The sequence below is a fragment of the Cygnus atratus genome, chromosome 3 (assembly GCF_013377495.2).
Source record: "Cygnus atratus isolate AKBS03 ecotype Queensland, Australia chromosome 3, CAtr_DNAZoo_HiC_assembly, whole genome shotgun sequence".
In the NCBI taxonomy this organism is placed as follows: Eukaryota; Metazoa; Chordata; class Aves; order Anseriformes; family Anatidae; genus Cygnus; species Cygnus atratus.
This window is the reverse complement of record NC_066364.1, coordinates 58,533,410-59,099,492: the sequence shown is the minus strand read 5'-3', so window position 1 is coordinate 59,099,492 and position 566,083 is coordinate 58,533,410. Positions and strand designations below refer to the sequence as shown.

The following is a 566,083-nucleotide window of genomic DNA, read 5'->3' as shown; positions in this document are numbered from 1 at the left end:
CAGTGGGTTCATTTCAGCTGTCCCTCTGAAGTGCCTCACTGTCAAAAGCACAGGTTCTAGTGCCCTAAGCCTGTTGCAGCACTGAGTGATTACAGGTGCCTTCAATTAGAAAGCACAGATGAGATACACCTAAATGCCCCCACGTCAGTGCTGGATGGGGAAAAATCTAAAGCAATGAAAGTACCTTTGAAACACAAAGCTGAACTGTATGGAGGAGAGACTGAGGGAGGCAATGCAGGCACTGAAGGAAAAAAAGTATATATTAAATAGTTCTCTGTGCCTACGTGTCTTATTTCATCCGTACTAGGCAGGGCGCTGATACTTTCGTATCTTTGTTCTAAAAATAAATTTTAAGTTAAATGTTCCAGACTCAAGGGGTGAGTCCACTAATGATTTTTGCTCATGAGAAGACTTATGTTGACTAATGTAAAGGTTTCTTTGGGTTGAAACTGTGCTGAAAACTTGCAGATTTTTGTTTGGAAGATGGAAGCAGAAACTATTGGTGAGATAGCAAATGGCGTTTGGGTGATAGTACAATTCAAGAACTAAATTTGGAAAAAACAAACGCGTTTCACTAATAAAGCTGCTACTTTTTATTGGAATTGCTACTATAAATGCTCCCTGGGGACTTACACACACCTACAGTGCTCTAAGCCTGCAGATATGAGGGGATCCTATTTGATTGCAGGCCCAGCTAAGTTAAAGTTTCCTGTCCATCAGGGAGAACCATCCTTACTGTTACTGCCTCCCAGACATGAAAGAAGGTCACAGACAGCAGCAACTTCGTGATTCACAGCCTTGGGTGCTCTGGGCAGAAGCGTTTTTATGTCAGTCTGACAAAAGCCAGAGATGCTGTTTATCTGTCCCCGTGAAAATGGAGCTCTAACTACTGCAGGTGATGGCTTCAGCTTGATGCTTGTTTAGTCATGCTTCTGGCCCTTGGGGAGCGGCACCAAATAGGGCAGGTCTTTGCCTTTGGACAGCAGCTTCTCACCTGTCTTCTCAGCAGAAACCAGGCTTCCCTCGCTTACAGCAGAGGTGAAGCAAGAAGCTTTGGCTTTCTTTCCACCCACGGGGAAAAAGCAAATGCACAAAACAGCAGCAGCAGTCCCTGCTTTCTTGTCCTTGAGTCTATTGCAAAGTAATTGTTTTACGTGGGTTTTTTAGACTGTTGATTTGCAGACCTTTGTATGACTAAAAGTCCACTTCTGCAGTTTTTCAGAAACTCGTCCCAATGACATACAATACTAGTCAGCACCTCTTGGGCATCTTTAAAGGACAAGGCTTTTACAAAATACATCCTAACTTGTGTTAATATTTATAATTTGTCCTTTTTTTTTCCTTACAACAGTTGCATTTTAATGTAATGCATTTGCTTTAAAAGTACCTACAGGCAGGGCTGTGCAGAGCAGGGATGCACGACACCTTTCTAGGGCAGCTCAGGGCTCCTGTGCCCCCCAGCTTTCTCCTCCCACACCCAGTGAACCACCTGCTAAGGTGGCCCCAGCGTGAACCACTGAGCCGTAAGTTCTTGGTTTTCTGCAGTTCCCATACTGGCGTTGCCCCATTTCTTTGACTTCTCCATGCTCCAGCTCTTGTTGCTGTTGGTGAACATAGGACTTCATCTTTAAAGAGAATAAAAGAAATAATGTTAATCGAGAAAGTAAGATGTCCATTCACTATTATTTCTTAGTATTATTTTCAGAGGAAATCTAAAAAAGCCCTTGGGAATTCTGGAAGAATGCACTGAAACATACTTGGCTCACGGCTTTGATAGATTTGTTTTTTCCCCAGTCACTCGAACACAAGGGCATGCATAGGATTTTTGCCACTGGCAAAGGGATGCCACTGCGTCATTTTATTTTCCACAGCTGTCTGAGAGCTGGGCTATTGCAGCTGTGGCAACAGTCCCACCTCCCAGCCTGCAAAGAGTTTGATCGAGCTCGCTGATGGTGCTTTTGCCTGTTCCAGTGGCAGCTTGGGCCACTGCTTTCTTCCCTTGAAAATAAGCACTGCAGCCAACGTGAAAATAACAGGATGCTATAATTATATTCTATTTTTCTCTTGGTACATGAAGTCAACATTCAAGATGTTGGCTTGATAACATTTCTAGCCAGTATGCAAGCAGAGCCTGCAGTTCTGCAAGCTGTGAAACAGATTTTTACATACACGTTCCTCATCTAGGCCTTATTTACGTTAGAAACATACATAAGTGTATGTAGTACATTCAAGCTGTTCTCACACGGAAGGCTTTTCTAGTGCTGTATCCCAAACCGCTGGTACAGCCCTCACCATTATTGTATGAATGAAAAATAGAGACCGTGGTCTGGAGCACGCGCAGTGGTGCTGGAGTGGCACGCGGTGTCAACCTGTCAGAGAAAATAAAGCCCTTTGAAACGGTTGGGACTCCATAAAAATCCAATTTATATGATCCGTCAGCAAACTATTTCTTTTGCTCTGTTAGATGACAAGCTGACAAAGCTTGTTTTAAAGAACATTTTCAATTTGCTTAATAAATTATAAAAGGAAACTTGCAAATATCTTTAGTTTGCAGTGACATAAATCCCGAACTGATTTTTCAGTAGTGTTATGAATTATATAACGTGATTTATAGGTTTCCTTGGCATCAGTTGTCTGTCTTTCTCCCTGAAATTAGACAAGCTAGAAGACAGAAAAGTAGGACAGCATTAAAAAAGGATTAGAATAAAACATTGCGGAGTGGGAGTATTTGGAACATTAAAATATAAAATGCTGGCAAACTACAAAGGAATGAGGGGCTAGTGGTTGAGGTCCGAGAAGGGACTGCAGGAATCCACATTTATTCTTCTTCTCTGTCACGGTCTGCCCAAGTAACCTTAAACAAAACTCTGAGACTCACTCTGCTGTTAGTGTCCATCAGTAAAACATGGCCAATAAGGCTTCTCTGCCTCCCTGTTGGACTGAAGAGCACCCTTATGTATAGTGTGGCAATCAGGGCCGAGGGATTGCCATGGGGGAATCACAGGAAAGATGATAAAAGAGCATCCTTTCCCACAAGCCTGGTCCTGTCTGCTTCATCTTCTGCAGGGTTCCCAAGCTTGTCTGGCTATTGTGCTGCTGCCTTTGTCACTGTCATCAGCAGCTGACCCAGTTTCTGTGCTTTACAGAAAAATTTCAATTGTTTGGTCAGCATCTGTAGGATCTGAATTAATAATTTAATAATAATGCTCTGTGCTAAATCTATCCACAATTTGGGTATCTCAGGTAAAAATACAGAATGATTAAAGGCACAGGTGGATTTTGTTTCCACCAGAGAAAGAAGAGTAGATAATGACGTTTCAGGCACACTCATAAGCATTTAAGGAGCAAAACCATCTTGATACTATAGATCAATTTTTACAAGCTATTCTACACACATTTTGTTTATTCGAGTAGGTGATGTTTCCTGACAGAATCTCCTTCGGTCAGAGGAGCACACGATGCCTCTTTTACTCTGGAGTTGTTTGTCTTGGAAGAAAGGACATCTACAGAGGGAGGACAAAAAGAAATTAGAAAAGGTATGGGAAGCCTGCTGACAACCCCCGTACCGCCAAGTGTTTAAATTCCTCCCTGCAGTAACTCAGTCAAGCCTCTCAGTTTGACACTGTGAGAAAGTGTTAGTCCAGCAGAGAACTAGGAGCTTGTTTGTAAGCAGAGCTGTGTCCTTTAACCAGGCCAGCGTGTCAGTGTGTGCAGCTCTATAGCACATCCAGTGGCAGACACCTGGTGCCCCTCGTTCAGCTTTTCCACCTTGCAGTGTGTTTTCCGTGCTTGTCTTTCCACGGGATGGGCTAAGGTGTTTTTAAGCTTCTTCACCTTAAGAAGTGGTGAAGTCACATCACAGCTGTGAATGAGGAAAACATTGGACCCTGTCATCGTTTGCTCGGTTGTATATCCAGGTGTTTTTGCCACAAACAGCACCCCTGTGGCTGAGAAGAGTCTGGTGGGCAGGGCAGACAAGAAAGCAGCACTTTGCTGTGAGCACGGGGGCTGTGGCTGAGCACCGCTCTGTGTGAGAACAGGGTGATGGCGGCTGCTGCCACTGACCCACACTCATGTGGACAGCTAGCTTCCTTTCCTATCCGTACACTTCTGTGGACAATAATAATACTTCTTGTTTTCTCATCTTAAATGCATGGTATGGAAGAAACACTACAGGGAAGGATTTCTCCCCCTGGACCTAAGAGGTACCAGGGATCAGTCTTCACCTTGCACTGTTTTTTTTGTTTGTTTTGTTTTTGTTTGTTTTGTTTTGTTTTTGTTTGTTTTGTTTTGTTTGTTTGTTTGTTTGTTTTCTGAGCAAGTATTTCCCAGCTAAGCCCTGGAAAAAGAAGGCAAACTTAGGCTCTTACTATTTCAAATGATAACACTGGGGTATCCACCTTTTCTACCTCCTTCCTCTTCCTCTTTGCTTTCCCCTTCACCTTCCTTCTTCCCATCCCCTTCCCTTTTTTTTTTTCCCAAGCATGCCAAAAGCAGCACTCTACTGAGAAATGGAGAACCTGGGCTTTTACTGAGAGGTGTGTGTAAATCCAATTACTGCAGTTTTACCAATGCAGATCCTAAGCTTTCAGCAGTGTGCTTAACTTTATGCACAGCAGCTAATCTCATTGCCTTCACCAGGCCAGATTAATATATCTCATTTGTGCACCTGCAAGTGTGAAACAGAAGTGGTAGTCATATCAATGACGGTAAGCCATTTAGGCAGCTAGAGCTCATATTTTTCTCACATGCAAATATGCAAGACCACAGTGACCTGAAAAACCTCTCTTCTGATGGCATGAAGTGCTACTCGACTTCCTCAGTGCTCACAAATCGCCGTCTCATCTTGCTGTTTCCAGACCACTTGTTCCGGAACAGATATTGGTGGGAATTTGTTGTTTCAGAAACTCTGCTGCAGAGAAACTTTATCTTATATCATGTTAGTTTTCTTTTTCCTTCTCCCTCTTTTGTTACAAACATATTCCTACCATTTATCTGAGTATTCAAAAGGAAAAGATCATCTGTTGAATGCAGCAGAGCCTGGGCAAGGTTACTGCTTCCAGGTCTTATAACTTCAACTCCTGTAACTTTTTGGGGTGTAGGGGGTTGTCAGAAAACAGGGATTTATGCTAGTGTCACATTCTTTACCATTACAGTGCTGCTACTTCAATAAAAATTGCTGACTTCCAAGGGAGCTGGCTTTTACGTCACTAATAGTTAAAAAGACTGGAACTGGATGCATGCTCTGCTTCAGAATAGATCATCTTTCGCAGTGCTGTGCCCTTGTCACATAAATGCTCAGCAGATGATAGATGGCATTTTAGTGCTGTTTTGTTTCTATATGTTCTAAAGATCACTCATCCAGGCACGGTGTTCACGTTTACAGGGACTAGAGCTGTAGACATAAGAAACCTGTGCATTAAACACAGCACAGCCAGCTGGTTAAAAGAGGTGATTCTTCCACTGTATTTAGTTAAGGTGTGGCCTCACTCTGAATATTGTGAGTGGTTCTGGGCTCCACGATACAGAAAGGATGCTGAGATACTTGAAGGTGGCCAGGGGAGGGCAACAAAGCTGGTTACAGGGCTGGAAGGCATGTCCTGTGAGGAGAGCCTGAGGGCACTGGGTTTGCCTGCTCTGGAGAAGAGGAGGCCCAGAGGTGACTTCGCAGCTCTCTGCAGCTTCCCGAGGAGGGGAGGCACAGGGGGAGGTGCTGGTCTCTGCTCTCTGGTCATCGATGTCAGGGTTTTTTGGGAATGCACAGAGCTGTGCCAGGGGAGGGTCAGACTGGGCATTAGGGAAAATGTCTTTACCATGAGGCGGTCACACACTGGAACAGGCTTCCTAGGGAGGTGGTTGATGCCCCGTGCCTGTCAGTGTTCATGAGGCATTTGGAATTACGGCCTCGATAATATGCTTTAGCTTCTGGTTAGCCCTGAAGTGGTCAGGCAGTTGGACTGGATGATCTTTGCAGGTCCCTTCCAAATGAGCTATTCTCAGTTTCTAGACCTTGATGTGGTAGTGCACCAAAACCATTTGGAATTGATTTTAGCAAAGCAGAAGTGTTGCAGGGTATTCAGTAATATGCAGAATTATAATTTTGCGCATTAGAGTAAATACGAGAATCAAACATAAAACAAAGCTATGAAAATAAAAAATGCAAGCCTGGAGTTAACTGAAACAACTCATTTACAAAGGAGGAAAGTCAGAAAGCAGAGTAATCAAATTATGACACAAATGTATACCCTACACTAAAGATAAGAAAGTGTATCACATGCAAGATTTTATCAGTTGTTTTCTTGGTTTCATTATAGCAATAAAGAGCAGTGATGTTCCTTCATTATTTGTCAGCTAGGGAAAGGTTATTATCATTTTTCCAACTCCTAAAACTCTGTGCCATAGCACAGTGGGGGATTCACAGGCTCTTTGATTAGGGCATAAATCACATGCAAATTTAAAAAAGAAAAGAAAAGAAAAGAAAAGAAAAGAAAAGAAAAGAAAAGAAAAGAAAAGAAAAGAAAAGAAAAGAAAAGAAAGAGAAAGAAGAAAGGAAAAAAGAAAGAAAGAGAAAGAGAAAGAAAGAAAGAGAGAAAGAGAAAGAAAGAAGGAAGGAAGGAAGGAAGGAAGGAAGGAAGGAAGGAAGGAAAGAGAAAGAAAGAAAGAAAGAAAGAAAGAAAGAAAGAAAGAAAGAAAGAAGGAAAGAAAGAAAGAAAAAGAAAAGCAGAAGTCTCCTTGTAAGTGTGGTTCCAAATGAGACAAAAAGGAAGGCAAGATGCACTCCCCTGTTTTCTTGCTGTGCAGAGAAATTCCTGGATTTTGAGGATCTTGTGGTAACATAACAGGATACAAGAAGGCATCAGAACGGAAAAGGTTGGAAAGGTGCTTTTTTCCACACTAACAGATGAACCAAAATCAGATTTCTTAATGTGAGATTCTATCGGGGGAAAAAAAAAAAAGCTATAATCTTAGAAGCACTGACATAATATTTAAATATGTAATATTTGAATTTAAATAATTTAATTATTACATATTTAATATGTAATATTAAATAATTCAAGATGAGTCAATAATTTAATAATTACAGTTAAATATGAAATACTTTTAAAATATACATTCCACGGTGTTGCTATGCAGAATGGCAGTACACACAGATAACCATGTTTAGGTTTCATTTATTTTTTATTTATATCCTGTATAGTAGTAATTAATGAATCTTGTCCAGTTCCTCTCTAAATCTATACATCATGTGTGCACATTTACATAACCCTCAGTGCCATAGCATATTAGCATATTAGCACCTCGGAAACATCCCCAGCTCCACCTTAGGTACATCCTCAGATGCACCTCAGAGAACTCTTGTATGTGTAGGTCAGTTTTGCTAGTACTCTCTGCAGCCCAGCATAAGAAGAGGAGAGAAGGAAGCCAAGGGACTTGTTTAGAAAACGTCAAAACGCTCATGTTAATGCTGTTGGACTAGAATGGTTTGATGCTTCATCAAAACAACAGCTTTTGGTATAGAGAGGAAGCAAAATTAAGGGAAAAAAATTGAAAGGAGTTTAATTACACACAACATATTTTGTTTTAGTTGAATGAATCATCAAATTGTTTAGGTGTTTTCATCTGCAAGGATAATGTTTGTTTTGGCTTGATTAAAGCTGTTGGTTTCCAAGATTAGGGGAGACCTCTTACTGTAGTCCTTGCTGTCTACCTGTGGACCTAAACCCCTGCCTTTAAACCCCTGGTTCAGTCCGACTCTGTGCCCTTTCTGAAACCCTTCAAAAAAGCCCAGATTTAGTCTCTGTCCCTTTGGATCTCAATACCTCCCTGCACTCCCTTCACCTTGACTCTTCCCATTAGTCTTGCGTCTTATCAGCATGTTCCCTCCCGGGCCACGAACAATTGCAAATGTGGCAAGTGTCCTTGGGCCAACCAACTGCTGATATCTATGCAAGTGGAGAGCACGCTGAAAACTTTGTTTTACTAAATGTGTTTGCACAAAACTTTTTTTTTTCCTATTGTTTCTGTGCACTTTCCTCATCAGAGCAAGGTCAACAACTTTTAAGCCTGCCTAGTTTTTGTCATACTGCATTCTCTGTGATAGTGTTTTTTCAAAGGGGTCCTTTGTTTGGATTTTGGCAAAGAGAAACAAGACAGCAACAGCACTAAAAAAAAAAAAAAAAAAAAAAAAAAGTGTAAGAAACTGCCTTATTTTAATCCTTGAATAATTTAGATCACAAACAGAACAAATTATGGCAACAAGCAGCTACCTAGTGAGTTAAATAGCTGTGAATTTTTTAGTTTGTATTCCTCAGCAGTCATGCTATCATAATCCAAAGACAGGAACGAACCTTTTATGTTATTGTCCTAATGATCACATCTTTTGTCTTAAATGAGAGAGAGAGAGAGGTTGATTGACTGCACCACAGTCAGGTGGTGGAGAAAAGTTACAGTGCTTTTACTGATGGATGGGAGCTCACACAAAATGCCTGGATAGTGTCATTCCCATTTGAACTAGAAAAGCCAAACATTTAATGCACACCCATATTTAGAGAGACAGAATTTCACCTATTTGTTCATAAGATCCAGCAAAGGCAGATCAAGTGGAGCTGTGAGTGTGAAAAGGTGTAACATGCTTGGGAAATAAAGCCTTAGTGACCCAAATGCTCCTGTAAATAATATGTCTGAGTAAAAAGAAAGGAATTGACAGGAAACGTGTCTCATACAACCCACATCACTGCTGTTCTTTCTAAAGAGTATTTTTTCTTTGAAGTATTCTAAAGCAAATAACCCAATAACCCAATAACATGTAAGACTTACCTTGTTGCAGAAACCACATATAAGTATTTTTAAAGACCAGTCACAAGGTTCTGCTTGTTACAGCAGCTCCACTGTGAACAAGACTTCTTGTTATTTTTTGTTTGTTTGCTGGGTTTTGTTTTTGTTTTGGGCAAGCTTTCATAAGTCGCCTTCTTTCCTGAAGACCTTTAATTCTCCAGTGCCTTCTGTTGAAAATACCACAAAAGTTGGGAACTTTTATTGCATTAACTTTGTTTGGATCGCCTTCAGTGCCTGGGTGGTGAGACTATTTTATGCTTTGTTAGTGGTGCACGTCTAAATGGCATCAAGTCTAGTAGGATGAAAATCACTTCACTGTGCAAGGTGTTGTGCTACAGATTGGAGGAAGTGGATGGTCTTGCACTAAGGCACTGGATCAAAAGTCAGAGGACATGGCTTGCATTGTTTACTCTGTGAACCTGAGATCTTGTCTCATACACCTGCGCTCTACAAGGGTGTTTTCATGAACGATGTTTTTCATGTTTAATCAGATACTGTATAAGGGCCATAAGTTAAACTGAATAAAAAATGTGACTTCCTCTAATTGTCTTAGCGAATTGAAGGGAGTCTTCATATAATCTTTCCTAGTACCTTCTACTCCAATCCAACTGAAAATAATGGAAACAGAGGAATTCAAGTTGACGAGCAGATGTTCTTCCTAAGCTGAGAGGTTAGACTACCATTTTCTTTTCTTGCAAGAGAAACATTCAACAGTGTTGAACTTGGTTTATTTTCACTACAGTTCTTTATCATTTTATTAACCAAATAGAGAGCATCTGTCTTCATCATTGTCAGGGCAGGTGTTCAGTAAAGTCCCAGGCTGAAGACTACTGAAGTTCAAGCGAGTCTTTTCACAGACTCTGAGAGGAGATACTGATTGAAACGAAAAATAACCTCAGAAATTTCTCTATCCTCCAGCCCAGTATCCTCACTCACAGACAATCTGTTTATTTCTTCAGTTTGAGGTCAACACGAGGGAGATTTCAATGCGAGAAGGCTCATTTGAAAAATCCAATATAAAGTGTCCAAAATACAGCAGCAGAGGATAAAAACAAAAATAAAATCTGAAACAACCAGTAATGAGCAGTATTCAGAATGGCAAATCTGCAGAGGCAAAGTGAACAGAATCTGAAATTAATGACACAGCCTGTTATAAAAAGCAGGATTCTTTTATGCTGGATTTACTTTTCTGATTTTAGGGATCGATTTTAAATGGCTCAGAAAATGCAAGAAAAGGAAAATACCTTGACAGGCAGTATTTATACCTGGTGGGCTTTGTGAGTACACTGGAAGCACACTTCTCTGAAATTCCTGAGCACACATTACAAAAAGAAAATTATGATGGGTGTTTTCTCAAATTGTTTTGTTTATGGCCTCTTTTCAAAGGAACGAAGTCCTTCCTCCCAGGCACTTCCCAGATCTGGGGTTGCAAATGGAATGATTCCTTCCCCAGACCTCCCAGATGTCCCTCTTCCTTCTCCTTCAGCTATTCTTTTCCCTCAAAGGGCATAGCACACCATTTGGGGAACACCAGAGCAATGTTTTGGCTGCTATTTATTTGCACTTTCTCCTTCATGCTGGATGTCCCTGTACTTTCAGTGTTGAATCTGAGTCCCCTTTTGTCCTCTGATCTCAATGATTTCTTGCCATTCTACCTATAGAAATAATAACAAGCAAGCAAAATGGTAGAAGCTATGTTTTTGTTTCAAATTATCTGTCTACCCTGACAGTAAGACTAGGCAATACCTGCAGGTTGTCCCCACCACATTCTGCTAAAGGAAGGAAATTTTTAAATTGGCAGGTGGGTTATCCTGGCCTCTTACTATCTGAAACCAATGTTCTTCTAATCTGGATTCTTACATGAATAAAAAGAACTGAAGCTCTTTGCAAAAGGTAAATTATTGTAAAAATAAATACCTAAAACGTTGTCAAAAACTGACAGTATCAAGATCAGGATCCCTAGTTCCAGCCATCATTTTGACAATAACAATGTTTAAATGCACAATTCCTCAGAATTTTCTACTGTAACCTATTTCTTTGCATGCCCTATATAATCTTTAGATAAATTATTGAACTAAGTACTTTTCCTTTCCATTTTATAGGGGGCTTGATTCATTTAGATTCCTTTCCAACTGTGTAACTGTTCCCCTTTGCACGTGAGAAGAAAATGCTGATTAATTTATTATTTATGGAGAACAAATATTAATGGTTCATGATGAATTTGGTACGGTGGTTGCAACAGGAAAGTTTCTAGGTAAAAACAGAAAACCTACCTTGTGACACACCTTTTGCTGCAAATGCTTTTACTGCTTAACATTCACTGTGTGAATTATACTTGATGGATGATGACATTGGTTTCATTCTGCTTTGACACCAGCAGTGACTGCTAACACAGTGATTAACTAAAAGCAATGGCATCATTACTGAGTGAGTCATTAGCATCCACAGAGAAAAGCATTAATGAGGAGGGGAAAAAAAAAAACAATTGCTTAGAAAAAAGCACAAAGCACAAGATGGAGTATTTTAATTTGTTCAAAAATAGTTGCTGTTTCCCTACCCCTATAATTAAGGTTTTATTAATTTAGGATGGGAACGGTTAAGAGACACGCATGAAGCTTTGTGTGTCTGCATCAGATCAGTGAGGCTCATAGCCCTGAAGAGAGAGCCCCGTGAATCACAAGCACCACAACCACTTCCAGAAGGAGAGGTTCCTTCATGGCACAGGCCATGGGAGAAATGAGTATCAACTTCCTCTGTATTGATGCTTACTTCTGTATCAGCTTTTTCCAGCATGCACATATGGACAATGTCAAAAACTGACAGTTAAATCAAGTTTGGTATGATTTATTTTCAGTAGACTACTAACAACAATAAATAACAGGGAAACGATGCAAAATCCTACATCTCTTCAGGTCAATGGGGGAAGTTTGCTATTAATTTAAGTATTTATGGGCATTCAACCATACCATAATGATGGCCCAGCACCATTCTGAGTATATCTGTGTTGAAACTATGTCCAGAAAGTTCTCAGGCAAACAGACACTGAAATTAAGGATGAACAAAATGTATTGTAGTTAATGAGGTCTGTATCAGGCTCCAAGTCTGGGCCTGACAAGGGGAATTTTTTCTCAGAAAAATCTGAATTGACGTCCTGAGATTCTCTGCAGGAACATTGTACAAAAGGGCAGAAATACAAAATTTCCTGATTAATTCCACTGAGCATATTTAAAGGAAACAAAGCATTGACCTTGTCTAGATCATTCAATTGGATGGGTGGACAGTAAAAATGACTTGCATTTCCAACACATCCAGAGAGAGATCACAACAATGAGGGAGCAAAGATTAAAGGCCATCCCTGACAGGTTCTGTGTGCCTTGAATCACAGTCAGAAAATCACAGAATAATTTGGGTGGGAAGGGATGTCCCGAGGTCCCATCTGCTCTGCCCTCCTGCTCAGAGCAGGTACTTGGGGCTATGTCCAGTCGGGTCTCCTGTGCCCACTGGGTTAACCTCTGCGGAAAGACTCCTGTGAACCTCAGCAGGATTTCACTCCAGCACTTCAGGTTCAGATTTAAGAAGCCTAAAATTCATCTAAATCCCCGGGACAAGAGTTTGCTATTGGGTCACTCTTCACTGCCAGGAAAACCTGATAGGAAATACTGGGCATGGGGTTTTGGCTGAAAATAAGGTGCGGTTTAGGATTTTGGTCTTCTTGAGTCTAGGGCTTGTCATCGCCTGGCCTGTTCTGCTCAGTGTTGGTCCATGTATTTCAGCAGCCAGAAATGGGAATGATTTGGCTAAAATCTCAAGATTCCTGCATTATTAACTGGCATGCTATATAAGTTCACATGTTAAAATCTCAGCACTGAGGATGTATTGCAACATTTTTGAAGGTGAAACACAAAACAAAACCAAAAATAAAATAAAATAGGAAGAACAACAGAATAGCTGGAGGCTTGCATCTGTCAAACCCACTAGGTGTTTTGCATTCTGTTTACTAAACAACAGCTGTAGCCAAACAGTTGGATGGCCCAACTATTTCCACGCTGATCTTGAATATAAATCCATTTTTGCTCAGAATTATATTCTAATTTAACACTTTAATACCAATTTCAAGATGATTTGGAGATAAGACTAAGCAGAGCTCTTTTTAAGGAACCTGTGGGCTTGGATATCAAAGGTGGTAGAATAACATTTGAAGCAGGACTCATGCAGACTAGCCAGGTGGGGCTTTAAAGCTTTAATTGCTAATGCCAGAACGATGCAGAATCCAAGTGTCACTCCAGTGGTTCAGGTCTGGGCCAACACAGCTGAAGTTGGGTGGCGGCTCCATTTGACTACAGCACCAACTGGGAGACCTCCACACCTCACTGTATAGGATAGGTGTGCCTTAGGATCTTCTTGGTGCTAGTGTTACCATACATTACAAATAGTTAAGCACTCAGCAGGAGATTGGACCAGATGATCTCCAGAAGGCCCTACTAACCTAAATTTTTCTGCAATTCTGTGAATTGACAGGCTACATTTTGAGACTATTTTCCCTGCTCCCCAGCTGAAGTTTTATGTAACTCGTCTTTGTTAGGGCTGGTGATTCAAGGTTATTAAAGGAATAGTTTAGGTCAAACCCGTTCTGAAGTTCTCCTGGTCTTTCGTGTCTGATCCAGAAATGTGGCTCCCACAATCCTTTTGAAAAGCAGAAACATCATACTTTTAAGAACAGCTCTGAACCTAGTTCAGTGGAAGCACCTACCTACAAGTATTCCAGGTCAACAGGACATTCCAATGTCTAATTTTCAGTCATGCTTCTCTCTAGGCCATCTATTTCCTTATTAAATTCATAAGGATAATTTAATAACTAGTTTAATAAAATGCAGCAAGTAAGAAAGGTGACATCTAGACAAGCTAATGAGTCTTATCATTCCTTAACCATGCAAAACAGTGCAGTTTGAACCACAAGGCTTGAGGAACCTTACCCCAGAGTATCTCACAGCTATATTGTCCATCCTCTGGAGATGGAGTCTAATACCATGCAAACAGCAAAAAGAATAACACAAATCTTCCTGTCTCAGGTAAGACCCCTAATAAGTGGTTAAGGCAGTGAAGAAGACAGGATCCTAACCATGGCACCAATTTCATCCTTCAGATATGACAGGGTGATGGACACTCTCTATCAGCCCCAGCACGGCCCATACCAGAATCAAGGGAGGGAGTGACCTCCCTCAGAAGAAGGCTTTGTGGGGTTTCAATGCTGCAAGCAGGAACCTGAGGAGCTTATCGGAGGGAGCACCAATGCCCAGAAATGTGAGGTAGTTTGAAGGTCAAAATGATGCTTTTTAAGAACACATATATTTTGGGGACAAGAGAGTAGCTAAATCGATTTGTGAAGTCAGTTTTCTTGTTTGGAATGGGCCCTCTTTTTAATATAAATCAACAGATAAGTAAACAGAATATGAGCATTAAATTATACTGTATAACACATAGCGTTTCAGGGTGGAAAAGAATAATCTGTATCATAGCCTTTAAAACTTGTGTAATTCTAGTTGAATCATATTTAAAATCTATTAATCATTTAATTGCATGTTTGTCTTTTAAATTGATGCATATTTTCCAACATGTTGTCATGTAGTACTTTTTTATGTTTTTGATATAAGTAAAAAAAGTTAAATACTAAAAGTAATGATTTTAGAGAATGAAACGGAAGGAAAATGAGAGCAAAAACATCTCATCACTTCTCTGCCTGGAAAGGAAAGTAGTTCAAACTGATTATCATTTTATCTGTAAGTGTTGCAGGCTTCTGGTTACAGTGAACCCTGGAAGCCCTGTGCATTTGCACTTCAGTTTGGCAAACAGAAGCCTTGCTGTGCTCTTTGTTCGGAAGGGTTTAGTTCAGAACTAACAAGCTGATAAAATACGTTGCTATAAATTTTTATAAGAATCTGTGACAGGTCACATCACTACGTTGTCATGGTGATGAGGAGCACAGATGTCAAATGCAAAACAGAAAGTGGTATATATGATGGTCTGATTTTGAAAAAGATTTTATTAAAGCAGCTTTCAGGGGGCTCAGATGTTCTTTTTTTCCAACAGATTGCTTAGACTTCAGTAGCCAGAGGCCCAGTGCAGAGATGCACTGCAACCCTTGGTCTGCTGGTTTCAGTGGCCTGTGGACATGGCCATTGGGAAAGTACTGATGTGAGACAATGCATTAGTTTTCTCTTTGCACAGTGACAAATACCTCCCGGGGACTGAGGCCCTACAGCTGCTTGAAGTACATGTAAACTTAATAAGGATTATTTTTAGATGACTGTATTTGGTGTATAGTAAATGGGATGGTACTCTTAGTAAAATTTTCTTCTATCTGAAATGTATTTTCTATCACTGCCATTGACCAGGTTTGTCTCTGCTATCTCCACTGCAGCCTGGCTATTTCTTTCCACTGTCCTCAACAAGGTGAAGCCAAACCCAGTGCTGAGGAAGTGGAAAGAAATGGGAAAGAAAGTGTCACATCGTGCTGCATTGTAGGTTTGGGGGGAAAGCTGTGGTGTTCCAGCCTCTGGAACCAAGGAATCAGTCAAGATATTTCAGGCCACCTGAAAACAAATGCTTCCTTTTCAAAGTGAATACCATATATGTAAAGTGCATACCCTACCACAATGTCTAACAGCACTATATTTAATTTTATATGTTTTCCTTATTAATTACCTACCAGGTAATAACCAGGAGAAAGAAGGTTGCCTTCTAGTACTGAAACCAGCCTTCCCTCAGCCCAGTCAAGTCCCTCACACCTGAGATTACTCTGACTGTGCTCCAGTAGCCATTACCCTGGCATGTGAAAGCTAGTGGCAGAAAACACACAAACATGTATGCATGTACGTATACACATACTGCTGCAACCTATCAATAAGAATTAAAATTCTAATTTACTTAACACAAACATAGAGGAAAAATAATACTTCGCATACAAGTTGCTGACAATGTAGTACAAAATATGTTGAGTGGCAATTTAAAAAGCATCATTGTCTCTACTGAAGGTGAGGGAGACCGACTGCAGGTCAATAGTGGCATTGATCAGGAATGGAGTCCATGACAAGGATGACAATATCAAAAACATTCCTCCCTTTCTGTTCTTTTTTTCCTGGTTTTTAGTATCCTCTGTTATCTACTTTGTGCTTGCACCACAGAGGGATGTTTTTCATACATGTGTTTGACATAAGTTCTTTGTTCCCTTTGTCATGCTCTAAAACCAGTTCTGCTCAGCTAAGGCTGCATCCCTTCCATGATTTGTACTTGTCTGCTAGTGAATTTTATTTATATCCCTGGGACCTCTGCTGTGATGCCTCTCAGGCCTCTCAAGGCCTCCACCATCACTATTTGCTTATTCCCTTGGCAGCCGAGGCCTACAGGTCTCTTGGTGATATTATGAGTTCACAAAGCAGTCCCTCCAGGGCCTTCTGAGCTGAGCACCCCCGCTGCAATCCCTCCCAGCTCTGCCGGGCCTGAGGAGGAGCTTGGTCTGTATCAGTGTCATTAACAGAGCATCTTACCTGCAGATCGTCTTGCCTTACCTTCTCATGAACCACACCAGCTGACTGGATTTGGAGGAGATCCAGCCGTGCCTACCACCAAAATCCAGGTAGGGCAGGACATCCTTCAGTTATGCTTAAGGACTGACTTTGTATCTTTTATCTCATGCTCAACTTCGGAGCAGAAGCTGCAAAGTGCAGACAGTAGATGACTATATGATTTATCCAGGTTTCCATCAGGAGGTTACATGTGTCTTCTGCCTGTAATAATGGAGGGATAACTGCGAAGCTGGATTATTTCTTTACTTAGAATGTTTTCCTTATGCAAATTCAATAAGCAGATTACTGAGAGGATACCTTTGATGTTTTCCCATCAAGCATTCAATTAGTTGAACTTGTACAGCTGCCTCACCCTTCTCCTGTGTGCAAACAGACAAAAAATACTAGTATTACAGAGAACAGTCCTATGGAAATTTTATGCAGGACTTCATTCTCCCACCACCTTTTTTTTTTTTCCCTGAACGTTGAAGCTTGGTCCTTGTCAGGCTTCCAGCTCTTGCAGAGAGAAGCAGGTTTGGTGACTGCTGGCTCTGGGGCCTAAGATGAAGGGGAGATACCCGGTTACTGCTCACTTTGGTCTGCTGGTAGAGGGGAAAAGTTTGTTAAGGAGCAGACATATGGTATGGGTTACTACCTAGCTGAACGCTTGGTGTCACAGGAGGGCTTTGGTGTCTGTGCCCATCCACAGGAAACAGGAAGCTGAAACCAAACAAGCACCTGCTCTGCCCCCATGAAATATTTCCTTCTGAAACTTAGATTAAGATACTATTAACCACAGCCATGTCAATGGAAGTAATTAATCTGACTGGCATTTTTTGAGACTGCATCTGGAGCACCGTGTCCAGTTTTGGACCCCCCTATTACAGGAGAGATGTCGATACACTGGTCTCTAGAGAAAGGCCACCGGGAAAGGTTTGGACAGGAAGACATGAACATGTGGCATCAGAGAGGCTGAGAGAAATGGGTTTGTTCAGCCAGGAGAAGAGATGGCTTTGGAGGGGAAATAATGACAGTCTTCAACAGCCTTATGTATTAGAAAAGGTCTTCTTAGAGGTGCACAGTGAAAGGACAAGAGGCAACAAACACAAGATGTAACAAGAAAAATTTTGGTTGGACACACAGAGAAAAAAGTTTCACAGATCAGGCCCTGAGACCGGTGACAAAGATACCATGCACCCTTGGTGGTTTTGATGCTCAGCTGGATGCAGCCGTCAGAAATCTCCTGCATTTCTGTGATTTCTGTGACCCCAGACTTCCCCTGTGCAACATAATTGTCCAACAGTTTTCCAACTTTGGTTTTCTGTTTAGATTTAGTGGCATTTTTTAGCCTCCTTTCATGTTGACTGGTCAATAACTATAACATCACACTTTACAGAAATGTCAGTGCATTTGGCTTTAAATATTTCAGCCTATCTCTTCTTTAGGTCTGTGAAATATTTGTCTCTCAGCCAGAGACCACTTCAATCAGCAGCATAGGCATTTCTGCTACAGATAAAACTCACAGGTCTCTGCAGGAGCACGAGCCTAAGCAAATTTCATTTGCACAACTCACAGCTAGTAGTGTGTTAATGCTGGAAAAGTTTGGGACCAGTTACCATAAAATTTCCCCCTATTTTGTTTTCCCAGTGGGATCTACCCTGCCAAAAGGCCAGAACCTGGGGACTGCTCAAAGACCAGCATCAGGTTCCTCTGCACAATACTTTTGCAGAGTATTTCAGGTAAGGATGTCAGACTTCCCCACTTGTCCACTCCCTGTCCAGACACACCACATCCTCTTCCCTTGGTATTAGCTGAAACATCTCCTACATCTAATGTCAACCACAGCCACCATGAACCTCCCCAGACTCAAGTACAGTTGGTATTTTGGGCTGCTCTCAGTGCAGTATGGACACCACTCTAAGACTGCCATCTTGGAGGCAATGGGAGGGAAGCGTGGAGTCTAAGAATCATTAGCTTGGCTTTTGAGTTTTGACCTGTTAGCATGAGCTGGCCTTTTGAGCTCCATCCTGTTGAGATTTCATCAGGGACTTTTTGCTCTGCCCAGGAGATGAACCCCCAAGTGCAACATAAGCAGTTCTGCTCAGTTGGTTGTGTAAACGGAGTGTATTTCTGACATCACCAGATCTTGATGGGCACGTGTGTGGTGGGAAGAGAAAGAACAGAGTCAAGACTAGAGGGATTTATTTGAAGTGTGGTGATAATTTATTTATACTTTGAAGATCAGCTAGTAGCAAACATCTAAATAATTTTAAGAGAGCTACAGTCCTCAAAGTTTTCCACAGTTTCTAAACCCAGTGCTCTTTGGCTGAGAATATGTCTAATCAGATAGTGATTCAAACTGGTGCGTTCTCACTGCGGACTTTTCTTTCCCCCAACAATTATACTATTTTATGTGGGCCACAGATGTTCTGCCACAGCAAATAACATGGAGATCTGTGAGTTTCTTTTTCAGAGATGCGTTACCAAAAAAATGTGATTAACACTGATGGCTCGAGAAAGGGACAGAACATGTATTTCTCAACAGAAATGTCAGAGATAAAAAGAGAGTGGTTGAAAAGCACTTACAACAGATTATATGAATGAGGTACATGTTTGCATTAATCTGTGCTGCTGTGAAAAAACAAAACAACAACAACAAAAAAAAATAACAACAACAAAAAACATGGCCTGAGCCTTCCCAGAAGCCCATGGAGATACCCGCAGGGGCAGCCCAGATGCAGTCAGCTTGATGTTTGGACAGAAACTCGGTGACTGAAAATAATGTTATTGAGCAGGTGCACCAAAAGAAACTGAAAAGGGTTCTAGAGGTCAGAGTCAGTAAGAGGAAATCTCATACATTAATTCAAGTATGTTAGCCTCCTTCACATTATTTCCAGATAAATAGAAATATGACTCATTTCCAGATATAAAAAGAAAAAAAATAATGGCTTGATAGAATGGCAAAGGGAGTTTTCAAAAAGCAACTTAACTCTAAGTGCTCTGAGAACATTATTAAAACATGGTTAGCTGACAATCTGAACTAATTTATCTGTATACAGACTGACATATTGCTTCATCCAAATGCTACCTTTGGTAACCTGGCTCTTTGCCTAGCCATTTCAGATGACATTTGGTCAGAAGCCCTAAATGAAACAGTGATCACAGGGATTTCAGTTTAAATCATTTCACCAAGTAGAGGAGAGTAGTCTAGGCTGTAATTATTCATCAACTATTGGATGATACTCAGCTTCTAAAATCAAGGGAAACCTTCAACTGACAGTAACAGGCACTACTGTGGAATTAGGAGTGATGGGATGTGGCCTTCATTGTCTGTAATTGTCCCACCTGCTACCACAATTACGATCGTTATTCCATCCAGAGCTAATGCTCCTGATATGGAAGAAAAGGGAGGATGTTTGGCTAATCTGTTGCTGATGGCTTAAATGTTGAGACTTCTTCAGATGTCACAGGTTCAGTTGCAGCTCTGGTACTTCTACTGCTAGGTGAAAATTAATACTGAATCTCTCATGTCTGCTAATGATCTGTGTGAAAGAGACAGTGTTCAAAGTTCATTCTGCAATGCATGTTACATCCTTCTTTTAGGATTCATTGCCACTGTTTGAGGGATTAGCAGAAAGGAAAATGAAGATCTGCCAATGGCCAGGCTCTGGAAAGTGCAAGTGACTTTCACTGATTTTAGTGGAAATTTAAACAGCAAATCTTTTAACTTCTTGTGACCTTCTGTTCTTAAGAAACAGCTTGAGTTTTGCACTCCATGCAAACACAACCACAGGAAATCAATACTTAAATCAAGTATTCTACAATGAATAGTAACACCCATCTCACCCATAATGGAGTGTTTCATGAATTATCAAAGACTTGTCTGTAATACATTGTATTCACTGTAGCAAGAAGCAGATCAGAGTCAAGGTCTTGGGCAACTGTACGACCATCTTCATCTGTACACATTCTCATTTTGAAACACATGATTTAATAAGTTATTTCAGTTTTACGTGAAAATACTTTTAAAAAGGGCTATTAATGAGAACCAACCCAGGTTACAGCTCTGCCACAACCTTGTGTAGCACAAAAGGCTTTTGGTCTGTAAGAAACGGCTCAAAAATATTCATAGGGACTTACACAGAGGACAGGAGTAGAATTGCATGCTTGTTTGTATTTTTTTTTTTAATTTGCCCTTTATTCTTTTTTTTTTTTCTATATATCCTCAGGGTTCAACTATGCTCCCCACTATATTATCACAACATAACTATTCCCTACCTAATACAAGTTAGAGAATCACAGTATCACAGAATATTTGAAGTTAGAATGTCATCTGGTCTAAAGCCCCTACTCAAGCAGTGCAAGTTAGAGCCCCATGCCCAGGACCATATACAGATGACATTTAAATAGCCATATAGTAGACTCTGCACTTCAAGTGTGTCCTCACCAGTGCTGGGTAGAGAAGGATCACCTTCCTCTTCCTGCTGGCAACATTCTGCTTAATACAGCCCAGGATACCCCCGGCCTTCTTTGCCACAAGGTCACATTGCTCATGTTCAGTTTGGTGTCTACCAGGATTCCCAGGTCCTTTTCTGACAGACTGATTTACAGCTGTGTGGCTCCCAACATGTGCTAGTGATTGGGGTAATTCCTCCCCATATGTAGGACTCCACACTTTTCCTTGTTGAATTTCATGAGCTTCCTGTTTGATGTGGTCCCTCCAGATGGCCACATGACCCTTTGGCATATCAACTACTCCTTCCACTTTTATGTCATCTGCAACTTGCTGAAGGTACATCATCCATATCCTTAATGAAGATGTTTAACAAGACTGGACCTAAAGGCTGGTCTTTGAAGATAGGTGTGACTTTTGCTTTCCTCCAGTCCTCAAGCACTGCTCCCACTTGCCATAATCTTTCAATTATTATCAAGACTGACCTTGCAATGACATCAGCCAGCTCTCTTAATACCCTTGGGTGCATCTCATCAGGACTCATGGGCTTAGAATCGTAGCATCATAGAATATCCTGAGCTGGAAGGGACCCAAATGACAGAACCATAGAAACATTCAGGTTGGAAAAGACTTTCAAGATTATAACAACCAACCATCAGCCTCACCTACTGGGTCCCATCAACTAAGCTATGTGCCCTAGTACCACGCCCATACAACTCAAATATCTCTAGGGACAGGGACCTGACCACTTCCCCGAGCAGCCCATTCCAGTGCTTGACCACCTGTGAAGAAATTTCTGTGAAGAAATTCTTCCTAATGGCCAATTGAAACCTCCCCTGGTGCCGTTGCCTAGATCATCAAGTCCAACTCCTGGCTCCACACGAGACCACCCAAAAATCAGACCATGTGTCTGAGAGCATTGTCCAAATGCTTCTTGAGCTCCAGCAGGCCTGGGACCATGACCGCTGCCCTGGGGAGCCTGTCCCAGTGTCCCACCACTCTCTGGGTGCAGAACCCTTCCCTAACACCCAGCCTGACCCTCCCCTGTCCCAGCTCCATGCTGTTCCCTCGGGTCCTGTCGCTGTCCCCAGAGAGCAGAGCTCAGCGCCTGCCCCTCCGCTCCCCTCGTGAGGGAGCTGCAGGCTACTATGAGGCCTCCCCTCAGCCTGCTCTGCCCTGGGCTGAACAAACCGAGTGACTTCAGCTGCTCCTCATAGGAGCACCATCTTCACCATCTTTGTTGCCCCTTGCTGGCTTATGTATGTCAAATTTGCCTAAGTATTCCTTGACCTAATGCTCTTCCACCAAGGCATGTCTTCCTTGCTCCAGACTTTCCCCCTGTTCTCTGGGTCCTTAGATTTCTGAAGGACAGTCTTACTAGCAAAGGCTGAGGTGGATAAAGTATTTAGTACCTCAGACTTTTCCATGTCCTGTGTTACCAGGACTCCAGATCCATTCAGCAATGGCTCCACATTTTCCTTCAACTCCTTTTGCCACTTATGAAATTACAGAAGCTCTTCTTATCACCTTTAACATCCTTTACCAGTCTCAGCTTCAGGTGGGCCTTAGCTTCCTTAACCATGTCTCTGCTTGGAGAGTGTCTCTGTATTCCTCCCACGTCATCTCTACCTGAGTCCATCTTCTACCTGCTTCCTCTTCTACCAAAAGGGGAGGCTTCCTCTCAGTTGCTGAGTTAACATCCCTCAAATTAGTCTGTACAGCAATTCAGAGACATGTCCCAGGCCCTCTGAGTATCTAGGAATAGGTACAGTAGCGCTGGTTACTGTGACAGTGTCCAGCACACAGGTTTGTAGTTTATCCACCCAAACGGATGGACATGCTCTGGAATTAGACACAGTCCAGCTGCATCACTAGGGAGCAATTAAAGGTCAAAAAAATCTCTTTACTTAAAGACAAAATTTTACCAAAAAAAAAAAAAGAGGTTTATCATTTCACAAAAGTGGTTTTCATCTGATCTGGGTGTCTCAACTTATGAGCAGAATAACTAGCTTCTGCAGCTTTCCTCAGTGCTAACCTGTCTGGACTGTTTAGAGCTTTTTAGAGCAGCTTTCCTGCTCCTGTTATTGAAAGGAACAATGGTAGCACTTGTCCTAAGTAGAGAGTATTCCTGATCTTCAAAGCTGAAAGACTTTTCCCCTCTCATCCAGTATGGCTGGAGATTAGATAACATATGGTACTGCAGAGCATTATTATTTCATTCTTCACTCCTTTGTAAGGTTAGAAATTAACATTTAAATCTTATTTGATATATTGTATTTCTTAGCTATCATGTTCCAAAACTGAGATTTCATGCTGATTTCTCTTTGCTGATATCCATTAAAACACAGCAGTATATCTGCAAATTGGATGTCATAAGAAAGTCCAGACTTCTTTTATTATTCATAATGCACAGTCTTGTGGAAGCTTTGTGCGAGGCTTACACATAGTGTATGAAGAGAACAAAAGCCTGCTCTAAGGATTGGCTTGCTGGCTGAATGCAACCACCTCCTCCTACTTTGCAATACTGTTGGGATGTGTTCATGGCGAAGCCACATTTCTTTACCAGATGGTGCTATCCCCTTTGCACATAAGACATTCCTGAAGACCTACGTCTTTCAGAGTACTCAAAACACAATACAGCATTTAAAGATCCTTTCCTCACAAAGGGTATTTTTACTTCCCTAGAAAGAAAACAAATTATTTCTGGGATCACTTGTGCTGTTACCACCTTAGATTCAGCTCCCTACTGTCTCATTAAGTCATGACTTCATTTCACCTGCAAGTTCTGCAGAATGTGAAACCCACGAGGGTCCTGGCTAACAGTGCTGCCAGCAGCAAGGCCCTGCTGGTGCCTCTGAGGCCAGCACACTGCTCCAACAGTGTTGCCTCAGCTTACCTTGTTTCCTCTGTGCCTGAGCACAGGCAGGGCTTTTGAAATCAGAATATAGGCTGCAAGTCAGTATGGGAAGAATCTGTGGGTTATTTCCTACCCAGACCAGCCAGGTTTCTAATTGTGGGGAACGGGTAGGAATGCAGGGTTTCCCACAATAAAAGATATCACTTTATAAGGTATGATTTGGCGCATAAGCAGTCAGACTCCAATAGAGGCCAGGCTAGCTGGGTATCCTCCTTCACCAATTTCTGCTGCTCACATGCCTGTGTTTTGTGCGTGCAGATTCCTAAACCTGCTGGTTCTTCCACCAGAGAGGAACGGCTTTGGTTGAGGCAAGTCAGTCTCAGAAAGACCTCCTGTTTCCAGCTCAGAAGACTGCTGTGTGTTCAGCACAGGACCTAGGATGAGGCTTTGCATCCCCTGCAATCCTCAGAGCCACAAGTCAATTGAGTGAGGTGCTGCATTGCCTCTCCAACCTGGATGATCTTGGGGCATGTCATCCTGTAACATCCGTGATGGTTCTAGCATAGTTATGATTTTCAGGTCACTGGCAACCAAGGACAGATTTGTAAATTCCTTCATTATAACAGAGGGATCCTGAGTTTTTTAAGCCACTGTTAATCAGAAAAAGCAGCTGCAGCTAAATCAAGGTTTAAAAACAAAGCAGTCCACAACAGAGTGGGAGAATGCTAAAGCACATGTGGCTATTGCACCTATCAATTTCCATCTTCTGTCTGTTCTGACCTCGCATACACTTCTGCCCACAAAGATTAATCACTGCCTTTTTCACAAAGAGATATAACAGTGAAGGCATTTCCCTCCTTTTCAAAGTGTTTATTTATTTATTTATTTATTTATTTTTCCTCATAGCAAGCAAATTACCCTCTTCACTGAATTGTTCCTGGCAATCACCTTTAAGAACAGCAGCAACATTAGCAGTGACATGCCATATGTGTCTGTCTGCCTAGTCTGTGGATACACATTTAACAACTTAAAAACAGTACCCATGAACAGGAAAGAGATCATCTCACTGTAAGAATTTCATTGCTGTGATGTAACTTCACCTAGTTATATTGTGAAGGACAGCACTAACTGCTCAGAAACAGATGATCATTTCCTTTGGCTGTATGATCAGTCTTTCAATGCACTTGTCAGTGGAAGAGATGGGAAGTAATCCCGCAGAAGAAATTTCAAGACAGACCTACTGTACCTGTAAAAGAAGAACATATAATAGAGATATGAATGAGAAATATGCATATAATACTACCATATCAACTTCAGAGCTTCACAATCCTCATATTTTGTTTAATGCTGATTTCATGTCTCCTTGACACAATTTACTATTTGCTTTCTCTAAAGCAAATGTTGTGAGCAAATTATTGCCTTTGTTCTAGCTGCTGTTTTTTGAAATACATGAAGACTTGTGTCATATCCTCTCTGGTTTTTTTTGTTCGTTTATTTGTTTTTTTAATTTATATTTCACACTGCTCTTTGGTGGATTTTCTCCCATTGATCAATAGCTTTTCAGAAGTACCAAAACTGGACTTGGTTCTGCAGCCGTGTCTCACCAGAGTTAAGTAAAGCAAAGGAATTATATTAGGATAGTATACTCAACACTCCATTTTTTAACATTCCAGAATGATGTTCCTTTCTAGGATGATGTGCTTTCTGTCGGTCAGTTGCTAACCCAACGTTCCCTACCCAGTACTCAGGCAATTTCTTCCTTGTGTAGAATTTTTCACTTGTTAAACTGCATTTGTTTCTTTTTATTCCAAAAGTATCTCCAATTTGTTTAGTTCATTTCAATTTTCTTCTTGTACTTCAGTGTGTTTCAGCTTTCCCAGTGTTGGAGTTGCTACCTCGATCCCATCATCTAGTCAGGAGTTTTACTCAGCCTGAAGCATGGAGAGCATGGGGACACCTCACAGGTGTCCAGAAGACTGTAAGAAGACTGAATTTTTAGGGGGAAAAAATCTGCTTAACTTCCCACAAGTGAAGAAAGCTGGTGCAGATGCCAAAACAGAGAGTTTGGTTTCAGTGAATCAAAGGTAATCACTCTTGTTTCCCATTCTGTGGAAACCAAAATATCACAAGTGTCCCTCCCTAGTTTTTGAGTGAATCAACCAAGTGTCAGGTCTTTGGCCTACACCTTCTCTGAGGTGCAGTTGGGCTACTTGGCAAGTCCTAGGTTAGGAGCTGGTGGTCACTTCTAGCTATGAGTTTCAGCAGTGGTAACCACAAGAGTCCATCTCAGCAAAGTTTCTCCTACTTGTGTCAGCAAATGATTAAATGTGATACAGGGGCTTTCCAAAAGAATACAATGGTCTTCCAGGAGTGCAAAGCATACAGAGACTTGATATAAAGTTAAATATACTTTCTTAAGTGTAAACTCTCCACAACAGCTCAGGCATGCTCATCTCATCTTCAAAGAGCAGGCTGCATTACCAAGGGATGCTCCTCTTCACCTGTGCTGATCTGTTTTCTCCTAGCCTGGCCAGAGCCAACTATTGTTAAACTGCTTTACCTGAGACCATATTTCTTTTTTCTTCTTTTTCCTGCTTGTTCTCCTCCACCTTTTCACAGCCCCTGTGGAACTCAGTTCTAGGCGTTCAGCCAGGCAATGTTGTAAAATTAGAGAAGAAAACAGAACCTCAAGTATATTCAGAGAAAAATACTACATAGCTGCCAATCTGATACTCGACATTTGCCACCTATGTGACTACCAATGGTTTATAAACCATCAAGAGTTTAAATGTTTGGGGATATGGTAAACAAAAGGCTGTAGATGAGCCTGAGAAAATAAAGGCCACTGAAGAACTACCAAAGGAATGGGAAGTTGAGACAACAAACTTTGTCTTCTACCCTTGGCCACTGAAAATATTTCCTTGTACTTCTCTGAAGCTCCAGTAAGAATTGCTGGTTCTACACCTGCACCTGCTGGAGAAGTCCCTTGTAATTCCGCAGACCTAACCTATTCCAGAGTGTTATCTCATGAGCAGGAAATCTCCAACTTTCAGTTCAGTGGCATGTATTTATCACTATTCCCCAGAGATTAATGCGCAAGATGTAGCAGCCTGATATTCACTGTTTTTACCAAAGGGTGCATATATACTGCAATAAAACAGTTTCATGTATCAACCATCATAGGTTAAAAAGCACAGGTTATACATTCTTCTGCCTCCATATCTTGTTATTGAAAAACAAAAACAAAACCAAAGCAAAACAAAAATCTCTTTTCACTGTCGCATGAAATATTTCTGTGTAGAACTGCTGCTTGTAATGTAGTTCATTGATTTTACAGAGGGCCAAAGCAGGAGGGGTGTCTACATCTGCATCGTGACCTTCTGCAGATCACAACCCATAAAAATCACCCTATTTCCCTCCAAGAAGCTCGGAGGCATGACCTGATACTTCAGTCTTTCAAAAATAAAATGGTGTGTGCCAAGCTGAGAGCTGGGGAGACCAGATGGTACCAGTGCCTAAAGGCACCTGCAATCACAGGGATTTGATATGTCCAGAGATCCTACAAACAAGCAATGTGCCACAGTATACAGAGTAATTTTGTCAATCTGATCTAGAGAAAAATGTGACACTAGAACCATTGTGCAATAGTTTATAAGTAAAGACAGGTGTTGTGCATCAGCTCAGAGAGCTGGTCCACTCAAAGACTTTTCCTAACAGTCAGTGAACATTTGCTGTCACCTTGCCAGTTGAGTTGCTGTGTGGAAATGTGTGGTACCCAACAGGACATGACCAGGGAAATCACATACAATTGCAGACAGCCCTGGAGAAGGTTGTTTCTCTGTCAAAAGTTGATAATTCTTAATAGTATTTTGTACTACATTGATTTTAACAAAAAGAATAGAAATGATTCACCATCAATTCACCATCAATTCATTTTTCCCTTTCAAAATGTGTTTGTGTTATGGTTGGTAGAATATTATGGACTTCATAGACAATATATATATGTGTATATATATATTCTTTTAAAAATATACAATAGACAATAAAATTACTGATAACTTTAGGTTTCAGAAAATTCATTTATTGGGAAATTTTGTTTGCTTGAAGTTTATTCTACCTTGGGTAAGAAGTGTGTTCTGATTTTATGGCAATCTTTGTGAAATGGAAAGTCCATTTATTATCCATCCTTGAATTGTCCAGCTGGCTAGGCTTTATTCTTGGTTTGTCTATATAACTTAATCTGATGTTTCTGTACCTGTAAAAGAAATTACATAAATTTTATTTCTGAAAGGTAGGATTTTGGTGTGGTTCTGCTGTTTGTTGCTGATATGTTTTATATTTCCAAAGTTAATACAATTTATATCTGGGAATTCTTAAATTTCATTTAGAAACTACTTCCAGGAAAAGAAAGAAAAAAAGTTTTATGATATCACACATTGACTCCTTTAGGATAATAATTTGAATGAATCAGACGTCACAATGCAATGTTGGTGAAATGCTAAGTGTACCAGAAGCTAAGGAAGCGTGGAGGTGGGCTTTCTATGTGAATATACTGTCTTTGGCAATGGTTGTGTTGTGGAGATTGACACTTTCCACCATGGAAATAATACATGCAAAAGCTATATTTTTTAAATAAAATGACTGCATGTCTGGCTCAAGACCTGTTAGTCCTTTTCCCAGAGCTCATAAAGCTGTGCTTTGTAAGCTAGCTAAAGTTTAGAAGGGGATCAGTGATAAGGTTAGATCTTTCAGAAACCCAATAGAAACAGAGAGATGACTTAGAGTTTCCTTGTAAAGCTAAAATTTTGCTAAGAGACATGGTGGTTTGAATATGCAGTGTGCCTTGAGAGTAGAACTGAGCTTTCAGATTGTATTCCTATTTTTCCTTTGTAGCTCTTCTTTTCCCTTTGTATCTATTTTAGGAGCCTTGGAGTACAGTTCCCACCCTGTGACAGCAAAAGATTCTTTATACGGCGTAAGCTAGAACAGACTGCAGTGTAGGAGGATGGCGGATTGCTGTAGCCTCATATTACAAGCAAATTTAGCAAGTGCTTTAAAAAGCCAACACAAGAAATAACATCAAAAAGACCATGAACCAAAAAAAAAAAAAAAAGTCTAGAAATATAAACCTTTTCTAGGAGAAAGGGACTGGAGATGGGAGAAAGAGCACACTACAGTAAGAGGAAAAAGTCAACCTGAATGATTGGTTTCCTGGTTGACTCACTATTGATAGGACATTTGGATAATTTTTGACGGAATATTTTGTTTATATTTTAATAAAGGATCTTTGATTTATTTTTTACTACATCCTTTGTTTTTATTTTAAACTACTTTTAATAAGATAGATTAATGAGATAAATATATAGTTAATAACAGGAGCAAGAAAGGCTTCAGATGTTATTTATGGCTACTGGGACTTAAAGGTTTGAGAGGTATGTAATCATTTCTTCTCCAAAGTGTGAACCAGCCTATTGTTAACGTAGGTTAAGTAACTTACCCAGTGACCAGTAGCTCTCCAGTAACTGCTGGTTTGACAATAAACAACCTCTACCTAAAAAGAAAAAGAAAAAAAAAACGCCTTTGTGGTTCAGTAGATGGCGCTCTTCCCTTCTTCTGAGGTCGCAGCTCATGATGTTGATGCCCCAGGTGCTATACTTCAAAAGTGATTTACAGTTCTTCTGTCTTTTGGGCCACCACTGCTTGGTATGTGTTTTGCCAAGATTTGATTATTAACCCCTTTTATCCAGGTCCAGGTCCACTTTCTCTTGTGCATTCCTAGAAGGCTTTACTGAAAAGGCAGAGGCATTTACTTCTTGTGTAAGGAAGAGTTGCTTGCTATATTTTAAACATATTTAATTTGGGGACATATTTCTGGTCACATGAAGGAGGAGATGACTGGGAACAGCCAGCACAGATTTACCAAGGATAAATCATGCCTGAGCAACCCAGCTGCCTTGTAGATGAGGTGAGAGCAGTGGACTGATTGACGTTAGCAAGACTTTCAACTCTGTCTCCCACAATGGCCTTGCATCCAAATTAGGATGTGTGAATGTTTAGATGGACGGACAACTGTGTAAAGAAGTGGTTAAATGATTGGGCTCAAATGGTAACACGTTATACCTTTCCTGGAGACAGGTAACAAAGTTGATTGAGTGCACATCCACCAACTTGGCAGATGAACTCAGATTGCGGGTGCACAACCCAATACCCTCAAGGGAAGGCTCTGCCATTCAGAGGTACCTGGACAGGCAGGAGGAATGCGCTGACAGGAACATTATGAAATCCATCTGGGACAAATGCAAAGTCCTGCATCTGGAAGGAAAGAGCCCTTGGCAAAAATGTAGTCCAGGGACAGGATAGAGGAAGACCCTGGGGTCCTGGTGGACAGGAAAGACAAAATTGGCCAACAGTGCACCGTGGCATGAAAGGAGGTTGTGAGAAGGGTTTCTCTGTTCTCTGCAGTCATTGAACCACCTCTAGATGGGTCCAGATTGGGGCCCCTGACAAGAAGAGCCCTCTGGGTACCTTTGGGGGTTGCTTGAGAGGAGGGATCCAGGCTGTTCCCAGCCATGCATGGCGGGAGCTTGAGAGAAAATGGGCACACAATGAAAATGTTTTTTCATTATAAGGACAGTTGTACAGGGGCTGGGGCTGCTCAGAGAGGCCAGAGGCTAGACCAGAGACTCCTGAGATCCCTTACAGCCCAAACAGTCCTGTAAAAGAATGTTACTACAATTTCCTGTTACGTTACACTTTGCTTTAAAAGTAGAAGCAAACCTGAAAGATTACTATAGCTGTTGGTGACCTAATGTGGGATTTTATTTCAGCCTGCTTTAAAGAGGCAGGAGGTGCTTAGAGAAATGTGCACATGGTGGTCTGCAGTTACCAGTACTGCCTGCTTCCTCTCTGCTGTGGGAGGAAGACTTTGGGGATGCAGTTGGGCTGGCGACAGGCCCTGGCATGAGGGATGGGGACCCTGAGGGACCCTCATTGTTCACGGATTAGCCCTGGCTCCATTTACTTTGTTGTATTACCCAGAGAGGCTGGGATCCACCAGGAAATTCATTATGAAGACAAAAGAGGGAGAAGTCATGGGAAGGAGAAAGATCAGTTTAGGCAGATGCCAACTTCAGTGGGAGACCTTGGGTTTTCCTTTGAGAAGCCATTCCATAGCACACAGCTGAAAGAAAAGCCACCAGAGAAATGGAAAATAGCTGTAAGATTATAAAATGCTAAAGGAAACCTTCAGCTGTGAATAATAATAATAATAATAATTAATTATTATTAATAATAATTATTATTATTATTATCATTATTCATTCATTTTCCATTAAAAAAAGGCTACAAAGGCTGCACCTTGTAATAAGAAAGGCATTATGCATATTCAGATTATGAGCAAAGTTTCATAATTATGGAGGATCAAGTCTGATAGAAGAAACCATAACTCCCTGACATTTTATATGAAGTAATATCATCTCTGTGTTCTCCAGACTAACAGAGACTGCTCCATTGCACACGATGATGTCACATCATAAAGATATGGATGGTTTAATAAGTACTAACTACTTATTTTATCACTACTGCTTGTAAATTAAATCCATGCTCATGCTTGCAGAAATATATTTTGTTATCCTGATTTAAAATTACTGAGAAAGACCCGCTCCTTTTACCCTCCCACTGGATTGCCTGGCTTGCTGCTGTTTTCTGCCACATCGTTTCTGCTAGCTGCAGCTACTCCCAGCTGGACCTGCAGAAATGTTTCTGACATGCGCTTGTCTTCTGTCACAATCTGTCTGGGCTTTGCACAACAGCCCAAGTGCAGGCCCCACCAGTCTGCACGGCAGAAAATGAGCCAGAAAACTTATGACAATCATTTTGGAGTTGCAAAAGTAATAACAGAATGAGATATCTGACCTCCTCTGTCGTGGTCACACTGAACAACAATGCTGCAATAGAGAAAAATCATGCTAAAGGTGGGACACCTCCATCGCCACTATAGTGGAGACAACTGATGCTGGTACTACTCCACCTCAGCCTCTAAAGACATTTTTATACACAGCACACCCTGAAGTCCCAGCTAGATTACAGCTCTAGCTGTGTGGAAAGGTCAGTGAACCCCCTTTTTTGCAACATCGCACTCTTCTAGTAATGCTTGGTAATTGAAAGGGCCACCATGTAAGAACAGACGTGGATCTAGTTTACATAGGGACTAAAAAAAAACCTGCCATAGATGCTGAAGTTCAGGCTCAGGCAGGAAGCAGTCTGGGTTTCATCCTGTAAATAAGCAAGGATTCAGAGACTACTCAGGGCTGCAGACACATCTTTCTCCAAGCTGGTTTTCTCATCCCTGTTTAGAGGTGAATATTGGATACAGTTCATAGTCTAGCAAAAATAGTAAAAATAGTCATAAAAATAAATATTCATGATGAGCTATTTCACACTTAAAACAAAATGCAGATTTGATTTTCAAAGTGTTCCTTAAATTAATCACTTTGTATTTTGATTTTCTCTTTGTCTGGTGTTTGACATGTGCTGTACCATTCTTTACTAGTTGGATTTCACTGAACAGGATTTTTAAGAGCTCTGACTAATCTTTATAGTAGGGAAAAATTTCTCCTCTGAGCAAGGAGAAAGCAGGCAGCACTAATTATCTCTAGCATGGAATAACTCTGTCAAAGAAATCCAGGCTTTGAAACATATTTTCCTGTCAAAGCTTGACTCATTAATATGCTTATCACTTGTGTACATATTCAAAGCATGTGTCATATAATACAAATTTGAATGTGTCAGTGTCATGTGGATGAAATATACAATCCTTTTTTTTTTCTCTTCTTTTTAATTAAGAGACTTTTCAGAAATGTGTTTACCCTCTTCTGTGGTTGTGCATCTCTGCTTCTTGCCAAGCCAGCAAGTGGGGGAGGGTTTCCTGCGCAATGCAAGGTTCCTGTCTTTCCAACAGGAAAACTCGAGCAACCAGCATTTTTTCTGATCCTCAGCTCAAAGCTCAGTAAGAGCTGATGTTCACACATGTGGATAAAAAGCCATGGCATTAACATGTTTCCGGATTTTTTTTCCCTTGCTCTCCTTTTTTTGTTTGTTTGTTTTGTTTTGTTTTGTCTGTTTTGTTTTGTGGGTGGGTGGGTTTTGTGCGTGTGTGTGTAAATGTTCAAAAATCAGACCATCAGAGACATAAACCATCTTGATTTCTGTTCTTGATTAACCCTCCATGTTTTCCTTAATCATGGAATGGTTTGGGTTGGAAGGGACCTTAAAGATCATCTCATTCCTGTGTATACTCATTCCCCTTGTGCTTTTTTGCCATTCAGATCTGCAGTCTGCTGTGAGCTGGGTGCATCTTCAGGCAGAGCCTTTGCTGTGGGCTGGACTAGGACCTGCACAGTCCCTGTGGCAAAGCAGGAAATTTTGTCTTCCCCCAGGGCTCTGAATTACATCTCTTACTTCTCTCCCCACCCAAAACCAACACTGGCTGATGTAACTGAAGGACACGACTGTGGCTCTCAAGCTGCCCTGTCCCTGGGTGGGCAGGCATGCATGTGTCCAACACACTTCCCGTAAGTGCTGAAGGGCCCGATGCCCTGAAGACCTTGGCAATAGGGACATCTGGAAGGAGGTGTCCCTCATTCCTTCACATCTGTTATCAGGACTCCCACAGTCACAGCCTGAATCGCAAATACGTAAGAAACTTTTTCCTCCACCACATAGAGGAGTGCACCCAGCCAGGCTCCTACCACATTCAGAAAGCTTTTCGGAAGGTGGGAGCCACTGAGTCCTGTTTGAGGGCTAAAGGAAATGGGCAGCTCTTCTTGGTGCTGTTCCCAAGCCTCGCAAACTGTTTTCCAGATGCAGAGATAGGTGCAAAAGGCTTGGGATAGGCCCACACGATTACTGAGCAGGGCTTTTGCACATGTGCTGGGGGCTAAAGGCAAGGAAATTGAAATGTGACCTCCTGGTGACAAAACTGGTGTGGGGACCAATGTGGCAGATGCAAGGAAGAAGCTGCATGAAAACTGCTGCAGTAGGGACAGATAACAGCACTACAGCAGTAGTTTACTCCCCTCTCCTCTGGCTTCTTATAGTGATTTTTACAATCGGTATTGAAAATACTCTGGAGATGGGGTTTTTAACAAAAATAGACCAAGCTAGAGCACTTTATTTCAACATTACAAGCTCTCCTCAAGTTTTTATAGTTTGGGCACTGTGAAGCAATTTATTACCATGTTGAAGGCTGAAGGTTGTCTACTTTGGACCTACATTTCTGTAAACATATGACTTTTATTTTCTAACTAGCAGCTCCTTGGTTTTAGCCTTCACACTCCAGCTAAAATGTCCCTGGTGCGAAGGCTGACTGATGCCTTCCACTCTCCCCAGTGCCTGTCCATTTGCATTGCTTTCTGTGCAAGGCCCCAAACTTTTGCTACAATTACTTCTGAGAATACATATGCACTCTTTGCTCTACCTGCTGTCTGAACAGGTGTAATCTCCTGTGAAAGGCAGTGTTGACACTGAGAGTACGGGGCTACAGATTTTAAAGTAGGCACTATTTAAAAATATGTTGGTGACCATGGAAGACTGATGTCATATCACCAATAAACATTTGCTGATTAGGTCAACCCCCTAATGGGTAGCCCACCTGACTGATGCATTTTGAAATGTTTTAGATGGCTAACATTAAAAACCAAGATAGCACTTACTTTAAAAGAATATATATAAATATATATATAAAATAATATATATATATAAGAATATATATATATATAAATATATATAAAAGAATATATATATATATATTCTGATTTAAACAAACTCTAATCCACTAACCAATAGGGGGTCATGTAGGAGTACTTTTCTTCCACCATTCCTGGCTCTGAATATGCAATTTTTCAGACTGTTTGAAGTCAAAATCTTCGGCTGGTATCCAAGCATTCAAGACAAAATAACAACATCATTATTATTTTCAGCAAGATAAATTAGTTACAAGGGACATACTGATAAATGCACTTCTTTTTTCTCTCCCAGATTCCTGACTTCTCAGTAATAAGATGAATCTCGCTGAACTTTTCAGCTGAGTTAAGAGATTGACAAATCTCCTGTATGCTGAGTATTTTTCACACTTACATTTGTCTTTTGCTTTCTAGCATTCAACAGTTCAATGCTACTTTCTCTGAATTCCCTGGGTATGTACAGAAAGAAAACCTTTCTTTCTACGCTAAAATAAACACTGGAAGTACAGGTCATAGTCCAAGAATGTTTCTTTTATTTATATTAAAATTGTACCGAACTGAGATCAGAGGAGTATTCTGCTCGTAACCCTCAAATTTTAGTCACCCACAACCAGCTCCAGGTCTGGGCTGAGTGCTCGTGGCTGGTAGCACACATCATTATTTGGGCTATTTCAAACAGTTACCCTAAGTAATAGGGAAATTAATACCTTAGAAAAGAGAGTACTGAGTCTGGGTTAATGAACAGCCATACCAAGCAGCATCCCTTAGAAGCAATGAAGTTTCTTGGGTCTATAGAAATGACAAAAATGTATTCCTTTATTCATTATTGTTTTATTATTTTTTTTTTGAATCAATAAACCAACTGAGCAGAGCCAGTGTGCTGTTCTAGGCTTTTGTTTCTAATTAGAATTAATGATTTGTCAAGAGAATGACACAGAGGAGTCACTGATTGAGTCATATACCACATTAGAAATAGCAAATAGGCTATGTGGTTTCCTCTGGGGAAGAGTTAAGCAGCATGTCATTCACAAAGGGTGTTACACAGACAGGTGACATGGATGATTTCAGTATGCAATATTTAATCCTAAAAAATGTTTCTTAAGGTGTAAAGAGCAGAAATTGAAAACTTCAATGTTACATTACTTTTCAATTCAGAGACAGAAAATTTGTAACCATATAAGTTCATAATTTGAAACCTAGCAATGATAGGATTTGGTCAAGACGGATGTGTACCTTCTCCACAGAAAGAAAAAAGAACACTATTTTAGAATATCCCAGGGAAGATTTGTTCTTGTGACTGTTAAGGTCATTTGAAGTTAAGGTCATTTTTATTGCTTTGTTTTGTTTTGTATTGTTTGTTTTGTGCTTTTAAATACCCTGTAGCTTATGCACATCTTATGGAAACCAGTGCTGTGCCCTACTAAGTTAAACTGCTGATCCTCTAGAAAGAAAAAATGGTATTAGGAGCTGTCAGGAGGGGAGGACAGGTAAGTGTGCTATCTGGAATTTCCACAGATCTTAACACCAGACCAATCCTATGGCACTGATTCAAAGGAAAATAATCTCATTGCAGTCAAAATGATTTTTTTAGGCAGTAAGGTCTAGTCAGACTTTTTTAGAAGTCTAAGTAACAAGCTTAAGAGTCAAAAAAAAAATAAAGAAAGAAAGGAAAAAAGAAAAGAGAGACTTCAAAGACTTTGAAGTAATAATCAGTTCCATGCTTGTCATTGACAAAATCCTTGTAGGTTTTAGTGCAAAGGTGTCTTTAACTCTTATCTTTCATGACAAATTCCTAAAACAGAAGGACTGGGACACGGGTGCAATAGAGGCACCAGTAATGGACTCGAAGACCAAAGGAGTTTTCTATTCATCATTTGAGGCTGGACTGCAACATCGCTGGCACTCCCAGACTGATGCAAAGTAAGTTATCATCCAGCTTAAAAGTCCGTCTCATTGAAGCAAAGATGAAGGGTTGTGTGGCAAGAAACCTGCTTTAGTTCCTATTGTGGTTGCTTATGGTTTGATCTTTTGTATGCAGTTCTGCATCAGAGAAGAGTTGTGTTCACCATGAATTGCTGACCATTAACAACATGGGTTTAGGTGCACAAATTCTGTGTGCATTTCTTGACAAGTGCAGCTGTTAGCTGGTGCAATATTTTAAATGAAAAAAAAAAAAAAAAGGAAACCTCAATGAGGATTGTAGTTTTTGAACTGAGATTCTGAAAAGCTTTGATTTCCTTAGGTACAGAGCTATTCTTTTTATGTGTATTTGATTGTTTTATTTTGTTAAAATATATGGCACTGCTGTGTCCTAATGATTCTTGCAGACATCTTTTGTGTTTGCTTTCTACTATATTTATTCTCCATCTTCCTTCTTCTCTGTATCTGCTGTTCTTTAATCTTTAGCTTCACTGCTGTTGTTGTTACTGGTAGGGAAATTTTGGAAGGGCACATCAATATGGTTCTTTATTGCAGATACAAAGAAATACAAAGGAAAGGTCTTTATTGCAGATGCAAGAGGAAATACAAAAAGGACATGAACAGTGTCTACGAAATGCTCATATTGGGAAAGGAAAAGCAGGTAAAGTAAGAGAAAAAATTCTCATTTTCAGGTGAAGGGATCTTAATAAAATAGGGCATACCATCGTAAGACACCATACAGTATTTTAAGTTAATTGTGTCTATTTTGAGATATCTCAAACCGAAAGCACTGACAGCACTCTCATCTCTTAGTACCTAAATGGCACTCTTACTCTTCAGCTACACAAGTTTAAAGCTGAAAGTATGCGTTTCCACTACATGTTATCGTGAACAAAAGCAAGACCTGGGTGCATTCATTACTCATGGCTGTACTATGAAATACCAACATGACAGAGCCATGAAAGGAGTTACTGAAGGTAAAGGACAGCATTGTCACAAGAATATACAGACAGGAACAAGCCATTTATAACCATGGCATGGAGACCAGGAGATTTCTAAGCATTAAAGCTGTGAAGTGATGGTATGTCTTCCCACGGGAATACTGATTGTTTCTGGTGTTTGTTTTTGGTGATTCAGTCTGAGTTTGGTGATATGATTTTTTGATTTTTCAGTCTCAAACTACACTAAGAAACTTTGGAATAAATTCTCTCTCTCTCCCTCTCTATATCTCTTTTGGATAAATCTTTGAGTTTTAAAAGTTAAGTTTATATGGCAGGAATTTACCCAGAAATTTTCCCCGAATTCCTTCCTCTCCAAGAAGCAATGACTCGTTCTCCTCATGCAAACTCCTGCTAACAATTCCCTTTGAAGAACAGTCATAGAACTGTCTGTGGGGCTGAGCCTCTCTCCCAGCTCTGGCTGTAAATGCAGCTCAGTAAGGCTGTGTAAAGTGTAGTCATCTTCCTGTCTTGGAGCCTGCTGTCATCCACAAGGGACTGCAGAGCAACTGATAGTAGTGGTGAAGATGGAGATCTCAAAGGATTTCACAGACTTCGCTTGTAATTCCTTAAACAAAAATTTTACCGTAAGCAAGTCAATGCAATTTCCTTCTATCACACTTCAGTCTGTCAAAAACTCATGACTCTGCACACCAGCAGCAGGTAGTATTTATGGATTTAACGGTGTGATATGCATTGGTGTCTGGCACAGTGATGTGCCCCAGAGTGCCCAGAAAGCTCTGACCAAAGCAGCATTCGGCCACACGCCAGCACCAGAGCGGGGCTCTCTCTGTTCTTTCTTCCCTCAGTGGCAAGGAGCCACGTGCTAGCACAATGCCTTCGTTGTTGAAACATAAAGAACAAAATGGGCATGTTTAGCCAGATCAGTAGTGGAACAAATCACTTGTACTTATCCGATTGCAAGGTCTTTTCTGGGAACAGAAATTTGGAGTCCTCCAAAACTCAGATGAAAAAAAAAAAACACCAACCAACACAGTAACATTCAGGCAAGTCAAAATTAAGAGAGAGAGCTCCACATTTTGAATCGTGGTGTTTAACTAGTTGCTGTCACAAACTCTTTTGTGTGACTACGTATTATAGAGCTGGGTGACACACATTGAGAGAGCTGAACTAGAGGAAAGCAGTTCTCTTGCCACATAACTACCTGAAGTACTAATTCTCACTGACTAGAAACAGATTTCTCCCTGTTAGAAGGGAAGGTATGAACTAAAGAAATGGGAATTTTAACCCAGGACAAGAATAGTCCAATGTCTTCCTCTACACCTTTTAGAATTATAGAATCACAGAATGGTTTGGGTTGGAAGGGATCTTAAAGACCAACTAATTCCAGCCCCCTGCCACGGGCAGGGACACCTCCCACCAGACCAGGTTGCTCAAAGCCCCATCCAGCCTGGCCTTGAACACTCTGAGGGAGGGGCATCCACAGCTTCTTTTCATGGCAGAGAAGTTGATGTTTCTGGGTAATCACTTCCCAGGATATTTCTTCCCACTCCCAGCACTTGAGACACAATGCTGCTGCCACACCCTTCAGGACTAAATCATGTCAAAACACGACACACATAAGAATAGGATGTATGTGCTTTACTGAAATTTTGCCTGCAAGTCACACAGGAATGATAAACAGGGAATGGCTGACATGCATATCAGTCCTGAACATAACTGGGCTTAGAACAAAGCACTTCAGAAGATCACCTGATGCATTTGCTGGGATCTGCGATTCAGTGACCTTGGCAGTCCTTCAGTCCTGTATTATTTCCAGGTCCCTGCAAACAGATGTCTGATTGTTACCAATCATCTTCTGTATCCCTAAGTAAGCTAAGCTCTCTCTAAGCTATATGGGTCTAAGTAACCTATCTCTAAGCTTATACTTTTATTTTGGTTTGGTTTGGTTTGGTTTTTGTCCCCTAAGTTTTTATAATATTGAGTTTGGTGCCAAAAAGACCTCACAATCAGGGAACATTCCTTGTTGAGTTCCAGAAATAATCTATTCATAGCCATGGGCTGTCCAAACAACATTTTGCTTTGCTTGGAGTATAGTTTATTTAGTGTAGGAAGTTCCCTAGAGTGAGTAGAGTCAAGACTTCACCGTCTTCCTCTTAGAGTTGTCTTTCTGAACCTGCCTTTCCCAGCCCAACAACTCTCCTTTATGCTGGTGGTCTCCAACACTTGTCTCATTAGGGCTTCCTTCCTTCCTTCCTCCAGAAATGACTCTTTCTGAGTCAGCCAGCCAACCCCAACCCTGGCTTTTGTCTTTATAGGTAAGCCAAAGCATCTTAAGTGCCTGACTCTGGTTTAGCTGGGAGAGATAGGAGACGTATTTTTTCTACTCCACCCCTAATAGCACTCAGCTACCTTAATGCAAACAGGCCACTGCATTTGGAGTGTATATTTTGGTATTAGCTGTAGTAGTCTCTAAACAAACAAACAACTTTTGTGTAAGTATATCTATCTTTGCTCTTCAAATGATCAAAGAAACAACTAAAATAAACTATAAATTATTTTCTGTTTTATTTCTATTTTCTATTCTTTTCTTATTGCTAGTTCTCTTTTACAATAACTCAGTAAAATTTCTCCAGTGCAATTCACAGCTTCCCTTCAACATGCAAAAAATGCTGTGTTTGGATATTTAGGGCATAATCCCAGTTTCCATTGATGTATACATGAAGAGTGCCATTCCACTGGCTTCCTAATGACTGGGCTAGGTCCTGCAGGCAGCAACTCCCTCTGGCTGTGATGTCTGAAAGATACTTTTCATTCTTTTCCATTCTGGAAAAAAACAAAACAAAACAACAACAACAAAAAAACATTCTTTACTGGCTGTCCCCCTATACTAATTGGTTCCATTTTACTACTTCCACAAAAATACATAAAGAAAATGATTAAACCTGACAGATATTGTTTTCTTTGGTGACCTTCTCATTCCCATCAGCTAGACAACCAGATAATGAAATTTATGAGTGGATTGTGATGCTGTCTACTACGTCCTGAAAGTTTTATTATTGATTTTTACAGGGCTTTGTGACATGTATATCTCAGTCAGACAGAAGGAGGTACAGCCCTAAAAGCTGCTCTCTGTATGTCTGTAGATGTGTCTAAAAATACCATAAATTACAAATCCAATCAAATAAATGTGGCCAAATGTAACTACAGTTCCACGATCCATTTCTTTTTCTACCTTCTTTTTCCTTAATGCTCTTCTACTGTGATTGGTAAAGTAGCACTGGTGGTATAAAACAGTGGCTGTTAAATTAAAGATAAAAAAGAAATGTCATTTTGCATCTGCAATGCAGTTAAATTCTTACTTGTTTTCTTCCAATGTGTGAAAGCTCATCTGTTATGTATTTATTGATCCTTCATAATAAAAAAGCATAAATACACAAAATAGGTGTTGATTTCCCAATCTGCATTTGACCCTTTGGCAATGTTTTCCTCATTGCCACAGAAGTGCTGGGGCTGGAGGAAGCATTTAAGGAGGGCAGGCAGACCATGTAAGACATTTGGTTTGATGGGGCGGCCCCATGCAGTACCTGTGCTTCCCTTCTGCTTTTATCACCTAGGAGTAGTAAGATGGGATGCCTGGGACAGTGATGGATCTAAAGGTTGAGGTGAATGACAGAGGCAGGGAGAGTGACTGTGGTCAATGCCTGAAAGCTGTGGGAAAAGAAATCTAACTGTGTAAGATTGCCCTTCAGACATGTGGTTATTTCATTATCCTCGTGCTGACTGAGGGTAATGGTCCCCTCACAGCCAGAGGTAGCAGAGCAGGTTTTGGAAGGAACTGAGGACAGGAGGGCAATGTCCAAGCAAGGGCATGGGCTAAAGAGCAGGTGTTGAGAGAAAGGACATTCAATGACTGATAATCCAGGCTCTGTTTCCATCCTTCCCTGGGTTTTTGTACTTGTCTTGTTGTTATTGCCCATGGCAAAGCGGATATCTGAGCTAAGGAGTGGGTCTAACTTCTTCAACTGCAGCGACAAATTCTGGTCCCTACTAACCTGATTCACGTTTGAACCAGTAACCCAGAGCTGAGAAGCTGCCTTGCTCATTAAAAATTCCCTGAGTGAGTTTCCTGACCCAGTTCCAAAACCACAGAGAAAGCTTCTTAAGTTGTTTTTTTTTTTTTTGGAATTCATGTCATAAAAAATTCAGGCAACATATGGATTATTTATTCATGTAGGGGATTTTAAATTGCTGCTTTATTAAAAAAAAAAAAAAGCATCTGATATCCTCCACTGTCCTTGTTTTACAGCTATTCAGCAGCTACTAAAGGAGCAGGTGGAGGAGAAAAGGGGGAAACTGGGACAAGGTCTTGGGCATAACTGCAAGGATCCAACAAATCCCATTCTAGTGCCAAATTGTTTTAATGAAAAGGATGATTTTATTTTCTACTTGCCTGTGAAAGTAAAAAGGGCACATTTATTATTTCAGCTATTTTATTTCATTCTTGCTATATAAAGAACCTATCTCTACGTATTTTGAATTAATCAGAAAAAAAAAAAAACAATTGCTCCTATACTTGCTTGTGCAATATGTCCTTCATTTTAGAGTCAAACCCACAACAGATGTCACCAGGGACAGGTCCATTGAAGACACACCAGCTGTCCTGATTTGTACCAGCTATTGCTCTACTTCACACTTTGTTAATGAAAATGAACGCAGGCTTGCAGCTTCTCCAAAGCTATTGTTCCTGGCTTCAGGCTCTATAGAAGACCCCTCCCATTACAATTCCAATGCACATCAAAATATTTTTGAGAAAACTGAAGGGAAAAATAGAAACATAGAATCATAGAATCATGGAATGGTTTGGGTTGGAAGGCACCTTAAAGACCACCTAATTCCACCCCACCTGCCATTGGCAGGGACACCTCCCACCAGACCAGGTTGCTCAAAGCCCCATCCAGCCTGGCCTTGAACACCTCCAGGGATGGGGCATCCACATTGTCCATCTCTGGGCAACCTGTGCCAGTGCCTCACCACCCTCAGAGTAAATGATTTATTCCTAATACCTAACCTAAATCTACACTTTTTTAGTTTAAAACTGTTACTCCTTGTCCTAACACTACACTCCCTGACAAAGAGTCCCTCCCCAGTTTTCTTGAAGGCCCTTTTTGTGTACTGTAAGGCCTCTATAAGGTCTCCCCAGAACCTTCTCTTCTCCAGGCAGAACAACCCCAACTCCCTCACCCTGTCTTAATAGGAGAAGTACTCCAGCTCCTTGATCATCTTTGTGGCCCTCCTTGGGACTCATTTTAATTTGTCCATGAAATAGAAAAGCAGCATCATCACTTCAGACAAACCTCAAGCAGGCTTCAGCCTCTCTCCAGGCCCATCAGGTGCTGCAAGTTTCTTTGTGTAAAATCTGAGTAGCATTTGCACTCCTTGACAGAATATACAGCAGTCTGCTCAGGGTCTTGGTGCAAGGGAGGCAATGGACTAGCTCCTTTGGTAGCACTTCCCTTGCCTTCCACCACCTCCCCTACGTCCCCAGCCTGTGGGAACTGTGCAGCCAGCCGACAAGGACATCATTTGGTGTTCAAGAGAGAAAGAGTCAAACAGCATTTATGATGAGGAATGTATGGTGAAGTCTGGCGCTTCTGAGGAGTCCATCTGACCACAGAAAGAAACCATATTTACGGGTGCACACAGAGAAATATATGGGACATTAAGAACAGTCACAGTAGGGATGGTATCATAGCCTTATGACCATCAGCCTCCTCACATTTGAAGTAGAAGTGTTCCTGGCATCTTCCCTGGATGGAGGAGTAAAAAACAGCAGAAGAGCCACAGAAAAGACACTGAGGTCCTCCCTGCTGCCTGTGGGCTGGTCCTGCTCTGCACCGTACAGGGCCACCAGAGGCAATGCTGCTGCAGAGGGACCCCCAGCCACACACTCCTTGTGCTCTGGCAGCCTCCCTGCACGCACTCCTACTGCTCTTCTGGCATTAGGACAGTGGTTTCCTCCACTCATTTCTTTCTGAATAACTCTCATCTGAACTTGGAGGAGGATATGTTTAGTTCCTAAATGCTTCAGTGTGGAAAAAATGCAGGACCTGTGCAGTGGACCAGAACCCAGCAATTTCCAAGTTGAGAGGCTGATGTCCCATGAACTGATCTTGCATCTGAAATATTCTGAAAACAGTCTGGCTGAGGTCATGTTATATTTTGAATAAATATCTATTGCTGCACATGTGGAAAATAATAATAATAATAATAATAATAATAATCAGCCATATCTTGCCAATCTTCTCAAACAAGACAAACAGAGCAGTCCATGACAATATAAGCCTGGTAGCCTGAAACTAATCCCAGGTAAAATACTCTGCAGCTGATAGAAGAGTCAACTAATAAAAATAAATAAATAAAATAAAATAAAATAAAATAAAGTGGTATATTTAACAGTGAACAGAGTGCAATTATGCAAAACTAACAAATAGCAAATTTGTTATCTGTTGATAAAGTTACAAGACTGATTGCAAAACCTAACTGGGGCTGTTGTCATAGACTCTGCAGGGTGTTTTATACAGTACAGCATGGCATTTTGATTAAGAGGCAGAATGAATTAAAAACTGGCAGGTATGTCTCAAATTTTAATGTGGATTTCTGTTTTAATGGTTGCATTTCTACTGATTCCCACAGAGATCAATTTTTAGCATTATGCCATATGAAATTGTTCCTTATCTGTCTAGAAAAATCTAGTAGTTTTAAAATGTAGGGGAAAGTATCTGAAAGTAAATGAGATGCAAACAAACAGTAGGTATTCGAATGTGGCCTATAATGAAGATATGTCTCTACAAAGGTTGTAAGTTAAGATATGGGGAAGACTGCAGCAAGGGCTGGTGGTCCTGCTGAACATGACCTTCAAAATGATGATGGCCAAACCACCTGATATTATCTTTGCTCTATCTTGCTTTTAAAAGTACAAAACAAAAGAAACGAAGAAGTTCGTTTCATGCCTACAGGGAGGTTGCTGCTAAAATGTTTGTCTAGTCTGATGCCTACAAATTCAAGGAAGATGCTGATGAAATTGGAGAGGATTCAGGAAACAAACAAACAAACAGAAAAACAGAAATTATTTATGGAGTAGAAAATTCACCTCTTGAGAAAGAAATCAAGGGGTGAAAAGAAATCAAGGAATAATAATAATTATTATTATTATTATTGTTATTGTTATGTTATTATGTTATTATGTTTGGCAGGAACCTGCACACTTTTTTAAACACGGGGAACAGTGATTAGATAGTCAGTTTTCAAGCTATGAAACCAATTAAAAGCTGGAAAATAGAGCTGGCCAAATACAGAGTATTTTTTTCATTTTTTCCCAGGGATAGCAAAGTCTCTGCAATTGGGATGTCCCTCCATCTTTCAGTTCATCCCTTTGTTTTTCCTCCTTCTCCACTACCAAGACAAGTTTAAAATATCTGTAACGCATTTGCCCAGTTAGAACAAAAGTTGCTGGGGTGAGGCAGCTGCAATGGTGCTTTATGCTGTTGAGTGCAAGTGCCAGCTGGTGCACACATGCAGCCTGGCCTGCCAGCCAGTCCATGCCCCATTCGGTCCAGATGAGGTTTTTCTGAAAGCCTGAGCAAGAGTAACAAAGACAGAATCAGAGCAGGCCTGTGGCTTGTGTATTATAGAAGGTCAGGTGAGACGGCAGTGGCAGCAGTTTTGGTCTCACAGTCTCTGAATCCATGACCACTTGACTCATAACAAAACAAAACAACAAAACCCCAACAACTTAACCTGTAGGATTGTCCAAGAGAAATAGCTATGTCAGAGAAAAATGAGCAGTTGAATTCCCCGCTCCAGTTTTACAAGTGCCAGCTGGGTCTGACTGTGTCCTGCTCTTGCTGCTCAGAGCTGTGTGAGCAGAGCTGCCAGGGAAGCACCAGGGAGGTGCCCGCAGCATTGTCTCTCCCATGGCCGTCTTTAACTGGCCAGGCTGGAAATGGGGCAGCACCAGTTCTGGGTAGGCTGGCGTGGGACTGGAGCAGCAAGCTGTCAGCTCAGGTTCAGGCTAAGACAAAAGCTGTCCAGCTGTGTATGGTGTGGCACCACTGCTCATAAGGCAGCCTGTATCGTCATCTCCTGAGTGAAAAAATGCCCAAACTCTGGAGAACAGCAGGGTCATTTTGTGTGATGTGTTTTCTAGAAGGCTTTTGGGGGGGGCATAATTCCTTTTCCTATAAATGTACAAAAAAATGAATAGATAGATGTAAGGAACTTTGCAAGAAGTTGTCCATTGTGCTGGAAACACTGGAAATTCGCAGTGCCCCTGTGGGCCCAAGGTCTCTGGTGCAACCAGCCCAGCCCCAGCAGTGCAGGCTGCTGGGGCCTCCTTAGGGATGAACCTGGGTTCAGCCCAAATTCTCCCTTTCAGCACCGCTGTGCAATGCTGTAGCTGTCCTGCCATCTCAATACGATCTCAGTCCCTAAATACCTGGAGACCCAACACAGACAAGGCTTGTTTCAAAAACTCATCAGCCTACAGGGTGGGCCTCAGAAGAAGCCTCACAGGCCTGTGAGCCCCTGTCCTGCCACTGCTTGCTACTTCTTGCACTGCTCCTCTGCAGACACCAAAGGGAAGGGGCTGATGACTGTTTCTGAAGAAACTGCAGCTCAAAAGGCCTCATGCCAGCACAGAAAACAGAAGATAATGCAGAGTCCAGTTTCTGTGCAAGTAGAGGATGGTATTTACAGGGCTTGTTCCAGGGAATAAAGAAAAAAGCTCTGGGGGTTGGTGCAGGAGAGATCTCTAAACACTACGGTTTTAATAGCATTATATCTGACTGAATCAACACAGCCAGCCAATAGTGTTACAGAGTTAAATATCACATTACTTTCTTTCATATCTTCCTCCCTATGGTCCTGACCTTTACTCTTCCATCTCGGCTACCTGCCTTCTGTGTTTTGTATTTTCTTTTCCTATCCAAGTCTGTTCTGCCTTCCCTGCTCTATGCCCACACATTCTCCAGAAGTAAATACCAGCTGCTCTTTGAAAGTCGAAGTGATGGATTGGAAAAAAAAATCTGAAGCCAAATTTTCTGTAGTTGCTAAAAGGCACTAAACCTGACCCTGGAAACTCTCCACTTCGAACTTCCAGGGCTCTCTTATCAAAGCTGTTGGCTGAGGAAAAACTTGTGCGTGGAGAAGGAAAGGCTGGTGGTATGCATGTCACTCATAGTCGGGATGGCACCAGTTTCTCTGTGACTTAAACAGAGCAGAAGGCAGCACCCAAGTTTTGCTCTGCTTTTCTCTGGAAGCCAGAAAAGTTTAAGACTTGCTTTGAAAGCAGTCATCCCTTCTCTGTGGAAAGGACACATCTCTTTCTGCCCCAGAGGTGTGTTAGTGAGGGATGGGACCAGGACTCCCAGCTCTTTGCCTGAGTTTGCTTCTGATTAGCTTTGTGGCCTTGGGAGAATTCCTTAACTCAAGCAATAATGTCTGCAATGAGCCTCAGAAGGGCTTTGGAGAGGAGGCCTTAGTGGGGATTAAGCTACCCAGCATAAAAGGGTTGCTTTTCAGTTTGCCAGCATGGACAAACTCAGTAGGTATACCACTCTTAGCAAATCCTGCCAGCATTTGAGGATTCATGTATACAATTGGGATTTATTATTTAGTCAACAGCAGAGAAAAAAAAAATTAACAGGGATAAAACAGAATTTACAACTGTTATGCATAAAGCTGTGTCAAACATGCTTGTTGCTTGGAGTTTAACCTACAAATGTGTCATGTTGTCCTCCCTTTCATTGCAGAACAAGAGTGTGGTGTCTTTATAGTGGTGAGATCTAGTATGAGAATAAAGCCTTTTTTTGTATTCATCTTCAATCACACTGATACAAACATGCAGAGGAGTCTGTAATGGTGCTTTAAGTGAAGAGCTAAGAAAACTGCCATGAATGTGTTTTTTTCCAGACTCCCAGGAGCAGTGAGTCAATCACAGCTGAATATGCATAGAAAGCCCTAGATAACCTTGTTGGAATTTCATTACAAGCACTGAGTAAAAATTGTGTGTATGTGCAGAAATTAGGTGCTAAATATAAATCACAATACAATATTTTTAATATTTTAAAACTGCTGGTAAATGCAAATGAGTTCCCCCACCAGTCTTCATTAGTATAAAAAGTGTCTAATTATTCTCCTGAATTTTTATTACTGTAATGGTTTGCTTTTCCATCTTCATTTCCTTTAATTACTTCAGTATTAAATGTAACATGAGTGATAGCAAAATGAGCTTTCCCTTCCCATCTGGAGGGCTCCCAGGGAGCACGGTCCCTGAGATGTGCTATGCATCAGTCCAAGAGAGTGAAGCTCCCCGCGGGCTCTCCAGCCCTTGTAGTTGCTGCTCACCTGCTCTTCCCGAGCTGTGGTGCCACAGATCCTCCCAGGCAGCTCTGCCCCCTCCCATGGTGGAGGCAGATGTGCAAAAACATGCGGTGGCAAAAAAATGTGTTGGCATTAACCCAGCTCATGGCTCCACCAGAGGCGGTGGGAGGATGGAAAGTCATGCGAGTGAAAGGGCTGGCACTGCCTACTGACTGCATAGGGCAGGCAGACAGTCAGCTCCTTGCTTGGCTACATGGAGCTGGGTTTGGAGGCTGCATGGTGGCTGCCCTGAGCTGTAAACAAACACAAAGGGACTCAGAAATAGCCAGCCTTCCATGTTGCTTGGATGATTTTCTCTCTTTCCCCTTCCTTTGGTGCTAAGTACCATCCCTAAATAGATTAATGAAGCAGAGCCCATAAACTTTGCTATTAATTTAGTTGAAAAACATGCCAGCTTGACAAGCCAAGAGTATACGAACTAAATAAGTTATTTAGTTAGCAAGCCATGTGGATAAATAGATTTAGAATAAATAAATTCAGAATATATGTTATTCATTATGTTCTGTTCATAGGTATTTCTCTTAGATTGCTGTCCACAGAGGTAACTGTATACACTATAGTTAACATTTTACATATTTAGATATTTGTCTGCATGTATATTGTTCTGGGGGAGAATATGTACAATTAGTTTCTAAGATACTAACTATGCACCCACTGTAGGTATTCTGCACAAATTTTCCATCAAACAAATGCTTATTTTACATGTTCCCAAAGCAAAAGTACCAGTCTTTGGCCTATGCGTTTTTTTGTTTGTTTGTTTGTTTTGTTTGTTTGTTTGTTTGTTTGTTTTGTGTGTGTGCTTGAATAGCTTAAATAAGCATATTGTTTTTGAAGGAATAAATAAAACTTGAGTTTATTGTTGTTGTTATTATTATTGCGGAAAAGTAAAAACAAATATATCCTGTCTTTGTTCTTTTGAACTCTGGTATGGAATTTCAAATGTTGGCAAATATACTATTTAATAACTTATTGAGGACTGAGGCATGAAAAATACATCATTGTCATAATAAGAGTAACAGTAATAGAAATAATAAATAATAACAATAACAACAATAATAATATTGGTAAATAATGCAGAGAGGGCCAGGGCATCCTGAGGATCCCCTGCAGGGCAGTGGAGGATGCTACATCTTGCTGCTAGGGGAGAACAACCCCTGCTGGATGGCTGCTCTGCAAGGGGAAGGGAGCCAGCAGCAGCTTGCTTTGCCACGAATTCCTCCTGCAATTTTACCTTTGGGAGAAATACTTTACCTCTTACAGTTTCTTCAGTGTTTTTGGTTAATCTGAGTATATTTTTGAGAACCCACGGGGTTCATACCATTGGGAGGTTCAATGTCCATGTTCACAGTACAACATCAAGCAAGGGTATAAACCTTACTCTGTCTTGGTCTTCCACAGACTGCAAGAGATCTGGGATTTTACCCTTCAACTTTTACATTTCAAAGTCTTGAGATTTTGAATCAAAGAGTAAAGAAACCAGTGGCACTATTTTACAGCTTCAGTATTTCATAATGATGCTTTCTTCTCATACTATATTAAGGACAAGTAATTGCCGGGGTCAGCTCAGACACCCATTACACTGTGCTGTACAGAAAATAACCTAGCACAAGCCACAGCTTTAATGGGGGAGCTCCCTGACTGCTCTCACATTGCTTGGCTGAATTTTCTGCTCTGAAATCTCTTAAAGCTGATTTAAGGGTGGGCTAGTGTCAGAAGAAGTGCCTTTATCCTCCTTCAGTCACCTTTCAGTCTGCCACAGGCTTCATGTTGTCGCCGTGTCCCTCGAGCAGGAACCAGTATTCACATGGCCAGCAATGAGCTGGATCACACAATTTGTCTGGCTCAAAGCTAATCTTTACTTTTCTAACTTTTCTATTTTTAGCTGTTTCCTGGGCAAAGGCAGTGGTGGTGCAAAGGAGGCACTAAGAAGAGTCAGGAGAAGGTAGTGAGGTCTACAGGACCAATGTTTTTAACGAAATCCTGATCACATTTTGATTTTAAGTGACCAGGGGACGATAACACCCTTTCAGAGAGTGGCTTGCAACAGGTAGTGCTGTCAGAGGGCATTTTCTCCACTCTCCTCTGTTAAATTTGCTCCTGCAAAATGCACTGTTATATAGGCAACCAAAAATACTATAAACTCATAGAGTCATTTTTTTCTGCACGTTGCTGTTCTTGGGTTCTCAAATGAAGCACAGATGAGTAGGCAGTGAGGGAATTAAGGGAAAGAAAGATAAGGGAATTTCAAAATGGGTCTTTGACCTGCAAGACATTAATGAGAAGAGAATTTTTTCTTTAGTTTATGGAAATTGCATTCTGCTGCCTAGATAGAGATAACTCTGCAATGAAACTTCATTCTTGCTGAGCTTTTCTTTCCTTTAATCCCGCTGACTAGAAACAGTCTATTTTTGTACTGTAAGCATCATCTACTTCCACTGAAAAGCCTTAATTTAATTTTTCTAGACAGGACTGAGAGATGTTTCTGTGGCTTCTATTATGAACAGAAGAAAGCTAGGTAAAAACTGTTTCTTTCTCAAATTTAATATTGTAACTAAAGATTTAAGTCCTATGAAGTTGGGCAGCACATTTTTGATTCTCCTGCATCATCTTGAGAGCTTCTCAAATGTGACTACTGCTTTCTGGCTCCATAGAGAGAATAAGATGCATAAATCAGGCACTGAAGTTCATCTGCATTTTTTTTCTGCTGGGAAGGGGGGAATTAGAGAGGAGTAGAATGAATTTCCATGTGGAGATTCATCTGTTAACAAAGTCAGATTATAAATGAAAATTATAAATGAAATGCGTGCGTGACAGCAGCAGTTGAGGAGTGCAACGTGGAGTGAAAAATACGCAAGAGTAGCTCATGAACTAGTGATAGCTTGCTTAATTTCACTGAAGTTGCTGGAATGGCACTCAGGTTTTTTTCCACCTGAAGAGCAGAAAAATGAAGAGCTTTCATTAGAAAGAGTGTGAAAATGTATTTCACAGAGACATAAATGTTGGGCTGACGGGTGTGAAAGAGGAAAAAAAAAAGAAGTCTGTGGTTAGTTTTTCTCATTTGGGAGAAAATGACTGACACAGACTGACACACCACAGACCCCTAAATGGATCCCTTCAGTATCTCTATAGGAAAAGGTGGAGGAATTATTAATGGTGCTGGAAGCACCAGCAAGACAAAATGCTGCAACGCTGCAAGCAGCACTTCAAAACGGAGCCCTACTGCCATTGTCATCTGTACAAACAAAACGGAATGGGTTGTTTTTCCACTGCCACTGTGGATTTGAGAAGGCTCTGACCGTGACTCACTGATTCGCGGAGGCAGTCCCAGCAGCTGGGCTCTCCTCCCTGCAGCTCCTGCAGCATGCGCATCAGTCCCCCCGCTGAAAATGGCCTCTGCTCCCCCTGGTGAGATATTCATCAATTTTTAATCTCAGGTGCTAGCTAGAAGTTTCCTCAAGTGTCTTTCAAGTTTTGATGTGTGGCGTTTGTTGTTGGTTTTGTTTTTCCTGCATTCCTCACCCAGAGACACGGAGTCCCTTTCCAGCACCTGCTGCAGTTTTCAGAGGGTGTAAATCACACATTTAATGACCCACTGCAGTGCCAGTTATGGATATCATGGACTCGCCAGCAGCAGCTCACATGCCTATTTATGTAACATTTGCTGTAAAATATGGAAGCTGCTCATGCCATCACAGGGGCCTCACAAATTGTGTTTGCTGCCAGGGCTGTTTCTGTGGGTGAGGAGGCAGAGCAGCCAGCCAGGAGCTCTGACCTGTGCCCGCACCACAGAGCGGGGAAAGCCTTACGGGGCGACTGAACCAAGTACAAAACGGCACCCTTAATTTAGGTCATTTGCAAACTTACATGTGCAACAAAACAGAAAATGATACCTTGACTGGAAACAGAATTGCAGGGTCCCAGTGAGGACATGGGTTTCAGTCTCACATAAGCTTCTAGTGCAGGGCTGATGTTATGCACCTTACTGTAGGTGAGAGGCAGGATTTTAAGACCTCCCTTCCCTAGAAATTTTTGGTGGGCAGTTTAGGCCAGTGGTGTCCAGACCTTTTTAATTGTGCACTCCTGTCTGCAAAAAAATTTTTAAGCATGCACCCTCCGCATATTTGTATTTATTTACTTATGAGTTATATATATGTACACCATACTAATATATTATCGATATTATAAAACATAGACAAATTAAAATAAAAAGGATGAGATAAAGGTGAAATAAAAACTATTGAAATTTTATTTATTAGTGGCATAAAAAAAGTATTTTCTTCCTTTTATCCAATGGCTTGTCTTGGAAAATCCCTGGTGCATGCACACCCTGCTTTGGAGACCACTGGGTTAGACAGCATCCTCTGCATGCGCTTAAACCCTCTCTTGAAAACAATTTCTGCCCCTTCCCCACAAGAGGCCACGGGCGTGCATCTGGCTGCCTTCTCCTCCCCACCAGCACAACTCGGCGCAGCTCTGTCTCCACTCAGCATGTTGTCCCACTCCCATTGTTATTCCTGACAAGAATACAGCAAACGCCTTTAGAAATCCCCTGCCATGGGCATCTCTGCTAACCACTCTAATGCTGCTTGTATCACAATCACTTAAGCAGCAGGTGCTGAGCTTTTAATTACATCCACAGTGTGTTCAGCCTGTACAACACAGATGTGTTATTTTTCTAGTTGATATATCCATCGGCTCTATTTATTCTAAAAGCATTTGATTCAGAACAGTGTGAGGTATAGTCTTTTGACTTTTTGTATGACTAATGTTAAGGCCCAATACGTCCCAAAAATACCAGGTCCCTTTAGGTCCCAAAATACAAGACCTCTTCATCGTTCACTTCATCCTGAAGAAGCAGACTCCCCCCTCCCCCCCTTCTGGAAACACTTTCCACTTCCTATGGTAAGCCTAAGGCCGCCATTAGGCATAGCTCAACCACAGCCTGCTGACACCTTCCCCCAAATCAAGCAATCTAAAGGCCTAGGCTAGGACAAGCACGTACCCTCGCCATCCCTCCAGCCCTTGGAGGGCATGGTTTTGGTTGTCCTCCCAGCACCCCTCAGCAGGGCTGGCCTGGGAACCAGCCCCTGCTCTGCAAGGAGAGCAAACCCTTGGCTCTCAGCAACACTGGCTTTCTTTTTACATCACCTTGGGGCCTTCTGCAGCCTGTCCATCTCCTGACCCTAACTCTAACACCAACACAAACCTCAAAAAGCCTGGGCAGACCAGACACCTGGTCACAGCCCAGCTTGCACCCTTCTCTTTGCTCTTAGGGGAATTTTCTTGAGTAGCCTTCATGGGAAACCTAACCAGAGTTATTCTCTCTGCGAGATAGTAAAGGTGTTTCCCTCAGACCTCTTCTGGGGCTGCTCCCGGCCCACCAGGCCCTGGAGGAGGCAGCCCTCACCATGGCTCCCATGTCCAGGTGGTGGGAAGCAGACAGTTAATTTAGGTGCCAAAGGCTTTGCTTTTCTTTCTCAGCAGAGTTTGTGCCAAGTTATGGCTTCTACGAGGCCTATAAATAATGGCACAAGGCCCAGATTTTTTTTCATGAATTTCATATGACTTTGAATGCCACTAGGAATGTGGCTGATGGTTAACTGAGGGGGGCCATTACACGCACCCTTGGGAGGGTCTGTAGGCTGACATTCAGCTTAGGGCTAGGGCTTTGTCTGGTCTTTGAGTTAAGCAGTCCAAAGCTTCCTGTCTCCCAGCTGGGGACCTTATTATGCAGGAGTCTGAGAGAGGACGAAGGCTGGCACGGCGTGGATACAAAGCTTTTTTCTCCCTTTTTGCAGGCTGAATCCTGTGGTGTACCTCAAGAGTGGTCCTGTAACCGATCACAAATTTAGGGCTGAAGCCTGTGGGGAAAGGGGACTAATGGCCTCGCCAAATTATCCACACCTGCACTGTTCATAGCTGTCCAGGTCCTCTAAAATCTAATATCTATGCTTACTGAAGGCTGCAGCACCTGAGGGGTTATGAAGGCAGCTGCCTTCAATTGCAGCCCATCTTTTCACTCTTCTTTTCTCAAGTGTAATTCTCTGCCTGGATGGACTTAAGGGCAGGGTACTGATTAGTGCTGTAAAATCAGTAGCCTGGAGAACTGAAGACAGTGCTGGAGTTTGGAGAAAATGGAGTTTACAGGAGGAAAGGAGCTGGCAAGCCAACATTTTTGTTCTCTCGCTTTCTTGCTGGTCCTTCTTGCTGGTGTTATTTAGGCTAGGTTAGGGCTTCTTTTAACTTGGAGCTAGGAAATCTGCATCACTGGGAAAACAGATTGCTCCTGGGCAGTAGGGGAAGACTCACGGTGTTATTTGTGGGGGTCAGAATCCTTCATGTGCTGGAGCAGGGACCCATTCCTTCCTTCATTACTCCAGATTAGTCATAGGACTATTCATATTTTGCCCTAGAGTCAGGCAAACCTGGAAACATTACAGAACACACAAGTCCTCTGTACATGACCTCTTTAAAGAAATTTCTGTACCAAGATGAAGCTAAAGGCTGCGTCATTCAGACTATTAGAAAACAATAGGGCCAGGCGGGACCACCGCTGTTCATTCTGAGGTTCAGAAAACATGCATTGAAATGATTTTCTGGGGAAAAAGATATTTTTTTTTTCCTCAGAAATAATTACTACAGGAAATAAATTTATAAAAAGAAAACTGTTGCCCTCTGGCAGATCTGTATTCTTTCAGTATCTTAGAAAATCATTCTCAGGAGAAGACATTTATATGAAGAAGCAGTACGATTAATTCCCTGAGTCTTAGTTTCTTGCTCATGGTGGTAAGATGATAAACTTCGTCACTCATGCATAAGGAGCAGACATGTTTCAGTTTCTACATCTACCGGATTTTGAGGTAGCAGTAAGAGAGTAAAACTGTTTCACAGCTTTTATGGTTGGCCATATTTTAATAGCTGCATCAAGGGTGTTTCCTTCCGGTTTCTAGCTGAAAATATCAAACTCCAAAATTCTCTCAGAATGTCCTGTTTGTCCTCTGCTGATAGCATTTTTATGGCACACGTTAATAATTCATGGGGAAAAAATAATCATGGTTAAAATTCTACTCCTAGCTGCCTAAAAGCAGCTTATTGACCTTTCTAAAGGCTTTTCTTTTCATCTTTTTATTGGCTTATTCATATATATTTTTTTTAACGTTGAGCCTCAGAGGTTCCTGATGCAAAGCACAGCTTCTTGTTTGTGTGACTGCAGATAACCTTGAAGTGCCCTGAGCCAACTGAAAATTCAGGAGGGAGAAAACAGAAACAGCAGATTGAATGGCAGCTCATTCCTCAGGTGCACAGAATTTGCCTGAACCAGCATGTCAGGTAGTACACGGTGGGGGATGCCCTGCTTTCAAGAATGTTTTATCATTTCCATTATGCAGAGGCATGTCATCAGAAAAAAGGATAAGCACTGTCTGGGAATACTTTGAAGAAATGTCTTATCAATGGCATTTTACATGCAGAAATGTGCAAATACATCACATACTTCAATTTTTGCAATAGAGCTGTGAAGTAGCAGAATTTTCCTAGCTTAAACTAGGGTAAACTGAGGGACCAGAGAGCCTCCTTTCCTTACACTAAAGCCATTGTTCCGGTTCCCTTGTGCCAAATTCCAATTTCTTGTCATCCATTCAGATGTCAAAAAGGCAAGTGGAAAAAGCAACTTGTAGCCCCACAAGCAACATCTTGGCTTTGACAACTGCCTCATGCTGCCAGGCACACAGGTTGATGCGTTTTGAAACATCTGATGTGCTCCTGAAATTGCAGCTCTAATCCCTGGGTCTTTTAAAGTAGCAGGATATCTGTGGCAATACACGTGGAGACCAAAGCACCAGAAATCTCTGTGCTTTGTTTTCTGAAGGCTTTTTTTTTTTTTTTTTTTTGATGGAGGGGGGAAGGGAAGACCAGGTAGTGATAATCTGGAAGGTTTCTTTCCCTTGAACTGTGTTCCATACATCCTATGTAAGATCTGAGGTCATTTTCCACAGTGCACCCAGGAGTAATTGGGCTAATGATAAACAAGGATATCTTGCATCTTGTTCTCCTTTTTTTGCTCCGGCTTATGCCTTAAAATGGAATATGCCTGTATGGAAATGAAGCCCATTGAAAAAAATAAATAAATTCCTAGAAAACTTCTAACTCCACTTCCACATTATCATTGAGCTCTGTTATTGAATCTAGACTGCATTAAGCGAGAGCTTACAGTAAAGCAATAGATATTCTGTGCTGGCTGGGTCTGGAGGAGGAAAATGTCCTGATGAGCCATTAACATCCATGGTGTTAGCAGAATTTACACTATCTGATGATCTGTCTCCTACAGTCTGCTCTCAGCCCTGTTTTATCTCTTATATCTCTTATCCTTGCTTCCATTTCCCTTGTTATTGAAACTGGGCTTGGACAAGGTCCAGCTTTCTCTGGTGGGAAGCCAGCTTTATTATCCTGGAGACACCAACACAGGCATCAGGCTGGTGTCAATTCAAGGTTTGCACGTACTGAAGCATCTTCCACTGTTGCATTCATAACGCATGGTGAGGGATGCCAGCTAACAAGGACCCTGCTGGCCGTGCTGGCTGCAAGCTGCTCACACCTGGAGATGTAAATAAGAGCCCTGTGTGTCTCCCCAGCCTACAGGTGCAGCCGGGTGTTTTCATCGCATTCAGCATCTCTCATTAAAAAAAACCTCACACACACACGCTGCCCCAGGGAATTCGGTTTCATCTGTAAAACTGGGGATTAGCCCACCGTAAATACACCAGACCCAGCAGTCAAGCTAAATGCTGAAAGGCAACGCTGTGCTACCACAGCATTAATTCACCAGGCTCATCAGTATTTTAATCACAAGATCCAGGTGGCTTTTCTGAGCCATGGGATTATTAAAGCACAGTGGGATTTCTGATGTCTATTGCCTTTACTCACTTTATTCAGGAAGCAAATATTCTGCAGCAACAATAGATTTATTTCCTACAGCTGCCAAACATTGCCACCAATAGATACTACTCATGTTTCAGAGGAGGAGCTGATAACATCAGGGTCAAAACTGCAATGGACATTGCAGATCTGCAGCATGGAGTCCAGCAAGGCAGAGCAGTAGATTATTATATTAAGAAATCAAAAACCATGTTGTGTTTTCTCGTGGCCTGGGAAAACATTTTCCAGTTCAGTGTCAGGCAGCAGCACCCTCCCTTTGCACACAATCTGCGGGCTGAAACTGCTCAGTTTGGTGCGGGAGCCTAGAGCAGGCCATTGGACCAGGCAGGGTGCAGCTGGGGGTGCTGAGGGCAAATGGTATGCGACAGTACAAAATTTTACCTAGTCCTCTTCAGAATCAGATCATCAGCTAACCCGTTGTTGAGAGAGGCTGAGCACCCTCTGTTCTTGCAGATATTTGCAACTAGACTACACACTACACAGAACAACCTGATCTATGTTTTGCTGCTCCAGGGGCTCTTTCCACCTGAAATTGTTCTATAATCCTATACCTCAGGATAATTCATAGATAAGAGATAAAGACAGATAATAGGTAATATTTTTAAGGAGACATTGTTACGGTCTCTATGGTTACAGATGCTGATGTGAACCCTGGAAGGTTACAGGGTTCCTCCTTTCAGGAGGAGCTGTCAGTCAGCAACACAATTAAAAGCAAAACTTCACAGTACAGCTTTCTTAAAAGTCATATTCCACACTGTGCGTTCCACTAAGAGAATAAGCTCTTATTCACATCTTTTTATATTTGTATTTTATGGCTATTCAGTGAGACGCAATAGTGGGTGCTATTATAGCAGACTAAGTAAATGTGGACTAGTATTTTGCTGAGACAACAGCAAATCCCAGAGAGGCTGTGGAGCCTCCTCCTTGGAGACCTTCCAAAGCCACCTGGACGTGGTCCTGGGCACCCTGCTCTGGGTGTCCCTGCTTGAGCTGGGGGTCAAAGCAGATGGCCTCCAGAGGTCCCTTCCAGCCTCAGCCATTCTGTGATCCTGTGAAATCAGTGGGCTCAGCTTTTCAATTTGCTAGAAAAATATTTTCTTAGGGGAAAATCAAAAACTGTACTACATCTAATTAAGCGATAGATGTGAACTGACTAGACTTCTGTCATTGGTTTTGACCCAAAATGTCCTGATTTTCCTGCTGTGTTACTAGTGACAGTTCATGGCGTGGCTACAGTAGCACCATGTCCCACCAGGTTCATGCTGGACTCCTGATGTGCTTTTTCGCTATATGTCAAAGGCTGTATTACACACCCTATATATTTCAATGCACCCATATTGTTCCTCTTTTTAGAATAATATATGTACCATTAGCCTCAGGGACTTTACAGAGCTGAAAAATTCCTATTGACTTTGTGCAGAGAAATCCACTGTGGGTCGATTGCCTGACCATGGGCTGACCTGGCAGGCTGCACTGGGCAGGCACCGTGCTTTGGGTGTATGTGTAGGAACAAGCCCCGGGAAGCCAAGACCTAGCATGGGGCTTGTTGCTGCTTCTGAAACTCAATCAATCAATGACCAGGGATCTGGTATATATGAGAAGCATTTTTCCCATCTAAGACATTTTCAGAAATACATGCTGCACCTACTCATCTGCACTTTGGTGATAACATTTCCCGCTTACCATCAACAAGAAGAGTGATGTCCGACCTGCCTAAAAACTGGCGGGGGGAAGCTTTCCTCTCCTATTATGTTCCTGTAATTGAAGCATTTGCTTTCATGCAGGTTTAATATCCAGAAATCTCGTTTATTTTTCTTTATTGCACATTTTCTGAATGCCCTGGAATATAGCAAATTACTAGAGTTTTTGAGAAGTAGAGATGCTGAAAATCGATTATTTTATTTCTAATCCAGGAATTTCAACCTCATCATTGCCATCACATTCACCTGGCTTAGGTTTTAAAGTGGTGCAAGGCGCAGTCCATCAGAGCCGTACTCAAAATCTTGCTGCGATCCTCAGCATCACACAGTTTCTAAGAGGAGACAGCTGTTCTGTGAGAGGACATAGGCAAACAGTCACAGTGATGGTCCTTGCACGGAAGGGGAAAGAGATGCCAAAGCACAGCAGTGTCGACTCAGTTTCCAGCAAATATGAATGGGAAGGTGCAGCCAGCAGCAGAGACCAGCAGCCAGGAAGGTTGCTCAAGCATCCAAGCACTTTTATTTCCTACTAGACTTTTGAAACCATGCCTTGAGGCTTTCCTTTGTTACCTCCCACTTTCCCATGCTATCTGGAAGGTCCTCGGAGTTGTTCTGCAAGGTCTGTGGCACCAGCAGCTTTTCAACCCCCTCCAGAAAACACGACAGAGAAGGGCAGAGGGGAAGGAAGAGGAATAAATGGTACACAATCATTGTGGTTAAAAAAAATATCTAAAAGAAAACAACAACAAAAGTTGCTTTAAAATGTTTTCTCTGATCTGATCTTTTTAAAAAATAAAGAGAGTTCATGTTCCCGTTTCTGCCCCTGGTTGTGTAACGTCTCCATGAATTACAGAAGCCTCCATAGTGCCCATGTCAGTGTCACATACGCCTGTCTCAAGAACAAGGCAGGACAAAGCAAGTGAATGCCATGCCTTGGCATGTGCCTGCACTCCCGGTTTATGTCAGCTCATCAAATCGATTTCTTTTTATATGGACTTCTCTGTTTAATTACTGTAGACAAAGCTAAACCGACCTCAGTATATTTAGTATGCCGATGTAAGGCAGCATAATTGTCTCGAGACAAACTGATTAAAGAAGAATCCATAATTGTTTTTAATGAGGTTAGACCTGCTGCTGCTTTAGAAAATCCTACACTGATATTAAGAGTCTGTAGGGAAAAAAAAAAAATCTCCCTCTTTAACAGCAGGGCACAACCTGACACATGTTTCCAGGAGTTGAGGAGTATCTGGTATCTGCCCCACATAACTTCATTGTACGGGAAGGGTTGAAATGAAAAAACAAACAAACAGAAACTTTAGTCATCATGTTCCATTGCTCTTCTATTGATCTGAACTTATTTTAGATTTTTGTCGATGTTAGGAATCTCTCCAGTCAACTAACAAGGAAAGAGTTTTTGTTTTCAGTCAGAATTTGGAGCATCTTAGAGCGTGATTTTTTTAAAAATGTAGCTTACTCTTAGGCATGTTGATAAGACAAGGTTTTTAGGTAGAGTTAATCTGTTATTGAATGAAGTAGCTTAGCTGGAAAAAAATAAGCTTTTGGATATATAAACGTTCTTCCTAGTCTCAGAAGAAGCTGGAGATTTGGGGATTGTTTATTTTGTTGGCATCTAATTCATTCTTTTAAGAAACTTTTGGAGGTGCTTCCAGACTGCCTATTCTTCTTAAGGTACCTCAGCTTGAACGTTCAGAAACTCGTTTGAAAAATTGGGTTGTGGAAGTTGTAAAATAGGCAGAATAAAAAGGATTAGCCATATAAATAGTGTAGTTGCTAAGACACAGTTAAGCTAAATTATATCTTCTTAAATTTCATGGTCCTTGTTAACTTCTGAAGGAGCTGGGCAAATATATTCAAGGGCACTCTTCAGTTTTTGAAGTGTAAATCGACTCCTCCCCATCCCAGCTGAAAGCTCTAGAGTATCCATTTGTAAAGCCTAGGAGTATTTTTCACATCGCTTTGGCAATATATTCCACAAATTGTGTCCGCAGCGTCGGCGTTCTTGCCTCTCGAGAGGCAGCTAGGCATGCAGCCTCTCAGAGACCTGTGCACAGGATCCATCTCTGCAATCAGGACCGAATGTTCGTTCCTTTGAGGCTCGTGGTAAAACTGCAGAAATTCACCTTGAATTTCAGTGGGATCTGCAAAAGGTGGGATGAAAATCATCTAGAAATATCCTTGTCGCCAAAGGGACTAATAAGGATCCTTGCATTTGTAATTGCCACTTCATTAGACATGTACTGTGTTCATGCCTGAAGAATTTGAAGGAGCAATGCTGCAAATCCACTTGCAAGCACAAGCATCTTTTCTCTCTTCTGCTAAATCCACATGTTCTGACAACATTGCTGAGCAGCTGGAGGATTAATAATCATTTCTCTAGTTTATTGGAAGAATTTTAACACCTCCACCACCAAATCTTTGTTCCTCAGCAGTCTGCACTTTAAACTGTGTGAATGAACATGCTCCAGCATTATAATAATTCTACTGCAGGAACTTAAAACCAAACTATTTCTGATCCTGGTGAAAGAAAAAGCTTTTAAAGGCTCTCTTAAGACTATTTGAAAACACAGAAGTGACTAAAAAGGTTCTACAGTGGGAAAAGGAATACCAAACAGCTGAGCTGGTCATACCTAAAGTCAGCTAGGGTCTACTTTTTTTTTTCCAGTGGAACAAGAGCCAGCCTTTGGAATCTGCAATGAGCTAAGCCCTTGAGGCCATGTATAGTCAGAAGTTTTGCTTCTCCTTCCCTTTAGGTGCTCTCAGCTCTCCCAGGGCTGCCAGCTGCTAGTGCCCAGCTCCCAGCCGTGTTCCTCCTCATCCATCACCTTGCAGCCAGTCTTCCTCCTGGAAGTCCAAACCAGCTGAGAGTGGTGGGAGAGAGCTTAACCCACCAGGATAAGAAAAGCTTACTCCACAAAGCACAAACAGTATTTTGCTGCATGAATCACCAGTATGGCAGGCATTTAGCAGCCAGCTCTACATGTCTGCTTGCAGGTACTTGGAGCAGCAGGGCGTGCAATACAGGGGGACAAAGGACATAGGAAGGAAGGAAAGAAGGAAGGAAGAAAGGAAGGAAGGAGGGAAGGAAGGAAGGAAGAAGGAAGGAAGGAAGAAAGGAAGGAAGGAGGGAAGGAAGGAAGGAAGGAAGGAAGGAAAGAAGGAAGGAAGGAAGGAAAAGAAAGAAAGAAAGCATGGTTGCATTTTGATCTTATGAAAAAAGCTTTTAAAATTCACAGATTTTGTTGAATACAGACTGTGTCACTGAGCTTTCCTTACTCATTAGTCTTCAGACTAAAAGTGTTTCATGTTTTCTCCCTGATTGAAACCCAGAATAACGTACTATGAATATGCTCCTAATAGCCAGGAAAAAATTAAAATAAAAATAGCATCCCCCTGAATGACTTTCAGGAAAGGAGGGTGTCCCTGCCCTGCTCCAGGAGTTAGGCAGCAAGGTTCAATTAGAAACCGATTAAAGCCTCAGGCGCTCATCTCTGCTGCGGCTGGTGTCAGCACATCGCAGCTCCCCGAGGCTGCAGCAGAGGAAGGGAGAAGCAAGCTGGGCTGGTTGATTTTGCCTCCCTGCAACCTAATTGCAAGGAAATGTTTTGGGAACACACAGCTGCTGTTACACATGGCACTGGCCCGTATTTGAAAGCAGACAGAAACGCCCGCTTAACCATCCCCGGGATTTCTGTGTGCCTGTGGGAAGATGTGCTTTTCCTAACCCTGACACACAAACCCTCTGAAATTTATCCATCCATTTCAGTAAGGGTTCCCTGCACCCGGAGAGAGGTGGCACTCTAAATCTGCATGGCAGAGCAAATGTTTCTGCTCTGCCTGTTAATGCAGAGCTGCCACATGACCCCCCTGGCATCATTAGCCCTTTAATGAGGAGCAGTGACTGCTGAAGGTGCTGTGACAGCCAGCATCTGGCCTTTTCTCTCCTTTGCACTTTGCTTGCTTTGAATTTTCCCTGTCACCAAGCTGCTTTAGCAACAGTGCCCTCTTCCCAAAGCCTGTCTGGAAAAGACCCCCTTCACCGAAGGCACCCAGGTCCTGCCACCTGCAGAGGGAGGACACGACCGAGCCCAAACCTGCAGCCTCTGGGGGCTCATCTTGTGCAGCCAGAGCCCCTGCGGGTTCCCCTTGCTGGGCAGCCAGAGAGCCTCCTCTGAGGCAGCCCTGGCATCCGTCTGCACCCCGCCTTCACCATGGGGAGGCTGTTTTTGTGGGAACACGGCACTTGGGAGCAACCAGGTTTGCCTCACCAAGCCAAGTGGAGGCCAAGATGACAGAGATGAAGGCAGTGAGACGTGGCCCTGGTTTTCTCCAGGCTGCTGAGCCCACTGCTACTCAGGGGAGACAGAACAGGCACAGGCTGCATGCAAATTTAATTGTGAAGCCTTTTAATGGATTTAAATGGGTTTAGCTATTCCAAAGCAGCTTTCACACACACTTCTCAGCTGCAGAGTGTGCAGACCTCCGTGGAGAATTTGACTTCACACAAGCCAGCTTTGTTGGTTTGTTTATGCAAGGATCTAGGTATTTGGGGTGCTAAAGAAGCTTTAAAACATTACTGGCTGCAAAGCAAAAGAGCCCTTTCACCAGAGCAGGGCAGAGGCAGTAGCTGATCTGTCTGATAATAAAGGTTTATTCAAAATTAAATCAGACTTGCTCCAGGCTTATCACAAAGAGCGCTCTCCCCAGTCATCTAAATGCAAAGGAAGGCCTGTGCTCCAGGATAAAGACTCTGCACAGAAATTAAGTACCTTTTACGTGGAGGCAGGGAACAATTGGATCACAGCCTGCCCCAAGATCTTAAACCTGTTCAGTCCATTACCATTTTCAGCCATGACAACCGCTGCAGGGAAAAGGTCTTTTGAATTGCAGCCACTACCTAAAACGTGCCCGTGCTGCTTAGTCCCTGTCAGTGGCTGTGTTTCACGCTGCCTGCTCCATCTTCTTCCGAGGACAGCATCTCAGTGGGTTTACCTGAGAGGATTATGTTATCTCTGTGTAACACAAACAGCTTTTTCATGCCAGGCTTATCGCTTGCAGCCATGCTGAGGCTGGCAGCTGCGCTGACCTTTGGTATGTTTATTATGGGTCATCACTTAGGCAGCGCTATAAATTTACACGGCACTTTACAAACATAAATACAGCATTCCTGTTCCAAGGAAGGCCCCTATCAGTTCAGAAAGGGCTGTGCCATGAGAACAGTTGAACCAAGGTTAATGAGCTATTGAAGCACAATCAGAGAGAAGCCACATGTGGAAGGACACAGGTGACTTTGTTGACTTTATCACTGCAGAGCTCAAACTCTGCCATGCTCACATGCTGCCACCAGGAATAAAAGCTTTCGGCAGAAAAACTCCCCAACATCCTCCAGCTGAATGCAGCCATGCTGAAACCCTGCGACTCAGCCTGAGACAGCACTCATGGAGGGAAGAGCACCAGCACTCGGTCTGCTTTGTCTTTGGAGTAATCTTGGTGTAAAAAGCTGCTTTGAGCCCCTGGTGCCTGTGTGTTCTGCCTCCGTGCCTTTCTCTGGAGCAGAACAACAAACGTCCTGCGCTGAGACCTTTTCATCTCCTGTCTGGAGCTCTAGCACTTGCAGGGTTTGACTCCAGGTCTCAGAGAGATGCAGTTTTGCTGTGAATATTGAACAAACTGTAGCGCACAATTACCTACAAATTGCCATCAGATGGATGTTGATTACAGTAAATAAGAACTGAAGAGATTGTACAGAAGCAACTTGAAAGCAGCAGAAATGAAGCTCATTTATGTTTCCTCAGCCTGCCTCCAGTAGCTTTGTTGCACATACGCTACATTTGCTACCCTGATTGAAATACAAATTACTTTCTACGTGGGAAGGTCTAGTGAGAACCAAGAATACCCTCCATCTGCAGATTTGGGAACCTTGTAGTTAAAACGTGGTACTTAGCTAAAAAGTAGGTTGTCAAGCCAAGCAGCCTGACCTGAACAAGCGAAGGGGAAATACCTCAGTGAGGGGGAAACCTTCCTTGCAGGGTTTGTGCAGAGTGGGACCTTGGCCCCTGCCCCACCTCCCACCGAGCTCTGCGGCATGGACTGGGCAGGCACTGCTCCAAGGAAGAGCGAGGAGAGGCTCCAGAAATGAGCCTCATGTTCAGCCTGCGTAACCCTGCAGGCCACCTTCTGCAACCTGCCCTTTCATAGCATTGCTCCTCTAGTGCTGCAGAGCTTTCCTTTGAGCTGAGAGCTCTTAATGCTTTTGTTTCCTTGGTTGCTTGCTCTGAAATTGTGGTCACGCTGAATGAGGTTGGTGAGGGAGGGAAAGGGCTGGTGTCACTGGTGAAAGCACCGAGATGTGTCTTCTAAAGAGGATGAAAAGTTGTTTCCAAAGGAGAGGGCGCAAGGGGTTAAAGGGCAGTTTCTCTTACTTCCAGCTCCCACCTGAGTGGTGAGAGATGTCTGGGAGGGAGTAAGTGGATGCTATTTAATATTTACAGTGCAGTAAGTGAGAAAAGACAGCCCAGTGACGCTTTGCTCTGTGCTATGCCCCCAGTCAGCACCGGGGGAAATGTGAAGCTCTGCTCCTGAAGTGCACAGATTGCATTAAAAAAGCTGCAAAACTGAAGTCCCTCCTTTAGAAAGTACTCCGTGTTGCACTCAACTTTTGTGTTCTGCCGTGGATGCTCAGTTCGGAGCAGATCGCTTGACTCTTGCAGCAAAGGAGTAGGGCTTGCAGTGCATAATTGTGTTTTCAGGACATGTTGCCTCTATTCTTCCGTCAATACAGCACCAGTAAAAGTCATAACGTGTGGCAAGGACGAAAACAGCAAGATTTTTCTCAGATACTTGTCTCATTGTCTTCCTGCCTCTTGAAAACATTTTCAGCTTAACCTACACAGTGGGCACAGAGAAATCAACACAATTAGAGAGTAATGGTGAGAGACTGGGTCTATTTATTTCAATACTTGCCCTTTTGCAGAAGAAAAGGTTGTGTTTTTCCCCCTTTTGCCATTTGATTTGAAATGACTAATACAATAAAGTCACAATAATCAGACTCCATCGGTTTGCATTCCTCTACAGCCTCAAATTAGAGGTGTAGCAAAGTCACACTGCCTGCCCAGCCTGGCCTGAGCACAGTGTGAGACACCCTTCTGGGGCACACTGCATTCATACTGTGCACGTGTGAGCCTGTACATGGGTTATGACAGCCATGCCTTTCCCTTTGGGATGAGGGCACACGACAGAGGCTGTGTTTGCAGCTCCTGAGAGTGGTTTTCTTTTTGTCAGAGCTCGTGGTTGCATCTCGTGGACTCTTCCATCCTGGCCTCTCAGCAGTAGGGGTTTGCAACCAAACTCTCCCGCAGGCAAGCAAAAGTCCCAGGCCTGAGGACAGATTTTCCCAGCTCCTGTGGCTTCCCCAGGTCCTGCTCTCCCCTTCCCACCCTTCTCATTCACAGTTGTCTGCAGCCACCTCGCTGCTGAGGGGGAACACTCCAAATGTGAGGAAATCCTTGAGCTAAAGGACTCTGAAAGCTGTAGATGTGTCTTGACAAATGTTAATTCTTCTTACTGATAGCTCCAATTTAAAGTGACAGTTTTTAAAAGGTGTTTGAATCTGACTTTTAAAGTGTCCTGAGGCAGATTTTTTTTTTTTTCCTCTTGGGCCATTATGAATGCAGAAGCAATGCAATGAGCACGGACTTAAATCCTGACTCAGGCTCCAGAGCATGATCACAGTGGAGAGGCGCCTATTGACAAAGCTGGAGATGCTTGCCTATAGATGTTCCTGCCTCTCTTGTGAGGGTGAATAGAAGATCTTCATGTATATGAATTATTTTTGGTTGGTTGGTTTTTGTTATGCTCACTTTCCTAGACCATATGTGCCATGGGAATCTGTAGCTTGTGAAGGGAAGACTTTTGTGGACTCTTTCAGTAGGATCATTCCTCCCTCTTAGACTAGGGAGAAGACAGTGAAAGTCAAATGACCCCACAGGGAAGGCTCTACACAATATTCTTTTATATTTGTCTATTTGATACTTATTATTTTGCCATTTTCACACCTGGATTTTATCCTGTGCTTATTACTTTTGTCCCATAGGTAAGAATCCCCTATCTCAGTTGCAGCTGTGATTTCTTCCTCACATAATCCTCCTGTTGATTCTTAATTTCAGGCGGGATGGGCAGTTTTGTGCAGCAGAGCTTTCTTGTGCTGCATCAATGAGCCAGCAGGGCATCAGGTGGAGTTAGCCAGGGATAGGAAGTCCTGCCTGCGCCAAACGCAGACCTCCCCTGGCTACGGCAGCCACCCTTTTATAGGAGGTCTCTTTTTACCATTTCTGTTTAGGGGGTCAGCCATGAAATGATGCTAATGACTTAATGACTTCATCTTTTTTTTTTTTTTTTGTGGATTTCACCATTTTCAGGCATGAGGAAAAAAGATCCACCGACTCTGCATGCTCCACGTAAAAACTAGCATGCTTTAAGAGAGGTATGTATTTGATGCAAATAAATGGTGTATTCAGAATTTAAGAGTTTCATTTAGTTTCATAAATTATCATAATCGTAGCTAACCCACACAAAGTATTCCTGAGGTGTTGTGACTGATGGGAAAACATTTAATATGTCATAATCCCTAGGTCAGAGCTCAAATCTGCAGTTTAATGGCAAATCTTCATAAAGCAGTACTTGGAAATGCTCTCCAGTTCTTCAAAAGCTTAAAAGGTGATCAGCGAGTTGTTTACTCATCCACAATTATTTAGATAAATATTTCAGAGTACATTACACTTCTGTGCTATCATTGCTGTCCCACAGCAGGTTGCAAACATTGATCTTGGTATTGATTTCAGGAAATGCAGTTGAGACTTGTTCAATCTAAAGGTATCATTTTTGACCTGCAAAATATAAGGTTTGAAGACCAAACGCTCTTCACAATTAAATCTTCAAAATCCATTGAACACCAGGGTTATTGTATGACTGCAGCTTTGCAGCACATGGCTGCAATGTCCAGGGAAAGGAGCTGGTCGGCAGCCCCCAGACTGGGAGAAGGCTTAAAAGGAGAAGGGTCCAGTTTGAAGTACCAGGGCAGAAGCTGGATCTGGAGAGCTAAAGGAAAGCCCAGTTAGGTAAGCATAAAGTAGATATGTATTCTGGAGCTGGGAAGTGCCCTGTCCTATAAGGACAAAGCCAGGATGCTGGGCAGTGCCCCCAGACTGCTCAGGACTCTGCAGAGTCTCAAGAACAACTTCAGATTATATATATATATATATTTTTCTTTATTTTTTATTTATTTTTTTTTTACTTGGGTACATGAATGCTTCACTGCCTTGGCCCCATAGCACCCCTCCCTCTACATCACATCCAGCCAAACGTGCTCTGCCCAGGACAAGGGGAGAAATTCCTCAGCTCGGGATGACAGAAACTAGAGGAGCCCCGGGCAGTCCTGTGGCATGGCACAGGTGCTGAGGCACTGAAAAACACGAGAAGTGAAGGACATACCACTTTTGCTCTGGGTACCATTAAAACCTCCCCATTCACATAAGGTGCTGCTGGGAGAAGGTCACTTGCTTTAAGGACTGGAATTGCTGAGGACTGCGTGGCTGTAACCCATCGAGCTGGCTGCCATCACCTGCAAAGTGCCTGGGGCACAGAAGTATTTCCAGTCACATCCCCCTGGGGCTCCAGGGAGCACCAAGCACTCAGTTTCTTGGGGACGACTGCCATGTCACTTAGCTCCTACAGGGCTCTTCAGAGAGGCGCAGGGGTGGCGGTGGCAGGCCTGCGACTCGGGACAGGGAATGGCCGTGGCTCACATGGGACACACGGCTTCCCTGAACGAAGAAGAACTTGTCCCAAAATTTGTTTGTGTCACTGCGGGCAGAGGCAAGGCAAAAGGGCCATGTGCTGGTGTCCCTTCTCTGAGCCTCCTCCTGCTGCTTTAGACCTTGCTCTTGTATTTCCTCTTTCCCTGCTAAATGCTCAGTCCCTGTTACTGCCAGCCGTGGCTGGTACACAAACGAGATGCAGCAGGGCTCTTTCCAGATGTCTACCCCATGACTTCCACCAAAGCTGTTGTAGCATGACGTGGACCCTGGTTGCAAAGGTGTTTTGCCTGATGAGGGGCACCAGGCAGTAGTTGGGTCAATAATGGCAGCAGGAGAAATTGTTGTTTCTTCTGTTAGCTGGCACGTGACAAACACTGGCAGAAGGGATGCTCAGCACCCCAGCACACATTTGTGGGTTGCTGAACCACAGTTCTGTCGGTCCGCCTGCCTTTCTTATGCTGAACCATGAAGCACAGGAGGAAAGAGAAGAAATCCATGCAAACAAACCTTGTGGGCAGATGTTAATTGTGGGGAAGCATGGGCAAAAGCCAGAAACTAAGCATAGATCAACAGCATTTCCATATCGATGCTAAACTCTCAGTGATATACCAGTATGAAACTCAGGAATTTCCATGCTGGATCTTTGGACCTTGATAGGAGCACTTCTCTGTTGGACCAGGGTGGACACTTGGCTGAAATTTTCTGCCAGCAATCAGGAAAGGCCTTTGAAATGGTTAAGTTCTTCATCAGAGCTTTTCCATTTTATAATAAAAAGTGTAGTAATGAAAATTTGAAAATTCAAATTTCAGGATCTGATATTTAATATCAAGAATCAATGTCAAGGCTTTTTTTTTTTTTTTTTTTTCTTTTCTTAAATAATGTCTGGCTGAAATTTAGTCATTCTGGCTAAAGGATTCGACACTGAAGCAGTGGCTTGTTGCCACTTCCAGTGACTTTTGGTCCAGTTCTGCACAGGCTGGGGAAAGTGAGAAAACACAGAACATGGCAGTAAGCCCACTAGCAAGCCTTGCTAGCGAGCTCAACTCTCCCTTGTCCCTAAATCATAGCACTCGTTTCAAAAAACATGTTGTTGGCCTCAGTCTTGCTTCTCACCTGGGAGACTTTTAAGGTTACTATGAGAATTATGTGTCTCAATGTCTCATCAAAAATATTAAATTAATAGATCTGTAAAACCGCCTGAAGTCCATGATGCTGTCAAACAACTACAGCCCGTTTGTTTGCTGGCAGTTACCATACAGGGACATACTACAGCTGCTCTCTGTCTTGTGAGGCGTCTGTAGTACCAGACTGTGGCAACCACCACACTATTGGCCCCGTACTGGTGACCCCCTAAAAGTGTCCCCATCTCACAGCAGAGACTGGCCGTGCCTGGCAACAGCAGCACCTGCAGAACACGTTGGCTATGTCCCATAGGTACCAGCCTGTCCCCACCTGCAGTACTTGAGGGTGAGCCACCAAATGGGGCATACTAAAACATGTGTACGCTCCTTTAGCTCTTATGAGACCATTTGATAAGTAAATCACTCTCTTTTTCCACTCTTCTCATTCTGTCAGCACCAAAAACCTGAAATGCCCAGTCTGCAGGGAGCAGCTGCTCCAGGGGGACATTATGCCATGAAAGCAAGCTTAGGCCTGTATAACAAATAATCAACTGTATTTTAGGTTAGTGTATGGTAGCGATCTCGTGTAACACCCTCTGGCTGGGATAAGGCAGGTCAGGCCTGGCTCTGACGGCTCTGTTTTGGCGCACTGCGACGGCAGACTTTGCTCTGAGAGTTTGGGGGTCCCAAAGTCATGGCTACCGACACCCACAGTCTGTTACGGTGCTCTGCTTCCCAGTATAGGCTGGAGACTAGCCATAGAGGGCATGCCATCGCTCATTAACTAATACCAGCTAATGAATGCCTTCAGCTACCTGAGGAAAGCTTCCCCCGGCCCAGCCCAGTATTGGGTTTAATAGGTGCTGGGAGGGAGGCAGGGAGTAGAAGTGGGTTACTGAGGGCCCAGAGCAAAAGAACTTGCCAGGCCAGGTAAAACTGCTTGGAAGGTTGCTTTAAATAAAATGTTAAACAAACGTGTTTCTTGAAGTGCCACTAGGCAAGATTAGCATCAAATATCATCAAAATGCCAAAGAAACAGTGAGAGAGTTTTGTTAGATAGTAAATAGCAAAAGGAAATGTACCTTTCTCCACACAACGGGGAAGAAAAGGAACTGGTCAATAGCAGACTAATGGAAGTATTGAACAATTAAATTGCCTCTGGCGTTACAAATGAGGGTTGTAGATAAGTGTACATCTAAAACTCAGTTTACAAGGTCGGAAGAGTACTTGTGCAGCATACAAAGTGACATAAGATCACACTTAAGAGATTAAGAATATTTTAACTAAACAAAGACACACAGCTAGAAAAACTTATGAAGATATTATGTTTGTTTATGGATATTTTTATCATTTCTCTGTGGGAAGTCAGATCATTCTAAGAAAAGAAATGTGAGAGCAGGCTTTCCCAAAAGAGAGCTTTCTGCCTCAGATGTTCATTTCAAAAAAATAACTGATGCGAAACAGACTTCATAAAAATGTTTAGACTTTTGTTAATTTTTACTTTTAAAGCTTTGTCCTCTGTTCTCAGATGCTGCTGGGACTGGAAGTACAGCATAGTTGTTTTAAATTATTCCCAAAGTATTTTCAGCCCAAACAGAAACAGAAAACCCCAGTGATGATACAAAAAACTTTCTCCTAATCCTGCCACAAGCTTTAGGTCCTTGGTTAGTTGCATATCTAATCACCTGTTGTTAACTCTGGGCAGATCTTCCAGCATTACTTTATTTTGAACATTAAGACAACCACACCCTGTGAACCAGAACTGAAACATTTTTACTCTTGCAAATGAGGTGCTGCACACTGTGAGCTGTCTGAATATACAAGAAAATTTTTGCCTGCATAGATCTGTTTCTCTGTAAGTGTGGAAAGTGTAATCCTAAAAATAAATTTTCAGGTGGGTTTGTACTGATGTAGAATAAACTCAGTCAATAAAATTACGTTGACATATGCCAAAGATCTGCTCTAGCGCTAAGTTTTGTATTTGAAAATAAATCTTAAATTGGATTCTTGCACCTGTTACACTTGTCACATCCCTCAGGAAGCTGATGGGACCCTGGGTCTGTTGTGCTTTAACCCAGCGGGCACAACACCACACGATGTGGGACATCCCTTTGGGCAGCCTGGGCCAGCTGTCCTGGCCGTGTCCCCCCCCAGCTCCTGGGGCACCCCCAGCCTCCTCGCTGGCCGGGCAGCACCAGGAGCAGGAGAGGCCTCGGCTCTGTGCGAGCACTGCTCTGCAGCGACTGAAACATCCCTCTGGTATCAGCATTGTGCTCTACCTAAATTCAAAACACAGCACCACAGCAGCCACTATAAGAAAATTAGATCTATCACAGCTGAAAGCAGGACAGGATCTTTCAACTTTTCTTTTTCTACTGTCAAAATGTCAGGCAGCGTTGCACTCCACTTAGTGGGTTCAGGAGCAAGCCGTAGGGGAAATCCTGGTTCTTTTCTGGTGTTGCCAGAAGGAAAAGCGCTATAAAAGGCTCCTTGCAAAGACATAATGAGTTGCACATTAAGGAAATGGAATCTCTGGAGAGACAATCTAATATTTGAAGCTCAGTATTTATTCTATATTAGCTATAGTATTTTTGTAACTGTATTCTAGAGATCACTGCAACTAGGACACAATGCTTACACAGCATCAAAAGCATTTCCTGCCAGAAAAGTGGATTGAAGGTCCAGATGGTACAAAAATGGCTTGAGTATGACAGAAAATTGAATGCAGCTTTCTTTCTGAAGCCCAAAAATAATCTTTCTTTTATGAAACATTGTTAAATATGTACCTTCTGTACATGGGGTTTTTCTTTTTATTAAATTCTGTTTCTCTCATCCTTATTTGCCACCCCTCAAATTGCCTAAGTCTAAATACAGTCAGGGGAAAGTGACTCTGGACCAAAGCTATTGTAAATGCTTGGATGATCCCTTATCTTCTCTCTCACACAATGAAGTGCTGTCTGAGTTTTTTTACCCTAACTTTTACCTGCATGAGTCTTTGCAAAGGGATGTAAAGGGAGGCCCACTCCCTTTGGCCTCCACTCATATCTCTTTTCTCTCACAGGGTGAGCATGGGCTCACCTTGCTTGGAGCTCTTATTAATCAAACTATTCAACTGAAAGAGAAGAAATACTTTTTTTTTTTTTCCTTTCTCTCTCTCTTTTTTTTTTTTTTTTTTTTGCAAGGCCATGTACTGCTCAAGGTTCTCCTCAACTGTTCAGCTTCTCATGCAGCAAAATTAACTAATCCATGATAATTTTGTAAAAGTTGTGTTGATGAAGGATCTAACCCAGACTTCACAGCATATTTTGACACCAAAATCACTAAAACCTTTCCATTAGAAGTACCTCTTACAATCAGTTAAGGCCACTGGCAACAGGTGAGTTCTGCATTTCCTGTTGAGCCATTATAAGTAATTAACATAAATGAAAGGTATGCTCATCTGCAGGTGGATGAGGTGGTGCTCATCTACAGGTGGTGAAATTTCCAGCCTGGCACTGCTTTTCCTCTGAAATTTCCCACAGCAATGCTACAAAACAGACACTGTGAAGCCCAGCTAACTGACCATGACTAATTTCTGCTTGACTCAATCCTAGAATGGTTTGAAATGACCAAGCTGTCAAATGCCATCTGCACCCTCTTGCTTAAAATTACCTCAGATCCCAAGGATTGGAAAACAGTAAATGTCATATCAATATTTAATGAGACCCCCAGGGAAATTTAGAGAGTTACAGGGAGATAAATCTGCCTTCTATGAGGAGCAGAATAGTGGAAACAATATTAAAAATTAGAATTAGTGCTTTTGTAGATAAATATGTTATAAAGGGAATGAATCAACATGACTTTTAGAGTAAAATCTGTTGGAGTTATTTGAAGATATCAAAAAACATACAGTTAAGGATGAGCTAATCACTAAATCACTTTAACAATGTGTCTCCTCAAAAAGCCTTAAAAAAACTTAAACAATTACGAGTATAAAATTAGTGAATAGAAAATGGAATAGCTGTATAATTCCATTAATGTTTGTAAGTGAACATAAGAACATGAGGAATTTGGAGAAATTTTTTGCTAATGATACTGAATTACTCACAATAGTCAAAGTTAAGTCCATAAAGAGTTGTAAAAGGATTTTGTGAGAATGTCAGTGATAGTGCAGTGGCTGATGAAATTCAATCCTGATAAATATAAATTAATGCATGAAGAAAAAACAACCCTACTTACACTTTCACAATAATGGTCTCTAATTTAGCTATTACTACCCAGGAAAAACATCTTGGTGTCACTATGAATATTTCCTCTACTCAGCAGTGGTGAGGCCACAGCTGGAGTCCAGTAGTGGGCTCCCCCATAAGAGAGATGGAGAGAGAGAGAGATGGAGAGAGTCCAGCAAAGGGCCATCGAGATGATCGAGGACCTGGAGCAGCTTGTCTATGAGGAGAGACTGAGAGAGCTTGGACAGTTCAGCCTGGAGAAGAGGAGGCTCAGGGGAGATCTCATAAATATCTTTAAATACATGAGGTGCAAAGAGGATGAGGCCAGACTCTTTTCAGTGGTGCCCAGTGGCAGGACACGAGGCCATGGACACAAACTGATATACAGGAGGTTCAGTCTGAGCACCAGGCAGCATTTCTTTACTGTGCAGGTGACAGCACTGGCACATGTTGCCCAGAGAGGCTGTGGAACCTCCTCCTTGGAGATCTTCAAAAGCTGCCTGGACATGGTCCTGGGCACCCTGCTCTGGGTGTCCCTGCTTGGCAGGGGGTTGGAGCAGAGGACCTCCAGAGGGCCCCTCCAGCCTCAACTGTTGTGTGATTCTGTAGCTCATCGTAGCGTTCACATGGCAGCAGGGATGGCAGGCCCTTCTCATCCAATTCGTTGCACAAACTGAAAGTACAGAGGGAGGGAATAGAGGAAGGAGAAGGCTTCTCTGGGCATGGAGCCCTCATCATTGACATACTTGGTTATGCTCCTAAATCAAAGAGAAATAGCAGGTAGGTTACTTGTGTTAGTAAAGAGCTCTAAATTGAACTAAGCGGAAAGGGACAAAGGAGGATAATTCCCTGTGCCAGTTGTGTGCCAGATACCACCAAAGCATGAAAATCCCCTCAGGCTGTAGAAAAGGGAACTGTACATATTATCACCTTCAATGGGCTGTCCTGAATTTACCAAGTCTATGATTATATTTTTACAGGTAATCTACTTGCAGCTTGGTGGCAATATTTTTCCCATAGATGTTCAAATTCATAGTACAACAACTTTCCAAAGTCCAAGAAGTCAGGGTAACAAAGCTCACAGCACTTACAGAGTGGCTGAATTAAAAGCCTAAATATTTTTGTATTTATTTGTAAAAAAATATGTATTAAATAATTGAATATTTTAAAAGATGGAAATAGAACCTCCATACTTTGTTCTTCAGTGTAGACACTTGCAACATTTCAAATGAGTAGGATTTTAAGAACAGTCAGACCAATGGTCTAGTGAGTTAACATCCTGTCTCCAAGGCAGGCAGATGCCCAGAAAGGAGTAGAAAAGGAGCAAGAGCATGAGATAATCTTCCTCCACCGATATTCTCTCAACCTCCAACTAGTTTTACTGTTGGAACTTTATTGAATAGGATATGGTTTCCATATCAATCCCTGATGGATTTCCCTTCCAAGTACTCATCCAGTTGTTCCCTTGAGGCACATAAAGATTTTCTATTAACAAGAGCCTTTTGCAATAGATTCCATAGGTCAATTATCTGCTGCACGACAAATTCCTTATTTTTGTTTTGAGACTGTTTCCTGCCAGCTTCTTTTGATGCCCCTCACTACAACACAGTGTATAGAAAGGGTCTGTTGAAGCACCAAAGAATAATATGCTCCCAGCCTGTTGCCATATGTTTGAAAAGGACTCCAATTTAAAAGAATGTGAATAGGAAAGGCACATAAGAGAAAAGGACTATGAATAATATTTTCTGTCCAGTTAGCAGATTTGGTACATCAAGAAGAATTAGACTCTTCTGCTAGCTGTGATGATGCTGGGGGTTGGACACAATGATCTCTCAAGGTCCCTTTCAACCCCTACAATTCTGAGAAAGAAAGATATAGTAAAAAAAAATAATAATAATAAAAAAATAAAATAAATGTTATTCCACCCTCGAACCAAGTTGAAAAACAAAAGTGTATTAGGCCATAATTTCAATTACAATTATTTTTCATGTGACATTTCTCCTGACCTAATAGTGCAGTAAGAACATTTTGTTTCAAAGTACGTCTGTATTTCCTGCAGCCAAAAAGCTATCCTGTGTTAGCTATTTTGCCTAATATTCTGCATTTGACCCTCAGGTCTAGCTGAAATCCATTTGACCTGGGAGAGTATAAATTACCTAAACTGCTCACCTGTGAAAATGGCACCACATCCATTCCAGGCAGAATTACATGACTGCTCCTCAGCTGGTAGCAGTGGCCTCTCATCCAGGTGGCGAGGATTTGTACTGTCCTGTTTGAAAAACAGAGCTGTTCACCAGTTTGATGCTAGCACATCCTTTGTACCCCAACAGCTGAACATTTCTGATTCTGCATGGCAACAAAAAGACAGCCTTCAATCTAAGTATTTAAATACTTTGGGCAAGGCTTGCTACATGATGCTACGGACTGTGATATAGTATGTGCTTTGCCACTTCCTGTGCATGCTATAGGTACACATCTACAGCAGAAAGTAGTAGCATAGATGCACAAACCAAGCCTCTCAGCATTTTGCAGCCCACCTTCAGTGAGAGCTGGGACAATACCAAATAATACTCAATTCGTTATTGTTAGATAGAGCTGGGTTTCTCTCTAGCTCATTAATTCACTTATGCCACCAACTGTCTTTTGTTATTCTCTTCTTATATTTCTTCACTGCTCTTTGGAAATCATTTTCACTTTTGGTAATCAGGCTTGTAATCAAAGCCTCCAGTTCCAGACGCAAGCTCCCACTCACAAAATCCCTGAAAAGTTGATTGCTGGAAAATGGGAGGATCTGCCAGGGGAAGAAACACTCAGCTGCCACTACTTAAGCAGCCGCTCCTGGCTACTGTTAAAGGTGGATTTTTGCTTTAACTCAGTTCTTACATTTTCATGAGTAAAGAATACAGGGGAAACTTCTGGTGTGAAATAATGTGTTTGTTCATGTAAAATACAATTTGATATGTGGAATACCTGCTAGGGCAGGGGATAGATTTCATATTCTCATTTGGCTCTGAAAGGCTATCGGCAGGGAATCTATCAAAAATAGAGAAAAAATTATTTCCTTGAACAGACTCAAAATGTTACGCTTCTCTAATGTTATGTTTGTCATTGGAGCTGGGCTGATTATTCATGCATAATTTTGTGCATAATGATCTTTGAGCCCTTAAAACAGCAATGTGAGTTGTGGAAAGCATTTATAAAAATGTTCACAGGTTTACTTTTCCACTATTTAACTGTGTTTAACCCAGAGTTTCAGATCACCAATTTAAAAAAATGTTCACTGTTGGCCTAAGTCTACTTTCATTTTTGTTAATATAAATGTCCCATCCTGGATACATCTTTCCTGTAGACCGTTGGATAATTCACCTCAGCTGGGTGACAATGACATTTTCGGTTTTTAAATACAACTCTGAAGTAGTCTGATTAAAAAAGAAAAAAGAAAAAAAAAGTTGCTCTATTCTTCATGCCAGCAGCCCAGCCTATAAACAACTGCCTAATTAAAATTTACTGGTTCAGGTTTGTGATTCTGCTCCTACATCCTCTCAGTGCAGAAACCCTAGTGATAAAAGACCCTTTTGTGAAAATTACTTTGATTTGAATAAAGTTTTGCTGACTTTGGTGTCTCCTAGGCCAGGTTGGTTTGTCTTTTCGGTGTGCTGCCAATATGAGTATATTTTTCTTTCTAGCAGGGCAATAAAGAGCAGGAAGGAAGAACCTCATGGTGTTCACACGTATGGGCAAAACCCACTTGTCACACAGGTAACATATGACATGGGCTTCTGCTGCTGCACTGGAAAGTGAAGGGAACACAAGTGATGATGTGAACATGGTTTCATGTGTGGCCATGTGCTGAGTCTCAACAGAAACTATAAAAGTGAGACTCTGTGGCCTGTGCCTTGTGAACTATCCTAATGCACCCACTCACACAATTAATGGAGTGTCCAGATAGCAGCTAGCTAGGTAAGCTTTTCTCTCTCTTGCTTAAGAAATGGTTTCTTTTGAAAGCTTCTTAATTTACTTGTATGGTTTCTGGGGAGAGTGCTGGTAAGATAGGAAGCTTCGTTAGTACTGGGGCAGTGCAAGTCAGCCGAAGCAACATGTTTGCCCTGGTCTGTGCCAGGTCTCTGCTGCACCAGGTGTTTATTTTTAAACTGGTCTTACACAAACCCACAAATGCAAGCATCACAGTCAGGGATGAATTACATAAAGCAGCTGAACGTGAGCATTTCCACGACAGCATTTAGCCCCCACCAGAGACCCTGCAAGGTGATTCCTGGGCAAAAGAAGGCACAAAGAAGGCTACATGCAATATGGAGGTTTTATGTATGTGATCAACACCCATTCCTCGGGGTTTCTGATTGATTTTGGCCACATGCCTCCTGTGCCATCGTGACTAACCTCCTGGGGCCAGCTGCGGCAAAAGGAATCTTCCCTTTGGCAAAGGAGATGGGTTAAGAAAGTGCCTAGAGTTTTGGCAGAGCAAAGCGCCAAGGGATTTCTGCAAGGAATAATGATTAACAAATGTTAGCTAGCACTGCTCTGAAACCTCCTTTTCCTAATTCTTGCAAGGACCAGTTTGAGCCTGGTATATTAATAGTAACATTAATGCAGTCATGCATAAGCTAACGCAGTATTTGGGTGGAAATGTCTGCTGGTAGTGAGAACGACTTTCGTTACAGACGCAGACCTGGCTACACTGCCAGCTGCTGTGTGGCTACGGGTGTCCTGTAGGGTGGGAACAATGGGACGAAGGCCCCAAGGCACAGGCTGTGGGTCTCCCCTGACCCACGCGGCAGCACGGCAAGGCCCAGTGGGCCTGAGTGTTGGTGCTGAGCCCCCGGCTGGGCCCCACTTGCTCAGCTGAGCCCTGAAGCGGATGTTGGTGGGGTAGGTTGTTCATCCAGCCTGCTAGAGCACATCGTTGCTTTTCTCCACAAAGATGGGAAACTCCCACACAAGGTCTTTTTATTTCCTCTTCATGACCCAGATGAGTTCAATGGCTACAGTGAAGATCTTCACTTTGATCCCATGGCCTCTAGGTGCTGTTATTTCATCAGACCCCCCTAGTGTAAATTATTAATTTACATAAATTATTAATTCGTATCGGTGGTCCAGAAATGCTGCACTAGGAAAAGAGCCAGAAGCTCAGTAGATAATTATGAAGAAGAATCCCCATAGATACCACAGATGAGAGTGGTCTTCCAACAGTCTGAAATTACACGGGAGCAACAAGACAAAATGACACAAATTGATCTGTGGGTTCTCCATGCATTTTTCTGTGACCCACTAAATCCAGTAATGTCCAGTAATATGTTTAACTTCTGTTATTTTGAAAGTAATAAATCCTCATATACTGAAAATGGAAAAGTGTCTAGTACATAACTGGATAAGCTCATTTCCAGTCTCTCAAAAAAGTGCATAACTTCATTTCCTACTTTTAATCTTCTTTTAAGGTACAAGTTGACTGTCCTGTGTATTTCAATCCCTTTCCTGTATTTCAAGAAAGGTTATTACTGTCTCTACTCAGAAAATTCTAGAATACATATGTAAAGAAAATGTTAGATAATTTACAATAAATGCTAGCTTGATGAGCAATTGATCTATTTCTACATGTATGCTAGATTTAATTCTAAAAGCAGTTTCAGTTGTGTTTCCTTGATTAACACTTTAGAGGTTTTTTATGGTTTTAGCATAATGGAGCAATAGCTTTTCGAGAGCTGTCCTGCACTTGAAGTTTTGACAGGAAGGGTGAAGTTATGAATATAATAAAATATATTTACTTAAAAATGAATCTGCTTTTTCCTTTTTGCACCTTTACTTTTGAAATTTCTTCCTTATCTTTGCAGTATTATTCATTTAGTACAGTGGTTTAGCCATTCTCTACATTGTCCCTTTGTTAGCAATCATTCACTGCACCCAGGCGCAGTTCACTGCACCCATTTTACAGCGTAATGGTAAGGAGTCTTTTAATTTATCTAGTTATCCTATTTGCTTGATGATTCTGCCTGGTTGCGCAGTGACTGGTAATCAACCTAAATAGGTTTGCTGATGTTACCTATACAAAGAACAGACATTTCATTTCCTCTTGTAGTCCGTGCTTTACAAGCATAACATGACACAACGCAGAGCTTGATGCTGCAGTCATCACACCCAGCCACTTACAAGCATTACGTCATAAATGTGCTCCTAGAGAAGGGAGATCTCTTTCCCACTCTGCTCTGTGCCATTGCTCTGCTGGCTGGGAGCATGGGCAGCCCAGGACTATAAGATCATTCACAATTAGTTTCTGTTGCTTTCTGTGCACATTTAGGGATTTGACTACTTGGTCCCCTTTGATTTCTAGACACAGAACTTCAGTGGACCTGCACGATGGCAAAATTTATTAGTTAAAGGAGTTTCAAATGCAAATTCTGTTTCTTTGCTTCCCCAGAGATCACTGCCTTGAGCTTGCAGATTCAATCTCAGACTGCTTTGTCCTGATATAGCCGCTATCCTGCAACATTTCATATATCACTTCACTCCAGCACTCTGCCAGAGTAGTATTTCACAGCAACATGATCATTCAGCCTTTCCTCTCTGGTGTATTTGATTGGAAAATGTGACTGGAAATTGTGACATTTGCCTATAACAGTGCCTCTGAGTGACAAACGCAGGTGTGTACCGTTTGACTGGCCAGATGCAGAGAGCACTTCCTTTCAACAGTTATTCTTCCAAACATTTTGACTTATCAAACCTTTCTTACTCTGGCACCTACGTTCTGATTTTACCAGTAGCTGACAGTGTTTTTTTCTTGACTTTGTTTTTCTGTTACATTCTGATTGTCTGAGTTATGACTGAAGTAAAATCATACCAGCATCTGTTTTTTTCTTCTTCTCTTCTGAAGGTTTCAGTGTCTGAAGTTCTCTGTATGGCTGGGGAAAGAAAATAATTTAAAAAATGATTCTGAAAGTGCTTTCCATGAGTTTTAATTCAAATTGCAATTTTCCTGAAAAACCAGAATCTCTAGAGTCTATCCTGACCTCAAAACATCTCTGCCTTTCTTATCTGAAAGAAAAACTCCTTTTATTGCAAATAAGCTTCTGCTGAAATCTTCATGTGTCGTTTCTTAATCAACTCTTTTAACTACTCTAATTCTCCATTTTTGATTGGGATAATCCTTAATCACCAAGAGCAAAGGGGGACTTTATTTTCCAGTAATGAGGACAGACCCTTGGAAGAAATAGTTCCACATCCCAGTCTCTGCTAATGCATTTTGCATCCAAAAGTCGCTAAACAAAACAGAAACAGCAGTGGGAGCAGAGTGCAGACCCCAGCAGTCGAACTCCAGCCTCTTGCTGTAACAGTTACTTGCTTATCAATGCCAGCGTGTCCCCTTTGCTATGCCAGGAATGGCAGCCGTATCGCTTTTTGTTTTCCTAGGTACTGTTCTAATTATTGCTCCACTACGAATGTGTTTTACTTCTCAGCCTTGCTGTCTCTCAGGACTGATTTTCATTCTGTACAAATGTTCTCATTATAAAGACTTAACATGAGGAGAATATAAATGAGAGGATGCGTGCACACTAAGAACTTGCTTATACAGAAATTGTATTGATCAAAGGAGTGGCGGAGTAAAACACATGCCAGCATTAATGCGCTCCCGTTTGCAGCGTTCAAATAGTTTCCTTTCCCATAGGAGTGGCGTGACTCCTCGCCCCTGAAAGCAGGTCAGCTTGACGATTTTGCTTAACTGAAATAGAAGGTGCAAATTGTTTCCCGTGATTATTATAGACCATTGTTGTATGGCTCCAAGGAGTTCTTTGCAAGCAAATGCAGTCTCCACCAATCTCAGACAGCATGCTTTATCATTATGTGAAACCTTACGGAGGAACTTAAAGTCCAAAAGGTGCTCATGTGTTAAGTTACGGGGTGAGCCTGGCTGGGAACAATTTTCACAAGGCTAGAACACCACTTACTTCATCTGACTGGCCCCTGGCCGCACGGCTCAACCACTGGCCGGCTGGCTTCTGGGAGGGTGCATCCCTCAGGAGCTGCTTTTGCCTGGTGGTTTTAGGCTGTCCCTGATGCTTCAGGATCAGACAGTAGTCACCTGTAGGTAAAGACTTCAGCAGACAGCCTCCTCTGCCCTCGCACAGCATCAGGAGTGGCTCTGCAAAGACAACATCTTTGGGATTTCAGTAGCAGATTTTCCCCTCCTCTGCAGGGAGAGAAACTGCTGAAAGCCACACAGCCAGTTCAGACGCTCATCTGCTAAGGCTAAGACAACGTGTCATTAAGAGTTGAACAGAGGCAGGGGAATTCATGGATATAAGGCTGTTTTGAAAAAGTCTGTGCAAAACAAAACCCCAGGTTAGGCGCAGAGTGAAGCCCCAGGTGTCTGGCGGCTGCGCTCCCTCCGCAGCCACAGGACTTGCTCCTGGTTTCCACAGGACTGGCTCTGCCTCTGCAGGTGGTGTCGCATCTGCACTGGAAAATTTTCGGTTTACACTTAATTACACCAGCATATTCTCAGATATAACTGAATTTAAAATGCAAATGTGTATTTCTATTGAAGCTCAACATACAGGCTCAGCTGAGTGTGGTGACTTCGCTGCTTCTCTTCTATTTTTCCTGCTGGGTGGTTATTATAAACATGTAGGATATCCATCAAGACCTTTACAAAATCAGAATTCTAAGAAGAAGACACGAGTCACATGTCTAGACTGACATAAAGTGAAATGGTATCGTTCTTGTCACTGGAACGAAGTAGGGCTGACACCCCTTGAGCCCTCACAGACTCACACGGCATTTAGGCCAAAATAGCACAGGTAGAGGTGTGCAGCTATAATGAGAAACTTCCATAAATACAGAACGTGAGGTCTCTTCAATCCTAACTTCCAGATTGTATAACTTTGACATGAAGGTGCATTTTTACCATTGAAAGCATCGTAGTTATTTCAATAAGCCTATTGGTAGATAGAGGCTATTATCCAAAGTGGATCCCAGTATCTGTGTGTCTGGATGCACAGTGCCTGAATCTGACCTTAAGTTCCAATCCCTCTGGATTTATATCGCCTTCAGTCAGCACAGAAACAACAGTTAGTCTCCTTTTTACAAAGAGCTTGTTGCACATTCATCTTTTGTTACTGCCTAGCTTGCAGACCAAGCATCCTTATGCCATGTTTACCTATGCTTAGAGACATCGGTGTCTAAAACAGTCTCTCTTCCCACATCAGAGAATTAGTGTCTTTATTGGGCAGGACTCACACAGATTTCAGGAGCTGGAAGCAATGACACTTGTGGTTCCCCTTACAGCTTGGGATCCTCTGATTTACTGATCTCTCTGTTTACTCTGTCAGCCCCTAACACCTCTGATTGCACAGCTCAACAGTGCAGGCAATGTATGGCATGGGCTGCTTAGGTACCAAAAGCACGGCTTCTGCAAATTTCGTGGTCTACGCCCAGAGCAAGTGTTGATATCAGACAGTTTCTCAGTGGGTCACAGCAGCCCATTGAGTTCCACCTGGAGTAGTCCTGGAAGCTGCTTTGGAGCTGTCACAGACATCTCCACAACCAACAGCACAGAAATACTCTTGAGTGCGAGCTAGAAGGTAGAACTGAAAACAGAACATGGACAAACTTGCACCATCTGCCAACGCTTTCCCAGAATAACCTGTGCATCACTACCTCAAGACGTTCTCCAAAAGGAGAACTTAATTAAAAATCAGAATTATCTGAAAATTACTTAGGAGTGTGAGGAAGGCAGCATATTTGTTCTGTCAGATGCTGCTCAGAGCTTCACACCTGTCTATATTAGGTTCAGTCTCTGTGTATCTGTGTTCTTCAGTGCTCACCTCACAGCTCCATACCAGAGATTTCTGCTTTAATATGGCAAGCAGGCTCCGCTGCCAGAAGCAAAAAAACAAGCAAAAAAAAAAACAAAACCAAAACAAAAAGAGAGAGAGGGGAAGAAGGGCTGTTGTAAGAGCATGAATCTAGATGCAGGATTGTTTTGGTTTACCCTATTTTGAGCTCAATTTTGAGTAAATTAGTAGAGGCACCTTGTCAAACCCAGAATTAAAGGCTATGGCTTGCATTTTAAAAGAAACAGTGCTTTAGAAACAAAAGCCCTGTTGATTTTCACAGGTCAAAATATCTGAAAATCAAGGGTGGGATTCAGTTGCTTAAACAGGGACATCTAATGTCTTTGTAGAGGCTATGGGGGAGCCTCGAACCCGCAGTTCCTGATCGAGAAGAATGCAGGTCTCCTGTAGGGTTTGTTTGTCATTTTTCCCAGACCCATGCCAGGATGGCAAATTCTGATTTTATTTTATTTTTTTTATATCTAGAGAAAATTTAGACCATTTGTTAAATTCAAACTCAATTTTTGAGGTTAAAGATTGGATATGTACCTCAAGGAAGCTGTAGCCATACTTCCTTCTAAACCCATAATGCCCAAACGATAGGTTAATTTCTAGAGAACAGTGAAGTTTTACCATTTAAAATTTCGCCTTGGGAATTTTTCGATGAAGTTAGCAATTAAAATGGGCTGCCCAGGGAAGTGGTTGAGTCACCATCCCTGGAGGTCTTGAAAAGACGTTTAGATGTAGAGCTTAGTGATATGGTTTAGTGGAGGACTTGTTAGCGTTAGGTCAGAGGTTGGACTCGGTGATCTTGGAGGTCTCTTCCAACCTAGATGATTCTGTGACTTTGTGATTCAAAGAAGAGAATGTGATTCCTGGTGGCTTTTTAAAATCCATGACTTGGGACTAGCTTATCTGCATGAATTTCTTCACATGATTTCAGCATCCAAGCTCTAGCTCAGTGTCTTGGCTCGAGACCCGCAGTCAGCATTGTCGGGGTGATTCATCCAAGCAATGGTTCTGTCAGTTTTGTTACTTGCAAAGTACCTCATTTTATTAAAAATCCATTTGGAGATGGGTGAAAATATACACAGAGTGCAAAGGAAGAAATACTTTATTGCGAGCATGGATTGAGAAATGTATGAGACATTTCAGAATATACTGTTATATATCAAATGAGGAAAAAAAAATAAGCCATGAAGCATGAAGTAAATGACCAGTGCTTGAGACCAATGAAGAATATGCACACAGCTGTTCTAACAGCACAAAACCGATACCAATCACAACGTATTAAATAACTTTTATCATCAGAGGAAATTTAAAACAATATTTATAAAAAGTTCAAATATTGGACCTATTCCTGCATTGTACATCCAAAGCTTCGCTGAATCTTGTGGGTTTATGGAGGGAACAATGACACCCTGCAGAGCAAACTGACACCCCACCCCAGGCAACCGAAGGTAGAGATGGAGGAGACATCAAAAACATAAAACATAAAACACTTCTACAAAAATGAAAAGGCAAATATCATCCCGAGGAATATTATTATTTTCATGAGATCTTAATTGCAGCATCCTGACTCCATTAAAGCCAACAAGAGTTTGACATTGAGATCAGTGGAGTCTGAATTTCATTCTGAAATTTAAAACATTCTTGTGTTAGTGTAAACATCAGCAGAAACAGCATATCAGCATCTATACATGTATTCAAGTGCTGTTAAAAAAAAATAAAAATAGACAGTGCTAACCCAAAATGCCAGTATGTATACAAAAGGCAGATAATTAAAAGAGCTTTTTTCAAATACACACGTTAAAGTATTTAAAAGCATCAATATTTTTAATATTCGTATATCACTGCTAGAGAAAGAATCTATGAGAAAAGTCTGAATTTTTCACAATGATAAAGGAAGGGCACAGTGTTTGCTCAGCTTTATTTGACGCCAGTAGTTTTCCACTTTGGAATCATGTTGTCTACCTGCACACTCACATGTGTTTCAAAGTGGTGCTGAGGAGTAGTTGTATTTAATGATGAACTATACTCCTGTGCAAGTACTTCAGTATATTCCTCATGAGCCATTTACACCAAGCGTATTTTCAGTAAAAAAAAAGTTGAACAGGGATAAGAAAATTTCTTGAAGAAATGTTTTTCATCTTCTAACAACCTGGTGAGATCTCACATCACAGCAATTTACAATCATGCATTTGGCGATCCAGAGCTGATACAACTTTTCCATTTACTGTTAGAGTTGTGCCTGTCTTCAAACAATTCTTTGCTAATTTTCATGCGGATCTCTGGACTGGATAACAGCTCCTTTATCTGATTCAGTCTGGATAACAGGGCCTGTGTTTCTCTGTGCAAAGCTTCCTTTACTAAGTCTGCTTCACGGTTCTTTCCTGGAGGAGAAGAACAATATAATGTTTTATAATAACTAATGTCACTTAGAATCATTCACGTACAGAGAAAAAGAGATCATATCTGTTTTGGACAGTATTAAGTGCTTTTTCCCATATCGGTTTTTTATAAAAAGGTACTCTGTCAAAAAAAAATACAATTTGCATCAACAAATGTTACCACAAAGTACAGAACAGAACAGTGTCACATTTAAGAGAAACTCCTGCTATATTACATACTGTGTAATAGTATCTGTGAGGAATATCTGTAGTGGTAATTTTTAGCCTGGGATGACTGCCGCTGACTACGAAACAGAATGTGCTCTCGCATCCAGCGAGCAGCCCTGTGGCAGCGCCAAGCAGCACGGAGGGCATTGTTTCCACATATGGCGAGGCCCCTTCCGTGGCCATTCATTACAACCCAAAAGGCAAACACAGAGGGCTCAGTTTCTCTCCAAAAGCAAGGAAGGGGCTCTTGGTGAAGAGCCAGTGAAGACTGGAGCTGTCTGATTCACCATTCTTGCCTTTTTTCCACAGTCCATCCCTCTCAGCACTCGACAGATTTTCAGCAACGCCAGCACTTGTTAGACCCGTCGGCAGTGTCCTTCGGTTCAGAACAAACTTTTGATAAGAGACTCACAAAGCAGAGTGCCTGTCACCCAGCACCACTTAGCAAGTTTCAGCACGGAGCCGGGACATGTTTTTGTGGGTATTCTCGGTGGGATATTTGCTCCTGGGCTTTTGCACAGTGCTCACTTGCTGTTGTCATTGTCGCTCTCATTCTTAGTGCCACTAGCTGCTTCCTCAGTTTTCACAGGGCTTCCATCAGTCTGTCTGGTTTTGTTTTGCGTTTCTTCTAAATATTGCTGTACAGCCTTGAGCACTGCGTTCTCCACCAGCCTTTTGCTGAGGCTCACCAGCTCTGCATCATCTGGCTCTGCTGCATGTTTTTCACCTATGTGTCACAACAGACAAGAGAAGGAATTCATTGCCACGGAAAGACAGCAGCCAATTGTAATTGTACCAGAAGCCTCTGGCTGAGCTGGACATCTAGATTTCAAGTTATTAGCTGGATTTAAGACTGCCTCTTCCTGACTGTAAAATAATTTCCCCCTCCACGAGCTCTAAATCGAGTGTCTCATGAGATGTATACAGTAGATCAGACTAAAAATATTTCACTTCTTATCTTTATTGTAACACTCCTGTAAGCCACTGACTAACATTAGGAGCACTGAGTCAGCTTAGAAGAATAAGAGGCGTCATTTCTTCTGGTCACCAATAATCCATGCCATCTGGGCAAAGGTGAAGAATATGACACACGATTTACATTTTAGTAAAATTCTTAAGTCTAGCTGCCCCTGTTTTGTAAGTTTGCTTAATAAATCTGAAAGCTTCTACCTTACTTATCCATTGCTTATCATTCAAGAGTTTCTCATGGGAAAAAATGGTTAAAATACCCTAAGATCAGGTTAAAAAATATTATTACTGTTATTTCAAAACAAAGCATAAAACCTGGAAAAAACATGTACCCCCTCCCAATCTCTCTTCAGTTTTCTCAATAAAGTTCTGACACTGAAGGAATGCAAGTGCTGAGTCTATTCATAGGTATCCACTGATAAAAGCAAGAAGCTGGCGTCTCCCTGCTTTGTTAAGAATTCACAGGAGTAAACACACACAACTAAATAACTGCACACATAACGAGGGTTCCCATATAACACTAAACACATTTTAAAATTGTCCTTTTCCACGAATCATTTTCCTAAGCACTTACACAGCCTACTGCAGCATCCTCCTTTTATGAACAACGTAACTGAGGAAAAGCGGATTTCGCTGTCCAATTTCCACCGGCCATATAATTTGTGTCTGCCACTTTGCAATTTCTGGCACTAGGTAAATAACCGTTTCTCTCCCCGTGCATTTAAAGGCCATATCTTTAATGGCCCTTTCTGGAATTCACGTTCTGTAACCAGTAATAAGATGCTGCTTAGTCACACACATCTGGTGAAAGAGATACTATTGTATGTTCTCAGCACTAAGCTTTGTACTCTTCAATTATCTAAATTTGTTCTTTTTCATATATGTAAATTTATTCAAGTTTGCCAGCACGTATAGATTATAGATATAAAAGACTTTTATTAGTCTTCCTAGGGGACTGTAGAATTTGTGAGCAATTTCACTGATAAAACATAGATCATATGGGGATTCAAGAGGGAGAGGTACGCAGAAGCCTTCATTTCCAGAGGCAGTGCCTCTGTTAGCTATTAGCAAGAGCATCCTGCTCTGGAACAGGAGGACAGACCAAACTCCTCCAGTTCTGGGCCTCTGCAGTGCTGCTACTGTGGGACAGCAAGAACTGGGGTCTCCAGCTGAAGAGGGATCGGACTAGACCTGGGCACAACATTTCATTAGGTTTTGGAAAAAGATGGGAAAAGCTCCTCCGAGCTTTGATGAGTTGATCCCATGGGCTCCTCTGAATGCAACCCTTTGATTCCAAATTTCCTTTGCTTTTATTAAAGATACTCAGAACTGAAACAAGATGTTTTGGTTGACACTTTTTTTTTTTCCCCTAGCAAATAAACAGACTAGCAGCACCGTGCTTTCCAGTTAAGAGTTTCAGATTTCTCAGAATTGCCAGTGAATCACAGAAATTATTATTCACACAGCTCTAATGATCTGTCCAAGCAACTCTAAACAAAATCAATGGGAAATTGGTGCTCAGCGACTCCAACACCTGACCCTACTTAATATGCAGAATGAGTAATCAGCCACAGAGGCCTTCAGATACCCCAAAACAGTTGTGATTGTATTTGTTCAGAATGCTGTTTTACTTATAGTACATTATGTATTATTCTTGTATTGTAAGCATGGACAGTGCTCTTCTTTCACAAGTATTTTCTGCATTCTTACAAAACAGTTGTCATTTCCACATATATAGCAAGTCCATATATATATAGATAATATATATATATATATGCACAAACTGCATTTAAAAACTTCATATTAAGTAGATGGTTCACTAATTTCTCCAGCATGAAAAAAAATCTGAAATATCTAAAATGAGCCTTCCAAAAGTACAGTTTATAAATTTAAAAAACAGTTCTGTGGCTTTTATTTATTTCTAATATTTGAGACTTCCATGGCTCACGAGCAGTCTGTAGTACCATGTAGGTCCGTCCTGCATTCCAGCTGGGAAGACTTACACAGGACCTGACTGACGTGTGACTGCGTGCACATCCTTATATGAAGAGTAACCCTGGATTTATCTTCCAGTCACTTTTGTGGCCTGGCACATGGGACTATATGATATATCCTCTTTATATGTTTAGACTCCCTAAATTGCACTTGTGTGTGAGCGTGCATGTGCGCAATGCTAAAGTTCATTGGCAAGGCAGTTTTGTACTGCGGTACGAAACTAACCATGCTGTAATTCATGACCATTAACAAAAAGAAATAGGTCAGGTAAAAATAACAAGTATTGATCACCTATATTTATGTGAATATTCAATGTATACGTCTTCTTCATATATCTTTCTCCATGCTGCATCTGCTGCTTGCCTACTTCTTATATGTATAATTACTTTGCAACAGGCTTCTTTGTGTAGATTGTCTTATATTACATGACTTATCTAATATCAGTATAGAGTCATTGATGATAACGAAGTTTTGGATTTAAAGGGGAGGCTTAAAAATTCAATTCAGAATTACTTTGTAAACTCTGTTCTGAAAAAGGGAACAGATATATCATGTGCACTGTATTTGCATCTACAGTAGGCCTGTTAGTATGGACTATGTCACTACTATATTTCTGTGAATGATGAAAATAAAAAACCCTTCCACTGCCTTCTCCTGCATATGGCTCAGAACAAAAATGAAATAAAGCTTCCATTTTGTTTATCCCAGAATTCTCTATTTTCAGAAGATGAAAATAAATTCATATTCTGTGAATATATTTAAATTCATGCATCCTTTTTATTATTTATTGAAACTAAAGCATACCTGTTGTCCTGAAATGACAATTTTTTTTTCTCATAAGGGAATGCACAGAATTATTTGAAAGGGGATTTATGATGCCACAATGTGCTGCTGTTAGTTATGGACACGAATGGGAGCCCTGCAACCAAATCCACGTTGAGACCAAATTCACGTTGCAACCAAATTCAGTGTTGCATCTCCCTACTGGACTAGGTTTACTCTCCAATTCTACAATCCCTTACATTTTTACAAGACTGTGATCTGGACTTTGAAATAACGCACTGGAACAAATCACCTTTGGTGGTCCTGGTACCGCCTGTTTTAGGTATCCTTGTGGTTTGGAGAGGCAGGACAGTTTATCCCTGTTTATATTACTAGTCTGCTTTTGTGAGATTTACCTTTTGTGACTTTGACTCCTTTGTGAAAGAGTCAATAGTACCTCCATTTTACAAGAAAAGCCAGTTTTACAGCCTTTTACCAGCTACATTCCAAGACAAACTTCTGCAGTCCTTGTCTCATGGCCTTAATACACTTGGTGGTTTTGTTTTTGCTTCCAACAACCTTTCATCACAAAAAATGCGGCAAATTATGAAGGAGGCTGCTGGTATTTTAAATAGGTGAATAAGACCAGCTGGGAAGTCTGTTTTCTGAAAGCAGAGATTACAGGCAGTGCCCTGGGGACTACTGTGGTAACAGACATGCCTCTATCTCCCATTTAGTTCATCAATTTTCTGATGTTCTCTTTGCAAAATCTAGAAATAAAAAGCCCACAAGAGACTTCAGTGATCTTTCAAAAAACTAAACATTAAGAAAATCCTTCTGAAAGGAAGAAATGCTAGAAAACTTAATTTTTCTACTTACACTGTATCTCTTGCTGACACCCAGATAGTGAGCCAAGTCACTGTTGTATACGCGCAAAGCTTTCAACTTCACCAAGACTCCCTTTCTGCGGGTGACCCCTCAGTGACTGAGAAGTCCACTCTAAGTCATAATAACCACTAACCATAAGATAATTTATTATTACCTCCTCTGTAGAGAGGGGAAGGCTTTGTTTTTGTGTAGTATGGTGAGATTGGAAGGAAAGAGACACTATCCTAATTATTGGCACACCAAGAAACCTTCAGCAGATGTCTGTCATTTATTTCTGTCTATGATGGGGTTGGAGAAAACAGAGAAAGGCCAATAAAACCATTGCCAGACAGATTTCAGCCATGTGAATCCACGTAGCTTGTGACTTCGGTGGTTGTGCCTTTACCATGGCTCACTATCTCTGTTATCAGGAAACGACTTAAGACTGAAGACGTTATTTATACTCACAACATCCAGGCAGCTGTAGGCTACTGCAAGGCTGACATGCCCTGCTTCACCTCATGGACATATCTAGTTGGTGCTACAATATACCTTTGTGTCTGTAGAATCTGATTCAAAATTAAATTAAATCTCAGTGACATCAGTCAGAATCTGATGAGGTTCCCATATCTGCAGACCGAACTGCAGTGTCCTAGGTATCAGTCCAATGTGTTCAACATTTTCTTTACTGAGGACTTTCAGATAAATTTGATAGGCCACATATATTAACAAAACTCTAGCATTAGAAAAATACCATCACCGTCATCCTGCCAAGACAGAGTCCACAGTCCGTAATAAACTGAATTACAAGCTACATCCAGTCAGCAGACCGTATACTTCCCCCCATTGCAGCAGACTGTGAATCATCCAGCACAGTCAAGAACATGTAATGAACACAAACATGAGCATGTGCCCATATCTAATCAGCACAATAAGCATCAGCAGGAAAATCACAACCCTAAACAATTCCTTGTTAATTAGGAAAGACTTTCACAAAATGTCTCAGGCGGTCACTTAAGAAATTGGCACAAATAAAGCGCTGAGAGGAAGGGTGAAATTATAATGATGTTATGACATTACAGTAAGGACATTTGCATTGCTGCATATTCCCATAAATGATGCTAAGCAGCATGTGCAGTTTAGCTCATCGTGGACATCTGAAAAGCCTTTTTTTGGTTTTAAGTATGTTGTTCTGTACATTTAGGACTGCCTAACAGGGTAATACGAATCATCTCTTTGTGCAGAATTAATGGGTTTCTAGTTTGCTGGATTTTAAATTTTTTATTTGATTTGATCCATCACGGAATATAGCCAACAAAAACATGAATTTCTAGTGAAGAGGAAATTCTTGCACCTATTCAGGGAATATGATGTTCTTGCCAGTTTCAGGGAGGACAGCAACAATACCTGCAGGCAGCCTTGGATTTGGAGGCTTGGCTAATTCGGAAAATTTTTGCTTTGTTTCAGACAAAACCCTTCAAAGCTCAGTGATCTACAGTTTCTGAACACCTCTACCTACAAGTGGAGAAACACAGAACGTGCTCTGCTAAACCTAGTCATCCTCCTACGAGCACTGAAGGATGTGATACCACAGACATGAGCCTTCCAAAACACCAACAAACCTAAATCATAACTAAAGATAACTAAGTCTCTACCTCTCCTTATTTTCCTATTAAATGAGACCTGCTGACAGAGAAATCTCCTGATTCCCCTAATGCAGTTTAAAATCTTATGAATTCATTAATTTTAAGCAAGTCGATGTTACCATTGTTTGCTATTACACTGATGGCTGAAGGAAAGAAGGTTGCTTTAAACAGCTCTAAGCTTTACTCGACTTTCTCACTGACAGGCATGTCGAGAAAACAGCCCAGGTCACGGCCACAAAAGTGGTTTTACACAACCACATGTTGTGCATGCTGACCACAGGAGAACTGAGCCCCCTGGATGGATTTACTCACTCCTCTTTACCATCCATAGCCACGTCCAGTGGCTTCATGCCAGACATGAAGGAAGTCGAGAGAGACCAGGCCTTCCTGTCCTCTCAGGAAGCATGGCTTGTCTAAAGCTCAACTGTGGCACAGGTTAGGTCTTCAGCAGCCCTCAAGAAATGTCACGCACTGTGCAAACAGCGTATGTTGTTCCCCCATCAACCATGTTTGTCAGTGACCACAGACAGGGCTGGACGGTCTCAAAGGCAGAAAAATCACTCAGCCAGGTCACCAGGCTGCGTGGGGTGTAGGCCCAACACATGCAGCAACTAACACGGCACACACAGGTTTTGATTCCTAAAGACCAAATGCGTTGCCAGATCATAAGGCTCTCTGCTTACAGGACATTCAACTGTGAAAATCAAAAATTTACTCCAGAACACGACAAGGGAAATCATTTAACATATATTCACCTATTTTTTGTTTTCTAGCCCTCTTATATTCTCTGTGAACTTCAATTTCTTTTCTTTTGGTTCCATCTGTTACACAGCTTCCAACAGAACTGGACTCTGTTTTGGCTGGGACTTCTTAATGCTACCATAAAGTAGATTTAAATCAAACAAAAAGCAACCTGTTTTTTTCAAATATGACAGATGGATCTTACCAAGTGTCAAGTGAAGGTCAGCAAGCTGGTCCTGCATTGTTCAGCACTGGGCTGCTTCTCCTGAGCTCAGACCAAGACTCCATACAAACTCATGCTATCAAACAGTCTCTCGCATAATATGTCTTTCCTCAGGAAAACCAATTTTGAATATATTTTGTAAATTATGGAGAGAAAAGTCAAATTTTAATCAACAAGCATTAACATTTCATTATTTCAATTACTGCAACATGAGTTGCGAAACAGCTGCATACTGCTTGAACTGCAGAAGGAAGGTGAAATCTTGTCCAAAAAAACCATTTTGTAGATATAATTGCTATTAAAGAGAATGCCCAATAGTGTCCATAAAATACTTTAATTAATTGCAATTTTTATGGAAAATGCAATTTGCAAGACGGTTTTTATCATCTCTTTAATCATAATTAATTAGGACCTAAATCTAACAGAAGGCTGAAGGCAGTTCTTTTGGTAGAAGCATCTCACACAAGCTTGAACTGGCAGTGTAACTACAACCCAACTACCACTACAACTACACATTTCAGGTTGGAAATTAGGAGGAATTTCTTCTCAGAGAGTAGTCAGGCATTGGAACAGGTTGCCCAGGGAGGTGGTGGAGTCACCGTCCCTGGGGATGTTTAAGGAAAGGTTGGACGTGGTGCTTAGGGACATGGTTTAGTGGGTGACATTGGTGGTAGGGTGATGGTTGGACCAGATGATCTTGGAAGTCTTTTCCAACCTTAATGATTCTCTGATTCTATGAACCCAAAGTTGTCTAAACAGATGAGTCTCACCCCTTTCCCAGAATCTTGCATGAAGGAGCTGAACCCACTTCATCAGCTTCTTGGGCTTGAAGTTATGTATTTTTGAATGTACGAGTAGTTATTGTTGCTGACTTTTGTTTCATGGATCAAGCCTACAGAATCTGACCAATTTTGTTAATAGCTTTGGGTAAACTAACATAATACCCTTAAGTCAATTTGAATCTCATTGCAAAAAACATCATTAAGTACTCATCACAGCATTTCCTATCTCAATCCCCTTTATTTATATTTTGCCTTAAGTAAAGTATATAGCATGATTTTTTCTTACTTCCCTTTTGTTTGCCACATATATGTGTACGTGTCCTCTGCTCTACCACGTATAGGTTTATGAAAGGCTTGTAAATATGAAATTCATTTTTGACACATGGAAAGATTAGTCCATAAAAGTTTAGCCCTGTATTTACATGCTACAGTTCTGAACTCAGAACTACTCACAAACATTTCCTCAGCTTTAATTTCTCTCAAAGTCCAAATATACTTACTTGCAAGAACACAATCTTGATGTCAAATAAAAAAGAAATCTGTTATTTTAAGCAATGATTTCAGATAAATGTTTGGTCATAATAAATTATTCTGTCATGGGGTTTTTGGTCATCTTAGCCATATGATATCAGAGTGGCTGCTAGTTAAAGAGTTGTTAATAATAATGAAGGTACAACCACAGTTAATCTAATTCACGGGAATCTAAAAATTGTTGCTAGAGCACAGTGTAAAGAGAGACCACTTAAATGTATGGATGAAAAAAAAATGGTTTACAGTTTACTGTGTCATAAACCTAAATTTAATGTAATCAATCCTTTACATAAAATAACCAGATTAGGACGGACACACACACACACACACACAAAATAGAATAAGGATTCTAGAAGACAACACTTTTTTCTTTCCTATTTTATGTATGAATAACATATATCTGAAGTTGATCAACAATCACTTAATCAAACATAACATTATTCTGCAGTCTGTTTCACTGTTAGAAATCAAGAACCATTGAGTCCTGATTATTTGTTTAAACCAGTGGGCCTTACTGTTCACATCCTTCCTATGTGAAAAATCTAAGAGCTGTAAAATCCCTTTCTTCATAAACAACATAAAACTTGTTAAGAACATAGCTAATATTTCTCTACCTAACAGCAACACCTCTTTCACAAGATTCCCTACAGCTCCAAAAATGCACTCCATCAAGAGAATAACTCACTCTCTCTTTCCCCCATACTTCTATTTCCTCAAACTCAGTGAATCAAAGCCTATTGTACTAGCACTTCAATGAAATCAAGTCAGAAAAATACCTCTACCATGCCAAAAACTGAACTAACCATCACAACTTTTACCAGCTTACACGGTACAACTGATTGCTGATTACCATGCCTTAGAATTGATTGTTCTGTTCTCTTTCTGCCCCTTCTTCCATTCTCAGATATTATTTTTTCTATTGACACAGTATTCCCAACTTGATTCTTTCGTCCTTATCAACCTAATAATTGTAACTGTCCCATTCTTCTGGTCCTTTATTTCTATTAGGTTAAACAGTTCTCATTTGGAGTTTCATCTTTGCCTCTTCCTCCCCTCTTATTTTAAAGTAATATTTTTCCTCAGTCTTTTCTCAACTCCAGGTAAAGGAATAAAGGTTTGATATTCAAGCTAAAAAGTTTTTTCATTTCTCTTCACTACATTCAGAACTAGCCTTGAAAACAGAAGTAGCATTTTTTCTTCACTCCAGCTAAATACCAGTGCATTTGATTCCATAGTTCCCTTTGCCTTTCTATTTCCACACAGAAAAAGCTCCCCCACTTTATTTTTGGCTAGAAGTGCCAAGAAAAGTTCAGTAGGATGTGGAGAAAGGAAGGAGTTGGGCAACAGTTCCCCGTAAGAGCGGATCATATTTTTCATGGCTTTGAGATTTCCTGAGAAGGGTAAACACACATTTCAGTCACATGGCACAATGCAATGCGGTGCTAACTCCAAGAATGCAAGCACATCTATACCTCAGGGGGTTATGCGAAGTGACCACATCGCAGTAACCAGAGCTCTTGAGAATTAGCCCATAGCCTGGGTGCACCACCACTTGGAGCCAGCTATTCTGCCGCTGCTGTAGGACCTCACACTTGGATGCATCTTACCACATAACGGGTTTTTATCCAGAGTCTAATCCTGTAATCTCTTCTTATTTTACACCTTGTATAGAGATTATGGCTAAAAAAAGGATCAAGGGAATTAAATTCATCTTTCAAAGCAAAATGCTGAGCTTCATTTGGAACGCAGTTAGTATTACTGCTATTCACTTGTGAAGTGAGCATGACAGGCAATGTCCCAGTGGCCTGGGCTGTGTTATATCAGGCCCTTCATCCTTGCCATACCCGGCCCTCATTCCACATTTTCCAGCCCTGCTATAAGAGAGAACACACACAGTGGGGTCAACATAAAGCAACATTTACTTCACTAAATTAGAGGATCGAGTGGTTTGAAATATGCACACACTGTATCTAATTTCACGTTAACAAAAAGAAGATAACTCCGGACTTCAGGAAGGTGTTTGATCATTGCACTCACCTCAGCCTCCGATTATGTTTAGAGGAACTACAAGAAAAACTTCCATGTTGTGCTGAAAAAAACTTTTGCATTCTATTACTGATGTGTCTGTGAAAAGTAAAAGAGGAGCAGAGAGAAGAGAGGAAGAAAGAAACCTTTTTGATTGCGTTAGTCTATGCTGAGTGGTAATGGATTTTTAAGACAGCAAAAAATATTATGCATTTGCTGATTCTCCTCAGCCACAGTAAGTGCTGCAAAAAACATGCCTGATATTTAATATGGCTTTGTTCAATCCTTGTGCTTTGTACTAAAGTGGAAAATTGAATAAAATGCCATTTAAAAAATTATTGCTATTATGTGAAACAGAATGAGTAACACAGTAATAGACCATGACAAAATACATTTCTCTTCTTAGCAAGAGGATACAAGTTCTCTACCGAGAGTAAATGAATTATCCGTGCCTCAGTGTTTTAACTCAGAGGAAACTAAGCAAGTGGCCAGGTGAATTTCACCTGAGATTGGCAGATATTCAGAGAGATTAAATCATCTGCAGGAACGATAAAGCTAATAGTGGATTTGGAGACTTTGTAGATTGGGATCCAGACAAGATACATAATAAGGTGCAAATTTTCTCTGTATCAATGTAAAATGGCAAATCCTAAGGTTCATGAGGGCTCCAAGCAGGGGCATGAGCCTGACAAAGTTCAGCTGTGTGTGCTAACAGCAGAATTACAAGCCTAAAAGCACCAACTATTACAAAACTTTGGCAGCCCCAGAAGCGTGCTAGTGTGTTACACTTCTAGATTCTTAAGGCCCGGGGACTTAGTCTATATTCAAATGTTTCCTTCGGTGGGAGATAACTAGATTTTAAACAATATTTATGGCATCTAGCCCATTACCCTTTTGTTAATGCAGGATAATTTCCTATCCCTTTCTCCAGTCTGACTTCCACAGCATAAGCAACCCCCCTCCAAGATCGCAAACTCCTCGCTAACTCTCAGAACAGGAAGACAGCTTTACTCGAGTATTAGGAATAGCAAGAACAATTAGAAACATTACTTAATCAGTAATAATTAGCTGCTGAACACCAAGTGTGTATGCCTTATTACAATAATTTTCAACACACCTTGTTTTCCATTTTGCCTGGTGTTCAGCAAATAATAGCAGACCAGTGTTATCTAAGGGACAACCACTCACTGGACTAAGGACCTTTGTCTGCCTTGCTTACTTTATTTGTCTGCCTCGTTTGCTTTATTTGTCTGCATTCATCTGAAAATCTCAGTCCCAATACCACAAGATGTAGAGGCTGCTCCGCGGTCCAGCATCTGTCACTGTCAGGAAGCTTTTCCCGAAATACATACAAAATGTTCTCTCTTGTTCTTATTTTGCATGATGTAATAGAAGTAATCCCATGATATCTTAACAGTTGCTTAATCATGTTAACCAGTTCCTCCTCCTGCCTTCTGGCTTTGTAGCTATTTTCTAAACTTCTACTCAGAAACCACATCGGCTGTAGCTCCATGGATCCCCAGCCATTTTCTGGAAGAGCAGCCTGGGCTCCTACAATGCTTTTGGAACATTTTCTTCTGTAGAAACAACCCTTCCTCCAAACTTCTTGCACGTTACCAGCCCTAACTCCGATGGCCCCAGCTGAACACAGCCTTCTCAGTGCAACACTGGCCGTGCCCTCCGCCGCTCCTATTGTGCCTCTTGCACTTCCAGGACAAAAGTTACACTGATCTTTCTGGGGCAGACTTAATTGGCACCAGATGCACATCGTTTATGCTAAAACATAGGTCTGGTGATGTGCTATCTTGCTGGGAGGGGAAGGAGAAGAGAGAGCGTTTGGTGTTTTTTTCTTTCCCAAAGGTGAACCTTTCTTATGGATGAAACCTGCTTTCTCCCCTTTTTCAAAGGGATCAGAGTACAGCCTCCTGATCATTCCAGGTCAGTAGGAAAATGTCAAGTTTGACAGTCCAATTATTTGTCCAGATTTCAGTTCCTAGAGATCTTTAATAAAACAAAATGAAATACCATATATAATTAAGAAGAAAAAAGTAATCTGTAAGAGAGGCTGTGCAGACCTTCCTTTTTTTTTTCCTTTTTTTTTTCATTGTAATACTTTAAATGTTTCCAGAAGAAAGGTTAAAGCATGCCTGCCTGCTTCCAGGAATACCACTCTCCACTGGAAAACAAAGCACACAATTAGCAGGCATTAAGCATTACAATCAAGGCAGTACAAGAGCGAAAAAAGCACATTTAAAACATCAGGTTAGGAAGGAGGAGACAACTCCTACATATCGGGCATATAACACTTTCCCCCTCCCCAGCGAGGCTATTCTATTCCTGTAATACACGTTTTTCTCCATATGCTACGATTTCTACGCTGCGACTGGCTCCGCTCTGAGCCCACAGGGACCAGGTGCCGGTACGACCTGCCACAGAGCAACACAACAGGTCGCAGTAAATGGGCACCCAGATTGGGGTGGCTGTTTGTGTCGGTACCAGAGAGGTGTTTGGTGCTCAGCGTGTCACACTTCTCGTCTGGCTGTAACACGGGTTTGCTCGCACATCACTTCCGAGCCAAGAACGAGCATTCAGCTTAGGCGGTTCCCTTTCGTCATTTGGCAAGCTGTCTGTCGTTAAAGTAACGTGAAAGTAATTTCTGAAGCCCAGCGTTTCATTCAGACACACGGGGCTATGTCGATACAGGTGAGCTACGCAGTGCCAGTATCTGCTCTCTGGCAGTGAGGCCAGTTAGCAGAAGATAGCTCAGGTCCACACCAACCACTTGTGCTCACCTCTGCAGCAGCACGGCTGCCTCCCACCTGCCTGGGGGACTGGATTCAGGTCGATGCTAGCTCCTGAACAGTGTCTAGGAACTGTTTCAGAAAGCACTGTTTCTCCAGGGAGGAACTATACCGGGGTCCACAGTAACAATTTACGAGCACAGGCAACCAAGAATATTAAACAAGAACGGTTTCACAACGCAGTGCAGCAGCAGCTGGAGTAACACAAGTGACAGGGGACGGGATTTGGCTTGAGACTCCAATAAAGCTGTGCGAACAACACAGCCAATTTCCTCTTCCACCACAATGAAATCCTCCTGCGGTACTTCTGATTTAATCTTCAGAAGTAAGGAAGTACAGAGGTAAAATTCATAACCCTTGAGACTTTCTGACACTTTTTACTTTTCAGGGCAGGTCTTACAGGACCTAAGAAAAACATGCTGCTCCTTCCATTGTTTGGCAAGTAGCATGTAGCACGAGCTCTTTTTTTCAATGTGTATAGTGAGTTTTGGGGCATTGTGCCAGAGCATACATAAAGCTCAGTCAACAGAGGAAGGAGTATATGAGAATAAATATGAATATGAGAAACAGTACTGAGCAAGGGGACCTCCCTCAGACAGAGTAAGGATAATATCTGGATGCTGTTCTCATACGTTCACAGGGAATATAAGGCAGCTTTTAATAGCATCTGTGATAGCAACAGCCTCTAATTTACACTTCGGGAAATCAATAAAAGCATTAAGTTGTAGCCTTTGGTTTATTCAATAGTACATTAGTGTGAAGCAAGCACAGTTCTGAGAAGCTAGTCTCACCTTATCTTCCTTTTACTGCAGCAATGGTCTTACTAAGATTATCGTTAAACCATCTTAACAGCTTAAAAGACAGAATATCTCATATCTAAGTGTGTACGTGGTAAATACAGGATACATCTTATCATAAGTAATCGATGTTGATTGACCAGCATACTTACAGAAGTATGAGAAATCCAGTACAGTCCTTCTCTGTTTAAAGGAAACATCTGCATATAGGACAATTAGCGAAGTTACTCCCTCCAGTTCACCTAAAATACACTTGTATTTATTTACTTTGTCTGCTATCCTTTTCAAACCCAAGACGACACAGGATAGCAGTAAACAAGCTGCTTAAGGGAACTGGTGTAAATGCAGAACATTTAAAGTGATCTTATTCGCCTTACAGGTTCACTCTCCTCTCCCTTGAAGAAATCACATTGGACGTCTCCTGCAACAGCTGTGCGAGCAGAACACCAGGCTTCTTCCAAGGGAGCCTGACTTCTTCTGCCCAGGGCTGAAAGAACAGTATTTTACCTGTCCTCCTCTTCTTGCTATGTACTTATGAAGTAGATTCCAGATGAAGCTGGCCATTTGTCGGCTTGCCATAGGAACCAGTCCCTCTGGTATTATTTATAGCAAGTCCCTTTTACATGGGCTCGCTGATATTCCCATCCATCTCGCTGCAGTCCTTGACTCCAGGCACTGCCAGCAGACTGTCACAGCCACGACAGTTGGCAGGCCAGGTCCTTGGTTGGTATAAATCAGCACTATTCTTGCTTACAGCTGCTAAGGATTTCACTTGACATTTCACTACCGCTTTATTCACGCCCCAGATAATCTGTCTCACTTTCATGGTTTTACTTGCATGTTTCGCAAATATCCTTAAACACTTAACTTGCTTCTAATTAAATACTCCAGCTGAAGTATCCTTTTAGACAGCTTCTAAGCACTGCAGTACCTAAACTGTATGTTATCAAAATTATTATTTTTAAATGAATATAACCATTATTAACTAACTGGGAATTTTAATGTACACTGGAAAATTATCTGAGATTTTATCACTAGTAGAAAGCAATCATTTTTGTTATACAGAGTAAGTTTGTAGGCAAAAGCAATGTGAATTCTTATTTATGTTACACTGCAAATTGACAAATAATCAGTTGTTACCCCTTCACAAAATAGAAAAGGCCCATTACAGTATAAATAAAAAGAGAGATTCATCTATATTCAAGTTTTTGCTCTAACTTCATGTTGGAGATTTACAACACATAAACTAATTGCAGTCAAAAGATTTTGCCCCATGAGAGACGGCATTCACCATTCTTTGGTCTGTGCTGTTTTGGTCCTTTGAAGCAAGCAGCAGCATAATTTGGAATATTAAATGCAATTATCAGCTAAAATCTGCCACTGCAGCTGTTGGCCAACAGAAACGCCCCGGGCCATTTGAATTCTATTGCAGCAGAACTCCTTCATACTGCAAGTCATCATAAAGCTTCCTTTTCCCAATACTGACACAGAGTATTTTTGATACAGTCTTGGACCTTCCCTCCTGCTGCCCAAGAGGGCAGTGAAATGACCCACTGTGCATGGTATTTAAGCTGCTATCTATACAACCAAAGAAATTTAAGGCTCATTTCCACATCTATGGAAGCTCCGTGCTGCACCAAAGATTCGCAAATCGATTTAATGGAAGGAGCACTGGTGTGTTCAGTAAAGAGATCAAGAATATAATACTTTTCTTTTGGAATATGCTCTTTCATTTGTGCAGTTCTTTGAACGAAATACCTACTGGAGACAACAAATAAAACATCTGGTTAATGTCACTGTTAGAAATATCTCCACATAAGCAAGTTTCTAGTGCACTACCTCTCCACATGGACTGCCTGACCTTGTAGTGAAGTCTGCTAAAAAGTTACTTGGTCATAAATTTTGAAATAGTGATCAAATGCAAGAAAACAAGTGACGGAAATACTTCAGAGAAGTATTTCCTATATATACTCAGAGAATTACAGTTTGGCAGATCAGAAGAGGATGGGGAAGCATACAGATATGAAGATAACCTTTCTGTGAAATGTAAACATGATAAACCTTACAGCACCTTGTAAGTTAACCAAGCAATGAAGAGTACTGCATTTTATCTTGCTGGGCAACAGCCATGAGGCAATACAACTAGGAGGGATGGCAAGAGGGAGGCACATAGTCTATACACCTCTCACAGAGATTTGCCTCTCCAGCTATTCTTGTTGCAGCTCCCAAAAAGCATTAGGACTACAATCGGGTGCGTTCCGGTTGTTCTCTCCATCCAATTCTCATTTCACGTCTACTCAGTTTAATATTTGATCCACAAGTACCACCAGATCAATATGCACAGAAGCAAAGCTTAATATTTTAGACAGTAAAATCCCTTTAATTGTGCCAAGGGAGTACAGTTTTATTTAAACCTTACCCCAATATAAATACTATTAAGAGTCTGTTGAGAAAGACACCATAACCAAACTGTTCTGGTCAATGCTCCCAACATCGTCTGCTGGCAGCAGGAGGACAGCATTATCATGTCTGTATGCGTACACAAGGGATCGAGGCTGCTCAGCGCTTTGCAAGACTGAGCCCACATATTTCTGAAGCGATATACAGATACTTTTTACTTGATCCAGTCTTACACTGGAAGAAGTTACGGTGCCTAGCTGCTTCTTACCATCATCTGTCCTCTGGGTTTTGTAGAATTCCTTAATACACCTCAATCAAAATTTGCTGGGTTAGTTTTGAGCAAAGAAGGAGAAGTGTTTAACCTCACTGAGGTGATTTTGCCTTAAAGGAGAGCTCACATAACCTGCTCTGCTGTGGGATGGTATACACAGCATACATCACCAGTGTATGGTCTATGTGACCAATGATGGCGGCAACAATGACCACATGGGATCAGTAAACTCTTAGGTCAGTACTTCTGAATCCAGAAGAGGATGGGGTTTTATGGCCTTAGAGCCATTACTGTTTTGCTTACCTAAGAACTACCGGCCTAACAACTTTGTCAATATCAACATTAAATTGTGTTGTTAATTAGCACCGTGCACAACCACGTATTTCTCCCTGGAGTTCTCTAGGAAAGAAGGAAGGTTCTTCCTTCCCACCAGCCCACCTCAAAGCACTGGCAGGGTTATCACACGTGTGGCCAGTTTTCAACTTTATAGTCTCATCAGAGAGGTGGGCATGCCGAATATCACACAATTCCCATATACGGGGCCAAGATGAATACAGTCATAACAAAGGGGAGAGCAAAAGACATAGTTATCTTACACCCCTCTCTGCAGATTTTTGGAACCTAAAACAGTTGTGGAGGTACTCATAGTTAATTAACTGTAGCATGCAAAGAGCCAATAACTGTAGCATGCAAATAGCCAAATGCTTGGCCTCAATATGGAAATCAAACACGTAATTTCAACACCATAGGAGGAATCTGTGCAAACATAGCTGCAAAATATTGCGCATCAGCCGAAAGCCAAAAATGTCCTCATTTTTTCCACCTACTCAAAGTGATGGTTTGGCAATTATGCTTGTTATAAAACGGACATTAACCTATTTATTTACCCTTAGATGCTTAAGCTAATGGTCAGTGCTGATACAACACCAGACAGGAACAAACTGCCCAGAAATAAATCTAGGAAGGAAATTTTAAAAGGGCCTAAACCACCAGCAGAGACCTTTTCTGCAGCAGGCTCCCAGTGGGGTCAGTAGAAGAAAGAAAACAACCAATACATTGCAGTAACAGTGCGCTGCACTCAGGGACCTCTGCGCTTCTCATCTTGCTATAGGGTCACAAATCACTAGAGGCTGGTTCTCTGCCAACACACTTTTTGAAAATGGGATCCTTAAGTTTATAAAAGTCCCAACTCTACCAACATGTCATTTCAGCGCTCACATCACCATCTCAAAGTTTTTCATCAGGCTCTTCTGAACTTTCTTCTCGGTGTGATCAGGAAGAAATGTATCTGTCCCACCATGAAACAAGTCACCTACACCTATTAGCTTGTCCTGTATTCCGCTTGCTTTAACTGAAACGAACTGAAATCTCTTCCTACCTTCTCACAGGCAATTCTTCACGTCCTTTAATACAAACAGGTTTGGTTAAAGGCATCACTGACGTTTCCCAGTATTCAGCGGAAACAGATCACTGTGGTCCAAAGCACTTCCACATAAGGTCCACATACATCTTCATTTTGCACATAAGTACATGTTACATAAAAGTTTAGACTTTAAACAGATTCTACAATTTTGTGTATTCTAGAGCAGTTACAAATTAGCCTGGATTTTTTTAGATTATGTACCAGAGAACTCCCTGTCTTTGTTCGTGCTTCCTTTCAGGAAAAAAGCAGTTCTGCCATGTCTCTAAATAAATTCTATAATAAACACTGCTACTTTCCCCCATCAGTAACATAACTTAATAGCAAGGCAATCACATTTGACTTGACTCATCTCCAGAACTTCCAGTTGCAATTCATTTTACATAAAACATCCTGACAGAAAGGTGGCAGAGATCCCAACATCTGCAGCCTAATACATTATAGAACAAGATAGGCTGCTGTATCCTCGTGGAACAGGAAAATGCAGCCTAGTTTTAAAAATTACAGACTTTTGTGCTTCAGAATTCCTTATACCCAAATAAAAATTGGAACAAAAATTAAAGAATTTCATTTCTTTCCATGGGATACAAATGTTTATAGGACTTAAGTTTTGACTTATTTATCTTCTATTAAACATAAAGTTTGACTTTTCAATTAAAAGTCAAATACACCCAAAATGACTACAGATCAGACAGCGGAGGAAATACAGCAATGTGTTAACACCTTGTAGGACTATTTAATAAAAGCAGTAAGTAATTTTAATTTAATAATACCATGTAGAGACATTTCAATTTCAAGAAGGCTTACATATAGGCATATGGGTATATCTAAGATCATTGTAAGAACTCCCCAATTTCATAGTCACCATTATTTTTATTCTTTTTACTTCAAGATGACTATATTCTTCCATTTTTTAAGCCATAAATAGGCATCCACTGCTTGGGGGGGGGGGGGGGGGGGGGGGGTTGTTTCACTTTTATTTTTATTTTTTTTCTAAATCTATTTCATTCTATTTGAAAGCCCGTTCTTCTACCATCCCCTTCAGGACACCTTGTGATGAGGTTGAACTTAACAGTTCAACTAACTTCCCTATTTTATCACCCAGATTTTCTCTAAATCTCTGCTTTCTCTTCATCTTCACTGGTACCTACAACTCCCCCACTACTGCAGCCTTAATTTTGCATTAATGTACAAAATGGTTGCATTAATGAATGAGGGGTTATTTTCTAAGCCGTTGTCAGTCCTAAGAATGGGCAAACAAGTAGACACATACCGATTCTCCACACACACACACAAATGACGGCCTTGGGTGTCATCAAGCCCAGTCGTTAAACCGAACATCACTGGTTGCAGGAGAGATGTGTGAAACTTTGAACTTTGACTTAGTGAGTACTGAACATTTAGTTTTGGCGAGGACCACCAAATCCTAAAGGAACTACTGATAAGATCATGCCCCATTTTTCAGCCCCATATTTCTTTACAATGCAACAAGGTCCGTGGGACTGCTGTCTCTGGTGTCCCTTTTCTTCCAGCAGAAAATGGAAGCAACGTTAGCAGCCTCATCATGGGCTTTGTGATGGGAAGAAGACAAACAGCTAGCGATTATTCCGGTTGTCATTTTGAGGAATGCACCTTTCCTTCAAACTATTTGGTTCTTCATCCACACCATGCACTGCTTTGTCTGCACATACCTTGTGTGTGAGTGAAGAAACAAAATTGCCCAGGGAGATTAGCAAGACCGTAAAGAACAGAGGCACTGTTCTTCTGCTCCAAGAATGGAGCGCATGTAGGGCTTACCAAGCTCAGCTGATGAGTGGGTGTTTTCATATACAGAGAAAAAGATGGGAAAAGGATAGTGTCTTTCTGGTACCAGAATGGGTATCACTTTCAGCAGCTAGGAATTAAAATCCCAGAAAACAGAAGTGAAAATGACACACAATCTGCTGGATAGGGACCTATCAGTATTGGAAACTAGTTAGACAGCTTGGCAAGCACACAAGGACTGTTTAACAACAAGGACTGACTTACTGTTCGTGGTAGGCAAACCCATCCTGGCTCTCATGACGGAAGGCCAGACAATGGCTCTTTTATGTGGACATTGTACAAACACAAAATAATTGATGATAACCTCCAACAAATCAGAAGTTTAACCAAGTCATCGACTTACAAATATAACTTTCAGGATTTTCAGAATTGGTTCAAGACCTAAATAAAATGGTTGCATTTTGTTCACTGTCCTTTCATTTAGCCTGAAAAAAGGATCCCTAGTTTGATGCAATTTGGCAATTTTTGGTGAGGCCACAAGAGCAAGATGGGGACTGAGTTTCGCTCACCTGGCTGTGTGTTCAAGCCTCCCTGGTTCCTGCCCACATGGTATGTAGCCCCAGTCCCTGCATTCATTCACTTATCTCCCCAACAATTTGCATGTATTATATTCAATCTGCGCCATAAGTAATATTGTACAGTAGCTATGAAATAATAAATTAAGTGCTTAATCTCATTAAATCAAAACACATGAGAGTGCTCAAATTGCTCTGCTCTGCTCCCAAGTTGTTCATTTCTTAGAGTGCAAACACATTTCATGTGATACTTTGATATGACCAGCCTTATTTCACATACAAAATTACTGTTCAGACAGTTACTGGTATGTTCAGTATTTAACAGCCTTTTTCAAACAAAAATTTCATGCCAGTACAAGATCCAAATCCTTCATTTCCTGTTTGGAGCCAGGTAGAAAATGGGCTAAGATGTACACAGATAAAATGTAGCATAACAATGATTATTTTGCAAAACGTTTTCTTTTATGCCACATTAAAGGGTGTCACACTAGGAAATTAAAAAAGAAACCAACCCAAACTTCAGACCAAAAATAAGCTTCCAATAAGATCATTTCAACACACAGAAGTATATGTTAAAGATGTTTTTGTGTAACATACGTAATCCTGATGATATTTACAGCCCCCACAGTGCTGGCTGTTTTATATGTCGTGTGTGTTTATGAAGATGTAGTGTGTGTTAAATACACACACATAATTAAGCTACTTCTCAGCACGTACCAAAGATATACTTGAAGTAGAATTCAGTCAAAGTAAATAAGGAAAAAATGTATTAAAAACAGTGAATTGGCACCTTTGGCTTCACACATTTACTGTAATTAATCTCTAATTGCACATCAGAGCATGGAATAAGAGAGGAAGAAAATCTCACATATTTAGCACTGACACGATCAAATCAATACCAGGTCTAACTCCAAGATATATATCGTATAGCGAATTCCTCCATGGCCACAGAAATATCAAAACCTGTTAGACTATACATATATTTCAGAATATATTTTTGGAATTTACACTCTTTCAGAAAGTCTCTTCTTAAGTATAAAAAGCCAAATTTTGAAACTCCCACCTACTTCTTTGAGGTGTAACATTGTTGAATGAGGGCAAAAATAACATGGGTTGTAGTTCTGCTTTGTTTTTTAAAGCAACTAATTTCTACCCTCATAATTCTCATTTGAAAGAAAATACTTCATAGATTTTTATCAAAATGTATGTAATTTCTAAAATGATTATATCCATTCACAAGCATAACTTCCAATTTACAGAAATCTGAGGGATCTCTTGCACAAGATCAGGATAGTGACATGAAAAATGACTCAATTTATGTACCTAAAAATTAATAAAAACTAGTTAAGTCACGACTCATGTTAAAGGACTCAACATAGGATGCACAGATGAACATACAGGAAGGCAGCGCTTGGAGATGCCGAATCAGTTGTCTGCATCCCTACAGAGAGCCTACCAGTGTTAGAGTGGTTAAAAGATCGTCCACTGAGACAGCTGCGAAGAATAGGCTGTGAAAGTCCTAAATGAGTAAGTTACAACAGCTTCTGCTTAGGCTTTACTTGTATCTCTGTCCCACAACCAGTGGTGAGGGCAGGTATTTCTTTCCTTCCTTCTCTGAACAATACCCTAGCTCTCTGCTCCCCAGGGACGTTCTGTGAACTGATTTCTCTCAAGTGTGGCAGGAAAATTGTCCATTTAGCACTCGATAAAACAAAATGTGTTTGTTGGCATGACTAATAAGGTTCTTTACAAAATACGTATTTACACTGTAAAGCAGAAGACAGTACAGATACTAGAAGTTTACATAGATTCAAGAGGTGACTTGAAAAAAAATTAAGAACTCAAAAACTAGAATGCCAGCCTGCTTCAGGAGGCCTCCAGCCACTGGAGCATTTGAGCTGGACTTCTGGAAAAAAACCCTTGTGCTCGCCCTTTTCTAGTAGTCTTACTAGGCACACCATGCTTGTAATGCTGGGGAGAGGGGTCTTTAATCTGGGTCAGAACTGCCATTCTTAAAATCTTACCACAACCATGAAGCTTGGCTAAGTGTTTTCCCAAGGTAGCATCTGTATTTGAGGAGACTGGATATGAAATACACGCCGCGTGTGAATGTGAATGCCTTACTAAGTAATGAACTCACAGCGACGTAATGACTGGCATTTGTCAGCTTGTTTAACCTGAGGAATGTCAGCTGAAACAAACCTATGGAAAGACAATAATGTTTGGGCACTTTCGTCTTCACCATGACTGAAGCGACTGGCATGGTGAGCTGCTGTTTCCTGCAAATGCCTGCCTTTATTTAAAGCAGGGGCAATAAAATAGCCTAGCACAATCAGTTTAAAGGCCATCATGATAATACGACAGGAAGACAACAAACGGACATACAAGTCATTCCCTTCTGCCTGCCCTGCCTCACACCCTGTTTAGCCAGGGCACGGCTGTGGTAGACCTGCTGCCATGTGCAGCTCCTGCTTGCAGTTGCAGAATTGTAGGACATCCAGAGTTGGATGGGACCCACCAGGATCACTGAGTCCAACTCGCCCTGAGGAAGAGCCACGCTTAGCATGACAAGCTCCGGGAAGCCATGGGACAAGTGAGTTAGCACCAGCAGCTAAAGGGAAGGAAGGCTCTTGCTCTTTTCTTCTCTCATTTCACCCAACTGTGCTGGACTGAGGAAAAATCTAATCACCCACCATCCTCATCAAACACTTGCTTTACCTTCCCCTTTTTAAGGTGTCTCGGTACACCTTTTTCCCCTGCAGAGACTGGCAGCACAGTGCCATGTCTTTTTTTTTTTTTTTCTCCTCATTTCAGACATCGCCCTCTTACCTCAACCATTACCAGACCTCCTTGCTTCAGATCCCCACCACCCTGTAACCACTCTCTTTGTCCTCTCCTCCTTCCCAGGGGCTCGTGCCGCACTTTTCAGTCGCTGCATGTCAGAAATGTGCCCCTTCCCAAAGCCCTTCTAACTTCGTGCACAGTGACATCCCTCGAATGATTTGTTCGACTACAAGCAGAGTCAGGTCACGCTACGCTACATGCTACATTCGCTGTATGTTACGCGCACTCGCAGGAGCACATAGGAATAATCCTGGTACGTGACAGGTGATGCCAGAGGAAAAGTCAAAAGGCAGCAAAGTGAAAGGACTGAGAGAAGCCGGATGCAGGAGGATCAATCACCCTTGTATCTTTTGTTCTGTGTCAACAGAGCTGTCTTAAAGAACAATTTGTATTTGCTGTCTGTCCCCACCTCTGCTACATATTAGAAATGAGGTGCACAAAAAGATATTCTGTACTGGCTTTGTGATTAAAAAAAAAAAAAGTTTGGAAATAAATTCCTAGCCATTTTCCACTAAAAATTTGTAACATTTATCCTCATACCATGACCTGGAAAGGAAAAACATTTTAAAACAGCCAACTCTTTTCTTCAGGCTGTCTTCTAGATTTATGGCATTATTGGTGTATACATTTATTTTAATTAATGATATGAACTCTAATTTTATTTAAGCCTAGACAGCTTCCTGAGTAACAACAATAAAATATAAACTGGATCCATAAAACTTGATTCTAGCCTATAGCTAATGAATTACGAGAGTTCAGTTCAAACTGATTTCAGAAATAACGTTGACAAAAATTTGGCTGCATTTTCTAGAAGAAAGGTTGAAAATATTTCACTTAGTAGCAAGTTGAGAGTAAATATTATATTGTGTAACCCAACTTCGGACACACATCAGTTTCAGTAGAGAATTTAACAGAAACAACAATCTGGCCACAGCAGCTACTTCAACTTGGAGCAGCGAAGGACGAAGCGATGAGAACTGCTTCCTCTAATTCAATTTGGATGTACTCAACCGAAAGCAAAACCAGGGAGATACGCTTGCTAGTCACCCCAGACACTACCAGGTGAAAGAATTTGTAAAAGTACCATTATTCCCTCATTTGATCAGCTTAAAATGCCACAACCGAACAACACCCAAATGCAAGAGGAGCTGATGATTCCATTCACCAGCTGTCAGCACCGCTGCCACCAGCCACCTCCCTCCTACCTGGTGCTCGCCGCCCTGCCTGTGTCACCAGCCCCAAAACCTTCTCACCTCTTACTCTGAACCTCGCTTGTCCAGACCTTGTGAAAAAGGACGATTAAACTATTCACTTTGGCTACAGTTGCTTATGGAAAGGGACCGCCGGGATGCTAGTGAAACCAGGCATAATTAGCTGTATTACAAAGAAATCTTGATCTACTTGGTGGATATATTGCTCAATCTGTCTCCACCTATTCCCATCTTTTCTCTGAAAGCAGTTAGTTAATTTTCAAGATGGCAAAACAAACAAAACCCCCAGAAATGAACCCCGGGAACGCCAGCCTGCCTTCCTCAGCTGCAAACTCCCCGGCGCGGCGGCACACCCGGAGGAGGCGCAGGGCAGCGCCGAGCCGCCACACTCACCGATCTTCTCCTCTCCTCTGGAGAAGGGGAAGCAGCACAGCTGGCCCATGGCACCCGCCGCCTGCCCCCGAGCACAGCACGGCGAGGACCGAGCCGGGACCCGCTCACGCTGCTCCCGCAGCCGGCGGCCGCGGCGAGGCGGGGCGGAGCGGGGCGGGCGGCGAGGCGGGGCGCGGGCGGCTCCCAGCGGGGACGGACCCGGCACCACCGGCCCCGGTCACACCGGCCCCGGTCACACCGGCCCCGGCCCCACCGGCCCCAGCCCCGCCACTCTCAGCCCCGGTGGTCCCGGCGCTGCAGCCCAGCCCGGTTTGGCTCGGCTTCGGGGAAGCATTGCCCGCCCCGCCTGTCCTCGCCGGCAGCCGGTTGAGCCCCCAGGCAACTGCCCTGCCCGCCCTTGTGCCGCGCTGAGGAACTTAAAATAGCCTGGCACAACTTGGCTGCCTTCAGCGAGTCGCCCGGAGCGTGGCCCGGTGCCCCCGGGGCCAGAGCTCTCTTCCACCACCTCACGCGGGCGTGCTGAGAAAGGGGCGAAACGTGGCTGAAGGACCTACTGGAGGGGCCCAGCTTCTCCCCTCCTGAGCTGAGGTGCTGGAGGCTGCCACCCCAAAACACCCACGTCAGTAGGGCTGGAGTCGGCTGCCCACATGCCAGGCAAAGCCAAGGCTTCGGTGCCTCTCCCAGCGCAGCCTGTATGGCAGCGGGGGCTGCGACAGGGCACCCACCAGGTGCAACCCGGAGCTTGGGCTCTGCTACAGTAACAAAAAAAACAACAAGATTTTGGGTTGCAAAACATCAAAACACAACGTCAATGTCAGCAAAGACTGCATCTGGGATTAAAGATGAAAAATAATCAAAGACAGTCCTATGGGCATTAGTACTAGTCCCACCATGAACCAACCAATGTTAATTAATCACTTGAAAGTAAGTAAGTAATAAAACACATAAATAAGACTAGAAGTTTGGTGTATACAGGGAGGATATGATGGTAAATGAGAGCGGCCTGCATAGCCCCGACAGAGCCTGCTTGTGCAAAGTATGTTAATAAAACCAAATGTAAAGATGTGTATTTTGCTTAAGTATTCCTGTGTTCACCCGAATTAAAAATGCCTGGCCTCCTACCTGGTTTGTCTTGTAGTTCACTGAATTTTTAATGACATTAGACAAACACCACTGGGGTGCTCACAGGCTATTAGCTATCACAGCATCCTTGCGGGACAAACAGATTGCAAATATCCCCGCTTTCACTGGAAATGGCTGTCATCACAGACTGTTCTGCGGGCAGCAAAGACTACAGGTGAGGTACGTGGCTGAGAAGTAACTCTTTGGTGTCCAGTGAAATCATCATGTTGATGACTGACCCATCATGTTGATGACTGACCCATGGCAAGCCTTTCAGACAACCACGGATACCCCACGTCTCTTACAAGTTCAGCTCATCCTGCAATTTCCCCTTCATTGTAGGAATTAAAAATAATTAAATCTCTCTTCTATCTGTATGTTTATTTCCACTAACATATAAGTATTTAAAATTTTGAAAATTCTACACCTGTTTAATTTACCAGAAATTTGCCAACAATTTTAGAAGTTATTGCAATGGTCAGTTAACACAAGCACATGTACAGAAGCAAAGCATGACCCCACAAGCTATCATTAGGAAACCTGGTTAATAATTAAGGAGCACAGGTATACATAGGAATCATGGAATTATAGTCTAGAAAATCCGCACACAGTTTCCTGCCCAGGTTATCCAGGAAAATCATGGTGTTCTACTGAAAGATCATCTGAGTGCACTGGAAAAGCATTCTTCCATGACTGCACTCATTTTGCTTTTCAGTACAATTTTCCTCTATTCAGAATGTAAAACAAAAGTCCAGAAGAAGCCAAATCTACAAATATTTTCAATTAAAAGACCTAATCTTGCAGACATTCTCCCTTAATACTTGCAGTCACTGACACATTTATGTACCCATTGAATATAAGAGAGAACCTACAACATCAATGGTTTTTAACATCTAAAATTAATGTGAAGGATGGATGAAGCATGCACTTGTGTTTCTTATCAATCCAATAAAGTAATTTATAAGAACTAAATGACATTTTTTATATTATTTCTATTCTGAAGACTAACATTTACACTTGTAAAAAGAACCCATTTACCAGAAAATGAGAGTATGAATTCTGCTACTACTAACCAGCACTTTTTAAGGGTTCTAGTTAGCATGAGACACTTCCCAGAAAAGCAGTAATTTAATCAGTGGCAGAAACTCCCACAAAAATGTCTAGTGCTTCATATTCAAAGCACTATTTGATTCATGAACTTACATATTTATTTTCCCAGACGTAAGAATCTCAGACTGGAGAATCCTATCAATATTTCATACTCCTTACAGAAGTAAGTCAGCTTATTTGAGAACAAGTGTGACATATTTAAAGCAAATGTTTGTAGGGCATTGTTCCTTATGAAAAATGGATTGTCCTTAAGCTAAGTACCACTCCAAAACTAAAATGCATTAAAATAAGGTTGCCAGCTTGTCATTTTTTTTATTCTTTTCCATCACTACTCCATTATTAGTAATAATTAAATCATCTACTGCTTTAAGAATTATTCTCTTCCAGTAGTAGAAACAAAAAATCAGGACAGTAAACAATTTTTAATAATAACTATGAAAATTATTAAGTTCTATATTCATAGAATTTAATTTCAGCTGTGCAGTTCCCTCATTTGAGGAGATGCTGTCAGCCTAATCACGAGCAAAGAGAAAGGAATATGACCCAAATTCTACTATACGAGTGAATTAAACATGAATACTACAGGGCATACATGAAGCCAGTCATCAAAGCATAGAGAGACCATTTCTAAGAGTCAGCGGTATCTTCCATCCTTTTCAGGATGAAAACAGGAACACAGGCAGTATTTTATGCAGCAAAATAAATGTTCTCCATCAGGTAAAGTTAAAAAAAGCAAAATTGTTCAAGGAATACACAAAACAATAACATACATTTTCCAGTTTTATGTAGGCACAATCCCCATATGTCATATCTATGCAGTACCTAAATGAGCAGAAAACTCCCAGTGCTGTCATCTTTTGGAAAACATGTTATACAAAGCAGCATATGAAGCATAAAGTCCTGTTGTACTCAAAACCAAGCATCCTCTATTAACATGTAACAACCATATAGTTTTCTGTAGTCATCTCTTTCTAAGCAGTCCTGGCAATTCATGGATGTCAGGTTGACAATATCCTACTAAGCAATTTTGGAACAGTTCCTGGCAATTCATGGATGTCAGGTTGACAATATCCTACTAAGCAATTTTGGAACAGTCACAACCAGTGAGAGATCTCTTTCATACATCCACAAGTCATCTTTTAGCCAAACCTAACAAAGCACGTAAGCGCAAATGCAGATACAGAGAAGAAACAGAGGATTCAAGGAAGGCACTGGCCAGATCAGTAGCGTATGTGCTCTAACGTACAAGAGACCATGTGCAGGGACCATGAAGTCAGCTGAAGCCTTCACAGCTGGCTATGGTCCTCCTTAAGTATTTGAACATATATTCACTGACAAAAATGGGACTGATCACATTTTCAGTGTTTTGCTGGCTCAAAGCCTCTAGTTCACTCTATTTTGATACCTCTTGAAATTTTGGTGAGATACATAAAGTACATTTTGACAGAAGTTATGGCACAGCGGCAAAGCTTTCAGCTGTTACAGTCACGTGAGTGTGACTGGATATGTAATTATAACCACCCAAGCTGTATGAGGCCTAAACAGCCACAATATTATTAAAAATGAAGAAGCCCCAAGATATGCTGGTATGTATTTTGCCAGGAGCCAGAGAAGCGTGAGGGCTCCTTGGGACTGTAGCTGAAGTGTGGCATTTTTCTGGGGAAGGAATGGCAAGGAACTGTCCTTTATCAAGGATGCTTCCAGACTAACCAATTTAAACCTGTACAAAACCAGCAAGTAGAACGACTGGCCTCACCCAAGCAAAAACTACAGTTTTTAATCTTGGAAAGTGTCTCTTTTCTGAGCAGACAGAGACTAAGAGAAACTTAAAGGTACGCAGAGAGAATTTCAGCCTTCTTTATGATCCAGAATACTGTTGCGTTGATCCAGAAGGAACCTAGCAAAGCTTTTTCTTGGATGATGCTTGTGGTGCAAATTATGGAAAAAGTGGGTGAGGAAGAAAAGCTGATTTGCATTTGAACTTAAAATTATTTCTGCACTCAGAACCTAAGCTGTTCCCAAGCCTGTGCATCTATATATATGTGTGTGTATACAAATATATATATGCACACACCCCCCACAGTGCAGAAAACAGTGTATCACTCTAAGTGTTGTTTTGGGAGCACCTACCAATTCAGAATTACAATCTCCGTCAAGAAGAGAGAACAGAAATAAACGAGGGAAGCCTCTGCAACTACATACCTTCTGTTGGACTTCCTGAAATGCAAACATCTTCTTACTGTGGTTGACAGTGCAGATTATGCTCTCGTTTCTTTCCAATACTTGGTCTATAATGCATTAATTCTATCAAATTTTCCATTGTGTCCTTCTGAAAACAATTCCAATTGATTTTTCATGGAGAAAAAAAATTAAATGACTACACTAAATTCATTTTAAAGTATTTGATTTTCTTATTCCTATGGTTTAAGAACATCCCTAGAAACATCTACAGTAGGGAAAAAGAGATACTGAGTTGACATTTGCATTTTAAAATAGAAGTGCCTATTTTAGCTTTGCCTTTTTAAAGCACATTAAAATACTTAAGGGGAGTCTCACCACTAATTTGTGTTTTACAACACTGCCTTCTAGAGAGAGAATATTGCTCTTTTTCACTGTAAATTACTACTTCTCATACTTCCACTTGCTGAACATACTGTACCTTTTCAGCAAAGGCTGGGAAGTCAGCCACTGATATGCCTGCCTTCTATTTTAAGTGCAACCTCAAGGCGAGACTCAAGACCAAATCTGCCAACTGTCCAGATTGCTTACCCTCAGGAATGCATTCAGAGACATATTTAGTATAAGTCAAACAGCACCTCTGGGTAAAAACCCCAAATACATTCAAGGTCTACAGAGTACTCACAGCACCCTTCTTTGCAGTGGTGTCTAGGTAAGTATCCTACCTGCTTTGGCAGTGCTTTTGCCTGACTGAGAGTGAGCGTACAAGATGGACTTCCTAGAGAATGCCAGCACACAAGAACATGAGTCCCTGGACACAGGAGATGTGCATGTAAGCACCAAGAGTGCGACCATGTGAAAAGCAGGGGCAAGACACACCTCACACTTGAGGGTCTTCCCAAGGCTTACCTTACAAGCCCAAGCCTCTGAGATCTACCAAGTGATCATTTAATTCAAAACCCCCATTGGCTCCACTTGGGTGCTGAGATGCTTATGTTTGTATCATGATCATTTAGCATCTTTAAATAATAACTAAGAAATGGCAGGCTAACTTTCCAAATGAAAATTTTTATATTGAAAGTGTGCAGCTAGTTCCTGCTGCTGTGGAAAAGACAAAAATTAAGGAACGTATAAAAGCAGGAGGGGGAACTGGAGGCTACTTGATTATTTTATTATATTAATTATTGTATTTTTGTGGGGAAAAAAACTCTCCAAAAACACAAAAAGAAACAACCTATTAGCTCGAGAAAAATTACTAAATGCCATGTGAAGTGAGTGCAATTTAATTCAGGGCAAAAATGCTGGTACTTATATACTTTTTCCTTCTAAAATGTCAAAGGTGATTTGAATAGTTGAGGATAATGAGGCTTGAAAAGAGTTATGTTCCTAGCATGGCAATCTTGCAATGCAGTAAGTAGTTAGAGACAGCTATCACTGTCCGCTAATGGTTTACTGAGAGTTAACATGACTGTGAGGATACTAAAAAAGTTCTAAGGCGAAAATAAAACTGTTCCCTTTCATTTAACTTTTATAGTAAAATAACAAGATTTTTTTCTTCTGCGTATAGAAATTAAACAAGGAAAAAAAAATCAGTAGAATGACGCTAATGACTATGTTCAGATATCTAAATTGGTAGACTTTCATTTCCAACAGATTATCTCTACATTGTTTGCATTTTTTAAGAGGACTTCCTTTTTTTACCCTAATATTATTCTGAATATTTACTTTACTTTCCTGATTACATTTAGCCATTTTAAATGTTTATTTTAATGAATAGGAAAACCTGGCTACCAAATTGTCAGTTCTTACCGTACTTACTTCCATTCAATTCCGTTCGAACATGCCAACCTCTTACATTAAAAATAAAATGCAGCATGAACAGTGAGATATTTTTTGCAATGTACATGTATTACCAATCACATAATGTTAAAAGTTGGCTTCTGGAACACTACTGTGCTCAGCCCAGAAGAACAAGTCTTGTTAAAAAAAAATCAGAATGCATTTTCCACCAGAACACGCAAACTGAAAAAAATAAAAATTAAAAAAAAATAGTGAGTACTAATCTTTTTTCCCTTCAAAGTTTGTGAAGAAAGGAGGAAATAAAATGCTGACATTGCACGACAGTTTTGTATACTCAATCCACTGTTAGTACCTCTGACCCTTGTCATTCTGTTCAGTGCTAGCATTTTATTGCTGGTGCATTGCTTGCTATTCATTACTGTTCTTCTGGGTATGAAGAATTCTTCTGAGATTTGGAACACGTTTAAATAGGCTCACTGAATATGCCCAAAACTTAGCTGACTTGCTAAGGTTGCACAGAACGGCCACGATTTCCGCACCCACTCCATTCCTGTTGCAACACTCGTGTATTGCAACTTCTTCCCAGTCTCCTACATTTCGAGCTCCAACGCACAGATGTGTTAATTTTCTGAGAATATTACAAAGCTCATTTGCTCTTCCTTGTTAAAGCTGCTGATAAGAATGCAAGTCAGGGTGCAGTTGAGATTTAATGTAATACTGTCCGTAAAATTTTCAGTAATTCAAAAGGTACTTGACAGTACAACAGGAGAAGACTCCTTAAATGTGTATTTTTGCAGTCGGAAGAAAAAGTCAATGTTGAATAGACAGCTGCACTATGCTCTTAGAAGTTCTGGAGATCAGTACTAATACGTTATTTCTGCCAACTTTCTGGAGAGAACAAAGACCCAGCATTTTAGGTCATTTTTCAACCTTTTGCCATATTTTTCCTATACGTCAGTGAAAATGTGGTATTTGGTGCAGTGCAACTAGTAATACTTATCTCTAAAGAACAGAAATGAAGAGACCAATGATAGTTACTATGATAAGAGCTATGTTTTTAAGATTGTATCAAAGGCTTTTCATGATTCATGGCAGGAAAAACAGGGAAGCAGCACCAAGTCACCAAAGCAATCCATGTAAAATGTATTAAAAACCCCACAGTTCATACAATGAGGTTTTGATGTTGTCAGCTGATACCACTGGCTATGCTGCTGCACCTTAATATGGTTCACTGAAATCTACCTGTGCACTGTCAATTAACTTAGTAACCTGTACTGCTAAGCAAGGAACACACCTCAACCAATCTGTTTGTTTAGACTGTAAAGAAAAACATATTCTGAAAGAAAGAGATTAACCCTTGACTCCCCTTCCTTTGAAATATCTAACACATTTCACCTCATAACTTTCCAGATAAGAAATCTCAAGATCTGAATATATCCTTAAATACATATATATCCTTTTTTTTTTTTTTTCACAGCCAACAGGCCTTCAACACAGTCAACCACAGCAGGACGAATGTCTGTGAAGAAAGAGGGATGCTATGACCAGTAACTGAATTCAGTACAGAAAATCCTCAGGTTTAGGTGCCTCGCTGGTGCACACATACGGAACTTGCAGGAAGTGAGTCTGACAACAAGAATTGATGCCCAGAGGAATTCCAGTGTCCTCTACTCCGATGAGATGAGAAAGCAGCTTAATCTACCGTTGGCAGGGCTTTGACCACTGCCTGCAGGTGAGATGTCCTTGTGCCATGCCGGTACCACACACCTGTGAGGTTCCACGGGAGCACTGTCCTTTCAGACTACCTAAATTCACTCAGCCCCACAAAGGGCCAAGCAGGTTTATAGCCCATGCTGTAACTGAGCTGAGACTGGATTATGGAGCCATCTCTGGCTTTATACACCATACAGCTTCAACAGCTATTTTTTCAGAAATTCAGCAGTCTCCATGTAAATTTTTGAAGAGAAATCACGTATGGAGCCTTCAGGCTGCCTTCCTGAATTGTTTTATCTGATTTATGCACAGTTCTGGAGCTCCCATCTGAGACGCACAATGTAACTTCAGGCAATATGTATAAAGTTAAGCCCAAATCTACACCAGCTAAAACTGATACTTGGAGTACGATCTTTCGCAGGTAGCCAATACACGAAGCTATTAAACTCTACCCAGAGTACAGCAGCGAAATCAAACCTATTCCAGGAACAACTTTACTCCCAATCCTTTCTACAAAGACAGAAATGGGGCAATGGAAAATATTTCAGGATCTAGCCCCCACATTTTAGAGTATTTTAAACATTATTTCAGCAGTTATTTGTTACGTATAATTTTTAAAAGCTGTTGCTTTCCTTTTATGATTTTTCCTCCCTGTTTTATTTAAAACTATGAAAAGGCAGTGGAAAACAGCATGGAATTAAAATGTCTATTCTCACAAGCAGATGCAAAATATGCATTCATTACTACAAGATCTTTGCAGGAAGTCTACTGAATACTGAATTTCTCATTTGCAGGTGACCCCTAAGCGTATGGTCTACCAACACACCCTAAACACTTTGCCAAAGAATTGGAAGTTGGATTAACTGTTTCCTTTATGTTAACCAAAGAGTACAACACTGCCACACTGGCTGTGTGTGAATCTATTGGATTCATTACCACATAGAAATGTGCCAGATAGTCTCTACTAAAAGATCAGAACAGGCAGTTAACACTGACTCATTTCTTATGGTAGTCTGCTGTAAGGTTTCCTTGAGACCAAAGCTGAAAACTCACTCTCAAGAGGAAGTAGGGGAGCATTGTGAATGCCAGATAGCTTTGGTTCCTCAGATGACTGTGAAAGGAACTCCTTTTGGTTAGCCATATTCCTGTTAGGACAGAATCGCAGAATGGCTGAGGCTGGAGGGGCCCTCTGGAGGCCATCTGGTCCAGCACCCTGCCAAGCCTGACACCCAGAGCAGGGTGCCCAGGACCATGTCCAGGTGGCTTTGGAAGATCTCAAAGAAGGGAGGTACCACAGCCTCTCTGGGCAACCTGTGCCAGTGCTCTGTCATCTGCACAGTAAAGAAATGCTGCCTGGTGCTCAGACTGAACCTCCTGTGTTCTAGTTTGTGTCCATGGCCTCTTGTCCTGCCACTGGGCACCACTGAAGAGAGGCTGGCCCCATCCTCTCTGCACCCTCCCTTCAGGTATTTATAGACACTGGTAAGATCCCTCCTGAGCCTTCTCTTCTCCAGGCTGAACAGTCCCAGCTCTCAGCCTTTCCTCACATGAGAGGTGCTCCAGGCCCTTCATCATCTCGGTGGCCCTCCTTTAGACTCTTTTTGGTTTATTCCCCCCATATACTCTTCACAGAAAAATTTATATAACAAAAATGATGCCCTGCTCCAATGTTAAGAGAAACTTCTGCTGGAATCCAGCCATTCCTTTGCTACAGATCATCAGCCTCAGTTTAATACTGCATGAAACAAATAGTTCCACTTGGTTTTCTATTTTCCATTGGAGATGAGATAAAACATTAGAGTTCATTAAAATAATGTAAACCTAATTACACTACTTACCCGAGAGACTCAAGTGTTAAGAGAATGTACTTACAGATTTAAAATCGAAATACATGTATTTTCAAACAAATTCAAACACGTAAGTTATTCTGTAAGTCATTACACGTAAGCATGTTGACAACAATTAATCTGAATGCTATTTATAACTGGAGAAAGTAAAAAGGAAAGTAAAGAACAAGTTAAGCAGCACTCGTCCATTAAGATTTTCTATCACATCTCTACCAAAAGATGCAGAAGTGTTATCTACTTAATATAAGGCTGGTAATACAGAAAGTTTGTAATTTGAAAAGAGAAATCTATGGAGTCAAAGGCAGGCCAGCAGCTAGGAGTGATTTACTAGAAGGTTCTCAAAAAAACTCATCTGGCGCTACACCTGTAAAAATTTCTTGTATCTTCATGTAGAAACATGCTTATTGTTTTTGAATCTGGTTTTAAGATTTATGAGGAAAGTGCATTCTAGAATTTTAGTTTCATATATGAACACCTGTTCTGTTTGTATAAAAATTAAAGCATTTTGAGAAAAAAAATCATTCTTAAAAAAAGAATTCAAGAATTGGGGTTTCTGACTGAAATCCCTGTATAGTGGACACTCCTACATATTTCTTAACTCCAAGGACACAGTGGTATTTATAAAGATTTTAAAAGAAGGAACAGGATTCTGCATTTGCAGTCAGAACAAGGAGATGATACAGTACCTGTTATGTGAAATAACAAGTTCTTTCTCCCTTCCTCAACGTATTGAAAATATTTTTTTACAAAATGAAGTCATGTATAAACAGGCTTTAAAAGAAGTAAAATCACAGTGTGTTTTCTTTTGTTCAGGCTTTTTTGTGTACTGTACAAACTAAAACTGCATTTACCTCGTAGAGAAGGCAAAGAGAGATTTCTTTTCACCCTTGGCAACAAAAACTATGTAGTGGAAATCAGTGGTTACACCTTAGGTATTTGCTTTTATTTTTAAATTGCTGTTCTAACCAAGTTGATAAAATAGGATTTATATATTTATTTTAATTATAATGCTGAACATGAACTTTTCATTTATGTGCTAATGAAGCTTTTATGTAAGGATGCAATAGTTTGAAAAAGCTGTTTTCATAGCTTGAAAAATAAGATCACACACAAAAGATAATAACATGCAATAAATAAAAATGATGCTCCTTTAAGTGGACATTCCTAAACACGTCAGTGTAGGAGACCTTCCTAGCTGTTTCCAAGTAAAAGAACATTTCAATGGATCACCTACTAACAACACATCCGAAAAAGAACATCTGGGCTATACTCAGTGCAAAGCCTGTATGTAGTGGGGAATCTGTACTGTACAACTGGTAGGAAGCAGCTTTGGTATATGTCAAGGTGATAACAATCCCATAGTCAAAGACTGTCCAAAAATGCATTTATTCAACGCATTTCTGGTGTCCTATTTCGTAACATCCTCCATGTGAATGCCACCATTCTGTGGCTAAATCGGTTAAAAGGTTTCCAGCAAGAAAAGAGTTGCTTAAAGGGAATTTTTAGTTAAGTAAATTCTAGGAGTTACACTATATAGGTATGCATGCATGTTAACATACACAAACATGCAAGCGCACACACACACACACATGCACACGTATGTATCAACTCTATGTACTGATACTTTGTTTCTAGTGAGTGAATACCAGTGAAGGACAAGCACCAAACAGAGCATTTAGACAAAAGTGATGTGTCTGCATCTGAAAATAGAGTAAAAACCACCTATCCTACTATTGGCCAGCACTAGTAGTACTCATGTTCAGTTTGAATGGCTTGGAAATGGAGGTATCTCATTCTGGGGCTACATGCCTACAAAGACATTTCTTTCTTTGCCTTGTAATTTTTGTTTATACACAAAGACGTATAACGGGCCCCTCCTATAGTACAGAACAGCAGGGCTTGTCAACATAATACAGCTATCAAATGCACTTCTCAGTCAGGTAGATAACATGACACAAAAGACTGGACTAGTAGTACAAATTTGTTTGGAGAAAAGCCCTTACAAGAGAATCTGTAGAGAGAATTGTTACTACAATTGCACTAATAGCACAACATTTTTAATATAATTGCACTGGTAGACCATTACATTTGAATTTGTCTGCCTGTATGTAAATTTACATTGAAAAATGTATGTATGTGACAGAATGTAAACCCTTATGGATTCTTCAATTAATTTATCAATAAAGACTGAAGTGTTCAAATAATAAAAAAAAAAATAGAATAGCTACAGCTACGAAAGGTGAAGTTATTAGATATAAACAGCTGATTAATTCCATGTGTTTAAGAGTCACAACTCATCTAGACTCTAGACAAAAGGGATACTAAGTAGAATCTTATCTTTCAGAAATATTTTGTAATTGATTATTGCACTCCACTTTAACTGTTACCTTGAAATCTACCCTAATACAAAGTATTTTCCCAAAATATTTTTTTTTCTTTAGAATTTCATTATGTATGTCTCACCACCACTGGCCCTGAAGTCCCAAAATGAGAAAGACGTGCAAAAAAATAACTGAAAGTGATTGGAGAGTTTAGAATTGAAAGGACAAATGAAAAATCAGAAATAAGTCAAGTTTTAAAAACTCTTAGCCCGTTCTCCTCATAAACAACTTCAATAATTGCAGCACCATTCTGTAAATTGGTAATATAAGTCAAAAATTAAAGCCCAATAATACAGAGAAGCAGTAAAAATACAGACAGCTCTTTATCAGGAAATTATTTACAAATTTAAAAATAGTAAGGCATTAGTAGTTACATATTTGTATTTCAAATTACAAAGTGAGTTTTACATTGAAATACATGTTTGTCGTACCTATATAGAAGGAATTGTAGTATAATATTTCAAACACCATTTGGAGAAACAGTATACCTGTATGATTTTCATAATTAATAAAACTATCCCGAGAATATATCTACCCTAAGTACACTCAAGCCAATACAGACAGTGAATTATTAAGGAAGATTATCAAGGTGTTCTCTGCATTTCTCAAAAGAAAAAATACACATGAGAAGCTCTGACTAGATAACTGCAAAACAACTGGATGATGCAAATGATGCAGAACGTGATGCAAATAGCTAATCCAGATTATGGATGGTAACTGAGGGATTTGGAGATTAGCATCTGTATGTCTTGGGTAAAGTCAGGAAAGGAAATTACAAACTATAGAAAACAGAATTCATCAGTAATAAAGATCACAAAGAATTCAATGTATGCTTCTAAAAGAGTATATCCATGAGAAATAGCTATATTTGCCATGTAAAGTAATTACTGCTTTCACTTGCTTTCATGTGTTTATACTGTCATATCTTAACAATCATGTCATTTTGTTTTGTTCTTTAATTTTACATTAACTCTTCCTAGTATATTTTTTCACCAAAGAATGGTTATATCTCTTGAAAAAAAAAAAAAAAAAAAAAAAGCTATAAAAAGCAAAGGTTCCATCCTGAAAATATCTTCACAATGATACAATACAACTTCAATACAGTACTAAAAATAGCATTTCTAATATTAAATATACACTAACAAGCCTCGTTTTCTGCCAAGGGTTGCATATATCCTAATTAAGTGATGTAAGTTTTAACATGCAATGTTTTGCGTTTCTAATATGATAAATAGTAATGGAGAAGGAAAAGTGTAAGGTTTGCCTGCATTTGAAAGACAAAACAGAATAACAATGGTTGAGAATTTTAAAGTACTAAGAGCCATTTCTGAATAATTCCGTATGTGAACACTCTTACTTTGGAATAAGAGTGCTTTGTTCCTGTTCAGCTTGACCCACTTTCCAAGTGTATTTAATCAGGAACAGTTTTATGTGTAAAGAAGCCTTTTGTTTATTCTCTTGATTAAAGCTATGAAGTTCAGTATCTAGGGTTTCTGATTCAAAACAACTTAAACATTTTTAAAAAATTAACAAGCTATGGAAACAGTGACTAGGTATTAAAATGCATTTCCACTGTTTCCCTAAATAAGTCATTTCAAACTTAAAAGGTTATTTAAACAGTCTTCGGTCAGAAATTACTTTTTGCTGTAATTGGTAGGCTGTGGATGGTTAGTCTGAACTCTTTAAAACAAATCTGCTTTTTGTAAAACACAAAGTTACAGTGTAGATTATTAAAGTTTATTGAGCTGTAGGCTCAATTGGAGTGCCTCAGCAATTCAGAAATCAAGGTGTTTACCTAAGATAAAATAAAACCATGCCCTTCAGAGAGGACAGGAGGAGCTCACCCTTCCCGTACTCACAGCTGAGGCAGACCCAGCTGAACAGACCCTGTGGTGCCAACTCACCCCGTCACGCTCAGCGCTGTGCCGACCTCGCTCACCCAGATGACCTGCTCACAATGCAAGCGGTGTGAATTCACACCGACTCGGAAAATACCATGTAGACATGGTTAGGAACATAAAAAATTGGAGGTCTAACTTTAGGTAGCTGTAAGTATGTGTGTGCGTCTGACCTTGGCCTGGTACCACAGCTTTGGTCACTTAAGTCTCTTGAGCTATGGACGCTTGTGTACAAATTAGTACGTAGTTAAACACTATAGCATCAGCCCAAAGTCCACAGCCAGCACTTGAGAAGCAGGAAGGACGTCTTGAGGCACTGTCATCTCTCCTGATCTTGACTGTTCTTTGTTGCACGGCAAATGCAAGCAGAGCACCTAAAACCACTGAAGTGAAATCAGATAGCTTATGTCTTCAGTGGTTAACTCATTTAATCTTGCAGTGGTACAGATGAGGAAAGTTCACAAATCATGAAAGGCTGTGTAAAGTTATTTCTTACACATTGCGAAGACAGGCTGAGAGAGTTGGGGTTGCTCAGCCCAGAGAAGAAAAGGCCCAGGGGAGACATTACAGCGGCCTTCCAGTGCCTAAAGGGGGCCTACAGGAAAGATCGGGAGGGACTCTTTGTCAGGGGGTGTAATGATAGGACAAGGAGTAACGGCTTTACACTAAAAGAGGGGAGATTTAGGTTAGATGTTAGGAGGAAATTCTTCACTGTGAGGGTGGTGAGGCACTGGCACAGGTTGCCCAGAGAAGCTGTGGATGCCCCATCCCTGGAGGTGTTCAAGGCCAGGCTGGATGGGGCTTTGAGCAACCTGGTCTGGTGGGAGGTGTCCCTGCCCATGGCAGGGGGTCGGAACAAGATGGTCCTTAATGTCCCTTCCAACCCAAACCATTCAGTGATTCTGTGAGTCAACTGTATAACAAAGCTATGTTTATGAAATGCATGTTGCTCCTTCCCAGAAATTCTACATGCTGCATGACTAACACCCTCCAGCCGTTCATATCCAACAGATCCGTGTAACTCTCCTATAAACAGGGGTGTTTCATATTTCACTCCTGTCATTACTCACATCTTAAATGTTTGATACAAATGTACTATGCATTCTGCAGGGTCTGTGATTGTTCTTTCTGATGGGTTTGAGAACAGATTAAAACTTCACGTGATTTGGCAGACTACTCTTAAGACTATAGTGATATGTTTCAGCTTGTGATTGTTGTGATCTTGCTATGGAAAGTGCTGTTACAGTCTACTGCTTCCATAAGAAACAGTGCACTGCTGCTTTCTAGGAATTAAAAAATGACGCTATATGCCACATTAACTATACTTCTTTAAAACCAGTCACATTTTATCTTGAAATTATCTCCACTGGAAAGAAACCGTTTATTTTGTTTGTTTTTCTGTTTTTATAAATTTTAGGGCCTTCAAAAATATTTTACATACAGCCTAAAATAAGAAAAGTGCTGGAAATGAAACTATCATCTGTTTCTATTCATTGCCTAGTAGTGTTCTGAAAGACGAATGTGAATTGTGGTATTAAGCAAAAAAAAGCATTTTTATTTAATAACTAAACTTTTATGTCAGTGCTTGTATTATCCTGAAGTACTGATCTGGACTGATCTGTAACCATGTTTTATTTTAGAGCAAGCATAGCAGAATCTCTCCATGTAATCATGCAGCACACTGTATAAACTCTTCAGATCTACATGAACCATCAACAATTGAAAAATACTGACATTATAACAATGGAATAATGTTTTTCCTTTCAGTCCATGTCCTTTGAACTACTGAAAAACACTTCTCACAAGTACTGCAGAAGAGCTTAATTAAATTATGGTAAATCAAACATAGCTTCTTTTTGATGTCACGACTATAAAATAAGTATCAAGAAGAGCAACATCCTAGCTTGGAAAATTTTAATAATAAAAAATAATTAAGTTTTACTGATCTATTCAATGAAAGAATACTAAATATTTAATACACTCCTCACCACTTTGGCAGTCTTTTTTTTATATATGCAATTAACATACCTTGACATTAATGTGTTACTTATTTTCAAAGTATTTTAAATATATTAAAATTAGGAATAAATTACTTGTTTGGAAACCGAAGTCTGCTTGAGGAAAAATGTCTTTCAAGCAGAAATACTTAATACACCAAAAAAAGATACTGGACGATATTAAATTGTACTTTACAGCATGGGCGAAAAATTCAATGTTTGTTTTATATAGTTGACTAAATTTTCACTCACGAGTCACATTCTTACTGATCTGAAATATGCTTTTGTGTTTTCCTTCAGATTTACTTCACCAATTTTATCCCACTGTCTGCACTTATTTTTGAAAGTCATTTGTGGAAAATATTTTCATTTCGTTTCAACTACTGATAACAGCACTGGCATGAAAACACATCACTACTTCAAACATCTTTTTGCTGAAAAATAAAAAGATAAATATCAGCATTTAGTCTTTAAATAGCCCTCTAATTATAATATGGTATTCTTAAAAGAAAAATGCAAAAACTACCCTGTACAAAGCAAATAATACATACCCCATAATCACTGAATCACCAACTGCAATCACGGAAGGTGATGAGAAAGTTTTCTTTACCATCAGTATTAGGAGACGCATGATTGAATACAAAGCATGCTTCTTTCTTTAAAATTCATTGTCACTTTCCAATGAAAAGTTTCTTACACATTTGCCAGCATTAAAGCCCAAAGTCGGGGATATTAGAAGTTGCCCTCAAAACAACTGAATATTACTATGAAATGAAAATTTCCACTTTCAAGTCAGATTTACATTGGTTATTTTAACTTCAGTCAACTTGTTCTCCTTTGTATCCACACAGAATTTGTCATTATAACTTCTAAGTTATAATGGTATTATTTGACTGGTATTAAAAAGCTAAAATAAAAATGCTCTATCATGAAGAAAAATACTGTACCGATGGTTAATGTTTCAATAACATAAAATTACCAAGTACAGAAGAAACTGTCCAGTGTACTGACACAAGATGAGCTGTATCACTAGAGCTAAAGAGAACATCAAGTTCTAATGTAAGACCAGAGAAAAGGAAGCAATAGGGGACCACTCAATTCTCAGAAGTCAATACAAGATACTTGATTTGTGTATGAAACTGCTGGCTCACCATTTTCTATCCACCTTACATAAAGAGTCTGACTTCTACATTATAAACTAAAATGCGAGTGTTTCTCTGAAGTGTTTAAAGGAATCACTTTTATAAGTCAGTATTAGACCACATGATGCTGTTAAGAATTAGTGCTCTGGGGAAAGACTACAGATTAACCCACAATACCTGTTGCTTTTTATGTAAGGCAAAGAGCTACTTAGCATACTATATGCACAAAATTGCAGCAGCTGTGGAAAAACTCATCACAAACAGTGAATGAATTGCTAATTACAAACGTCAAGAAATAGCCCCTGGTAAGCTGCCCAAGCCATTTTATCCATAAGCAGTGTGACTATCGTTTTTAATTAAAATTTAGGATGAGTGTCATAGATATGCAAGAAACACCAGAGTGGTTAATCACAACCTAACAGAGTAGAGAAGTTGGAAGCTAGCCTATAAACAGATTATCAAGAAGAGAAAAATTAAGAAGTGAAACTAACAGAAATATTTTGAATTTACAGAAGAAGCAGAAAGAAGGACAGATATCAGATAAATTCAAAGAATATATTCAGTATTTTAGAAGTGATTCAATGCCATGCAGGTACGGATAGCAAAAGAAACACAAGGTAAGCATATTTTTGGAGGAAATAGAATCTGGATGATCAAAACAGCATTTACTTCGTTACTACTGTTGCTTCCTATGTGAGAAAATGTTTAATTTCTGTATGAGTAAAATCAGTCACAGTCAGGTCAAACCGTCTGTAGACAGGGAAGTAGGACAGTATGTAAAGCAGACAAATGCCAGTCTTTCTTTTCATTTAAGCCAGTGCTGCTTTAAAAAGATGTCAGACAAATTAGGAAGAATTCATATTGCACACTGTATTTGAATTCATTTCTTCCTTGATGATGAAGGTGAGATATCACCATACTTCTTGCATGACACTCTAAGCGCATTTTTTTAAAACAGCAAACCAAGGGATGTTGACAATCTCTCCAACTATCCATTGGTCTCCAATTCTTTTATTTTCAGTCTACTATTTCTTTTCAGTATTACTCTGAGTTCATAAAGTGATGTTATCATATTTATTTTCTGTATCCAGTACAGATGTGTTTCCTCCTTTGTAATTCCTTTCTTCTTGGTCAGTATTCCCAAAATTTACTCCTGGCAAGCTTATCCACAAACTAGAGAGCTCTTCTATAAGCTGCCAGCAGGAGCATCTTGTTCCTTGTTTGAGACAGGAGTGCAGAGTAGCTGCCTGGCTAGAACCATAAAATGTAATGCGGAAGCATAAACTGCAACACTAAATCCTAAACCGAGGCTATTAAAAAAGTTACTTAAACGACTCAGATGGCCTAACAGCAGAGATCAGCAAAGATATATTTTGCTTGTAACACATTCCATTCATATGGTTATTGCTCTTCCTCAGAAACATGAAGCTTGCAAATATAATGCATCTTTTCGTTGAGAATCTACGCATTTCTATATAAAAAAATAACAAGCAAACTAATTAACAAATATTAACAACTGTTCAAGTAACGTATCTCAGATTCTAATCTTGCCTATCTTAGACATTTCTTAGATCTTGCCTGTCATACATGCATATTTTAGAATGGGATGAATGACTGCAGGTGTCTCCCATTTCAGAGAGACTTGCAGAAGGTTCCTGGATGACGAAGTTAGACCTAACTTGTATGTAGCTCCATAGAAATGTAGACTGACACACCAATGTTCCGCTACTTAAAACCCATCTGTATGAGGAATTATTGGAGGAGCAAGAAACACTATCTTTTAACATATTCTTATGCTTTTATTCAGATACATTAGGTGTTTGTGGTCTGGTATTTTGATTTCTAGATTGCTACTGCTAGCTTGCAAGGATTAAGGGGAACCATAATAGCACTTCAACCTCCAACCTGGCACACAGTCCAGAGATAGGACTTCTGGCTGGAGAGAAAGTAAGAGTGTCCTGCTTGGTGCTTTCCACTAAGGAACAGTCTTCTGTTGAAGATTTCCTGCCTCAGAGACAGCACATGGGAAATCTCATATTTAACCTTCTCCGTACCAGCCATGCAGGAGAAACTTACCACAGTTTACAGGCTGAATACAGCTTGGCATGCGACAACTTTCCTTAATGTGCATATAATTTGATTTTACATTATATTACTATAAACACATTTTCTTTAAAACAGAAGTTTATAAAAATCTTAATACAAGGATCCCAAAAATATTTAAGTGGGACACATGTCAAAGGCATGTTTAACATAACAAGATGTACATAATGTTCCCTTTGAGGGTCTACTGAACATCTTTACTGTGACATAAAGAACTGATTCATCATTCAGGTGAAAGAGTATATATTGAGAAGCTCAACGTATTCTAGCATTCACTGCTATTTGGCATTCAAGGTGACATACAACAGCTGCCATGAGGTGGGTGGTCTGAAGGACTTTTTGTCGGCTTGCTGATTTATTTGCTTTAAAGAATAAACTGATCTCTGCTTTGAGAATGAAGCTTCTACCCCATTGTCACTGTCATGTCAAATTTTAACTCCTGAATACATACCCTGTGGGGGTGACATGCAGATGGAGAGAAATCTTCTGATGCAGACGTCTGTAGGCTCTGCTGAAGATAGTGGATGTTTCTCTGTAACATACTGTCAAAGCTTATTTACCTGCTGTGTGTATTGTTGCAGCTCAGCAGGTGTTTCACCTCTGTCTTTATCTATATGGAGCTTTTGTGCTTCCTATACTTTTAAACATGTTTTTAAAATGTCTAGCTACCAAGCTGATACGTGTTGTGGCACTTCTTAGCAATGGTAGTATGTAGTTCTTCATTGTGCATGGATTCCTGTTTCTCTTCTAACATTGTATCTTATCCCTTTTTAGATCTTTTCACCTTATTAGATGCATAACCCTGAAGTGTGGCCCAAACTCTAGGTAACAAAAAGTAAATACTGATGTTATATTTTCTTTGCACTTCAAGGAAAAAAAAAAAGAGAGAAGTGCTTGAGTGCATGTGCATGTAGAAAGAATCAGAGCTGGATACAGCTCTTGTCTGTATAAATTTTCAAATTTTACTGTTTCTGATGTATTAATAACAATGCATTAACTCTCCACATGTTTATTTTAATGCTCTAATTATCTATAGTCACTAAAACCCCTGTTCATGTAACATTTTAAAATATTTTAAATATTGGGTTTTTAAAAATTCAATGCAGTATAGTTTCTCCTTCTCTGAAATTAAACTTGAAGTCATTAAAACTCTGTTCCAATATAGATGTTTTCCCTCCCCTTTTGGCTTTAGATAAGTATAATTAATGTATTCAAAACCACAAAAACAAGATGCATACATTTTAGCAAGATGCGTCTACATTCATACAGGGCTGAGGGAAGCGGGGATAATAAAGCTACACTTTCTTAATGTGGTGTCAGTGAAGAACATCTATTCAAATACTCTGGCTAGAGAAAGCATGATGTAGTACTAATGTAAAAATAATTCAGAGAATTCTGCTCAGATTGTGAAAATGACAATTCCCATAAATTCTTTAGACACTGTCACACCACCACTCAGTTAAAGCCAAACAAGCATCTGATTCTTGCTTTGAATACCAGCTGATTGACTGCTGTTATAAACCATTTAATGGGACTCAAAAGACAGCTGAAAGACTGACTATCTCATTCTGAAATGTCAGTAACGAGAAAAGTTCAAGAGAGACTTAAACAAATGTTTGAAAAACACATTGTCAGTATCTATCAAATATACTACTAAACACCTTTATTTGTAATGAGTTATTTGCCAAATTCGTTAATCAGATACACATTCTAAAACAAGTATATTTGTGAATAGCTGAGCCTTAATTTCATTCAAATTAAAAAATTTATACCATGTTAAAAAATCTTGTGATTTCTCTAAGCATTTGGATGCACACAAATAACTAACTGAATGTACAAATGTGCACAGAAGACATTATATATATATATATACACAGCTATAAACATGGGACATACATAACACGAGGTAATAAATATTACATACAGAGAGAGAGATGTATAAATAAATCTCTTTTTGTTTTTGACTGATCTGGATTTTGCAATATTGTCACAAATTTAAACAGCCATCCTACAATTTTTTTCCTGCAGGCAACTACTTTCTATTTGTTTTGTAACAGTACACCTCTTCTAAATAAACGGGGCCTAAGTGCAAACAAAAACATTAACAGGAAATAATATTCAGCATTTACAAAGTGCCTGAAATGCTGAAAGTCTTGTATAAGTATTTAATAATAAATCCTCAAAACAGTCCTCTCAAAAACAGTAATGTCCCACCAGTAATGCTGTGGGAACAAGGACCACAAGGGGGACCACAAGGAGGAATAAGGCACCACAAGACACAAAGCAAGCTGTCACCAAAGCCGTACATGGAGCCCTAGAAGCAGCACTACCTTTTAATAGCAGTGCTTACGAAAAGCTGGTCAAAACTACAGAAACTTAGAGTTGGTGGTAGTTGCTCATAAACACTTTTTGTCTCCACTACAGCGTTAGTTTTGACACGGCATTAAGAATGAAACAATTCAGGTGTTGAAGAGTGCCTGAAAAACAGCAGATGAGGCACATGAACCCGGTACAGTTTTTATGATGATGAAAGCACAGTATTTGCTAAGCAAAAATGAAGTATAATGCATTGATCCCGTCAGTTACGAGCCTTAGAAAATTGGATCTTTCCATCAAAATTAGCTCTACCAGAAAAGGTGCCTGGATCAGCAGTTTTCCTTTTATTTTATGCTCATCACGCCTTTAAAGGTTTTGCAGAATTTGGGGATGGACACAGTACTTGCGTGAAGTTTTCACCTTTTTTCAGATTTCTTTGTCCTTAAGGATACATCCATCTTCAAAACCAATAGAAGTTTTCATCCTTTTAAGATCTCTTAGTCCTTTAGGATGTTATCTTCATAACAAATAGTTGTTTTAATCTTTTTTAAAGATTTCTTAGTTTTCAAGGATGAAGACACGTTTTTCCTTTAAAACCGTCTACACAAGAAAAGACTCCAGTGAAGATGTTTCTATGCAACTACTTGGGATGGCAACAGTCTTGGAAGACTTCCCTAACGTTGCATGTTTTGTTCTTTCTTTCTGAGGATACGATCATTCCTTGGTCGTGAATATTTTCATTAATAAGGTTAGTATGCTTTGGAGTGGGAGAGGTTAGATTCACTGAATGATTGTTTGTTGAAATGATTTATGGTCAATTTTTGTTATGAATATTTTTGTTTATTAGCAGAAATCTGGAAAATGTTGCAAAGTGTATGAGAAGAAATGCATCATAGTCTTTAAGTATTTTATTGTTGAGGCTCCCTGTAAAAAGATTTTTTATATTTCTTTCTTCTTGTTAGAGAATCCATACAAGAACAGATGTTTTTTTTTCCCTTGAGTATGAGTTAAGACTTTGATTTATTCAGATTTATTAAGGCTGTCCATATTCTTGTTGAAATAGAACTATTGCTCATTGACAACATGCACAACAGAGTTCTAAATTTCTATTTCTAAGGAAAAAAGGCAAACTTCACATGAACTTTCATCATGAATGTCAGTATCCCATGCCTTCCAACACCACTACATTCAACCTCTGACACGAATGCAGGAAAAAAATCCCTGAAATGTAAAAATCAAGCTGTACCAGTACAAATAAGAAAAAATATCAACTGACCTCCCAGGACCATGACCTATTCCCTGCTATAAACCTCTTTTAAGACTCAACATCTAATATGGCACATATAACGAACCAGACAAATTAGGAAAGTAAAAAATAAAATTAATATAAAAAAGCTCTTATTTTACAGTATTACTACTTGCCTGTCTTCCCATGTCATCTGGTTTCTTAAAGAACTCCAAGGTGCAGGAATGGTATCTTTCAAGATATTCCCAACACATCACACAATACATTCCTAGGTTTAAAGGGCTGACTGCATTAAGAAAAATCCTCAACATTCCTGAGTTACTTAATTTAAGAATCTTATAACTCATGTTCTTAACATAACTAACCCCAACTCCAAACTCCACTATCATCTAGTGAGAGCTAACCACCCCGGAGAGGTGGTTAATTAATTATACAGCAATTATCCCATAGTCTCTCAGTGCACAGAGTTTCCATGCACACCAACTGAAGTGCCAGCTATATACAAATAGCAAAAACAAGAAGACAAGCCTAGAATAATCACCGAGATGTGAAACTTCTGTTCATTGAAGCTGGAGGACACAAGTGTAATTTCTAGCATTGCAACGATCTAGGCAAAGTATTTGGTACAATGTTTAAAGTGTTGCTGGTACTCTGAACAGTTATCATGAAATCTGTTATATCACTGAAATTCTCTCTATATAGGAATACAGTCCGAGTAAGGTCACATCTTTGCCAAACCACACATTTCACTTAGCTTTAATAATCTAATAAGCTACTGCATCTAATCTCATTTAGTCACACAGGCTATCTTTATAATCAACAGAGAAAATTGCCTAACATACACCACAGAAAAAATGACTTTTCAGGCATATAATTTATAGGCACCTTTGATACAGGAAGAAAATGAAGATGTACTTACCAAGAAAAACAGAGGACTCACAGTAGTAGTAGCCATTGGGTTGCTTTTTTTTCAACATGGAGCAAAGATCTAAGCGATGAAGGACTTCATCTCCAAAATACTGGCTTTTAAAATCTTCATATAGGCTTGAGTCAATTTTTTTCACCTTTAAATATCAACAGAAAATTTAATCAGGCATTCTGCTAAGAGACTGAATTTTCACATTTAATTCCTACAGTTTTTGTTTTAACCGGAGGTTAAATAGAAATTTGAAATCAGAATGGAAAATTGCTTCAAAATGCAAAAAGAATACTGAAACAATAATGTGCCAAATCTTCTGTTTCAGTTAAGCAGTTATCTGCTGCAGAACTTAAACATGGAAATAGAAGTGTCATTACACCTCCTTTCTACTCATCCCTCTTCAATGTTATAGCTGTGTACAACACTACAACTGCTTTAACTTCAAGTGGTTTGCAAGAGTCTTCATGGAACATGTAACTGGAAATTATTCTCTGTCAGCACCAGGCATGTGCTCATGCATAGAAGAATCTCAAATGTTTGTCAAGGAAAGTTTTCTGTGTTTCTAAATCACCGAACAGGAAAATATGTTTCTGTGTAACCAACATGAGGCTTTTTGTCTCAGCAAATCTAAAAACTTACTTATATTTCTGAACCTTACCTATCAAAAAGACTGACTCAATTCTAATGATAAATATTAATGATTTGTAATATCAGCAGTAATATTAGTATTTTAGTGGTTTAGTGCTCCTCATTCCATCATGTTTTCAATAAAAATGATGATCTCTGTAGAAACTATATATTCTCCTTCAGTGTACTTCAACATAATGTCACTTCCTTTTTAAAAACCGTTATGGTGTGCTAAGGGATGTAAGCAATGGCCGCAGCCTGTAGCAGCTCTACCCAGAGCTCCCTCCAGCCCAGATGCTGGAGCCAGCCCAGTGCCCCAGACGCGGGGTCTCTGGTGGGGATAAGGGTTCTCTGGTGGATGGGCCAGCTGCTCTCCTCTTTGCAGATGCAAACAGTAGGGAAGCTGAGCATGCAGCCCTGAGACACAGGTACAAGCACTGAGGACATGGACATGTCTGGTGCCACAGACAAGGCACTGCCACAGGCAGCCCCCAGGGATAGGGCTGATTGGGACAGACCCCCACCCACCCCAGTGCCTGGCACGGAGATCCCACTGGGTCCAGCCGCTGACACTCCAGGCCCGCGGTGCCCACACAGCCAGTCTGACTCCAAATCTACCCACACCAGATCCCAGTATCTGGTGCCTTGTCCTTGTAGCATGTGCACAGGATTGGGAGAGAGATTACGCAGAAAGAGAGATGGTTAAGAGGCTTTAATAAGAAGACAGGACAGACTGTGGTGGTCAGCCGAAGGGCTAAAGTCAGACAAGCTCCATTTTACACACAACTGGCCACCTTTACAACCCCTTCTGTCTGTTCCTCCTTTGTTCCTCCTTGATCTCCCTCCATTGTTCATTGCCCCGTCAGTTTGCAGTCTCACTGACCTGCAAACTGGTCAGCAGGATTGCAAACACCCTGGACCCTCAAGTTTATATCCCCAACAGTTGCAAAGTTATGGTTTGCCTGCAGTTTCCTGATAGATCATTAATTAGTGAGACAGACAAGGTTTGTTTCTTGGTTTTGCCTCTGTTCGGTTTGTCTGACAGCTCTGTGTCTCCATACATTTTGTTTACATCTTTCCTTATCGTCCCATTTAACAAGGCCCTCAACCAGATGATCCTACAGAACTAAGCATTCCCACAATCCACAAACCCTAGCAATCAGAGTGACTGACCAGTTTTCGCCCTTGCTATATCTCCCAGTTATATGGTAAGGAGGTTTGTGTCTCTGTGTGTTGCTGTTGTCTGTGGCTTCCCCCTCCTTTTATTATCCCCTTCTGCACTGGAAAGGTCCTCCACCGGGTGCCCTAAAGTAGACAGATGCACTCCCCTTGCACATACCCTTACGCTATCTCAGTTCATCTGAGCATTACGTTTAATCATTTCTTGTGATGCTTCACAATTAGTCACATGCCATATGTGCTCAGTGGTGGTATTTCTACTGAGCTTTTTACTTAGATAAAATTCAGAAGCACTATGCTTGAGTAACTACCTGCACATCTGGTTCTCTTTCCCCTGAAGTCTAATTTAGTAGAGGTCAAAAACCACCTTTCCAGTTCCTTAATGTCTGAAATGATGACATCTAGTGGTGGATGTTTGTCATTTAGGGTAAACAATCACACTGGAAGACTACATGTATTCCATAGTCATTTTTATTTAAAATATGATATTCTGTGGCTAGATTGGTTCCTATGTACTAAGGTTATTTTGAAATTAAATCATCAGTTGGTGCTCTCTGGCTGACAGCTCTTTGAAATGCATTTAGACATCAATTAGTAATAAAAAAGACCTTTTCAGACAGGAGAACACTTGTCAAAATGTGGAGCCTTGAATACTCATCAAAGAAAATGAAGAAAAGATTAAGATAACCCATCCATGCTACAAGATATTTGGAAAAGCAGCCAAGGGAAAACTGAATTTGGAGCAATTTATGGAGCAGTGCTTGCAATGGTTGCAGTGAGATGCAGATGGTGAAAGGAAGGATGAACCAACGCAGGTGTGTGGCATGGTTCATTTATTTGAAAGTGTCTGGAGCAGTGGGGAAGAAAGAGAGGAGTTATTCCCATTTGGGAAAGTTGTAGATGCTGCTTACAGAGATATGCTGTACTTGGGTGCTGGATGAGGAGGAGGAGGTAGATGCCTGCGGAGGGACAGGCCTGTGCAAATGGGCCTGCAGAAGGCCAGGCTGCCTCTGTGGCAGTCACTGGCAGCGGCAGGGGCAGGCCACGGGGAGGGGGCTTGGCCCAGGGCATACCTCCCTCCTGACAGGATCAGGAGCCAAGCTCTGATCCGGAGAAGGAAGGGGAGAAAAGGGGGTGAGATCAAAGTTTTGGACTTCATGAAGTAGCAGCAGCTGAGAGGAGCTGCCCGCCTGTGAGTGAGGAGGGTGAGTAGCAGGCAGGGAGAGGGCTGGAGGCAGGGAGCTGACAGTGACTTCGGCCTCTGTAGGGGGAAACTGGTGAGTGTACTTTACTGTATTCACGGGTATTTGGGCACACATATAGTAAAGCTGCATCTCTGAAATACTGGATACAAATCAGAGAGTTGCTGAGGTTGGGCAGGACCTGTGGCAATCCCCCAGTCCACTCCCAGCTCGAAGCAGGATCACCTGCAGCAGCTGGGCCGTGTCCAGTCAGGGTCTGAGTATCGCCAAAGCTGGACACCCCACAACCTCTCTGACAACCTGTTACAGTGTTTGATCACCCTCACAGTGAAAGTTTGTTTGTTTTTTCATGTTTAAGTGGAATTTCCTGTACTTTTTGTGTCTACTGCCTCCTGCCAGTCAGTGAGTACCACTGAGGAGGATCTGGCTCTGTCTTCTGCGCTCCCCCCATCAGGTATTTATACACTGTGGTAAGAGCCCTCCTTGAGCCCTCTCCAGCCTAAACAATCCCAGATCTGTTGGCCTCTCACATGTGAGTTGCTCCAGTCCCTTAACCATCAGCACATGGCTGACAGCAAGTTTTTACCTTCTATAGTGTTATTTCTATAGCTTATTATGGAAACAGGATATACAGCAGGCTATTAGATACCTGCTGGGATTACATATTAGATATGAGATGAGATTAATCACAATCTACACAACCTGAAGATAGACAGGACCTATTATGTTTGAGCTTTCAAGCTCAGTACCTAAAGGTGGTTTGGAGTTTCTCCAGCTATGGCTTGTAACACCAAGTCAGTAGTAGAAGGGTTCAAAGAGCATTATGAGGGGTTTGAAGGGTGTGATTGTACTTAACGATATGAAGAAAAACTATAAAACTATTCCAACATTGCTAGTAGTAGCTCAGCTACAGCTTGCTTAGAATCAAGATGCATCTGTAGCTATTGGCTGCATCTTTTCACTGGAACTGTTAACATCTGTCTTTAATTACTGGTAGCATGTTACTTTCTCCAGGGTTGGAAGAATAAGTGTTAACTTGGTGTTGTCAATTACAGTTAGTTCCCAGGACTGTTAGGATGAGTCGTGAATAAAAATTTTGTTCACCAACAGAATGAGTTCCACATCAACCACAAGTTGTCCCTTGCCATCACTGCTTGTGCCCGAACAAGAGGACCAGGAGTGTTCTGAGACGCATATGTCTGTTTTGTGGTACGCAGGGCAGTTTGCAGTTACTTACTACGATACAGAAGACTGCTCAGTTTACTTCATGCCTGACACACCTGATAATGAAGACCTTGACCTACTGCAAAAAGTAATTGAGGAAGTTCATCCTCAATGCATAGTGACAAGTGCAAAACAGGACCAGAATATTGCCAAATTCCTGACCGACCTAACAGCTAGTGATAGTGATAAAGACATGGGAAAACCAGAAATTGTCTTGTTTCCTAACACAGACTTTGGCCTAGAAGTCAGCAAACAACGGATCCTATCTAGGCAATTTCCATTCATCCCATCCCATATGACTGCAACAGAGAAAATTCTCTACTTGTCCTCAGTCATCCCTTTTGAGAGCCCACTCGTTATAAGAGCTCTAGGGGGGCTCCTTAAGTTCCTAGACAGGAGAAGGGTTGGAATTGAGCTAGAAGAAAGCAGTGTTGTTGTTCCTATTTTGGCCTTTAAAAAGTTTGTGCTGTCGGATACTGTGAATATGGACCAAGACGCTTACTGTGTCCTACAGATATTTAAAAGTGATATCCATCCTTCTGTGTACAAGCTGTCTAGTGGATTAAAAGAAGGATTCAGTTTATATGGGATTTTAAACCGCTGCAGGTGCAAATGGGGAGAAAAACTGCTGAAGCTGTGGCTTACACGACCTACTCGGAACTTGACAGAGCTAAATAAACGGCTGGATGTTATCCACTTCTTCCTGCTGGCTCAGAACCATGAAACAGTTCTCACCCTTCAAGACTGTCTCAGGAATATAAAAAATGTACCTCTTATTCTAAAAAGAATGACACTTTCCCATACAAAAGTTAGTGACTGGCAAGCTCTCTATAAGACACTGTATAGCGCAGTGTGCCTTAGAGACACGTGCCGTTCTCTGCCCAGTAACATTGAACTCTTTCAGACTATTTCACGTGTCTTCACTGATGATCTGCACTACATTGCCAGTCTCATCAGCAAAGTGGTGGACTTTGAAGGCAGCATCTCAGAGAACCGCTTCACTGTTAGACCTAACGTGGATCCCACCATTGACGAAAAGAAACGAAGGCTCATGGGACTGTCAGACTTCCTTACAGAAGTGGCACGAAAAGAACTGGAAACCTTGGACGATCATATTCCTTCCTGTTGTGTGATCTACATTCCTCTGATTGGGTTCCTTCTCTCCATTCCACGGCTACCAACTATGGTGGATAAAAGTGACTTTGAAATCGAAGGCTTGGACTTCATGTTTTTGTCAGAGGATAAACTGCATTACAGAAGCGCGAGGACTAAGGAGCTAGACAGCCTGCTGGGTGACTTGCACTGTGAGATAAGAGACCAGGAAACACTAATTATGCACCAGCTGCAGACAAAGATCTTGGAGAAGTCTGAAGTGCTTAGCAGCGTGATCGAGTACACTGCACACCTTGATGTGCTGCTGGCTTTGGCAGTGATGGCCCGGGAGAACTCCTACTGCCGGCCGCGCTTTACTCACCGCCACGGCTTCCACATCAAGGATGGCAGACATCCGCTCATGGAACTGTGCGCAAAGACTTTTGTGGCCAATTCTGTGAACAGTGGTGAGGCTGCCAGACGAATAAAGATCATCACAGGGCCCAACTCATCTGGAAAGAGTGTCTACTTAAAGCAAGTAGGTCTTATAATATTTATGGCTCTGATTGGCAGTTATGTCCCTGCAGCAGAGGCAGAGATTGGAGCAATTGACGGGATTTACACAAGAATCCACAGTAGGGAATCTGTTTCTGTAGGGCTCTCCACTTTCATGATTGATCTTAACCAGGTTGCCAAGGCTGTAAACAATGCTACAGAGAGGTCCTTGGTGCTTATTGATGAGTTTGGTAAAGGGACCAACACACTGGATGGGCTGTCCCTTCTGGCTGCTGTGCTGAGGTACTGGATCAGTCAAGGAACCCGCTGTCCGCAGGTCTTTGTCTCCACAAATTTTCACAGTTTAATGCAGCTAGAACTCCTGCCTGCCACGCCTCTTCTGGAGTACCTGACCATGGAGACCCACCAAGATGGAGACGAGTTGGTATTTTTCTATCAGATCAAACAAGGCGTGTCCACCGTCAGTCATGCTGCCAACATTGCTGCATTAGCTGGAATGCCAGCCAAAATTATTGAAAGAGGAGTGGAAGTATCAGAACTGATTCGCAATGGAAAAGCTATCAAACGTATTGATCATCCTTCAAAAGGAGACCAGATGGAAAAATGCAAGTCTGTTGTGGAAAAGTTTCTTTGTCTAGACCTTGATGATCCCCATCTGGACTTAGAAGAGTTCATGCGTAAAGAGGTGCTGCCTTCTGCAGCCTCAGTTCTGTAACAGGGCTTTGTGTAAAAGCATGAATTACATGGTATCTACCACGTTCAGTAGGACAGTTTGGTAATTTACGCAATGATGACAATGACTAACACCTCACACTACATTTCACTTGTAAAAAAACTGTCTGTAGTGTACGTCCTTTCTTGTTTAAAACAAGTATTGAAGTTAGGCATCTCTGCAATATGGTCTATGATATGAAAACAAGAAGACTGAACAAAGAGAATTCAAGAATCTCTTTCACCTGTTGGATTACACAGTTTGTGCTTTTCGAGCCCCTGTTGTTAGATCCCCAGACTGAAAAAAATACTGTAGAAAATCACAAAATATTTCTGCTGGTCTCATGAGACTGTACAAGCAAAGTGTTTATTGTTTTGTGTTTGTGTCAAAGAGATTGTTTCAGCTATTTTAGGATCAGCATCAAAAGATTACAAATAAGTGCCTCAGACTCCCAGATCAGCAAGTAACAGTTGTCGCAATACAAACCTCTGAAGTAAAGGCTGATTAATGGAAATATAGAGAGGGATTTAATGAGCTCTGTGGCTTTTCTTAAAACAGCATTTCTGGCTAAAATGCCAGAGATCCCAAGAGTTGCTATAAAAAGAATGCTGGAAGTCAGAATCAACAGGGACTGATTACAGGGGAAGCGCTTTGGTTTTACTGAGAATCACTCTCTTCTCCTCAGGTCCTATATGGTGAGACTACTATCTATAGGACTTGTAGGACTATTGTAAGACTACTATCTATACTGTATGAGTATAAATAAAAACAAAATTACAAGTCTAGGAAATGGAAAACTGCACTAGGGATGTACGACAGAAACTAACATTTTATAGTCTATTTTAAAGTATTGAGTAAAAGTTATGGTTAAGGGAATAATACCAGAACCATAGCATTCCCTTTCACTTCTGTCAGTGCAAACGATCTTTACTGAACACAGCATTTGATGAATTAGTATGCCAAAAATATTCATGAACAAATTAATGAAGCAGCAGACGTGATATCTAAGTACCACAGAAGTAATAACCTTCCCTGCAATGGGCTAAGCGCCTGAGATTCCTTATCTAAGAGTAAGACAGAAAAGACATCATATTTCTAACCAATTGTCTGACTGCCAAAACTGGCTATAACTGCTTACAATATGGCTCATAAAAAACATCAGCAGATATATTACATCTCTCTTCAGTTGTATCTGATTTCAAGAACCAAAAATATTAGTCACATACAGTGAGAGAAAAAATACATGAGAAAAAAATAATTATCTTCATACTATCAGTATTAAACATCTTATTTGTTTTGTATGTCTCACTGAAGATAGCAAAAAGACAAATGTGTCCACCAAAAGATGTGGATTCAGAAACACTGCTTTGGTTTTGATTCAGTGCAGAATTTCTTCCTTTATGATGTGCTTTAGTATTACAAAATAAGTAACTTTTGTTATCTCTAATGAAACCAGGATAGTGACAAAAGTTTAACATAATTCACACTAAAAATACACGAGTAAATGACTGAATCATGCAGTTGCTGCTATCGTCAGTGCAATCATAATAATACCGTCTGCAAGATAATATCTAACATATTGGCAACATTACCATTGAAATTGAACGGTAGCAGTGTACAGGCCATGCAGAACTCTTACAAGTGTTTTAGATACAAAAGGATTTTTCTCAGTAATATATTTTACTAATTATACATGCAGCACTCTAAATATGTACTATATATTAAATATTCATACAGGGTATTTTTTGAATACTTCCTTGTCAGCCTCTGTCTAGGCTAAGGATACACTGCTTACTAACCAAGTAGATGCCATCTGAGCAGTTTAGCTGTCAGTCATCTACTTACAAAATCCATTTCACCGTATCTGCAGTTCTGGCAGCACTATGTATCAAAGGATCTCCAGATGTCATACAGCGTTTATCTAATGTGCCTCACACCACTCCCTGAAATAAACAGCAGTCTGGGTGAATGAAAAAGAGAAGTTGTGACTGACCTACAGCAACATAGCAGGCTCGTACGGGAAGCAGGAATAGGAATGTTTTCTTTAAGAAAACATTCTTAAGAATTGTGCCTTCTTAATTTTCAGTGGCAAGTGGGGAAGTTTTCAGTGGCACATGAGATTTTGGAACTGTCAAATCGAGTCGTGAGTTGCTCCCACTTCTGAGCAGTTAAGAAGGTTCTTTAACCTGAAAAGCTAAGAGTGCTCAGATAGCTCTTTCCTCACAGACTTTATCTGAAATTTTTACCCTATTAACTTATATTTCCAAGGATTTTTCTTCTTCTTTTTGCATTTACCATTTAGTCTGTTCTTAGCTTAATGCTGTGACCTCAAAGTGGAAAGCTGTTTTCTTTTATTAATTCTGTATTCTCACACTCTTTTCTTTCTAAATACCAGTAACAACTAGGGAAAGTTAAAATACTTTTCAGAATATATGCATCTCTAAATGCGTTTATCTATATTAAGCATTGAAGAATTTTTTTTTTCCAAAAGGAAATGTTGGTGGAACTCAGATGTCATTATTAGGAGGGTGTCTTAAGGTACCGCTTCAAATTAGAAAACATACATTTTAAAAATATTTACATAGTTATGGAGCTGTAGCTGTGAACTATAGTCAACTACTTCATTCTATTTGCTCTTTTACATGTTTTCATGCAAATTTCATCCACCATTTCTCGTTTCTCCAACCCCATTTCTTGTTTTTCATACTGTTGAATGATCGGAGAATGCAATTAAACATTACGTTAAAATGTTCTACAAAACAGGTTTTCCTTTTGTGCTTCATATGTTTGTATTTATTGTTTTCAGTAAATGCATGAAACTGTCTTACTGAATTCATAGACAATGCAACTAGAAATAATGGTTATGATGCTTATGACAGACAGTGGATTGACAGAGAAAAACTCCTGTTAAAATAATTTACAGATTTTTAATACATAATATCTTTCCAAACAGTATATCTTTAGAATACTATATGCATTATCCAGTATTGTGGAGGACTAAGGAAGATGATTTGGAATGACACTGACCTGGTTCTGTCAGTAGCCATGAATATCAGAACACAGAAAATATGTATCCTGGCCAATAGTTCGTGAAAGGTAGATAAACATTAAAATAATAAAAAATAGCTATAAAAAAAGGAAAACAGAATGGAAAATAAAAAAAGCACCCTGGTTATCTGAGAGGTTTTAACAAAACAGTTAAATTAATATTCTAGAAGAGCTGTACTTTTAAAAGCAGCTGTTAATACAAGCAAAAGCTTAATTGAACTTACAATTTTGAGAGCTATAACATACCACCTACAACCTGTGGACAAGTCCTTATTTCTGTTTCAGAGCAGATAGGTGTTATGTCTTTGAAGTTTCTTGATGTATCTCAGAACTCACTCCATTCTTCCAAATGATTTCACAATACTACTTAATTAAAATTTGCACTTTATTATTTTTTAGGTTTTTTTTCTAATGAAAATTTTAAAGTATTTTTCTTTAATGGTTGCAAACAAAATATTTATACTGTATACTTTTTAGTTCTTATTTAAAAAAAAATATTTATTCTGAAAATTATTTTCCTGGTCAATATTGAAGGGTGACATAAAACATTCTATGCTATGTCAGCAAAGAAATTTTATGGAGATATACCTTATGTTAAATACTATATTACTGATAAACTAGTGTGAAATAAAACCCTAGATATACTAGTACTGAGTCTAGGTACTTCTCATTACAGTTACTGTAACTTGTATGTATTTGTCTATTTTTTCTTGTCAAAAAAGCTAATAAATGTTCAAGAAATATATACCTGCAAGAAAGAATATAAATGCTGCGTTTCTTCACTACCCTGGAATTCACCAAAGCATATTCAATTGAGAGAAGTGACAGTCTGCATATTATGCATCATCTAAATACAAATTCTACTGTTTGTTTGCTTACTTTCTCTCATACAGTAACAAAACAACAATATTCAAACAAACCGCATACAAATACTGTGACAGCATGTATAAATATATAATCTATACCCTAATACTAATTCTGTAATTTTGAGCAAGTACTTACATCCTTTGGCTTTGCGTAGTTTCACGGAAGAAAACAGACCATGACTTTACTGTATTGAGAATGTCAAGTTTATTGACCTGCAGTACAGTACAGGACTGCTGTTTACACGGTAGATGTACTAACTCTTTTTTCTAAAATATCAGTATTTTAAAGTCTTACTTCTTCAGCTGGTTACAAAGACATAATAACTATGATGCTACAGCATAAGCAACTCCTGTGTTTGTCTCCAAATTAAGCTTTCTAGATTGCTGCTGAGCTATGTGAAATGTGAGCTCACCTCCTTACGTAGCTGTGTTGATTTTGACAACTTCATGAAAGTCAGATGGGGTTTAAAAGCTCTTCCTTCTCCTGCCAAGATGCCTTTTTCTTGAAATATCTTCTTCATAGTCTCTGAGGCGGGAAGAAAAGTATAGAGGAACTCAGATACTAGATGACAGAATGTTTAAAATGTGCAACTGTAGCATGAGTCACAGCCACACCACATTAAAAGCAAAACCAAAAAACAACCAAGAGTACTATCAGGCAGAGAGATCTTCTAGTTAGCTTCAAAGGTGCATATTATTCCAAATGAAAATATTCTTGCATTTGCAGTTAATATGGGTCACAAATTTGGCTTTATTAAAATAATGGCAATTAAAAAGATGTTCATGCTGTCCGCTTCTGCTATCAAATTAGGAACTTCACAATAAAACGGTTCAGGAGTTACTCCCACTGAAAAAATTTTGCAAACTTCAGGAAAACTCTGAGTATATAATGGAAATTTCCCTCTTCAAAAACACTGTTCTGTGGCAAGCTCTACTCTCTGTATTTGGGTAATCTCCCACTTAGACCAAAGGAAATCTGAAATTGGAAGCTATAAAATCTGGTGCTGAGCTGCCATTTACATGGCAGAGTTTGAGGACATATCAAGTATACTGAAGTTGGATGATTTTTCTTATGTTTTCCTTAAGCTTCACTTGCCTTTGAAGCTCACTTCCTATTTTTAAAGTACGCTTTCACCTATCTACACCAAAGGCCTAAGCAACTCTACTACATAGACCTAGCTTACTATTTTGCAGCTTATCTGCCCAATACAGTACTTCCTTTCTTGGAAGTAAATTTCAGTGTCATTTTTGAACTATGTTTCATTTTTTACCTGAAATACTTTACATGAAAAATATCTGCTGTAATTTTGAAAAGAAATGTTTTAGATAAAAATTAATAAAACCTGTGGCAAAAATAATAATGGTAAGTAGACTATTTCTGTTACAGAGAAACAGAAAAACTGTAAAGTTTTTTCCTTCTTTGCAAATACAACTTACACTGTTTCTCTAGCTCTAAGTCTAGTTGACTCACACTGTCCTTGAGCTAAATTCAGAATAGGGAAAAAAATCAATCCTATCACATGAATTTAATCAGCCCTTACTATAATGACGTGTTTGCATTAAAGTGTATTATTTTTTGGCTAGATGTTTCAGCTGTAATGGAAAGAAACAGTGCATTACTCTCTCGCCTGGAAGGAAATGCGTTACACTGGGAAGTGAACAGCGAAGACGGGTGGAAAAAAAAAAGGGATGGCCCAAGGAAGAGGAATTCAGGCATGTAAAGTTGGTTAGCCTAAGTCTGCCAGCTCACGCTCTGTCGTTCCAGAGTCCTTACTCTTACCTTGTTTTTAATTGCTTCAGTGAGGTATTTGTGAGGTAGTTGGAAATCACACATAAAAAGAGATTTTACAAGCTTGTGCATTACTTCACAACAGAAGAGTTCTAAAAGAATCTCAGATTATCCTCCTCAGACCTGGAGATCAAAATTCACTTCTTGTTCTCTGCTGCGTACGATTTATAAACCTAGGCTCCACAGCCTATGCAGCTGAGGCTGGGATTTTGAAAGATGCCAAGGAAATCAAAGACCCAAACGGCACTTCCTAGAGAAGCCCACTTGAAGATTCTCTTTCAAATTTCATTCTCCACTTAAAAGATGCTGATGCATTTTACAAAGAAAAAAAAAAAGTATACCCTTTTTTTTCTACCTCACAGAAAGCTGAAAGGTCAGTAGGATTAAAAACCATGAAGCATCTAGACAATGGTAACAGGATCACATTCCCATCACAAACACTGAAAGTGACCTACTAGAAGACAAAATTTTGCCTTTTACCAGTAGAGCAGAATATATAATGCATCAAAACTATTTTGCCTCTCTCTTCTGCCAAACAGAAGTCTTAAAACAGTAAAGCTGATATACTTCAATTGAACACAGACAAAAAGTTATACAGAACTCATGAAGCTCTTTCAGTCCTTCGCTGAAGCTAGTATTAGGCCTCTGCTGGAAAACTGAACAGCTGGGCAGAAGAGAATTTGGTTGTATGACAAAGTGAATTTTCAGCACTGAAACCACCTTCTTCCACAGCTAAATAAATTCAGGCAAATCCGCAATACACTGTTCAAAACACAAGTAACAACACATGCTATAAACAGTCACTTGCCTCCGAGGTAGTCAGTGCATTTAGATTTGTTTTCAGTCTTTTGTTTTTATTTTCCACTCATTTATCATCTACATTTATTTCCTGCAATTATTACTATACTACCCATTAATATACAACACTCTAGGAGTCAATGGACTAAACAATCATTTTCTGATTACAACTTTCGTGATAAACATTGAGAAAACAGAGGTGAAGAAGAGCACCAACATTTATTTTTTGAGTGCATGGTTTCAAATTCAGCTGCAAGATTCCTCTCTCTGCAGGACATACGTATACGTGGCACGTAACACAGAAGAAGGTGAAGGTGTGATACAGCCCAAGACATGAGGCACAAAACTGATCTAGACTTCATTTGCACAAATGATACAAACCTGTTATGTTGGATGTCGTTATGCTTTCCTCTGGTTTTATTCCTCTATTTACAAGATAGGATTATATAAAAGTGCATATACGTGCATATATATACACATGCATATAATATAGAATCACAGGTGGAAAGGGACCTCTGGAGGCCATCTGGTCCAAATCACCCAGAGCAGGGTGCCCAGGACCACATCCAGGCAGCTTCTGAAGATCTCCCAGGAGGGAGACTCCACAGCCTCTCTGGGCAACCTGCGCCAGTGCTCAGTAAAGAAATGTTTCCTGATGTTCAGCCCAAACCTCCTGGGTTTCAGTTTATGTCCATTTCCTTCCTTCCCCTTTTTCTTCCCCCCCTCCCTCCCTCTCCATATGTACGTATATATATATACAGGCATCTGTAGATCCACAGATATCTAGATCTATATATCTAGGTCTACTGTATATCTATAGCTATACATACATGCCTACATGTAAATACAGCTTACCTACTTGTTTATTTTGTGTCTGCAGGAAACATTTCTAAATTTGCACTAAATCCCCGCTAAACTATTGTGGAGCTGTGCACACAAATGCTATTGAACAACAGATTAACATATCAAAAGAGAAGACTATAAATAAATGTTTGCTGCTTCTTCAAATTGAGATACAGAAGTTCAAATCCAGTCATTTAGTAATGCTGTGCATGTATTTCTATGCTTCAGATAGCCTCTTATTTTCTGATGTTGGTAGCTGAGTAAGTGCTGAATAAAGCGTTACATTTATTTAAAACTGAAATGATCTGTAACAAACCCATTTTCTGGTCCCTTTCTTTCGTTCCCTTAACAGCATCATTTGGGGACTCATCGACTTTGATGTTCCAGCAAAGGATTAGTCTTGTTAAAAAAAAGTTCATGCTACCGTCTGATACTCTGTCTCATGGATTGTAGCTTTTTTCCCCTAAAAAGCTCAATTCTTTCTGCTACCATGTCTTATGGCCAGCATGTTTTATCTCTCACCTCTGCAATTAATATCTGTAGTGGTGAAGACTGGCACATCTAGGGGTCTCTCCGTAACTCCTTTAAGAGCTCAGCGTCAGACCAGTGGTTTGCCCCAACACATCTGATCATGGGACTTTAAACACAGCAGTTTCAACAGTGTAAAATGATCCTATGGTATATAATGTGTGTTACAGCTGGACAGCAGGGCACCTTCACTTTATATTGCTGAACGGCAACCACATGGCCTGGGTATCTTTGCTTTGTGCTAAATAAACCAACTTTACTTGCTATCTGCTTCTATTCATCTTCCTAAATTCATCTTTTTTCCTACCTGGGAATTCTAGTAAAGAAAACACATAATGAAAAACTGGGAGAAAGTAGAAAACATGGATTTACAGAGAGATTGTCGTTTTAAATGTGATTGATTTGCACGTGTATGTGTGTCCACATGCTCCTATGGTCATCAGACATAACCTTCTAACACAGCTTTGTCATGGCATAGACTGGCTCAAGAGATTGGCCACAGTGGCTGGCACTACAAATAGCTCCAGTTTTGTAGTATTTGACACTTAAGGAAAGCGTGACATTCTACTGGTTAAGGTGAGTTACAGACATAACTACCAAAGTGTTCCCCCCCTTAAAGATAAAGAAAACAGAAAGAAATCTGAGGAGATGGGCAATGTGTGTGTGCGCGTCTCAGGGAAGAAACAAAGGGAAACGTTATCCTGAGAGTACAGGAAGGGTAAAAGATAATGCAATGCTATTAATATCCACGCAGCCCTTTGAAGAGGTGGTTACAAGGAGGGTCTTAAAAGAACAGGGGAAGGAAGCATGGATATTGTGGGCAAGAGAAAGCTTACGGGACAGCATGAAAGTCGATTTGAAGACTAAACAAGTGTATGAAGGTTAAACTCCGTGATGGAGATTACCCAAACTGAAGTAAATTAGAAAGGCCAGTTATATGAATGATAGACAGATTGGTCTTAACAGATAAGGATCTGCCATATTTACCCCAGACTTCAACATTACTAGCTGGACTAGAAAACAAAACAGAATCTGTGTTTTCCCTTATTAATTTCAGGCTGACCGATGTTTGCAGCTTCAAAGTATACCCTTGAAAAATTAAGGCTATTTTTACATGCTCAATGACTTCCTGGAACAAATTTTTGGACAGCTTTCAGAGCATCTTTCAGGCAATTTGAAGTACTCTGCAATACCATTTAGTACGTTATTTTTATAATGTCAAAATTACTGAAATGTCATCTGCATCTCTTACATTGGATGTGGCTGAATCCATTAGACAATTGTTTTCCCATAATTAGACTTGAAATGTGATATATGAAGCTCACTCAGAACAGCTACATACTGGAAAGGCCCAAAACTTAAACAGCTAGATCAATACAGAATGATTCATACAAGAGCTGCACATTGAGCAATATTCCATAAGTAAGTAGCAAGTAGCTTTATTTTCCAAGATTTCATTAAATATGAAAAACTACTATGTACACACATTTTCTTCCAGTCTATTAATTTTTGCTTGTACCTCAATTAAAAGATTTAGAATTTAGAAACAGCATTTTGTCTCTTTATTGAAACATTTCTGACTATACACTCAAAGCTGAAGACAGAGAGGAAGCTAAGCATAGCTAACTTACGATTATAACTTTAGCATGTCATGTTAAAATTGTTAAGTTCTTCAGTTGTTTGTTTGTATTTAAGAGTATTTTAAGAGTATAGAGTGTTGGCTACCAATTGGCAGAAGTTTGGTTTTTACAAAGACGCTTTTTAGTTATCCTTACTTTTTGTAATAGTACTGAGCATAACACACAAAGCCTCACAAGGCCCAATATCTAAGCCAACAAAGAAATCTACACCAACCACTTCAGATGGTAAGATTTTTCACAACCTCATCTATAAATCATGAGAAGTGAGTACCAAGCGATAAAAAAATTACTTCAGAAATCACTTTATCCTTGGAACATATAGTCAAACACTGCACCAAGCACCAATCTCTCTACCGCCTTACCGCTAAGACCCTTAACAGGGTAAGGAAGGACTGTGTCAGACTGACGAGTGACCCTAGCTACTGTCAGACAAGAGCTATTGACTCATGAACAGCTCGGCAATACTCAATTTCTGGAATGGAAAAAAATGGTGGTTAAACCAGGGTCAGTCACTACCTGATGTGCTTTTGTCTCCAGAATATAAGAAAAGGAAGGACCTTATTTCTCGTTTCTCTGTATGAAAAGTGGCTGTTTTTACTCCCCATCATCCCTAGAATTTCTCCTCAAATATTCATTCAGCTTTGCACTGTGCCAGCAGGCAAACCACAGTCAAGATGTTTCCCAATGGTTCTTCATGGTTACTTGGTTATGTATTGTTTAGGCTTTTCTACAGTGAGTTGTCACCATACATACAATACCACTATCATGTATCAGCGAGCAATATGGTTCTTTCAACCACGTATCATCAATATTTGTGGCTTTTTCTCTTTCACCCCATTGTTACACAGGAGCATAGATTAAAAACGTGCTCATTCATATGGTAGGATCCAAGGAACACCTGGACCAAGCAATCCACACTTTGTGCACAGGTGCCAATGTGTAAGGTAAGCCTTACAAGACAGTGATAGTATGAAGGCTCAAAGTGCTAGACTGAAATAGAAACTTATGTCAGATTTCTTGATAAAACTCAATTCTCCTCAAAAACATATCATATTGCTTCATTTTAATAAGGTGTTTATTACAGTGACTGTTATTCTGTGTTTGGTAGTGCTGTACACAAAATAATGTAAATGAAAACCCAAAAGCATTTGCTGTCCTTGTTTTCAAAGGACCGTGGGACTCAACATTTTCAGCATTAAAGAACCAACGTGGAGATCACTGAAAGGTATTTTAGAGAAGTGAAGGCAATGAACATAGTGAACAGCACATCCAGTTTCATTAAACAATAGCGCAGTGCTCAGCAGCCTTTACCCAGATAATTGTTTGTGTTCAGGCAACATCAGAGGGATGTTAACAATTAAAACTATCTCACAATAAACCATCAAGGAGAAATTAATATGCAGATTGAGAGCCTGCCAGTTAGTTTCATATATGTCACAGTTAAAGTGACAATAAAAGTCACAATGACATTAAAGTGCAAAGAAAAGAAACTATGCAAACTGTAGATATTTCAATCTCCCTAGTACTTAAATAAATTACTTGGAACAACTGAAAACTTTGCTTCCAGTCCCACCTGACTACACAACAGCAAATCAGAGATTACCTGGTCTGTAAATGCCAACAAACCTCTGGGAGATAAACCTTCTCCTTGCCTTACAAACAGATCCTCCACTCATCCCTGCCAACCTGTCTTCCTTTCCAGTAAAACCTCATTCTTCCCCTTGTTAACTGCCTTCTCTGTACCTCCCTGAAAAAAACATTATTATAGAGCCAAATCAAACTGAAAAGACTTTTTTTTTCCATTTTTTCGGCCTCCTTCCACACAGTTGGACCCAAATTTTAAGACCTCGTGTGAAGTATAAGCACCGTAGAGCCGAAGGGCAAGAAAGGCCCAGTGCGGCGCCCCAGAGCCAGGCCCCGGCCCGGCCCAATGCTCCTCATACCCACGTCAGCCTCTTCTGCTGGTCACAGCATTCGTAGCCCACTGCAGCTAATGAAGTATCCAGCTCAAGAGCTTATCAGTATTTTGTAACTATTACCTATTGGAAGTACAAACTCTTAATATTAACTGGTATTAAACTAGGCCTTAATGGTAATTGTTTATCTTCACTAAAATGTTTGTGCCTGTTGCCAGCATTTGTCTGGTCAAGGCACCTAAAACGAAGAAAACTGTTGTGTAGCACAAAGCTTAGTTAGAAAAATAAGGCATGCGGAAAACTACATATCATCAAAAGGCATGAACAATGCTCAACACTACCAGCAGGGAGGTGTCTTGGCTCTTGTAATAAAATCAGCAAAAACACTTGTATTTTTCTGATGTTTATATTCATCGCACAATTCAGTATATATGTATTTGCTGACACAGATGATTATATTAAGATAGAAAAACATTGCCGGTTACTTTCAACTTTACAGCATGATTCCCTTTGTGCTGTGCATGAACTGAGTTTCTACACAGACCTACGAAGTTCTGCTGCAGACGCTCACAGGGACTACAGCTAACATGGGCACGTGGATTAGAAGAAAATCTAACCCACCACAGCAGGGTATTTCCAATACAATTGTTAGGGATTTGGACTAGCAGCTTTTTGTTCACTTTGTACAAATGAGTCATTTTAATGGAAAATTACAACAGTTTTGAGTTTGCAATTTTTACAGAATCACAGAATCATCTAGGTTGGAAGAGACCTCCAAGATCACCGAGTCCAACCTCTGACCTAACGCTAACTCTACATCGTATGACACGACTTAAGAGTAACTGACAAGAGGCAAAATTCATTTATCTTAGCTTCAGCCATCTGGAACTGAAGTGAACCAAATTAACTGAATTAAACTATTTCTCTAGGCTCTCACCCTAAAACAGATGCTAAATATTGTGGTTACATAATCTTTAAAGAAGTGCATAAACCGTCATCCTTCCCAAAACAGGCTGCTTCTTTCTAGCCCCATGCCAGCCACCACTCCTGTCCTTTGTGCTGACAGTCATGCATCTTTTCAGTAAACTGCACTGGGAAACTGAATGGGTTAAAGTTACCTGGCAAAGGACAAATGTTTAATTTAACTACGTCTGAATTCACTGTGTGGTTGCAGAAATCCCCAGCACAACGGGGATAAAGGCTGCTTTGGTATGGTGGCAATGCCAACTTAAGCTTGAGTAAAGCTGTAATGTATGTAAAGCAACTGACAGGCAGTGTGACTTGCTCTCCATTTCTCTCTCTAGTAGCAACAGTTAGGAAAACCAATTTAGTGAGATTAGACTAAATGTCATTTTTAGAAAACTACAGTGACAGGAAGTGACTACTTGTCTTCCTTCTGTAATTATAATTAAAATAAAATATTTAATCCAACAAATCAGTATTTATTAAAAAAAAGAAAGGATCAAAAGCAAATGAAATAGTTATCCACGTAAACAGAAGAGTAACTTATTCATGGAATGCAGGCTCCCTCTAATGGTCAGAGCATAAACTCCATCGTTCATTCATATAACCAAACACTGCAAAGCTTATGGTTAAAAAAAGAAAACGGGATTCACCTGCTCACTTTATCAGCTTCAAAGAGCATTTTTAATGTAATTATCAAAATGACAATTTAAGCCAAAGAATTTGTTATATTTCCCAAATTCACTTAGTATTTCAAATATTTCATAGCATCGAAAAGCACAAGAAATGATTTATTTATTGTTTAAATGACTGTATGTGTACCATTTAGCTCAGGATTTCTACGAGGTCTTGGACAAAAAGTGCTAAAATACTTTCCAAACTTCTGACTTAACACTTCAGATCTAATTGCATTATTTCTAGTAGATAATTACAGAATGCTAATCTTTGTTAATGGATTTCTAGGGAATAAATAGCAAATCACAACAGAAGATCCATATTAATGCTGCTTTTCCTTAACTTTTGTCTCCGGCAAACTTTTATTTACATTGGTATTACCAGACATGCACTTACCATTATAATATTTTACCATATCCAGACACTATCAGAATCAAATTTCCATGTAATTTATGGAACTAAGAGTTATCTGACAGAAAGCTAATTTGAACTTAATATATTTTCTAGTGTTATCCATATTTTTCTTTCAACATCCTCACAGGAAACAAAATAACAGGTTAAGTCAGAATTCACTTTAGAGTACAAGAGAAACCATGTATAATTTTGAAGTAGTAGAACAGTGATCCTGTAATAAACTAAGATTAGTTCTTGCCAACAATCAAACCAACTACATGAGTGATCTCTCTTTACTGCTCCATGGATAACAACAAAATGATTAACAACCTACCAGCAATACTGTATCTTTTTTAATTTCTGTAAGCTTCAGTTTTAAAACTAGTTTTCCAGGGACACAAGTTATATCACAGACAAGCCGTACTAGACAAGAGAATAAATTTTCAACAATTAGTTTATGTCAAACATATATAGCATCACAGCAGTAGGCTGTGAGCAGCACTCGTCATACAGATCCTGGTATCAGCATCCCAGCAGCAAAGAGTTTCTGGTATTGTCTCTGGCAGCTGTGTCCCTAAAATCATGTATTCAGGATACTATCCACAAAGCAGGAATGCTAGGCATATTTTTGACATACGGCCTGTTTTTGAATGAATATATGAAATGTATTACAGAAAACAAACTAAATGGTACATTTTTGCTAATGTGCTTCTTTACATTAGAATGTATTTATTATTTCAAGTACAGTTCAGAAAGTACTACATGGTATATAAGCGGAGCAGTGCAGCAAAATACGATCTCTAATATACAAGGAGAACAACTATAGATGAAATATGTGATCATTTTTATTGGACTCATTTTGCTGATAACATAAGCATTAAAAAAATCCATTGTTGGGCCTGTGCAACCTGTCAGATGAAGCATCCAATATATCCAAACCAGCAAAAGGTAACATTATCAGTCCCAGAAGTTAAAATAACCAAAAAATACTCATCCACTCTTTTCAATGGCTGTAATATAAGCTAAAGGTCAACAACTATGATTGGAATACAGTGACTGTATTAGAGAGGGAAAGAGCATATTCCAAAAATAGGGCACACTCAAACAAAAGAAATCAGAGTGAAGAAAATGTAGAAAAACATCAAAGAAAAAACATTCCTATTATAAATTCTGTCAATAAGCTGTGTCAGGATTTTTCTTTATATTTCAGACCTTGAAAGCCTCACTAGGACTTGTAAAACAACACTAAGATCACAAAATTCCAACTAAACACAAACTCAGAAAATATGTGGAACATACTCAGATTTAATTCAAGACATTGTGTTCTAGACATTCTGAACTCAAAAACATGCAAGAGTATAACAGAGCACAGTTCTACGATGACAGAACACAATTTTAGCACTTGTAGATAAAAGTTCACACAGGTGAGCCTAAAAAGAATCAATCCAGATCAAACAAAATGCATGCCACAAATACATAAAAATGCTAAAAAAGTAAGACAAAAAATATTTAAGTAATTGTAAGCTGCAGAATGAAGGAAAAAAGAAAGGTTAGGAAATGAGATTTTAATAACAAAGGGGGGGTGGGGGAGACAATGGTTCCTAAGATTAGAGTCTAAAGCAGAAAGTGTGGTGTCTAGAAATGATGGTTAAAAAGAACACCAAGCTAAGAAAAGTGACATGAAAAACATACAGGGAAAACAACAAAAGAGGAACTAATATAGGAGGAGAAAAATTGAAGCTGGTATATCACAGAATCAAACGTGGGTTTATCCTTCGTAAAGCCCTCTATAAGCTGTATAATCATGTCCAGGAGAAAAATGACAATAAAATTCAGATTTTCCATAGTCATAAGGAAAGGCTGTGTTAGGTGTTTCCAAGGTGTTTCCACTTCAGAAGGAGAGAAGCAGAGCACTCAAACTGTGATAAGACAATTCATACAAAAAAGTCATATACTATGTGCAGCATGAAGCTGAATGAACAAATGAACATTCAGTAAAATAAGAGTTTCCAAGTAGAAAGAGAATTAAAGCTTACCAGAATTTTTAAAACTCCGCCAACTTATCTTCAAAGTGTTATAAAAATGATACACTAAAAATTCTTTCATAAGTATGCAAAATTGTACCATCAGATCTCTGGATCCTTAGATTTGAAAGAAAACCATTAATATTATCCTTTCATGCCATCTACAAAGCAATACTGTTAAGTGGAGACAAATAATAGTTTCATTTAATGTACTTGCAACTTCCTGTGCAGGTACTAAAAACACTTCCTGACAGCCAAAAAAAAAGGATGCCTCAGCTCTAGCATCCATATGGTATGTTACTACATTTTGAAAGTTCCACAATTTTTTTATTTTTTTTTTTAAAGGCAAGATGATTCTTGCTGCGTGTGAAGGATCATGTAAAATGTCACTGTGCCTCAAGGAATTTAGCCTTTTTTTTCAGAAAACAGTTATTTAGCACAATTGTGAACTCACACTTTTTTTTTTTTTAGTAGCTGTATGCTTAGCGTCTGTATAGTCAACTAGAAAAGGTTGGACAGTAAGGAAAGTAGGTTCATTACACTAGATGCTTTGTGATTTGCCTCATATTCAAGCCTATTGTTTTGTTACAACAACGTCAATACAAATTGCTGTTTGCTGTAAACGTTAGGAAAAGTTCAAGAAGTTCTTTTCTGACAGTAAGTAATTCTACTATATTGTGTAAGTGTTATAAAACTCAACCATGAAATATAACAGACGAAGAACCTGCAAACCAGGATCGCCCTTTTCCCAGTTCAGGAAAATTCTGTGTGTAGCAAGACACAGACTTCTCATTCAGTTTCTACTGCACCTTTCTATCTTGCTCTCTGATTCCCCATAGTAATAGGGATAATATTTTAGACAATCACAGTCTGCCAGCCTAAAATTCCCTGCACTCTACCCATAACATCTGATTTCATTTCATTCATAGAGGCAGAGGAAGGATGATTACAATGCATTTCCCTTCTTATCATACCTAGTTCTCATTTATACACAAAGGAGGTGGTTACTATTGGAGATGAAAAATTGAAAAATACCATTTTTATTATACATCTACCCTCCACTGACCACAAGAAAATCCTAATTTCCGATGACATTTTTACTTTTTTCCTAATTTGTGGATGTGATTGGAAAAAATGTATACATCGTTATTTAAATTTTGCAGGATTTTAAAAACATTCAGATCAACACTGTTATAATTCCATCTTTTCCAAAATACACTACCCATAGTAGGAGTTTTGGCCACTAGAGGACTGTCCGCTAACACTCTGTAAAAACTGCTTGCAAAGTAAATGTGCTGTAATTAGCCCTGTAAGTGCATAATTATGCTAAAGGAACTATATATGTGATACATTTGGGAGATGAGGGGACCCTAATGACTCCCATTTGCCTCATCAGTTTTGAAGAGTTCACAGAGATTCGTTTAATATTATTTACTATTTTAAATCACACTACCTTGAAGGAACAAGCCCTTTCCTGCGAAGTCCTCTGTGTGGGGTGCCTTCACTTATCAATTAAATTGCTTATCCTTGCCAGGCTACGCAGTAGTAAATGATAAACAGTGGTTACAGTCTTGTGAGCTACAGGATCAAAATTACTCTTGGCCACAGAATTGGTTCTGTGGTGTAATGGGCAGCACTCTGGACTTTGAATCCAGTGATCTGAGTTCAAGCCTCAGCAGAACCTGTGGGGATGTTTCCCTTTAGCCCCGGGAAGTGGTTCAGTCACCACCCCTGGAAGTCTTTAGAAGATGTTCAGATTTAGAGCTTAGTGTTATGGTTTAGTGGAGGACTTGTCGGCGTTAGGTCGAAGGTTGGCCTAGATGATCTTGGAGGTCTCTTCCAACCTGGATGATTCTGTGATATATGTGTATTAACAATTTATCTATTTAACCAGGTTACTTATATTAAAGTCTTTCCAATTCAGTCTTAATGAAGACAGACTGAAAACATTTAGTGCGTTTATTTTCCTCCTCCGTTTTTCCAATAACTTAACATGCAACTAAGCTAACTTTTGAAAAACTTGTATAATATTTGATATCCAGTGATTATAAACCTGAAAACTTTTTCCTGGCTTAAGTATCAACATATAGCTGAATTTGCTTTCACAAAATATAGGCTACCTGTTATGAAATAATACCAGCACTTCCAAGAAAGCAACAAAAGATATTTTGAAATCAGCAGCAATTGAGAAGTTACAGTTCTGACAGCCAGTAAAGAAATGTCAGGAAAGAATATGCTAAGTCATATCCATTTAACACTTTTGGCCATTTTACCATTTTCTTCTGGTAATGTTCAGCTCCCTACCCTGTTTCAGAATCAAATCTGGATGAAACAAATGTCATTGTATAAGTCTACAAACTAAAAGACAGTCCTAAGGCAAGAAACACTCCATTCAGTTGGCAAAAGTAAGCACTAAAATAATAAACGTTTTTACTAAAGAGCAATGTTTAATGAAAACAGTAATACACAGCTGTAGTTCTAATATAAGCAAAGAAAGTTCACCAATGAGTACCCGTAGTTATACTTTAGAAAACATAGGTTTGCTTGTTTGCTGAATTTGTACCATGAGTTCATCCACTGGGAAGGACCTTCAAACATAAAACAAAAGTTGAAATCTGACCTCATCTTTTACCAAGTATTCTGATAAAAATCTGTCTAACTGGTCTAAAATGTATAGTAAATCACTTATAAAAACTTCTTTATTTCCTGAAGCCAAAAGATGTTTGGCTGCCTGAGTCTAGCAACTTCAGTTGTTTTAGAGTTCTTAATAATTTACTATAAATCCTTAAAATCAAAAGTCAGTGACTAACAGAAACCATTCATCTCCTTTCTTAAGAGGTACTGAAAGGGAACTCAGCTTATGCATGAACTCTCACTGTTCACAAAACAGCGTACACACAGTATTCTGTCACCTTTAAAAGAAATCTAAAGACAAACTCAAAGACAAGGATGAGGAAGCGTATCTTCCAAATGACTGAAAAAATACTTGGTACATCAAATCCCTAAAATAACTATGGTATTATTTGACAACCAAAGCCTCTCTGGAACTGTAAGTACTGCTCAATTCCTACCATAATTAATATTATCAAACACTGCTTAAAATAAGAAGGCATCACCTAATCATAACATAAGCAATTTGGTAAGCTGGAAAGCTCTCTCACACTCTTCTCTTCAACCTCTCTTCAAAATGTAAGTTAAAAAATACTAAACATTTTGGAAATGCACTTCAAAAATTAACCTAAAGAACTGCTAGATAAAGTACTGTATTAATGAAGACTTTCTCCGTTTTTTCTCTGTACTGGACTGCACAAGATGTAGCGTGACAACAGTAGTTTTTGCTGTTCTGCAAAATGCCTGATATGGGTTATTGCACTATTAAAAAATGGTGTGACCTCACATTCCACAGAACACAAAAGATGATTCATCAATACTGAAAAACTCTTTTAAAGAGTCTTTTCAAAGAATAGCTGGAATTGCTGGGATAGTTTTAAAGGACACTGGTGAATTACAGACAGTACTGTTTACTGATAATTTTCCTTTAATATCTGTAAACAACATAATTTAAGTACAGTCTTGTACACAGATAAAACTCCACTGTACCTTGGTTTGATCTACATACTGTCTACAGTTACTCAGCTGATATTTATATGCCTTTTAATTTATATATTCCTACTGACTTGAGAACTATATTTTGGATGCATTTTACCTGACTGGCAAATGAAGCAGCCTTAGCTCCACTGCTAAGACAGAACTGAGAGTCAGTGCACGTGCAGGTGCACATATATCACAGAATCACAGAATGGTTTGGGCTGGAAGGGACCTTAAAGACCACCCAGTTCCAACCCCCCTGCCATGGGCAGGGACACCTCCCACCAGACCAGGTTGCCCAAAGCCTCATCCAGCCTGCCCTTGAGCACTTCCAGGGATGGGGCATCCACAGCTTCTCCGGGCAGCCTGTTCTCACACTTCCTACCACCCTCAGAGTAAAGGATTTCGTCCTAATATCTAATCTAAATCTACCCTTTTTTAGTTTAAAGCCATTACTCCTTGTCCTATCATTACACCCCCTGACAAAGAGTCCCTCCCGATCTTTCCTGTAGGCCCCCTTTAGGCACTGGAAGGCCGCTGTAATGTCTCCCCTGGGCCTTTTCTTCTCTAGGCTGAGCAACGCCAACTCTCTCAGCCTGTTTTCACAATGTGTAAGAAATAACTTTTTTACCTGCTATTTCTGTAAGTGTAGCTGTATGATCATTTTCTGTCAACTTCACAAATCCAACTTCATTTTTGAAATGATCAATTCCTTGAAAAGACAAGTCCACTGTTTTTCCTTTTAGGAGATCTTCTACAAAATCCTTGCTGTCTGAAAGAGCATCAACTGCTCTGTCAAGAAGAAAGAAAATATCTGTGTGAAAGTCAAATATATTAATGTTTACATTTCTATTAATCCTTCCATACAAAAGTCTCAGAAAGCTTTACTAGTATTAGTTTATTAGCTACTCGGGTACTTTTGCACTACTTCCTATCAATGCAGTCAGTACTACTCTCATCATTTTATAATGGGAAACTGGTTCATACGCCCCGTTGTAAAATCATGGAAACTACACAGCAGACTTAGCAGCAGGCACAATTCCTTGAAAGAATTTCTCTCAATTCTCAAGGTGACTAGGTAATAAGATGACAATATTTCTATTACTCTGCGCATACCATTTTAGTAAGATGCTAATTCAGAAGCATTTGGTTTTCCATTCTGAAAGTAGCCTACTTTTGTTCATCTCCTGACATCTCAGTGGGACACTCTAAGACTCTACTTCATTCAAACCTACTACAGAATATTACTTAATACTGTAAACAGAGGTTAGTGACATTTTATATGTAATATATGTATAATGATAAAATTAGATGGAATTAGATGGAAATTACTATTAAGCTCATTGAGAGCTATCAGGAAAAGAGGTACCATCTAAATTAATGCTTACTTTCTTTAAGAGAGGAGTAGCAAGCACACGTAATCTACATGTAACTTAAACTGTAGCAAACCTGGTAACCTTTTAATAATCATTTTAATTAGCCCTATTAAGTACATGTACTTGTTTTGAAATGATTCATGAGGAAAAAATATATATATTCTTAGTGTCTTCTAAAAACCTCTCGCATGCTCCAAGTTTTCAGTTCTACTCAGTGAAACTAAATTTAAACTTTTCACTAAACCAATGTTGACTTTATCAACGCTAGATGGCAGTAACAGATTAAAAACTCTCGAGGGTTTATTTTACTCTTTCTACAGTAACTGGATGAAAGCCATCATCATGATTTCTGAAGTATATCTATTTTTTAATCCTGTACATATACAAACAACTCTACTCACTTTTCCATTATGTTTAACAAGACAGAGTGTTGATGAGAACCATGCAGTTAATTGAAATCAAGACCAGGTTAAGAAAGCATGTTGAGTACATGACAAAAAATCTTTGATTGATATTGTTCTCCTGTGTTTTTTCTTATGACTTTAATCTACAAAGTGGAAGTATTTTAGCTCCTGTATCATCACTTTAAGCAACAATGCTATTACTTGTTCCTTGGCAAAGATATTTCTTTTTGAGCATTATCTCTGCCACCTTCATCACCTTAAGACAAGGTTGTTCTGAGTGCCTTCCATGTCTGCTATACTTCAAGACTTTTCAAAAACACCATCTAATACTGATTATACCTGTCACGATTATTTCACAGATTATTATTTCTGTATTTATTTACTGACATGAACCTGAAAATCATTCCAAAATAAGTACAGATATTACAAATAAACAGTATCAAAAACTTCAGTGGGTTTTTAAGTAGTGAATTGTGCCCTAATACCCCTCTCTGGATTTTTTACATCTGAGAACTGGTACACAGACAGCCATAGAAAGCTCTGGTCCCTAACTGATACTGTAGGGTGTGCTGCAGAACTCACTGACCAGCCCAACTCCAGTTGGTGAGGTTTATGAAAGGTCAACTCAGACAGAGCAGTGTGTTTTCAGTTTAGCACTGTTGTCACTGAAGATTTAGCTCTACTTTTTTTTTTTTTAATAATCTTTAAATACACTAAATTATTTTTTAAAAAATTGTTGTCAACTCTATTGAGAATATTTCGTATTTTTCTTTTTCCATCAATCGTTTTATAACAACTGACAATAGCTTTGTAAGAATAAAGCACAAAGGACAAACGTTTCCGCTGAATTCAACAGCAATGAACACAACAGTGGTATTTTCTTCTTATTCCATACCAAATAGTACTTACAATGCCAAACAGTAATTACACTCAGTGCAACTACCCCACAAACATAACAAAAGAGCTTACATGCATTTTGCTTCAAACTAGAAAAGGAAAAAAAATTTGAAAAGGCAGTATATTCTAAGTGTATACAAACAAGGGTCACAGAAGCAGTGCTTCTTGTTTTCCATATTGTTCTAATGTAAACATTATAGCATTTGTTTGGTGTAGCTTCTTCTCAGAAATTTCTGAACTGTTACTTTAGAATTCAATAGCTTTCATATTTATAATAAAAAGGTTAGATTCACAGTCTTTGACAAGTAACAAGCAAAAGGAACTTAACGCTGTAGTCTGTTAATGAAGGCACTTACTGCGAAGGCTGGTATCCTAATTTCTAATACCAGATCCCAAGTATGCTACGAATGCATTTGACATTAAAGTAAATGGATAAAAGACATGCAGTTAGCATGGACTACAACTGCTCTGCTTGAAGGGTGTGCTGTCATGACTCTTTTTTGCTTGTTTTCTTTATGTTATTTTAAACCTCACATTCTTGAATTTCATGCAGTCTTGTAAAAACAGATGTAACGTGTGCTGACGAACGCTAGACTACAGCCCTTGAGTTAGAAAATTCCCATGCAAATTGCAGGTCTGGATTCCCCTAGAAGGAGAAACCTAAAATGCAGATCTTCTATTTCCAAGGCAAAAGCTGTATGTACTAAAACACCATACAAAGAGCTTTGTGCTGAACTGAATATTATGTTTAGAACATTCTTATCATGCGTTTGGACTTCAAATAGCATTCAACACATTTCATTTCTATACAGACAGAAGCACTATTGTACATATACAGTATAAAAACTGTAGATATCTACGTAACTTAACGCATCCAAACTTTTGGATCTGTGAACTCTTAGAAGCCTAGTTGACTAGCTGCCCTTTGTTTGGGGAATTACTGTCACCTGACATTACACACAGGTTCTTTTGCCAGTCTGGATCTTGATTTAATTCCATTAATGTGGTATCAAAAATTGGTGATGCAAGGAAAGGAAAATTCAAGTTTTAACTCTTCAAGTTCTCACAATATTAAGCAGAAAACATCAGTTACGAGAAAAGTAAGAATTCCATATAATAGAAATGCAACCTGAGGATAGCTGAGCTAGATACCTGTAGTAGGCACCTGGCCAGGAAAGGGGTGAATCCCCGGGGAAGCTGCTGCTGACTAGAGGACAGCTCCTGCATGCCTGGACTGTGGAGTTCTGCTGGGAGAGGCAGAGAAGAACTCCATAAGTAAGTGCCCAAGTGGCAGCTGGACAGAGAGAGCTGCAAAGGATGTAGCCAATACTGAACTTGCCAATATTCATTTTGATACACAATTCACGACTCCAGTCATGAGGAGGCATACTTGCCTTTGAGGTATCCTCTCACACTCCCTTTTTCAAAAGTTCATACTTAAAACCCTTAAAAAAAAAAAAAGTGCTCACACAGTTGGTGATTGTTCTCTCCGATTTTCAGGTGCTACCAAAGTTCACTCATCAACCAGAGAAGGAGGAAGCTTGTGTGCTGACTCCAGGAGACAAAAGTAATGTGAAGAGGAGAGGGAGCCCAGCAAATCTAGAATCCTTTGCTCTCCTTTCGATTCCCTGCTCCTGGCTGTCTGTGTCTCTCCCTTCAGAGCAGTGTTGGAGGAAGAAGCCAACAGATTTGTAACCTCACAAAAGAGGCGAGAGCACAGCTGCCTCAATGATTCAATATTACAACATTCAAGGAAACGTGTGAAAAAACAAGCAGGGCAATTGATTTAGATACATTGATATCTCATTATTTTTAGGTGTGATAAATGCTTTCAGCCAAAATAACTTCTACTAATTGTTTTCACATTCCACCTTGGATTCTGGCTTTCCTATGAGCAACCTGTACTTTAACAGCAAAACCTTCGGGGGGAAAAATGATTCAATGCACACACTTATTATACACATTATTTTGTAACTGTGTGACCATAACCCAAGCAATGTCTCACTGTACTTGTTCATTATTTAATCTAGGTAATTCAGTATACGGACTGCATGTCTTCTAATACTGCAGAGAAAACCACTATGATATATAGATGACGGAAGCCCCCTGAAAGAACTCCTCTTGGGGAGATGTAAAAGTAATGCTTTTCTTTCACAAAGCTACAATATAAGGACTTTTGATTCATTACCAATTCCCTTCAAAATTGATACATAAGCAATGGAGGATTCCCAGATGTCGGTATAATGCCAGCAGGCCATTTATCAGCATTTTAATTAACACGTTACAGGTACCCAAGTGTTTGTGATCTCAATCCTGCAATTACCATGTACACATACAGACATCACATAACGCAAACCACTGGGCACCACATCGCAATAGAAACTGCCAGGAAAGTCTGTGTGAAGCAGGACTATGAAACATGAAGTATGTTTTCAAGTCAAACGTACAGCTAGACACACAAACTATTATTCTAAACATTCATAAATTATAGCCGCATAGACTTAAAAGTCTGAATTTCTTCATGTTAACCATGGAACTTGTACTTTAACGTAGGCTTGTCGGAGAGCTATACAGCATGTGATAAACAGTAAAAGCCATCAAAGAACTGCATTTTTTATAAAGCAAATAGTCACATTCGACACTTATACATGATAACATCACATAACACATAGCCCTTTCCATGACTGTTAGGACTTCTCTATGAGCAAAAACTCAGCTATTTCACTGAAGCAATATAAAAATTGTACTTTTGATAAGGTCTAATGAACACCTCTCTTTTAATGTACTTAAATTTTGAGTATAACAAATTCATTTAGAGGCATTAAAAACTAACTGCATGAGGCATTACCTTGCAGCTAAGGCTTATTTCATTGAGGTCTTTCAGTGACAGTTACTAATTTGGCCTATAATATCTGCTGAGCTACGAAATTCTGAAAGCTCCTCTGTTGATCTGTTCAACGTCCCCTACAACAAAACATTGTTTTGAAATAACTACTTTAGCAAACATGAGATTTGTGCATGCAAGTTCAGCACACAGTTATGAAAAATGTAAGGAAACAAAAAGAGTACTTTGTGCAGAGCTTATGACATACCACAAATTAGGAAAATAGCTGATATTAAGATTAGCAGCTTAAGAACAACATGAATTAAATGTTCAGTAGCTCTAGTAATTTAGGGATGACAAAAAACAAGCATCAGTTACCCCTCCTAGTCTTTTTACGAACTCCTCCAACAAAATTACTTTTATATATTTAACACCAAAATACCTACATGCCAATTTCTTCTTCACCGGATAAATGCATCACCAACATGGTGACATGCAACGAGCCGCAGCGAACCATTGCTTTGGAAAGCCTATGATCCTTTTGTATTATTGCATCTTGGACGGCCTGAATACCATCAGTAATCTGGAAAGACAGACAGGCACAGAAACAGCAGTTAGCAATTACTGCATCCCGTAATGCGAGCGAACAAGAAAGTGCACAAACTGAAGTCAAATGTTTATGTAGAAACCATCCTAGCAGAAGGAAGTTTTATCCTCTGATAAAGCTGTGCTAATTGGCCTGAGTAAACTCATAGTGGGCACAAATGCAGGGATTAACAAATAGCAGGACATTTCCCATCACATCTTAACAGGAGTTAGGTTCCGTAAAATGACAAATTCCCGGAACAGATTAAAATCATCCAATTCTACACTGCCAGTAGTCCAGATCAGAGGCTTCTTTAGGGAGCTTCTCTACTGTCTGCTAAACATGTATACTGCTATGGGCAGACAAGTGTCTGAGAAGGTAAAGAGGTCTTTGCAGTATCAGGCACATATGAAAGAGGCAAATAGTAAGTTATATGTGGAGATCTACAATTCTGATCATACTGTCCAAAAGATTGTATAATTTATATACTCTCTTCAAACATTTTAATGAATCTCCGTAACACCTATACAGTTCTAACACCACCAGTCTTTTTCTTTAAAAGTGTTTGGTTCACATTTTTCTTCAATTAAAATTATTTGTATAGCTATACACGCTTTATAAATTGTATCCAAATTGCTTACTGTGCTTGCAGTTATGATACTTGTATTATAGTAGTTTTAAAAAACATCCATGAATGCTCGAATATATTAGTGGAAATTACATCAAATCCAATAACCTTGACCACATGACAAAATGAGTTATTTCTAAACGATGGTAAGCAAAGATATTACAGTCAAATCAGCTTTGGGGTATATAGTCTAAAAGAAGCATGTAGAAAACTTGAATCTGATTTTTATTTGAAACTCATTGGTAAATGCTTAACGAATATACTATATATATTAATTTTTATAACAAGCACAAGTAGCTGTTAGGCTAAAAAAAAAGCTATAATTGAGTTACTCTGCTAATGATAATTAACACACAAATTCCCTGGAAAAGTATACTATAATGAGAGCGGTCAGCACTTCTGTGACCCACGTTCTTATGATGAGTTTTGCCATGCAGGAGTTTTACCTAATATATCTAGTAGCACTTTATTTATTTAAGGTAAAGCACCATATAAATAAAAACAAGTTATAGCTGAAGAGGACCAACTCCAGGAAGGATGGGAAGGAGAAAAGAAAAGCCACTTGCCAGAAAAAAAGTAGTATGGCATCTACAAAATCAGACGTGTCTTTGTAGTACGAGACACATGAAGAAAATTGCACCAGCATTCTGATTATAACTCTTGTTGTAATAAGACCATTTCCTTCATAGTCAGAAATTATCATAGATACATGACGCTTCTATTGTAGTCTAAGATGCAGGAGAAATGTAACCCATGTTTACACAAGAAACTGGTAAACACAATCCCTGATAGCTACAGTGTATTGACTGCATAATTATTTAAGTTTATAAACTAAAGCAAATGCAATTACCCAGGTAAAGAAAAAAAAATGAAATGCTCTATCATAACAATTGCAGTTTCATTCCATTTTCAACTATTTTTGACTACTATTTCTAAATTTAATTTGTACCTGAGAGCTGGCAAAGGAAAAAAAATATATATGTGTAAGTATTCTGAAGGGTGTGTATACATTAAACAGGTTTGGAACTGTGTTATCACAGTGATAAAACCATATCCTAGCTCAGAAAAAGATCAGTATTACTCAGCGTTCAGTTATTCAGCCAACACTCCGCTTTCCCTCACCCATAATTTCCTTCAGTAGTACTTCCAAATCTCTTCCTACTCATTTCCTAAACTCCCTGCACCACCCCCAGGTCCCTCCTATAGCTCAGTTCTAGCTCGGGCAAGAAAGAACACATGCTGTGGCTGATTTTCAGTTATCGGGGGTTGACTGCCTAAAAAATATGCATGTATTTATTCATCATCTGTCAGATCTCAAAGAACAGGTAATTGCCATACTCACACTGCAGCCTGTAACACAAGCACTTTCTTTCAAGGCTCTAATTTCACCAACAATTCCACAAAACACCGTAGGAAATTAGGACCTCTGACAAGCTAAAACCTAATGAATAATGCACCTTTGGAAGAAGATTAATTCCAAAGATGGACAGTTAGCAGGTCCAGAGACAAGCTGTTGTTGAACCCAGCAGAGAAGTATAAAATGAGCTGCCTTCTTGGTAACAGCAAAATAGAAAGACGACTGATCGTGTTCTCTGGCTGGAGCAACTATATTCTATATGATCCACGTTGAGATTGTACAGAGAGAAGGGAAAAAAGAGCTTTTCAAATCCATTTTTGTGAATTCAGGAATTTATTTTTAGTGTGTTTTCCCAGAACTTATGTGATCAAAATGTAATACAACAGCTAGAGCTTAGCTGTGCTGTCATGACTTCAGACTGATTCTGTTCTCTTCGATAAATCCAAGGTGCATTTAACAGCTGAGAGCACTGAATTTTAATCAAGCTAGCTAGGACTCTTCCTGAATCTTTCTAATACCTAGTTATAGCCCATGCACGAATGAGAACTTTAAATTGCTTTAACTTGCTATTTACATTATCTTACGAAATTTTATGTTACATTTCAACTGCTGTCATGCTGACAACAACTTCATTTAACCTGAGATTTCCTAACTTTCATTTCCAAAAAGCAACGTCTGAGGGCAGATCATACTCAATCGTTCTCCTCTCAGATTATTTTTAAAAAGTCTCCCCAAATAAGGACTGAAATAGTGATTTCAAGGTAACCTCTCCCATTCCCTGGGATATGTTATTCCGAAGAGTAATAAAATACTGGTTCTGCTTACTGCAAGATCGCTACTGGGAAGTGAATACTGTGAGCTTTAAAGATTTAACAGATTAATTGAAATTATAATCAAGACTGGAAGAATCCGAAAGACTAACTTACCAAGTGATAACATTTAATTATTCTTACAGAACCAATAAAATGTTAAATATAAATCCCAAATTAATGGAATACCTCATTTTACTTTTGAAGATTTGAAACATTATTAAAATGAAAGCAAGGAAAATGTTTAATTTCCAGCAGGAACAGTTCATTAAATGTTCCAGGAATATTCCTTACTACAAAATGATTGTGTAAAGCTTAAAAGCATATATAAAATATGAAGGAAGAGTAGTAATGCCTAAAACACTTCACTGAAATAAAATTAGATCCTCACAAAGGAAAGACCTCTCCTTACTAAATGAAATGCTACTAGTAATTACCAGATCCCCTCTGGCTATCAAGAAGCCAGGTGTCTTAAGTCTACATTTTGGCTAATGTTGCCTATACAAATTCCAACGTGTATTTTCTACTTTCATAACAACTCTACATCTGAGGCAAGTATAAACAAAACTTTTTAGCAAAGTCTTGGAATTCCCAAATGCTCTGAGATTTAGAGTTGTTCCTTTACCTTTGTAAATAATACAGGGCATATAAAAATGAACGTCTAGTTAAGATTTTTTTCTACTCGGCCAGCAATTCAACATAACAATTGTGAGAAGCAATTCTCAATGATCAGATTATATAACCCTTACATTAACTGTTGCTGTTAAATCATGGAAGAGGCAGGAAGAAAAGCCATTTCAGACCGAGATGGCATTAAAAATATTTGTGTCAGGCTATCTGAGATCTATTCTGAAGAGGAAGAAGACAGCCTCTGCAATCTCTTCTTCACACAATGTTTTTGAAGCATCAAAGACTGCATCGTAACTTTCAAATCTAGATTACATCATTTTCATTTCAGATTCTCTCAATCTTTGACTTTCTCTGAAAACAGTACAGATGTAGAATGAGTTAAAAATCACCTGAAAGAGATAGCTTCTGATATTAAAATATAAATCTAAATTTGGAAATGGTGGTAAACTGTTGTTTTTAACTTTTTAAACATAACATGCCTACTTTCCTTGCTGAAGACACAAAAGATGCCAAAGCTGTATCAGACACATCCCACAGCACATAAAAACATCATCTTTGTTCACTGTTAGGTTAAATGAGACAACATATGCCAACAATAGGAAAATACGTGTTCTTGAAAAGTCCACTGCGCTTCTTGAATCCATTTAAACAGCTTGTCACTAAAACAACAGCTTGTTTGAATTTTAAATAAGATGATTTATTTTACTGGAAACCTTTTAAACTGCAAAATGCCTAGTTAAAACAACAACAGATCCAAATTTAGATTCCTACCTATAAGCAGAGCTAAAAATAATGCAGAGTTTTTCCTATTAAATGAAATGTCTCTCTTCCTTATTCTAAATGAATGACAAAATACACAATACTGGAAAAGCGCAGAGGGGAAATCTAAGCCAGCCTCAATCAAAACAGTATGAAATCCATAAAACTGAACAAAAAGATAAATATAAACCTCTCTTCTTACAAACACATATAGCTGTTGAAGTAATTCTGGTTATACCAAATTACAATCATAAAGAACATCACCTCTGGATTAGTAATTGGAATAGAAATGAAATAATTTGGCTGATACTGTTTTTTCTTTTTCTTCTTTCTCTCACTGCCTTCTGGAATTTCCCTTCCAGTAGTCCTCTTTCTTTTCTTTTCTGTATTTACTTCAGAGGTTGCATGCACTGAAAAGAAAAAAAGAATAAAAAAAATCATCATATGGACAAATCAGAACAAAGATACACATAATATCATGCCTACAGGAGCTGCCTACAGTCAACTGACTGAAGCATCTGATCTACCCATGCACTGAACTGTCTGATTGGGATCCTACTCCAACCTGAATTAACAGTCACGCAGGTGGAGTACCATACTTGAAATAAAAGCGTCTACCTCCAAGCAGGGCTCATAAACTGCTAACACAGCTTCCAAGCTACTCCCATGTTTCATTTTGTCAACTCTCTGCAGTGGACTTGGCCTGCAACTATCCACACATGAAAATGGACGTGACTTCAAAACAAGATCATACACAGGATCATTAAAGGAAAAGGTTGCAATAGACTATGACTGGCCAACCTATAGTTCACGGAACAAACCCAGCCCAGAAGAAGATTTAATCCAAACAAGACCTACTGTCTGTCTCCTTTCCCAAAGACTCCTTCCCACAGAAAGAAAAGTGCATGCGCTCAGTTCTTCTCTGTACCATAAATTACTTTCCTCCCAGCTTATTTCCTCAAGACTTTGCAGACCCTCTCCCACCACGTGGAGTGATACACATCCATAAGCTGACCAGAATGCAGTCATCCACTGTCCAACGTCAGGTGCACTAATTTATAGCTACATGCTGGTAACACACATGTCGGAAGACAGCTCTTCCAACCATCGGCTGCAAGCCATCAACTGAAAAGTTTGCATGCAGTAATGCAAATAGACATACAAGATGTCTTTATTCTGCAACTCGTTCTTGCAACGGATCATAAAATAGTAAATTTTTAATACACTCATGTACCAGCAGGACTGCCTACTAACAACGGATACACCAGACTTGATACTGCTTACAGGAGCTCCACCACCCCACGCACACAGCCCACCTGTGCACTCCAACAGGCAGAACCAAGAACCACAAACACTCTGTTTAAATTTACTTACTAGCAAATTCATCTTCAATATCCGTGTTGGCAAATGGCATTTCTGCCATCAGAGAGTCTACTGAGTCAGCAGATGGACATGGCTTTTTTCTCTGTTTTGTCGTTTTTTTAATCTCGGCAAAGATTTTCTTCTTTTGCTGTACATTTTCCAGCCCATCTGTAATATATTTTAAGACACTGGGTCTGAGTTTTCAATATAAACAGCCAAGTGGCATTATACACAAGCAATATACAATTTAAAAATTCCTCTATTTACCAGCATTTCCTTATCAACATATCAGCAAAAGGACTTCAACACTCGATGTGGCATAGCATAAAAAGTGAATTTAGCTTTCTATGTTTAGTAACTTGTTCTTGTTCAGTTCTAAGTAAATGCAATTAATTACGTGCAAAGAGGACAGTTATGGCCAAGTATAAAACAGTAAGCCTTTACATATTATGTAAAGTTCACTCTAGATAACAGCAGTGGCATATGAAATTCAATGCAGATAAACACTGGCAAATGACTTGCAGTGTAAACACACTGAAAATGAGGCATGGAGGAGCACAAAGGGAATCCTACAATTCCAGATAAAACAAAGAATTCTCAGCTGACTACATCATGCAAGAATGAGATGATTATTCTATTCCTGCATCTCCCACACAGTATTAACATGTTATAGACAGCAACGATTTCAACCTGTTCTAGAAACTAATAGCATTTAAGAAGGAATCAATGCAAATCTAAATTCATCTTGCATGTATAAACATGAATCTCAGAAAAATACCACAATGACAGAACAAACTCTACTAACGAGTTTCCAAAAAGGCCTTTTTTTCCCCAAGAGTACTAATTATGCAGAGTCATTTCCCTATATTTGCTTCATATTTCTGCATCAGTAAACGCTAATAGCTGTGTACTAAGCTATACCTCAAGAAATAAAAAATCAAAATCTCCTCTAGCAACAGAAAATGTGCACGTAACCAAACATCCAGCAATATTCTTCTGGGACAACTCCACAATGGGATTACTGTAGTGGCAGAAGCCTTATGTCAGAATTGCAGTTTATCCCAGGACAGCTCATTACTACGGACAACACACTTTCAAAGCTCCTCTTGTGACCAGTGCAGATAGTCCAAATCTGACCCAAGGGGGAAATTTGGCAGTGAAAGTGCATATTATTTTCTTGTGCCATGCAAAGCTGCACTATCTGTGTAAAATCAATGGTACAGACCCAGCCTGGGCTATTAGCACCCTATAGAGTGTTTTTTTTGTGTGTGTGTTTATCACTTTATGCTAGGGATTATAAGTAAAAGAACAAGCTGGTTCAATGCTAATTCACTCCAGCCTAAAGTAGGGAGGCATAAATCACTCTGTGGTTGTGATCTGACACCTAACTTTGTGCCAGAAGCTAACTAAAAAGCAGCAAACTATTTAGACTGGTTGCTTGTTCCCCCTGTAGACACTAAAAACTATGTGCAACAAAGAGATGCTAAAGCAATAATAAATTTATTACTTAACATATACATTAAAGCTTACGCAACAGATTGTTGCTGTTGATCTACCAGCACACAGAAAACAATGTTTTCTCCTTCAAAGAGATCGCAAAGCGAGGGGCAAAACAAAAATCCATGAAACTGGCAACCAGTTAGGTCGGTCTGGGGCACAGAAGTTATCAGCGAGATCCCGAAAATGCGGAATCGTGCCCAGCTGAGAGCAAAAGGGATCTGTCATGGTAGCATCAGCTGCAGACCGGGGCTCGCATAAATCTGAGGGGTGTATATTGCAGATGTCTGCACGAAAAGCCACTGAAAAAAAAAGCCACCTGAGCCACTCTGCACATTTCTGCCCGCTCACAGGGGCAGGTGGGCACGGCAGCGGCACAGCCGGCCGTCAGCCGGCCCCTTCTCCAAGCAGTCGGCTCATCTGAAGGGGCACTGCTTCTGAACACGCGCTGAGACCCGGGCAAAAAGCCTCATCCCACCCCTTTCCTGGCATAAAATACCGCAGAAAGGAGCAACAAAGCCCAAAAATTGTATCTTAGTTACTAAACAAGGTGAAAACAAAACTTTTCAGGATTCCTGACATAATGCAGGTAATCTGAGACCTAAGTAACCCAAGAAGTAGGAGCTCCTCGATCACCAAGCTATTGTAGGATAAACTCTTTTTAACTGCACGTTTAATGATATTGCCTGGGGTTTATATACGAGCAGGCATCCACGTTATCCCCATATTTGTCTTTAAGTGCTTCCTGATCTCCACGAGCCATCTGTTCCAGCAGGAAATAAAAAATAACCATGAAAAAAAAAAGATGTAAAGCGAAGCACACCAAGCGGGGAGCCGTAAAGCACGTTTTATTACTTTCCACCTGCCCGCCCGAGGCCGGCTGGATCAGGCCCGGACGTCCCCTGGAGCCCGCCCGGTCCCGTTACACGGGCCGCAGCCCCGGGACGGTGCGGGGGTGCCGAGCCCGGCCCGGCCGCCTCCCCTCCCTCCCCGCCTCCCTCCGGCCGCCTCCTCACCGTGCTCCCGGGAGGGGGACCCAGCGGGGGGGGACCCGCCGCCCCCCGCTGCCGCCGCCGCCGGGCGCAGCGCCATGGGCCGCGGCGGGGCCAGGAGGGCGCGGGGGCGCAGCGCGGGGCGCAGCGCGGGGAGCAGGCGGCGCAGCAGCCGCTGCATGCCCGGCGGGGACGGCGGGGCGCCCCGCTGCGGGACGGCCGGGGGACGGGGCCCGGCGCTCCCCCGGAACTACAGCCCCCGGCGTGCTCCGCGCACGGAGCCCCGCGTGGGGCATGGCGGGAGGGGCGGGGGTGGGCCGCCATGTCGGTGCTCCCCGCCCCGCCGCTGTCCCGCCCAGCGGGCGGCCCTCATGGCGGTGCGGAGGGGACCGAGGGTTCCCTGCCCGGGTTTTGGGAGCGAGTTGTGCCTTGTGGTCTTCCTGCAGTTTATACTCTGCGGTGGGCTGTTGTGCAGCTGCCGTGTACGCAGTGGAGGCATCCAGATAGCGTGTCCTGACACGAGATGTACATTTGTTGTTGTGTACATCTCGTATGTATTACATACATCTCGTATATGTCACATACATCTCGTATCTGTCACGTACATCTGATATATGTAATGTATATCTCATATATGTCATGTACATCCCATATATGTAATGTACATTTCATATATGTTATGTCCATTTGTTGTTTTCACTCTTATTTTACCAAAATTTCTCGGCTAAACAGAACACCTCTAACTCCACAGGAGTGCTCTGAGCTGACTACTCCTCAGACTCCTCAAAATAATCATTTGTATCTTGGGACCACCAGAGGAACTTTATACCACCCAAAGCACTAATTTTTATCCTTTTAGCTGCAGTCCAGGGAAAAACATCATCTTCCTTGAAACATCCATTCTTTATGCAATCACCCAGTCTCCTAACATCACTCTGGCCCACCCTTACCATTGGCAATAATGCTTCTACTGTGGCTGTACAATCTCCTATTGGGAATCAACCTCTTGGGTGTACACGAGAGGCTGTTTCTCCGAGGCGAGGAATGCAAGACACTATTTTCCTGCTTAAATAAAGACTTTGTGCCCTTTGGAAGCCAAACGCTGTCACTACATTCTGTGGGCGAAGCCAAGCCAAATCTCGCCTTCTGTTTTTGCAGATCAGTCTGTGCATATAGACCAGATCTGAAGGAGCTGATTGTTTATCCATATATACAAATTCTTACTTTCGCTTTTAAAGGGAGTAGGATTGGAGGGGAAAAAAAAATTAAAAATGGCTGTATTAGGGAGGAAGCTGCAAAGCTGCATGCATTCTGGATGTTAGAAGCTGAGAGACTAGTGAAAATTAAGGGAGTTTCTATATTTGGCTTGTCTGTGCCTTTCCTTTCTGGGAGATAGTTTGTTTGGAAATACTTTACAACCTTTTTGACCCATTTCATGCTGTGTTTGCCCTCAATGTCTTTCACACTGTTTTCATGGGGTCTGTATAGACACATGGAAACCAAAGACTGGATTTGACACAGAAATCCAAGTTTTGGAGAATCTCAGAGGAGCTTTACGATAAGGCTGTTGGCTGTTTTGCTTACTGCATGTGTTTCAGCTAAATAACAGCTATCGTTAGGAGGCTAAATACGTAAGTGGTCACCTCTTCCTAGCTGGTTAGCATTGTTAAAAAAAAAAAAAAAAATTGAAAATTTGATTCCATGGAGTTACCAATGAACTACTGGGAGAAAATCTATTGAGTGTCTGTAAAAATGTAATGTAAAACACAGTTTTGAATCTGAAATTGTTCCCAGTCAGTTCATGAGGTGTTTTGCTGAAATCTTCAGCAACCAAACTCTAGAAAGAATATTTCTGTTTGTACAGTTGACAGGGGAGTCTAATGTAATACTAGATAAGTGAGCATTTAATGGTCTCTATAACATTTGAAAATGCAACACTTTTTTGGTGGACCTAAAATTGTATCTAACCAATGCCACTAGCCTAGTACTGATACATGGATATATTCTTTGGGTTCATGAGGTGCCTGAATATACAGGATAAGGGGAAGTGAGAAATTAAAAACGCATTAGCTGGATCTGATAAGATTAGCTGATATCACAAATTGTCCCTTTAAGTCCTAAAAGCGGTTGGAAGCAGAATGTTCAGCCGAGGACTAGAAGGCTGAGAAGTTCTGATTTTCCTGCCTGCCCAAATACTGTGCAAGTTATGTAGTGGTCACTGACCTGGTGCCTGCCTGAAGCAAGCCAATGTGTTGTATTTTTTTTTGAGCTAAAGCCAAAGCATTATCAATTTCCTGTGGCCTTGTCTTTTGTAGGGTTTCTGATTAACCTCTCAGTGGTACAGTTATCCCTTGGAGGAGAAAAAATCAGAGCTCTCACGTAATGACAGCTGAGTGACATTAACAGAAATAGGAAGAACAGGCAGCTCTGCAAATGGATTTGCCTATACAACCACACTGCCCACGCCTGTTAGCCTCTCACCTGACTGCTTCTTAGTCCATCACCTAATTTCAGTCAAATTTAGTTCAGAGTAGGAGGATTCAGAGGTACGATATTCCCACGCCTTTTCTGAAAATGAGTGGTTTTGGGGAAAAGAGAGATTCACGTAGCTCCCAAAGGAGGGAATGAAGAGACAGTGCTGAGCGTATGCTTTTCCATGAAATGGTGGCAGCTGGCCATGAATATTGGTCAGCTCATTAAATGATAGGTCACAGCACATATTATCGACACATATTCTCTCTTATCTTTATCAAGCAAGAGATATGGGGGAGCTATGAGAATTCAGGACGTGACTCACTTGTGGGAGGTTAGGAAATAGAGGAGCAGAAATGGGACATACTATAGGGAGGCCTAAATATTGAAAGAGGAGATATTGGGATATTGTGTAGGATGTGGGAGGGAGCTGAAGGTATTGTAATGGGAGGGCATGGAGACTATAGGGGAAGCTTGGGTTATTGTGATAAGAAGGGAGGACATAACTGATATGAAACAAGTCTTCATTACAGCCACTTCTGATAGAGCAACTTGTTTTCTCACAAGTAAAGAAAAATAGACCACGATCTGATAGTAATAAGAGACTTGCTACAGGAACAATGAAAAGCATGTGTTACAAAACTACAGATACTGAGAAATGAGAGGTAGACAAAAAGTGTCAGGGTTACAGTAATCTAATGCAAAGCTCAAAAAGCAAATAGGCTCGGGTTGCTACAAGAAGTGGTATAAAAGGAAGAAGAGTACAAAGATGCTATCAGTTTTACTTAACGAATAGAAACTACATTTGATTGACATCTAATGTGAATATGAAGATTAATGTGGAGAGTATCAATGTATAGGGACACTAGCACGATCTGTTGACATGGTAGTTCATGTACATTGCAGCAGGAGGGAACACAACAGGGAATCAGCTGAAAAAATAACTGATTGCGCAGAGCAGCGATTCCTCACTTGCTACACTCTGGATTTTGACCAGTTATGAGAGACACTGGCTAAAGATCAGCCCAGACACTCGTATTAATGTCAATGTGTCATTTTAGACCCTTCCAGGATCCTCTAGGCTTTTATGATGACAGGACGCTCTTTGAGGATCACTGTTGGGCAGAGAGAGGATTCACCTAACAAACTGGGGCATGGACATCTTTGCCAACAGGCTTGCCAGCCTCGTAAGGAGGGCTTTAAACTAGCTTACTGAAGGACGGAGACCTCAGCTAGAAGACAGTGTCCCAGATGCACTGGCAGAGGGGTAGCGGTGGATGGTGGGAGAGCTCATGCAGGACAGGGCGGCGGCGGAGGCTGTCCCCCCCTGCCTGAGAGAGCAGCGTGCTTGGAGTGCTGGCACGCAGACTGACCGACACCTGGGGGGACCTCAGCTGGCGGGAGAAGTGGGACAGCAGGTGCTTCCTGAAGCAAACAAGGACAAACATAAAATCCTGCATCTAGGACAGATGATTTTGGCAAAAGCGTCTGGATGCACTTCTGCACTAACCTACAGCCCTTGACATTTTCTGCTAACTTTGACCCTGCGCTGGGCGTTACTGTTTGGGTGTAATCTCTAGCCTGAACTCCTTCAGCCAGATTGCCTTGCTGTAGTAGATTTCTGAAAGTACCTATGCTTTATGGCTTTACTTTTATACAAAATTGCTTTACAACTCCCACCACACTCTTTTTCAGTATAAAAATAAAAGTTAAGGCATTGGACTCACCTTCACACCTTCCCAGCACTGTTCCAAAGAGCCAAAAGAGAGGAAATCCTTCTGAAATCCTTCAGGGCTTTGCAATAACAAAAGCAGCAGGAAGAATACCTCCAAGTGGCAAAAATAAATTTGTATAAGATGTGTCCTTTTAGGCGCTGACTAAAATACTTTTTTAATTTTGCTTCATTGAAGCAGACTGAAATGATGCAGGGCTGTATTTGCAGTGAAACGTATACCCCTTAAGGCAAATGGAAGAGACGTACCTTTGAAAGAGCTAAGACTTAACTACAATATTAGTCATATTGAGCGCAGGGAGACTGGCTCAGGACATGCCTAATCTCACAAGCACATAGATATCTTGCAAATCTCTCTCTGTGTGATTCTACCACATTGTTCTTCATTCACTTATAAATTGCTTTCTTTCAAGGATAGGGGAGAAAGGTGGAGATGCAGGGAAAGCAAATAGCACCCATTAAGGGGCTACCAGTTGGTGAGATAGGATGAAAAAAAATCCTGGTCGTCCTCATGATTTCTACAGCTCCTTGGAAAAAGAAAAAAAAAATATTAAAACTATTTCCTTTATCCATTTGCCCTGTAATTTGTACCTAGTTGGCTAGTTTTAATGTTTCCTTAAAATATTGAAGCAGCAGGAGCAGAACATGCTTTCCTAATCTAATTATTCTTTCAGTCCTCATCACAAAAAATTCACCAAAAGTCATTCTCATAGCTAAAATTGCATTCTGTAGCAGAGGTATCATCCTTCTAGTGCTAACAAAACAAATCTTCCCTGTGTTGCTCCAGCATCAGGTTAAAAAAAGCTGTTCATTTCTTTACCTTTGTCTCAGAAGCACAAACACCATCACACAATTAGATATACGTAACTTTAGTTTCCAAGATATGGGGTAACTGGAACACAAATAATATTATGGAATATTTCTGTTAGTTCCTATTTTATGCTGTGAGCGGATAGCTTGCTTTTTATAAAATATTTATACTTGCACAAACACAGCTATAAAACAGAAAGTAACTTTAAATGATTTTGATAAACACAGTCTTGTTTCTCTTATTCTTGACATGTATCATTCACATTTAAGAAAAAAAAATTGTGTTCTGGAGACCATTAACAAAGTCTGCAAAACGAAGACACCATTCAATGTGACAGGAAACCTCCAAAGATATGCAACATGAGAGACTGTACATTGAAATAAAAAGACATTTCTCTTTTAGGGTCTTTAATAAACCCACTAGACTATTTAGCTCCAGAGGTCAAGTTAAGTTTGATCTGAAATCTCCAGCTTCCTGGAGTTGCTCTTATTTTCTGACTGAAATAGAAACTTTAAAAAGTATGTGGGGGGAAAGTGGTTTATTTAAAAAAGAAGACACTGCCTGCAATTAAAAAAAAAAAAAAGTTTGATTTTAAATGCAGTGTATATTGCCAGCTACATGCGGAAGTCATGCAGCTGAGACACTGGATCCTGCATTCCTTGAGCAAAAGACACTTTACTGGGAGCCTTAAGCAAGTAAAGAATGCAGTTCTGAATCCAAAATGCATATTATTCCAGATGTGGGTGGGGGAAATACGTATTTACTGACTAAACTGAAAAAATCTTGATTCTCAGCTGCGTATTTGTTGTGTTTCTTGCTCTCTTCTCCCCTCTTGCTTTTCTGTCTGTCTCTCCCTTCAGCCACAAATTTTTCTTGTAGCCCTGTCTTCCTTGCCTTCCCAAGCTCCAGATATTACACAAACATCCTATGTGTTTGTCACCACTGTGCAAGCTTTGTGTGTGGTGTTGGATCTTTTTTTCCTCTCTTTATCTATGGACTTTTTGTAAGGTTAGGATCTCTGTGGAATAGGGGCAGTATATTTCATGTATATTCACAGAACACACAGCCCAGTAAAAAAATATAAATGTAAGCTTCTTATTGCCAGAACGTAGTGCAGTCCTTCCTGACGTGAAGATCATCACTCTTACCCCACAGGCATTTCTGGTGCGTGCCTGTCTGTCTTCTCAGGAGCAGCCGAGCCATTAATGCGTGAGGCACTACCAGCGTTTCAGCCAGTTCATCCTTTAGTCTAAGATATGAATGTACTTGCCCTAGGACTCTCCAGTGGCTCATAAAGACAGAAGCTCCTCCAAAGGAAAATTTTAATTCACTTAATAAGTGAGAGTTGTTCTAGAGACGCTCTTCTCTCTCCGTGGATAGCAGAGATGGCCAGGACAACTAGGCTTGCGTCCTGCTGAGGCACATCAGTTAGAAGTGAAATGAATCCAGGCCTCGGTTTTGTGATAGGCTCTTTTAGAACAAGCAAAATGCTCTGTGCTTTGGCCCAGTATTTCAGCCTCTGGCAAAGCCAGAGCTCGTGGAGCCCAGACAATTAAATTCAACATCAACTCTCTAACTGGAAACACTCATGTCAAAACAACATTTCTTAGATGTGACACTAACCCTCATCCATCTGGAAGAACCTGATGAGAACTATTGCTAATGTTGTGAAGCCCAAGTGCTCAGAAAACTTCACACAGTGTAGGCTTTGGGGCTCAGCCAAGTCAGGGCCTACCTAGGAAGAAATAATTGAGTAGTGTTTTTTTATGTTTCATGTGAATTTTGAAATTGATTTACCCCTGATGAGGCTGGGCCTAGCTGCACAAAAAAAATGTCACCCACTGCTTTCACATCAGCAGTCTCTTAAGATGTCTGTTTGTGTTTAACCAGAAGTATAAAACAAAAACAACACAAAACAAAACAAAAACAGTAATGTTCAAAATACCTTTCCTGTGAGCTATTCAGGGAAACAGCAACTTACTGTCGGAAAGAGAAGAGGGTCCCTGACCTACAAAGAAATGGGAGGACTCAGCTCTCTTGTTTTAGCTGTCACTCACACTTGGGGCAATGTGATCTGGCATCCAGTTTCCGTCACTGACCTCCCTTGCAGTTACTGGGTGTATTGCTCCAAGGGTGATCGCCATCTCTTTGCTGACGGTGGAGTTTCCTGATCCTCTTCTGGAGGCTCAAGGTTTTAATGTATCAGGCCACAAAGGTGAAGCGATTTAAAGCTCCCTTGTTTACAGTCATTATTGTAACTTATGTTATGTGAGACACTTGTCTAACATTATGCAAAAGTCTGAAAAGCATTTAAGAAAACAAGTACAATTAAACAAAAACACCCAAGTGCATTCTGGTTAATGGGAGAATAAACGGATTTTAACTCTTCAGGCTTGCACATTCCTATGTCTCTTGCAGTTCTTGTTCAATCCTGCAACCTTTGCTGAGCAGCTTTGAGATCCCATTTGCCATACAGTAGCACTAAATATTCTTTGAGATGTGAAAGGGAGGAAACCATCACATTTCTGCTGTTAAATCTGACGTTTGGTCCAGATTAGAGCAGTGTTTTCAGCATGCCCATGGCCAAGATCAGATTTAGGTCATTTTGTCAGGCATACAGTCTCACCCCATAAGCCAGTGCTGCGCCCTTCAGCATGTATCTGTGAAAAGGGGTTAACAGCTGTTTAATACAGTTAGCATGAAGTGAGGAGAGGCTGAAGAAAAGTGTCTCCCTGGGGCTCCAGAAGAACTGTAGTTCATGTAGTCTGATCACAACAGCTATTTGGTCTTATCACAAGAACTTGTACCCATGAAGGACAGAAAAAAAGTCTGATTTTAACCAGTTTCTGAATGGTTTTCATTTTAAGAGTGGAATTTGCCAGAGTCGCTTCTATACACAAAAATCAATCTACACCTTAAAAATCACGAAAAGTAGCTTATACATCTGTTTTGCATATGGAAAGGCAGGAGTTCAGGCGTATGCACCCTCTCAAGAACTCTACCTTTGGTGGAGAGACAGAGAAACAGTGACATCTGACACATAATTCATGCTCAGTTCAACAGATTTCCTCATCAGATACACTTGCATTCGGTTGTGACCAAGTGGTATGATGACATCTTGTGTAACACAGCATTAGTGTGACTGCTCTCTCTTTCTAATTTGCACTGGTTCCTTAAAACTTCGTCATCATTTTGAGCAAAACAGACAAGCATCAAAACTGCAAGTAGGAAAATTGGAAATAAGAATATTGAAAATAGCAAACAAGTAATACTATGGGACGCGCAATTGTCTTTCTGCTGTGTCTTGGCACAACTTCCCATCAGCAGGCCATTCCGAGGACAGCAAGGCTCATTGGGCCTAACAGTTACTTGGGAAGACAACAGCCATCACTCTGAAAGTCCCCCTGCTCCTTCTTTCCCCCAGCTTTTCTTGCTGGGCATGACGTCCCATGGTGGGGAACCTCTCTCTGGTCAGTCAGGGATGGCTGTCCTGGCTGTGTCCCCTCCCCACCTCCTGTGCACCCCCAGCCTCCTTGCTGGTAGGGCACCAGTGAGAAGCAGCAGAGGCCTTGGGTTTGTGTAAGCAACAAATAAAACATCCATGTGTTATCAACACTGTTTGTCATCACAAATCCAATACATAGCACCATATGAGCTACTGTGAAAAAAATTAACTCTATCCCAGCCAAAACCACTACAAACGGCACCTACAATCCTAAGAACAGCATTCTTCACAGTGTAGCTGGCTGAGGCAGGTCAGCTGCATGGAGACTTTCAAAAAGGGTGAAATCTGACATGGAAAAACGTTGCTTCATTCTTTTGGGACATTTCAGAAGGCAATGGTGGGATCCCTCACTTGAGGGGCATTCAGTAAAAGAAGTCACATTTTCCTGCAGGGTAATATCACTAGGACCTGTTCTTGCATTTGAAGAGGGGCAGGACCAGAGAAGAACAAGGGAGGGAAAAAAAAAAAAGAAAAAAAAAAACATAAAACCACTGTTTTGCCAAAGGAAAAGTTGAGTTGCACTTTTGTTGAATCTATGTGTTGGTCTAGAGCAGATGTTACCAATTATGTGCTCTACTTGGAGGACTCCAGAGGCTCATGGGAAGTACCACTAATAACAGTTGACTTGCCATATCCATCTCATCAGAATGATAATTTGGGAGTTTTCAGAGCAAGAGAGAGCAACTAGATACATCCCACTGACTTCCTATGAGAATTGGCAACCTCAGGGGTCTTTGTCCCTTTGATAATAAGTCAATACGTACTTGCTTTCCTAGATGCTATGCGTTTTACCATTCAGTTCTAGGCTCAGTTAATATGCGGTTTACATTTGCCATCTGAATTCTTCTAAAATTGCACATTCTGCAGTCCAGTTCTGCTTTACAGCTGAAACTGTTTTCACCCAAGTCTCAAATGACCTAAGTCCCTACTTCTCTGGCCATATGAAATCTTGCCTGTCTTGCTTTTTTTTATTTTATTTTTGTTTTTTGACAACATTGACTCACAGTTCTCCCCTTTTTCAGCATTACCTCTGGAGGATTTGTCTTACTCCTCCATACCTTTCTGTATACCCTTCATACTTAACCTTCTTTCATCTAAAGCGCAAGCTACTATCTTTATCATTATTACACCACCCCCCCTACACACACACACTCCCCCCCCCAAGTCTTTTGCTCCTTCATGTGTGTTTTCTTCCATTCAAATTAAGATCTCAGCCTGTCTTTGACATCAGCCTGTGGATGTCTGGCTTTCAGCCCATGCGCAACGTCATTAAACAGAGTTCTTCCTCCCTCTCCGTACTCTATTTTTCTCAGTCACCAGGGACCACAGTTTCCTGTCTGACAGTTCCTATCAAGCAGGCATTATGTTTGTCTCAAACCTCCCTCTCAAAGCTTTCATGTCAATCTGTGTTTTAAGATGTGTTATACAGAAGTTAGGCTTTTATCTAAGATAGGATCTTGTCAATGTACCTTACAATGCTAACTGTTGAAATTCTTGTCCGGATTGTCACCTTATGTCTCAGTAGTGAAACATCTTTTCTGTAGCCTTGACGAACACAACTTAATTTCCCTATGTAGTCATTTAGAAAGTCTTTGGAAAGGTATTTTTTCTAGAATTTGAAGTTCGACAATGTCACCTATCTTTACATTCCTCCACAACTTACTTGTCTGTATTTTAGCAAATAAGACTTAGGTGTCATGACTTTCACTCTTTATGGTTGATGCCTGCCTTAATTATCTTTTATTTAATACTGAGAAGGTTGATTTCTTTTTCTGAAAGGATTGCAGCTTAATTTCTGAACAGGAGCTATCAGTAATGACTGCATAGCTCGAGAGAAACGCAGTCCAGATCTTAACAACTGGCCTTGGGTATTGGAAGCTGCATGGCTGGGTTTCTGTAGCTGTACATCTGGATGAGTATAGTGTGCTTCCTAGCTGGGTAAATATTCCAAAGAGAGTACTGCACTAATGAATTTGTTCTGCTTCCAGTGCCATGTTAACTCATTGAGAAGTAGCTCAAATAACTGTGAACATCACTACATAGTACTGTGCAGACATATAATCCATGTTCCTTTCTATGCTCCCTCTTACATTTGGAAAAACTTCACTGTTAGCACTGCTTTGCTGTTCTCCTTTAAACTGTTATTTGCTGTCGATGTTGCCAGAAAAAAAAAATCCCAAACAACAACAACAATAATCCTTACAACTGCTGAGCTAGTAATACTAAGACAATCTTCTAAGCTCTTTAACGCTTGTCTTACAGCTCTTGCATGTATCCCAGTCTATCTCAGATGGAGGTTGTCTGCTTTAAAAATAAAAACACCAAAACTTCATCACATTAAAGAGCTAGACAAGAAAACTTCTCATGTGATAGGTTATATCAGTTCAAGCCTTGACAGAAGAGGTGATATTCCTTTGTAAATCTTTATTTTAAAATCTTGTTTTAATTACTAGTGCACAACTTCAAAAAGAACCTTTAAGAATTCCAGTAAATCACTTGTCATAAAACACCCATCTTTCTGCATATACCCATTCCTGAATGTTTTAAAATATTATTGCCAGAAAAGTTTACTTTCCTGTAAGTGTATTTCCTAATGTTAATATCTGAGTGAATTCTTGCATCCTGTACTGTTACAATTTATGCAGTTTAACTGCATGAGGTGACACATGAGATGACATCTATGTTGGTGGAAATCCAGGATCTAAAACTATAATAAAATATGTACCAGAAGGAATTATCTAGGGAATGATAAAGTCCTTTATATTTTATTTAAATTTGCTTTTTGAAAGTGACGTTTTTATATGTTTTCCCTGACTTCTACCATAAAAAAAGAAGAAAATGTGTATATTGCCTCTCTACTGTGATGACACTGGAATACTTAATTAGTCCTTTGCATACCAAAGGGGTATATGCTTACAGTGATTTTGCTGGACACAGATTTTTTTGTTTGGTTCTCTTCTTGCTGGCAAAGGGTGGCTGAATCCCCCCGCTTCTTGCTTAGCAGCTACTCTGAACTAGTACACTGAACGCGGACGGTAGCTTTTGGAATAGCAGGGCAATTGCTGCCAAAAATACTGTCCCCTTAGGATCAGAAAAAAAACACTGTTGCTGCTGTGTTCCTGCTCTCAGGCATATACTGTACTTGTCTGACAATAAGTAAATGTTTAGCACAAATACATTTAACTAAGTTAGCAAGTTTCTTGACTGTGTTGAAATACCTGGTTATAAGCCAGAAGACAAAATGACTAAATAAGTTGTTTGGAAAATGTATTTTTGTATATTGTGCTAGTCTTTGCATGACTTGTTACCGAGTGTTCACTGTGGGGGCTGCTCTACCCTCTTTTCTCAGGGAAAAGGATTTTTTTCCCAGAATAAGGACTTCATGAACAGGTCCTGTACATTATGAACCAGCACGTGGAAGGTCATTAGGAACTGGACGAACACTGAGCACAGAGGCTGACGACTGTTTTTCTCTCTCCTTGTATATCTTGCCAGCACTCAATTGTTTTATTGGATATCTGAATTTCATATTTTTAATACTGCCATACCATTTACATTTCTAGTTTTCATATCTGTCTGCACTGTTGATATAATTTATTTGGAAACAGGTCACAATCTGTATTAACTGACACTGATTAAAAAAAAATCTCACCATGGAAGTTTAAATACTTGCATAAAATAGTTGCCTAAACCATGAATGTAAATGTAGACATTGTAAAATTAACAGTAGTTTGTACCCTAACTCATTTCTAAAAAGATCACGACAATTAAGTCCAGAGCAATTTTAATTTTGTCTTTTGGTCCTTTAAAAATCCTTTTTCCATAGTTATGATTGGAATTTGTAATGGCAGGGAAGATATTACCCACAGATAATTTTTCACAGGTTTTGCTGCTACCCTAGCACAGAGTCACAGCTTTTGGAGTTCAGTCAGTGCCAAGATGCTGAATTCATGGGATATTTTACTCCTGATGTCGGTAGGGCCTGGATTCTTGCCCTTGCCCTGTGGCTGCACAAGATGAAATTCTATCCTCTCGGCAGCAGAAGACAAACTTTCTAGTATCTTCAGTCAGGACAGAATTTCACACTTCAGGGGTAACTCAAAATTACTTTCCCTTTGCTAGCAGACCCCCTGTAAGACTCCTGTCCTAGCTCCTTTCCCACTGCAGCTGTGCACATTTGTCCCTGCACCACTAAAGTAGAAGAGACGAGAATGAGAACATTGGAATAATTTGGATTAACAATAGCTTACATGGCTTGATTTTTTTTTAATTGATATTATTACTTTTTTTTAGTCCTGCTCGTTTTAGCAAGCCACTCACTTTATGCCCCAGACAGCTCTGTTCACACAACTGATGCAGATGCAACGCACAGTGCAGATCTGATCAGATCAGGAGCAGGCCTGTCAAACAGAGCAGATCAAATCGACTTGACCGAAGCTGGCTTTGCTGCCAAAAATCTACAGCCTTCACGTGTAAAGTAGCTTATACACAATGTGAAAAACGCCATGTTCTTCTCATGGTACATGGAGAGGAAAGAGAGGTGGACATTTCGGATAAGGAGATGGTGCTTGTTAGCTTTTCACTTACGACATTCCTTTTCTATCCTGGACAACCATCAGAGAACTGTGGATGTTCTGAGGTCGAAAGAGCTGAGAATACAAAATATACAAAAACACACTGGAAGCAGTTTGATAGCCTAGTTTCCTAAGGCTCCCATGACTGTTCTGTCAGCCATTGCCCTTTAGCTTTTGAAGTCAGTGACCAACTTCAGCCATATGTGCAAGAGGACAGTGATCTTAAAGACAATTAACGTCTTACAGGCTTTGGGAAAAAAAAAAAAAAAAAAAAAAGCAGTTGGCTAGAGAAGAAAGGAAAATAACTTTAGCAGAGGGAAAGGTAGGCAGAAGTCAGCCCCGCTCCGTGCCCCAGGTTAGCCACAGCCCGTACCCCTCCGTGGAGGTCGGTGTCCCAGGGGGCAGGGCTGAAGCCACCACAGCAGGGAGGCAGGTTTAAGGAGCACGACACAGGACACAGATCTTTACCAAACCAGACTCCGTTACCTATGCTGCTCAGCAAAGTGTTTGCTGCATCGCCGCTAACAGCTGCTGAGCTCATGTGACATACCCGCAGATGAAAGCTCACTAGCTCAGAATTCTCTGGCAATGCCAAGAAACCATTCCGTTTTCATTATAAGGTAAAAATAAAACACTTGAAATAAAGAAATTGCTTCCTAAATAGCTTGAAGGAAACAGGAGAAAAGACTTCCCTTCTTTCTGTTTCCCTGCTCAGCGGATATCGGGCTCCCGATCCCCTGGAGCACACCACCTATGAATGGATGGAAGGCGATATCCCATTTTTAATTGCCTCCTTTATTTTGCACTTCTGCAAAACAAACACATTCAGAAGCCTAAAGCTGGGCTTGCGCAGGGAAAACCTAGGTGTTCTTGGGACTGAATTCCCCACGCTCCATCCTCTCTCTGTGCTGGTTCCCTTTTTTTTTCTTTCTGACTTTTGAATCTGCCCTGATGCCCTCATCTGACACAGCAACTACATCGGGGAGAGAGAAAACAGGATAGGCTTTCACTTTTGTCTGGCAGCACAGGCTTGCATTCTGTGCTTCGGAGGTTTTCAGAGGCTCTTTATTCCATGTAATGTTCCTGGAGTGGAGAAGCATATCTTTTGTTCTTCCTTATAAAGGGATATTTTTATACACAAAGATATACAGTACACTGAATTACAAGAGTTTTTATGTATTGGATTGTGAGGCTTCAACACAGAAATTTGTAGTGATTCTTTAATTTAGCCTTATCCAAAGCATTTAACTTCAAAACCTTAAAAGTACAGATGAATCAAAGCCTCAAAATCCATCCAACACATCAACTAATTGTAGTGACATCAGAAGCAGAACGAGACTCTTAATTTAAACAGCTTTCACTCCTAGCATGTTAAACACGCTGCCTGCGTGTATGCGCTAAGCTGTATTATCTTGGTATGCATACTTATGGCTGTATATACTTGCAAGTAATTGAGCTGAAGGAGGACAGGCGTGTAGTTTCTCTGCAAATAAAAATAACTATTTTATGTTTAAGCATCTCTCTTATTGTTTCAAACACAGCTTCCACGTTTGTTTTGTTTTGTTTTTTTTTGCTGTGAAACACTATGTCCAAAGTGATGAAGCATGTATAAGTCTTCTGATTCCTTTAATATCGTTTCCATGTTAGATAGCCAGATGGTGGAGAGCGATAATACGCTGTACTAATCACTTAGGAAGTCTACAGAGTGGTGCTTTGAGATTTAGACCCACAGCTACTGCCATCACTCTTTTGATGGGAAGCGGCAGATACTATTCCAACCAATTGAGGGTTTTAAAATATATCAACACTGAACAAATTACCTAAACAGGAAAAGGACTGATAAATACCATTCAGTGCTAATGAAGAGAGGGTTTTGTCCAAAGGAAATAATACATTTTTTACAGTTATCAGAGATCAACATAAGCTTATGCAATAATATATATACACATCTAAATAAATATTTTTGCTTCTTTGTAATCATCACAAAAAGGAGAGAGATGTGCACAGCTGAGTTACTCAAGAAAGAAAAAGGGAGCCTAAGAAGCAGACTAATTATTTCAATGAGATTCTTAGTGTTTGATTTTTAATTCCATATCGATTTTCTGCCAAGTTTAAGATTTTCTTATTCCAAGAGATGTATCAGCAGAAGCTTTTTTCCTATAGCAATGTCCATTTGCGTACTGGAATATTTTGTGAGGTGTTACTATAACTTAAAAATACTTGGTTTCCTTTCTGAGCAACGCACTGCTAATCTGTTCAACACGTTTTACAGAAATGACATGTCAGATGTGCCCATTCCTAACGTCGTGGATTTTTTCATGTGTTTTATTGCTGTAATTTCTACATAGAAAAAAAAAAAAACAGGAAAATGTTTCTCTGTGAATTTTACTTTTATTTTTAAGCCTTTTCTGAGAAGCCACAATGCAGGCTCCACTCCAGGCTGGCAATCAAGACTCTGTTAAAAGAGACTGAGGCAGCACTAATCACCACTCAAATATGATAAGCAAGCAGACTAAGCATGTAAACAAGTGCTATGGTGAGTGTTTTGTTTTGATAGCACCGATTGTCATTTCAGTAGAGGAACAAACAACCCACTTCAGCCTATCTGGCTTATTAATTGTAGAACACTTCAAATAGCAATGTCAACACCAAATCGCAGTAAGTAGAAAGGTTCGTAATCTCCTTCTTAGAACTGGGATATTCTAGCAACAAATTTCAAACCGCAGCAATGTTTTACTTCAACCTTAGGGTAAAATGAGCATCTTCATTGTCCTGATATTTGTACAGCATTGCACTAACATTGAAAAGATGGTCGACCTCATAGACTTTACCTATTTAGGATTATTTTTCCGGCACTACTGAACCAATGTTTTCTCAGCATTTCTGAAAATTGGGTTGTTTAACATTTGAGAACAGAAAACTGCACCTATAGTCATTGTTTTAAAAATAATAATAATCTTTTTAATTCAATGTGTATTCTTCTTACTATGCTTAGTAGAAATATGTTAATCTTTTGGATGCCACTATTAAACTACTAATTTTAATAAGGTTTTTCTCCTATCCTAAATCACTTACTCTGCATTATAGCATGTATCATTGTAGATTCATTAGTTACATTACCATGCAATGTGGTATTTCATGATGCTACCCAGACAGCCTGAAGCCAGAAGGCTTGATTTTAACCTTGAATGACTTCATGGAGTTATTCCTAATATACACTAGTATACTGAAAAACAACACTGGGTTGCAAATTGTACAAAGCCAGCACTCAGCACATACTACTGTTACAGCTTGCATTTGTGAATTAGATATGAGAAATAAACAAACCATTAAGGATTTTCTTAAAAATGAGAATGGTGCATGCACATGGCAAAGAAGAACATGTAAACAAGTTGTGGAAAAGAACAGATGTGTCCTGTTTAGACACACAGGCACCTTGCCTCAGGGAAGTTTGGATTATTGAGCTTACATGTCAAGGATACATATGTAGTCTGTTCACATTTATATCACAAGAGATTCTGTGTGTTATGTGAAGAGAGTTCCTGCTACACCTCTTAAAGAAGTATGTGATTTCTTAGAATATGAATATTTGCTTAGAAATACCAGTAAATGCTGCATCTAGTACAAAATTCAAGAGGCTACTTATTTATAGTCACAAGTCACAGAAGCCTCTCCAAGATTGCTTGAAGTCAACAGAAAAAATGCTTCAACAAGCAAAGTAACTTTAATAGGTGTTTCTGGGTTTGCTTCCACAGATGCATGATCCCAGTATTAAAACTTGTGGTGGTCCTGGATCTATTTTGTATTTGTAAAGTCAGTTTCCCATGGCAGTCGTGAACCACAAAACAACCAACTGATGGAGTGGGAAGGGGAGGAGAGAGGGGTAGGTAAAATCTCCAGGCACCCTGATGGCAGTAATCCAGATATTCACAGAACACACAACACATCTGTGTGACCTAGCATCCTGCCTTCATTCACAGCACTTATGATACTAGTAATAAATAAGTAAATTATTTTTTTAAAAGAGGAAAATTACAAGTTCATCCATATCAGGAAAGAAAGGACTCGGTTTTAGTTCTAAGTCTGAATGTGAAGTATGGTAGGTAGAGTATAGCAAGCTGCTTGAGTACCCAGAGAAGTGAAGAACCTGTTGTATAGGAATAACAGCAATTTGTTGGTATTGAAATCAGTGTTATTGCTGAAGACTATACTGCAGGGATTGGCAGTTCACTGTCACATAAACTCCTCTTCCATATGACTCAGGCTTGCACCTTCTCACTGGCTTCGGAGCCCTCCCTACCCCTTGTCCCCGCTACCTGCCACATGTTTTAGACATTTATGACAGAGAGCGGGGATTGAATACAGTGTTGGCAAATCAGACGGTGAAAGGGCGAGCAAGCAGAGGCTGCAGGTGGGAGAGGTGATCCTGAGTGAGGTACAAGCTTTAATAGGAGCAGTGTTTTGCTGGGCCCTGGAGGAGTGGATTGCTCCTACCCAGGTCTTGCACTTCCATGGCTCAAACCCTTCATAAAGAGCTGGAGAACATCGTTCAGTGCTGCTGGCCTCACCTGGGTCTGGCTGCAGCTCTGATTTTGCATTTGCAATGATGCTTTCCCATAGTGGCTATGCTCATGAGACTGCATACCGATGGAGAAGGGGAGGAGAGCAGGCAATATCATGACAGTAGGTAGGGAGCAGAGCCAACAAACCATGATATTACAGGAACTCAGTGGGTCCTGTAAATTGCTGCTCCTTTTCAACTAATCAGGACCACTTGTTAACAGAGCCACGCTTGCCAGAAGATTACTAGTAGACCTTACAAAAACAGGGAGACTGAAGTCTGCAGGAGTGGGGACACAAAGACTGTCAACTCTCCTGTAGGAGAGAGCCTTACCGGTTTTGTTCGGAGAGGGAGAATACCTAACCTTGCTAGGCTGGTGCCAAGGAAAGGGAAAAGGGATGTGGGGTAAAGGCGAATCCAGGCAAACTCCCTGTGAGGGACTGCCAGGGTACAAAGCAACAGATGAATGTGCCATGAGACATTTAGCCTTTCTCTGCAAGCTTGTGAAAAACCTTGGCAATAAGGTATGCATGCAGTATGCTGTCTAGAACTCTAAAGTAGACAAAAATTATTTATAATTATTTTTTATACTTATGTTTTTTATACCTGTACTAAAGAAGGCTGCCAATACGTGAGATTACAAACTGATGGATTAAATTCCATAGGCTGTGCAAACAGTGCATAAACATGCTATATGATATTGCAGAACTTCGCTAATCCACAATAATTCAGGGCGGCCCCAGCACAGATTAGCGGGGCTGGTGGATTAGGGACCAGGAGGGCATTCGAGGGGAAGTCACTCACCGCAGAGCCGTATCTCTCTGTGAGCTCACCTACTCTCTCGGTAGCAGGGAGAATCCGTGCAAGGAGCGGCTCTGCTGCTCTGCCTGCCTCCAAAGGACATTACCAGCCACACCGGTGTTGCTATCACTTCTCTTTCAAAAGGTGCAGTAGGCCTTCTCTGAGCAGAGAATTGCACTCACGGTCTCCCTGGAATCGGTACCTAGTACATACCTGCTGTACAGATGCATTAAATCAGTTTAAAGCGAGGTGAATCGGTGCTCGTGGAAAGGGCAAGGAGCTCTGCCCTGCTACGAGCACAGCCTGATTGGATGTATGGGGCTGCATGTGCGAGGCAGACCTTCAGTGCAAGAGGTAGTTCCTGACACTCTGGGGAAAACAGTAGAGAGGTTAAAAAGCATGTTTTGTGACTATTTGCCTTTGATTTTATATGGAAAGTCTGTTTAAACTCACACAGTGATTAACAACACTGCCTAATTCACATGCATCTAAAACTGCAGAAAGGGTACCACATCTTCCACTACTGACTCAATTAGACACGTACGTTTTTAACAGCAAAGGATGCTTTCACTTGTAGAAAACTTTAGTAATGCTAAAAGTTTTATCAATAACAATCAAAGGTAGTAGTGTGATAAAATATCGGTACAGTAACCATTCTAATTAAACACTATGAATGCGTGTAACATTAAAGATCTTGGAACTGAATAACTGGGCCCACCATCGATACTAGTTGTCATTTCCTCCTTTCAAGAAACAAAATGAATAGTCTATACTGAAAAAAGAAGAGTGTGAAGCTTTTGACTTTAAGTCAAGCAAATTTGAATTTTGCTGAAAATTCGGATATTCATTATTTTTGATACAAGACAACAGATGTTGCGGCAAGGTCATGACTGTACATGGTAGGGTTTTTTTAAATCAAAGAATGACCTGAGGCAAACACTTGAGATAGATGATGTTGAAGAGATTAGCTCTCCATGATGCACATTTTCCCCTCAGCACTCTGTAGGTTCAAACAATGAGTCTGTGCATGTTGAGTATATTGACCTTTGTGAATACAGTACTTGAAAAATGGTAACAGATTTCTTTGAAAATCAATGCCAATTGTGAAGCTGTTTGTTATTCACTCTTTATTCTTGAGTACAATTTAAAAAAAAAATCATATACGTGAAACTGAAAAATCAAACTGTTTAAAAATGGAATATATTTTCCATTATTCCTGGGAACAGCAAAATGTAAAGGAGTTGGATGTTATAACTGGATCTCTCTCAGATGTATATGCTAGTATAATTCTGCACAGGTCAATAAAACTTCTAATCATTAATCCTGTTCTTTTGCTAAAAAAAGGAAACACTGTGAAAGTTTAATGATACAGACAAATGCCCGTATAGTAGTAGGAAAAAACAACAAAAAAACAACAACAACAACAAAAAACAAGCTAATTTGCTCGTTCAACTTATTTTGATCTAAGCTCTCACAAGTAAAGGGATGCTTTGTCCTGCTTGGCCATTTTTCAATAAAAAATATAAAATTCAGGCCCCACTGCTGTCAAGAGAGGTTGTTTTTTAGTGATGAAGTGGAGCCAGGATTTGACTTTTGTTTCTTTTACAACTATTAGTGTCTTATGTGGAATAACAAGAATTAGAGACATTGATGTAGCAGTTTTTTTCTTTAAAATATATTTTTCTGACACCTTTGCTGACAATAGCACACATGACCTTTTCTCAGGGAGTTTCCTATCAAGGTGTCTAGGGCTAACTGGCTGCACAAGAAATCTTGTGGGCAAAACTAGCTTCTAGCTCTGCAAACAGACAAAAAAATATGAACTATGTACCTAAAGGTCTGCAGGACTGTGAGGTCTTAGCAGCCCTGGGCCAATCAATACAAATGTTAAAACCCAGTTATAGGGTAACTTGTCAACAACCGGGTTCCCCGAATCCGCTGTGGTTGTAATACAGATGGGACCCTACAAGCTATTCAAAGAAAACATTGCAAAAGCTGCTTGCCATTTCACGATTGCATTAGCACCATTATTTACTACCTAATCAATGCTGTGATTGACAACTTTGCAAATCAGATTAGCTTTCAGTCTGTGTGTAAGAGCAGCATGGCTAGGAATGGAAAATTTTGCCGGCCCCGATTTATCGCAGATGAACAAGAGTTGAAGATATAAAACAGTAAGTCGGTGATATTGCGAATTAGCTGTAACAATGAAAAGCCAGAATATGTGCAAACTGCCCCCAGGATTTATTCATGACTAGCCCCGCATCCCTCCTGCGCTGCCTGCATGCAGCGAGGGGAAGTTCCCACCCAATGACATCATGGCCTGTCTTTGGCCACAGCCAGCTACATATTTTTAAAGGAGTCCTGTTTGTTTCATAACTGAACTCTTCACCTTTTGATTATATGTTTTGTTGGGGGGGTTAAAGGGAAAAAGCTTGCTAGTAAATGAACTTATCTTGGCGTTCACAGACTCAGACTTGGGTGGGCTGCATTCCCTCCTCTGGGCACACCCTACCTGAACCCGTGTGTGTTAAATCACTTGACTGCTTCACCCTTAATGCTTGGGACATATCCTGGGAAGAACATTCAGAGATGCTGGAAGTGTGTGCTTACAGAAACACACGGAACTGTAGAAAAATATGTGGATAAACTATGGGAGGAGCACCGAGACTGCACCAAGAAAAAGGCAGTAACTTGGAAGAAAAAAATATCTCTTAGTTGTGATGAAGTGTCACTAAATACACAGAACATGCTAGGAATCCAGTGGCATGTTTTTATGGAAAACAAAACAAAACAAAAACACCAAAAACAAAAACCAACACCAAAAAATCTTGCTAATCAAGAAACTTTAAATTATTTTCACATACAAACTCCAATCTGAATTTTCTTTGTCATCTGCTACAAATGCATTCCCTATTAGTTAGCCCTGTGAAAGGCTTACACAAATGTGGGACAACCGTCACATCGTGAGAACTACAATGCAGGAGGAGCCAGGTACCCACACTAATATTGGTGAAAAAAAAAAAAAAAAAAAAGATATTTCCAGAAATATCTGGATCTTCATCACAGTGGGGTGAGATCGATAAGCTTGAACTATTGGAGAAGTGCTATGTCATGACCAAGTGAAGTGGACTTACTACAGCTACAGAAACACAGCCTCGCACTGTTTTCCATAGCAGCAATCTCCGAGATGGGATCTGCAGGCAATTTTCTAATGGTCTGTAGATAATTGATAGGATGCATAATGCTGCCTCCTTGCTTCCAGATATTATGAAGATTAGCCAGGAAAAGAAAAGTCGGGAATATTGTCTAAGCAGTTGGAACAGGACAGAAATATGTATCTTAACTGCCTCTTGTATGCGCTGTTCTCCCGGGGCAAGTGAAGGCCAGAACCACAGCTGGAACAGTTAGGAGTGACTCAGTACAGTTCTTACGGTTACTTTTCCATTGGAGCAGTTATGTGGTTGTCCCTGCTTGTTCCACAAATGAAGTGGGAGGTGACCCACACCAAAATACTCTGTGGCTTGGGAAATCTTGCTGCAGAAGATCCTCAGCACACATCCTGAAGAAGAGTAGCAGAGCGAAAGCAAAAAGTTTTGTTTTGTTTTTAATTATTATTTTTAAAAAGCTTTAGCTCTCGGGAAATAGATAAGTGGTTGGATAAGGTATCAAATTTGTGTTTCTCTCTCTTTACGATAATTGTGAGGAGAAGAAATGGATAGGTACCATTGCTGCTTGTTGTTTTTTTTTATGGTGTTTTGTTTGTTTGTTTGATTGTTTGGTTGATTGATTGGTTTGGTTTGCTTTTTATAAGGAGGGGGTGAGTTTGATTTTGAGCCTGTCTTGTGAATTTCTGTTTTTAACTTTTTGCCATTGGAAAGTTTCATAAACTTTGCAGGAAGATAAAGTCAATGAGTTATAGAAACTTAAAACATTTTAGAAAGCAATAGGAAATGTAAAGAAATATTCTGTTCAAAGCTCTTGCAGGAATTTGGCTTTATTTATTCCTGCACAAATATTGATATACGTACTCTGATTTGTTTCTTTGTTGGAATAATGAGGCCAAGACTTCTGTGAAGAGTTGTGGGTTTAACATGCAACTCATCTAATTAACGTCACTTTCTGCCCTTGCGTGATGTCATATTGCAATACCCTCTTTTGAAAGCATTCTTTGTCTTCCTACCATAGGATACGGATCACAAGTACTTCTTTAAAGACTCCTGGGGAGTCTGTTCCTACGAGGTGTTAGGTGATTTACACTGAGTTATAATCAGCCTTGTTTTTTTCAAATTTAGTTGAGTGGTAAGGTTGCCCACAGCTTGGTCACATATTCTTTAGCTGGTTGATTCTAGGAATAGGTATGATAGGTACTATGCTGGTGACATAAATTTCCATTTTACCATTAGGGTGGGACCTGAGCCTTTTAGGTACAGCTCTCATGGGGCTCCAATATAAATAAAAAATTGGCCTTTCCAGCATACATTTTTTTCCAAGATACCATTTATTAGCCGCATTAAATTTTCTTTCAGTTGTAATAATTATCTATAGCTTTTGTCAGCTACGTGAGAGCTCTCTCATGCAACCCCATCTGCTCACTCTGAAATTGTAAAGTAGAAGTCAAACCAAGAAAATCTTTACCCTCAGGAGGAGAACAGATTAGCATGGTCTGCACGCTTTTATAGCAAAGTACTCTTAAAGCAGGAGTGGAGATCGGACCCCGTACAGGCACACAGAGATCTCCTGATGAGGCAATAGCAGCTATGCACATCCCTGCACAAAGAACACAGAGGCTGTTTCCTTCTGTTACCTTAATGAGATAGCTATAGGATGTATAGGAAATCAGAATATTATTATTGTTGATGCATCCATTTCATCTAATCCTTTCCACATGAACATTGATGTCTCAGGCAGGCAGCGTTTTCTTCCAACCCCCTCTTATGTTCAGCTTCTTTCTTCTCCAGCGTAGGATCGAGCTGGCTGTTTTGCCCTCTTTGTGCAGTGGTCATTCACTCATGCCAAATGCCTTTCACTTTATGGCTTTACACCTAATAGCTGCAGCTAGTGTGTATGTGCCAAATGGATCTATCACAGCTTTTGATGTTCTGAAGACAGGCTCTCTCCAGCCAGAGTCCAGAAGTTTTCATAAGTACTTAAATAAATTAGGTACAATTAGAAACATTTTAGAACTGTGAGATGTTGAGATTGTATTTGAAATGAGAATTATCAGCTTTGCCATAGGAACTCCAGATATGCAGCAATGAATTTTTTACTGAGCTACAAAAGGCACACATCCCTTGCTTTTATTATTTTTTTTTTTCTGGAGTTCCCATTGTTTGTAATGGTTCAGCTATGAAATAATTCTTTTCCTTCTTAATGGTTTTTCTCCTCTACTTCATTACCACATAAAAATGTTTCAACTACATTTCTTTTGGCATAACTGATTCCGAGGCCCGGTTTGCCTGCCAGGTTGGATCTTTCTGTGTGTCGTGGATGTTTGTTTGTAGAACAAAATCTAGGTCTTCAGCGACACTTGCCACTTACCCATGCCAATATTTGTTATCCGCTTCACTACCCAGTCTGTAGCAATGCCAAGCAGCAACATCAAGAGAACACAGGCTTTTCACATCAGCAGTCACTTTGAACTATTACTTGGCTTTTTTACCGTTCAGGGGAATTCATGTTGTGGGGTTGATTTTGACACTTAACAACACTGCTGAATCAAACAAATGGGAAGTCTAGAGATAAAAGACAAATATCACCTATGGGTACCAGTCTCACTGCCAACACGGTATAGTTCACATGTGATTCCGCCAGCCCAATACTTTCAGTTGAGCAAAGGGTTTAAATTAATTGTGTTTAGCTTGCATCACACATTGCTCACCTTCTGGATTCTTTATTTTATTTTATTTTTTCATTTAGCACTTGTAACTCTAACAATTTCTACTGCAGTAAGAGACACAGGGTCCCTTAAGTTGAGCCAGAGATAAAAGCAAGCTTTTTTTCTTTAATGGTAGGGTCTGACATTCAACATCTCCCTTGACAGAGGCAACATGTCCTAACTTGAGGACAGTCCTCAAGGCAGGGTAGCAGTAACCACAAAGAATCCTAGTAATTCAAAAGGCGCACTGACACAGCAGTGAGTCCTTTAACCAGTAGCGTCTGCAAGATTGGAATCTTAATCACTTCAGAACCCTTCAATTATATTTATCAGTTTCCAATCATCATGTAAGAACTGTCAGAGTGGGATTATTGCATTTGTCCCTCCTGTCAGCACCACGGCTGGGGAGTGAGAAAAGTCATGCCTTCACACTAGAGCAATATAATCTGGCTCTTGTTTTGGGCTCTATCTGATGTGTCAAAATCTGAGGCCAGAGTTAATCCACTGCACTGTTCTACTGCCAGAAATGCGAAGCAAGAATCACACGTTTGGAAGTGACATTCCTTGACCAGCAATCAAATGCAGTGGCAACATCCACTCCTGTGATGCTGACGCGTGCCTTTCACATCACTTTGTGAGCGTGCATAGATTGTGTAACCCTGAGACACTGCACACACCTCGTGTTGCTGCGCACACGAAACCTCATGTGCCAATAGATCTAAAAGTCTGTCCATGAAGAGGGGCTTCATCAATAATGCAGGTTTATCACAATAAAGTTTCAAGTACAATGAACTTCTTTTCCTAGAGCACATTTTGTATGTGGTAGCATGTTTTCTATTGTCACAGAAGATATTTTTCACCCACTTTTCCAGTTCCTTGGGACCTTGCTGAATGCTAGCAAACATGCCACCAAACTGACCTCTGAATTAAAAAAAAGGAGAGAGAGAGAGAGACTTCCCTTCCAAAGAGCAGCCTTCTAGAAACTTTTTCCCATTTATAAGAAAACTTTGTGGAACAAGGACCGATACACTTTTTCAGGACCAGTAACAACTCAGTTTTATTCATTAAAAACCACAATGGTGGTGCTGAATAATTAAATTTAAAGTAATTAAAAATCAACAGTAGTTACATTATTGTCCTAGGAATAGATTACACAGTTTTACTGCTAGTATGTTTACTTGCTTCAGCCATTACTTGGAATATTTTTTCATTTGTTTCTTCAAAATCTCTAAAATGGAGAAATCCTTACATAAAACAAAGGGAACACGAATATTTTTCCTTACATTTTGTTTTCTTTCGACATCATAAGTTTATAACGGGAAATGAATATTTTTCCTCATTTATTTTCCTTTGTAACAGATGTTGCTGATGGCTGTGCTGCCAGGCTAATGTGAAGTCTTCACAGGACAAACATTATAAAGGGGAAGTTAAATTAATATCATCGAGGTAAAGCTGAGAAGCCTACTGGCAAGAGTTGAGCAAACAGCCTTTTTACTACAGAGTTCTCATCTGTACAAACAGCAGCTCCAATGTGAGGTTCAGAATTTGCTGTTTGCATTCAGCTGTATTGCTGCCGTCTTTATTTCCGTTAAACGGTGCTTTGGCTGTATCAGCACTTTCAAGAAATTTTGCATACTGAATGCAACAACAGAGTGCTCTTTTCACTGCAGCACCTACACAAAATTTAGATAAAAACTCAGAAGAGTGGAGAGAGGGTAGTGGAGAATATTTAAGATGGTATTAACGACATTTCCCTGGTGATAGAACCGCAGCTAGTGGAGAATATTTAAGATCGTATTACCAACATTTCCCTGGTGCTAGAACCGCAGCAATACATCTAAAAGTTAGCAGCCTAGGAAAATGACCACCTGCCACGTAGATGGAATGACATTTGACTACCCAGATGTTTCATTACTGTGCTTATGAAATTGCCTACATCCTCTAGTCCTTAGGCCATATACATCCCATAATAAAAGAGCATACACTGAAAATTGTATTCCATTTTTGCTATGCTTTAAAGAAAATCAACACAGCTTTTAAAACCAATGAAACTGCCAGGCTATTTACTTTCCTAAAGTTATGCACCAGAGAAGAAGGGAAGTTTGTTATATGGCAGCAGATTTTTCCAGAAACAAACGGCCTAAAACCAGCGTGAGAATAAACATCAGAGTAAATAAACCTCTCTGGGGGGTGTTCCTAACTGGGCTTCTCAAGAGCAGTGTCTGAGGCTGTCTGAGGAAAGCAGCAAAAAGAGGCAAGTCAGAAGCTGTTTCTTTTACAGTCTTCCTGAATTTTCTAATCTGCGCAAATTTCACTAGAGGCATTTCCATTGGTTTTAGCAGCGCTGGGAACCTTACTGAAGACAAGATCATTGCAGGCACAGCTGGTTTTAGTCCTGTGCCAACTAAACTTGCTCAGGACAATGGTATTAAACACTGGCAGCCAAACAATTGCTAGCAATAACAAGAAAAAGCAAACTGGATCGTGGAAACTCAGGTAGCCTTAGAAGGCTGCACAGACCAAGCGTCTCCCATTGAGTCTGTAAATTAAGCCTCCAAAGGTAGCAGTTACTGTTTTTATGAAGGTTTATGAAGGCACCTGAAGCTGGTGTATTATTTTCTTGAGGAACTGGAACATATTCTGCTGCATATTCGTTCCTTCATGCTCAGATATATCAAAGCACGTCAGGAATAGGTCAGAGAAAACCACATATACAGTTTTGGAGACCATTCTGAATATAAAAAGCACTTAGGAGTGCAAACCTAACCCAGCTGGTGCTGTGGTAATTGCAGCACCTGCTATATCAAAGAAAGAACCACAGTGGCTGATTCTCTCGAAAAGTTGTACTTCATTCCCTCTTTGAAAGAGTCAAGGGCTTTTTTTTTGATTTTGTTTCTGAGTGTGGACCCAGAGATATTGAAAAATTTTAATTTAGCTTTATTTCAATTGTACACTATAATGAAATATGAAGATTACAACATCAAGCAGTACACCTAGTAAACGTCAGAATTCAAATTGCTTGTGCACATGCATTATAATTCACTCTTTAATTATTGGTCCCTAACCTCTTCCACTGCATGCAGAACAACGCTGAATTAAGCACAGATACCTAATAAATACTTCCTCTCTGATCATCAGTGGCTCATTGCTCCTCTGTGTGCTTACATTAATTTCCTTTAATAGCACTCCCATGAGCTGTGGGGTTGCTTTTATTTCTGAAGCACCAAGGTTAAAGAAAAGATGCTCATCAGTCCTAGGTGTCTAATTGAGTTCTCCATCTTAAGCATTATGAAACACCCAGAAATTTTATGGTACATTGCCCGTTGACTTAATTTTCAGTAAGCTACTCTAAATGACATCCTGGCATTTTAAGACTGTCATTGTGAAGACAAATCCCTTTACAAAATATGGTTCAAGCGATGTGGCACACAGCACCACGCAGAAATTTTCAATAAAGTTTCTAGAGTTTTTAGAAGCCCTCAAACAACACCCAGCAGCCTTAGTCGTGATCCTGCTTTCCCCTTCCATCTAATTCTAGCTTTCCCAGAAATGACATAGGGATTCCATAGAATATAGCTTATATTTCTGCCCAGCTCTTCTCCAAACCAGGAAACCTTCCCGTGCGTTACATAGGCAGCCCCAGCCCCAGCCCCGTCCCTCAGCGCCCAGCCCCGCCCGGCGGGCGGCAGCCGTCGGAGGCGGCAGCCGTTGGAACGGGGCGGGTGTGCTGGGCGGGGCATCTCCCACGATCGACGTTTCCCACAGCCAATAGAGACGGGGCGCAGGGCGCGGGGCGGGCCCTCCGGCGAGTAGGCGCGGCCGAGGCGTGGCGGGAGGCGGGGCGCGGGCGCGGATTGGCCGGGGGGCGGGGCGCGCGGGGTTTTCTCCCGGGCTGCGCCGGCGGCCGCGGCCGGGGGCACTCTGTGCGGCAGCGCGAGCGTGGGGCGGCCGTTGGGCCGGCAGCTAACGGGGTAACGGCGGGGCGGGGAGCCTCGGGGAGCCTCGGGGAGGCGGGAGGGGGGCGCTGCGCGCTCCCTGCCCCTCTCCGTGCCTCCGGCCCGGCCCGGCGCTGTCAGAGCCGGGGGAGGAGCGAGGACGGCAGGGGGCGGCAGCGGCCCCGGGGAAGCGCGTCCGGAGCGGCGGGGGGGTGCCCCCGGGGCTCGCCCCTCTGCGCCCGGGGGCCGCGGCTCCGCCTGCCGGCGGGTGGGGGCCCCGGGGCCGCGCTGGAGGGGTTCGTTAGGTGGGGGGGTGGAGCTGGGGGGGGGCTGCAGGGTCCTGGTCTCCTGCCCCGAGACAGGGAGGGTCGGGGTGTGTGGCTGGGGGCGGCTGGGGGACTGCTTTGTGAGTGATCCCCGAGAGGCGCAGAAGGAGTTAGCTTGCGGTGTTGTCAGCCTAATGGTTGCAATTTCCAGAAACGCCTTCTGGAATGGGAACGCTGGCGGGGAGCAGTTAGCAGCCAGCAAGGGAGTGAATTCGGGTCCAGGTGCTTTGATATTAGTAACGGCTAGCAAACAGGTCAATTAGGATGCTTTTTTCTTGTAAAGCTGTCCGAGGCCCATTTTTAATTAAAAACATGTAATTTATAGCTATTTCATTGGCATGTAGTGCTTTATTGCCTTGTTTTCCTGTCTGCTAGCATGTGTGGTACCAACCAGAGTGTGAGTAACGTACTACAAGCACGTAGTCCTGCAAAACTTAGCCTTCAGCAAACTCTTATAATAAAACTTCCAGACCTGGAGGGTTTGAAATGATAAAGTGCTTCTTTACTTTTTGGCTGTTTCCTATTAAAATTGTGTTCTTTGGCATGATATTTTAAAGTTTCAAATGGGAGATGAACTCGGCCCTTAAACTGTAGAGCCAATCTGTCACAGAGCGGGCGCTGTTTGGTGCCATCCTCTGTCACTCGAGAATGGCCCCAGAAGGGTTTTCAGCTGAAGGGCTCTGTTTCAGTCGCTGCTCTCCTCCTCTCCAACAAGTTTCTGCTTACCATGCTGTTTTCTGTCTGGTGTTAATCTCTATGGTGAGAAGTTGAGCTGCTTTCTCTTGCTTGAACTGCAGCTTTCTGCTGAGTTTGATTCCCTTTGAGCCTAGAATAGACCTTCCCTTCCTGGTTCTCAGAGGCTGTGGATCTCTGTTTATATCAACAGCTTGTACCCGTAGCAGAGGAGTTTGTGCTGTAGTAATTTCACTTAGAAAGGTCTAGACAAGACTTTCAATAGCATATGTTCTGTATGCGTGCATGCTGAAAGTGAAGAAGAGTTCAAACTTAAGATATGGAGTAGACTTAGAGGCTTCATTTCTTTGGAAATATACTTTTTGTTCCACCTCTGATTTCATAAGTCTCCAGCAACTGCAGTTAATCCATAAGAAATTTCTATTACCACTTTTTCTTGATATGACTTTAAAAGTAGGTGCAAATAAGTGTGGCTCTTTGAAGCCAGTCTGATCTGTTGATGTCTTCCTGGGGACAAGCTACAGTGAGGGTGGTCAGGCACTGGCAAAGGCTCCCCACGGCAGTGGTCACGTCACTGAGTCTGCCGGAGTTCAAGAAGCATTTGGACAATGCTACTACGGTCTTGGACACATGATTGGATTTTTTGGGTGGTCCTTTTGGGATCCAGGAGCTGGACTCGATCCTTCTGGGTCCTTTCCAACTCAGATACTCAATGAATACTGTGGAGTTAAATCGTTCTTATTCAGGGGGTTAACCTGGAGAATGATTGTATTTATTACTGTATTCAATATGGTGTAAATCATTTAGTGATTGTAGTAGATAGACAAAACGTGTGTTTTTCATGTGGCCCATCCCTGAGTCATACCTTTAAGGATGACAAACACAGGTCATGGGGGAGAACAGGAAAGCATTCTGGGAACATTTGAAGACTCTTGTGGTGGTTTTGTGGGTTGTTGCTAATAGTTGTTTAAGCATAAGCTCTCTGTAAGTCATTGTTTTAAAAAAAATCAAACTAGGTTTCCAAACAGCATTTAAAATACATGGCAAAGTAATGTAATCTTTCTACTCTGTATTTGGTGCTTATGGGATTACTTTTTGAATTCTGCATTCACTTGTGGCATTGAGAACTTTTGAAAGGTGATAATATTGTAAGAAAAATTGGAAAGATTTTAAAGTGTTGCAAGAACTGAGAAGCATGTCTCAGTACAGAAGATTGATTTATTCAAGTGTTAAAGGGAGGGAACAAAATAAGACTGATAGACGCAGCTAGTAGTGGCTATGAAAGGATTCACTATCTAGAAAGAGAATCTAAACAGCCTATGCTCCTTATAGTTATGTCTATAGTATACAGTATTACTCTATTGAGAGAGGACAAGTTTTCTACATTTCAGTTTATTGCTGTAGATTTCAATACGGCAAAATTGCTATCAAAGGTTGTATATAGTGGATTCACTACTGTTAGGTGTTCTTGAAGTAAGATTTAATACTTCCTGAGAAAGATGTACTAATTCAAATGGTGGTTTCATTGTAGAAATGATCTTATGTTGTTGAGGGTAGATGAGGAGTGGGAAGGTGGGTTTTTGTCCTCACTACAAGCAGAATGAACCCAGAAAAAGCTGTACTGGAAAACTGCTCATTGTATGCTTGCACAATTGCCTGACATAAGAAAAGGGGATGTGGGAATGTGTGATTGTGTTATAGCCTGGATTATACAAGAAGTCAAACTGCATAGTAAGGGGTTATTTCCATCTTCCTAAATAGAAGGAAATGTCTCTTCTTGACTTTAAGAGTTAGACTTTATTATTAACTGCCACACTTTTACATTTTTGAAAACAGATAAAATGACAGTTCAAGTTGAGTTACTGTTTTTAACCCTCTTAGTATTTATAGGGGTGTTATCATCTTAGTTATTTCTCATTTAAGCACAACTTCACTTTTCTGGTTTTCTAAATCCTAAAGTTAGTGGGGTGATGTTTGGTGTAATTTGACTACAAATTTAATTCCAGATTCTCTTATAGATAAAGAAGATATTGGGCTGTTATCCAGTTGTCATTGTTGATCGTATTTTGCCAGTCTTCAAGGCTTTTATTGGAGTTAAAGGTAACTTGTGACTTTTTTGTTGTTTTTGCTTTTAATATCAGAAAATTCACTATAGGAGTTTTCTAAATAGCAGAAGTTCTGTGTTCTGTTTCAGGTTCTTATAAAAGATTTTGCTGTTAATGTGATAAATTTACATGATTAAATGTGGTAACTTTGTAATATTTCACAGACGAGAACATATTAATGATACAGCATTTTGACCTTTAGCAAACCTTAATTTCTTAATTATCACAAATGTTGTCTAAACTGCTGCGTGAAGAAAATTTTACTTGTGACTGATTTCTGCCTTAGAGTTCACCTTGTCTTGAGTACTTTGTAAAGATTTACAGGCTATGTGAAAGCTGTATCAACAGGGTATTGATTAATTACTATAGAGTAATCTAAAAATTCTGTTTGGCTAGTGAGAGGCAAAAAGCATGTTCTGTGTGTAGCAGCTTTTTCCTGGTTCTGGAGGAAAGCTGGGTCTGGATCTCTTCTCATTCTTACCAGAGTAGATGACTGGATTGTAGGTAATCTTTGAGGCCTTGTAAAGGCTACTTTCAGATCCCTACATTCAGATCTGCGCTTCATGAATTCCTTTGGTGGTGGCATGAGAGTTGCTGACTGGGCTGGAGTATATGAGATGCTCTGAAGGCCTGACCTCTGTTAAGTTGGCCTCTTCCATAAAATACTGATTGTCTGCCTCTGAATATTCTCAGAAGCAGGTAGTGTTTTTTATTGTTGGTTTCTTTGTTGGTTTGCTTTCTATTTTTTTCCTGTGGAGGTAAGATAGCACTGCTGTTCATCTGTGTAGTGCCTTCAATAACAGTAGCTTGGCTCTTTAGAGACCTTGTGCATTGCAGGAGGATCTTTGTAAAACTGGAGACTTCTGACAGTGTCCAGGAGCCTAACCACAAGTGTTTTGCTTGATCTAATATCTACTGTGGTGCTGATACTCTTCTGTGTCTGTTTCCTCCCTGGATGCTTCCTGAAGAAGGGTGTGATATAGCTTGTCTTTAATTTGCCTAACTGTTATTAAGTGATGCAGCCTATGTGCTCTGTAAAGTCATTCGTTGTTAGACTTTGGCATTGAATAGTAAAATAGGGTTAGCTAAGGACAGTTTAAAAGGAACTATAAATTGCCTTGCTGCTCTAGGTTTGAATCTTCTACTTCTAACATTGTCTGTGTGGTTTTCTGTTTGCAAAGCACTATTTCTAGAGAAATGTTCTGTAAGAAAAGATGTTCAGTTACCAGAAAATAAAAATAGTCTCCAAAAGAGAAGTTTGGACTCTCTGAAAGATCAGTTTCAGCTTAAATTACTTGCACTGATGACAAAGCAGAGTTTAACCAAATATTTATTGTTGAAATTATCCTGTAATTAGTAGTGTTGTACAGCTAAATGTAACACCAGATTTTACTGTAAATTACTGCTATCCCATTTCTGTGGCTATAGAAGTATAGAGTATAAATGCGGTATTCTTTTTCGTGGCCTGGATAAGAATTTGACTACAACATCTTAAGAACATAGTTTTTGTATTTTTAATAACATTCTTCAGTGCATATTTAAAATGCATGATGTGATCTCTTACCACAATGGAAAAACGGAAGATTAGAACAGCCTTTTCTAATTTGAAATGCTCCGTTATCCTGTGTATGCGATTTAAAGTATATATTCTTATTGGAAGCTTTTGAATTGGATCATAGGCGGAGCTTTAAATTCTGATTGTTGAATCAGCACGTATATTACTTCTGAAAGTCAAAACAAAATTCAAAAATGATTATTAATATGCACTTTTGGGGTTCACATTTATTCAGACATTTTTATTGCTTTCTGTTACTCACAAAGATTTAATAAAATATTTTAGAATGCATGGAATTTATCCTGCAAAAATTAAAAACGCAATACAAGCTTACTTCAGTTTGAACATTTCAGTTTAGGATCTGAAAGTTCTTTTTTAATTTCCGAATACAGCATTTTGTACTTTGTAGACCCTATTTGGAAATGAACTATTTGTTTCCTTTGTTGAAAGAAGTTGGTTTTTGTCCTTTTATTCCCTGTTCTGTTACTTCCTTTTGAAGCTGTACTAAGATAATACCGTAACTGCTGCTGTTCTCCCATCAGTCAATTAAAAGTGTGGCCAAATAGTAAGCCTGTATATCATTCATCCTTGCTTACAGGACTGGGTTTTTTTTCTTGTATGGCTTTTTGGGTACTCTTCTTGGTAGGATGTTGCATTATCAGACCATGAATCTGCAGCAAATCCCGTGTTTGGAGGGGGTGGGGTTGGAACCACAAAGAATGTCTCAGTATAAACTTTTTATTTCAGGCAGTGTTTGGTGTTAAGGCTGCTTTGTCCCCTCTCTAGTCAATGCTTCTGTATTGCAGTAATCTTTGACAAGAGGTTATCTACATAACGGTCAGAGGCAGCTGCTCAGGTCAAGCCTGAGGTTGCTATGTATCAATGTTATTACCCTCTTTTTTACAAAAAAGCACAGAATCACAGAATGGTTTGGGTTGGAAGTAACCCTTATGGATCATCTAGTTCCAACCCCCCTGCCGTGGGCAGAGACACCTTCCACCAGACCAGGTTGCTCAAAGCCCCATCCAGCCTGGCCTTGAACGCTTCCAGGGATGGGGCATCCACAGCTTCTCTGGGCAGCCTGTGCCAGTGCCTCACCACACTCACAGTGAAGAATTTCCTCCTAACATCCAGTCTAAACCTACTGTCTTCTACTTCATAGCCACTATCCGTGTCCACACTCCCTGCGAAGTTCCTTCCCATCTTTCTTGTAGGCCCCCTTTAAGTACTGAAAGGTCACCCCAGAGCCTTCTCTTCTCCTGGCTGAACGACCCCACCTCCCTCAGCCTTTCCTCATAGGAGAGGTGCTCCAGCCCTTGAATAATCTTTGTGGAGGCTGAGGCAACAAAGACATGTTGCAAGTGTTTAGTATTAAAAGTAATATTAAACCTGTTGTGGATCTCATGCTAATTAACTAAAGGTGTGTTGGGCTTACTTTCACACTATTCTGTGTGTGCTTACGGATGTGTTTTACAGAAAGCAGTTAACATTTGTGGAGGTGGTTAAGAACTGTACACTGATGGTTTTCTGTTATTTTTTTTCCCCCATCCCTGAGTATGAAGTACTTTTTTGATGAGTATGCCATACTCTGTAACTTTTTCCCCAAATTTGTTCAAACATAGGCATTTTTTTAGTTCAAAGAGGAAGATGCACACTTCTGAGACTGAAATCCATACACAGTCTTTATCTCGTAATTCAATTCAGGAGAAAAGGTGAAATAAAAAACAGCCATATTAAAACATTTTTTTGTTACATTTGATCTTAGTGTAGTACCATCCCAGAAACTCAGATGTTATTTATGGTCTTTATTCATGTTGACCTTTGGCTAACTTGAGCTAGTGTGTGGCATCCCTGCTTATAGCAGGGGTTTTGAAGTTAGATAACCTTTAAGGTCTCTTCCAACCCAGACCATTCTATGATTTAACTTCCATGGGATAACTTCAGAATAGAATAATGACTTAAAATATAGACTGAATACTTGAGAGAAAATATTGGGGGTGGGGGGGAGTTTACAGTATTACCAGCACTTTGTTCTTGCACTGTAGCAGAAATGAAACTCTACAGAAGTGAATCTGGGAGTACTTCAATCTTGTGTTGTAGATGAGAAAATGCTTGGAAAAAAGGTGTTCTCCATAAAAGTGCTCTGTAAAATGACTTAGTGTTATAGATTTATGTTCAAAAACTTCATCCAAATACAAAATGAAATCTTAAAATGAAACATGTTAGTAAACCACAATGTTCTGACTTGGGGAGAGTATGCATATGACGTATTGAATTAAGCAAGTTTTAAGCAGCCATATATAACAGATACAACTTGGTATTCCAGCTTCTTGAATTGGATGATCTGTTGGGGCTGAAGCCAGAAATATATTTACCACTGCACCCCTGTATACACATGCATGTGCACTTCTTTTAGCAAAAGATACATAACCCCACATTTTACTTTCATCCTTAGACCATGAAAGCTCAGTTATCCTGACAGAAAATTTCAGTCTCAAATAGAGACTAAGTATTAAACATGGGACAAATCTTTCTGAAGGAAAAGTTTGTGCAATTTTAGTTCTGATACGAAAGGATGATGTCAGAGGTTGCATTACTTCTGGTCTCCATATGTATTATGGAGTTCTGTTTCATGTATTTTAGAATGCCTATTGAAGCACTATTAAAAAATAAACATGTATTAGCTGAAGTATTTCTTAGTGTGCTGACTTGTTGGAAATCTAAGTGATTTAGTTCTTAAGGCATCATCAGACTTGAAGTATTGGGCTAAAAATGGAAGTGTTTTCACTTACTGCTTATGAATGGATTTTTGAAAGGCTATGGTGAAAAATACAAAATATGCTCCTAATATGTTGGCAGCGCGTTCACTTAAGGTATTTGCTTTTATTAAAACTCAGCTCTGTATCTTTCAGACCTTTTGATCAGTTTTCCAAAATTATTAATAGTTTTTTTCATTATCCTAGATATTGCCTTGGAACTCAAGCTAGTATGAAGATGGTTGGTTTACAGTAGAATTCCCCAACTGTTGGTGGTATTTAGAATCATTTAGACATTTAGGTATTTAGACAAAAGGCATGACATACCCCGTACATAGTGTCAAAAACATAATGTCAAAACTTTGGAATAGGACCAGGTGAAAACAGCTGATACTGGCTGACCTTCTTATTCACTGTCGTGAGCCCTAATTTTTTGACTTGAAACATCCATATCCATAAACTGTTGAATTATTTGAGACGAGTAATTTGCCTGGCAAAGCTATATGTTTTTTTAAACGAAAAAATACAAGTATGTTGCAGTTTTAGATGTAAAGTTTATTAACATTAAGGTTCACATACTTTCTTTTTTCTGAGCGATCTTTGCTTTTCTGAGTGATCTTTGCTTGGAAAGGATGATCACTGAAGTACCTGGATTCTTTCTGTTCAAAAGCTTACAAAGGTTGTTTTTTTAAATTCCCTTTAAAAACAAGTCAATTTTTCCTTTCTTTTGTTAAATGGTTTATGACTATTTATGTAGTTACCTTAAAGATACTTTTCTATAGGTGTTAGTCTTTAAATTCTAACTGTTTCCAAGGTTAACAAAAGTATATGATGCTGGCCAGAAGAATCAGTAAATAAGCAGCTAATTTAATTGCACAAGACAAAACAAATGGGTATGTTCTGTGAATATATTCTGACCTTTGGTTAGGTAAAGAAGGTAAAAGCAGAGGCATTTTTTGGGGAAGAATTTTTTTTTCCTCTGATCAGCTGATCTTTATTTTTTTCCCTGACTGAAGCATTGTTTTAGATAACTCAGGCAGCATGTCCATAGGTGTGTGTTGGTAAAATGATCGTATAGTTATGATAGCAAGTCAAATTAAAAGAACCTAATGTACATGTTCTTGGAGATCTTATTCAATGCAACTTTTTTATATAAAAAAAAAAAGAATACCAACCAACCAAAAAAACCCAGCTTCATCTGGAGCAGTCAGCACTGTAGAGTTAAGTGATGGCTAGAGCTGTTCTTGGCTACTGGCTTCTAGCAGATGCAGTTCTTGAGGTTCATTTTTTTTAAACTTTGCAAGAAATATCCGGGCTCAGGGTTTCAAGAAGTTGGTGATTCAAGGAAAAACTGTAGTGGAGAGAATTGTCATCTAGATGTAGGGTAGACAAATTACCTGCATTTCAGAGTGAACAGGCACCTAACAAAAATAAGTTGGTTAAGGGATTATAAATTTTTTTTATTGCATATTTCATGGCTCATCATTAGAAGAGATACTTATATTTAAGAACTTAAAGGTAGCCTGGTTGGTGTGAAGTTAGTGTTGTTTTAAAAACTTTTTATAGAAGATAAATAGGAGGCTTTATACATTTTTTTTTAATACTTGGCATGTTCATGTTGGAGGTCAATTCCTTGCTCTGACCATATTCTTTCAATATTAGACTGTGCTTTTGATGAGCTATCACTTCAAAGCTGGAGTTGCAGTATTTTGAGCAATGATAAGTTGGAGCAGGGCTCAAAAGTACTCGTGTTACTGCATAGTATATGAAGAAGTTATTCCAATTTTTGTAATAGGCAAAATGCTTTGTTTTAACCATCACAAGATGGTGTAAGGCAGTACTGCAAAACATATTGATGTCCTCATGGGTTTTTTGATTGTTTCTAACTTTACTAAATACATAAATATTTATATTTACATTAAGGATTCATTGTGTTCTTGAGTGTGCATTTTGTGTTGTTTTTTAATGGCCTTCCCCATGTTTATTATTGGAAGTTGTTCTTTATTTCAATGTGAATTCATTTTGAATTAGTTTGCATCTTTCAGAGAACTTACTAGTAGAAAACTTTATTTTCCTTTAAAATTTAGTGTCCTTGGATTATTTTAATAGACAATTAGTTGAGCTGTAACTTAAAGCAGTATGCACCTAGATTTTTTTTAGAGGAACATACTGCTTTATCCACCTTTTGAACTAAACTTTGCATCAGGTAGTACTTTGCCCATGTTTTCTGCAGCTTGTTAAATCTTGTTTGTTCTTACTTCACCCTCATTTCCAGTATAAAATGCAATAAAGAATATCCCTTTTACTTGGGGAAACAAAGTTTTTCTTTTTCATGGATGTAGAGTTCTTTTTTTTTTTTTTGAGAAGAATAGCTTCTGTTAACTAGCTTCAGGTTCTTCCTCAAAAATGTGTTTGATCCAGTTACCGCACAGTCTATGTCTGCTAAGCATCTGTTGGAATCAGAGGGGCAGCACTGTGTTGTGTTGGCATTAGCCTGCTGTCAGATGGCACTTTAATTGTTGAAAGTATCCCATCTTGATTTGAGGAAGAGGGCTTCTATATACTGAAGCATTGTTAGGATTTTCCATGATAGACATGACTCATTGTCTAATAGTGTTACAGATATGGAAATGTCTGATTTTGTGTATTTACATTTTTTTGCCAAATGTATTCAGTTATGGGGTGATTCTCTGGTAATTCAAGAATGTTGCTGGTACTTGAGTAATTGCATGGAAATCCTCTTACCAAGTTTCTTGGTGTTGTAAAGATATGAGTAACTTTCCCACACAAACAGTGTTTGTTTGGTTTCTCTACGAAGTTGGAAAGTTTTGCAGTGTATGTTTCTTTTGTGAAACGTAGGAGAAACAGAATTATGAAATAACTTTGCCTGTCAAAGCAAAGCTTCATGAGTACTAAACATTCTTATTAAAAAAGCAAGATGCTGCTCTAATGGAAATCTCACCTGTCATCTTTCTAGTTGCTTGTTTACTAATGTTAGAGTATTAGCAGTTATATATTTTATATAAAACCAACCATGTTTTGCCATGGAATTTAAGGCTTAAGGATATAATTGTTTCTACTTTTCTGTAGTGTAAAGTAGAATCGTGATTTTTTTTTTCTTTAAGCATATTTTTGCTGAGCATTATCAGTCTGAAATGATACATGAACTGTGATGGCACAGAGGGGAAAATGTGCTCCTATGTAGGGGTGAATTGGAGATGGAGACACTTGAGACATTCCTGACTATGATTTGTTATTCCTTTGTCTGCTGTGTTAAGCTTAAAGAATAGCATGTCTCTTGTGAAACTTTGGTCTTGTATGTGCAGATATTTGAACAGCAAGTTTGTCTACTAATAGAGTTGTAATTTTTTCCTCAATACAAAATTTCGGCTTTTAAAAGTAGTGATATCTGTGTCCATAGATAGGTATGGTAGTTTTGAACTGTTTGTCCTATCATGGGCCCTTGAAAATAAGGGGAGAGAGAGAGAGAGGCCTTTAAAGGAGGAGGATGAGTAACTGTAGTCTGTATGGAGGCTAAGCCAGAAGGTCTTTAAGCACCTGAATTTTTTATTTTTTTATTTACAGCAGTAGATGTACTCTTTTGAGTTGGATTTCTTTTCCCACCCCCTCCATTTCAATTTATCCTCCAAAGGTGTATTTCCTTGTTTTCGCTCCCCTTCATCCTTTCAGTGCAATCCCTTCATAGCGTTCTTCTCCCTGCTTCACTGTCTTTTGTGGTCTCCCCTTGAATTAGCTCTGAAGTAACACTACTGTTGTTTGCAAAGGCCTGAGCTACTGGAGAATTGAAGACAGCTTTTGCTCTGCTAGTCCTAGCTAAAGAAACATTTGTAATGAATTGAGAGTGGTCTGATGTAAAGGTGGGCATAACTTTGTCTCTGCCGAGAGCAGTAAAAAGTTACCTGACCCACAGCTGGGATTTTTAAGTGCTACACTACTAAGTACACTACACTAAGTATGAAAGGCTTCTTGTTTCTTTATTTGAAGGTGAATGCATTCAGGTCTCTAGCTGGAATTGTAACAGCCAGCTCCGAATTCTTTAAGAATGGACAACATAACTGTTGCTGCAAACGAGATGATCTAAAATAGGCCTTATATCAGCAGGATTACAATTTAAAGGCTCTTCTTTTGCAATATCAAATTAAACTGAACATGCTCCAACCCAGTGCTTCTCACCTTTTGTTTTGAAAAGAGTTGTTCCTTTTACCCTCCTAGAGGAAAGGGAGATGCGTTGTTGTCATTTGAGGTATGTCCTCCTTTCAATTTACTGACCTATCTCAGTGTTTGAAAAGCACTGCCATAGGCTGCGCTTCTTTCTCAAGAGTAAGCAGTCATTCACATGACAAAATTGTCTTTGATGCTGATACCCTGAAGGGCTGTTAATTCTGCAAAGGGCTAAAATATTCTGAAAGAGGTTTCTCAGATATTCGGTGCTTTTCAACCAAGCGAGCATGTGTACTGTATTCAGTTCTCTAGTTTGGTCTGCTGATTTGGTTGTAGTTACTTGTTTCAATCACTTGTATGCTTTGTTTTGTGTTATTCAAAATACTCTTACAGATTCTAGTGTGCAAGATTGATCTTTCTGCTTGGTTCCTCAGAACTTCTCTTCAAATTCTCAGCTTGCTGCTGCATAGGGAGAGTTGATAGTAAGAGAAGTAATTAGTGCATGTGTAGAGCATACTCAAATACAAGCTCCTGAGCTTTGACTTCCACTAGCTTTCCATTTCTGATTCTCAAATTAAAGAGGGCATAACTTCTGGGGTAGAAGTAAAAGAATAGGAGGAATCTAAAGTTGCATGATTCCTCCCTCCCCTGTTCTCCAGTCACTTATGTCTTCTGTTCTGAAGTCTTTACTTAATTGTACTTTTTCCACTTCATGCATAAAACTTGCAAGTCTGTCTTTAGGTAGTAGGCTTTGTGGCTGTTTGCTTAGCATCATAGTGCAAATAGTGATATTCAAAGGTATGACTAGCAGCTAGTTTTTGAATAACATAACTCAGAAAAACTTGGAAGTCAAAGGGACTTAGTCTGATGTACTGCAATGACTGCATTATTGTGGTTTTCTGCTCACAAGACATTTGAGTCAGCAAGCAATGTATGATTTGATGATGCTTTTTTTCCTGTAGATAGTTTTATTTCCTCTTATTATGTAGGGTATTTTGACTGTTAAACATTTAACTCTGTCTATAAAGCTAAAACATTTCCTAATGTCTTTGCTGACTGTTGCTGTTGACTTAAAGAATGTGTAAGAAATACAGGAGTGTTAACTAGAACTAATTTCTTATTATTTCTTCATATGTTTCAGCTGTTTGACTTCTCAGTTCAAAGTTCTTTCATCAAATGGTTTAGTGACTTACTGAAATCCCTACCAGCAATTCGCATGAGAGGATGTTGAAATATAGTAATTGACAGGCAGGTAGAAAGTAGCCTTTTTGGGAGGGTTTTCTTGTAGTGAAAATTGATTCGTTCTTTTCCCCCCGAATGCTAAGATGAATGCATTAAGAGATTTCTGAAGGTGTTTTGATATATTTTGCTGTGGTCTTATGACTATTGTATCTGTGTGTTTTTTTCTGTAGTTAACATAAGCATTAGGAGAGTGAGGTGTCATTAAATGAGGTATCTCCTGACCTTTCAGAAAAGGTTGAGATGCCATTATGAGAGTCCTAAATCAGATCTGTTGAGTTCTTGTAATAAGATGCCAAAGGCCCTTTCCTTTTTTTCCTCTTCCCAAGTCAAGAGAATTGTAACTTGACTTACTCTTTTGTTTTTTCTCCCTCTAAATCAAGAAAATGAATTCAGTAATGTAAGTCCTATACAGGCTGCAAATGAACTTCTCTGAAATGTTTTATGATAGAAACAGCTCTAACATAGTCTACTGAACTTTGTATATTCAAGAGAAAGATAGGTGAAAGTTGGTATAGTCATTGCCCTAAGTGAGACCAAAGTGCTTTGGACACAGGCAGAGGTGTATGTTCACATGTAGACAAAACTATCATTGTAGCTTTAAAACGGCTCATTTGTTCTCAGATTAGATGTAGACGGGGTATCCAGCTGTGAGTAAAGGTCACCTTTTGATTCAGGGCATGATACTTTCTTGTTTCCATACACAGTGGTTATGATCTCTGCTTCCTGTCGAACATGTCACCATGCCCAATAAAGTAAACGGCAACAAATTCTGTTGCCCTTGTGATAGGGTTAGGATGAAAATGATGCCATGGGTTATTTGTAATTTGAGGAATTGCTGCTGCTAAAATACCGGAAGGACTGTCTGAAGTTGTCTTCTCAGGTTTGTCAGCTGCAATGGTTGAGGTACATCGATAATCAGTGTGAACTAACTCAGTTGGAGTACTTGCAAAAACATCACAAATACTTGACCAAAATGATCGAACTGTCAACTTGGGGAACAGTTCTGTTGTTTTTTATATATCTTCCTGTATTATCAGTTCAAATGCCTGCAGTGGTCAGAGCTTCACAGCCATTTGTTCTTGCTTCTGTGGTCAGCTGTCTGCATATTTCGGAGTTCAGAAGATTCTGGGGTTAAAGGCATGAATCAGTTTGTATCTTGAGTGTAACAGTGGCAGGAAGACAAGAAAACCAGAAGGCAAAAACTCATGAGTCATTCAAGGTGAATAAACTGGGTTAGAGATCCTATCTATCTAATATGAGTTGAAGTTGGCTTATGTTGCTAGATTTGTTTCTGCTAACTTCTTTTCAGCAACTTTCTAATAAATTTAGTAGTGTGATTAAAAACAATCTGATGATGGTTGGTATCATGGTCTCAGTTTGATTAGATTATTAACTGGTTTGAGGTAGGGATTCTAATTATTTTTTTGTTTCCAAACTTTACATATTCTTTTTGCTTCCTTTGGAGAACAGATCAGTTATTTTATTTGTGCCAGGAATTATAGAATCACTGAAGCTGGAAGAGACCTATGGAGATCATCCAGTCCAATCCCCCTACCTGTTCAAGGTGTCAAAGTAGGGTCATGGAAACTTGCCCAGTCAGATTTCAAATGTTTCTGAGGATAGAGACTGCACAACTTCCCTGGACAACCTAATCCCAGTGTTTGACCTTTAGAATTAAAAAAAAAAAAAGGGGGGGGGGATTCCGTTTAAGTAGAATCTTAGAATCTTGAATTTTGATTTGTGCCCACTATCACTGTTTCACTAGGTACCACTGATCCTGACTGTGTTTTCTTTGCTAACCCCATCAGGTATTAATACACTGTGGTATGGTTCCCTGCCTTTGAGCCTTCTCATTCCCGGACTAAACAATTGCACCTTTCTTGACCTCTCCTTGTATGACAGATGCTGCAGGCCTTTAAGTATCTTTGCTGGACGTGCTTCAGTAAGTCCATGTCTCTTCTGTACAGAGGACCCTAAAACTGGATGAACCTGTGAACAGTAAAGTGCAGCAGAGACATTAGGCCAGAAATCAATATACAGTGAATCCCTCGGCATATGTTAGAATGGGAGAGGGTCCTACAACTTTGTTTAATGCTCTGCCATGTGTGGTCTGTGTATGTTTTGCCAGTGATTACTTTGGCACTCCTTCTAAGAATATAGAGTACATATTTGGTTCTAAAGTCCAGCTTCCAGGCTTGTATAAGGTATTTCAGATGGTAGCAATAGGGTAGGGGAGGATTAGTCAAAAGAGTCAATAAGGAAAATGGGTTTTGTTCTAAGTGTGTGTATGTATGCGTATGTTTGTACATACGCGTAAAATTTACCTAGCTTGTGATTTATAAGTCAGTGGTTAAAAGTAAAAAGTTATATGATTTAGTTTCTAAAACGAAGGTAAGAGATTTTATCTGTTTTGTTTCACTTTGATCACTATTTGTACAGATACGTCCTGAGGAGATGTCAGGTGGCGCTTAAGCTCTGTATGTGAAGCACAGTTGCTAGACTTAAGCAGTTATGGACCGGAAGACACAAGTTAATGTTTCCAGTTTCAGCTGGGATTTCTGAAGTATTTTAGCAGTTTTTTACTTTTGATGAAATCTTTTATCTAATTTTTATTCTTTGCTTCAAGAATGGTTAATGCTTTTGCTAAAACTGACTACTTGTGAACTGTTTTGCTGTCAGGCAAATCTCACTGCTGTGCAAACTCTGCGTTGTTGACTTTTGTTCCAAAAAGCACGTCAACTGTTTTGCTATATCCTTTTGTAAACTTTTAAGTTCACTCAGCTGAATATATCTTACTTAGCAACTGAAACCTGTGACAGCTTGGAATGACTAAAAGGTCTTAATTCCTCCTCTTCTCTTTTTTTTTTCAAATAGGAAAAGATGTTAACTAGCAGAGGGATGTTAGGGAAAACACAGTAATGATCATTACCTTAGTAACACTTAAGCTGAGCATATTTCAGTATGTGGACAACTTTAATCGAGTGAGTACCACAACTCCAGTACAAAACCCATAGTCCTTCACCGGTATTCCTTTACTGTTTCAGACCAGGAGAGAGCCTAGTAGTAGACCGCAAAGCAGAGGGGGCCAGGCAGCAACTGAGGCCATATTCACTAAACAAACTTAACAGTCAAGCATGTTTCCAAGGGTTTCATGAATACTGGGAGACAGACTCTTTGTTTCAAAGCCTATCCTGGTGGTCATCATCCAAATTGGTAAGAAAATATGAAATATGATCGATCAAGTGAAGCTGAGTACTCTATGCAGAGAACTGAGCTTCTAAGTGTGGAAGCTGTGCTGTTTCTTTTTCTCTGACTTTAAGCATGTGGGAAAGAAGATAGTTTCTAAGCAAAGGGAAAAGGAAATTGTCTCATATTTATTAAATCCTTTTCCTATCAGGAAGTTTGCATCAGGATTATATGCTTGGCAAGCTAGAGTACATATTTTGGCACATACTTCTCTCTTTGTAACTTTAACAGCCTGCCAGCGTTGCAGGCAACACTAGCAGTGGTCTGTCCCCCAGACAGTTTTGATTATAAATCCCAGTGCCTGCAGCAGGGGAGAAAGCTCCATGGGGATGGGTACTATTTGGTCTCCTCGGCTTCTTTTCCCTCTCTAGTGCAGTGGGAAAGAGGGTTAGAAATAGCTGGAGAAGGCAAAAAGATGATTACAGTGGCAATAATCTGCTCTGCACCCTAGTTGAATATCCTGTGAATATTTACCTAAATGTGAGGACATTCCAAGCTAGTTGTGATGGAACAATGGTCTGCAATCAAACTGTAGCTGAAAAATACTCTACAAGCCATTGTTTGACTGCACTGGCCCCCAGAAATTCAAGTGACATTGCCCACACAAGCATTCCAGAAGCTTTGTACACAGTCTTTTCTTGCTTATCAAATGCAAGCTGGATCCTTATTCTCTAATTTTTAAGCGTATGGTTAATCTTTTTCTAAGGTTTCTGTGGGGCCAAATGTAGTGTCATGAATTTTAGTCCTCAGTGATCAGGTGCCCAGTGATAACTGTCACTTGACATCACATTTGACAACAAAGATGAAAATGCAGTCAAGCATAGATATGTTTTCTGTTATGACTGTGTGATAGTGATGAGCATGCTATTAAAATAGCTTAGGTATTTTAAAGGAAGTAAAACTTCTGAAGTGTGAAGAAAAGCAAATGAAGAGAGTAGATACACCTGTTTAGGAAAGCTTTTGAGGGAAAGACTGGATGATCAATATCCTTCGGTCTTTGGGGAGCTTAATTCCTCTTTTTATGCACAGTTTTTTAGCAACTCCAAAATATAAATATATTTAATAAGGCTTCAGCTATGTGGATAATTGGTATAAATACAGCTTCTTTTATATAAACCCATGTATTTGGGTAGCTAAAGTGTTATATGAGATACTCAAACTGTAAAAATAAGCTTGTTCCTCTAAATCATTGGACTAGAATACTGAAATTTTACAAGAATATTCCTTTTACAGAACTATATTTTATGATAAAATTCATCTGAAATTTTACAACAGTATTCTATTTACACATACATTTTTATCATTCTGTGGAATGAAGTGTATGAGATCATAGAATTGCATATATCTTTCCAACTTCTTTTTTAAGCATGTTTTTTAAACTTGCTTTAAAATGTCTAATTACATCTTTAACATTAAAGGGAACATACATTTTAGGCTGATTGTTTTGGGGTCCTGGAGACAAATGTGTGAGGAACACTTTGAATAACTCCTTTGATTGGATTTTATGGAGCAGTTGCATGTATTCTGCTTTTGATTAAAATGTGTTGTTTTTAAGGCAGATTTTTATTTAAAGACAGTAATTTTCATCAAATAATGAGGGGGTATTTAGGATGAACTGTATCTTGAAGTGGAATGAAAACTTGTCTACTGACATCCTTAATTTTATGTCAGGTATATATTATGTTATCTCTCTTTTTCTGGCATGTAAATTCCTATTTTCGTATCTGTGTGAAGTGCCTGACAATAACAAATTGTTGGTGCTCTTAGCTCAATTTTATCACACGTGTCAGTCTGCAGTTTGATCTAAAATGTAGCTTGAAGTTTGCAGTAAAGAAAGCTGTAGCTGCAAGGAGGAAAAAGTCTGATTACTGTGCACATAGAAGCTACTTTCCATCACTCAAAAGAATTGGATTAACAGAACAATGTATTTGTTTTTCTTTGGAGGGAGCACTGAAGTGCTGCCAATAGGACTCTTGAAATAACTGCATAGTCTTTCCTAGACTCAATTATACCTACTATATGCAAAGTGCTTCATATCCTGTAAGAGTTGAGGTATTGAGTAGTTCATCGTGAAGATGAAGTCTTTTTTCTTCTCATCTGTTGTGAAGTCTGAAAGTTGACTTCGTAACATCGCTATGTTTTTGCTGCTTTCTGAAGATATTCATAAGCCTAGATTTTCTTTGTATAGAGAGACAAGAAGTGGATTACCAAAACAGGTACCACAGCTTGTAAAACTTGATCTTTACCTCTAGGTATCTCCCTTGAGTCAAGAATCCTGCATCTTATTCCTGAGGACTTGGTATTTCACAAGAGATTGTAGCCATAGGTAAGACAAAAAATACACTACTATGATATGGTTAAAGCAAGTAATATAGTTCATTCTGATAAATTGATATTAACTAGCAGAAAAGGGCTTTTTCTTAATGCTGCGAAGGCAATAGAGACTAAATCTGCAAAAACAACTAAAAGGCTTGGTTGCTTGTTATAATTCTTTTGGCATCAGTTCTCACTTAAGCTTCTGTAGCTATGCATGCCTTCCCTGTCTTTCCCTTCCCCTCTACTACAGAAGAGACTGCTGCATAATTGTTCTCCACATGTCCTACTAAGACAGAGATGTTGCCCCTTCTCTGTTTTAGTTAGTTGTTTAGGTGGCTTTTCCCTAAACCTGGTATGTGAAATGATATATCTTAGGCATCAGCTGGGGAGACCCTTCTTAATATAAAATAGTAATGAATGTTTGCAGCCTTACTAGATAGCAACCTAACATCATCATTCCTCATTTCATTCAAACCTTATATGTTAAAATTTAACTTGGTTAAGAATGGGTGCAGTAATGTACACTGCAATGAAAAAGATGAATGAAAGAGTATTTTCTTTTTTTTTTCCCCTAGGGGTATCGGGTGGTTCTAATGCTGAATTGGTTGGATATCGTAGTTTAGTAGATAGGATGGGGCTACCTTTTAGTGCTATTTACACCTGTTTGGTAGTCCTGAATTAAAGTAACAATACTTGTTGCTTTAACAAGGCACAAAAATAACTTTTTGCAATTACAATTGAAAATACTTTGCCTATGACATAATTGTCATACTTAACCTTGGAAGCATTTGCTTTTTGTCTTTATGCATTTGAAGACTATTGAAGCAGATACTTTGCTTTTAATGTTGAATTTACAAAGTATATGCAGACATATTTTTTCCCCTTACATAGTTAAGAAATCATACTGTTAGGGCTGTTTAGATGAGTGGTAATAAGCTTTTGTAGTCATGCAACTCAGTTTCTTCTGTAAGTACATGATAAAGTTAGGTAGCCTCTGCGTCCAATAATTATTTTCAAGTTATACCTTTGAATATACACGTTTCTTTACCTTTGTAGAAGGAAGATGTCTTTCATTTCCATAAACTAAAAGTGATATAGTGATCCTTGAAAACTAAACACTCGTTATATTGAAGCTTAAGAAAAAAATCACATGGATTTTCATGGGGGGATGATAGTATTTCAGGCTTTCAGTGTTTTCTCCTACTCCTTTGTATAACTGAGTTTTTACAATTATCTTTAAGCCATAAACAAAAACAAAACGTCAGCCTAAATAGATGTTTTTTTCCTTTTCAACTCATGGCCATAAACCATTGTCCTTAGTTTCCATTGAATATCTGGATATGTCTTTTCAATGATCTTGAGTAGAGTTCCAGCAAGGCTGGAAATAAACCAGACATCTAAATGTGACAGCCACTGGCTTTGTAGAATTTATTAGTATTTAATTTTTAGTGGTGTACAGTGTTGTTAGCTGAAGTACCTGTGCTCTTAATTAGGAAAGTGGGAAAACAATCTTGCTTTGTCCTCAAACCTGCTATTCATATCTTCTGAATTATCTGGGTTTCTAGACTACAGAGTGCTTAACTGAGAGCACTCTTGTTCTTGTTTCCCTCCCTTTTGTGGTAATAAAATGTTATGATCTTCTACTTGAAGGGAAAATCCAGATTCGCATTCATTTTCATTTGTACAGTGGTCTTGCTGGCTGTAAAAAAACATCACTTTCCAAAGTGGCATACAGTTGTCTTCTACATTCCTTTCACTGATCTCAGACAAAAAAAAATGGCAATACTGTATACTGACCTAGGGGTTTTGTGGCATGATTGCTGACCCTAGCATTAAGTAGGGTACTCTTCTCTTTTCTGTTGAAAGAAGATACTAGATTTAAGGGGTAACAATTCCTAGAATGTGAATATGCTAATTGAGAGTGAAATGTTAGAATATAAAATGCCATCAACACCTTAAAACCACCATGAATAGAAAGTCAAATGAATAGCCTTTGAATTTTAGTCGACATATGAAGTCTTCTCTTTCTACAGGTGTTAAGTCACCTCTGTCCTTAGTTTGGAGTTCAGTTATGATCAGTTTAGTTTACCCTACCATCACGTAAGCTGTCGTATACTGAATCTTCATGTTAATCCACAACCAAGATAGGCTTTATTACTAGAAAATTATGCTAGTCATCTAGATAGCATGCAAATATTTGTCTTTAGCCCAGAATATCTAGTGCACCTGTTATTTACCTGAGGAAACACAGGTGACAATCTAAAGCTGGTAGCCTGTTAGGAACAGATCTGTAGCACACTTGAAAGCTGTTCTTTTATTTCTTTAACAGTCGTTCGTAAGAGTGTAGATTTCTTCAACAGGCTGCTGTTAAGACAGTTTATAAATCCTGTGTAGCATCTTGGGCTGGGAGAAACTAGTGCTTGTGAATACTGGGAGTGTTTGTAGGGAGAGTTTATTTTTCCGTCTTCCTTATGATTATCAATAACTCAGGTGCTTTATCTTCATGAGCATACTGTTTAATGTTTTGCATAAATTGTGAAGCTATTAATGACTGACAGATTGTGGAGAACAGCTTTTAAATGCTTAAGAATGAGCCTCTGGCTGAGGAGTGCTGTCAACTTACAGTACTGTAGCTACCAAGAGCAATATTGAAGATGTCAAAAGTGCAGATGTTATACAATAGCTTTTAAAATATATGTAGCCTGAGTCTGTGTAGAATACAGGTAGCTGATGGCAGCCGTTCAGTCAAGTGAAGCATAGCTCTAAACAGACGGACAGCTGTAAAGGGATGAGGAATTTACAGGGTAGGTTTGTATAGTAATCCCAAGCCAAACACAGAGGAATGCCTCCTGAGGCAATTCAGGAGGTTCCAGTGAGATAATTCAGTGAATTTAGCTGTAACTGGAAACAAACTTTTTTTTCCACTAGTAGTAGTATGCTGACTTCTTTTTCTTTTCCCTCTTCTCCGCTCTCTCTGTGAAAAGTGAAGTTCACCTTAAATGCCTAAAGTAAACTCCTGTGAGAGCTGATAAGAATGACTGTACAGAAATTTGTCAGACAGCTGCTTGTTCTTTTTTACCTTATGTTAATATTGTAGGCAAAGTAATATAACTTTATTGTTTCGGAGAGAGAAGGCATAGACCAAGGTTGCTATTGTTATATGCTTTTCTTGAGCATATAACATGATGCTCATGTTATGATGCGAATGTCACATGAGCAAAGTCACAGCCTAGAACAGGAGGAGATTCGCTGGGTGGAGGTTCTGGCCCTGGTGTGCTTTGGCACGACGGCTGCTTAAATGGCCCAGGGTGCTGAAACTGAGCGAGGCTTATACCCCACTCTGCCTGTGCATCTTGCCCCATCCTGTACTTGTATTTATTATGGTAGCAGTGGGTAAAGCAGCGGCATATCTTTGCAACAGCTCTGTTTTGTGAGAGTCAGAGGCAAGCTAGAAAAGCTTGGCTCTTGCAGTATCCTCACCTGTTTCTTTTCTTCTGGTTGAGACTGGGCAGGTTTATGGTAGGCTGATACAGGTCGGGAAATGGAGCACAGAGGAATCGGGAGCACAATGTGAAGGCACCAGGACGAGAGTCACTGTGCAATGAGGCTGTTGAGGTCACTGGGACTTCTGAAGTAAGGGAGGAAGGACGGAAGTGGCAGCTGTTGCTGTGGTACAGATGAATCGGACTGGAAAAAGTTACATCTTGTCAGTCCTGCCGAGTCCCTAAATTGCTCTCTGTCCTCTGCTGTGTATCTCTGTGTCCTGTTCTGTCCCTGAACTTGAAAATGAATTGAATCACTAATGGTCTAACTAAGTCACATGACTGGTGCCTCTTAATGGACAAATCGTGAAAATCTAAGTATCAGCTGCATTTGAAAGTGTCTTTGTGATTTGCTTTTGAAAAATGTATTTATAGTAAATGATATCATGCATCTCTTCAGATAAGCTCACTTTTCTTTAAATAAGCCTCCTTTTAATTATTTGGTATATCAAGATCCTAGAAATAAGAGAAAAAGTTGAAGGAATATTGCAAAGCTTTGTTTCAATAGTGTGTACGAAACTTGCCGCTAAGGTAATTTGAGAAATGTGATGCTTGATCTATGATACTGCTCTAGCTTGCTGTCGGGATCGGATGAACTAACCAAACCAGTAAATCCACTGTGCAGAAAACAGTCTTCTGGAAAATCCTCCTTCAACAAACACTATATAAATCAAGTATGTTAACTAGCATGGAACTCTTTGAAAAAACTGTGGAAGCAAAGTAACTTGTTTAATGAAGCAAAATAACTTGTTTAATACCAGAATGAAGATGGATGTATCTCGACAACAGGAAAACTTTTTACTACTAAAAATTCCAGTCATCAAATTTGCCCTTTCCTAGTATTGCTTGAGGCCCTAAATGTTCATCTTTAAAAAAGTTTTCTACTTGTTCTATAGTTCAACCATTTGAAGAGAACTTACTAGTATTTATTGTGCATGATGTATTACTAGGATGTAAGTCTTGAGGTGGCCCTGACAACACGCTCTGAAATGATCAAATGCATCCAGTGTAACTTTTAATGCATGTGGTGCCATAAAAATATTTCTCATTTTTAGCAATACTGTATACCTCAAACTTTAATTACATACTGACAGTATATTAAAAAGGCATACTCAGGTTAGGGATATTGCAAACTCAGTCTCTGTGAAGTAAGGTGCTGTGTGATCCAAGGTAGGATACTATTTCCCTGAGTATTTTAATTCAGTGGAATAACTTTTTCACTGCCTTGTGGAGTCCAATACAAACATTTGCATTGCACTGGTCAATTAGAATTTTGGAAAGTAGATTAGGAGACTGATTTGCAAAGAAGAATTCTCATCAAATTCTTTTCTTTCCCTTACTATCAGTATTCCTTTAGTTATTTTGAAAAATTCAGAAATACCCGTTATATTAAATAGAACAGACCTATTTCAGTGTCTAACAGGTAAAAACAGAATTGTTTGTAGTTGTCTAGGACCATATTAAAGTAGCACTGCTGTTGAAGCAGCAATAAACTTCTGTGCCCTTTGAGTTCACACCAAAACCTCTGTATGGCTGAGGATCTAGGAGTTGCACATCCCTTTTCAGAGGGAGAGGGAGGCTTCAGTAGCACCAAATGGGTGAGAGAGTGCTGAGTGCAGTGGATCCTCATGGACCCAGTCTGCTATTGCTGAGTCTCAGGGTGATGCTGTGATGCCTCATGACTAGTGGGGATTCAGATGGCTCTGTCTGACCCTCTGATAGCATGATAAATGATAAATTCAGAAAGGGAGCTATTCATTGGCTCCCGAAAGATACATGGCTGTGACCGTGTTGCTGCTCAAGCAGTACAGTGGAGTTAGACTTCTGTTCTTCTTATAAGAATGTTTCTCTGTAGGCTTGAGTGCAAGACATTTCTGAAGAACAACATTAAAATTAAGATTTAATTCTGTAACTCGAGACTTCTGTAGAAGTCAAAACTGGCAGTTTCTGGTAGTTTACAGATAATACATATATATAACATCTGTATAAGGGGTATAGAGTGAGGTATAGAGACTCATTGCCAGTATTCCTTTCCAACATAAAACCACTTCTAGATCAGGGATCTTTTGCAGGGGTGCAAAACCAAGGATTTTTCTATTTTTATTAGAGGCTCTGTTTTTGTAGATAGATCTGGTAGCTTAGTTTTGTGGATGATTGCTGCTTGATTTTGTTTGCCTGGCTTTTTTTTTTTTGCATTGCTTTGTCTTGTTCAGAACTTATATCTATTAGTCTACAAGTGGCAGAACTGCTTTTTCAGTTCATGAGTCTCAAATGTTTCTGAATTAGAGACTCTAGCCATGGCAAAGGCTTAGTGTATTTTCTAGTGTTTGGTTATTGAGGCACTAGTGTGTCTGACCTAATTGGATAGTAAATTCCAGCTTTTGTTCTCAGCCTTTTCTGAGTTCTCAGCAGACTTTAAAATTGAATACTGCTTGAAAAATTACTTCTCATTGTCGAATTTTCCAAAGAAGTCGGTAGTAACCTTTGAAGCCTGAAAAGGTTTCCTGTAAAGTATCGGCTTGAATTCAAGTGACTTCATGTAGTGGTGTTACTGCTCTATTGCATTAAAGTTTTGGCACCTAAAGATTGAATAGTATGGTGATTTGTAGCTATACCCATCTTTTTGCTTTATCAGTCTTTTTCACTTGGAAAGAAAGTATATAGCTTTCAGTTAATGGGAAAAAGTCATATTTTATGATACCGAACACTTCTAGAGGATAAATTAAACACTGTAAAATGGGACAATTGGCATGATGCTATTGATACCAGTTTTTATGCATATATACTTTGTTAGACATCTCAGGTACACTGTGAATTTATTGTGGACGCCACTAACTAACTTTCATTGTGAAAGTTGTTACATTCAAAGCACGTTTTCTTCAAGTAGCCACAATTCTACTTCAAGGCAAGAAATACCTAAGCAGCTGCCCTGTATGCTGGGCCTATTAATTAACTGGATTGTGTTGTATTAAGCCTCCTCTTGGAGTATTAATTATACTCTAACTCATATTCTCACCTTATTGGACTAAACAAGATTTGTCTGGGAATATTTTCTGGCCACATTCTGTACATTGTGAGAATTGCATTGCTGTTTTTGTCCAGTAAGTTGTAGAATAAAGCTTAATACAAACCAGAGAGCATTCCAAATTGTTAGCATCTGCAATTTTTCTCCATAGAAATATGTGGGGCTTTGGCAGAATGTGCAGTGAAATTTGCCATGTCTCCCTCGTGCTGTACCCCATAGCATCAAACTGCTGCCAGAAGGATGGATGGGTGGTTTGTTCTGTAGCTTGCCAAGGATCCTCGGTGGCTGAGTGCTCTTCACTTAGATTTCTTTTTGAACTTAGTGGCAGACCACTTCTAGATTTAGCTGCATGTCCTGACTGAAAATGTTAACACTGGATATTAGAGCTTTTTTAATCCTTTTTTTTAACTGCAAGGGGAGTAGGGTATTGTGCAGGTGTTTTGCATGTAGCACAAAAAGAGGCAGGATTCAATGATTTACTGTATGGTTGAAGAAAAGTAATATTTCACATTCACTTTCAACAATTATCAGATGAAAATTCCTATGGAGTTCAAGGATTTATGATAATCTGAATGATTTCCTGTCTAATCTTTGCTAAAATAGACAGGAATTTTTATGAAATCTTATGTAGGAGGGTGCTTCCTGTGTAACCATGGGCTGGATGAAACAGTGCTATAGTGCGTGTGTGTGTAAACACATTTTAATTAAAAAGTGTGTGCGTGTTTCTGTTGTCTGTATATCTTACAGAAGTCTTCAGTCTGCTCATACATGAAGTTGATTTTTGGATTAGCAAAGTCTGGTTCGCTTAGTACTATGTCATAGCTACTATTGATACTGCTCACATGATTTCATTAACTTGATTGTGTAGGTAGGGCTTGTTAAATGCATGCATGTGTATCTGTCTGGCTTGCTCTTTGTCACCTTCTGACAGCTGCGTAGCCTTACAGCTCCAAGCCTTACTGTAGCTTCTGCTTTTCCAAACAACTCTTACATTTCCAATGACAGCTATGCTTTTGGTGTCTCAGAATGAATAGCTGTGCTGCTTGTATCGGATAACCTGTGTCCTGTGAGTTACTATGGCGATACCGAGATGACGTATTCTTCCATGAGCACATGATTTGAAGGACACAGTAACAATAATTGTAACTGTAACTTAATGGTAAAATTTGAAGTTGTAATTAGCCTACTGTCTGTGTAAGCATGTGTTAAACAGTAAGACTGTGGCTTAAAGGCCTCCCTTTTTTCTACTGTGAGAATGACATGAAAGACTGAGAGACTTCTAGATTCAGCCTGTGGATAATGGGAGTAAAGCAACTTGCTTGTGAACAAACTTTCCAGCAGCTCTGTAATGGATCTCTTGTGGCTGATGCATGTGACTGTTGCTCGTAAATTGACCATGCCTGAGTGCACTGATGATAAAATAAATGAGTGGATTATCTTTTCACAATAGCCTATTATGACAGTGATTAAATTATGAAAGATTGCAGAACACATTCTTTGAGTGGCTACAAATAAAGTTGTCTGTTCAAAGCAGCAGAGAAAGTACATTGTGTTTTTGTGTTCCTATTCTGAAAGAATAAAACGATGCATGCAGGAGATGCTGAGCAGTAGTGACAGCAGTGCAAGTTGACAGAGGACTAGTTTCGGTTTTGGTGAGAGTAAGGATGTTTAAATTGTTACCTACTGGAGTTTGAATAAGTTCCTGGGTCATCAAGTATTTAAGTAAGCACATCACCTGTTTCAAGATCTTTGCAAGTGCCATCGTAAGGTGAGTTTGTTTTTTCATCTTTTTCTTCTTGGAAAGTGGCCCAAAACCTCAATCACTTGTTGCATGGAAAAACATTCTATTTCTGGACTGAGTATATTACACACAAATTTATACCCATTTGTTTTTGTATCAGAATTTCTCAAGTTGTTTACAACTTCTTTCCACTGTTGGTGTTATACGGTGTTACTGTATGGTTTGGGGGAACGAGGATTGCTCATCCAATGCTACGGGAACTCTGAGCTAAGGTGTTTAGTTATTTTGTGCAATAGAATTTGTATTTTAGTTTGGTTACAACATAGGATCTACTAGTTAATACTGACTTTTTTTTTGTGGTGGTTGCTAGTAGAAAAATAACTCTTCCTGACTGATAGGCTACTACAGGCTTTTTTAACTACAGAATATGACAGTTCTTTGTTGAACGACCAAGGTTTTTACAATAACATATACTGTTCTTTAACAACTAGTGCTTTGTCAATAAATAAAGTGATTAACTTGGACTTGCCACTAAAACTTCTCTTCAGATCTTGACTGATGAAGTCAAGCAATGAATGGTTCTAAAGAACCTGACTGCACCATAATTTTGTTACATAAGCAGCAAAATGCAAACTCTTTCAAAATATCTGCGTAGACTCCTTCTGTGAATGCTACTAGCCAAAGGTTAGCCTGGTCTACCTAGTAAGTATCTCTCGGCATAATATTCAGTATTACAATATGTAATCATCTTTGTGGTTTCCTACAGCAGACGCATGACAGTTACCATTCATTCTTTATTTCTAGATTTTTATTCTTGTTTGTCCTGTTTTCATAAGTTTCATGGCAAAAGGAGTTCTGCACAAAGTGGAAAAATATTGTACTTTGTTATTACTGAATTACTGAGTATCATATGAGCTAGGGAGTAGATGTTGAGTTGGTTGATACGGTACACCTAGAGTATCGTTGCTGGTACAGATATGACTTAAGTTGTCTTCTCAATAAGCATTATAAATGCCTGCCTTTCCTTTTGCATGTGTTTTTCTTCTACTACCCTGTCTGCTTTTTTAACCTAGGAAATCGAGAGAGGTAACTTGTGCAGACTGACATGAGATGTCTCTTGTAAAATTATTTTTTCTAATGTATAGCTCTATACTAAATTCAGGCTTGTCCAAATTAAGTGGCTCATGAAAGTATGCAATACAAAACAACACTGCTGGTTCCTACTGGGGTCAGCCTACTTGGTCTGGCACGGCATGCCGCGTGCTGGCTTCTTCTGAGTGCCAGCCTCTGTCCCCTGGTGAGAGTCGGCCTTTCAGTTCCTGTAGCAAAAAAGAAGCAAGAGGTGGGCTGTGTGTACATCCCTGCCCTTCCCATTTGTCAAGATCCTTAAAAGTAGTATGAGAGGTGTTTTTGTGGTATTTTTTTACCCTGTTCTCCAGCAAAGTGCTGGAGCAGAGCTCTGTGTGTGGAGGGTCTGCCAGCCTTGTGAAGGGCTGGGTTGGAGTCAGTATCTCGAGATACTGAAATAGGTAACATGCACATAGGAAGGGTGTAGTAAGGAGAAAGGAAGATTCACCTTGACTAATACCTCTTTGTCTAAAGTGTTTAATGTTACCGATCTGATGGTCTTGAAATACATTTGGATGCAGCTGTTTGGAAGATTTATATTGTATTGTGCATTGCTAGTAAATAGGGAATGTGTGGTGGCCTGCACTGTGCAGAACACTAGAACAGCTAGGTTGGTTCTTTTAGCTGTAACTATGTGAGTTGGAAAAGAAGGGGGGTGGGGAGAGAAATCTTGATGGATGTTGCAAATAGAGAAAACACGAGCTCATAATAAAGGGTTGTTTGGTAGTATTCAAAGTGAATTCATCCTATACAAAGGGAGTTGCTTGTTAATGAAGTCCACTGGCAAGGTGGAACTACCTTACACTCTTTGAAATGCTCGTGGACAAAACTATTGCTGTTTCACTTATGTGATATTCAGCTACAGACTTCCTATGAGAAGTTTCTTTAGAGAGCATAGTATCCTGAAATAGCAAAATCCAGTGAGTTTTTGCATGCAGGGCATGAACTAGGAAATAAGAATAAAAAGTTGTTGAAACTCTGCCTTGCTCGCCGAGACAGTTTCAGAATTGAGAATGTGGTTTAATAATTGCATGGTCATAATTTTTCCTTATATACTTTTCCCATCAAGAGTGTGTACATGATTTAAGTATGAAAAGAAATCCCTATATTTAAGGAAAAAAAAAATCTATGTTGCTGCTAAATGTATTAATTATCCAAGATATGAATAGTGTAATATGAATAGTGTAATGTATACTAGAGCCTTGTTCTGTTAAAAGCTTGGATTAGAATGAGATTTGATAATGTGCTGTAGGGATCAGAATTCACTGTATGGGTTTTGGTGTATGTAATTTGCTATTGGTGATATCTAGGTTAAAGCTGGGGAGGGTGTGTTATATATATAGTGGCTATGCTTGTTTGTGCTGGAAGCAAATCTGTTGGCTCACTAATGGCGTCTTCCACTTAAATCTTGAGTAAAAATATTCTTCTTTCTTCCTAGAGTTAGTCTTACTGCCTGTTTGCAGATTACATGTTTGTAATTTCACAAGGTTAAGGAACACAGTTGTGTAAGGGGAAAAATATTTGACAGAGCTTCTTTCCAGTGGCCATGTCTACCCTATTTTTGGATGTTTTTAGAATGTGCTTTTCCACAGTCCAAAACTGCAGCTGCTATTGATGTAGCTAGGTGAATTGGCTGAAATACCCAAAATACTGCAACTTAAGCTACTCACTTCAAAACGTAACTTTGATATCATTCTTATAGTTTTTCCTCTTATCTGTTATCTTCTGAAGTAGTTTGGATATGTACAGAGGAGTATTTGCTGCTTTGAGACGTTGGAGAAGGGCAGCTATGAGAACATAGTTCTTTTTTAAAGAAACATGATTTTAAAGAAATCTTTTGATAAGAAATACTTGGTTTTAAGTTATTTTCAGCAATAGCATTATTTTGAGATACGTTTAGAGCAACAAAGTATGTCAAGAATTGCTACTGTTCATTAGGTACTAATCCACGTATGAGTGAAGTTGTTGATGTGTGTTCCAAGTAGCACTGTGAATTATGATACAGAATCTTCTGTCTTAAGCTGTTCAGAGTTGGGTTTGGGAACTAAATACTTGTGAAGTACTGACATAAATATCAGATATATGGGCACAAAACTTAAATTCAGAAGAGTGATAGCTCAAAGTTCTGTTGGTACATCTGTACTAGTAAAACAAATCCCGTGTCAAGCTTTCACTAATCCTGGTAGAATCTATAATGCTACATCTTCTTACCCTTCAAAATACTGTGACCTTCTGTTGGGGCAGTGCCAAAGCAGTAGAGGACCAATGGAATTGTCTGATGGATGTGCAAGAGACTAGGCAGTAGGAGGGAAAAGAACGTGCTGCTTTGTACACTGTAAATGACAGTATATTAAAATGCGATTAGCAGTTGTGTTGACAGCTTAAAAGCATACTGAAAAGCAGAGAGAAAACTAATTTTAAAGCTGTTATGTAAGAGTTTTTAAGGATTTTGACCTGTTGAGTTTATCAAAACTAGTTTATCAAGAGATTGAGGTGAGATGATTTAATATAAGAATACCTAAACAGGGAAAAAAAAAATACTGTGGACCTATGGACTGCCTAAGTCCTGAAAAGGAACATTTATCTCAGTCTGGTAAGGAGCTGGGTCTGACACAAATAAGAAACAACGACCAAATTTTTAATTTAGTGAGGACTGTTACTTCTGAAATCAGATTGAGGATAGTGATACATTCTCACCACAACATGTAATCAAAACAGGTATCTTTCAAAATTTTTATCTCAGTGATGGGGTATTCTATGTCGTGCTTTGAAAAACAAACTTCAACTTCAATCTAAATAGCATGATGTATAATCACAAATGATGTTCAATGATAACAATCATTTTTCATTAAGTGAAATAAAGCATCCAAAACTAAGGTATACAATAATCTCAGTATGTGTGAAAAACTTTTTGATTATCACAAAAGAAATAGCAAGTGCAATATTAATGTTGCATTATACTGAAACTAATCTGTTTTGTCTACTGAACAAAAGGAAATTGCCTCTTAAGAAAATTCGTGAAACATTTATATGCAGGCATATATACACGTTTGATGGAACTCTACTGTCAACTGACTGAAATCAGGAGACAGATATTTATATATTTTTAATAGTCTTACCTTTAAACCAGCCTGTGTGCTTAGTCAATCCTGAGGAATAATGCCCTTCCACAGAATGCACTGGCCATAAAGATATCAAGTTTTTCGTCTCCCTTATTGATGAATGTGGTCAATGAATACAGGCTGCAGGGCAATCAGCTTAGAAGAAAGATGTGTAATACCTCTTGTAGTTCTTTAAGTTAAGAAACACGACAATAAATTCTGTTTCAGTCAATAAAGTAGTCAGTTCTAGTTCTATTTAGAACATAAAGTTGGCATCTAACCCTGAGGCTCATGTTGCTTTGCTATGCATTGAACTCTGGGTTTGGGTGGTTATCCTTATCAAGGCATGGGAGGGATGGCAGGGAGAAAACTATTCATGAAAGATTAGATGGAATACTTTGGAAGGGTCCCAGATTCCTTAAATGACAACCTTGAACATTTTTAGAAAGTGGCAAGTGGCTTTATGGAATTTTATGGTCATTTCATTAATAAGCTTGGAGATTATAATTTAAAGCTAGCTGTCAGATCTGTTTGAGGGTCTGCCACTAAAGCAGTCTAAAAGAGTTTAAAAAACAGTGATAGTTATTTCTTTACAAAATTACTTTTTTTTTCCTAAACAGCACGTGTAAATACTAGCTTTTTTCCCATCAACTTAGCTTTTAAACATTAAGAAGCTTTTCTTGGATCACTGTCAACAAAGCACTCAAAACTAGAGGAAGAAAAACTTGTTCCAGCACAGCTTCTTAAAATTTGTTTGCATTCCTCTTATTCTTGCTGAGTTTCCTGGAGGGATTAAACACTAAGATGTGGAAATACTACAGCTTCCAAGAGACTTCAGTATTCTTTCTTTTTTTTCACAGGCCCATGATACTAGGAATTAGTGAAAAGACAAATGGTATCTCTCCTTTTGCAGTTTTTCTTTTGATAATTGATTTTTGTTCCTGCTGGGCTTATCTTCTTTTACTGAAGGATATACTAAGGATTAGACAGAGCCAATTCATAAGATAGTGTCGTGGTCAAAACTGAGAGAGAAAGAATGTGATGTATCTACCACCTCTGCATGAGGTCTGCAAACAAAGTCAGTCAACTCTGAGTTGAGTAATGCAGAATATATATTTTTCCTGAAACTTCTAAAGTCATTCTTTTGAATGGGAAATGTTTTTCCTCAAATAAAGGTAGTCCTCAATTAGCATGAAGATGAGAGATATTCTTTGTCTGCTGGGCATGAGCAGATTGCAGCTCTCTGTGTGTCTTAGCTTGTAGATGGATTAACATAGCCTGTGCAGCACAGCATGCTGCTTAAAACCTGGCTCAGATTGAGCAGTCATAAAATGGATTGGTGACTTACGCTGGTCATCCCATCTACGACAGTTAAAAGGAGGTCACTGACAACGTCAGCAGCGCATGGAATCCTTTTCTTCTAGATAAGCTTTGTTGTTGCCTTTGTGTTTTTTTGGCAGGCAGATTCTTTCAGAAGCATTAAGTCCTTCCACTTTCTTCTCTGCTCATCAGGGGTTGTTCTGGAGGAGATTTCCTGTGAAAGTAGCTCTGTTTTTTGCCTGTGGTCTCTTCAGTTCTGGAGTGTGGAGGTCTTTGTAGAAAAGAATATAATCAATCCATGTTTTTCAGAACAAGAGACATGGTTGGGAGTTTAGAGCAGAAAAATCTGCTGATTTATACCATTCTCAGATTTGATTCTCTGTTTTAAGAGAATTTGTCATTTTCTTCCAATTATTGGGCACATTGAGAACACTAACTGGAACATATGTCATGATGCACAGAAAAGAAAGAACTGAATTCCCTTTGCTTCAGCCTCTCTGGAAATCTCTGTAATAGATTAGCTATACTGGTTTCCAGTTGCTTTGGGCAGAAACAAAATCCCTATACTAGACAGTAGTATAAGTCTGTTTAAAAAATTAGCTCTGGAAATGCTTTTTGTATTTCTGAAGCTCTGATTCATATTAAATATTTGGCTGTGATACAAGTTGTGATTAGTTGTACAACTTTCAAGTACTGTATATGGATTTTCTTCATCACTGTGAGTTAGCAAATAAAAGCATTCACATAATTTCACAAACAGCACATTTTGCTTGTTTTCTTATGAATATAATTCAAAAGAAAAATGCAGATTGCATATTGAATCAGTTATTTTCTTACTGTTCAGGTGAGATGACCTAAACTGTTTGGATGTAACCCAGGCTTTTGATATGGTTTGGCACCATGGCTTTTTAGCAATGTTTATGGAATTCAGAGTAGAAGGCATAATGCTTAATTGATAATTAGGAAGATTCTAACAAAAGTAAATAAGATTAAGTGAAGGTACAAGAGAGGAGGGAGAAGAAAAGAAGATGAAAGAGGTGTTTATACACAAAACTAAAATGAAGCAAGAAGGATCTGTGTTGCAAATGGTGAAGCCCAGACCTCACAGCTTAAAACAGCCTTGTTGCTGTGTCTTGGGAATTTTAGGGAATCTGTTTCCCGTTACTTGACTGTGGAATGCTGTGCTCCAACACAATTATTTTCATCATTTCCCTCTAAGTGTCTCTATCATATGGGTGTGTGTATATATATATATATATCTTTTTAGGAGGCTCATCTATACATCTTAGCATAGAGTAACACAAGCTAGTAATACTTATTCGGAATAAGTTATATAAATAAATTCTCAAATATCCAAGAGTTGGAAATCTTTTTGAATACATTGGCATACTTTATACTTTATGTCAACTTTGGTACTATATTTTGGTTCCTATAATCTACAGGGAATGAAAAAATATTTTGCCTCTTCAGCAAGTCAGCGCTGATTTAGAAGTCAGACCCAAGCATGCAATATTTTATATTAGTATATATTAAAAGGAAGACCTCTCTTTCCAATAAACTTACAGTAACCTTCACAATTGTTAGCTCAAGAGTTGCAGTATATTTTGTAGATGTATGCGGTCTAAAATCCATTATCCTTTGTTCGAAAAGACAATGCAACATTGTTTTAATTGACTAAGAAATGCAGAAAAACTGCATATTCATTTTGCTTCAAGTACCAAATTGTGTAAATGTAGTCGTGATGATCAATGAAATTGCAGGGAATCTCTTGATGATGGTAAGTACCTCATGAAAGGAATTTGCCAACACAAACTTTTTTTCACCTGATGTAGCTGAGAATCTGGTTCATTTGTGTATAACTCAGGTGAATTTCAATTCTGGTGTATTCTAATATATAGTTAAATAATGGTGCATGTCTTCTAGATGTGAATTTGACCTCCAATTTCTAGTGATGTCATACAAGCATGAATTAGCTTGGCTTGTTCAACAGGAAAATGTTATGTCATGCCCCTCATGAGAACAAGCTTTTAAGTTGTATAACAGTCATTTCAGTGAAAACTGAGCTGGGAATCCTTCTGTTCCAGGTTAGAACTTCAGAACAGAGTAGTTCGGTTGGAAGGGACCTACAAGTTGGACCTAGAGTCCAACTGCCTGACCACTTCAGGGCTAAGCACAAGTTAAAGGATGTTATTGAGGGCATTATCCACATGCCTCTTGAACACTGACAGGCATGGGGCATCAATCACCTCCCTAGGAAGCCTGTCCCAGTGTTTGACCACCCTCATGGTAAGAACAAAGCTACGGTAAAGAATTTTTTCCTATCTTGTCTGAACCTCCCCTAGCACAGCTTTGTGCTGTTCCTACACGATGTATCATTGGCACCAGGAGGAAGAGACCAGCACCTCCCTCTCCATGTCCCCTCCTGAGGAAGCTGCAGAGAGCAATGAGGTTGCCTCTAAGCCTCCTTTTCTCTGAACTAGACAACTCAAATATCCTTACCCTCTCCTCAAAGGACATGTCTTCCAACCCCGTAACAAGCTTTGTTGTGTCTTCTGGACGCTTTCAGGTATCTTAAAGTTGTTGTATTGTGGAGTCCAGAACTGTGGAGACCAGTATTTAAGGTGAGGTGGCATCAGCTGCTAAATACAGTGACAGAATTGCCTCTTTTGACCTGTCTGTGCTGTGCTTAATGCACCCTAAAACAGTTTGCCCTCTTGGCTGCCAGGGCACACTGCTGGCTCATGTCGAGTCTGCTGTCAACCAGCACACTCCGGTCCCTTTCTGCTGAGATGTTCAGCAGCCACTCATCTCCCAGTCTGTATATGTCTGTCGTTACTCTGTCCCAGGTGCAACACCCAGCGTTTTCCTTTGAGTTTCATGCCACTGTTGGTTGCCTTTTGATCCCTCTGCAATGCTTCTTTTCCCTTCAGAGTCAACAGCACCTTCCAGTTTAATGTCATCAGAAAACTTCCTAAAGATGCATTCCACTCCTGCATCCAGATCATCGACAAAAATGTAGAATGGATCTGGCCCTAAAACTGGGCCCTGGGGAACACTGTTAGTGAGTGTCTGCCAGCCAGATGTAGCCCCATTCACTACAACCCTATGAGCTCTGCTGTCAGCCAGTTCATCACCTGGTGTAATGTGTTCTGCTTGATATCATGGTTGGACAACTGATCTAGAAGGGGCAGTGAGGGATGATATCAAAGGCCTTATTAAAACCCAAAAAGATTACGTCCCCTGCCTTTCCTTCATCCAACAGGTGGGTGACCTTATCATAGAAGGAGACTGTTTTACCAAGGCAGGACTTCCCTTCATGAACCCATGTTGACTATGCCAAATAATAGCTTTTATTTTTTAATAAATAATGCCTTTCAATATCCCTCAGGGTAATCTTAGTCCCTTGGAAAAATTATGGAGAAGACTGAGGTTAAGACTAACAAGTGTGTAGTTCCCTAGGTTTTCTCCCTACCCGTTTTGTAGATGGGTATAATGTTGGCTAGCTTTTAAGCTTCGAGTCCAGCAGGCACCTCCGCAGACTCCCATGACCTTTGATAAATTGTTGAGAGGGGTCCAGCTATAATGTCATCTAACTTCAGTACTTTGGGGTGAATCCCATCTGGCCCCATGGATTTATGAACATTCAGCTGATTGCTTACAGTTTTGGTGACCACAAATGAAAAGTCACCGCTGCCCCAGTTTTGGTCCTCCAACACAAAGGACTGGGCAACCCAAGATCTATCATAATGGTGTAAAAAAAAAAAAAGTAAAAATGGCATTAAATGCCTTTTCTGCATCCTTACTTGTTAGGTGACCATCATTAAATATCAGTCCAATGTTTTCCTTAGACCTCTTCTGGCTGTTAACGTACTTAAAGCCTTTTTTGTTGTTTGACACTATCTCTGTCAACTCAAGGTGAGCTTTGGGTTTTCTTTTCTCCCTACAAATGCAAACTGCAGCTCTGTGTTCTCCCGGTAAAGCCAGACCTTGCTTATATTTTCTTTGTCTAAGTTCCAAGAGGTATTCCCTGTCTAGCAAAAAGGTTTGTTTCATAACTACTCATAGTTTTCCTAACTTCCATGTAACCTGGTACTGACACTTTGTATATCTAATACAATATTTCTGTATGCCTAGATGATTTAATAATGTAAACATTCAAAATACTTCTCTCCCCTTTTTCTTTTCTAGACTGAATTGGGAAGTATTGCTATTGTGCAAGGAAAACCTAAACTTCTCCTGTAGACTGTCACCCTTAAATTTTTGGATTGAAGCGACCTCACATGGAACATCTGGCAGTACTTGATAGGATGTAAGGGAGGAGACCTTGAGACGTTTTATTTTGGTTCTACTGCTGGCCTAGCGAATGTCTCTCGTGTATCACTTTCTCCTCAGTGTGCCCATGTTTATCTATAAAATTAATTTTTGCTGAAATCTTTTTTATGGATTAGCAAATTTTATAATTATCACAAAATACTTAGCTGGTGTCTTTAGATACCTATTTTAGATCGGTTTTCGATCTTTGAGCTTTTTAACAAAAAGTAAATGGGATATAATTCATGACCATATATCATCTTTTAAAAACAGGAAGAAGGTTGTTCTTTAGGAACTGGAGAGCTGAAGATGTAGTTAAATTGTTGAAATGTTACACATCAAATCTTGTTGTTGGATGGAATTTAAACACTTATGTCCATATCTATATGCCTTGAAAAAAAAAAGTAATCAAAATTCTGTCACCTCAGAGGTTTGACAGTATAGTAGCCCTATTTTCTTCCAGAAAGTGCTGCTTTTCACTTAATCCATTAGACAATCCAAAGCAAGCATTCACTGTTTAAAAGCAAATGTCATTACAGGTGCAGTTTAAGGAGCACTCTATTTAAACTTTACACCAGTGGAACAGGTCTTGAGACTTGTCATGAAGTTAATGATACTGGGGTTGGGGGGGAAGTTCATGATTTTTTTTTGTATGAATGTGTTGCCTCTTATGAGGCATTTGGTTGCATAGGAAAGAGATTTTTAGGCTCCTGAAAACAGATTGTTCTGTGGAAACAGAAATGAGGGCATAAAATCTTACAAATTTTCTTTTCCTAGTCTTCTAGCTGTTCAGTGGCCCCAACTTTTTTTTGTGCTAACACAGCTTTTACTAGGCAATTTTTTATATGTGAGGGTGAAATCACAGTTGCTATATCCACTGTGGCTGTTCACTCCAGAAGTTGCAGGACCTGCATTTGGAGATGTGTTCTGGCTAGTAGTCTCTACAATGTAACTTCACCCTTATTTGGTGTCTTCCTCCCCTGCCCCCCTTTCTGGCCTCACTGAAGTTTTTTTGGCTATTACACAAATCATGACCTTTTTTCCTGTTTTGTCTTCAGTGCCTGTTTCCTGTTTTCTTTCCCTCCCCCACCCCATGTTTTACTCCTGGCTCTATCTCCAGTGTTGTCTTAGCTTTTTCTTTTACCATTTACTTATTTTTCCCAATTATTTTTTGTTTATAATAAAAGAATTGAGAGCTATAACATCACTCCTTCCTTTTGCTGTGTTTGTGTCCACAGTTGCTGCTGAATGCGTGTTGAGTGTTAGTTTGTGTGTCATTCGTACTGTTTCACAAAAGTCAAATCTATCATAATGTAGTTCCAAAGCTAGAAACAATGATGTTTCTCTTATCTTTACGTAAGTATAGATGTACATGCTTTCTAAGTGATGTTTCTTTTATTTATTGACAATTGTATGCCTCAGACTTCTTAGACTAGTATGTCCCAGACTCATCTGCGCCTGAGCTCCAGTTCTTGGTCTTAAACATCCCACTTTGGGATTTATTGCTCTAGTGATCTTGATTTGAGAGAACCTGATGTTCTTAGAATTTTATGCAAGAGTCTGAGTCTCTCGTCCGTTTTGTTAATAAATACCAATTTTCCATTTCTCATTACTTTATACTTCTCAAGGTATTTTAGAGGTGAATCCATAGTTAAGGAAAGGCTAGATAAGATAAAGGATAGCTACAACTGTAAGCTTAAATATGGTCTTGGATGCAGGATAAGCATACCCATAGAGAATAGCGGTATACTTAAATATGCTTTCAAACACTTGTCCTGTCAACACCTAAACTGTTGAGCCTAAAAGGAGGAAAAGAAACCCAAAAACCTGTGCTGACTGGGAGTTTCATTCAAACAAGTATGTCTTTTTGGCATGTAGCTCAGAATGTCTTGCCATGTGTTTTTGTAATAAAACTATTATCTAATAAGTCACTGTCAGTTCGGGTTTGTGTATGCCTACGATTGTTTTCCAGCTTTCAAAGTTTTCTTGCTATATAGAATGTGGCCTGAAAATGTGGCCCAAGAAAGCTGAATAAAGCCTCTACTTAATTTGATCTGAAAGCTTATTGGAATAGCACGCCATCTGTATCTGTACATGTTCATTAAAAAGCTTTTCTGCAGTGGGTGATTCTGTTTTGGTAAGCTGTACTTTGTGATGTGTATTTATATGGGAACGTCATTGCAAGTCACCAGCTTTTTTCCTTGTCTGCAGGACAGTTCTGAATACTCCTCCCCACCATTTCCTTGGTGTTCACAAATGAATTATTCTTTTAAATCTTTATCTGTCTTCTTTCCCTAACTCTTCAAAAAAAAAAAAACTTTGTTTAAATAGTTGCTCCCTTGAGGCTTTCCTGCATATCCTGTTATCTGTTTTATATTATAATCTTTCATGCTGGGAATGTCCTTCCAAAAAGCACAAAACAGCTAAAGCACTTAGATGACTAACGAATATGTTAAGTGCTGAAGTCCAGGCTCAAAACCACCCTTATTAGCATAAAGTTCTCTTCCAGTTTTTGTTAGTGTTATTAGTGTTATTTCTGAATTTTAGAGCATCATTTTACTTTATGTAGCCCAGAGACATTGCAGTAGTCAAAATATTGTTAATGGTGAAGCAGTTGCCACAAGAAGTGGGAACCTTTTACAAAACTGCTGATATTTTCACTCTGCCAATTAAATACCAGCATTCAGAAGAGCCTATGGGAACGATGAAGTTTTGGCTGCCAATTTTATTTGCTCAGCTAAGAGGTATTTCTCTTTCTTTCCTTCACTGGTTTTTGTTGCTTGGGGTTGGAAACATTATGTTCCCCCAGGAGCAGTAGATACATGCTTTCCTGAAGAGCAGTTATTATCTGTATTTTCAATACTCTGTTATATACTGCAGTCAATACAAGTATCTAAGAGGAAGTTTGCAGTGTCCTGCTTTAAATATATCATTTTAGGTGCATTATAGCTATTCAGGGAAAAAACACTGAGCAGATTAGTTCTGATCTTTCAAGAGAATAACTGTGTTCCAGGAGCAGCTAGCTTGTGCTAGCTGCAAAATAATTAAAATGTCAGCACAAGACATCTTGGATGGCTTAACTTTGAGGTTTGAGGAATATAGGATGGCTGGGAGGGGATATGGGAATAGCATTTACTCAGTGCAGCAGTGATTGTGAATCATGTTTTAAACTATCCTGTTTTTCTTTATTTTTGATTTGCTCTACTATTAATAGGTTGGGTTTATTTCCTTGAATGTGTCAATATTTCTGGAGGTCTGTCAAGAGTTAATTCACATATTGGCAACAGCATCGCCAGCAGAGAGCTGCAGCTTACCTGCGGAGATCTAGAATTATGTCACTGTATAGTTTGAAGCTTTGTACTTATTTGGAGTTTGGATTAAGATTGCTTAAGGTTAATTGCCAGGGATGCCAAGTATAAAACAAGTATTTAAAACTGGCTACTTCCTTTCTATTGGTAGGAAGTGGTGGTAGTATCAGTTCTGTATTTCAATTTGCATCCTGATTCAGAGGGAAAAAGGGAGAGAATTTTACACCTGTCACCTATTTAAAATAATTTATAATTTTAATGTCACTTTTTCCAAGTTCTTATTTCCCTCAGTTTAACAATACTGATTGACGTTTACATGTTTCTGGCTTGCCAAAGAGAGCTGTTATTTCCATAGTGCACGTATTTGATAATAGCAAAAATTTTGAAGGGTACGTTAAGCTGAAATATAGAACTGATGCTGCCACCACAGAAAAGGCACTTCTGTGGTGATGCTTACACCCTGAAGCTTTGTAAATGTTGCTTGTTCATTGAACTTAGTTCTTGTACGTGGCACAGCAGACTGCCTTAATGCGTTCTCAGTTGGTGTCTGCCATTGCTTATAGGCTGAATAACCCAAAATAAAGAGCTAACAGGCATTTGTTATCTCAGTAATGTCCGCATCTTTGACACTCAACCTTGACATACTGGTGAAATAAAGACAATGGCTATATCTGCTTATGAAAGTTGTGCCCGAATGTTCTGCTTGTAAGGTCTGTCACTAGCATTCTACCAAAAGCACAGATTAGTCACTTGTCACTTCTTTTTCCTGGGCTTGAATTCTGGTATTGTGGCTATTTCCCTGTTTTCCATGCTCTTGTATGTTTCCGAAACATGTGAGATAGTAATAATTCTCTATATGACTTCCACTAAAGAGGAAATAGATACTTGTCAAAACAATTGTGCGTGTCTGGGATTCCAGCATCCAGAAGCTTTATTACATTGGGGCCTCTCAGTTTACTGGGGGGTGGGGGGGAAGTCTTGGGCCCTAGTACATCATTTTTCAACCTGAGTTGGCAAGTGCTTTGATCCACTATGTTATTGTGAGTGCCCTGAAAGGATACTTTATGCAAGAGTAGACTTAATGTTACACGTATATAAACTTTTTAATCTTGCTGATGCATTGCAAATGCAAAGAATAAAAGTTGGAAACTAAAAATTTGTCATGGCATCTAGAGAGAAATCACCTCCAAATCAGAACAAGCTAGAATAATTCACAGAACCTAAATGGATTTTTTTTTCAAATTTCTTTAATCAGAATTGGAAAAAGTGAAACGCTTGCCTGTGCTTCGGTGGAATTGTGGCACTGTCACAGAAACAAAGCCATTTGGTGGTATGGGATGGGGTTGATGGAAGGGTATGGAGCCAGGAGAGAAAGCATTGCTCAGAACAAATGATTGCTTACTGCAGTCTTTAATCTTTAAAATTGTGGTTCCCATGAGGGGTTAATGCGAACGGTCAAAAACGACTGTAAACTTACAACTTTGATTTCTAAGATAGTGAGAGATTTTTTTCTCAAACTGTTGCTTTTAGTTTGTTGGACAGACAACAGGAAAACAGAGCTGTCTCTTGACCCATGTGCGTTTTCTGGCTGCTGGAATGAAAAGATTTGGAACTAAATCCCGGTTTTCCACTGAACATGCCCTTCTCTAGCAGTGTCAGGGCTTGGGTGGGGTCACTCTTGTTCAATAAAGCCTTTCAGAAGTGTTTGATTCTCAGCTTGCAACTTTTTTTTCAGTGCTGGGGAACAGCACAAAGCTAACTTGATAAATAGATTATATATATGCGCGTATGTACTCTGGCAGAGAGATTGCTTGATTTGAATTAAGTTGCTCTCTGAGACTTCTTAGCCTTGATATATCAAAATGTTTGTAGATCGTAAAGGCAGAATTGGTAGACTCCTGTTGTCTCTGGAATGGATAATATCGGCATAGGTGAAAGGTTGTATATTTGCTTAAATGTAATCCTAAAGATATTCTGATGTTGGCTTCAGACCTTGGCTTCGTGTAGCACTTGGAATGTAGTTGTGTTCTGATTGTGTTGAAAACTTTCATGTTGTTATAACAAGCTTTGCATATTGTATGGATGCTGTGACACAAATAATGCAGTCTTCAGTGATTTCTATACAATTTGGGAAGCAACACTTTCTAAATATGTTTTATTATATGCTTTTAGACCACTACCTGGTATCAGTAGACAAATTTTATCAAAATAGTGTTTAAAGACTTTTCATTTATTTGCGTGTTCCATAGTAGTATCTTTCCTTTCTGAGGCGTTATAGCCCTTAAACTGAATTGTCCTTTAAAACTAATGGTATTAAGTTGTATGTGTATTGCAGTAAATGACCTATTCACTAGAAAAAGTAATCTTCTGCAAAAGGTGCTTTATGATAAGCTGGGAGCACTTAAATGATAGATATGGAATGTTGAGCTGCTTTAATTGGAAAAAGATATTGAGAAAGTTATAGAAACACTTAGGTTGGAAGGGACCTTAAAGACCACCCAGTTCCACCCCCCAGCCATGGGCAGGGACACCTCCCACCAGACCAGGTTGCCCAAAGCCCCATCCAGCCTGGCCTTGAACACCTCCAGGGATGGGGGCAACCTGTGCCAGTGGCTCACCACCTGAGTGAAGAATTTCCTCAGTCATATTCACTGATTCTATCTTGACTTTATAAAGAGGATTTGAAGTAACTTTAAGTTGTTTTCTAGAAATTTGTCAACGTAAGTTTTATTGTGAAAGTCTATCTAGACTGCAGGTACTCATTGTTCAGTTTTTGGCAGAAATAGCTTTCTCTGTCTCATTTCATTTGCTGTCTATATCCTTGATGTCTGTGTCTTACTCTAATACTTACCATATTTATATCACAGATTCAGAAGTATTTCTTAAGCTCACATCTTCTGTAAGGAGTAATCATTTTTCTGTATCTTGGTATTCTGTGTGTTGCAAGAAATGATAACACGCTTGGAATATTTTTCTCATGCTACAAATCTTAGTTCTACAGGCTTAATGTTTATGTTGGGACAAAAAATGTTTTCCTGGCAATACACATAGGCTACTATATTTAGAAGCATTGTATGCTTGGAGATACTCAGCTGTATGGTGGTGTAGATGTGAATGTGAAGGCTAACAAAAATATCTGGTCTTTTGAGTAGTGACTTTGCTACAAAAGCTTATGATGATCGTTCCTGTTAACTCTGGGGCTGCTAGCCACCATGCACGTGCCAGGACGGACTTCTTTGGAAAATGGCTTTTATAGACCTAGTAACCTTTGAGAAGGTGCTGTTTTGTGCCTTTTCAGATCTTGGAGATGTGTGAAGGCTATATGCATACGTGTATATAATTAGACACATGCTCATGTGTACTTAGATATATAATAATAATTTTTTAGTATCAGAGTAGTAATTCAGCATCTGGTTCTGAAGTCCTGTATATTTTTTTTAAAAAAAAATCATGTTAACACTTGTGGAAAAACATACAATTACTTGCCATAACTTGAACTATGGTTCACACTGAAATACTGTTGCTGTTTTCAGTGTGGTCTTTGAATTGTGCTAGGGATTTTTAGAACTATTATGGCACCATCTGCTGACCAATGTCAAGACTGGCAATGACAGTTTGCTCACCTGGGTGCTACACTGAAAATCAGCTGCCAGTGAGGAATTAAGAGGCAGTTTGCACAGAATCATAAGAAAGGGCAATTTTTAGCTGGCTTGTGTTTGGGATAAATATTTTTATCAGGAGATACTGTTGCAAAGGATGGATCATAACACAGCTTTAGTTGTCCAGTCACCTGGACTATCGCAGAAGGCTTTTCTATATCAGCTATGAAGCTTTAAAAGAAATCAAATTGTTTTTTTGTCTACATGTAGTAGTGGATTGTTCTTGTTACTCTGCCCTTCAGTACTTTATCTTCTGAGCTTGCAGAGGAGAGATTTGACAGCATAAGATCAGTTTAGGCTCCAGCTCTGGTGGTCTTGTCATAACATGGGAAACTGCTTGACTCTGACTTGACTGTTGCTTAAGTTTAAAAAGTTTTAAGTTTAAAAAAAAAAAAAAAAGGGAAGAAAACTTGTGTTCTCTGGTAGTCAATTCACTTCAAGTCCAAAGAGCTGCTTCAGTCTTAGATTATGTATGTGGATTAATACAGTGACCAACAAATGCAAAATCTGCTGAGACTTCTTTTTCAGACCTCAGTAATTCTGCCACTTGAGTGTCTGCCTAGGGTTTCTTCTGTTTTTCACTCTTGGTGCGGATTTCTTATGTTCATTCACATTTGTCATTTCAAAATGAAGTATAAGTTTAATGCCATCTTGCAATAGAAGGAGGTGAGATGAGGAGAAATTTGTCCTGCTGGAGATGTTTAGAGGTCTTAAATTAAGAAGGGGAGAAAATACTTGATTGTGCTGTTTACTAGGCGCAAACTTGAGTTTATGATGCCTTCTTGGAGACAGGAGGGGAAGAAAAGATATAATTAAAGCTTCAGACCTGTCAATTTTAAGCCTAAATGGGTTTGTTTTTGTCCATATCTTCTGAGAGAAATGCTATCTGCTTGCTTCTGTTATTTTTGTTTTTCTGATACATTATTAGCTGTTAAATTGCAGGCCTGGATGAGACCTTTAGAAACCCTTTTTACCTACTTTCTTAGAGATACATGGGGAAAAAAAATCATCTCTAACAATGAAACCTCCAATCTGATTTTACTAAGCAGAGTGGATCATTCTGTGATTATTCTTTGATCAGCAGATGTTTGGATTTTTCTCTCAGGAAAATTAATCTGTTTATATTAGTCATTTTGATTTGGAAAATAAGCTTGTACATTGTTTTATTGAAATTGATTCCTGCCACTAGGAAAGAACAGCAACAGTTGATTTCTCTATAAGATCTGAGGATATAAGCAAAATGTAACATGACTAGTAGCAACTTCCAAATTGGCATACTAATACGTGGTTTTAAATAGCAAATTCTTTGATTTCAACAGCTAGTCAAATGGAAACCTCCCTTTCAGAGGCTTATTACCTCTGAGAAATAATATAATACATAAAAGTTAAAACTTTAATGCTATTTGCAAAGTATGTTAGATAAAACACGAAGGACTTTATAAGCAAAGGAAATGGCTACATAACTGTAATGTTTAAGCTCTAATTATATTCAGAAATTGCTAATGCAGCAGTAGATATACTACCTTTTAATTTCCTTATTAGTGAATGCTTTTGCTTTAGATAGTGAAGGCTGTTAAAGTAACAAACAAGGAAACACCTACCACATGTAGTTAGACTTTTGGTCTTGAGATGCTTGCTTAGTATGAATTTGCTTGTGGATAGATCAAGGCTCCTGTGTCTTCTGACTAAGATAATTATCAAGTTTGCTTCCTTTAGCTGAATGTTGTCCGTCCCCTTTTGCCATAAGGGCTTATCTTGTGTGTTTGGGCACCCATTAGCTTCTGTATCTTTTTCCATATCTGGGAATGGTCTAGATTAACTGGAGTTATTTCTGACTACTTATGAATGTGCTTTGGAAGTTTGGAGGTGGTGTGTTTTATACCTTCTTGTGATCTCTACTGGTTTCTAATGGACTTCAAGTGCAGTTTAAGCTGTCACCTCCTGATTGTAATGGCAGGGATTGATAGCAGTTGATTTTCATGCAGAGATTCCAAGTTACAAAGTTGATTGTAACTAATCTGCTAATCTCAAGGCCAAACAAGCGTACCATTAATTTAAAAAGAATTGTTTGAAGAAGGTTGTAAATAATCAGTGACTTCTGATAGAATCTAACCACTTTAAACTTTTATTACTTTTATTGTTGGACCCTTGGGGCTTATTGTTGCTGGTCCACTTCAATAAATTTGGAAGTGTAATGTGATTACTTTTTCTAAGTAACAAAGCAGCAAAATCTAGTGCTACACATTAGGGTGGTTGGGGGGGGGGTCTGAAAAATCAGCTAGAATTAACATTCAACAAATAACAATGTTGCTATTAAAGATTATTGGTTCATATCCAGTTATAGCATTAATTGTCTTTAATTTGATCTCTTTTTGAGTATTACTAAAAATTATTGCAAATAATGCAAGAATCAGTAAAAAGTAGTGATGCTACATAACTATTTTTCTTGTTGCTTTTTTTTAGTATAATCTGTGACAATGACAACTGAAGTTGGCTCAGAAACTGAAGTAAAGAAAGATTCCGAGCAGGTGGGACCAGACAAAGTCAAGGACAAGCCTGAAGAAGCATCGGAGACTGCAGAAAATGAAAAGTCCGGGAAAACATCCTCTGAAGAAGCTCAAGATTCTTCCTCTGTCCCAGCACCAGCAAACCATAGTAGCCCAAGTAGCCAGAAGAAGGAAAAAGATTCATCTGAAAGCAAGGGTATTTCTCGCTTCCTTCCTCCCTGGTTTAAGAAACAAAAATCCTACACACTGGCAGAGCCCAGAGATGAGGCCAAGAAAAGAGCAGCAGGGGAAGAACAAGTAGTTGAAGAAAGTGAATGCCATCCAGCAGAGGGGATGGCTCAGCCAAAAAGGATTTTAGAAGTGGTGGCTGAGAATAATGCTAAAGCAGATGACAAAGAAGAAAAACACTCTGTTAGTAGTGCTGAAACACAGGTATGTCTGAGAAGGCTACTGAATGCTTTGGAGAGATTCCAAGGGGCCTTGATTGGTTTATGTAATTCATGTATGGCTTTGTTGGTATCATCATGAAAAGATAGCAGTTATCTGGCATTTTGTGCAATTGGATTGATACAGTTATGAGTAATGTACCTGACTTAAATGGTTCCTGCTCGGTGGCACTATTTATTTTTTTGACCGCAGTTGTTTCAGCTGTGACTTGAGTGTAACCTTATCGTTTGGTGTAGTCAACAGGGGTAGTGAACTGTACTATTGAGGTAGAAATGAGCAGGGATAAGAGGAGAAGCTCCTTAACCAGCTTTGCCTCTGAAGCAATTGTATCGCACAAATACCGCCTTAGTGACTTAATCTGTTTATCTGTTGTAGTTAACTCAGAGTCCTTAGATGTTAACTTCTGTGTTATACTTTACTTTGAAACCATCATTGTAGCCACTGCTCTTACTGATTTGCTCCGGAGATTGATGCTGAGTTCCAAAGCAAACACCACATTCTGCAGTGCTCTCAAGTCTTGCTTTTTTTTTGATGTGCAAAGTTGCACATCAGGTCTTAAAACTCAAGCCTCATATTCTAGGGCCACAATGATGATTAAGGGCATGGAGAATCCTCTCATAGGAGGAGCTGCTGAGAGAGCTGACACGATCTAGCCTGGAGAAGGGGAGAGTTGGGGGAATCTTATCAATGTGCATAAATGCTTGAACAGAGGGAATGAAAAAGGAGCCAGACTCTTCTCAATGGCATGCAGTGAAATGAGAAGAGGCAGTGGGGACAAATAAAAATAAAAAACTCCAGCTCAGTGCATGCATCTTTTTTTCTCCAATATCTGGTCCCCAATGGAAGACCTTAATGCTTACAGGGGTTATTGTACTTCCATTACATGCATAAGTTACATTAAAGCTTAATGTCTTTTTTAGTGGCTTATAAAAGAAATGAACAGGGTAAAAATACCTAAATTCAGGACTTTGAGTCATTTAACAGAATTGTTTGACTGTATTTTATATAGCCTGCCAAAGAAGATGGTAAAGAAGAAGTAGAAAAGGTTGCAGAGGAAAAGGAAGAAAAACAAGAAAAAGAAAAAAGGGAGACAAAAGAAGTGCAGACAGCTGAAATTATTTCCCAGAAATCTCCCAAGAAAATTAAAACTGTGCAGTGTAAAGTGGTTCTCTTGGATGGCACAGAATACAACTGCGATCTAGAGGTAAGGCATCAATTCTTATATAAAACACTTTTTTATAGAGAAGGAAAAAACCTTTCATTGCATTGAGAGTTTAACAAGTATGTTTTTGTATATCTAATGAGCTCATTACAAAGTTACATTCCCATTACTGTCATTAAGGCTCAGTTAACTTTTCATTTTAAAATTTCATCTTTAAATATATAACCTTAAAAATGCAGTATGAGGTAAACAAAGATAAAACGCAATAAAGAAAACTGTTCAAAGGTGCTCTCTTGCAGCTCAAATGTTTTTCGTACAAAAGATGAAGGTAGTGTCACATGTATTAATACCAGTTGTCTTGAGTTAATTAACTTCATTTAAAAATAATAATCTCAGCTGGAGATGCATACTTTTAAAGGTTTGCTTCAAAACAAAATTCTGTTATAGTTGCAAAATCCAAGTTACAAAACTATGATTAATATTTTTCCTCAAATGTTCATCAACAAATCTACCATTCATTTTTGGTGTGCTGGTGCTCATGACTAAATCTGAACAAAGTTCTTCCGTTTTTTCCAGTTTGTTCCTTAACTTTTCACTTACAGAGTAGCGAATGAATTATAGGTACTGTTGATGAATTAATTTGTTAGGTGGCAAATTCAAACTAAAATTCTTGTTTTAAATTTAATGTGGATTCTGGAAAATGCTTTTTTGAGACTAAAAGCTTCCATGGCTTCAAAAAGTGATTAGATAAATATTTGTAGGAAAAATCTGTAGGGAGATGTTAAACAGAAAGGCACTTGGGCTCAGGAAACCCTAAAGCTGAGGATTCTAGAGATGTAGGAACAATATAGGGATTTCTTGTGTCATGTTTTTATTTTCAAGTTTCCCATGGCCTTCTGTTAGATACAGTGTACTTGTCTAGAGTCCTTTTGGTCTGAGTTTATTTTGAGAATTTTTGTGTGAAGTAGTAAGTAGATCTGATCAGCAGGTTTATTCAGATAATTCTATGAGTAGCTCCTGAAACGTTTCTCTTGTTGACTCTGGGGTGTACAGTATTGTGCACCCCTGCATTGTGTGAATAGGTCACAGGCTTATCCCTGGACCAATGAATTAAAACCACCATGGTTAACATATAAAGAAACTAAGTAAATTTAATGTGTTTGACTGCTGTTGTGTGTCTGAGCAAGTCCTTGTTCTAGTAGGACTAGTATTAGGCAAGATGATGCTTAGTCAACTTAGCATACTTCTTTCAAAGGAGGTTTTTAAATTTGCATTCTGCTTACTGTGGTGTCTCCAGCCTGTCCAGATGCCTATTTCTAATTTCTCTACCTTGCTTTTTGCTTTGTGTCAGTGTCTCCCTCGCAGTACTGCTATAGTAGTACTGTGGGCCTGAGCTGTGTTGCACTATCCTCGCTACGTAGGAGTTGCTCAGCAGACTTGTGGCTACTTCCCATACAGGAAAGAGAATGCCACAGCTTCTGTTTGCTAGGTGTTCACTGCCTGTTGGCATTGGTAAATCAGCATACTACTGAGTTATCCAAAACAACTCTAATAGCTTAAATTAGATGAGAAAGTGTCACTTGTATTGATAATAATGCAACCTAAAGCTCTGTTACAGTGGTTTAGTATTATGTATGAAAGCTCTTATGTACACAGACAACAACAAAAAAAGTGAATTATGAACGTGTTATACGAGTGCAAGTGGAAAACAAATCTGCTGGTTAGGATGACACAGGAGAAATTCCTTCTTTGTTGGAAGCTTTGTCATCAAAAATCGAAGGATACCTTTGTGCAACTTCTCAGTAAAGGTAAAAGAACGAGGTATTTACTCCAGGACATAATGTTAAGTAGCTTGTATAATTAGCTTTCATTTACCCATTGAAGCTTTTTTCTAGTTTCCTGTCATAATCTTTAAACTGATGAATGTGATATCCAGGGGTACTTAAAGATCAATTAAAAGTAAATGTTAGGAGGATACTGCAATCTTCTTCCTCACCTGACCTCTAATTTTAAGGCTTCTGAGAGAAGCCCAGTTTATTCTGACTTTTATAAATGTGCTATTAAAAACATTACCTTATATACTGAATTTGCAAGATCTCTGCAGGGTGCAGAAGGCTAGGATCAGTGGGATCTCTGAAGAATTAATAGTGAGATTGTTTATGGAAATTCATGAGATTATACTGTTATCAAAACTGATTTTCAGAATAGCATAGAAATGTAGTTTGAGCAGATACTGCATAAAGTTTCTGGATATTATTTCTAAAGCTGAATGTTGAGAACATGGAGAAGCATGTTTTATTGCCTGTTCTTTATTTTGACAGGACAAGGAAACAATTTTTAAAACCCTGTAAGAAGTCAAATATGAATAAATCTGTTTTTAAGACTTTCAGAAATGTCATGATGGCTTAAGTTTTATTTCATTTCTTAGTATATCTTTATTTCTTCAAATGTATATTCAGGTAGCACAGAATTGCTTATTCATTGTTTGACAATATGAAATACTCCCTGGGAATACTTGGCTGTAGTTTGCTGGAATTTTTAACGAGTGTGTTTTATAGTTGGTAGTGGTGCAAACTTTCTGGAGCCTTCATTTGTCACATAAGTACTATTCCCGATCTTAAAACCAAACAGTTTCAGTGTATGTTTCTTCAAGTACAATATTTCAGCTGTCCAGGGATCTCTACCTGATGGTCTCAAATGTATGCCACTTCACCATAAGCTAAGTCCAGCTGTGGAAAAGCAATAGTGAAGGCATCGTTGATGTTAGTTGTCTACATGGTTTTTGAGCTGTGTCAGCAGAAGAAAAGGTTTTATCGCAATAAACAAAACACGAACATGAAAAATACTCTACAGAATAATTGTTCTCCAGAACAAATTGTGTAGGGTTTTGCATACCAATGTTCTGAAGTTGCAGGAATTCTGTCTCTAAAAGTTCTTGAAAAATGTTTATACATATGTTTGTATTTAGAGGCAGATGGGGTGTGAGTGTGTGTGTGTGTATATATTATATTTTTTCAACAGATTTCTAAAAGTAAATAAATATAGAAAATTGACGCAGATGGTGTAATAACTGCAGAGTACTTCTTTTGCTTCCACTGAAGCCAGGATGTTTAAGTCTGTTTAAATCTGAATGGTATCTCTGTATTAATTGAAGACTATGAATTTCATCGGCCTGGGCTTTTTCACCAGCCAAAAATGAGACAATGCATAATGCGTTGAGGTCCATCACGATACATTTAAAATGGTAAACAAGATTTCTAATCACTTTCTAATTCACTTTCACAACTGAAAAAATATTAATCTGCAGATTAATCTTAATCTTGTTTCCTAATTATTGTAATAAATCTTTGCTATAAGAACAGAAGTAAAAATCAAGGAGGGTGGGGGGAATGATGAAGTGGAATAGGAACAACCTGGTTTATATATTCATTTGAATCATGTTTCTAGGACATGAGGACTGCTGACTGCAATTTTACAAAATATTTTTCTTAAATACAAGTAGTTTTTATACTTGACTACTGTACAAAATATTAAAATTCTCAGAAAACTGTTTCAACTGATAACTGAAACTTCAATTTCCACTTTCTGCAGTAGATCTTATTAGATGAGTTTCTGGTACGGATCTTTTCTTTAGTCTTCCTTTAATGTTTTGTGTTTGAGTGAATGATGATGGTTCATTTCTGCTTTACAAAGTAACAGTGTATAATCATAGAAGACTTAAACAGCAACTAAAAAACCCTCTGCAGTGTAAATACAAATTGCAAAGCTCAGTTTCCGTTTGTTTCTTTATTAAATCAAATTTCAGGGTGATTTTCAGAGTTAGGACGTTCCTTATGCCTCTTCTAGTTCTTGCTCTGTACTGTACACAAACTTTATTATATTTTATTGTTAGAGATGCTTCTATAAATATTTTTACTTGCTAAAAAGGAAATAAAACTGGAAAAGTACTTTGCTTTCACTACTATGTTTCAGTCAGAAACCTGTCTTTTTCTAATTGACATCTCTCCATAAGTGCATTGATAGTATGACAATTAACAGTCGGGCTTAAGCCAGCTTGTAGTTGGTGATATAACTGGGAGGAGAGGCTGATATATCAGAGGTGCTGTGCTGCTGCTCAGAGGGACCTGGGCAGTCTCTAGAACTGGGCAAAGAAGGATCTCAGTACAGGAAATGCAGAGTCCTACACCTGGGAGGAATAACGCTGTGGGCTGACTGGCTGGAAAGCAGCTCTGCAGAGAGAGAGCCATGGGGTCCTAGTGGACAAGGGAAGGGGAAGGGGCACTGACAGGTTCCTGGACTGCAGCAGGAAGAATTTGGCTCAAAAGAGAACTCCGCCCAAGTTCTCTAATTGTGCTATGGCAAAAGCCAAAAACATTAGGGTCCTTGGTGGGAAAAGACTCGGGAACCATATGGGTTTGTATCACAGTACGTCGAGTTAACGATTCTTTTAAAAAGCTCTGTCATCTCCCATTGAATAGTTTGTCCCTGTATAGTTTTTTTCTGGTGTATTTGAATGGAAAAACAACATAGCTTTTATATATTTATTAAAAATATATGTATACAAATGATTACTTTTATACATATACAAGTGATAATTCCTTTTGGAAGGATAAGAAAAGTGAAGGGGATCAGTTATGCATAAAGATTGTCTAAGGAAAAGCTATGTTCTCAGCTAAATGAATACCATTGCTTGTCCTGTGACCTCCTATGGGAGAAAAAGCAAGGTTGAATTTTCAATTTTTTCTCTTTGCAAGAAAAAAAGTCCAGACCTTACCTTTTTTTTTCCACATAGACAATAGCTATTACTCACACTGTTTGAAGAAACATGCTTTCCAATTCAAAGTCTATGCATTTTGCCAGATCTATGGCTTTGATTTCCATGTAGCCTTCTTACTTCTGTTATTCTATACACGTACTTGGGTTCCATCCTTCTCTATGAACTTGGTAAATTCAGAAGTGAAAACAAGGGGACTCCAAAGAGTGCACGTATTAGATGTAATATGTGGGGGTGAGTGGGAAATTAATTCATCTACTCCATGTCTAGGTTATGGATAAAAGACTCAAATCCTCTTTTTGTGGTGCTAGAGACCTGGAAGTTCTGAATCTGGAATCTGCATCCCTTAAGAGTTTTCTTAAAGTTTTGTGATGCCTTCATTTGGAGAGACTAATGAAGAAGCCCAGGAACTCTTAAGAAGTTTTGTTTTCAGCCTGTTGCATGCTATATGAGATGCCTTTATTTCCTCTATTAATTTACGGTTCTTATAGTGGCTGGTGTTACTTATTTCAACTTGCTAGATTATAACCCATAAGTAACGGCAAATTGCAGAGATCTTCCTTCAAAGATTATGTCCAGTATTGAAGTATTTAACACTCAGTGGTTGAGACTGACACATCTGTCACTTTCTCCAAATGCTTCTTAAATTGTTTTATGCGTGGAAGATTTAATTATATGCTGCAGAAATGTTATTTCTGTATAATGTGTATTTATGTGACATGCAGAATGCATTGAGAGAGACTTGAGTAAACAAAATCCTAATGACTTCTGTTTCTGTGTTTAAATGCTTCTGAAAGCTAATTTCTGTATGTCATCTTTCAAATGTGTTGTGTCATTTGCTGGTGAGTACCACGGAACAGAAACTGATAGGAGGTGCTCTGTTAGAAAATGTTAGCTGCCTCAGTGTGTTAAAGCTAACTTATATTTGAAATTGCTTATGGAGAGGGATGGAGGGAATTGTTCACTTACAGCAAATCAGCACGTTTTTACTATGATATAGAGACATCTTTGCGAATGACTGTATAATTTGATTCTGTTACATCATAGTTCAGAATTAATCACGAAATGTTGCTCTTGGAATACACGTACATTTGTACCCTTCATGTTTCTTTGCCACTTTGTATGCTTTGTGTATTGATAATTGCTGTAAGTTGTTTGTTTTTTTTGCAACTGCCTAGTGTTTGACTAGGGAGTTCTCTCTTTTGGCTTGTTTTTGCATGTCTTTCCCATTGCCCAGGGCATACCTGACATGGTAGATGTTTGGCTTCTAACATAAAGCACATCTCAGATATTTCTTTTATTGAGGGTTACTTTGTAAATTAATTTATCACCTTTGAGAATTATCTGTTTGTTCTTTTGCCCTTAGAACTCTTTATTTTGCCTTAGTAGATCTTCTGACTGGTGTCAACTTGCCAGTCTGAACTTAGTTAAGTCAATAATTCTTTCTATAAAGAACTTCTTAAGCAGATATTTCAGCTTCTTTGGTGACACTTTCCTTCCATTTTTTTCTGTATTCTTTTATTATTCTGCTTTTGTAGATGCAAATTGGAAATACCTGGCTTATAGCCTGTTTCTTTAGTATAGCTTCTAGAAATTTGCTTGTCTGAATACCAGTTCTGACAACCTTTAAGGTTGCTGTCCTCCAGAAAAGTTGGTGTAATGAAGCTAAGCTTTGTAGCAAGTGAAAGCTATTCCTCAGTTCATTTAAACTCGATACTCTTACTCTTGTGGTGCTCTGTGGTCTTTGATTTTGCTAAAACTGAACAGTAGTTAATTCTAATGCCAGTGTCTCTGGTATTTGTTCTGAGAAATTAAAAATTTTAAGTGGGACTAGTGTTCTAGTGTTACAAACATTGATACCAGCCACTCTTCAAACTTGCTTAATTTTGGGGAACTAGGAAAGTTTCATAAGGAAGCAAAATAACCTCTGTTGAAACGTTATATTTAAGTCCTTTAACTTTTAGTCTAAAGCACATGAAATTGCTTATTGGGTTCCATGATAACAAAATAGGTTGGTTTTCTGTGTCCTGTAACTTGAAAGTAAAAATGTCCAAAGCTACTTATCTCTAGGAAATTTGCGATACATGAGGGAATAATATTCTGTGGGAGTATTTCACTAAAAATGGGTTGTCTACATGGTACGTGCATGTGTAGAGAACATTAACAACTTATTCAGTTTATTTTAAACTTAAAACTATAGTAGCTTTTAAGGATAGCTTCCATGTGTTCTCAGATTCTTCATAGAAATCTGTAAATGACTAGAGAGGAAGAAAGGGAAAAACTGTTGAGTAGTTTTGGAGGAACATGAATTAAAACAATCACAGGTTGTGAACTGCTAGTAACTTTCAGTTACCTTTTATGGCTTTCTTTCAAGTGAATTAAGTTCACTCACAGGAATGGCAACATGTAAGTGGGACAGACTTGTGAAAGCATGTGGGGATGAAAGATGTCTAGTCAAAAGATGTCTTTTGTCTTTGTCAAAAGTTCTAAATCACTGAATCATTGTACTTGAAATGACAAACATTCACCATCACAGGTTCATGATTCAATAGTGTAATATTTGTGGGAAGTAACGTCAGTTTAATAGCTTGAGTGAAATGCTCAAAATGATTTTCTAGGATGCAAATTATTTGTTTTTTATTGTTTTTTATTTTTAGCATAGTGCAGATTACGTAATTCTGATGAACTCCTTTCCTAATAACCGACATCTATGAGAGCAGGTGCAAGTTCTCATTCTCTTAGAGTGGTCTAAGTGTTCCTCTTGCTTTGAGGAGGAAGCTATTTTTGAGGCTTTTTTCTTTTTCTGTGGTTTCTTAGGTAGTTGTAAGGAAACTTCTTTGTTATATTTGGGATCTGTGATAAAGGCTTGTTCAGATTTTCTTCTGTAAATGTGATCTTGGTTTTAGTAGAGGATAACATTTCCACTTAAAAATGCTAACTGTATAATAACTGCTAGTTAGAAGCAAATGTAGATCACATTGGGTTTGTTTACTGCATTCAGTCAGCGGTCTAATTAAATATTTATAACAAAAGGCATTTAAAGGATGCCAGCACTGACCACATTTTATGCACGTATGAGCAACTGAAATATATTGGAGATGACATAAGGGTCCTATGGTTACTTAGTTTGCTTATACAAAATAAAATTGTGTTTGTTTAATGTACAGTTAAGATCATTTTTAACGCTGAATTAAGAAAAGTATGATTGAACTTGATATGGATCAGATGTTTAATTATAGTTGGGCTTTTATTTGCAAATCTTTATTTTTCAACTGTTCAGATGTGTAGACTAGTGTTTGGATAAACTTAAGAGATCTGCTTGAAGTATGAACTTTTTTTTTTACTTAAAAAAAAAGAAATACAGGGATGACAAAATTTTACACATTTTGAAAACTTTGGTCCGGATTCAAGAGATGCTATGAAAAGTCATGTTTACATGTGAAGTCATCTCAAAGCCAAAGGAGAGACGAGCCTTGTGTGGAGGTCAGACATTAGTACGGCCTTTCAGGGCTGGCTGCCTTGGCACTGATCCTCCCATCTTGCTGAGGAGGGGGACTGTGAGAGTGGCCTGGGGGCACCTGGCCTGCTGGGAGCTCGTCACCACACTGACTTCTACTAAGCTGAAGGGGAGGCTGTTGAGAAAAATGGTTACTTCAAACTGCTAGGGGAAGGAGTTACCTGTATTTCTGAAGAGTAAAACATGTGAGAGTACTGACTTAAGATTCCAGCTCCCTTTTTCAAGTGATTTCGACTTCTACGCTCCACTGACTCTCTGTGATGCTTTGGCAACTCATTGTGCTCATCTTATAAATGTGTCATTTGAAAGTTTTCTGATCTTCAAGACTGTAACGTCTGCTGAACAATGCAGTCTTGAAGCATCAAGTTTGGATTGTTGGAGAATAAAAAAACAATGCCTGCACTATTTGCTCTGTGCATACCTTTTCTCCCCCTTCCCTCCCCTCCCAGCCTTAACATTTTGTACAGTGCAATGGAGCTGCAGTGAGAGGCACACTTGAGGCACTTGTGAGAGCTCTGTCTGCGGGACACAATAACTGCAGTGTTGCCAGGGCCTACTCAGAGGCAGTTGATGGCGTTTCTTTGGAATTGCAGTAGTGTATGGCATCTACTGAAATCTGTGGGATAAGCAAATGCAGAAATTCCTCTGAGCTGCCAGGCCTCGGAAAATGCCATGTTGTGGCCTCGCTGGTAAATGCCACAAATAGCAGAACAGTCATGTAGGGCTTGGTTCAAAAGGCGAGACTGCATGCTGTTCATGTTCAAATGTTCCACCAACAGGCTGTATTTTAACTGTGGAAAGAAATTCTGATGTTCCCCGCCCCTGGTTATGTATTGCAAGCCAATTGCTCTAAAAGGTTTTGCCTCTTGTCAGCAGCCATCTCCAGTACAATTTTTCCCTAAAATCTGGCACACAGAAACAAGACATAGGCCTGTTTTTCATTACCAGCAATAGGAAGACACAGGGTAACCATGTTTACATTCTCAGTTACTGGTGTGGGAAGGAAAGATAGAACTTCAGGGCTAATTGCGACTTACTTAAGCTATATTATTCAGAGCTGCAAAAAGCAGCCTTTTTAGGTGTGTGCTAAAACTTTTATCTTTCATTGCTATTGTAAAATAGCAGACTACAATATTAAAACTAACCTCAAATAAAAATATTTTTTTGTTACTACAACAGATTTTTGAAGGAATTAACTTCTTTAAGACTTCGTTTTGATTTAAGACTTTGGTTTCTTTGACTTGCCCCTCAAAATCTCTGCAATGTTGACAGACCTATTTGTGCTCTGCTTATTGCTTGTATGGTGTTCCTACTGGCCTGATCACCTGCTTTTAGTGGTCTGCTTCATTTTTTTTGTTTCTTGAAGATAACATGCTTTGGTTTTCATAGAGCCATAGAATGGTTTGGGTTGGAAAGGACATTTAGAAACCAGCTAGTTCCCACCCCCCTGCCATAGGCAGGGACACTTCCCAGTAGACCAGGTTGCTCAAAGCCCCACCCTGCCTGGCCTTTAGGTAAAACTAAAGACTTATAAAAAAAAAAAAAAAAAAAACAACTTAAGAACTATTTAGCTGGAATTAAAGGTGTGCAATGCTTAAGTTAAAAATGGTACTGAATTTTTCTTGTACATGCAAGTCAACTTCTTTGAATTGGAAAATAATTTAAATGTCTTTATTTTTAACTGTGATATGTATAGCTTGAAAATATGATAAACAGAGTATCATAAGAAAGCTGACAGCTTTATAATCTTTTTTATTGGTACTTTAAAATTTCCTGACTAATCCCATCTAATTATAGTACCTGTTGTGCAGCCTGTTTCATCAGCTGAATATGTTCATAAAATTAAATGTTTACTGATAGTACTTTTCTTTTTTTCAGAAAAGAGCGAAAGGCCAAATACTGTTTGACAAAGTGTGTGAGCATCTCAATTTACTGGAAAAGGACTACTTTGGGCTGCTGTTCTATGAGAATTCAGATCAGAAGGTAAGCCTGTATTAGACCTTTTGTTTTTCCCCTACATTGCTACTGACTTGAATAGTTTAGAGTGGGATATTTTATTGAATGTATACCTTTACAAACATTTAAGTAAACCATTACAAAACTTCAATTCTATTTTGCTGTAAACTTGTACTGTGTACAATATACTGATGTGTATGTTAAGATACCTAACAAAGATTCCATTTATTACTTCATAGTGTGAAATATTTAAAATATACACATTTCTGGAAAAAAAAATAATTGAATAGTTCCTAGGCTTTATTTTGGAATGGTAAAATAGTATGCCATACCTGCCAGTGAAGATAGGAAACTTTAATATCATTCCCTTAACAACCTGCCAAACTCCCCAAAGTTTGATTTGTAACCCTTTTAAAAATACAAAGACAAACAAAACTGATGATAAATAATACAAACAAATCTATCTTTAATCTGGCTTTCTAAAAATTTCACTCTTTTCTCACATGTGCTTAATAATGCTTTGACAAGGAGCACGAAGGACATCTGTCTGTAAGTCTGTAACTATTAGGCCTTAATTGTTTCTTTTCCTATTAATTTTAAGTTTAAAAAAAAAAGTCATTTGAAAAGATGAGACTGGGGCTAGCCTCTCACCAGCATTGGATGCTAGCCTTAGTAATGAAGAGGTGTTTTGGTATAACTACATTCAAATAAGATCTCTTCAATACCTTTTGGTAGCATATTTTCTGTCATCTTTTACACTTGTTTGTATGTGGTGAGCACATCTAGATTGTTGAGTTGAGGAAAAAAATTTAAATCAGCTGTTGGTATTCATTCTACTAATTACTAAGAGCCAATTAGCTTCTCCCAGCATCTGAATGTTTGTGGCTAGTTATGGACTAGTTTTCACTGTCTGCTAACTAAAGATAAACCTTTATGATTTTTCTATCATAAAGAACAAACTAATAACTGCAAATTGAAATGGAAAAAAATGTAATTCTTTTGATTTTAATCTCAATCTTTTTTTTGTGGCAGAAAGCATCCTTACATGAGTATATATACTATATACTCACTGTATATACGCATTATACTTAGTGAAGACGTTCTTGCTTTTTTTCATGTTTTCTTATTCCACTTTTGCATTTGAAATGAAGTCTAATTTAGTAATCTGAATAAATTTGACTTTTTGACAACTTCTATTCAAATACAGTTGTTTTCTAGACTTCTTTTGCTTTGCTGGAGACCTTTTGTGAAGCAAAGAGCAAAATACTTGATTCCTCTGGGTTAGAGATTTCCATGCGTAAAATGGGCTTGATGTATTTTTACTTGAATATTGTATTTTTGTTTGTGATTTATAAAGCATTTACAGAAATTGGACCATCTTCAGTGTAACAAGGAAGAGCATCCAAGTTGATCTTCGGAGTAATACCATAATCTATTATTTTTTGTTGTCATTTACAGTCCCTGTATTTGTGCTACTTAGTATTCTTGGCAATACATGGGTGTACGCGCACAGTAAAACATAGGACAGTCTCCTCACTGACAAGAAAGGAGATATCTAATAACAGATGTGGGATCCTTGAATTATACCAGGAAACAGCACATTTGAATAGATCTTAAGTGGTGGAACTGGGGAGCCTTTGGCTTTTTAAAATAGAGCAGGAAAGTTTGGGATTGGTGCAGAGTATGTCAATTCTCTCTTTTCTAATGCACCTCTAGTTGGACTAACAGACTTCTTGGTATTCCTCAGTCATGTGAGTGGAGGAACCCAGTGTCATACCTTTAAAAGAGCCATTTTTTCTATATATATGAGGGTTTGTGTATATATTTCCATTTATCAGTGATACCTGCCTATATTGTAGCTACCATATGAAGTTTAAGGCACACCAAGAATGATGTGAAGTTATTTGTCCAAATTAGCTAACCTTTCAGTGAACCACAGAGATCTGGTAGGGACAGTTACTGAAATATTTAAGCTTGTTCTGGATTCCTTAGAAACTCTGGTCAACCAGCGGATTTCTTAGAAAGGTCTTCAGTTGGTGAAAGAACTCTAGGTGGTCTTTAGGCACTTAGTTTGCAAACAGATATTGAGCGCAGTCGATCTACTGTATTCCCTGGATTACTCACTCAGATGTCTTTCAAAGTCTGAGAGGGAAAAGGAAAGAGCATTCAGTTTTGGACCGGCAAAAGGCGGTACTTTACCTAAATTTCCCAATTTGAGTTTGTTTTCTAATTGTTCTTTGAATCTACAGCATTTGATGCTTGTTCAACAGGGATTGTCTGTTTTACCTATTGCTGTTCATTTGTAAGCTTTTCATTTTAATTTGATTTTCAAAGTTATTAGAGCAGTGCTTGTCTTGTACAATTGGCCTATATTTTACAAACTTAGGTACGTGTGCAAGATGACTGTTGTATTCTTTACTATTGTTTTAACTGACACTTCTAAAAGTACTGATTGTCTGGTTTTGCTTTCTTTCCTCAACAGTTAGCATTTTGTGATCACTAGATTAGAGATAGGGGAATTTGTGATGTGCAAAAGGCTAAGGAAGACACAAGGTTGTGTAATGACTTAAAGCAAAAAAAAAAAAATTAAAAGGAAAAAAGTCCTAGTGGTCCTAGTTTGAGTTTTCTGGAACTCTTTAATAGGTAGGCAATTCTTGGAGTTCATATTTGAGATACGGATCAATTTTGTATTGTTTTTAATCTTGGTATTTAAATGCATACCATCTGTAACCAGTTTTGTTTTCCTCCCCTGATTAAATAGAATGTAAGTACAAATTTTCTGATAAAACAAATTCAAAGTTGAATAGGTTATCAAATCATATTTCATATGGCTTTGCTAAAGCTGTGGAAGTTTGCTTTGTTTCTGACCATGAGTACTTTAAACTCTGAGTTACAGTATTAGAGGAATACTAAAATCACAAATTGACCAAAAAAAGGTAGAAAAAGTATAAAGTAGAGGCAGATGATGATCTCGCTGTTAGAGACTGCATAGTTATAACTCTTTCTTACATAATAAAATCTACAGCAATATATTCAGCAAGACACTCTTTTGAAGATCCCAAGCTGAAGTACCACATTTAGGAATGTCATTTGTTGTAGTGCCTTTAGTCAATTGAGACTCCCAGAAGTCAAAGTATGGCTTAGGTGTGACCTATTTCATCTCCTGATGTGTAACTGGTGTGGATGTGAGGCTCTGCTGCAGCTCTAAGTTGTAGTTGCCAGATGAGCAGGAATACCCAGGTTTCCAAAAAAGACTTTGAAAGCCTGGGCTTCAGCATGAGAGAGTTGTGCCCCCCAACACCCAGCTGCCATTTCTTTCATGCTTGTAAATATGAAATTGGATGGCTACACAGAATGGGATCAGTAAGATAGATGCATGTATTTTTGTTATTAAAGGGACCTTTTTAATACATGGATGAAGACCTTTTATATTGTTTGTAGAATGTTAAACATTTGTGGTATGTCTTTTTAATAGATCCTGTGCTTTTGTCTTAGCACTTTCACATACATCTCAACTTCCTTTCATTCTTTTCTAAGAAAGAAAAAATCATATCACATCTTATGTATTGATTTAATTAATGGATGGGGGTGAGGATGCTGATCAGTTGTGTTCAGCGATGTCTGCCACAGAAAGCCTAGAGACTTGGAGCTTTTGATAGTTTTAGGGGCTGGCCTTCTCTTTTGTTCACCTCTCTGTATAAAGATCAAGTCTGAATTTTTTTCGTCTTGGTACCAGTTATTTCTGATACATTTTTTCCAGTTATAACTATTGCCCCTTGAGATTAAAATGCAACAGATCTCTGACCTCCATCCCAGTCAGTATTACATGCTGAATGATGTGTGTTTTCTCATTCTTATGCAGTCATCACAGCTGCTCATTTAGGAGCCAGCTGTTGAGCTAGACAGCAGCTGTGGGGTGTGGAAACTCAATGCCAGGCACTCTTTTGAATTAGAGCTGCTCCCTAATGCACCATTGGGGTACCATTGGAGGAGGAATCCCATTAACTTTTCTCTATGGGTGTTCTGTGCAGCTGGGAGAGATGTTCATATCAGACCAATTTTTGTTAGCTTTCATAGACGTTTTAAAGCTATTTAGGTAAAGTTAATAATTTTTTTTGTGGCTTTACAAATGTTATATTTATTCGTTTAAAGTTTAGTTAGTGATTTTATTGCATTACACCCTCAAAAGTTCATGAATGCTCCATTCATGCCGTAATTGGTCTGCAAAAGTGTTAGAAAGCTTGTGCTCTTATGTTCTGGGCACCAGCTGGAAATGCTGCTTTTCTGGATTTGTACAAAATACTTTTGTGCTGGTAGAGAACGTTTTGTTGTTCTTTGACAATTCATTACTTTGTCTTATCTATAACCTTACCATTCATAAATTAAACAAATAGATTTTTGCCTACTGGAGCAACGTAGTGTGCATACACTTTGCCTTTTGTGTTGAAAGACAGACCTGCCTATTCTGTGCTGAGGTCTATTTCAGGGTAGATTCTTCAATAGTGTTTGTTTTACTTGTAACAAAAGCCACAGATGCAAAACCACCACCACCCCCCCCCCCCCCCCCCCCCCAAAAAAAAAAAAAGTAATTACACATGTAAAATGAAATACAAATATCTGATTTTATTTGATAGAACAGTAATGAAAGTTGATGATGAAATCTGCTTCCAATAAGCCTACTGCAGGTTTGGAAAATCAGAAAATGAACTGTACTGAAAATAGTTTCATTTAAAGAAATAAATTTCTTTCTTTAAAAAGTTTATTCTCATTTTGCAGCATATTCTGTTTTGTATGTTTTCTTCCACTTCGTAAAAGTAGAGGTAAAAGATAAAGCACTGAAAATAACATACTCATGCATTCTAGTTTTCTGCTGTAATTGTCACACTACATAACTATTTGTTACTTTATACTACCCTTCGTCTAAAATTTAGGAGTTTAAGATAGTTTTAGTTACCTTTGTAATCAGAAGAATATGGTATTCAGAAGAATATGGCTTTGTATCGTTTGGGAATGGAGTTAATACCAAAACTGAAAACCAGGATGATAATTGTAGCTGAAATGGGTCTCAGCTAAAATCTTTGAAGACTTCATGTCTTCCGAGCCTGTCCTCCTTGTCAAGGTTCTTCCAGCAGGTAGTATTTTTTCTGATTTAAGCAAAATGAATTTTGTCCAGATATCTTTGAAGGAACGTTGTCTCTTCCTTTATAACAATATTATGGACTGTGTATCTCTGGAATCATTGTAACAGTTATGAGATGTAGAGGTTGCAGGCTTTTTAAAGCAAGAAATGTGGAATTATCCATGTGTTTTAATTAATTACACCTATAACAAATGATAGTGTTTTGGTTTTTGCATTTTTTCTAAAGAGCATTTGTCTAATGTAGACATTCTGCATCAATGACAAAACTAGATTAGATTAAGGTCATTTACAACAACAATCTTAGTATTTTGGGTCATGTTCACAGAAGCCATGTCCTTTACCAGCAGAGATAAACAGTAAGTAAGGATTTGCTGCAGTGTAAAAAATACCATGTGTTTCACGTTCTCCTAATGCATATAGACCCATAAAAGTGTGGTATAGCACACTGTGTTCCTGAAATGGACTTATTTTGAGTTGGAAAGTGTGCAGTAGACTGATTTATATGGTTGTGGAAAACAATTATTGGTGTCTACAGTTTGGTGTCACAGACTGAAAGGTGAGTCACAGTGTACTCAATACCTGGTACTTGGCTAGGTTAGGCAAGAAACATTGACAGAGATGCATCCTTAGCAACGTTTGTGCTGACACTGAGGTCCCTGCTGACCTTGAGGCCTCTGTTACCTCCAGTGGACTGTTGAAATGCAAATGTTGACCTTGACTTTGCAAGTTAGTTGCTAGCTCCTCACTACTTTGCACACTTCTGCTAATGAAGCATACTCAGTTTGGCTGACAGACTGGCTGTGTGTGCATATGTGTGCATGTATTTGTTCATGTATGTTTGTGTGTCTGTTTATGGGAAATAAACATTCAAATGCTGTGTAAAGTAAATGTTCAGTAACTGCAGTTAAAAGGCTTATATTTCTAGTCTCTTGATCTATTTTGTAATGTCTATGGGTAAAATTTGTAAACAGGATTGTTTGAATTACAGGTGAATGCATGTTACTGATTTCTCATTCTCAAATTTCAAAGTTATGTTTTTGGATCAATCAAAAAAAAGTCTCTGCATAAGTAACAATAGTAATTGAAATGTTATAACCACCTTAATAGGTGGTACAAAATACTATATGCTATATGGAAAATTTTCTTAATTTGCATTGCCTAAAATAGAGCAAAGCTTATAGTTTTGAACCTTGTGTATCAGTATTAACATCGTACAAGTTAATAGAGAACTTTGCTGTGGGGAAGCTCAGGAAAAAAAACAAACATGAAACTTGAGTATTTTTTTCCAAGCACCTTTGAATGTTATCAGAGCTAAAATGTATATAATTTAAGACAACAGGAATAGTAGATCTCTAGAGATTAAGAGAAATCTCATATTAAATGACTCTATATGGATATGTAAGTGCTGGCATGTAGGGATTACGTAGTTGTTCATGAAGTCTGCTTATGCCAATAAAAGGAGAGAGACAATTGTATTTGTCAAATGTAATGTGCTAGCAAAGACTGTCCAATTTACAAAATTACAGGGCATAAATAGTCTAAAGCAATAAGATAAGCCATGAAGGCAGTGGCATCATACAGTATCACTTATGTGCATAGATGGGGAGACTTGCTAGCAAATCACAAGTTCAATTTTAGAATTTTCTGGGAAATTTTAAAGTAGAACAGAAGTCTAAACAATACCATCTTTGCATCGTATGAAATCACTTCATTTTCTCTGTGAAATTATTTTAAATGTTTGTTATTTTTTTCAGAACTGGTTAGATTCTTCAAAGGAAATTAAGAGACAAATTCGAAGTAAGTACTTATGTATTTGGATGTTATGTTCCCTTTTTTTTTGCTCACAGAAAATTTCTTCCTAAACTCAGTAGTCTGGATGTTGATTTAATTGAAACAGCATTAAAAGAATTTATATCTGATGACATTCAGCCTTAGAACAAAAAGCAAAGCTTCTATTTCTGTCCACTGTCCAATAAGGAGAGAAAGGATTGCTCAGACTTCTGCTGTAGAAGTTAATGGCTGCTATAGTGGCTGCTGACCCAAATTTTTCTGTATTGCATTTGACTAATCAGTAGATAACTTTTGCATCCCAAAAGAGTAGATGTTATTCAAATTTTGATGCTGATATTTGGATTATGAGATGGAAAAAGTTAACTTGCAGAAATGGTCGTGGTTGATGCTGTAAGGCTTTCAAACTTCAAAGACTCACCAGAAGAACATGAAACTACAAAATAAGAATCAGTATGTCTTACAGAAGTTGTATATTTTTTTTAACCTGATCAGTCCAGCACCATTTCCACAATGGAAATGGATTAGAGAGAGAGCACTTGGAACCTCAGACTACTCCCTGGAATGTTTGACTGAATCTGTTTAGATCTTTCTGCTTCCCTTACGAAGTATACACAGAGTAACTTATTTTACTCTGTTTCCATAAAAGTCTGTCAAGTATTTCACTTGGCATGTAGCTTTTGTAGTAGACAGGAGCAAATGATGAGTATGTGCAGGAAATACTCTTTCTGAGCTTAAATGTCTCAAAATAAGTAGCCACTATGAAAGGCTAGACAACTCTTAACTGACACTCTTCTCATTGTTTTATGTTTGTGGCCAATATGATTTCCTCTTCATGTTTTTGTGTTTTTTTTTTTGGTGGAAACATTATTTCTAAGCAGCTGACAGGAAATGTAAATGGGGAGAGAAAGCAAATTTTTTGAAGAGGTGATGATAAGACTTGCGTGTCTACATTTCCAACACAACAAGAATGTTACTTAAGAAACTGACTTTGATCTCTTCTGGGGCATATGATCCAGTGGGAGTACTTGTAATTAAGAACAGCATTGTGCTAGTTACAATGGTTAACAAGCAGTTTCTTTACTATTTCTAACTTCTTTGTAAGGCAATGCTCGCATTTTCCAAAAATGGTAGTGGTGTTAATTCTGTTTCCTTTAGACCTTTCCCAATTGGTGAAATCCTTTACTATGTTGAGGAAGGTGTATTTTTCGTTTTCAGTGGATAAATTAAAGTTACAGAAGCTTCATTGACGACTATTTTTTGGTCTAATATGCTGTTGTATAAACAAACTAGTCCAATTAAAATGCTGAATGTACTTGCATGCTTATGCAATTGCAGAAGCCATCTGCAATTGCCCTTTTAATAATGGAGAAGTTGCAATACTTATTCCATAGAAATGTGAGGTCTTCGGTTAATATATATATATTAGTAGTCAATATATATAGTAGTAGTTTCATTAGGTTTTAATATTTGACAAAAGACACTGATACTTTCCATGCTACTGTCTTGAGTAGTGATCTGCATGCTATAGAGCATCATCTACAGCTATCATGAATCTGAAATGTAAGAACTGGCCTGATATTTTTTTGGATGCACTACATAATGTTTTTTAATACTGTGTAGTACGTAGTCCAAAAATATTTTAAGGGAATCTGATTTTTCATTCAACATGAAGACCTGTGTTTCTGTATTGGAGATCAAGTCCAGTTTCTTGAATTAGGCATCACAATTGAAATTTTTTCTCTGGTCTGTAGTATTTCTGAGTTCATAGGCGTACTGCATGAAGTAAACAACCAAGTGAGAACGCCATTTCAAAGGTTTCTACAATGAAACTTTCTTACACTGATTTTCAAGTAATGAACATACTGTTAGTTGTGTTCTTTGTAATCACTGTATTAAAATTTCCAGATATTGGAATGTACTGTGAAAGCAAATTTTCTCTCCCAACTACGTGGGTACTAAGTAATGAGGTTTCTCTTTGTTTCAGGCTTAGTTCTAGTCAAGAATGGATATCTTATGTACAAAAAAAAATTCAGTTAAAATATATTTAAGATACCTGTAAAACCTACTAGCCCATTCGAAATGAGGAAAGTCATTTCTTTTTCTTATGTATAGCATAAACTGAAGCACTAACATGCTAGTTGAGCATATCTGGACAAATATATTGATCTGAACACTCAAAGGTGTTGAATTTGGAAGTGGAGTTCAGCATGTCACTTTTCAACTTAATATTTATAATAATCTGTCTCTCTTACATGTGAGCAATATCAATACTCCACATATGAGACGCTTGTGTACCACCCTGGGGAAGATGAAATTAGAATCCTGTAGTCTCCAGCAAGTCATGGTCTGCATCAGACTGTCTGTTGCTGAGATTCAGGGTCCCCAGGTTTTGTGGTCTGTCATCTATTCACATTGGCCTTTGGCTGGGCAATTATATTGGACCTCAGCAATTACCCATATACCAATGTTGCTGTAGCTAATGAACTTGGTCCACAAATTACTGTCTCATTTCTCAAGGCTATGAAGGTGGCAAAAAACTTGTTTGGCTTCACTCAGCCTGATCTCTTCAGGAAAATTAATTCATGACCTTTTTTAAACTCATGTAATTGGATATCCACTGGCATATGATAAAACCTCTAATTAATTCAGTTATGGACAGGTATGACATTTCTGTCACTAGCTTGGAAATTGATACATCCAAAGTGGATTCAGGCTTTCATGAAACTTAGAACTTCAACTCTTGCATATAGTGAAGGGACAAACAGTAGGCACTGACTTTGGAAAAGCCAAATTGCAGACTTCATGGAAGGTATGGTGTTTTACCTTTATATAAAATTTAATATGAGGTTTTTATCTATGCAAGATGTGGTACATGCAGTTTGTATATAGTACATTCAATTCAGTTTTGAGTTTTTCTGAAGTCATTCTCAGTGTAGAAGAATTGAATGAATAAGCCACATAAAGCTGGTTTTACTGTAGTATTAATTGCAATTGAAGATCAATCTCCTGTCTGCAGTTTAAATGTTCACAATTATATTGTGGGTGAAGATTAGAGAAGATTAAATTCGTAAATAAAATTCTGTAAGAACAGTGTAATACAAATTTAGAATTTTGCAACACTGTACTACCACATTTTACAATTTGTACTTAGTGTGAAGGGAAGTTAGAATTCATTAAGGAAAAGGATTGCATTTTAAATATACAGCTCTGATTTTATTGCCAATAAAACATGGCAAGCTCAGGTTAAAAAAGCGTATATATACGTGTATGTAGGGTCACGTTAAAGAAATAGATATAATAAAATAACGTAAATAACTATGCATGTGTAAAATTTGTACCTAACTTCTAAGCACATCACACTGGAATGTAGTAGTGAAGAGCAATAAGCACTGTGCTAAGGGAAGAGTTGTCCTGTGGAAGCGTTCCTGTAAGTCTGCTAGTCATAAAAATTGTTTTGCAGTTTAGAGATGTCTGAGTTTGTGAGCTGGATCGTGTTGGTCCAAAAAGGTCTGGCTGCACTCTGGTTTTGTTAATGCAACTTTGAAAATGTGGGCTAGTTGTACAGCAACTATATTGCTTTGACTCCCTGGAAGGTAATTTAAGGTATATTATAGACATAATTTTCTTATCTTTATGGGGCATTTGACATCTGTCTGTGAGCAGTTCATCTGTCCCAGTCACACAGTACCCTAAAAACGTTAGCTGAGAGACAGGGATCATGAGTAAAAGCTATAAATGCCGTCTCTGGAATAAAAACTCAGTGATTTCCAGTGTGAATGGCATGAATCATGTTAATTGTATGTTGTTAGCTGGTTAGTTATTGCGTTCTTTTTCTCGAAGAATGTGCCTAAAGCTGCCACAGAAGCATTTTTGAGGTAACAAACTGTCTAGAAAAAAAAATTTGACATTTCTGTAGCACATACCATTAAACATTAAGACAGAGAGCCTTATCAGGAACAGAATGCTAAATATCACTTTAATATCAGATTTTTTTGTTTTTGCTGTCAATTCAAAGTGCCAGTAATAGCATGCATTGTTGTGTGAAGACAATTGTTTGTGTGCCTCTGTTATGTGGCTGTAAACAGTATGCTGTATTGAAGTATAAATATAGCCTGTGCACATTGTAATACTGTACTAATTGTAATAAAAATGATGGGTTATGTTCTGAGGATAAATGTGTTTTTAGGTAAAGTACCAGGTCATCAACTGTCCAGAAATTATTTAGTAGAAAATCAACTACAACATTTTTTCTGTGGATTAGTTGTGGGAATTAGTATGAGCAGACATGATTCTTTTCATGTAGTCTGTAGATTCAGAGGATTTGTGCTCTTTTTAGCTTTTAGAAGTGTTTTTTCTTTTCCAGCAGTGTCTAGGTCTCCTAGTTACAGAGCTTTCTGAAAGCTAACAGTAAAAATGCTGACAAAAAAGAGAGAGAGGTTAAGGCCAAATTTATCTGTGATTAGCTGAACTGTAGTCTTAGACCAGGAAAAACTGCTTCGCATCAGGAAACTGTTCCATTCCAGGAAAACATTGTCTGGTTGCTACCTGTGTGGAAGGACACATCTTACTTCCATCTTTCCTGCTCCAAGCTCCTCCACAGTACCTGTTAACATAACTCTCGCTAAACACTGTTTGCATAGATATTTTTGGCTCAATTGCTTCTTGTCATCAGTTTGGTTTACTTAATATTAGCATTAAATGATGGTGCTAGTCTCCTGGGAAATACGTTAGTCCACTTCCATCATTTATTCCAGATTTAATTCTGTTTGTTCATAGTGTATTTATAAATTATTGTTAGAAACTTAACATATTTTTCTTCATTCTATCTTGCACTAGACAGCGATAGATAATGGAATGAGGTGTATGTTACCCAAATCAGTACTATGTGTACATCAGATAAATTAGGCTTTCTTGTTCAAGGCGATGTACCTTATTTTGTAAGCCAAGCTATCATTGTCCTAACAAATAATTGATAACTGGGATCATGAAGATACATTATATCCCTGCACTCCCAAAAGGAAATAGTGACTTAGCAGCCAGGGAGGAGGATGATGACAGTTAAGCAGACTTATGCAGAAGTTAAAATGCTACAGTGAATAGTCACGTCTGAAAATATGAAGTAATTTTTGAAATGTTGAAGTACATATCTTGACACAAAGCATCTTTTCACTTTTAACAGCTGTGAATTTATTATTTCTTTATTTTTAGGAAAACAACCTTAAGCAAAAATGTTTGCACCTGTAGCATAATGTTGGAAATGGCATTTTGGTCATTTCTTTTTTTAAAATAGACATTTTTTGAAGCATGATTTATCGGAGTATGGCAACTTGTTAAAATCTTATTTAAGAATAAGATATTCAAAATTTAAAATATTTAATAATAATATTTAAAATCTTATTTAAAATGTTTGAATTTGGAAACTTTTACATTTTGTCAAATTATTACTTTCCAATGAACATACTTCTCTTGCACATAGTATTATAACAGCAACATTCTTAGAATGGATTTTCATTATTTGAGTGACTTAAATGTTTCAGATTTGAAAGCTGTTCTAGAACTAGAGCTATGATTAAAAGCAGAATTTCATGCTTTGCCAAACTATTACTCTAGTTTTAAGTGCTTTTGTATTTAAGATAGGCAATTACAATTTTCATATGTGAATTAAAAAAACATAATTACTATTATAGTTAAAGGTATTATTGTTTAAGAAAACTTAAATGATTTTAAAGGAGAAATGGCTAGTATTTGTCTTCTATGCATTCAGTATGAAAATGAATAGTTTACTTTGTCTTTCCGTTGTATGCAACACAGACTTCATATTGACATCTCAAGTTCATAGTTACTGTACAGTCTTGCAAACTACAATCAGTTTAAACAGGGAGATAATTAGCCTTGGAAGAGTTGGAAATAAATGCAGATTTAGTGCAAGCAGCTATTTATATTTGAATACAGAATATCTGAAATGTTTTATGGTTACATATTATGGTAGTTTTCACATTAAAAACTTCTGTTGTTTACATAACTTATTGTTAACATGTTTAATTTTTAACATGTTATGTTTTAGCTTTCACTGTATGTATGTCTGATAATGAATATAATGAATGGTTCTTGCTAATATACTCTCAAAAGAGGAGAAATAACTTTCAAATATTTTCAAGGTTTCAGTGATCTAAAGTTTGCACAACTGCCTTATTTTTTTCTGTAAAACTCTTTGCTTGCTTCAACAATTTTGAGATTAACAATCAGATGTTTCCTATATTTAGGTTTACCTTGGCTGTTCACCTTTAATGTGAAATTTTATCCTCCTGATCCTTCACAATTGACTGAAGACATCACTAGGTACGTACAGTTCATAATTTTTAAACTTAAAAGTTACTGCTATTTTATCAAATTAGGCTTCTTCACTTTCTGGATGCCATAACAAGTTCTGTTACTGTAGAATGCTATAGATGTTCTCATATCAACTACTTTCTGGAGTGTGGGCACAAAGGAGTCCCTTGGCATGGAAGGCATCTTGAGGAAGCAGGAGTACCTAGCAGGGTATCTCTCAAAAAGAATGAGAGGCCTTTGTTTCTTCAGAAAGAAGCATTTAATGATAAGTTGGGATATGATTTGAGGGGAATGCAGGAGGGGGAGATGAGATGGCACCATGTATGAAGGAAGACAGTGGTTTGTTTTTGGACTGCTGCTTTATTATAAAGCAAATGATGGTATGGGGGTGGTGTTTTGGAGAGCGAAGCTTAAGGGTCCCAAGGTATTTTAGTTATCATCCAGCTTATGTTGTTGAAAATGTAGTATTTGTAGTTTAAATAAAACCGTAAAACATGGAAATAATTACCTTGCTTAGAAGGCAATGGGATAAGATCTAATGAGATCTAAGAATGAAGTACTTTCTAAGCACCTAAAATATAGCATTGTAAGACTAACATAAGCAGTGTAGGCAATAGGCTCACTTTTTCAGGAGTTATGGCAAACCTAAGCACTTTGTTTGAATTTGGAGTTAGTTAATTCTGGTGAGGTGGGATATGTCATTACATACTGCATTTAATCAGTTCTCTACACAAAATAAGATAGCTACATGAGTCTGTAGTTGATATATTACTACAAATAACCTAAGACACTTAGTATGCAGCGTATTTCAACTGTGTCTGTTTAGTTTGAAAGTTTTCAGTGTCAGTTGGCGTTCAAATTGCATGTTCAACTGATAAAGCGTTTTTATGATTATAGCTTAAAGCTAAATTCCTTAAAATTTGAACTTCATTTTTAAAAATTTTTTTAATTAAATATCTGTGCTAGGGCATGATGTTTCCTGATTGTTAACTTGCTATATTTGGTAGAAGACTATGTGCAGTACTTGAAATAGTAAATTCTAATATATACGTGGTTTAAGGAAGGCAATTATGGTTTCAGTAATAATACAGATTTTTTCTGTCTATTACATTACTTGATGAGCTAGTGACTGTAAGGTATATAGGTTAGAATTTTCAAGCCAAAGGGAAATTTCAAAGGAAATGCATGGTTTTTACTTAGACACTTGCAGTCTAAAATGAAAAATGAAGGAGTTCTTAAGTCTACTTTTGTTACAAATTTTTTTTATTCATTCACATATTCGAAATCAGAATTTTTCTTGTTCTTCAGATTTATGAAAAGTAATACCATCTCTTAAAAATGGAAGCGAAATCAATTTATTTTGTATGTCATTATTGCATAGTAAGGTGTAACGAATTATTACTGTATTGGCTTACTTTAAAAAATGCTTACGTTCACATGTATCTGGAGAAATTCTGCCATATCTTATATATATTTTAATTGGTAACTATTCATCTGTTCCCGTTTTTTCACCCCATCCCCCCTCCTTTTCTTTGTCTTGCAGATATTTCTTGTGCCTACAGCTTCGCCAGGATATTGCTTCTGGTCGACTGCCATGTTCTTTTGTGACTCACGCCCTCCTTGGTTCATATACCCTGCAGGCTGAAATGGGTGATCATGACCCAGAGGAGCACCACGGTGACTACATCAGTGAATTCCAATTTGCACCCAATCAAACTCAAGAAATGGAGGAGAAAGTAGCTGAGCTACACAAAACACACAGGTCCGTCAGATACAGTGGGATGAAATTAAATCATGCTGTCATATTTGTTACCATTTCTCTTAAGAGCTTTTAAACTCCTAAACTGAAGCCTACTGTTGCTCTGGAAGTCTCTTGCTACATAACTGGAGTCTCTTAATTCCATGTGTTTCAAAATCTCAATTTGAAAATAGTAGCTTCACTAAGATATCAGAAGAGAACATTTGGAGAAAATATTTTATCCAAGCATATGAAATAGTTGTCTAATTCATGGCAATGTAGACCTAAAAATATTTTGAAAGTGAATATGGAAACCTAAATTAAAGGAATATAATATGCTCTGAAAGAACAGTTTAGCTGTTATGTCAAAAATGCTATTGATACCTTACAAACTGACATTTTTCTGTGTGTCTGAATTGCAGAATTCCTGTTTTGGTTCTTTGTTCTTTTGACAATAAACTCAAGGTTTGTTCAATGGTTTTAGGGGCTTGACGCCAGCACAGGCGGACTCCCAGTTCCTAGAAAATGCTAAGAGACTTTCCATGTATGGAGTGGATTTACATCATGCCAAGGTATTGGGGTTTGATTTGGTTTTAGAATAGTGCTTGGTATTAAAGAGCATAGTGTATATAGATTACTTGATTTGAAAGTGTTTGGATCTTCAATGCTTTCATATAAGCCTTTTATCTCTTGGTCATGATAATTATTCTGTTAACAGCTTTGACATCCTTAAAATTTATTTTAAATTTAGTTTTATTTAATGCACAGACATATGTGCATCCTAGAAAGAATATTCTAGAATATTCTAAGTAAATTTTAAGTGTCTGGGCTTTGATCCAAAGAGTTGGGGCTATAAAGTAAAGCCTAAAAAAATATGTAATTAGTTCTGAAATTCCACCAGAGTTAGAAATGAGGAGTATGGGTGGGAAGAGGTCTTGAGGGAGGGTACTTCTCAGAGGCTTTTCTTTTTCACCCCTTTGGATAAGTCAAATCAAAATTGCATTACTATTAGGATTTTTTAATGTAAAAATCCAACAAGCCAACTAACTCTTTCCCCCCTTTCAGTCCCTCCCACAAGTCCAGAGTCTCAAATCTTGAGGAAAATTAATGCATTGTAAGCATATCAATTGTATATATAAAGAAGAAGAAAACCAAGACTTCAAAATACTGGAGAAACATTGGACTCCTACAGAAATTTTGTGCACTTACATTTGCAATTTTCCACAGACTATTCCTGTGTTCTCTTAGAAACACGTGATAGAAATATGCTTACATTTTTATTCATGTACATTAAATATGTCTGGAATATTTATGCATTTTCTAATAGAAATGCAGCATGGCAGTTCACTTGTTTGCAGCACTTTAAGGAACCTGCATACTTAAGAGTTTTATTGAGCTTTCCTTTGTCATAGTGAAGTATCTGAAAGCATTAGAACTGCTGTTTGCCAGAGTCCACTTGCAGTTAATTGTTATGCCGGTAAAGCAACATTTAATGATAGTGTTAGCATTTGATGCAGTTGATTTGTTGCTTGTGAGGACATAAGATTATGCCATATTACTCTGCAGTGGTACAGCATATCCAAGCCTTATCAGTAAGTGATTGGTTCTGTAACCTGCTAAACTGGCATCAAATGCTGTCAGTGGCACAGAACACTAAGAAACCCTGCATGACAGCGCTTTGATTGAAATTATGCTGATATTTTCAGCCAGCTATCCATTGGTTCCTGTATCATCTTAGGAACAGTAGGTGAATGTAAAAGATCACTGTCACCAACTTGCTCTGACTGTAATTGATTGTTGGAAAGATCTGTTCTTACTTTCACTTTTAGTATTAGAAATCAAATCATTGGTACACCCACCGTACTTCTCATAGTTGAGTTCGTCCTTATTGGCAGAATATCTAAGTTTCCCAGAACTGTGGTAAGTGCAGATAGAGGAGTGCCAGTCATTACTGGAGTCCAAATCCTTTCTTATAAAATTGTTATGCTTGGTCATTTCTTATTTAACAATCTCAATGTCATGTCTCATATTCAAACCTGAAAGACCAAGTCCCATTTGCCTTCTTCCCTCAAGGTTTGCCTGAGATAATTACTTGTTTGGAATGTTAATAAACTGATTTTTATGAAATTGTCTCATACACGATAGGATTCTGAAGGTGTGGATATCATGCTGGGTGTATGTGCTAACGGACTGCTCATTTACAAAGATAGACTCCGGATCAACCGCTTCGCTTGGCCAAAAATTCTGAAGATTTCCTATAAGCGAAGTAATTTCTACATCAAAATCAGGCCAGCTGAAGTAAGTAATACCTTTCTGTCTTGCCTTTTTTGTCTGATCATTTCTATCCAGCAACAGAATAACAGCCTCAGTTTTTACTAGGCATCCTGGAAGGCTTATGTTGGATTCGAGCAGAATTTAAGAGCGTTTTATTTTTCTCATCAGATTCTACTGCTTGTATTAAACACTTCTGATTAAACGCTTCTGATGATTAATGAATGACTCCAGCACTTTTTTTTTTGGAGGGGGAAGGTAATAGATGCAATCCTGTAACTTATTTATACTGCAAGTAAAGCTAGTTACGCTGGCCACATTTTTACAAAATTGCAGTCCCTAGGGAGAGTCAGCCTCTCTTCCTCTGTGGATATAATTGTTCACTAAATGTCAATGCCGTTAGTTTTATGGATGTAACCAAAGACCTGAGTTGTCCTGTAGGGAGCTCTAACTTCCTGTTAGCTGCTGTGGAAATATTGAATTCAACTTTTTTTTCCACTTACCGTTATAAGGTTATGGGAGTCAATGAAGGAGGGAGGTTTACATTTTGAGCACATTTTAACTGGAAATTCTTTGTAGAAAACAAAATAATGAACTCTTTAAAGTATACCCTAATATGTTTAGGATGGTTTTTGCTGTGTGAATAAATCAAGCAAAAGATGTTAATGACATTGCAGAGCTAAATGGAGGAAAAGGTTTGAATTTATTCCTGAATTATTTTGGGCAAGTTATGTACTGTCTGCTAATCTCAAATTTAAATTCATGAAAACTTTAAATGGCAAGTCACCTTTTTTCCCACAGCCTTGTATAAAAGCAGTACTGCTACTTTATGCTGATACAAAATCAGCTGTAGTGCTTATAAACAATTAGGCAAGTTTTAAAGATATATTTTTAAATCTATCTTAATTTTAGTTCCCAGAACTCTTAAGTCCCCCCCCCCCCCCCCCCCAAAAAATATTAGCCTTTGCACAATCTCATAAAGCTAACTCATCATTCTCAAAGCATTTATTTTGTTTGCACACACCTAAAGTTCACAGAGTAATTCCCAGACCTTGTTTTGTTGAAAAAGGTTTTATTAAAGTACAGAACACTATCAGTTTGAAATCACTGAAGTATTTTAGTGTAAATAGACTTTACATGAAGTGACAGGAGCTGTATTTAGTTTAAATGACAGTAGTGCAATACTTACATTGTACTTTTGTAACTTCTGGAACAGATGTATAAACAGATGTAATATTTTTGCTAAAAATAGATATATAATGAAATGGATCAGTAAGAGTGACACTGCAATATGGATTTCAGACTGGTATTGAATCCAAGGAAAATGTGCAGCACAAACTGCAGTACAATTATTTCATGCAGTTTAAAAGTGTATTGGGCTGCTAGTCAAAAAATTAGCAAGGAACACTGAAGGTAGTATTGGATTTCTCAGAAGAGTCATTAGTACAGATAGGAAGTGATAATGTGTTTATTACCTGTCATGACTAGCCCACCCAGTATAATTATATTAAAAGGCTGGAAACTGGTATTTTTGAAGGCTTACAACCTCTTATGACAGGAGAATTACTGCTTGTTGTAGTAATGGAATTATCTGAACTCTGCCTTCTAGTTAATAGCCAGCTTAAGGAAATAGGTTAATTTATTTGTGGATTCTTTCCAGCTGGAACAGTTTGAGAGCACTATTGGGTTCAAACTGCCAAACCACCGGGCTGCTAAAAGGTTATGGAAGGTTTGTGTGGAGCACCATACTTTCTTCAGGTAAATAATTCTCTGCTTCCCCCATTTTGCCAGGTATGCTCATATCTTTCTTTGAAAGGATATGAGGAAAGCTGAGAAGGTTTATCCCCTCTTTTCCCCTACATCCTCCCTCTATTAACACCTCTTAGAAGACATCCTACGAGTCACTGACATGGAATTACCAGTTCTGAAGGTCTGAAGTACAAATAAGTGTCATTTAAACTTTCAGCATGCTACCAGTATGGAACTAAACTAGTAATCATACATAGTATTTACTGAGAGATCTACTTTTCAGAACAAGCTAGAGAGCCAATAGACTCCTTCAAAAGAAGCTGTGGGTTTGACAGTTAATCTTTATTCACTGCAGTTTTTTCAGTATCTTCTGCTGTTTAAATGCTTACAGCTGAATTTTTGCTTGTTTATAAACTGGACTGAGTTCACAGTCATTCTTTAAAGAACAGAGAATCACTTGAATGAACAGAGTGCTGTTTGTTTATGTAATAAACCCTAGCTTAGAATCATAGAATATCCCAAGCTAGAAGGGACCCACAAGGATCATTGAGTCCAACTCTTGAATCCCCAAAGGACCACCCAAAAAATTGGACCATGTGTCTGAGAGTATTGTCCTTAAGCACTTTCATAGAAGTGCTTAGAATTTTCTCTGCACTTTTCTCAATAACTGCCAAATGCACAATTCTGAATCAATTATTGAAACTACAGTCTATTTGTCAATGACTACTTTAACAACAGAGTTGTTTCTCTTTCTACTTCCAGCATTAAGTAATCTGAAAAATCTTCATTCTTTTTTTATAATAGCACAATCTCCATGAAGGAGTGCATGTACCCATGCAGCTCAGGAGTAATAGATTTAGGCTGAATTTCTTATGCATTGAATAGGCATTGAATCTAGGTTTCTCACTGTAAAAAAAAAAAAAAGGGCATGTAAAGGGTTCAGCTTTCTCCTTCAGTAACTTTTTTAATAAAAAATAGTGTTTTAAGATGGATCCAATCCTGTCGCTGCACTCTAGGTATAAATTGAACATATGTGCTAGGCAGAGATATTCAGAGGACTTGAGGAACATGATGCTTAGACAATTCATATGTAGAACTGTCTCATTGGACAGTTTCTGGATTCAGATTATCATTGAATGTAGAATATAGTTGAATGCAATATTAGTGTTTATGTTGAGATTGACAATCAAAGTACTTAATTTAAAAACACTTAATTTGAAATGATTATTTTTTTCATGCTTACTATAACTCCTTAGTTAAGTTTATTAACCTAAATAGCCCATCATTCTATATTTCTTCAAAATTTGAAGTCTGCTTTGGCTGGTGATGTCTGTTACCACAAATGGCATACAGTTCTTTTCTGCAATGGCAAGAACATTAATGCTTTTCAAATAATTCATGCAGTGGCCTGCATGAACTACATTTCCTATTTTTACAGTAATAAAATGGACCTAAATGGAGAAGAAAATCTCATGGAAGTCAAAAATCCTAAACTGAGAACTACCATTTGCAAATATAAAACTTCTCAGGAGTATTAATATGCATCAGATAATCTTACTACAGATATTCTGACATAATAAAATTAATTGGATTTCAGTCCAATCAGAAGTGGCTTTTCCTAATCAGGCATGACATGATGACAAGAATTATGTAACATATACTTCAACCATTCTGTAAAATCCATATACTCCACTGATGTCATCAGACAGAAAATCCTCAAAACCTCTCATCCTGGTTTAAAAACAGTAAAATAAATCCAGCTCTGTCTCCAAAGATAAACGGCAGAAGCAATTGCTACAGTGCAAGCTATAGTTTTTTCATTTCGTGTGTATTGTTCATGTGTACCACAGTAAATTGTATTAAATCTAGATGTACATTTTTAGCTTCCAGACCTCCCAGCATGCCCTATATAACATTTTAAGAATCCTTGTATTATTTGTCTTTCCAATGTTTCAGTTTTTCTCAAATAATAATTGCACTAAGGTCCACCTTCTTATAAAGTATGGGAAATTCACTGAGCATGTGAAGTCATTTATAGAAATTTGCAATGAACTATACTGAAAGTGACAACTAGAAGGCACTGGATTTGCTTGTATCAGCTCAGCCTTATAGGATTCCAGTAACGTATTCAAAGAGCAATAGCTTGCTTTAAGAAATACTGTCAGAATATATACCTACATTAATCTTTTGAGGTAAGCTTAGTCTGCAGCTCTAGATCTTACCCAAAACATGCTTATAATTCTACTTTATGATGTCTTATTTGAACTTTTCAAGATAGTTTTAGCGTGTCCCCAGTATGCTTAAAATGATGCAAATATAGTCTTCAGTTATTTTTATGTAATTAAACTTCTAATACAAAAAAAAAAAATCAAATGCCCTTAATCAGGAAGTAACTGTTTATCTTGTGTTTTCCACATTCAAATATTAAAAGTTTTTCTCAGCAGGGTGGAAGACAAAAATGGCAGTTAGTGGCTTTGCCAAGACTGGGAAATAAAGAACAGAAGGAACCTTGGAAAAACACTCTTAGCTTTTTTCCTCATAATGCATAATATACTCTCTTTTGGAAATAATGTGGAGAAATATATTTGTGACAAAGATTGCATAAGGCTGTTTTATAGAAGCAAGAAAAGTGAAGCTTCCGATACTTGTGACTTTGTTATATGTGGCCTTAGTGCAGAGGGGTAGACTAGTCTGTCCTGAGAATTGTTTTCTTTTAAAATATGTTGGAACCCATTAGGAATCAGGTGGATGCGTATGCATTGTAGGCATGCGTGATTTGGATCCCTCTTGTTAGCACCCTTGCAAAGATATAAACTTCCTCTCAGAGAAAATGGTAGCCTTCTACCTCTCTCACCAGTCTTTTTTTTTTTTTTTGCAAAGTATCTGAAAATCCTCCAGTTTTGCTGAAGTATCTTTAAAATGACTGTCAGTTTTCAGAAACCACTATTGGAAACTGTCTAAATATATTCTGGATCTGATTCCACTGTCACAGATATTCCCTGTGCAAATGGTTCAAAAGAGTAGAACGAAGTCAGCATCCTATGTCTCTCTGGCACATCTGTGCCATCCTAAGTACGATAGGCATGGTAGTTCTTGGTTCTGCTTGAAAGAAGCTGATGTTCAGAGGGAGAATAGGACACGGAGACTCCCATGCTGGATAAGAGTGTATTTGCAGTACTATGTTGATTCAGGGGAAACATCAAAGACCTTTCTAGAGAAGCTGAGACTGAGAAGAGTTCTTACAGTGATGACTGTTGGTCCATCAACAAGGATGGTACTGGAAGAAACAGTACCCTCTGTGTTGAAGTTGATGGCTCAGACTTCAAAAGCAGAAAGTATAAGCAGTGAGGGTATAGAATGAGAACTTGAGGTCTTAATAATGAAATGCAGGGAGGTTTAGAGGACCTGTCACTTAAATTCATGTAATGTCAAAAACTGGTAGAAAATTGCAGAATATCTAGTAGCAAATTCTGCTGGACTGTTACTAGGAATTTCTCTGACACTGACTCCAACACTTAAGTACAAAGGTACAAACATACATATCCAGCATTAATACTACTCATAACTGAATCTTTTTTCACCCTTTTCATGATATGCCTTTTTCCCCACTCTCCTTATATAGGGAGAGCATCAACTTATACAAATCTATAAACCACAATGTAAATAAAACAGGGTTTGAATCTAGCTTATTAAACTTCTTACTGATGAGTGACAATTCTATATCCATGTGAGCCTTTTTTTTTCCCACTTGATTCAGCCTGCTATGCAGCTTTGGGACACCATTCCCTCCCTAACTTTGAGGAGTAGCAGCTGCCATATTGGTACCTCAGAATATAGGAAAGACAGTGGAAGTGGTGTGTATGGTTTCCCCTACAAGTAATGTTCTAAGGAGAAAAATCTGAAAGGTATTCCCCATAAACTTGAAATTGCCTCAGCTATCCAGAAAAAATGCCATTTAATCTAGATAGCATCAAAAGATAAAGATTTTGCTTAGTTATACTGTGGAAAACGTGGTAATTATCATCAGCACTTCAACTCTAAATGCAAATACTAAATAATACGCTTTGTTTTAGAAGTTCTCAGATTTTATGATAAAATCACTTTTTAGAATGCACAAATCATGCCTAGTGAACTAAAGTTGTAATATAATAAGTACTGTTAAAGTACCTCATTACATAGATAAAATAAAGCCTTTACAATTGACTTTACCCATATTTGCTTTTTAGACTTCTATCACCAGAACAGCCTCCAAAAGCAAAGTTTCTAACCTTGGGTTCTAAGTTTCGCTACAGTGGACGTACACAAGCACAGACACGACAGGCTAGCAACCTCATAGACAGACCAGCTCCATACTTTGAACGCACTTCAAGCAAACGTGTTTCCAGAAGTCTTGATGGAGGTATGCAATTTGACATACTTATTCAGTGTAATGATTATGTTGTGTGTTGTCACTGCTCTGAGTGACATTTAAAATTGGTGACATCGTGGATGTCTAAAATATCAATTGACAAGTTTGTGAATTTCTGTTTCTGATGGGTGGAGTGAAGAATAGCTACTTCTGTTACTTATATATCAATTTTAGGTTAAGCAGTAAGTTCGGTCACTGCCTAAATTGTATGGCACTGCTGTGAAAATATGGAGCATTCTAAATTAGACATGTACTTCAATACTCCTATCTGTTTTACTAGATAGGTATGCACTATATGCTGTTGATTAGACTTGTATGGTCAGTGGCATTATTGACCTGGGTGTGTCTCTCTGTGCCAAAGTAGAAAAGGTAGAGCAAGTAGTTTCTTTTGGTTATGTATAACTTTGTTCAGTGTATTGCTATTCTGATGTGCTTCTTGGTTACTTCCATGTTCAGCCCACAAGCTTTCTGTTCAGGTTGTACGAATATCTAAAATGTGTGGATACTGATATTTGGTCTCTGACTAAACAGAAATACCTTCTGATTTCCTTTACTGGGAACAGACAGACTTCGCAAAGGCAAGTATATCAGTAGTATGTGCAAGAGACGTAGAAGCACATGCTTTACTCTAAATTGCTTCTGAAAGATACAACATTAAAAAAATCTTCATAAAAATGACAGTTTGACTTAGATTCAGGCATACACAACTTTACTAGAATAAAAGTGAACTGTAACAATGGTGTGAGTGTTGCTACAATTAAGCTAATTTTATCTTATTTTCTCCAGAAATGTTTTACATAGAATATTTTTACTTTTCCAAATCTTCATTCTTCCGTACTGGGGCAAATGAGCAAGGGACTCTTACTTGGGAAACCTACATATTGTTACCTTCTGAAGACCTAAGCAAAAATAAGAGGCAAAAGCGTGTGATCTATTAGCTTGTGATGAGTTGCTAGCTTTTGATGAATCCTTGTAGAAACCAAAAGACTTGTCACTACATCAGTATAAACTGTCTGATTCAGTTTATTTTGGCTAGAAACAATTTGAGTTCTGCCCAACTCTCAGGGATTGCTTCAGCAAGCCTTTCAGGGGATCTCTTGTGCTGTAATAGTTTTTTTTAAACTGTCATGCAAAATAAAATCCTGTCCTTTCTTCAGGCAGTAGTCCAGATGTAGGTTATTCTGTGAGTGTACATTCGAAACTGGAGAAATCCTGGAAAGTGCACACTGAATCCCTGCCTCTTCTTCCTGGACAACAGCATGTCCAGTACCACTGTTCCTCCCAAGTATCTGCAGTTGAGTACTTCATCTCTCTGAGTTAGTCTTAATAACCTCACTGCACCCCTGCTTGAGGGACCTCAGCATGCTGGAGAAATGGGCTGAAAGAAATTGTAATGAAATTCAATAAATATAAATGCAGACTCCTGCATCTGAGGTGGAATAATACCATACACCACTACATGCTGCAGGAGCGACTGCCTCGAAAGCAGCTCTGCAGAAAAGGATCTGGGAGCTCCCAGTGCACAAGTTGAATGTGAGTCAGCGGTGTGTGCTTATAACAAAGAAGGCCAGCTTCTGTTGGACTATTAGCAAGAGCATGACCAGCCCGTTAAAAGTAACAATTACTTACCTCTATTCAGTAGTTTCTGAGACCAAATGTGTAGTATTGTGTCCACCATTGGGCTCCCCAGTACAGGATGGGCATCGACGTACTGCAGTGAGCCCAGTGAAGGGCCACCAAGCTGGTCAGAGAGCTGGGGGCACGTGGTGTATGTAGAGAAGCTGAGACACGTATAGTCTCCTTCAGCTTTAAGAAAAGGGTGTGGGGAGATATCCCAGTCTACATACAGGGAAGGTATAGAGAAGATGAAACCAGACTCTTCTCAGAGGTGCCCAGCAATAAGACAAGGGAAAGTAGACGCAAGTTTGAGACACAAGAAATTTCAGTTAGAAATAAAGATTTATTTACTGAATTATTTTGAAATACTTTGGTAATGTTCACAACTCAACTACACAAGTCTCTGAGCAACCTGGTCTAATTAGACGTGCCCTGAACAGGGGAGTCAGACTAGCTGAACTCTGGATGTTTTTTCCAACCTAAATTATTCTGTGATTTGTTAAGTTACTCTTGCCCTTGTGGAACTTGAGAGACATATACCCAAGAAGTGTTCTATTTGCCATTCAAGAAGGGATCAGAAGCTTAAGTTGCAGACTTGCTAATTAGAGACTACCTGAAAGCCTAACCTTCAAAACTGAACATTTGCCATTAGGAGGCCTTGGCTTCTCAGCAGTTTAAGTGAGAGCCTCTGATGTGGATCTGGCTGAGACTGTTATCAAAAACTATATCCCTCAAAGATTCTCAGAGAAAAGCCTTTTTGAACTTTCAGTGCTTTGGCTTTGTAAAGTCAAAACTTCGGGGGCATATGAACGTTCTACAGAAGATTACTAAATGAATGAAGTTTATATCAAAGTTATGCTTCTTAAGGCTGCTTAACTTAATGAACTCTCCTGTACTCCATTCCTACTATTTTGACCAAGCCAGCCATCCTTATTTGGAAAAGAAGAAAAAAGCCATCCTGCTCTAATGAGCTGAATCAAATGCTGAATCAAATAAGAGGGGATATCCTGGTTTTGGCTAGGATAGAATTAATTTTCCTCCTAGTAGCTGGTATGGTGCTGTGTTTTGGATTTAGGAAGAGAATAATGTTGACAACACACCAATGTTCTAATTGTTGCAGAGCAGTGCTTACACTAAGCCAAGGACTTTTCCGCTTCCCACACTGTCCTGTCAGTGGGTCAGCTGGGGGTGCAGCTGGAGCTGGGAGGGAGGGGACAAACCTAGGACAGCTGGCCCAAACTGGCCAAAGGGATTTTCTGTACCATATGGCATCATGCTCAGCAAATATATGGGGTGGCTGGCTGGGGTGGGGAGTACCGGCTGCTCAGGGACAGTCTGGGCATTGGTCAGCGGGTGATGAGCAGTTGCATTGTGCATCACTTGCTTTTCACATAATTATTATTATTTATTTTTCTTTTCTGTCATATTAAACTGCCTTTATCTCAATCCACAAGTTTTTTTTTTTCTCCTGATTCCCTTCCCCATCCCAGAGAGGGATGGGGTAGGGTGAGCAAATGGCTGTGTGGTGATTTGCTGCCTGCTGGGTTAAACCACAACAGGGGAAAAAAGCAAAGGCCTTTCACTCTCTTGTTGTTTATGTTACATGAATATATTGAATATATATATGTGAATTTCCCCCTTCCATTTTTTGCAGGCATGTAGGGAGGAAAAGTCTTACTTTCATTGGGCTGTTTCTGCAGTGCCAAAAACCGTGAAAAATGCTAAGCTTCCACAACAAAAATACTGTGACAGTTATATGCATAGATATTTCTATATTGCATTAAAACGGTCCTTTCAGTATGGTGAATCTCCACAGAAACAGTCACCTATTTCTGTTTTGTTATAGTGATTAACACAGTCCCAAGAACTGTATCTTTAAATTGCCATCTATGAGTAATCAGAAATTTGATAATTAAATACCTACTTGATTTTGATTTTTTTCCCCTTGCATAGTAGGCACACATATGACAAGGGGGCATTGCTGTTCACATCAGTGCAGTAAGAACCATAGACTTCGTGTAAAGCCAAGAAGCTGAAAACTGTTGTCACTCAGTAACTAGCCTGTATTCCTCATTGCTGACATCACCACAAAATCATTTTGTTAAGTCTTGAAAACAAAATGTTCTAACTTATTTCCAATTAACCAAAATTATTTGATTCTCTAATAGCTCCTATGGGTATCTCAGACCAAAGTCTGCTAAAAGATGTCCCTGCTACAGGAAGGCAGTCTGCAGGAGATAAAATCATTGACCTTGAAGCTGCTGGGCAAGGCAAGTTGAAAGAAGGTGGCAGAGAAGATGATGTGAGCCCGCTCAAAACTCCACAGTTAGAGTTGACTCAGGATGGAAAGGTATGGCTTTCGTTTGCACCAAGATTATTTGTTCATGTGGTGTGTGTGCATGTGTGGTTATTTAGTGCCTATCACTTCTAAGCATCACACAGAACACCATATTAAATATTTGAACAAACCTGTCAAGTATTTTGTGTAGGTTTAACTGGAGTGTATATATAAGGAAAATAAAGGCAACCTTCTGAGTTTCTGGGTTTCTTTTAGTGCTATAAATATAACTTGAATTTTCAGGAAGCTTGACTGAGTTCTGGAAAACTGTTTCAAAGGGTAAATGGTACTTTGTTCAATTCCTTGGTTTGTTTAGACCTAAAAATTGTTAGCATATCCACAGTTGTATGTGCTATATGAATCTGGGTATATTATGACTGCTTTTAAGTAATTATAAATGACAATCTTCTTGTTTTAGTAGTTACTGCAGAACTATTTCATCCTTTAAACACTATGTTGAACTGAGGTACAGATTTATATGGAAAGTTGAGTATTTCGGTCTGTTTATTGCAAACAACCGTTTACTTGTCTTGTGTGTTGGAGTTACTGTGGAAGTGGGTCAAAAATTTGAACTTAGATCTTGTAGAATTTCATGTAAAAATTTCCTTCCAGAGTGTCACCTCAAACCTTGGAGTTATGTGATATAATCTGCTGCTCTTCTCCCTGGGATATCACTTCTGTTATTTCTGGCAGTTCTTCAGAAATTTCTTCCATATTTAAAATAATTTTGTTTTCACACATTTTTGGAAGTTAGCTATCCTTTCGATTCCTAGGGTGAAGTTTGGACTGCTGAGTTTATCCATACATCTTACATGTTCCTACTACATTCAAGTGTAGGAAGGGAACAAATATCAGTGGTTGCATTTTTGTTGTTGTTTGCTAGCTAGCTGAAATGATTTGGAATTAGTCTAGGAAAAGGCGCACACAGATGTTTCTGATGGGAGAAAAATGGTTAAATTACTGTGTTTTGACTTTGGGCTTGGTAAAATGATGTTTCTCCCTTGTTTCCAAAGTGGCAGTATCTTTCAATCTTTTAATCAAGAAAAGGGAGGAAAAAAACCACAGTATTTTGGGAAGTTGTTCCATGAAGCTGATCAGTAAGGTTTTGTTACACATGCCAACTCTCTGTACAGCTTTCTTTTCCCCCTAAAGCTCTCTTTAAGTCTTAGAGGAAATGGTTACAAACCTGAGAATCAGTGCCAGCTTGTCTTTCATGTACTGCACTGTGCCCTGACCTTTCTGCCAAAGCTTTGAATGTCTGTCTGCTTCCATCTGCTGTAAGTGACTATTACAGTTCCAAAGTGCACAGTTCTTTACAGCCGGAGAACAAAACGTTCATAATGGGTTCAGTTTCATAATCCATAAAATAAACAAGTTGACTGTTTGTAAAACACAAAGGGATTTCTATTTTTATTTGGCATTTCTATTGCATTAGTAGAGGTATCCCAAAGTGTGTAAAAAAAAAAAAAATCACTAACGAATAATTTCTCTTTTCTCCTTCTTTTTGTGCCTACAAACTTGCATTTTGTTGTACTTTCATTTTCCACTGTGCACAGAATTTGTTTCTTTGGCTCACTCACATACACCCACCATCACTACCCATCCATTCTGTGTCATCCCATCTCACAAACCTGTCACCTATCCCTGAGATGGACATGCTTTCAGATATTTCAGAGGAAGATCCCCTTGGGGAGCCTGTCCTTACCATTCCAGACATCTTGGAGTGTAATTCCATGAGAGAAACACCAGATCATGATAAAAATAAAATAGGTTCACCAAATAATAACTTTGAATCTATGAGAACCCCTGCTAGTCAAGGCCCCCCTGCTGTGGAGGGAAAAATCCTTAAAAATGACTACAAAAACACTGAGTTGTGTGTCTCATTCAGCTATATCAAATGCTTTTCTTTTAGTTTCCGCTCGCTGCTTGATGAGGATGGTTATATTAGTTTTCCTAGCCTTCCTGATATTTGCATCTCTTTCCTCCCACCTGGCCTTCAGCACTATGTTCCTATAACCTCTCCTTCCTTCATCCCCTCTTTTCTCCTTATCTTTGTGCTGCTTCTCTCTGCTTTCCAGTCTATTCCTCTTTCACTCACATTTTCCCTTCCTCTCGCTCTGTCCCTCTGCTACCTGGAGCCTAAGGCGACTTCATTTAGTGCCTCTTATGACAATGACCTGAATGACAAAGCAGAGGAAGAGGAGGTGTGTAATTCTGTTGCTTAAATGTTGACACTGTGCATAGCTATTATGCTAGCTCTCCCAGAGGCTTCCTCAGTTTTACACACTGACAGGGATATGTGTATGTACATACCTGTATAAATGTAAGTAGGCACACACAAACATGCATCTCTTTCTAACTTCTCTCGTTTGTGAAAAACTGCCATTCCGGGATTTTTAGGCAATAGCTAGCTGGGGTTTTCTTGTTCGTTTGTTTTCCTGAATTCACACAGCATGCATAATTTCATTATATGTAGCTCACTATCATTAGAATATAGCGTAGCTTGTAGTTCAAAATGTTTCAGAGCGCATAAATCCGAATACTGGAATTGCTGTGAAATAGTGTATCTGCAATTATTATTAGATAGTAACAGTAAAAATTTGTGCTGTTTGCATTATCAGTTTGTGTGTTAAAATGCATGTCTCTTGAGTGCGTTGACTTTGTAACGCATGTCTCAGAAGTTCTGTTAAGATCTGAAAAGTGAAGTTCCTTAAAGCTGAGTTTAAAAAAGTCAATGCTTAAAAATCACCTTCTTGTTGTTCTGGATTTCAGATGTTTCTGCTCTACAAGGGTTTGCTCAAAGTTGAGTCTTTCTAAAACATTAAGTGCTTTCAGTAATCTCTAGCAGTAGTTAAAGTGGAGACTGATTTGATTCATCAGCTGGGATTGCAGGTTTTGTCAGACTTAATCACCGAAGTCTGAACTTTCTTTGAAATACACTTTCAAAATTGCTGTACAGAAGCCTCTTTCGTACTAATACGTTGCTCTGATCATCTGGAATAGTTGACAAAATGCATCCTTTCCCTATATTTGCTGTGCATGTTAGAGCAACACCATGCTAGAAAAAAAGGTGGTTTATTTTGATCTTCAAAGGAAATATAAAAATATTATAGAACCAAAAAAGGAGAGGGTTTGTCCAATGTCACACTTAATGAAGTTGTTTAAACTGATTAAATCAATACAATGTATATATTAAAAATATGTTAAATATGACATCATTAAAAACACTAATTTGTTTTATAATGAAAAACAAGACTTTAAAGATTTTCTTAATTTTCTGTGACATAAATCAATCCATTCATAAAATAAACTTGCAGAAAATAGAATCACAGAAAAGCGAGAAATGAATAAATACAGTATTATACCACAGTATTTATGCATTCACACAATATAAAATGCAACCGTACATGCAATAAGTAAACCACTCCTCAGATGTATGTACTTGCACAGTGTTGACTCTTCCTAAGATGAGCAGTTGGTATTTGTACCTTTGGGAAGGCTGGGAGGTGGTTTGCTTTTTAAAGAATGCCTTTCCTTAAGGTGTTGAGAATACTTGTAGGCAATGAAGGTCAGCTATCATTTCCAACAGAGTTCATTCCAGTTCGAGGAAGTATATATTAACCTATAAGAGGGGAGTGGAGAGGCTCAAATAATCAAAAAATAACAAGACAGTTTGTAAATACATTTTTTAGGTGTGTGAGTTGAATCCTAGACTGTTTAACCAAAATAAATCATGCATTAAATTCCATCTTCCCATCAACTCGTTGCAGGGGTTAAGGCTTTTACCATAGAAACTATACACATCATCTCTTTCCATTACGCATTCTTAAATATCCATCTGAGATAACACTGAAAAGTACAGCAATAGAGGGACATAGTGTAAAACTTCCATTTTTCATGCCACATGCCAAATATTACTTCAGCCATTCTACGACATCATAGGTGAAGGAAGACCCAAGTCGCTTAATAATTTCAACCTCTGGGGCCGAAACAGGAAAGGTCTGTAAATATAGCATGTTTTGCAGCATTTACAAAGAGATAAAGCTTCTGTTATTCTGTAAGCTTATGTTTATTGATAATTCACAATGTTCTTACATTGGAGGAACCCAAAGAGTAGAAAGCACAGCAGAAGGTGCATGGTGGATTTTTTGTTGGTTTAGTTTACAATCAAATCTGGCTGTAGCTGGCTGCCTAGTTAGCACCCTAACTACGTTTCATTTCTATGGTTTTTTGTCTAAATAGTGCCTTTTCACTGTACCGTTTTATTTCCTGTATTTGTCTGATTTATTTAATTTATTTTACATTTTCTTGCTGGTACATTTTATGTTCATTTTGATTTGAATTTATTTTATGTGACTTAATTTCGCAGAGCAATTCCTTGAGAGTAGACGGGGAAAATATTTATGTCAGACATAGCAATTTAATGTTGGAGGTTTGTATATAATATAAGAAACACTTTCCCTTTTCATGGGCTGCCAAGCTGCATGGGATGGGAGGTCACCTGCAGGCTGTGATGAACACAGTGCATGACATGCATGGGGAAAACCAGCTTGGAAATGTTGCATGTTATGATTCTAGTTTCTGAGTTTTTGAAAGTTTTAGAAAACAAAACAAAACCCTCAGCTTGAATATTGAATGTGTATTTTTGCTAGATGTTTTCAATGTGGCAACTGGGAATAATAGCCCTATTTAGATACATCAAACACATTAGGCCCATTCATCATCCTAAACAGGATTTTTTTTATACATTGCTATTTCAAGTGTGCATCTTCTGTTGAGCAGGGTTTCTGGTTTTCGCCAGTTTAATCAACCTTTATCAAATGTGTTACCTGGATGAACATAAGGCACAACCAGTGGTAGAAGTATGGAAAAACTAATTCTGGCTCTGACACTCAGGGATTTTTTAGGAGCTTTGAGAAACATATGTAAGGATCAGATTTTTAAAGTGAGTACTTAGAAATGTTTTTGATATGTTTGCCTTTTTCATTTTTTAAATGGAAGCATTTCTTGCTCGCTAAAAGTTGGTTCTTACTGACAATGAGCAAAAGCAAAGAGCTTTGAACAGTATTTTAATGTGTAGTACTATTATTTGTCACTGAAGTAGAGATTTTTATTTGAAGAATTTCCATGTAAATCTGGAGTAATCTATAGTTATAATCAGTATCATATAACTTGTTATTAATAACACAAGCTAGAAACTGAAGAAAATGCAGAGTCCTACTGATGTCTTTAACTTAATTCATCCAAATGGGGCTATAAATAATTCCTTTTGTCACAAACTGTCTTTTTCTTAAAAAAAATCATTTTTGTTTGGTAATAAGGAGGTATGTGGATCACAGTAATCAAAACTAATATTTTTTTGGCTTTTCGCAGCTTTTGATCGCTATTCAAACTTTGCTTGTGTATAACTTACTAAAGCACTGTACGTGTACATTGCATAACTTTGCTATGATCAAGTCCAGGAAACATGCCTTGTGTCAAGGCAAAGTAGTTTTTAAAATTGTGATATGAGAATCGTCACTAGCTTCAGTTGTATAATGGAATATTCTTTGTATAATGCTTTAGTTTGCCCTAAAAACATATTTTAGGGGGACATATTTAGTATCCCTTGCTTATTAATCCTAATTTAAAAGTGAAACATTGGTCCTGTAAAAATATTAACTTAGTGAATTGCCGGAAGGTGGGAAGTTTCTTAATGTACTAAGTGCATCTCTGAAGATTCACAGAATTAAGAAATAGATTTGCAGCACCAATAACAGCTTGGTGTTGAATATACAAATGAAAAGACATCAGAAATTAAGTTTGTGTTGGTTTGGGATTTTTCATGACTTGACAATTTTTTTGATCCAAATTGCTCTATCTTAGCCTCAATGGGTCATAATAAAATATAACTTGACATTGATGCTCTGGTGTCCCCTTTGGTGCTTGCCTTGGAAGGTACAATTTAGAGAAAACACCTCTTTGGTAATGAGATGCACAAAACCCACCCATACTTGACAGCTGCATCTGCAGTCAGATTGTCGAATGTGGAAAAGTCTTTAAGTCTTTAAATCTGGTTTTACCAATATGTCTAGGCCTATGTGATAGGCACAATGAGGCCCTCTGAAGTGAAGCAGGTGTTAATTGCTTGCATATTTGGCCCTGTGGTATCATCCTCACAGAAATAAGCATTTTTCATGGAGCTCATGGTATTGAGAGATGCATTTTTATAATGCTCCTTATGTTATCTTTCTTACAGCTGCCTTCAGTAATGTGACTTCTGCAATAAAGCAAGCAATCATTGGAAATGACTAGCCCTTTGAAACAGCAATAATTTCATATTTTGGATGAAATTATTTCTGTTAAATAACTATACACAGCATTATCTTTCCTTTGCGTTAAAATTTGATAGTAGTAGTACTAGTGTATTAGTGGCTGCAAACAAAACCTTATGGCCTTAAACTTTTGGATTTTAAGGTGCTCCAAAGAAGGCTAGCTCTCTAAGCTCTCTAGACACAAGGCACTTTCCTTGATTTGGTTCTTTTTTCTTTTTTATTATTTTAAACTGTTATGTTTGCTTTTGTTGTCGTGTTTTGTCCTACTTTGTTTTACGTTGCGGGTTGCTAGGACCTGGATAAGACCCAGGATGACTTACTGAAACACCAGGCTAGCATTAGTGAGCTCAAGCGCAATTTCATGGAATCCACACCTGAACCACGCCCAAATGAGTGGGAAAAGCGGCGTATCACACCTCTGTCCCTACAGACACAAGGGGTATGTCACTGCAGATGCTTGTCCGCATGCATTTTCATACAACCCTGTAGACAATAGAGTAAATGCATGTTGTCCTTTACATCAAATCTTTGTTTGCCTAATGTAATATTTGTTTATACTAGGTATATGTTAACTTTTTAACACTTGCCATTGGACCTGGCTTTAAATAATGTGTGGGATTTTGTTCTTCTACAACAGCTGGAATAGAATCACTAGAAAAAGTTGGAAGCAATGGCAATATTTTGCTCTGTTTTGAGGACAGCTTAAATTTCATTGATTTACACAGGTGTATGGAGTTAATTTTTCAGCAACAGTAGAACATTTCACTCATTGTTTCTCCTTAACTCTTCTTAGCAGCCTCTACATAAACAGCTATCTGACCTGTGTCATTTGTGAAGGACTTTACGCAATCATTTAATTTACAATGTTGACTTCCTCAGGACATATTTAGTGTATTCATTAAAATTTTTTCACCTTAGTATCTAAAAAGTCTGTAAAAATGAATTTACCTGTTTTTTCTCTATACTTCCTTTGTGACTGAACCTTGAAACAGCAGTTTGGAAAACTGTTTTCCAAAAATACCATCCTATGTATTTGTGGGGGGGGGGGGGAAACACCCAAATAAATTGCTCTGGCTGTTCTTAAACTTTTAATTTTGTTACTTCATATGTTTCTTTTATAGAGTAGAACAGCAAATCAATCCTCAAAAGTAATTAGTTTATATTCTATCATTATCCTCTTCTTTCACTGTTATACCTACCCCCTCCCCACTGCAACAAAATTATTCCTCTTATCTTTCAGTATTACATTAATATCCCTATCTGTAGTGATATATGCATAGGTACAAATTTTCAAATGTATGAGATACATTGTCTCACTTCATAATTACAAATATCTTTTCAGTTAAAACAGGCATTTATATAAAAACGTAACTTAATTTTTGTGTGCATTTTCTACATTGATTTTTTTTGTGTTGAAGTCGAGGCCCTTCGAAATAGCATTCTTTTATCCTTGTATTTTTTCCCCTCATGTAGTATGTTGTGTTGTTTTCAGATGGTTTGGTTTTATGTTGATGTGTATTGTGTATCTGTCTCATTGCTTGTTGATTTACACTGGTTTTACAAAATGAAAACCAAATAGAAAAAAGGAGACCACATTTTCCAAGTGAAAACACTGCCTGGGAAGGAGAAGCAATGGACTGCAATGCCATGGATTGCTGGAACAAAACCAGAGGAAATTGATAAGGTGGCTGCCCTGAAATCTACTGCCTTCTTGCTGCATCTGCTGTGGGCTAGCTGGGGCGCTTCTTTCTTTTTCTATTTTTTTCTTCCTGATGTCAGTACTGAAAGGAGAAGTTGTAAAGCAAGATTTGTATATATGAATGCCAGCAACGTTCTGCTTAAACACTAAACTGGCTGTGAAGTTCTGAATGGCTCCTGTTTGAAAAAGAACACTTCTTGGGTGGAAAATTACTGTATTTTATGTGATTTGGATGAGAGCAAAACATGTATTTCCATTTGAGATGGAAATAATTGTTTGTGGTTATTTAACACTTCAAGAATTTTTTTCACATATTTACTATGTAATCATTACTCAAATCAATAATGCTGTAAAATGCAACCAGGTTCCAAGTACCTCCATGCTTCTGTACCTCTTTTATCCTGGAAAAGGGGGGGATTTTTCCTCCCTCCTAAGCTGCTTAACATCTATGCAGTGAAAAAGCACAATATAATCAGTGGGACTTCTAGTGGTAGGATAGTGATGACGTGTAGCAATTGTGATGTTGCTTTTTTACATTTCTTTTGGACTATTTTCTACCACCTAGGTAAAACCGATTGTAAAGCTGTAAGTCCTATTTCAATAACATCTATAAAAGCAGGTTTGGGTTACAGCATATTTCGATCCCAAATTATTTGTTGATAAGAAGTTTGGGGTGGAGTTCTTTGTTACCCCCAATTTTAAACTTCCTGGTATTATTAGATGTTTCTCAGTCCTATTCCTGGAAGGTATGTTTTCCTGCCTATCTTTAATGATAGCTGGACAGTAGATAAGAATAAAGCAAGGACACCACTGCTAGTATTCTTTCTTTTCTTCCTGCTTTTGCTCCAGTGAAAATAATTGCAAATAAGTCATTTTCTGTGTATAAGAAATGCTACTTTGGATATATCTCATTTGTACCACTGTATTCCTGTATCACTGTACTCCCACAAATGCACAGCATCTGTGACTTAATTGCGATGCATTGATATGTATGTCACAAAACATATGGGCTACCTTATAAAGTTACGGTTATCTAGAATCATCACTTTTTAATCCCCGTGCCCAGCCTCCTCTGCTTATAAACAGTATTTCATGTCAGAGTATGTGCCTATGTGCTAGAAGACATTTTGCCAGGAAGTTAAGCATCTTCAGAGGCTGATGCATTGTTGTAAATACAGTAATTGATTCAAAAGTGCCAATTCTATCCATACATTTAGTAATTAGTACTAAATGTCCCACCAGGGAACAGGGGCTACATTATGAAGCAAATTGCGACTGGTGTTTTCCTTTTAAAAGATTAGAAGACCTAAAAATTTGATGGTGGTAAAACACAAGAAGATGAGGGCATGTGCCTGTCTTTAATTATTATACATATGTGGAGAGAGATGCATACAGTCTGACCACATACAAAAATAAATTTTTTTTCTTTACTGCTTTGAGTGGTTAGAAAACACGTGGTGCCAGAGTGTATGGTAGAAGGAGCATCATGATCATAGTTTTTTTTTTGATGCAAGCTATTAATAGATTAACATTACTGGGTGCAGTGAACTAGGGAAAGAAAGTGGGGATGAGGAGTAATACATTGCCCTGGTGCATAAGGGAAGATTTAATCAACTTCATTCCCATAAAATTTTCTTAGCCACCTTTGGAATACACTTTAAATTTTACCGTAGGGAAAAAAAGTAAAAATTGAAGCTCTTTTTCTTTTCCTTTTCTGATCTTCTTCGTGCCATATGTGTAGTACTGTATGCACAGTAGCATGGTGTAACTTATATAAGTGTTTAGATTCTATATTGCTAGCACATAAGTCCACCCTATAGCAGTTATCTGCATGGTATTTTGGCTTTTCTCTGACATGCTTCTCTACCTTGATTGTCTGTGTTCCCATTTTCTAAGAGAGAAATGTATGTTATTTAATGTTGGCAAAATGTATGTTGCGTTCGTGTTAGGTATTTGTTGCATTATTGGCTTTTTATGTTAACTTCCTACTTGTAAGAGCTTGTGGAGGGAAAACTGAAATAAATAAAAACTTAGCTTTTTCAGAGCCTTGTACCCATATGAATCTTAAAAGCTTGTTTTATTATATGGATTCTTAGTACTACAGAAAATAGATCTGGCTATAAACATAATTTATGCTTTAAAGCAACGTACCCTTGTACGTATTTTTGAATAACAGTTTTCCCACTAGAATGGGAAAGGCTTTTGAAAGCAGTGTTTAATCAGTGCACATTTGCTCAGTTTGTTTCTTTTAAGCTTTTGAAAGCAGCCTTTAAAAGGTCTAATGCGTAAATTCCTCTGAGCATTGTGGGTGCGTGTTATTCAAAGCCAATATACCTGAGTACCTGAAGCTCCAGAAATGGGAATTAGAATGTGCTGAGAACAGTAAATACAGGACTGTTCAGGTAAACTGTTCTGGTTAGGAAATCTGTTGAAATATTAAATGTGTTTAATGTTTATAGTGTAAAATGAAGAGCAAAAGTATGTGTGGTGGGCATACAGTATGAGAGCATGCCTGTGACTTGTGGTCATAGCTGTGTGTTGCCATGTTCTGCCCTCAGCTGGAGCACCTGCTGTGCACCTGTGCTTGTGCAGGATACTCCGAAGCAAATCCTTGTCTCTGTCGTGTCCTCTCGCATGCCTGCCCTGTCCTCTGTAGGTTCTGCCGCTCTGTCCGCCACGGGCTAATTCTTTCCTTTCCCTTCTCTAACTGTCTAGAGCCTAGAAGAAGAGATAACGTCCATTTTATTTAGCCAAGAAGGCTTTCGCTCCGGCCCGGCCCGGCCCTTCGCCGCAGCCCGCGCGGGGCCAGCAGAGGGCGCTGCGGGGGAAGAGACCGAGACCGGCTCCGACACCGCCGCCTCGGCATCGGGCCCGGGCCCGGCCCAGCCCGACCCGCCGACGCCCCAGGTGCCTTCCCCGTCTTAAATAAACTTAAACATACCGGGGGGCTGCACCCCGCTGCCCTCGCACCCGAGGCGGCAAGCTGCTCGCTCCCCGGGGGTTGCGGAGGAGATCCAGCTGAGGAGCTTCGTGCTCCCCTCGCTGCGCATCGGAAGCAGCAGTGGGCTGGTGTTTGAGCATCGCCAGGCATGCCGGCCTGCAGTGTAGGCGCTGTGCTCGGTGAACAGCTGTACAAGCTAGGATTAAGTCACAGATGGTGTTTGATTTTGTGTTCCTGCTGCCTGAACTCGAATTTACATTTCTAAAAATATATGAGATCAAAAAACTGCGTAACAGTGAGCTTTCAGGTATATCCATCATAAATCATTTTGCTGTGGAATAAATACTAATACAGTTGCCTTAATCTCATCATTTGAATCCTAATGGGATCATCTTGGTAGTCACATACTGCTATTTTGACAACGTACAAGCTTCAACAGTCTCCCTCCCAAAGATGAACAATTAATAAAATCTTACAGTAAAGGTTTTTTTTTGTGTTGATGATAAACCGATAGTGGAATGCAGCTTTTTTTATTTATTTATTTTGACTTACCCATAATATTATAATATTATGTATTCCTAATTTAAGAGGAAATTCTTTACGCAGAGGGTGGTGAGGCCCTGGCACAGGCTGCCCTGAGAAGCTGTGGATGCCCCATCCCTGGAGGTGTTCAAGGCCAGGCTGGATGGGGCCCTGGGCAGCCTGGTCTGGTGGGAGGTGTCCCTGCCCATGGCAGGGGGTTGGAACTGGAACTGGGTGGTCTTTAAGGTCCCTTCCAACCTGAGCTGTTCTATGATTCTAATTCCAAATTCAACTGAGATAAGTAATGGCCTCAATAGCATCACTGACCTGTGCATTCATACTTTTATTTTTCAGTCTTTCATAATTAAATTCTTATCCCAATTAATAACATCCATAATTCTTACCTACTTTTGAGTGATATATTTCAATGAAGTAGAAGGAAAGGGGCATAGTTCTGTGTGAGTCTTACAGTGAGTACACAGTACCTGTCTAGTGTCATGTATATATGTTCCTAAAGCTTGCTTGGAGAATGTTATGCTATTGAAAGGGGTTATGCATTGATTTTTGTCCTCTGATTGCTTTTTGTTTCACAGAGACATGCTTCCAGAACAGAAGGGACTCGCACTGGAGTCAGCAATGCTGATAAGGTTCTACTGATTTTTCCATAGTTAAATTTGGCTCTAACTCTTAAAATCCATCTTCATTCTTTCCTTCCTTTTTCAGCTAACCATCACAACCATCTTTTGTCTTCTATATGACATGAACCAGCCATCAGCTTATTTTGTTTCCGTCATTTTCATTTATTCATATGTTCTACTTTTGTTTTTCCTCATCCATGTTTTTTGTGCAGAGTTCACATGAGACTCTGGACATAGTGGAGGAGAAGAAGCAGGCAGAGGTTGGGATAGAAGAAACACTAGTCGTAGACGAAACCGACAAAGGGAAAATGCAAGTTGCAGCTGATGCTGGGGAAACGTGTAAGGTGGAACACCTATCGAAAAAGGACTCTTCTTCATTGCCATCATATAGTAGCAGCAGCAGTAGTAGTGAGAGTGAGGATGAAGAGGTGGGAGAATACCAACCACATCATAGGGCAATTGAGGAAGTCATCAGGGAAGAACAGGAAGAAGAAGAAGATGTGAAAAGCAGAGAACTTGAAGAAAAAATACAGCATGTGGAAGCCGCGCCACAAGGCAGTAAGCTAACTGTACCAGTTGAGAGCACACAAGTTACAGCTGAAGATTCGTTCCAGGAAAACGCAATTATCATACCTACAGAAGAAAAGAATTTGTCAGAGGAAATTAAGGAAGACTTAAGTGAAGAAAAGGAGGAAGAACAGCTCAAACTCAATGGAGATGTGTCTCATGTTGACATTGATGTTGCACCACAAATAATTTGTTGTTCTGAGGTAAATGGTAGAACAGTTTGACGACTAGATTAAACAGAGATATTTCTTTGGATGAAAATGTACCTGCCTTTCTTCTTCTCCTATTCTTCCAGCTCTTCTGGCATCCAACAAGATTCAGATCATTTGGAAGGGGAAACCACTGATGAGCAGTGAAACTGTCTCGTTCAGTTATGGTTTCTGGCTTTTTGCTATAACTGGGTGAGAATCACCAGTAAAGCAAACCTTTTGAAGACTGCCATCTCCTTTTTATCTCCCCATTATTTTATATACATATACATAACATATTATTTATGTTTCTAATGTTTTAAGTCCTGTCTTGTCTATTTGTCAATTGTTTTTGACACTTTGATGACGTGTAATTGTAATTGGAAAATTATTGGCAATTGGAGTTAGAAAACATCCATTGCAGTTTTTGTTCTTTTTCTTAACTCATTATTTGCTGCTTTTCTTATCTTTGTTTCCTTTTGAAGAAATGTTACAAATTTATAGACTAGACTTAGTGTGTGTATATATATATGTGTGTGTGTTTGTGTATGTGTATATGTGTATTCATATATATCTCACGATCTTACTGTGGAGTCTTATAGTGCAGTAGATTTTTAGGGAAGCATGGGTAGGTTACAGTCACAATCAGCTGTTTTAAGCCAACAAAGGTTGAATGGTTCATTATTGCGTAAACTTCATAAAGAATTAGAAGAGAAAAAATGAAGTGCAGGAATGCATGTCTTTGTAAAGTGGACATGATCCTCTGCTGAATTTTTTTGAACAGTTGGATATTTTTTTCCTACTTGTCTCACAGTAGTGACTTTTTGTTCAATTAAACCCAAACAACTTTTTCTTCTGTTGTATTCTGCTTGCGGAGTTCCAGGTGTTCTGATTAATGATATGAAAAAATCAGTTTACAAGACCTTTAGAAGCAGGCACCCATGTTTCCTAAAGCATAGCCTGTTTGGAGGGAGAGCAAAAGGGCCTCTGTGTGTGCAAGAGTATTTGAGGGAGGGAAAGGATTTTTTTTCCACTAGGATTTCCCCTGCTGAAAATCCAATTGTAAAATTTGTTTTTCTGTTCCAGAAGTAGTGCACATTCAAAAGTTAGTTTTGCATTATTCTTGGAATTTCTTGGACTTATTTGCAATTTGACTAAGTAATTCTACTATAAATATCATTAATCTTGGAAATATCTATCTGAACTAGCTATCAGTTTCTTATTTGATGAAACTTTACACAAACTAAGATTCTTCCTACTGATGCTCTTGTATACATTTTAAATACCTATGTTGAAACTTGGTTTTAGCAATTGCCTTCTGTGATATTTTCTGTTGGTGAAACACAGAACTTTGGCAAAGCTTGTTAGGAGATGTTTTTTTCCTATTGTGGATGTGTGTAGGTAGAGGGCTGGTTTATTAGTCATCATTTCGTGGTGCTTATTACATGCTTTTCAACTGGAGAAAACAGTCCAATACTTATCTTATTCTTATGCTTTTCATGTGGCTTTGATTTTTACTTTCTAGTTCCACTTAAACTTTCCTATTATGTCTTTTGAGTTGATTGTCTGTTTCTTGCACCATAGCCTCCAGTAGTGAAAACGGAGATGGTAACCATTTCAGATGCCACACAGAGAACTGAAATCTCCACAAAAGAAGTTCCGATTGTTCAAACAGAAACTAAAACCATCACATATGAATCTCCACAGGTACAGTGGCAGGGTGATTTGTTATATTAAAGTTGGGCTTTATTCCAATAATTTGTAGCCCCAAATGTATAACGTCCAAGAAATGCTTTTCAAAAACCTATACTTCTTCTAGCAGCTAAGATTATACTTTGGCTATGAATTAGTTAAGTGAAATGTGTATAGACAAAGCAATATTACTCCTAAAGTTCTGAAAGTCTTTTTTGATAAAAATAACTTAGTTGCTGCAAATATAAAAGTTGTATTTAGGTTTGGAAACTTGGTTAAAATATCTCATTAAAGCACTTAACTTTGATAATAAATTTTCCGCAAGAATGAACTGTAACGGTTTACTGAGTCTATGTGACGTTGTTACTTGCACGACTTCTACTTAAATTTCAGTTCTGACTTTTCCATTTGAACTAAATAATGTGTTCAGTAATAAGAAAACTTGCTTTGACTCCTATGAAAACATAGCTTTTAAATACCAAAATACAAAAATGCTATTTTTCATCTTACAGTTTGATGGCAGTGCTGATGGCAGTGCTGGTGTGTTGCTGAGTGCACAGACAATTACATCAGAGTCAATTTCTACTACCACAACTACACACATCACCAAGGTAAAATGGATAATCTCTCTGAAGTTTTTTTTAATTAAAAAAAAGGCAAAAAATTCCAAGTCTTGCATGAAATCTCTGATACCTATATATCTGCTAAATTATTGAAGAAAGCTGACTTCAAGTGGATTGGATTAATTCTAGGTACATGTGAAAGTTGATTTTTCTGCGTACAGTTTTTGAGCAGAATACCCTTAATGAATAAACAGGAATATCTGGGAACAGGACAGGAAAAGGTAGAAAATGTGATTAGTTTTTTTTGTCTTTCATGTTGGTCTTATTTCTGTGCTTGGCAAGGAGAACATACCTACATTTTTTGTTCCGGTTCTGTCATCGCTTGCTGGTATCTTAGAGAATCTTTGTTAACATTGCTGATGTGCCTGAGGTCCACAGGAGCCCTGCTTATGGCGTCTCTTATAAGGATGTACTGAAACAATGTTTTCTCAGACTCTGTGTCGACCTTCCTTTGTGCCCTTAGGTTTAGAATGTGTTTAAAAACTGATCATACCACTACATTACTTTCCAAGCATATTTTAGTGCTGAAGTACGTGCTCTGCATTCCATGCTTGAAAAGAAAAGGAAAACTCAGTGTTATCAGGGCATCACATCTATTTCGGTCTCATGTGATGTTTAATGCCAGAGTATGTTAGAACTACTAAAGTGTTGTTTTTATTCATCGTTTATGTAAATATCAAATTCTTGGAGTGCCCCCACAACAAAGTTTCCAGCTCTTGTCTTTAAACTTTTAACATACTTTTTTCAAGGTTACAGAAAGCACTGTTTACAGTGAAGCAAACGGGAAGAAGGAAATGTAAAGTGTTAGTTTGGGATTTTTTTCTTCCCAAGACAAGATGTTTCACATCATCAGAGAATGGAACAATAACCTGTTGCTGACTGTATAAATTAAGCAACCAGATATACCTAATATTGAAAGTTGTGTTCATGGAATAACACTGGATGGATAATGTTGGAAATTTATCAGATGAAAGCTGCATAAAATAAAATCAGCTCTGAATTTACAATGAGTATGTTTCTTTAGATGGAATAGCAACCAGGTCCTTTTCAGTCTCTTGATCCCTTTTTCATTCATTAAGTCATCACTGTTTTAAGAAAAATCTTTATTCAAAAAATAGTGATATCATGGATATAAATTCTTTTTAAATAGAAATTTCCATGTCAAGTCCACATGTGAATGCTTCTTTTTGGAGGGAAACATTAAGGAAAATAGCTTCATTCTTGTCTTCTCAAATATGATGGCGATGACCATAACACAGTAGATCCTTATATTTTTGTAGACTGCTTATTGTCGATCAACAGGCTTTACGAGCTTTCTAAATGAACTTCATATTTTACATCCCAAACTGTTTGTTTTTGATAAAGGTGCCTGTCAAAATAGTTCTAATTTTCAAATGGTGTTCTTGACGGGCTTATATCGCATCTTTTCTAATAAAGGCCAGTGGATCTTGAGAAGTACTTTATTTTTTTCTTTTATGCAGACTCATTTAAAACAAAACAAAAAAAACAGCTACCATACAATTTTATATCTGTGAAAATTTTTCTGTGTGCTAAAATTAGAGTGAGAAGTTAAGAAACAAAGCATTAAATTATTTCCATCAACAATGTGAAATACGTTGAAAACTTGACACTATGGTATGTGAGTTGAGGAGAAAAAAAAAGGATTGTGCTTGTATTTGATGGTGTGGTATTACTTAGTGAGTATTATTCATTAGAAGCCCATGCTGGATAGATTGAAATCAAAGACAAGAATTTTCCTTGTTGCCAGATTTATATCGTGGAAGAGCCTGGAATTCCTGTTGGTCTGCATATCGAGATCTGTTCAAACTTGGGCTCCAATAACAGAAGAAATTCTCCATTACTTGTTTTTTAATCAAGCTTTTTTTTTTTTAACAATTGCTAGAGTGTGACTAACTGCATAACTGAAAAAGGATGACTTGGCACCAAGATTACTTACTACTAACTGTAGTCCAGTGACAGAGAAATTTACTTGCTTCAGTGCCGTACCGGAAAGCTTATGGCCATATAAAATAATTACACAAAGTTGTTTTCTTGTGTTTTTTTTTTGTGCCATCTGTAGATGGTAAAAGGTGGGGTATCAGAAACAAGAATTGAGAAGCGAATTGTCATTACTGGAGATGGAGACATTGACCATGATGAGGTGAGTATGTAAGCTGTTAATACTTACAATGTGTTATCACTAGTCCAGTGAGTTATAGAAGATTTTTCAAAAACCTGCGTTAGGACAAAGGTGGAGAACAGAAGGATGTAGAAAGATCCTGAGACTGTTGATTTCAGCAAATCTGTTAAAGTACGCTATTTAGCGAATAGAGAGCCTTTAGAGTAAAACTGAGAGTTATAAGCATTTTTAACTTTGCATTATAAACCATGTGAATAGATTTCTTACTAGTTTTACAGGGACTGCTTATTTTGGAAGAGACTCACCTAGTTTAGTGCTGCTTTTGCCATTTGGGAGGAAAAGGATTACTAAATCAATTCTGATACGTTAATCTAGACAGATGGGAGTCTCTACTGCTTTGTGTCAGCAACATCTAAATGCAGAGTTCGTCTTGACTGAAAACTTTGAAATGTGTTAAGACAAAAACTGATTGAATGTGAAAAATAGTTTTTGACTTGTATTTACAGAATTCTATACAACAAAAATAATTGTTGATCTGCTGTAATCTTACATTAGTACCTTTGATCTCTATCAGCACCAAGGCAGTTATATTTTGATACCTTCACAACAAAGGTTAAAATTACTTCTATCTGCCCAATTAAGAAAGGTGAATTCAAGAAGTACACAGAAAAAACATTAAGAAAGTGCTATTACCTATTCTTTGTAGTGATGATCACACTTTTTTTTTAATCTAAGAAACTATAGTGACAAAGTCAATCAACAGTCACTGCGTAATATAAATGGAAAAGCCTACCTTACCCATAAAGATGCAGTGAATCCAATTCTAACTTTATGGAAGCTACACAACTCAACAAGGTTTAATTTAGCTTCTTAGTGTAATATAGTGAGAGCTTTCAGGGAATTTAATTTCAGATTTTGATCTACTGCTAGAAAGTGGTTCTTGACAAGTTCAATCTCTTCTTGAAACTTATAATTAAATGACAAGGTTGTTCAGCATTAGGCATGGCCCTTGTCTGCCTTTACATATGTTCAATGCACTTGGGACATCAGAAAAGGTCACATAATACCTTTAGCGTATAAGACGATGCTTTAGTAAAAACCGTTCTCCAAGTCCTTCTTTGTTTTGAGATAAATGGTTAGTGAAGTAGAAAATGAAATTATTATTTAAAAAAAAAAAAATCACTGAAGTTCAAAGCAGTGAGCAGCTCTTAACAGATTTAAGAAAATTCTACCACAACTTCTTCATTTGATATGGAGCTCTACAGAAGCACAAACGATATGATGGGTGTTCACTCTTGTCTTTTTGCTCCTTACATCGCTAAAACAGTTTTCAATAGGAGAAAAATATTTTAATTTTGAATTTCAGAATTCAAATGCTTTTAACGTGTAATTTAGAGATTAGAAACCTCTGTTTTTTCATTGTTAATCATTTGATGATCAACACTGGTTATTAAGTCTCAATAGCCACTTTCTTTTAAATCCTCACTTATACTAAATAGCTTACATTTGGCCCGTTATAGCATTCAAACCAATAAAAAATATTAAAATTAGTACATGAGTAAACACCAGTATTGTACCAATGCATACGATGTGTTCCCTTGTACGTGTTTCCTTAGTAGGACATCCTTGTTTTGTCTTTATTTGTCAAATCTGTTGCAGAAATTCTAATTCTTCCAGTATAAAGTACTTTTTGTCTTCTGGGGTAAGCTAGAAAAGTTACAGGGTGATTTTAAGGTTATTTGCTACTTTGGAAATTTGGGTGCCTTTTTGAAGCCTTTCTTAAAGTGTCATGGTTTTTGGTTTTCTGTTTCTTGTGTTTTTTTCTAAGCCCTCTCAAGCTCAGGAACTTAGACTTCTGAATATTTATTATCAGAATTGCCAATGCTACACACCCATTCCCTGGCCCTTTATTAATGCCCTTTTTCTGTTGTTGATTTACATAATTTAAATATGGTTGCAGGCCCTGGCACAGGCAATCAAAGAAGCCAAAGAACAACACCCTGACATGTCTGTCACAAGAGTAGTGGTGCACAAAGAAACCGAACTTGCTGAGGAAGATGAAGACTAAAATCAAAAACTCAAAAACATCCTCAAGCAAATATTTCAGGTAAACTTATGTAATGATAAACTTATGCTACTTTTTCTATCTATATTTTCTGTTACATTCTGTAATAAAAGGCTTAGAAAAATATGGGGGGATCTTTGGTATATGTTATCACAAAATAATGAATTGAAATAGGCACTAATAGAAGATTATTAGTGTTGAGTAGTAGCAGAATTGGTAATAGAAGATTTTTAGGTTCTTATTTCAGATGGAAAATTATTGTATGTTCTTTAGTTTTAGAACAATTGGGTTTCTATCTGAACACTTTTTTTGTTGATAAAGGTCCAAAAAAAATCCCATTATTACTGAAAATCAACAGTCTGTTCCATATGCAGCCATCCAGTGGTATAAAACCAAAAGCTAAGCTTAAACAAGGAAAATGCGTTTTTCATTATTGATGTTTGACATACGTGAAAAAACAACACTAGGAGATTGATGGGAAGGATAATTTAACATATCTTTAGATTCATTAAAAATAAAGATTAAAAAAAGACTCAAAACAGGTGGTTTGGGATGTGTCTAAGCATGAATGAAATCAATATAGAAACTTTCTTTACTGATGAATGTAATACTTGTCATTACTAATAATTGTACTTTTATTGGATGTTTTATGAGTTTTATTATATTAAAGAATTTACTTTAGGAAACAAAAATTAAATACGAAGTACTACCTGAAATTTATTTCTACTTGAGCAGTATAATCCAGGCCTTGACCATTTAGTAACCTCAAACTATTACCAAAAATCTGTGACAGTCAGTATAAACTGTAATGGCCCAGGTCAGAATTGTTTAAAAAAAAGTATATATTTTTATTTAAAAAAAAGTTTGCTATGTTGATTGACAGAATCCACAGTGCCACAAAACAGCTCAGAATTTAGATATTCAGAAGGAAACAATATTTTCGTTGCTACTAGTAACATTTCTAGGAATAGTAATTTTTAAAGTACTGCTGTTCTTGAAGTATTCACCAGAAAGATCACAAAGAACACTGAATAAAGTGCTGTCATACTGGATATAGGCGAATGTGAAGCCCGGTATCAGCTTTGGTGTTTAAAGTTTCAGGTTTCTTCAGCTTGTCATATTAGCTAATGTCCTGAAACTGAAGCTTCAGTATTTTCAAACTTGATTGGTTTGTTGACTGTAGATTCAGCTTCAAGGAAAAAATATTGATTGGAAAGGTTAAATAACAATAGGAGAGATTTAAAAATAAGTAAAGTTTCGAACAGTGATGTTTTAAACCTTCTTTTTGGAGACCTCTCTTTCTACTGATGAATCTCAGTATTTGGCTGCCAGAGGTATTATTGGCTGCTATCAAGTGGGCAAACTCTGTCAGTGTAGGGTTTGAAGTAAAAGAAAATATCTGAAGAAATGAAAATCATCTTTATCATGAAGTAAAAGAAAATTATCTTGTATTTTTTTACAGCAGTTAGTTTTCTTGATTCTTATTTCCTCAGTAATGTGTAGAATGGTTGCAGCCCCTCCAGGTCCTTCGCGTGCAGGCGTACCCTAAGTATTGAATGAGAGGGTTCCAGTTGCCTTTCTTGGCCTCACACAGATTGTGCTAGAATGAGGAGTGTTTACTTTGATAATTCATAAATTACCTTTTGGTTGGCTCTCCTTTGAGAGCTTGCTGAGAAACTGGAGTCTTTAAGTCAGAATTGAGCTAAGTTTGAGCTGCCCTCTGAAAATTTCTTCAGTGTTAGTCAGGTTATTGTGTGTGTGAAAAAGAAAGGAATAAGTTTTGCTCATAACTTACGCAAACCAAAACCAATATGGATCAGATTTGGAAGTGCTAGGTCAACACTCCTTCTCCTGGATGTTAATGTTATAAACTGGAAATAACAAAGGGCTGTCTTTTGGTGGAGGTAGCAGAGTTCTGACATTTTAAAAATATATTTTCAAAAGTTGCAGGCACTCTCAGACAACTTCAGCTGTCAGTAACTTAAAACACAGTGCTGTACCTCCAACCCTTTGTTTGCATGTGCTGTATACATAAGTGATTTAGACGGGAAAGGTTTATTTTATAAAGCAGTGGGCTGAAGGGCCACAGAACTGGTGCGTGTGTGTAGTGGAATTTGTTGGGGGGGGGGGTATAGGAGCATGTATTTGTTTTGTTGAGGTTTTTTGTTTGCTTTGAGGGTCAGGGAGATGTTTGCTTGTTGGGGAGGAGGGATGGGAACAAGTCATCAAAAACGAAGAACTGTGCAGGAAGCTCTACGTTAACTTTTTTCCGATGTTCAACTGGATTTGTCTTGTAGCTTCGTTGCTTAGTGACACTGAAAACAGGTACAGCATGTATGCTCCAGATTTATTTTGAAAACACAGGAGAGGATGTGGACCTGCACTAACTGTGAGATAGGAATGTTACTTGTGCTCCAGAAGAGCTTGGAAAAATCCACACCACTTTTGAGACAGCTGTTAGTTTGTAGCAAAGGAGTATGCCCTTGTTTTAGGTAACTTCACTAGCCCCGTGGTACACAGCAACACTAAGCATGCACACTCCTACCATCCTTCTCATATTTTCAGGATTTACACATACGGATCTGAGGTAGAAAGCTGCACTTAGAAAGCAGAACAAATCGTTCTGATTTGTAAGGATTTGCTATTATAGTGTATGCTATCATTGAAATACTCATTTACGATTATTAAGCATGAATTTAAAGGTCTTGGGAGCAGAGGTTGCTTCTTTTGTTATATTTGTGCAGAACATGACAGTTTCTTCATGCTATCTCAGTCCAGAAAAGTATGTTTCGAATCAGTGTTCAGCATAATCTGTCCCATGTAAGTAATTGTAACATCTCTTTTGAAGGGACTCTGACATGGGGGGAAGAAAATCTTGGCAGGTTTGCACCATGTTCCTACGTTAGTGACTAACTGCAAAATTGATTCTGTTCTTTCATCAAATATTCTATTACTTGGTTTAAAAAAAAAAAAAAGGAAAATAATTCCATCTGAGGGTGTTTTGCTTTTTTTAGAAATATATACATTGTAGAATGGTGTTTGCAATATATTGGAAAGTGTCATTTTTGTCTGGGTTTGCTAATTGCTTTACAGTTCTTAAACTAAAATGCTTATGAGAAAGTGAAAGAGGACTAATATGAAGACATTTCACCATGTTACTCTTGTATTTGAGATGTGGTGACTGAGCGATGCCTGTTATTTAAATATTCAGGAACAAATTCAGTTGCCCAGATACAGGCCACGTGAAATGTCTTGAATATCTGTCTGCAGCATGGACCATCTGGAGACCTGTGCCCTCCTGTAGCACCAACCGAAAGCCATGTGTGCCTGTAGAAGTGTCTCTAGACAGTTGTGTTTAGGCAATAGAAACGCACAATGAATCTGGATTATTTTTTTCTGAGGTGATGAAAGCTCTGCCCTGACCACAACTATGGCAATGTTTTTTATGTATCTTTGCTTTCCCTAATGAAAGGGAAAGATGCTGTACTCTGATTCTCAGGGATTATTAACTGAGCAATTAGCTTCATTTCTTTTTATGTACTAGACTATGGATTAAAATGTTCAGTAAACTGTGCAGGAGGTGACTATTAAAACACCATGAAAATTTTGGGGAGGGAAAAATATACTAAAGCAGGAAAAGCACTGAATTGCTGTTTACCTCAGAATTGAAGGAGACTTTAGTTCATACAACACTTTTTGTGAAATAACCCTCCCTCAAAATAACTGATATCATTTAAAAAAAAAAAAAGTCTTCTTGAATCTGATGTGACATTCACACAGCATCTGCTATGAATGCTTATGTAATCTTCCCCCTCCGTTTTCTTCCAGAAATGAAAATGATACTGACCATGTTCATAACCATGAAGAACTGTGATCATTCCAAGTCATCACTACTCAGCCGAATTCACCGAGCCTAGCAATGATGACCAGATGTTTAAGACTGAAATGCCAATACCAAACTCCATGTTAACATCTTTGGTCTATATTCCCTTACAATCTTTCTTGTTTATTTTTTTTATAACCACTTCTTAACAAACTTAGACTTTTTTTAAATGAAGTTTTAGAGGGTATGATCTTCTTTTTCACAAATATTTGCATTTTGGAAGTTGATTCTTGATTATATGAAAGTGAACACAAAAGAAGTCTGGAAAGCATTGTTCACTGGAGCAGGTAGTAGTTGTGCAAAAAAGGGGATCTTAACTAATTTAGATATAGTGTTTTTTTCCAAATATTTCAAACGAAATCTTTCTGGAATAATTTACATTTTTTTCAGATTATTCAGGTAAATATATAGTATCACATAACAAAGATTTTTATAAAAATACAACATTTCCTAAAATTTGAAAAAAATATTTTTCTTTGGATAAATTTTATACTGATATCTCCTGTAACTCTTTCTGTTCTAAGGTTCTCCTCTCTGTGGGGCAGAGATGGTGTGGTAGTCTGTAGAGGAGGAGGAGTTACAAAGAAAATTCTTCTGACTGAGCACTGTGTTCTTTTTGCACTTTGGTGCCAATGCTCATCTTTTTGTAGACATTTTGCTGTCTGCAACATTCCAGATAAGGAAAGAAGGAATAACAAAATATCTTTCTCTTCTTCCAACAAGAGATGATCTAGGCAGCTTAAAACCTTAGTGCTTTTTTTTGTTACTGTGTCCAAACTTCAACACTTCCATTATTTGAACACACCTGTAGAATGCTTGCTTTGTATTAAACCTCACTGCCTACATGTTAGAACTGACATTTCTGCTATTGAGAAGGTATATGTTTCAGATGCTTTGTCTAATGGCTAATGCAGGTTTCTAGGATACTGAGTAAAAAGTGTGTGATAGATTCCATTCATAAAGTAATGAGACAGTACCATCATTTGAAACTGCCATTTGAGAATGAGAAAACCTGTTAATTATTTTGGATTTTACTTTTTTTGTTGTTCTTGGGGGGGTGGTTTGTTTTGGGGTTTGTTTGTTTTGTTTTTGTTTTGCTGTTGACTCTGTGTATAGTTAAAATGCCAAATTAGATTTATAGCAGCTTGAAGTTGTATTAAGTGTTATTTTTGCTTTCTGTAATTCTATTATAAAATAAAGTTGTTTATTCTCTGTATGACTATTGGCACTCAGACATAAATTTGGTAATATTTAAAATGAGCAAATCAGTTTTGAGAAATGCAATTGTAGAAGCCACAGAACCCTGAGAAGGGAGTAGGGAGTAGTACAGGTAGTCTCCAGGGTTACCTGAAGGGTGTCACAATTATCGATTGTCTTCTAATATATTAGTGTGGTTTTTAGGTGTCTTGCAATAAGCTTCCTGTTTTCTTTGGTTCAGAGAAGAAGAAATCTTAAAGACTCCAAAAAAAAGAAGATTTGGACAGGACTATGCAAGTTAAAATGCCCCAGTTGACAAGTCATTCTACTGAGTTCATTGAATTAGAGGTACTATGGTTTTAAAGTAACAAATCATACTACCTTTCAGTACAATTTTTTTTCTCACTCATTTTATCAGTGATGTATTTTTGGTGCAGTTCTCAGTTTAGATTGCTGCCGTCTGTCAGCATGCTTGGTTAACAGAAATTCCTTTTAGTTCTGGCTTTGTATAATTTGGACACTGTAATACAACAGTAACCAAGATGTTCATTTATATGCATACAGGTGTTCTTAATTACATCCCATATTAGCCTGAAAAATACCAGATTTTTTAAAAGAAGAACCCCACCCAACCTAATAACCTAAAAATACTACTACAACTCTGTGCATGAGCAAGGAGGTGGTCAAGAAAGTAGTAAATGTTGGATACATAGAGAAGGTCATAATGGAGATGTATTCATTTAAGGGGATGATTTTATGGATTTACTTAAAGTGTGTAAGAAACAGCTCTACAAAGTCTTAGAGGCATTTTTGATGTCGTGTGGTATTAGTTACAGAACTTGTTTGGTGTGAAGAAAGTCAATTCCTTATTGAGTTGGATCTTTGATTTGTTAGGCACTATATCGATTCTGTTTTTTATTGCAATTGTATTTAATCCTTAAAACTGCAAATATATTTTTGAAAACAATACAACTTTCACTGAGAGATGTATTTCTTCAAATACTAATCAGAACCTTATATCGAGGGAAAATTTGTACTACTTTCAGCTCAGCATAGCTTGTACATAGCTATTGCTTTAATGGATTAAACGTGCTAATTAAACAGCCTTTGTCATGCAGAAAAACTTAGCTCCCAAGTGTGATTAAACCTAAAAGTAGTCAAGTTTTAGAGATTCTGGTTGAAATTATTCACAAACTCTAGAATATTGTGCAATTCTGATGAGTTTTCATTGTTACCTTTTTATATACCTATGGCAAAAACTGCAAAATGCAACAAAAGAAATTGTTCTCATTTCACAAGCTGACTTTACAATACTTAGGCAATTAATTTCAAACACAATTACAAACCCATTTAATGAAAATCTGGAGAAGGTATTTGAATAATTCTGCTTAAATACTGTTTGAAAGCAGTGAGTCATGTGGATCCTATATAAAAATACTTAATACATCTTTCTTTTTTGTCATGATCACCTGAGGGTTCATACTAAATGTTAGAATTGTTCAGATTGTTTCCTTGATTAAGGCTTCATAAAGGACAAGCAAGCAACTCTGGAGATTGGTGGGTTTTAAGAAAAAAAATGTATTGCTCAGATCTATAAGCAGCTGCAGTACAAAGTGTTTCTTGAAATACTCTTCTACTGGACAACTCAGACTGAATGGCAACTTTTAGTTTGTCCACAGAAATCAGCTAGATAGAATAAGATAAATGAAATATTATGACAGAAGTCAGAGTTTGTATGATTTGATGGAGGCCAGAGTAATGATTAACTGTACCCTTGACCAGGAAGCACTGGCAGTTTCTTAGCTTTTAGGCATGTTCACAATGGAAGTAGGCTACTTGGAGCAGCTGGTATCCCATGTTGTTGACCTGATTTCACCTCTAGGAGGTTTGAAACTGTTTTGATTATCAGGCTGCTTTGCTGTGGTTTTGTTTAGTTTTGCCTTTTTTTCTTATACTGCACTTTGAAAACATACTTGGATTGGTAATGTTAGTACAAGTTACAATTGTTAGCAGTACTACTAATGACTATAGTGTTAATTTAATTTATTCTGTTTAGCATGAAGGAACTCCAATGGGATTTTGGAGGTAAGTACATATGAATGGCTGCACTGGGCCAGACTGAAGGACTAACACTCCCAGAATCCTGCTTCTGACCTAGGCTACTAATTGTTGCCTGGGGTTGTGTATAAAACAGAATAAGTACTGTACTAGAAAGTAGTACTTCCTCAAATATTCTTACAGCTTTCAGCAATTTTCAAAGATTTATTGGTCTATCAGTCTTCTATATCTGCCTCGGTAGATTTATTCTTACACATTTGCTATTTGCTTTTTAAAAAGCTCTTGTTCTGTAGTGTTATTTAAATGTATATTTTTTTTCCTTGTCCAAGGAACAATGTAAGATATGTTTTTAATGCCAGTAGCATGAAAACAGATGTTTCTTGGCACTATTCAGTAATGGAACTGAAAACAGCAAGGTCTGAGGATTTTCATGACATGATACAGAGTCCTGAATGTCAGATCGTCCTGCATTTTAGCAATTACTGCTCAAGAAGTGGTTATGGCAAAGGCACCCGGTGTTTTTCTGTTATAATTCTTATCTAATACCTACATTGTATTCTACTCAGTAGCTGTAATACTATTTTACAGTAGTCTTTAGGAGTGATTAAAAAGTAACATTTTTTACATCTCTATTCTCAGACATTTTGTGAAATCAACAACATTAATGCTAGGTTGTAGTGAGGCTTGCTAAACTTTACTTCTGTATCTTTATGTGGTCCAGGCGAGTCTGTCTTTCCATAGATGGTGGAGGAATGGGTGTTTGAAATTGAGGGGGGTGAGAATGGAGTGGAAAGGGGAACAATTATTGTAACTTATGACCAATATCCAAAATCACTGATTTTTCTACTGGCAGCATGTTTCTTAAATGTAAAAAGTCAATACTGTTTAGAATGGAAATACACACATTGATGAAGAACTTGATCTCTAAGAGTATCCTACTGCAGAAGACAGTGAGCAGTCTGTATTTCTAAATGTCCCTTATATCCTTTACGTCTTACACATGATCTTGCTCTGCCAAAGATAAATGTCTCCTAAATATTTCAGGAGTTCTTAATCAAACTTTTGGGCAGAGGCATTGAACAAGGACACCAACCAGAGTATGGTTCTTACTCAGTATTCATCCAGGTGCTGAACAACATGAGGACTGTTCCTGACCCAAACAATTTACAGTCTGAGTGAAATCTCCCAAGTGGTCTGTGTGCTCAGTCAGGCCTATGAATTGCTTCTACCTGACTGACCACCATTCTCTGCCAAAAGAGACGTGGAGTGAGGGTTACAGCAGGGACTGATACCCAAAAGCTGGAGGGCTTGCTCTCTGCTTGAAGTTGTTCGTGTGAGCCAACTGTAGGCAGAGGTAGATCATTAGAATCAGACTTCCATATCTCTCTTCTTAGACACTGTATTATACCTGGCTCTAACTTTAGGATCTCTCCTGTTTGAGGTGTTTGATTGTTAGCTTACAGGAACTGTGGGTAATGGCTTTAAACTAAAAAAGGGTAGATTTAGATTAGATCTAAGGAAGAAGTTCCTCACTACGAAGGTGGTGGAGGCACTGGCACAAGTTGCCCAGAGAAGCTGTGGATGCCCCATCCCTGGAGGTGTTCAAGGCCAGGTTGGATCAGGTTTTGGCAACTTGCTCTAGGGGAAGGTGTCCCTGCCAATGGCAGGGGGTTTGGAACTGGATGGTCTTTAAGGTCCCTTCCAACCCAAACCGTTCTATGATCTTGTGATTGGTTTTGAAGCAGCCATTATCTATGTGACCAGGAGAACAGGCTTTTTATGTAGGTTCTTTCAATTGAATACATTCTTTATGTGGTCAATAATAGCTCTGTGAGTTAAGAGCACTTTTCTTAAGAATCTTTATGCATTACATCTTAATCTTTCAAGCTCTGTATCCTGTAAGTATTCATAAATACTTTGCTGACACTGTAATAACTGTCTGGTATTCTTTAGTGAACCTTACATTCTTTATATAATGACATAAATCCAAGTTTAGAAGTCCTAAAGTTAAACAGTGTGGCATTTTTTCATCATCACTGCCTTCATGGAATCATGATGAATCTTTCAATGAAAGCAGACTTATTCTGGTTGCTTAGTACCAGCATTTAAGGTATAAGAATAGAGCTCATTAATGGTAGGAGCGGGCCAATATTAAGAGCTTTTAAGACTCTGCCTTTACAGTCAAGTCTGGATGTACTAGGTGTAAAGAAAGCATGCTCTGCTTTGGACTGTGTTGCACTAGGCCTGCGAGGTAATGTAAAAGCCCAGGCGTGAGAGAGGAAAGGGAATATGTGCTCCCCAGTTTCCTAAGTATGTCAATTTGCTGTCATGAATCTAATGTCCACTTAACAACTGTATGATAGGGAGCATTTGTGATTTGAAAGCTGCCTTTAGAGTGTTTCTTTCCTTTTGCTCTCTGAAATGCATTGTATATGTTGTTAATCAAACAAAATTTGTGGTATGAGGTTTGTAAGAACAAAAAGACTGCATACTTTGCTCTTACTGCAAAGAACAAGTTTATGCAAAGGATAAAATCAGAAGAAAACTATCTTAAACTTTTTGACTACAGGATATGGGGAAAAACACTTCTGGTGTGATATTACAAAGTTCAGGTAGGACATCTTGAAACACCTGGAGAGTGATAATGGGCACCTGGTGCGAGTTGCCAGCTGAGGGTGGGAAGCCCAGCAATCATGCTGCAGATTCCTCTGGCAGATGACCAAGATCAGCTTGTTTCTACTGTTTTTGTTCTTCTATGCTTCGCTGTGTTTCTTTTACAAGTTGCCTCCTTTGAAGTCAAAGTCCAAGTATCTTCCCTGTACTTAACTTCTGCTGTTCATATCAATGCTATGGCTTCTGCATAAATGCTTGTTTGTTTTCCACCCGGAACCTTCTGCTGATTTCAAATGGAAGGAATTACAAAGTACTTTGCACTTTTCAAGCATAGTTAATTAAATAGAGGTTAGAGACTACTAGATCTAACTAGAGGTACTTATGTTTCAGCATCCTACCCTTTACTTTAAAAATGCAGAGGTAGCTCTTTCTAACTAACAAATAATTGGCTCTTCACCTGTTCAATGCAATGAATCTATTATTTGCATAGATATGAGTGGAAAAAAATTACACGTTTTAAAAAATAGGATAGTATTAAAATGTGATGGAGAACTGTTACGTATAGTAAAGGTAATTGATGTTTGACTCCTTTTTTCTCATAATGTTTGGTAAATTACACTGTTTCTTAAACTTGTGGTTATGGCCTCTTTAATATTTACAAAATGATTCAAAGGAGTTCTCAAAAGGCTGTGAAAACTACAGTTCTGTGAAAACACAGATAACTCATACAAAGCACATTCCACTACATTCTTGCATGGTGGGTATAACAACAACCAACTGTAAGGAGAGGTAATTGCAGACAGCAATTGCGAGCAGGTAGGAACAGTAAATATCAGGGACAGTAAGTACAGTCACTTGTTATTCATCAGTTGGGGTTTAAATTTGAATTAGAAGATAAAAGGCAAGAGTACTTTTGAACAGTTTGAGTTGTATTTTTGTGGGCCTCAGCCAATCAGAAATACGCTAGAACTTGTACATTTACAGCTAATTGGAGAGGGGGGGATTGTGTGACAAGACACATCCATACTTAACGGGTTTTTTATTTGAAAAATCATCCATTTATTCAAGGATTGTCCTCAATCTAAAGTAGCTGTTTGGATAAACACTGATTGCAATTTTCCATGGTTTCAAAATTTGGCACCGTCAATCAGCAAAGTCCTTTTGTTTCCCATCAATGTTATATTTTGTTTCCAAACTCTATGGGAAGTATACTTTAGGAAACCTACACTCTTTCCCAAAGTATACACGTAATGAAAATAAGTCAGTTCCCCCTCATCACCCTTCTCAATTTCTAGATGTCACTGCTTGATATGAACTTGCTATTTTTGCATCTTCAGTTTAATAAGACTGCCTGCCTTGTATGCGCAGCTCAGCCCTCTCAGGAGCTTGTTATATAGTTTTCTTCCTTGTAGGCTAGCAAAGGACTAGTGAGCAAGGTGCTTTCTCTCCCACCAAATCCTGCGTCATGTAAACAAACTGATACAGTACATTGCAGGAGGTCTCTGGTGCCTCATGAGGGGAATAAAGTACTGCTCACTTGGCCTCATGGGACAGAGCAAAACTGCTACAAGGCCTTTTTGAATGGCAGCAGCTGTTTTGTTTGTACAGTGCAGCACTAGCTTCTCTCCATTTTGTTCTCCTCTGTGGTATTTATCTACAGCTGGTTATTTTTAAACCTGCAGAGCTGAGCACTGGTTGTAAGCTTGCTTCCTGAGACATGAGACTCCCTTAAATGTCATTCAGTTCCTGCATTTGTTCACTTTTTTCCCAGATCTCCACAGCTTCTGCTGCTCCTTGCGATAATCCAGGAGGGTGTTTCTGGGGTCATGCAGCATGGCCAGTTCCTTATCAACTGGAAGATAAACCAAGCAACAGAAACATACATAAGAATGTGCTACCTTGTGGTGAATTTCTATAAAGAAAAGGAGCTGATGTGTATTAGTATGATCTTTATGAAACTGAAGGCACGTGAGTGGTGCAATATTATCAATTTCCATATGTTTTTAGAAAATCATCTGAGGGTGACAGAGGGCCCATGCTTATGCCCAGTGAAGCTCTGATACAAACTCTGCTGTTATCAGCAGAAATACCCTATCCTCATTACCTCTACTAGCTTTCAATCAGAATAAAATTTCTCAACAACCGCAAGGAGAGCGTAGAATCATAGACAAATTTGGGTTGGAAGAGACCCACAAGGCTGGCTCCACACAGAAACACACAAAAAAACAGACGATGTGTCTGAGAGCATGGTCCAAACACTTCCTGAACTCCAGCAGGCTCAGTGCCATGACTACTTCCTTAGGGAGCCTGTGCCAGTGTCCCACCACCCTCTGGGTGCAGAACCTTTCCCTAACACCCAGCCTGACCCTCCCCTGTCCCAGCTCCATGCCGTTCCCTCGGGTCCTGTAGCTGTCCCCAGACAGCAGAGCTCAGCGCCTGCCCCTCCGCTCCCCTTGTGAGGGAGCTGCAGGCTGCCATGAGGCCTCCCCCCAGTCTCCTCTTCTTTGGGCTGAACAAACCGAGGAACCTCAGGTGCTCCTCATATGCCTTCCCCTCTAGACCCTTCACCATCTTCGTAGCATTCCTTTGGATGCTCTTTAATAGTTTTATGTCTTTCTTAAACTGTGGTGCCCAAAACTACACGCAGTACCTCAAGGTGAGGCTGCACCAGCAGCAGTAGAGCAGGAGTTAGTGTTTACTGAAAATTCACTTTCTGTTTTACTGTGGCAGTGCTGTGACAGCCCAGACATCCCTGTGCTGCCTGTGGTATAAGCAGAACAGGAACATAAGCCTGCATCTTCAAAACAGGGTAGTGTCATCAGAGGCTAGGAGAATATTTGGAGAGGGGTGGGGAATTGGAGGGGGGAAAAAAAGGTGAGGAGAAAAAAAAAAAAAAGTCTAGTCAGCATAAAAAAAATTCATGAGACGGTAGATTCCCCTGTCATCGTCAGTTGTTCAGAGTAAAGTTCTGTGGTTTCGTTTGTTAGGTTTAGATTTATTCTTAAGAAACCTTAAGGGGATAATACCGAAGTGGGTTTTGATATATTTATACGGACCTTCTCTCTTGCTCTATAGAGAATAATGAAGAGTGCTCATTTGACAATGAAACAAGGCAGCCCTGCTTGTAGTAATGCAAATTTGTTTTATTTAATTTTATGGGATCTAAGGAAATAGGTACCCAGGGCCTACTGAATTTCTGCGGCTTTGTTGAGAAGGACTGTTAGCACTTAAAGGAGTCTGTTCCCAGGCTTATTTTTTAGTTACATGGCTTGCCTGATGGTCTGAAGCTGCCTCAGATCGCCTGCTCAGGGAGAACTGCTCACCATGATTCATGAGTAGTCTGGAGGCCTGGGTGATGGGCTGGACTCTCCCCCAGATCAAGTGAAGGAAGGGCTTAGAGTTAGAGCTGGGACAGTGATGCCCAAAGTCTTAGACAAGAATGGATCTCCCACCCTTCTTAGAATCCCACCCAGGACACTTCTGATGTGGAAATGGAGAATTTCCTTCCATGGGGCCCTGGACAGTCAGGGATTTCTCTTACTTCATCCTCCTCAGCTAGGAAAGGGAAAAGTAAGGAAGCTTCCTTTCCTTCCTTCCTTCCCGTTCCTTTGACAAATTCCCCTGCCATCCAGATCATCCACCTCTCTCTTACAAACTCGATTGCTACTCTTTGAAAATTTAGGAAATCATTACTTAAACTCCTTACAAATCCAAAGCTATAGGCCAGTCTGTTTCAGTGGTTGACATGCAGCACAAACATGAATGTCTGTGGGGTTTTTCAGATGGATTCTTTTGGTTTAATGAAAGCATTTTCTGAGCCTTAGCAAAATGCCCATACCCTTGGGATCTGGAGCCCACCTCCTTTTCCTGTTTTGCTCAGTCTTAGCTGGAATAGAAAAGCAAGAGAAACACTACGTAAAAATGAGTTCAGTAGTATTATTTCATTCAGTTAGACAGCTGGTACTTATCACAGATAGACACTGATTATTTGCTGAAAGAGAGAACTCCTGTTTTTATCCAAAGATGAATGCAACAATTCTATTAGCTTCTATTCTGTTTTTCCTAAGACAATCTTTCTGAAAGTGATAGAGCTCTCAATACTCAGGTTTCCTTCTCCCTCATAGATACTGAATTGTATGATGTTTTGGCACCAAACCATTTTTTGTTGTTTGCCAGTGTGTGAAAAACTGTCAGCAGTTATAAATTATCCTTGGAGAGAGGTGAAGGCAGAGCTGAGTTAGTCATGCAGAGCAGGCTTTCCTAGTTGATTAATTCAGCATCTGAAAAGCACATCTTCAACAGGAAATGTCTGAGTTTTAGCAGCCTGAAGGTAGCTTGTGGTGTACACTTGTATGCAAACAAACACCCTTCCTCCTTGCAAAAGCCTCAGTTCTAGATGCCTGGAGATATTATGCAAAATAAGAAATTAATTCATGCTATGTTTGGGGATATTGTGGCCTTTCCTACATTTAGAACTGTGGTAAATTGCCTAATTTTCAGGTTTTCAGAAGATATATTCAGGACAGAACAAGTTTAATGAATGTACAACTTGCAGTGCTTGATCTGGAATTCAGGCAAGGCTTCTTCCCTAACCTTGCAGTGGCTGGGTAAATCTAGCCTGTTGCTGTCAGGCTCACGTTGGGTCAGCTCTGGGCAAACGTCTTGGTTTCCCTGCAGAGCCCTGCAGTGAGGATTGTCTTAGCCAAGTCTGCTTTTGAGATCATGGGTGAGCTGTTGGAGCTGAAACCTGCAGTACAATGCATCACGGACATTTGTCCATCATGGGATTCGCATCAAGCTATACCAAGAAGCATGCTGAAGTTTACTGAGGAAACCTAGGATATCACTTTAGCTTCTCCAGCACTCCTTAAGGAAAAAAGGTCAAAAGGCAGCTAATTTCAGGAACAAGCTTAGCCAACGCCTGCAAGAAGGGGTTTTGGAAGGGCTGAAGGAAAAACAAGATAAGGACTGATATGAATGCACTCTGGGACAGGCCTTGGCAGTTTTTGTTTAAGATTGGAGGCTTAAAATGAGAGCGGCATGCGTGTACTTCGGCTCAGATTAAGCAGTCTCAGACTACATATCAGACCTAGCTGGGACTCAAACCTGGAAGGCATGAAAACCATCCCATTAAAATGTGGTGGTCTGATGTGCAGGGATTTCTTTCCTGAAAGGAATCCCCTGCCTGCTACAGCCATAGCCCTGTGTCTTTGTGCAGGACGCATTAGATCCTGTGAGGACCCCGGTTTGCAACGCTGGTGTGAGGTTTGTGTCACTTGCTGTGCATCCACCTGGGTGGGCAGGCTGTTTCTTCTGCTGCTTTTACTCTAAAGATGGATTTCGGAATATAAGCTGATTTTAACATAGAAAAGTTAAAATGGCAAATGTACATTCACATACCAAGTAAGAACAAATGCGTACATTCGAAAGAACGCAGAGGCACGCTCAGCAGCCAGCTATTGTGGCGTGTAGCTGCTGTCAGCTTCATGCTGAAGACTCACACAGAGAAAAACAATCTTTGCTCTAGCTGCCCTATTCTTTTTCTCCATTTGGTTGTCTTTTTGTACTGCATCATAGGTAAAACTACAGAATTTTCAGTAAGGATTCAATCTGAATTCCAAACATATTTTTATAATATTTTTTCAAATCAGAAAATGGCTTAAAATACAGTACAGCTTCAGAAGAGTAGGATCATTGTTCTTTTCAGTTTAGTTAAGGGTACAAGCCTGACAGCAGCCTGTTGAATGAGTTTTGTCTGTCTACCCACTCTTTCTGCCTGAGTTGCGACTCACCTTCTGATAGTTGCATCCTGAAATAGGCGATGAGCATCAGGAGGAATAAAGCCACAGACATGAAGATCCAGCCAAAGAGAATGCAGCCGGGTAGCTCCCTTACAAACACTGAAATAATGTAAGTTACGCTCATTTCTTCTGCAGCAGCCTTGCTGAATAAGTTTCTTCAGCTCTGTAAGTGTGGAGCTGATTTATCCTGCTTTCTTCCTTTTTTTTTCTTTTCTGCATCAACATTCTGCCCTTTGCTCAGACTATTATCACTTTTTGGACTTTGGTTTGTTTGTATAGGCCCATGATTCCTAATAGGATTGGAGTTCACTTGTAAAGTTACTCAACCACGGAGTTTAAAAGTGCTTATTCAAGCAGTGTAGGGCTCTGAAACCTTTGGATATGTTGGGCTGGGCGCAATATGTAAAGCTGCTGCCTCTTCAGCAGTATGGGCTCTGTCGTCTGCTAATATACATGCCATTCTGAATAATAAGCGTACTCCTTCCAGATATATTACTGATTTTACAATAGACCTAAATTGTTCACTCAAGGTGAAGACCCTGTTATACATACAGGTTGAAACACAGGCATACATGTACTCTCTGGTCTGAAGTTTTCAAACCAAACCACTGAGGCAGGCACAAGTGAGAGAATGGTGTTGTAGCAACAGCATTTTTTCTAAAAAAGTAGCTGCTGAACAGCAAAATTCAGGAAAGATTCTTTTTGTAGAAAAATCAGAAATATTTGATTCTCAGGGACATACATGCCAAAGAATTTAAGAACCTTTTAAACATTCAAGTAAGCAACTGGATTTGGGGTGTTCAGTGTGTTCAGTTTTTCCCATCTGGTCACCAGTCCATAGCAGAACTGTATCTAGGACGCACTGATAAGTTTAAAAAGAAGACTAGCCATAATATATCCCTTCCTTACACCTTCAGATTTATAAAACCATCACCTCAGTAGATGTGGCATCTTGATGTCACCTGGAGACAACGCAGAATCTTGCCATTTGGCCTGCCCGCGTGCTTGAATCCCAGCAGAGACATGCTTCAAGTTGTCAGAGATCAGGTTAGTCTACCTGAACATCCAATCTGTGCCATATCGCATCTGATGCCTAATGAAGGAAGGTACCAGGTAACATTAAGTGTTATGGTTTTGTGGCTTCAGCAGATTGTTATGACACGGACAAAAAATCTGGCCCATTTTGTGAGCATTTGTTTAATACCTACCAAATCTGAAATGGGACTGTGAGCTCAAAACAGAAACTACCATTTTAATAGCAATTTTCTCTGGATGCCCAGCAGTGATGTAGAAGATTTGACTAATTAGGCAGGTGGGTAGGCTGGAGTTAATGGAAAATGCAGTGGATTTGTAATGAACAAATGTGTAGTGTCACTTGTAATGAACACGTTATTTCTGTGTTCACTTTGTATTCTTTACATACTGTATTCAAAAGGCAACTAATCTCACCTAGCAATTGCTTTAAGTTTGTAGTTTTATTTGAGCTGTAACGTATCTGGCATGAGATCGTCCCTTTGTGACAAAAAGTGATGGAGAATATCATGTTTGCAGACAAATTCCTGGTTATGTTATTCATCTGCTGTTTTGATTAGTAGAACAAATGGAGTGTGCCTTATTTCTTTCTTATATTTGTTTGGCTTCAACTTCTAACCATTACATCTGATTCTGGCTCTTCCCACTAGATGTTTGACCTCATTCATAAAGTGTTTTATGATCTATGATGAAAAGCATGGATTAAAAGCCAGGTGGTGGGGTTATTAATATTATTATAGGGCCATCTGTTGCCAGATAATTCCCTCCTTGCATAGATACCTTCAGCTATGATCAATAAATTCCTTAAATTCTTATTTTACATAAAGTTAACTCAGATTTTTTTTTTTAAGACTATTTTGTATGTTAGTGTGCCAGTCTGCAAAACAGTTGCAACATTTTGATGAACCCACTTCTGGATCCTTTTAAAAAGTCATCCCTAAATGATATTCTTAATAATAATAATAATTCTCGAGCAATCAGAAAGTTCTGGCTGAATGAATGAAGTCTGTGACCTAATTCCAAGAGCTCTGGCATTGCAGAATGGGCCCAGGGAGTATTTGTCTTTGACACGTGCACGGCTCACAGTGAAGTTAACAGGAACCACATACCTTTATAGAAGGGCAAAGCAGTTACTTGGATTTTTTAATTGTTTTCTCCTTGTGTGCTTGAGAGATTATAGTGCTTTCTATCAAATGAGAGATGCAGAGGATGATGGAGCGTGTCGTTACCTTGCTTGTCACACCTGATGGTCCTGGGGCTGGACAGATGATAGACTGCAGAGCAGACAGCTTTCGGATGGTTAATTTCTACCTAGGAAGAATGAGGAAATTCTCAGCCCTCCACATATGTACAAACTCCTTGTTAAATGACAGCTATCACCTCTATCATAACAGTTATGGGAGGAACAAAACTTTGCCAATGGGAAATAAGCAGGTGAAATAAGCTTCCATATTGAGGCAGGACAAATGCAGATAGAAACCAGATTACATGTATTTTTACAATGAGGGCAGTTCATTTTCTGTCTCAGGTTGTAGCAGCATTTCAGTCATTAGCAACTCTAAAATCTGGACCAGATGACTTCTTGAGGTACAGGTTATAGCCATAAACGGAGTGGATTTGGGCAAGCCAGCACAGCAGAGGTTGGACTAGCTAATTGCAAGCAATCTGTCAGACTGCCTGTGAAGGTCACAGCAGTAAAATTCACACCTCTGCTGTCAGCTGCCTCTGCCCTGCTAATGGACAGAAACCCTCTGTGTGTAAAGCCACGTGTCCCCTGGCAGTGGCAGTGACAGCTGCACTGCTGCCATGGCATGCTTCACCCAGCTGGGCTTTCCACCTGGGCAACTCCCATGCTGGAGTGGGAAATGCCCTGTGTGGCTCTGCTGGGTGCAAATACGAGTGCACTCGCCTACCAGTCAGAAGATAAGTGGAAAAAAAAACAGCCCAGGCATGGATTAGTTAGCCAGAACCATATGGTTTCCTTGATGACTAAGAGCATTTTGGAAAATAGACAGGTTCATGAGCATTGCTAAAATGTCCCTTACCTCCCACAAGTCTGAAAGAAGCAACCGATTGCTCATCGCCCTGCTGGTGCTCGCAGCCCTGCAGTGCTGGGAAGCTCAGCCTCTGGCTCACGGGAAATCCTGCCATTTCAAAATTTTTCTTTTGGCTTGAATCAGAACAAAAATTTAATTTCCTGTGAAATGGAATTTAGGGAACATTAATTTTAAAGCCACTAAAAGTCTTATTTCATCTGTGTCATTTTGATTATTTACATAAAATATGAACACATTGAATTCATTCAAACTTTAAATGACTCCCTTCTCCAAAAACCTGCCAAATAACATTAAACGTAATGAAGATCACATCTACCTTGTTTGAAAAAATGACTTCAGCTTCTCATCTTTGGAGGGGTGTGCATGTGCTAATCAACACTTCCTTGTTGAATATTTTGATTTAATCACAGTTTCCAGTGGAAAACATTCTCTTAAAACTTCTATATAGCTTTCCTCAGGAATATATAAAGGCAGTGTAGTACCTGCTGGAGCCCAGGGGAAGGAGTAAGATTTGCCTGTGAAGGCTCAAGCACAGTAAACAAAAGAAAGTAGTTATTGCAGGTGTTTGAGAGCCTTTTGGGCAGCAACCAAAATGTTCATGTTCACTGAGGACAAATGGCCAACATGCATGTCAGCCAAGTGATGGCTGAACTTGTGGAGCTGAGATTGCTCTTTCCTAGGGAAAACAATAAAAAGACTGCTGCAAAACTGAGACTTGGCACCTTAAAAAAAAAAGAAGTAAAAATAAAAAAATAAAAATAAAGAAAAGAAAGGGGCTTTAGTTTCTTGGGCTATCAAGCCAAAAAGTTCCCTGAGAAGTATATTAAATTTATTAAATTTTAATGCTAAATGAGCATTTAGATCTCATCTTTCTCCTGTATCATCTTGTTGTAACATCAAAACCCTCTTCAACCTAAATTCAATCAGGTAGCTTGGTATCTTTATCATTACAGGCAATTTCACTTCTTTCCACATCCTTTGTAGAATCCAACAAATTGTTTAAGGCTAGCTTTCCCCCAGAATATCTAACCTTGATTTGAAATCATCGGTGGAAGGAGAATCGTCTGCCCCTTCCCCTAGCTTGTTCCTGGTTTAAAATGCCACCTCGCATCAGGCTCAGAGCTGGCCACACTTCCACTTCGAGCTGCTCATCCCAGTTGCCCATTCCTCCAGTGGGTTAGGGAGATTTGGGGACATGGTATCTTTTCCCTGTGAAAGTAGGTATGCCCTGCGGTGTCACTTCTCAATCTCTCTTCTGTTAAACTGCACACACTGGTCTTTAAATTCCTTATAGTAGGATTTTTATTTTTTTTTTCACCAGTCCTTGAAACATCCTTGCAGCTCCTTTTGCATGCTCTCCGATTTTTAAAGTTACCTTTTGCAATGTGAGCATACCAAAGGCTTCAATCTCTCTCACCGGTGACACTCAAACGTAAAATCAGGTCTTTACTCCCACGTGCAGCTCTGCTGTTCGCTCACCAGAAGGGCTTATTGGCCACAGCTGCTGGAGCAGTTTGGCGGCAGTGCTGTGCTGCTTACTTGCTCTGCATCTCCAGCCTCCAGGATCCGGTTCTCCAGTCGGTAGGGATGACCTCTTCATCGTATTTCTAGGTGTAAGACTTGGCTCTGGACACGTGACAATGCTTTTTCTTGTAATGAACCTAGTTTCTCACAAATGATCCAGATCACGGAGCCTAACTGCTTTGTTATCCTTTCTGCTCAGCACTGAGCCTTTGGTCATCTGCACGGTTTAGGTGTGGGGACTTTACATCTACTTTGTTTTTTCTCTTCCTCCTACTTCATCCTACTTTCCACTTTGCACCTCCACATGGCAAGTTGGTTCAAGTTACTGATCCAGCTGATAAGCTGCAAGTTTCTGAGCTTTGAGGGAAGGTAGCAACTAGATTATTTTTAAAGTGGCTTCATTTTCTGATTGGGTTTACTGTCTGGACATCCATGAGGGGACGCTGGCACAGCCTGTAAGTCGTGCAGAGCCGGGTGAGCACCCGTTGAACACCTTTCCCAAAGTGAAGCGGTTGTGCTGCCAAATGCCTAACGGTAGCCTCGCTCAGAGCACTGCATGCAGCAAATCCCCTGTGGATATGACTGCAGCAATTCCTAATTCATTACTCATGTGCGTTATTGATACAGAAAAGTGATTACTTTTGAATGAGCACATTGTGTGTTACTAATCCAAGCGCCTTAGGAAATCTAAGTATATTGAAGCTGTGGTTGCCTTTATCAAACAAACTTGTAATCTCATTAACGAAGTAACAGTTATTTTGCATAAACCATGCTAAGTAGCTTATTTATATTCCAATTCTCTATCTGTTTCAACAATCTTTTCATTCTTCCTGCCTTGCATTTATTTTTCCTACCTATAACTAGGCCAGATCATTTGAATGTTGGCATGACGATAATGGGTTTCTAGTCTCCTGGATGTTATGCTTGAGACTTATGAAAACTTAGCATCAGAGAAATAAAGACCTGCTTGGCTAGCTTCTAGTTCTCTTCCAGGATTCCTGCTTGTCAAAGTGTTTCTGTTCAATACTGGTTATTTCAGTTTCTGTTTTGTTAATGATCCTCCTGTATAGGTGAATATTAACCTACCCTTGCAAAATCATCTGGCAGCGGTGCCAGTGCATGAGACTTCTTTCCAATTACAAACCAAAATATTTACTGAGCAGTACTACTTTCTATCCATTATTATTTAAACCATCTGGATGTGGCCTCTTTTTTACAACTTGGAAAGAATGAAGAAAAAAAAAATTGTTCCTAGTCCCTTGACCACAGCCTTTTCCATGGCAAAAGGAGCTGTTAGTGCCATTTTTTCTGTCTTCGTGGCTCAAGATGTGCTGATTGCAATCTTTTCTTTTTCTTCTCTTTTTCTTCTTTCTTGCTTGAGGGGGCAGAAAAAGCATTGCTGCCTTTCCTGTTCAGCCAATAAGGACTGTTGTTCAAGTCATGCTTCTCCTTGTCTGGCAATAGGACCTTACAAAGAGTCAGTAAATGTTTCCTTAGGAGGTTTTATTCATATTTATGTTAAACATAAAATTATTAAGTGTGTTAGATGTGTTAAGTTAACAAATATTTAATCTTTTTCCACCAAACAATTTCAGTTAAAAAGATCAGCTTTTGGAAATAGGTTAATTTCATGTGTGCCCATGTCTGTGTTCTTGCTAGAGGTGCCCACAGCTCACCTCTAACAGGACTTAACCCTGATCACTGCCCTGTGAACAGCTGTCCTTGGCCAGTGTGCTGGCTTTTCCCCTGTCCTCAGCACAACCCAGTCCGACACAGTAGCTCCATACAGCTGAATCCCATGTCTGGTAAAGGACCAGAGATCTTCAGAAAACATATACTTTGTCTTCTCTGCCCAAGACTTCAAGCAGCAGTGTATTAAATGGAAGGGTGTGTGTGTCTTTTTAAACAAATGCTGCAAAATAAACCCAATCTCCCTCCACCCCATCTCTTGGATGGCTCACAGCTGCCTCCTGGTGTGCCCTTCTTCCTGATCAGCAAAGGGGAAATCAATGTAACATGTAGACGGTGCAGGTAAGCGTGTGGTAAAAAGCTGTTCTGCTCTGATATTCCAGAAAGGCGGAGCAAGGTTGCAGTGGGAACAGTTGTGAGGTGGTAGCACGGTGTTGTCTCTGTCTTACCCATGACCCCTGTCCGCTGCTCCGCTGGCAGTTTGCTGCATTAGCACTTGCTCACTGACAGGTCATTTTTCACCTAGCAACATACAAAGCAATGTGCTTGACAAAATGTACATCGAGAAACTGGGCCAGATGCAACATTTATCTGGTGGCCCAATTTGTAATTGATCCTGAAACTGCAAGTTAAGGAGTCCGTATTTGCAGAGCTAAATACCAGAGCAAAAACTGAGTTGATTTTTTTTTTAACCTGCCTGATTTCAAACGTGCTATGCTATTTATTGCCTCTTGGTTAGCTAATGCTTCCTGATATTACTTTGCAACATCACTGCTGCCCTAGTAGTGCTATAGCTCGATGCACTTTTCTTCTCCCTCCTCCCCAGAGAAGAAACAGACGGGGAGCAGGCTCCAGGTGCAAGATATCCAGTTGTGCTTTGCAAGCCCAAGAGGCTGAACTAAATCAGAGCTGGGTGTGCCACAGCCAGGAAGGTCTTACATGATGTCATCTGGACGTGGTCCTGGGCACCCTGCTCTAGGTGGCTCTGCTTGAACTCCAGAGGTCCCTGCCACCCTCTGCCACACTGGGACTCTGTGCCTCTCCTGGGCAGGCTGACTCCAGCTAACCCAGCGCTGAACCAGTGCAGCCCCAGCATGGATGGTGAGGATGTCTGCCCAGCACCACAGGTTTTTTTTACCTCTGTGCACAAGGTACTCTGGGTAGAACTAATGCAAAAGCTGTGTTTTGTTGAGTGGCAAAAACGTGTGTGATGTGTAGCTGTATTAGGTTTGAAGCAGGGCTCTGCAATGTTTAAAAAAGAAAAAAAAAGTCATCTTCCAATTCAGAACACGTCTTGAGATGTTAGCTATTGGTGCCTCTTGTGTGCTGTAAAAGCGGTGTCAGCTATGAGCCTTCAGCTGCTTTTCATGACTTTTCATGACCATTTTGCCGTTGCTCAGTTTCAAGGTGCCTATTTGACGTACTTGGATAAAAAGCCCAGGTTTTCACAGAGGTGCTAGAGTTACAGGAAACTCAGGTCCACCCTAGAAGTGTCTGTGTCACTGTTGTCAGTAACATACATTTTTAAAGTTACTCATTAAAGGTGTGACAGACATTTTATGCAGGTTTTCGCTTTTCTTTGCAGCCAAACATCAGGGAGATGCATTACTGGTTACAGAGGTGAGCTCTGGCTTCATCAGAAACTTATCGGGGTGCGGCATAATGCAACCTCACTGAAAATAATTCATGGTGAAACAGATACTAGGGTGGGTAAGTCAGCAGTGCTGGAGAGTGGCGTGTGGGGGTGTGTGCAGCTACCTCCTCTGTCACCGTGTCTGCAAGGAAAGAAAATCTCAGAGAGAAATTTTCAGCTTATCCGCTACTGTTAGCAAAAGCCATGGTTAGTTTAACGCGTTTTGTCAGTTATCTAGTACTTGGTTAACGTGACATGAAATAAAATGGCATGAGCACATATCACTCTCTGTTAGGAGTTCCTAGTGAATGCTAATTAATTTATCATTCCACTTTCCATGCTGTACGTTTACACAGTAATGAGCTGTAGCCATCTGCTGGCATGAAATGATTTTTTTTTTTCCATCCTTGTCTCTCCCTGGAAAGGAGAAGGGCAAACAGCCCTTCATGTTTTTCCTGACAGTGTAGCATATCCAAAAGACCTTATGCTTAACCCTGACACTGGCATCAACAAATGCTAATTTACACAGCAGACTTTCTGCAACTATGTAAGACCAAGGAAAGAGTTTTTAAGCTTGTGCTGCTTGATGATTTAAGCTAGTTACTGTGAGCGTTTTGCCTTGGGGAAGTTCATGTAGTGTTTTAACAGAACAGTATCTGTACTTTTTCTTGAATGAGGAATCCACCGTAAGGGTTTTTTCACTCATTAGAGTGATAAGGTAAATACAATTCATCTTCGCCAGAAATCTGCCCTATAGGCAGCCGCTTCTCTAGCATGAATGTGCAAGTGCATAGAGCTGTGACAGCGGCATAAGGGCACTGCAAACTGATAAAATAGAAAGAAGGGGAAATAATTCAGACAAATGTTTCCTGTTTGAAAAAGGTGCTGCTGCTTTGAAAATATGTAACCACAATTTTCCAACTTCTCAGATTGTGGGTCCTATTTATATGGAAGATGCTGATGGGCCTTGCATGAACTAATCTATATAAGAGCATATATACCTGTAATGGGGATCCAGACTATATAGCTGGTTTGTATATGTACTTCAAGACACTGATTGAGCCTGAAGGATGAGTGAGGGGAAATGAGATCTTTTTTGCTTTAAATCGCAATTAAAAGTTTAATGACTGAGTAGAGGAGGGTGAGGGCATAGTTTGCTTATCTGGTAAAATCCGAAGCTCAGAAGTGCTCTTTTTTTCCGTTCTTTTCAATGTTATTTAAGACTTGGACTAAGCAATAACCCAGCGGTGATATAAGCATTCATTTGTGATAAAATGGTGAAGCAATTTGTGTTTGACTAGAAACTCAGGCTGGGCTTCAGAATCTATTGTGAAACCCTTTTGTTGAATTGTAATTGATTTTTGGTAAATCAAAATTTTCAGTAAAAGAATGTTTTGACTAAAAAATTGCACTCCACCTCTATTTTGGTCCTTTTTCTTTCCCTTCATGACCTGTCACTGTTAACAACCTGGATGCTCAGACATCGACTTTTGCAGATCAAGAAGAAAACACAAAAAACTTCCTTTAAAATATTTGTTTAGCCACTTCAGAAGTTTGTAATAGAATATGTCCCTTAGTGCAAGCTATGCTTGCTCTTCAAAACCAGGTTGTATTTATCCAGGAATTGAGTAATCCTATTCCTGTATTCTTTTATTAGAGTTTCTACTAATTTGCCTAGTGCAGACGGCAGGTTTACGAGTTCTTTACTCTGGAGTTCCCCAGGTCTCTCTTAAAAATCAGTGTGTTTTTTGCAACGTCAAGCCCTGAGGTACCAAGACAGTTTTAAATGAACAGTTGTCCACCGGTGTTGAAACCTCACCTATTTCATCCTTGATTTCTTCAAGAACTTCTCAGGGGATCATGGTGATACGTTAGTGCTCTCATTTTAACATTTTTTTTCAGTAACCTCTGCAGCCACTTAAACTTTCAGACATTTGCTGCCCCACTATTCTTCACCAAAGCAGTTCCAGAACAAGAATCTCCCCAGCTTCATCCACAGTGAATACATATAAAAGGAATTCATTTTGCTTCTACACAGTACCTTGGCCCAGGCTTGCCCTTCTAAAGATGTCTGATCTCTTTTTAAAAAGTACGTTGAGTACTTTGACTCCTTGGAGGAACAGAAGTCACAAATGTCAGGAAGATCAAACAAAAAGGATGGGCAGGAAGAGCTGCAGGTGTGTTTAATGTACTAAACACACTGAAGACTCTAACACAGTGTGCTATCAAATAAACTTCAGTTCATATGGATTGAAAAGGGTATGAACTCAGAGTAGCACTCTGGCTGCTCTCTGGGTTTGTGTGAATAGGCAAATTTCTATCTGTCCTGTCAACATGAGGTGGTTAATCGCTCTTCTGGTGGTCATATGCCTGGGTAGTAATCAGAGAGCATTTGTGCATTCAGAGCCTGCTCTACACAGTGACATTTTTTTGTGCATATGTGTATGCATGCATGGATCCAAAGACTATAATTTATCTGTCTTGAGTGTCTGGACAATTTTATTGTTTATAACAACAGAAACAACATGGCATCTGCAGATCTACAATCATCTGTAATTATTGTTGTAGCATGTGTCTTCTCTTGTAGATTAAAATGCTTGCAAGAAATTAGTGAAAAATACACATTTCTAAGTTTTCTGATTCATTTTCTTCCATCGCCTCTACAGATCTCTCTCCCACACAGTTTCTTTCAGTCCTGCTGCTTTTATCTTGGTAGCATTATCTGTTTTCGCTTATCGTTAGTCGTGTGACAGCAACCTGCTGATTTTTCAATGGCTTCCAACAGCATTTATTATCTAGCACTCTTCTTCAATCAGTAGATCTCAGAAGCACAGTGCACTCAGGGGTATTCAGATAATGGGTTACAATCAACGACATTACAGAGATGTGTTGTTCTATCTTTCTGTAGTACTTATTTGTGCATTTGGCAGAGAGTCATAATACCAACATTTGAAGTTGTAATAGGGTTTTCTATCTAAGGGTCCCCAAGTGCTTTGCAAAGCACTGATAGATTCACTCTCCTAGATGTGCTGGGGACTCCAGTGACTCTTGGGAACACTGGGATTAACAGTTCCTATTTTACAGCCATGGAAGTAGGATTTTACCTTGTCTTAATAAATCTGTAGTAAGAAAACAGCTTCTTTATTTTCTAAGCTCTTCCCAAGGTTCCCTTGACGGAAGAGAGACAGGACACCTGAAGCCAGCAGATTTCCCTGGAGCTGCCTGGAGGCAGAGGTGAATCCCATGTAATGAGAGTGCCAGGGTAACTTACTACCTTTTTAGTTGGTCGTAGCTAAAGAATAAAGAAACTTCTTCCATATCACAAATCAGTGTGGAAAAGGTGGGATGGCACGTTGACCAGAAGGTAACGGGTGTAGTTTAGTCAGACTGTCTGTCTGAGTACAAAAGAAACACGAAAAGAAGAGAGAAGGCAAACTGAGGAGATGGAGCAGAAGTCTTTGTGACTCAGGCCTGAGAGAAATTGTGTTAACAGCAGTGCTGGATACTGAGAAGTTGGAAAAGCAATGAAATGTTTTGCTATCGTTTGATTACTAAACAGAATCGTGTCTCTCAGACATAAATAGACAGTCCTCTCCCTAATTCACTTCTGTAAATAACACGGTAGGTTGGGTGTGTTCACTACCAGCTGGAGTGGAACAGGGACAAAAGAACAGCACCTACAGCCCCCTGGTAAAAGAGAGCAAGGAATATGTATGCTGCTTCGGTTAAGCTAACTTTGTGCTTGCTAGGAGTAAGAAAACTGAGTTTGAACACTAGTAGTTAAAAGAAATAATTTTAAAAATAATGCAAGGGGACTACTGTACATTAGATATTGGCAGTATTCCAGTACAATTTAGGGAAATTTACCTAAATACCAAGTCTTCCGTCAAAGGTTAACAAAACCAAGTTAACATTGTCACACAAAGAAAAAAAAAGTTTAATTGAAGTAATTTGCTGTACCTTTTTAACAGTTCACAGAGTACTGAGAAACTTTCAGGCTGGAAGTGTATTTGATATGAAAATTTACTTGGAAAAATTAGGCTTATTTCAAAATGCTCATGGAACGTGATACTATTACCTTGTTGATGGGTTGTCTTGCTGAATATGGCATGCTCTTTGTTTGTAAATGTATTATTTGGGCTGAAGTGAAAAGGAAGGACTCTTTCCCCCATTGCATTGACCATTTTATGCAGGTAACTGCCGAAGGAAAGCTGAGAAGGTAACTTGTTTCATTTGGACATCTGCTTTTTTCACTTGGTGAATTATTGTTTTTTTCTCTGCCAAAATGCATTTCTTCATTTAATTCCCCCTCCTGCAGGGCCTTGTGGCTTTTCTCACTCGGTGCCACTGCATTTGATGATCATTTAGGTACAGCCTCTGGACAGCTATAATTCTCACCTTAAGCATTGTTGTCAGTATTTGTGAGTTTTATTAAGAAATCAAAGAAACAGAGCAGGAAAAGTTTTCAGAAAGCTATCTAAACAATGCCTCTCCTCTGAGACAGGGTCAGGAACACCAGCATTTCTTAAACACATCAGAGTAGTTTATCTGTAAAACCCTCTGACACTGATGTTCCCATATCCTCCTGAGGGTTCACCTTCCTGGATTACTGCGTAATAAGTGTCATGCTGTGACTTTCCTACTTTCTAGCCTAAATTTCCCTTACTCACTGAATTATTATTCTACCCTTAAACAACTCTCAATCACCATATTTTTTGACACAGTCTGTAACATTGCAGTGAATTTTTTGCCATTTTTATACCTCATCTTTTAAATTTTTATAATTGTGACTATTTTTCCCTGAATTCTACACAGTATTTTTATATCTTTCTGAGAATGAGCCGCTCCAACTCTGCCTGAAGGCCTCAAGCCCTGTCCAGAGCACAGAAATGCTCTCTGTCTTGCAGTATAGGTCTCGGCCTGGTCAGAACTGTTCATTTAATAACAGGTCTGTCTGCCCGCCACTTCTGGCAAGTGTCGGCCTTCGAAAGGAATAAGCATTGTAGTGGAAAAGGGGCTAAGAAAGACAACATGTGGGTTGATCCTACAAAAGGGAAGTGTCCTGGATACTAAGGAACTGCTGTAGAGGGCCTTAAACTGTCCAGGAAGTAAGTCAGGACGCAACAAAAGAAGGTGGCTCCGTCTTCAGAATAGGCTCAGAAAGGGAAGATGTCTTAGTAACTGGGATTGTCCCATGCGAAATGGAAGAAAAACAGTATCTTCCAGAAGAGGACAAGTAGGAAAATAGGCCTAAGGAAATGTCAGACATCTTACAGAAGGCCAGACTTGTCAAGTTCATGTGAGGAGTCTTGCTGGGACTGGAAGGTCTGGGTTTCTCTACAACTCTTTGAGAAGGAGTTCCTTTAGAAGAACTCCTATGGAGAGAAACAATTGAAGAAATATGAAAAAAATATTATTTGGGAGAAATCTCATGGAGTTGTGCCTGCAGAAGGGGTTGGAGTGAAAATAACAGATGGGAAAAGGTGGGAGAAGAGCCAAGCACATTGTCACTACCCCCAATAACTGAAGGAAGGGTCATGCTGGTGACTTTCAGAAGATCGGTGGTTTGTGTTTTTTTTTTTTTTTTAACAGTCTCTTACTTTCTTTCAGTTTTCAGCCACACATACACACACACACACACAGACACAAACACCATGCTGGGCCACAGCTTTACTGTTCCCCATTTTGTATGTGTACCTTTGAGTTTTGCTTCCTAGCATGGTCCTTTGTACTTTTAATTTTATCATCTCCAGACTATTCACTAAGTTTTCAAATATCAGGACAATCTGCACCAGTAGTTTCTTCCTTTACATGAAACTAGTCATCTTTTCAGAGAAAGAGATGAAAAAGATTTCTCACAGCTTGCTCCTGACAAATATGATATTGTTGAGGAAGGACCTGCTTCCAGAGGTGGAAACTCTGCAATGACATCAGTCAAAATGGTGGAGCATAACCTTTCTTGATAAGGAGCTAGTAACTTTTATCCACTCTTATCTTTGGACAGATGCAGTTTTGACACCCTTTTGCTGCTTAATTTCTTGTCAGACACGTATGCTAGCTGAACTACAACCATTTTCTGAAGATGTTAGCTAGCCCATAGACATTAATGGGTGATTTTTCTATTACCTTAATTGGCCAGAATCCTAACTGACTGCAGCCAAGAGCAGCTGAAAGCATGTTTCCATGCCAGCAGGAAAGAATAATTACTCCCAGCAAATATTATATCCTGGCAGTTGCAACTGACATTCTCTGAACCCTGTAGCTCAGGTCTATTTTATCCTGTATTGATTCAGTTAACAGTTATTTTATCTTGCAGTAACTGAGGTGGATATAAAGCTATGCTGTCCATGGTGTTAAATTACATAAATGATACAAATGAGCTGAAAATATATTTTTATATTATAGATATTATAGCAATAAAAACAAATCAGCAAGGAATTAATGCATCTTTGCATGTTTTTCCTGTTTTCCATTAGCACATGCTTCCTTCACACCACAGCACTTCCCATCCAATTCACATAGCAAGATATAACATTAAAGCCCAGGCACCTTTTGAATAATTTCCCAGTATGTTTTCTTTCTCACTTCTTTGCTATTCACCTTTTTGTTTTGTTTCTGTTTGTTTCACTTTCCTGTTACTGTTTTCTCATCCTCTCTGTTTTCATGTAAATAGTCTGGTTATCATCTATTGCCAGTCTGGCAAAGGGGAAGGAAGGAAGAAGAGCACCAGGATTTGGAGGAGTGGCTCTCCTGACCATGAGGTAGATGTTTTTATGCTATGCCCAGCAGAGTCTGGAAAAGTCTCAGAGCTTTCTTACCTGCTGTTGGGGGGCAGACCACTCTGAAGGATCTTATGCCTGTTCCTGTTGCAGGGGCTGGCTCCTAGCGGGGGCTTTCTCATTGATGGATACAGGAGCCAGCTGTGCGTGTGCCATGTGTTGTAAACATGGGTGAGTGAACTGGAAGTGTCTGATACAGGTCGTTTTGCACTAAAAGTCAATTGTAATTCTGCTCAATCTCTTTCTGAGGTAAAAGTCTACAGGGTGAAGCTTGAATAGGTCATGAGCTTTCCTATGCAAGGCTGAAAGGTAGATATTTTCCAGAGCAAGCCTATATCCTTGCCAAATAGCACGCTACTGCTTAGAGTAGCTTTCGTATAACTAGGTTTCTCCTTTCCCAATGGGCTGTGCTACTATTATGTCTTCCTGCATAATATTTACCCTATGTCTGTAATCACATCTGTTAAAAGGGACGTTACCCAGCCAACAGTACTTTTGATGGCATATGGTGCTCTTTAATTAAATGTAAGTATTCACAAAAGCATTGAGTGTGCTCTAGTTTTTAGGCCTCCAGCTATCCCCCATGGCTCCCTTTATTCATTTAAATGCATCATCAGAAAGTCAGAAGGCTTTTTCCCTAATACGCTAGGCATAAGAAATGGAACCTGAAAGCGTAATAATAGAACTACATGGTGTAGCTTGCAAAGTTCAGTGTATTTAAATCTTGGAGTGGAAACCTGCCTTCCCTTGTAAATAAAGAAATCAATTATATGCTTCCATATAGAGAGAAGGTTGCCTTCTACTAAAAAACAAGCATGAGATGGTTGTGAGATGAAACGTGGCCATGATAAAACATCTGGTAGATTTGTGAGCAGTAGAATAGTGCACTCATTTTTTATTGTTTAATTTTCTTTATTGTGCTGTTTTCTGTGCATGGAGTGATGCCCTTCTCAAGTCTTATTTCAATCTCCTTTTTTTTTTGAAATACCTGCTGTGGAAAATGGAGTATTTTGGTTTTGCTATCTGCTATTGCAAAGAAAAGAACTACTGAAAAATAGCAAAGCTTTGGTTTTTAAAGACTTCATTGATGGGTGACGCTGCTTTTTTATACCAACACAGAAAGCAATATTAGTTGAAAACATTTTGCTGTATTGCATTAATCTACTGCTCATCATGGAGTACATAGGCGATGTTCTGGAAGCTTTAAATAGAGTTAAATATAAAAGCCTGAAAAAACCTGAATATAAAAGAGGCTGAATAACCCAAGTACACAACATGACAGCCAACAGTTAGGTGTACACAAAGAAATAAAAGATCACATTAGTCAATAAAATAAGCAACAGACTTTGCATGGTAACCATGACTTTTGGTAGTCATCACAGCAAGGAAAGATTTAAGAAATAGTCTGAATGAAGTTACTGAGGCAATTTATAGTGTGCTACCTTCTGGGTTACCTTTCATACTTAAAAGCACCTTAAACTGAAAACTTCATGGGTGTGTGATGGATGATTGGCACCGTGGGACTATCAGTCTCTTGGTATTGATTAGGAAAAAAACTTCAACAACGTGGGAAAGAATATGGGATACCCTGAAGGAGAAAAGAAATAGCCACAGCTGGATGCTCTATAGGAAGGAGCAGTATGGGTAGATGCAAGATGAGATACCAAAATGATGGTCTAGAAAAGCACTCCTTGCAGATGCACTCCGGATAGACAAGAGCAGATGGGAGAGGACATGGCTGTGCCTGTCAGAGCCAGGGGGGAGGATGTTAAGGAAGCAGATGCACAGAGATGAAAGCCTCTCATTTCAGTCCCACACACACTCCCAGCTGCCTTGTTAGGTTTTCATGGTTTAAAATACAGGCTTCAACTGTCTCAGTAATCTTTTACAGATTAAGCCACTGTCACTGGAGAGACCATTAAGGCCAAGATGAGCTCACAATGTTAGATTTACACTTCGCTGTTAAAGCATAAACAAGTTGAGATTTTATGGTAGGATGTTTTAGACTTTACCCTTAATCCTAAGGGATTCACAAACTGAAATATCTCTTGAAAAATGTAAATTATAGGCCATATTTAAATTGTTCTGAAAAGAAAACTGAAAACTACACTAGCTTTCTGTATTACAGACCTAGCTTTCTCTGGAAGGAAAAAAAGTTTTGTGGATGAAGTCCAGTAACAATATGGGGTCTGGGCCTTCCTGGGAATGAGAGGGGTCGAATCCTCATTGCACTTCTCCCATGAAAATTCACCAACGGCCCTGTGGCAGGAAGGAACAGGGCACTCTTTCTCTGCCTGTTCACTCTAGTTCTCCGGTCTGAGGAAACCAAGTGGCTCTTTAAATATTTTCGAAAATTAAGCCAGAGAACGAGAGTAAAATTTATGTTAGATATTCATATTTATTAAACTTCTATTTAACTTCTTGTTCTCTTGTTTGGGTAAATTCATGACTTTATTTGTCAGCTCCCACATGATGTGCGTGTTGCTTTCAACCACCAGCAGCTCTTTCCATTGCAGTGCAGAGAAAATGGCAGTAAATTAAGTAAATTACAAATCCCTGACAATGTACTTTTTTTTTTTTTTAAATTTATCCCAGTGGTATCAACCTACTTCACTACCTGTGAGTGGAAAATGCACCACAGTTGATATAGGAATTCAAAGTGATGCATGTAATTGGCAACAGGATCTGGGAAATTTATTTATTTATTTATTTTAAGGTCTTGGCTTTAAAACAAACTGATCTCAAGATCCGCATTGACTTATTTTTTCCAGCTATCCATTGTTGAATGGATACATATCCTGTCTAAGGTTTTTACTTGGATACAGTTTAAAACAGGTATTAGGAGCTGAAATTCATGACTTTACTTCATGGTATCCCTACACCAACATATTGAATAAGTGTACTGGAACAGCAGCTACTCCCAATACTGTCACACCAGTTGCAAAGGACTCAATATCAGTCTCTCCTCTAATGAGTGTCATAATATCTGTCAAATCAAGAGGCAGTCGGAAAACTTGCTGCCAAGCTCCATTTTGTCTGAACTGCTAGCTACTTTGCATTAGCTTCCAAAACACTTAAAATGCTTAGAACAAGAAGGTTTTGGTAAACCTTGATATATTTCAGAGTAAAAGAAATTCAGCACAGACTTCTTCTATCCAGTGCTTTCTGAGGTCAGGTGTTCAGGGCAATCTGTGGACTATCCTAATTTTTTGGCAACCACAGCTTTGGCTGAGACATGAGCTTGCAGATATGAAATGATAATGTGAATTAAAAGACGTTATACAGTCTACTAACACTATCCACAGCATATTAGATGTTTTCCTTTGCAAAATACCAATGCTTAAAATTGTTAACAATCTATTTCAACTAAAGCTTTCTAATTGAATGCATCTTTCTCAAGTCTCTACAGAATGGCTTTAAGTATGGTTCGTTATTTAAAAGCATTTTGTAAACAAAGTTGGGAAGGAAATGAAGGAAATTCCCAAGGAGAGGAAAGTGTTTGCAATATATAACACTACTAATTATGATTTTAATGTTACAACATTGTCTTGGGGTCCAACAGAGATAGGGAATTCTCTATATTAAGCAGATAACTGCTGTCCACATTCTGGGTGCATTAAGAGCAGGCAGCATAGACCAACATTTGAAGGAACAGGATGTATTGCTATCTCCATTTTACATGCAGTGGACTGATGGAGGGAGGCTAAATGACTGGCCAAAGGTCAGATGGATGGGCTTTGTTACAGTCAGAAATAGAAACACGATGGCTGGAGCCCTTAGTCCCAAGACTAGCCCTCTCTTACATCTCTGATTGCAGCTAAGATGCTTGTTTATAACATGAAAAACCTCATAAAGTTTGTTTCCGATAAGTATTCATTCTTCTGAGTGCTTATCTCAGCCTAACTCAAACTCTCTGACTCCTCTGAGCCTGCAAAATGGATGTCTTATAAGAAATTTTCAAAAAATGTTTCTCTATTTTAAATTCCAGTTGGAAGCAAGCACTATGAGGGATGAAAATTAAAGATAACATGAAGCGAATAAATTAACTTGCAAATCCCAGAATGATTCGATCTGGCTGGTTTTGGTGAAAGTCACTCTGGTTCCTCTTTTTCTCTCCCCCTTGCACTGGGAAAAAATAAAAATAAAATTTTAATTACTTTCACGTGCAATAGAATTAAAGCAATCAGAAAGGAGATGTTTTGCATGGTCTGTGTGTCTAAAAAACTGCTGGCGAAGAGCTCCATTCTCCTTAATCTCTGAAGCAACTGAAGTACTTGTCTGTGAATGTGTTTTAAAATATATTAAATGGCATGTTTATAATAATAGATATAGTAAATCATGTGTAATGCTTAATAAGTAGTGAGTTTGGGTTTGGCAGTAGAAAAGACACAACACATTCATTAATGTACCGTGGCTTAGTTCAGCTTGATTTGGCTCTGGCTTCTGGGAAGATTTATTTTATATTGGATGTGCTTAGAAGTTCAGTGCAGGTATTTGTGATCTGTCTCCATGATTAAGTAGTAACAGGCTAGTGCTACTATTCAGTGCTAACATCACTGATAACTTCCCATTACACAGGCCCCGCTTTCACTTGCTTAAACCTTGCAAACCTGAAATCGTTTGGGCTGTCAACTTCCTGTTGAGACTTTTTCATCAGTCTCAAATGGAATAAGATGTGTGGAGAATAAAAATCTTTAGGAGGTATGGAGAAAATGGCATGAGGAATGGGCAGGCAAGAGCCAGACTTCTGAAGAACGAGTGGAAGAACTTCTGCGCACCTGAGCTTTCCTCTCCTACAGCTGGAATGAACCTGAGATTTCAGACATTATTACAGCTATTTGGGCCATGACTTGGCTCAGTATCGCTCTGAAAGGCTAAATGTCTATTCTCATTAGACTCTACATTAGCTCAAGTAGCAGAAAGGGTTCTGTGTGTGGTAACCTGTCCGTGTGATGACCATTTGGAAGTGAGAGTGCAGCTCTACAATTCGTTTTTCAAAATCGAGGATAACATTTAGCTGCCCCATATGAACGTACAGCCTATACTTAGAATATAAAAGTAACAAAATCCAGTGTGCAAGAATGAAGATGCCCATGGAATTTTAATTAATCCCCATGTGTCCATTATAATAATCTTTATTATAATTCCAAATCTTCCTGAGCATGGCAAAAACAGTGCAAAGGTGCTTCTTGATCTTAGAATTTCTCTGGGGGCGAATATGTTGTGCTTGAAAACATCAGAACAAAAGCTATACCCAGGCATTGGTTTTTAAATGTAGGTTCATATGCCAAGCCTGTGCACACACTGTTTCAACGTGTCAATGCAAATTGCGCCATAGCCAAGAGAAAGGACAACTACATAAATTTCTTAAGGTTGTGGGAAAAAGAAAATAGATAAAATGTTTACTTACTGGTAAATTAGACGACAAAGCAGACCAATCTAATTCCTGAACCAAATAGACTTTATCTAGGGGAAAAATAGCCAGACTTCTAAGGTGCTTTGAAGTCTTCTGGCGTCTTTCTATTGCTATGAACCGGTTCAGGCATTCTTTCCACTTCAATAATAATAGTTTTACTCTGTCCCAACATGTTACAAATTGATTCTCTTTTTCTGCATATGTTATTTAAAAGAACCCTAATAGTTTAATTGGTGAAACTGTCAGGCTTTCAAGCAGTATTTTTACTGATTAAAAAGTTGCTGCAATTGCTTGCTTTTCTCTCTCTCTCTCTCTCTCTCTTTTTTTTTTTTTTTTTTTTTAGTTTGCAGAATATTTTAATATCAAACCAAGTTTTAGGGAATTATATTCACAAGGGATCTTGCCAGTGCTTTCCTACTAGGGCTGCAAATAATCTAGTATTCAGACCATGCTAAGAATTTCATCTGCATTTCTTTTAATTTAGAGCTCGTTGTCTCCTTCTGTTTCCTCTCTGCATTCCATCCAAAAAAAACTTGTTTGTTACACTGCTTTCACAGTGAGATTTAAAAATGCTATCTATCTCTTTCAGTAAAACACTCTTTCTATTCCCCTGGAAATTCAATACCGATAAAATAATTTCAGCTGTTTGTCTCTTGATTAAGTTCATGGGAATCCAGAATAGCCCCAGTTACTTAGGCAGAGTAAATCTGAATTACTCAAGAGCTATTCTGAGTAGATCATAAATCCATAATTTCAGCAGATCCAGCTTCTCTTTTCAGTTTTGACAACCTCCTATTTCTATGTGTGTGTGTGTGCATAAGACTGTTTCTGGGTATTGACATCTATTGTGGTGTGACAAATACATATTCGTTTGATCCCAGTTATACCTGCATTAGTACTTGCAATGATCTCTGATTTCCTTGTGCTAATAAACTAGACTGAAAAATTAAGGAAAGCTGCCATTATACTTATCTGAGTTTAGAAATTATTTATCAAATTGCATGAAATATTTATCATAATCATTACCCATTGTAAGGAAAAGCTGTTGCTGGGGGATCTTTGATGTTTCCTTGCGGTTAAATCATGATAGCTGATTTCTAAATGGTGACAAACATTTGTCCAAAACATAGATTTATGAATGCAATGCTAGAGATCAGCATCAGAGTTCTTATGAGAAGGTAGGGAACAATTTATAGATGCTCTGTAGAAAGTATTCTCTACGTGACAATAGAGCAGGGTGAAAGATTTTTTGGTAGGACTGAAATGTGAGCCATCTCTGGCTTTGTGTGTTGTTAACTTCCCCATTCTTGGCCATGGCCTCCAAGCTGCAGTTATTGCAACTTAAGAAGAATGAGTGACAGCCCCAGTGAGATTTAATTACGCTTTCTTCCTCAGAAGTCAGAGCAGCTAGAAACTTCAAAATGTTTCTAGAGCTTTGACATGAATCAGTCTGGGTAACTACGAGAGATGTTGGGGCTTCAAAGGATACACCTTGACATCACAGACACAAAAAGGAATGCACATATTAAAGAAAGATCTTATTTAAGTCTATCTGGAAAATACTTCTTGTGCTACACAGATTGGTACACAAGCCAACAAATCCTTTAAGTAAACCTCAGCTTCTGTGTTTTCTGGCATGTATGCCAGAGACCACGACAAAGGATCTCAAAGCATTCGTTTGGGAACCAGAGGCATGCTGGACAGTAACATAAAGAAGTGAAGGACCGATATTTATTTGATGATCAATAATCAGTAGAAAAGAAAAGAAAAGAGAAAAATCCCAGCCCAGAATCTTTCCCCATCTCCTTAGTCCATTCACTACCAGTTGTCTATTTGAGTACTGGTACTTTTCACCATGGCTTATATGAGGTCCAGAAATAAAACCTGTTTACAAAGCAAGAGAGTTAAAGTTGTCTCCTTCCAGATTTTGACCAGATGAGGTCTGAACTCCCGCTCAAGTTCTCCCCAGCTTGTACTCAGGGAGTAGGAGCAAAGTGGAGAAAAAGAAATGTTCAGAGAAATTGGGTCTTTCCTTGGCCCCTTGAAATGCTTTCAGTCTTTAAGTATGGACAAATAGTGGCTGCATGACCCTTTTATCCAATAATTTTCCCCAAAGGAGATTATATCCCAGCCATAATCCTGAGCACTTCCCTAGCTCAGATCCTCTTGCAAGCAGTTTCCTTCCTTGGCTTGTAGAGAAGCACTGACTGCTGTTGTCCAAGATGGCCTGACACTTTGAGGAAGGGGAGATTATTTCACCCCATGAAAGTCTCTGTTTCAGCTCAGTGTGAGCTAGCAAGCAGATCCTGCTGCAGGATGCAGCAACCAGACACCATTATTTGCTGAACCTGTTTTTTGCTCTCCCCATGCAAGCTTTCCTACCTTGTCTCAAACCACCCTCACACCTCCTGTTAAACAACAGAAATGTCATAGCAAGCTCTGGAAAGTAATGCCAACGCAGACCATTTTTTCCAGAGGGCAAGATGAAGGGCAAAAGCCTATTATGAGAGGTGTGCAGATGAGTTGGTGTGTTCGACAGCATCATTTGCAGGGAAAGGCTACCACCCAATATTAGCCATACATTTGCCATTCCTTGCCACTTCATCATTTTTCTCCTTTGATTGACAAGATCTCCTTTCATTGCCTCTGAAATACTTCACATACAGATTTCTGGGATGGGCTGTTACAGGCATGGAGTGTTAAATGCTCTTGCTCTGTAGCTGAGGCCCCTTGGTTACTGTAATAATGGTACATTTAAATGAATAAAGAAAGTCATGCCACTGACACTGTATAAATATTACTAATAAATGACTGTTTAAAGGGAAATACAACCCTGTTTAGCAATAATGTAATCGCTGCAGAACCTTTCTCACCTGTCACCTTTCCATTTTTTAAATGTGAAGGAAAAAATAGCATTTTCAGTGCTTGATTAATATTCTTTGCCTCAGACTGGTGTTAGCCATTACGCCTAGCATATCTCATTCTTCTGGTACATCTCCTGAAGAGTAAGCAGGGTTATTCACACATAATTAAGTGGTCAAGGACTGAAGTTTCTCTAATAGGAGATTCATTCAGCTTAATAAGTTGCTATTAGATAGATTCTTCCTGAATCAGTGAATAATCCCTTTGATTTTTTCGTGACTGCAGTGAAAGTTGAAGCTCATCAGCTCTAGATAAATCGTGAGTCTGCAGAGATATGTTCTACTAAAAAGTCTGCAATTGGAGGAACAAAGCCTGCTCCTAAGAGGAGCTCTAACCACACCTATGGTTTTCCCTAACCATGAGAGAAACTCCTTCCTCCATTCCCCGATCTGAGAGATGTCAGTTGAACTATTTGGAAAGTTAGTCTTTGAAATCACGTCTTGAAATCACATGGAAAAACTGTATGAGAAAGCCCTAAAAGCTATATTTATTGCTAGTGAGAAGTTTATTATGTCCATATCTGCAGCAGTAATTTCTTATTAAATGTTGATCCAGCTTCTATTTAATTTTTTTTGGATTTACATCAGTATTAGAAATGCAGACTGACAAGAAGGCAGAATAATTATGTGAAAGGCAATTCCAATTTAATGAACCATTGAAATGCTATCATGGAATAAGTTTCCTTAACAAGTAATAAGCTGGGAATACAGCACAGGATTTCATATTTAGACTGCAGTAATGAAACACATTCATGTTACCCTTTGAATGTGTTTCAGATAGCTATCAAAACTCAGAGTGCTGCTGATTGTTCTTAGTTGGCTAACTGTACTGAGAAATACAGGGCTGAAGCAAGGAGGTTCCCAAAACTTTTTCATGTTTCTAGACTGATGCAATGCATAGACCTCTCCCATTTCTCAGTGATGATTTTGGCTACGCTACTCCTACAGTCCCACACAGGGTGGCCATGGGTTTTCCTAGCATTCAGATGGTTCCAAACACCAAGGGATGGGACAACAAATGTTGTCCAACACCATGCCATACAGATGACTACATCCCCTGTTGCTTCAGAGGCAGCTGGCCTCCTGGAAATTCCCTAATATCCCCTTCCTTGAATCTCCTGTGGAGGAAAACCTGCTCTTAATTTACTCATTCGTTTCACTTTGGTTCACAAAGCAGCTCTCATCTTTTGAGATACATTTCTTCTCAGCAGAAATTTAAGCTCTGCGCATGAGGCTAGGAGGTCTGGGCATATTTACTGCCACAAAAGACAGGATGTCTCATCTCTGCAATCTCTCTGATCTCTTTATGAGCCAGAGACACTGCATGGCAGCGTGTGTATGTGGACAATATGTGAGCAATAACTGTTCTCTTTCAGAAGCTTTTGCTTGTAAAGGATCAGACCTCAAGAGGAGTCTGGATGACCTTACAAATCCATTAGGATACTGTCTTAGTGAAAAGATGAGTCTTACACTGTGCTCTAAAAGTTGAAGAAGGGGGATTTATTATGCTGCTACCACTACCGAGTGCCAAAAATAGCAGTGGACACTTGAACTGGTGAAAATAGCTGTGTCTAACTTTTTCCACAGATAACGTAGGGCCCTGTCTTTGAAAAGCTGCTGTGTATTTCCACTGTGTACATTTCCAATGTGTCTCTGTTCAACTTGCCAAGTTTTGTCATGTGTATGATTGCATGTAATATATCTACCAAGCATGCTGCTGGGTATGGTGACTTCAGGGGTATATGGGATTTGTCAATATTAAGAAGTGTAGGAAATGATAAAAAGGATAAAATACAGTTATGGTTTCCATGCAATGATCACATTGTAAATTTTCCTTTAGTACTTCTGGGCAAACAAGTCATAATGTCTAGGGCAATTAGAAAGCTTTAGGGATTACTCTTAGATTTTAAATAAATTCTCAGAGTAGCATTATCACATTAACATCTTAATGCTGAGATGGATCAGGCAATTTACCATGAGTATGTGATCAAATATGGTCCCAAAGCAATGCAACACCTGTTCTTGTATCGGGGGATGGTGGTACCGATACCTGGAGGGGGGTATTTTCACAGCGGACCTTTCTGTCTAGGCGTTATATCCCCAAAATGGTTCTGAACTGGCACATATCTAGAGTCTCGTGTGTTGAGTCAACAAGTATTGAATGAGCATTTCAAATGTGCACTCCCCAGTGATGGTCCCCAAGTTGGGGACACTCAGGAGAGCAGGAGCGGAGAAGCTCCTGTTACCACTGAGCAGTCAAGGAGGGCTGGCCCCTTCAGGCCAGTGCAGCACCCTTGCTGTCAGTGTTCATCTTAGTGGCACAGCATCAGGGATAGTCATGGTACAGCTCTGTGTTTCAAACTGCTTTTCTTATTGCCAACACTTATTTTGAAGATATCACAGTGCAAGCACAGCTACCTGACAAGCCTAAGATGTCAACCTTCTAAACAAGTTTTAAAAATAAATTATTAAATTAGCATAAATCTCAGCACTAAAAAAAGCTGCTCTTGGATTAAATACACACAGCTGTTTAGTCTGTTTGTAATCCAGTTTTCCCTCTGGTATCTGGCAATCAGAGTATGAAAAGGCACCTTTGAAATTAAATTATTTCTAGGACTTTTATATGCAAGAGCATCTGCATGCTTAGGAGAAAAAGAGGGAAAATGAATGTTGCTTAGACATTGCAATGCTTATTAAAAGATAAATGCTTTCCAGGAATGTATTTCTGGTTAATATAATCTTGAAAAATCTTCAGAAGACAATAGATGTAGAGAATGAACACAGCATATGTGGCAAAACATTTCTTTGCAATCCGCCCTTGCTTGAAGCAAGAGTAATATTTTAAGTTACCAATTCCAAGTAGTTTTCTTGGAAGTTAGAGTTCAATTTACATTTACGACTGCCTGAAGCTATTCTGAGGAATCCAAATAAAAGAATAGCCAGTCTTCAAGGCTGTCTTAGAAACTACACAGAAAATTTTAAGCATACCTGTGGCTTGCACTTGTGTCATTTGTTATTATCAGACTTGTATTGCCTCTGGTTTTGAAATCTCAGGAAAACATTTTCTCTGTAAAGTAGTGTCCTAAAATGTAAATGTGTTTTCTGAAATGCGTTTTGTTATCATTTCTGAAATGCTCTTGATCTTTTTTATTATTTCTTTTTTTAAAACACACACACACAGAAAAAAAAAAGGAGAAAAAAAAAAACACTACAGAAAACAATTGTTCTTTGCCCTTAGAGCAACTGTTTAAGAAAGAAAGAAACCAGCCAACTGGGAAATTTTTTCATGACTGCAGAGTTGAAGTGGCTATTCAGAAATGGCAAGTTTTGGAGGCCTTTAAGACATACAGGCCTTATTTATTTATTTATTTTTTGAAACACTATAAAATCACAGCAGCCCCCCCACCCCTAAAATAGGGTCAGTTCCCAGGGGCTGCATCTGTGGGGCAGATTAGGAGCTGCACACCGTCACTGCAGCTCCTTTTCAGGGACGCACTGGGCACACCTGGGCCTGGGCCTCCCACAGGGAGTACCCCTCATAGGCCTTGCTGTGCAGACCTGGGACCCAAGGACCACCCTGTGAAGTGCCCCCTAGCTGCCCAGAACATCCACACAGGGAGGTAGGAGGCTGAGAGGACTACAAGCTTTGCCTGTCTGAAGTGCTTAGGTATTATGAAGCCAGCATTCAATGTATATTGATGGTATAATTCACTCGAATGGCTTCAGTTTTTAGCAGATCTGGGAGGGCCTGGACAGCACTTTGCACGGGAACTGCCCTAGGCCTCTCTGTACTGTGACCATCCCTAAAAGACCAATAAAGTTTAAAAAGCCAGGTGCTTTTAACAAAACAAGCTATGGCTGTTAGCATTTTATTTAGAGAAGACTCTGGCTGGGGAAGAGGTAACAGAAATAAAAGGTTTGTAAACTCTTCTCTCCTTGCCCTCTGCAAGACTGATCCCTTCTTTGATTTCAGCCAACTCAGTGGGTTTCTGAGTTGCAGTAAACTCTACACAGTTCTCTGTGGTTCCTAGGAAGGTGATACCTGTGACCTCTTAGGTGACCTCCTACCCCTGGCCCTCTTCAGGAACCTCTCTGCTGAACCCTCCTCTCCCACTGCCTCGCTGCTCCCATCCCTGTGGTGCTCTCAGGTCTTTCCCCATGCAGCTCAGTTGCCCCTCAGAGGAGGATCAGCCCCCTTCCCTCCATGGATTTCACATGACACTGTTCCTCTTCCTAAGGAAAGAGCCAGGAACACACAACCAAAATACACACCATCTGCCCAAGCACTACAGCCACCAGTGCTTCACCTGGGTTTGGTCAGAGCTGGCAGTCAACAGCGGGGACAGTGTACAGGCTATCCATCCCCTCGCTGTGTGAGGCTGCTTGTACCACTGTGCTAACTGCACTGTGTTCACCCTGCAAACCTAACTATTGTACTGGAGTCCTCCACAGAGGGTGAAAATGATATGCAGACATCTAGAAAAGGAACTGGAATGAATTAGATAAGTTTACTTGTATGGGATGGAAAGGATGACCAGGTTAACCTAGAAGAAAGCCCTGTCTTCCTATTTCACTGCAATATCAGGAGCATTTTTTTGAGGTCTGATACTGGAGACAGTAGCTCCCCTCTGAATCCTCTGAACTCTGGGTAAACAGAAAACAGAAAGATATTTCTGGTTCCACAGGCAGAGCAGATCAGGCAGTCAGAGTCCTGGTCTTACCTGAAGCGTTGCGAAAGAAGGTGTCCTGGGAGAGCTATTAGCACAGACCCTCAAGTATTCCCATTTCCAGATGGGAATAAAAAGATAGATTGCTTCTGGTGGCTGATCTTCCCTCAGACACCAGGGATTTCAGTGTATGTTTGAATTACTTGGAAATAAACATTAACTAAGAAGAATTATAGGGGCTGAAATTTGGACTTTATTTCTTTAAGGTCCAAAAGCTTATTAGCTACTTGTCTAGTTTCTTTTTTTTTTTTTCAGTCCGGATAAATGTTACTTCCATCAATCAAAAAACACACTGAAAGCTCTGTTATCTCAAGAGATACTAATTTGCATTTTGTGAGGTATGATACAGCTCTCCGTGCATTATCTTGGGTACAGAAATGCAGTTAGGAAGTTTTTGTCTTCAATCATATATTCACAGTTTCCCAGGTTAAGCTGATTCAGCTGTCCATGAATCTGAACTGTAAAGTGGATTGCTGAGATCATCTGAGGTTAAAAAAAAAAAAAGGTCAAAACTGAGTTTATTTTGTTTTTCTGTATGATGGAGAGGAAACAGTGTTTAATGTTGGGCAGCAAAGAGTAGAGAGGAGGCGGGAAGTTTTGCTGCCAAAAAAAAAAAAAAACGATACTGAAAAATGCCAAAAAGTAAAAAAAAGTAAGTTCCCTTGACCTTTAAAGCAACACACCAGGATGGAAGGGAAGAGAAGTGTGCAACACAGCATGGTGTCACACTTTTTAGGCCTGTCTAGGCTCAATATCTTGTCCCTTGGGGGGTATCAAGCTCAGAAGTTCCCAAAAGATGATAATCACTGTGCCTATCTATTTACACCCCTCCATGGTATTCCTAGGTGACTGGTCTAGGGCTGGGTACTCTTCCCAAGTTAACCCATCACAGGCTTTTGAAAGGTCAAAATAGCAATTGGAAAGGCATTTGTGAAAGGAACTAATGTTTCCCACCAGCTGCTTCAGTTTTAAACTGCTGAAATAGAAGATAAATATTTCTGGACTGCTGATTATCAGTGTAGAAATTCTGATAGACTACATCAGCAGACTCAACTCATTTCCAGCTTAACAGGATTCTGAAAGCCATCACATACTTTCTTTTGAATGACACCAGCCCCTCTGAAACTGAAATCTGTGAAAGTGCCTCGCTTCCACTCTCACCTCCCTCCCCACCAGCCTCCCCAAGCCACCAACAAGGATTGGAAGTGATCCCATTGTCATGCTGCCAAAATAAATTAACATGATTCACAATTTTCCATAATAACTATTTGAAATTAAAGCAGTTGGTAATTAAAGTAATCCTTGCTCCCTGGTGACACATTCAGCATGACAAAACAGAAGTAATACGACAGCAGCAGAAGCTGTCTGCTTTATTTACTCGTTGCTTCAGTGCCTTGTTCTGCTGAGTAACTGATCTTTCATTGAATTACAGAAGAGCAACTGAGTTAAATTAGAGTGGCTATTTGTGGTGAAAATGTTAACGTGAAAGTATCTGCTCTGATAGCCCGTAGAATAAAATCAATATACTTCAAGATTCATCATGCCTCTCCTGGGTCTTTGGTTGATCTTGCTGTGGTTTTTAGGGAAGCTACGGAGCACTGAAAATCAGCCACCGGACTGAGTCTGCTTGATACGTTGATGTGATGATTTCACTGGAAAAATAAAAAGGTCTCAGCATTGCATAAGGTCTGTTGGGGCGCACAAAAACACTTCACTGAAACCACACACCTGCATTCATCAAAGCTGGCAAGCTTTGGAGAGTTACAGCTGAGAAACCAAACATTTTGCATGGCACAGAGCAGGTCACCTTGAAACTCCCTCCACTTGGTGTTGCATCAGCAGCTTTGGAAAAGGTATGTTTAAACAGAGAAGCCAGTTAAAATTGGACCAAGATGTTGGTTTCAATGCTCCGAACCATGCTCAATAGGTCCCAGCAGACTTGTGCCTTCTTTAGGATATTCTCCAGGAGAACTGATGTGCCACTGCTCTCGGGGTGGGGAAGTCTTCCTCCCTCCTGCTGGACCAGCTCTGCTTGTGTGCGCTAGATGTTGGACTTTGTCTGTTGTTTTTTGTTTGTTTGTTTGTTAGTTTTTTTGTCTATTTGTTTTTCTCCAGGCCCTGGAAAATCAGTGTTGTAGAACAAACAGAAGTTGTGCCTCTTGCCTCATAGGGACTGGTTTGACAGAAATATTGCTTACCTGTTTGAAGAAAAGTATTAATTTGAATAATAGCCTGAATGCACAATGAATTAATGGAGGGCAATAATAGGCACTTTTTGTCTTTTTGAGTTGTAAGGTTGTTGTCTTTTTACTTTCATTCCCTAAAACAAGAGTGATGACATCTGGATCCTTTATGCTTCTGTGTTGTTCCAGTAGCATAAATGTATGCTACATTTAACAAATGCAACTTGAAATGCTCTTTGTCCTGAAAAAGATACTTTGTGAATCAGGACAAAATAAGAGTTTCAGGTAAAAGATGAAAAAGAAGCCTTACTGACGAGTGAAATCTGAGGGAAAAGGAACTGCTCACAAAGTCTTTGGAAGATGGAGATTGAACAAACCTGGGTGGAGAAGTGAGTCCAAAAAATATGAAATGAAAGGACGGGGAACCAAGCTGTTGTGACGGCAGAGATGGGGATGGGGTTGCAGTGATTCTTTAAAGTGAATGCTGAAGAAAAGACTTTTTGGTCAGGAACAAGGCCCTGGGTGCCAAAGGAGCAGTGAAGTGAAGGAGCCGGAAAGGATGTTCATTTGAACTCTAGCATAGCTTGGAGGGGAGATTAAGCTGAACAAAAATAATCTTTTTTTATCTCAATGGTGTTCACAAGATGGTATACCAGATAGGGCAAGAGCCTCGTAACTGCAGCACTTCATCTCATGGTCCACTCTGCCACAGCCCTTTTTGTAGGATTATGTCAAGGCACTTATTCTCTATGTGCTTCTGTCTTCTCCCTGTCTCCTGTGAAATGAGGGTAATAAATTCCTGAGCGTAGGAAAGGCATATGTGGATGCATACTTCAAAGCTTATGAAGTACTCAGACACAGTAATGTGTTCTCTGCCACTAAAATTCCTGTACTCATTTCTCCATTTGCTAATTGGAGTTGAGGCATCACTATTTACCCATGTAAACCAAGTGGAAAATATGGTTTCTCACTTTGCATGTGCAGTTCCATAAAGACAAGAAGCTTAATTTCAAAGGCTAATCTATGACCTGCTGATATACCTGGGAAAAGAACAGCTACTATTGTAAAAGATTTTATTCTGTTGCTATAGAAACCTCTACAGCATGGAGTGTCTTATATGTGAATAGTATAGAAGAAGTACAAAAAAACATTTTATTATATTATATACGACATAGAAAGTGTGGTCTTCCTTTTTGTACATGTGGAAAACAAGAAATATATTTTCAAGGAATAGAATCAGTTTAATCAGTTAGATTAAATATTTTGTTACAGAAACATTTGTTCTCAAGTGCTACCTCCTCTGAGTTTGACAAAGGAAAGTGCCAGCTACACTTTGATTGCAAGCAGTATCCTGTAATTCTCTCTGAGGGATTCCTGAGAGACCTTTAAAATACTTAATATTCACTCCCTCTGCTCAGTGTTTCTAAATTATTTAAATGACATGAAAAAAAAAACGCAATTTAAACCACTTCTATATGTACAGGTGCCTGGACAGAGGAGCTCAGACAGAAAAAAATAAATAAATTTAAAAAAATGAGCTTAGCTTTTCTGAGGTGTTTTCAAAACCACATAAAATGTACCCAGTGCATCTTCAAGGTGTGGGTCCATACATAGATGAATGTGGTGGCCATGGTAGGAAAGCAGCTCAAGGAAGAACAATAAGCCAAAGAAGTTCCTTTCCTCACTTGCTGCCCTAGTTAAAATCATGCGTGAGGTGTGAGGCAGGCTGACATGCCTACTCGTCAATTCGAGCTCTGCTAGATCCACGCATGAGACCAACTCCAGGATGAAAATGCCCCCCAGATTGAACTCCCCCAAACTTATATCCAAGGACTCCTCAAGGAGACATTTGTAGTAGATAAAATGTCCAGGCTCTGCTAGAATCCATGCAGCTGGAAGGCAGGCCATCTATTTTGCTTTACACAGATTTGTGCTCTGCTTTGGACTAGATCGGCCGTCATTTGCAGCCTTCTGCCCTCAGGTGACCTGTGGTGCTACTCATAGCGGGCAGCACAGATTGCATCCTTCAGGACATCTAAGATGGTGCAGGAGCCAAGCAGTGCTTTCTCATGGTCATAAATGACTCAGTCAAAATTACCTCCCTGATATCAGCTGATCTGTGTTATCAAACTGTGTCACAGCTGGAAAATGTTCTTTGCTGTAGCCGTGCTTCTCCTGGCTTGGATGCTGAAAAGGGACCAATACAGTTCTTACAGGGAGTGGTGTTTCAGGCACTACCAACACTAAAGTTGTGTGGGACACCTTTTAAGACACAACCCTGCTGAAAATAAGATTATCTGCAGGCTTAACAGTGAGGTCAAACACATGTCCTTGGCTGAATTCCCATCTTTTGCTGAAAGCGGGGCGAATTACTCAACACATGAAATGCAGCCATGAATGTAGCTCTTCCTATTCTGCTTCCAAACACCCAAGGGCAGTTGTTTGTCATATTTTTGACTTTTTCTAATGTGTAGGAAAGTCTTCCAAACCCCGTGTTTGCATATTTCAAGTCATGGAGATCTTGTGAGCCTCTCTGTGTCCTTGGTTTTCTGTGTATTTTTTTTTTCTTGCTCCAATTAAATTTTATTCTGGCTTTGCCATTTTCAAGATGTTTTCTGTTGCTTGCCTGGGTAAACAGTACAAGATTTAACTCTTGCTTTATGTGTTATTATGACACTCAGCAGTCTGCAGTCCATTTCCTTATAAATGCATAAGTAGATTTTGATATAATTAGCTAAGTAAGCATATGGCAAAAATCATAACCAATGTGTTTGTAAAAAGCAGGTCAACGCCTGATTTAAATCAGAACACACATGATTTGTTCTGAAACTATTCAAATGCCTATTTTGGGACACTTTCAACTTATCATTTTTGGCTCCTATATTTCCATGACTCTATATTTCTTACAAGTTTCTTCCAGTTTTTGGCATGTTAGGTTATGTTTCAATAACGTAAAGGAAGTTGAATGCTCTCTTTCACTTGTATAAAGCCAATATTTTCTTGTCCTGTTCATGCCTTCCAGTGGTGAAGTGTGGAAGTACCTGGACACTTTTTAATATCCTGGATGTTCCTGATGATCTAAAGGTAGACACATGGTAGACACATGATCTAAAGGTAGACACTATGTTCAGACTGAGGTCTGAACATAGCCTTTATTGTTGCCCATTGCTATCCCTGGAATAATACTTCATGTGAAGAGTCTCATCCCTGAGGAACATCTATGAGCATCTCTCACTGACTGGATCCTAATTAACAGGGACTGCAACCAGCCTTCTTGGAAATGGTTACAATCACTGCTGCTGGAGGGGACTGGCCCCGCAGCTGAACTCTGCGCTGTTCAGCCAAGGATTCTGATGCGAAACAAATGCTTCACGCTGGGAAGCACTGTTTCAGCAGAGAAATCATTGCATTATTTAGCCACATTAGACAGTGTATCATATGACAAAGTATGGTTTATAATGTTTCTGTGTGCTTTTGTGTGGTGTCTCAGATTGTAGATATCCTAGCTGAAGCTGGTGAGAAAAATGTTTGTTTTTTCCTGGCTGTACCATTTCATGGAATAAAAGACTAGATGAGCTTCTAGTGAGAGAAGCTCTCTCCCAGATGTGAAATGGAGGTGATGATTGTTCAAATACTATTTGAGGGCAAATTACTGCAGATTCTGCTTGACCGTATTGTCTCTTGGGCTGCCTGAGAGAGAAGCTAGTTGATACCTTTAGAACAGAGTGAGAGATTGGACCTGGAAAATAAAGACAGCAGCTCTCAAAGTAAATGGATCAGAAGAATCTATTCAAATAGACTTTTATGTGGAAAACTGGTTTTACAAAGACCTGGATGGATGGTGCAGTGTGCTGTCAGGACAGAAGGAGAGCAGGCTGCATCCCTCTGATTTTGCAGAAGACCAGGCTCACGTATAGATTTTTGTTTCTCAGAGGAAGAATTCAATCTATGCTTGTTACCAAATTAGTTGTCTCTTTTTATACTAGTCAGTATAAAAAATTGTCATTAAAATGGCATTGAAATCACTTTTAATTTTATTATCCTAGTGATCCACATAAAGGTGCATGATGTTCATAGACATCTTTACTTTTTGTTAATGTCACCCTTCCCTTACTGCAAACAGACATTGTGCAAGTTTATCTGTATTTAAATCCCCTTGAAGTGAAAGCTCAATTGAAAGCTGAACTGTGATATCTTTGTGCATGAAGAAAAGACACTCATTTATTTATATTAGTGTCAAGCTTGTCTACTGCACTTTTTTTTCTTCATCTTAATTGAATGTGCCTGCAGTAGCAGACAGGGCATGTGCTTAAATAGGAAGGACTAATTGGAAGAAGCTGTCAGGTTAACAGACATTTAGCTAGATAGATTGCACTTCAGTAGGAAAATTTCCGCAGGATAAATCTGAACAGTTTGTAAAGGTAGATGACAGATGCAGGAGGAAGGGGGTAGGAAGATACCTGTTAGGGAAACGTGTATGGCTGCTACATAATCACAATGGATCTTTTAATCTAGAATGGATTGAATAGTAAATAATGAATTCCCTGTGGGTTATTATGGTTTTAGCAGCTTCTTTTTCATCTTATTTCAGCTTCTCTTTAACCCTTCTGTACTCTAGACAGGGGAGTTGGTTCTTTTCTTGTGTCACCACTGAAGAAACAGAGGTGTAGCAGGTTAAGGAAGTTCCCCATCTGTTACATGAAGCTGCTGCTGCAAAGCTGGGAAGGCTTGTTTCTACCGTCAACTTACTGAAAAAATATTTAATACTAGAGTGAGTATATAAACACAATGTTACTCGCGCCATTCTGGACTAAATTCCTGGAGAAGATACTGAACTGCATCTAATGTTAATATGTCCTTTCTTAAATTAAACATCTTTCTTTCCCCCAAGATTATGCCTTTATCATGTTTTCATAATAACCAGATATTTTAATCTCTTAATAGTGCATATCTAAACACTCTTCAAGCCTAGCCTTTTAAAAATGGTGGCCTTGATGAGGCCTATCAGTGTGAGAGGTCTCAGCTGCTCACTGCTCTCTGCTCTGACCAGCTGTTTGAAAGCCCATATCTAGCGCAGAAATCTGCTAGTGCTGTTGCTTGAGCAGTGCCCTGGTTTGGCAGTACAGCTGTGGGATCCACTGGGAATGAGTCTTGCGTAGTCTCCTAGAACTGGGAGAAGAGAAATGGCCTGGAGAGACAGGAGAAGCCAGGGGAAGCACTTGGTGCTGCCCTTTGGGGTGGCTAGCACAACTCTCCCATCCTGCCAGACCCATTATCCACTGCCAAACCACTTGGAGCTTGAGATGCTGGTTCACTTCGGGAGCTACAGGCAAGTCCTCGGGCTGTTCTCAGTGCAGTGACCTATCCTTACATGGTGCTTGTGTGCTGGCTTCATGTGATGGGGCATTTTATTGTCATGTTAATAAACAGGAAGGCAGTTAACCTATTTTTAGCTTTCATTTTATAGTACTATTTGTAAAGAATGAGCTGTCCACAAGCTCTCTGAATAAACAGAGTGAGCACTCGGTTTTCCAATGCTTTACATGAAGAATGTCTTTGAGAGAAAACTCTGTCGCTCACATCCTTCTGAAATGGGCAAAAGCTTTTTTTTTTTTTTTTTTTCCTCTGAGAATAGGCTACCTCTTTGCACCCACATTCCCAGCCCTTACTCCAGCTACAGATAGCCTAGTTGCATTGCTCCCTCTTGCTCAAAATAGATTACACAGAAGCCCTCCTTAGGTGCTTCCAACAAAGAAAGATGCCACTGCAATATTTATGTTAGAATATTTCTCCTCTGATCCTTATAATGTTTTCAATTAGCCTGATAGATGTAATGCATTTGAACTAAAACACTTTTTTTTTTTTTTTAAGAATATGTGCAACTTTTTTATCTTCCAGGCAGTCCCATCTGTAGGTATGTATATTCCAGATATAAATTCCTGTTCCAGAAATGCATCTGTGTATATTTCTCTATAGTTCTAGAACAAGATGGAAGGAAAATCAGCTTGGAAATCATATTTGTTGTAGCACTAGGATCTGTACCACTGTCCCTGTATTTACTAGCAAAGTTAGAATAAACTTGAAAAAGTTGTGAAAATACTCGTTCCAGGTGAATACATCATACTATGTCTTTCTGTTTTTTCCCTTGGTGACTTTTCTAGGGCCTGGTAAAATTCGTATGCTTACAAAGAGTTCAGAGCTTTATGAATCTGCTGCCATGGCTTAATATGGAACTGAATTGCACTATTTCATAATTGCCTTGTACCGGGAAGAGGGCAATATTTTTCTTTCCATTAAATTATAGCAGAAAATGGCATCAACCTATTGGAAATTTCAGCTTCCACCCACTGATTCTCTGAGTTAATTACCAGTATCATTGGCTTCAGCTCAGCAAACCACACCTGTTAAGCAAGACATTGAAAGCAGATAGTCTTAAAATTAAATACATGCTTAAGCCCTCTTTCTCCTGTCAGTAGTTTTTAGCATGCACTTGCTGTCACTCTGAATAGAGACTTACAGATTTATACACATCTGAAGTCTTGCTCTGTTGTGAACTTGCCCCCTATTTAGCATCGAAACGGCTAACTCATCTTTATTTTAATTTGCAAAACCTTAGTCTGTTTGACTTTTTGCTCTTCTGCTGGCACCAGAGCTGCTTCCAATGTTTCTTCGTTGGTCGAGAGTGACTATTGAAAACAGTAGTGTTAAATTCCCCCACTTGGTGGCACTAAGAAATAACACAACTGCCCTGGAAAACGCGGCTGTAAAACATGGCCAAGAGGTTGGTGATAACCGAACCCAGTGGCCCTGAGAAAGGAAGACATCAAGTGAGCAGTAATCCCATAGCTGTTTTGCTAGCCCTAAGCGTTAGTAAGTTTTGAGCATGGAGCATATTGGTTGGGATGTAATTTCTGCACTTGGACATGCGGAGCAAATCTCTTCCCTCACCGCTGACTCTGGTGGCAGGTGCTCTCCACTTCTCTCATGTTTGCTGCTTGCTGAAGAGTGAGATGTACCTAGGAGGGTTTTTGTTGGAAGTTTAGGAGGAGGAAGCCACAAAGCCTTCGCTTCTGGTGCCTCATTTCAGGCACCACTGGAGAGTTTCTCTTGGACAAGGAGATTTGCATGAATCTCTCTGGGGAGCCCCCCAGTGTAAATATTATTGCCTGCTTGGGAGAAGAGATGCAGCAGAGCCATGTAAGGAATAAACTTGCTCCAGGGGGAAGATTTGACTGACTTACAACCACTGCTAGTGCAGAAAATGAAAGAACTGGACCTAGCATTTATCCAGGTTCTTTTGCGTCTTGATCAATAATACCCAGTAAAGGTCAAGTGCCCTAGGAACAGATTTCATTTGTGGTTACATTCCTGCTCCCTGGTGCAGCTCTTGTTTCAGATCTGCACTGAAATATTGTTTTTCTCTCTCCCCCTGCACAAGGTTTTTCTGGCTGGGATTATTTGCTCAGAACTAAGAGCTGTTTTTCTGCCTGATTTTTTTTTTTTTTCTCCTGTCAGTGCTCCTTGTAGTGTGTCTTTGAGTCCCATTAAATCTCCTATGGAAAATATATATATATATATATATATATATATATATATATAATTAGTCCCAGCCTTTTAAACAGAGAGAATTTCTCAGAGCTGAAAAGATTCTTCCGGCAAAAAAAGGGAATGGACATCTGAAAAGTATTGTCCTTGTATATTTTCCCTATATTTCTAGAACTGAGGCTATATCTATACTAGTAAGCAGTATGGCTGATTGGAAGCAGATGTACAGAGCAAAGCAGGTGGTGCTGAGGACTTGGTGTGCACCCCATCTATGTTACCAAGGCTGTGAGCTCGGACTGGGGTCTACCCTGTGGAAGAGTGGTGGTAGAGGCTGGGGCACCCCTGGGAGGTCCAGTCCTTGCCCTCCTGCACTGCTCAGTGACGTGAACAAGAGTCTGGAAAATAAAGATTGCTGGGACACCCACTACAGGTGTGGCCTCCTCAGCCACACAAAAGTGTTTCTGTTTTCTGAGACAAGAGCCAAATTCTCTTTTGCACCTCGCTGGCTGTGGGTGATGCAATGGAATTGTAAATTGCTGCTATCTCAATATGTTAGTGACGATAATGAAGTGGGCTGGGATGGGCGTTTATTACTGATAAAAAGTATTCTTCATCAATGATTTAAACCTGTGGTGACTGGAAGTTAGCACCAGCAGTGTCTCGCTGAGTTAATATTACTGGTCCAGGAGGATGGTGCTCACATAATGCACATCAAGCACTGCTGACACTGCCCTAAACCATGCTGGAAGGCGGGTTTTCATGTTTGGGATGTTCTAGAAAAATAGAAATTGGAAGAGACAGAGATGGGACTGTGTACCATTGTCAGCATTGAAGGACAGAAAGAACTGTCCTGTGAGGTCTACTTTGAGGCAGATAGAGATGACCAAAAAAATCCTGAAACGGCTGAGAATGATAATGTGTGAAAAGATTAATGGGAGGGTGAGAAGACTGGGGAAGGTAAACCAGAGAACTCAGTTTTTGCCATCCTGAGCTTGAAAGCTGGGGGAACTTCCACCCTTATGGATAAGTACATGGCCAGAAAAAGCCATATGTGCACAGAGCTGCTTAATTTTAAAACAGAGATGATCCACAAACAGTGAACATATTCGCTCCTAGTAGAGGCTCAAATGATTCTCTGCAGGAACAGCTATTTTCATCTGGTTTGTACAGCACCTAGCAAGCTGGGACTGAGCCCCTAGCTGCTTAAAATTTTTACAGTATAAATGTTTGAGGTTAAATAAAAACAATCAGACCTGTGTTATTCTTCTAACAAGCAATAACTGAGTGAAAAACATTCTTGCAAGACCTCCTTAGTTTTGGTGAGACTTATTGTAGTAAACGTTAACTACACTATTCATTTGTGGCTTTTACATAGCCCACAGTCATAGTAATTGACAATACTGTTAACAAATATAGTGTCAGAAAGGCAGCCATGGAACTGAAATATAGCTATGAATGTCTGGCTCATAGGTACATTTCTGAGCTCAGAGTGTCTGGCTCCTAAATATTATCAGAAAGTTATTTTTTGAGCTTTACTACAATAGACTGTATCACTGTCAGTAGCAAACACCAGCTAAGGGAAAATGACCTTTGAAAAAAAAAGACCTTTAAGATGTTGCTTATTGCATACTGCTGACACTATGAAAAATAACCAACAGAAATGACACTTTATAATTTAAAAAAAAAAAAAAGAGAGAAAAATATCCATTAGAATTCTTCACTTTGCAAAAGCAAAATTGCTGAAATGTATTCCTCTACCATGCTTATGAAGTAACAGGTTTACTTGGTCATAAACAAAAACTGAGGCAATCACTTTGCCAAGCACCACGTTTAATAGCACAAACTGTCTTTAATAGTCAAAAGCAATGAAACAGCAGGAAGGCTCTCATTAAAACTGCACATTTCTCTTTAATGCTTACAGCCATTTAAGGCAATGATTATTTGGCAGTATCTTCCATGGGGGGAAAAAAATTAGTAATAATTTGAAAACTTTCTAACATTTGATGTTCACTGAGCATGAAATTTTATCTTGCATATTTGGGCTGTGACTTTCTCCGGCGACTTGCTTCTTGCTTACATTTCATTTATGTCTCATTTATGTGGGAAATCAAATGTGTGAACTGTCTTTGTGTGCACTTCAAAATAGTTTGATATGTTAGAGGGGTTGATATTGTGCAATCATATAAAAATAGGAAGTAGACCACCAAAAAGATGCTTGCTATGCAAAGTCCTTTCTTCCTTTTTGTTAATAGTGAAGGAAACTGCCTTCTAAAAACTTCAAGAAATTAAAATTACAAGATTACATCCGCTCTGCTGTAGTCCAGATCTGTTATTATTAACCTGTTGAGTATCCTTAACAAGTATCAACACCAGAATATTATTGTCAAAAACTAAGGACAGTCACCCTTGCTCTTGTTCAAACAGGAGGTGGGAACAGGCTGAGCCCTTCTTATAACAACAGCCAGAAATGATGGAGCAGTCTCTAGGCAGAATTACTATAGAAAAGACATTAACGTAAAATACATTTTTTCCAGTTAATTGATAGCCTTGTAAAGGTTAATGCTAAAATCAACTCTCAGCAAATGTTATATGTAATCGTTGTGAACTTACAAACGTTAATTATACCTCACATCTTTCTCTATGGAACATCCAATTAACAGATGAAAAACTAGGAACTTAACATCCTCATCCTGCTTATACCAAAAGCTCTATCATAATGCCACTGGTTTCAGAAGCACCTGAAGCTTCAATACAAAAGGAATAAAAGGTGGCAAATTTGTCAGTATTTTAAAATAGACACTAATCCAGGGAAGTACAGATCAGTAAGTCTGATTTCCATACTGGCAAAGCTTGATGAAACCAAGATAATATTAAGAACAGGTTTTTGCAGGGGCATAGAAGAATCATATAATAGCTAAGAGTTTCACATAGGTATATGCTGCAACCTGTGATGTAAATGGTCTTGAAGATGGAGTGAATAGAGACATGATGACATTTCTGAGTATGGAAAAATCAGAGTAATCAAAACTAAGACTGATTGCAAACTGCTTCAGAGAAGCCGTGCAGTACTGAAAGACAGGGTAAAAAAATAAATCAGATGAAACATAAAGCGATACAGACAGAGGAGGAAATGATGCATTCATGATGACAGAACTTGTTAGCCATTACCAATCAGAAAAGAGATCTTGTCACTGTGGAAGCTTCTGAAAACATCATCTTATCACTCAGCAGTAGCCAAAAGGACAAACACAGTCCTACTAATCATTAGGAAAAGATGAGAGACAGAAAATATCTCTATGCCAGTATAGAAATCCTATGTATTTCTCATATCTTGAGTGTTGTGTACCATTTTCATTAATTCAGCTTCTGAGAAGATAAAGGAAAAGCATAAAGAAGGGTGTAATGGTGGTTAGTTAGGGAACTTCTGCAGATGCTGTGATTGGATATTTTCTTCTTAGATAGAGGACAGAGAGAGTAGGTCTTAAATTTATAAAATCAAGATGGGTAAGAAGAATGTGAGCAGGAAACTCTACACTGTTCATTACAGCACAGAGTTAAAGAGACACTAAATTAAATAGCTTGGAAGCCAATTTAGAGGAAAGAGATGGAAATGTTTTCCATACAATGTTAGTAAACTGCTGAACTCATTGGCACTGGAGGTTTTGGAAGCCAAGAGATTAAGTGAGCTCAGAGAAGTGATTAGTTAAATTGATGGAATAAAGCTTGTCAGAGGCTGTTAAACACAATAACCGCGAAACAATCTCCAACTCAGGAAGTCCCTGAACAGGGGCTAGCTAGGGGCTAGACGTTCTGGATACATTACCATGTATTCACCCTTTTCTTGTAATCTTTCTCTAATCTCATGCTACTTCCCTCAGTATCCTCCCTTTGACAATAGGCTATAGGCAGATCTTTGACTGAAACAGTATGGACACTCATATGGTCCTAAATCTGTTTTAGCCAAGAACATGCTGGTTTTTTTTTCGGTTGGTTGGTTTACTTGCCTTTTTTTTTTTTTTTTTTTTTTTTCCAAAGCTGAGAGTAACCAAGAATCCTGATTTATATGTATTTGTCCTAGAAGTCTTCTTTGTGTTACATTTCCCCTGTGGTCATTTCCATTCATCTAAGACTGAGCAGCTGGTATCAAACTGTGTTAGTATTTCTTGGTAGCTATTCTTTCCTTTCTCCTTTCCCCCTTTCTCCTTTCCTCTTTCTCCTTCCCTTCAATATTTATTAGTGCCTTTTATTATGCTAAATGTCAGAGTGCAATTATTAGCATATGACACACAGTTATCTGTGTGTATGCGTGTATCATACTGGTGGACCATTATGGCTGAAATGTGAACCTTTATTACTGGGTATTGCTGAAACCAAAGTTTCTTTGCTTTATAGTCTTCAGTCTATGGTGGAAATGAACAAAAAACAAATCAGCAAGTGCAAGGAGCACTGAATTTTGGCTCCTACCTTTTAGGAAAACAGATGTAATTACTGAATCCCAATCACTTGAAACTATACAAAATTAAGCAAGGGGATTTGAAGCCTTGATTCTCGCATATCTTCTCTTATCTGAATGTTACACTTTTCCCCACCATACTTCACTGTAAATTTTTTTGTCTTCAGATACAAGACAAATGTGGTCCATCTTCTTGATTCTTCAACTGCAGAGACTGAGAAGAGAAATCCATCAGAGACACAACACTGACGTTCTCTTAGACCCACTTTAGAAAAGAACACCTACACTTTTACTCCTATCTCCCCAGCTCCTGTTTTCCCCCATTCTTGTTTCATTTACTGGCTCCAGAGTTGTCTAAAAAGTGCATTATTGCCACTAAGCTTTCCATATAGGCTCACCTCTGCAGTGTGCACTGACAGAAGGAGATGCAAAAGAAAAATCCTAAATTTCATCAAAATGTGAAGCCCTTTTGTGAAATTTAGGAAAGGGTTCAAAACTGGAGTCCTGTGCCAAAATTTGTTTCAGTGTATCTGAAAAAAAAAATAGAAAACCAGTAATGGTATGTAGTTTGTTCTCTTTTGTAAGGGACTTGGTACAGATGATGAGAATTTGTCCTTATAAGCTACTTACAGTGTCCAGGAATATGAGAGAGACCATTTGGGTCTCCCACAATACTTACACATCAGAGGTCAAACCCTGTATTCTTAAGCAAGATAATTTCCTACTGGAGCTCATAGGAAGTTTGCCAAGCTATTGCCTTGCATTGAAATAGTGTGTGTGGGAGGACTGTGGAGTGACACTCTGAGGATATTTAGGAATGGCAGATACTCATTATGCACTCAGAAATATTTCATAATGAAATGTTATAAATTACAGACGGTGATATTTCCTCCTAAACCATTTCAAAAATAAAACCCATCAAGAACTTTATCTATAAAGCTGCCTTTCCATTCCTTGTCCTTCAAATGGATCTGTCAAGTGTTTTTTCAACAGTCTGCAAATGTCTTAAGCTGACTGTTTTTCCTCCTTTTTATCTCCTGTTGGACACATCTATTTAATGCAAATTCTGTGAATGCGGGAAACATCAGGCTTCTCACTTAAAAGAAAACCATGCTTTTGCTAATCAACATATTACTCTGAAAACCCATGTGGAAGGAGACATTTTTGCCTCACATTAATTCTGAAATGTGCGTGAAAGCTGGAGCTTTTCTGAATCTTATTGTTGGAGACAGTTATCTTGCTAGAAGTTGACATTGTCTGTGACACGGGCAGATAAGGAGCCTCACTGCAAGGAAAAGTTGCCATTCTGTTTTATAATGATTTAACTGCAATGGAAAAACACAACTTTATGGGATTTCTGAGCTGCTGTGTAAAAACACTATGAGGTTTCTTCCACTGAGCTCCACCAGTGGTTCTGATGGCTCTTTGGGTGCAAAAGGAGCACGCTTGTGCATCAGTCCTTCAGACACATCCACTGGCCAAGAAGGCAACATCATACGGCATGGGGAAAGAATTGGGATGTACAGTGAACGGTGTGCTAATCCTTCCCTGCAGTACATATTCTTAGCTCCTGTTTTTGTACAAGTTTTAGGACAGGAAATTTATGTTCAACTTGCTGTTGTACATAGGGAGCAAACATGCTACAAGAGCATGCTTTCCTGTGTAAAATACACAGGACTCTCCCAATTTAAGTACAGTGAAATAGTGCTTATTCTCATGAGAGACCTGTCAGTGCCAGAGGTTTATGTTATGTAATAAAGAAAAACCTCAATGCAATCCACTTGTCAAAAGCTGAAGTTACATTGGTGTTTCAGTGCCTCTCAGATAGATAGGCTAAGACAAACACAGATTAAGAGGTTTGGCAAAATGATGATTGAGTGAAATGTAATGAGATTTGTTGCACAGGTGGTCAGAATAGATGATGTAATGGTTTCTTCTGATTTCTTCGTTGCTGTGAAAATGTACAGACTGTTGCCTTGGCCAGTTGTAGCAGTATATCAGCATCCGTCTGCTGAAAATTAATATGCCTGGTTGAGAAATGCAGTTTGTTTCTGTTATTTTGCAAGGTTTGTTAGACAACTGAGATAATCAGTTGTTAGTTTCTGAAAAGCCTAAGTCTAATAATTCCAATGAAGTCAGAAAAATTTAGATTTAAATGCTCTCTTAGTATTAATTGCATAACTCATAGAAATTGGTCAAAGTTATAAATTTTGGTAAGTTTGAAACTTCTATATCCACACAGGCAGACAGTTTTGATAGCAAGGGATATCATGAAAGACAAATCATTCCACAGAATTTCCTTCCTATGAGAATTTCTCCTATTTTGCCTGTTTTCAGCTGAACTTAAGTGTATGTTTTTTGGATATGTACTGTTGCTGAATCTTGAATAATCTGAAAGATAGGGGTATTCAATACAATGGAGTTGTAGGACTCCATTGGCAGTCATGATACCAAATTGGTATTTTGGCAGTTCATCTCTTCACACAGCTTCAAACAGGCTAGGAGGATTAGACTAAGTGAGAGCTTTGGTACTAAATGACCCAGTTTGCCCACAACAATGTTCTGCAGTTCATTTGAAAGAAGGAATTTAATTTCAGGGCATTTCTGCTGACCTCTAAAGCTTCTTAGAGCTTGATTTTTTTATTTTATTTTTTATTTTATTTGACAAATAGCTGTAATTTGTTGACATGAAGAGATTCAGCAGGATATACTTCTTTTAGATGGGAGACCTCATCACAGAAACAAAAACAAGTACACAGTCTGCTTCATAATTCATCCAAAAGTGGACAGCTGAAGTATCCACAACTGGTAGATGATGTTGGAAACATTCTGTCTCTTTCTGTGTTTTTGTCTATGCTATCAATTAGCTTACTTGAAAGGTGAAGATTGGAGTTAAAGATCCTTAGTAGTGAGCATGGCATACATTGCACGTATTGGTGTTGCTAAAGTACAAAGTACAGCAGCACCTTCCCATTCTATTGTTGGCAGTATAAGTACATTCAGCTGATTCTGCTCTAGGATGTATTCATGAAGATTAAACTTGTGCATCCTGGAGGGGAAAATCAGCCTTTTGTGAGGAAGTTAGATCTTCATGTCCCAGGACTGAGTAATACAAAACCATTGATGGAGTATTTCCTTAGATCCAGTGGCATTTTCTTAAACTGCAAGTAAAAGTTGAATGAGAAGAAAAATTATATATTTATAGCTAATTTTGTAGCTGATTTTTTTTAAAAGGAATTTACAAAGAACAGTGAGAAAAATATGGAATTCATTTCTCTATATTAGCATAACGATACAGGTTTCTGACAGAACAGTCCATTCTCTGCAAAAACCTTCCATTCCTTCACATGAAAAATTTCCATCTCTCTTGCTCCAATGCATTGGACAAAAAGAAAAATCTGCCAGAAAGGGAAGGATTAGCAGTTGCCCAGAAACAGAATAGCCCTACAGGTCTCAGACATAACTTCATGGGGGACCAAAAGGACCCTGAGCAGAAAAACTTGGTAGTTAGGATCAATCAATCCATGAAAACATTGGGTCTGTGTTCCACAGCTGCAGAAAATGTTATTCAAGTATTAGGAATTATTGGGAAGAAAATAGAAAACAAAAGAAATTGTCATTCTGCCATTGCATAAATTCATGGTTCTTTGACCTCATGAATAAAGTGGGCAGCTCTGGCCCCTCATCTCTAAAAAGATACAGAAGAAGTAGGCAAGTTTTGGAGAAAGGCAACAAGCATGATCAGAGGATGTAAATTTTCCAGAGAAGAAATGATTGGGTTGTTTGGGAAGAAAAGAAGTACAGAATTGAGGAGATCATGACAGAGGTCTATAAAATCATGACAGTCATGAAGAAAGATAGGGATCAGTTGGGGGCCATCAAATAAATCCAGCAGGAAAGAGATTCAAATCCAAAAAAAAAAAAAAAAAGAAAAAAAGAAAAAAAAAAAAAAACAAGAAAAAAGAAAAAGAGCTTGTACATGTAACAGGTAGCAGCCCTGCCAGTGGATGTGTGGGCAAGAAAGTTACAGGGCTTCTCAGGCAGATTGGCTTGCAGGTAACCAGACAAACTACAGAATGGTCCGGGAAATCCTGGTCTGAAAAAGGCCAGAGGGTGAGGATGATTCATCAGGGGGTGTCTCACTAGAGGTAAAAATTATCCCCAATGTCCTAGAATAATCATTACTTTTCCACCAGACAACTGTAAATGTTGCTAAAGTTGCATAATGTTGCTCAAGAAAAACGAGCAAAAGATAATTAGTTTTTCTATTATTTAAGTAATTTTGCTTTTTAGAGCAAAGGAGTCTGTAAGAGCCCCAGGGACTGGTGTGTCTGCCATATATATGTGGACTTCTGAAAATCTAATCTAATCCAATCCCATCCCTATGATCTGTTACAACAGGGACGCTTAATTTCTTTGTAGTTTGGCCCCCAGTGCTTAGAGAAATATTGTGGGTTGTTTTTTTTTTTTTTTTTTTTTTTTTTTTTTTTTTTTTTGGAAACTCACTCTCATAATTATGTTTGATCCTTTTGTCTGAGGCAAATGAAAGTACTGAGGGGAAAAATCCATGGAAATCACTGATGTTGCCAATTATGAAAGTGATTATTGAACTCACTGTAAAGCTCTTTAGCAACCGGAAAAAAGAGAAAAAGATGTGATGAGCCAGTGCTCTGCACCACAAAGAGCTGTGCCATATGTTGTACTAATACCAATACAAGCTTTCTTACTGAAATTTTGTAGTGCATATCTTTTGTCCAGCCTTGACGTAATCTTTGACATACGGGAGGCCATGTGAAAGAACAGGTATATATTTTGTGATTCTTTCTGAATGATTGATACCATAATGTGAATAATCACATTTCTCTTGATTACAGAAGAATGTTTCTCTTCCATTCATCCCAAGAATATCCTTTCTCAGATAAAAGAAATCAAAATCAAAATTTAATATAGCACATCACAATTAGTTATGAATCTAACCTGGAATACATCCTTTTCGTTTACAACCTCTCCTTCAAATATACCAGGAACAGCCATCTTGGATTCTATTTTCATAAATAAATTGCATACTTAATTACCTTAATTACTTTGGGTTACTGAGAAATCTGATCTAAGTTTGCAGCTATTGAATGTGTAACTACTCATATGTACCCAATTACATACTTCTGAACAGCATTGCATTTTCTTTCTGTGGTTAGTCCTAATAATGATCCAGGAAGATCGCAAGCAAGTTCTGTTCTTAAAATAAACTCAGTTTCCACAATAATCACTTGGGTATCACTTTTATGCATAATTACCCATTTTTGTTTTCTTTTTTTTTATGCATCAATTAATTTCACAATGGTGGCATTCACTTACCACATTTATCCAAGTATCAGGCCAAGTTCTTTTTGCTGTTCTTCTTATGAAAGTTGCTTCATATTATACTTTCATATATTCTTGTATTTAGAGTCAAAGGACATGAGTGGCAGCAACTGACTGAGAAGAGGGGAGCTATGAACTTAGAAGCCATTCCCTCTTCCAGTTGTCCCAGTGCTCACAGCCATGGTCTCTTTTGCCACCAGCTTCCCTCCAAGCAGGCAATGCTTATGGGAAATCTGGATGTTTGATGATGAACAAAAACCAAGTTTTTTTGCCTTTTAGAAAAGACAAAAGTATGAGGTTGCTCTGATAAATATACTGCTTGTATACCTTGATCTACCTCTGTTAGTCCTGCAGAGCAATGTGATGTTCCTTGGTCTCTTCATGAATCTCCCTCATATCTCCCCTGTCTTTTTCTCCGTGCCCCTTTAATGCTTAGGATTTGTAATTTAACTGTCACTAAATGGAACTTCTTTGTTAATGCAAGATCTTAAGTTTTTGTCATCCAATCCATGTGAGATTTTACTTTTCCAGTTGGAAGGCAATTTGGACCACAAACACCTCCACTGAAGAATTCATTGCATCCTATGAAGAACTGGTATAAAAGTAACTGATGTGGGTATCTGCACACTGGAAAGAAAACTGTCAGCAGTACCTATAAGTAGCGACAGTCACCCCATTGCAGAAACCTGCACACAAAATTCTGAAGTACCACCGTTTGTCTCAGCAGCTGGAGCAGCTGGATCTGGGGATATGTGATCATCCCTGTGGCAGATGAAGCCTCATTAAGAGCTGCCTCTGAACGTGCCCTTCTGACACAGACTACTACGGTGCTGCTGATTTTCGTGGCAGGAGCAGGGGAAAGGAGAAGCAAGGACTGTCCCCTCTACAACCCTCCAGCTCCATCGTGCCAGCTGCAGCCAGCTGTTGAGATCTAGCTGCCAAAACACAGTACTTTGAGTTCTTCAGGCAAGTCTGCTTCTTGAACAGCTGCATTTCATCTTCTCTGCAGCAAGGCAACAAGGCAGACCATGCTGGCTCTTTTTCTAGCATCTTTAAATCTCTTGCAAGTCAGGAAATGAGGGCACAGGTTGTGTTTGGGGAGATATCTGTTTGAAAGGTAATTTCATTAAAAGTTGTCACTTTTTTTTTCTTCTAATAAGCTTTATTTGAATTAGAAGGGTAGATAATTCACAGAAATAAACTCACAATTAGTATTATAGCCAGCCTGTCTCTGTTGCTGTTGTTATTGCTAATATTTTAAATGCTAAAGGTTCAAGATGTTTTGCAAAAATGTATCTGATTATTTCATTTGGAAACTTAGTAAAACCCTGACAAAAACCTGGTGGTCTAGGTTTCAGGAAAGTACCTTGGAAAGTCCTCATCTGAAACGCATGGGCAGACATGAGCCTGTCACATGCCTCCAAAGTGCTCTGAACATCAAGCAACCTGTTTTTCCTATCATTTTAGTTGGCCTTGGTTTCCTTTGGATTCACAACATGATTTTATTCACCTTTAAGCCTGAAAATATTGGGAAAGAGTTTCTTGTCTGACGTAGCAGTATTCTCAAATCAACTCTTTTCATTACGCCTGAAACCAAGGGCACTTTTTTCTAAAATGACAGATAGATTGAAGAGAGTTGACAGAAGAATGACAAACGTGATAGAAGATTTGGATAGCCAGATGTGTTAGTTTGAAGGAAAGATAACTGTATGGGGACAGGTTTAGCTTGGAATAGACAGAAAAATTGAGAGGGAATAGCTTTCAGTCATTCAAAAAAAAAAAAGACAAAGGTAAATGAATTAACTTTAGCTGATTCAGCAAAAGCTTAGGTTAATTTGTTATAAGTGAGAAGGGGCCTTTTAAGGAAGGTGCAAAACTTCTTAAGAGAGATATGGCATAATATTAACAGAAACAATGGCAATTATAAAAATGAGACAGGAATAATCAAATTGACAAATTGGAAATGTAAAATTAATGTTCTTATTTTATTTCTAAAACTTCTGTCTGTCCAAATTCTTATTGCATTAAGCCTCACTATTACAAATTTAAACTAAACCTTCAAGAAGGTCGGAGTGTTCAGTGGCATGGAACAGAACCCACATGCCAATGAGTTTAATTTTTTATATCTGTACAAGATCCACACAATGCAGAGGTGTGGAGAGTAGGTCCCTCTGAGAAACCCAGAAGGAGCAGTAAAAGTGGATATACTATCTTTTGGCAATTATGTATGCTATTAAGGAGAAAGGCACCTGACAGCCAAGGATGAAAGAAAAACCTTGATTGCTAGATTCATGGTCAAACAGTGATATCTGCTTCATGGCCAGCCAAATGCTATCTTATAGTCTAATCCAAAACCTACTGAAAGGAATGAGTCTTTTCATCAATTTGAATAAACTTTGGATCGAGCCTTTAACCTTATGTCCCAGGAGAAAAAGCTTATACACTATTAATGTTAAAAAACAAGGAAACCACTTAAGCGTTCATTACATACCAAAAGGATGGGCAAACACGTTTGCACTTTACATTTCCAAATTGAAAACTGACAGGAAAACCCAGAGGTGATCTGGGATATTTAGCAGAAAGTTAATGCTGCCTCTAACATTTTTTATGTGAGTAACCACTATAGACCCTGGGAAAACCAATACATTTGCCATAAATTTACAGCATCAATCTGTTGTCATGAGCTTTATGCAGTGAGAAATGAGGTTTGCATGAAACTGAGATTTATAGGTTAAAAAAAAAAAAAGCTCTGTTGCTTGTCACCTTAGTTCTAATTTCACAGCACAGCACATTTCCAGTGACAGCTTGTAATGAGGATCAGATAATATGCTGGGTGTCATGGAAATGATTCAAAATGTCAAAACAAAGCATAATTATTAAAACAAATCGGAATGAGGAATAAAATGTAATAGAGAAAGAAATGAGCATACCTATGAAAAGTTATTTTGGTCTGCAGTTTTTCTGAGAGCTACAGCAAAACGGAAGCACTTAGCATCTACCTTTTTTTTTTTAGCACTGAGTTCTGTTTGTAACATGGCATAGTATGTGAGCGTACTCATACCTAAAAATATTTTGGAGGAAACAATTTCAGGTATTTCCTCATCTATATTTTGGACTCTCTTTGAGTTGTACGTATTTTTCTGTAAAGGACTGGTCTTCATGAATGAAGTGGGAATGTTGCCATGACTCTCAGTCTAGCTGATGACACATGCAGTTAGCCCAGAAAGAGAGATGCCTAGCTAAACACCAGGAACAAGGCTAGACTAAGTGAGTCTTCTGGGCCATCTAGTCAATAACTGTTCTTAGGGGACAACACAAGGAAATGTTTGCTCAGATGTACGTAAACATGAAAATATGACCCCCTTATAATATATCTGACTTAAAGGAAATATCTTTTTGTCATTACTAATACTGTGAAAATTGCTGAAGCAAAGTAGAAGAGTTTTAGGTCAGAAAATATTTCATTGCTGTTTTTGTGGCTGTACAATAGAGCTGGACCGATAATTTGCAGCATTTATTCTCCGTGCCTGCTACTGGAATATCAATGACAAGATCATAATTTCCTTCAAATATAATCATAGCTACATCCATGTATGCTACTATATAATATTACATACCAGAGAATATTTATATATCATTTGTGCTGTTAATGTTCATCAAGGATATTGATTGTTGTGGTACCCATCACTGTTGGCATTGTCCTTCTTGGGTGCTACTGAGGCTTCAGCATAAATGCCTCAAGAACTGTTGTGTTACAAAATTTACACTGGAGATCCCAGCACTAAATGCTCTAAATGGCTTCATGCTTGATTCTGTGGCAAAGTTTTAGCCAGGATTATCTCATCAAACCCAGATTGGTCCATTTAGCTTAATAATTATCTGGTCAGGAGTTGAAGCCCATGTTGCTGTGACAGCACAGTTGACATAACAGCCATTGGTGTTCCCTTAAACCGCTACAGCGATTGTGTTGTCTTGATCCTCTTTTAGTGGGATCAAAAAACAGAAAATATTACAGAATCACAGAATCATCTAGATTGGAAGAGACCTCCAAGATCACCGAGTCCAACCTCTGACCTAACACTAACAAGCCCTTCACTAAACCATATCACTAAGCTCAACATCTAAACGTCTTTTAAAGACCTCCAGGGATGGTGACTCAATCACTTCCCTGGGCAGCCTATTCCAATGCCTAACAACCCTTTCAGTAAAGAAGTTCTTCCTAATATCCAACCTAAACCTCCCCTGGTGCAACTTTAGCCCGTTCCCCCTCGTCCTGTCACCAGGCACGTGGGAGAATAGACCAACCCCCACCTCACTACAGCCTCCTTTAAAGTACCTGTAGAGTGTGATAAGGTCACTCCAAGCCTCCTCTTCTCCAGGCTGAACAATCCCAGATCCCTCAGCCGCTCCTCGTAAGCCTTTTTCTCCAGACCCCTCACCAGCTTCGTTGCCCTTCTCTGGACTCGCTCGAGCACCTCGATGTCCTTCTTGTAGCAAGGGGCCCAAAACTGAACACAGTACTTGAGGTGCGGCCTCAACCTTTATTTACAGTATATACCAGCTTAGATGCTCTCTTCTGGATCATCTTATGCCTGGTCTAGACTTTCTTGCTTCCCACTCTGACAAGACTGCACGATTGGGTCAATGCCTTGGTAAGCCTCCGTGGGAGCAACGCACAGGGACCGATGCTCCAGGGAGACTGACGGCTTCTCTGAGCTAGACTTCAGTATGGCTTCTCTGGCCAAGCACACAATGTTCCTGTAGGCCTCCTATGCTCAAACGTGAAAGCAAATGAAACCTATCCAGTCTAAACAGTGCAAACTGTGACTGTAGCCATTTAAGACACCCATTTCATCAAGCAAATGTGTGTGGTAATGCTTGTGGTGTGCTTGCCTGGACATCAGGCTATATTCATCAGCTCAGATCAGCTGGTGTGGGAAGGTAACACCCTTTCCATGGAGCCTGGAGTATTGACAGACTGGGAAAATATGAAATGGGGCCAAGGAGTGACATCTGCTGAGTTAAGACAATCTATATCAGTTGATGTAATGGTACTCTTCTTCATGTTAGTGAGATCATACTGATTTATGACTGTTCAGTCTGGCCTACATCTGAAATTCTTGTTTGTTTTACATACGTTGGTGGAAGAATGAACTGACCTTATTCAGGTAGGTGGTCTGTTTCTTATATATATACCAGGAGACAAAGATATCAAACATCTACTTAAGCTTGCAAATATTATAATGTAAAGGAAAAGGTATGCTTGAGCAGTCTGCAGCAGAATGGCAGTGTTTTCTGAGAGCCTTATGTTCTCTGCTCCTTGGGAAATAAATGGTATCTGCTATTCTAATATTGATTTTTCATTCTTCATCATACTTAGTCGAGCCTCTCCAAACTAACTATCAGCTATTCTAACAAAGGCTGAGCCAAGGAGCAGAAGGAGGGTAATACATATACTCCGTGCCGCCTATTCCCTTGACTACACCATGTGATCTGTTTCAGCAGTTCTCTTTGCCTCTATTGACCTGTGTTGCTGATGGCGGTGCAGATTCAGCCTAAGCTCCTCAGAGCCATGTCAGCAATTTAGTCTCAGCCTTTATTACAAAAGCTTCTTCTTCAGTTACTAGTTCAGTTCACTCAATTTTTAGTTAATGTCTTGGTCTAATATGTATATATGTATATATGTATCAACAAAAGAAAATGAGAAGAAAGCCTGTGAGACCAGATACTGACTGCCAGGACACTGGCTGAGCCAGGGCAGCTGGACAGACCCATGTGCTGGTGGCACCGCTCCTGGGCTCCCCATTGGTGTTTCCTCAGTCTATGCTCACCCCATCTTGCTGGTGAGCGTGTACAGCTGTCACAAGGATGTGGAGGCACACAGAAGAGAAGGAGAAATCTCTCCTCACCATTCACTTTGGCATGTGGTACATGCTGCAGAGCTCTGGATACCTGCATTTAGGAGGGCACCAAACTTCCTTTGCAGCCAGCTCCTATGTTGGGTAAGAGCATAAAAATTATATTGCAGATGATGATGATATACGATATTACAGTGGTGAAGATTTTTTTCTTTTGAAAGCTGATTTATAAAACTACACAAGACAGTTACATCAATCTTGACATACTGCAAATCCCTTAAAAATTTAAGAAGTTAATAGCTCCTTTGGCTTATGAGATGTGTTTTATGTACTAGACATTCTGGCCCTGAAAGTATCTGGCAACAGTGGGTTTCCAAGCCACTTTTACTTTTGAGGTGAATGGGAGTTCTGCCAATAGGCTGTGATCAGCATAGACTGGAGTTTTGATTCCATTTTGGTGGAATCAAACTACCTACTCACTTTGACTCTTAAGTTATTTCACAAAAGAATGAAACAAAGAAAGAAAGAAAGAGAGAGAGAGAGAGAGAGGGAAAGAAAGAAAAAGAAAGAAAAAAAGAGAAAGAAAGAAAGAAAAAAGAAAAAGAAAGAAAGAGAGAAAGAAAGAAAGAAAAAGAAAGAAAGAGAGAAAGAAAGAAAGAAAAAGAAAGAAAGAAAGAAAGAAGAGAAAAAAACAAAGAAAGAAGAGAAAAAAACAAAGAAAGAAAGATCAAAAGACAAAGCCTAGTTTCCTCACTAAGGAAAATAATGCATTTAATAGTATCCTTCTGGCTCCTAGATAACTTACACAGACAGGATTGTCTCCAGGAATGAGAAAGGTGGGGAAAAAATATGAAAATATTTTAGAACAAAATTCTATAAAGATCTGCATGTTATAATCTCCAAAATAACACAGTGATTGCTATGAAAATGTCAACATTTATTCATACTTTGCTTTTTTTTCTGCAAAGTGATTTTGTGTAATTCATAAAGTTAACTGTGTACATAAAGATAATGGTGGCCATTAAAAAACCTTTAATGGCAACTACTGTAAATTACGAAGGGCAGAAACAGTTAACAGGTAATAACCAAAGCTGCATTACTGGAATTTTTATTCTTTGTTTTTCTGAGGGCTCAATAAAAGGTGTGACTGCAGAGGATCATAACAGCCTGAGAGCTGGCCATATGCCCCCACTGGAAACCAAAAAAAAAAAAAAATTACCAGATGGCAATTACTGCAAAAAGAAAGCCAAACTGTGGACCATATCCTCAGTGGGTATAGGTGCAAATACCCTACAGAGAGCAGGAGGGACCTGGCCTCCCTGGCTAAACCTTTGTACCACAGGGGAACTCTTGCATCTGAGCAAGATGGCACAAGGGTCACTCTTTCCCTTCCAAAAGCTTTTCTCTCTCTGACTGGATTTGTTTCAGTAAGTGTTTAATGAACCTGATACTCATTTTTCCAAACACTTACTCACCTGAGCAAAAGCTTTTGCCATCCAAGTTCTAATAATGCATAGATTTCTTCATATCTCTTTTTATATCTTCTCTTCTTGCCCCCCTCAAACTGCACTGGGGCACTGGCTTTCTGTTTCCTGTGCCTGATGCTCCATGCGGGCAGTTCTGTAACACCCTTTCCTCTGCCTGTGCTTTTCTCCCTCTTTAATTTTCAATTTGCCATTTATTTCATCACTGATAAGCGCTAGAAGCCAAAGTTAATCCAAAATGTGGCCCTTCTTAAGTGTCCCGAAGTGGCTCATTTTGAGCCGACATTTTCCTTCAGCACTTTATATCAGAATATGTGATGCTCATGATTTGATTTTTGAGATGATAGTCTCCCACTGAGAATTAAAGGGCTCTTGAGTGTTTGGCATGCGAGTCCTGTAATCAGCCTCAGAAAACCAGGAGGCAGAAGATATACATAACACTTGCAAAGATTGCTGCATTTCCCTATTGCCAGCAGAATTTTACTCCCATTCAACTGTAATTTCCCAGTTCCTCTAACCTTATTGAATACATATGAGTGGGATATGCACTGTGTTTTCATATATGTTCTTCCTAGGATCTCATCTTTTCATGTTGAAGCTCATGGGCAAATGCCTACCAATTAACTAGGAAGACTCAAAGAATCACAGAATGTTTTGGGTTGGAAGGGATCTTAAAGACCACCCAGTTCCAACCCCCCTGCCATGTGCAGGGACACCTCCCACCAGATCAGGTTGCTCAAAGCCCCATCCAGCCTGGCCTTGAGCAATTCCAGGGATGGGGCATCCAAGGTTTCTTAGAAGAGCATCCCGGTCCCTTGTAAGGACCATAATATTAGGAGTTGAGTGGTTTGCAATTCTGCAAAACATTTCCTGAGAAATCATTGAATCTTTTTTTTTTTTTTGCCTCAACTTCTTTACATTCTTTAGCATTAATAAAATGTATAACTTTTACATAGAAAACACAAAGGTACTATTTTTAAATTTTTCCATCATTCATTCTTATTTTTTCTGAAGAATTTTTTATCCCATTAGTAGCACAAAATTTTGATAACCATCAACACAAAAGTTAATTTCATCTGTTTTATGAACCCACTGTTTTCCTTCACTGCTTGCCTCTCTTTTTCATGTGGAAAATGTGTTCATTCTTTTGTGAAACACCTAACTTTCTCCCTTATTTTCTCAATTCACATTGTGACTTTGTTCTGTTTCTCTCTTCTTTAATTTGTTATGGTCCATTCTTTGAGCCTTAGGACTCTCTCTTTCCTTTTGACTTATATTTCATTTTCTACACCTTTTTCATTGTATTTTTTTCTGTCATTAAACTGAAGAATCAGTGTTACCTACCAAATTCTATTTGATGTTATTTGGTGGGCACATTTTAAGTAAGCATAATTTCCCTTTGCTTTCCACCTTTTTGGCCACCTAAACAGCAAAATTGTGCAATGAAAGAAAGCTTGTGAGATTCCAAATCTCTGAAATAACATCGGGGAAAGAAAAAAAAAATCCTGAGGATTTTCTTTAGATTGGTCTATTGTAAAATACCTCAAGGAAGGAAGAATTCCCCACATGAAATCTCCAGGTACAATTCTTGTTGCACTGAGAGCTCTCCAGGTGTGTACTCAGCCTTGAATCAGTTATCAGACACCTTGCTGGTACATGGTGAGAGAGCTGAGATCCTCACAGCAATAACAATATAACTTAAATTTTATTCTAGGGGAATGAAGTATTGAAATTTATTCAGTTATTCCAATTGAATTTGAAATTATAAAATCTCTAGTAATTATAAGAAATAGGTTAGACAATCAATCATCTAAATGGTTTAGGTATGCTTGAGCTTTCTTTGAAGAAGGTAAAATGGATTAGAAAACAAAAAATCCCATCCTACCTTTGGATGAAGACTTCAAATTCTTGATCATTATATATGTATCCTTTGTTCCCTTTTCACATAGTATTTATGACTGCTGTGTGAAAGCAGCTGCCTTTGCAGAAATGTATTTCTAGGATCTCGGTTAGCCTGGGACCACTCTGGAGAGGATGGCTCCATGGGGAATAGACAGGGAAATTATTTCATCCGTCTTTATCAGGCTGTGGGAGATTTCCAAAGAAAGGTGCAGTATTTTTCATGCAGAATCCACTCCTGCAGGGGGACTGTCTGCAGGTGGACTCGTACAGCAGGGCTGGCAGCAGGAAGGGTACCATCCCAGCCATGATGCAAGGAGTCTGTTGGCCAAGTGCTGTAAAAATGGCCACCATCTATTCCCCAGAGCCTGCAGGGGCTGCGTGTGCAGCCCCCAACTGCAGAGGGAGAAAAAACCCTGCCACTTCAATGAGACGTAAGTCAGCGCAGGATTGGAGGGAGTCTTGCAGACCAGTTGGTGGGATCACTGGGTAGAAGAACTTTTCTGCACTGGCTACAGGTAGCATGCCAGGCCTTTATTTATTTGTTTGTTTGCTTGTTTATTTATTTATTTATTTCCATGCAGCCCATTTTTATACTGATAGCAAGAATAAAGCGATTTGGGAACCTGCCTTTTTATATTTTAACACTGGCGTAATCAGACCTGGGAGAGTTTCCCTGCACAGTGGAAGTGAATAATATCTTACAGCCATATTAGGCACTTTAGTGTGTAGAACTTTAACAAAATAGAAACAAAGCTAACAAAAGTGAGTTTCCTTGATAGTCACTGTGAAATCCTGCCCTTAGCAAGGAACTCAGGTGTCTCAGTTTACTACGATAACATAAGCTTTTTGTTGTCATCTTAGCCAGCGGTTTACTGTTCTAAAACCTGCCATTGCGCCACAACATATTGTTTAAACAGAATCTGAAAAGTCCTAATCTGCCAAAAAATGAGGATTAAAAAAACGTATGTATATTTATAAAACGTATTAATTGCAGTCATCCTTTGTTTAGCTTTCTTCTTATTTTGGTCAGATTTAAAGCTGCATTTGGCAATGTAGACTGAAGCTTATCATTCACACCTGCTAAAATAACACTTATGGCGGTAACAGCATTTCAACAGATATTCATAGATATATCATAAAATGGTTTGGGTTGGAAGGGACCTTAAAGACCACCTAGTTCCAACCCCCCTGCCATGGGCAGGGACACCTCCCACCAGACCAGGTTGCCCAAAGCCCCAACCAGCCTGGCCTTGAACACTTCCAGGGATGGGACATCCACAGCTTCTCCGGGCAACCTGTGCCAGTACCTCACCGCCCTTTGAGTAATTTCTTCCTAATATCTGATCTAAATCTACTCTCTTTTAGTTTAAAGCCATTGTCCCTTGTTCTATCACTACACCCCCCTGACAAAGAGTCCCTCCCCAGCTTTCCTGTAGGCCCCCTTTAGACACTGGAAAGCAGCTATAAGGTCTCCCTGGAGCCTTCTCTTCTCCAGGCTGAACAACCTCAACTCTCTCAGCCTGTCTTCATAACCTCCACTAATGTTGTCTTAATTAAGCCTCCATCACTGTCATGCTGCTGTCATTAGATGGAAACCCAGTTCCCAGCAGCTGTACCAGTGAAGCATTCAGTTGAGTACATGAGTTCCAGTTATGTATGACTGGGACATGAGCCTTGGCGAGTATTATTAACTACTAGATCCTAACAGAAACAAGCAGTGCTTAATTGAGCAACTGTTTTGGACACAGGAACTGAAGAAGATTTTAAATAGGTCCTAGCTTCTTCCATTTATTGAAACCTACATTATCTCTGCTATGATGACCTAAAATACTCAGAAATGGAAGCATTCTTCCTTGAGCTAGCACTAGTCCCATCTATTATATCACATTAGCCTTTCATGAAATAACAGAATAAGATTAGAGAACAAAATCTATTGTACTGTTCATATAAATTAATTGCACTCAGGAACGCTGTGTACTACCAGAAATCAATGAACTGGTTTCATTAATGGTCAGGCTTAGACACAGCTTTCTGCCTTCCGTGATTTGTAGCAGGTTTGCCAAAGACCAATTGTATTTATCAAAGAGAACATACAGAGAGAAAGAGTAACATGAAACATGGAAAATCCCTGTTCTTTGATAACCAAATGCATTCTACAGTTTTAGAGACTGATTCAGGTACATGAGTGTTAGAGTCCAACAAGTAGACACACAGTCCCCACAACTCATGTTTCACCCCCTGAGCCCTTCAAGTGCCAGAAGACTTCCTCTGGAGTTCAGTGCACTGCCCAGAAGTGACTCTGGGCTTGTACTGTGGAGTCTCTTCAAGCTTAATTCATGCTAAGACCAGTTTATGGCCATCAAACTGGTCAGTGTCCTGAAACACTATCCAGTAGTTAGGCTTATAGCACAAGTCATCTACAGTGTTTGTGCCAAGGGCCTGTCGTTTTCAGCCATTTGCATTCAAAAATCTGTCCTAAATAGCTAGTGGTGAGATGGATTAGAAAACAAATAAACAAGGTATAACAGGTTCCCTTTTATACCTTGGCATAGTGTCTACAACGCTCAGATGACTTGGGCCTGAGAGGGTTCAGTCCCACATTATAAACTGTTTCCACAAGACTGCTCCCCAGCCTAGAGGTGCCCAGTACAGAGATGCTGAGACTGAGAGGCTGGTCCCTTTTCTCCACTGCTAAGCCCAGCAGAATGGCTGCTTCGAATCTAGTTTCAGCTGGAAGCCTTTCTAGACTCCAAGAATTCAGGAAAATGGATGTCTGAAAGTCAGAAATGAAGATTCTCAGGGTCACTGCATCTTTCCATCTATGGCTCTGTTCCTAAGCGACTCTATGTGAGTGTGCATGCACAGGTAGGTGTGCATGAAAGAAACTGCAGACTTTTTAATGTCAGCACTGCTAAACCCATCCATCCTCCTTCAAGGTAAAGCAGTACCAGTGACTAAGCAAGATAACTCCTGGAGGTTTTCTGGCTTCAGAAACCACAGACAATGAATTGTCCCCTTTCCAATATTGCTCACTGTCTTCGTTAAGACTGCTGAAGTTAATAAAATGATCAGGACTTAATTTGACCCAGAATTTCCCATAATTTAACCAACAAGAACGAAATCTACTCTTAACAGTGATTCTCTATTTTAATATGGCCCTACCAAAAGTAATTGGCCCTACCAATCCTGGCGTACGTTTAGGAACATGGGATACTGGGATCTACAGCCTTTGTGCCCCACACAAAGCAAACTGGGGAGAGGCAGTAGAGCTGACACCCTTGGTCCAACTTACTTCCATATGTCTTTGGTGTGGGCAGCAACAGTGCTGCTCAGACATACAGGATGGCTCCTGGGACCCGTTTGTATGGGTATGTCCTTTATGCCTCTAATGCACTGCAGAAACTGAGGGGATCTCCCTGGGGTAGCAGTTGAGCTCACAATAGACAGGAAAACTAATTTATAAACCTTGCAAAACTAAATGGAAGGTGTTCAAACATCATATTTCATTTTTTTTCTAGCTTGTAAGATCTTTAGTCAAAGCACTGCAATAGATTGCTGAGGACTGTCATGAAAATTATACCATATTAAAAGATTTATGTAGATGAGTATTTCTGGACTGTCTGATGAGGCTCACTACGTTTTAGGCATAAATCAAGGAAAAAGATGATCTTTAAGCTTAGTTACCAGCCAGAAAAGACAATACTCTTCAAATCTTGATTTTTTTTTTTCATGTGAAATCCAGCCAGTTAACAATGAATATTCCTTATTTTGCACTTTAATGATGCTTTTTAATTAAATACTCCATTAAGCTGAATACTAAATGAATTTTGTGGGTCAGATGATGAACCATTTGCAGATGATTACTTGCTCAAGGCTTGTTTTGAATCCCGCTGAAGTTAAAAGAATTCTTTTCAATTACTTCTGTGGGTTTGGGATTAGACACCAAAGTAGTTTGATTGGAGCAGAGGAGAGAACTCCATGTAAGGGACTACAATCTCGTACGAGAAGGGATTTGAATGTCTCATCCAACAAATAGAGCCATAATAGTTATTAACATTGTAAATGTTACAGAATTAAAGATCATCTGGCATTAATATGACAAACTATTTTTTAACAAAAGAAGTGACAGTATGACTGTCTGCAGAGAACATTAGTTTGTGAGCATCTACACTGTTCATTTTGATGTTGGAGAAATGTTTCTATATAATTAGGAGTCCACAAAAGGCTCCCTTTTTATATGTACGTAAATATATATACACACATATATAAAATATTTATTTTTAAAATTCCAACTACCCTTCAATTACCACAATCAGCAAGAGACTTTTTGTAACATTTATGACATTTATTTTGTAACTTTTTCATACTCCTGTGTCAGATGCTGTTATGTGGATATTTTCATCTCTGCCTTTAAATGCAAAGCCCTTATTTATACAGGAATATGAAATTACTGGAAGTCCATGAATTAAAATATTACTCAGGGGAAAATGACCTTCTTATAAAAGTTGCTGGAACAACCACCAGAAACTTCAGTAAATTATGTTTACCATCTTCTAAATGATAACAGCTTGAACTGATTCTGATCTTTCCATATTTCACATCTATCTCCAACTCATTTGTAGCAGACCAAAGAAAAAAACATAAGTGCAGATAGATGCTTAATCATGTGATGTTAAGTCATTATTCTCTCACAATTTCCTGTCTTTTAAACTCATACGTGTTTATGATATGACTTACTACTGAGTAATGTAAATAACTATTTTTTATGGTTATTTACAATCATAACCACAGGAGGTTTATTGTTTTTGCTAATGTTTTTGTGGAAGCACTTTAAAGCCTTATTAAAAATCAGGATCTTTCTATGCCAAAATCCATCCTCGCAAGATAGAAACAGTTTTCATTCCAGAGTTCACATTTGAAAGACCCAATGTGGAGTTTTCAAGCATGTGGTCATCAAAGTACGAGGTACGAAAAATACCCTGCAATCAAGTACAAATAATCATTGTTTATTTGTATCTGGTTCCTTAAAGCCTAAAAAGATAACAACTGTGACAGATGAATTATGTTCTTCTAACTCCACAAACTATTCCTAGTATGGAATATGGTAGATAATGATCTATAGGTTCTTATCCAAAGTTTACAGACATCTTTCTCCATGAAACCTGCTGTTCAGTACCAACCAGACTGCAATTTATTTCAATGCCTAGAAAATACCTCAGTTTCTTTCTTTCTTTTTTTTTTTTTCAGAAAAATCAGCAACGATGGCAAGCTCAGGAGCCATAAGAAATAGCTACTGAAAGAAAGAAATCTGCTAGGCATTTTTAAGTGTTGTGTCCCCCCATTTCCCACCCCCCTTTATTTTTTTTTCCAGTTCCAGCCTTAGCAGATTTTGTGCATTGCTAGTAAAGGAATCTAAAATATTTTTGCTTTTATAGATTTTTGCTGTAACTTCCAGATATTCAGACAGCATCATACAGAAGACAAGAAGACTGCTTTCCCCATAGTGTTCCTTCTCTTTCTGTACCTTGTTTATTGAATTGCCTTTTTTAAAGGGGATCTTTAGAATTATAGAATCATAGAATATTCTGAGTTGGAAGGGTCCCAAAATGATCAACAAGTCCAACTCCTGGCTCCACACAGAAACACCCCAAAATCAACCATATGTCAGAAAATGTTGTCCAAACACTTCCAAAACTTTGACAGACTTGGTGCCATGATAACTGCCCTGAAGAGCCTGTCCCAGTGCCCGACCACCCTCTGGGTGCAGAACCTTTCCCTAACACCCAGCCTGACCCTCCCCTGTCCCAGCTCCATGCCGTTCCCTCGGGTCCTGTCGCTGTCCCCAGAGAGCAGAGCTCAGCGCCTGCCCCTCCGCTCCCCTCGTGAAGGAGCTGCAGGCCGCCATGAGGCCCCCCCTCAGCCTCCTCTTCTCTGAGCGGACAAACCAAGGGACCTCAGCCAGTGGAGGAATTGTACTGCCCCTCTGAATATTCTGACATTTCAGTTGTTAATATCTTGCTTGTGGAACATGAAGGATATGAGGAGAAAGGGGTTTCTCCTATACTTCCAGGAAACAGAACAGAACCAGAAGCTGAACTGGAAGGCGAAACTTCTGTGCATGTGTGAGAGAAGGATGGGACCCTCAGGAGCCAGAGCAGCCCTATCTTTGTCACCCTTAGAGACACACAAGTTTCAAAAGGTCAGAAAAGATTTTTGAGCCATAAATTTTACACAAACCCATGTCACGTTAGATTCCTGTTGCTAGGGAAGTTATACCAAGCTGTGCATGGAGCCTACAACTGCTGGAAATTTCTTTCAGCTCAATGTGATTCACAGACATGAACACTAATAAGAACATAGTGTATTATTAAAAATATCAGCTTGACAGGGCTCAGCAAGTGCCTGTAGCAAGTGTACCTTGGAAACAGGGAAAAAGCCCAAGTCCATTAAATATCAGCATCTGAGCCTTCTTACTTATCTGAGGAGGGAGGCAGAGAAATTACATGAGGTTGAGATTTTAATGAGAAAAAGTAGAGGACTAATGAAATGCTAATGAGATCGACATAATCTAGTGTGTCACTGCAGGCTTTTAGTCCTTTCAAGCTTGGTAAACAAAATAGCAACCATTAATTTGCCTGAAGTGGATTCACGAATTTAAGCACTGGAATTTAGAAAGCATTGAGAAAATACCTCATGTCCTCCGTAGCAACATCAAATCTTGATTTAAAAAAAAAAAAAGAAATGTCCCAAAGGTAGACATAAGACCTCAAGTTTTCCTCCTGCTGTGGATTTGCTAAGGAGACCTTCAGAGTAAGGCCACACAAGAGACCAGGTGGTTTGCACATGGTTAAATGAGACCATTTCTACTCAGGTAACAAGTCTGTCAGGAAGGACACCTTACAGAGAAACAAGAGATGGAGCATGGGTTTCAATGGAAAGCATCTCTTAGGAAAAGGAGATATGTCACAAAACTGAATGTGTGGGTTTGGATTTCTAGGAGAAAATGGCACCCAGGAAAATGACAGTGGGAGAACAATATCTGTGTTCAAGCATCAGTTGTTAAGGGAAGACCGACTGATGTCATCTACCTGGAATTCTGTAAGGTCTTCGACACAGTACCACATGACATCCTGATCTCCAAATTGGAGAGATATGGATTTGAAAGGTGGAGCATTTAGTGGATAAGAAATTGGTTTGAAGGACGCACCCAGAGAGTTGTGGTCAATGGCTCTATATCCAGGTGGAGGCCGGTGATGAGCACTGTCCCCCAGGGGTCTGCCCTGGGACCGGTACTGTTTAATATCTTTATCAGTGATGTAGATAGTGGGATCGAGTTCACCCTCATCAAGTTTGCAGATGACACCAGGGGTTGTGTGCAGTCGATACAACAGAAAGGAATGCCATCCAAAGGGACCTGGACAAACTAGATATGTTTATCTAGTGAAGCTCAACCTAAAGAAGTTCAACAAGGCCAAGTGCAAGGTGCTACACCTGGGTCAGGGAAATCCCAGACATGAGTACAGACTGTGTGGAGAACTCATTGGCAGCAGCCCTGCAGAGAAGGACTTGGGGATTCTGATGGACAAAAAGCTTGACATGAGCCAGCAGTGCACACTTGCAGCCCAGCAGACCAACTGCATCCTGGGATACATCAAAAGAGGAGTGGCCAGCAGGCTGAGGGAAGTGATTCTCCCCCTCTACTTTGCCCTTGTGAGGCCCTACTTGGAGTGCTGCATCCAGGTCTGGGGCCCCCAGCACAAGAAGGATATGGACCTGTTAGAGCAGGTCCAGAAGAGGGCCACGAAGATGATCAGAGAGTTGGAGCACCTCTCCTATGAAGAAAGACTGAGATTGCTGAGGATGCTCAGCCTGAAGAAGAGAAGGTTCTGGGGAAACCTCATCACAGCCTTTCAATACTTAAAAGGGGCTTACAAAGAAGATGGAGAATAACTTTTTACTTGAGCAGATAATGACAAGACAAGGAGTAATGGCTGTAAACTAAAAGGGGAGATTTAAATTAGGTGTTAGGAGACAATTCTTCACTCAGAGGCTGGTGAGGCACTGGCACAGGTTGCCCAGATAAGCTGTGGGTGCCCCATCCCTGGAAGTGTTCAAGGCCAGGTTGGATGGGGCTTTGAGCACCTGATCTAGTGGGTGACATCCCTGCCCATGTCAGGGGGCTTGGAAGTAGATTATCTTTCAGGTCTCTTCCAACCCAAAACATTCTGTGAAAACTAAGGTCTCTGTGGCCAAAACCTCACAGAATTATAGAATATACCGAGTTGGAAGGGACCCACAAGGATCATCAAATTCAATTCCTGGGTCCCCAAAGCACCACCCAAATAAGCTACCAAAGATCATCAAAACACAGCAAAGTGCAGACAGGGAAGCAGAAGCTGCAGATCAGAGCAATATTTTTCTCTGGCAGAAAGGAATCACCTTGCATGAAAGAGGAGATGTAAGTTTTCCCTAGCCCTGCACAGGCTAGGGAAGTGACTGCCAGGAACTCTAGGTCACCTCATGTTCTGGTGTCAGGAAGGTGGTGGCCAGCTGCAAAACCAAGGCTTTGGTTTCACCGTGGTCCAGCTCATTTCTCTGCTCAAGAGTCTAGCAGAGTGTTTGGGAATGATGCAGGTGTTATTAAAAATATCTCCCCTTTCCTGCTGCTTTTTTTCTGTATTGTTTTCAATGCTCAGGACTATGGGTACCTTTCAGGCAAGAGCTTTTCCTTTGAAGAGTGACTTAACTTCAGGCCCAAATAGGCTGTCATAAGACTGGAGTGCTAAGAAAGGCAGAAGTAGGTTGAAACTATTTTTATAGACCTGTGATCCAAAGACAATCTTTGTCTTACAAAGGAGAGAACAAATTTCAAAGCAGTTCTATTTTGCTTCATTGTTTTACAGCCCTCAGTAGCCCGCTCTGCCCCTCAGGGATCAGTGGGACACAGGGCCATGGCTGCCACTCATCTGCCTTCCAGCAAAAGGACTCAAATTCACAGAGGAATAATTTAAGTTAGATCTCTCCCAGTACAGAAACAGCCAAAGGCACTGTAGAACATGTCCAAAATTACTCTTTTGCTTTGTATCATTTGATTTCTTTATATATGGCTCCTAAGAAAACCTTACAGACAAACTGAACTTGAAGTCAGATTTCAGTGGTACCGTCCATCACAGCTACGTTTGCAAGTCTGAGACATTATTAAAGAGGACTTATAATTAGTTCTTCTAACCTAGAAGATAATTCTTGTTCTAGCAGCTACCAAGTCTACACCGACTGACTAACATTCATTTCGACCCTCCATTTAATTACTGATTCCAAATACTTTTTACAGACAAATTACTTATTTCCCACAGGAAGAAGAAAAATACAGAGACAGACAAAAAAAAAAAAAAAAAAAAAAAAAAAGCAGTCATTCAGCATCTTCAGACGTATTTTTACCTTGAGTCTGTCTTGCCATAGGTTTTAATTTTTATTCTTCCAAGGAAGAAATCTCTTTCCCTTTCAACACTTCCTTTCAGTTATACATATATCACAATAATTTAGCATACATTTCTCTAATCTTTGATTAATGTCTTACCTTTTACTTAAATACCCATTAACATGAAATCATCACAGTAATTTAGGTTGAATCCCCATATCACCGACATACTGTTAATGAAAACACGATTAGCATCTGAAGCTTTCAAAGGATGATTGCTGCACTGTTTGGATTCTTTCCTGTCAAGATAGACTCTAGTTCTTTTAAAGGAAAAGAAAAGAAAGCATTATGTGCTCCCAGCCAGATTCTTCCACATTTTTTTATATGCAGAGTTCCAAGTCAAGATAAGTGCACAATTCCTGACAGTTAAGGATTTGGTATTTGGGTGAAAAATGTTTCCCAGGTCACTGCCTGACATGCTGACCAGAATTACTTTATTATTTCTTCATTTTTTTCCCAGCTGATTTGCATGTTTCCATCAGCCCTTAGTCTTCTGTATGGGTTTTTAAGCATCTGGAGGCAGGAATTACCTCTTATGGAAACACAAGTAACAACATATTTTATCTTCCAAAATTCCCCTTCTGAAACAAATTTCACCTTCATTTACATGAAACCATATGCAAATCATATCCATTCTAAAACATTCTTTTCAATAAAAATAGTCCTCCATATGCCTTTGTTGATTTAGTTACCTGCTGTATTAAAAATAAGTTTCAAGTGCCAGAATTCAGTGACTGACAGTGCATTTGTGACTGTAGCAAAAACTTTCAAGATCCACTGAAAATCTTAAAGGCAACCCTGAGTATGGTAAGAAAATAGCACTCCCTATGTCCCCTTACCTTTGTTTTCTTATATATAAAACGAGGATTAGTACTGACCTGACAGAACTACAATCCAAGATTCGAATTCATAGGTATTTGTAAAATACTTCAGGACTCTAAAGTGAGGTTCTCTAAAATATTGCTACCTTATGAAATATTGATCTTTTCCTGTCTTTTCCAAATATTTTCCCATAACTAGAACAATACAATTTTAACACTGAAAGAAAATATGGGCATGAAATGTTGTTTCACTACCCTGTGCTGCATTAGCACTTTTGTTCCTTTCTTTGTGAGTTATGTGGTCCGCTTGGGTGTATAGGTATGGGCTAACATCACCTGTTTGAGATGTGCAAAAGCAGAGAAGAGGAGTTTATAGAAAAATGTGCTGCTGTTCCTGCCCATGCAGTTTCTGCATGAAGGAAGTCAGACACTTTTGCTTTGAATGTAAATTGGGTCAGCTGCCAAAGCTGCCCCCTGATACCACTGCTGAGGCTTTGCCACTGCTGTTTCCTCCTGCTGTGTCGTTTCATGTCTTTCAGATATCAGTGAGAAAGGCCCACTGCCTCAGACAGAGAAAAGGCCATTATTAATCACCTCTTGCCCTTTCTCTGATTGCCACTGACCCTGTTTTTTTTCTTACATGTTAATGGGGACTGACCTCTATTTCCCTTTTGCAGGGTCTGATATTCCAAGCACAGTGTGTGCAGTCCCTGTGCTTTGCCTCATTTAGCACAGTTGATCATGTCATGTATTTACATTGCTTTGCTACTCTCCTTCCACTGTTTAACTGAATGACAATTACCTGAGGTTCAGTTTGTCCTTTGTACAATGCAAGTGACTTGTATCCTGTTGTTAAAAAACACTGCTCCTGTTTACTGAACTTGTCTTTCTCCTGTGTTAATTATTGGGATGTCCAATTCACACACTCACCACTGTGGTCATAATACTCTTGTGTATGTTGCTTTACCATAAGCATGTGAATAGTCCTACTGAAATCCTAAAAAAGCAAAAGCTGAAGTTATGAATAATTATAATGTATTGGGACTGTCTCTGGGTTATTAGAATGTTGTTTCATAGGAGTGAGGATGTCACTTCACTTCTCAGCTTACTCATCTGTAACTCATACTTCATTTTTCTCATCTGTAAATCAAATATTCTCTACATTATATGATCTATATCACAGTATCTTAGCAGTATTTATGCAATGCAAGTAAAGTGTATGGGTCTCCAAATAATGTCAACTGCACCTTAAATATTCTGTAGAAAATAAGTTATTATAATAACTGAAGTGCTAAGCTGAATTTCACAATCGTTCTATAGGTTTAAAACCACTGAAATATTTTCCTTGTATACAAGGTTATGCCTGGCCTGTGCAGAACAGGATATGAGGGCAACTCCCAAGAGCTGAAAACAGTCAGTTGAATAGTTAAATAAGCCATAGAGGTAGAGAGAACAGAACACAGTTTGAGGAGCAATTACTGAAGATGAAGAAAAAGGCAATTTAGAAAGCAAATTCAAGTGTAGTTCAAGTCTAATCAAGTGGAAGGAGCGAAAATAAAAAAGTGTGTTACTCATCTAGATTTTTGTTAGTTCCTGCAAAGGCCTACATTTCAGCTTCTTTATTTTCTAAGGTCCTCTATAGTTGATGGAAAGAGAGATCTACCCTACTAGTGCATATCGTTTATCCCTTAAATCAGTGTCTAAAATATCACCCTTTGAGATCTTTCTTTCTCCCTCCTTCCATCAGTGGATCAAGGAGGATGTCCTAGAAAACTAGTTTCTACAAACGGCTTATTTCTTAATGTCTGAAGTTATATGAAACAAATTCAATCAGAAGAGCCCAAGGAAATTACAGCTTGCTCAGTCACTTGCATGGGGAGTAACCCGGGCAGCAAACCATTCTAATTGTTCCTCTGTGGTTTTGTTACTGTAGCAGTGATAATAGTGCAAGTTTACCCTTGCAGGAATTTCCCAGATCATTCTTATGACAAGTATTCATACAGGACACACAAGGACAATACTGCTAATGAGCTAATTTTTTTAGAAGAGTGATGGATTTGGTGAGTGTTTATGGAGAAGGTTGACATCCAAGTATATTGTTTACAAAATACTTTCCACAAGATTTTTTTTTGTCAGTTTCCAGTTCTAGCACAAAATATGAATGTTTTCACAATAAACTTAGTATCTTATTGTTTAGTCAGTTTTTGCATCAGACTTCACTCACTAAAAAAAAAATAAATAAAAATAAAAAATAAATTAATACAGTCAGAAGTGGAGTTCACACTACACATTGCCTGGCTTGTAAAAAGAAAAACTCAGCAGGAGAAACCTATCCTGAAACCTATTATTGGAGGTGTAGTTCAGCAGATTAATCCCCCAGAGCTCCTCCACAGCCTGTGCCAGGTTCCTGGAGGCAGGGCACTTCTCTCTGGACTAAAGACACCAAATCTAGCCGGGAGACATCAAGCTCCTGAATGTCTTGCAGGAACTGTGCCTGTAATCAGACAGGTGACCCATGAACACCAGCAGGCATTAGCACCTCTTTTGTCTACACCACAAAATGATGGAAGGGTAGAGATTTTCCAGAGAGGGAAAAGGAGATATGCTAGCTTCAATGTCAAGCCTACCTTTGAGAGCAGCTGAGTAGTGAGGGTGGAAGGGGGAAGTTGGAGCAGCCCTGTGTGGTGCACAGGTAAAAGAAATGGCCAGCATCGATTCATGAGGCATTGTTTAATTGTTTTCTTCCCTGACAGTCCCTCTATTTTTAGATGTTTTAATTTCCTGTAGTCTTTACATGGTCACATGTGGGCAAGTAAACAGATTGTTTTGAATTAAACAGCTGTGCTAATTTATCGCACTGTTAAAAGCAAAGCTTGAACGTGCTCTTCACTGCACGCAGGGACTGGAAGTACTGGCACATGCAAACAGGCTCACATCTCCGAATTAAAACATCCATGGCCTGCAGTGGAGGGGTCAGGCAGACAGGCCAGCTTGTGGACCTTTGACTCTGACAGGGCCTGTGCCTGAAGGGGCCCTGTGGCAGCCATCCCCTGGGCAGGAAGAGATGGACGCCCTCCTGGCAGCACCACTGGGCAACTCTATCCCATTTCTGAGCTGCCCCTGGGCCTGCTGGGACTTCCAGGGGGATGGGTCAGTCAAGGCAGGCAGCGTACAGCCTCCGGCACCACAGGGCTTGCAGGGCCTGGCCCCTTCACATTTTGTGCCTCTTGCTCTGCCCTGTCTCCTTGACAAGGCAAGCAACAGTTTCTTCTCCAAACCCTGTGTTGGGGGAATTTTATTCTGGCCAGACATAAGCCACCCATAAGGAAAGATAAAATGGATGCTTCACAGGTGCTCCCATGTTCTTACAATGGTCTACACGCTTGAGGCCAGAGCAAATTAAAGGATTTAAGGAACTGTCCTAAAACCACAGGGCAGGTAAAACTGGCTTTGAACTCAGTGGCTCTCTGTGCTCAAGGTCAACCCACAGTTTATACAGCAGTTCTTTTTCCTAAGAAGAGACACAACCTCAAACACAATTGTTTTTCTGTAATTTTTTTTTTTTCTGGAAGACATTTCTGGGACTCCAAACATATTCTTTTGAATGAAAAGCATGAGAAGTGGAAGGCCGTTACCTCATTGTGAACTTATCTGGAAAAATATAATCACATGAAATAAATCTATGAAGGAAGCTAAAGGAGGCTGCAGTTGAGATCAAATAATATTTTTCCTTAGTTTTGGTTTTCTTGTACTTAGTTTGAGACTACAACTCCTTTGCAATTCTCACATCTGAGAATGAATCTTCTAAAAACATCCCTAAATTTCTAGATCATACCTCACTAAACATTTCTACCAAGAGCCAAGGAACTAAATTACAATTGGCTTTCTAACTGACCTAATGGCACATGAAAGATCTTTTGACTGTATTTACCTCTCCACCATATCCTTACTACCCCCAGCCTGGAACCATCCTAAGAGAAAAATCTAATTATCCTTCCTGATAGGTAGTCATCCCTTTGAAAGACAATTTCCATGTGTCCAGTGTGTCTGTTCTCTAAACTCTAGTGCTTCTAGGTTAACAAGTATGGTTCTGAAAACAAACAAGGCTACATTATATATATATACATATATATATACATATACATATATATATATACACATGTGTTTCTGAAAGGAAATTATGTGTCCTGCAAATTGTATAATGAAAATAAACAGTGTGAATAAGTCACTGTGTGGACAAAAAACAACGCTAGATAGGAAGAAAATTTAGTTTAAAAAAAAAAAAAAAAGAGAGAGAGAGAAAAGAGAGAGAAAGAAAAAGGGAAACAGGTGGCTTGATCTAGGTCTGCCAAGAACATTTTGGAGCCTTGAGAACATGTACTCTACTACTTGGCTGATTGGTGCTTTTGTCTTGTCCACTGAATAATTTCTTGTCTTTTGCACAGCTTGCTTCTACCACGTGCATATAAGTTGCTTTCTGCTCATTTTCTCTGTTCCCTGGTGAGGTGTCTTATTGTTTGATTGTCTGCCTTTCTTTATCTTGGTGTCAATTTTCTCTGGTTGCAGATACCAGCAGCTGATAGATTATCACCTTCCTTATGCTCTCACTTTCCCCATCCTCCCCACCTACACAACCGAAACCCAGCACTTTCCAGGTGTTTTACTTTGTGGTTGAAAATGCTGCAGGCTATGTTTGTTATATTGACAGCATTGGTGAGTACAGGTGCTCAGGACAATCATGAGCAAAGCTGTGGTCTTCTTCGAATCGCCTGTCTTCCTTGTTCATCACTGAAAGCAGGTCCAGCACTCACAGAAATTGATGATCTTTTCTTTTGACTTTAGTAGCAGTAGTAATGAGTCCCTCAGTCTGCAGCTGGTCCTCTGACTTTAATAAAAGCAGGAGACTGGGCCTCATTTCTGATCCATGCTTTTCGGTATCCAGTTCATGCTAACTAGGAATATCATAGTGAATTGCAGCATTGGCAAACAGATTTATTTACATTCTTATTTACATTTGCTCTGTAGAGGACAATACAATCCCTAAAATGCTTAGACATTCCCAGAATTACCTCAGTTAGAACCCTACCATATTTCTTCAATACAGGACTAGTGCCTTCATATCTCTTCATATTTCTTAAATGTAAATTAACATGCATGTACAAGACAACGTTGCGCAGTGAGTTGAGTGCAAACTCTGAAGTGTTTGTGCTTTTCATTAATGCATGTGTAGTGTCTCTCTGTGTGGGATTTCCAGATGTCTGAAGCCTAGCCAAGGTTACTCCTTCATCAATGCTGCTGGACATCTGGAAATTCCGGACAAGTGGCCAAAGTCCACTTTTTATGTTGACAACATTTCTGGGGTTAAAAAGAACACATGCAGAAACTCAGACATATGGTATACTTAGAAAAAGTGAGGATACTTTCAGTGTAATAAAAAAGAGAGTATTAAAAAAAAAAAAAAGATAAATTTTTCCTACTGGAGGGCAATAGTAGACGAGTGCAAAATTCCTCTTTGAGCGTCTCAAAATCTACACCATATCTCATTTTGCTTTATTATGCCTCTTTTCATGATGTCCACTTTGCCTAAACAGACACATTTAGTAACTTCTTTCCTTCCCTTTTCACTGTGAAAACTTTTCTGAGTATCACATTGTACACCATACTTTAAAGCTCTCATGCTTACATTTCAATGTCCATCACTTGTCCTGTTTTATTGGCTTTTTCTTTTCCTATGGCTTTGTAATTTATGCTTCTCAGGGGATTACAGGCTATCTCTTACTGACCCACCGCTCACTGCATGAAATTTATGTATGTCTTTATAGTACTGCTGTATGAATATTTGATATAAGCTGTGCATTGCTTCATGAAACTGCAATTGATTAGGCAATTATTTCAAAACCAGTCTAAGCCTACATCAATACTAGATTTGTTTCTAGAGATCACAGACACATTGTGATGCAAGCTTAATTCATGCTAAACACGGTGTGGTCAGATGAAACACTTGTGCTCAAAATATTTGTGATGACTGTAGCATGAACACTTTGCTACTTCTGTGGGTTGAATTTAACTCCTGATTAATGGATATAACTTCTGTGGTCAGAATGACAAATTTGTCAGTAAGACTGTAGAGAAACTGATTTAAAAAAAAGAAAAAAAAAAGAAGAAAGTTTTATGGACCCATAGGGAAAACATTTACATCCTGTAATCATCAAAGGGAGAACAGAATGCCATGTGTGAATTTCAGCCAGATGGTTTGCAGTTAATATGAGGTACTTGTCCTAAAAAATAACAATTAATCAAGGATATGACAACACAGTAATAGGTAGAACACAGAAATATAAATAGGTGAAAAAAAGCAGTATCAGGGTTACAAAAGGAGACATTTTCAGACCATGATCCTGGTAAGACTCACATTTGGAATTAATGTCAGGAGCTACTTATAATTCCTGGACTGTTCAGATAGTTAATTCTGTTACTTAGAGGTTTGTAATCTGTGTTGAACCTTTCTTTACATTTTCCTTTGTAACTATAAACTGATTCTGTTTTTCTGTTCTGTATTTATATTAGCATGTAGACTATGAATGATGCACTTGACCAGCATCTTTTGGTTGTAAGCACTATGGATCAAAGAATAGTCATTTGTAATTTCCTTACCATTCCTGCCAGAGGCAAAATTTCCTTTAATAGCGTGGAATAGTTATGAGAAATCACTCATAGAAACAACAGACCAAGAGAAATAACTGTGCCATATTGTAAGAGAATAAATAATTTCAGGCAAAGTTCTCTGTAGCCTGGAGAAAGTAAGAGAAAATTTATTTCAGGATTAAATTGTCAAAGAATCAAATAATATTTGAAAACTGGCATTAGTTCCTTAATTGTATATGGGCACTGGACAATATGGGTGGGTGCTGCTCACAGTATGTTGCTTTCTACAGTACAAGTAATGTGGCTTGGTCTTTATTTAGCAACAGGCTGAAATTTTTCTTGTTCCAAACTTACTAAAGAAGTTATCCTGGTATTTGTATATGCTCGTTGAATATGCTGTTCAACAGGAATTTGAGAAGAATAATTATTACTGTTTTCTAAAAACATGAAAAAAAAATGTTGTAGTTTGAAAATTCTGATGAAAAATTTTGCAGCTTCATCTGGGGATTTTTGTTACTGTCCTGAGATTTTTCTTGCCTGGCATTTCTCTCTTCTAGACTGCTCCATCTTATAATGTCAATATTAATTCCAGTTTAGACCTCCAGGATTTTCCAGGCTGCGTTCAGTTATCCAACACTTTCAAACTAAAGAATTTAGTAGCCACACCCTTGGGCATTTCAGAGCATGCCTGTGATGTCACAGGAAACAGTCTAGGTAGGAATAAATTCTGGAATCAAAACATATTTTAAGTGACTATTAACTGTGCCTTGATTTTATAAAAACAGAAAAAATCCTTTTGCTGCATTACTTGGGACTGTGTAAGATACAGGAAATCTTAGTGAACTCCTGAACTCCTATTTTTTTATTTTATTTTTTGTATTTTCAAATCTTCTTTTAACCTTGATAAGTAGGTTAAGGAAGTAGTGCAGTTAGAAACTCAATTCTTAGACCATTAAACAAAAATTAAACCAAAAAATATATAGTTCATCTCCAAACAAAACCAGAATATGTTTTGTATAGGTGGAGGGTTCACATGTTCATTTTTGGATTGAACATCAAATTCGGAATCTTTCTTTTCTTGCTATTTAATATGCCATAGTAGGAGGAACTGGGAAAATAATAATGAGTGCATATATATATTTAAAAAATATATATGAAAGCATTTTAACTCAAAGCAAGGAAATGTGAATGGTCTCATCTCTGTTGCTGTGTTGTTAGGTTTGGGGCTTTTGGTTGTATTTTTTTTATTTTTATTTATAGTTTATTGTTGTTGTTGTTGTTTCCACAGATTAGCTGTTGAAATCCCCTTATTTACATTTACATTTACTTCATCTGACAATTTAATAATGACCTTAAAATGGGGGAGTGATATCTTTCAGTGGAAGGTGTTATTGAAATGCAAAATATTTGTATTAATAAATACTCGTCATACATTACTAGTATAATCATCACACTAAGCACAAAGGAATTGAAGTTTAAGTCCTATAATTAAGGTTTTTATAGTATTAGGATGGAAAGGAAATGGACTCTGAGGAATGTTCTTTTTATGAAATGTATGACAAAGTTTTCTAGCCGTAGGTGGAAATAATGAATTCTAAAACAGTTTTCAAATGGATTTCAGATGGATTGAAATAATGTTAAAAAGGAGGGGATAAAATCTGTATTATCCAGAAAAGTCTGTATTATATTAATCTGTAATTTAATGCATAATGGCAGCTCTAACCCAGACATTACTCTGTCACAATCTGACTCATTATTATATAAAAATGAATACCTTGAAAATGCTAAGTGCTATATGGAATCAAGTAGTATTTATATTTTGAGTGGCAAAATCTTCAGAAAGAAAAAAACTTTCTCTCCAGATCTTTACCAAATCACACAGCTGACCATGTTAAGAAAGGAAAGAACAATTGTGCCTTAGAATGCTAGTGGAAAAAAAAAAAGAAAAAAGAAAAAAAAATGAGTTCCTTTATGTCAGTTCTCATTTTCAGGAAATAAAAGCCTACTTCTCAACCTACAGGTAAAATCCCAGGTCCTGTTAATCCATATTCATTTGAGAAAGCAGATGGGATTGTTAGAATGAGTAAGAACTTGCATCATTGGGCACCGAATTCTTTGACAGATAGTAACATTTTAAAACTCGGTTCAAAGGATCTTTCACTGTAACACATAGTTTTGGGAAATTAAATGCATTTTCTATCTATTGCTTATTTCTCATGGAAAAAAAAATGTTCCATATGAAGAGCAATTTCCTTCCTACTTAAAGTGAAAAACAGAAATCAGATGAAAAACAATTTAGTTCTTTGTTTGAGAAATCCCTGTTGCCACATTCTGTTGTTCATTTTAGGGGGAAAGATGAATTTAATTTCAATTCTAGAGGTGTAAACTTACAACTTCTTTTTTTCTGCAGAAGTCTACAGCTCCTATACAATAAAGGAAAATTTTAATTTGTTTTCTTATAGAGATTATAACTTATTTCTAAAAACCTCTTTATGATGGTCATTTCTTGTTTTCAACCTGATTCAAACAGTTCAAAGTGTTTTCTCCCTTCCAAGCTGCCTCTGTTCACAGTTTTATTGACTGACACAGTCGTTTATCTGTCTGAAAAGCATGGTGCATTTGACAATGGAAGACTATGTTTCTTGGGTTTTCTTCTGTTGAGTGATATTGATCATGGCACTTGAAAACAAAATGCTCCTTCATTCTTCATAATTCTTTTCTCTCATATATTTTGTCATTTTGCATCTTTGGGTATGTCTGCACAGCATAATGCAGTGTCTTCAAAGCATATTCAAGCTACCCTGGGCACCAAAAGCGGTATCGCAACATTAACAGAGCAATCTGCCTGGGTTAATTAGCTGGGCTGAGAAGATATATAGGTGGATCATCACAGTGATACTGTAGCATTTATTGCTCCAGAGCTAGCTTGCAGGATATTTCTGAGCAATAGCGTTCTCCTTGTATGACCACTTCAGGCCTTGTCTTTTAACAGTGGCAGTGTCAGAGGCTCCAAAGAAACAAAATCTTCAGCATCTCAAGAAGGAAGATGAGGATGGAGCTCTGAGATGCAGAAGACTTGTGTAGAGAGCTCCTTGGTCTTTGGCTGTTGAGTCCTCAGCCAAAAGAAGTTGGTGAATAGGGTTGATGAAGACTGAAGGTAGCTGCTTGTGAGGGGTGCTTGAAGAGAAAGAGTGTGTTCATGTCACACAGCAAGGATTATGAAAATTGGATCTTATAATATATGAAGACTGTCAGAGTGTCAGAAACCTTTCTCTTTTTCCAGAGGTCTTCTCTGAAGGATACTAGTCAGCATACCAAGTACAAGCCTTTTGTGGCTAATGGTGACTTACAGTGATCGTGTTGGTCTTGAAGTCAAATACTCCCAGGATGCCACTTCTTTTGTAGGGCTATCTTTTTGGCTAATCTATCTCATGCTAGTCCAAGAAGAGAAGGAAACAGTATCTTGAAATTCACTGGTCACCATCAGCCTGTTTCACTTTGTCCACTTTCAGCCTTGTGCAGTACGAGAAGCATCTGTTCCCTTGGTACCCCAAAAAAGGTTGTTGGCCATGGCTAGCAACAACTGCTACATTTAAGCCCACAGTTACTTTGCTGTATTATATGTTTTTGTGAAAGCCACCCCTAATGTTAGCTCTATGACCTGGAGTTATCTGGCCTCTGGAAGAAGTCAGTGTCCCTGAAAAGTCCTTTTATTTCTTCCCCCAGCACCACCTTTTTTTTTTTTTTTTTTTTTTTTCCAGCAGTCAGCTTGCTAAGACACACATTTACACTAAAGTGCACAAAATTTAAAAAGTGAAAGTGACAGTTACAAAAACAATGGCACCAAAAAGGTAAGAAGTCCTGTGCTTGCAGAACCTTTTGTGGATGTTTTCTTTCTTGACACTTACAGCAGTACAATTATTATATTGCTTTGAAAGTGTCAGGGAGCTTGACTCACGTACTTTAAGTCAAATATTCTCTTTGACTTGTCTAAAATTTATTTATGTGAAAATATAGTTTGTTACGCCTGATCTCACTTTAATTTGCACTCTGTAGTATACAAAAAAGTTTGCAAACAGTCTGACTGCTATCTGGAAGAATTTCAAATTCACAAATTCCCCCCAAAGAACAACTTTGTGTAGTCCTTTTAAATCCTCTTAGTCTCTGCAATGGCTGATAAGATATATACATGTAGCCAAAAATAGTCTGTAGACTTAAGCAGATTCCTCATACGTCCATACTTTTACGAACACCTACAAATGAAACTAATCTGATTGCCTTCATTTGTTCTGTGGAACCAGAGATGGAATTGTGAAAAAAAAAATAATTTCAGGGTACGTTACACTTGTATGCAAGATCAGCTGCTGTAACATAATTGGGCTAATGGATAAAGTTATGGAAGCGCATGCCTGCAGATAATAGGTAGGAAACAGCAGGTTTTTTTCACATAAAATGTTTGTGTGGATTGCTCAAGATTTTAAATGACTTAAAAGGAGACTTTATACTAAAAATATCCATTGTTGCTCAGTAAGCTGTTGGAGTACTCATGAGTTATACAGGTGCTGTTGCAACAAAGACAACTGGGGCTTTAATTCAGGGCGTTTAGTAAAGTATGGTGGTGGTTGCTGCAGATCTGGCTATTAAACAAACTTCCACTCGCAGCAGGGACTCTGTGAGTTACAGCCAAAAAAGAATTTAACTAACATAAGTCTTGTTAATTACCGCTAGTGGTTCATTTGTCTTCCCTTTGGAAAGAAACGTGGTTCAGAAAATGGCACTTGCTCTTAACCAATTTAAAGTAGCTGTGCTTGCAGTAGCATTGGCTGGAGTTGTTAAGAAGCAGGCATGGCTTGGCAGCAATTTTACACAGATTGTTTGCACCAAAATTATTTCTCACCAGAACCTGGTTAGGAGGTGGCCAGAGCCTTAGAAATGGCCTTTCAAGCAAGCCAGGTATTTCTGCAGTGATGAGTTGACCAGGCTGTGCAAGATGGGCCGTTTATTCTAAGCAGCTGCCAGGCCTGGCTGGTTTGACTGTCTGAGGTCACACCTGGTGTGTCCTGGGGACCTCCGAGAGCACTAACACTGGGCTTTGTAACCGTGTCATAGATACTACATAGTGACATTTACATGTTAAACATTTCCAGTAGCTCCCAGGAGTGCTATTAAAATTGGCTTGCAATTACAGCGTGGCTACAAAATACTGCCCAGAAGGTGAATCAGCAGCATATGCATTTACAGATAGTTTTTGAGTGAATACAGCCATGCAGCTTAGTGATTCATAGCTGCAGTACTTCAAACATTTATGTTATCTAATCAGATGAAGTTCAAGATGAATGTAGAGGGAAATGCCTCACATTCTAAATTGATTTGTTATCAGAACTATTTATCAGGGTCATGAAAAAGGCTTTAAGAAAATTTCTTCCAAGTACTTAAAAGTCTAGCATTTATTTTCAACCCTGGCCCAAATCTTTGTCATCCATAAACATATGTAGTCTTCTGTGGATTTGACGCAGAATAAAATGCCATATATAAATAAAAAACAAGGTACCTGAAATTGCTAATGGTTCTGCAACAGCCCCACTAACCACTGCTGATATTGAGCATCATGAGATTCTTGTACCTAAACAAGACACCAGTTCTGCTGTGTGAATGAAGTAAGTCACATCAACTATGGCCTCTGAAAACAGATGCCTATAAAAAACACTTCGACCCAGTAGTCTTCTAGCCTTGTCTCAGTCTTGTGGAACCAAAGTAAAGGGGGATGGCAGATCCTGAAACTCGACAAGGGGAATATAGGGTCAACCACATCTCCATGGAGCCTTCAACAGAGCCAGAGTTTGTGTAAGTGAAACTTTGTGGTGTAAACACTGGATGACAAGGACCTGTAATGGGGGAATAGATAAGGTGTAAAATGTAAATGAGTGTTTTACTGAAGTAAGGAAAGGATGCAGAAGGACTGCGTTCTGAGGAATTAGGGGAAAGAAAGATGAATAAGACTGTAGTGTCTAGACTGAGAAGTGGGAAGCAGGGGAAAAGGAAAAAGAAGAAAAGAAAGGAGTAAAATGATGAGAAAGAAGGAAACACCAAAACCAGGGAGACAGACATTTTCATTTAATCTGATGCAATATAGGATCAGAAGTGTTGTTACTTTCTATTGATTTACCCATGCTCTATCTCTATGATCTGAATCAATACCATTTATAGCTCAAATTTTCAAAAGGATCTCTGACATATAATTTCACTTGGGATTATTATGAATCTAATAAATTGAGGAAAAAGTTATAAAGGTATTTGTGGGCTCTTGGGAATAGTTTTGCTAGACCACGTGTTGGCTACGTGGCTAAGCTGGATGTACCTGAACAAGAGGCACCAAAGGACTAGAGAAAAGCAGGTGAGCAGATATATTTATCTTGAGAAAGCTGCATATGCACAAACAGTTGGTGTGCTTCTTCCTAATCCAAGATGATTCCCGACCTATATCAGGATATAGCAGATTAACAAAGTCACTAGCCAACCTGCTGGTATAGCTCCTGGTTTGGAGTGAAATCCCTCGTCAAATCATAACATTTAGAAAAGCTCCTAGAATTTATCCTGTGTCTGTAACATTTGACACTGATTAAACAGGATCAGCAGTATCCAGTTACACAGAGCAGTATTTTCAAGTATTGACTTTGATTCACAGCAGATGAACTTGTGATGTGAGCTGCAGAAAGAGCATTAGAGAAGAGCCTAGAACAGACATATGGGCTCCAGCAGATGCATCTGAAACACTATGTCATCATCTAGAGCTGAAATAATTTTCAAATTTGCTCCTAGTAAGTATCAGAAAGGTAATATTTATCTGAAAAGGTATTTATTTACTTTTCCTAATTACATATAAAAAGCTACAGTCATTGCATTGGTGCATAAGAAACATTTTTTAGGAAACAAGATGTTTAATGAATGTATGTGTCAAGGATTTTTGAGGAGATGCAGATTACGCGTAAGTATTTTTCAGACCAGAATCTGTAATGGAGAGACAACTGGGGTAGAATGATTTGTCTTCATCTCTGCCATCTGTGTGACATTTAAGAAGTGATCACTCCGTGTGTATGTGCACAGGTGCAAGGGCCTGTGGTCACACCTTTATTGGTATCTGAGACTTTCAGTGTGCGTCTGCAAGAGGAGGTTGAAGGCAGTGTTCTGTCAGGAAGGTTCATCTGCTGTGGAAGCCATTTGGAAGCTGCCTTGTTGGACAGGACTTTCTGTGCAACTTTTAATGTGTTGTAGTCTTTTTATTCTTTCTTGCTTACTTGCTTGCTTGCTTGCTTACTTGATTTCTTCCTTTTCATGCAGGGATGGAAGAAGAGAAAGTTTTACTATGAATAAATACTGATTTCTCTTGCTGCATGGTACAAGTTTTTCATTTTTAAGGTTTTGCGTGGGTCCTAGGAACTGCAGTCTATTAGTAAACCTGCTCTTGCATAAATGTATTCTTTATGGTCTCTGGATGACGCAGCCACACAGAATTGCCGCACCTTTGATGTCAGTGCCTAAGGGAAGTGTAAAATAACCTCAGTTTAGGGTTTCCTTCTAGGAGGGTTTAAATAGTTTCCTTTGGATTTCATGCATCTAGTTCTGTGACAAGTTTGCCAGATAACTGCTTGCACATTCGAATGTTTAGTGCAACGAATTCAGCCTACAATTGTATGGTAGGTGCGGTAAATATATTCTGGAATGTATTTGTCCAGAAACTTTTGGTTAAGCATGCAAAAGTGGAAATTTTTCCTACTTCAAGATAGATATTTCTGCCTCTTCTTCTGCTCCCCTGTGCTCTTGAGAATATATCTGCTGATGTGACACAGGCTGAATTAAGATACTTCCATTAATCATGCTACTAACTGCAACAAGAGCTGCATTTCATTTTAACTTCATTTTAACAAACAAACGAACAACAACAACAAAAGCAGAAAAGCATACAAAGACTAATACTTCTCAGTCTGACTTTTTGTGTGGAAATTTTGTCTTCTAAATGAATTCTAAAAACTCTTTGGGCAGCACACACTGGCTAATGCCTTGACTCAGTCAATGAAACAAGAATTTTAGGGTGTGTATCAGCAGGGAGTGATTTGTCCATGCATTTGAGATAAGTATGCATGAAACCATTCTTATACCTTGCCACGTCCTGTCTTTAAATGGTAGTTTTATGGAAGTGAACTAAATAGCCAATTTAAGGACCTATACTTCTGCATTTGCATGTATGGTCTTATTTAGAATTTTATTCGCCTGTTCAAATAACAGACTGCCAAGCTCACACACCTACTGGATGATGAATATTATGACATATTTATTATTTCAGTTAGATATCATTAAAATTTTAATACAAAATCTTCAGAAAAAAGAAAAATCTAAAATGTGAGCAGAAGCAGATCTTTTTTATGCTTTTCCTGGAAAATGGGGAGCAGTCCTTTAATGAAATTATTTGCAGATGCACAATAACTGAGCAATATTTTGCACAATATAAATTTCAGTGAAAGCAATGCTTTCTGTGTGTATGTACATTTCTTATGTTTTCCTGTATATTTGCCTTATTATTTTGTTTTAAGCACTTAATAGGTGCTGATCTTTAATAATTAAAGTTTCACTCAATAATTTATACATGCAAGGCACTGAAAGATTCAGTCAGAGTATTTAATATGTCCTTAGAATAGAACAGGTAAAGTTCAAACAATTATAGTTTTAACATTTGACACTCCTTTATCCAGAAATAATTCCAGTCCTTTCTCTCCACCCCAGTTGTCTTACTTCTGTACTGGACTGTGTGGGTTAAGTGTCTGTTGCAATATAGAGTCCATTCTCAATACTGCCTAAGGAAAGCTTCCAGCTAAATGCTACATAACAAGCATACACAAAATATAATAAATCCATTGGCAGATATAATGATGAGCAGTCTAATCATTCTGTTCAATATAGCCTGATATTTTCACCCAGACTATACTTGAAAAAGTCTCACTTGGCATTAGAGTTAGCAACCAGTTCCAAATATTTGATGAAGAAACACTCAATTATCTTTCCTGTAACAAATTTTTATTAACTATTACAGATTTGCAATGTATGCAAGTTTACCTGCCATTAATTCTTTTCAGATAAAGAAAATACTCAGTATTCTCTTACAGTGTAATTGGATGAGCCCTTATTTATTACTGAGAAATAGAAAAAAGATCAGTCTACATTATAATGCACAAGAATAGATTCCACTCAATTATGCTGATATAAATCCATTGTAATTCCATTATTCAATGAAGTTTTTCCAGATTAATGCCAAAGTGACAGAAATTCAAATGTTTGTCATAATTTCTATTGTCATCTCAAAGCAAAAGGCAAGATCTCTTGTGTGGGGGTTTTTGTTTGTTTGTTTCTTTCTTTCTTTCTTCTCAGATGGTTTTTAAAGAAGGACTGAGGGAATAATGGACAAAGATAAATAGTAGGTCTCTTCAGGGACTTTTAGTATATGAAGGCAAAATTTTGGATCCCTACACAAGAATGTGGAAATATTGCATTTCTGCAATTTTCTGACAGTGAACAGGCAAAAAGTGTGCTGCACCTATTCACTTGCTCTGCAACAGACCTGAGCAAAGCACTACATGCATGTTCATCAGGCTGGAGGTATTCCCACTGGGCACAGAGCACATCTTCAATTTGCTCTGCTGATTTCCATATGTAAATGCATATGCTTGGCCTTTTTCCAGGTGTAATTATGCAGTATCACTACTATTACTTCCTGCACGTACCTAAAGCTGACCAGACACCAACGGCTAAAGTTTCCAGGCCTTCTTCCAAATACTCATCCATTAATTAGATGTTCGCCAAACTTTTCTTAACCAATTACACAGAAGCTGTCCAATTGTTTTTTCTAAATCAATTATAAGCAGTAAAAGTAGGTGAGATTATGGCTGTGTTTCAATTATGATGAATAATTCCTTCAGTATGCCAGGAGATTTAGTCCTGATAAACTGAAATGAACCGTTATACATAAAAATGCCACATTGCCTTTATTGAAGAGGTAAATGACATTCTACTGCCTAAGGAGAAGAACTGTGAAAGATGGGGAAATGGTTCCCAAGAATATGTTAAATCCAATTATCTTTTAAAAATGTATTTTATCAAATGTGTGTCTGTTCGGAAGAACTTTCTGTACATCAAACTTGCTTCTGCAATGCATAACCAGATAATATATGTGCACATTTTAGAGATTTCAAGAACCTCTGCAAAATAGTACATATAGCTAGAGCAAAATGTAACATCATGCTTGAAACTACACATTTAAGTCTTTCTCAATTATACACTGTTAGGAAAGAAAAGGAGCATTTTAAAAGACTTTTACAGCAAATCTAAATTACGCAAGAAAAAAATAAAAATGCTCAGACTGACTGCTTTTTTCATGGCAATCATGTGTTACTTTACCAGGCACTCACATGAATTTTAACTTCTATTGTTCATTTGTTCGTAGTTTCCTGAGTTGAGCTCATTTGGAGTTGAAGTTAGAAGCACAATCACGTCAGACTGCTTTGAAAAATCTGATCCCGACTTTCTGGAGTGATCATTGTCATGAAAACTTGAGGGCAGTCAGTTCAGTTCCTCTTCAGTTCTCTGTGTGCTGTGAGGGAGAGAAATCTCTTTTCCTTATAATCAAAACCACAGGGCCAGATGCTGTCACTGTATGATATCAAGCATAGAGGTAACATGCTTCAAATGCTGAGACTGTGTGTCAGTTCTTGAAAGGGTTGGACTTCCGCATTTGATATGGAAATAGGGGAATGATATCACATGCTTGCATCTCCTTGTGCTATTTGCATTAATACTCACACAGCCTACTTCCCTCATGGAAAGCAAGCACATTTAGAAGTAACAGTAAAGTCAATAGGAATAGTTAGGTGCTTCAGGGTGCTCATTTATTCAGATTTCCTAGACTGATCTTTAAAACGCTTTATCTTCACCTTGAGAAATCTGACATTTATTAAGATTTCTTCCCTCTCAGCTGACCTAAATTAGAAATCATTTCAATTTTGACTACACTCATATTGATGAAAATACTCTAAAGCATAAAATTCTAACTGAAACTGGGAATGACATTATTTCTTCTATATACAAAAATTAAAACAGTTCAGTTCCATCCATTTCTATGAGGCCTAATTTCTGAAAGTGTTTTTGTTTGCTTGTTTGTTCATTTTAATAACTCCTAGTTGTTTTGGTTTGGGAGTGATAAAATGATATGTTGCTGAGCTTCAAAGCTATGTAGCTATGCCAGTGTGCAGAGCAGAGGCTTTGCGGATAAGAAGTGATTGGGAAGGTATTTATAACGTGCAGAATCAGTTACTGGCATCAGAATTCACTTTCTTTCATTCAGTGTGTTGTCTCAGTTATTAAATGCGATTCTTGCTAGAAAGACTGGCAAGCTTTAGTCCAAAATGTAAACTAACTTGGTAACAGGTCAGTGGCCATTCTGCTTGCTCACATGGAACAGAGCTTAATTTTCCCAAAGAATCTGTTATCACTGGTTTGGAACAGCATTCACCTGACATTTGCACCTGAGGTGTCCGTGTTTCTGTTCATGTTCTGAAATTAAAAGTCCATATTGCCGGCATGTGAACAGAGAGTTCCAGTTTCAAACTCATGTAAAGTAAGGTCTATAAAATTTGTTTCCAAGCAGAAAACTCACAGATTTTTTTTCTAAATGTTCAATTAGTGCTTCATTGCTATATATTTAGAATCATTTATTATCTGAAATGTTTTGGGTTTTGACTTCCAGCTGAATGTCTAAGAAGTGTGAAAGTAGATCTAAAAACAGTAACAAAGCAAAATGAGATTTTGCTTTGTATTTCTGAAACATTTTCTTTTTGGTTTCTTTTCATTTTAGCTTTCTATCTAAATTATACTTTGCAAACAGTAAATTGATCAATACTAAAGAGCATGCTTAAACATGAAAACTTCTTATTTAGGGAATAAAATGGTCTTAACTTGTTGCTGACACAGAAACCAAAGTCACTGACAGCTTATCTATGAGATCATCAGAAGAAGCTTCATTGTTTTCAATCAGTGGATAGCAGGGTTTTATATTAATTTTAGCCATTGTGGTAAAGTGAAATGGCTAGAGCATCACAGCAGCATTTCCAGCCTTCAGCTCATGTGGTGTGAAACAAGTGCAAGGTTGTAGCCACATCTGTCTGTGATAATGAAAGGCAGACGTACATTTCATACCAAAGCATAATGCCTTTACTTACAGGAGGGGTTGCAATTATGAAGCAGTTGCAATGATAATCAGGTTGTGTGAGCACTTTGCTGTGGAATTAGAGAAGGAATCAGATGAGAAAGAAGTATACCCTCACTCCTTTCCCATCTTTTTTCCTTCAACCCCTATTAAAGTTTCACTACAAAGCAAAGCAGGCTGGAGGATATAGAAACCTCCCCAAGGATTTTGTTTTCCATACTGAATTGTACCACTCTAATCTCTTCACAGTCTCTGAGACTGGTGATTGATAAGCCTTCACTGATATCAGTCAGTGATGCTTAATAGGGCATGCAGCTGACCAAGTGAGCTGTGAAGCTCTCCCTAAGAGATTTCCAGCTGGGAAGAAATTCTTGTCAACCTCAAGCTACTATCTCAGTTTGCAGATTAATTTCATTTGGACTGCTGTCACACCACATTAGCTCTCTGAACATTTCTGACAGTAGAAAAATAAAGATTTGTGCTGTAAAAATGACATATGAGGATATGGATTTTCTGTTATTCAGTAACTCATGTATAGTCATTGCATAAAAAAATATTTCCCCTAAACTAGCTAATTGGTAGCCTTAAACCACTATTCAAGATCTTAAAGCATAGTTCTTTCTAAAAGAGGTGGTGGGTGGTCTGGCAGCCACCAGCTGTGGTGGTAGGATAATTGGAAGGGACACTTATCTCTCTCTCCACTTACCACTGTTCTTCTATGAGAAATTAGACTTGGTGGCTGAACTGCTTGTTCTCTACTTGTTGTACAAACTGCTCCTTGTGTAAGCAGCACCCTAATTTGCTTCAGTCAAAATATGCTAGTTTAAATAGTTTAAGAGTAGGCTTTACTAAACTGGCTCTGCTTGGTGCAGTTATGGCATGAATCTCAGTTCTGAGTAGACCTTAACTCCTTACACAATAGTGGTCAAGATCAGCCAGGTGTGACAGCAAAGGGTGACAGATAAACTCTTTCTCTGGCTCTGATAGCACATGCATTTGCCTGCATCTATGACTGATTATTGGTGGGAGAGAGACCATTTTTGTGCTCATGTTACTGGCAGGCTCTGCGTTGTTGAAAAAAATGAAACAAAAAAAAACCTTCCTGCAAAGCCACTGAAATCAGCAGAAACCACACATGGAGTAACTTGGGTGAGGAAGATGCTATATTCAGATGATCATTTACCCTAATTTTGCACTTTAACAAGACTCTATTACATGTGAAGATACTTTTTTCTTTTGTTTGCCTTTCCATGCTGTGCCCAGGAATACAGCCTTTAGCTGCATCTCACTCTTTGCTGTATAAGCCTGTCATGTAAATATCATCATTTCCCAAACACAGTGTTTTATCAATTTTTATTTTATTTATTTATTTATTTATTTTCTGGAAGGCTGCCTCCCTCTGCTTTAGCACATTTCTACTAATAAAAATGTTTGTATTCTAGTCCAAAAGCACTGATGCAACAGGGCAATTGGAGAAACGTAGAGTAAGTGGCATTTCCCTCGCTGAGACTTTTTTTTTAATGTCTTTTGGTTTCTTTTTTTCAGTCCCCAGTGCCAACGAGGGTTTGTTCAAGGGTAGAGCTCATCTCAGTGTCATGTAATAGTCTGCAGAAACTCTTCACATTCTTTTTTTTTTTTTTCATCTTTTAAAAATAAAAGTCTCTTCACAAGTAAGAGAAAAACATAGAATGATTTGAGTTGGAAGAGACCTTAAAGATCATATAGTTCCACCCCCCCTGCCATGGGCAGGGACACCTCCCACCAGACCAGGTTGCTCAAAGCCCCATCCAACCTGGCCTTGAGCACTTCCAGGATGGGGCAACCACAACTTCTCTGGGCAACCTGTACCAGTGCCTCACCACCCTCTGAATAAAGAATTTCTTCCTAACATCTAATCTAAATCTACCTTCTTTTAGTTTAAAGCCATTTCTCTTTGTCCTGTTGCTGCACTCCCTGACAAAAAGTCCCTCCCCAGCTGTCCTGTAGGCCCCCTTTAGGCACTGGAAGGCCGATATAAGGTCTCTTCTCTTAAGAGCCTTCTCTTCTCCAGGCTGACCAACCCATCTCCGTCAGACTGTCTTCATAGGAGAAGAGGTGTTCCAGCCCTCTGATCATCTTTGTAGTCCTCCTCTGGACTCATTCTAATATGTCCACATCCTTCTTGTGCTGGGGGCTCCAGAAATGAACGCAGTGCTCCAGGTGGGGTCTCACAAGAGCAGAGTAGAGGGGGAGAATCACCTCCCTTGTCCTGCTGGCCATGCTGCTTTTGATGCAGCCCAGGATATGGTTGACTTTTTGGGCAGCAAACACACCTTGCCAGCTCATGTCAAGTTTCTCATCAACCAACACACCCAGCTCCTTCTCCACAGGGCTACTCTCTATCCACTTGTTACCCAACCTGTATTTGTGCTTGGGATTGCCCCGGCCCAGGTGCAGGACCTTGTACTTGGACTTGTTGAACTTCATGAGATTCGCACAGGCCCAATTCTCAAGCCTGTCAAGGTCCCTCTGGATGGCTTATCTCACAGTGTCATGTCCCTGGTATCAGACGTATAGTTGTGTTTTACTACCTCCTTTTTATTTCAGTTTCTTCCTTTTCAAGTATCTTTTTCTTTTCAGTTCTACCTGTAACTCTGCTCATTTCACTGTGGTTAGTCCAGCTATACACATCAAGCTGAAGAGAAGTCAATATGAGCTCATCTTGAATATGTAGTGCCAAAACGCTGAAAAATCAGATCCTAGGTATTATAGTGTGGCCATCCAGGGTTGGCAAATACTCTTGATTTTAAAGTCTCCAGCCTACATTCTTAAGGGGAGTGTCCCAGAAGCCACCCACAGCTATCCACCCAGTATGGATAGCTTGGCCTCCTTCTTTTTGCTATGTTTATACAGAGAACCATTTATATTTTGACAGCTCTGAGTTGCTCAATCCCTCCTCTGCAGGTTAGCCTCAGCTGAGTACACAAAACAAGCTCATCCTTGATCCAAAATTTCTTTTAAAAATGGAAAGATTTGGGTTAATGAGGCTGAGCATGAGGGTGACGGGAATGGCAGTTTGTAGTCCCTGCTGTGGTGAAGAGGTACTTATATAAAGAAAATTTCATAAGGAAACACTGACAGTGCAAATTAATTATGGACAATATACCAGGTGGACAGGTGGACAGATCCCAGCTGGAGCTTTGTGGTTCACGCTCTGCTTGCCTGGATCACAAGGTTCCTGTGTCGTCTGCCCCTATGCCAGCCCATAATTCATCAGGTGTGCAACCCACAGCCTGGGGACACCCGATCAGAGCAGCTTCTGCCAGGTAAAGGTGTTGCTCATTTGCCCACAGACACAGAGCAGGCTGAAAAGTGTTAAACGTGTCTGCTTATCTGCAGCCTGCCTACCTTTCTCAGAGCTCAAACGTCCAGCTGTCTCAAGCATGCTCAGTCAAGTCCCTCCTCGCTCTCCACTGCTGCTTGCTCACCTTCTTTTTCTCTTCTGTAAACATATTATATTGCTTTTGCAGGATGGCATTTGTCTGAACTTAGATTTGACCTGGACATGCATACCTCAGAGCAAGCAAGTAGATGTTTTCTGATAACTAGCTCTCTTTTCTCCGTGGAGGACCCTCTCTTCTGTTGTTCATCCCCTCTCACCCACAGCTGGCAGTCTCAGAGCAGGAGCCAGCAGGTACAGTGAACAGCCAGACAAAACTCACCGACTTCCTCCAGTTTGGGCAGACCTAGTACTGAAGGGCACATGTAGGTCTTAGCATCTTCCCATAGTTACTTTATCCTCCCAAATTATTTTGCAATGAAAGCTTTACCCTTTCACATTAGCAAACCCAGGCTTTGGCCTTTGACAACTTTAATTAACATTTTGAAGAGGTTGACATGGTTCCCTTTTGAGGTTGTCTTGCTGATGTAGGAGGACTTAAGAGGTGACTCCTGATGCACCAGGCAACTTAGAAAACAGTGCTGGCTAATTGCACTGAGAAACGAATCAGAGAAGCACTTTTAGAGCAAAGGTAGAAGGGACAAGTAAGTTCCTATGTCCCTCCTGCATGCACACTGACCTTCTGTTTGCCACTGAAAAGCAGAATCTTGGAAATATGTAATTAACTTGTCTTTCTATGAATTTTATTTTCAAGCTGTGACAGCAAACAGAAAAACAGTGATAATCTGATATCTGTAGCAGATACTTCAAAGCAGCTTGAAATGCACTGGAACACAGCTTCCAGAAGCAACATCAAAATATGAAGTCTGTTCACCATAATCAGTGTGCTGACAGAGTGCTGCCAACCCCTACTGCCCTAGAGGAATTACTAAAAAAGCATAGCTTAGGCTGTCCAAAAAATCAGGAATCAAAGGAGTGTTCTAGTTTCTGAAGTGTACCACACTGTTTTTAAGATTTTTTTTTATATCACTGAGGCCTCTTTTTTTTTGTTTGTTTTTTAATCAAGCTTTTAAAACCAGTTATATGTGTTACAGATATAAATTTAGGATCTCTGTAGATTGTGAAACAGTAGCCAGAGGATAATGGCCACGTAGTTCCTGTGTTTGGTAAACGTAGCTAAGCTTCCTCCTGCAGTAAAATCTGTATTTTGTAAAAATGTCCAGTTTACCAAGCTCACTGTTTCCTGTGGCCTCAGGTGAAACTGAAAAATGAGCAGCTCAGTTTTGGATTTGCAGAAGACAGAAGAAAATTATGCTTGAAAATTGAAAGAAAAGTGATAGCAAAACACACACAGCTCCAGCCCCCTCTTAATACACCAGCCTTATCTTTTTTTTTTTTTTTTTTTTTTTTTTTTTGTGGTAGCACAATAAGATGTTATGATAAAGTTTAGCTGACTTTTCAGCACTTAGCATATTGTGGTCAGAGCAGGGAGATGGGGGTACTATTTTCCATAAATCAGACAAGATCAGCAATGACTTTAACGACGTTGATATGTATAAACCAGTGAGCACAGACAAAAGGAAGTAATTCAGTTTTACTATGTCAAAAATATCTCACAGTATTAAAAGCTGGCTTAACACCAGGACATATGAGAAGGTAGATACCTATTTGTATATTTCAAAGCTTCAATAACTTTCAGAAACAGAACCTTGTATTTTTGGTATCACTCCATTCTTCCAATTTCAGAAGTTTCCTCTCACTCTCTTTATTCAGGCATATAGATGTCAATAGTAGGCAAATATTTCTGTTTGTGAAACTCGGCCAGAATTATTTCTCTGTTCTTCTTTCAGAACAGTGGCAAGCAGCACCCTTCAAGATCAACTGAGTCAAAGGAGGCTTTGATTTTAATTTTTAATGTAAAAAATTCTCCAAACAATCTTATAGGTAAGGGGTAATGTTTTCCTCATGGTTTCTTCAAGAATTAGCAGGAAGTTAATAAAGCTTTAAGCAGGCATATCTAATGATCTTTAACAACAGGTGGTAAAACTCGCTTACACAGTTTACCCGATGCTAGCTGTAAATGAGGGTCCCTCAGGAGAACTAGCCACAGAACGGCTTACTTCTTTTAATAATACCAATCTCTGTTTCTATGGAAACAGCACATCATGTTTGCTGCTTGCAAGACATGTGTTTAGCCCCTTTTAAAATAAACTGTGTTCTCTTCACATTGTTTTTAAAACTAAAAGAAGCGCTCTGCTTCAAACACACCAAATTGTTAATACCTCTCCTTTCCCTCTAAATAAAAAAAGGCATTGGCTGGATGTCCCGTAGTAGTTAATTACCATGAGAAGTATCGGCATTTTTGTATGTTATCATTACTAGGAATAATGGTTATCCGACTGCTTTACAGCAGTGCATTAGAAATTTTGGAACTGTGGTTAAAATCAAATACTATCGGTTTAAAAATGGTAACCACTTGGCTTCATTAAGCACATACTCCCCTGCATGCTTTTACATATGTCTGAACTTGGTGATTCTCACCACTGCTCTTTGAAGTGCTCATCATATTGCTAGGTATTTAAAGTATTAAAAATGCCATCTGTCAAATGCCTAATGTGTCGCTTGCATGTGCATGCGCTTACCTGTGCTTGTACCGGGCCATCAGATTTTCAGCCTGAGTCACCACTGAAATTAATGGGGTTTTCCTCCCAAATTGCTGATATGAAACAGCTCTAGGTAATTATATTGCAAAGGAAATAAGATGTTAAAAGCCACAACTTGTCTGTGTCATTCATGGGTGTTTGGAGCATACTGAAACTATTTTAAAATCTGATTAGTTTACCAGGGAGGCTGTTTTTATAGCTTCCCATATCTTGAGCAACGAAAATAGACTGGTCTGTTTCAAGCTGTGATGGAATGAAGATTTACACAGCTTGGACAGTCAAAAGGATGGCATTATAGGGTTGTCAGAGTAACAGGCCTTGGGAATCTGCACTGTTTACGTTTAAAGGGAGAAGTCGGCTGGAGGCAGACATCTGAGGCATGTTGGATTGATTTGTATCTTAAAAGCAGATTGTGTTTGGGGAGAGAAGAATAGAATTCTGGCTCACGTCTGTCTTTCAGATGATATAACAAAAAGACACCTTGAAAAAATTGGTATTAATGCTGCCCCGCTCCAACAGCAGCACTTTCAAACACCTCATGAAACACAGCCCCACCTTCACAGTAGGTAATTAAGAGAAAAGGTTGTTGTAGTGACGGAAAGCAAAGCCAACCAGCCTCATCCATTTAAAAAAAAAAAAAAAAAAAAAAGCTATTCAAGGTTAAAGAAAGATATATCAAGCATATTTCACACAGCACTTCATATGGTATTTGAATACCACTTTTTGAAGTATGGAAGAGGTTTCATCCCACGTTTCTCACTCAGCAATCTGCCCTCATTGACTGGGGATTTATTCAATGTTCATGAGCTAAGTATAAAAGTATAATTTGCATAGTGAATTTTAAAAAGTCATCATTGTAGAGAACATAGGTTGGGATGAGAGAAAAAATCTCAGATGATGAAAAGCATTGCAAGGATTAAATGAAGGATTTATGAAATCTATAAATTAATTCTCTTGATTCACAATACAAATGTGGCTGATACGAAACTAAATGTCTCTTTCTTTTGTGGAAAATAGAAGTTTTACAGTGTTAGGAAGCTTTTGATGCTTCTGTTTCTCTACTGCTTCTCAGAACTATTCTCTGTAATTCATTACTGCAACCAAACTCCTTAGTCAATTTGTGAAGATCTGCAATTTCCTGTCTGCTCCTATTGTGCTAAATTGTACCTCGTCTCATATTACTGTAGCGTTTTCAATTCTCTATAGATCAATATGGTGCACTGTCATTTAAAGGAGAATATTTACTCTGGAGTTGAAAAGGTTTTGTACAAGATACACAGTAATTTTCTCCTGAGGTGAGTCATCTTTCCTCCTGCCTTGTTCTATGCTATTTCTCTGTGTCTTTCTGTTGCAAAGAAAATTTTTAATATGAGCTTTTAAAGACACACAGGATGTATCTCTATTACAGCTAAAACTGTTGATTAAATGGGTAGAAATATCACAAACTTTTTTTAGTAAATCCCTCATAGCTACTTTAACCCTCAATACAGCATAATCTAACCTACTTCCAAAGGCAACGGTAGAGTACTTTAACAGTAGAGTCTTCACACCTCACCGTTTTTAATTTCTGTTTGAATGAAAGTATCTTAAGGAATCATCTGGACATTGTAGTTCTGCACTGAGGGATATGGACCATCAATTTACCTTTTGATTTGCCCTGATTTTTTCCTATCACTTTTTCAACTTTTATAGAGTGCTGGAAAGGTTTTGTGACTTACACTTGTACAATAAGTGTACAATCTCTAGCTATCTATTAAATGTATAACTGCAACAGACAGGGACAGCGCTTCTACATTCAACAAGCAGAGCCTAAAATATTAGATCAACATATACATTCAACATATGCATTGCAAACAAATCAAATGGTGCTGCAGGAAGGAGTTTGTGCACAAGGTGAGAGTTCTCTTGTCACACAGGAGAGCACCCATGCCTGCCCCCAAATCTCTGGTGCCTGTTTCTGCTGTCCCTCTCTGCAGCAATTCCCCTGTGGGTGGCCCAACCCACTCCCCTTTGGCCATGCATCCTCTGATATATGAGGCAGATACAGATTATATATCATCTTATCTCACACAGATTTAACAGTCTAAATGTTGTGTCCAAACTGCTGTTTAGTGAGCTAATGGTTTCTCTGCCAGTACCAAAAGTCTCAGGGAACACTCTCCCTTGCTTTCCTCTCAACATCTGTTCAAAAAGTCAGGACTGCATGCAGAAGGAGAAAGTATAGGTAAAAAATGCTTATTTCTCTTCAGTAGTAGCCACATCAAAATACTTGCCTATTTTTCCAGGTGTTGAAAAATGTAAGCCTCTAAATGTTCAATGAGCAGAAGAGGATATATAGTTTGTAAACATCATGGAGAATGATTCTAAGCTATAATTGTTAAATTATTTCTTCCAGTTTGTTGAACTGCAGAAAACCTTGGAAGGCTGGCTTAAAAGTTCTGATACTCATCCAAAAACATTATCTGAAGTCTCACACAGTCATAATTTTTAAGGACAGGATGGAATTATAATTGTGTCCATCTCCTGTTTAAGATAAACCAGGAAGATGTGGCCAGTAACTAAAATTCATGCTCTAACCCATCAAACCTATCTATTCCACTTCTTTAGTCCTACATGATTAATATCAGTATTATTTGCTCACTGTCAAGTAGCATTTGTAGTAGTGTGAGGACTTGTTTTCCATTTTAATTTAAAATCATATTTATTTTCATAAAAATCTACAGTACCTATGACATGATATCACCATATCTGGTAATACTCAGACTTGTGTTTTTCATGCTACCTTTCCACCAGTAATTATAGTATTAGCAGTTGTCCTGTCCCTAGGCTATGAAGTTGTAAAGAGAGTTTGTAAACTGGACTGCTCAGTGATCACATGTGCTTCCCATACACAATTCAGTAAGGAAAAGTAGGTCATTTCTGCACCCACACTCACCAAAGAAGATAAGGAAAAAAGGTGTTTTATTACGTGCAGTATTAAAGTATGTTCCACACTGTGTGCTAACATACAATGGACAACTTCCATTATAAAAGCTATAACCAAAATCCTAATTTTCATTGAAGATTAGAATAGGAGAAGGGGAAAAAGCACTGTTGAAACATTTTAATACAGATTTCTCTCGTTTTAATACTTTTCTGTTTTCCCTTTCATTTGAGCTATGTGAAATATCATATGGGATGATTTGCAAGGACATCACCAGCTGTTGCACTTTCTTGCAAATTATTCTGAAAAAAGAAAGACTTTTAGAAGTTCTGGCATGTTAATACTTAGCTTTTAGGTTCCCTTTCAAGCCACAGCATCATAACACAAGCCAAAAAACAGTGTTAGAGATCGTAGCATCAGAGGCTGACTAGTCGCTGAGAGCAGTGGAGGGAAAGGTTGCTCTTTCCAGCCTTCCCTTCTTCCTTCTGTTTAGTGACCATCAGATAAACAACATTCAAGTGCAGCAGCATGATCTGGTTAAACAGTTTCAAATACATTCTGGTGATTTAAGCCCATAGCTCTTGTAACACTAGCAGTCCATTTTGTCCTTATTTGTTTTGTAGACTGGCATCCATAAAACTGCTTCACAATCGTGAGTAGAAGTAGACTTCTGGTATCTCAGGCAATTTAGACTAAAATTGTCGGTCCATTTGAACCATGCAACTCAGCAGCAACTCCCAAAGTTAAATGTCAAGGTGGTGCTGTGAGCATGCTGTGAATGTGATGAAGAGAAGACCCAAGACAAAAGTCATGACAGCCACCGCTGCTTCCAATGTCCAGCAAATGCCCATGAGCAACTAGATCTGAAATTCTGCTCTGCGACTGTACTCTTTTTCACCACTCAAAGCCTTCCAATGCAAGTTTTGTGGCACTATTTAGTATTTATCCTAGTTAGGGACAGGCAGTGATTGAGCAAGAACAAGAGAGAAAATGGAAAGTAGAATACAGAAATCTTTCAAGAAAGTAATGAATTAACGATTAAGGAATTAAGATAGTGATCAGTGCAGAAGCATGAAAACTTCAGATAAATAAAACACTTGAATCACTGCATTTAGAAAACAGAAGCATAAAGATCTCTTTGTTCTTTTGTTTTTTGGAAGAGAAGAGCTTGACCCATCCCTAAAATCAAAATCATGCATGTTCTTATCTCTTTCTACAGTTGCATGCACAGATTTAGCTGGAATAAAAAGGGGAAGTGTTGGAATGCCAGCTGAAAGGCATTTTCTCTTTAAATTTGTTGCATCGATCCATAGGATTTACAGTTTGGATAATATACAGTAGTCCCACACCGCTTGAAACCTAAACCAACCACATAATCTGTTGAACTTTGACAAGTTTAACCTTATGGGCATTTTCTTTCATATTTTTCTCTTTAAAAATCTGTGCTTTTTTAAAAGCTTTTAAACTCTTCTTCATTTTTATAAAATACAGGGAAAAACCCTATATTAGTGCATGACACTTATCTCTTTAGATTTTAAAAATGAATGTTTTCTGTAAGTCTGTATGGGGAGATTCACTACTTCATTGCCAGCCACTATAAATGACATGCAAGCTGAGTCATACACGTGTATATGCATGTTTGTATATGCCTACACATGTATGTATGCACTAAAGTTTCTTATCACAGACTCAAACACCTTCAGCATCCGTAATCTGCATTCCAGCTTCCAGGATAAGCACAATGGGAACCAGGAATGATGCCAAAACACAACCATAGGTGTTTTGTAGGGAGATTTCAAAATTTTTTATAGAAATACAACCACTAATATTTTAACTGTGATCAGTGTCTGGATCTATATTCATTGACTCCCCCCCTCCCCTCAAAAAAACAACAACAAAAAATTAGATGTGGTTTTGCTATATATTCAAACACTCGTTATACTTGTTTTTTGACTTGTCTAGTTTTTGCTTTCAAATGCCTGTTTTCATGTTGATATAATTTAAAAATCTGTTTTGTTTTTCTACTAACCTGTGCTAAGACCTGTAAAAGTGCAATCTCTCTAGATTGCCAGGTCTGACTGAACTGTTTCTTAATGAGAAAGAAGTAAAAGAAACCATTCAGATTTGCTTTAAATCTGTGTCACAAATATTAGCAACCAGATCTTCTTCTCTAATTATTATTCTTTGGCAATGTTCAACAGCATAATTGCGTCAACCTTCCCTTTTTGGCTCATGTAAAGAGAATAAGGGAAAATCAGAGGAATTTTTTAATTGTCACCTACATATCACAGATTTGTCAGAGATTAGAATTTGCATTATGAGATTGATTCTATGCATATTACTTTATTACTAGGATAGACAAATGTCATGATCTCCAATTACAAGGATAGGATGGTAATTAGTCCACTCATACACTTTTACCACAGGCTGGTAAAGCCCAGAGGTAATGGGAGGCTGGCTATGCACCTTGGAGGTGCACACAATATTGCTCTGAAGAGTTGCTTTTGCTTCTTTTGCTATACCAAAAGAACAACAGAAAACATTACATTTACAAGGAGGATTTCCACCTTGTAGCCTTAAATGCATAATTTCAAAATGCTATATTCATTTCAGAGTAGATCTCCTGTGGGAATACAAAATGGAATAGACATCCTGAATCATCAAGGCCAGTCCACTGCCCTGTCTGCAGTCTCAGGCAATCACATCATACACTCTTTTAATGACTGTTTAAGTGCCACCTTAAAGCTGGATGCACTTAGAAATTTTGTGTATTAAGAGACTCACAAAATAGTTCTTGGGCTAAAAGTCTGCAATTTCTTAATCTAACAAACTAAGTAAAAGCATTTGCAGCTGCTTATATATGCCTTCGTGACTCAAAAAGCTGTTGACTTTTTTTGGGCTCCCTGACTTAAAACCAGTCTTGTTTCCGCTTTAGGCTGGGCCACTCCCATTCCTTCTATTCACCTGGCCTTTGACCTGGTCTCCCACATTTCATATCAGTCTTTTCCCTCCTTCCCACAGACCTTCTGTGTGTCTTAAATATTCTTTACAGAGATGGCATAAAGATTTTCTGTAAATGTTTCCCCTCTTTGATGTGACTCAAGTTCTGGGTAGGCAGTGCTTGAATTTTTGGCATAAAGAAACTACAAACTTCCTCTTTCAAATCCTTGAACGTTGAGACACCTTCACTAGGTTGGAATTTACTACCATTGGCTTTGCCTCCATTCCACCCTCATGCTTGCTTCCAGGATTTGTAATTCATCAGGAAGGGTTAAAAGTGTTTGAACTCATTAGGGTACAGGCTTGAAAGCATTAAGTGTGAGGTGGAATAAAAATGCTTGAGATAAGTACATGGCAATCTATCAGCAACAAGAAAAGTAAACAGTGACCAGGAGATTTGGTTAGATTTGCTCTCACTGCACCTTCATGGCTCAGTTTTTATGTTGGGGTGGACGTTTGTTCCAGGGAAGGGAATAAGGATGGCTGGCATGAGGTCACACAAGAGTCTGCTTGGAACAACACACGGTTACTTAAATGAGCAGAAATATTCTCTGGATGAGATGATGGCAGCTGGTGAGGAAGTAGCTGAAAAATTGTAAAACATGTAAATTTAAAGTACATCAGATTTCAATCTAACACAACTTCTGAAATGCTCACACTGTCAGTCCCACAGTGCCTGCATGGTCTAGCAGTACAGAAGTCCAGCACACAGGCAGTTTTTCACCACCTCCTCTTGTAGCCTCTTTCTGCTAACCACAACAGCAGCTACTATGTTTTGGCATAAACTTGGAGCTACATGAGATGTTTCTGTAACTAAAAAAATGATCAAAAATATTTTCATGCCTTCAACTAAGCTGTGAAAAGACTGAGAGTTACAGTAGATGAATGAATACTGGGGAGGCTTTGCCTTTTTATGCACTTAATATCATAGCAATCTGTGTGGGTCATGTTTTCTATCAGCTGAATGAAATTGTATACATCTAATGCATATCATCTAGCTGAAGGCATACCTGAAACAGATGATCCTTCACAAAGTGTCTATGCATTCTTTAAATGTTCAATTATTTTGGGTCTTTATGGTAATTTTCTGTCTCAAGCCCAGTACTGTGAGATGAAATGCACTTTACTGCATGATTCAGATTCTTAGAGTGTATTGCTCTAATATTTAAACATGGGGAAATGAGTTGCTGATTACTTTTCAGTCATTATTTTTGATTTCTTGGTTTTGTAGATCTAATCAGATCCCATTTATTTAAATACTTAGAATTACCTTTGATTTAAAACGTGCAGCTATGCTGGTTAGTGCTTAATACAGTGAACAAATCACTGTTTTTTCATGTTACAGTTTTTGTTAAATTTTATACCATGGCTATAAAAAAATGACATAATGTTCCCTCAGTACTTTTCATTTTAAAGAGCTTATCACAAGTAAAATAGCTATGTGGCTTTTTGTATCTCCTTCATATTACAATAGAAAAGCAATATGAAATCTCTTGGCAGCATTTCAAAGTATGCATATGTGAACTTCTTTGTGTATAGAAAATCTCCTTCGTGTGCCATATAACATCTTTGCAAAAAAAAAAAAAATCATGGAAGCTTTTCCTACCAGTTAATGCTTTATTCTTCCAACATTTTTTTTCTTCCTTTAAACTCTAATAGGTGTAGCACTATAAGTGAAAAACACAAGCCATCACCATCATAGTATCTGTATTATCCAGGTTCTTATGCCATTGAAACTTTACAAATCTTCAGTCAGATTCCTAAATTATTCCTAAATGACTGTCCTGTTGAGGACCAACTTTGAAGAATTATTCCAGTAGCTCAAACTGGGGCAGTTTTTAAAGTTTTGTCACCTGTTCCACAAAATGAAAAAGAAAGTAGTAGCACTGTATGTGCCTCATTATATTGAGCTGTGTTTAATTTAATTTTATTTTTTTCTGTTGACATGATAGTATCATCACTGACGTAAATCAACTAGATGAGCAAAAAAGAACCTGTCTATCAGAGATATCCTGCCTCCACTCCTCCATACACAGCTGGATCTGTCCTGAGGTACACTGATCTTGGAGGATTTAATCCAGACCCTGACTCTGAGGTTTTATATGAATAAAAAGGAGGATCCTGTGTGCTTAAGGATTCTGTACTCCAGGTAAATCTAGAAGACTTAATGCATGTGACTGTAGTGAACCTAAGCTGATTCCCAAAGAGTAACCCTCTATTTTCCTCAGCAATTGGTCTGCTGATCATTCTCAATCTCAGTTCATGATGATGCTTCGCTATCTAGAACAGGTAACCCAGGATTGCAGGAAAAGGCACAGCAACAGAGAGGAGAAGGTGGTTCAAAGATGAAGGTGTATCTTGAAGTATGTTATTGGCAAAGATCAAAACTCCTCTTCTCTGAGTGTTTGATCATGTATTCTCTTTGTAAATGCTTCCAGGTGATAAATCCCTTTTAGCTTATCTGGAGGAAGACCTAGCAGTCTTCAAGCCAAAACCCACTGTTATTGACATGCTCTGCAACCAAAATTGTCTGATCATAGACAGTTCTGTTATATCTATGGCAACTGGAAAGATCAGGTATTTGCAGCTTGCTGTGCCCACAAAAACCTCTGCTTGCTATATAGCATGCAGGCATACAAAAGTTTTCTTTGTTGTTTTTAAGTGGCCTAGTATTACTGAGTCCCAGCCTCATGAGGACTCTGAGGAAAGACCCTGGTTTTAGGTCGTTGGAACTGGAACAAACCAGCAGCACCACCAGTTAGCCTGGGCTTTTATAGAGGGTCCACTTTTTGCTCCGTGGCCTTATAGGTGGTAACAGCAGGAAGAACAGTAGGGAACTGTCTGCTAGCAGCCCGTGAGAATGATAAGCCTTGCCTGAACTGAGAGGGTGGAACAGCCATTTCATGATATATTGTGTTTGCAATATGATTGTACTAGATGTGTTGCCCATTGATTACAAATACCAGTCACTTCACAAAGTGACTGCAATTACAAATGAATTTTGCACGCAGCCCAGATCTCTGATACAGAACATATGCTAAAATATAATCAACATAGTGGAACTGGAAGAATGTGGTCTTCCCCACTGCAGTGGCTGACAGAGGCAGCAGACACCTGAGCCACTTAGTGGGCATCACCAAAGACAGAGGTGAGTTTATGCTGCTATGAGAAAATGGAATTCTCTAGCAAATGTACAGAGCACCATTTGACTTGTCAATTTCTCCTCATGATAAAACTACGAAGAGAGAGAAGCTTGATTGTGTCAATGCAAGAAGCTGTTCCCTGATATTCTAGCAGAAGTTTTGAAAAATGTAGTTAAAACAGTCTGAGAAAATATGAAACAAACAGATGCAAATGTTTCAAAGCAAAACAGAAGTTGATGCCTCAGTCAGGAAAGTAAGCTTCACTCTACGCAGAAGCATTTATTGCTGTATGTTTAGAAATAAGTATAAGACTCCATAATTTTGTCCATAAACATAATAGAAAAGCAATTTTTACATATACTTTTGAAATAGTAAATGACAGGGAACAGTTTTTTCAAAATAATATCTAGCTGTTTTTCCTACCCATTTTGCAGAATAACTGACACTTTTGAACTTTTTTTTTTTTTTAAATGACTAGTTTCTCAGTGTGATCATAAAGCATGCACTCAGAGAGTAAAAGGTTTGATTCAGAGTGCAAAGTAAATTCCAAGACTGAAGTTGTGGATTTATTACTAAATACATATTGGGGAGCAGATGGATCCATAAGCATGAAATCACTTTCTATGTGCAGTCATAAATCTTAAAAGCACTATTTTTATCAACAAGAATAAAGTGATGACTCATTTTGACTTTGTGCATTTGTACATCATCTTCTTTTCCTTTTTTTTTTTTCTCATTTGCATACATTCTTTTCAGAGGGTTAGAGTATTGTCTGTACCTATTTTTATAATGTAAATGCCACTAAAACATAGGAAATGTTTAGAGGAAGGATGAAAGCCTTTCACATAGCACAGTCCATAGTACCAAGATACGTTTGTTAGCTGGTCAGCTAGCAACATGTATTGACAGGATTCCCAATAAAAAGAGAGGAAATGCAGAAACAAAACATCAGCTGGAGAAACTCCAGTGATTTGGCATAGGGATGCATAGCTTTACGTGTACTTTGTAGTCCCTGCCCCACGTATCACCCTAGTGTGATATGGGAAAGGTTGCTGAGGAAAAATGGCAATTAGGAGGAAAATGGCAATGTTACATCTGTCATAGTCATTCATCCTTCTTGAAGCTGAACCTCTAAAGAAGGCAGCTGGAAAGAGGATCTGTAGACCAGGTGAATTTTCTCCAGGGCTGGTTTGAATCAGAGGTTGTGGGTTGAGTGCTCATCTAGGAGTATTGGTTTAATTTCACCACAAGCCACTGAAGGCTGGATCAGTTTCAGCTCATAGGAAAGAGGCCAGAATGGATGTTTATGAAATCAAAAGCACTGGTGTTTTTTCTGCATCAGTCACCTACTGTATGTTCACTCATGGTAGAGATGGGAAGGAGGAAATGGTTTTAGGAGTGCTTCCTCACTGCCACAGGCAGTGGCTTGAAGCCAAATTGGACACATCCCTTGTGGCCTGTTTATTTGCAGTATTTGCAGAGTTTTGCTGGACCTGCTCAGAGGTCATGGACAATGTGTCTGTCTCTAAGTCTTCCTTTGCAATTGTTTATCACTCAAACATCTCTCTGTCAGGCATTAATTTAGTAGAAAAGTAATCAATTGACAATTTTGAGAAATATACTCCTTGGTTGCTGAACAAGCCAAGCACAAATCCCATTTCAAATTAAGGTGGCAGCTGAAGTAATTGAACGTGCCTGGGAAGGGCACTACAGTGGGCAATACTTGCACTGTAGTTGTGTTCTCTTACTGTTGACCTTATATTTCTTTTAAAATTGGATTCCCCAGGATCTTTGTTAATATATGGATCATGATATCATAGAATAATTCAGGTTGAAAGGGAGCTCTACAGGTCTTTCATGTTGTATCTTCCTTGAGAAAAAAAAAAAAAAAAAAAGAAAAAATAACGTTTGTAAATGTCATGAGAACAACTAAGAATGTTTGTTTTTCCTTCCTTTACACACAGGAAAAGGTTTCAAAAAACAGTTTCTTAGAAGTTGTACTTGGGATCAATAAATAAGATTACATGCTCACTAGGACCATCCCATTCATTCCTGGGACTACAAGGTCAAATGTTAAAATCAGTTACATCATATTTTCTTAGCTGTATTTGGAATGAGAATCTAGTTTTCAATGCTTTCATACTTTTTATAAATTGGCTTAAAATGTACATGCTATACAGTAACAGAACCTAGAAATAACTTGTCTTTTTAAAGTCATTCTTTGCCTTCCTGCATAATGCTGTGAACTCTGACACAGACATAGTATAAATATTGAGATATACTGTATTTATATTTCAGAACTTGAAATATTTATTTTAGTTCAAGACTATGTCAATGCCAAGTTGTTCTTCTGAAAGATGCTGCCCTCAGGACTCTCTAGACCTTGGAACACATGCACCACCAGCAGTTGGTGAGGACACAGAAGATTTTGTTCTCAAAGACATGGCCCAGCAATTGTCTTGTTATCTTGTACACTTCTTAATGTGTCCAGAGAAGGTCCATGTGATGTCTGCTGAAAGTTGAAGGTGTGCTCATGACCATGGACTTTGCATAACACATGTACTGTCAATAGTGTTGTAATATGGGGCACAGTGTTGTGCAGCCCACAAATGATGATGATGACATGTGCAAGTCACCGATGGTGCAATGGATCTTCACACTTATCTTCTTCATAAGAAAGTGTGATGTGAGGAAGGCCCTAACTATTTAAATGCATAAAGATGCATATCTTATTAGATAAACTTTTCTTATGATTTTTCTAAATCGTCTGAGGTAGAAAGTGGAAGCAGTGTTGCATTGGAAAATATGGTTTCAGCACAATACCCAACCCACTTTGCATGCGGCTATTGCTCAAATGAGAAAAAACGAGTGTCATGAGCCAGCTGGACACATCTTTTTCCCATCTGTTCTGTATTTATTTATTTCTTCAACATTTGGTTTACTGCTTAATGTTTGTTTTTCATATTCAGTACTCAGTGGAGAACTACAAAAAGCCATCAACACTTCCTTCCCTCCCAGCCATCCTACAGTTCCCACAGTCAAACATGGCTGCAAAACCAAGCACAAGCTTTGTCGCCAAGCAGGCTGGTGTTTTATTTATGTGCCTATAACACTGTCAATTGCTGTATATTTTCCAGCTATCTTCAGGCACTCATAATATAAATAGCATAATATTCTCCAGGATAAAGTAAAATCTAATTTGACTTCTCCCAAAGAATAAATTATGATCTAATAGATCAACTAATCATAATACTAAAGCTAATACAGGAGCAATCCTAAATCCTCAAACCCTTTCTTTACTTCCCACTTCAAAAGACAAGAAACACAATGTCTTTATTCTTGGAAAATTTAAGAGGTATTCTTGGGGGAAGGACTGGAGGAAAACGAATCCTAATGCTAAGTGTGTCTCATAGGATGTACCTTTCAGTTCTGATTTAGGTCAGTCAATGCATCTCTAGGAATTGTCAAGGCTGCTAACCTGCTTTGGAAAGCAATTTCACAGATACAGTCTCACTAAATTAGTTTAGTTTTGTTCTTATGAAATGGTTTCTTCATACTCACTAATATTTGTGTTGTAGTACTGCTGCTGGAGAGACACAAGAAAAGAGAACTGGGAGAAGTCAAGAGTTACCAGTGACCATAAGCTTAATAAATGTTTAGTGGTACAATACATCACATAACAACCACCACTCCTGGCAGCGGGGAGATCCAGAGCCAGATCAACTTTTACTTGCTTAAAAACAACTAAACCCTAAACACTCCCAAACATCTCAGATCTAGCAAGCCTAGGAAGCCTAAATGCCAGAAGTGTAGTTCTGAAGGTGCTGCCAACCATGTTGCATGGTTTGTGTTTGGCTTTACTGCAGCTCAGCAGAGAGCGCTGCTACAAGCACTCTCTATCATTTTTGCTGGGCCAGGAATACAAGCTGAAGTTACCAGTTTTATCATCACTGCAGGAAAATCTGGTTTTATCTGGAAGGAACAACCACTTGAAGTGTTATCCCGCATGTCTAAGCTTGGCAATGTCTACATTTTTTTTCATGAAACCACTTCATGTACCATTGTTTGGAAGACCACAACTACTCAGATCTTGGCTTTTGCCTGAATTTCTCATCTTGTAGCTCCATGCAGTGCAGTTCCACTGCCATGCTCATGACTGCAGTACTGGATTTACAGTTTCACTTGGTTTTGAGCATACTTGTTGAGGAACTGCAACACTCATCCAGAAAGAATAAGGAAGGAGGACAGAGCGTGCACCAACTAGGAGAGCAGAGCAGGAGGTGGACGGTACAACAAGTATTCCTGCTATTGCTGTATTGCTGTGGGCATAACTTGAATTCCTAACTATCACTAGTAAACAATTCCTTACAAATATTTTGTTTGTTAATGTTGTTAAATGAAACATTGTTAATGAAATTGTAGTATTAGTTCATTCTGCTGTTATGATGGTGGACTACAAAACAGTCCAGATTTCCCACCTACCATATTTTACACATTCCTGCAACATACTGTATTCCTGTTTTTTGCCTGATTTCTAAAATTTTGATTTATATTTAATTGTAGTACCTGAGCTAAGTCAGATCTGTATAAACACTGATCATAGTACAATGAATTTCAGGTTGAACATCACTCTCATAAAAAGATCTTTGTTTCCCTGCGTCTCCTAATAGTTCGCATGGTGTCAATTGAATTATGACTCTTCTGTTTAGTCCAGTTTTTTGGATTTCAGTAGGACAGATTTTTTGCAGATGAGGACAGAGTGGAATTTTTTAGGAAAAAAATCAAGATAGTATTTTTAGTAAAACAAATTCAGTGCTCCCAAGCTGCCAGGAGAGCAGGCAGCCTGGAGAGCCCCTGTGGGACTGGGCTGCCCAGGTAGACACATCAGAATCAAGAGGATAAAAATACTCTCTTTACTGAAGTTAGTTGGTCAGGAGAAACAACACCAAGACAATTGCTATACATATGTGCTGCAGGGCCTGACAATAAATAGATTGAGGCTAAATATGTATAAATAGAATAAGGAGTGTCTGGGCCAGACAAAAATGGTTATAGGGCACATGTATAGTTCTGCAGATCTTGAGAATGATATAAAAATATATGGATATTTTTGGCATATGTTTACAGCAGTGTCGGAGCCACTCTTCCTGGCTGCCTGGGAAATGGATGTTGCAAGATTCTGGGGAAATTAGGCTGGGTTCAGTGGGACCATATTCCCTGCAACCAGACAGGTGCATTCCACCTCATACAGGATTCAACTTTTTGCCTCTTAATTAATCTCTGTCAGAAGAAGAGGGGATGATTTAAAGAAGTTTGAGGTTTTTGTGCACCTGACTTGCACAATATGGGGTCACAAGATATAGTCAAGAATCTGTTTGGGAAGAGAAAAATTATTTTTGAAGTATACTTCTCAAGCTCTATGAGTGACACTGCCAAGACTATCCTTATTTTTCATGCATAGGGCCTAAGAGTTATAACATTATATTTAATCAGCAGAAAGCACTTTTGCAATTAACTTTTATTTGGAACTTTATCTGGCTTTATAATGTTTATTTGGATTGGATTTTTGGCTCATTGGATTGATTGTTATATTGCAATGGAAGCAATACAGCATTTTATGTGTGATTACTATTATTAAAGTTGAAGAAGAGTTAAAATACCTACCACCTACCTTGGTAACAAGGTAACAGGTAACTAAGAGAAACTAGAAACTGTGGGCAAAAATGAAAATCACTTGTTCTATACTGCAACTTTCCTCTCTATATTCATGACCCTTCCCACAAACTCAGATATAATGGATTGGATTTCATGCAAAATGCTATTGTTTCCTTGCCTCTGTATTAATATCCAGCACCAGTGCCATGGGATCAAAGCAGAAAAGCAAAATGCTGAAGAGAACTACCTTAAATGGAACAGGCAGGAATAAGAAGTGCTTCCAAACAAACCTATGTGTATGCCTTCCTCCCAAAATTTCCCTCACAGGCTAGACTTGGTAAGGTAAATGTCAGTTATGTGCAGTACTGATGAATCAGCACAGCTCTATGTGTGACTTCAGATTGGATTTAATGTACCTGGTGATAATGAAATCTCCTACACCCACTTTAGCCAGATCACGTGGGAGGTATGAATGTCAGTGCAGGGAGAAACATGATCAGATATTATTCTATACATTGTTCCTTATATTGTTAAGGGGGGAACAAGTTTTATTGCGTATTTTGTTCTAACGTATTCATTGAAGTATACAGACACACCCCTGAAAGAATGGAAACAGTGGTTAGAGGGAGAAGAATGACAGAATCACTGTAATTGAAATAGCCTGATTTATTAATACCTTTAAAAATAACTCAGCCAAAACTCTGTTTATACTAATGTTGGTGGATTTTTGGTTTTGTTTTGTTACTAATTTAGTAACTGCCACCTTCCTCATGCTATGCCAAGATTCTGTGTTTACTTATGTGTATAAGCATTTTTGGGATGAGAGCCTTTTGGAGGCACGGGCTGTGTCTAAGGTGTGAAATAACTGAGTCAGGCTGTACTTGTGTGCAAATGGCAGTATAATGGGGTGTAGGAAAAAAAACAAGGACTTGGCAAGGCTTTTGGTGAAGGGAGCCAAGCCTGTGTCTTGTCCAGAAGGTGAGGATGCCATATCCCTTAGATGAGAATAGCAGGTTGTATGTTGGCTGGGAACACCAGGACTTATCTTATATGGCTCTTCTGCTTCCTTTCCCATCTGCCAAGAGCTATTAGCCACACACGTGCACAAACAAACCAAGAATAGCTAGACATGCTTTTAAAAAGCTTGCATTTGAATTGCTGCTTTAAAAAGTGCATTCATACAGCCAACAAAATCCGTCAACTGGACAGTTACACTCCCTATTCCTTGTAAAATATACTGTAAATGCTTCTTTTCTGTCCCCATTCAGACATCCCACACCATGGTGAAGGACAGCTGGTTGCAGTTTCCTGTCCTTTTACTCTGCTTTTGACTCTATTCAGGCAGTATCAGAAATGTTATGCTCCATCTTGTCCCTGGGCTGACTCCCCACAAGAACAATGGCATTCCCCTTTCATGTACGGTGATGCAACACTCAACAATGGGGGAAGAGGAAAAGATTTCAGGCCCAGTAGGTTGCCTGATAAATTCAATCACATACCCTGTGCAGTAGAGCTTGCTGTGGCTGGATGCTGCAGAGCATTTTGTGCAGAACAGCCTAGTAAGCTGTACTACACTCATTCAATTTGACACTTAAAGTTTTTTACTTGGAATTCTTTCAAAATAAAAGAATTCATAAGCAGGAAAGCACTGACAAATTTGCAGGACACAAGAGGGATACAGCAGGAACTGGCCAATAGTTTGATTAGGCTCATTAGTCTGTAGATGTTGAAACTCACTAATTAATACTGAGTGGTGATATTGATTATTTAATTTGCAGTCTGCAATGCACTTCAGCTGCTGGATTTTGTATTGTAGTTATTCTGACAAAGGAACATGGCTTTTCTTTCTTAGCTCTTAGAAACAGAACTAAGAAAAATAAGAGTTTGGTGCAAGATTCCAGAATAGCAATTCCAGGGAATCAAGTCTTCTAATTATCCAAAACACTGCAGTGCAAGCTTTCCCAATTGCCATGACAATGTGTCTCACACTGACATGGAGAAGCCCAGCAAAAGGTGTTGAGTGGGCGTTTCATACTCCTTACTTATTAAAACCTTGGTCTCTGCTTAGACTTTCACAAAGGCTCCCAGTTAGTGCCAATTGTGATGATGGCTTTGAACATGTGGATGCTTTTCCTCCAGGAGATGGTGGGAGTTCCCACTGCAGCTCTAAAACAAAGATTCCTCAGTAGGAAAACAAATCTAAGAATTCCAAGAGTAGCATCTCTGAATGTGGTTTAAATGAAATATTTGCATAGTATTAAAATGCTTCAGATATTGGGCTTATAAAAAAATGCATTCTGAAGAAAACAATGATAAATAATAATACTAGAATATATTCTGTACTTTAAGATAGCAGGAACAATTACCTTGCAGAAACCAGAGGAGAGCAGTGATAGGGAGCAGTTAATATTAGTGACAGGCTGCAAATATGAGATAATTTTACACAAAACTGTTAATATCACAAGGTATTACTTAAATTACTTGCCTGTGTTCTAAAAATTATTTGTAGCAGTCATGCCTGATTCTTAGTGCATATCAGTATCTGTTATTATGAAAATAAATCAATTCTCCAAAGATACTATTGAAAGAACATTTTGCATTTCAAAGACGCTTTGAGCAGTATTACTTGGGTTACTTCTGAAATTAAGGCATGTAAGTGATGAGAATTTCTATAGAGAATGAATGACTTGAGGTCAATGCAATTTTGTTTCCATCAAAAGTCATTATACATGTTGGAAAATGTAACAATGAAAAGGGACTAGGATTCTTCAGAGGATGTATAAAGGTTCAGAAGATTTTGGCTCAGCATCATTAGCAAATTCTTACTCATACAAATTCAATAGAAGGAAAACAGAGAAACAGAAAGAAAGAAAACTCCTGCATACATACATTCTCATCCACATGAGCATGAAGAAAGCAGAAGTGACAGCAATGGACACACAGCTAAGAGAAAGTCTGGATGACTTGTAAACATTCCCCAATACGTGAGAGAGATCATATCAGAGCAGATAGAAATAAGATTACTGCTGATACTCAATTTCAGTGGCTTTAATGCTTCTTCTCTGAATTTTCAGACCTGTAAGCATGGTCTGGGAGATGGCAGACCAGGAGGGCTTTTCTTTTTTTTTTAGGACAAAATCATCAGTAGCACATTATTAAAAAATCACCTGGCCAGAGGATCTGAGAAAGGCAGCAGGCAGGCTCAGGTATACAAGTATAAGAGGTAACATTTCTTAAATAACCTTTCTCAAAACAAATTTATGCATCTCTCTGCATCTTTCTTCCTGCATCTTCCCTCTTAATCTAGAAGCTTTGTAACAAAATTATTCTTGTAAAATACAAATGTCATCCATCACATTGGTCTGCAAGTTGGAATTATCTTGATGAGTAGTCATGCTGATGTTTAGAGAAAAGGCTTCCCTCTTACCTGTTTTAGCTTGTTTCCTCAAAACAGAATCAGAACCTGTTTGTTGAACCAGTAGGAACATCAGCTGCAGAAAATGGGAACTATGTCACTGCACAGGGAGAAACGCTAAAGATTTTTGTCCTCATATTAACTTGTAACAGAAACTGCACAGGAAAAATGATAGTTTAATAAAATGATGTCTTCTCATGTTCACCCTACATACTTGCTATATATCTGAACACTTTGTGCATATTGTATGTTTGGCTCAGGTGATCATTTAGATTGTCCATCCAACTAGTCAAAACAGCAACAGCTGAAAGAGAAAGATGAGCAGACATTACTTCTGGAATAGCTATACTGTGGAAGACTGATTCAAAGACCATTGTAATTTATTTATTTATTTATTTTAGTATTGAGGGATCGCAGACTCACAGAATGACAATGTTTGAGGTTGGAAGGGACCTCTGGAGATCATCTGGTCCAACATCCCTGTTCAAGCAGGGTCCCCTAGAGCACATTATCTAGGATTGTGTCTGGACAGCTTTTGAATCTATCCAGAAAAGGAGACTCCACAACATCTCTGGGCAAGTTCCAGTGCTCAGTCACCCTCAGAGTAAAAAAGTTTCTCCTCATGTCCACATGGAACTTACTGTGTTTTGTACTTCAGTTTGTGCCCGTTGCCTCTCATCCTATCACTAGGCACCATTGAAAAGAGTCTGGCCCCATCCTCTTGACAGATGGCCTGTTGGCCATCTTGACCACAAGGGGGGCATTACTGGCTCATGATCAACTTGTTGTACACCAGGACCCCCAGGTCCTTCTCCACAGAGCTAATTTCTAGCAGGACAGCTCCCAGTCTGTACTGGTTTATGGGGTTATTCCTCCCCACGTGCAGGACCCTGCACTTTTCTTTGGTGAATTTGAGAGGTTCCTCTCTGATACCTCTGGGATTCCTCTGGGATACCAGATATTTTCAGGTTTAGAAACATTTTAGTTCAGCATTTGTTGGTTTAATGTTTTGGGCTTTTTTGTTTGCTTGTTTGTTTGTTTTGTTTTGTTTTCCCTGTCAGGCTGTTCTGGGGAAAAAAAAAAAAGAAAAAAAAACTTATTTGATTGGCTTTGCTATAGAAAATCTGAAATTTGCCAGAGAAAAATAAAATCGACATTTCCACATTAGACGGACTGGTTAAATAATTGGATTTGTGCACTATTAGCATAGAGATTGCAACTACTGTTTAAAAACTCCTGCATAAAAACTTCTGCTCTACAGTACAGTGGAAACACACAGTAGGACTTCTGCCCTTCTGCTTACACTAGATGTTCACAAAGAGACATAGACCAGCTATTACTTCTTACCAAGAATAGATTTCTTCCCATCCTATAGCACAGTGACCTGATCTGGTTGTTAATGCTCTTGTCCCCACTGGATCACTTCATTGATCTTCAGGCCTGAAGACTTCTGTCTTCAGATTAGCATGAGCAGCCAGAGCTGGCATCTGTCTTCTGCTGTGGATTTTGGTGGAATAGAGTCAAGGGAAAGATGTTTGGAAGAAGATGGGAGCTGACATTCATGCTATGATTAAGCCTAGTATCCCTCTATTAATTGGTAAACAGATAAGCCCTTTCTGATGTGCTCTGAATTGCTCTTTTGTAGACTCCACTTTTTGCTTAACATATCTGAACTAAACTGGGTTTAGTTACTGGCTGAATAAGTGCTTGGGAAGGAAATCCATTAACACTTACTAGACACAAAGACACCACGTCTGACTGAGCTGCGAAATATTGGAGGCTAGGTGAGAGTCCTGGGAAAATAACATTACATGTTTGCTCTATTTTTGTACTCTTACTAAGGCATTTTCTGTTGGTTACTGTTCAACAGGACACTGAGCCTTTGGTCTGCCCCAGTACAATAATTTTATGAGCAGGTAGCAGGTGCTTATATCTATGCCCTGAACCCAGAGAAGGTGGAAATCTTCACCTGCCTAAGGAGGAACATGATACACTGCATCTCTGTTCTTCTAACACGCCAGAAATTTATACAATAATGCTAAACCTTCTCTGTAGAGCTTTTGAAGATAAGGCTCACAGGTACCTCTCCCTAATTGTTGAACATTCTGACCACTGAACTTATGGCTATGAATTCCACCGTCTATGTCTTTATGTACTTTAGTGTTGTCAGCCTTAGGACTATAGATACCTTTTTCTTCATCTCAGAAAGGCTAATACCCCCAAAATCTAGGTTGTAGGTATCTTGCCCAATAAAATATTCAATAAGCAGCCTGCAAGAGAAAAGACCATAGCTCCAAGTGTGAAAGCAGTAACATTTTGGAGCACACAAGGATATATTGCGTGTTGTTATTTTTAGGACACAGGATGTGCTAAGCGTATGTGTTTCATAGATTTAATACCCAAATTACAATATATTTTAAGGGAAATTGTTGTAGTTACTTTCTACTCAGAAAGTCAGTCAGATTGTACTGAAGATAAAGAAACCTGATCAAGAATGTTGGACGGCTTTGGGTCATGCAGTTACAGGGCAGCAAACATCAAAAACTAGTTCATGTTGTTTTTGCTGTGAAAACTGCCAAGGACTGCCTTTGTTTTTAAGAGTTTTTTAGGTATAATAAAGTTATTGGAAGCATCCTGAAAATTAATTTGCCCCTTTTCTAAAACAAGACAGTCTACTATATATTGTAAATGACACTTTCAGAGTCTGTAATGACTTTCAAACTTTGTTATAAATCAGTCGCTGCTGAGACGCCAAAAAAGTTATAAAGAACTCTGCAGTGCACCTAAGCCTTGAGGTGTGTTGATGCGTAAATGAGCACAGTTGCAATATTCCTTCTTAAATCAAAGCTATATGTTTCATTTCCACATCTTGACCTACCTTGACTTCTCCACCAAGAGAGGAGGAATTGGAAATGCATAATTAAAACCTTCTGCCTTTACTATCACTGAAAATTTTGAGGGAAAAAGCCATTGAACAAATCTTTATATCTTTATCTGTATTTATCAGTCTGTATTTTTATCAAGATACTTTATGTCTGCAAAGAAATAATGTTCAGTAAAGTTCTAAGGCAACACCTCTTAAACATCTTACCTTCAGCTGCAATGGCTAATTATGTCATAATATCTGAAAAAATTCTTCCCACACCAAAGGTTTCATGCCAGGTTTATGTAATTTTCTATTTCCTCCACGTACAGTTATTTCTCTGGAGATTATCAAAGTAAGCTTTATAAGGAAGTCGGGTAACCACATTAAATCACGGAAAGAGAAGATATATTTTATTGTGATTAATTTCATTTTGCTTGCTTAGCCCTGCCATATGTTAAGTTCAAGGAAAGATGGTACTCTTCCACTGCAATTGTACAAAGAGAAAATTTTAGGTTATCTAATTTTAAAGAATTTACAGACCGAATTCAATATATTTTTTCTCCATTTTGACACAGATGCACACCCACATGTGAGAAAGTATATCCCACAGCAAGACACATTTATAGAAAAGCCAACTATACATATTGTGCTGCATCAACAATGATATCAGTGGAAATAACAACAACAAAAAATTTGAGTTCACATTTCTGTTTTGCCTGTGTCAAATCATTGCCTGAGTGGGACAGAATGACAGTTTGTAGCACTTGCTAAAACCATACTTTTCTTGATGCCAAAGAAAATAGCCTTATGAAACAATAATATGTTTTAAGCAAATCTTGACACTGTTATTTAGGAACAAAAAAAAATCGTAAGTCTCTTGCATCCATCTTCACCATGAAAACACAAAGCAGTAACTGCTTATGATAATAGTTCCTAAAATAGAAAATTAAATATTAACTCAGAATAAATTGGGACTGACATGAAACAGCTACACTTGCAGCAAGCAGCTTAGATCTCAGCCTTGCTCCATAAGGTTTAAGGTTTTGCAAGGCAACTGTACATATACCTTTTAAATTTTAAATGCATTGTATCTGTTGTCTGTGAAAGTGAAAAATAAATGCTTCACATCTCTTTGCTACCTGTGAGAGGCTTTGTGCTGAGATGTTAGCTATGCATGTGTGGTCAAATTATTTTAACAAAATAAAATGCAGTGAGAATTAATTTGGGCATTTTCAGAAAAGAAAAAACTGTGGACAAAACAGATTGGACAACTCAGTGTAAATTAAGAAGACAGTTTATTTAGTAGATGGCATAACACAGCCTGCAGCACTTCTAGCTTGGTGTTTTTGATACATTTCTACAAGTAAGGAAAAATAACACTTTCTAATTACAATTGATGTAAATAAAATGTACACATATCACCTTGCAGAAAAAGATATTCTGGTTAAAATTTTGCAAAATTCTGGTCAGAGATTGTTTTAAGTGTGATTCTGATTATGTCTGAAAGCTTATGAAGTCTTGGATTCTTAAATTAATTACATGAGAGACATGAATAACCAGGAATTCCATAGTTTCTTCCCTGAATGTGACACAAACTCTGAAAGGTTTCACCTGATTAAAATAAAAAATATATATATAAGTATGCAAAATAGGACATTATTATATTACAAGACTGCATTCAGCGAAGTATAGCTTTTCATCAGGCAGAAAACAGAAGAACTCATCACAGCCATATTGTCCCATGAGAGACAGGACGTGGTCTGACACATGTAATGCAGCAGATCATTTGGATTGCAAAAAATTCACTTTTTAATCTCTAAATTACATGCCTGCAGATAGTGAAAGGACTGCATCTTCTTTCCAAAAATGTTGGTATTGTTCTTTTTATTATTAATATTTTTAATATTACAATAGTGTTGGCAAATTCCCACTAGGACTTAGTTACGTCAGGTGTTGCAAACGTGTGCAACAGTGGTGATCGCTCACTGAAAGAGCTTCTAAACAAAAATTCTTCAACCATTTATTCATAGTCACATTATTTTTCTTGTGAGTCACCATGCTTCTAGGTCAGGAAGATACATCCGGAAGATGTATCACTAACAGTCTTCCTCACACAAATGCTAGTAAATATCTAAATGCTAGTAAATACCTAAATAAAGACCAGATATACCATGCCATATTGCTCATTAATGAGAGTCTTTACTTCAGACTGGGTTGATGGCAGAAATTACTTAATGCTGGCTTATACTTAACAGTTTTACTAACTATATTTCTTAATCGTTTCAGTAGAAGATGTATTAACAGAACTCCATCATTAGTTTTCATCATTCTTTCACTGATTTTACTCTGCCTACAGGAATAGGCCTCTTAAATGTTAAAAAAAATGCTGCTATTTCAGTTTTCATTGGTTAGTTTGTTTAAAAGTGAAACCAAAGTGTAATGGTCACTGGAAAAAACAATTTTGAACCTTATTCCCAGAACAAGCAGGAGCTTGGCACAGCAAATTTTTATGTTTCTTTGACCAAAAATAAATAAATAAATTGAAATTAAAAATAATTTAAAAATGGAAGGAAGGAAGGAAGGAAGGAAGGAAGGAAGGAAGAGAAAGGAAGGAAGGAAGAAAAAAGAAAGAAAGAAAGAAAGAAAGAAAGAAAGAAAGAAAGAAAGAAAGAAAGAAAGAAAGAAAAAGTGTATTCCTTTATATTCCTTTCTAGCAGACATTAACATTCACACTCACACACAGTAGTAAGTGCAAGAATGCAGATGCTGTTGCTTTCAGCTGGAATGCCTGAGTGCTTGAAGGCATTGCTCTCAAAGAAAAGATTTTTTTCCCAGTTAGCCATGAGATGAAGGAACAGATTTGATCCTGAGACACTTCTGACTAACTGCCAGTGCAATTACAAAGCTCAAATTAAAGCTTTTCACTTCTAAAATGAAATGTCTGCAGGACCAAACCTTATTAATTACAAAATGGGAGAAATCAGGCATAGTGTGTCAAAAATGCAAATGCTACACCAAGTGTCCTGCAGGCAGCTGTTTTTTTTTGTTTTTTTTTTTTTCATGTGCCTGTTTCGATAAAGGATATGGCTGGGAGGAGGCTGAAGGCACTCAGTCTGGCCAGAACAGTTGTCTGAGGTTACCGGGACCACTCAGGTAAGTAAACAAGAAGAAGAACCTAGACAAGAGGTTGAGCTAAAAATTATACAGGAAGGCTGTATGTATCTGTCACTCTTTTAGAACCCCTTCAGACTGGAGTCCAAAGGAAGCAGCTGCCTTCAAAGCCTTGTAAATCTTTTAGAAACCATTCTCACTGGATCCTTGCTTCTCCTCCATCTGTGTATTTTCACTACTTTCAGCTGAAAAAGTAAATGGCTTCAAATAATGCCTTGACTTGGCTAAAGCTCTAGGAAAAATAATGGTAAATTCATACTATGCTGATTAGTGCTGGGCACATGTTTTAGGAGAGAAGCATAAATAAGGAAACTCTCTGGTTTTAGCCAAGCATTACAAAATCCACTTAGAATGGTAGTTGTGGTAAGGCAAACTGGTGTCTAAGAACACAGAAATGAAAGCTATTTGACATACAAACTAATGAGTCAACATGGGAGCAATGCATTTCACAGTTTCATAAACTTTTATAATGAACTAAGGGTTTAGGCTCTCTTTGTTCTATTCTATAATCAATACAAGTGCAGGCACTGTTTCAGAAATCACAGTGGACCTTTTTGGAGAAGCATTTAGTTATTTCTAATTCACATAGTCAAGATTTCAAAAGGAACTAATTCTGCACTAACGAGCAAGCAACCTGAAAGGTTTCTTGTTTGTAAACTAGGTTTGGTTTAATCTGAACAAGTTCAAAGAAAGCAGCTATGACTACTGAGACTGCAGTATCGTTAATGTCGGTCAAAAGATTTCAATAATAAAAACAGCTGCTTACACTTAAATCCAGATTTGGGGAAACATCTCAGCACTGTCTCTCCACAACCATTGGACAAAATCTGTAGAACAGAATCTGCTTTCTCAGACCATATTAAACATGGGGCTAACACAGAGAGCTAAACAAAGATCTAACACAAATTACTACTCCTGTTATTCTAATTGCACACTGTTTCTGTAGTACTCAGAATTCCTTGTGAAGGACTAGAGATGGTCCTATTGTGTTATATGTTTTACAAATGCATAAAAAATGACTATCGTTGCCCCACAAGAACCAAGACCACAGTTTTCAAGTAAGGAGGAGTATAGGGAACATATAAGAAAATATTATTTGCAATGGAAAATTGTGAGTTCAGTACTCCAACAATCTAACCATGGTCAAGACTAGTTTGTAGGCATCATGGCAGAAGAGACCTTAGGGAGGGTTTCATGGTGATTCTATGGATCTTCTCAGGATGGTGGGCCAACTGTGGTAATAACATGCTATGGGAAAATTGTATTGAAGATGAATTTCAACATGGAGGTTATGGTGGCAATGCGCAGGTGCTCATCACAGCACCAGCCAAGAATTGTGGTGCCTAGCTCTGTTCAGGAAGATTTTTATAATCTTTGCTGAGATAAACTTCTGTAAGACACAGAAACCAAATAGAGAGGTGTGAGGACCAGCATAGCAGTGTACAGGGCAGCCAAATAAGGATCTGATATATGGATGGGAGAAGGGTAGAAGGATCTGGAGGGGGAAACGGACTCACTGGTGCTTTCTAAGTGGGTTTGACTTGTGAGCAAGAAGTATCAAGAGAGATAACCATAAGTAGTAAAGAAGAGCTGAAAATTACGTGTGCAAGTGAAGAAGAGCCAAGCAAAGAAAAACAGCCAAGAAATCTCTGTGTATGTCAGAAACTGAGAGAAGAGAATTGTAGGAAGAGAAGTCAACAAGTGGATTAGACAAAAGAAAGGATGACTACTCTGTCAACTTTCTCTTTGAGGAAATCCACAAGATCCCATGCATTAAGAGAAGTGAAAGCAGAAGAAAAGGATAAAAAAGAGGTAGTGCAAAGGTCATAGTAAAAGAGCAAACTACTACCAGAGAAAAAATGCCCAGGTATGGGGCTGTTGCTGGCTGGCCCTGGCCTGCCCTGCTTCCCAGCTGGGGGTGGCTGGGCAGGGTAGGCCCATCCCACCATCTCTTCCCACTTGACCTGATCACTAAGAACCCTTAGTTTTCCACTCTGGCAAGATGTGATAAGGACTTAGTGACTTCCTAAATTTTGTTCTCCCTCAGCCTTCTCTGAATTTTGAATTCTCTCCAGTGAGAAATTGATCCTGACTCTCCCTCCTGATGCCTTACATAGCAGGTTCACCCCAGTGATACTTCTGATGCTTGCAAGGCCAGAGAACATTTTGTTCAAACAAGGAAGGAATTGCCAGCTTGATAATTTGGAGTTGGATGTCTCATTTCCATCAGCTTCTGGATTTAGTGGTCTAAGTCCTTTAATAGAAGGCTGCTTAAGGCCTGAAATAGTAGCCTAAATTAGTCCAAGTACATCAAATAATATCCCACTCCCTGGGGAGATTGTATCTTAGTCATCAGCCAAAAACTTATGCCACTAGTTATGAAAAATACATCTGATTGGTCATTATCAAATAGTTTAAATCGAAATTCAAACCAATATTTGGAACTTTAAAATGTGTCTTTGTATCAGAAATCAGGATCAGAGTATATGCTGATTTAAAAGAGTAGGAAAAGAATAATAAACTGTGTTCTGGAATTGTTGCATGCTTTGGGAGCACAAGCAACTAACTTATGGGGCAGCATATTATCTTATTACTCCCAGGATCATTATCATAGTGAACAGCACATTTGTCATAGGATATGCCTTACTTCTTCCAGGAAATAGTGGGACAAATTGTGGCAACTTTTCTGTAGAAACTATCATTACTCTTTGTGTAATCACTCATTAGTCAAAGCAGTGCAAGTTACAAAGAGGTGAATTGTGATGAATTATACTCTACTCATTGCAATTCCACAGTGGTAGTATATGAAGAATATGATCCTGGCCCAAGATTACCAACGTAGATTAAACTATTGATAGTCCTTGAAGTAAAGGTATTCCAGTAACTTTTATCAATAAAAGATTTTAAATACAAACCCATCTTGATTCTCACCAGGTATTGTTCTCATACAGTTTTTTAAGGATCCAATTTTTAAAGTTTCTAGGCACTTCCTGTGAACTACTGAGCACTGTCAGTTTTCATGGTCATCAATCATTTCTTCCAGCACAGAATTTCAGAACATTTTCCTCTCTAAGGACCATTAAGGTCAATGAGGAGCAAGAGATGGGTGAAGAGAGAGACAAATGCATGCAGAACTGCCACTGTTGATCTGAGTAACCAGGTACAGGAAATAGGAATATAAGTACTAAAGCAGTATTTGCTGAGAAACCTGCTATAGTACCACTTTCTTATACTGTCAATGTCACAATTTTGTGCAAATACACTGATTTCATTTGACACATGTAACCCTGCAACTGCTGTGTAAAAAATGTAACCACACTATCTGTTGGAACCTCCCAGGCTTCCACATTGAGCTGAGCGCTTCAGTGCTTCCATTTGTGCTGTATGAATAATACATACAGCTTTAACATCTCAGAAATCTTATTAGCGCTCCTGTAATGGGTCTTCTTATTATCAGCACCAAAGTTTCGGTGAGGTTTCATGTGTGATAAATGCAACAATGCAGAGTGAAACCCATACCTCCCTGCTAAAATCAATAATCACTCAAATTTATGCAGGTAAACTCTGTAAATATAGAGGGAAAAGAATTTCTCTGCCAGCTTAAGAGAATGCCTATCTTAACAGCTCTGTAATTGGAAAAAATGGCCATCATCCTTCATCTTCTCCCTTCTAAACAGGTTTACACTGGTATATTCATTTGTCAGTTCATACAATGATTATTGCATATCTAGTGCTGGGTATGTGTTACCAGTTACCAGATATTTAAGAAGCAAAGCCAAAAGTTGGTTATCACCATTTGTCTCCACAAGAAGGAATGCGTGGTCATAATTCTGGCCTGAAACTAGACTGTATTTACTTAGAAATGTGTTATTAAGATACCTAGCCTATTGTTATTTACTGTCCTAGAGTGACAGTTAAATGTTGACAAATGAGGAAGCTGGAGAGGGGTGTACTGGGTTCTTCTTTCTTTTGTGGCATTGATTCACAGTGAATCCCACCAGGTATACCTGGAGCCATGTGCAGCCATTACATGTGCAAAATAGGTTTTTAACCCCCCCATACATACCAGTATTATTCTGCATCGGGGTAGGCTTTATGGGCATGATTACATATATGTACATATTTACTTTCATGAGGATTAGTTAAACTTTTTTTTAAACGTTCTGAGTTCAGTGTTTACAATCTATCCATAACAGATATTCTACGAGAATAAAGTATTATTTAAATTTCAGCTGATGGAATCCACACTTTTAGATATGTTTGACTAATTATCTCTAGTCATTATCAGCTCTATCAGTGAATAAACAATCTGTGTTGTAGGCAGTATCAGGACACAAAAGAATGGAGAATACTGTGAGGAAATGATTTTCATCAAGAAAAGAAAATGTGAACAAATTCTTTCTGCCTCCAAGTGATCTGTCGATAAAAGGTCATCCTGTAGAAGCCACACTGAGCACTGGAATCTGCCTCAGTACAGCTTATCTTCATTAAAGTCAGTGAAGCTTCTCATGAGTAGACCATGGCATCTTTTTAAACCTCCTTGAAAGCAGCTGGGGACTGCTCTTTGGAGCATTCAGAGCATCAGCTGATGGTATTCTTGGAACAGAGAATCATTCAACCTTCAGCTCATAAATCATACTTACATGGAAAAAATTATCAGCCTTTAGGATACATTTTCATATGGTTGTATTTGTTTTAGTAGTTTTCCTGCTATTTTTAAGAATAATGCATAGAATCCAAACAATTTCTTCCTATTATATTTGGCATTGACATGAGTTCTAGGATGGCATTAGGAAACACAGAACATTGCACTGAGATAAGTAAAGGCCTCGATTTATCTGTGTGTCCATTTGTTATACAATTTGAACTACTATCAATGTAAAATCATACCATTACTCAGCAAAGGAGCTGTTGGGAATCTGTGAACATTACTGAACTTTTAATGGCATTTCTTATTCACATATAATAAACATACTTATTCACAAAAGTACTGGCTACAGAAGACAAGCAAATAGATTTATGTCAGTCGGGCCAAGAAGAAACTAGAGAAAATGTTTCTCTACTGATACATTAAAGTACACATATATTAACACAAGCTTTGTAAGAATTGACATTGTGTTTATACAGTGACTTTCCAAAAATGGATCTCCACATAAGATCAATGGCATGGGGTCATAATAGGAATTTTTGTAGGTATTGGGTTTGGAGAGCTACAGTTTTGATTTGGTTTAGTCTCTGATGATTAAAATATACATTTTATTTTTTCCAACTCTTCCCACACTAAATACAACCAAAATTTCATTATTTATTACTTTTATAAAGTGTGTCACATTACCATTAGATTCTTAACCAAGCAAATTTTTGCTGTTCAGCTACTATTTAGAAGAACATAACTTGTGGCAAGCTTAGAAATGTTTATGCACATGCTTAATTTTCTACCTTGTGTCCCTGCTAAAGGTATTAAAGCTATTCTCATCACCAAAGTTAAACAAGCACACATAATAAGTGATAACAGGGATCTAGCCTGTAGTTAGATTCAGACAAGGACTGAATTTGGGATGAGTTTAGGACTCAGTTGTAAAGCTACCATGCTTTCTAGTCAGAAATGATTTTGGAGCTACTTATCTGACTTCAGCTCAAACAAGTATTTACAACACCATTGAATACTGCCTTTGTGTTCTCTGTTTCTCCTCAAGGAAAACGTTTAGCAAGATTGTTATGGAGATACATGTCATGATTTTCAAAAACATGGAGGGAAAAGAGAAAGGAGTGTTCTTTCCATCAAACAGAGGGGAAAGAGAATTTCAAAAGTATTTTCTGTGCTGGAGGATGGTAAAACCATGACTTTGCAAGCAGACACACTTCTCTTGATTACAGATGGAGGAAAAGATGCTCAGCTTTTCATAAAGCTAGAGTATATGTGACTTATCTAGGTGGAAGTTGAAAGAAGAAATGTAGACTCTTGTGTAAAATTTCTTGTCCTCTGACAACAAGAAACTGCAGTGGATTCATGTCTTGGTTTGAAATCCAATCCATTTATTACATAGCTAAGAAAATGTGAGGCATTTGAAGAATAAATGTTAAGCCTCAAGGCATGCTTAATTTAGCAAAACCAAGTTTAAATATAGCTCCAGATATGGAGCACACGGCTGACTCATCATTTTATCTGATATATGAGCAACTCCCAAAATAAATGAGGTAAGACCAGTGAACATGAGGAGACAATCAAAAGTAATCTGCCAACCCCTTCTCCATGCCCAACAGCAAAAGTAGATCAATGGCTGTGCTGGCAAAAAAACATTTATGTAGCAGCAATCTAGTGTAATTCATAACAACATGTAGACATTCTCCAAAATATTTGGGATAGATATTCTTTTATCTTGAGAATATCTAATCTTCATTCCTGCCAGAAAAATAATTGATAAGTTGGAAATCTTGGTGGGAGCAGGGGTACTAATGATAAGAACTGAATTTAAGAATCTAGAAGATTCTTAGTACGAGATGAAGCCCATATTCCTTCTCCCCTGAGAATCCAGCATTTTGGATAGAATTAAATTTAAAAATTGATAGGTAGAAGAAAGATACAAATCAGGGACCTACAGCTTTTACTGAGATAAGTGTTTACTTATTCATTGGTGAGCTTTCCAATTTAATGAAGAATGATATCCTCAAGTTCATCTTGTTCACATCGAACTTCAGAAAAATAGAATTGCAAGGGACCTTCAGAGACAGTGTTATTCTGTAATAGTACAAACAGGCATAACAACATCATGCATAATGAAAAGATGAATATCCTTAAAATTGCCATCTGCTGAAAACCTCTGTTAAAACTCTTCAGGCAATGTCCCTGGGATACAGAGACAGGGAGGAAAGGAAACTGGGAGATTCATGAAAAGTTGTCAAGAAGACCACAAAGCAGTGAGCAGCAGCTCTTTTTCACCTAGAAAGGGTAATGGTTTTTGATGACTGGTTGTGACCCTTCATGAGAAGCAGAGATCTGATAACTACCATTAAACACTGACATAGAGCCAATCCTCCTGAGGAGGAATGAACATTTTCAATGCAAGGGAGCACGGGAGCAAATGATCCAGAATGAATTCTCATTTCCAAAAAGGTGGAGAAAAACTGTTTTTGGATATCTTTTTTCTTCTCTTAATTCTAATACAAATCTTACTTGCCTCAGTTTAAAGCTATTGCATTTTATTCCATCCATACCTCCAGTATTTCCTGATGATCATTCTCACTGCTGGATTCATTTTAATTAGTTTTCATGTCTCTTGAACCATCGATACACAGTATGGCCTTGAAGCCAGTTTTTCACGTAGCTTTCTATTAGTCTCAGTGAGAATAAATTTTGTTAGGTGGGTTGTATGTGTGTGTAATGAAAAAATGTTTAAACATACAAGACATCTTCTACTTTTCTCCCACTCACAAAACATATCATCCTGTCCTAGAAGGAGGTTAGAATAGTCTGACTTGATTTGTTCCTGAAAAAAAATAAAATAAAGAAAAAATTATAAATTCCTCATTGCTTATTTATTTTAAGAGATAGAAGCTTAATTGGCTAGAGTCAAAACTCTGGCTCTACTTTTCCCTCACTTTTAAAGATGTCTACATCTAGTCTTCTCCGTCCTTTCACAAGCTTAACCATCATCTGTCTTTTTTCAGATCACCACCTTCTGTCCTAAATAGACTTGCTCCATTCTCAGGCAAAGGTAATTCATCTTAGAATTGCTAATCAAATTGAAAATATCTTAAAGAAACTAACCCAAGCACTTTCAAAACTTTTCACCCAAAATCTAGCCTGAATCTGTACTCTTTTTACTCTCATATTATTCATATTAGTTGGCTGCTTATTGTTAGTCTTTCAAAAAGACTTTCCAAAAAGACTACTTCAGACTTCTTTCCTTCCTTTGTTAATAACTTAGGAATTAACATATTTTTTTAAATTATTTATTTTTAGGTTTTCTTTTTATATCCTTTCATACTTTTTTTCTTTCTTACATTTTTCCTTTCTATACTACAGGTATCTAACTTTTAAATGAATCCTTCAAGGAGGAAAATCAAGGTACATACATATACTTTCAGTTCTGAATGGGGAAAATGTCCTCTAATTGTAGTCATAAATGTGGAGAAATAATTTCATTCACTTCAGTTTTCTAAAAGCAGGTGAGTACTGAAACATTTTCAACTTTAAAAAGAATAAAATACATTAGGAATATTTATCTAAGAACAGTGAAAGCTTTTTTGTTTATTCAGCACTGAAGAAAATTTGATGGTATCGTAAACAAAATTGACTACTGGTGTCAAAAACAATTCTTTATGTAAATATGAGATAAGAATTCCTTTTGGTAAACATATATCTCTTAAAAGTCACTGTTAAATTTAAAATTTTCAGATATCTGGAAAGTGCATGAAAAACTGATTTTCAAGAACAAATTGAAGGAAAACTGAATTTTATGCTAGTACAATGATAATAGTAGAAGTTCTTACAGCTCAGTCACTTTCAGGCAGTTTGTGTGTTGTAAAAAACCACAAGTCAATGTACAAGATTTGATACTTGCTTTTTATTCATGGTGAAAATGAAGTACTAAATGAGCCTACAGGTGTTTTTTCATAGAATGCCTAAGTTCTCTGACGGTAGTGTTAACAAGACCTAAAAAGTTTTGTAACTTTTGACAATTTGATTTTTTTTTCACAGACTCAGACTCTTGTGAAACTAACAACATTTTAATTTACATAAAATTGTAAAACCTTGGAATAGGATTCCATTCATAATACTCTATTTTTATAGTGGATTGTAAAACTTCTCCTAACACTAACTGATGTACTTGGATTAAGTATGAAAACTGTCAACAGTTAGTTTTGCTCAGAGTACCATGGAATATGTGCAATATATGTTTTTACAAGAATTTAAAAAATATGAAAATGAAAAGAAGAATATCCTAAGTATTTCTAAATAGTCTTCAGTATATCTATTTATGTTCCTGAGTGGTACGCATAGTTCTGGGATGTGTGCTATATGCTTTTCCATTTTCTCTTAATGGCAAAACCAAAATAAAAGAATATCCTTTTTGGACCAGCATCAAGGGGTAGGAGGAAGAACTTGAGAAATATGGAGTTATTTTTCTTAGGAGATTCTCAGCTACATTACAGTGGGTCATAATTAAATCAGCAGAGAGTGATATCTCTGGAACACCCGTTGTATGTCAGACTGGTATTAATCATCTCCAAGGTGATCCCAGTTACTATGGGAACTATGATATTTGTTTGTGTTCTTAGCACTGGCTGGTGGCCAAAGTTTGGCAGCCTCCTTACAGTAATCCAGCAGATTAGAAATGTTAAGTCTCTGTCATGAATTTTTCATTACTGCTGTCAGTATGAATCTGTCCTTTACCAAAATAATTACTAATTAATAAATCTTACTCTATGTTCAGATGGGAAAGGTTGCCTATGCTAAACCTGCCCTTTTGTAACCAAGCTGTTTAAACCCTTTTGGATTTTGTCAAGCAAAGAGAGCACCCTTTTTTTCACTTGCTAAGCTCTTTTGAAAATGTGAAAACTCCTTGCCATTCCTTTTTCCCTGTGACTTTTAGAGATATTTTTTGAAAAAAAGAAGAATCGTTCTGAAGAGAGGCTTGACTCAGATATATCATTCCCTCTTGTTTAATTAATTTCTGCTCTCCAGCTACTCCAGAGAATTGCTCTGGTTAACAAAAGAGTGTCTGAAGGTACAAGTGAGCTCCTGGACCAGCTCTAGCACCTTTGTTCTCTTCCAGAGCTGGGGTGAGACCTGGCTGTGCCCTCCTTTTTTCCTGTGGATGGGTGGGTGACAATATGGCTGTTCTGTACCTCACACATCCCCACCACTCTGGGTGCCCCATCAGAACTGACTCCCATGAGCTTTCTGGATGCTTCTGCTGACTTCAGGCAGTCCTTCAAGGTTCATCCATGGAGAAAATGCCTGAGATTCATTAGATCCCATTTAAACTGTTGCAGAATAGCAAAAGACTTGTTCCAGGAGTGGGGATCAAAGGAGAAAGAGTGGGGAAACATTCTTAAATTTCCAGAAATTTGCAGAACTAATTTATCATCATGGAAAAAGTCTTGCTATCCTTGACTCAGTGCTAAAGAAATGTCACACAAAAAAATGGATGTATTATTGGAAATGTAATTGGAGGAGGGGAAGGAAAAGCAGAGGCAGCTAGAGAGCATTTCATTTTCCTGCTTTAGTGGCTATCTTTCCTCTGTGTAGATGCCATGCTTTGCTTCCCCTTTTATTTTGTCAGGAGAGAAGCAGACAGCCCTTAGAAAGTCAGCTGCACTTGAGTCATGCAGAAAATCTGATTTTACTTCACTATGAAGTAATATAAACTCTCAGAGACACCTTTGTTGCAATGTCAAGTTATGTATGTATCACAGTATCTCATGCTCATATATTCTTTTTTTTTTTTTTTACAAAGACATACTTATCCTGAAGGAGTTACAACCACGCTGTGCCTTCATTATATACACACACACACACACACACACAGATATATATACACACATATATATATATATATATATATATATATAAACTTTAAAGGGTCTTTTTCAGCATGCAGCCTTACTCCAGTCTTTTCTATGATCCAAGCCAAGAACAGGTGAAGTTCAGGGGCTCACTATGAAGATTTTTTGCAGGAATGGGGCCTTAGTGATTGGTAATACTGAAGAGTAGTCCAGACCTCTAATAGGATGTTGAAAGAAATAAGAGAAAAACACACAGGAGTTGAGGAAGACAAGGGAGACTGCTCTTGAGGAGAGCACTTCTAAGCAAAGTGGAAATTTTCATCTGAACTCTGTTGTTGATGGTTTATTTTAGCCAAACGTGTTCATCATCAGCATTAATTTGTGCTGAGGAGTTTGCATCTCCATTTTAAACAGCACTGCTTTCCAAAATGTTCTCTGAACATAAGATATGAAAATGCTATGGAAGATTTAGTCAAGTGCCTAGAGCCAATTGAAAGAAAATTTTAGTTTGAAAGTTTGAATACCTATACAAATAATTAATTAACCTAAACAACCTCTATTAACCTGAAATAAAAACACTTGCAGGAATCCCAGAAATAGGGTGTTGGGAAGTGTGGGTGATTTATATGGTGCAAGAAACTCTTCAAATTATGGCTATCTTCCACTACACACTTCAAATGCAACAATGTGGAAACCTTGTCATAATAGAACATAGTAAAAAGGAATATACTCAGAAAGAGTTAAGACACAGAATTTCATTCAAAAACAAGACACAGGAATGAATCTATAAAAATATTCTTGTGAAAACTTGAGAATACTTTTATCATTATTCTGCAGAAATGATCAAACAATCTAAAAATGAGAAATGTTCATCCAGAATAAACTTTTCACATTCTTAACAAAGGATAAATTAGTCAAAGCATCAAATATAGAACATTTAGCAAAAAAATTCTTTCCATCCTGCCATGCCTTTCTGAAGAGTTAAGTGTTAAAATATGTGAAATAACATTCATTAATCATCACTGAAAATATTTATGTAAGCTTTGTGGCATCACAGAAAAAAATAATAATAATTTACAATTTTGGAGACAGTGAAAAGAGCTGGTGAATCAACTGACACAAATGTTCACCACTGAAATCTTTACATGATTTGAAATGCCAATAAATACTATCAGAGCTCTGAAAATATTGTTTCTTTGCATATCACAGTTGAAATAAATTATCATCAAAACCACATATCTGCTACCTGGAGTAGATAATTTACACTCCTCCAATTATCTTTGCCACAGAATATGGAGGTGGTTGTTTATTCCTATGAAATATTCATCAGGAAGATTACTTTATATTGTTAAACATTCACAACTATAATCTTCCTTTTTTTTCTTTTTCTTTTTTTCTTTTTTCTTTTTTTTTTCTTTTTTTTTTTTTCTTTCCATGAAAATAGACTTTTATCACAACAATTTTGCTTTTTGATTTAATTTGCCTTCCTCCTTGGAGAAGAAGCTTTCCAAAGATGAAAAAAAGCAACAGCCACACAGGCAGGCATGTATTCCAAGATTCCTACCTATTTCCAATAATTAATCTAATGTACCGGCATGCTACACCTCACTTTAGGTATAATAAATTAAAACTTCTGATATTCTTAGTTTGGAAAGACAAGGCAACCTCACAGCCAAATTGCCTGAATTTTGCATGACCAACAGCTTAGTGCTTAATTGCATGTATCAAAGAAGTGCCAACGTTTAGATCAATATATTCTCAACATCAGTACTTCAGCCCAGTCATAGCTGCTTTAAATTTAGATACAGTATGTATCAGACATGTAGATATGATCAAGACAGAATTAATTAAGATCCTTAGTCATACTGAGCATGCCATAAATCAAAGCAAAACTTAAAAGAAAAACAAACTCATTTTCAAGATGCACTAAGAGGATGCCACACAATAAGAATTAGAAATTGGATTATTCTCTATCATATTTTATGCATGTGTTCAGTAAAATACTCACAGAGATTCAAAACTCATTTAAGAGGATATCCTTCCTCATCAAAAATAAAAGAGCACATTACATGAATAATGATGAGACTGAAATTAGCTCTTGTCCCTTAAAAAAGCACCATCTCTGTCTAGTTTAGAGGTACTTATAGAAGAAAGGCAGCCCTGGTGTCATGACTGTGTTCTTTAAGTTGATGTTGTCCACAGGGCATAACCACTGTGTCTCATTCATGTAAGGCACCCTTTTGCTGGGATTTCTGCAGGGAAAGAAGAAGCTTCTGTGAAAGGGATGATGGCTAAGCTGCTTAATCCTTTCATAATGAATTTAGTACTTGTAAAACATATCAGATGAAAGGGTCTTCAGTACTGTCTACCAGATCATAGGTATGGTCAAACTTGCCCACAGGGATCTGGCAGTGTGTCCTGCTTCTTGGAAAAAGCATCTTCAGAGATAACAGATCAGTTCAACCTTTTCATCCAGCCACACTTTCTTTCCTCCTCTGTCTACAGAGGTAGTCAACTTGTTCTTGTAGGGGACACTGCAGATTACAGTAGCTTCTGAATAGCAAAATCAAAACTGAGTGATAATGATAAAATTTAGTATAGATTGTTCTGCTGGCTGCCACACTGATATCAAGCAAATATTTTTAAAAACTAAGTTTTGGTTGCATAAGTACACAAGTGTTTGGGAGTTACTGTTCTTCATAAAATGACAGTATTTCCACATACAGAAAACACGTGCAGAAATAAATATTATTCAGTATTTGCTTTTCACTGTTCTTTTTAAAATATTTCTGTTAACTAATAAGACAACAAAGGAAGTATTATGACATGTAGGACTGCAGATTCCAAAGGCATCTCAGAAGGTAACTGTTCAACTGACACTGGATTCCACAAACTTATGAACTTTATTAAGGAAACCAGTTTGGATGAGCAACCAAATATCTCAAGTATTGTTTGACAACCATTGAATTTAAGAAAAATCAGGTTTCAAAACCTCTTTTTCATCTAACCAGAAAGGTATAAACAGAACTGATTTAGGACTAGGCTGCTGTTGGATTAGGAATGGCTACTCAGGTAATATCTATCTGCTGTAGTTTTGAGTATTTTTTTTCCAATCAGTATTTCACAATAAAATCATATTTTATTAAACAGCTACACCTGTTTCAAAGATTTTAAAGATGAGAGCTGAAAACTTGGGAAAAGAAAGTGGACTATTATTTAAATCATATCAGGAATGCCATAGTAATAGTTTGTATGTGTACAGAGCTTGGGGTTAAGCTTTGGTATAGCTGGGGTTAAGCTTTGGCGTAGCTGTTCGTGATAGAAAATTAACATGAGATTTGCTTTTCTTATTGCATTTTTATCATCCAATACCTAAAAGATAAATGGTTATGTCATTTCAGCTCCGTAGGTGGAACTGTGCTGAAATAGTAACAGGTGGAAAATTAACCACACAAAAGCAACCATGCTAGGAAGAAAAATAAAAACATTTAAATGCTCTGCACATGCAGTAAGACAGCTTCGATATCAGAATTTCATTCTGACTTCTTTCCTCCACAGAAATACATCATTCATTGTTCTCTGCAAAGACCAATATGGCATTACAATATGTGTCATTTTGATGAGGCAGAAAAATTTAACTAATGACAGCCTGGTGATTCCAAACATCTGCTTCAGTTGTCGTGAGATGCTCACCCTATGATGTGGAAAACAGGGCCCCAGCAGCTTCCTCAAAAGCAGTGCCAGTGTTCAGTGTAATGATATGATGCTGCAGAAGTTTTCAACATGTGAATTATTTCTTTAGATGAACAGATCATCTTTTAACATAAAAGAGCTGGGGAGGGGGGGGGGGAGGGAGGAGGTGTTTATTTATTTATTTATTGCGTCCTAGGCAAAACATCAAAACATGAAGCCGTATCTATCACCATTGTCCTTGCCTTTTGAAAGGAGAAGAGACTGGGCAAAATTTCTTGGGGAAAGTCTTGTGCAAGACTTACCTTCCAGGACTAATTTAACAAACGAACAAACAAACAACAACAACAACAAAGACAGTATGCTACTGTTTGAGGAAAGAACTCAAAGAATTGGTAAAAGAAATGAAAATAGTCATCATTCATTTTATTCTTGAATTTAGTATATTGGTTTAAGGCCAGTATTGGCAATATATATATTAGCTTATAGCTTAAGGTTGTACCCTAGTTATCAATCATAAATAGCTATCTTAAATAAAGTGGTGGAATCCCCATGCCTTGACGCATTTGAGGGACGTGAACTTGACACTAAGGAACATGGTTTAGTGATGAGACTCAGTAGGTCAGGCTGATGGTTGGACTTGATGATCTCGAAAGTCTTTTCCAACCTAGTGATTCTACTGCTAGATGGACAGATGGATAACCCCCATGCTGTCCTCAGCAGTTAATACTATTATATATCCTCTGACTTCCAACAAGTTTTAAATTCCTGCACTGCCTAATTAGGGAGAGTAATTCCCCACAGTTTCCTTCCCCACCAACTGAGAGAAATAGGCTACTCCAGAATGTTACTAACTTTTTAGATATGCTGTATCACCTACTGTAGAGTTTCTGTGTTGTTTTTATTATCATTATTATTATTATCATTATTATTATTAAATGTAACAAAAGCATAGGGCAACCTATACTCACAAGTTCATTTCAAGTGTGTATATATGTTTTCATGAAAAGGAAGGGAAAAGTTTTAAAACTCCTTTGCATAACTGACAAATTACAATAGTTTTGTATGACAGCATAAGTTAACTAACTTCTGTAGTTGACAGCAAGAGCTATTGACTCAGGAGGAAATGACAAACCTGTGAAGGCTTTTCGATGAAAGTAACCCTCAAATCTGTCTTTCCTAACCTCTACAGATCATTTTGAAAAGATGGATGGAATTATTTGTCAGTTGGGATCCAAGTCGTATTTTCATTCAAAATAATTTATTCCCACATTTCAACACTCTTATGACAGAGCTATGTTCAGGGACATTAGAATAAATTCCTCAGGATGAGTGCTACTAATAAGGGAATGCTGTCTGAGTGATAACAGTGCAGTAATGGCACAGATCATCCAGAAACATGAATAACGCAATGGCTCACTTTCTCTTTTAATTGCCTTTCCTTTTACTGGAAGATTGAGGCTCTGTTTTCCATCCAAATCTTTTCACAGGTAATTAGTGGGTGCAAACTTCTGTCAGATGTGAATATTTTTCCATAGTCCTCAAACCAAAGAAGGCAACAGAACATTAGGTCTGGCATTTCTAATTACAACTCTAATTATATAAAACCTTTTTGCCCAAAACAGCAAGAAACAGCTCCTACTGCTTAATGGAAGTTAAGCTCTTACCAATCACCATTCTAGTATAGTATTCATTTATGTAAAAGTCAATTGCTGCGTGCTACCCACTGCCAACTGTTACCCGCATGTAGCTAGAGTGGCAAAATCCATCTAGCAGCGTATGATCATTCCAGCTTTCTTTAAAATTCTGCCTCAGTGTGGTGTTTTCCTTTTTTTTTTTTTTTTTTTTTTTTTAATAAGTATGTTACCAACAATAAACTAATATCAGAAGCAATAGGGAATCGCTGCTGGCCAGCTATCAAGTTCCAGTGTTCATTATATTAGTCACCAATGCAACTCTCTCACGTCTATATCACTTTATTACAATTTCCGCATCTTACAGCCTGAGAGGCCACTGGAAGCTGATACTGCTTGCAGCTAAACACTACCTAGTGTTACTCACCAACACAAAATCTTTCACACAGAAGAAAGAGACAGGAATGGAACAAAGCAAAACCAATACCCAGGACACAAAGGAGCTCCTAGGACGCCCTAAGAGGGAATAGCTTATGCTGTGCAGGCAGGAGGGGGGTGGTGTTTCTCATGATGCACTCTTTGCCATGCTGAATTTTGTCTCCTCTAATCACCTGGAGAAATATGTAGCCCTACAGGACAGTAAGACATTGGCAAACACCATCATAACCAGGGTTTCCTGCAGTTTCTTATTTCATAATCAGATGTAAAGGAATCTGTGAATTCATATCAGTGGAAGACAAAAACAGAAGACAAACTTTTCCTAGCAAAAATAGCTTTCTGCCTTTGGGAAATGCCAAGCAGCTGGACAGGAAAGAAACACTTCTTTCCAGCACAGTAGGCTTTGTTGCATCTAGCAAAGGTGGGGGATGATTTTAATGCTCTTCATGCACAATATCCGGATGCATGTGAACTGCATGAAGCTTGCATTACCTCTGAGGCGAGCACAAAAATGTAAGACCATCCTCTTGCCTAGACCAAAGTCTTGCAAAGCAGCAGAAGAGTTGTTAGCACCATCTTTTCTATGCACAGGCATCCTGGCTAGAGTTGGAGGAAGTGTGCCCACCTGTTATGCTCATAACCTGGAGCACAATTTAAAGAGCAAAATTTGACCAAGAGCGGATTTCTTTAAGGTATTTAGGTGCCTGTATCCCACTGCTGCCTTAAAAACTCTACAGCGAACAGTGCAAATTTGGCTTCACCCATATACAGGCAATTTTGATTCCTGTGCTTATATGACATGAGATCTTTGGGCACATTTCCAGTGGTATGTCTGTAATTTCCAGCTGTGTTCCCAGAGGCTCAGTAATGTAGAAAGTTTCTGATAAAAAATGCTGATAAAATGGAAAAGACTCCTTTGCAATCATGCTGTAGCACTTCCACATCAAACATCCTTCCATGGGCTGTGAACAGACCTTTGACTTCTGTTGGGACTAAAAAAAAGTATAGCCTCTGGTCTTTGTCCTTCCAGCATCATTTTTTTGTGTCTGAGCCTCTAAAATTCTCATGTTCAGAGAGGTTGTACAAGTGGTACAAAAGTTTGAAAAGATGTAGAGAAAGAGAGGTTTCTCTGTTTTTGTTTTGTTTGTTTGTTTGTTTGTTTGTTTTGCTGCCTCATCATAGTTAACAAAATTAGCAAGTAGAGTCAGCAATTAGATAGCAGATTAGCATATGCATCAAGATAAGCTATAAGGTCATTGATGGAGAAGCACATGCAAACCCTGAAGAACAGCAGTGAGAGGGAGCTTTCAAGAAAGGAACCTTTTCATTCCCAAAAGACAGAAAGGCATTTCATCACAGGAACTGCTGATCAATAAGCTGTCAGTCAGCTAATTGTATTGTTCCTTACCCAGATCTCAAACATGACCTTTAGAATAAACTTCTGCCTTTACTGACAGGCTGAAGCTGTTTTCTCTTTTGAAGCTTTTTAGGATCCCACTTGCCTAAAAAAAGGGGGGAGAACTGATACATTTGGAAGAGAAATTCTAATACTATAAAGCAGACCATTAAAACATTGATCTAATTCCCCCCTCCCTAACCTCCTTCCTATTGATCTAACACCTGAACTCTCTTACTCATGAGAACAAGATGTCAAGGGCATGCATTTGCTTAACACAGACCAACTGCCACTTCGTTATAACATCCTTCCTCATCACCATAAATCTTCCATTTATTAAAAAAAAATGCCCTCAATGAATGATTTTTGTTTCTCCAGCCTGCTGTTTAACTGCTCAGCCCCAGTTAAGTGACTGCTTGAAGAGATCACCACCTGAGCAGTTTGCCACTGGACCCTGAACCGGTGTGAATCAGGGCTCTGACAGGCAGGAAAGCTATTCTGTGGCTCTCTTTGGGATGCATTTGCTGTTATACCCCCCAAACAATGACAGTGGCCTCCTTCTGTAAATGGTGCTTTCTTGCATTCAGCGTTTGCAGCGTTTGCAGAGAAAATCAAAATACAAATTCAGTTATCCTGTAAGTTATGCTTCTTACATAAGGACCATCCTTTCTCATGTTTTCTGCCGCAAGAGACCATACATAATCCTCTCTGCCCCAGGGTCTCTCAAGTGTTTTTACTGCCTATAGGATGTCTCTGTGTGGTGCTGTTTCCTCTTTCCATGGGGAATTGAAGGCTGTGCTGCAGCCCGCAAGGCAGGATGGCACTCTCTGTGGGTAAGATTGTATATTTAGCCCTCAAGTAGCAGTTGTTGAGCAGCCACTCTGTCTGTCAAGTGTAAACAAGAGCCAGGTTTCAGAGCAGTGTACACAGAAATGGCAGTGAATGCATCTATTTGAGGATGCTTACTCCTCTTCCATCTGCCTCCATCCACCAGCACCAGCTAAAGCAGACCTTTGACTTGTGAGCTGGGACAGAGGCAGAACAGAGCCCATTGTTTCCTCAGGATGTGGCCCCTTTGCAGGCCGGCATGCCTATGGATATCTAGTTTATGCATCAAGAATGCGAGTAGCAACATTATGACAGCCTCCAACGTTGCCATACCTGGCCCCAGGCAGAATTTACCCCACAAAATACGATGGGCATAATGAGTCCATAGGGTTCTTGAGGGTTCTTTCACACCAAGAGTTCATCCAAAGACTGAGGCACCTCAGATGAAAATCTGGTGAGCCAAGATTATGTAGGTATTTAAATGTTTCTGTTGATCTTTGGAGTCATCAGACATACCTACTCCTGGGAGACAAATGCTCTTCCCTTTTCCTAGCTCACAAGTCAATTGAAAGAAATGTTGCTTTTTTTTTTTTTTTTTTTTTTTTTCAAAAAGAGGTTTGATAAATAAAGGATCAAGAAGTCAAAGAAAGAGAATGAACAAATCTTACAGAAGTACGAAATTGTCATATTTCACCTTCTGTTCTCCAGCTCTGTGTTTCGATCTGGCACTCACTGAATTAACTGCTTCTTAGTACAGGTCTCCTTTCCTGCCAAATCCTGTCATCTGTCATGTCAGAGTAAAGAACCAGATAATTCTGAAATCCAATCCTGAAATAAATATAGTGCAGTGAGAAGCATCCTTTTTTGCTTTTGCTCCACAAAAGCACAGAAGCTACACATTGAAATAAGCTTTCTCTTCTTTTCTGCTCTCTCTTCCATGTTCTCTTGAAAAGGCACTGAGGAAAAAAAAAAAAAAAAAAAAAAAGCTAGAACTTAGGAAAAAGGCAATATAGTAGAAATCTCTCCACAGGCACTTGCAGTAATGTGGTTAATTCAGCGAGTGTAAACCCAGGTCATCCACTCAATTAAACATTATGAAACCCATTGTCAGCTTCCTGTGCAACCACAGGACAGAGATTCAGACTTGCTGCTGGGACACCCATAACTTTTTCCATGGTAGATATACATATATTTCTATTGCAAGTGTACACAGCTCTACAAGGAGTTCTGTGTTTACACAAGGAGCTAACCCCTCAAAGCAGAAGTCTTGCAGCTGGCTCGAATTCTTTGCTGTCCAAGGTCTTCAAAACTGGTCTAAATATAAAAAAAATCAAGTCTAACTTAAAAAAAAAAAAAAAAAACAACTTTGTTTTACAGATCATATCTTAAAGTTACAAACTTGATCCTTTCTCCATCACTATCTCACTTCTGCACGTGCAGAGTATACTCAAGCCACACTTCCCAGAGTTTTTGCAGGATGGAGGATGAAGAGTGAAGGGGTGTTCTAAGGTTTGTTTTCCCCTCCATAAAGAACATAAGTTCCCACAAATAGCAAGAAAATCAGTCTGCAAATAGTGAAAGATTTACAATCAAACCATGGCAAAGTGCTAAGAGCAGGTACAGCAGATAGTTGTTTGGCTTCTCGTACTTTACAGGACTCTTTCCATGAGCCCTCAAGCCCTCTCTTCCCAAAATGTGTAAGAGCTCTGTTCTGGGCCAGCTTGTGCTTCTTACGTGGAGAGTCACTCCTCTGACAGCTTTCTTGCTTGCTCAGCAACCTGCCCAGTTTATTGTCACCAGACTCCTACCCAGTTCATAATCTAGGGCAGCAGAGACCTCAGGCACTGCTGCTATCGTTGGGCTTAAAATTGTCTGCTGACACATATTTTTTTCAGGCTAAGTTTCTGCAGTAATCTGCTGTAGCTTTGCTGATTCCCCAGACTTGCTGCCTCGGCTGGGGAAGGGTAGCACAGCAACTTGAGTTCAAGATCCAGAACTGGAACAACAGCACGCAGAGCTTTAGCTCTCTCGTGTTCAGGAAAAAGTGGACAAACTGAATGGTGGGTAATTTCCTGTATGCAAGAATTTGATATAAGAGGCAAACCAAACCCTGATAATTTGCAAAAATATACCTTTTTGGCTCTCTTCCTTGTGGGTTTTTCTTTCAGGAAATCAGTCAGTGCCAGGTAGGTAACTGCAAGCTCAAATGTGAGCAATGGCCTGTTTTGTGCACATAAGAAGGCCTCTTTTTTTTTTTTTTTTTTTTTTTTTGACTGATTCAGAAATATTCCCAGCAATATCCGTTCTTGGTTTTGTGACTGTTCATAGCAATACAGTTCTGTGAACCCAACAGAAACTGTTGGATTTAACTTTCTATAGGTGCTACATATCTATGAGAAGCCACATTTCTTTCGTTGTTCATTCTACTAAGAGCAAAATGGACTTACTTTTGGGATTCTACAAGAAGATCTGGAACTCCCCTCCTTTAAAGGGACTATTTTGTTTCCCAGCATGCAGTGTATTTGGTGGTAACTTTCAGCCAAGGAAACCTGTAGCCTGAACCTTGTGATCTCACTGTTGTAAGGTGAAGGGCATGGAAGATATGGAAGATAATCAGAGATCCCAGCAGAAGACGTAGAATGACATACAGAAGAAATAAATTAGCCATTCATTATAACTGAAAGGCTGCAGGGAAGAATCATCAGTAGTGATATGGATAAGACAAGGCAGAATGGAAGCCCCACTAAATGCATAACATAATGTTGGAAAGTCAAGTTCACTGTAAAATAGGAAGTAATGTTAGCTAAGAGAGACACCAAATCTTCTTTTTCCTCCCCTTGTTTTGAGCCTGTACATGGGTCAAATGAGGAAATCTTTATTTGGAAGATGGACTAATGGAGAAAACAGAGTGAAGTGGGCATACACTCTTCACTGCGTAAAGGACCATTGAGAAAACACAATCAGGCGCACCACACTGAGTGAGTTTTGTGCTGTGACCCTGATTTTGCTGCACTCTCTCAACTAGTCAGTAAATCTTTTCTCCCCATGAGCAACGAAGGATGCTGTTGTTCCTGTTGAAAACAGACACAGCTTGAAAAGGATGGACAGACAGGAAAAAAAGTCAGTTAATTTAAGGATAGAAGTTGGAATGGTGAGTGGCTGAAATAGGAAGGATTTAGAGAGTCTGCTGGGCAAAATAATTCCTCTCATTCTCTTATCTGTTAAAACCAACATTCATTGTGACAGGAAACAAAGAGTGGTGACAGGGCTAAGAGAAATGGGAATATAAATCTCAATTCCTACTAACAGAAAATTGAATTTTTCTTACTATAACCAGTTAAATTTCTGCTATATCCAACCATATATATGCTGTGGATGTTCATATACTTTTCAATATGTTATTTATGTTCCTTGGAGAAAGCAAATGTTGTTTTCCTTTTAGGTAATGTTACAGAAATTATATACGTCCTTTGTCAGTATTACTTGTGTAGGAGAAAAAACAGATGGTTCCTTCATACTGAAAAAGGCAAATACTACATTTCGAGCTTCAGGATGATAACCACAGGCTTGAGTAACAAAAAAATCTTAAAGGAAATTATGGTAAATTTAACTATGCTGATTGAATGAGGGAGACAAGCTTAAGTGGAAACCCAATGATAGTTTCAAATTCTGAATCCTGCAGGTCTTGTTGATTGCCTTTCTGATACTGTCCAGGTTTTCCCTAGTTATTAGCTAGGTCAAGAAACCAACATTTTGATCAATTGAAATAGACACCAGCTGTCATTTCAAAATAGCTGAATCATTTTTAGTGTCTGCTCCGGGATTTACAGGAGATACAGCTGATTACATGAAGACCCATAGCCCATACATATTATCAAAAAAACTGATATTGAATAGAAACTTACTTTATCTTGGTAAAGTTCCCAATGTACTCCACGTTCCTAACATAATTAAATGTTATTACTCCTGTACACGTATGAAATAACTAAGGGGTCTTAGTTTAGAACCTTTATTATCACACTGACTTTATGATTAGCTTTAATTATTAAGTTTTTTTCCCACTATTAGAGAGGACTTTAAAGAAAAAATAGAAAACTTCAGTTTCCTTTATATCCTGGGGATACTTTCTTTTAAATAGAGCTGATGCTTATTGATGAACATATATAGAACAACCTATACCTTTATGAAGAGATATTGCCATTCTAACTCTTCTGACCAGCTCCAAAAAAACTAAAAAGACATATATTTCAGGCACTTGATGCAACAAAGCGTTGACCAAGACAAATTTCTTCAACAGCTTCTGTTCTACAAACAGGAAAAGAAAAAAAAAAATCAAACATGCCTATATAATGTATCTACTCTCTAAAATGGCATACATCTAATTCCATCAGCTGATGAGATTTATGTCTTTCCACTCTACCCAATATATTCAGAGGTCTCTCAGGACTGTGGTTTTGACAAGAGGTGAGAGTCTTCCAAAACCATTTTCGTTCAATTTCTACAGGTTCTGTGACGGAAGCTTGTCATAGACCAGCTGGTTTTGAAATTTATTTGTTTAGTATTTCTACAGGACATCATTTGCTTCTACATCCTTGAAAATATGAGAAAAAAGACTGCACTAGCATAACAAGGAAAGAAAGTGAAAACATTCACCATGATTGTCCTCCAAGTCTGTATGGTTTCAAACTGATTTACAACTTATATTTTGATATTAGCAGATACTGTTTCCCATTTAGGAAGAAATCCATCTATAGACAATAAAAGTGAAGCACTTCACTAAAGCAGGCCCTGGGCTGTTTAGGAGGACATTCAGGTATACATTTTTGCAGGTTATGTCTGAGCTGAGCTTTCTGGAAGCTGAGAAATGATGCATTATCCTTCTCATAGCAATCAACCTGGATGATTTTAAATAGCTGCAGAGAATCTATCAACATTGGCAGATTGAATTTCACCTTTTAAGAAACCCAGTATCCTCTTCACATCTTCCTGTGCTCAGGTTTTAAATAATACAAATCCTTTTGTCTCCCATTGCAAATGCTTGCTTATGCTGAATCTGTACTTTATTAAATACAAAAGCTTTTCTTAGATAGATAACATGAAGAAATTTAAACTGCCTGAAAGGTATATAGTGTTTTCTGCAGATACTTACTCAGATTTGAAAATCAATGTCAGCTGGAGTGAGGTCATTATCTGTGTATATGTGTGCCACATGTAATCATATATTGGTACGTTTGGTGAAAGTAATTTTAAGTGTCAATATCATCAAAAGCAAATATGAACAATATACTTGAAAATAAGGTCAATGCCGATGCATTAATTAATTGTTTGGTTTGGTGAAAAGCACAGTCTGTCTTTCCCTGAATCAAGTTTTTAGCCATGGTAGTGACTACTTTAGTTTCTGTCATAGAGTTCTGCAAGCCCGTCCCACTTCTTAGTGAAACTTGTACATCATCCTTACCTGATGCTATTCAACTCCAGAACACATTTGAAAGCAAGGACTATGTCAGAAGCAGCTATTCTTACATGAATTCCAATCTTTATGCTACAAATCTTTCTTCTTTCAAAATAAGAGTGCATTTAAGTGCCTTTGAAGCTGCCAAAGACTAAATAAGCTGACAAAGACTGGTGTCAGCATATATGAAAATACACAGGCTTTCTTTACCTTGCTATGCTTTCCCAATGTCAGAGAAGAAAGGAAAATAAACTAGGAAGAGTGTGCAATCACACAGAATTTACTGTGTTTGTTACAAGCATTAACTCTGCAAGGAGTTTCAGCCCCTGACCTTCTCAGAAACCTGCCTCAAAGAGGCAGAAAACAAATGTCACAGAGTCCAGTCACCCTGACTGGTTTCAATTCAGCACACAAGTTTCAGTTCCAGGAGTTCAAAATGAGAGATGATTTCTTCTCCCATGGAAAATGTCTGATGGTTTACGCCACGTAATAATATGTTTTGAGGTGTTTTTGCTAGCAGTGTGATAATAGCAGAAGTATGTTTGTAGTAGACAATCCCAGTTTGTTCCCAGCAACAGATCTCTTTCTGATTCAATATACTAACTTTTTTTTTTTTTCCTGGGGTTCTCCAACAATGATTAAATCAGAGGCATCATCTTATTTTTCAAAAATCAAGTCATTTGATAACATGATAAACTGAAACCTCCAAAACTCGATTTGGTGATATTTTAGACTGCATATTCCAGAATGTTAACCTAGGATGCTAGCCTCCTTTTTATGTCTCTTTAATCTCATTAACAATTTTCACATATTTCTGAGTCTTTCCATGTGATGATTTATATTGCTATTATTTCTACTGAGGCAGGAATGGATTAAGGAAAATCAGCTTTTTGGGCACAGGCATCATTGACTCCCCACTCACTTTGCACCATGCTGTTTATTTAAAAGCAGAATGCTCTGAAGTACATCAGCTTCCAGATCCAATCAAACATGTTACGTATGTATACAAATAAACACATATGTGTGTGTGTGTAGAATTCTTATGATCTGATATATGATAGAAATGAAAGAATTTAATTAAAAAATAATCCTTTCAATCTGTTCTGGAAATATGGGAGAGCTCACAGATACTTTTTTTTTTTTTTTCCACTTGCCTTAGGTTTGGAAAGATACTTATAACATCAACTAATTAAGCTTTTCAGATCTTGGAGGAGAAAGTAACTGGCTATTGTAGACACAGTCATTAAGAAGCACCCATGCCTACCTTCAGAAGCAGTTCTGAAGCTGAATAAAATGACTTAACAATAATACGTGCCAAGTAAACTTGTTTACTATTTTCAGGAATGGATTTCAATTTCTGAAATTGTTGTGCTCATTCATAGATAATAACCAAGAAAGTGGATGTTTGACAAGAGTAAATAGAGACAGAAAATCAGATAAAAATGTCATTGACCACAACTGTTTAAGGAGTTGGATTATGTAGAAAGGTGTGGAAAGGAAGAAGAGGTCGGAGTCTAACCTGTATGTTGGCAGACAGGGTTTAGTCATCATAAAGCAATTATAAGACCAAAAAGTCTGTAATCACTGTAATGGGGTGTAGGTGTGTACACAAACATCAGAGAGTTCTTAGTGATTTCCGGGAATGCTCTCCCTGTTCTACTTTCAAGAGAAAAATGCAACGTACAATGAAGTATTAAGAAAAGATACAAGAACTTTGCAAACCTGCCAGTCCAGATAACAGTGAGATAGGTATCAATGTTACGGGAATAAAATTATTCTTTCAAAAAGTCAATGTATATGAAATGTGTACTTTCTTCTTTAGAAGAATGACCAGAACTATCTTCTGTGATAGTTAGCAAGAGTTCTCCATTTGAGTGCTAGTTATAAGGCATATAAATTTAGAAAATGTAGTTTAATGAGAATCTAATGTTCACTTTATTATTTCCTAACCCCTCTTAATCTATTGTATAAACCCAACTCCTCTGCAAAAGACTCAAAGAGTACTGTTATTTAATTTAGTTATAAATCTAATGCTCTTCCTGGTCCCCATAAAGACATAATAAAGAACACTTGTTTGCCACAGATATAATAAAATATGCTCACATCATATATCAGTGCTTCCTGTCTGTTAAAATGATAATGAATTCTCTGCAAGTGCAAGTTGAGTTTAACTATATTATAACCTCCGTATAATAGTAGCTGATCTTCCCCATATTCTTCTATTCACACATTTTTATTTGAGGTCATTGAGACCCTTGAAAAACTGGTGGCTACAAGAAGAAAGTAACAAAAATAAACTGGAGCAATATTCCTTCAGGGTAACATATCTGAATTTAAAATTATTTCTGAAAAACACACACACACCAAAAAAAATGCACAGTGGAAAGTTTTCTGAAGTGTTTCTGTACTGTCATAATCTCAAAACAAACTGAACTTACACAGAATAGCAAGCCACATCTCAGTGAAGGTAGCTCAGTGGAAATACATTATGTTCATCAGTATGACTGGAAAAAAATACTGAAAATATAATTTTGTTATGTAACAAAGTTATACTCTCATCCTGGATACTTTGTTTTAGCTTTCTGTTTTCAGGAGTATTATGCAGAAATATTTAAGACCTCCAGAAAGTCAAGAAAAGTAGACAGAAAGCACAGGAATACTTTTCCCTGTGATGACTGAATTAAAAAGTAGACATATATTAATTATTGCTTTGTCTTTACCTTGAGTTTTAACCTTTGCCTTGCAGAAAACTTAATTTCCCATTAAAAAAAAAATAATAAAGACTGAACAAATGGTGGTTGTGACAACTGAGTATAGAGATCCCTAGAAGGAAGAGCCAACAGATGTCTACCATAATCATTGTAGCAAAAACTGAGTAGCTTATGTTAAGCACTAAGTGTGCCATAGACAAGATGCTCCTACAAACTGAAGTAGTAATGAGCTGATCCAATTAATTTTAAACAACAAGGATAAACTACAGTGGGACTCCAAGTCAGGTGTTGATTTCAGATGAAGAAATTTTGATAATTTCAGAAGAAAGCTAGTTGTTGAAATCATCCAGACAAGAAGGCTGGGGATTTGAGTATTGGATAAGGAAGATTTTATTTATTTATTTATTTATTTTTTAAAACTAACACAAACAAACATGCACCTCAACTGCAGGAAGCTTCTGAAGAGAATTCCAATCCTAGCCGAATTAAGGAGAACCTCACCAAAACTAAACCAAAAAGAAAAGAACACCTACAAGTAAACGTAATGGGAAAATGTAACAGAACAGACAGTACATGTGGAAATGCACTGCAAGATGTAAAGCGTCACATTCAGATACTCTTTTACCCAGTTTAAAAAGAAAAAAATGTTCATTCCAGATACAGCCTATATGCTAAGTGAATACTTTGCCTCATTTTTTACCTGGGGTCACTATTACAGAAGTGGGATGAAATGGGATGACTAGTAGGAAAAAAGGTCTGGAAATGGGAGATGGGGAGGTGTGGCAAATGGAAGAAAGAAAGTGTGAAATGAAAGATATGTAAATGCTCACCTGTAAGAAGGCTAAATTCAAGCCCTGAATGCTCTCACTGTGTGGAAGCAGGTAATCTCTCTTGCAGCAGCCTGAAAAAACCGGCACATGAAAAACATTGTAGCAAGGAATTTCAATAAATCTACTGAGTTGACAGAGAGAGGGAAGCCAATACGCATTAAAAATAGTAATCTTATTAACTGCATTTATGAAATATCAGAAAGAAGGAAAGGAGGAGCTATCTGGTCTCTTGTAAGCCTGCTAGTGTGATCCAGGTAGGATGGAAAACTTCAGGAAAAAAAAAATCAAAGAACTAAAGACAAGAATTAAGTTGGTGCCCCCAGCACCAACTGCAGGTCTGCTTCTGTTGGGTCCTCAGCACCAACTACAGATCTACTCTATTGGGCTGCACTATCTGCTATTTGCAGCCTAAGTAGGGACATTGTATCAATATGGGAAAGATCAGAAGGAAAACTGAATTGTCTTAATGGGATGATGAGATGAGCAGAAATTTAACAGTAAAAGTGACAAAATGTGTACTAGAACAAGTATTTCCTACAAGGCAGGAACTTATTCTGAGAACAGAAAGATCTAAGTGTTAAATGTGTTGTGCAGTGAATCACAGGATAACTCTGAGCAACTATTGTGATGAATAGCTTTAAGAATAGAAAATCCACAGAAATATCAACAGATACCAGGTTATTTTGGGTACGTTTTTTTAATAGCCCAGCAACTCGCTACTGCAATGAAATTAAAGTGCTGATAAAATTTTCAAACTAACAAGAGAAGTATATTTATTGGCATAACTCAATTAATCTGCAGTAGTTTCCAAAATAAATATTAGTAAACCGAAGGGTTTGGTGGGATTCAGAAATGGATTAGCTATTCCTAGGAATGCTATCCTGAATAATTACGCTAGCTGGAATAAAAAGTGATTAAGGACAACAATGGATTAATAATTCTTCCTATGGATAATTTATAGTGATTCTATACTCTCCTATGAAGCTGTCTGCCAATTAGAATTAGAACCAAGACAACAATTAGACATACTGCTTTTCATTTAATATAGTATGTTCTTATATTTTAAATTCAATAAACTATTGTAAACTAAAATAACAATAAATAAATAAATTTAACTATCTATTATAATTTAATATTATATAATATTATAATTATAATTTAACTATCTAACTATTGAACTATCAGATTTCCACTGTTTATGAGACTCAGGGTTGTATTTCTGCCAACTGTCATTCAGATAAACTATATTGTTTGGGCTTTACTGAAAGTATAAAGTACTCTGGTGAGGTTAATTTGAAATACCAAGACCTAAAACACAACTCAGCATTGCCATTCACGGAACATTGATGAAAGAGTTAATAAATGTTAACTGAATGTTAAACGTGATAGCTGTGATAACTATAATTAATTTGCTCCCGAGTTTAATTTGAAATGGTTTAAATAAAGGGCATGAACTTGCCCTTGAGTAGCTAAATCATACTAATTGAAGCACTCCTACATTATAATAGACCACTTATACCATTTGCATTTTCATATATGCATGCACGCAGTCTTTCTAAAAGATTTCTGCTTGTTCACCATAACATCACACTTTGTAGGAAAATTAACAACAAAAAAAGATAGTGCTAGGAATATGAAGTCAGAACTTCCAGGAAAGTGTCAGAGATACACTCCTAGAAAGAACAACTTATCTGTAAAAGCACTATACTAAACCAATCATAGAATGGCTCAGGTTGGAAGGGACCTTAAAGATCACCTGGTTTCAACCCCCCTGCCATGAACAGGGCTGCCACCCACTAGATCAGGTTGCCCAGGGCCTCTACCAGCCTGGTCTTGAACACCTCCAGGGATGGGGCATCCACAGCCTCTCTGGAAGGTTCCAATCCAGGAACTCCACAAGCTACTAAAAGAACTTTTCAGAGAGAAAAGATGCTGCAGGTCAAAACTATTGCCCAAATTTCATATAGGAGAAACTAATGGACTAGTAATGCTATATTTTAAGGATAAGTAAAATCAATGCTAGATCTGAGAAAGGCTCTCTGAGATGGTTGCACAAAATTTATTTAGCTGTCTAATCTATGCTGAGGGACAGATATGGATGCCTGCCTCCAAAACTGGTAGCCTTAGAAATTCTGCTCATTTATAACATTACTTTTCATTTTTAAAACCAGGCTGCCTTTCCATCCTTTATGAAGCCCAAGCATTAGGGTAGCCATCAGGATGGGGAGCACCATACTGAAGTCCTTTTGCTTCAGAGAACCCCACGCCAAGACCTTCCTGTCTACAGGTAACAGTATTTGCAGCTGGTGCGTTTGCCACTCCCTCCTGCTGAACTCTGCACTGAACTGCATGGAAAAGTCAGGTTCATTGGCTCACATGGAGGGTGAACTGGGTTCTCCAAAGGAACAGCTAAAATATCAAACTGGCCAGACACAGACCCTGTTTTAAGGTTTTTACTCAGTCAGTATTTCATGTTAAGTATAGAAACAATCTGGAAAAGACAATGCAACCCAGACTTTCTCTTCTGTCACGGCAGAATTGTCCTCTTTATTTCCTGATGAATTTTGCCCAATAAATGAGCAGACTGAAACAGCTTTGCCAGGAGGGATGGACAGATTGTAACACCAGTCTAAGCCACAGGCTGTGATTAAGATGCTTACCTGAGAGGTAGAACACATGTATATTTCAATGGTCTTATGGAGAAGAAGGAGCTGAACTCACTACTTGTACAATACAAATGATTTCCTTCTGGATTATTGCATACAAAGGATGTGGTCCCATAACATCTTCCAAGGGCTAGATGTAAGGTTTAGCTTCCTATTGCATGAAAAGTCTTGTGGGGTGTCTATATAATTATTTTCCCATATGAGAAAAACAGTTTAAAACTTCCTGTCTTTGGCTTCTTTTTCACCCTGAAGTTGTATTGGAGCAATTCATTGTGGGGCTGCACAGAACATCAATAGTTGTTCAGAGCATCAGAAATGAGCTAAATAATAATAATAATAATAATAACAATAATAATAATAATAATAATAAAGTCTGTGAACTGAATCAGCAACTGAGTGAATATAGTTATGCCCTAAAGATACCAGTGAGGTTTAAGAAATGCTCCTGTCTTCACCAGGTCTTTACTTGCTATCTGAACATGTGTTACTAAGAGTTCAGACATCTGCACCCTACTGTGGTTTCCCACCTCAATATATGAAGATTAGTGTTCAGGTCTTTTGAACATTTAAAACTTTTTCTGACTAGAGGTTGAGTTGGAATTACCCAAGGAATATGGGAAGATGCAAGGCCCTTTATTTCCAGAGTGACTGTGGTTAGCGTATCTGGGCAAAAATGGAGTCCTAGCCAACTTTTTTAAAATATTAAACCTTTCATCAGACTTAGCACCTTAGACTTTATGCCTTATAAATCATTTGACACATATCTTTAAAGTTTGAGATATGAAAATCCCAGGAAACAAGGTTACCGTCACTTTTGAGTTATCTTGTTACTTAATATGTACTGGATGAGCTTATTATTTCTGGAACTTACAGTAGATGCTATTATCTAAATGAAATGTTCCATTTTAGGGTAATTTGGGAATATTTTTGTAGTCAATCTGTCAATCACACAATTTCTTTGTATGGTGCTATTTTGATTTCTTGCAAATTTAAGTCAGTAACTTTACTTTGGTCTCTCAACCAGGTAGATTTTTCTGAAATCAGTACATTTTTCAGTACCAGGTATCTATGTTAAAAATTAAAAGCTCATGCCTTGCTATACTTATAAAAGGACCACTATTCCCACATATGATGGTAAACAAAAAAAACAGTCTTTTAAGCTAAGATTTAATTTAGTTATTCAGGAAATAAAAGCTTACATCATTCACGTCTTTTCAATAATAGTTTCCATTTTTCGAAACGTACTGCCAAACTAAAAAGAACAAGGTGTTCTTTTTATACAAAATTTCCTTATATCAAAAGCATTTTGAATACAATTCACATTACATTAAAAAAATATTAGAAACACAGTAAATTCAACCTTTACATGTGGAGGGATGTCATTGAAATTAATTAGTCATAGCCAAATATCTAGTGGAAGGCTAATATATTAAGCATAATGTTATGTACAATATTATGATAATTATATTCTGATATGGAGGATTTGAGATTATAGAGGAAAAACATGTCTTAACAGCAGATATATGTAGAGATACATTTTATTTTCGTTTCAAAAAATAGCAAATGTCTTAAGAACACAAACCGGAAAGTTATTAAAAGCTTCATAGCAAAATATTTAGCCAACTCTGTTACAATATATAGGCTTGAGGTTCTAACAGTTAACACTATGCCTCAATTCACTGAGCAAGTAATGCTCTTGATACATAAACATTGCGCAGTTGAAATCTGGAGCTGAATATTTAAAAATAAAAAAGGAGAGAGAGAGTATGTATTTTATCTTTGATCTTTCATAACCAACTGAAGTACAACTACAGTTTAACAGGCTTGATTCTTTTTGGGAGAAGCCGTTAAAAACAATTCCTGAGTATTTAAGTGAATATATCCAAAATGACCACATACAACCAACTTCCTGTTAAGTGAGCCTTGCAACTAGAACTGACATTCTCTAGCATGGCTGTCATGGCAGGATCACAGCCTAAATACCTTAATGAAATACACAAAAACTTTCTGGTATGCACATTCAAATTCTCATTTTCTTTAACAATAGCCTACAATTGTCAACTGAGGAACTTACTCTGCTGAGAAAAATATTGTTTTAAATGTCACTTCCTTTTGCAAAATCTTCTAATGCAAATTACCCCAGCTAAGCCTCCAATGAACCACCATCCCAATAATTATGTGAAATATATACATCAAAATTTAGGCAAGGGGCTTTTGTAATACTTAGTATACATATTGAATTATATGCTTTGTATCAGTATCTTGACCATAGAGACCTAGTTATTTAGCATCTTGCTATTGTAATGAGAGGCAATATATTCATTTTCCATTATTCTCTTCAGATTCATGTCATGATATCATTTTACTATATACCATGTTTCTAAAACCCTGTTAGCATTCATTACGTCCCTATGATTTTAATCAGTATACTTTGATTTTAAAACTGCTGCCAATCAAAATGCTTTAAAGAACTAACCCCAGAAGAATTTTCAGATTTCTTACTTTATGTATGCTTTCCTGGAATTTTAGGATTAAATCATAATGGATGTAGAAATATTATTGTACAAAGCATAGTTAATAATTCACAACACCGGTATTCAACTTGACCAACTACAATGAATTCACAAAAATGTTTTGATATCCACTCTTTTCTATCCACCCACCCCCATACGTAAACAAGATTCTCACAATGACAATGGCAAGATTGTTGTTACTGAGGTGTATTATATGTGAAAGACAACACCAAGGATAAAGATAAAGGCCTGAATTTGACAATTCCAGTATGTATTTCTCCTCACTTCCCATTCTGGACTGCAAACACAATTTTTAGACTCTTGCAGTCATTAAATAAGTAGAACCTACAGGTAAATGGAACTTTTAATTCTAATGCAGGTTTTTGGAGTCAAATTGATAGAAAGTAACATGCTTGTATAGAACAGAAGGAATAATGACTTGGAAAAAAATGTAATAAGTCATACCAAAACTCTCTGAGAAATGATAATGTACTGTATTGCAGCTGTATGTTACTGTGACAAAAAACTCTTGGACTTACAAAGACAAAGATCTCTGTTTACACAAGCCAATATTAATATGCTATTAATCATCTAGATAAAAACAGGCTTGTTCTAGTTTCACTGAGAAGGAAACATTTGTCAAAATGGTTTTTTAAAAAATACTGTTGAATATATTGTAAATTGCAATTTAAATATTAAAACCTTGTTTCTGAAGTTCCCCGCTTTAGGTTGTTACTCAAAAACTCATCATGTTCAAAACTCAAATTATTATGAGATCTCGATATCATAAGAAGCTTTTCTTTATTGGTAAAGTCTTTTTTGACCACTGCTTGTGGCACAAGTAACCTGTCCATCGGGTCCTCTTTGTTTTCTAGTTTCATATATCCTTTACTGTTGCTCCGATCCAGTCTGGGCCAGCTGGGATGTTTCCTTTGTTCAGCTTGGACAGTGAGTGTAGATGGACCCCTGTCCAAATCCAGGGACTTTGAATGTGAAGACAGAAGATGCAAAGATGTGTTGGACCCAAACTGTTTCCTGGCAGCACCAGGGGATAAAAGCTTTCCTGTACTTGGTCCGATGGTCATAGAAGATTTGAACTGATCATGTGGAGTGTCCACAAATGAATTATGCCGTGGTAGCATGGCCGCAGCTGGTTTGCAGGATTCCTTGGTGTCAGTTAATGGAATGGCCAGAGAGTCCATCGACAGATTTCTGGACCAACTCTTTGTGACCTCTGAGTCCTCGGTTATGTTGTCTATACTGGGCTCATCAATAACACAGTTATTTAGTTTAATTACTGGCAGTGTGAAAGCACTAATAGAAGATGATACAATGGACTTTGTTTCACACTTTATAGAACTAGTGTTTTTGTCATCTGAAGCCTTACTGGAATGAGGGTAAAGTCCAAAGACTGAACCAGATTGGTCAGTCAGCAGAGGTGGTAGGAGGCTAGCAGTGGTCCTATCTTCATTTAGGGGGATCTCCTCTTCTTCAGCAGAACTATCCATTCTAAAATTACTCTTGAAGCCAGAGAAAGGTGCAATCGTGTTTGCAGCCAGCCGTGATGCACATGAGCTCCCACTATGCCCAAGTTCTCCTTCCCCCAACAAGCCAGCAAAGGCACCACTCAGCTGCTTTTGTTCCTTGATCCTCAGGGTGTGGATGTCTATTACAGTGGAGTATATGTCTCTCATGTGTATGATTTTTGTTTCTTTGTCACGGTTTTCGTGTAGAATGGCATTTGCGCAGATAAAAATGAAGATTCCAATGCCCATAGTAAAAGGGCCCAACATTTTCATCTTATCTGAGTGCACATGCTGTTCAAAGAAACGAAGTAAAATGCTTCCTTGGTTTCTTAGGACCTCGGTTTCATTTACTGATAGTTTATCTTCAGATCCTAAAAGCTGTTCCTTCTGGGGCCAGTATCCAAGAATGGCCATTGCAATTCCCAAGAATGCGATAAGCACTCCCAAAACAAGGAAGAACCCCGATGGAGAATAGAGTCGGATTTTGCCCCTGACAATGACTACATCTGCCCTGGGCCGGCGTCTTACTGGTTTCTTCTCCTCTGAAGCTGGTGCTGTGGCAAGATTTACATGTTGCTGAGATCTGGCAGAGTCTTGCCTTTTCAAGGCAGCCAGTCCTGTTATGACTCCGCCGGTTGCTATCATAGTTCTATATTGTGTCCTGCAGGGGAAAAAAAGCAGAAATATTGATGTAAGCAAAGTCTGTGTGTGCAAATATAAATAGTGCTTTGTTAATATGTATATATTTCTTGATAATTAAAATATTCATCACTTTAAAAAAAGCTACTATATTTAATCCAGTTAGGGCATAATAAAGGTTTTAAAACTCAAATGGCATTTAAAAAGCATTTTCAAAAGACTTTTATCACTGTAAATATAGGTAATTTATCTTTCAGCAATGTAACAGACTAGAAAACTAGTGCTCTGTGGTGACATATCAGGATTAAACATGAGAATACTGAGAAGTGTTTATAAATGGTTTATGTCAGGACAGTCAGTAACAAGTTACAAGTTAAGAACGTTGTATGTGTTCTTGATCATTTTACCACTATAGCTAGCTCTTTTAAAAACTTCTGTGACATACAATTAATATGAGTACAGATCATTCTACATACCCTCTTTAAAACATTTTGCCTTTTAGGTTTCAGCATATATTAATATATACTTATTCTATCATTTAAAGAGGCTTTTATTAAGCCTATTGAGACCACCTGAGTCTCAACTACAGAATCGTTTTGCCTTTCCTAATAAAGCTGATCCTTTGCTATGCATATCTATATCCTTTTTCTCCCCATTTTGGTTCTTCACTGACTACAAAGTAGTAGCTCAGTTTAGTTTACCAGATAACCAATTTTCATGAATGTCAAGCTCATGAATTCAAAGCTTCATCATTTTATGAGCTTTTTTTTTTTTTTCCTGTTAGACTTTTCACACCTGGGTGTCTACTACATGGGAAACATGAACCAGCATGAGTTTAAAAAGAGAAACTCATGTTTGGTAGGGCTTTTTTTGAGTAAAAGTAACAAATGAAACAACACAGTTCAGGATTATTAAATATTATTTTATAAGGCATCTTATAACCAGACTCAAAAATAGTTTCTCAGCTTAACTAATGGATATTTGAATGAATACTAGAAAGTATTATAGTATACAATTAAGATACTGTAAAGCCAGGTATGAAAAAACATATATGTTCTTTTTGATGGCCTTGCTAAATTCAAAGATACAGAAAGGCTGACAGTCTGTTGCAGAGAGAAAAGCACCATGTCAATGCTAGGGATGGTTTAACAAGCAGACAAAGCAAAAGTTGGACTGTGTGTATAGAGAGGCAGAGAAGCAGAGGCAAAGCAAAACAGTGATTGCTTTCAATTTACAGGCAATAACTTCCATCAGATATCTTTAAATATTTGTTTTTTAAAAATCCCAACAGTGACACCCATGCAAAAAGATGAGAGCTCTTGTAGTATGAGAATGACCATAGGGGCACTATCATGAATTTCCAGCAATGCAAGCAGGTGTCAAGTAAGCTCATTTCCAAGCAGAAATTGCTCCAACCCACCATTATTCATGATTATGAAATTAATAGGGAGTTTGAGACAGGAAGCACTACTCCAGAAAAAAAATGTACCAGTGTTCATTATTATCTGTTCAGCATTAATTCAGGTGACGGACAGAAAGAACAGCAAGCTGAATTCCTTCCCTGCACCATTATTAATGGAGAGAATGCTTTCTCTCCTTCTGCGAGAAACCTTTTCTTTGTGAAGGGAAGACCTGAAAAAACAAGGCCTAAGATGCAGCATTTTCTTAATTTCTGAAAACAAATTTGATAGAATAGTTTAAAAAAAAAAAAAAAACACAACTCAGAAAGTTCATTTCTAGTGACAGGTTTCATGTTCCTCAATGCTCTGGAAATTCTCACCCTTTGCAATTCACTTTCATTTTTATGCTGTCTGGGCAATTTCAGTAGTTCCAGGACAACTCATTTCTTGAATGTTTCATGAAGAGCCAAATTTTTTTTTTAATGTAGCAGTTTTAACACTATGCTCCCCCTCCTCCCAAGAAAGTTATTCGAGGTTGATAGTATATATATAAAAAAAAAAAAAAAAAAAAAAAGAAAAGAAAACAGTGTCTCATATGCCTATATTTAAGGGTTTCTGCCAAAAGCAAAAGATCATTCTCTAAAACATTTAGACTCTCTAGGCAGAAATAAATTAAGAGAATTATGGCATATCTTTACTGAAATTAATAGATCATTTAGCTATTATCTATTTTGCTCCCTTATTCTTTTCCACATCCTAGATCTTTGCAGGGATAAGGAGTTTCCATATTTATGTGGCATTTTGCAGCACACATAAACACACTCTCATCCATTATTATGGCTGCCAAGGAACTGCACAGGGTAGTGCTAAATCCAAGCTCTACATGTTGGCTGGATTTGATATTTTGTGTTCTGTACTGTGCTTATCACAGCTACCTGGATTTCACCAAAGGGTGAACCCAGTAAGCTCAGATCTGGTTGGTAAATATTTTACGCATATCTCTAGCAAGAGTTCCTCTCTAACTCTGAAAAGCAGATCAAAATATATATATATTACATCCTGAGCTATCTTTTGAAAATTCTCATTTCCAAGTTTTACATATATTGCAGGAAAACCACACCACAATTTCATTATTAATTGGCCTACAGTAACCTGAAGAACAGAGAAAAACTGAGATCTTCTATAGTAAAAGGGAGAAAGAGATCTCCTAAGCCACTTGGCTGGCTTCCTCCCAGTATTTCACGGGAACATTTTGTTCCTCTGTTCACTTTACCTGCATTAGAACTTGGGAATAAGAGAGAGAAAGTCTGGCTGCAACAAGATGAAAAAGCATTTTATATATAGAAGTCTCTTTCCTATTTGTGAGTTCACACGGATATTATTAAATCTTTATTTAATGGAATAAAATCACAACCAGCTTCATAAATATAATTTGTAGTAAGTCATGGTGTTGGTAAGGCTTATATACTACTTAATTTTAAGACCTGAATTTTGATCTCTTCTTCATCTAATAAAATCATTGGTATTAGCAGACCATTGGTATGAGATGATTTCATTTCATACAGAAAATTTTTCAAAAGCCTATTACAGTGAAGTGTATTTTAAGATGGGAAACCTTTTTTTTAAAAAAAAATATTGTATTTAGAATAAAGTGATATTGTAGATACAATGAATTATTTTTCAAACCTGTTTACTTTCATTACAGAACAGCCACAATGAGTTCCAATGTCAAATGTTAATTCTCTTAGCTTAGTACAATGATTACATTTAGTTTTACTCAAAAGCCTGAATTCAAACTTCTGAACGAGCAAACTTTACAAGATTTTGACTCAGAAGTAAAGAAAGGTTATGTTAGAAGTTTTGACAGAATTTTTCTGGTGGCACTGTGAATGACACAGGCTTACTTTAAAATGGATCAAATAATGGTAAAATGGATGTAGAGTACAGAGAAAAAAAATAAAGGGATAGGCCTGTAAACCATTTCATAAACACAACCCTCTTGCTGTTAAAAAAGCACCACAGCTATCAAGCTGCTTTTGAAGAACAAACGTTGAGTGTTTTTTTAAGCGTCTGCCTTCCTAACCTTGTAGCTGCTCTGTTTGTTTCATCTTCAGCAGGAACTTCAGTACCAAAGGCCTAGATAGTTTACAATTTTAGTCTTGAAAGGAACAGTGGCCCAGATTTACCCTTACAGCTAGTGTATCTTTGTACTGTGCTGTTGTTACTAAGAGGTCCTCGCACCAACCCTGTCAGCCACTCCAAGATCACCCAAGCCTGTCTTGGTATAGATCCTGTAAAGTAGCTCCTCCTAAGGTTTGCAAACGTGAAACAAGTTGGGTAATGAAATGTGAAGCGTCAGTCTGAGATGTGGAGGATGCCTGCTTCTTACTTACATTATTACACTTGCTGCCCAGATCAAGGCTCCTAGAAAGGCTGAAATGGAATCTCCTTTATCACCTTTCCATATGGGGAAAGGTTTCTCAGATGCTCAAGGAAAGGCTGTCATAAAGAAAATTATGAAAGAGGTAAAACCAGCTTTCCCAGAATAGTTGTAGGTAACCACTAGACTTGCATCTGCTGAGCAAAGATTGAAGTATTCCCCTAACCAAGTCAGGAGGTCAAAAAACTCCAATCAGCAAAGAAATGGAGGCAGTAGATTCACTCGGTGATACAAAGGTTAGGCAAGGATAAATTATCATGGAGAAACTGTCGCACAGGTGGAAAAGCGTCCCTCTTTTCTGTTCTGATTTGCACCAGTACATCAGGATTTCACTGATAATCAGACAGAAAAATGGTGTATTTATGCTGCTAGCATTACCCATATATGAATTTGCCAGCCTGGAGAAGGGAAGGGAGGCCAGAGGCAGGTGACCTGGGGACTCATTAGAGTAGCTGGCATCTCCAGACAACTGCAGAGCACAGAGAAACTTGAACAACACAGACATGTCCACAGGGAGGTATGACAGATGAGGGGGTCACTCTGAGTCCTTTTGAAGCTAGGAACAGCCTCCAAAAGTAATACTCGGTTATCCTTTGGAAGCCAAGCAAATGACAAAATTGGTGGGATAGGATTTGGTGGGATTTGAGCCCAGTTGACTCACTGACTGATTATTCCAGATATAAGACATGTCAACTGCAAGAATGTATTATAGACTGTACATTTCTGTTATAATTGCAACTGAGGCAATATTAGCTATTTACACAATGGCTCTGATACTAGGCAGTCTAGAAAAACCTGAAAGGTATGTGTGGAAGAGCAAAAATTCAATGGAAGGAACTGACTTTATTGCACGTGCTAGTGGCTCCAACTAACTTCTGGTTCCACAAACCACAAACTCCTTAATTTTCTCTTTAGCCTATGAGGTCACCATCTTAATACCCTTCTTTCCCCTCTGATGACTAGCATCACCATTACTGTTACTGGCATCAACTATGTTTTTCAGAGATGGTCAAACTATTAAACATGTAGTTAATCTCTCAGCAACTATATTAACTCTCAACCTGTACTTAGCTTTGGAGCTTGGTATTTCTATTTCAGGTGCCTCAAGGCTTATCTATTTTTTCAACTATTTTGATACAAGAAAAGTCACTAATTCTACCTACAACATAAGTCTTTTGAATAAATATAGTCATTTAAATTATGCTGAGATCTTACATTTAATTTGAGAGGTATACCAGCACCAAAGATAGAAAGTGCACTAAAGGATATTAGGATTATATTTCTTTCAAATTATTTGTTTTATTCTAGATATATTTCGGTGTCCCTTAGTATTTATGACCTTTGTAGTTTGCACAATTTTTTTTTTATTATAAAACTGGAACATTTACTGTTTAAAATATTATTGAAACTTAATTATTTGAAATTATCAGAACTGTACATGCTATTTCCCTGTAGTTTAGGTTTATGTAAAACTTTCTGAAACGATCAGCTATTGTATTTCAGCACAGAATTAAACTTCATCACAGTGAGAAGTGTGACAAAACATGGCTTCAATTACCATGGCATTTCCTAACTTGCTATTTCAGCTGATTAGGAAATTTACTTCATGTTAGTACTTGATTTATTACCACTTAAGTGACTCAATCTCAAATTTTAACAAGAGAACAAAATTTAACAGCAAGGAAAGTTTCCTTTACCTTTGATAAACCTGAAGTCCTAGCAATGAAAGAGGTATATGAGAGGCTGTTTACCCAGAAATTCTCATAATCAAGAATGCAAATGATAAAATAATAAGAGAACTGATAACACAGCTAAGTAAACAAACCACTATTAAGCTGTAATTAACAGAATACTTCTAAACTTTGTTCCTGATGTATATCAATGTGTTATCTGTGCATAGAGGTTGTCAATTGATACAATCAGTTCTATTCCAAAGGTAAAAATAATATGTTCCGTTAAAGCAATTTTATAGGCCAAAAGGATTAATATTTCTGATAGAGATAATACAGCAATGGCCAAAGAAAGGGTAGTTCCACAAGAAACAGAAAAATCATCCAAAATTACATTTTTATTTCGTAGCTTAACAAGCAATCCCCTCCAACTGCATAACACACCAGTGGGACTACCCTATGATGCATCTCTCTCCTAATATCCAGTCCTTAAAAATTATTTTAAAAGAAAAGCAAGCAAGCAAAAGGCATCTTTTGTATTCATGATTTTGGGGTATTTTAAATGTACTTTAATTGACAATAGGTGAGATGAAAGCATGTGAAATGTGGTATTAAAAATCTTCATAACCTCAGCTGGGATTTTAAAGTCATGCAAGCAAAAGCCAAGGATAGAAAATTGCATGCCTATTTAAAACATTAAAGCTTTGAAATTTCCAGCTGAAACAAACCCTTTGGGTTCAAATTCCCTTTAATGTTGCCTCTTTTAGTCTGTAAACGGATAAGCTTAGGGACTAATCATGTCCTTTTAACCTCCTGTTTGCCAGTCAGATTATGGAAACAGGCCAAATCATGCAAGCAGTTTCACAGCATAAAAAGGAAAAGGCAGGCTGCATGTGGGTCAGGCAACGCAAGAACTCCAGGCTGCCTACGTGTCCTGGTTTCAGGTAGGACAGAGTTAATTTTCCTCCTAGTAGCTGGCAGGGTGCTATGTTTTGGATTAGAATGAGAAGAGCGCTGATAACATGCTGATGTTTTAATTGTTGTAGAGCAGTGCTTACACCAAGCCAAGGACTTTTCAGCTTCTCGCTCTGTCCTGCTAGCGAGCAGGCTAGGGATGCAGCAGGAGCTGGGAGGGGACAGACCCAGGACAGCTGACCCAAACTGGCCAAAGGGGTATTCCATACCATCTGACGTCATGCTGAACAATATATAGGGGTGGCTAGCCGGGGTGGAGGGGGGGGCTGGCTGCTCGGGGATAGGCTGGGCATCGGTCAACGGGTGGTGAGCAATTGCATTGTGCATCACTTATTTCGTACACATTATTACTATTAATACTATTATTATTATTATTATTGTTATTATTTTCCCTGTCTTAATAAACTGTCTTTATCTCAACTCAGACTTCACTTTCCCATTTCTCTCCCCCATCCCAGAAAGGGAGGGGGAAGGGTGAGCGAACGGCTGTGTGGTGTTTGGCTGCCAGCCGGGCTAAACCACAACACTACGACACAGCAGTAGAGAGAAGGTCCAAAGCAGAGATTAAAAGCTCAGGCTTCCTGGACATTGGTAGACCTATATCAAATGGTCTGTATTTGGTTTACAATAGTACTATTTCAAACAGTAAAATCTTTGCACTTGTAAGTGGAAAACAAAAGCTTGGTATTAAGGATATATCAAAATCTGTGGGGCAATTCAAGGTCTGACTGTGTTCCATTCATTTAAAATATCTAGATCTGGCAGCATTTTTCAAATCTACGTTGTACTAACCCAAGCAAGGCCAAAGGTCTCCATCAGTTACCTCTAACGAATCTATGAAAGACAGGTAGGAATGGCAAATCTGAACATTATTAATGCACATTTCTTTATGAAACTGTAATTTTTACTGCTTTAAGGAAGGAATCCAGGGGGTTCACAAATTGTTAAGGACAAAAAACCACTGATCTAGATGTGGTGATCTAGATCCACTGATGTGGACCTAGAGCATGGACACTTTGGGAAGAAAAGGAGGTCATTGTTCTACTATTAAAAGTTGGATACTGAAACATAAGCTAAGAAGGGGAAAATATTTTTTTAAAAACAAACCCAAGCTCTTAGGAGAGTTATGTAAGTCAACAGATCTCATTTTATATATATTTCCATAACTATTCTCTGTCACACTGCTTTGGAGCCCATGCAAAGAAATATCTTAACATTGTATAAAAGGCCACAGTTCCCTTTTTTTTGAAATTATTTTGATGCAGTTTTCAGAAGTGGCAAGTAGCTGTTGAAGCTCCCTTCTTTTACTATCAGTAGAGAAACCTATATGGCAAAATCAGTATCATGTGTTTATTTGCATATATTTGCCATGTCGTCGAATCACAGAGAATCACAGAGTAGCTGAGGTTGGAGACCTCTGGAGGTCATCCAGTCCTAATCCATGCTCAATAAGGGACACCCAGCGCAGGGTACCCAGGACCATGTCCACACAGCTTTTGAAGATCTCCAAGGAGGAGACTCCATAGCCTCTCTGGGCAACCTGTGCTAGTGCTCTGTTACCCGCACAGTAAAGTGCTTCCTGGTGCTCAGACTGAGCCTCCTGTGTTCCAGTTTGTGACCATGGCCTCTTGTCCTGCCACTGGGCACCACTGAAAAGATCCTGACTCTGTCTTCCTTGCACCTCCCTTCAGGTACTTATACACATTGATAAGATACCCCTGAGCCTCCTCTTCTCCAGGTTGAACAGTCCCAGCTCTCTCAGCCCTCCTCATAGGAGAGATGCTCCAAGCCCTTCATCATCTTTGTGGCCCTACATTGGATTCTTTCCAGTATGTTTGTCTCATATTCATATTGAATAATATATCATATCTTCATTTAGACTCACATCTGCCCTATTTCATTAGCAGACCTGAGCCATGTTATTCTCTATCATGACTTTTACGACTGTTCTTATGTTAAAGCAGGACTCTCACAGCTGGGAAAGTTCAAGTATGGCTGTGAGTAGCCCCACTTACTAACAGTCTGCATAATGATTCTGTGGAGAGGTTATAAAATTACCCAATTCACAAAACTACAATAAAAAATAATAATAATTAAAAAAAAAATCCTTTACTGTTATTTGGGGAAAAAGTAAGGAAAAAACAAAACAGAAAATAAAAAAGAAAAAAAAGAAAGGAGAAGAGAGGAGAGGAGAGGAGAGGAGAGGAGAGGAGAGGAGAGGAGAGGAGAGGAGAGGAGAGGAGAGGAGAGGAGAGGAGAGGAGAGGAGAGGAGAGGAGAGGAGAGGAGAGGAGAGGAGAGGAGAGGAGAGGGAAGGGAAGGGAAGGGAAGGGAAGGGAAGGGAAGGGAAGGGAAGGGAAGGGAAGAGGAAGAGAAAAGAGAAGAGAAGAGAAGAGAAGAGAAGAGAAGAGAAGAGAAGAGAAGAGAAGAGAAGAGAAGAGAAGAGAAGAGAAGAGAAGAGAAGAGAAGAGAAGAGAAGAGAAGAGAAGAGAAGAGAAGGGAAGAGAAGAGGAAGAGAAAAGAGAAGAGAAGAGAAGAGAAGAGAAGAGAAGAGAAGAGAAGAGAAGAGAAGAGAAGAGAAGAGAAGAGAAGAGAGAAGAGAAGAAAAAAAAGAAAAGAAAAAAAAAGAAAAGAAAAGAAAAGAAAAGAAAAGAAAAGAAAAGAAAAGAAAAGAAAAGAAAAGAAAAGAAAAGAAAAAAGAAACCAGTCTCATAAAGTTACTCTTCGTTACTGTTAAGTGAACGTCTCAACAGGACAAGGAATAGGACTTGGTTACACAGATACAACTGTGAGCAACACCCAGACTTTCACAGCTACTCGGTTTGTGTGCACAGTAATGCAAGTCTCTCCTTCCTTTAGAAATCACATGGAAGTGAGCTTGCAGAGTGCTTTTTTGTTTTTCAAAATAAATTTTGGAACATAATTGCCCAAGACAGCTGACTCAGCAGGTCAGAACCATGGTTCATATACACAAGGTGGCAATAGCGTCATAAAATGATCAGACAATTCAGTCTGTGTGGAGCTCAGGAGGTCTCTCATAAAACCTCCTGCCCACAGCAGGGCTACCTGCATGGTTAGATCTGGTTGCTTAGGTCTGTGTCTACTCAGGTGTGGAAAATCCACAAACACAGGGATAGCACAGCCTCCCTGGGCAGCCTGCACCACTGCCCCTGTGTCACCATGGGGAGAACCTTTCTCCTTATATCCAATGTGAACTTCTCTCGATGCAACTTAAATCTGCTGTCTCATGTGCTAACACCATGTAGCACTGTTGAAAAGCCTAGCTCTTTCTTCTTGTTTACCCCCCTGTAGGTACTAAAGGGCTCCTGTGAGGTCCTCCCAAAGTCATCTCTTCTCCAGGGCTGAACCAGCCCTGTCCTCAGTCTGTTCTCAGGGCAAGAGCTTCGGCCCCTGACCAACTGTGGACCCACTGAACTTGCTTCAGTCTGTGAACGTCTTTTCAAATGCTATTGATGTGAAATTCCTTTTTTGAAATCACCTGGGATTTTATTTGGCTTTAAACTTGACTTGAAATTGTCAACCAATAGCTAAATGTGTAATTTGGACTAAAAATTACAAACTCGGAAGTATTGATAAACATAATCATAAACTAAGTGAGAATGCCTGTTACCCAGATCTGGGGAATGCTGTGACTTTGTTCTGTAAATTACACAAAACAAAAACCCCTTTTGAATGCATCACCACTTACAGTATATGCCATATACACTAATTATTTCACCTAGTATGCCAAGGTCAAAAGCACGATAAACAGGTAGCAATACTGCACAAAGATGAATGCCCAAACTGCTTGCCTTCTTTGCTATTATTTCTTCTCCAGGCTGATCTTTTCAGTAGGTCAGATATTATAATTCTGTGCAAAATCAGCAACATCTAATACCAGCAGCATTGCACAGAGCTCGTTAGCCACTCACAAATGCACAGAGCACACATCAAAGAGAGAAGGAAGCAACCTGAGTTCTATATTTTGCTTTCAAGACACTGCTTTATGACTTGGCCTAGATTTGGTCTACAAGCTTTTGCCTGGCCCAGTTGCACTCTTTTAAACTTGTTCCTTCCTCAGTTACATCTACTGATATGGTGCAGTAAATCAGGTTGAGTCTACAGAAGTTCAGAAATTTTACCAATGTAGAACACATGACATGAGGTTGGCACCTGGTCTTCTATGTCTAGAACAGCTTCTCAGTCTTCATACTTGAACCACACATGTTCTCTTCATGGCCACAAAACACCTGTCTTGTGCGTTATCAGCCTGAACCATCATCACATGTGACGTCCAGAATGTCCAGCTGTTCTGCTCTGTGTAGCTGTATCAGCTTAGCCCAGGCCCTTGGTGATTGACTAGAGAAACACAGGAGCTCTGATCCTGGATGCATTTGTTTGTGGAATGCCTACTGTAATCTCTGTATTTGCCACATTTAGTTATCAATAACTTGAGAAGAGTAACTTGTTTTCAGAAGTGTGCATTGATTACTTCTTCACATAAGCATAGAATTTTTCACTTCTTGTGCACAAACATGTCATGTCCTGTGTGGTGGTTTTACCCTGCTGGGCAGCTGAACTCCACCACAACCATTCTCTCACTTCCCCTCCTCAAAGAAAAGGGGGAGAAAATACAATTGAAAGGGCTCAAGGGTTGAGATAAGGACAGGGAGATCACTCAGCAACCATTGTCATGGGCAAAACAAACTCAGCATAGGGAGATTAATATAATTTATTGCCTATAACTAGTGGACTATAACAATGAGAAACTAAAAACACCTTACCCCCCACCCACCTTCTTCTATCTCCTCCCCTCTAGTGGCGTAAGGGAAAGGGGGAATGGGTGCTGTGGTCAGTCCCTAATGCTTTGTCCCCGCTGCCCCTTCATGGTCACTCTCTGCCCCTGCTCCACGTGGGGTCCCTCCCACGGGATGCCGTCCTTTCCGAACTGAGCCTGCGGGGGCTGCCCACAGGCAGCAGCTCTCAAGCACTGCTCCCACATGGCTCCGTACCACGGGGTCCATCCCCCAGGAGCAAACTGCTCCAGCACGGATCCCCAATGGGTGGCAGCTCCCCCCAGACCCCCTACTCCTGCGTGGGCTCCTTTCCATGGGCTGCAGCTCCGGCCCAGGGCCTGCTCCTGCAGGGGCTCTCCATGGGCTGCAGCCTCCTCCAGGCCACATCCACCTGCTCCACCAGGGGCTCCTCCACGGGGGGGCTGCAGCGTGGAGATCTGCTCCGTGTGGGACCCATGGGCTGCAGGGGGACAGCCTGCTCCACTAGGGCCCTCTCCACAGGCCCCAGGGGAACTGCTGCTGTGTGCCTGGAGCACCTCCTGACCTTTTTCTGCACTGACCTTGGGGTCTGCAGGGCTGGTTCTCACTCATCTCTTGCAGCTGCTGTTGCACAACAAGTGTTTTTTGTTGTTGTTGTTTGCTTTTGTTTGTTGTTTTTTTGTTTTTCCCCCTTTCTAAATCTGCTCTCTCAAAGGCCCAACCAGCATCACCCACTGGCTCAGCTCTGGCCAGCTACGGGTCCCTTTTGGAGCCAGCTGGAGCTGGCTTTGATCTACATGGGCAGCTTGCCAAATAAACCCAATACATCCTATTCCAAAATACATCACAGAACTATAGCAAAAAGCAAGAAGGAGCTAAAAAAAAATGTCTGGGGAAACAAAAATGGGAAGAAGCTTTATAAGAGTAGTCAGCCATTGGAACGGGTTACCCAAGGAAGTGGTGGCATCACTGTCCCTGAAAGTGTTCAAGGAAGGTTGGACCTGATGCTTAGAGACATAGTTTAGTGGGTGATATTGGTAGTAGGGTAGTGGTTGGACCAGAAGATCTTGAAGGTCTTTTCAAACCTTAGTGACTCTATGATTCTAAGACTTGAAGAAAGGCTGCTTAAAAGGGGATTGACTAATAAAGTTCTTACATAGTTTTCTTCCTAGAAGAAATAAATTGGATATGCAGACAGAAAAATAAATCTGGATATCCTAGCTTTACTTTTGCTTATATTTGCTTGCATTCTCCAGTTTGCTTACATTTTTATACTAAAAAGAGCAATAGTGTTTTGGTTGTTTTTAGCCTCAAATGAGTGAGGTAGTAATTGCCTTATAATTAAAGTGACAAAATATGTTTCTAAGCTATTTTAGAACTTTGAGTAAATCCATTTCCTAGTGAAAATCAGTACTTCAAGTGGAAGCAGACATTGGCTATTTAGTCAGATATTCATAATTATTTTTTACACATTTGTCCATTCACATTATTAGCGTTCCTATTCAGGAATCAGATAAGATCCTACATTAGCTATGCCTATAGGTGAAATAATTAGGTGGGTTTTTTTTTTGTTTGTTTGTTTGTTTTTTAAGTTATGCATTTTCTTTCATAAAGAATTTTCTTATTATTGAAAAAAAATCATTTTAGGAGCACAATCTAATTTAAAATGTATAAAAGAAGCATGTGGGTCTGTATGCATTTATTCCAGTTTGCCTTTTTTCATTTTATCTCTCAGACATTTCAAGGAATATGAAGGAGCATCTTTTAGAAGAAAGTTAAAACTATGAGGTAATACTAGAACAACCCTTGAACTGAAATTCCAAATGCACAGAACTAATGGGAATTTGGAACCAAGCTCACACAATGCAGATTAAAGTATTGACCAGATATAAACCATGAGTCATTAAATAAATATTATAAAGGTCTCTAGTTGTTTCTGAGTGTGTAAAAGCAAAATAAAAGCTTTGTTCTCAGTCACCGATTGCAAAGGAAAGGTATGACAACAGTCTGGGGCTCGGTGTGACAGAAGATGGATAAACTCAGTTTCCTAATTAAAAAATAATAAAACAAACAAACAAAACATGAAACAAGATCAAAGATGTTAACAAATACCTTAATGTACAATCACTAAGCCATGCTGGTTCTTCAGTCCTTGAGCACAAAATTTCAAATAACTTATGAATAAAACAGTGGTAGGCACTTAGTGTGGAGGTATATAAGCACAAACAATGTTGGAGTCCTTTGGCAATCATTTACATTCGCATCATCTAGCTTAACCAGCAATCTGTTACTTGATTTAGTCAGAGGCAAAATCTCCAGCCTAGACACACACTTAATGTAGGCAGTGACCAGCTGTCATGAGACCAAACAAATGTCCTTATCTGCACTACATGCTCAGTTAATCATGTTAATTAGCATGTTCTAACAGCTGTAATTTCCCACTATATACAAATCCAATGATTGTAAGATCAAATACTAACAGGAACAAGATGAAGGAGGTATTTAAAAGAAGGTTTAAATAATATATGTATTAGATATGAGTTAAAATCTATTTGTTCCATAACTAAGGTGTCTCAGCAAAGCTTTCCCTCTCTCCAAGAAAATACATCTCGGCCTGTAAAACATACAGGCTCAAAACTGCAGGAGTTATCATTCTCTGTTTACCATCAGAGACCTAGGAGCAATTTTTCAAACACATTTAAATAATTCAAGAGCCTAACTCTGAAAAGTTCTTAAGTATCTACACCAAGTAGTCATATTTGAAAATCTCAGTGCATTCCAGAGACACAAAACAAAACACAAAAAGATGTAGTTCCTGACTTTGCAGAATTTAAGTACCTAGGACAAAAAGTGACTGTGAAAGCCACAAACTAGCAAAAAAAAAAAAAAAAAAATGCCTGCTACCTGACAGTCACCCCAGCAGCATAATTTGAAATTAGTGGCTGAGGCACCAGCCTGGGAAATGGGGCATCCTGGGTTCCCGGCCTCTCCACCACCAGGACGCATTTTAGTCATGTCATGACATATTAGTCCACATTATTAGAAAAGTACACACAGGGGGTATTTGGAACAAGAACTGGAATTTGTTCTCCCTGAGTGTTGCAGCCACATGACGAGAGCATTTATGTGGCCAACAGGAACAGCTGCTTCAGCACAGCTGTGGCTCTATGCTCATCTTGTCTGTCACTTGCCTTTGGAAATCTCCTTTGACACCTATGTTCTAAGCAACATTGGAAAATAGAATGGGTCTCTGTTAGGATTTTTTTTTTCCACCAAAGACCTTTGTGCAAGGTATCTTACCCTACCAAGAAGCAAGAGAAATTAGCAACAATACAAATATATATATATAAATAAAGCACTATTTCATTGAGAAAGGGAAGCATAGTTCAAAATACTTTTGGTGTACCATATAATGAAACTTTTTTTTCCTATTAATGGATGCCTCAGAAATAATTATGTAATTCACAGTAAAACTTCACCATGTCTTCAGCTGAACATTGGAACATTGGTGCCCTAGTCAGACATCTACCTGGAGACATCATTAGAACCTGTAAGCATTCACACTACTCCACAGTTTGCTGACCTGTAATCTCAAGTTATTAAGTACACATAAGAGCAGCAGTTTCAAGATGCGGGGACAAACAAGTTAACCTTTCATATATATAAAACCATAGAAATGTCAATATCAAATTAATTTCCAGCATGTAAATTATCCCTCACAATTTCTTCTTTACTTTTAGTCATCCCCATAATAATTTGCATTATAATAACCACCCAAAACTAAGGACACTGCAAAAAGCAAGAATCCACAGACAGCCAAGGGACGTATCACTAGTGAGATGCCAAGAAAGATACTGAAACACTGTGGGTCGCATTTATGGAATTGTATCCAAAGCTTTGGTAGCCAAATACCTATATATAGATATATGATTTGCTTAGCAAATCTCTTTTTTCCTCTACTCTGAACAACCCAACCTATGCTTTATCATTGCAGAGAACAAGGAGCAGGAAACATGCTTTGGCTGAAGTGGTATAGATAGGTAAAGTTTATCCCTTATCATTTACCACCTTTCTGCTTAAATTGACAGAAAAAGTATCAGCACTAACAGAAATCTGGAACTCGGAACCTCTGAAAGCAAAAGAGAACAGCTAAGTGTCCTGTGCTTTTGTCCTGTTTCCCTCCCTGTTAAAACCAAACAACTCCTGGGAAGTGCGTAGAGTAAGGCCAATTAAACAAGCAAAAGAACAGCTACCCACTCACTTCCATCAAAAAACTTTCCTTCATGACCCTTAAATGGTCCATCTCCACTTTATTCCGTTGGCCTAAGTTTCAAATATACACAGTTTTTCCATGGCATCAAGGCCACTCAAATACAGAAGAGTTGCCATGACTTCATTTTGCATCCATGAATCAGAATATGCCTATCCTGCTGTTTTGCAGAAAAACAGCTCCATCCAGTTGTTCCAGTTAAGTCCATGACATATTGAGTCCAAAATAGAGAGTTTGTGGAACAGTAGGCTGCTAGGCCTGAGAAAAATGAGAATATTCCTAATAAATGAAGAATGATAAATGGTGTTGCTAGCTACTACACGGTGCCCTACTTAAAGACCTTTTAATGGATATGTTGCCAATAGCGTGATAGTGTGTTGTTCAGCTTCGATACCCTCCATTCATAATGTCTATACATTTGTGTTTTAACACACTTGAGCTACCCTATGTAATTCAAAACAAGATCTCAGTCAACCTATGTGATCAGGACAGATGTCAAAACCAACTGATGCTAGGTAACATTTTAATTTTATAAGGAGATGTCAACTATTATTAGCATGTATTATAGGCTGCAATTTATTCACAAATGACTTACAAAATTATTTTTTTTAGTTCATTGAGGTTCTCACTTACATTGTTATTGTTACATCACTTTATGCCATTAATATTTTACTTACTTTTCCTTAGCCTGGGTCTGGTCACAGTTTATTACAAAGATAAAGGTCAGTTTATTTTAATGGAAATCCTCCTGACTTACACAAAACCAGCATAAGGTTCAGAATCCAGCACTTTAAATATAAGTAAGGCAAGTTTAAACTAAACTGAATGCATGACTGAAGCTGAGGTACCTTGTTAAAAACTGTTGGTAGATATGTGATGCAAGTAGCATACACAATACAAGTAGCATAAACAATATGCAATTGTTTATACAAGTAGCATAAACAATCAAGAGAAGATTTTAATAAGGAGTTAGAAGTGAAGAAAAGAGAAAATACAGAGCCATTTTTTTCCAGTTTCTGTAAAATTTATATTTATGTCTTATTGCTTTAGGGTCTTCTCAGCCCATCACAGAGCATTTGTAGCTATCAGTCAGTAAGGCATGTCTAAAGCTTTAGCCCAATTTCTCCATGTATTGCTGAGGAGAAAAGAAAGTAAAGGTCACTAAAACTCTCTCAGCAGACTACCAAGTACTAACAGATACAGTGTGGGTAACATTTTTTTTCTTGTAAGAAACTACTGCAAAATTATCAGCTATGCCTGAGAAAAGCAGGATGAAGAAATAGGGAGAGGAAGATAAATTGAAAATGCAATTACAGGTTGAGCAGCAGGAAGCTGCCAGTAGTCCACCATAAAATTTTCAGTTTTGAGTGTAGGGGAAAGAGTGAAACACAATACCATCAGTTAATTATTTTTTCAATAGAAGGCTAGCAACATGTTACTAAATTACTTGAAATAGATTTACTTAGACAGCTAAAGCAACAAGCAAAACCAAAAACAATATTATCTGAGCATAACTGAGGGTATCCACTAAAATGTATAAAAAATATATAGAAGAATTACATAGAGAGATACAGTACTATTTAACAAACATTTATTTACGATTTCACTTGTCTCACAGTTGAGTTTAAATGTCACCGTTCGATGCATGTCCCACCCAATGGAAAGACAGAACCAACACCAATGTAAGCATAGAGCAAAAGACAATAGATAAATACAGCAGACTTTACAAAACAGTTGAGACTATCAAGATTAGTGCAGTTAACAACCAGAGCATGCCAGGAGCATAACCATTCTATAGTTTTGTGAGATACTGCCCTGACACAGGTCACTTCTGAAGACAGAAAGTAAGTTAGTTCTTCCATTTCCTTGTGGAAGCCTTGAGGGGTTTGATTTGCAGAAAAGATGCTTCGTAGAAAACCCAAGGTAAAGTAAATGGGTTAGTTAGCTGGATTAGTATATAAACACATGAGTTCGAGTTCATTATGGGACTAAAATGTGAAGAAAGTAATTACTGCTTGTTCAAGGCAAAGAAAGTACTGCAGCAGAACCAATCAGCAATGCCACAGGAAGTCAGATACATGAGAAAGTAAAAGGACAAATGTTATTTTTTCTAAAAATGTGCCCAAGAATTAGCAGAGCAAATATTAGAAGGAAAAATTTCTGTGCAACATGAACTGAGCTTGACATTTGAAATAGTGGCTGATGGAGCTGCAAACATGAAGGACCACCCAGAGTGAACAAAGAGGCAGAGGAGCATGCAGAGAGATGAACCAGATCATGCAACTATGTGCAAATAGCCTGGAATGACAGAGATAGAATATAATTTAACCAACACAAATGCCAGAAAATGAAGATAACAAATGAGAACACTCTAGGAGGCAAGGAAAAATCAAATCAACAAGATGACCTACACAAATGATGAAAAAACATGACAGATGAGAATGAAAGCAAAAAGGAGGGTAGAAGAAGCATCTCATGAGAGCTGTCTGATTTTAAGAAATGTGTAAGGTCTGTGGGAGTTAACTAGTGAGATACACATGCAGCTGCTGGCAGATTTGGAAGTTGATCACATCCTCCTGTTTCAGCTGGAGGACAAGATTTTACAGAGCACACAACTCCTTTTCCTTTCACATCACATTGTTGTTCCTCTGCTGAAAGGATCAACCATCATCTGCCCAGAGGCTAAAATAACCACTTCACAGGCACTTCTTTCAAGCTTCTCATTTATTCTTCAGTTTACATTATCCTAGAGCATCACTAAGACACCAACAAAGAAAAACAATATAGAGCTGCCTAAAGTCCTCACAGAAGTCATGGACTGCTCTGTGCTGATTCAATATAGCCAACTAGTCTAGTCACCATTGTTGAAAGAAGTCCTCTGAAGGGTTCCTAAGTATCTAACAGTTATGTAAGCTGGCTCCCTTGGGAAAATGCCTGCATTACCCTAGTACAAGTGTGTGGATTCTTATGCTGTCTTGACATCCTAGAGTGTAGGTATGTGTGGCACATCCAAACCGAGAGCGTTCCAAATTCCAGCCAACACTGATGCTTTTGCCTTTGAAATAGCTGTGAATTTGAGAAAATGTTTAACACAGGTCTTCTGCAATTTTTCACAGCTGAGCTGCTGAGTGGGTGAAATAATGGGTCAGAACAGAGGACACTCACATCTTTCCTGTTGCCCTCAAAAGCTAAATTTGGAGGAGAAAGATTGAAAAATAAGATGCTTGCCAAATAATCAGAGATTTTATTTTTCTGTACTATCAGGAAACAGGTTGGGCATTTTTGTTGTTGTTCTTGCTGGCAAATTTCTATTTGTTACAGTGTTTTTTTGGAACCTTTGAAGGACTTCTGGTCAGCTGCAGACTGCAAACATGAATATTCCTAGCACTGCAGATCAACTGAAAGCTGTGGTTTAGACTTTTCACATGGACAGTCCCATTCCACACAGTTCCAAATCACATTTTCCAGACCATAGAGAGATGTTTGTATATCAGACCTCTTGCTTACACATGGCAGTCTTTCTGTGACTCTTACACAGAAGAAGCCTCCCTTATACGTAGCAATAGTCAGTGTCAATAATGAACCTGATGGTTCCTCAAGGGCTGCCGTTAAATGCCTTTGCCGTGATAGAAGCATGGAAGTCAGCTCATCACTGCCAAACATGCTGAAAGCAGGGACACAGAATTAGGATCTTAGTGGCTGGTATTTGACTGCTTTATTTAAGCTGACTTAAATCAGCAAACAGGAACACAGCTGTGCTCTCTTTTCCCAACTTGTCAGATCATAATCCATATGTAGATCCACAAATTCAGCCACAAAATCCCACATCTGACAAGCCAAAAAACGATCAATTTTATGGAAAGTTTGTGCATACACTATATGGAACTAGGTCAGTATCTTAGTGGATTCTGAAATGAGAAAAACCTAGATGAGTCAGCCTGCTTTGGGACCAGTGGGACAGATTCCTAAATAATCCCTAAATTAGCCTGGAAGCAATTATCTCTTCTCCAGCTCATAGGTCATAACAAACAAGACTGCCTTGCATCTAGCCTACATGCAGAACCTTTCTTGACCAAATATTCTTACTTATACTAAAATCATTACAGAAATGTCAGTAAAGAGTACTAGTGTTAATGACGACATCATCATCCACTGGTACCATAAATACCCCTTGTGATCCTGTCCACAGAGGACCTGCATATGTACGAAGATTCCAATTTTCTTTCCATATGAGGTATGACACAGATCATACCTAAAGCAGGACCATGCTGTCACCTCAACTGCTTTCAGAACTGCTGGGACATTCATGCCACTCCAAAAGCCTCAAGTCCTGAGGGCTCTGAGAGATGGCCAGAAGCTGAGATATGAATGTGTCGCCTTATTCTAGTTTGGAAACTCCCAAAGCCATGCATGCCATAGCACCTTACTCCTCCCCTATTCTATTCTACTATTGCTATACTCATGAATAAACATAGTTACACCTGTCCTTGGTGAGTATCACACAAACCTAATTGAATTACACCACAGTGTGGTACTTGCTATGAAAAAGCATTACTGAGGAATATCGATGAAGTGCAGTATAGCCAGCAGAATATTTCTATGAAACCTTCAATTTTCCAGTACTTCCTGATTATCTTCTGATCTGAGCTGTGTGACCCAGCTGAGCATTAACATTGACTTTTAAATTTAATTACTGACACTCTGGCTTGGAGAGCTGTGACATGCTGAAATTCAATTGAATTGGGCTTTCCCTGGCCTCCTCCTAATAAACAGTGTGCCAATTAATCCAACCCTGTTCTGATTTTCTGCAGTGCGCGCTACATTTATCCTTCCCCATTCCTTCATACTGAATGCCGTCCCCCACTTGCATGCTGTCCCCATGCATTCCTGCAGCTTAACCATATGCCCTACATCAGCTTTTTTTTTCATTCAATCAGTTATCACAGAAACATATTGCTTAAAAAACAAACAAACAAACAAACAAAAAATGGGTATTAAGAACAAGATGAAGGAAGGCCAGGTAGAACTCAGAATATGTTTTGGAGACGGATTTACAGATTTACATTTGTATAGGCTGCAACAGGTATATATTAATCAGAACATCTTTATTCATCTACTTTTTTATCCCTATCCTTTCCATTTGACAGTAATGTAGTTCTATGGTAGCTCAATTTATTTCACTGATAATGTAACTAGGTTACATCCATCCAGTGCCAACTCTTGAGGACTGACGTTAGCCCTGTGGAATAATGACAAATGATTAATTTACTCCGCTAGCTTATGAAAGGGGTAAGTAAGAGATGCTGTTTCAAGCTAAGAAGTCATGATTCATATTTCTTACCCATAAAATCATAAACAGAGTCCAGCATACCGGAACCTACTCTTGGTCAATATCACAGTAAAGTAATGTTCCAGGAGGTCCAGAACATAGCTATATAAATGTCATCAGATTATCACCAATAGAATTTATTAAAAGTTTAATATGCGTTTCCCCTTCACGGACATGACCAACTACTGCACCAAAAAGCTTAGTGCAAACTTTTGAAGAATGATCCAGGACCTCTTTCAGAAGTTAACTGTAAATCTTCATTCAAAATGGAAATTGAGTTCCCAAGTTACATAGAAGTTTTTGACACTTTTACCCTTAGGGTCTCAGCCTACAATTAAGGCAAGTTTTAGGCTTTAAGCAGTTGAGAATTACAGCTTCCCGCATTCTACCTTTTAAAACGGGCAATGGCTCTTTTGCTCTGATCCTACAACACCCTTCTCAAATTTCTATTTACTAGTCACCAAGTAATTAAGTCATAACTGTTACCCTAGACTGATATTGCTTCTACAACCCTGCCTTGTTCTCCATGTACATCAGCTTTACAAAGAATTGTTTTTTAAGACTCCAGGCAAGCTTTAAGCTGATGAATTGCTATCTTGCTATTTGTAGATCTACTGTGGGGCTTTATTCACAGTCTTTGTTAATGGTAAAAGGAGGAAAACCATTTTATAGAAGAATATGCAAGCCATATTGTTTGCCTCACTAAAGTGTTTATAAGGTGATGCTCTCATTATTTTCAGACAAAATTTTTCACTATTTCAGCAGCTTGGTCTACTTGGGGTGGTGAACTGCAAACTAAAAGCAGCTTTAAAATACATTGAATGATGCCTAAATTCAAAAATTCCTCCATTAAATTGCAGTAGGCTTTATATATATATAGTGACAAAATACAGGATGTGTGTTTGTGTGTAAGGAAACTCCATTAATTCAGAAAGGATTAGCAAAGTTACTATCAAAGATTTATTATTCCTTTTCTAAAAGGCCCTGTCTAATTATAAGATCCCTCAATTTTGCTCTTCAACAACATTTCCTTACAGTCCATCCCTCAGCAATGAAATTCTAAAGAATTCTCCTGTAGAAAATTACAGGGGAGGGAAAAAAGACTACTAAATCATAAATGAACATAGGAAACATTCTTTGTTATAAATTATTACTATGAAGTATGGGCAGAAGCAATAGTTTCTTCACAAGATGTCAGTTGAATATTCAACCTGATGAGATGGCATCAATATTAACATGCATACTAAGAATGCTGAAATATATGAAAATTCAAAACTGTGTATTTCTATTGTCATACAAATGATTACACAAGAGGTACAGTAGGGCATAACACACATTTAAATTTTATCTGTTTAAACAAAAGGAAAATAAACAAATAATGCTTTGTTTATTTTTCCCTGTAGAGGCTGCCTTGCTGAAACATTTAAGCTGGCCCCTAGACACAGTCTTCTTCATAAGGATCACTTCACATTTTACATTTAATATTCAACTGCTCAGTAAACATTAATTGTATTCTTTCTCCACAAAAAATTAAAATGAAACACATGCTTTGTACCATGTCAACTAGAGCACTTTAACATTCAGAATAACTTCTACAAATATAAACGCTTTCCATTTAGATAAAAAATTTTATTTTATTTTTATTTTTTTTAATTCTCTCTCCAATGCTGCTCTTAAAGTCAAACTAAAATCTAGAGAGAAAATAAGTCATTTAGTCCCTTTACCAACGGTAAAGATAGTGCCAGATGTTGTTTTAAAATGTTCTAGACCAGAAAAGATCTTCAGTTCATTACTCCACAATCAAAAGCATTTTATAATATCTTTCAATTAATCTACTGCCCCCATTTTAAAAGCGATGTATTTTTTCCCACCTTTCCACTGGGATCACTCTGCCCCAATGTCTAGAAATATTCTTCTCACTTCCAGCTCCACTTTATTCCTGGGTAGATTATCCTCTTTTGTTTTGGTGCCACATTTTCTGAGATAGTTGAACCCAATTACATTTTTTGAGACAAGCAGTATCTGATGTTGAAACAAACCATAGTTGTTTCTCTCTCTAAAGTAATTTGTTATGGTACTTTCTGAATTCCCAGTGGTATTAAGTAGGAGAGATTCATCACTTTCTACATTCTCTGAGCACTTGTTTGATCCACCAGTATGTTTAGATGCACGCTGAACTTCAAGAATATGAATATTGAAGCTGACCTTGTAAGCATTACAAGTGTGCTCAACATTTGTTTAGCTAAAGTGCTCCATGCATTGTTGGGTGGAAGCAATATCCTCCACAACTTGCAGACTGATGCCAACGGAGCAGGAAATCAGGATCTGAGGTAACCAATACAAATAACAGGCACAAGAATGAGGACAAACTTGTGCATCAAGAAAGAATAACCTAGGGTAAAAAGAAAAATGGGGTGTGGGTGTTGCTGCTCACTTTTAATATAGTAACATGCACATTAAGACAACTCTAACAATGTATACCACATTCACATATGATGCATTTGATGAATTAGCAATTAAAAAAGAAGTACTATAGCTGATATCAATGACTGTGCATTTCCCTCTTTGCTAAGTAACTAAAATGTTTCAAACAAAGCTATTTCTAAACTTAAGTCTATCACAAGGAATAAATACAAAAATATTATTTGTGAAGCATCATTGAATATTACAGACTGAAAATGCCCTACTCTCCAGTGCAAACCTTAAGTATTAAACTCTATTTGCAGATTCATATGGTACATGGTAAATATTCAAGTGTCATGCAATCTCTTCCTTCTCCAGCCTTTCTGAATTCTAAACCTAGGCTTCTCTCCTTTGGAAATAATCCTAGTAATGGGACCAAGTGGTGGGCTGTAGCCTTTGGTGCCACTAACCGTTGCAAGTAAACATGGAAACTGAGCTGAAGTTCTGACAAAAGAAGGATCAAACACTTATTTGCAAAGTGGTGGATGTTTCCCAGTTGCACAAACTGGGATTATGTCCTAACACTTTCCTATTCCTTTTCCTGAAAAATTCTGAAGTTTTTATATAGAAGATCCACCTAGAGATGCTGAGAACCTCACATTAGCAAGCACTGCTAGATCAATGTGATTCTTTCAAATAGACTCGAGGCATTAAGATTTCTACAGGTTCAGCTGTGGAAAGATTGTAATCGTCTTTTGACATATTAACTGTTTCTGCAATTTACCTTTTTTTTAGACAGGTGATTTTAATTCCTATGAGGGCATTTGCACAAATCCGTTTTCAATCTGGCAACTAACAGTTGAAAAAGAGCTACATTTTTGATATTTTTTTTCCCTTTGCTTGCTTCTGGGTTGTTCAGGGTTTTGATTTTTTTCTCCACACTGCCCTGTATTTTCCTCACTGTCACCTCAGTTTACTTTCTGAAAGTCTTTAAAACTAACATCTTTAACAACTGTGAATATGTAAAACCAAAAACAAATCCTGAAGACACTGTTACCCAGCTAATGTAAGTTGGACGTAGAATATACAGCTATCTTCGGCAAACACTGAAGGGCTTCAAGTCTTTTTCTAACCATAAAGGGATGATTCCTTAATAAAAGTAAATAAGCAACATCTTATCAACATCTTACAAGTTGATAATAACATAACAAAAGTATATTTATCCACTGTATAGAAACTTTGAAAATCCAGCTTCAGAACAATTATCCACTTGTTAATAATCCACAGTTAACCCAGTGGTATCTACCCAACTTTACCATAATGCGGACAAGAATCTTAATAACTTCCCTAAACTTTATTTGTGAAAACCACCCTAGCGAATCATGGCAGTGGTACACTAAATCAGGTATCTTCCCTCTGTCTGGTAACACTTGCAAGAAGCCCTGCAGTGTCAGCTGCAAGGCATACCAGCTACTGAAAACAAATTCCTCCCAATTTCTCTCCCTTATAACATAAAGTGACTTTGTTTAAATTTTCACTATTATTGCTGGAAATATTCTCAGTAAGTACCTGATCTTTTGAAGTTTATGAGGGTTTTGATTTCAAACATGAAATATGGTGTTTTGTTTCCTTTGACCAGTTTTGTTATTTGTTTATAATGTAGTCTAGTTCTCATGCGGGTGAAGAGGAAACGCACCCAAAGCCATCTCATTATACTCATTGATTCATATACCTTCTTCTTGTCTTCCTTTACATGTCCATTATATCAGGTCAAGAATGTTATGTTTTATAAGAACAGCTCTTAAGAAAATTCCCATTGCCACTCTAAATTCTGTTTCTTCATCCTCTTCCACTCCCAGATGCCATCCACCATCATGAATGAAGAGTAACTGAGTAAGTACCTGTTAGACTGTAAACTCTATGGAGCAGATACGCTGAACATGACTCTCTGCTGTCTTCCAAGCTGTAAAGATTTCATACCTATGCAGAGCTGGTTATGTACATAAATACCACAGGGCATCCCTTCCCACTTCACGTTCCCTCAATTTGATAGCAAAGAGTTAAGTCAATTAAATTTTGAATCACTTTGATTAACAGGTGATTTTTAAATGTTTTCTGTTGCTAGAAAATAATAATAAAAAAAGAACAAAGTTTGCTTTGACAACGAATAGTGAAATCCTTTGAAAATACACAATGCAAAACTAATGTTTCAGTTTGATTCACTTGACAAAACTGGCCTCACTAGAATCATCCTGATGGACACTCACAAAACTTTGAGATCAGATTATGTGCTATGCTCCTTAAGGGAACATTACTAAAACTAAGATAAACTTACAGCCAGAAAGGTTTAGATGGACTCTTTGCACTACGCATAAACAAAGATGTATTCTTGAGTCATTGCCTGAATCCAGACACCCCAGATTAAAAAAAATGAAATTCTCTTATCATCATAGACAAAATACAGATAAAGAACCTACTGTATGCTTTCATAAATCAAATACCATATAGTTAAGAGAATATCTGTTGCATAACAGCAATGAATTTAATTATTTTGTTTATCTGTGAACATTTATGTGAAGATATATATCTTCACATTTGCATCTTGACATGACTAATGAAAGTACAGTGTTTTGTCTGCGACTAATTCATTTTCACTTAATACGGCAATGACTGATTAATTTCATTTTCTGGTGCGGAGGACATCCTGTAATATAGTCAATGTTGTTTCAGAACCTTTGAACTTAATTATCTCCAAATAGAAGGCAGAGTAATAGATACAATCTTTCTCTCTCTTTTTCTCTTTCTTTTTCTCTGAAATCACCTGCTGTGAAGCAAAAGATAAAATTTTCAAAGATTTATCATTAAGCACATGCTACTCTTACTTGTTGTGTGATTCTCAACATTAACTTTGCATTTGTAAGGCAAGTAAAGGTTGATTTGGAAATGTCTGATAGGGTTCTGCTTACTATAAGTTATTTTAACCAAATTAGCAAAAAAAGTCATCTACAATGAGGCCTGATCGTACTTTTCTAAGTGCATATAAAATTATCATTGGCTTTGATGGAAGTCTTGAATGTGCAAGGAATACAAAATTATATTAAAGGACATCAAGTTGTTCATCTACCATGAAATAGGATTATGAGTACCAAATAACTATACTGTGTTCAAAAGACACTGATGATGAGATCTCTTGAATATTGTGAAAATAAATTTACAAATGTGCTCTCTCAATAGAGAACAAAGGTTTCTTATTGTTTTAAATAGCATTCTGAGACATTTCACATTGTTGCCTAAGTGTTTTTCATATTTGTGGAAAGGAATCTTGAATTCTGAGGTACTGAAAATAAATAATCACGTATGACAGCTTAATCACAAGAACCAAGATGGCTGTGACACTACTGGGTAAAATCCTAACTATAAACATCAGCTGAAGAATTTGCATTGACCTTAACAAGGCTAGACCTTCACTTGTGGGTTGGAAGTTTATTTTGTGGATGTTTTGAAACATTCCTTTCACACACACTGTCATAATTTGGAAACTACAAAAATGTGGACACCAACACACAAGCCATGAAAAAGCATAACATGCAAGAATGCTTTTTTGTTAACAGTGCTACAGGTTTTCAATTTTCTATAATACAGCTGTTTTCTAGAGGCTATTCACCAACATATGCACAGACTCAGCATTCTGAATTTTTAGGTGCCCATATGCTGGGAAATCTTAGGCCCAGTATTCCTGCAGTGATTTTAGTTTTTAGTACTCCTAAAAATGGAATTATAGGGAAAAATGTTTAGACTTGTACCTAAATAACTTTTAGCTTTTTCACCAGAATCATAACCAACCTAAACTATTTCTGTGTCAAACAAAAGTTGTTTTTTTTTTTTTTTGTATTATCATCAGTTTAAAAATAGTTATTTTTAGTGTGAATTTGGACAATAACGTCCTTTTGAAAGGAAAAAAGAGGTTTTATTTTTAAAACATCCCAAAAATATTTTGGCTGTTTCAACTTTTGTTTTTTTCAGTTGTTATTAACTTAGGCCAAAACCACTTGCTGAATTTAGTATGGACACCCATACAGTTGTGTTGATTTAAAAAAAAAAAAAAAAATCTAAACTGCATTTTTGGCTAACAATTAATTAGCAAAAGTGTCCCCTCAATTTTAGTTCCATCCCAGTTCAAAGTTTTGACAACGGTAAAATAAAAAGATGATAAAAAGAAACTCTACAGCAGCTCTTCTTTCATATTATTGTCAACACTGAGTCTGAGTGAAATGCTTTGCACATAAAAGTGATTTTTTATAACAAAAATATTGCATGTACAGAATGACTCATTATAAATCACACAACTTCAGTCAAAAGAAAGAAAAACTGCACAGGACTGACATTCATCTGGTTAAGAAAAATTAACTGTTTTTTGAAATGTGATTTTGATCTCCCCAGATCATGCTTCTCATAAGAATCTTTTATACAATACATAAACCATTTTCAGATGCATATATTACCAGCTGTCACAGACTGGAGCCAAGACTGCCCCCTGAGGTTTTCCAAATTCTTGTCTTTGCTATGGAACATGCTACAAGCTTGCCAAGAGCTGGGAAGTTGCTGCCCAAATACAGTAGATTTATTAGAAGAACTGAAGATATTTATGGCAATGACCAGTTATTTTCCCTTAATGTATCCCATTGTTCTCTCACTGCAAGCTACTCCTGATTGCCAACATTTTTACATATTCCTGTTCACTAGGTTTTATGAAGACTGGAGTTTTAAACAGTAGCTATAGTGCTACTTTAAATCAAGAAGCTCCACCAAATGGATATTCTCTAAGGATGATCGACTTTCTAAACTTTATTTTCACTACAGTTTTATGTCAGACAACATACTTATCCTGGATAGAAGTTTGCTCAGTAAAGCTTCCTCACAAGATATTAAAGTTTGTGGCAGTCCTGGTGCATCTTCCTCGCTGACAGAGAGAAGACCGTACGAATCCACCAAAGCTCCACTTGCTTCATGGGGACTTCAGCAGCATTCATCGGACTTCCATTAAAGTATCCTGTTTGTCCCCTGTTTTGGGCTCCCTGCCTGGGATCGTATGTAGGAAGATAAGCAGAGAACTAGAAAAGATGGATGCAACAGATGCCGTCTCCAGACACAGGTGAAGATGAATTCATGATCCCACAACTCCCATCTTTCTACCCCTCCCCGTATATTGTCACAAATACCCTTTGGCACTGGCAGTAGTTCTCTGTACCTACTCCAGCTGTTAACTGCTAACTTTTATGCAGTCCTATTTCCCAACATTGACTTTGGCAACAATATTCAGCTTTCTGATTAACTTTCATATTAAAGTGACTTTTATTCAATTTGCATAAAATACCATGCATATATGCGTATAAATATAAATATATATAAATATAAATACCATGCATATGCGTAACTGCATATACTTGACATTGGATAAATATTAACACATAAAACATCACTTAAAATCAAGGTCAGTATCATTCAGTGGTAAAGACCTCAGATGACCTCCATCTGAAAGCACTAGCAAAATTACTATAATCATTAGCACATGATCAGCCTATAAATTGCCAGGAATCAACACTGCAAGGTGTTGCACACTTTGGCTCTATGTACTCTGAAATTAATTTTTAGCCTGAAACATATCTCTGGGAGGGAAATTTGGTTACACTGAGTCCTCAAACACACACAAGAATCTTTTAACTCAGTGCAAGGCCAGTGTCCTGATGAGGCCTCTTAAGACTTCAGCATAGATAATTAAAAAAGAAAAAAGAAAAAAGGAAAAATAGAAAAAAAGAGAAAAAGGAAAAAAGAAAAAAAAAGAAAAAAGAAAAAGGAAAAAAAAATATTTTCTATTACTTGTTTTACTTGTTACATTAACAACTGACGGCAACTCAAAAAGTGACATATTTTTGTTAATTTTATGGATTTTGTGTATTTGCCAGTATTTTTTGTACAGCAAGTTTTTCTGTTTGCTATGTGATCATTTAGACTGTTATCTGTAGTTTTTTACACAGCAATACAGAAAACAAAAAATAAAAATTGTAAACATTTTCAGGAGCACTCAAAAGTACATCATTTGAAACTTACATTAGACACTAATTTCTAATGCTTGTTGTCTCCTTTAATATTCTATAATATACAGACAATACATATTTGAGCTAGAAGCAGTTTAGAATTATTTGTGCTGGTCTTAAAATCCAGCCAAAAAAAAAAACAAAATGTGTACTTCTTCCAGGAAAAGACTTCGGGAGGAAAAGACTGCATGAGGTAGTATTAGTCTATTGAACTGCCAGCCAAAAGGCAAACAGCAAATTCCAGTTTCAAGAGCCGAAATGGCTAGAAAAGACTAAAGCCTGAGCACCTGTAATTCAGCTTCCAAAATACTCACGTTCTTGATCAGTGATTTTCAAACTTCTAATCTTTTTAGATGCCTAAATATTTTCCAGTGCAGTTTCCTGTAGAATTAATGTAAGAACTTTTTTCTCCCTAGTCACCTTCCACAAATGTCTTAGAAGTTGTTCAGAGCCTCTGCTTCTTTCCACTCCCCTTGGAATCCGAAGATCACATGCTGAAAACCCCAATTAGAAATTGAGGAGCCAAATGGACTGACTGTCTTTTAAAAATAAAAATAATTAGTTTTAGAAGACAGGTGACTTCTCAAGGCCAAATCCTGTTGTTCTCATCCCATAGTAAGTTCAGATTTCCAAAAGTCTCAGGGCCTTGATGGACTCCTACTGAAAGTCACTGCCCAACTCTCACACTGATTGACTTTTAGATGGCAGAACAGTAGGCAGTTTTAGTAGGCAGTTGATCAAATCTCTCTCCATGCCTTTTATGTCTCTACCAAGTAACTCTTTAAATCTTCATGGCAAACTGCTATTTCAACAGCCAGATGTCTTAAACAGTCATGCTTGTGCTATGGAGCAGATTGTCCACATAGACGGGTCCAAGTCCTCCGTGCTCCCTATGAATTATGTGCTCCCTACATTCTGTGCTAGGAAACCCTTGTCTGTTTCTGAGACAGCTGATTTCCTCCAGCCAAGACAGTGTTTCATATGCATGAAAATGTGAGTAGTATGACAAATTAAGATAAGATCTCTGCAATATCAGAATAAGCATACCTAATCAGAAGAAATGAAAAGAAGGAATTAGAAGAAATCAGAAATAATGAAAAGCCTAGTATGCAGCCTTTACTCACCAGAATAAAGCATCCATACATTGGCCTTAGACTAGCCCTAAAAACTAGGGGGGAAAAAGAGATAGTCAGTCTCCAAAAAGATTGTTTTTCCTAGTGTTCATGGAATTTTTGAAATATATAAATGCAGTTTCTTTTGTGCAAATGTTCACATTGGTTGCTTATTATTCAGTTCATCTGTGTTAGCAATTAAACCATCATACCTGATTTATTAGTTTCAACAATGTCTCAGAATTCAAGATTCCATTCCACACATGTGGAATGGAAAAACACTTAGGCAACAATGTAAAGTCTCTGAATGCTGTTTATCAAAGTAGTTACATCTGAAGACACATTCAAATACAGGACATCTGCAGCACTGTTGTCATAAAAATCCACAGCTGTATTACAGGCCATATACATTCTCTCAGGATATCTGCTGAGATGGGGGATGGATAAATAAATAAATAACCCAACAAAGGAAGAGATTCTATACAAACATCCCCTGTAATAACACAATTAATACAGACATGGCATCAACACAGCTGAAAAATCAGCCACATTCCCTAACAAGGGACAGAGATTTTCCACCTATAGTTGCAACCACTCCTCAACATAATCAGTACCTTGCTGGCTGGGGCTAGATTCTGTTGCTGTGACTCACAGGGGATATAACTACATTGCAAGAGAAATCCTGCTGTGATTTACATTCTGTTCAATGCAGGAGTATTACAGTAGCTCACGTAAAATCATTCTGGGGTCCTTACAGATGTCAGGTAATGCCTTACTATTTCTATTACAAACAGTTCAACTAGAACTGAGTGGGGCCACATACTTAGTGTTTACTATTAGTATGGATGAAAAAGCTGGACCTTTACATTTCTTAAGAAAAATACATTTTCTAACTGGTAGTATAATAGAGATTATACTCACAGATTATAAAACCCTTGAGGAGGCTCAAAACCCAAGTCATATAACTAGTACATTTCAGATGTTTCCTCTGAATGCTTTTCGGTGCTCTTGTAGAAGAAGGTGTCTCCTTACCCCACTCCCAGTCCTTAACTTCCCCCATGTACCACCTTCTCTTTAGTACCTGCCAACATCTCCCTCCTTCCTCATGAAGGATCTGACTGTCTCTCATTTGGTCACCAGCAATCCCTGAAATCATATTGCCAGGTATCTTTGTTCTCCCCTCAGGAGAGACCTAGATCTCTATACACTTTCCCTTTCCTCATAACTCTCTGTACTTGGCTCTGCATGCCTCTAATCCTCTCCATCTGTACTGGGTCTGGACGGAATGGATTTAACCTTCCCTGTGGCAGCCCATACAGTGCTGTGCTCTGCACTTGTAGCTAGAACAGCATTGGTATTACACCAGTGTTTTGTCTACTGCTGAGCAGTGCTGACATGGCATCAGGACTCCCTCCAACCCCCACCCCAGAGCCAGTGGGTTGGGGGTGGGCAAGAGGTGCGGAGGAGGCATCACCAGGGCAGCTGGCCTAAACCAACCAAGGGGATATTCTATGCCATGTGGTGTCACACTTAGCAATAAAAGGGTGTAAAAGGGGGGGGGGGGGGGGGGGGGGGGGGGCTCTCATTATGAAGACGTCTGTCCTCCCAAACAACCACTGTGTATATTGAGGTTCTGCTTCCTGGGACGTGACAAAGGCCAAAGCTCATCTGGAGCTCAATCTGGCTACTGCCGTTAAAGATAACAAAAAATGGTTTTACAAATACATCAACACAAAAAGGAGGACTAAGGAGAATCTCCATCCTTTACTGGATGCGGGGGGAAACTTAGTTACAAAAGATGAGGAAAAGGCTGAGGTGCTTAATGCCTTCTTTGCCTCAGTCTTTAGCGACAAAATCAGTTGTTCTCTGGATACCCAGTACCCTGAGCTGGTGGAAGGGGATGGGGAGCTGGATGTGGCCCTCACTATCCACGAGGAAATGGCGACCTGCTACAGCACTTGGATGTATGCAGGTCGATGGAGCCAGATGGGATCCACCCGAGGGTACTGAGAGAACTGGCAGAGGAGCTGGCCAAGCCGCTTTCCATCATTTATCGGCAGTCCTGGCTATCAGGGGAGGTTCCAGTCAACTGGCGGCTAGCAAACATGACGCCCATCTACAAGAAGGGCCGCAAGGTTGACCCGGGGAACTATAGGCCTGTTAGTTTGACGTCAGTGCCAGGGAAGCTCATGGAGCAGATTATCTTGAGTGTCATCATGCAGCACTTGCAGGGCAAGCAGGCGATCAGGCCCAGTCAGCATGGGTTTATGAAAGGCAGGTCCTGCTTGACGAACCTGATCTCCTTCTATGACAAAGTGACAGGCTTAGTGGATGAGGGAAAGGCTGTGGATATGGTCTACCTTGACTTCAGTAAGGCTTTTGACACCATTTCCCACAACATTCTCCTCAAGAAACTGGCTGCTCGTGGCTTGGACTGGCATACGCTACGTTGGGTTAAAAACTGGCTGGATAGGCGGGCCCAAAGACTTGTGGTGAATGGAGTTAAATCCAGTTGGAGGCCGGTCACTAGTGGAGTCCCCCAGGGCTCAGTACTGGGGCCAGTCCACTTTAATATCTTTATCGATGATCTGGATGAGGGGATCGAGTGCACCCCCAGTAAGTTTGCAGATGACACCAAGTTAGGTGCATGTGTCAATCTGCTCGAAGGTAGGAAGGCTCTGCAGGAGGATCTGGATAGGCTGGACTGATGGGCTGAGGCCAACTGTATGAAGTTCAACAAGGCCAAGTGCCGGGTCCTGCACCTGGGGTGCAACAACCCCAAGCAGAGCTACAGGCTGGGAGAGGAGTGGTTGGAAAGCTGCCTGGCAGAGAAGGACCTGGGAGTACTGGTTGATAGTTGGCTCAATATGAGCCAGCAGTGTGCTCAGGTGGCCAAGAAGGCCAACAGCATCCTGGCTTGTATAAGAAGCAGTATGGCCAGCAGGGCTAGGGAAGTGATTGTCCCCCTGTACTTGGCTCTGGTGAGGCTGCACCTCGAGTACTGTGTTCAGTTTTGGGCCCCTCGCTACAAGAAGGACATCGAGGTGCTCGAGAGAGTCCAGAGAAGGGCAACGAAGCTGGTGAGGGGTCTGGAGAACAAGTCTTACGAGGAGCGGCTGAGGGAGATGCGGTTGTTCAGCCTGGAGAACAGGAGGCTCAGGGGCGACCTTATCGCTCTCTATAGGTACCTTAAAGGAGGCTGTAGCGAGGTAGGGGTTGGTCTATTCTCCCACGTGCCTGGTGACAGGACGAGGGGGAATGGGCTAAAGTTGCGCCAGGGGAGGTTTAGGTTGGATATTAGGAAGAACTTCTTTACTGAAAGGGTTGTTAGGCATTGGAATTGGCTGCCCAGGGAAGTGATTGAGTCACCATCCCTGGAGGTCTTTAAGAGACGTTTAGATGTTGAACTTAGTGATATGGTTTAGTGGAGGACTTGTTAGTGTTAGGTCAGAGGTTGGACTAGGTTATCTTGGAGGTCTCTTCCAACCTAGACGATTCTGTGATTCTGTGACTGAACATCGCTTGTTGATGGGAATTAGAGAATAATTTTTTCCCTCTCTGTGCTTATGTGCGGCCTTTGCTTTATTCCACACAGACACCCTCCCCCGCCTTCCTTTTCCCTTTAATCAAATTATTCTTATCTCAACCTGTGAGCCCTTTTATTTTATTTCCCGCATACTTTCTTCTCTCCCTCTTCTTTTGAGGAGGGGGAGTGAGACGGGGTTGTGGTGGAATTTAGCTGCCCAGCAAGGTAAAACCACTACACCATCCTATCTGCACTACATGCTTTCTCCATTCACTTTAGTCAACCTTGCTCATGTTTTTCCTATTTAGGAGATGAACCAATCCAGATATCAGTTTTAGTGGAAGGACTGTAACATCTGAGATAAAGATCTGCTATGCCAAAAATGCTAGGAGTTGGCATCGACCAGCATTTTGATGTACTATAATGTTTCTCACACTCTGATCTGTGCTTAACAGTCCAGTAGAGGAGGAGGAGGAATCTCCAGGCTCTGGAGCTACTGGAGGCAATGGCCATTCCTACCTTTCCTTAACAGTTTGTTTAAAGCTGATGTATAGGTGCCTTCAATCCTGCAGTCATATCAACATGGCTTAAATAACACCAAGGTCCTGTTACATGTCCCATATTACACCTCCCATTAAATAATAATAATAATAATAATAATAATAATAATAATAATCCATTCTGAGAGGTCTTAGCTCACTGCTCCTTGCAACACTGCCTAGGATTTTGGAAGAGAATACTAGAGCAACCCATCTTATCCATCCCAGACAAAACACAGAGATAAGTAAAGGTATGCCATAAAGTTGGAGACAGCTCACACTTTGCTCAATCAGCTAGTTATTGAACTGTTACATGTATTAATCTTTAGTTGGGAAAAAAGTTTAGTGAGAAAGAGTTATGGAAGTCAGCAAGTTCTATTGTTAACTTTCTTCTCCAGATTTTTTATCTATCCTTCAACTATATTCCCCAAGCTCTGCATAATTTTCATAGTCATCTGTCTTAGCAATTAGATATCTGAATGCCCACATATGTGCTTTGATAGTGTAGAACAAGACAAAAGGTTAAATCTTAAGTTCAAGCAACAGGAGGTTGCCATCAGCTTAAACGGGATCAGAATGTTATATGGGATTCAGGCTTGATTTTTTTTTTTCTTGTCAGTAATGCTTGATGTGTGCCTTGCTGCCTTTTCAAAATAATTGCTACTATGGTTTATTATTTATATGCTTAGGAGTCTTTGGAGGCTGTCCATTTCAAACCTTAAGAGATCCGTTCTTGTTATTCATTCTTAAACATTCATGCTTCAGCATTAAATTGGCTTATTAAACAATATGATGATAATTACTGTGGAACTTAAAAATGCTAATCTTTTCATAACCCTAAAAAGTACAAGGCTCATTTTAATGTACCCACAGGAATTATAGAACTTAAAATATTATTTCTATAGTGACAAAAGAATGCTTTATGCTTACAAATTTAGCATAAACTTCTACAGAGAGCCTGATTTGTAAACATCTACTTACCTGTACTTTCTTCATCATTTTCAGGTCATAGAACTATTACAGTAAATTCTTCAGAGTTATTGCAAGTTGCATGCAAAACAAAATTATAATCTTACAACTTGGATGCAGAATTTGTTCATTACTAACAGAAGGAGAATGCTTTTAGTGAACCTAAATTCCTGGAATTCCCTCCTTTAAAATCAGTGTGATTTTTCGTTGTCACTAAAGGACGCTAGAACTGGCAAGAATTTGCAAGCTGAGCCCAGAATACTACAGCTTTCCACTCTGCTGTTTGGCATGTGAGGAAAAATTCTGTCATTCCACAAAAACTGGCAGATCTAATCATATGTGTAATTTAATATGGTTTTGCTTATCAATGAAGCAGATGAGCTGTATAATTTTTCTAAGCTTGTATTTTATTTTATTTGCAGGACTGACGGTTTGACCAGACAGAATGAATCAATAGGAGACACCTGGTCAAAATGTTTAAAAATTATGTTTAGAAGTAGTTGTTTGTAAAGTTTCTAACATTTTTTACCTTATGAAAATGGTTCAGCTAGTAGATTATAGCACACGTGAGCTCATTCATCAGTCAGGACCTTTCAGCACTACATGCTATAAAAATAAAACCCAGTAGTCCATGTCACAAAGAGTCATATTTGATTCTTATACCTTAAATACATTAATTATCCTCACCTCTTTATACTTTTTATTTTCCTGCAGAATGGATTTTTTCTGTAGTTTCCCCTGACCTCCCCCTAAATTCTCGCTTTCTACTACAGCACAGTGATTACCCAGAGAAGCTCTTTCTCATATTAAAAATTAGTTAAAAGATGCATTCAGTAGTATATTTTCATGCTCAGCAAGCTGACTGTAGTTAAGTATGATATGATCACAGAGAAAAATATTTTCTCTGAATATCTTTTTAACCTAAGCTTGTCATAACTGTAAGCTAAAAGCCTTATTTTGGCTTGCTCCCAGCCTTCTCTTGAAACAAAGCCTGGTTTGTCTTTGGAAGATTATTTATCTCTGTGTTAGCATACATATTCAAATTCTGTAAGTAGGGCTGGTTAGCTCCTCAATTCCACAGAGTAATCATAAAACTCATGTGCTAGCTTTTACCAAAGCCACTCTAAAATGCTAACTATTTGAATGATATTCTGAGGTTTCTTGTGAAAGCCTCATACTGTCTGACGTCCCCAAAGAAACACTTTCTGTTTAAGATTGACAATAAAGCCTCCATCCAAAGCAACCTTAAGACAAAGCAAACACTAAAGTCCACTACATGTGTGCAGTATAAAGCACTTTAAAAAAAATACGAGCAAGTAAACAGAGATTAGAAGGACAGCAAGGACTTAATGAAATCACTAGCTCATTTTGGATTCTCATTGTTCTTTCTCCTAGCTCACCCTGTTTCTCTTTGTCTTTTATTTTGTGACTCAGTTATTTGTCCCAAGACCATAAGAGTTTCAAACAGCATAATGCTAACAGATTGGTTGGCTAAAGATAATTCATAGTCATTAGTATCTTTAAAAGCTAAAGAAACTATACTGAATTAGTGTGCTATTGGTGAGCAGTGATATAGCTTTTACAGAAGTGGAAATAAGTAAAATGGACTTGATGCAAATATTCAGTGAATGTGGAGATTTCAATTAAAAAAATGAATGACTAAACTATAACATTCAGATAAAACTAGAAGCTTTACAGATAAAGCTAGCATGTATTACAAAATATTTGAGTTTATAACATAATTAGCACATTTTTACAACAATCATCAGGTAGTTTTTGTTGTCAGGCCTTTGGACGGAGAAACAATATCTTTTGAGTACACCATAATGAATCTTTTCCCCTTTCATTACAAGCCAGAACTGTAGCCACGGGGCACAATTACACCATGCAATGAAGTGCTATAAACTGAACTCTGAGCTACCACAAACAAAAAGTGGATCCTACTGCCTTGGATAAAACATCATTTTTCTATTTCTTTTTGCACAGGTGTTATTTTCTCCAGATGGCACGATGCTGGTTAAGCAGGTAATAAAATGTCTGACTCTGCAATGTTCAGATATGACACGACATGTTTTGAACAGCCAGCTATTAGCTGAAGGTTTCTCATGAAAACTAACAACCCTGTATTTCATGCACTAGTATCAAGGCTTGCCATTTGTCTGAGGAAGCTGCATCCTAAAGAAAGTGCTAGATAAATCACTCCTTATGTCTGTTGTTACATTTTGACACCCAGTGCTCCTCCACATTTATTCAATGGAAGTTATCTTTTCACGTGGCTCTGCATGACTGACAAAGTCCTTATAAACATGTGATTAAGTTGGACATGAAATTAACAATTCTAGGGAAGATCTTTACGCTCCACCACTGGTCACTTACTATTTCCTAATTATTTTACATTAACTTAGATTTTGGGCAAATGTATTAAGTCCAAGTATCTCTCACTGCAAAGCCTAGCAATTCACTAACAGACAAATGAAGGGCCAGAATAGACAATTATCAAAATATTTAAATTTCATGCATTAAATGTAATTTTTTAGATTTTCAGGAAAACTACATTAACCTTGAATATCCATTTTTAAATTACTATGAAAAAATTGTGAGTCTCCACATTAAGGCTACTTGATGTCCTCTCGGTGAAACATTTTGCTTTCTCTGCTCTCAGTATGTCAATTTAAAATGTAGCCATTGTTAGCGATCATTACAGTTAGATATACTCCAGATGAAGAGCTTTTGCAGTTAAAGTCAAACAGAGCATAATGAAATCTCCCATAGTTCAATGAAAAAAAAAAATGCACATAGAATATGACTTGGTTTTCTTCCCATGAGCATTATAATGAAGAAACAGCTATGAAAATCTGCCATTCTTTGGTGATTCTTGTCTTCTCCCTCCTGATACTTTTCCAGATTATTTACCAAAGATGTTATCCTTCAGTATTCTTCTTGTACCTTCACCTTGCATAGATGCCTTTGGTTCACAGGAAAGAATAAATTTTATTTAGGTATATCTAAATTATTTTCCAATATTTTGCTTTAAAAGATAACTGCACTTGCAATTTATAGTGCTTAAAACTATGTTAGTCTTCTCACTATGTGCTGGATATGAGAATGAAACACAATGGCTTGACAGTATCTGATCCAGCAGTTATTGCAGCTGATTCTCCCATGGACCACAAGAAATGTTGGAATTACCATACTCAATGTCCTTTCCAGTTTGATTTTCTGAGATTCACAATGATATTTTGCATCTTTTTTTTTTTTTTTTTAAGGTCCATTTTAAACACTGCCAGGTACAGTTGCCTGGTTATTTACTTTGCAAATTCTTGTTTGTAATTTTAGCCAGAACTGAATAGCTATGGGCTCATGTGGAACATGTCAGTCCAGCATCTGATGGCTGTGTGAAAACTTCACTAAAAACTGGTTGGTTGGCTTCTATATGAATTGGGAGAAATGCAGAGCAAATATTTCTAACTGGTTATTTGGAAATCTGCAAGTCCTTTATACATACAAATTCTATGGAGACTTGTTGGGACATCAGTTTTGCAGTGATAAATTTTGTCCAGACTCTGTGATAACATGAAAGCATAAGATACACACACACACAGAAAAATAATAAGAATCATCTGTTCTGTGCAAAATTGTAAATTATCATTTAAAGTAAAAAATAGATCACAAAACTTTTCTTCATAAAATATAGATTTTGCAGACTAACATACACCATCATTAACCAACCCACCTAAATAAGAACGGGAAAAATTCCCAATGTTTCACACAATATTTTAACAACCTTTCTCATACAAATGATTTATCTTCTAAAAAAAAAAAAGTATGTCAGAAAAAGAACTGCTCAATCATACTGAGTTATGAATCTGAACAATAACAATGTCTGCTCATGTTAAATCATGAAAATCACACTTCAGGCTGCCCAGCTCTAGACCCTTTGCAAATGCTGAGGGTTTAGTGAAGTCCCTGAGAGTTTTGGGTAGCAAAGGGAATTTAGATTGAACAATTCATTTATGCTACTTAAGTATGTAAAAAAAATTCTGAACACTGTAATTAACAGGCAAACTCTCAATGATTACTTGAGACCACCACATAATGTGATGCTTTGTGACATGAATATGAAGTAAGACATCCTGCACTTTGATCTAACCTATCAAACATACAAGCAACAGAGCAATTATCCTTAGTACTATCAGCAGGTAGCAGCTGCAAACTTTTCCAACTGGTTAACTAACCCATAAACATGCCAAATCAATCTCTTCACAAACACTGTGACTTGTGCTTCTTACGTTCTTTGTTAAAACAGCCAAAGGGTTATTTTTCTTATGGAAGTATATATTTATCCTTAAACTAAATATTTATTTAAGACAGTATTTGCATGAAACAGTAGAGGGAATACATATGTTTAAAAATAATACTTCATTCATAGCTATCCAGAGCATGTTGTCATCTGATTTTGTTATCTTGAGAAAAACTAGCATGTCAAACCTTCCTTCTCCCAGGTCTTCCATCTGGAGTAGCCCTGTACCTCACCAAGACGCAAATACTAATGTCATAGATGTCCTCCTTTCAAAAATATGATCCATTTCACCAGTGCCTAGGATAGAATGTCCAAAACACCCACCTGAGGCTTACCAGGAGGCAAAGCCAACCACATCTACTCAGCCAACAGAGTCTGTCTGTAAGACGCACAGGCAGGGGGAAAAACACTCTCTGACAGTGACACTTCTTCCTTTCAGGTGCCCATCTGGGCACCGAGCTATCAAGGGTGCTAGCTGGCTCCCAACTTGTAATGCAGCCAGCTCAGAGGGCAATTTCACCTGGGATGGAAGGAGCCTCCCCACTGAATGACCTGCTAGTGCCATCTTTAGGGCAAACTGCCCACCTAGCCTCACCGCAGACAGGGTGCTGCCCAGTTGAACTCATCCCTGAAATTTCATTAAAGTACAGAACCTTGTCACACACAATCTCTGATATTTGATAGCATGATGATAAGATATGCTTTTAAATATTTCATCACAGATTTATATCATGAAAGACTATTATGGCAGTTAGTTATGCAATGGCTCCAGCACTAGTAACCAACTGTTTTTCTAATCCATACTATTTTCTAACCAAAGTGAGCAATTAGCTGTTGCCTCTTACTGGCAGATGCCTTCTGGCAGTCAGAGATCAAGCCAGGACATGGAATTAATACAAAGACTGTACATGATGCTCCATCAATCAAAAACAGTAAGGTACCCCTGATGGACTTGCAAGATTAGGTAACACTAGGCATGAAACACTCTTATTCCACTTACAGGAGGTTTTAAGACACCAAAGGAGTGCCCACCTTTGGGCTATTACTCCTTCGATTCCAAGGAGAAGCAAGGCTCAGTCTTTCCTGATGAATCATAGAATCATTAAGGTTGGAAAAGACCTCCAAGATCATCCGGTCCAACCATCCCCCTACCACCAATGTCACCCACTAAATCATGTCCCTAAGCACCACATCCAACCTTTCCTTAAACACCCCCAGGGACAGTGACTCCACCACCTCCCTGGGCAACCCGTTCCAATGCCTGAGCACTCTTTCTGAGTAGAAATCTCTCCTAATTTCCAACCTGAAAACCTGATGAACTGTTGAGTCAACATACAACTAGTAATGCAAGCAGCAGATCTATTATTTCATGAGGCAGAAGTCATAACCTTCACAGACAGTGGACCTCATCTCCACAGCCAGTAAGGGTGTTCACAGACTCCTTCTGGAATGGCTCCAACTGTACATAACTATGTGGCTCTAAAGTGTAGTACTCTGAAGTGCAGACTCATTCCTACACACATACAAGGCAAAACCGCTTATTCTTAAATCACTGAATTATAGAATAATTTAGGCTGGACGAGACCTCCAGCAGTCATCTAGTCCAAACTCCTGCTCAGTGCAGGGCTAGCTCCAAGGTTAGATCAGGAATTCATGCTAATTTTCCTACAGGCTACAAAGAAAGACAAAAGAAGAAAGGTGGCTATTTCAACTTAGAAACAGTTCAGAGAGTGCTGAAATGATCCAGCCATGTACCATACAAGATGCATGATTCAAGTCTTTTTCTGAGTCATCAAAAATATTAGCAAATTGCTTGTATGAAGTATTGCACATGAAATGTAAACTTGTAGCGTGACAGCTGCTCCTGACCTCACTGAGTTTGTGTAAACTATCCAGTCTTATATTTGGAACAGCTCATCTGGAGTACACTTGTAATAGCCAACCCATGTCTGGTGCCCGTATTGTCTCAGGCATCACTACAGAGAACTGAACTTTGTCAGGCAGGCTTACCAATATTAACCCATTTATTTCCATGCACAAATAATACATTAAAGGCACAGTGTGTCTAGGGAGCCTTACATCTACTCAGCCACATTTGTTTCATACACTACACCAACCTTGTGCAATCTATACTTGAGCTGTGTTGGAGAGCAGCATTCTCCCTTCAGCCTAAATCTCTTCAACATTTATTTAGCAATACAGATGGAGATACTTGCCTAAAATAAGCATGTAAGCCAGTAAGTTTGTCTAAATAACAAGCTTACATTATGCATTTCAAAGTAATAGCTTTGATGGAATTTAAATCCCTCTAGAGAAAAGTACTATTTAACTGTAAACATACAACTGCTCCAACCTATATATATATATATATATATATAAAATATATTTAAAATATAGATTCATGGTTAGAAAATATCATTGTCATCTGCATGCTTCATACAGAACCAAAGACCTTCACCACTAATTTCTGCATCAAGTCTATAACTTCTTGAGTTAGATCTTCCAGAAAGACAGTATTGATTTTAAGTAAAAGAGGGGCAACTCAACTCTTAGAAGGTACTTTAAGATTTCTTCTCACTATTAAAAATGCATCCAATTTCATTTGTTAATTTATTTTCAGTTTAAATATTTTGATTTCCAATATATTTTGGTGCATTAAGATGTCTTCTGACATTAGATTCTGTTCAGGCACCAACATTCACAGAGCTCTTTTCATTCAGCATGCATAATACTGATTTGATTTTGTGCAGCACTTTTCATTCAAAGGTCTCAAAAAACCCTCATGAGTATTTATGAGTGGTAAGCCTCATATAGAAATACCTCCCTTTTGTAGAAAGGCAAACTGAGGGAAAAGACGCTAGAGACCATATTCTCCACAGGGATAAAAATAATACAGGAATGAGGTGCCTATGCACTTTTGGGAAGGCAGAATCAGTCAAGCTCTCCAAAGACACAGAATAACACAGGAAAAACCAAGAACAAAACCTGCATCACCGGATTCTTAAGCCTGCGCTTCTACAGCAAGACCACTATGATTTGAATGAATTATTTCTAGATACTGTTGTATAAGGTTTAGGTATACAACTCCATATTTAAAACAGCTCAGAAATGCACTACAAATTTAATACTAGTGTTTCAATTGCATTAATGATACAAACTGTCCTGCACAGGTGTGCAACAGTTTTTATACTACTTAAACAACTGGCCATTCTTACCGCATTTCATACACAACCACACTTTAAGGCTAATGAATCCCAAATACCAATATTCATAGCAAGCCCAAATTCACCTTGGCAGCTGCAGAAATTCTCACCTATGGCAGAGACGATAAAGACTGCAGCCAGGCAGTTCAGTGTCTAGTGACACTGTAGCAACGGACACATGAACACACAGTCACTTCCTTTCACATCTAAAACTGTGAGGTAGCGTTTTATTCTGGATCACTGAACACTACTGAGCAGATAAAAGGACTTAATAGGTTTACTCCATAAAGCAGTTAATAGTTATAACAGTGTATTCTAAGAGAAGCCTTGCTAGGCATAGACCTCTTACACTCGTGGCCTTACATCATGTGAAGCAGGTCAGATCACAGAAACAGAAAGAATGTGCTTCTCTCCCAGCAGGTGGGATTGCAGAACCAAAGAAGGAAAGAAAATTCTCAGCACATTTCTACAATCTTTCCTACAACTCTAAGTTTATTTCTCAAGCACACTGGGATCGAAAAGTTACTGAGACTTTACTACTATTTTTGAAGTGAGCGATATGGGCTTTCATGAATGGTCAGCTTTTTGCAGAATGAACATCTGACCTTTTGAGATTTAGTGGCCTCAGAGAGTCTTTCATATCTGTGCTAAGGCACTTCTAAAAGTTCTCAAAAAATTATTTATCCAGGACTGGAAGAGACATCTCCACTACATTTCCATTAAGAGCTTGAATATCTCATAAGAAAACCGAACATCTATTTCAGATCTTGATTAACTTCATTAACATATCATACACTTTCATAATATTCTATTATAATCAAAGTTAGATGGAAAAAAATTCTCCTACTCACAAAGTTCATTCTAGTCAGGCATGTTAGATACATCATTTAGAAAGTTAAAAGACAGACATTTTAAAATCCAGGTGATAAAAGCATATGCAGACATGCAGAAAGCTATGGTACTCAACAAGTTCTTTGCCTCAGTCTTCACTGGCAGTCAGGCTTCACACACCTCTCAAGTCCCCGAAACTCTAGGCAGGGGCTAGAGGAGCAAAGTCCCTCCCACTGTAAGTGAAGAGCAGGTTCGAGACCAGCTGATGAAACTGAACATGTACAAGTCTATGGGGCCTGATGACATGCATCCCAGGGTCCTGAAGGAACTGGCAGAGGCACTTACCAAGCCACTCTCCATCACACTTGAAAAGTCAAGGCAGTCAGGCAAAGTCCTTGGTGACTGGAAAAAGGGAATTGGGAGTTCTGCTGGACAAAAAGCTCGACATGAGCCAGCAGAGTGTGCTTGCAGCCCAGCGGACCAACTGCATCCTGGGCTGCATCAATAGATGAGTGGCCAGCAGGTCGAGAGAGATGATTGTCTCCCTCTGCTCAGCCCTTGTGAGGCCTCACTTGAGATGCTGCGTCCAGATCTGGGGTCCCCAACACAAGAAAGATGTTAAGAGTGAGTCCAGAGGAGGGCCACAAAGATAATCAAAGGACTGGAGCACCTCTCCTATGAAGAAAGGCTGAGAGAACTGGGGTTGTTCAGCCTTGAGGAGAGAAGGCTCAAAGAACCTTAATTGCAGCCTTTCAGTACTTAAAGAGGGTTTATAAAAAGTTGGAGAGCAACTTTTCACATGGGACAAGGGGGAATGGTTTTAAACTAGAAGAGGAGAGATTTACATTAGATCTTGGGAGGAAATTCTTTACTCAGAGAGTGGTGAGGCACTGGAACAAGTTGCCCAGAGAAGCTGTGAATGTCCTATCCCTGGAAGTGTTCAAAGCCAGGTTGGATGAGGCTTTGGGCTACCTGGTCTGGTGGGAGGTGTCCCAGCCCATGGCAAGGAGTGGGAACTAGATGATCTTTAAGATTCCTTCCAACCCAAAATGTTCTGTAATACTGTGATTCTATGCTTAGGGACATGAAAACAACAATGAAAATATGGCTTAGATAAACTAGAAAGTCGCTGCAGAAAATACATTCCCGAAGGCTTTGGGGGTTTCAGGATGGCAGCTTATTAGTGGAAACTGATTGTCATGGCTTTGAACTAAAACCCTTCTAGCTCTTGAGAGCTGGTTTGGCTTGCTTGTGTAATAAAGGCATGATTCACAGAAAACATCTTTGACATTTTTGGGCCATGTAAGAACCAGCACAGTGTATTTACTAGGTCCATGACTAGCTAACATATTGAATGAAATCCTAACCTTGTTGAAATAGATGAGAATTCTTCCTTGATTTCACAGTCAGGATCTCACCATACCACCACAGCAACAGTAAGCAAACAAGTATAATTCGATCACTCTACAGTGTTCTTGAGATCACAGCAGAAAAAGACAATTTTTGACTTGCATCATCCAATTCTCAGTGTGTAATATCTAACCCTCCAACATCTTTGTGACATAAACTACATTAAAATCGAGGATTTATATTGATGTGGAATGTGAGCAATGATAGCGGACACTCCAATTTCTTATGTCTTTTCTGACCTGTTTAAGTTATACAGCTTTAGAAATTAACTTTGCAGGAGTCATCCAGCAAAGTTAAAGGGGGCCAGCATTTAATTCCCTGAGCACTTCCTTCTCTGATGTAGGAAAAAAAAAAAAAAAAGGAAGAAGAAGAAGTGAAGCAAAGGGTGAGAGGCTGGATCTCCTATGATAAAGAGAGGACATGATAAGGATGATAAGGATGATAAAGATAACTATGATAACTATGATAACTATGATAAGGAGAGGACAGAGCATTGTAGGGACACAGAAAACCTAAAGAGTTTAAAGGACTATTCCAGAGAGGAACTAAGTCACCTGTTATCAAACGTTTCATGTAACATCATGCTAACAAGATTCTTACATGTTATAATACATGCACATGTCTTGTCTATATATATAAAATACTGAGGTAGTTTGGATTCACATCATAAAACAGGGCCACAGCATGAAGACCGGCACTGTTCAAAATCTTTATTAGTGACATGGACAGTGAGATTGAGCGCACTCTCAGCAAGTTTGCCAATGACACCAAGCTGTGTGGTGCAGTCCACATGCTGGAGGGAAGGGATGCCATCCAGAGGGACCTGGACAGGCTTGAGAGGTGGGCCTGCGCAAACCTCATGGAGTTCGACAAGGCCAAGTGCAAGGTTCTGCATCTGGGCTGGGGCAATCCCAAGCACAAATACAGGCTGGGCAGAGAATGGATTGAAAGCAGCTTTGAGGAGAAGGACCTTGGGGGTGTTGGTTGATGAGAAGCTTAACATGAGCCGGCCAGGTGTGCCTGCAGCCCACAAAGCCAAATGTATCCTGGGCTGCATCAAAAGCAGCATGGCCAGCAGGTCAAGGGAGGTGATTCTCCCCCTCTGCTCTGCTCTCATGAGACCCTACCTGGAGCACTGCATTCAGCTCTGGGGCCCCCAGCACAAGAAGGACATGGGCATATTCGAATGAGTCCAGGCCATGAGGATGATCAAGGGGCTGGCGCACCTCTCCTGTGAAGACAGGCTGAAGGAGTTGGGGCTGTTCAGTCTGGAGAAGAGAAGGTTCCAGGGAGACCTTATAGCAGCCTTCCAGTGCCTAAAGGGGGCCTACAGGAAAACTGGGGAGGGACTCTTTGTCAGGTTGTGTAGTGATAGGACAAGGAGTAATGGCTTTAAACTAAAAGAGGGTAGGTTTAGATAAAATATTTCAAAGAAATCCTTCACTCAGTGGGTATTGAGGCACTGGCACAGATTGCCCCGAGAAGCTGTGGATGTCCCATCCCTGGAAGCGTTCAAGACCAGGTTGGATGGGGCTTTGAGCAGCCTGGTCTAGTGGAAGGTGTCACTGCCGATGGCAGGGGGGGTTGGAACTAGAGGTTAGTCTTTAAGGTCCCTTCCAACCCAAACCATTCCGTGATTCTATGATTCTATGAGGATGCTTCTACTGGTATCCTTTGGAGCACACTACAAAGCATGGCCTGGAAAATCTCTATACGACACAAATTTAGTACCTGATTTTTATTTTTACTTTCATTTTTTAACAAAAAGAGGAGAAACAGTTCCCTAAACCCCCCGTCCTCCTCACAAGACAATATACATATGGAAAAGGCAGGTTTGCTTGAGGAAAACGGAAATTACTGTCAGATCCACCAGAAAAGCCACAGTAGATTCAGAGACATTTAAATTATGCAATACTGGTTTGACTACAGGCATGCTTTTTTTCGTGCTCCCTGTTCATGAACTATTCAGACAGAATAGAGATTTGCTGCACTATAACTACGTTGGTCAGTCTCAGTTAAAACAAACAAAACCCACACTGAGAAGGAGCAATAAAAAAAAAGTTTGACAATAAAGTACCATAAAACTTAAACACAAAATGATTAACACAAGCCATTCATCACCTCCAATTTTGTCATTCTCCCAAAGTCATGACACGAAGTCATATAATCTTTTGGGTTTTGATGAAATCCAGGATAGGCTCTTTGGCTGTTTTTCAGACCTCTGCTGTGGCTCATATTTTCTGTTTTTACAGTTTGATCATAATGACTGATAGTTCTTCTGAAAAATCTGTGTAAAGCAAGTCATACTCAGCAACGTTCATCCTCTAACTTTTGCATACAAAGAGCTTATTTAATTGTGACCACGTCTTTACATGTGAGGTATGTGAAAGTGATTTTATATGTTTTTTAAACAATTTCTGTTGTTTTGACCAAATCTCAATTTATTTATTTTTTTCCCCAGGAAAAACTTACTGCATCCAAAACAGTAAGAAATGTATAAAGTAGGATCAGTAGGCATTTTCTGTCTCATTCATCTCATTTGTGTTCCTCTCTGAGAATATAATTTCCTATCACAATGAGATTTTAAGCACAGGAATCATAGAAATCTGCCCAGTACCTCAGCTTCAAGTTCCAGGTGATGACATGCTCAATCTCAACTTTTGGAAACAAATTGCCTCAAGATCTTTAATAAAAATCTAAAAAAATCTCAACCTATTGTTCTTGTTAACAATCCCTGCAAATATTGCTTTCTCCTCTATCTTCCACATCACAAACCAACATACATGGGCTGCAGTTTGACTGGAAAATAACCCCAGAACACACTGTCCATAGACTATCACCAAGTACATCACAGTCTAAAAGGCAGAAGTATGACCAAAAGGAGGACAAGAAGCTGTATACACATGCATGCAACCACAGTAAGAACAGTCTTTCACAATGCAGTGTGCTTGTTGCTAGAGGTTTTAAGTTGAGAATTTGCAGAGTTCAGAAGTCACAAACAATTGGAGAATAGTAGGCACAAAAGCAGACCAGACACCTTTTCTGGGGCTCTTTTATTGCTTTATGTCAAAATCTTTGCTGTCACTGCTGAAGTCGTGAATGTTACCATCTCTGTCTTCTAAATGATAACCATGGCAAATACCAACACCTGGCCTCATCAATAGATTTAATGAAAGATGGGAAAGAAAGAGTTGAATGATGAATGCCAGATGTATTTTTAGTCACACAACATGGGAAGACCCACTTCTTTTACTTCCAGTTATTCAGATAAGAGAGAAGTCTCCCTGCTACTTAAGACATTATTGGCAAAAATGTGGGCTTGCCCCCAGAAAATAATTAATGTCCATGGTTGCTGCTATAGTACTGAACTATCTCCCTCTCCATCTGCATTCTGTCCCCATACCATCATTATATTCACAGTACTGCAGCAGTCAAAGAACGAACTGTGTTTGAGTACATCTTTTTTTTTCTTTTTCTTTTTTTTTTTTTTTTTAAGTAAGGCAAAGAAAGTGTAACAAACTGTCAGAGCTTTCTGGCTAGCACACAGCTAATGAATGGGGGCAACTGAATCAAATCCATGCAGTCCAGAACAGCACAGCAACCAAATTATTAATATAAAACAATGGATGAATCTGCACAACAAGCATTAACCAGACCTCCAAGCACTACATCTAAACTAAAAAAAAATAATAATAAAAAAAAGCCCCTAAGTACCAGAAGGGTTTCAAAAGTCACATGTTCCTGGAACACGGGTATTCCCAAACAAAGTCTCACTGTCGAAGGGCAACAAGGGCAACATCCTCAAATAATTCCAGAGCAAATGACTCATCAGAAAAATCTTCCAAACCAAACTCTCCATAACATCAGCACACTCTCTCCGAGGGTCATCTCTACTTCAGACTGTTTTTACTGATCTCTCTCTCTCTCTCTCAGTCTCTCTCTGTCCACTGATTTCATAGTTTGTTGTATTGGAGCTCCTTTTTGTTTTCCTTTTCTTCCCCCATTTTCCCCGGAAGATGCTTCTTTAACTGGAAAGGAACAATTACTGGATTAGGAAAGAAAGCTTGGAATTAAACTCCTCTGAAGTCCAACTCTTCAACCACAAGGTTTAATAAAAGCATGCTTAATCTGAGGTTGATGTTGATACTGACTTCTCAAAGAATATCAGGCAACGTGTTAGGCCTACTTCCAAAGCACTTGACGTTCAGGGATGAAAATAACCTCCTCAACTCAAACCTGAAAACCATGCAGGACAAGCCTTATTCAAAACTAAGCTTTGTCTAGTAACAATTAGAATAATCTATGCAAGAGTGAAAGAGGTTTCTCTGGGACTAGGTCTAAAACCTGTAAGAAAGGACTGCAGAAACCATTTCCAGGTGCTTCCTTCGGACTTTGCCTTCCTGAACACAGGTTAAATACCTAATGTCATGTACACTGATAAAAATGGCCATAAAAACAAAGGTTAAGTATTCTCAAAATTCTTTAGAGAAGGCAAGAAAAACAATGAACTTCATATGTCACAAAGTCATGTCACAATGCACAGTAATAAAGCATTTGTATGCTATGAAGGCAGTGTAAGAATACACCGGTAAAAATATCTATAAAATGTTAACAGAAAGTTACACTACTCCACCTGGTTGCAGCCTCTCATAGGCTAATTCTGACTCTGATAATCGTACTTCTTTTACAAGAATTATATAATCTATACCATGGCATCTAATCATAATCTCCACATTTCACAAGAAAAAAAAATCTGAATAAAAAAAAATCACAGTATTAAGAACTAAGATGAAAAAGAAACATAGTCTTAGCTATAACCTATTTTCCGTTACCATTTCAACTCTACAGCCAAGAGGACAATGAAAAAATACAGACTGAAGTGCTGCAAAACACAGCATTGCCTGTTCTTAACCTCTAAATGTTTCTGTGTATAATTTCATTGGTATGTGTGTTGTTTGTAAACTTGGATTGGAAAACAGTGACTTGCATCTTTCTAATATCACACAGCCTATTGAACTATTTTCCAGCAGCATACATAGGACTTTGCAGATATTCAACCATGGTCACCAGTTAATGAGGCCATGTCCTAGGAGAATAAAATTGAGTTAGAAAAAGAATGGAAATAAATTCAGCACAGGAGTCTACAAAGTAATTTGGAAATAAATTTCTTCCTGGCAAAGAGCAAAGCAAGCGCTTTGTAGCGGCCATAAGAAGGGTTTGGGGAAAGCATTTTGGCATTGAATTATCATGAATTGACTCTACAGCTCTAGAAGTTTGTGAATTGTATTAACAACCAAGCCATTGGCTTGGCTATTATGCCCAAAGAGAGTCTCTTAGGCCTCTGGAAGCCATTATTATTAATACTTTGCCAGTCATTTTTTTACCAGGTTATTATTACAATGCTGATAATTGTGACATTAAGGAACTGTCAGCTGGAGATTTATTTTGTGTGTAAATCTGAACTTGTTCAGTAAAATTCTTGTAATACATTTGGAAGTCTGGTGCCCCAGTATGTTCCACCAATTCCACATATTTTGTATATCTAAGCATAATGCAAATAACCAGACCACTCTAGTTGGTATCATGGCTAGAGAACAGGTTTTTGCCTCAGTAGCTTACTATTATAGACATACTGAACACATATTGGAAAGGAAAATCTGTGCAAGTATGGCAGCTAAGTACTCACTTGAATAAATGCCATTTAATTATCCGACATTTTGAAGGCAGTCCCCATTGTGCTTATAATGCTCGCTAGTCTTCTATAAGACAGTGACATTACGTAGATCTGCATGGTGGCAACTTTTGGGTTCAAGGTATTAGTCTGATTATAAAAACAACAGCTCACCTAACTTGCAGGTACTTCAAAATGCAGTAAAGTGCCCCACTTAGTAGTTTCTATCTTGGTAAACATGCTATACTCCACAGCTCCCTTTCTTTTTATATCTACGTTTGAACAGATTTGCTTATAGTATAGCTTCTCTAAGAACTGTTTAATGTCATTTTTGCAGACTGGTGTGTTTTGATACACAATAAAGACAAAATAAATCATCTAAAATGCAACTTAGGGAGACAATAATTATTCTCTTCATTTTCCAGTTCATTTTACAAAGTCAAAAGATGGGAATGCATCCTAAAGGAAGCACCACCATGTTTTAAACATTCTATTTATAATGAGAGCCTATTTCAGTCTACATTACTGAATGTAGCATCATTCACCTTTAAATATGCAGCTTATTATAGCTCATTTTTTCTGCCTTCGTATTTTTTTTAATTTATATTTTGTCATTCATTTTTTTTATTATTATTATTATTTTATATTACCTTCTTTTTCCCCTCCTTCCCACACCACCTGCTTTATTCTTCATTCTTTTCTTCTCTCTTACCTGTCATATAACTTCTCCTTCCTACAGAAATATAGTCAGACCTCAGGTGAAACAAGTCAACTGTTAAATACACAGTCACTTATAGCAATAAGTACACACTTGCTGAATCTCACACACCACATCAGGTTTATTCAGTTGACTTTGAACAACCCTACTGTGACATCCATGTCTCCAGGACAACATGGTTCCTTGGTGCATCTCTTATTCTGAGTTCAGCAGGTTGCCCGACACATACACTACATATGTCTAGCACAAGATGCTGCAAAAGCGAGAAGCTACAGCAGACAAGTTGTGTACACCTTGCCTGCTCCAAGGAACAATTCCTTAGGAAAGCACATTTGCTGCAGCAGAATGCTGACCCAACACACGGCACTGATCTCATCCATCTTCATGAAGTAGTACATTAAACGTACATCTCACTACAGTGTCAACACATGTCGAATTTCAGATTTGAGCAAGAGAAAAAGATTGATTGTGTCTGTGCATATATCCATGCAGTTACATGAGGAATGTACTGAAAATTTTCAGTAACAGGATCAAGTCAATGACTAGGCTAGTACATGATTCCTTGACAATCCTGCCAACCCATACGAAAAGCAGGAACTACCAGTATTCTTCATTATGAGTTTTCCAATACACAGAAAAATGATATAAAATCCGAATAACTCTATAAGAGTTATTCATTTACCTGTAGTTTCTCACACTGAATCACAACAAATTATAAATAGATGCTTTTCAGTAATGGTGTATGAAAATTGAATAACTGGACCTTTTTTTTTTTAATATATAACAACATATCTTTTTGTGTATGTTTTGTATTTTAGTATGTGATATGCCTTTGTTACTTTGAATTACACAAATGAGAGAAAAAATGCCAGTGCTTTAAGCTGCAAATTACACATGCAACTAGATTGATGGGCAAGTTATGGTACAAGTAACGTCACTTTTTTTATTCAATACATAGCAATATATAAGTGATAAAATTAATTAGTTTGTTCAAAATTTGTTCTTCAACAATAGGCAGCTGATTACAGATAAGTGGAGCCATTTATTCAGACTCACTCAGATGGAAAATATGGGGAAAAAAAATCAAATTCTATTACTGTTATCACTATCACATCAAATTCAGTAGAACAAGTGAAGTTTTTTAATTGCCTCCTAATTAATCTGCTCTGATGGTGGTTTAAGTTCACAAAAATCAAAATGACTTCTGAAATTCCCCCCTTTATTGGAAGAAAGTAGTCATTTTAAAGCTCTAAAAAGCTTGTTTTGATTTCATATACACTCCCTGAGTTAGAGCTACAGATCCCAGAACATCACAGGCATCAAAGTGGATACCTCTCCTACTGTAAGTTAAAGAATTACGTGCCACTAAAGAATTGCTAGGACTCATAGGCTATTAGTGCCCAACAGTATCAACCCTTCATTGAAAATGTTCTTCCCATGTTACAGCCAGAGTGAATTATAGAAATATGCAGTTTCAACATCCTCACATTGTAACACTTTTTAGTGATGGCTTTTAAAATAGTAGCACCGGGATGCTCAGTCTTTGTGAAATAGATAAAGAAAAAAAAAAGTCATCAGAAGATATTTTTCTCTTCTCCTGTAGTTCTTTGTCTTTAAACTAGTTGCAGTGAGAAGTAACTTACCCTATATTTCACATCACTTGTGATTTTTAAAATCTGTTTGGTTAGGGCATGTATCTGAAGTTAAAAGGATCAAATCTTAGTTTCTCTGATTCAGTAAGAGGTTCATCATTTAAGTGGGATAGACATAAGCAATGTAGAAAAAGATACAGTTTGTTTCCTCTTAAATTAATTGGAGGAAAATGGTCACATGTCCAACAAAAAGAAAATTGACTACAGTTCCAATGGGATAGAAATAATAATGACAAGTTGATATAAATGGACACAAGAAAGGAAGTCTTACAGTCCTCATTACAATTCTTGGAGGCTGTGCACAAAAAGGTACTTCATGGCTTTATTTTCCACAAGTCCGTTCTGGTATTATGTTTCCTGAAATCTCTGCTGGATGATTACACCTCACTGACAAAGATCCTCAGGCGTCCAGTTTTGGTCAGGTGGCTCTGCGCCTCTCTAGCACACTTCTTTAGGTACAATAACCTTTCCCAACATGAAACAGGGAAACACAGAGACAAAGACTTTGAGGAAATAAATCCTTCCTTCTCATGTATTCTGCCCATTCAATAATTTTCAAAAAGACCCCAATACTTTGTAATATTTCTGTCACCAAAAGATCAAAATAAGAATATTGAGTGATACAAACATTCTGTCACTGCTGCAGATAAAAAGTTACAAATAGCTCTTTGTTACAGGATATCCATCTCATTTATAGCTTGCTGTACAAATAAATAAATAAATAAATAGAAATTTTAAAAAAAAAAAAAACTTGATTTTTAAGGGAAAGCATGAAGTTAAAAAACAAAAAAGATGAAGTTTAAAATTATTGATCCTGTAATAAAGTTCTGGTAGGAGAATGTAATTGCATTTATACTATAAGAGATCAGTATAATCTGAATATTGCAGCACTATGTTCAGCCATCAGTTCCACCTGATCTGCTCCCGACAAGATTCACTTACTTGGGTAGGGGCTACAGATACACTGCAGGTACTGAATTGTGTCACGTGGAAATGGTTGGTGGTGGAATAGAGTAATGACCTTTTGCTATACGGTCAGACCGCAGTCCCAGCAGGGAAGTTTACAACAATGCTTATTCTCACAAACTCCACAAAATGCAGGCACTCAGGAGCTAGTAAAACTAGTGTGTAGGATAACAGCTGTGCAAAACATCTGTTCAGCAATTTCATTCACTGACAGTGTCGGCATTTCACCTTTCCATGCAATCTACAGTCCACTTAATAAAAACCTAATTACCCCGAGATTGTGTGGGTGATGTATTAGTCAGTAAGGGAGAAAAGCACAAACTTTTCCTTACTCCATTCTTATTTTAAAATGAAAGCACCACGTCAAGTATCATCTGCAAATTCCTTTATTTTCTCTTGGACTTGGAAGGTATAGACACCTCTTTATTTTAAAACGTGTATGAACCTTCTAAGAAGATTTCCAGTTCTTAAGCTATCGATCACAATCTTTGAGGAATGTAAAGGCAGTCATCCAGCTGGCAGCACAGGAAGCAACACAAAGATCCTGCTGGTAAATAGGCACCAAGAAGAACCTCCCTAAATCCTCATAGCAATGTCATAGCTGGAATGTCTTCCAACATCCATCAGATCGCAGCTTCAGAAATCTCAACTACAACGTTTTTTCAAGTCCTTCTAAAGGCTTTGTAGAACTGTAATATAAACATATCTAACGGGATATTCTACCCGGCCTTCAGCTGTCTTTGTACAAGTCATAAGGCTCTCTTTTAGACCCTGTTTGCCTGTCTCATGCCAAGCATCTGAAATGCCTTAGAGTGTGGCTAAACTGGGACAAGATGCCTGTGTTTTCACGAGTGATTCCTAGTTTAGTTGTCTTTGCACATTGGAAAGTGATTTGCTCTTTTCCCTTTGTTCCAGTACCAGGAGATCAAACACCCATAGACTAAAAGTAATTGATCTGTTTACAAAGCATTATGGCACCAGGTCAAATGGAGACATCATCGCTGCCTAGGAAATCAAGCTCTTATTTCCACTACATCTCTACTACTATCATAGACTATCAAGACTGCTAGCATTCTTCTGTAAAAAAAAATAGGAAGCTCTTCATGACGGCAACACTTAGGTTTCATATTTTTTATATCATACCTCTGTCTGGTTTCAATAATTCTGCTGGGAGTTTTCACTGATTTTCAGCATTTTGAATTTTTGGCTCCGAACAAGCTATGAGAAGCAGTAGTCTCCTCCTGCTGTTCCATACATGTATTCTACTTCTTAACTCGTTTTCACTTTTCATTTCCCCTTTTTGTTCACAGAGAGGTATGAGTCGGTCAGGAACATAGAACCCACAGGATGTGGCTGATGTGAATACTTGTGTACGGCACAGGTATTTTGTGTCGTATGCCCAGCGTTCACGGAAATGGAAGAGGAACACACCGAGAAACACAACTTGGTTAAGGAAGGGTCCAGTAACACAGCTAAGCCAGCAAACAAGTTTCACTGAAGTTACTGCACCTACTGCAATGAACTCACACCACAGATGGAGGTCGGCACTGCTTACCTGCTGAAGGGTCAACATACATTTCAGTGCTTTGTCAGAGCAGGGCTTGCTTAGTCCGTACTTTACAGGATTAAATTCAGACAGCCCACCTTTTATAATCTGATTAAAGAGCTTCCATAAAGATGAATTCTGGTCCAATTCCAGCGAGGTTGTATTGGGCAAAAATGTTTCTATACATGGAATAAAATAATTGTAGTGTGCTGAACTCTCACATCATTATTCCTTTTCCAACTTTCATTTGGGTCATTGTCGCAATCCAACAAAGGAGCAACAAATAAAACATGTTTCTATGCCAACAAAATAAGAATTATATATGATTTTATTTTCCAAATTGCTATTTATCTACCACATATCTTTTTCCACGAGGGTGCTTTTTTTTTTCTTTTCTCTCCTGTGCTCAGAACAAAAATCTAATTGCACCTCATGTCTCAAATTGCTAAAAATTGTCTTATAATTACCTTCTAACAAGTATTTTGCTACAAGTATGTTTATTGGTATCATGAGAAGCACATTAAAATGTTCCAAACTCAAAAGACCCTTTCACTTCATTATTAAAATAATTCAAGTTACATTCAACAGAAACCAAATTTTATGTTTAAAGTGCTTTTTTTTCCCTACTTTTTACAAAGCAGTACAGAAACAACAAAAGGAAAAAATACACTCTTTCTTTCTATCTGGGCACTTCTCTGGTTTCCATCACATAGATTGGAAGTACCGTCTAGTTAAAGAAAAACAACCGGAGAGTTGCCAGCGTACTGATCCAGAAACGGGGTGAGCCAGAACACACAAAACCTTTGGTGCTATAATTTCATGGAGCAATAAATAAATAAATAAATAATAATAAAAATAAAAAATAATAAATAAATAAATAAATAAATAAATCTCTGTCCTAACAGCATCATAAAGTGGAGGTCCGCTATGTGACTACAGGTTATGTTTTGCAGCTCATCTTACACAAAACGATGCTTTAGAGGAATACTTTGGCCAGTTTTCTTTATCATAACCTGCATAAAACAAGACTGGCAGTGGTTAATGACAATCAGGTACCCCTCCTGCGGTCCCTGCCCCGCCGGACAGGGCACTGACGCTGACCCAGGGACACAGCGGGGAGGGCAGGGAGGCACCGGGGGAGGCTGCGGGGCACCGGGGGAGGCTGCTCCGTGCTTCTACCCTCGGGGAGCCCGGGGAGGACCCGCTCAAGCAGCGAGCCGGGTCTGCGTGCGAGGGAGGAGGGCATCCCCCTCGCCGTTCCCATCTGGCTCCCATCCTCCCAGACAATCCGCACACCACCACCATCTTTCCTCAAACAAAGCCGACCGAGCCCCGAACTTGGGTGGCGATGAAGGCAACGGGGAAACTTCCCGGGGCAGGAGGGGGCGAAACCGGGAGGCAGCTGCGGGGCCGGGGCCGGAGCCGGGCCGGGGGGCGATGGCAGCGCGGAAAGTCCTCGGGAGCCGAGACTAGACAAAAGAGGGTGTAGCAGCTGCACGGAGAGTGGCAGCTCCAACACGCCAGCTGGCTCCGCTCGGGAGGCACAAAGTCTATTTCTGGGAGGGGAAAAAATAAAAAGAAAGAAAGAAAAGCCCCCCTCCGTCCCTCTCCCCACCCTGCCAACCGCCCCAAAGCCGAGCGGGGCTGCCCGCGGCTCGTCCCCAGCCCGCTCCCCGAGAGGGTCCGCGGCTGTGGGGCGGGGGAGAGGGGGTGTCAAGCTCCGGGGTGCCCGGCAGCCCCCCCAGCCCGGCGCCCCTCCGCTTACCTGCGGGGAGGAGCGGGGTCTCACGGCGGGGAGAGCTGCGGGGCTGCTCCAGGGAGGCGGCGGCTGGCTCAGGGGGCGACCGGGCTCCCCGAGCTCCCCGAGCCCGGCCCCGGCGCCGCCGCCATCCTCGGCGAGACTCGGGCGGGGGCCGGCAGGCGGCGGGGCCGGGGCGGTCACTGCCGGCCGGGGGAGGACGCCCGGCGCCCGGGGGCTGCGCGCCCCCCCGCCGCCGCCACCGCAGGGCCAGCCGGAGGCGGCCTCCCCCTGCCCGCCCCGCGGCGACGGGCGGGTGCCATAGCAGCGGGGCCGCGGCCACCCCGGGGGGGGGGAGGGCGTGGGCGGGCGGCGGTTCCCGGGCTGCAAAAAAGGGGGAAAAAAAAGGAAAATAAAATAAAATAAAAAAAAACTTTGCCCGCTCCGCTGCGAGGTGCCCGGGCACCGCCCCCGCCGCAAAGTTTCACTCGGCGAGCTGCCGGCTGCGGGCACGGTTCCCTGGGGACGGCGCCCCCAGCCCCATTGCCCGCTGCTCCCCGCGGGATGCGGCCGGAGGAGGAGGAGGAAGAAGCGGGCGGGCACCAGGGAGTCTGAGGCGGGACGGGGCAGGGAAGTTTCCCCTGTCCCCGGGGAAAAGCGCGGCCCCCCGGCGCTCGGTGCCCGGTGCCGGTGCTGTCCCCGGTGCCCTGTGCCCGGTGCCGGTGCCGGTGCTGTCCCCGGTGCCCGGTGCCCTGTGCCCTGTGCCGGTGCTGTCCCCGGTGCCTCCCCGCGCCGCTCTGCCGCCGGCCCCGCCGGGCGGGCGCTTTGTAGGGAGCCCGGTCCCGCCCCGGCAGGCTGCGGAGCCCCGGGGCCGGGAAGGAGGAGCCGGCGGGCGGGGAGCGGCGCCCGGCTCCGCCGGGGGCTGTGGGGGCACGGGGGGCTCGGCGATGGGGCAAGACACCCGGCCGACCCCGTGTGAGAGCCAGGCGGGAGCACGGAGTGATTCACCCGGGTGGGTTTTGCCTCAGAGACAATGACACCTTTATGATTCAGCCTTATTTTTCTTCTCTCATTCAATTTTTTTTTCGCTTATTTTGGGGTTTTGTGGCTGCCCGCCCACGCCTCGTGTCCAGCCAGGGCTGGCACTGTTTAGGTACCTGCTGCTTGCACCTTCCAGTTGAGCCAAGTAAAATCAGATGGGCTTGGGAGAGGGGGAGACTCCTGCCTGCATGGAAGCTCCCCACGTTTGTAAGTCGGACATGTCTTTTGGGGAGAAAAAATTGAGCTTCTTTGGAGTTGGTAGCTGCTTTTATTTGATTTTCAAAAGTTGACTGGACTTCGAAGTTACCATCACCTTTTCTTACCATTATTTTACCTAGCACTTCTCCTGAAAAGACAGAAAGCTGTTGAGCTTGGCATCGTCATACCTAAATTTACTTCAGGCAGCACTCTCCTGGAGATGGGTAGTGACCTAGGAGCTTCCATCCACCCTGCAACAAGCCGTCAACTCTTATGTGTATGCATTTTATTTATTGTGTTGTACAGTGCAGAGCATTCGTCAGTTCTCAGACTTCACTTTATGACTACACTCCTGCCTGAGGCTGCAGTGGCTTCCACACTGAATATAGCCTCAGTTACCACCTTGCCCTAGCAAGAAGACATTCATGCCACCAGCTCTGGACTAGCAAAGAGAAGAGAAACACAGAAACATGTTTAGAAGTTGGAAATGTTGTGTTTCCAGCTTTCAGCATGTATTGATTCAAGGGGGAAAGAATTGCTTTCAAGTGTCATATTTATACCTGTTCATTGGGGTGCTACCAGATTAGTAATTTGTTTTGTCCATCATATTGAGTGTATCTGATGCCAGCTAGTGAGAAGACAGTCTTCAGACATATGTGTGCTCAGGCTCTCTGAGACCCTGCTGTGCATCACTGGGAGTGAAGAAAAGGAAGATGTTTGTGTACACCAAATCCCTTTCATAGTCAATGTCTCTGCATATAAAAATTCAGAGATTTTCTCTAGAATTTATGGAAAATGTCACTGTGAAAGAGATGTGGAAACTTTACCCTCCTGTGCTGCCTGTAGCTCATGAAACGTGAATGATGTGAACCAGCACCAGTTTCACCACAGCTCATGTACTCATCCTGGAAAGATGGGGGCTTGTAGCACTGCAAGGAAAGTGATCTGGTCACTTCTCGGTAATAATCTCTGTTTGTTTCCCCTCCAACACCAGACAAGGTACAGTATCACCGCATCTTTATTTATATTTTCCTGCTGTAAGATACTTCTCAGATACCTCATGTCCTTTTGGAAGTGCTGGCATTTAAATCCTCAGATGAGTTATGCCCTCAACGGGCTTCTCCCCATAAAAAAGAGTTCAGAGACAGTGTGGTTGTGAGGACAGAACAAAGGGGCTGGGAGATTCATTTTAGTAGTGCTGCTAGGTGGGAAGCATCTCTGGATTAGACAAACTTCCCCTTGCATTTGCAGTATGTGCATAAAAACTACTTTTACACTAAACCGCAGGGTTATTGTTTTATTACATGACCCATAGGTCAATAGGACAATCATGATTTTTAAATGAAGGCAGCATGTTTTGTGTGAGCTTCCTGCTGATGTTAGTACAGCAAGGGCTGCCCATCCTCGTGACAGACAACAGGGAGAAGTATCTTACAGGCAGATGACATATGGCTTTGCTTCTTACCTGGGTTGTTTCGATTCTTTTAAAATTGTATTAATGTACTCTTAAAGAGAGGTAGTACTTGTTCCTGCTTACAACAGTTTAATACTGATCTGACGACCATTGATTTAAGGGATTTACTCCTGATCTGCAGTGGAAAAGACGGCAGAGAATAAGATCCTGAGGCTCTTAAAATCTCAGTCATCTGCAAATCTCTGGATACTAAGCCACTGTCAATACCAATATTCCAGGCTTTAAAAGTCAACACCGATATTGCTCATGCCCAGTAAAACAAACATTTTAATGCATTAATTATGAAGGTGGTTGCTTCTGAGACTACAGCAAGAATCAGTAATTAGCGTCAATGAGTGAGATCCTCCCTTTCAATTTATTTAAAGGCATGGAAAACTTTTATTTGAAAATTGGTTTGTTAGCAGCATTATTCTAGTTTCCCTTCCAACCTGTATCTTTCAGTTCGTAGTATGAAAAGTCATTCATTTCCTGTAATAAAAAAGTCAGTGGGTGGATTAAATGGCAAGCATGTCTTCTGTAAATTGAAGGCATTTAAAGAGAGGGCAGGCATTTTCAGTTCTTCCCCTTGGACAGGAACTTTTTCAAAGATTCATACTCACTTCTACTTTGACTTTGGCTAGAATTTAGTTTGAATTTGGGACGCTGAACTGTCCCATGCTGTAGGGCTACAAACATGAAAATGTGAGTTTGGAACACGAATGTATTTGAAGGTTGAAGGGATCCCCACTAGTGTGAAGAACTGTAGTCAAATCTGGACCATTACAGGGAGAACAGCCCTCATCATAAGTTTTTGCCAAAACATAGTGTAAATAGTACTGTGAATCAGTTACCTTACGTAGCTTGCTTTCCATATTATATTAAGCAAAAATATTAGTCAGAAACTGTTATCCCTTAATTCTGAGGAAATCTTCAGTCTATCATTTGTTCATACTCTTTTTTTTTTTTCAATGTTATCAGTGTGAATTTGGTCTGCATAAGATATCAAGGGTTCCTTGGTGATAATGAATGTTAGTCAATAAATAATCACTATGGGACCACAAAATATGTCTAGATCTCTGACTAACAGCTGTTTTCTGCCCCTAAAAATACAAAATTATACAAAATACAAAAGTCTGTACGTGAGCAAGTATTTAAGCAATCAAGGGCCTAAATAGTGTCTTAATATTAAATTACAGACCTGTTACATGTAATCAGATGACACGAGCTGGTAACTAAAATTCAGTCATAGAAAATCTGAATCTTCCCAGTATTTTCCAATAGGAAATAGAGTTAACAGTGTAGGTACTTCCATTACATACACACACAAAGTGACCTTGTATCTTTTACAATGTTTTCCCTCGAACTGAGACAGTAAAGTTTTTATTAAAGAAGCATGATGCAACCCAGGCTGTTGTTTTAACTTGTGACTCTGTCACTGCTTCCCACTACTTATCTCTTCAAACAGGAGCCACCTTTCCTCACCCTTCAAGGTCTAGAAGGTCTTTACCTCCTTTTCTAATCCCTTGCTATAGTGGTAGGTCAGGTCCTAGCCCCTGAGGCCAGTATACATTACGAAGCTGCTAAGATGTTTAACAAGCAAATATTTATTTTTTTTTAATTATTTTTTTCTGTGATGCCTTACACTCTAGAGCTATGTGGAGCTCATCATGAGTATCAGTAAAGCTACTTCATTGGTCTCCTTAGAGCAACAGTGTGAAACTCCTTTCTCTATCACCTGTAATCTGTATCACCTATATCTTCTGTAGTCTTAGAATTGTCTGTTATAAACTGTCTTTATCCTGCTGGAAGCTCTTTGTGGCAGATACCATCTTTTTGTTTGTATCTGTACAACACTGAATACAACGAGATCCTGTTCAACAGAATTATGGTGCAAATATTTGGTAATAGCAATGTAAAGCACAGAAAAAAAGGGCCAAGAAAATGTCAGAATTGTATAAAAGGATTTTGGCATGTGTCACTATTTATGCTAACAATAATTAAATAGCACAGAATACAATGTGATTTACTACTTATTGGCTTGAGCTTATCTTGAACAGTTTCTGAAGCTAGTGAGGATGCAAATAGAAATATTTGCTTCCGGATGATTTTCAATACTTTAAAAGGCTGATTTAACTTCATGCTTTCATATGATCCAACTTTTTAAAAAAGAATAGACAGAGAAGATTTAACACTTAGCTCTCTAGCTATGCCGAAAATGTGGGTATGTTAAAAATAAACCTTTGAAAATCATGTCAGTAGTCTCTGTAAATAGACTTCTCGCTGTTCAGCATCTAGTGTGTATATGGCATTTCATATATAAAGAATTTGCTGGAATATCTATTGTTTACAGTTGTATGAAAAAGTCTTTAAGTTCAATAGGTTTTATTTGAAATGTTTGTCTGTAAAAAAGTGTTATTATGAATACCTGGACATGCTGGAATGTATAATATTAGTAACTAATAAAAACCACTGAAATCCTTTTCTAGGAAGAGAATGATTATTATGCATACATAAATGAAGAGACTGAAAAATACACCGAATAAAGAAAGGTAAATACATATGAACTGGAACTCTTGTTTAATGTAAAGGATATTGAAAAAAAAAGTCTTCCAAATGTTGTTTTTTTTATTATTATTATTTTGTTTTTATTTTAATATTTTATTTTATTAATTTTATTTTCAATTTCTTATTCATCAGTGCAATGTAAGTGCTTTGGCCTGTGTCTGTGACACTCTCTTGTGTTAGCATCTTTAAATTGCAGTACCATCTTGAAAGGAAGATGGAAAGTAGTGTGTAAGCTTTCATCTCCATTACAGCAGAATCATAACTAATATGTTAGCAGAATATTTTTTTTTTTTTAGAAGAAGCAAATACATAGAAAACATATTTTCTCTGATTACCAAATTGTTTGCAGCAAACACTTTTTCCCCTCTGCATTTAAGGTTTTCTGGTACTTCATTATGAGTCAAAAACACAACTCTTCTCTTTGGGCTGTTTCAAGCAAAGTAGGCAGGATGTTGGTACTACAGGTAGCATATTTCCTTGTTTGCATAAGAGCTTGTCTCTGCATTTTAAATGCCGGCATTAGTGCCAGAGAAAAGAGAAGAGTGCTTACAGAACTGCCATCTTTTTATCATATATTTCCAGGAAGATAACAAAAAGCAACATAGTGTGTGATTTAACATTTAAGTTCCATAACAAGCTTTCCAAGCATGTGCTGGTGAAAGCAGTAGTCACACTATCTCCATACAAAGTTCCACTGTGGACTTATAGGAAATCAAGTTCAAGTGAAGCAAAACTATTTTGGGAAAAGTACAGTTGCTATTCTGAATGAAAATCTAGATAATGGAAACCATATCATTTCTTCACAGTTTTGAACTTTGCCATTGACATGTTTCTTATGTGACAGATAGTAATTATCTGTGATCGTTTTAGTTGTGGTCACAGTAAGTCCAGACTTCATGTCATTTTATGCCATCTTAAATTCTTTTTACTGCTGTTGTGAGAAAAAGCCATGGAGCATTAAGAAAAGTTAATAGATGCCTCTCATCTGAATACTTGTATCGCTATTGAAATGCATTATTAAGGGAATTATCAATTATTCCTTCTATCTCCTACTACACAGAAAGAAAAGCCATGTCTACGTAATACATTCTTATTATGTAAAATATGTAACTAATTACCTAGAAGTGCTACCAATCTGCTTCCTAAATATTATTGTTTCTAGACAAAAAAGAAACTAGAACTGAACAATAGTTTACTTCATTATGAAGTGTGAATGTGTTAAAAACCTTTTGTGACATGACTAGATATGCATGTTTTTCTAAAACATGAATTTTATGAAGTGATAGATACCTCAAAGAAAGTGCACCTCTCCAATAGTGATTAGTATTTTATCCACAGTAATCACACGCCATTACTGCCCATCCTTGATCAAAGAGCTAGATCTTAATGCCTAAATTATAGAAAATACTTTAGAAAAATAATGATATTCCAAATAAAATTATCTTCAGCATAGAAAACTGGCAGAAAATCATCTTTAGAGATTCCTACTATGCTTAAAGATTCTCAGGATAGGTTTTCAGGAAGCCACATAGTAGTGAAGCACTGGAACATATTCTAGAGATAATGTGTTTTCATTAAATCTAGTTTGATGTTTGGAGATTCTTTCTGTGTAATGTGATTATGTGAGTCCTCTGAATAAGTGAGTTCCACAGAGAGTCTAGAGAGAAGTTAGATTTTATTCAAATGGTTAAAGAAGGTGCACTAAGTCTTAAACATCAGGTCAAAACATACTGTAAATCACCAGTCATAATTTCCAAGCTTTATGAAGAATACATTGTGAATTATTGTTCTGTTAGTTTTCATGCCTGCTTCTGAAAGGCAAATGATGAATAAGTCCATAACAAAGACTACCAAATGCGAAAATTAATGCAGAATGATTGATGACATCAGGAAATTATCATTTATTATGTGAATAGTGATGGAAATAATATTAATGCCTAATCCAGTATTTTAGATCCAACATAACACAAATATATAGGCTATAGGCTATTTTACCTGATATTACAAGGACTTAACCCTGTATAAAAGAAACCCATAGATTTTATCTCAGCAGTCCTCTCACTGTCCAGTTTTAGCCACAGTTCTTTCTCCCTTTCCCTTTCCCTTTCCCTTTCCCTTTCCCTTTCCCTTTCCCTTTCCCTTTCCCTTTCCCTTTCCCTTTCCCTTTCATTTCTGAACCAGTAACCCAGAAAAAAGCAGATTATCAGGATAGTTTATATTGAGAGATTGTCTTAAAAGAAACCACACAAGAAGCTATTATGATAACATAAAAATGAAAAAAGAAAAAAAAAAAGAGGGGTAGGGAAAACATCTATACAAAGATGTCCCTGAAAGTGTTTTTTAAAATTATGGTGTCTGTTTTGCTCAAGTAATTGTACGTACTTGTTAAGGATGATTAAGATATGTAAAATGAATGGCATAAAATGCTTAAGAGATCACTATGGAACAATAAAAGTTGAGCCATTCATTAATGTTTAAAAGTTAAATTATCAATAATTATAAAATAATCATATAAGTCTACCATAAACCATAGTTTATCATAGTATTACCTCAAATATGATTTATGAATGGATTATAACCAAGTAGTTATTTATGAATATTAGATTTGCTTAAATGGCAATTAAGATAGAAGCTTGATAAAAAAGAGCCTGTTATCCATTATTTTCATACATCTCCCGGGGTGTATTTTATCAAAAGCCTAAGTACAGGGGAATTATTTTCAGAGTATTGATATCTTCACTGAACTGCTCATGATGGAAAGAGATTGCATGAAAATGTTAACCTGGTGCTAGGGAAAAAAGGAAAAAAAAAAAAAGAAAAAAAAAGTTTCAGAAAAAGTTATTTTAAAGGTATTTTTAAGCAAATTTCCTAACATACTTAAGTTAAAGGAAATAATCTGGAACAAAATGCTGTGCAGAATAAGCTTGACTACCTTACCGTATTGTTAATTGCTTCAGCACATCTGCAGAAAAGCACACAGCAGGATAGCTGGAGCCTCTGTTGATGTAGTTTGCCAAAATATCAATTCATTCTTTGTGTTGAAATGAAACATGAGGAACTTCATTAGTATCTGTTTGTTTATTTTACCATCTCTTCTGAAAATATATTTTTTTCTTCACAGCTTGACCAAAGCTGGATAACATCTTCCTCAGGAGAGCAGTTTTGTTACCGTTATTTATACATAATCAGACAGTTTATTATGTACCCATCTGTATGCAAATTATCATTGACTTTATTGTGAATTTAGTGCACAGGATGGCAGAGGGAAGAAGTGACTAGTGCATGTTTTTATTTTATCTGTAAATGAAAGCCTTCGCGTAAATAAATGGGGTAATGACATGCACTTTCTGGTATTTTTTTCATCCCAAGAAAACAACTGGTGGTAACTTTGGTCTCCCACTTACATTCCAGCATGAAGGATGACATTTTATTCTACTTAAATTTCCTCTGCAGTTTCCAATTGTCTCAGCACTCCTCTTCTCACCAGTATCTGCCACATAGCATGTTTGTACACTGTTGAATGAAACATAAGAGGCCTCATGTTTCATTCAGTCATCAGCTGTATTTTAGCTCTACAATTTATTTACCTTGGGATCTGAAAATGTCTCACTGTTCTCATAGTGTTTCTTCCATCAATTGAAGCTTAATCCATATCTTCAGTTTAAAAAAAAAAAAAAAGTCCTGATTTATAATAAATTTTATAGTCTATTCAGTTGTTAACTTTGCTGGTAAGTGGTTTAATTAAACTGAAGTCCGCTTAGTTGTGATGTGATGTCTTTAAAAACAATTGACAACTCTGAGATCAATGACAGGCATGCTGACCAGGCACATTTCCTATTGTTTCCTAATTTGTGTCTTTCACTATAAGGCTAGATTGTGATCCTCTGGAGTCAGGGCTGTCATGGATTGGAGGATATGTCAGAGTGTGATCTCATGAGTAGACTGTCATGTTCCTTGCCACAGCCGCAGTCTCCCTCCCCTAGGACACGCGGTCTCACAACAGAGGAAGGCTTTGAGCATGCTAGCTCAGCCTGGACAGGAAGCACAAACACGTTTTCAATAATGAACCACTTTATTTTGTGTTACTTTTAGAAGATTGTATACTAAAGCAAAACAAAGTGAAATATAAAAGCAGGAGAGAGTTGGAGAGGGCAGCTGGAGAAGTCAGTGAAAGACCATGGGTCTGGAAGAATACACATGGCTGACCGCCGTCCTGAGAGGATGGGACCAAGTGTCTAGGCTCTAACAAGCAGTCCTTCTACCTGCAATGTCCAGATATATTCACATGATTTCTGTGGAGCCAGTGTCCTCTTTCTTTCCCTGATGAGCTAGGATTCCAGATGTGGATGGTCTCATCCATCCCAGCTTCAGGGGGGGTTCAGTGAGGATTACAGTGACAAACAGCCCTGAGGTTGATCTGGCTGAAGGCTCACCTAGCTGAGGGAGGACTCCAAACGGTCACACTACAGACAGCACCTTTGGCATGCAAGAACCGATGACAAGGACGACCTTTTTTTTTTCTGTGTTTGTGTAAAATGCAGCAGCAACAGCACAGAAGATCCTGCTCCATGGGTATATTGTCACTGGTAGCAAGCAGAAATTTTACCTGTTCGTAAGAGTGATAGGCATCTATGTCTGATGCATTTGCATTGGCTTTAATAGAGCCATTTATTTTCTGTTCAGAGAGTAAACTCCCATATCAGGATTCCTAAGAACTATGTGAAATAATGAACTTCCATCGCCTAAATGTAGGAATTTGTTAGCCCAAGTGTGAGTTCTTTGCACACAGTAAGTAGAGAGGTTTGGTTGCAACTAAGCATTTTTGCATAAAACTGCTCAGAAATGCAGACACTAAATATAAAAATATTAAATAGCAATGGTATCAGGAGCAGCAGAATGATCTTTGTCCTCAGTTGTCTTTGTCCTCAGTTGTCCAGAGTAGCCATTCCTCGCATAATAGGGAACAAGAAGGGTAGTTAGAGGTTTGCTGGCATAGGAAATATCCCAATTTTATGACATGTTCTGAAAGTGCATGTGAGTACAAATTACTATATAGATGTAGGAACTAATTTATTTATATGCATTGAACCTCCTGTGACATTCTCAGTGCAAATTATAGATAAGAAATGGCTATATAGTGCAGGGAAGGGATTCACTTACAGCACAGGGCCCCCAGAGAGTTGCTCCACAGTCTTTACAATGTAACTCCACAGAAAAGAGAGGCTTGACATTCAATGACCCTCTGTCTTATTAAGTTTCCAACACTAGTGCAAAATAGTGCCTTTTTTATCTGAACCTGCTTTTGCAACCAATGTTTCTGATAAGAAATGTTAGAAAAAATATTTAAGATATCCTTTACAGATTTCAACAGGTGTGTGAATTCTGCAAATGAGAATGCCTTTTGGTAAAAAAACATCCTGGAAGACATTTAAAACACTAGACCTCTTTTAAACAGCTATGGCTTTTTGACCTTTGGAGAAATCTGAAGTCTTATCTCCATAACATGAAAATAACTTGCCAAGAATACAGTCTCAGGGCACATTTGCACAGAAAAGACATTGTGAAACAAGATAGGGCATGAATTTAAACTTCACTTGCTGTTTTACAGAAAATATCTACATAGGTAAAATTATTTGGATTTAGGACCTCTATATCGCCAGCACTCTTCCAGAGGAACAGTGCAAGGATATTCTGACTTCACTGTAGTATGTCAACACAGCTTCTGCAAACCATGTATTCTGTGCAGTGTCCTTTTTCAGTGGTGCCCAGTGCCAGGACACGAGGCCATGGACACAAACTGGAACACGAAAGGTTCAGTCTGAGCACCAGGCAGCGCTTCTTTACTGTGCAGGTGACAGAGCACTGGCACAGGTTGCCCAGAGAGGATGCAAAGTCTCCTTCCTTTGAGATCTCCAAAAGCTTCCTGGACACTGTCCTGGGCACCCTGCTCTGGGTGTCCGTGCTTGGCAGTAGGGGGACCAGATGGCCTCCAGAGGGCCCTTCCAGCCCTTCCAGCCTCAGTCTTTCTATGCTTCTATAGCTATGACATTTAGTAAATTTTGTTTTACTCATTGCAGAAGGATTTCTCAGATAGGGAGAGGGTAGGACTACATTTTGCCTACATTACAGAACAAAGCTAATGCTTTTCTTAACTCAGCTATTAGCAAGTCAGAGTTCATCTTTTGCAAAAGCTCAAAAAAAATACATGGAATGTAAATTACAGTTAATCTCGATCTGTTTTCCTACAGACCAGCCTACACACGTTTTTATATCAATTTAAGTTAATTGCAAGTACTCAGAATGGACGCACCAAGCTCCCTAAGTGAACTTTATCAATATATAAGGTGTTTATAACAGTAAAACTGCAGCCACCTTACTGGTACACCCATTTGGCTTTCCGTTGTTTTCTAAACTGTAATATGAATTCCTCTTCTATTTTCTCTTTCCTTACAGTTTTCTCAGTTTTCTTGAAAAACTATACACCACTTTCACTGTGTTAGCAGGGCTTATTGCAGATGTGTATATATACGAATGGTTATGAAATACTTACTATACAGCACTTTCCACACCACTAGTAATTTTGCAGCAGCAGCATCATCAGGAAAACTCTACATCCCAGTGAATATACTTTACAAAGGTTTGAGTACAGCTTCCGATCCCAATGGCTTCCTATGTTACTCTACAGAACCTAATGCACAATCATGTACCTTTATTTATACAACCTCCCTTGGAATCAGAAATATTACTTAAATTGGAAGACACTGCCAGGATCACAACCTTATGTTTGAAATACACATCAAATATTAACATATGTTTATACTGTTAAATGCTGCATTTATTTCCTACCTTGTTCACTGTTTTCTGAAGAAACATCTGGTAGTTTCCTGATATGAATGTTTGATTGCTCTGGTTTTTTTCCTATTTTTTTCAGACTTCTAAACGTAAGATTAATTCAAATCAAGCTCATATACTTTATCTATAACTACATAACTCATAAAATCAAATTTTACTTCAAACACTCTTGTCCAGTGGATTGTTTTTCATCAGACTATGAATCATATAAGTAATTTAACACAGGGATTTGTTTTGCATTCACTTAGAATGTGACTGCTTTCTACTGAAAATGGGCACCTTTTGTATTTAACAAGGGTCTGTATTTAACAGTATATTGTTAAATAACTGTATTTATCGTTAATACTGTATTTAACAGTAAAGCAGAATAATAGTTTTCCCAGCTCTTAAAATATATTACCAGGTTCTTGTTTGTCTTTGGATTGTTTCTATTTTAAAATTTAGCAATTGTACGTAGAATTATTTCAAAACCTTCAGTTTGTAGGCTATGGAGAAAAGGAAAGAATGGAATAACTTAATACTGTAATTTATTGATATTGTGCAATGTTAATCAACAGTATATTTCAACTAATAGGAGGATAAATGGGTAAATGAGATGGGAAAGTTCACAGCAGAAAAGTAAGTTTATCATTTCCAAACAGATGTTTACTGAAAGAAAAATAGCTGCTTTTATTCAGATAGATGACATTTTGCAGAGCTACAGAGTCAAAGCTTGAAAGCAGGTGTGAATGTGTTTAACGTTTCTTAATCCAAATTGTTTATACAGTTTTAGAGCTATACCTTTTGGCAAGTCTTTTGCAAGGCGGATGGCGTGCAATTTTTCTGCTTTTGCAACAGCTGATAGAGGAGTTATATTTCCTTGCCCTTCCCTTCTCCTTGGCAAAAGACTTTAGCATAGTTCCTGTCCAGTTTTCAGCATACTCTTGGCTCCTCTGACTTGACGCACGCTTTGTTTTCAAGCCTGGCATAAAAGAGAGTGGGATAAATGTCCTGCTAACCCTGTCCTGAGTCCTATTCTCAGTTCCATGGATAAAATGCTGACACCTCTGAATGCTGACCTGTGAGATGCAGAGGGGAAGGTGGTGTCCAAATCCCAGTTACTGAGAGGTGAGTCAAAGATGCTAGAGAAACTTCACTCCAGTGTAGTAGCAGTTGCAAGACTTTCATGCACTTCAGTGAGTGCGTCATCGAGGCTTGACATTTTGGTAGCTGATCTTCTAGTCCACACTCATGGAAAAAAGGCTGAATTTTCCTCAAGAGAAACAAATCGAACAATTGAATAGAATTTTATGTATCATACATATAGAGTTTGTAAAAATAAATACACATACTTAGCTGTTAAATTTTATATTTGTTCTACCAGATTTAAGAAATTATGATTCTAGTTACTAGGCTGTGTTATGCTTAATCTGTATTAAATTTACTAGTGTTACTTTGAATACAGCATTTTTGTTAATCCCAGCCCTTGGTATATATACAAGCACTATAAAGATGCAAAATCTGTTCCATTTCATTATAAACAGAAACATTTACAACATATTACACATCATTTCTGAGCCATGGCTCTCCTGCTTGCCAAAAGCATAAAAGCATGCATCAATCCTGACTGAACACAACTGTAGTTTCATTGGGGGATGATGCTGAAATCATAAACAGCAAGTGCACAGCTCAAGCAGTCTGTGAATGATTGCCAATTCCTGTGGTTAAATACCAGGACTAGATTTTAGTTCAGGACCATGCTTCTCTCTGTCATCTACCACTCCTCTTACTGTCCTAGTGCAAGGAAAGTTATCAAAGACAGGAAGCACCCTGAACTATACTGCAAAGTTACCCCAGGGAAAATAATAATAATAATAAAAAACGATAAGAAAAATTGCTCGTCTGAGCAGTGCAATGATTAGTCCCAAAGTTTGAAATATAAAGTAATGGATCTCACAGTCACTAATGAGGGGAAATTAGGCAGACAAAGAAAATGTGGCCTGACTAAGTGCTACACAACTGGGTTCCAAGTGGGCTAGCAGCAGCAGTGTTGCAAATACGCTTGAAAAGCATTAAGTGTAACTGGCTGAGAGAAACATTGAAGAACAGAGATTATTGGATAATTATGTTGATTTGTACCAGGAAATAGCTTGTTTGCAGAACATTTCAGTAAATCATCCATTCTGAATCTACAATTGTTGATAGTAAGGCATATATGGAGATGAGAAGGGCCAATCTGTTCATCTGAAGCTTCAAAGTTAAGAAGACTGAATTATTTCAGTCCATTTATCGATGTTTTTTCATATGCATTTTCCCTGCTGAGAAGATTTTAACCTAGTTTTTCCACCAAAGAGAAGGAAAAAAATAAACTGTCATTTATAGTAAAAACATGAAATTAGAGAGGATCTTGCTAGGTAAGATCCATTTCCAGCCTCATACCCAACCAGGAAACTTCAGCTACAAGTTCACAGCATCAGTGCAGCTTTGAAAATGGTCAGCCATGAAGGTAAGCTTCCTTCTCTGCTCCCTTTGTTCTTCCATTTGGCATTATGGTGTTTGCCCTATACCAGGTTCTGGAGAGCACTGGCAGTGATTTTCTTCTGAGGTGCAATCTTAACTAAATTTCTCCCTTGGTTATGATCAACTCATATTACCTTTAGTAACTTTTAATGGCTGAATATTACTTTTTTTTTTTTTAACCATTCTGAAGCTGCAATTCAAATTTCATCCACTATAGACTTAATTAAAAGCTATATTGGGACATCTGTTTAGGAAATTCATTTTCTCTGTTCTGTTGTAGATTTTTACCACACAGTAACGCATATATATCATTCACCTCAGATATGGAGCATATCCTTAAATATCTGAAATAATGTCATACTTACAATGATTTTATTTTCTTAATATTAGCTTTCTAAGAGACTATTTCTCTGTTTTCATGTTCAGCTTGGCCAAAATGTACCTAAAACATACATGGAATATGAGCTAGATCTTACAGAAAATTACTAACTATGCTGCCACCTAGTGAATCTGTACTGTCTCTGATAATTTTTTTGCTCATAAATAGATTTAGCTCCTTTTTTTTAAGGGCAGAAAAAGCTTTGTCTTACATACTCCTTCATTAAAATAGGAAATGTATGAAATGCATTAAAATATTTTTTTAAATTTGGTTTAAGATAGACACATACAAGTATTATAGAATGCTAGTGTGTTGAGTTTGGGCACTGAGTCAATCATTAAATATTTTTTCCTGGATGATCATCATACAGAATCCAGAAAATCATTATTCTGAGGTCTAAGGTCACTGTAATGTAAGCATCTGTTTATAATCTTGTTGTTCTCACTAATGGTTAAAACGTCACCGTTTTACCCACTGTTCTGTGTTTGCTCCTACACAACTAAAATCAATGCGCTTGCCATTTACTTTAATTGAACAGGGTTTCTTCTGTCACTGCAAGACTTAATCCATATGTTTGCCAAACTGTTTTTAATAGAAATCATCTGTCCAACAAGAATATCAGCCCCTGTTTGCAAACACATTTTTAAGAAAGAAAGGCTGCTTGTATTTCATCTTAGAAAATCACACATTCAGTAAGCATGATTTTTTTTTGCATGTTTTGCTGAGCAAAATGATTATTACTGAGAAACGACAGCAGCTAATCTACAGTGAAATCAATTCTTAGTAATAGCTATTATCATTCCATAAGGAAACCCATGGTGTAACCCCTTGCCATCTAACATTTAGCGTCTTTCCCAGATAAGTGAATAATTACATAGCACCTGTGCAATCTAAATGTCCTGCTGAAATACTATAAATATGTCCTGAAATTCCTCATCCTATACACTTATTCTCCCTATACCTTATCAAAATAAGCCTAAGAAAATGTAGAGAATGGGTGGATCATAAGTTGTATAATGCACATTTGTTTCACAGCCAATTTTCTTGTTTCCAACCCGCAGTTAGGGTTGCCTCTTTTTTTGCTCTTTGTCTTCACAAAACTGTGTTCTACTTTTGCAATGAGGAGTCAGCTACAGCAGCTGAAGCTGGAGCTGACGTGTCCTGGAAGAGTCTCACACCAGGCTGCTCCACAATCTGGTAGTCCCACCACCCTCAGACTGCAGAGAGTCTACATCTAGTTGTATAGATAAGTCATTGCACTCTGTTGATCTGTATTTTTCATTTAATTAAGCACGGTCAGAATGAAAAAGGAATAGGCCGAGTAGGCCTAAAACACGTGAGGTTATCTTAGTGGAGAATTGCTCTGCTACCTCACTAAGTCCAAAGAGCATTTGATTTTCCAGATTAGGTTTAAAAAGGGAGATCTTGAGCACTTGTAGTCTTTAAAATTCTTTGTGGTTCATTTTTGTAGAGTTGTTACTAATCATTATATCCTAGAATTCATCCTATTAAAAGTTTCAGCTCAAAAAGCTATTTTTCATCTCACCTCTGTTAAAAAAAATAGCTGTAGTATTAAGAAATGTTGAAGAAAGGCTCTTGTGAACAAAGACTGCTCTTTTCTATTCAAGGAAGCTAAAAACAGAAATAGGAGAATGAGCAGTTCTTATGTAGTTTGTCAAATATTTGAGAACCTTCAGTATATAATGTAAGCTCTTCTAGATGCACCGCTTTACAATAGGCAATTATCTGCTTTTATTTCTGGTAAGTCGGTAGTAGAATATAGTATGCAACCCTAAGTGTAGGATTGTATGACATCCCAAGAACTAAAGAAATGCTTTATAGTGATCCCATACAGCATGGCATTCATATCCTACTTCAGACACTAGGACCTCAGAGAGTAGGATTTGCACTTCAAATAACGGTTAATTAGCAGCAATAGCCAAGCAGAAAGGCAAAGCTACTCCACATTCACTGATAGCTGATGGGTTACTTGAGAATGCATCCACAGTAATGTTATTTTATTAACAGTAATGTCTTATACAGATACCTTTCATGAGATGTAATACTGCAAGTGCATAATTTCTAAGGACATTTGGCAATTGGCCATGCAATCACTGTTTCCTTGAAATATATATAGTGATATATATAATGATCATGCTCTAACAGAATCAAGCCACACAAGACACATAAAGTTGGTTGTCTTTTTTAATCTTCCAAAAACATTATCAAAATTGTATTTTAAAAATAAGAAAAGTGTCAGCTGTTCTAGAGAGGCATGATATGCAGGTTCACCTCCAGAATCAACATTTGGGCAACATTAGGTAGTCCAATAGTAGTAGCAGGTGATTACTGGAGGTACTGCAAGTATGAAGTCCTGGAGGAAAGTGAGTTTTGCCTGCGTTAAATATTTGGATTGGTAGTGGTGAAGTTTCAGTAAGGATTTGTTGGAGGTTCTAGTATAGTAGAGTGATATGCTTGCCACCTGAAGGTGCCAATCATAATTACCTAATCATGTAATTTAGGTGATATTTGCACAGATCCAGATGCTCCTCTAAAAGAATAAAAGGAGAAAACAGTTAATCATGTGAGATTGCTTTTACCATCACCCAAACCTCACAGAATCCTTTCCACACTGAAAATGCAGAGTTGGCTAAAGTGCAGGAAGACTGAGACAGAAATTATTAAACATATTACTGTTTCTGAACAGTCCTGCCAGGATCCCTAAAAGCAACTTTTGCCAGGAGTAGATCCAATGTTACCATTGTGAGATAACGAAAATTGAGGCTTTTGGCCTTACATACAGATCAGGGAGATATTGCAAGTTTTCTCCCTGGTTGCACTTGAGAGATAAAAAGCCATGGCAGAAATCATCTTTGGCATAGCAGCTCAGATGTGGTATTATCTAACTGAAATGTCTAGGTGGGAGGATTTGTGGTTAACAAAATTTACATCTTACATGAGTAAGAGGTGCTCAGTGCCACATCTGATGGAGCCACATAAGGCAGAAGAACTGTTGCAAAGGAAAAAATGGGGGAGCATAACGTTTTCCAGAAGGTTCTCAGACTATTCACAGTTCGCACAAATTACATTTCTCCCATGCTTAATTGTGTACCTTTCTGTCCAATCTCCTTGAGCATTGCACATAGCCAGCAACATGGCCATGTTGCCTCTTTGCTCTTTTCTTCCCTGTCCCATCAGCCGCTTCTGTGCTATCTGCTCACCAAATATTCCTCTTTTTACATTCTTCTCCTATAATTTTGCTAGATGCTGGATGCGAAAGGTCATTTTATCACAAAGGATGGGCAGTAAGGTGTGAGAGAGAAGCATTTAGCAGCTATATTTTTATAACTCTGCAGGCAGTCCTTGTGTCAGAAGAGACGTCACTGATCGGGAATCAGAACACATGCCTATTTTAAAAGTCCTAAAAGGAGCACAGCAAGGTATGCTCTGACTTAATTCACCAGAATGGTCCCACCTGATGTCCTTCAGGGATAAAAGGCCAGAGATACCTATTCTGAAATGAAAAACAGAGAGGCTCTCCTGATGCCAGATCTACAACAGAGTACTTTTATGCAAAAAGTTCCATTTTGTACCCCCCGCAGGCATGCACAAGGTTTTCAGTGAGATGAATGGAGTTAAAACAACTTTTGAAAAGTGTGCAATGACCTGAGCCTGTTATCTTACCCATGCCCTATTACTTTTGTTCACCTATGCTATGCATTCAATAAGCAGAACAGCAGAATTGCTTAGTTTTGTATGAGACACCACCACCATCCACGTTAACACAAAGCCATCCAGTTGTCCTCAAAGACAATATTATTATAGTATACTACAAAGACTATACACCATACTATTTCACAGAACTTTACAATGTACTCTGTAACTTTCTATGTAGTCTTAAAACAGCGCTGACCAAGTTTTAAGGAAAATACTGTAACTACTATAACTCAAAATTTGTAGTGTACTTACTGCAGACAGGAAGAAGAGGTCATGATTCTGAAGACAGAACAACCATACACCAGTCCCCTGTAAGCATGAAAAGTGTAGAACAAGAAATAAGTGTTTTCTGAGTGGTGGCCTGGTTAGGTACAGAAAATTTTTAAATGCACAGGCAACACTGATTCTTCCCCTGACACAAACATTATTTTAGATATTAGTGAAAAAGACCCATTGTCTATCATAGAAAATTTAACAAAGTATTTGCAATAAAAACAAATCTGACCAGTGAAAAGAAAGATTCCCATACCAAAAAGAAGGAGTTCCATCCAGAAATCTGGCAGACCAAGGATTCCCATCAATAGCCTTCTCTTTGCATAATATGGAGGCTCAGGTTTTCAGCTGGCTATTATCTGACTCCATGCTGATCCTGGAATTACCTCCGTACTGCAGTATCTTAGTACTCTTCTCCAAACCACAAGCAGGCAGAAGCATCTGACAAATACTGCCTAGTCCAGCCCCACACAATAACCAAAGAACAACTAATGTTGGAGGGCCACTTTTTTCTTTTGATACTTGGAAGATTGTATTGGACTTTCTCTTGTGGTTTGACATTGCAGGACAGACATGACTTGGTTAAGTGAACACGGTAGGTGACAGCTTTGTAAAGGCCTTTGCTATGAAGTTTGTTCAAAAGAACAAATGATAACCTCTTCCCAGAAGACAAGGAGACCGGTGGTGTATTGCTCTATATAAGCTGTACTACCTGTCCATTTGTTATACCCTCAAATTCAGAGTGCTTTCAACTTCAGAAAGAGCTCTCCTGCAGGAGCTGATATCTAACCAGCCCTGGCACAGTAGAGGTCACATGGACAAACCAACCACCAAGTCATGTGAGGATGCAAGGCTGGAATATTGCCAAAATGGCAAGCACTGCAAATGAATGTTAAGTGCATATGAACTAAATGTGCTGTGAAGTTGATATTCCTTCAGACAAAGGTCGCAGAATCTGTACTTCCTTGCCAGATGTTGAGAAATGGGTGATATGAGTAGTGAGCAGAATCAGAGCTTCAACCAAGCACACTGCTCCAAGCCTGTTTAAACTGATCTAATTCCAGATTACCATGGCCCTCCCATCCCTACATCAGCTCTACATCTCATACAACTACATGTTAAACTCATTCAAAAAGGGCATTTAAAATAATAATAATAATAATAATAATAATAATAATAATAATAATCACTTTCTTGCTACATTCATTTCAGCTGCATCAGGTGCCTGAAAAGATTCATGACATGCTTACAAGAGAATAAATGCTCCCACAGGGAGGGAGGAATAAGACACAGCAGGGACAGTGGGAAGAAAAATATCCACACATTGATCAGTTTAGGCTACCACAGGTCCCATTGCTTGAACACTTTCATGCTAATGTACCCTAGAAAGAAAGTTGTGTGTATTTATCAATTTTATTTTTCTCCATAATATATTAATTTGAAAAATAAAATACCTTGCAAGTTGTGCAAGTTGTTTGCAGCTATTGACCAATGATTATACAGTTTACTTAAGAAAGGATTGTGATCACTGGTGTTATTTGTTGTAAATTCGTCAAGTTCAAATGGAAGCAACATCATTTAACAGCATCACCACACTTTAAAAGCCATATAAACTTAACGGTGCCACAGAAGTAGAGGGTTTGAACTATCGAAGAGATTTTTAAGGGTATACTTAGCAGAAAGCTTATAAACACTGGATCTCATGGCTTGGGCTTTGTTTTTTAATAATTAAAAAAAAATCTTCTTGATATGTGTTACAATTTTCTCTGTTCATCCTGCCCTATACAACTGTAAAGTTAATTGTACCATATGAGATCAAAGTTCTTCAATACTAACTTCTGCTCTGCCCAGAAGAATTGAACTTCACAGGTTAAAGGGAAACTATGAAAATTGCTTAAAAATATCATAGTTGATATGTTAAAAAGTAGAATTTTCCAAGATGTGGCACCAAAGGATATATTTCAATGGTTAACATTTTGTAACTGTTTTTTAGTTTCAACAAGAGTCTGGTAAGAAATGCAGGCTGTGAAGCTTGTTAATAAACTCAGAAGAATGATAAATTTTCTATGAATCCAGGTGGTAAATTTAGAAAACTGTTTGTAGTAAAATGTGTATAAAAGTGGCATGGTTATGGTTGTTAATTTCAAAATAAAGTGTATTACAAAAGCAAAGAAAAGAATAAACTTTTGGTTTAATCACCTACCCTTCCAATATCACCATACTGGTTAAGTTTGACTTGAGAGAGTATACTATATGCAAGCTGAAATATCAAGGCTCAACCAGCTTTTTATGTGATGACTTTTGCTTTAAAATTAGTAATAAATTCTTTAATATGTATGTGTTGAGAAGAATACTACCAACATTAGCTACACTACCAGCAGGAATAGTAAAGGGAAAAACAAACAAACAAACAAACAAACAAAACCAAAAAAAAAATAAAAACAGAGGTTCATAAACAATTTACAACTTTTCCAACTTAGGCATTTAGTTACTGAAATGGAAAAAAAATCTTAAATACAAAGACTATCATCCTGCCAAATTTGAGATCAACTTTTAATGTCTACTTCTTCAGAAGTCCATTGCTAAATGGTAGCCTCAGCTGATTTTAACATAAAGACTGAGGATTGACACTGTATGCATTCATTTTTTTCCAGGTATAGAACTATTGGTATAGGTTTGTGAAATGTTAAATATGCTATCCTTGGGTTGAAGGTCTGCCACAAATTTTGAGAAACTAGTAACTCAAAGCCATAAAAATCCAGGAGCATTGGGAAATCTGAGCAAGTAACAGCAAATTGTTTTGAGTGAAGCTGATGTCTTAGAATGCATATAAATAAATAAATGAATAATGGCAACCCATTGAGATTACAGCAAAAACAGCTAATGCATAATTTTGCATGGAATTAGGAAAATGTCAGTCGTAGAAAGGATTACTGGCAAGTGTCCTGCATTCAAAGCTTTATCAAGTTGACAGATGGCTTAGTTAACATTTTCTTTTACCAGTCTACTGGACCAGTTCCCATGACCCACCAGTAGTATGTTATGAATAAATGTAACTAAAACTGTTGTTTCAGATATAGCTTTAGCTGTAACTACTGACTGTAGAGCTAATCTCCATTCTTTCAAGCAAAGGCTTATACTCCTTTTATTATAGGAGTATAACTTAAAAGGAATCTCTCATCTGTGAATATTTAATGCATCTGTATTTTAAAAGGTAGATTTTCTCTTCCTACTTACCCGGCAGGATAACTATCAGGGCAATGAACTCCTTGGATACACTTTATTCTACTGAAAGAATTGTTTTGCTCCGATGCAGATTATATTAGTATGGGATGAACTTTTCAAACAAAAATAAGGGTGAAAGTCTATTCGCACAGAAATGCTGCTATCAATATCCATGATTTCACACCAAGGTGAAGTGCTTCACTATCACTACAAGGTGTTACACATTTAACTCCTAGACAAAGTATTGTGGCATAAAATCCTTAGTTGAGATAAATATCCAGGTCTCCTATAGAGTGAATAAACTGTGTTGGGTATCAAATAATGGGATCCCCATAGACTGTTATCCACAAGCTTAAAGCTAGCTTCGCAATGATTGCTTCTGGCTAAACTGGGATAGGTGATCAGAACATCGCCTCAAGCAGTATATCTGGCCCAATCTCTTTTATGGTAGAGGCTCCCCTTCTCCGTTCCCTTCCCTTCCCTTCCCTTCCCTTCCCTTCCCTTCCCTTCCCTTCCCTTCCCTTCCCTTCCCTTCCCTTCCCTTCCCTTCCCTTCCCTTCCCTTCCCTTCCCTTCCCTTCCCTTCCCTTCCCTTCCCTTCCCTTCCCTTCCCTTCCCTTCCCTTCCCTTCCCTTCCCTTCCCTTCCCTTCCCTTCCCCATGGTGCATGAGGCGTGGCCATAGGGATTTCCTAAACAGAGAGCTGTAGACATAGTCTTATCTGTGCCATGGAGACTGCATGGTATTGCTTCAGTGTCGCCAAGCTTGAATCCAGATTCTCAGCTGTGATAAAATATAGCACATAAATATAATATTGTATTGAGTAAGAAAGGTTTGTCTACACATAGTACATGAGTTAGCATAACACTTACAGTCCTTTGCTTTCTTCTTTAACACAGGTTTATCTGAAACCTGGAAACCACAGCATTCAACAAGAGCTGAATATAAAGTATTTGTGCTAATTGACAGTGACATTAACATGGAAAATTTCACTGCAGCAATTACACATTCTATTTTAAACAATATTTGTAAAGTAAAGGGTGATTTTCTGCCAGGAGAAAATCCAGCAGGTACGTACAGGAAGCTAGTTTATTTTCTTGTGCAGAAATCTGTGGTGCCCAGCCGTTTGTTATCGCTGTCACTTTCAAAAGATATAAGGATGGCTTTCAACCATATAATACCAGAACCAGATAAAACAGCTAACAGGAATACACTATCTATAAAAACAGCAATAAAAAACCTGTTTTGTTACCACCTGCTTATGTTGAATATAGCTGTTAGCTCCAACAGTTTTCTATGATACTTTTTATTGTGTTGAAATTCTATAAAATTTGATCACTGCTTGGTCGAAGCTAACAATACATTTAAGACATGCTTGGTACAAATGAACACTTTAACATTCTTGGCTATACCACAATTATTTTTAAAAGTTCTGTTCTGCATTGTTTGTGTAGTTTTAAAATATTTGAAGCTGTTCTAGTTTCTATTGTCCCCAGCCAGCAGCATTTTGTTTGTGCTATTTCAGCCCACATACCAAGTAAAATTTCATATTTCCACTCACCCAAAACTCTCTTTGAATTCAGTTCTTTTACTTTATCCTTCCAAATAGTGTATGATAGCCAATTATTTCCAAAAACTCTTATTGTAAATATGATTGTGTAACGATATTACATATACAAGCATGGGCAGCTGGATGGATTTTCAGGGGTCTCTTTTCTGAAATTTGTTGTCTGTACAGAAAAGAATACTGAGTTTGTTGTGAAACCAGTTCTTAAACTAAACCAGTTTATAGCTCAGTATTTTAAAGAATTAGCTGAAGAATTAGCAGTGGCTTGCATTCAGAATTCACCACTCTATCAGGGACATACATTACAGAAAACTGATGAAAAGCTGTTAATCTCTTTGGAGTAGTTTGGTGTAATTCCTTAATGTCGAGAGATCCTGAGAGCCAAAGTCTGGAATGCAGCTAATTATTTCCTCTCAGTAAAACTGGATTTGCACAGCTTTGCAAAACATAATTGAAAATATACCTCATATCTGCTAGCATTTATAAAAATTATAGAATAAATGTGATAGAAATATTGCTGTATAGTAGCATTTGAAACTTCATTTAGCAATCAATCACTGTGCTATCCTTTGATTGCCTTAATTACACTTCTTAATTACCTAAGTAGTAAGTCAGCATTGATTATTTTAAGCCCTTTAAGATATAGCTGAGTTTTAGTTATTTCATAAAATTTTAGATTGTACGGATACGTTCAAACATCTAATCTCAACATATGTATGTCAGTGGCAAGTAAGAACACGCACATCCTTTAGCTGACATAGGAAAAGTCAATGCAAAAGACGAAGCAATCCTAATGTTGCTACATTTTCCATGCACAAACAAGAAGCCACAAATAATTGCTACAACCTGTCTGGAGATGGCTTGTGCAGCTGTGCTTTCCCCACCACCTCCCTGCTCAGTGCAAGCCAGAAGGATGATGGCATTGCTGAACTCTCCCAACATTCAGCCAGGACCCCAGAGCACAGGCTGGAGGGCAAACCATGGCATAAGTGGGCCGCACTGAATGAAGAGCAGCCCACATCCGTTTCCTACAGAGAAGGAAATGTTCCCTTTTGTACAGCCACAGAGAACCTGTTCCATGAACCTGTTCCCTAGATACAGCCTTACAGTGGCTGGACAGGCACAGGGCTGTGATGGGGCATCTGAGCTCCAGCACCCCATGCTGTGGCAGGAGGACTCAAAATTTTGTGGATGTTGTTAAAAGATACTAAACTTCCAACTACATTTAGGCAAGAAGACATGGAAAAAGAAACATCTGTCTGCACTTACAAGGAATACAAGATTTGCAAGTGTAATGTGAGAAATTCCAAATACAGGCAGACTTAAGGAGTTCAGGTTGCCTAGTAATGTTGATTTCCACCTCCTCCCCTCACCTATTGTTAAGGACTATCTCATCCACATCAAAATGGTAATGAAACTTCTGTGTACACCTTTAGCATATCAGTAGAGAGTCCAACAGTTTAGGTTAAACTAACAAAGAGGATTTAAGCCCTGATTTCTGTTTAAGTAGCCAAGGGACATGAACACATTGTCTTCCATTGACTGTCCTAGACTGGAAAGCAATGAGCTCCCAAGCTGCAGTAAAATACAGCTGAAGCATTGAATTCCACTAATACTGCAAATATGTAAATGTAGCCCCAATAACTCACTTCAGGCCTAAAGACCGAATGTGTTCTGACGAATGTGATCTGATGAACACTGTTTTCAAAAGACTAAGCCTGAGCAAACAGCAGCAGCAACTGTCACCCTCAGAACAGTAGGGACACCCTGGTACCAGCCATTGCCCAGGACTGCTGGAGCAGCCAGACGTCAATGTGACAAGACCAAATATCCAGAGGATTCCGGAAGAAGCAGGCTCTAGCCCTAAGGAAGGCCAGCTTTTCCTCATTCCACCCTTACCAATGTGATTTGTAACAATTGCTGAAAATACGGAAATTTGGGTGACTTTGGTCAGTCATTATAAAACAGCTGTGGTGATTTAGGGTATCATGCCCACTGTGCCAATGATTACCTAAAGCATAACTAAACTGATATATGGGAGTACTGAAACAGCTTGGGTTTAACATCTTTCCTGCCAAGAAACAATAAGCAGCTGGAGGTAATGCTTCATATCAGGGCAGCTCCTTCCCAAATGACTGTATGTCTACATCCTTATTTAAATCCAGCAGTAGTTCAACAGATAGTTTAAGGCAACACTGCTATCAAAATGAAGAAGTCTTCCCACATGACCCCCTGCTAACTCACTGCCATCTTTGTGTCACCACCTCCCTTTGATCAGCACAGGTAATTTATGGGATTACAATGAACCTGACAGGGACCAGGCCTGTCAGGTCTTCTTCAGCCTTCCTCTCATTTTTCACGTGTTTGTCTGCTGATGGGTCTCATAGGACCACAGAGCACTTGTGCTGGCAGGAGGGATGGGGACAGTGAGGGGTCTCATGAGGCAGCAGGGGGGACAGGGGTGGCACCTTTCAGTGGCAGTGGCTTGGTTCTCAACAACACTCCAATGCTTACATCAGCTGAGCAACTGAGCATCCAGAAGGGAGCCACCTGGCAAAGGGGCTGAAGTGGACTTGTTCTTTAATACAATGAGAAAAAGGGAAGAAGAAAATTATTTTTTAATCATTACATGTATACATAAAGTTTTGGACCAAAAAAAGTGCATCTTTGAAAGCTTTTTGGTTCTACGCATGGTCTCCACATCACAGTGTCTCTCATAAACGCACAGTTTTCAGTATTCACCTGGGCTGTATTAGACAGCTAGTTTAATAACATCTTACACTATATCCCTGAATAGCAATATACCTAGTAATAAATATGGTGAAACATAGCAGTAACAAATCCCAGGCAGTTTACTTACTTACATAAAGTTAATACAGTATTTTTAATGAGATCTTGTGTGTTCTAGCAAATGTTTTTTCTGCTCTTTCATTCAAATAGGAAAAAAAGTAGCTTTTCTTAGCTACTTCTTTCACAGCTTTTCTTGAATTCAGATCACAAATGCTATGTTTTTATGGTATCCTTAAATACGTATTTGAGCCTGTATATCTACTTCTATACTACTGTATCTATAAAGGCTTATTAATATGTCTTTCTGGCAATTTAATACACTGTGTGAGTAAGTTGTCTGTACTCTTTTGGTATGATCTCAAGGATAATGCAAATGGAAAAATGACTGGGAATATCAATGCAACATTATTGGAAAGAAAGAAGATTTCAAAATAGAATTGTCCTGGTTTCTGAAAGAGAAAGATGAAATACAGATGAACATGACAACATCTACCTTATGACAAAGATACCCTGTGCTTTTTGCTGGATAGAAAAGTGCCTGGGAATGGGAGAAGAATGTTTTTATTCTGATTGTCTTTTTTTTTTTTTTTTTTTTTGATTCCTTGTTTTGTTAAAGCCAGACAATGTGTAAAAAAACTTTGTATAGAAAATAAAAAATAAAACGGGAGGTCTTGGTATATATTACTTCTCTGTGACTGCTGAGTCATTTGAACATGGCCATTTTAGAGATCAGAGTAAGCAGCCAATCAAATTTAGTACAAATTTAATAAAAGTTTTTTCTCCATATGAACACCATGGTTGAAAAAAAAAAAAAAGTCTGCTTTGTAATCAATTGTACAGACATGAAGAGAAGAAATAAATGAATGTCAATCATTTTTAAGACTAGAAATGTGAAAGCTACTCATCTAAATATTGGTATGCCAGTATATCCGCTAACATTGCATTATTTCATATTTTATATTTTTGAGATCAAAGTTTTGTCTTTGTTTTTTTTTTTTTAATTTGGTCAGTGTTTATAACTAAATACTTGTAATGTGTGCTGCTGTTTGGGATATTCATTTGCTTAAAATTATTAGCATTTTAACAGTAAAATGATGTTATGACATTAACACTCTACTTAAGACACATTCAGAAGAATTTCACACCTCTTTTGGTGTTGTATTGCTTCAGTCTGACTGTCTGCAATGCAAACAAGACCTACACTCAGAAAAGAATTATTTATAAAATGCGTAGGTTTAAGAGGCACAGAATGAGTGAAACAAAGCTAAATCACTGAACCCTTACTTTTTCCCACATATATTGTAAATGCCTGAGACTGAATCACAAAGCTGATTTCCTTTAGCTGTTTTGAAAAACCGGTTTAACTTCATTAGTTCGCCCTACAAGTATAACATGAACGTTTGGGGCTGTTCTGAAGGCACTGCTTCTACCAAGCCCCAGCCTGGAGTCTGGCATTGACTTTCCCATGAGATTCCCACCTCAGGAACCTCTGCTGGCGAAGGCTTGTGAGGTGGGCTCAGGCCTTTCCTGACACCCTCTCCCCCACCCATTCGTTAAGGCCTGACAGCCTGAAGGTGTAAGGCATATTCCCAAATCCCAGTTCTGCCTAGTCTGAAGTGGGAATTTGAAAATCCGTATTCTATGTGCTAACTAAGGGGCCTCCGGGCAACCCAAAGTGAATCTCTCAAACTCAGGAGCTCCACCTTACATAAATAATTCAGGGATCCTGAACAGTGTGGATTGCAGCTATTAACTGGAGTGTTGGCTAACTAACTGACAGCTAGTCTAACCACACAATTTCAGTATATCCTTAGAGTGGGAAAGTTAAACCAATGACACCGGAAAAAAATGTACATGTATAGATCCTTACGTGTGATATTTTGTTTGTTTTGTTTTTGTTTTTGAGGCATCATAAATTATCTGTAGCTGAAAAAGTGACAACAGTCAGGATGAAACAGTCCTCTGAAGATGCCTTGTGAATTCTTTTACTTATATTCTGGTTACACTGCCACAACCAAAGCAGAAATATGAGATTACAGATGTTCTAACTTCCCAGCTCCCTCTTTCCACCTTGCAGACAGAGATGATTGATTATCTTCCCATTGGTGGTTTCAGCTAAAGTTCTCGTATCAGATGCGGAGTGTTTACATGGCTTCTTCATCTGGATGTGATGAAACAATAACACACAGGCAGTGGGCAGTAATGACTAGTCTGGTCAGGTAATACTGTTAACTGTAAGGGCTACTGCCCAAAGAAGTGAGCTGCATATGCCCTAAACATCAATTAAACAAGCAAATGTAATATGTTCCTTAGTACTTTAGAATGCTCTGTACAAAAAGATTTTGTGCCAACAAGTGTCAAATTAGTTAAGCTGCTGTTTCTGCTGTGCAAAATAGGCCTATGAGACAGCCTGTTTTATTTTTACCATCTAGCGCAATCACACCCAACTCACCTGGCTTAATATGCCAGCACTATTCCTTGACACAGTCTATGACTGAATGAATCAGTCATTAGGAATTAATAGTATAAAACAACAACAACAAAAAAGTGCATCATGAAATGTGTTGAAACCCAGTTATTCATCATTGTCTCCATGTTCGTATGTAGATAAACTGGAGGAGGAGTGCTGTCAGCAGTTAGTAATCATGCAATACAGCAATCCTCAATTATACTAAAATAGCAAACCAGAGGTACCAGGAGGCGATGTGCATGGCTCAGTGCTGCAACTCTGCTCTCAGACTCATCGACTCCTAAAAGAACTCAGTAAAACAGGTGCAGAAGGCAGCTTACAGGGGGTCTTAAAACCTTTTTGGCTCCTTGCCAGCCTCCTATGTGTGGTGAGGAGAGACAGACAGCTGCCTCCCCTGTGTCCAATTAAACCAAAGAGTGTAGCAATATGCAGTTTTTCCATGTATGTAGTGGTCACCTGTAAGGGACCTCTGGACAGATTGTCACTGACCAGCCTATTCTGTGGTGTGTAGTCACCTGTCTTTACTGCTGTTTGTTCAGCTTCAGGGGTCTCTTGCATGTCTTAACAGTGACTTTCACTCCTCTACCTTCTGATTCATTCAACTGATCAAATGCCAGGAGAACTCAAAAACTTTGTTAGGGTTCATTTTCTTTGCTGCTTGGTAAACATCTCTGGATGTATCTAGTAGCTCTTTTTAAAATTAGTTGGCTATCTCAGAAATGTGGCCATTCCAGATGACTAGGGGAGACCCTTCTCAGTCAAACATCAAATCCTGAATTTGGACATGACCGAAATACTGTGTGATAAAATCTTGCACTGATGTAAGACTTGTTCAGAAGAGATGTGCAACTGCTTTTTGCAAGTAAGGAGTTTTGAGGGATGAATCCTACATATTTTTTTCTACTTAAAAAATGTATGTCTGCTGTATTGGTGCATTGCTTCACTGTTTAAACATAGCTGAAAAATCTCACTCTGACTGGAGGGTGTAACAGAATAAGAACAAGTAAAACACGTGAACAAAGTTCAAGTGGTATGCTTTATAATATCTCGTCTGTATCAAATGCAAAAGTGCTGTGCAGATTGCTGGGAAACCATGTGTACCTCATCCCCATGGGAGTCCCAGCTCATGTCATGGTTCAACTGCTCAGACTCCATAAGGATATACATCATTTTCTGGACGTGATTGTGACCAACCAAACCCCTGGGGGCAGAACATGCCTCTCTGAATAACCTCCTGGCCTTGGTTTTAGATAACAGCTAGCAAGAGTGGAATGGGTCAGCTGGCACTGGAGGTGTTCCTCCCTCAGTTCATTACAGGAGAGTGAATTTGTCCCTGAGCTGGACCAGCACAGATCATTGGGAGAGTGAATGGGCCATTCGACCCAACGCAGAGTATAACAGATGAACAACTAGCAAAAGGATTTTGAGGAGAGCAAAAAGCTTGAGCTGGCCTCAGCCCACGTCTTCCTTCCCAGTGACAGGACAGAGACCAGCAGCGGGAATCACATTTGTACTCTGATCCTATTCTATGTGGCAATCGTTATATTGTGCTCGCAAAGTGATTTCACTACACTGCTATATCACTTTTCTAAATCACAATCCTGTGTGACATCAAATATACCCCAATAAATAAATCTGACCTTAAACATGATGCCCTCCTCTCCTGGAATATAATATGGAGCCTGGTCAGAGAGCATTGCCCTTGGACAGCTACTGCACTGCCGAAAGGGATTTCTCTATCTACCCTTTAGGAACAGAAGAGAACAGCTTTGTCAAACATTAGCATCTTTGAGGGTCTGCCAGATGAAATACTGATAGCACTGCCAACCGTTTTTCATCAGAATAGTTCTGGTAAACATTACTTTCAGCTAACCTTAACCATTTTGTGGTAAGGTCACTGTGACTGACTGTCAGTTCAATTCTCTTAACTGGTTTATGATTCTAAATCGAGATAAAATAATGGGTTGGACTCCTTATTATGAGTATTCTATGTCTACTACTCACAGTTTGGGATGCAGGCCTAGTTTTACAGATCGATGCTCCATTAAGATAGAAACCTTAATTGTTGTAATGCACTGTTTGCCTATTCACCTTCTAGATGAATCCAGGGATACGTTTCCAAGCATTTATTTTCACCCAGCTGCCCAGGGAGTTGGTTAAAGGGACTGACCCATCCAAAATCTACCCATATAAAAATATGTCTATCTGCATGTTTTCACCTTAGCCTGTACTGCTGACTGAATGAGCACATGGACGCCTGTGAAGAAAGGCCTGGATTATGACAGCTGTGGTTTAGGCTACTGTGGAATTGCACCGCAGGGCTCGGGTGTCAGAGTTCTCTGCACTGGTCAGTGACAGGAGGTGCAGTCCTTTGCTAAGACACAGACAGTGACATGATCAAAATACTGGAGATCCTGGTGAGAAATTTGTAGTTCTATTCTGAGGAAAAAGAAAAGTTACAAAAATATATATATATTTTATTTAGTTTTCTGAAGCAGTTTCCACGTCATACTTAAGACATTCAGCCTGATTTTTCTTTCTTTTATATATGAGATTTCATTTTTGTGGTTCGTGGATTTTTAACCTTTACTTGATTTTACCCTGTTCTCCATATCTAGTAACCTTATATTTCTAATTTGGCACGTTTTTTTAAAGTTGAATAAAAGGGATTTGATGTTGCAGTGGCTTAACTTCCAAAAGTTGTGGTCATAAAAACAATAAAATATTTTTCTTTTATAACTAACTGGCTTATGCACTGTTTCCAACAACATCAAGGACAGGGTCTCATCTGTAAGAACATTAAATCACCTTAAAACAAGCCAAATTAACTTCCTTTTATTGCTTTCAATTTGCCAGATAACTAGTACATCTCTAATAGAGAGAAGAACTTGGTAATTGGGTTGAATCTTGTTGCTGAAGTGTTACAACTCATTTTTCCAATAGCACTGTAGATAGTACAGATGAAATTAAAGTTTATATAGTAAAAACTTGAGTACTAGAAACTTAATATTTTATCAGAAGGAAATAGTTGCTTTTTTGCTGATATTCTTCAGAGCTAATTCCCGCAGGGAAGGGATTTGTCAGCTCAATGGACAGACAAGGCCAGTAGCCTTCATATTCCCCTTAACTCTGATCAAGGTTTCGAAGGGCTGCATGGCTTTTTCCCCTTTATCTAAATCTGAGTTATGGTTGTGCAAGTTTTCTTCCTAGATCTTCTCAAATAACTGCACTGTTAGTTGATAAAATTTTCTCTTGTGTCTGCTCTACATTTGTTTGTCTCCTGATCTTGCAGCTGCCTGTGACTTACTCTACAGCAGCAATGAGATGAGAACTGAAATGTGCACTTCAAGATTTACCCCTCCCTCCCTTCACATTGTTTCATTCAGCCATTTCTGTGAACATTCAATGGGATGCTTTTGCTACCATCTACCAGATAAATGCCAGCAAGAAGTTGTTGGCATTTTCTTTTTTTTAAGGAGAGTGACAGAGGTGTTCTACTAGAATATTTCTCTTCATATTATTGAAAGAGTTGGTGGATAACTGATGTTCTGCTAACAACTTTTTTATGATGACACAGCACTATATCCAGGATGACACATTCTGTCTTCTACAAAGTAGCTTGGATATTTTTAATTATTTAAAAAATAGTTCGGGAGCAAGCTGAAGGAAATTATTCAGTCCCTGTAATGCATACAAAGATAAAAGTGAATTATGATACAATTCAAAAATGTACACGGGGAACACCTTAGTTGTATCTATGGTATGCAGTAATTCCTAATCTTCACACCTGCAATGTTGAGACCTGGGCCTGTACAAAATGTGCTGCATAGCTATGACATAGATGTGTACTTACCACATTCCTCACTGTTGTACTAAAATGTACTAAAACCTGAATTCTGACCTCACTGACAGCCATGTAGAGGTCTGTTAAAGGCAGTCTGTGATGCCACAGATTCTTTCTTACAAGTGAATGTGTAAAGTAGATATAACTCACTTTTCTAGCCTAAAATGTTTTGACATAAATTCATTTGTTTAGAAGTGGCACTTCACAGTGTTCACAGTGCTCATTATACCTGCTATTGAAACAAGCTGCATGGTAAATGAGTGCACACACATTAAGGTACTTCTGCCAGCAGTGTGCTGGTCAGGAACCTCCTCTCTCTCTACCATTTAGACAATAAAAACCAAAACAGCAGACACCTATACCAGAGGTCTTCAGCTTTACTTTTCCTTAACTAGGGCTGGTTAAGTCCTAATAGTAGACGTTTGCTCTAGGTATTTGAAGAACTGGCTCCCAGGGATTGGCTGTGTTTATTAACAAGTGAGGATCGCTCACACTTATCACTGCTCTGAATTTGACTTCAAGTCATGCTGTAAATTGCTAAAATGTCTTCAAAATGTTTCTATTCTTGTTTCTTGTTTTGTTCTGACTTGTACGAATTGACTGAAGGTAAACATTCTTGTGTTTTACAGGGAGCCCTTCACCAGATTGCCTTTTGATGTTACTGTAATAAGTAGAATTATTAATAAAGACAAATATCAGCTTTCATGCTCAGTTTTTCTGGTTCCCTCCATAATGCTTCTAGAAGACTGGTGTGTTCTTTTCCTTGCTCCTTTATCTAGCATATTTGCAATTAAGTGAAAGCACTTTTGAAAAGCATTTCAAAATATTTTTGTAGCGACAGTTAATATACGTCCTGTTTTGTAAAAGAGCCCCTGAACTACCATCGTTTTCCTCCCCCTAAAGTGTACCACCTCCATTTCCATGTGTAAATGGACATTTTGCTGTAGAGTTAGCCTCACAGTGATATATAAATGCATATTGTTTTGCATGGCTATAGTTTGCTTGACACTTTTTGAAATGTTAGTTATATGCATGTCTGCTTTAGCATGACTGTTCCAGGATCCAAGTCTTCTACTAGGATGAAGCAGTGACCTTCCCAACATTTTAATGTATCTCTCTACTTTTACAGTGCTTGGTTGAAAAGGCAAGTATCTTTCTGCTTTGCATTGGATTTTATCTTTTTTTTTTTTTTCCCTACTTTTTGCAAGGAAGTAAAAAGTGTGACAGGAAGGTGTGATTTTTAATTTACACCCGAGTTCTCAACAAATAATGACTTTTCACACCCTGTTATTGCTGCTTAGCCTGGAGGAGGAGTTGTATGGCTACTGTTGTCATATCAAATTAAATCCACTCATGTAATTCAGAAAGACATTCCTCTTAAACTTAACCCTTTTAAGTTGCTGAAGTGTACCAGCACAAACGCATAATCTGAGTGCATCTATTTTGGGGGATCTCTGCTGTCGAATGATGAAAACGGAAAGGATGGTTCTCAATTTATTTTTATTTTTTGGTAGTGCAGTGGAACAGGTCCTGATGAAGTTTGCGTGGGCAAAGCCTCATGTTGTCTTAGGAGCTGACAGAATGCTCAGGGTATGCACGTGGACACATTTTAACCAAGGATGTGCTTGGCCGACAATGCCAGACACTCGTGTTCTCATCTGAAAAACTTGCTTGAATAATTTTCTCTAATGCTGCAGAATGCAAGACACGGAGCATCAAGTGCTCCTTTATGTAGTAAATCTAAATCATGTCAATGAGAAAAGCAGTCTCAGAGAGTTTTCTGCTGCCAAGGAGTT

The 566,083-nt window shown here is 38.9% G+C and overlaps 5 protein-coding genes, 2 long non-coding RNA genes and 1 other non-coding gene across 62 annotated transcripts; 5 read left to right on the top strand and 3 right to left on the bottom strand.

Annotated features, from left to right (window-relative positions):
• Positions 1-84,507: 84,507 nt before the first annotated feature.
• AKAP7 (A-kinase anchoring protein 7) lies at positions 84,508-174,821 on the bottom strand. 3 transcript variants are annotated; one of them, XR_004777471.2, is made up of 9 exons: positions 174,585-174,821; positions 172,084-172,239; positions 170,974-171,119; positions 166,387-166,523; positions 161,071-161,231; positions 145,696-145,808; positions 134,817-134,961; positions 86,040-86,754; positions 85,680-85,802 (listed from the first exon to the last, which is right to left on the bottom strand). XR_004777471.2 is itself a non-coding variant. In XM_035538937.2 (8 exons), the coding sequence occupies exons 1-8, from the start codon at positions 174,739-174,741 to the stop codon at positions 86,552-86,554; spliced, it is 1,218 nt and encodes a 405-aa protein (XP_035394830.1). In that variant the 5' UTR covers positions 174,742-174,821; the 3' UTR covers positions 84,508-86,551. The 3 variants fall into 3 exon arrangements, 2 of the variants coding, with proteins under 2 accessions (XP_035394830.1, XP_035394832.2); XM_035538937.2 differs by having other exon boundaries at positions 84,508-86,754; XM_035538939.2 differs by lacking the exon at positions 86,040-86,754 and having other exon boundaries at positions 84,519-85,802; positions 174,585-174,820.
• On the top strand, positions 138,936-141,371 carry MSH5 (mutS homolog 5). Its single transcript, XM_035538936.1, has one exon. The coding sequence runs from the start codon at positions 138,936-138,938 to the stop codon at positions 141,369-141,371; it is 2,436 nt and encodes an 811-aa protein (XP_035394829.1).
• On the top strand, positions 158,464-158,535 carry TRNAQ-UUG (transfer RNA glutamine (anticodon UUG)). Its single transcript has one exon. It is a non-coding gene; the product is annotated as a tRNA-Gln (tRNA).
• A 27,917-nt stretch (positions 174,822-202,738) lies between the features above and the next one.
• EPB41L2 (erythrocyte membrane protein band 4.1 like 2) lies at positions 202,739-312,618 on the top strand. Of its 42 annotated transcripts, none has more exons than XM_035538447.2 (26): positions 202,759-202,865; positions 205,867-205,948; positions 221,187-221,260; positions 239,296-239,416; positions 248,849-249,324; positions 250,349-250,543; positions 260,671-260,775; positions 267,643-267,685; positions 273,943-274,018; positions 275,553-275,771; positions 276,232-276,319; positions 277,893-278,045; positions 279,679-279,776; positions 283,994-284,166; positions 287,961-288,142; positions 292,500-292,562; positions 294,737-294,883; positions 296,024-296,128; positions 298,859-299,050; positions 300,200-300,253; positions 300,457-301,014; positions 302,584-302,706; positions 303,204-303,302; positions 305,395-305,475; positions 307,415-307,561; positions 311,348-312,618. In XM_035538447.2, exons 5-25 carry the CDS (start codon positions 248,863-248,865, stop codon positions 307,520-307,522), a joined length of 3,324 nt encoding a protein of 1,107 aa, XP_035394340.1. In that variant the 5' UTR covers positions 202,759-202,865; positions 205,867-205,948; positions 221,187-221,260; positions 239,296-239,416; positions 248,849-248,862; the 3' UTR covers positions 307,523-307,561; positions 311,348-312,618. The 42 variants fall into 42 exon arrangements, with proteins under 42 accessions (XP_035394344.1, XP_035394357.1, XP_035394368.1 ...); XM_035538458.2 differs by lacking the exon at positions 239,296-239,416 and adding an exon at positions 229,393-229,585; XM_035538460.2 differs by lacking the exon at positions 239,296-239,416 and adding an exon at positions 225,367-225,466.
• A 5,960-nt stretch (positions 312,619-318,578) lies between these two features.
• SMLR1 (small leucine rich protein 1) lies at positions 318,579-407,245 on the bottom strand. Of its 8 annotated transcripts, XM_050709814.1 has the most exons (5): positions 407,037-407,245; positions 326,149-326,300; positions 325,333-325,414; positions 321,109-321,156; positions 318,579-319,122 (listed from the first exon to the last, which is right to left on the bottom strand). In XM_050709814.1, exons 2-5 carry the CDS (start codon positions 326,182-326,184, stop codon positions 319,010-319,012), a joined length of 279 nt encoding a protein of 92 aa, XP_050565771.1. In that variant the 5' UTR covers positions 326,185-326,300; positions 407,037-407,245; the 3' UTR covers positions 318,579-319,009. The 8 variants fall into 8 exon arrangements, 2 of the variants coding, with proteins under 2 accessions (XP_050565771.1, XP_050565772.1); XR_007708052.1 differs by lacking the exons at positions 318,579-319,122; positions 321,109-321,156; positions 407,037-407,245 and adding an exon at positions 324,015-324,164 and having other exon boundaries at positions 326,149-326,299; XR_007708051.1 differs by lacking the exons at positions 318,579-319,122; positions 321,109-321,156; positions 325,333-325,414; positions 326,149-326,300 and adding exons at positions 365,334-368,191; positions 374,728-376,384.
• LOC118243899 (uncharacterized) lies at positions 401,390-428,432 on the top strand. 3 transcript variants are annotated; one of them, XR_004777379.2, is made up of 6 exons: positions 401,390-402,423; positions 403,265-403,397; positions 414,059-414,152; positions 422,747-422,943; positions 423,806-423,942; positions 426,236-428,432. It is a non-coding gene; the product is annotated as an uncharacterized LOC118243899 (long non-coding RNA). The 3 variants fall into 3 exon arrangements; XR_007708056.1 differs by lacking the exon at positions 401,390-402,423 and having other exon boundaries at positions 402,763-403,397; XR_007708055.1 differs by lacking the exons at positions 401,390-402,423; positions 423,806-423,942 and having other exon boundaries at positions 402,763-403,397.
• A 10,477-nt stretch (positions 428,433-438,909) lies between these two features.
• LOC126913249 (uncharacterized) lies at positions 438,910-447,213 on the top strand. The gene is made up of 3 exons (XR_007708057.1): positions 438,910-439,026; positions 446,713-446,759; positions 447,071-447,213. It is a non-coding gene; the product is annotated as an uncharacterized LOC126913249 (long non-coding RNA).
• Positions 447,214-470,351: 23,138 nt separating this feature from the next.
• Positions 470,352-531,620, bottom strand: TMEM200A (transmembrane protein 200A). 3 transcript variants are annotated; one of them, XM_035538441.2, is made up of 2 exons: positions 531,444-531,620; positions 470,352-473,901 (listed from the first exon to the last, which is right to left on the bottom strand). In XM_035538441.2, the coding sequence occupies exon 2, from the start codon at positions 473,883-473,885 to the stop codon at positions 472,410-472,412; it is 1,476 nt and encodes a 491-aa protein (XP_035394334.1). In that variant the 5' UTR covers positions 473,886-473,901; positions 531,444-531,620; the 3' UTR covers positions 470,352-472,409. The 3 variants fall into 3 exon arrangements, with proteins under 3 accessions (XP_035394334.1, XP_035394335.1, XP_050565765.1); XM_035538442.2 differs by lacking the exon at positions 531,444-531,620 and adding an exon at positions 529,276-529,295; XM_050709808.1 differs by lacking the exon at positions 531,444-531,620 and adding an exon at positions 522,840-523,153.
• Positions 531,621-566,083: the final 34,463 nt, after the last annotated feature.

Coding starts and splice junctions, on each gene's coding strand:
- MSH5 (XM_035538936.1), top strand. CDS start 138,936: ATGAGTTCCACATCAACCACAAGTTGTCCCTTGCCATCACTGCTTGTG.
- TMEM200A (XM_035538441.2), bottom strand. CDS start 473,885: ATGATAGCAACCGGCGGAGTCATAACAGGACTGGCTGCCTTGAAAAGG.
- EPB41L2 (XM_035538451.2), top strand. CDS start 248,863: ATGACAACTGAAGTTGGCTCAGAAACTGAAGTAAAGAAAGATTCCGAG. Junction 288,143..292,499: donor AGTTGACTCAGGATGGAAAG/GTATGGCTTTCG, acceptor TTAATTTCGCAG/AGCAATTCCTTGAGAGTAGA. Junction 294,884..296,023: donor TGTCCCTACAGACACAAGGG/GTATGTCACTGC, acceptor AAAACCAAATAG/AAAAAAGGAGACCACATTTT.
- AKAP7 (XM_035538937.2), bottom strand. CDS start 174,741: ATGCAGCGGCTGCTGCGCCGCCTGCTCCCCGCGCTGCGCCCCGCGCTG. Junction 172,240..174,584: donor GTCCCCCTCCCGGGAGCACG/GTGAGGAGGCGG, acceptor AATATATTACAG/ATGGGCTGGAAAATGTACAG. Junction 171,120..172,083: donor TATTGAAGATGAATTTGCTA/GTAAGTAAATTT, acceptor TTTTCTTTTCAG/TGCATGCAACCTCTGAAGTA.
- SMLR1 (XM_050709814.1), bottom strand. CDS start 326,184: ATGAGCAATCGGTTGCTTCTTTCAGACTTGTGGGAG. Junction 321,157..325,332: donor CATCAGGTGTGACAAGCAAG/GTAACGACACGC, acceptor TTTCTATTCCAG/CTAAGACTGAGCAAAACAGG. Junction 319,123..321,108: donor GTGGGCTCCAGATCCCAAGG/GTATGGGCATTT, acceptor TTTATCTTCCAG/TTGATAAGGAACTGGCCATG.